General features: G+C 49.4%; 37 protein-coding genes, 1 long non-coding RNA gene, 8 other non-coding genes and 3 pseudogenes across 172 annotated transcripts; 25 read left to right on the top strand and 24 right to left on the bottom strand.

Moving 5' to 3' along the window:
• Positions 1-5,606: 5,606 nt before the first annotated feature.
• Positions 5,607-5,690, bottom strand: LOC129398140 (small nucleolar RNA ZL8). The gene has a single exon (XR_008625856.1). It is a non-coding gene; the product is annotated as a small nucleolar RNA ZL8 (small nucleolar RNA).
• Positions 5,691-5,777: 87 nt separating this feature from the next.
• On the bottom strand, positions 5,778-8,266 carry SNHG32 (small nucleolar RNA host gene 32). The gene is given in 5 exon segments (XM_055113442.1): positions 5,778-5,917; positions 7,749-7,789; positions 8,001-8,117; positions 8,119-8,164; positions 8,167-8,266. Coding segments are annotated over 5 exon segments (294 nt in total). The 5' UTR covers positions 8,252-8,266; the 3' UTR covers positions 5,778-5,912.
• Positions 6,011-6,077, bottom strand: LOC112440246 (small nucleolar RNA SNORD52). The gene has a single exon (XR_003028421.1). It is a non-coding gene; the product is annotated as a small nucleolar RNA SNORD52 (small nucleolar RNA).
• LOC112440251 (small nucleolar RNA SNORD48) lies at positions 7,876-7,938 on the bottom strand. Its single transcript, XR_003028426.1, has one exon. It is a non-coding gene; the product is annotated as a small nucleolar RNA SNORD48 (small nucleolar RNA).
• Positions 8,267-12,962: 4,696 nt separating the features above from the next.
• On the bottom strand, positions 12,963-21,108 carry HSPA1B (heat shock protein family A (Hsp70) member 1B). Its single transcript, XM_003831785.7, has 2 exons — positions 20,889-21,108; positions 12,963-16,039 (listed from the first exon to the last, which is right to left on the bottom strand). The coding sequence occupies exon 2, from the start codon at positions 15,272-15,274 to the stop codon at positions 13,349-13,351; it is 1,926 nt and encodes a 641-aa protein (XP_003831833.3). The 5' UTR covers positions 15,275-16,039; positions 20,889-21,108; the 3' UTR covers positions 12,963-13,348.
• On the top strand, positions 20,993-33,631 carry HSPA1L (heat shock protein family A (Hsp70) member 1 like). 5 transcript variants are annotated; one of them, XM_063604813.1, is made up of 4 exons: positions 21,009-21,061; positions 21,182-21,231; positions 22,143-22,175; positions 31,265-33,631. In XM_063604813.1, exon 4 carries the CDS (start codon positions 31,278-31,280, stop codon positions 33,201-33,203), a length of 1,926 nt encoding a protein of 641 aa, XP_063460883.1. In that variant the 5' UTR covers positions 21,009-21,061; positions 21,182-21,231; positions 22,143-22,175; positions 31,265-31,277; the 3' UTR covers positions 33,204-33,631. The 5 variants fall into 5 exon arrangements, with proteins under 5 accessions (XP_063460884.1, XP_063460883.1, XP_034817666.3 ...); XM_063604814.1 differs by lacking the exon at positions 22,143-22,175 and having other exon boundaries at positions 20,993-21,061; XM_034961775.3 differs by lacking the exons at positions 21,009-21,061; positions 22,143-22,175 and having other exon boundaries at positions 21,158-21,231.
• HSPA1A (heat shock protein family A (Hsp70) member 1A) lies at positions 25,244-27,457 on the bottom strand. Its single transcript, XM_034961779.3, has one exon. The coding sequence runs from the start codon at positions 27,453-27,455 to the stop codon at positions 25,530-25,532; it is 1,926 nt and encodes a 641-aa protein (XP_034817670.1). The 5' UTR covers positions 27,456-27,457; the 3' UTR covers positions 25,244-25,529.
• Positions 33,632-36,082: 2,451 nt separating the features above from the next.
• Positions 36,083-45,849, top strand: LSM2 (LSM2 homolog, U6 small nuclear RNA and mRNA degradation associated). Its single transcript, XM_003831550.6, has 5 exons — positions 36,083-36,486; positions 37,100-37,167; positions 44,725-44,755; positions 45,195-45,254; positions 45,362-45,849. Exons 1-5 carry the CDS (start codon positions 36,241-36,243, stop codon positions 45,485-45,487), a joined length of 531 nt encoding a protein of 176 aa, XP_003831598.2. The 5' UTR covers positions 36,083-36,240; the 3' UTR covers positions 45,488-45,849.
• A 1,431-nt stretch (positions 45,850-47,280) lies between these two features.
• On the top strand, positions 47,281-65,704 carry VARS1 (valyl-tRNA synthetase 1). 2 transcript variants are annotated; one of them, XM_003831551.4, is made up of 30 exons: positions 47,281-47,700; positions 47,996-48,415; positions 50,130-50,264; positions 50,355-50,493; positions 50,733-50,857; positions 50,948-51,032; positions 51,278-51,378; positions 51,512-51,639; positions 57,497-57,661; positions 57,907-57,988; positions 58,519-58,638; positions 58,719-58,827; positions 58,913-59,007; positions 60,035-60,125; positions 60,376-60,500; positions 60,588-60,691; positions 60,778-60,936; positions 61,044-61,134; positions 61,269-61,374; positions 61,460-61,530; positions 61,615-61,740; positions 62,098-62,202; positions 62,283-62,351; positions 62,438-62,516; positions 62,653-62,780; positions 63,068-63,223; positions 63,407-63,613; positions 63,685-63,796; positions 63,929-64,254; positions 65,560-65,704. In XM_003831551.4, the coding sequence occupies exons 2-30, from the start codon at positions 48,029-48,031 to the stop codon at positions 65,626-65,628; spliced, it is 3,795 nt and encodes a 1,264-aa protein (XP_003831599.1). In that variant the 5' UTR covers positions 47,281-47,700; positions 47,996-48,028; the 3' UTR covers positions 65,629-65,704. The 2 variants fall into 2 exon arrangements, with proteins under 2 accessions (XP_003831599.1, XP_008955135.1); XM_008956887.4 differs by having other exon boundaries at positions 47,416-47,700; positions 50,945-51,032.
• A 98-nt stretch (positions 65,705-65,802) lies between these two features.
• On the top strand, positions 65,803-78,367 carry VWA7 (von Willebrand factor A domain containing 7). The gene is made up of 17 exons (XM_003831552.6): positions 65,803-66,110; positions 66,425-66,673; positions 66,977-67,255; positions 67,790-67,886; positions 68,593-68,703; positions 69,783-69,978; positions 70,097-70,266; positions 73,092-73,204; positions 73,414-73,530; positions 74,002-74,187; positions 75,462-75,594; positions 75,702-75,854; positions 75,966-76,058; positions 76,454-76,755; positions 76,834-76,973; positions 77,161-77,335; positions 77,448-78,367. Exons 2-17 carry the CDS (start codon positions 66,440-66,442, stop codon positions 77,622-77,624), a joined length of 2,676 nt encoding a protein of 891 aa, XP_003831600.1. The 5' UTR covers positions 65,803-66,110; positions 66,425-66,439; the 3' UTR covers positions 77,625-78,367.
• Positions 78,368-78,650: 283 nt separating this feature from the next.
• Positions 78,651-80,809, bottom strand: SAPCD1 (suppressor APC domain containing 1). The gene is made up of 5 exons (XM_003831571.5): positions 80,060-80,809; positions 79,673-79,813; positions 79,069-79,164; positions 78,873-78,962; positions 78,651-78,787 (listed from the first exon to the last, which is right to left on the bottom strand). The coding sequence occupies exons 1-5, from the start codon at positions 80,171-80,173 to the stop codon at positions 78,692-78,694; spliced, it is 537 nt and encodes a 178-aa protein (XP_003831619.1). The 5' UTR covers positions 80,174-80,809; the 3' UTR covers positions 78,651-78,691.
• MSH5 (mutS homolog 5) lies at positions 80,674-103,029 on the bottom strand. Of its 8 annotated transcripts, none has more exons than XM_063604812.1 (25): positions 102,952-103,029; positions 102,401-102,560; positions 101,722-101,845; positions 100,079-100,159; positions 99,865-99,927; positions 99,015-99,136; positions 98,741-98,901; positions 98,459-98,494; positions 97,716-97,798; positions 95,615-95,660; positions 89,373-89,511; positions 89,183-89,245; positions 84,941-85,069; positions 84,610-84,682; positions 84,355-84,464; positions 84,053-84,133; positions 83,718-83,805; positions 83,255-83,444; positions 83,014-83,140; positions 82,390-82,539; positions 81,967-82,044; positions 81,614-81,757; positions 81,364-81,411; positions 81,044-81,117; positions 80,674-80,809 (listed from the first exon to the last, which is right to left on the bottom strand). In XM_063604812.1, the coding sequence occupies exons 2-25, from the start codon at positions 102,545-102,547 to the stop codon at positions 80,698-80,700; spliced, it is 2,469 nt and encodes an 822-aa protein (XP_063460882.1). In that variant the 5' UTR covers positions 102,548-102,560; positions 102,952-103,029; the 3' UTR covers positions 80,674-80,697. The 8 variants fall into 8 exon arrangements, with proteins under 8 accessions (XP_063460882.1, XP_054969411.2, XP_054969413.2 ...); XM_055113436.2 differs by having other exon boundaries at positions 81,274-81,411; positions 81,967-82,041; XM_055113438.2 differs by having other exon boundaries at positions 81,967-82,041.
• On the top strand, positions 82,849-103,522 carry LOC117980565 (uncharacterized). Of its 3 annotated transcripts, none has more exons than XR_004671932.1 (2): positions 82,849-82,950; positions 102,914-103,522. It is a non-coding gene; the product is annotated as an uncharacterized LOC117980565 (long non-coding RNA). The 3 variants fall into 3 exon arrangements; XR_004671933.1 differs by lacking the exon at positions 82,849-82,950 and adding an exon at positions 102,447-102,575; XR_008625594.1 differs by lacking the exon at positions 82,849-82,950 and adding an exon at positions 102,490-102,617.
• Positions 86,177-86,281, top strand: LOC112440216 (U6 spliceosomal RNA). The gene has a single exon (XR_003028396.1). It is a non-coding gene; the product is annotated as a U6 spliceosomal RNA (small nuclear RNA).
• A 2,880-nt stretch (positions 103,523-106,402) lies between the features above and the next one.
• CLIC1 (chloride intracellular channel 1) lies at positions 106,403-112,420 on the top strand. Its single transcript, XM_008956897.5, has 6 exons — positions 106,403-106,737; positions 108,732-108,841; positions 109,038-109,163; positions 109,327-109,433; positions 110,604-110,785; positions 111,999-112,420. Exons 1-6 carry the CDS (start codon positions 106,699-106,701, stop codon positions 112,158-112,160), a joined length of 726 nt encoding a protein of 241 aa, XP_008955145.1. The 5' UTR covers positions 106,403-106,698; the 3' UTR covers positions 112,161-112,420.
• A 264-nt stretch (positions 112,421-112,684) lies between these two features.
• Positions 112,685-115,963, top strand: DDAH2 (DDAH family member 2, ADMA-independent). Of its 4 annotated transcripts, none has more exons than XM_003831570.6 (7): positions 112,685-112,950; positions 113,773-114,133; positions 114,253-114,352; positions 114,478-114,551; positions 114,711-114,830; positions 115,311-115,460; positions 115,650-115,963. In XM_003831570.6, exons 2-7 carry the CDS (start codon positions 113,837-113,839, stop codon positions 115,764-115,766), a joined length of 858 nt encoding a protein of 285 aa, XP_003831618.1. In that variant the 5' UTR covers positions 112,685-112,950; positions 113,773-113,836; the 3' UTR covers positions 115,767-115,963. The 4 variants fall into 4 exon arrangements, with proteins under 4 accessions (XP_003831618.1, XP_054969410.1, XP_008955146.1 ...); XM_055113435.2 differs by having other exon boundaries at positions 112,727-112,950; positions 113,777-114,133; XM_008956898.4 differs by lacking the exon at positions 112,685-112,950 and adding an exon at positions 113,028-113,318.
• Positions 115,964-116,074: 111 nt separating this feature from the next.
• Positions 116,075-120,929, bottom strand: MPIG6B (megakaryocyte and platelet inhibitory receptor G6b). Of its 2 annotated transcripts, none has more exons than XM_003831567.5 (6): positions 119,546-120,929; positions 119,004-119,351; positions 118,758-118,848; positions 118,363-118,403; positions 118,146-118,244; positions 116,075-118,008 (listed from the first exon to the last, which is right to left on the bottom strand). In XM_003831567.5, the coding sequence occupies exons 1-6, from the start codon at positions 119,604-119,606 to the stop codon at positions 117,935-117,937; spliced, it is 714 nt and encodes a 237-aa protein (XP_003831615.1). In that variant the 5' UTR covers positions 119,607-120,929; the 3' UTR covers positions 116,075-117,934. The 2 variants fall into 2 exon arrangements, with proteins under 2 accessions (XP_003831615.1, XP_003831614.1); XM_003831566.5 differs by having other exon boundaries at positions 118,146-118,225.
• Positions 120,930-121,193: 264 nt separating this feature from the next.
• LY6G6C (lymphocyte antigen 6 family member G6C) lies at positions 121,194-124,307 on the top strand. Its single transcript, XM_063604809.1, has 2 exons — positions 121,194-121,380; positions 122,775-124,307. The coding sequence occupies exon 2, from the start codon at positions 123,521-123,523 to the stop codon at positions 123,890-123,892; it is 372 nt and encodes a 123-aa protein (XP_063460879.1). The 5' UTR covers positions 121,194-121,380; positions 122,775-123,520; the 3' UTR covers positions 123,893-124,307.
• Positions 124,308-125,040: 733 nt separating this feature from the next.
• LOC100969283 (lymphocyte antigen 6 family member G6F) lies at positions 125,041-137,006 on the bottom strand. 2 transcript variants are annotated; one of them, XM_055113434.2, is made up of 6 exons: positions 135,988-137,006; positions 135,159-135,488; positions 134,812-135,075; positions 132,772-132,927; positions 127,350-127,472; positions 125,041-125,406 (listed from the first exon to the last, which is right to left on the bottom strand). In XM_055113434.2, the coding sequence occupies exons 1-6, from the start codon at positions 136,037-136,039 to the stop codon at positions 125,183-125,185; spliced, it is 1,149 nt and encodes a 382-aa protein (XP_054969409.1). In that variant the 5' UTR covers positions 136,040-137,006; the 3' UTR covers positions 125,041-125,182. The 2 variants fall into 2 exon arrangements, with proteins under 2 accessions (XP_054969409.1, XP_008955151.1); XM_008956903.5 differs by lacking the exons at positions 132,772-132,927; positions 134,812-135,075; positions 135,159-135,488; positions 135,988-137,006 and adding an exon at positions 127,564-127,733 and having other exon boundaries at positions 125,057-125,406.
• On the top strand, positions 128,898-131,107 carry LOC106634867 (lymphocyte antigen 6G6e-like). Of its 2 annotated transcripts, none has more exons than XM_024929304.5 (3): positions 128,898-129,210; positions 130,182-130,307; positions 130,856-131,107. In XM_024929304.5, exons 1-3 carry the CDS (start codon positions 129,084-129,086, stop codon positions 130,867-130,869), a joined length of 267 nt encoding a protein of 88 aa, XP_024785072.3. In that variant the 5' UTR covers positions 128,898-129,083; the 3' UTR covers positions 130,870-131,107. The 2 variants fall into 2 exon arrangements, with proteins under 2 accessions (XP_024785072.3, XP_057158459.2); XM_057302476.2 differs by lacking the exon at positions 130,856-131,107 and adding an exon at positions 130,410-130,630.
• A 2,500-nt stretch (positions 137,007-139,506) lies between the features above and the next one.
• On the top strand, positions 139,507-155,729 carry ABHD16A (abhydrolase domain containing 16A, phospholipase). 2 transcript variants are annotated; one of them, XM_003831556.5, is made up of 20 exons: positions 139,507-139,793; positions 140,813-140,869; positions 141,635-141,701; positions 141,947-142,033; positions 145,629-145,714; positions 149,240-149,313; positions 149,528-149,650; positions 150,759-150,873; positions 151,007-151,108; positions 152,085-152,148; positions 152,560-152,609; positions 152,983-153,106; positions 153,568-153,672; positions 153,901-153,964; positions 154,382-154,438; positions 154,584-154,646; positions 154,787-154,863; positions 154,947-155,045; positions 155,143-155,189; positions 155,392-155,729. In XM_003831556.5, exons 1-20 carry the CDS (start codon positions 139,662-139,664, stop codon positions 155,473-155,475), a joined length of 1,677 nt encoding a protein of 558 aa, XP_003831604.5. In that variant the 5' UTR covers positions 139,507-139,661; the 3' UTR covers positions 155,476-155,729. The 2 variants fall into 2 exon arrangements, with proteins under 2 accessions (XP_003831604.5, XP_003831605.1); XM_003831557.7 differs by lacking the exons at positions 139,507-139,793; positions 140,813-140,869; positions 141,635-141,701 and adding an exon at positions 140,124-140,331.
• Positions 155,730-155,876: 147 nt separating this feature from the next.
• LY6G5C (lymphocyte antigen 6 family member G5C) lies at positions 155,877-166,519 on the top strand. Of its 3 annotated transcripts, XM_003831574.7 has the most exons (4): positions 155,877-158,710; positions 159,357-162,926; positions 163,911-164,078; positions 166,085-166,519. In XM_003831574.7, the coding sequence occupies exons 2-4, from the start codon at positions 162,806-162,808 to the stop codon at positions 166,246-166,248; spliced, it is 453 nt and encodes a 150-aa protein (XP_003831622.1). In that variant the 5' UTR covers positions 155,877-158,710; positions 159,357-162,805; the 3' UTR covers positions 166,249-166,519. The 3 variants fall into 3 exon arrangements, 1 of the variants encoding a protein (XP_003831622.1); XR_010112267.1 differs by lacking the exon at positions 155,877-158,710 and having other exon boundaries at positions 158,739-162,425; XR_010112266.1 differs by lacking the exon at positions 155,877-158,710 and having other exon boundaries at positions 159,828-161,949.
• On the bottom strand, positions 165,360-172,974 carry LY6G5B (lymphocyte antigen 6 family member G5B). Its single transcript, XM_008956916.6, has 3 exons — positions 172,177-172,974; positions 171,901-172,029; positions 165,360-171,321 (listed from the first exon to the last, which is right to left on the bottom strand). The coding sequence occupies exons 1-3, from the start codon at positions 172,232-172,234 to the stop codon at positions 170,921-170,923; spliced, it is 588 nt and encodes a 195-aa protein (XP_008955164.1). The 5' UTR covers positions 172,235-172,974; the 3' UTR covers positions 165,360-170,920.
• A 143-nt stretch (positions 172,975-173,117) lies between these two features.
• On the bottom strand, positions 173,118-177,117 carry CSNK2B (casein kinase 2 beta). 2 transcript variants are annotated; one of them, XM_003831558.5, is made up of 7 exons: positions 176,977-177,117; positions 176,282-176,364; positions 175,215-175,317; positions 174,531-174,646; positions 174,013-174,088; positions 173,677-173,866; positions 173,118-173,349 (listed from the first exon to the last, which is right to left on the bottom strand). In XM_003831558.5, the coding sequence occupies exons 2-7, from the start codon at positions 176,351-176,353 to the stop codon at positions 173,259-173,261; spliced, it is 648 nt and encodes a 215-aa protein (XP_003831606.1). In that variant the 5' UTR covers positions 176,354-176,364; positions 176,977-177,117; the 3' UTR covers positions 173,118-173,258. The 2 variants fall into 2 exon arrangements, with proteins under 2 accessions (XP_003831606.1, XP_034817661.1); XM_034961770.3 differs by lacking the exon at positions 176,977-177,117 and adding an exon at positions 176,698-176,866.
• Positions 177,118-177,198: 81 nt separating this feature from the next.
• Positions 177,199-181,110, top strand: GPANK1 (G-patch domain and ankyrin repeats 1). 12 transcript variants are annotated; one of them, XM_003831573.4, is made up of 4 exons: positions 177,199-177,324; positions 178,202-178,364; positions 178,628-179,352; positions 180,485-181,110. In XM_003831573.4, exons 3-4 carry the CDS (start codon positions 178,727-178,729, stop codon positions 180,927-180,929), a joined length of 1,071 nt encoding a protein of 356 aa, XP_003831621.1. In that variant the 5' UTR covers positions 177,199-177,324; positions 178,202-178,364; positions 178,628-178,726; the 3' UTR covers positions 180,930-181,110. The 12 variants fall into 12 exon arrangements, with proteins under 12 accessions (XP_003831621.1, XP_034817658.1, XP_034817660.1 ...); XM_034961767.1 differs by having other exon boundaries at positions 178,625-179,352; XM_055113432.2 differs by having other exon boundaries at positions 177,323-178,110; positions 178,625-179,352.
• A 142-nt stretch (positions 181,111-181,252) lies between these two features.
• C5H6orf47 (chromosome 5 C6orf47 homolog) lies at positions 181,253-184,875 on the top strand. The gene has a single exon (XM_008956917.5). The coding sequence runs from the start codon at positions 183,255-183,257 to the stop codon at positions 184,137-184,139; it is 885 nt and encodes a 294-aa protein (XP_008955165.3). The 5' UTR covers positions 181,253-183,254; the 3' UTR covers positions 184,140-184,875.
• A 118-nt stretch (positions 184,876-184,993) lies between these two features.
• On the bottom strand, positions 184,994-190,832 carry APOM (apolipoprotein M). 2 transcript variants are annotated; one of them, XM_008956939.4, is made up of 6 exons: positions 190,684-190,832; positions 186,581-186,735; positions 185,908-185,981; positions 185,728-185,826; positions 185,483-185,581; positions 184,994-185,140 (listed from the first exon to the last, which is right to left on the bottom strand). In XM_008956939.4, exons 2-6 carry the CDS (start codon positions 186,631-186,633, stop codon positions 185,115-185,117), a joined length of 351 nt encoding a protein of 116 aa, XP_008955187.1. In that variant the 5' UTR covers positions 186,634-186,735; positions 190,684-190,832; the 3' UTR covers positions 184,994-185,114. The 2 variants fall into 2 exon arrangements, with proteins under 2 accessions (XP_008955187.1, XP_003831630.1); XM_003831582.5 differs by lacking the exon at positions 190,684-190,832 and adding an exon at positions 187,127-187,494.
• BAG6 (BAG cochaperone 6) lies at positions 188,946-204,256 on the top strand. 50 transcript variants are annotated; one of them, XM_055113390.2, is made up of 26 exons: positions 188,946-190,811; positions 191,479-191,599; positions 193,652-193,769; positions 193,884-194,080; positions 194,315-194,368; positions 194,528-194,602; positions 195,453-195,688; positions 196,744-196,873; positions 197,655-197,852; positions 198,097-198,349; positions 198,693-198,770; positions 198,881-198,988; positions 199,101-199,213; positions 199,321-199,405; positions 200,179-200,465; positions 200,890-201,181; positions 201,348-201,517; positions 201,701-201,754; positions 201,871-201,973; positions 202,065-202,189; positions 202,354-202,500; positions 202,588-202,647; positions 202,754-202,897; positions 202,979-203,086; positions 203,638-203,784; positions 204,058-204,256. In XM_055113390.2, the coding sequence occupies exons 2-26, from the start codon at positions 191,492-191,494 to the stop codon at positions 204,151-204,153; spliced, it is 3,486 nt and encodes a 1,161-aa protein (XP_054969365.1). In that variant the 5' UTR covers positions 188,946-190,811; positions 191,479-191,491; the 3' UTR covers positions 204,154-204,256. The 50 variants fall into 50 exon arrangements, with proteins under 50 accessions (XP_054969365.1, XP_054969360.1, XP_063460861.1 ...); XM_055113385.2 differs by having other exon boundaries at positions 199,318-199,405; XM_063604791.1 differs by having other exon boundaries at positions 199,068-199,213; positions 199,318-199,405.
• A 923-nt stretch (positions 204,257-205,179) lies between these two features.
• On the bottom strand, positions 205,180-222,727 carry PRRC2A (proline rich coiled-coil 2A). 4 transcript variants are annotated; one of them, XM_003831577.5, is made up of 31 exons: positions 222,495-222,727; positions 220,435-220,646; positions 219,432-219,609; positions 218,979-219,078; positions 218,817-218,889; positions 218,021-218,164; positions 217,724-217,875; positions 217,464-217,543; positions 217,173-217,315; positions 216,472-216,562; positions 216,136-216,352; positions 215,087-215,561; positions 213,992-214,182; positions 213,481-213,778; positions 212,525-212,735; positions 210,336-212,189; positions 209,681-209,949; positions 209,339-209,469; positions 208,963-209,092; positions 208,771-208,856; positions 208,350-208,574; positions 208,055-208,195; positions 207,862-207,933; positions 207,578-207,745; positions 207,278-207,360; positions 206,908-207,118; positions 206,718-206,816; positions 206,381-206,593; positions 206,190-206,284; positions 206,002-206,092; positions 205,180-205,880 (listed from the first exon to the last, which is right to left on the bottom strand). In XM_003831577.5, the coding sequence occupies exons 2-31, from the start codon at positions 220,544-220,546 to the stop codon at positions 205,740-205,742; spliced, it is 6,474 nt and encodes a 2,157-aa protein (XP_003831625.4). In that variant the 5' UTR covers positions 220,547-220,646; positions 222,495-222,727; the 3' UTR covers positions 205,180-205,739. The 4 variants fall into 4 exon arrangements, with proteins under 4 accessions (XP_003831625.4, XP_003831624.4, XP_063460859.1 ...); XM_003831576.6 differs by having other exon boundaries at positions 220,435-220,609; positions 222,495-222,634; XM_063604789.1 differs by lacking the exon at positions 206,381-206,593 and having other exon boundaries at positions 220,435-220,609; positions 222,495-222,634.
• LOC112440257 (small nucleolar RNA SNORA38) lies at positions 220,126-220,257 on the bottom strand. The gene has a single exon (XR_003028432.1). It is a non-coding gene; the product is annotated as a small nucleolar RNA SNORA38 (small nucleolar RNA).
• A 297-nt stretch (positions 222,728-223,024) lies between the features above and the next one.
• On the top strand, positions 223,025-232,459 carry LOC112440116 (cytochrome b-c1 complex subunit 6, mitochondrial-like; annotated as a pseudogene).
• On the top strand, positions 223,031-254,275 carry NCR3 (natural cytotoxicity triggering receptor 3). 4 transcript variants are annotated; one of them, XM_003831584.6, is made up of 5 exons: positions 223,031-223,163; positions 250,539-250,626; positions 253,189-253,533; positions 253,682-253,789; positions 254,137-254,275. In XM_003831584.6, exons 2-5 carry the CDS (start codon positions 250,584-250,586, stop codon positions 254,244-254,246), a joined length of 606 nt encoding a protein of 201 aa, XP_003831632.1. In that variant the 5' UTR covers positions 223,031-223,163; positions 250,539-250,583; the 3' UTR covers positions 254,247-254,275. The 4 variants fall into 4 exon arrangements, with proteins under 4 accessions (XP_003831632.1, XP_024785068.1, XP_024785067.1 ...); XM_024929300.4 differs by having other exon boundaries at positions 254,082-254,266; XM_024929299.4 differs by lacking the exon at positions 254,137-254,275 and adding an exon at positions 253,925-254,041.
• AIF1 (allograft inflammatory factor 1) lies at positions 226,319-228,153 on the bottom strand. Of its 7 annotated transcripts, none has more exons than XM_008956943.6 (6): positions 228,051-228,153; positions 227,762-227,823; positions 227,608-227,674; positions 227,199-227,240; positions 226,838-227,000; positions 226,319-226,528 (listed from the first exon to the last, which is right to left on the bottom strand). In XM_008956943.6, the coding sequence occupies exons 1-6, from the start codon at positions 228,136-228,138 to the stop codon at positions 226,444-226,446; spliced, it is 507 nt and encodes a 168-aa protein (XP_008955191.3). In that variant the 5' UTR covers positions 228,139-228,153; the 3' UTR covers positions 226,319-226,443. The 7 variants fall into 7 exon arrangements, with proteins under 7 accessions (XP_008955191.3, XP_003831631.1, XP_014200789.1 ...); XM_003831583.6 differs by having other exon boundaries at positions 227,990-228,145; XM_014345303.4 differs by lacking the exon at positions 227,608-227,674 and having other exon boundaries at positions 228,051-228,099.
• A 128-nt stretch (positions 254,276-254,403) lies between the features above and the next one.
• LST1 (leukocyte specific transcript 1) lies at positions 254,404-262,145 on the bottom strand. Of its 18 annotated transcripts, none has more exons than XM_034961747.3 (5): positions 261,739-262,145; positions 255,989-256,107; positions 255,574-255,666; positions 255,341-255,363; positions 254,404-254,815 (listed from the first exon to the last, which is right to left on the bottom strand). In XM_034961747.3, the coding sequence occupies exons 2-5, from the start codon at positions 256,005-256,007 to the stop codon at positions 254,636-254,638; spliced, it is 315 nt and encodes a 104-aa protein (XP_034817638.1). In that variant the 5' UTR covers positions 256,008-256,107; positions 261,739-262,145; the 3' UTR covers positions 254,404-254,635. The 18 variants fall into 18 exon arrangements, with proteins under 18 accessions (XP_034817638.1, XP_008955188.1, XP_003831635.1 ...); XM_008956940.4 differs by lacking the exon at positions 261,739-262,145 and adding an exon at positions 256,992-257,141; XM_003831587.4 differs by lacking the exon at positions 261,739-262,145 and adding an exon at positions 256,992-257,141 and having other exon boundaries at positions 254,404-254,794.
• Positions 260,159-262,732, top strand: LTB (lymphotoxin beta). 2 transcript variants are annotated; one of them, XM_003831586.6, is made up of 4 exons: positions 260,178-261,048; positions 261,445-261,490; positions 261,674-261,745; positions 262,141-262,732. In XM_003831586.6, the coding sequence occupies exons 1-4, from the start codon at positions 260,851-260,853 to the stop codon at positions 262,593-262,595; spliced, it is 771 nt and encodes a 256-aa protein (XP_003831634.2). In that variant the 5' UTR covers positions 260,178-260,850; the 3' UTR covers positions 262,596-262,732. The 2 variants fall into 2 exon arrangements, with proteins under 2 accessions (XP_063460872.1, XP_003831634.2); XM_063604802.1 differs by lacking the exon at positions 261,445-261,490 and having other exon boundaries at positions 260,159-261,048; positions 262,141-262,274.
• Positions 262,733-264,951: 2,219 nt separating this feature from the next.
• On the bottom strand, positions 264,952-267,725 carry TNF (tumor necrosis factor). The gene is made up of 4 exons (XM_003831589.4): positions 267,363-267,725; positions 266,709-266,754; positions 266,474-266,521; positions 264,952-266,172 (listed from the first exon to the last, which is right to left on the bottom strand). Exons 1-4 carry the CDS (start codon positions 267,546-267,548, stop codon positions 265,751-265,753), a joined length of 702 nt encoding a protein of 233 aa, XP_003831637.1. The 5' UTR covers positions 267,549-267,725; the 3' UTR covers positions 264,952-265,750.
• A 1,240-nt stretch (positions 267,726-268,965) lies between these two features.
• LTA (lymphotoxin alpha) lies at positions 268,966-270,999 on the bottom strand. Its single transcript, XM_003831597.6, has 4 exons — positions 270,842-270,999; positions 270,449-270,556; positions 270,257-270,362; positions 268,966-270,009 (listed from the first exon to the last, which is right to left on the bottom strand). Exons 2-4 carry the CDS (start codon positions 270,545-270,547, stop codon positions 269,597-269,599), a joined length of 618 nt encoding a protein of 205 aa, XP_003831645.1. The 5' UTR covers positions 270,548-270,556; positions 270,842-270,999; the 3' UTR covers positions 268,966-269,596.
• Positions 271,000-278,973: 7,974 nt separating this feature from the next.
• On the bottom strand, positions 278,974-296,442 carry NFKBIL1 (NFKB inhibitor like 1). 3 transcript variants are annotated; one of them, XM_003831594.4, is made up of 4 exons: positions 295,530-295,734; positions 294,839-295,115; positions 285,480-285,653; positions 278,974-285,262 (listed from the first exon to the last, which is right to left on the bottom strand). In XM_003831594.4, exons 1-4 carry the CDS (start codon positions 295,584-295,586, stop codon positions 284,673-284,675), a joined length of 1,098 nt encoding a protein of 365 aa, XP_003831642.1. In that variant the 5' UTR covers positions 295,587-295,734; the 3' UTR covers positions 278,974-284,672. The 3 variants fall into 3 exon arrangements, with proteins under 3 accessions (XP_003831642.1, XP_003831643.1, XP_003831641.1); XM_003831595.6 differs by lacking the exon at positions 295,530-295,734 and adding an exon at positions 296,305-296,442 and having other exon boundaries at positions 284,455-285,262; positions 285,435-285,653; XM_003831593.4 differs by having other exon boundaries at positions 284,455-285,262; positions 285,435-285,653; positions 295,530-295,720.
• Positions 295,785-298,828, top strand: ATP6V1G2 (ATPase H+ transporting V1 subunit G2). Of its 2 annotated transcripts, none has more exons than XM_003831599.5 (3): positions 295,785-296,800; positions 297,065-297,165; positions 297,691-298,828. In XM_003831599.5, the coding sequence occupies exons 1-3, from the start codon at positions 296,719-296,721 to the stop codon at positions 297,862-297,864; spliced, it is 357 nt and encodes a 118-aa protein (XP_003831647.1). In that variant the 5' UTR covers positions 295,785-296,718; the 3' UTR covers positions 297,865-298,828. The 2 variants fall into 2 exon arrangements, with proteins under 2 accessions (XP_003831647.1, XP_008955199.1); XM_008956951.4 differs by having other exon boundaries at positions 296,628-296,646.
• A 2,315-nt stretch (positions 298,829-301,143) lies between these two features.
• Positions 301,144-313,028, top strand: DDX39B (DExD-box helicase 39B). Of its 5 annotated transcripts, none has more exons than XM_003831591.7 (11): positions 301,144-301,323; positions 302,740-302,952; positions 304,001-304,128; positions 304,420-304,512; positions 306,593-306,776; positions 307,791-307,909; positions 310,362-310,493; positions 311,868-311,977; positions 312,076-312,220; positions 312,347-312,494; positions 312,821-313,028. In XM_003831591.7, the coding sequence occupies exons 2-11, from the start codon at positions 302,742-302,744 to the stop codon at positions 312,835-312,837; spliced, it is 1,287 nt and encodes a 428-aa protein (XP_003831639.1). In that variant the 5' UTR covers positions 301,144-301,323; positions 302,740-302,741; the 3' UTR covers positions 312,838-313,028. The 5 variants fall into 5 exon arrangements, with proteins under 5 accessions (XP_003831639.1, XP_003831638.1, XP_054969352.1 ...); XM_003831590.5 differs by having other exon boundaries at positions 301,145-301,323; positions 302,610-302,952; XM_055113377.2 differs by lacking the exon at positions 301,144-301,323 and adding an exon at positions 301,514-301,638.
• On the top strand, positions 302,094-302,171 carry LOC112440240 (small nucleolar RNA SNORD83). Its single transcript, XR_003028415.1, has one exon. It is a non-coding gene; the product is annotated as a small nucleolar RNA SNORD83 (small nucleolar RNA).
• LOC112440241 (small nucleolar RNA SNORD83) lies at positions 306,827-306,902 on the top strand. The gene has a single exon (XR_003028416.2). It is a non-coding gene; the product is annotated as a small nucleolar RNA SNORD83 (small nucleolar RNA).
• Positions 313,029-313,038: 10 nt separating the features above from the next.
• Positions 313,039-314,310, bottom strand: MCCD1 (mitochondrial coiled-coil domain 1). Its single transcript, XM_003831600.6, has 2 exons — positions 314,087-314,310; positions 313,039-313,524 (listed from the first exon to the last, which is right to left on the bottom strand). Exons 1-2 carry the CDS (start codon positions 314,255-314,257, stop codon positions 313,336-313,338), a joined length of 360 nt encoding a protein of 119 aa, XP_003831648.1. The 5' UTR covers positions 314,258-314,310; the 3' UTR covers positions 313,039-313,335.
• LOC134730550 (large ribosomal subunit protein eL15-like) lies at positions 314,286-315,719 on the bottom strand (annotated as a pseudogene).
• A 6,773-nt stretch (positions 315,720-322,492) lies between these two features.
• On the top strand, positions 322,493-323,801 carry LOC106634869 (peptidyl-prolyl cis-trans isomerase A-like). Its single transcript, XM_014345310.4, has 2 exons — positions 322,493-323,219; positions 323,642-323,801. The coding sequence occupies exons 1-2, from the start codon at positions 322,990-322,992 to the stop codon at positions 323,799-323,801; spliced, it is 390 nt and encodes a 129-aa protein (XP_014200796.1). The 5' UTR covers positions 322,493-322,989.
• Positions 323,802-336,817: 13,016 nt separating this feature from the next.
• Positions 336,818-354,046, bottom strand: MICB (MHC class I polypeptide-related sequence B). Of its 4 annotated transcripts, XM_055113376.2 has the most exons (7): positions 352,207-354,046; positions 344,134-344,246; positions 342,074-342,328; positions 341,512-341,799; positions 340,636-340,914; positions 340,402-340,533; positions 336,818-338,152 (listed from the first exon to the last, which is right to left on the bottom strand). In XM_055113376.2, exons 3-7 carry the CDS (start codon positions 342,105-342,107, stop codon positions 338,025-338,027), a joined length of 861 nt encoding a protein of 286 aa, XP_054969351.1. In that variant the 5' UTR covers positions 342,108-342,328; positions 344,134-344,246; positions 352,207-354,046; the 3' UTR covers positions 336,818-338,024. The 4 variants fall into 4 exon arrangements, with proteins under 4 accessions (XP_054969351.1, XP_024784860.1, XP_003831651.3 ...); XM_024929092.4 differs by lacking the exon at positions 344,134-344,246; XM_003831603.7 differs by lacking the exon at positions 344,134-344,246 and having other exon boundaries at positions 349,256-352,307.
• Positions 354,047-354,421: 375 nt separating this feature from the next.
• LOC106634870 (dihydrofolate reductase-like) lies at positions 354,422-388,030 on the top strand (annotated as a pseudogene).
• Positions 382,615-382,721, bottom strand: LOC112440165 (U6 spliceosomal RNA). Its single transcript, XR_003028353.1, has one exon. It is a non-coding gene; the product is annotated as a U6 spliceosomal RNA (small nuclear RNA).
• A 6,025-nt stretch (positions 388,031-394,055) lies between the features above and the next one.
• LOC100982859 (class I histocompatibility antigen, Gogo-B*0101 alpha chain) lies at positions 394,056-397,814 on the top strand. 2 transcript variants are annotated; one of them, XM_003831606.7, is made up of 9 exons: positions 394,056-394,080; positions 394,400-394,607; positions 394,736-395,005; positions 395,251-395,526; positions 396,101-396,376; positions 396,481-396,597; positions 397,039-397,071; positions 397,178-397,225; positions 397,399-397,814. In XM_003831606.7, exons 2-8 carry the CDS (start codon positions 394,535-394,537, stop codon positions 397,219-397,221), a joined length of 1,089 nt encoding a protein of 362 aa, XP_003831654.6. In that variant the 5' UTR covers positions 394,056-394,080; positions 394,400-394,534; the 3' UTR covers positions 397,222-397,225; positions 397,399-397,814. The 2 variants fall into 2 exon arrangements, with proteins under 2 accessions (XP_003831654.6, XP_024784859.4); XM_024929091.4 differs by lacking the exon at positions 394,056-394,080 and having other exon boundaries at positions 394,399-394,607; positions 397,039-397,225.
• The last annotated feature ends 27,971 nt before the right edge of the window (positions 397,815-425,785 follow it).

The following is a 425,785-nucleotide window of genomic DNA, read 5'->3' as shown; positions in this document are numbered from 1 at the left end:
GTGCCATCTTGGTTCACTGCAACCTCCACCTCTCAGGTTCAAGCGACTCTCATGCCTCAGCCTCCCAAGTAACTGGGCTTACAGGCGCATGCCACCATGCCCGGTTAACTGTATGTATGTATGTATTTTGAGATGTAGTTTCATTCTTGTTGCCCAGGCTAGAGCATAATGGCATGATCTCAGCTCACTGCAACCTCCGCCTGCCAGGTTCAAGTGATTCTCCTGCGTCAGCCTCCCGAGTAGCTGGGATTACAGGCGTGTGCCACCACACCCGGCTAATTTATTTTTGTATTTTTAGTAGAGACAGGGTTTTGCCATGTTGGCCAGGCTGGTCTCGAACTCCTGACCTTAGGTGATCCACCTGCCTCGGCCTCCCAAAGTGCTGGGATTACAGGCGTGAGCCACCATGCCTGGCCCTAATTGAGATGGAGTCTCACTCTGTCGCCCAGGCTGGAGTGCAGTGGTGGGATCTTGACTCACTGCAAGCTCCGCCTCCTGGGTTCACGCCATTCTCCTGCCTCAGCCTCCCGAGGAGCTGGGACTACAGGCGCCCGCCACCACGCCCGGCTGATTTTTTGTATTTTTAGTAGAGACGGGGTTTCACCGTGTTAGACAGGATGGTCTTGATCTCCTGACCTCGTGATCTGCCCGCCTCGGCCTCCCAAAGTGCTGGGATTACAGGCGTGAGCCTGGCCCTTTTTTATATTTTTTTTAAGTAGAGATGGGGTTTCACCATGTTGGCCAGGCTGGTCCCTAACCCCTGACCTCAGGTGATCTGTCCGCCTCAGCTGCGATTACAGGCGTGAGCCACCATGCCAGGCCCTGAAGTTTTTTATGTCCACAAATGTGTATGGAAGGGTGGACTCCAAATGAACTACAGGAAAATACATGAACAACATCAAAAGTTGCAGGCCAGGTGTGGTGGCTCTGGCCTAGAATCACAGCACTTTCACTTTCAGAGGCTGAGGCTGGCGGATCACCTGAGTTCGGGAGACCAGCCCAACCAACATGGAGAAACCCCATCTCTAATAAAAACACAAAATTAGCCAGGCGTGGTGGCATATAATCCCAGCTACTTGGCAGGCTAAGGCAGGAGAATCGCTTGAACCCAGGAGGCAGAGGTTGTGGTGAGCCAAGATAGTGCCACTGCACTCCAGCCTGGGGAACAAGAGCAAAACTACGTCTCAAAAAATAAAAAAGGCTGGGCGCGATGGCTCACGCCTGTAATCCCTGCACTTTGGGAGGCCAAGGCGGGCGGATCACGAGGTCAGGAGATCCAAGACCATCCTGGCTAACACAATGAAACCCCGTCTCTACTAAAAATACAAAAAAATTAGCAGGGCACCTGTAGTCCCAGCTACTCCGGAGGCTGAGGCAGGAGAATGGCTTGAACCTGGGAGGCAGAGCTTGCAGGGAGCCGAGATCGCGCCACTGCATGCTGCCTGGGCGACAGAGCGAGACTCCATCTCAAAGATAAATGAAATAAGTAAATGTCAGGCGTGGTGGCTCACGCCTGTAATCCCAGCATTTCAGGAGGCCGAGGCGGGCGGATGGTGAGGCTAGGAGTTGGAGACCATCCTGGCCAACGTGGTGAAACCCCGTCTCTAGTAAAAATACAAAAATTAGCTGGGCATAGTGGTGCGCGCCTGTGGTCCCAGCTACTCGGGAGGCTGAGGGAGGAGAAATCGCTTGAACCTGGGAGGTGGAGGTTGCAGTGAGCTATCGCGCCACTGCACTCCAGCCTGGCGACAGAGCAAGACTCTGTCCCCCCCGCCCCCCAGAAAAGCAAAAAGTTGCAGTAGAACACATGAAGATTTATTATTTTTGAAAAGTGAAAAATGGGCCAGCATGGTGGCTCATGTTTGTAATGCCAGCACTTTGGGAGTCCGAGGTGGGTGAATCACAAGGTCGGGAGTTCGAGACCAGCCTGGCCAACATGGTGAAACCCCCGTCTCTACTAGAAATACAAAAAATTAGCGGGGCATGGTGGCGGGCACCTGTAGTCCCAGTGATTCGGGAGGCCCAAGCAGAATAATGGGGTGAACCTGGGAGGCAGAGATTGCAGTATGAGTCAAGATCACGCCACTGCGCTCTAGCCTGGGCGACAGTGCAAGACTCCATCCCCCCAAAAAAGAAAAATGTTGTCTCCTGTGTCTGGTGAATCATTCCATTTTTACAAAGTTCAAAAGATACGCAAAATTAAAATGATATTGTTCAGCAATGCACTCAGTAAAACTATTAAGAAAAGCCAGAGGATGATATACCCAGTTAATTCTCCAAGTAGGAAGAAGAAAAAGAGAAATTGAATCAGGTTTGTTTCAAAGTTATTGGTAATGTTCTGGCTAGGCACATCATTTGAGGTCAGGAGTTCGAAACCACCCTGGCCAATATGGTGAAACCCCCATCTCTTCAAAAAATACAAAAATAAGGTGTGCAGCCGTAGCCCCAGCTACTGGGAACGCTGAGGCACAAAAATCACTTGAACCCAGGGAGAGGCTGCAGTGAACCCAAACTGCGCCACTATATTCCAGCCCAGGTGACAAGGTGTAACTGTCTCAAAAAAAAAAAAAAGATGGCTAATTGGGTAGCCATGGATACTTTACAATCATTAAAAAAAACTCAAATTCGGCCAGGCACAGTGGCTCACACCTGTAATCCCAACACTTTGGGAGGCTGAGGCAGGCGGATGGCTTGAGGTGGGTGGATCACCTGAGGTCAGGAGTTCGAGACCAGCCTGGCCAACATGGTGAAACCTTGTCTCTACTAAAAGTACAAAAAATAGCTAGGGGAGGTGCCAGGCGCCTGTAATCCCAGCTACTCAGGAGGCTGTGAGGCAGGAGAATCACTTGAACTCAAGATGCAGAGGTTGCAGTGAGGCGAGATTTTGCCATTGCACTCCAGCATGGGCAACAAGGGCGAAACTCCACCTCCTCCCCTGCCAGAAAAACCACCTCAAATGATTGTCAAAAGTCTAGTGTATTATACATAATACTATGTCACCCAACCAAGAATCTCTAATATTAGGCTTAAGAGTTAAGCCTAACTCAGCATTAACTAGCTCACGGGGCTTCATCTTTCTTTTTTTTTTTAAGACGGAGCCTCACTGTCGCCAGGCTGGAAGTGCAGTGGCACAATCTCGGCTCACTGCAACCTTGGACTCCCTGTTTCAAAGCCATTCTCCTGCCTCAGCCTCCCGAGTAGTTGGGATTACAGGTATGTATCACCACACCCAGCTAATTTTTGTCCTTTTTTTGTTTTAGTAGAGACAGGGTTTCACCATATTGGCCAGGATAATCTCAATCTCCTGACCTTGTGATCCACCCACCTCGGCCTCCCAAAGTGCTGGGATTATAGGCATGAGCAACTTGCGCCCAGCCCCCTTAATCTTTTTGTACCATTGCTCTGAGACCAAACCACGTCTTCTTTACTTTAAAATGCTTTATTGGAATTATTTTGATAAAAGCAAATACTTGTATATAAGACAAATATAGGAAATAGAAGCTATCTACTTGAAGTGCCCCCTAATTTTCAGGCATTTTTCCCCCAATAAGGCGACAGCTGCTCACACAGGATAATACAGGAAAGTTGTAAGTTCTTAGGATATGCCCAGCACCAGGCAGAAGATATTGTGTCAGCAAATTCCTGAAAAATAATAAAAAGAACATTAGAACCATATGAGATGCACCAATAAAAAAACGATTTCATATCCTTTGCAGCAACATGGATGCAACCACAGGCCATGATCCTCAGTGAATCAATACAGAACAGAAAACCAGATACCATATGTTCTCACTTGTAAGTGGGAGCTAAATGTTGAGTATACATGGACATAAAGATGGCAACAGACACTGGGGAGAGGAAATGGGGCAAAGGTTTAATAACTATTGGGTACTATGCCCACTACCTGGGTGATGGGGATAATCCTACCCCAAACCTCAGCATCATACAATGAACCCAAGTAACAAAACTGCACATATACCCCCTAAATCTACAATAAAAGCTGAGGCTGGGCATGGCAGCTCACGCCTGTCAATTCCAACACTTTGGGAGGCCAAGGCAAGACAATCACTTGAGCCCAGGAGTTTCAGACCAGCTTGAGCACCATAGTGGGACCCCACTATCTACAGCTTTTTTTTTTTTTGAGATGGAGTCTTGCTCTGTTGCCCAGGGTGAAGTGCAATGGCGCCATATCAGCTCACTGCAACCTCCACCTCCCAGGTTCAAGCGATTCTCCTGCCTCAGCCTCCCAAGTAGCTGGAATTACAGGCGCCCACCACCCATGCCCAGTTAATTTTTGTATTTTCAGTAGACAGGGTTTCACCGTGTTGGCCAGGCTGGTCTTCAACTCCTGACCTCAGGTGATCCACCCAACTTGGCCTCCCAAAGAGCTGAGATTACAGGCATGAGCCACCACACCCATCCTCAAATTAAAAAAAAAAAAAAATTAGCCGGGGATAGTGGTGCATGCCTGTAAGTCATTAGCTACTCCAAGGGTGAGGTGAGAGGTGAGCTTCCACCCAGGAGGTTGAGGCTGCAGTGAGCTGTGACTGCACCACTGCACTCCAGCCTGGGTGACAGAGCAAGACTGTCTCAAAAAATAGAATAAAATTGTCAGATGCTATGGCTCACACCTGGAATCCCAGCACTTTGGGAGGCCAGGGCGGGCAAATCACCTGAGATCAGGAGTTCAAGACCAACATGGTGAAAACTCCCATCTCTACTAAAAATACAAAATTAGCTGGGCATGGTGGCGCATGCCTGTAATCCCAAGTACTCGGGAGGCTGAGGTTACAATGAGCTGAGAATGTGCCACTGCACTCCAGCCTGGGCAACAAAGCGAAACTCCATCTCAAACAAAAAATAAATAAAAATACATGTTGCAGGCTGGGCTCGGTGGCTAATACCTGTAATCTGAGCACTTTGGGAGGTCAAGGTGGGCAGATCTCTTGGTCAGGAGTTCAAGACCAGCCCGGCCAACATGGTGAAACCCTCTACTAAAAATACAAAAATTAGCCGGGCCTGGTGGCGCATGCCTGTAATCCCAGCTACTTGGGAGGCTGAGGCAGAATTGCTTGAACCTGGGAGGCAGAGGCTGCAGTAAGCCAAGAGTGTACCACTGCACTCCAGCCTGGATGACAGAGCAAGACAGTCTCAAAAAACACACAAAACATGTTGGGGTGGGGCACAGTGGCTCACTGAGGCAGGAGTTGAAGACCAGCCTGTGCACAAAGTGAGACCCTGTAATACAGTTTAGATCTGTCTCCCCACCAAATCTCATATTGAATTGTAATGGATCACTGGGGTGGATTCCTCATGAATGGCTTAAGCACCATCCCCCTTGATGCTGTGCTCATGACAGTCAGTTCTCTAGAGATCAATTTATTAAAAATGTGTGGCACCTCCCCGCCTTTGCTGCTGCTCTGGCCATGCTACATCCCTGCTTCCCTCTGTACCTTATGCAATATAGTTTCCTGAGGCCCCCACCAGAGGCTGAGCAGATGCCAACACCATGCTTCCTGTATATCCTGCAGAACCATAGCCAATTAAACCTCATCATGTAAGTAACTGGCCATAAAAACATGAATTACAGGAGATTGCCAGCAGGATGAAGGTGGATCAGGTGGGTTCAAAGATCCTCAGAGAAAAGCTCAGAGACTCTTGTCCAACCAGATCATCATTTACCACTCCCACTTAGTGCCAAAACAAAAGATACTCACCATAGCAAGGAAGGAGAACAGGCATGGCTCTCCACCTCTCCCAGCCTGAAGGTCAAGTTGCAGGAATCACTGTCTAAGCATGACAGCCATACAAAGCTTCTCTCCATGAGGGGGAGGTTCCAAACCTTAGACCTTCACTCAGATTAGTGCAGAATCTCTGTGAAGGTGCATTGTCCCTGGCTGGGCTTCCAGAGCTCATTCTAACAAGGTGAAAACAAGACAATTTGAAAATAAACAGAATTATGGCCCTCCCATTGGCCCTTCTGGAGACCCAAGTATCCAGTTCCCTAAATGAGTCAGAACTTAGTTTTGACATCATGACCAGCATCGGAGACTCTAGTCTGTGAAATCATCATTCCCAATTAGGGAGATCTGGATCAAGGGAAGCTCTTCTGGAAAGAGATCTAGTACATTCAAAGAAAACACAACAGTCCCAGTATATATTGATCTAACAAATGAGTCCAGGAGTGGACGTTAGAAAGGGAGGAGTAGAAAGTAATTTAAAACTGCAGAGAACAGCTCCACTGGGAGGCCCCAGTGTACTCCTATTTTGCAGTAGAAATGAGGGGAGGAGTCAGGTTACCCAGCCTTTAACAAAAATACGGGGATTTATTAAAACGTAAAAATACAGGCCGGGCAAAGTGGCTCACGCCTGTAATCCCGGCACTTTGGGAGGCCGAAGGGCATGGATCACCTGAGGTCAGGAGTTTGAGACCAGCCTGACCAACATGAGTGAGACTCATGTTCCCCCGCCCCCCAAAAAAGTAAAAATAGAATAGTCACAAGGAAAATGATGTAAACTAAAAAGAGTGAGACTCTGTCCCCCCGCCCCCCAAAAAAGTAAAAATAGTCACAAGGAAAATGATGTAAACCAAAAAGTAGTCTCTAGAAAGTCACCAACACCAGGCGCAGCAACTCACCCCTGTACTTCCAGCACTTTGGGAGACTGAGGCAGGAGGACTGCTTGAGCCCAGGAGTCGAGGCCAGCCTGGACAACATGGCAAAAGCCCGCTTCTGTAAAAAAAACTAAAAATTAGCCAGGCGTGGTGGTAGCACGTGCCTGCAGTCCCAGGAGGCTGAGGTGGAAAGACCACTTGAGCCCTGACGGCGGATGTTGCAGGGAGATCCTGGCATTGCGCTCCAGCCTGGGCAAGGGAGCAGACTCTGTCTCAAAAACAAAATAGCAAAAACAAATGGAAGTGACCACCTGTGGTACATGGATTATAGCTCAAAAAAGAAAAAGTGGCCGGGCGCAGCGGCTCACGAGGTCAGGAGATGGAGACCATCCTGGCCAACATGGTGAAACGCCTTCTACTAAAAATAGAAAAATTAGCCGAGTGTGGTGGCGCGGGCCTGTAGTCCCAGCTAATCGGGAGGCTGAGGCAGGACAATCGATTGAACCCGGGAGGCAGAGGTTGCAGGGAGATCGTACCATTGCCAGCCAGGGCAACAAGATCAAGACTCCATCTCAAAAAAAAAAAAAAAAAAGGAAAAAATTGGCTAAGGTGGGAGAATCGGTTAAACCCGGGAGTTGAAGGCCGCACTGAATTGTGTTCTTGCCACTGCATTCCAGCCAGGGTGACAGGGAGACTATCTTAAATTAAAAAAAAAAAAAAAGGCCGGGCGCGGTGGCTCACGCCTGTAATCCCAGCACTTTGGGAGGCCGAGGGGGGCGGATCACGAGGTCGGCGGATCACGAGGTCAGCAGATCGAGACCATCCTGGCTAACACAGTGAAACCCTCTATTAAAAAATACAAAAAATTAGCCAGGCTTGGTGGCATGCGCCTGTAATCCCAGCTAATCGGGAGGCTGAGGCAGGAGAATCGCTTGATCCCAGAAGGCGCAGGTTGCAGTAAGTCGAGATCGTGCCACAGCACTTCAGCCTGGGTGACAGGGCGAGACTGTCTCAAAAAAAAAAAAAAAAAAAAAAAAAAAGGGCAGGGAGGCGCATAATGCCCATGAACGAAAGCTTGCTTGGGAACAAAGCTTTCCGAAGAGGCACTCAAAAGGCTCTCGCACCTAATACTCACCTTTACTCAAGGATAACACGGCGATGAACGTCTTACAACTCCTAACGGGGAAATGAAACACAGAACAAAAGATTAGGAGTCTTGGCCATGAACTCGTTGAGCCCGAGAAATGCTGGACCGAGGGGGCGGTCAGAGCGCTGCGGTGATGGCATCAGCGACACACTCAGAGTTACCTAGGGTCATCATCACTCCCTTCCTAACCCCGGGCGACCGCCACCCCCATTTTGCAACCACTCGCCCAACCCCACTCACAGTTGTGATGAGTCAGCAGGGGCTGTGGGGCCGCTAGCCGAGTTCCCCCTGCCACGAGCTAGGTCAGTTCCAAGCAGAGACACCAGAAATTCCAGTGTGCAACGGTAGTTCACCCAAGCACTGGGAACCGCCCTCTCCTACCCCAGCCAGGCCGCGACGTGGCCGCCCGCCGGCTGCTGCGCAAAGGCAGCGCAAGCCGTTGGGATCCCCTGCTCCCCCTCACTCAACAGTCGGGCCATTACAACTCTCATACTACCACCCCACAAGCCCACTTCGCAAAAAGAACTAAAATGGCGAGGCCGGAGCCATTTATGGAGGCGCCGGGTTGGGGGCCTGACGGGTATAGCTGTTTTCTTATCTGCCTGGCTAGACGCGCGGCATTTTCCGCATTGTTCGTCCACACAGAAATAAAACAAAGTGAAAGAAAGACCAGGAAAGTATGTTTCACACTCTTCTGGGCAAATATTCGGAGATGCTTTCTGAATTTTGAAAAACAAAAAACAGGGATCTGTCTGGCCAGGCGGAAGAAAGTCCCCGGCGCCGGCCGGCCAGCGCCAGCCGGATGCTGCTCCTAAGCCGTTTCCCAGCAGCCCATGGTCCGTTAATGACCCTGGGACTCTTCCCGCGCGCGCAGCTGCGCCCGTTTAGGGTCCAGCTACCCTGACACTTCGCACTCCGTTCCCCCAGCGAAATCTGAATTTGCCTCCCAGTTCGATCCCGCAGACTGTCAGGCACCCTAAGCTTCAATTAAACTAAACAAAACAAAACAAAAACCAAAAACCCAAAAGGCAGGTCGGGCGTAATAGGTCACGCCTGTAATCTCAACACTTTGGACAGGCCCAGGCAGAGGATCATTTGAGGCCCAGAGTTCGGGACCAACCTGGGCAAATAGTGACACCCAACCCCCGTCTCTATTTATTTAAAAATTAGGCCGGGCGCGGTGGCTCACGCCTGTAATCCCAGCACTTAGAGAGGCCGAGGCAGGTGGATCACGAGGTCAGGAGATCGAGACCATCCTGGCTAACACGGTGAAACCCCGTCTCTACTAAAAAAAAAATTAGCAGAGTGTGGTGGCGGCGCCTGTAGTCCCAACTCGGGAGGCTGAGGCAGGAAAATGGCGTGAACCCAGGACGCCGAGCTTGCAGTGAGCCGAGATTGCGCCACTGCACTCCAGCCTGGGCGACAGGGCGAGACTCTCTCAAAAAAAAAAAAAATTATTGAAACTCATAAGTCATTTCAAATCCTTTCTGGACCCTTTCCTATCGCCCCCATTTATAAACGCGTATGATGTTTGGTGATGTGTGTTGTGTGTGTTGGTATCTTTTTCATCTTTTTTTTTTTTTTTTTTTTTTTTTTTTTGAGACGGAGTCTGACTCTGTTGCCCAGGCTGGAGAGCAGTGGCGGGATCTCGGCTCACTGCAACCTCCGCTTTCTCGGTTCAAGCGATTTTCCTGCCTCAGCCTCCCAAGTAGCAAGGATTACAGGTGCACACAACCATGCCTGGCTAATTTTTATATTTTTAGTAGAGTCAGGGTTTCACCATGTAAGCCAGGCTGGTCTCGAACTCCTGACCTCAGGTGATTTGCCTGCCTAGGCCTCCACAAAGTGCCAGGATTATAGGTGTGAGCCACCGAGCCTGGCCTCTTCTTTTTTTTTTTTTTTTTTTTGAGATAGGGTCTTGCTCTGTTACCCAGATTGGAGTGCAGTGGCGTGATCTCGGCTTACTACAACCTCTGCCTCCCGGGTTCAAGTGATTCTCTTGCCTCAGCCTCCTGAGTAGCTGAGATTACAGGCATCTGCCACCACACCCAGTTAAGTTTATATATTTTTAGTAGAGACAGGGGTTTTCACCATGTTGGCCCAGGCTGGTTTTGAACTTGTGAACCTCAAGTGATCCTCCCACCTCGGCCTCCCAAAGTGCTGGGATTACAGGCGTGAGCCACTGTGGCCAGCCCAGTTCAGTGGTTTTCTCCACACTGGCTGCAAATTACAAACACCTGGGCAGCTTTAAATGTCTACACTGCCCTCTTTGAGATTCTGAATTGGCCTGAGAGAGGCCTGACATCTGTATTTTTTTAGCATCCCTTAATGGTTTTATTGTTCCATTAGGGTGGAGAGCCATGGCTCAAAGCTAAAGTATTTGTTCCCTCTACTGCCTGGCAAGTATATAAAAAAAAGATTAGCTATGGGTGGTGGCATACACGTGTAGTCCCAGCTACTCAGGAGGCTAAGGATCAATTGAGCCCAGGAGGTCGAGGCTGCCATGAACCGTGATCATACCACTGCACTCTAGCCTGGGCAACAGAGTGAGACTCTGCCTTAAAAAAAAAAAAAAAATACAGAAAGCCCTAATTCCTGCTGTTTTGGCAGTTAAGCTGCCTTTACTAAGTGCTATGGTCAGAGGCTTTAGTTCCTCTTTTTTTTTTTTTTTTTTTTTTTTTTTTTTTTGAGACAGAGTTTCGCTCTTGTTGCCCAGGCTGGAGTGCAATGGCGCGATCTCGGCTCACAGCAACCTCCGCCTCCCAGGTTCAAGCCATTCTCCTGCCTCAGCCTCCAGAGTAGCTGGGATTACAGGCATGCGCCACCACACCCGGCTAATTTTGTATTTTTAGTAGAGACGGGGTTTCTCCACGTTGGTCAGGCTGGTCTCGAACTCCAGACCTCAGGTGATCCGCCCGCCTAGGCCTCCCAAAGTGCTGGGATTATAGGTGTGAGCCACCGCACCTGGCCTAGTTCATCTCTTTCATTAATAAAACAGGCCTTTAAGAATTGGCCCAAGGGCCGGGCATAGTGGCTCACGCCTATAATCCCAGCACTTTGGGAGGCCAAGGCAGGCAGATCACCTGAGGTCAGGAGTTTGAGACCAGCCTGCCCAACATGGCGGAAACCTCGTCTGTACTAAAAATACAAAAAATTAGCTGAGCATAGTGGCCGGTGTCTGTAATCCCAGCTACTTGGGAGGCTGAGGCAGGAGAATCGTTTGAACCTGGGAGGTAGAGGTTGCAGTGAGCCGAGATTGCTCCACTGTACTCCAGCCTGGGCAACAAAAGTGAAACTCTGTCTCAAAAAAAAAAAAAAAAAAAAAAAAAACTTGGCCCCAAAACCAAAGAAACTTACTATATTCCTTTTCTTTTATACACTTTCAAGGAGGATTTCCAGTATTATGTAATCCTTAAAACGTTTTAAGGATTTAAAACATTTTAAAACCCTAGAGGGTAAGGATTTACACAAAGGTGCAACACAGGACTTTAACCGTTTTATTTTATTTATGTTTTTTTGAGATGAAGTATTGCTCTGTCACCCAGGGTGGAGTACAGTGGCGCAATCTCAACTCACTGCAACCTCCGCCTCCAGGGTTCAAGTGATTCTCCTTCCTCAGCCTTCCATGTAGCTGGGATTATAGGCATGCCCCACCGTGCCCACCTAGTAGAGACAGGGTTTCACCATGTTGACCAGGCTGGTCTGGAACTCCTGACCTTAGGTGATCCAACTGTCCCACCTCGGTCTCCCAAAGTGCTGGGATTACAGGCGTGAGCCACCACGCCTGGCCAGCTAATTCTATTGTTTTTTGTAAAGATGGGTTTTCGCTATGTTGGCCAGGCTGGTTTTGAACTCCGGACCTCAAGTGATCCGCCCGCCTCACCCTCCCTAAATTCTGGGATTATAGGCATGAGCCATCGCACCTGGCCCATTTTATTTGATTTTTAAATTCTTTTTGTAAATTGACAAACTTTAGTTGCATATATTGGTACAAAGTAGTTATTAACACAATATGGAGTAATTAAATCAAGCTAATTAACATATCACCTCAAATATTTTTGTGATAAGAACATTTGAAATTTTGAAATATACAATACACTATTAACTATTTTCACCATGCCATGCAATATATACCCTCCACCCACCGCCCCCCCCAAAAAAAACACAAAAACTGGCAGGGCACAGTGGCTCACGCCTATAATCCCAGCACTTTGGGAGGACTAGACAAGGGGATCGCTTGAGCTGAAGAGTTCGAGACCAACCTGGGCAACACAGCAAGACTTCGTCTCTACAAAATACAAAAAATTAGCTGAGCATGATGGCACATACCTGTAGACCCAGTACTCAGGAGGCTAAGGTGGGAGGATTGCTTGAACCCAGGAGTTTGAGACTAGTGAGCTCTACTGTGCTCCAGCCTGGGTGACAGAGCAATATCCCGTTTAAAAAAAAAAAGAAAAATACAATTTATTTCTCCTGACTAAGGCTTTGTTTCCCTTGCACGTCTCCCCATTCCCCCATCCCACAGCCCTTGGTGACCACCACTTCTCTGCTTCTGAGTTCTACTGTTTAGATTCCACATATAAATGAATATGAGCCGAGGTCAGGAGATTGAGACCATCCTGGCTAACACGGTAAAACCCTATCTCTACCAAAAATACAAAAAATTAGCCAGGCGTGGTGGCAAGCGCCTGTAGTCCCAGTTACTCAGGAGGCTGAGGCAGGAGAATCGCTTGAACCCGGGAGGCGGAAGTTACCGTGAGCTGAGATTGCGCCACTGCACTCCAGCCTGGGCGACAAGAGTGAGAGTGAGACTCCGTCTCAAAAAAAAAAAAAAAAAAAAAAGTGAGCATTTTTTTGTGGAGTCCGCTCACTAAGTGGAAGAGGGAGAGAAAACCACCATAATCCCATCTCAGCACCACCCCTCCCCTCCCCGCCCCAGTGAACCCACCTCAGCCACCCCTCCAATACCGTTTTGCAGCTGCCATCCGACTTTTCCCTGAAACAAGCCCCACTCTAATCAAGACGGGCACCTGCAATTTCTCTTAAGGCCCACAATTAAGCCCAAACAAAAATATGTGTAGCCCTAACTCCTACACGTATAACTCTTCAGCAGTACTGTTCTTTTCAGGCTATAAAAATAGATGGTATTCAGACACTATCCCTCCCCAAATATCCATTATCTTCACATATTAACAGACAAGAAAAAGTTTAACGTTTTATTTTTCATACTTAAGTAAACAAATTATAAAAACATACATTCCCAGCCTTTGTAGTGTTTTCGCCAAGCAAAAAACAAACAAACAAACAAACAAACAAACAAACTCGTACAGAAGGTGGCAGTGTCGATTCATTTAAAGGGAACGAAACACCCTTACAGTATCAACATTAAATGCAAAGAACTCTAATGAACATATCGGTTGTACTACAAAAATAATGAAGCCAGCTAATTACCATCAGGTTACAACTTAACTTTACAAAGAAGTGAAGCAGCAAAGAGCTGAAGCAGAAATGACATAGGAAAACAGCAGCAAAGTCCTTGAGTCCAAACAGTCCACCTCAAAGACAAACATACTAAGGAACGAAGGCCCCTAATCCACCTCCTCAATGGTAGGGCCTGACCCAGACCCTCCCTTGGGACCCTGAGCCCCGAAGCCGCCAGGCCCGGGACCACCGGCACCCTGGTACAGTCCGCTGATGATGGGGTTACACACCTGCTCCAGCTCCTTCCTCTTGTGCTCAAACTCGTCCTTCTCGGCCAGGGTGTTGGCGTCCAGCCACGAGATGACCTCTTGACACTTGTCCAGCACCTTCTTCTTGTCGGCCTCGCTGATCTTGCCCTTGAGCCCCTCATCCTCCACGGCGCTCTTCATGTTGAAGGCGTAGGACTCCAGGGCGTTCTTGGCTGACACCCTCTCGCGCTGCACCTCGTCCTCCGCTTTGTACTTCTCCGCCTCCTGCACCATGCGCTCGATCTCCTCCTTGCTCAGGCGGCCCTTGTCGTTGGTGATGGTGATCTTGTTGGCCTTGCCGGTGCTCTTGTCCGTGGCCGTGACGTTCAGGATGCCGTTGGCATCGATGTCGAAGGTCACCTCGATCTGGGGCACGCCCCTGGGGGCCGGAGGGATGCCGCTCAGCTCGAAGCGCCCCAACAGATTGTTGTCCTTCGTCATGGCCCTCTCGCCCTCGTACACCTGGATCAGCACCCCGGGTTGGTTGTCGGAGTAGGTGGTGAAGATCTGCGTCTGCTTGGTGGGGATGGTGGAGTTGCGCTTGATCAGGGCAGTCATCACGCCTCCGGCCGTCTCCAGCCCCAGCGACAGAGGAGCCACGTCCAGCAGCAGCAGGTCCTGCACGTTCTCGGACTTGTCCCCCATCAGGATGGCCGCCTGCACCGCCGCCCCGTAGGCCACAGCCTCGTCGGGGTTGATGCTCTTGTTCAGGTCGCGCCCGTTGAAGAAGTCCTGCAGCAGCTTCTGCACCTTGGGGATGCGGGTGGAGCCCCCGACCAGGACCAGGTCGTGGATCTGGGCCTTGTCCAGCTTGGCGTCGCGCAGAGCCTTCTCCACGGGCTCCAGGGTGCTTCGGAACAGGTCGGAGCACAGCTCCTCGAACCTCGCCCTGGTGATGGACGTGTAGAAGTCGATGCCCTCAAACAGGGAGTCGATCTCCAGGCTGGCCTGGGTGCTGGACGACAGGGTCCTCTTGGCCCTCTCGCAGGCGGTGCGCAGCCGCCTCACGGCTCGCTTGTTCTGGCTGATGTCCTTCTTGTGTTTTCTCTTGAACTCCTCCACGAAGTGGTTCACCAGCCTGTTGTCAAAGTCCTCCCCACCCAGGTGGGTGTCCCCGGCCGTGGCCTTCACCTCGAAGATGCCGTCGTCGATCGTCAGGATGGACACGTCGAAGGTGCCCCCGCCCAGGTCAAAGATGAGCACGTTGCGCTCCCCCTTGCCCGTTCTGTCCAGGCCGTAGGCGATGGCGGCGGCCGTGGGCTCGTTGATGATCCGCAGCACGTTGAGCCCCGCGATCACACCCGCATCCTTGGTGGCCTGGCGCTGCGAGTCGTTGAAGTAGGCCGGCACGGTGATCACCGCGTTGGTCACCGGGTAGCCCAGGTACGCCTCGGCGATCTCCTTCATCTTGGTCAGCACCATGGACGAGATCTCCTCGGGGTAGAATGCCTTGGTCTCCCCCTTATAGCTCACCTGCACCTTGGGCTTGTCTCCGTCGTTGATCACCTGGAAAGGCCAGTGCTTCATGTCCGACTGCACCACCGGGTCGCCGAACTTGCGGCCGATCAGCCGCTTCGCGTCAAACACGGTGTTCTGCGGGTTCAGCGCCACCTGGTTCTTGGCCGCATCCCCGATGAGCCGCTCGGTGTCCGTGAAGGCCACGTAGCTGGGGGTGGTGCGGTTGCCCTGGTCGTTGGCGATGATCTCCACCTTGCCGTGTTGGAACACCCCCACGCAGGAGTAGGTGGTGCCCAGGTCGATGCCGATCGCCGCGGCTTTGGCCATGCCGGTGCCCTGCTCTGTCGGCTCCGCTCTGAGACTGGGGGCTGGAAACGGCGGACAGGATCCGCGACAAGAGCTCAGTCCTTCGGAACGCCGGAAACTCAACACGCCGGTGCCTGCAGCCGCACAGGTTCGCTCTGGAAAGCCTTGGGACCGCGGGAGTCACTCTCGAAAGAGGAAGCTGACTCTCGCAGCAGCTCCTCAGGCTGGCCGTTTTCCAGACCGCTCGCCCCTCAGCTTTTATAAGTCGTCGTGGAGACCCGCCTTTCCCCTTCTGAGCCAATCACCAAGCTCGATGAGGCTGCCAGGTCGGGAATATTCCAGGGGTTTCGCCTCCCGTCCTGCCCCCCCAGCCTTCCTTGGACCAATCAGAGGGCAGGGTGCCGCCCTCTGCTCAGAACTCTCCAGAGTCTTCTGGGATTCACTGGAGGGGACAGGGGCCCTGAGAGAAAGGGGGAGTGGTGGTGGGAAGGGTGTTTGGTCTCCATGGCGATGCTGGCCGCCTGCCCTTCAGTAGGTAATTGACAGGAAGGGCCCTCTCTGGGCTTGTAATTTTAGGGCGGTGCGAGATTGGTCGGATGACTTTGGAGACAACCAGAACCCGAAAGTTACCTTGTTTCTCGAAGGAGGCGGTGCATCGATGTGCCTGGGAAACTCTGATTGGACTGTGTCTGTGAAGGACGGAGCAGCCTTGGGTCCTTTCTCCGAGGCACTTAATGGCCTAGTCTGCCTGAAAAACGGACCGGCTCTCCCGGATGTTTTTTCCGTCTTAATGGGAAGGAGAAGGAAAGAGATAATGCAATATAGTTTTTGACATAATCTTTAACCTACAAGGATAGAACAACTGGGAATAGGAGCCTTTAAATTTTCACAAGGAAAGCAGTTGTGTAAACAGGCAGTTCTTAGCAAGACAGGGGCACCCATCCAAGGAGGAAAGGAGGCGCTGGTCGGGTAGTGGGAGCGGTGGGTCCGCCGCACCCCTGTCCCCGCCCTCAGCCGCTCCCCTCAGCTGCAACCAGGAGTTAGAAAAAAATTTTCCTTAGTATGTAGGCCGTCCTTCAGGCATTTTGGATTCCTCCATTTCCCTCCCCATTCCTAGCTTGGGGTCTGGGACACCTCCTTCCTACTTTCTCAATTCCTGGTTCACTCCTGGACAGTGTGTAGAACTAGGACCTCACAGTCCCGAGTAAGATTTTCTGTCTGTCCCTGAAACCCCTAAGCTGTTACCGTTTTTAGGTCAAATTTAACAAGATGGTGACCCTGGGAGGGAGGTGCGGGGGGTGTTTAGCTCTCTTTAACATCACATACTACAGCTGTTTGGCAGGTGGCCCTCTTTAAGCAAACTGTGTGGAGTGATGCTGGAAAGCAGGAGGGGTTGGGACCCAGGTTCTAGTTACTAGCTCCTCTTAACACCTCAGGTTATGTGTCTTAAGTTTGTTGTTTTCGTTTTGAGACAGTCTCGCTCTGTCGCCCAAGCTGGAGTGCAGTGGCATGATCTCGGCTCACTGCAACCTCCGCCTCCCGGGTTTAAGCAATTCTCCTACCTCAGCCTCCTGAGTAGCTAGGATTACAGGCGTGCGCCAGCACGCCTGGCTAATTTTTGTATTTTTAGTAGAGACAGGGTTTCCCCATGTTGGTCAGGCTGGTCTCGAACTCCTGACCTCGTGATCCGCCCACCTCGGGCTCCCAAAGTGCTGGGATTACAGGCGTGAGCCACCATTCCCGGCCTGTTGTTTTTGTTTGTTTGTTTTGAGACTGAGTCTCACTCTGTCGCCCAGGCTGGAGTGCAGTGGCGAGATCTCTGCTCATTGCAACCTCTGCCCCTGGGGTTCAAACAATTCTGCTGCCTCAGCCTCCCCAATAGCTGGAATTACAGGATGTGCCACCATGCCGGGCTAATTTTTGTATTTTTAATAGAGACAGGGTTTCGCCATGTTGGCCAGGCTGAATGTGTCTAAGTTTTTATCCTAGATTCCAACTTCCTGCGGATTCTCCTTCCTCCTGTTTTAAATACGGTTGCATTTAGTAATTTACTTTCCCTTTGTTTTTTTCCTTCATTCTTAGTGTGAATGCAAGACCCTTTGTTAGGCGTCTGAAAGGAAAATGTGAGGGGGTTGAAGCAATAGTACTGTGTTTACAACCTACCACAAAAAAAAAAAAAAAAGAAAAAAAAAATAGCCTCATTGCCATGGCGATATTCCTTGAGCACAAATGAAAGGAAGAAGTTACTGATGAAGGAATAATGCTGTTTTTAAACACTTTGCTCAATTGGCACTTTTCATATGCACACCTGCACACACACACCTGTCCACTATCAAAACACCTCTTCCTGGAATTTAAGGGTATTCATTTGTTTATAATTCACTGATCTAAACTCATGTTGCAAATAAATTGCTTTAACAATATGTGTGTGTCTGTATGTGCAGGTAGGTGATAACTTTCACATTCAGCTTTAGCTCCCTAATGAATCACCTCTCTAAACTAGTCAAACCGGTCAAACTTCAGGAATTTTCCCAAACATTTCTCTATGAAATGTCTGGCTGGAGATTCTCCCAAACTATGTTCATCTTAGCTGCACAGTGTATCAACACTTCCAGAGACCCTTAACCTCACCCCTCCCTCTGGAAACTTCCTCACCATCAACTGCTACTACTGGCAGGTCTGGATTCATTCCTTCCCTCCTTCCAAATCTACAATTTAAAAGGCCAGCACAGTGGCTCACACCTGTAATCCCAGCACTTTGGGAGGCCGAAGCAGCAGATCACCTGAGGTCAGAAATTCGAGACCAGCCTGACCAACATGGAGAAAGCCCGTCTCTACTAAAAATACCAAAAAAAAAAAAAAAAAAAATTACCTGGGCATGGTGGCGCATGCCTGTAATCCCAGCTACTTGGGAGTCTGAGGCAGGAGAATCATTTGAACCCAGGAGGCGGAGGCTGCGGTGAGCCGAGATCGCGCCACTGCACTCCAGCCTGGGCAACAAGAGCGAAACTCCTTCTCAAAAATAAAATACTTCTCTGATTCTGCTGAGAAACATAAAAAGTGGGGGGCGGGGGGTGGGAGAGGGGGAGAAAAAAACCTCTCTATTGGCATGAAGCAAAGGGCATCACTGTCTCAACTGCCTAGCAAGTAGATGTGGTGTTGGGACCCCAAATCTTGGGTGCTCTCCGGATAGCAGAAAAATCCAATATAAATGCTGTTTTTCTTGAATCAGTCACACTAGTCAGAGTCTACAGTGCTATAGTTGACCTAGCTTTTAAGTGAAGCCTCTGTGGACTAGACTGGAAACCCACACATACATATTCCTTGTCCATTTCCTGACAAGGAGAGGGTCACCTGAATTTTCTTTTTTTTTTCTTTTTTTTTTTTTGAGACAGAGTCTTGCTCTGTCGCCCAGGCTGGAGTGCAATGGCACAATCTCAGCTCACTGCAACCTCCACCTCCCAGGTTCAAGCGATTCTCCTGCCTCAGCCTCCTGAGTGGCTGGGATTACAGGTGCACACCACCACGCCTGGCTAATTTTTGTATTTTAAGTAGAGAGGGGGTTTCGTCATGTTGGCCAGGCTGGTCTCGAACTCCTGACCTCAAGTGATCCGCCCGTCTGGGCCGCCCAAAGTGCTGGGATTACAGGCATGAAGCACCACGCCGGCCTTTTCTTTCCTTTCAGACTGGATGCTTCCCAAGGCAGAAATCCAGTCACAAGTTTAATTGCTGTCTAAGGTGAATATATAAGAACCCCAGGATATTTTTCAGAACTTTAATGTGATTAATTTCAGAATTAGGTTTTTATTGGATTCTGTGTTTGGAAGGATCAGAGCTCAGAGTCCCCAAAGTGAAAGCCAGGTCAGATGCTTTCAAAGAGACAAGAGAACTGAAGAGGGAGTGCCAAGAACATAATTGCTACAGCAGTGTGGGGTAAGAGAGCCTTCTTCAGGCTGACACTGCAGGGTCTTTTCCTTCCTTCTCCCTCTCCTTTTTATAGTTCCTCAAACAGTAGTTTTCTTAATTTTGTTCATTTTAAAAGATGGTATAGGCCGGGCGCGATGGCTCATGCATGTAATCCCAGCACTTTGGGAGGCCGAGGTGGGTGGCTCACCTGAGGTCAGGAGTTCAAGACCAGCCTGGCAAACATAGCAAAACCCCTTCTCTCCTAAAAACACAAAAATTAGCCGGACGTGGTGGTGCACACCTGTAATCCCAGCTACTCAGGAGCTGAGGCAGGAGAATCACTTGAACCTGGGAGGTGGAGGTTGCAGTGAGCTGAGATCGCACCACTACACTCCAGTCTGGGTGACAGAGCAAGACTCTGTCTCAAAAAAATAATAAATTTTTTTAAAAAGCTGGTATAATTTTAAGTTCATCCAAATGAACTTAAATGAAAGCAAAAGAGTTAATTGATATGAAATCTAGAGGCAGGCATTCTTAACTGAATGAATGACAAATGCTTCAATGACAAAGAGAACCCTGGCCATTTCTAGCAGCATGGAAAGAAAAAATCTGGGAAGGGAAAATCCTGGATTTGCATCTGCGCTCTACTTCTTTGGTGAGGCTGTTTTTCTTTTCAACAAGGAAGTACTTGTACATTGACTAAACACAAGTTTCGACGTGTTCATCTCTAAAACATAATTAACAATAACTGGACTGCGTGTGGTGACTCAGGTCGGTAATCCCAGTGCTTTAGGAAGCCAAGGCAGGCACTTGAACTCAGAAGTCCAAGATCAGCCTAGGCAACATAGTGGGACACCATCTCTACTAAAAACTTTACAAGTTAGCTGGGCGTGGTGGCAGGTGCCTGTAGTCCCAGCTACTTGGGAGGCTGAGGCAGGAGGATCGCTTGAGCACAAGAGGTCAAGGCTGCAGTGAGCTATGATCACGCCACTGCATTTCAGCCTGGGAGACAGAGATCCTGTCTCAAATAAAAAATTTTTTTTTCCCTACATGATCAAAGAGAATATGATCTTCTCCCTCCTTTTATTGGGGATCCCACACTCTCGGATATGACTCGTAGTCATTCTTATTTAGGTGTTTAAAAGTTGGGGACCATTATTAGGACTACAGCTGCTTTCAGCTTAATGTAAAAACTGTCCTAAGATCTGCGGGCACAGGCCATTCAGTCAAACCTTTTCATTTTCAAAGACAGCACCAAGGATCAAAGAAGTTCAGTGGCTTGATCTGGTTACCCAGATGACAGGTTACAGAACCGGTGATTGGACCCACGGGTTCTGACACTCATTTTGTACTCCTTCCCACATTGGCTCATCAACCTAACTGGGTTTTGTTTGCTTTTAATTTTGTGGTTAGACCTAATTGTTTTATTCTCTAAAGAGGAAAACGAATACAGTGTTGGCCTCTGCGCGCATTAAGGGCACCACGGGTTATGTGATCAGCCAGGGACTCCCGTCCTGGTTGCTGCTCTGCTCTTCGGACTCAAGACCATGGCCCCTACAAGCTCTTGCCTTCCCCACCTTCCAGCTCTCCCAGCCCTGCCTCTCCTTTCCGATAGAACAGATTGCTCCAGCAGAAAGAGGGGAAAGGAGGGGGGAGCCCCGTTACTAGGGCAAGGTTGGCATATAGTTCACAGAATCTTCCGGACGTTAAATATAGAGTCCTGACTAACCTTGATGTTTTAGGGCCGGCTGGCGAGAGGAGGGAGAGACTCGGGTGGCGCAGTTTGTTGGGGAGTGTCCCTAAGAATGACACAGCATTTCTCGCCTTGAAGGTCAGAAAACTCTAGAAACTTCGGGCAGAGCCAGCGACGGGGGAAAAAGCCTCAGCCAAAGGGGAGGAAAGGTGGGGAGTGCGGGGGGGAGGGGGGAAAGGCGGGGCCGCTGGGGCCTGAGGGCGGGGCTGGCTTCGGGGCTGCCTATCCGACTCCTGCGTTTTCTGATGTTTTTTTTTTTTTCCAAAAAGGGATTAAAGGAGGAAAGAAAGAAGGACCTTTCGAGTTTCTCTCATACTAGGTAATTTACAAGACGAAAATATTGGAGAGTTTTGTAACTTTCATACAACTAAATCAGATGCATTGGGTGGCCAGAGGCGAGAAGAGAAGGTCCCCACCGCCCGCGGCCAGCGCGCACCCGTCTGCGCGGGGACGCGCGACTGTTGGGAGTGTAGGGGATGGAGTCGGTTGGCTTTTGTCTACAGCCAGCTCAGCGCCCCGTTCTAGTCCCTCGCCCCGTGAGGCATCAGGAGAGTAAGAAAATTAGACCCTCAGGAGTGATTCTCGGTTGCTGGGCTCCTCCGTAGTCCCAACCTGTGAACCTGCTCCAGCCCTCCTCTGGTGCCCTCCCTTCTAATTTTTTTTTTTTTCACTTTTTTTTGAGACAGGGTCTCGCTTTGTCGCCCAGACTGGAGTGCAGTGGCGCAATCACGGCTCACTGCAGCCTCAAGCGATCCTCCCGCCCCAGCCTCCCGGGTAGCTGGGACTCCAGGCCCGCGCCACCACGCCCTGCTCCTCTCTCCTCCAATTCTTGATCGGGCTGGACGTGGGCCAGCGGGGTGGGGCGGGTTTAACTCCGTGTCTGGAATGCTCCGCTGCCCTACCCCTCAAACATCCCTTTAAATGGTGGTGCTAGGAAAGGACGAGGGCCCGGTGGGTTTACTCCCTCTGGCTGAACTACACCTGATAGATACCTCAGGGGCGTTTCCCAAGGGGATGGATTAGATCAGTTAGCAGGAGGAATGGTGGCTGTCACAATTTTTTATATTCACGTAAGGATCGCTCCCTCAGAAATCGCCAATATTGGCTCCCCCAAGAAATAACCTCATTTCCTTTTTTAGCCTAAAGCTGTATTATTTCTGCCCACTTCTCTCACATCTATAAAATACTGTAGTTAATTTTTTGTTTTGGTACCTTTTTTGTCTTTTTGAGGATGACAAGAACTCTTGAAGACCAGGAATAACAGTAAGTGTATATGTTATAAAATAAAATCCTGGGTTCAAAGCCATATAAAATCAAATTTATTATCATAGCCTGCTGCCTTCTGAGGCCTGGTATAGGAAGGTAGGAGATGACTGGAATTGAGAAGATATTTATATTTGTTTTTCCACACCTGCAGTTATTTTTCCTATTGCACTTTCCTCCCTCAAAGTTCCTCTGCTGCTCAAAACATCACTCTGTTTACGGGTGGCACTGCATTCTCTTTGCTAATTCCACAGCTCCCTCAACGTCTTTTCTTGAGGTTACAAAGTGAATATTTCAAGGTACAGTACTCTGTGCTAGGGTATGCAGGCAAACAATTTTTTTTTTTTTTTTTTTTTTGGAGACGGAGTCTCGCTCTGTCGCCCAGGCTGGAGTGCAGTGGTGCGATCTCGGCTCACTGCAACCTCCACCTCCCGGGTTCAAGTGAGTCTCCTGCCTCAGCCTCCTGAGTAGCTGGGATTACAGGCGCCCGCCACCACGCCTGGCTAATTTTTGTATTTTTAGTAGAGGTGGGGTTTCACCATCTTGGCCAGGCTTCTCTTGAACTCCTGACCTAGTGAGCCACCCGCCTCGGCCTCCCAGAGTGCTGGGATTACAGGCATGAGCCACCACGCCCGGCCGACAAGTAATAATTTTTACATATTTCTTGTTAAAACACCTATTAATAAGCTTGATAGGGCCATAGGAACTCTCTTATTGCCTCCATTCAATGTTATGTCTGATGACTTCTCTACTGTGTCAACAAAGGCGTTTGGTAGGTCCTTCCCCATCTCCACCCTTTTCCAATTACCTTTTTCCCCACTCCATGCCACAGTAGTGGTAGCTGCTCCTGGTTTAGAGTCACTACAGGGTCTGCAGATCAGAGTCACAAATGCTACTGCAGCTCTGAAGGGGAGAGGAGGTCCTATAGCAAAGGCATATTCCCATGAAGATTGATTTACATTGTGGCCAGAGTCCACAGTACTACAGTTTAACTACCATAAGAGATAAATGTTCCTCTGTAGACTGGCCTGGAAACCTAAGCATTTCATATTTATTTTCTATTTTCAAACTTCCAAAGCAAGGTCTACTTGTATGTATCATTTCCCATAACACTGGATTTTCTTCATAACAAGTATTTAGTGAATGGTTTGATGGGCTTTGAGGTACACATAAGCTCATAAAGTGCTTTAATGTAATATTGATACAATTGATTTTTTTTCTTTTTTTTTTTTAGAGACAGGGTCTCACTCTGTTGCTCAGGCTGGAGTGCAGTGGTACAGTCATGGCTCACTGCAGCCTTGACCTTTACAATGTTATGCAACCGTCAACTCTGGTTCCAAAACATTTTCATCGCCCTTAGATACTATTTATTTATTTATTCACTGAGACAGAGTTTCACTCATTGTTCAGGCTGGAGTGCAATGGCACGATCTTGGCTCACTGCAACATCCACCTCCTGGGTTCAACCGATTCTTCTGCCTCAGCCTCCCAAGTTGCTGGGATTATAGGTGCCCGCCACCACGCCCAGCTAATTTTTTGTATTTTTAGTAGAGATGGGGTTTCACCCTGTTGGCCAGGCTGGTCTTGAACTCCTGACCTCAGGTGATCCACCCACCTCGGGCTCCCAAAGTGCTGGGATTACAGGCATGAGCCACTGCGCCTGGCCGACACAATTTTTATTTTTTGAGATGGAGTCTCGCTCTGTCACCTAGGCTGGAGTGCAGTGGCGCAATCTCGGCTCACTGAAACCTCTGCCTTTGAGTTCAAGCGATTCACCTGCCTCAGCCTCCCGAATAGCTGGGATTACAGGCGCACACCATCGCGCCTGGCTAATTTTTGTACTTTTAGTGCAGGAGGTGGGTGGGGGGGGGTGTCTCACCATGTTGGCCAGGCTGGTCTCGAACTCCTGACCTCAGGTGATCCGCCTGCCTCAGCCTCCCAAAGTGCTGGGATTACAGGCATGAGCCAGCACGCCCGGCCAGATACAATTTATTTTTAAAAGGGCTCACTCCGGGAGCTTTAAGGATTGTAGTGGGCGTTTTCCAAGGAGGAGGGAATTACTTCTAGGATGCTAGCGGCTGGGGCATGAAGCATCTCCAAGGGAAAGTGCATGGGAGTGAAGTCTGTATGTAGGTCTTCCTGGCTCGGGTGCTCACTGGCGTACTTAAATTGTAAGTGATAACTGCTAAGAATGTGGCATTTCTATTTCAGTATGCTTTCAGTCATAAGAGAGGCATCGAGCCAAACCCTTCCATTTTAAAAGATGACAACTAAAGCACATGTGCATAACTCAGCAAGCCAGTGAGTGTACCCGTTTTTTCACTTTGAAATTTAGGACACTCCTTCCATTCCATGTTGAATCTAGATTAAATATCAAGTCCATGAGCATATCAGGTGTATCTACAGGAGGTAGGAGCACTGGCCTCCCATCTAACTGCATTCTTTTTGACCACTTTTGCAGAAACATCCCCGCCCCCCTCCCACCTCTTTTGAGACCAATCTTACACAAACATCACTTTAAGGCTACCCTCCCAGGTGTTAAACTTTTTCTGTACCCTCAGGCTAAACCCAGTCAGCATCAACAAACTTTACTTTTTTTTTTTTTTTGTGAGACGGAGTCTTGCTGTGATGCCCAGGCTAGAGTGCAATGGCGTGATCTCGGCTCACTGCTACCACTGCTTCCTGGGTTCACACGATTCTCCTGCCTCAGCCTCCCTGGGACTACAGGCACGCACCACCACGCCCAGCTAATTTTTGTGTTTTTAGTAGAGACAGGGTTTCACCACATTGGCCAGGTTGGTCTGGAACTCCTGACCTCAAGTGATCTGCCCACCTCAGCCTCCCAAAGTGCTGGGATTACAGGCTTGAGCCACCACTCCTGGCCAGAATCAAGAGGCTTTACTGGAGGATACCATTTGTCTAACACAAATGGATCACATTACAATAGCCACACCTCTGCAAAATCTGCCCTTGCTGGAAGCAAAAATGCCATTCCATTTTAGACGCTATGGGAAAAACAACCTATGCAGACCCTACTGACCCCCAAATAAAGGAATAAAAGGCATCACTTGAATTTTAAAGTTTATTTATTTTGAAGTAACCAACTTAAAAAATGGCCTGAGTTCAGTGTATTAAAAAGAAGAAATAGTCGTAAGATGGCAGTATAAATTCATCTCTGCATGTAGAGACCGGAAAAAAAGCAAGTTCAGTACTTCACCAAAAACGTTACATTCAGTACTTCACCAAAAAATTTCAACATTGCAAACACAGGAAATTGAGAACTGACAAACAGAAATACTAGGAAATGCAAAGTCTTGAAGCTCCAAAACAAAAACAGCAATCTTGGAAAGGCCCCTAATCTACCTCCTCAATGGTGGGGCCTGACCCAGACCCTCCCTTGGGACCCTGAGCCCCGAAGCCGCCAGGCCCGGGACCACCGGCACCCTGGTACAGTCCGCTGATGATGGGGTTACACACCTGCTCCAGCTCCTTCCTCTTGTGCTCAAACTCGTCCTTCTCGGCCAGGGTGTTGGCGTCCAGCCACGAGATGACCTCTTGACACTTGTCCAGCACCTTCTTCTTGTCGGCCTCGCTGATCTTGCCCTTGAGCCCCTCATCCTCCACGGCGCTCTTCATGTTGAAGGCGTAGGACTCCAGGGCGTTCTTGGCTGACACCCTCTCGCGCTGCACCTCGTCCTCCGCTTTGTACTTCTCCGCCTCCTGCACCATGCGCTCGATCTCCTCCTTGCTCAGGCGGCCCTTGTCGTTGGTGATGGTGATCTTGTTGGCCTTGCCGGTGCTCTTGTCCGTGGCCGTGACGTTCAGGATGCCGTTGGCATCGATGTCGAAGGTCACCTCGATCTGGGGCACGCCCCTGGGGGCCGGAGGGATGCCGCTCAGCTCGAAGCGCCCCAACAGATTGTTGTCCTTCGTCATGGCCCTCTCGCCCTCGTACACCTGGATCAGCACCCCGGGTTGGTTGTCGGAGTAGGTGGTGAAGATCTGCGTCTGCTTGGTGGGGATGGTGGAGTTGCGCTTGATCAGGGCAGTCATCACGCCTCCGGCCGTCTCCAGCCCCAGCGACAGAGGAGCCACGTCCAGCAGCAGCAGGTCCTGCACGTTCTCGGACTTGTCCCCCATCAGGATGGCCGCCTGCACCGCCGCCCCGTAGGCCACAGCCTCGTCGGGGTTGATGCTCTTGTTCAGGTCGCGCCCGTTGAAGAAGTCCTGCAGCAGCTTCTGCACCTTGGGGATGCGGGTGGAGCCCCCGACCAGGACCAGGTCGTGGATCTGGGCCTTGTCCAGCTTGGCGTCGCGCAGAGCCTTCTCCACGGGCTCCAGGGTGCTTCGGAACAGGTCGGAGCACAGCTCCTCGAACCTCGCCCTGGTGATGGACGTGTAGAAGTCGATGCCCTCAAACAGGGAGTCGATCTCCAGGCTGGCCTGGGTGCTGGACGACAGGGTCCTCTTGGCCCTCTCGCAGGCGGTGCGCAGCCGCCTCACGGCTCGCTTGTTCTGGCTGATGTCCTTCTTGTGTTTTCTCTTGAACTCCTCCACGAAGTGGTTCACCAGCCTGTTGTCAAAGTCCTCCCCACCCAGGTGGGTGTCCCCGGCCGTGGCCTTCACCTCGAAGATGCCGTCGTCGATCGTCAGGATGGACACGTCGAAGGTGCCCCCGCCCAGGTCAAAGATGAGCACGTTGCGCTCCCCCTTGCCCGTTCTGTCCAGGCCGTAGGCGATGGCGGCGGCCGTGGGCTCGTTGATGATCCGCAGCACGTTGAGCCCCGCGATCACACCCGCATCCTTGGTGGCCTGGCGCTGCGAGTCGTTGAAGTAGGCCGGCACGGTGATCACCGCGTTGGTCACCGGGTAGCCCAGGTACGCCTCGGCGATCTCCTTCATCTTGGTCAGCACCATGGACGAGATCTCCTCGGGGTAGAATGCCTTGGTCTCCCCCTTATAGCTCACCTGCACCTTGGGCTTGTCTCCGTCGTTGATCACCTGGAAAGGCCAGTGCTTCATGTCCGACTGCACCACCGGGTCGCCGAACTTGCGGCCGATCAGCCGCTTCGCGTCAAACACGGTGTTCTGCGGGTTCAGCGCCACCTGGTTCTTGGCCGCATCCCCGATGAGCCGCTCGGTGTCCGTGAAGGCCACGTAGCTGGGGGTGGTGCGGTTGCCCTGGTCGTTGGCGATGATCTCCACCTTGCCGTGCTGGAACACCCCCACGCAGGAGTAGGTGGTGCCCAGGTCGATGCCGATCGCCGCGGCTTTGGCCATGCCGGTTCCCTGCTCTCTGTCGGCTCGGCTCTGAGATTAGGGGCTGGAAACGGAACACTGGATCCGCGAGAAGAGCTCGGTCCTTCCGGACGCCGGAAACTCGACGCGCCGGTGCCTGCAGCCGCACAGGTTCGCTCTGGGAAGCCTTGGGACAACGGGAGTCACTCTCGAAAAAGGTAGGGGACTGTCGCAGCAGCTCCTCAGGCTACCCGTTATCCGGACCGCTTGCCCCTCGGCTTTTATAAGTCGTCACGGAGACCCGCCTTTTCCCTTCTGAGCCAATCACCGAGCTCGATGAGGCTGCCAGGTCGGGAATATTCCAGGGGTTTCGCCTCCCGTCCTGCCCCCCAGCCTTCCTTGGACCAATCAGAGGCCAGAGTGCCGCCCCCTGCTCAGAACTCTCCAGAGTCTTCTGGGATTCACTGGAGGGGACAGAGGCCCTGAGAGGAAGGGGGAGTGGCGGTGGGAAGGGTGTTGGTCTCCATGGCGATGCTGACCGCCTGGGCTTCAGCGCCTAATTGACAGGAAGGGTCGGCGCTGGGCTTTTAATTGTGGGGGCTTGCTGGGCCTGCGCAGTTGTGGGCAGGGGGGCTGGTGCGGGGAGCGGGTTACGCGCGTCCAGGGGAGGGTGGGGGCGTTTGTGTTGACACCACCCGGCCACGTTACAATGGAGATACTGTCTCTGACCTCATGGGCCAGTTTGAGTTGGAGCCGGCTCAAATTTGCAGGGAGGGACGGGGTGGGGGGTGGGGGGACCCCGGTTGTGCAGTTTGATATTGAGGGAGCCCCCACCTACTCGCTGGGGCTCCGTAATCTGGACGTTTCCAAACTGAAGCGAAGGCGTCGGGAGACTAGGTGAGCCAGTAGGGATCTGATTGATTGTGAACCTGAAAGGCTCAGTAGGTCCTTGTTTGGGAAAGTACTGGAAAGTTCCCTAGTTGGTTTAAGCCTGAGGTATGTGGGCGTTGGCTGATCCGGGTAGGAGGAGCACTTGGGGAAAGCTAAGATGGCTTCGGATTGATTGGTCGGAGCAGCCAGAATGGGGGAGGCGGGAGAAGGGAGTGCGGCCTGTCGGGGAAATGGGGAGGCGGGGAAGGCGGGGTGAGGGGGAGGCGGGGTAACTGGGAAGCGGGGGAAAGGGAGTGCGGCCTAGGAATCTGCGGTGTGGAGAGGGATAGACACTAAACCCTTTATTTTATTTTTATTTATTTATTTTTTAATTTTTTTTTTTTTTTGAGACGGAGTCTCGCTCTGTCGCCCAGGCTGGAGTGCAGTGGCACGATCTTGGCTCACTGCAAGCTCTGCCTCCCGAGTTCAGGCCATTCTCCTGCCTCAGCCTTCAGAGTAGCTGGGACTGCAGGCGCCCGCCACCGCGCCCGGCTAATTGCTCCACCTCCCGGGTTCAAGCTATTCTCCTGCCTCAGCCATCCGAGTAGCTGGAACTACTGGCGCCCGCCACCACGCCCAGCTAATTTTTTCTATTTTTTAGTAGAGACGAGGTTTCACCGTGTTAGCCAGGATGGTAGCCAGGATGGTAGCCAGGATGGTAGCCAGGATGGTAGCCAGGATGGTAGCCAGGATGGTCTCGTTCTCCTGACCTCGTGATCCGCCCGCCTCGGCCTCTCAAAGTGCTGGGATTACAGGCGTGAGCCACCGCGCCCCGCCCTTAAACCCTTTGTTGATCAGTTATTGGCTCCAGAAAACAGGAGTTTTATTTAGGAGAAGGATACAGATACTGTCTGGAGTGCCATGTCTTTTGAGAAAACTGAAGGGCTTGTGGTTTTCTAGCAGTCATCTTCAGCCTGACTGGAATTTACTGCCGGTGAACCCCTAATAGAGAATATTATCCCAGGAAGGCAGCAGAACTCAAGTGTGGAGGCTGATGTCTCTTGAAGAGACCAGAATGTACACTACTCTTGGGTCATGAAGAGACAGAATCCCACAGTAAAATATATAGGAACAGGACAGTAGAATTAGGTCACTTGGGAAATTGAAAACAATATACAGCTACTTGCTTCCCAACTTCTTTGAGTAGCTGAGAATACTTTTGTCTACCCTGTCCAAAAAGCACTCTGCCATGACAGTAGCGTCTCCATGTATTTGTATAGGCTTGCTCATAGCAACATTATTCTGTAAATTCTGTAACCTGTATCCATCGAGAGATGGATAAGCAAAATGTATATAGGCCGGGTGCGGTGGTGGCTCACGCCTGCCATCCCAGAACTTAGGGAGACCGAGGCGGGCGGATCACTTAAGGTTAGGAGTTTGAGACCATCCTGGTCAACATGGTGAAACTCTGTTTGTACTAAAAATACAAAAATTATCTGGGCGTGGCAGTGCACGCCTGTAGTCCCAGCTCCTCGGGAGGCTGAGGCTGGAGAATTAGCTTGAACCCAGGAGGTGGAGGTTGCAGTGAGCCAAGATCATGCCACTGCACTCCAGCCTGGGTAACAGAGTGAGACTCTGTCTCAAAACAAAAACAAAAACAAAGTGGTATATAAATATGAATATTACTCTGCCTTAGGAAGGAAATTGTGACATGTTACAACATGGATGAAACCTGTGCACATAAGCTAAGTGACATAAGCAAAGTCACAAAAGGATAAATACTGTATAATTCCACTTATATGAAGTTACAAGAGTAGTCAAATTCATAGAGATAGAAAAAAGAGGTCGGGCGCCTTGGCTCAAGCCTATAATCCTAACACTTGGTGACTTGGAGGTGGGAGGAGGTTTCCTTGAGCCCAGGAGTGAGAAACTAGCTTGGGCAACAGGGAGACGTTGTCTCTACAAAAAAATAAAAAATTAGCTGGGTGTGGTGGCCTTCACCTGTGGTCCCAGCTACTTGGGAGGCTGAGACAAAAGGAGCCTATGAGCCTGGGAGGTCAAGACTGCAGTGAGCCATGATTACACCACTGCAGTGCAGCCTGCGTGACAAAATGGGACCCTGTCTCTAAAAAATGAGAAAAAAAAAATGGTTGTTACCAGGCGATAAAGGGAGGGGAAAACGGGAGTTACTTAATGAGTATACAGTTTCAGTTTTGCGAGATGAACAGAATTCTGGAAATTGGTTGAACACCGCTGTGATTGAACTCACTACCAAACTCTACACTTAAAAATGGTTAAGATGGTACAATTTGTGTGTATTTTACCACAATAAAAAATAAAAAATAGGCTGGGCGAGATGTTCACTCCTGTAATCCCAGTACTTGGGGAGGCTGGGGCTGAAGGATCGTTTGAGCCCTGAAGGTGTTTGAGACCAGCCTGAGCAACATAAGGAGACCCCATCTGTACACAAAATTAAAACATTAGCCAAGCAGAGAGCTGGTCACGGTGGCTCACGTATGTAATCCCAGCACTTTGGGAGGCCGAGGCGGGCGGATCACCTGAGGTCAGGAGTTTGAGACCAGCCTGGCCAACATAGTGAAACCGTGAAACCCCATCTCTACTAAAAATACAAAAATTAGCTGGGCGTGGTGGTGCCCTCATAATCCCAGCCACTCGGGAGGCTGAGACAGGAGAATCGCTTGAACTCAGGAGGTGGAGGTTGCAGTGAGCCTAGATCACACCACTGCAGTCCAAAGCAAGACTCGTCTCAAAAAAAAAAAAAAATTAGGCGGGCATGATGTCTCCAGTTATTCTGGAGGCTGAGGCAGGAAGATTGCTGGAGCCTAGGAGATCAAAGCTGCAGTGAGCTATGACTGCGCCTCTGTACTCCAACCTGGGTGACAGAGGAAGACCCTGTCTCAAAAAAATAAATAACATTGAAAAGCACTCTGCCAAAACAGTATCTTATTCTTTCTCCATAGGCCTCAGAGAACCATGGCTACTGCCAAGGGAATCGCCATAGGCATCGACCTGGGCACCACCTACTCCTGTGTGGGGGTGTTCCAGCACGGCAAGGTGGAGATCATCGCCAACGACCAGGGCAACCGCACCACCCCCAGCTACGTGGCCTTCACAGACACCGAGCGGCTCATTGGGGATGCGGCCAAGAACCAGGTAGCCATGAATCCCCAGAACACTGTTTTTGATGCTAAACGTCTGATCGGCAGGAAATTTAATGATCCTGTTGTACAATCAGATATGAAACTTTGGCCTTTTCAAGTGATTAATGAAGGAGGCAAGCCCAAAGTCCTTGTGTCCTACAAAGGGGAGAATAAAGCTTTCTACCCTGAGGAAATCTCTTCGATGGTATTGACTAAGATGAAGGAGACTGCTGAGGCTTTTTTGGGCCACCCTGTCACCAATGCAGTGATTACCGTGCCAGCCTATTTCAATGACTCTCAACGTCAGGCTACTAAGGATGCAGGTGTGATTGCTGGACTTAATGTGCTAAGAATCATCAATGAGCCCACAGCTGCTGCCATTGCCTATGGTTTAGATAAAGGAGGTCAAGGAGAACGACATGTCCTGATTTTTGATCTGGGTGGAGGCACATTTGATGTGTCAATTCTGACCATAGATGATGGGATTTTTGAGGTAAAGGCCACTGCTGGGGACACTCACCTGGGTGGGGAGGACTTTGACAACAGGCTTGTGAGCCACTTCGTGGAGGAGTTCAAGAGGAAACACAAAAAGGACATCAGCCAGAACAAGCGAGCCGTGAGGCGGCTGCGCACCGCCTGCGAGAGGGCCAAGAGGACCCTGTCGTCCAGCACCCAGGCCAACCTAGAAATTGATTCACTTTATGAAGGCATTGACTTCTATACATCCATCACCAGAGCTCGATTTGAAGAGTTGTGTGCAGACCTGTTTAGGGGTACCCTGGAGCCTGTAGAAAAAGCGCTTCGGGATGCCAAGATGGATAAGGCTAAAATCCATGACATTGTTTTAGTAGGGGGCTCCACCCGCATCCCCAAGGTGCAGCGGCTGCTTCAGGACTACTTCAATGGACGTGATCTCAACAAGAGCATCAACCCTGATGAGGCCGTAGCATATGGGGCTGCGGTACAAGCAGCCATCCTGATGGGGGACAAGTCTGAGAAGGTACAGGACCTGCTGCTGCTGGACGTGGCTCCCCTGTCCCTGGGGCTGGAGACGGCTGGGGGCGTGATGACTGCCCTGATAAAGCGCAACTCCACCATCCCCACCAAGCAGACACAGATATTCACCACCTACTCTGACAACCAACCCGGGGTGCTGATCCAGGTGTATGAGGGCGAGAGGGCCATGACAAAGGACAACAACCTGCTGGGGCGGTTTGACCTGACTGGAATCCCTCCAGCACCCAGGGGAGTTCCTCAGATCGAGGTGACGTTTGACATTGATGCCAATGGTATTCTCAATGTCACAGCCATGGACAAGAGCACCGGCAAGGTGAACAAGATCACCATCACCAATGACAAGGGCCGCCTGAGCAAGGAGGAGATTGAGCGCATGGTTCTGGATGCTGAGAAATATAAAGCTGAAGATGAGGTCCAGAGGGAGAAAATTGCTGCAAAGAATGCCTTAGAATCCTATGCTTTTAACATGAAGAGTGTTGTGAGTGATGAAGGTTTGAAGGGCAAGATTAGTGAGTCTGATAAAAATAAAATATTGGATAAATGCAACGAGCTCCTTTCGTGGCTGGAGGTCAATCAACTGGCAGAGAAAGATGAGTTTGATCATAAGAGAAAGGAATTGGAGCAGATGTGTAACCCCATCATCACAAAACTCTACCAAGGAGGATGCACTGGGCCTGCCTGTGGAACAGGGTATGTGCCTGGAAGGCCTGCCACAGGCCCCACAATTGAAGAAGTAGATTAATTCTTTTTAGAACTGAAGCATCCTAGGATGCCTCTACATGTATTTCATTCCCCTTATCTTCAAACATCATTATTATTCTTGACCAGACCTGAATCTAAGTTACCATCCCTTGGAAATTCTGGAGGAGGAGTCTCATGCACCACCTATCACACTCCCTCACATCCTGTTTCTGACTTTGGAATGGACTCAGGAAAACTAGGCCCCTCTTTAAACCGTGTGATGTATTTGAATGTCTGTTATTTCCAGCCACCCTAACATTCTTCTTCCTGTGTGGATGCTTATTTGTCAATCAGTAAATTTGTTCGTAAAGAAAATTACTTCTGGTATTTAGGCTGTGAATGTACCTTGAAGGGGAGAGTTCATGGAGAGAGCATGTGTTCTCTGATTGTGAGGTCACTGTGAATGATTAAATTGGTAAGGGTAAAGTATTTGAATTTTCATGAATTCATTTTGTGTATGTGTGTGTGTGTGTGTGTTTTGAGAGACAGTCTCGCCCTGTCGCCCAGGCTGGAGTGCAGTGGCACAATCTCAGCTTACTGCAAGCTCTGCCTCCTGGGTTCACGCCATTCTCCTGCCTTAGCCTCCCGAGTAGCTGGGACTGCAGGTGCCCCCCACCATGCCCGGCTAATTTTTTGTATTGTTTTAGTAGAGACGGGGTTTCACTGTGTTAGCCAGGATGGTCTCGATCTCCTGACCTCGTGATCCGCCCGCCTCGGCCTCCCAAAGTGCTGGGATTACAGGCGTGAGCCACCGTGCCCGGCCCATGAACTCATTGTTTCAATCAGCCACATAATTTTTGATCCTCAGACACCTTTAGCACAGATGGAACAGTTGCAAACTATAACTGCTTTTAATCAGTTACAAGCTGGTTTTGGAGTTTAGGACTCAACTAGGGGTGGAGGGACAAATCCTGCTTGATGTCCTGATGTCACTTATAGGTAAGGTCCAGGAGATTCAGCATCTATGCACTCACAGAGTTCATTGTTTACATCCATTACATGGAGAAAATATTTCTTTTCTTTTTTTTTTTTTTTGGAAACAGTTTCGCTCTTGTCGCCCAAGCTGGAGTGCAATGGCACAATCTCGGCTCACTGCAAACTTCGCCTCCCGGATTCAAGCGATTCTCCTGCCTCAGCCTCCTGAGTAGCTGGGATTACAGGCGCTCACCACCATGCCCGGCTAATGTTTGTGTTTTTAGTAGAGACGGGATTTCACCATGTTGACCAGGCTGTTCTGAACTCCTGACCTCAGGTGATCCACCCACCTCAGCCTTCCAAAGTGCTGGAATTATAGGCGTGAGCCACCGTGCCCAGCCCCAGAAAATATTTCTATAACAAATTCTTGACAAATAAGTATGTCTATGCAAGATGACAAATAGAAGTTTTATGAAGTCTCAGTCCATGAAAAAATATTTTTACCAGCTGGGCGCAGTGGCTCACGCCTGTAATCCCAGCACTTTGGGAGGCCGAGGCGGGCGGATCATGAGGTCAAGAGATTGAGACCATCCTGCCCAACATGGTGAAACACCGTCTCTACTAAAAATACAAAAATTAGCTGAGGACGGTGATGCGTGCCTGTAGTCCCAGCTACTCAGGAGGGTGAGGCAGAGGAATCGCTTGAACCCGGGACGTGGAGGTTGCAGTGAGCTGAGATCGTGGCACCACACTCCAGCCTGGTGATAGAGCGAGACTCCATCTCAAAAACATTTTTTTCTTTTACCTGTGTCCTAATACATATTTATAAAAACCTGGGGGATATGAGTTAGAATAATATGTAACTGCATTTCTGTCTGTTTGTATTTGAAACATTTAACAGTGAAATGTTAGACTGGGTTATTTGTATCTGTGAGCCACAGTCTCTTTAGTTTTACACAGTCCTTTACAGGACAGTCTTGGCAAAAGTGTGTAAGAAATGCGGAGATTGAGGTTGGCTCCTTTGGAGAAATGTATTTATTGGTAACCTTTGATAAAATCAAAATTTGTGCTCCAGCTCCTCCTTATCTCTGGGACTGCTCAACGTTGTTTGTTTGTTTATAATTTTCTTTTTTCTAGAGAGAGTCCCGCTCTGTCACCCAGGCTGGAATGCAGTGGGGAGATTGTAGCTCACTGTAACTCTTGGGTTCAAATGATCCTCCTGCCTCAGCCTCCCCAAATGCTGGGATTTACAGGCCTCAACATTTTTTGTTTTTTGGGATGGAGTTTTGCTCTTGTTGCCCAGGCTGGAGTGCAATGGCAAGATCTCCACTCACTGCAACCTATGCCTCCTGGATTTACAGGCGCGTGCCACCACACCCGGCTAATTTTTGGGTTTTTAGTAGAGACAGAATTTCGCCATGTTGACCAGGCTGGTCTCGAACTCCTGACCTCAGGCGATCCACTTGCCTTGGCCGCCCAAAGTGCTGGGATTACAGGCGTGAGCCACTGCTCCCGGTCATTTTTTTTTTTTTTTTTTTTTTTGAGACGGAGTCTTGCTCTGTTGCCCAGGCTGCAGTGCAGTGGCGCGATCTCGGTTCACTGCAACCTCCGCCTCCCAGGTTCAAGCGATTCTCTTCCCTCAGCCTCCCGAGTAGCTGGTATTACAGGAGCCTGCGACCACGCCTAATTTTTTTGTATTTTTAGTGAAGATGGGGTTTCACCATGTTGGCTAGACTGGTCTCGAACTCCTGACCTCACACAATCCACCCACCTAGGCCTCCCAGAGTGCTGGGATTAAAGGCTTGAGCCACGGCCCTCGGCCTTTTTTTCTTTTTATCAGCTGAATTTAAGATTCAAAACATTTTTTAATTTTATTTTTAAAATTTTCTGTTTTTACTTTAACAAATATAGAAAAGTGCACACTTCATAATCTTAACAAACTCCCCACAATTCTCGATAGGAAGTTTGTGTAGGGCACAAACACATCACGCTGTAGATGGCAGGATTCTGGAAAAGAACAAAATCCTCTGAGCTCAGGCGCTGAGTCCCGCCACCCGTCTGGCAGCCCAGGCTAGGGTCCGCGCCTGCGCAATGGGAGCCGGCCGGCCAGGGAGGAAGTCGGAATGAAGGAAACCCCGCCCCTTTCCCGGCTTCCTCCTCCCCTCGACTCTACCCAGCTTGAGCTCCCCAGCCGCAAGTCGGCCGCGCTTTGCCCGTCAGCGCTTGGAGCTTTCTGCGTCCCTTCCCGCTGCGCCTGCGCGGTCCCGCCTCGCCCCACTCGCGGGCTCGCGCTTCGGTTTCCCCGGACCTGCTCGCAGCACCCTGCTGTCTTCCCGGTCCGGCCCGCTGCCCGCGGCGCCAGCACCATGGTGGGTACCGTGACGTCAAAAGGGGGCGCCCTCGGGGACCTCGCATGTTTGGGGCAGGGGGATCTGGCCTTTGTACCCCTAGGCTGGAGTTTGGTCCGGAGTTTTTATCTTCATCTTTAGTACTGTACTGTTCCTCAGGTTCATTGAGGAGGCACTGAGAACAAATGGGATATTTTTTCCATGATGAGGGAAAAAACCCCAACCCTGAGAGAGATTCAGTGAGGATAGCGGGAGACGGAAAAGTTAGACCTCAGAGCACTTCTCTGCCAGGCAAGCTTCGGCAGGGTGCGGGTGGGATATTTTCTACAATTCATTGAAAGGAGTGGGCAGGTACCCGAGAAAGGTGGTCGATTGAGAGAGCACAGTGGGGAGGCCGACGTATGCAGGGCAGAGTCTCTCTGGGACTTTAAGTGATGGGCTCAGTGCAGTGTGCAGAATAATTTGGGCTCCAGCCTTTCAGCTCTGTCAACCAATTATTCTTTCCTGTGAAATGTTGAGAACTGTCAGGGATGCAGTGGGGTTCACAATACCAGTATTTGGTAATACTGGCAAAGGACACTCCTCCCTACCATGCTCCTTCCCACATGATGGTTTTCCCCCTCTCTCCCAATAGCTCTTCTATTCTTTTTTCAAGTCCCTTGTGGGCAAGGATGTGGTCGTGGAACTAAAGAATGACCTGAGGTAGGTACCTGTTCCAACAAGTCTGTTGGGGGTGGGTGTGCCCAGGGCCCTGGAACCTCTTTAATTTGAGAAATATTTCAGGGCTAGGCGAGGTGGAAGATGTACAGAAGAAATAAATGGATAGGGTGCAGTGGCTCAAGCCTGTAATCCCAGCACTTTGGGAGGCTGAGGAAGGAGGAAAGCTTGAGCCCAGGAGTTTGAGGCTGCAGTGAGCAGTGATTACTCCATTGCACTCTAGCCCAGGCAATAGAGCAAGACCCCATCTCTAAGAAAAATTTTAAAATTTAGCAATAAATAAATGCCTTGTGCCTTAAATTTACAGATAAGCTTAGAGATTGTATCGTGTATTGGAAAACAATACAAAGCAATATATAGTTTAAAGAGTAAATACAGGTCAGGCGCAGTGGCTCACGGGCTGGACATGTGGCTCATGCCTGTAATCCCAGCACTTTGGGAGGCCAAGGTGGGCGAATCACGAGGTCAGGAGTTCAAGACCAGCCCGGTCAAGATGGTGAAACCCCGTCTCTACTAAAAATACAAAAATTAGCTGGGCACGGTGGCTGGTGCCTGTAATCCCAGCTACGCGGGAGGGTGAGGCAGGAGAATCGCTTGAACCTGGGCGGCAGAGGTTGCAGTGAGCTGAGATCACACTGCTGCACTCCAGCTGGGTGACAGAGTGAGACTCTGTCTCAAAAAAAAAAAAAGTAAGTACTAGGCTGGCCATGGTGGCTCACACCTGTAATCTCAGCACTTTGGGAGGCTGAGGCAGGAGGATCACTTGAGTCCAGGATGTCGAGACTAGTCTGGGCAACATAGTGATGAGACCTCTATTTCTATAAAAAATTAGCCAGGTGTAGTGTACATGCCTGTAGTCTCAGCTATTCGGGAGGCTGAGGTGGGAGGATCACTTGAACCCAGGAGGTCGAGGCTGCAGTGAGCCATGATTGTATCACTTTACTCCAGCCTGGGTGACAGAGGAAGACTCTGTCTCAAAAAAAGAACAGGCCAGGCCGGGCGCGGTGGCTCACGCCTGTAATCCCAGCACTTTGGGAGGCCGAGGCAGGCGGATCACGAGGTCAGGAGATTGAGATCATCCTGTTTAACATGGTGAAACCCCGTCTCTGCTAAAAATACAAAAAATTAGCCAGGTGTGGTGGCAGGCTCCTGTAGTTCCAGCTACTTGGGAGTCTGAGGCAGGAGAATGGCGTGAACCCGGGAGGCGGAACGTGCAGTGAGCCAAGATGGTGCCACCGCACTCCAGCCTGGGTGACAGAGCGAGACTCCGTCTCAAAAAAAAGAAAAAAGAAAAAAAAGAACAGGCCATAGGCCGGGCACGATGGCTCATGCCTGTAATCCCAGCACTTTGGGAGGCTGAGGCGGGTGGATCACGAGGTCAAGAGAGCGAGAACAGCCTGGCCAACATGGTGAAACCATGTAGTGTATCTAATACCTAGCATAGGCCAGTTATATGATAGGTGCTTAAAGAAAGAAAAATAATATCCGAAGACGTATTGACTAAGCACTATTCTGAATACATTTATTGATTGATTTCTCAAACACTGCTAAGTAATATATACTATTGCTGTTTTACATGAGGAAACTGAGGCTTAGATCAGCTATACCACTTGTTCAAGTCTACAAAACTAGTAAGTGACACAACTGAAATATGATTCTGTCCAGCTTTTTTTCTTTCTTTTTTTTTTTTTTGAGATGGAGTTTCAGTCTGTCACCTAGGCTGGACTGCAATGGCGTAATCTCGGCTCACTGCAGCCTCTGCCTCCTGGGTTCAAGCAATTCTCTGCCTCAGCCTCCCTAGTAGCTGTGATTACAGGTGCCCACCACCATGCCCGGCTAAATTTTGTATTTTTAGTAGAGATGGGGTTTCACCATCTAGGCCAGGCTGGTCTTGAACTCTCGACCTTGTGATCCACCTGCCTCAGCCTCCCAAAGTGTTGGGATTACAGGCGTGAGCCACTGCGCCTAGTCCTACTTTCTTTCTTAAAATAATATTTATTTATTTAAAAATTAGAGACAGTGCCTCACTTTGTTGCTCAGGCTGGTTTCAAACTCTTTGAGTTCAAGCAATCCTCTTGCTTCAGCTTCCCAAAGTGCTGGGGTTACGCGCATGAGCCAGCACACCTGGCCCTGTACTTATCTGTACAGTCCTTTAAATAATATGTACATTTAGGCCAGATGCGGTGGCTCACACCTGTAATCCCAGCACTTTGGGAAGTCGAGGCGGGTGGATGCCTGAGGTCACGAGTTTGAGACCAACTTGGCCAACATGGTGAAACTCCATCTCTACTAAAAATACAAAAATTAGCCAGATGTTGTGTTATGCGCCTGTAATCCTAGCTGCTCGGGAGCCTGAGGCTGGAGAATCACATGAACCCGGGAGGTGGACGTTGTAGTGAGCTGAGATCAGGCCACTGCACTCCAGCCTGGGCAACAGACTGAGACTCCATCTCAAAAAAAAAAAAAAAAGTACATTTAAAATATTGATACCTGTTACCTCATTATCCTTTAGAAAGATGGGATCAATTGTATTCTCTTCCCAAAAGCGTCTTCCACATTTATTTTTTTGAGATGGGGGTCTCACTCCGTTGTCCAGGCTGTAGTGCAGTGGCACCACCATAGCTCACTCAGCCTCCTGAATAGCTGGGGCTATATGCCACCATGCCCAGCTAATTTTTTAATTATTTGGAGAGGCAGAGTCTCACTGTGTTGCCGAGGCTAGTCTGAAACTCTTGGGCTCAAGCAGTCCTGCCACCTTGGCCTCCCAAAGTGCTGGAATTACAGGCGTGTGCCACTGTGTCTGGCTGTCTTCCACATTTCTATGTGAGATAATTTCTTCATGGGTTACACGTTGACAGGGCAGGGAATGGTGAGGAGAGGGACTTAAGGGCCTTTTTGTTTTAGAACACAGGTTTCCGTTTGTAGCACTGGCAATGCAAGTGATATTGATGTGTATAGATTGGGGCCACAGAGCAAGACAAGTACGGTAATCACTATCAGTCTTAGGCAATTTGGTGTGATGACTTGTTTTTGATTCTCCTCTTTTCTCCTTCCTGGGCCTTTTACATGGGAAGCCTAACTGTTGTGTTATAACCCTAGGCCCTAAAGTACCTTTATTTTTTTAATTTTATTTTGTTTTTGAGACAGAGTCTTGCCCTGTCGCCCAGGCTGGAGTGCAATGGCGTGATCTCAGCTCACTGCAACCTCTGCCTCCCGGGTTCAAGTGATTCTCCTGCCTCAGCCTCCCTGGTAGCTGGGATTACAGGCATGCGCCACAACGCCTGGCTCATTTTTTGTATCTTCAGTAGAGACAGGGTTTCACCATGTTAGCCAGGCTGGTCTCCAACTCCTGACCTCGTGATCTGCCCACCCCAGCCTCCCAAAGTACTGGGATTACAAGTGTAAGCCACTGCACCCGGCCGTAGTAACATTTCTTTTCTTTTTCTTTTTTCTTTTTTTTTTTGAGACGAGTCTTGCTCTGGTCGAGTCTACGCCAGGCTGGAGTGCAGTGGTGCTGTAACCTCCGACTCCCTGGTTCAAGTGATTATCCTGCCTCAGCCTCCCGAGTAGCTGGGATTATATGCATGCACCACCACGCCCAGCTAATTTTTGTATTTTTAGTAGAGAAGGGGTTTCACCACGTTGGCCAGGATGGTCTCAATCTCCTGACCTTGTGATCTGCCCACCTCGGCCTCCCAAAGTACTGTGATTACAGGTGTGAGCCACTGCGCCCAGCCTTCTTTTTTTTCTATTTATTTATTTATTTTTGTTTGAGATGGGGTCTCACTCTGTCACCCAGGTTGGAGTGCAGTGGCATGATCTTGGGTCACTGCAACCTCTGCTGCCTGGGTTCAAGTGATTCTCCTGCCTCAGTCTCCCAAGTAGCTGGGATTACAGGTGCCTGCCACCATACCTGGCTAATTTTTGTATTTTTAGTAGACATCGGGTTTCACCATCTTCGTCAGGCTGGTCTTGAATTCCTGACCTCGTGATCCACCTGCCTCGGCCTCCCAAAGTGCTGGGATTACAGACGTGAGCCACTGCACCCGGCCTTTTTATATTATTTTTAAAATTTTTCATAGAGACAGAGTCTCGGCCGTGTTGCCCAGGCTGGTCTTGAACTCCTGGACTCAAGTGATCCTCCCACCTCAGCCTCCCAAAGTGCAGTGACTACAGGTGTGAGCCAACATGTGTGTGGCTTTAAAGTGACTTTTCTGTTGGGATGAGAAAGAAGATCTTTCTCCTTTTTTTTCCTTGAGACAGGGTCTCACTCTGTTGCCCTGGCTGGAGTGCGGTGGCGCGATCTTGGCTCACTGCAACCTCTGCCTCCTGGGTTCAAGTGATTCTTCCACCTCAGCCTCCGGAATAGCTGGGATTACCGGTGCATGCCACCACTCCCAGCTAATTTTTTGTATTTTTAGTAGGGATGGGGTTTCACCATGTTGGCCAGGCTGGCCTCAAACTCCTGACCTCAAGTGATCCTCCTGCCTCAGCCTCCCAAAGTGCTGGGATCACAGGTGTGAGCCACCACGCCTGGCCAAAAGTTCTTTCTCTTATGTTTGTTGTCAGACCACTTTTGTGCTATGTATCTCCCCCTCCTTAAGGGAGTTAATAAAATGACACCACTTTGTACAATTCCCAAATGTTATTTCACTGCTGGAGATGGTTGGGTGCTGTCAAATGTTTTTCAGCAGCTAGCAATATGGTGAGAACATTACTGAGGCAGTGGGTTTCAGATACTGGGTGTTTGTTTTTGTTTTTGTTATTAGGCAGAGACTCACCCTCTGTCTCAAAAATAATAATAATTGCCTAGTACTAGTTCATTTAAATTAATTTCCTAGAGCATATTTAAGTGGGTCTTTTTTTTTTTTTTTTTTTTTTTTTTGAGACAGATCCTTACTCTGTCACCCAGGCTGGAATGCAGTGGCATGATCTTGGCTCACTGCAACCTCTACCTCCTGTGTTCAAATGATTCTCGTGCCTCAGCCTCCTGTATACCTGGGACTACAGGCATGCACCACACACAGCTAATTTTTGTATTTTTATATTTTATTTTTAAATTTTTTTTTTTCCTCCTGGGTTCAAGTGATTCTCGTGCCTCACCTCCTGAGTAGCTGGGATTACAGGTGCACACCACAATGCCCAGCTAATTTTTGTATTTTTTTTTTTTTTGAGACGGAGTCTTGCTTTGTCACCCAGGCTGGAGTGTAGTGGTGTGATCTCCGCTCACTGCAAGCTCTGCCTCCCAGTTCACGCCATTTTTCTACCTCAGCCTCCCAAGTAGCTGGGACTACAGGTGCCCGCCACCATGCCCGGCTAATTTTTTGTATTTTTAGTAGAGACGGGGTTTCACCGTGTTAGCCAGGATGGTCTCGATCTCCTGACCTCGTGATCCACCCGCCTTGGCCTCCCAAAGTGCTGAGATTATAGGCGTGAGCCACCACGCCCGGCCAATTTTTGTATTTTTAGTAGAGATGGGGATTCGCCGTGTTGGCCAGGCTGGTCTTGAAGTCCTGGCCTCAAGTGATCCGCCCACCTTGGCCTCCTAAAGTGCTGGGATTATAGGCATGAGCCACCGCACATGGCCCAGACGCTGGGTTTTAAAGACTTTCAGAATTTTACAAAAATTGGGGCAGAGAACTGCCAACTTTATTTTTGGCAAGATAAGGACGTTTTTAAAACTGCTATTTATTACGATTATTTTTATTTATTTATTTTTCTTGAGATGGAGTCTCACTCTGTCACCCAGGCTGGAGTGCAGTGGCTCAATCTCGCCTCACTACAACCTCCACCTCCCGGGTTCAAGTGATTCTCCTGCTTCAGCCTCCCGAGTAGCTGGGATTACAGGCGTCTGCCACTATGCCCAGCTAATTTTTTGTATTTTTAGTAGAGATGGGGTTTCACGATGTTGGCCAGGCTGGTGTCGAACTCCTGACCTCGTGATTCGCCCGCCTCGTCCTCCCTAAGTGCTGGAATTATAGGCGTGAGCCACCGTGCCTGGCCACAGTTATTTTATTTTATAACTTTAAAATAGAGATGAGGTCTTGCTATGTTGTCTGGGCTGTTCTCCAGCTGGCTTCAGGCGATCCTCCTGCCTCAGCCTCCCAGAATGCTTGGATTATAGGCGTGAACAACCATTCCCAGCCAAAGGCTTTTTTTTTAAATTTTTGCACCATTCTCTCAAAGAGCACTGGTGTTTTGATAGCATTCCTCAAATAGCATTTCAAGGGGCTCGAGGATTGGGGAATGGAGAGGACATCACTCATGCCTGCATCATCAAGAGTAATGCTACCTACCTTTATCCACATATGGGCTCTGGTTCCAAAGCAATAAATGTTTGAAAATAGCTAGCCTGGGTGACATTCACAGTGAGACCCTTTCTCTACAAAAAAAAAAAAAAAAAAAAAGTCGGGAATGGTGGCTCATGCCTGTAATCCCAGCACTTTGGGAGGCTGAGGCGGGCAGATCATGAGGTCAGGAGATCGAGACCATCCTGGCTAACACGGTGAAACCCCGTCTCTACTAAAAATACAAAAAATTAGCCAGGAGTGGTGGCCGGCATCTGTAGTCCCAGCTACTCGGGAGGCTGAGGCAGGAGAATGGCGTGAACCTGGGAGATGGAGCTTTCAGTGAGCCGAGATTGTGCCACTGCACTCCAGCCTGGCCGACAGAGCGAGACTCCATCTCAAAAAAAAATCAGCTGGGCATGGTGGCTCAAGCCTGTAATCACAGCTACTCAAGTGGCCGCAGTGAGCCATGATCACGCCATTTCACTCCAGCCTGGGCCATAGAGTGAGACCCTGTCGCAAAAAAAAAAAAAAATAGCTGATGGTTTTGGGAGTCACACAGACTTGGACTGAAGTTCCCGTTTGTTCTAAACTCATAAAGTTTAAAACAACCTCTCTGAGCCCCTGGAAGGTAATAACTACTTTGAAAGATGGCTGTAAAGATTACAAATACTATATAGAATACAGGTCTAGCCTTTACCAGTTGTTTAATGGTAGCTGTTAAGAATAGGTTGGTTTGGCCGGGGACAGTGGTTCACACCTGTAATCCCAGCACTTTGGGGAGCTGAAGTGGGCAGATCGCCTGAGATCAGGAGTTAAGGAACAGCCTGGCCAACATGGTGAAACCCCATCTCTACTAAAAATAAAAAATTAGCCGGGCATGATGGCATGCGCCTGAAGTCCTAGCTACTCAGGAGACTGAGGCAGGAGAATCGCTTGAACCTGGGAGGCAGAGGTTGCAGTGAGCCAAGATCACACCACTGCACTTCAGCCTGGCTGACAGTGAGACTCCATCTCAAAAAAAAAAAAGAATGGATTGGTTTAGGGAGAGGAGATGTGGGGTTGAAAATAAACTACTCTGTTAGTTGTCTTTCCTACTCCAGGGCTTAGGAATGCCCCCTTTTGGTTCTACCTTTTCTGACATCCTCAAGTCCTTGACTTCTCCCAGTCATGTTCTCATCCCAGCTCTGAAGTCACCTCTATGTTGACTTTGTTATAAACTAATTTGATTCTTCTCTCCCTCTGCCCTTGACAGCATCTGTGGAACCCTCCATTCTGTGGATCAGGTGAGATATAGCACGGGCCCCAGAATTGGTTCCTGGAGAAGGAGAGGGGAGAGCTTAAGGGTTGGGTTCATGTCTCTAGGGTTAATAATGGTGTTCGTCGGCCAGGCACGGTGGCTCACGCCTGTAATCCCAGCACTTTGAGAGGCCGAGGCCTGAGGTCAGGAGTTCAAGGGAAGCCTGACAAACATGGTGAAACCCCGTCTCTACTAAAAATACAAGAAATTAGCTGGGCGTGGTGGTGGGCACCTGTAATCCCAGCTAGTCGAGAGGCTGAGGCAGGAAAATCATTTGAACCCAGGAGGCGGAGATTGCAGTGAGCCGAGATGGCACCATTGCACTCCAGCCTGGGCAACAAGAGCAAAACTCTGTCTCAAAAATAATAATAATAATAATAATAATAATAATAATAATAATAATGGTGTTCATCTTCCTTTCCTAGTATCTCAACATCAAACTAACTGACATCAGTGTCACAGACCCTGAGAAATACCCTCACATGGTGAGTTGGGGTCTGTGGAGAAGAGGAAACACCTCTAAAGCAGGAGGCCCCTGGGTGGTTAGAGGACATTTTTAAGGGTGTTTTCATATTTGTCCATCTTTGTCTAGTTATCAGTGAAGAACTGCTTCATTCGGGGCTCAGTGGTCCGATACGTGCAGCTGCCAGCAGATGAGGTCGACACACAGTTGCTACAGGATGCGGCAAGGAAGGAAGCCCTGCAGCAGAAACAGTGATGGCTCCTCCTCCTCTTCCCCTCCCTCTTTCATTGGTGACCCATAACCCCAAGTCCCAGCCCAGAACCCCTAACCCCCAATACTTGAAGGGGTTTTGTTTTTTTACTAATGATGGTTTTGTGGGGTTTTTTTTAAGGGATGAGTGGATGAGAGGAGTAATAGGGAACAGCTATCCTCTCTTGAGAAGGGGAGGATAAGTAGGCTGGGAAACTTCAAAGCCTTCCCAGTCCCCAGCACATGCCTTTCTCACTACTTCTCTGGAGATGGTAGGAGAGTTTCCTAGGTCTTTCCAGGGCAGCATGTGATTCATTTGGGGATGGAAGGAATGTGTCCCGCATCGGGAATAAAATTTATGATGCAAATTTGTGTTTTGGTTCTGTTACTATGTGTTGGGCAGGGGGTTGGGACATGGAAAAGGATGTCGAATTCATCCAAGCCCCTGTTACTCTGCATTAACCCAGCCAAGAATCCAACTCAGCTTCCCACTACTCTCCTTGGTATAAAGCATATAATACAGTTGCTCTACACCACGTTTCCCCAACATGTCCCTACCTGTATGTTCTCCCTCTGGCCTTTTGCTTATACCATACCTGCAACTGAAGTGCTTGCTGTCCTTCCATTAATGTGATAGTGTCATAAGATACATTTCATGCTACCAGACTTCACCAATCCAACCAAATCAGTACATGTTTTCTGAATATGTATAGAAGATAAATACAAGTGATGTAATTTATATTTTAGAGAAAAGTTGTGACTGGGAATTACTAAACTTCATTCACTCATTCAGCAAATATGAGTTCATGATACAGATGAGACTTCTCAGCCTTAAGGGACCCTTAGAGACCGTCTAGTGTGACCCTCCTTTTTGTTTTTGAGATGGGAGTCTCACTCTCTTGCCCAGGGTGGAGTGCACTGGCTTGGTCTGGCTCACTGCAACCTCCACCTCCCGGTTCAAGCGATTCTCCTGCCACAGCTCCTGAGTAGCTGGGATTACAGACGCCCACCACCATGCCCGGCTAATTTTTTTTTTTTTTTTTTTTTTTTTGAGATGGAGTCTCACTTTGTCACTCAGGCTGGACTGCAGTGGTGTGATCTTAGCTCTGCAATCTCCGCCTCCCAGGTTCAAGTGATCTTCTTGCCTCAGCTTCCCAAGTAGCTGGGCTTACAGGTGTGTGCCACCACGCCTGGCTAATTTTTGTATTTTTACAAATACTGCAGCTCTGTCGCCAGGCTGGAGTGCAGTGGCACGATCTCGGTTCACTGCAACCTCAACCTCCAGGATTCAAGCAATTCCCTGCCTCAGGCTCCGGGGTAGCTGGGATTACAGGCGCCTGCCACCACACCTGGCTAATTTTTGTATTTTTAGTAGAGACGGGGTTTCACCATCTTGGCCTGGCTGGTCTTGAACTCCTGACCTGGTGATCCACCCGCCTCGGCCTCCCAGAGTGCTGGGATTACAGGCGTGAGACGGGCTTTCACCACCTTGGCCAGGCTAGTCTTGAATTTCTGACCTCAGGTGATCCGCCCACCTCGGCCTCCCAAAGTGCTGGGATTATAGGCGTGAGCCACTGCGCCCGGCCGTCACCCTTTTTTCATACATGAGGAGATGAGGCTCAAAGAGGAAGCTGGACGCCAGGGCCTCGGCAAATGGACCTCCCCTTCGGTCCTCATCAGGCGGCTCCCTGCTGGGCACCTCCCCGCTACCGGGTGGGGAACGCCCTCCACCGGCAGGGCCGGCCGACCCTCTTGGGCCAGTTCCCTAGCTGCCCGCTGGGCGCCGCCCTCGCCACCCGGCCGAGGACCCGCACAAGGTGCCCGTGGCGGCGCCTGACGGGAGCGTCGTGCTCAGGGGTGTCCTCTCGTCCTGCGTCCGCGCCCAGCGCCCCGCGCCCCGCGCTGTTCCTCGTGAGACCGGCGGGCGGCGAGCCGCGCGGCCCCCGGGGCAGTGTCGGACACGGCGGGCGCGCACTCGCAGGCGGGGCACGGCCGCCCCCGCCAGGACCCGCAGGCCCGGAAACGCTCCCTGTCACAAAGGGGGGAACACGTGGGCGCCGGCTGCCGGGGCGGCGATCTTAGGGAACTAGGGTCACCTGGAGAGCCGCCCACCGTCTCTGCCCGCTCGACTCCTCCGCCCGGGCCGCTCGGCCGGTCCAGCCGCGGCCGGCGCCTGGCTGTGAGGTGGATTCCCGGCCCAGTCTGACCATCTCCCTCCAGTACGTACACGCGGCTCGAACCCGCATCCAACCAGACGCCGACCCGCTCCTGATAGCCTTCCACACTCCCCGAAGCCCCGCGATCGTGGATAGTTCCTCTTCCCCAGGAACTCCCCACTGACACTGCCCCTCTGAGAGCCAGGTCCTCGGCTCCTGACAGCCTGCCTGGTCAGACCTTCAGTCCTATGGGACTCGGGTGTCTGCGGCGAAGGAGCTCCCATGAGGGTCCCCTCTCTACTCAAACATAGGACCCACCTCGATCCCGCAGTCTTCCCCTGTCTCTCTTTCTCCTTAGGTTTTTCCACTTCGTTCGGACCTTCTCATAACTATGTCCATCCTCTACGTCTCCCCTCACCCAGATGCCTTCCCCAGCCTCCGAGCCCTCATAGCCGCTCGCTATGGGGAGGCTGGGGAGGGTCCCGGATGGGGAGGAGCCCACCCCCGCATCTGCCTCCAGCCACCCCCGACTAGCAGGACTCCCTTTCCCCCACCCCGCCTGCCGGCCCTGGAGCAGGGGCCCGGTGGGCTCTGGGTGTGGGGGGCCACGGCTGTGGCCCAGCTGCTGTGGCCAGCAGGCCTGGGGGGCCCAGGGGGCAGCCGGGCGGCTGTCCTTGTCCAACAGTGGGTCAGTTACGCCGACACGGAGTTAATACCAGCTGCCTGTGGAGCAACGCTGCCGGCCCTGGGACTCCGAAGCTCGGCCCAGGACCCCCAGGTGAGGGGGTTGTACAGAAGAGGGGGAGGGGAGAAATTCAGAGGAGGGAAGCGAGGACCGGAATGGACAATGAGACAAGAAGGTAGTACATCAGATGTGGGAAAAGAGTGATCAAATCCCAGATTGCCAACTGGTATGGTAACCCTGGGCACGTTTCATAAACCCGCTGTGTCTTGGTCTTCCTATGTCTATGAACACGCAGGCAAGTTGATGTAATGCTTGCCTCACTGAGTTAATAGGATTAAAAGATGTGCGCAGAGCACATAGTTTAGTGCCAGGCACTTTTAAAGTCTCTTAGTAAAAGTTTGATGAGTCTGAAATTGATGAGGATAGAAGTTATTTGAATTGTAGGAAAAGACTGGGTGAGGGAGAGATGACAATTGCTGGGAGGAGATAAAAGAGAAATGAAATGAGGAAGGTAAGTGAGAGGAGAGATAACCCTGCCAGATTGTAACTATCAGTCCTTCCAAAGGAGACCTGTGCCTTGGTGTACTTTCAACTCTGCCTCCTTGCATGGTGTTGAGCACATGATGGAAAATTAGTATTTCTTGAATGGATGAATGAATGTGGCAGACCCTGACTTGCTCCCTCATATTGTGATCACCCTATCCACAATAGAGTCCTTGCATTCAGAATGTCTGTCCAAACAAACAAATAAAATAGAGTCCCTCTCTTCTGGAATTCCCTGTTTGTTCCCCTCTTTTATTTCTTTTCTTTTCTTTTCTTTTTTTTTTTTTTTTGAGACGGAATCTCCTTCTGTTGCCCAGGCTGGAGTGCCACGGTGCGATGGTGCGATCTCAGCTCACTGCTCAAGCGATTCTCCTGCCTCAGCCTTCTGAGTAGCTGGGATTACAGGCGCCCGCCACCTTGTCCGGCTAATTTTTTGTATTTTTAGTAGAGATGGGGTTTTGTCATGTTGACCAGGCTGGTCTTGAACTCCTAACCTCAGATGGTCTGCTCGCCTCGGCCTCCCAAAGTGCTGAGATTATAGGTGTGAGCCACCACGCCTGGCCCCTGTTCCCCTCATTCTGCTTTATTTTTCTTCATAGGAGTTAAGAAAAATAGGGCACTTCATTTTATATTTGCTCATTTGTTGTTCCCCTACAAGAATGTTAACTCTACCAGGTCAGGGCTCTGTCCATCTGTTCGTGTTTTCCTCTCATTCCCTGGAGAAGTACTTAATACATATTTATTGATGTTCTGAACCTGGGAGTTATTGAGATGCCTCATATAATCTTTACTTCTATGCTTAACATATTGCATCTAACACATAAATATTGAGTAGGGATTTGTTGGATGAGTCAGAAGTTGTTTTTGTTTTTTTTTTGAGACGGAGTCTCGCTGTGTTGCCCAGGCTGGAGTGCAGTGGCGTGATCTCAGCTCACTGCAAGCTCCACCTCCTGGGTTCATGCCATTCTCCTGCCTCAGCCTCCCGAGTAGCTGGGACTACAGGCGCCCGCCACCACGCCCGGCTATTTTTTTTTTTTGTATTTTTAGTAGAGATGAGGTTTCACCATGTTAGCCAGGATGGTCTCGATCTCCTGACCTTGTGATCCACCCAGAAGTATTTTTATTGTGACTATTTGAGTGAAGAAATGGGACTCAGAGGTGGTGATTTGTGAGAGTGGGGTGGAGGGAGGCCACATGGATTGGGTTGTGGTGGGAGATGGAGGTGGGCCAAACCTTGTCTCACACTTCTTCCCCTTCCTGCCAGGCTGTGCTGGGGGCCCTGGGCAGGGCCCTGAGCCCCTTGGAGGAGTGGCTTCGGCTGCACACCTACTTGGCCGGGGAGGCCCCCACTCTGGCTGACCTGGCGGCTGTCACAGCCTTGCTGCTGCCTTTCCGATACGTGAGTCACCAGGCGTGGGGAAGAACAAGACTGCTCTCCTCAGACCTCACTGTAGGGTGACTGAGAATAGTCATTTATTTCCTGTTCCAGGTCCTAGACCCACCTGCCCGCCGGATCTGGAATAATGTGACTCGCTGGTTTGTCACGTGTGTCCGGCAGCCAGAATTCCGAGCCGTGCTAGGAGAAGTGGTTCTATACTCAGGAGCCAGGCCTCTCTCTCATCAGCCAGGTGAGGAAGGGCGAGGAGTTGGAGGATAGGGGCTTCCCTGGGGCCTTCCATGCAACTCACTTTCTTTTTTTCCTAGAAATGGCAGAATCACTGGGGCAGGGTCCTGCGGGAGAGGAGGGAGTGGGGGAGGTCAGCATGGGCGAGACCTCGGGCATCTAAAATACCCCATCTGAAACCTAGTATGGCCGTCCAAGAGGGTCCCCAGCTGGCTGAGTCTGAATTTCTGCACCTCTCTCTAGGCCCCGAGGCTCCTGCCCTCCCAAAGACAGCTGCTCAGCTCAAGAAAGAGGCAAAGAAACGGGAGAAGCTAGAGAAATTCCAACAGAAGCAGAAGATCCAACAGCAGCAGCCACCTCCAGGGGAGGTGAGGCGAGGGTGGAGCTGGAAGGAAAGTTGATGTGTGCGGTGATGGGTTGGCTGATGCCTGGGCCTGTGTCTTCTCCCTCCCAAGCAGAAGAAACCAAAACCAGAGAAGAGGGAGAAACGGGATCCTGGGGTCATTACCTATGACCTCCCAACCCCACCCGGGGAAAAGAAAGGTACTAGGAGTGGGAAGGGGCTCACCCCTCAGCAGCCCCTTCTAAGTTTTCACCCTATCTTGCTCTATTCTTGCTCTCACCACTTTGTTTGGTGAGGAATTGCAGACCCCCTGCCCTGCCTCTAGGCCCCTCAAATGCCTGTCCTATGATTTGAGTGACGGAGATCCTGATCCCTCTCTGCCAGCACGTCTCCTTCAGAGAGTGCTCCCAGCCATGGCACTGAGCCCTCCCTTCCTCTCCCCCAGATGTCAGTGGCCCCATGCCCGACTCCTACAGCCCTCGGTATGTGGAGGCTGCCTGGTACCCTTGGTGGGAGCAGCAGGGCTTCTTCAAGCCAGAGTATGGGGTGAGTAGGCACTGCTGCTCAGGCCCAGAGTGGGTGGGGTGGGGAAGGGCAGGACTGAAGGATGTGTTTCCTGGGAGGGGCTGGGAGAGGTGACCTGAGGCCTTAAACATGTGCCATCCTTCTCCACCATCAGCGTCCTAATGTGTCAGCAGCAAATCCCCGAGGTGTCTTCATGATGTGCATCCCACCCCCCAATGTGACAGGCTCCCTGCACCTGGGCCATGCACTCACCAACGCCATCCAGGACTCCCTGACTCGATGGTGAGCTTCTATCTGCACCTTCCTCTGGTTCCCTCTGCCTAGTCTGGCTCTCTCCTTTTCCCTGACAGCCCCCCGAGCCTCTCTCCTTCTGGGTTGGTGCTCACTTCTGCCCCCAGTGGTGCTACACTTCTCTCTGTCATTCCTATCTGATCATTTAGCTTCCTCTCCTAGTCCAGTACTCCCATGCAACACCGCCACTTGCAGACTCTCTTCTATCCCTTCTTTCTTTATTTAATTTTAATTTAATTTAATTTAATTTTTTGTAAAGATGAGTTTTCACTTTGTTGCTCAGTCTGGTCTCCAACTCCTGGCTCAAGTGATTCTCCTGCCTCAGACTCCCAGAGTGCTGGGATTATAGGTGTGAGGCACCACACCCAGTCTCTCCCTTCTTTTTCTAGTAACAATAACATTATTTTGAATTTAATTAGGAACATATGAATATATATATATTTTTTTGGGGGGACAGAGTCTTGTTCTGTTGCCCAGGCCGGAGTGCAGTGACGCCATCTTGGCTCATGGCAACCGCTGCCTCCTAGGTTCAAGTGATTCTCCTGCCTCAGCCTCCCAAGTAGCTGGGATTACAGGAATGCGCCACCACAACTGACCAAAATATATGAATATATTCTTATAAGAAATTTAAAATTTCAAATCTCCTTGACCATCCCCCTCCACACCTACTTCCTCCTAAGGTTTAGCCATTGTTATCACTTTGATGTGTATCTTTCCAGATCTTTCCTATTTACTTACATATACACGTACCCATAGAAATTTATAGTTCTCCTTTTGGGTGAGTCTTTTCTATTTTTTAACATAAAGGGTTCATATTACACATGTTATGCTCTAGCTTTCTTCTTACACTTAATACTTTCTCTTGGAGATCTTTCCTTGTCCTTACACACATACCACACATACTGACTTCCTTCTTTTTAATTGTTCCATAATATCTCATAGTGTGGCTATACCATAGTGAAGTCATTCTTTTTTTTTTTTTGAGACAGAGTTTCGCTCTTTTTGCTCAGGCTGGAGTGCAGTGGCATGATCTCGGCTCACCGCAACCTCCACCTCCTAGGTTCAAGCGATTCTCTTGCCTCAGCCTCCCAAGTAGCTGGCATTACAGGCACCTGCCACTGCGCCTGGCTAATTTTTGTATTTTTAGTAGAGATGGGGTTTCACCATGTTGGCCAGGCTGGTCTCAAACTCCTGACCTCAGGTGATCTGCCTGCCTCGGCCTCCCAAAGTGCTGGGATTACAGGCGTGAGCCACTGCTCCCGGCCTGGAGTCACTTTTTAATTAATGATTCATTTTGTTTTTTGTTTTTTGTTTTTTTTCTGTTGAAAACCTTACTCTAATGCACATCCCTGTATATCAAGTTTGTCCAACCTGCAGCCTGTGGGCCACATGCGGCCCAGGATGGCTTTGAAAGCAGCCTAACACAAATTTGTAAACTTTGTTTAAACATTTAAGAATTTTTTTGCGATTTTTTTTTTTAGCTCATCAGCTATCGTTAGTGTTAGTGTATTTTTTTAAATTTATTTTTATTATTTATTTATTTATTTATTTTTTGAGACGAGTCTTGCACTGTCACCCAGGCTGGAGTGCAGTGGCACAATCTTGGCTCACTGCAAGCTCCAAACTCCACCTCCCACGTTAACGCCATTCTCCTGCCTCAGCCTCCCAAGTAGCTAGGACTACAGGTGCCCGCCACCACGCCCGGCTAATTTTTTTTTGTATTTTAGTAGAGACGGGGTTTCACCGTGTTAGCCAGGATGGTCTCGATCTCCTGACCTTGTGATCCACCCGCCTCGGACTCCCAAAGTGCTGGGATTACAGGCGTGAGCCACTGCTCCCAGCCAGTGTTAGTGTATTTTATCTGTGGCCCAAGACAATTCTTCCATGTGGCCCAGGGAAGCCAAAAGATTGGATACCCCTGCTCTGTATGCTTGCTCAAGCATGTGTGGAAGGGTTTCGCTGGTGTAGCTATCAAGAAGTGAAACTGCTAGGTCGGCAGGGGCACACCTATATTAAGTACAAACGGAAGCTGCCAACTTGCCCTGCAGAATGGCTTTGCTGATTGATACCTCCAGGAATTGCGGTGAGAGTGTTCATTTCCCCACCCTTGCCAAGCCTGAGCATTAGGGTTGCCTAATTAGTTTTGCCAATCTGATGGGCAAAAAAATACCTCTGTTGTTTTACTTTGTACCTTTCTGATTGCTATTGAAGTTGTGCCTATTTTCATGTTTTTTGGCCAGTCAGGTTTACCCATATGTGAATTGTCTGTATCTATCTTTTGCCCGTTTTTCTATTGATTCTTCGTTGTTTTTCTTTTTAATGTTTTTTTTTTGAGAATTCTTTACCTGTTCTGGGTATCGATTTTTTGGTTAAATATTGTAAATGTTTTTGTTGTATTATTGTGTGGTAGTTTTCCTGTTAATTGTAAATGTTTCTCCTGTTTTCTGTTACTATTTGTTTTCACTGTTAATATTTTAATTAGTGATAAATACAAAGTAATATTCTAGGTGACAAATCTTTTTAAAAAGTATTTTTAAATAACTTTACCATTTTTGGAAACCAGGGTTTATTATATTTAAATTTTGAGAATTTTTTCTGGTGTCTTATGTACTAAATTAATGTGGTCAAAAAATATTTACTGGGCCCAACTATGTGCCACCTCTGCTCTGAGCACTGGGAATATAATGTTTGATTGTGCATTTTGCAAGTAACTGAGAGCTGGGAAAACAGTTATATGTTTTATTTTTTTATTTTTATTATTATTATTATTATTTTGAGACAGAGTCTCTCTCTGTCGCCCAGGCTGGAGTGCGGTGGCGCAATCTTGGCTCACTGCAAGCTCCGCCTCCCAGGTTCACAGCATGCTCCTGCCTCAACCTCCTGAGTAGCTGGGACTACAGGCGCCTGCCACCACGCCTGGCTAATTTTTTGTATTTTTTTTAGTAGAGACGGGGTTTCACCCTGTCGGCCAGGATGGTCTCGATCTCTTGACCTCATGATCTGCTCACCTCGGCCTCCCAAAGTGCTGGGATTGCAGGCGTGAGCCACCGCGCCTGGCCTGTTTTTTTTGTTTTTTTTTTTGTTTTTTTGAGACAGAGTCTCTCTCAGTTTCCCAGGCTGGAGTGCAGTGGTGCGCGCTTACTGCAACCTCTGCCTCCTGAGCTCAAGCGATTCTCCTGCCTCAGCCTTCTGAGTAGCTGGGATTACAGGCGCGCGCCACCACACCTGGCTAATTTTTGTATTTTTAGTAGAGACGGGGTTTCACCATGTTGGTCAGGCTGGTTTCGAACTCCTGACCTTGTGATCCTCCCGCTTCGGTCTCCCAAAGTGCTAGGATGACAGGCATGAGCCACTTTGTCCAGCCAACAGTTCTGTTAAATACACATAACATACAATGGCCAAGTTGTTTGCGTTTGTGTTTTTGTTTTTTCAATTTTTCAATTTTTTTTTTTCTTTGGAAATGGGGTCTTGCTCTGTCACCCAGGCTGGAGTGCAGTGGCGCAGTCTCTGCTCACTGCAAGCTCCTCCTCCCAGGTTCACACCATTCTCCTGCCTCAGCCTCCTGAGTAGCTGGGACTATAGGAGCCCACCACCACGCCTGACTAATTTTTTTTGTATTTTTAGTAGAGACGGGGTTTCACCGTGTTAGCCAAGATGGTCTCGATCTCCTGACCTCGTGATTCGCGTACCTCGGCATCCCAAAGTGCTGGGATTATAGGCATGAGCCACCACGCCCAGCCCTGTTTTTCAATTTTTTAATAAAATCAAGAGAGGGTCTCGCTATGTTGCCCAGGCTGGTCTTGAACTTCTGGGCTCAAGCAATCCTCCTGCCTCAGTCTCCCAAAGTGCTGGGACTACAGGCATGAACCACCATACCTGGCCTCCAAGTTTGTTTACATGAGAACAGAATGACTACTTTTTTTTTTTTAATTGAGACAGAGTCTCGCTCTGTCACCCAGGCTGGAGTGCAGTGACGCGATCTCGTCTCACTGCAACCTCAACCACTTGGGTTCAAGCGATTCTTGTGTCTCAGTCTCCTGAGTAGCTGGGACTACAGGCACGCACCACCACGCCCAGCTAATTCTTTTGCATTTTTAGTAGACAGAGTTTTGCCATGTTGGCCAAGCTGGTCTCGAACTCCTAACCTGAAGTAAGCCGCCTGCCTCGGCCTCCCAAAGTGCTGGGATTACAGGTGTGAGCCACTGTGCCTGGCCACATACTTCTTATAAAACTCTTAAGGTAGCCACATTTTTTCCCAGTGAACGTGGTTTAAATAAAATGTGAGACACTCCCATTACTTTAATGGAATAGAGTTATATCAACTTTTTATTTTTATTTATTTGTTTATTTATTTATTTTTGAGACAGAGTCTCTCTCACTGTGTTGGCCAGATTGGAGTGCATCGGCATGATCACAGCACAATCAAAGCTTGGTGCAGCCTCAACCTCAGCCACCCAAGTAGCTGGGAACAAAGGTGCACGCCACCATGCCTGGCTTTTTTTTTTTTTTTTTTTTTTGCAGAGACTAGGTCTCACTATGTTGCCCAGGCTAGTCTGCAACTCCTGGGCTCAAGCAGTCCTCTCACCTTGGCCTCCCAAAGTGTTGGGGTTATAGGCTTGAGCCACTGTGCCTGGCTTGAATTCTTTAATCTATCTAAAGTTTCTTTTTGTGACTATTGGTAAGGGGGAGATTTTTTCCAAATAATTAGCTAGTTGTTCCAAACATTTTGAATAGTTTATCCTTATTTTACTGATAGGAAGTGCCACCTTTCACAAACACTAAATTTGCTTGTATCTGTTTCCAGGTACTATTTTGTTCCTGTTTAGTAACTTATTTTAACAATTAGAACTTTTGCTATCCTGTTTGGCAGGAGCCTCCTCTTTGTTCTTTTTTTTTTTTTTTTTTTTTTTGAGACAGAGTCTCACTCTATCATCCAGGCTGGAGTGCAGTGGCACAATCTCAACTCACTGCAACCTCCCCCTCCCAGCTTCAAGCGATTCTCGTGCTTCAGCCTCCCAAGTAGCTGGGATTACAGGTATGCACCACCATCCTGGCTAATTTTTGTATTTTTGGTAGAGACAGGGTCTTGCCATGTTGGTCAGGCTGGTCTCGAACTCCTGTCCTCAAGTGATCTACTCGCCTTGGCCTCCCAAAGTCCTGGGGTTACAGGTGTGAGCCACCACGCATGCCTGTCTTTGTTCTTTTTCCATATTGCCTTGGCTCTTCCTTCAAATCTTTTCTCCTTGACTAGCTTTAGAATCACAAGGGTTCCAGCTCCACCCCTGCTTCTTTCTTTTTTTTTTTTTGTTTGTTTGTTTTTTGGAGACGGAGTCTCACTCTGTCACCCAGGCTGGAGTGCAATGGCATGATCCCAGCTTGCTGCAACCTCTGCTTCCCGGGTTCAAGCAGTTCTCCTGCCTCAGCCTTCCAAGTAGCTGGGATTACAGGCACATGCCACCACGCCCAGCTAATTTTGTATTTTTAATACAGACAGGGTTTTACCATGTTGGCCAGGCTTATCTTGAACTCCCCACCTCAGGTGATCCACCCACCTCGGCTTCCCAAAGTGCTGGGATTACAGGTGCATGCCACCATGCCCAGCTAATTTTGTATTTTTAGTAGAGACGGGGTTTTACCATGTTGGCCAGGCTCATCTCGAACTCCCCCACCTCAGGTGATCCACCCACCTCAGCCTCCCAAAGTTCTGGGATTACAGGCGTGAGCCACCACGTCCGGCCTCCCTGCTTATTTATTTAGTCCACTGACTCCTTGCCTGAAGCCTCTGCTTTCTTTGGTGCCAGGCCCCACTGGCCTGGCTCACCCTCTGGTCCTCCATGCCCCCCAACAGGCACCGCATGCGTGGGGAGACCACCCTGTGGAACCCTGGCTGTGACCATGCAGGTATTGCCACCCAGGTGGTGGTGGAGAAGAAGCTATGGCGTGAGCAGGGACTGAGCCGGCACCAGCTGGGCCGCGAGGCCTTTCTACAGGAAGTCTGGAAGTGGAAGGAGGAGTGAGTATGCAGCATCCCTGTGGGCATCGCAGCCCTGCCTCCCTGTCCCCTATCCAGAAGACCTCTGTCACCTGTAACCCCTTGGCCACAGGGTCAGACCCTCCCACAGAGGCACAGTCAGTTGACTCTAGGGCCCAGGTAAATTTCAGGGGGATGGGTGATCTCCACACTGCCCAATCAGCCACCTGATGTCTCCCTCTAGCCCAGGCACGAGTGCTGACCTCAGCTGGTCTGTCTGCTTCCAGGAAAGGTGACCGGATTTACCACCAGTTGAAGAAGCTCGGCAGCTCCTTGGACTGGGATCGAGCCTGTTTCACCATGGACCCTGTGCGTGGGAGGAGTGTCAAAGCTGGGGCAGGAGTAGGAGTCTCCCCAGGGTGGGACTCCCACAGGAGAAAGCAGAGGTGCTGTGGCCCTCTCTCAGGAGCTGGCCCATGTAAAACACCATGGAGGGCTCAGCTGCAAACGCCACTTCCCACCCCTCGCCATGGCCCTTTCCATATCATGGCCCTTCATGTTCCCTGTCTTGGCTCTGGGAGCTCCAGATTCCTCCAGATGGCACATGATCAGGACCCCGTCTCCCACGGAGCCTGAACTCCCAGTGTCCTCTGCACCAGTACTTGTCCCAGCTGAGTGTCTTCCTCGCCATCTGCAGCATCACAAGGCTTGTTGCCTGCTCTTGTGTTCCCTTAGTCCTCTCTCCCCCTCAAGGAAAGAAGGAAAGTACTCCCCTCAGAGGGGTCTTTGTGCTGGCCAGTGGGACTCTGTATGGGCAAGGCCTCACTGGAGCCCTGGGTGTCTGCCTGGGCCTCCAGGCACAAGGCCCGTCTCTCTGACTTCTCCCTGCTCCACCCCAGAAACTCTCAGCAGCTGTGACAGAGGCCTTTGTCCGGCTTCACGAGGAAGGCGTCATCTATCGCAGTACCCGCCTTGTTAACTGGTCCTGCACCCTCAACTCCGCCATCTCTGACATTGAGGTGCGCCCCCCAACCTGGCCTGTCTCCATCTCCAATCTACCCTGGCCCCTGGGCCACGCCTCTAAATACCCATTTTACAGGTGGATAAGAAGGAGCTGACAGGTCGCACCCTGCTCTCCGTGCCTGGCTACAAGGAGAAGGTGGAGTTCGGGGTCCTCGTGTCCTTTGCCTATAAGGTCCAAGGCTCAGGTAGGAGCCAGGGGCACCAGGATCCTGGGCTGGGAGTGGCAGGAAGGGGCCAGGGCCAAGACCACAAGGCCTTCTGTCACCCCAGATAGCGACGAGGAGGTGGTGGTGGCAACAACTCGGATCGAGACAATGCTGGGAGATGTGGCTGTAGCTGTGCACCCCAAAGATACCAGATACCAGGTGGGGGACTGTCCACAGTTAGGGAAGGAGTCCTGGCCAAAAAGGGCTCCCATCCTTATGGGGTGGAGGGGTTGGACTTAGGCCCCTGGCTGAGGAGAGGAAACTGGGTTAGAAACTGGTCTTTAGCTTCTTTCCCAGCTCTGAGGGTAGAGCTATTGGGGACTGTTTGGGGGAGTTCAAGTGTTGGGATAGTCAGGGCCCTGGAAAGGAAGGACTTGGGCCCAGCCCTTCGTGCATTTTTAAAAAGTTAAATAGCCAGGCACGGTGGCTCATGCCTGTAATCCCAGCGCTTTGGGAGGCTGAGGCAGGTGAATCATAAGGTCACGAGTTCGAGACCAGCCTGGCCAACATAGTGAAACCCCATCTCTACTAAAAATACAAAAAATTAGCCAGTTGTAGTGGCGGGTGCCTGTAATCTCAGCTACTCAGGAGGCTGAGGCAGGAGAATCGCTTGAACCTGGGATGCGGAGGTTGCAGTGAGCCGAGATCACTCTGCTGCACTCCAGCCTTGGTGACAGAGCGAGACTCCGTCTCAAAAAAAAAAAAAAGTTAAATAGAGACAAGGTCTCGCTCTGTTAACCACGCTGATCTTGAACTCCTGGCCTCAAGGAAGCCTCCTGCCCCAGCCTCCCAAAATGTGGGGATTAGAGATGTGAGCCATGGCACCAGGCCCCTTCATGCTTTTATTTATTTATTTATTTTTGAGAGAGGGTCTCACTCTATCGCCCAGGCTAGAGTGCAGTGGCGCCATCTTGGCTCACTGCAACCTCCACCTCCCGGGTTCAAGCAGTACTTGTGCCTCAGCCTCTTGAGTAGCTGAGATTACAGGCACGCGTCACCACACCTGGCTAATTTTTTTTTTTGTATTTTTAGTAGAGACTAGGTTTCCCCATGTTGGCCAGGCTGGTCTCCAACTCCCGGCCTCAAGTGATCTGCCCACCTCAGCCTCCCAAAGTTCTGGGATTACAGGTGGGAATCACGGCGTCTGGCCCTGCTTCATGCGTTTTTGGTATCTTTCCGCCCCCAGCACCTGAAGGGGAAGAACGTGATCCATCCATTCCTGTCTCGGAGCCTTCCCATTGTCTTCGATGAATTTGTGGACATGGACTTTGGCACAGGTGGGCAAGGGGCTGGTCCTGTGGGGAGAGGAAAAGACTGGAGCTGCACCCTAGCTGTCCATCTTCTCTCAGAGAAAAAGAAAATAAGCTTCAGCCAAATAGACAGAGCTTGGGGTGGTTCTCAAGGGACTGTATTAGACAAGTGGGGGCCAGGAGTGGTCTCGGAGCTACATCCTTCAGCAAAAGAGGTGAGTGTAGGAAGGAACTCCGTGGGGTCCCTCATGACCTGGGCATCCTGATGTACACCCAGGTGCTGTGAAGATCACCCCCGCACATGACCAAAATGACTATGAAGTTGGGCAGCGGCACGGGCTGGAGGCCGTCAGCATCATGGACTCCCGGGGGGCCCTCATCAATGTGCCTCCGCCTTTCCTGGTGAGGCTGCCTGAGGCAAGAGTGCCCGGGTCAGGGAGATGGAGGGATGGCTGGGCATCGCCATGATGAGGCCTCATTCCTACCCAGGGCCTGCCCAGGTTTGAGGCCAGGAAAGCGGTGCTGGTGGCGCTGAAGGAGCGGGGACTGTTCCGTGGCATTGAGGACAACCCCATGGTGGTGCCACTTTGCAAGTGAGGGTGGGGGCCTGGGACGGGAGGAAGATGGAGGGCTCCTCAGGGTTTTACCGCCTGGCCTTCTCACCTACGTGTACCCCCAGCCGGTCAAAGGACGTGGTAGAGCCTCTGCTGCGGCCGCAGTGGTACGTTCGCTGCGGGGAGATGGCCCAGGCTGCCAGCGCCGCTGTGACTCGGGGTGACCTCCGCATCCTGCCTGAGGCCCATCAGCGCACATGGCATGCCTGGATGGACAACATCCGGTGTGTAGGGCCCTCAGTGTGGGAGGGGCTTGCCGAGGGCTGAGCAGGGCTCACTCGGGCCAGGCTCCATCAGGCCCTCCCTGATTTCTCCTCCCCGACATTTGCAGGGAGTGGTGCATTTCCAGGCAGCTGTGGTGGGGCCATCGCATCCCAGCCTACTTTGTCACTGTTAGTGACCCAGCGGTGCCCCCTGGGGAGGTGAGCAGAGGGCCAGAGCTAGCTGCTGGGACACCCTGCGGGAGTGGTGGGTTTACTGGGTCCTTGGTGGGGGGAGGGGCAGGGTGAGCCAGAAGCAGACACACCCCCTTGGGTAATCACTGCACCTGTGGCAGGACCCTGATGGGCGGTACTGGGTGAGTGGACGCAATGAGGCGGAGGCCCGGGAGAAGGCAGCCAAGGAGTTCGGAGTGTCCCCTGACAAGATCAGTCTCCAGCAAGGCAAGGCGGGGCTTTGAGGGTCTGGAGGGAGTTGTGGGGGGCAGAGCTCCACTCCCTCTGACCTCTGACCTTTGGCCTCTCTCAGATGAGGATGTATTGGATACCTGGTTCTCCTCCGGCCTCTTCCCCTTATCCATTTTGGGCTGGCCCAACCAGGTGTGTTCCTGGGGCCGGGGCTTGGCGGGACAGGGGACTGGAGGGTGGGTGTTGGCTCCCCTTCACACCCTGGTCTGCCCTCAGTCAGAAGACCTGAGTGTGTTCTACCCTGGGACACTGCTGGAGACCGGTCACGACATCCTCTTCTTCTGGGTGGCCCGGATGGTCATGCTGGGCCTGAAGCTCACGGGCAGGCTGCCCTTTAGAGAGGTGCGGAGACAGCCGAGACCCTCCCATCGCCCCCAGCCTCCTCTCCTACCGTCCTGTGCTGCAGCGCAGACCCCGCCTGGCTGGGGCATGGGGTTAGCTGTGGGCAGGCCTGACCCGGGGGCTGGTGTGGGGTTGAAATCCAGCCTGGGCCCTGCTCAGTGATTCCTGTGCCCAGGGCTTCATCTTCCCAGAGGAAGGAGTGCTTCTGATTCACATAAAGGCAGTCAACGAGCTCTTGGGGACACTTAGTGGGACCTGAGGTTCACAGTGGGGTAGACCAGACACAGTCCTGGTCGGGGCACTGAGGCCGGGGAAGGAGAGGACTGAGTCTCATGGGCCTCCCCACCTGCTCTGCAGGTCTACCTCCATGCCATCGTGCGAGATGCTCACGGCCGGAAGATGAGCAAGTCTCTAGGCAATGTCATCGATCCCCTGGACGTCATCTATGGAATCTCCCTGCAGGTGGGCTGGGTGCTGGGCCAGCCAGGAAGGGCCGTGGGGCTGTGGTCACAGCCACCTGACTGCTCCCACTCCACCCTCAGGGCCTCCACGACCAGCTGCTGAACAGCAACCTGGATCCCAGCGAGGTGGAGAAGGCCAAAGAAGGGCAGGTATGGAGGGTTGGGCTGGGCTGAGCAGAAGCACAGCGTGGATGGGGCTGGCTGAGGACGCTCCTCCCCCTGCCTCTTCCCTGTAGAAAGCTGACTTCCCAGCGGGGATTCCCGAATGTGGCACCGATGCTCTCCGGTTTGGATTATGTGCCTACACGTCTCAGGGTATGGCCCCCAAAGCGTCCCTCCCAGCCACTCCTTCCTCCTTCTGTGAGGCCCATCCCTCTTCTCCACCCTGAGCCTCTGGTGGGCATGGGCTGGGAAGAGGGTGATGAGGACTCACATCTCACCCCTGACCCAGGTCGTGACATCAACCTGGATGTGAACCGGATACTGGGTTACCGCCACTTCTGCAACAAGCTCTGGAATGCCACCAAGTTTGCCCTTCGTGGCCTTGGGAAGGGTTTTGTGCCCTCACCCACCTCCCAGGTAAGGGCCTGGTGGGCAGCAAAGCTGGCAGCACTCACACAGGCTGTACCCCTGTCCGGAGCAGCCTCCATGTAGCTGGGGGGACAGATAGACACAGAGACAGACAGTTAAAGGGAAAGCCCAGCGCATTGGGGGCTGGGGCCTGTCACTTCTTCCCAGATCCTGGCACATAGGTGGTTGCTTTGGACTCATCAGACTCTGGATGAAGATTTGCCCATGACTCCTGCCCCCATGGGGTTCTGGCACCCTCCCCTGGCCCGCCGGCTGATACACCCTCTCTCCCCAAGCCCGGAGGCCATGAGAGCCTGGTGGACCGCTGGATCCGCAGCCGCCTGACAGAGGCTGTGAGGCTCAGCAATCAAGGCTTCCAGGCCTACGACTTCCCGGCCGTCACCACTGCCCAGTACAGCTTCTGGCTCTATGAGCTCTGTGATGTCTACTTGGTGAGAAGGAGCACAGCGGGGCAGGGGATGGTGGGGGCAGGTGGGCAGCAGAGCCCTGGGCTCAGTTTTGCCAGAGTTGGCCTTGAGACCTAAGCCAACCCATCCCCTTCCCAGTCCTCACAGGCACAGCGAGGGCTCAAGGCTAGACCTCCAGCCGTGAGCCCTGTACCTCTCGTCCCCTAGGAGTGCCTGAAACCTGTACTGAATGGGGTGGACCAGGTGGCAGCTGAGTGTGCCCGCCAGACCCTGTACACTTGCCTGGACGTTGGCCTGCGGCTGCTCTCACCCTTCATGCCCTTTGTGACGGAGGAGCTGTTCCAGAGGCTGCCCCGGAGGATGCCGCAAGCTCCCCCTAGCCTCTGTGTTACCCCCTACCCGGAGCCCTCAGAGGTATGGCATGGCCTGGAGAGGGGAGTCTGACCTGCCTTCCAGGCCCCCTCACCCCCTCCTCCACCCCACAGTGCTCCTGGAAGGACCCCGAGGCAGAAGCCGCCCTTGAGCTGGCGCTAAGCATCACGCGAGCCGTGCGCTCCCTGCGGGCCGACTACAACCTCACCCGGATCCGGCCTGACTGTGAGCCTCAGGCCCCCATGTCCGCCCCATCCCACTGTCCCCTCAGCCTACTCTGGGACCCAGTGTCCGGCAGTGACTGCTTGGTTTCCTGTCTCCATGGAGCTAGGCCTCATCTTTCTCCCTCCCTGGCAGGTTTCCTGGAAGTGGCGGATGAGGCCACGGGCGCCCTGGCATCGGCGGTGTCGGGCTACGTGCAGGCCCTGGCCAGCGCAGGTGTGGTGGCTGTTCTGGCCCTGGGGGCTCCCGCCCCCCAGGGTTGCGCTGTGGCTCTGGCTTCTGATCGCTGCTCCATCCACCTGCAGCTTCAGGGGCTGGTGGACCCTGCACGGGAGCTGGGCAAGCTTCAAGCCAAGCGAGTTGAGGCCCAGCGGCAGGCCCAGCGTCTGCGGGAACGCCGTGCTGCCTCGGGCTATCCTGTCAAGGTGCCGCTCGAAGTCCAGGAGGCAGATGAAGCCAAGGTGTGTGGCCTGGGTGGGCATTTCCCACACCATCCCCTTCCTCCATCAAAACCCTGGTCTGGGCTGGTCCGAGTGCAGTGGTGTTGACAACTAATTGATCGTAACCAGTTACAGATTTCTTTGTTCCTTCTCCACTCCCACTAGCCTTAAAAAACAAAACAGCCTGGCTCAGTGGCTCACACCTGTAATCCCAGAACTTTGGGAGGCCAAGGTGGGGGGATCACTTGAGCCCAGGGGTTTGAGACCAGCCAACATGGTGAAATCCCATCTCTACAACAAAAATACAAAAATTAGCTGGCCATAGTGGCACACACCTGGGGTCCCAGCTACTCGGGGGGCTGAGGTGGGCGGATTGCTTGAGCCTGGGAGGTCAAGACTGCAGTGAGCCGAGATCATGCCACTGCACTTGAGCCTGGGCAACAGAGAGAAGACCCTGTCTGGAAAAAAAAACAGAACAAAACAAAAACCAATCCTGGTCTGGAAGCTGGACTCTGTACCCAACCCTGGGGAATCCACTGGGGAGCATGGAGCCCAGGCGCTTTGAGCAGGGACCATAGAAGGCCCTCCCCTTACACATGGGGAGCAGCTGGGGGCTGGGCACAACCCAGGGTCACACAACAGGTGGGAGACGGAGGCTGACCTAGAACCAGGCATCCTATCTCCCAGCCAGACCCTTCGTACCCCACCCCGCTGCCCAAAATGTGGAAACCTGCATGCTTGGGGCTGGGCTTGGGGTCCACATGTAGTCGGGGAGCCCTGGGCCTCCCACCACTTACTTTCAAGCCTACTGGGCTGACCCTGGAAGGCCAGTCTTGTTTGTCCCCTGCCTCCTGGGTTCCGCCAGAGAGGAGCAGTGGAGTAAACTGCACAGACACAGAGAAAACCAGTCATGGAGGCCAAGAGCTAGAGAGCCTTGAGTGGACGTGGTTAATCTCACTTGGTTCTCCCAAGAGCCCTGGGAGGGGGGCAATATCATCATCATCATCTGACAAATGAAGTGACCGGCCTGGGAGCCTGTGCTCTCCTGCTTAGGTGGGGACACTGAATGGGGAACACGTAGGCTCTGAGGTTCCTTTGTTCTTGGGGACTCACCACTCGGTGGAAAAAGGCAAGACCCAAGAGATGGTGGTGGAAGTGGGGGTGCTGGTGGGAATGGGTGGGGAGCCAGGCCAGCCAGGTTCACGCCTCCTCTGAGCTACTGACCTCCCATGGTCCTCGCTCATCTTTCCAACTTTGTTGTCCTGGGTGTTTGGGGGTCTCTTCGCTTGAACCTGGGTCCTCACCCACCCCCTGGTTCCACTCCAGCTCCAACAGACAGAAGCAGAGCTCAGGAAGGTGGATGAGGCCATCGCCCTATTCCAGAAGATGCTGTGATCCACCACCCAGCTTCACCCCTCACCCCCAGCGGCTCACCATGGGGATGGCAGCAATAAAATATTTTCCCACAAAATCCTCTTGTCATCTGTGGTGGGGGCAGAGAGGGGAGCAGAGGGGCTGGGTGCCTGAATCCTTGGGGGCTGCAGGGTAGGAGTGAGGCCCTGGTTCTGGAGGGCAGAGGGGTGCGTCTTTCTGGGTCTGTCCCTGGCACTGTGCCAGGCCTGAGTCACGCTGCTTACTCCCTTCCTCCTCCCCAGCTCTCACTCACCTCCGCACTGCAGCCAAGGGAGGCCCGCCCTGGCGTGGGCTGCTGCCTGTGGCCTTGGGCAGGCAGGAGCGAAAGGGCCGGGGGTTGCCTGTCCTCCCCCACCCTGTTGAGGCCCTCCCCCTCTGCTGAGCCTCGGTTAATTATAACTCTGACCTAAGTGCCCTGTGACGTCAAGCCCGGGCCAGCCCTGCCCAGGAGACCCAGCAACCAGGTAGGGGAGGGCCTGAGAGGACTCAGGCTTCCTGAGCATGGGGAGTGTTTCTGCGGCAGGGCTGGGGACTCAGCCAGGGACTGGGGAGGGGGGCGTGGGGGAGGAACCTTGGACCCCTCTCCTGGCAGGTGTGTATGTCCCTAATGGTCCGATGAGGCCCTCAGGTTGTCTGGGTGACAGGGAGAGGGTGGGGAAGCCAGGCTGGAGCAGACACGACTTTTGAGGTAAAGCAGGTGCCCATGGAGACCCGCAGAGCCGGCCTGCCCTGGAATCGCGGCTGCTTCCTCCTCCCTTGAGAGCCTTCTGTCTCCCAGGTCCATGTCTCAGCCATGCTCCCCACGGAGGTCCCCCAATCCCACCCGGGCCCCTCAGCGTTGCTTCTGCTGCAGCTGTTGCTGCCCCCCACATCTGCCTTCTTCCCCAACATCTGGAGCCTGCTGGCTGCCCCTGGCTCCATCACCCACCAAGACCTAACTGAGGAGGCAGCGCTCAACGTCACCCTGCAGCTCTTCCTGGAGCAGCCACCCCCAGGCCGCCCCCCTCTTCGTCTTGAGGACTTCCTGGTGAGCATCCCAGGGTCCTGTCACACCCCTGCCAGAGTCCCCAATTCCATGGGGCCTCTACTCCTTGAGGGCTCTGGTTGCCAAGAGAAGAGATACCCATGGCCCCACCCCTGCAGCAGTAATACCCAGTAGTCTTGGTCCTGAAATTAGGAGTCCCCCTCCTTAGAAAGGTCCGGGACTGTCCCTCCTTTGTGGGGCTCACGACCCTCATACCCAGCCTTGAGTGTCAGTTGTTGAGATAAGGTGGGCAACAGTCAATCCAAAGGGCCTCCCTGGAGCCCCGTCGCCCGCTATTCTCCCCAGGGTCGAACACTCCTTGCTGATGACCTCTTTGCCGCCTACTTTGGACCTGGTTCTTCTCGGCGGTTCCGAGCAGCCTTAGGTGAGGTGTCTCGTGCCAATGCAGCCCAGGACTTCCTGCCAACTTCCAGGAATGACCCCGACCTGCACTTTGATGCTGAGCGACTGGGTCAGGGACGCGCGCGCCTGGTAGGGGCTCTGCGGGAGACCGTGGTGGCAGCCAGAGCCCTTGACCACACCCTGGCTCGCCAGCGCCTCGGGGCTGCACTTCATGCCCTGCAGGTGAGAACAGGGTTGGGTTGATGGTCAGAGGGGTCTTCACTTCCATGCCTGTCCGGGATGGAGCGCGTCCTATGGTGCCTTCTTGATCATGCCTCCTCCACTTTGGAAGGGGTGGGCACTGGCACGCGGTGCCCCGAGGCTGTGTCCCAGTTCCCCACCTCCAAGCTGGCAGTGCTTCCTGTAGGAACAGCAAGGAGGGCGCTGTGGCTGGAGAGAAGTGAGGGTGAGAGAGGAAGTCTGCGAGGTCAGAGAGCTGAGGGAGCAGCACACGCAGCAGGACTCTGCAGGCCGAGAGAGGCCTTGGGTTAGACTCTGAGCTGGGAAGAGATGCTGGAACAGTTTCCACCTGGGCAAAGCTCTGCTCTGAGCAATGGAGAGAGGGCAGTGGAGGGGACTTGGGGTGTCTGGTGGGAGCAGTAGGGGTGGGAGGGGACTTTCGGGGTGGGGAACTCAAAGGAGTGGCATATTAGTGCTGGAGATGGTGAGAAAGGCCAGACTAGTGCCTCACTCCCCTTCTCCTGTCCTCCGGACCAGGATTTCTACAGTCATAGCAACTGGGTGGAGCTGGGCGAGCAGCAGCCACACCCTCACCTCCTCTGGCCAAGGCAGGAGCTCCAGAACCTGGCACAAGGTATGGCTGTGACCCTGGTGGTGAGGCAGGAGTCCACAGGGCCACCTCAGTCCACCCAGCCACTGTGTCACATTCTGAAGTCCCAGAGGGTATGATGTTACTTAATCTCCACAAGGACTGAGGTCCCCCAGTCCAAGCAACGCCTGGCTCAGTTAAGCAGCTTCCCCAAGGTCACACAGGGAAAAGTAGCTAGGACCAGGTCTCCAGACCTCAGTCCCGTCTTAAGTGTGGCTTCCTCCCCGCACTGACTCCCATGGGGCCTTCTCTCACAGCCCCCTCACCCTCTCACCTGGAAGCTGCCTCCTGTCCACAACTCACAGAGGGCATAATCCCCATAGGATTGGTCCCTACACGTACTGTGTTTGTATTTTTCTTATTATTTATTTATGTATTTATTTTTTAGAGATGAGGTCTCACTGTGTGGCGCAGGCTGCTCTGCCCGCCTTAGCCTCCTAAAGTGCTGGGATTACAGTCGTGAGCCACCGCACCCAGCCTGTGCTGTGTTTTCCAGCACAGCCCCAGTTTCAAACATTCAGGCTCACTGCGGGCCCATGATCCTAGGTTTTAGTTCAGAAAGCTTTGCTAGGGAACTTCTGGGTGTTCGCCTCATCCCAGCTGGGAGGAGAAGCTGAAAAGGTTTGGGTGGGTGGGGATAAAGGCTGGGGGTGGCAGAATCTTGGGTTCTAGCCCTGCCCTCTCTTCCCAGTGGCCGATCCTACCTGCTCCGATTGCGAGGAGTTGAGCTGCCCCAGGAATTGGCTGGGCTTCACACTCCTCACCTCTGGCTACTTTGGAACTCATCCCCCGAAACCTCCAGGTACCAGACAAGAAAGTTCCCCAGAAGTAAGGGGAGAAAGTCATTCCCTTATAGGATCTCTGTCCTGTAGGCCCGTATGCCTTTGCTATGGCATCTCCTCCTAGGAGGAGAGGATGCTGGGAACAGGGTGGGTGGAGGAAAGTCCCCTGAGGAGGCTATGGTGGGGTTGAGGTAGGGGAGCAACTTCTTCCTCTGCTGATAGGATTTCTCCCTTGTCATAGGCAGCTTTGGGGGACTGGCTGGAGGGATCAGGGGATCCACCATATGCTGTGGTGACTGACCACCATGCCCTAAGATTTACTCCAGAATTCCCCTCCACAAAGCACCATCCTTTTTATCCTTTTTTTTTTTTTTTTTTTTTGAGATGGAGTTTTGTTCTTTTTGCCCAGGCTGGAGTGCAGTGGCACGATCTCGGCTCACTGCAACCTCCGCCTCCCAGGTTCAAGCGATTCTCCTGCCTCAGCCTCCCGAGTAGCTGGGATTATGGGCATGTGCCACCACGCCCGGCTAATTTTGTATTTTTAGTAGAGACAGGGTTTCATCATGTTGGCCAGGCTTGTCTCAAACTCCTGACTTCAGGTGATTCACCCACCTCAGCCTCCCAAAATGCTGGGATTACTGGTGTGAGCCACCGTGCCCAGCCATCATTTATTTATTTATTTATTTTTTGAGACTGAGTCTTGCTCTGCTGCCCAGGCTGGAGTGCAGTGGCGTGATCTTGGTTCACTGCAACCTCCGCCTCTTGGGATCAAGCTATTTTCCTTCCTCAGCCTCCTAAGTAGCTGGGATTACAAGCATGCGCCACCACACCTGGCTAATTTTTATAGTTTTAGTAGAGACAGAGCTTCACCATGTTGGCCAGGCTGGTCTCGAGCTCCTGATCTCAGATGATCTGCCGGCCTCGGCCTCCCAAAGCGCTGGGATTCCAGGCGTGAGCCACCGCACCCACCCCCATCATCATTTCTTGCTGAACCCTTGCTGAGGGGTGAGAGGGTCAGGCCAGGCCTGAAAGGGCCTCATTTTCTTAGGAGGCAGTGGGTTTTTGACCTCCACTCTCCAGATCCCTTTCCCCAACCCAGGGAAATGTAGCCACGGGGGCCATTTTGACCGGAGCAGCTCCCAGCCACCGAGGGGAGGCATCAACAAGGACAGCACATCCCCAGGCTTCTCCCCTCACCACATGCTGCACCTCCAGGCTGCAAAACTGGCCCTTCTAGCCTCCATCCAGGCCTTCGGCCTTCTGCGAAGCCGCCTGGGAGACAGGGATTTCTCCAGGTGAGCGGCCTCCTGGGGATGGACCCCTTCATGGGGAGGCGCTCCTGCGGGAAGGGAGAAACCAGGCGCTGGGGACAAACGTGCAGGCCCTTCACTGTGTCTCTGGCTTGCTCCCCAGGCTGCTGGACATCACCCCAGCCTCCAGCCTGAGCTTTGTCCTGGACACCACGGGCAGCATGGGTGAGGAGATCAACGCTGCCAAAATCCAGGCTCGCCACATTGCGGAGCAGCGGAGAGGCAGCCCCATGGAGCCTGTCCACTATGTCCTGGTGCCTTTTCATGACCCAGGTAAGTGTGGTCTGGCTAGGACAGTAGAGGGGAGGAAAATTCAAGGTAAGGGATAGACTGGGTGTGGTGGCTCACGCCTGTAATCCCAGCACTTTGGGAGGCTGAGGCAGGTGGATCACCTGAGGTCGGGAGTTTGAGACCAGCCTGACTAACATGGAGAAACCCCGTCTCTACTAAAAATACAAAATTAGCCGGGCGTGGTGGTGGGCACCTATAATCCCAGCTACTCGGGAGGCTGAGGCAGGAGAATCACTTGAACCCAGGAGGCAGAGGTTGCGGTGAGCCGAGATCGTGCCTTTGCACTCCAGCCTGGGCAACAAGAGCAAAAAACTCTGTCACAAAAAAAAAAAAGAAAAAAAAAAAAGAAAAGAAAAGAAAGAAAAAAAGAAAAGAAAAAAAGGTAAGGGATAAAGGCCTGTGGTGAGGAAGTGGGCTCGTGGTGGCACTTCCTGTAGTCCCGAGTGAGCCTCTACTGTGTGCATACAGAAAATTAGCAGCAACCTGGGTGGGGTGGCTCACGCCTGCAATCCCAGCACTTTGGGAGGCAGAGGTGGGAGGATCGTTTGAGCCCAGGATTTCAAGACCAACCTGGACAACACAGAGAAACTCAGGTCTCTACAAAAAAATTAATAAAAATTATGTGTGGGTGTGGTGGCACATGCCTATAGTCCCAGCTACTTGGGAAGCTGAGGCAGGAGGATCACTTGAGCCCAGGAGACTGAGGTTGCAGTGAGCCGTGATGGCACTACTCCACTCCAGAGCGGCCTGGGTGACGCAGTGAGACCCTGTCTCTAAAAAAAAAAAAAAGATAACTAGCAGACTTGCCTCCCACTCTTTCTAAAATGGCAGCACTTTCCATGAGTTTAATGCATGATTCATGCTTTGGCACGTGGCCTCTGCTTTCTTAGGCTTTCATGCTAATAAACCATTTTCTTTTTTTCTTTTTTTTGAGACGGAGTCTCGCTCTGTTGCCCAGGCTGGAGTGCAGTGGCGCGATCTCGGCTCACTACAAGCTCCGTCTCCCGGGTTCACGCCATTCTCTTGTCTCAGCCTCCTGAGTAGCTGGGACTACAGGCGCCCGCCACCACGCCCGGCTAATTTTTGTATTTTTAGTAGAGACGGAGTTTCACCGTGTTAACCAGGATGGTCTCCATCTCCTGACCTCGTGATCCGCCCGCCTTGGCCTCCCAAAGTGCTGGGATTACAGGCGTGAGCCACCGTGCCCGGCCGCCATTTTCAATTCTCTCCATTTCTTATAGACAGAGATTGGTATCAAGATGGGGTTGTTGGGGCCAGGCTTCTGGGAAGCATCTGAGATAACTAGCTACATTGTATTCCTTTTCCATTGATTAGAAGTTAGATTCTCTGGCTTGAGTCTGACTGTGTGTCTTTAGGCTGGTCATGTAAACTTTCTTTGCCTCGATTTCATCATCTGTAAAATGGGTATCAGTTATCATATCAGGGTGGGGCAGGAACAAATCACAATGTTGGAATGTCATCAGTTAAGGCTATTTTCACTTCTTTTGTGGATCTTCAGTTGCTTCAGGCCATCTGGATGTATAAGTGCCAGTCACAGGGGATATGATTGGTTAGCTTGGGCTCAGAGGCCTGACACCTCCCTCATCCTGCCTAACTCCCAGAGTTGAAATGATGATCAAATAAAATGCCTACTGGACTGAGAGTTGCCTAAATTTGAGTCTTATTTGTCTGCATACATCCTACAGTGGCTGGCATTTAATAGACTTATTATGTTTGATGAAGATATAAATAAAGGTATAACTAAGAACTTAGCACTTATGTGTCAAAGCACTATCTTAAGATTTGCAAAATCAACTCATTTAGTCCTCCCAATAAGGCTCTGAGGTAAGTGCAATTCGGTCTCTTTTCTTATGAGGAAACCCAGTATTTTTTTTTTTTTTTTTTTTGAGAGAGAGAGAGGGAGAGTCTCACTCTGTCACCCAGGTTGGAGTGCAATGGTACAATCATGCCTCACTGCAGCCTCGATTCAAGCAATCCTCCTGCCACAGCCTCCTGAGTAGCTGGGACTACAGACGAGCACCACCATATCTGGCTAATTTTTGTATTTTTTTGTAGAGATGGGGTCTCACTATGTTACCCAGGCTGATCTCGCGCTCCTGGGCTCAAGTGATCCTCCCACTTCAGCCTCTCAAAGTGCTGGGATTATAGGCGTGACCATTTTTTTTTTATATATACGCACATGTAGCCAATAAAGGCCTACAGGAAATGCCACCATTTTCTTCAGGGAGTGGAGGCCACCTTCCCACCAGGGACACCTAGGTCTGCCCTGCCCTGCCCTGCCCCGCCCTGCACTGACAAGTATGACTTTTTTTTTTTTTTTTTTTTCTTGAGATGGAGTCTGTCGCCAGACTGGAGTGCAGCGGCACGATCTTGGCTCACTGCAACCTCCGCCTCCCGGGTTCAAGTGATTCTCCTGCCTCAGCCTCCCCAGTAGCTGGGGAGGCTAGTGGGGAGCCTCTGGGGAGGCTACTGGGGAGGCTACAGGCATGCATCACCATGCCCAGCTAATTTTTATATTTTTTAGTAGAGACGAGGTTTCACCATGTTGGCCAGGATGGTTTTGATCTCTTGACCTCATGATCCACCCGTCTTGGCCTCCCAAAATGCTGGGATTACAGGTGTGAGCCACCACACCCGGCCAAGTATGAGTCTTATAATGGAGTATTGTTATTTCAATACCTGTCCGCTCCAGAAGCACACCAGGCCCCTCAACTGGGGAGGTGGCTCTGGGTAAGAATGAGGGGAGCTCTTTCCTCACTTATCTTAACCTCCTTTCCCCTTCCCAGGGTTCGGCCCTGTCTTTACAACCAGTGACCCTGACAGCTTCTGGCAACAGCTTAATGAGATCCATGCCTTAGGGGGTGGAGACGAGCCTGAGATGTGCCTGTCAGCCCTGCAGGTCTGGCCCCTCCCTTCTTCCCCATTTCCTGGCCCCACCACCAGGGGGAGCTAGATCCCTCCTGGGGCTCCCCGCCACCTTCAGCACCTAGATCCACTAGCTTCACTGTAGGGTTCCCAGGCCATATTCCCTTCTGCTTCATCCTCCTTGGCTCTACCCATTCCCCTCCTGCTGCCATTGTTAACACTGGTCGTTGCCTTCCCTGCCAGCTGGCCCTGCTGCACACACCTCCACTCTCAGATATCTTTGTCTTCACGGATGCCTCCCCCAAGGATGCCTTTCTCACCAACCAGGTGGAATCCCTGACTCAGGAGCGGCGCTGCCGGGTGAGCAGAGCTAGTGGGAGACCCAGTGTTAGCCTCCCAGGGATGTGAGAGACCCTGTGATGACAATCTCATAACGAGGGTTGCACCACACTATGGTGGCCCAACAAGCCTTGGTATATGGTGGGAGAAGCAGACAATGAGCGGAACATTTCCTGGTACCTTTAATGATACACGTAAGAGGCCCTACCCTTAATAACGCTGAATTTTTATTTGACCCTGCCTAATAAACAATGTGAAGAACTGGGGCTCTAGTCACCAAAAATCCACTGTGACAGTTACAAGGAGGTGGCCAACTACTAACTGAAGGCAGGGGGTTCTGTCATTGGGATTCCCCACCCCAGCAGCCAGAAGGCAGGCAGAGACCTTATCACAAACCATCAGCTCTGGAGAAAGCTTGAGCACAGGGATTCTTATTCATAATAGTGGATGGCACTTGGACACCCCAATCACTGAGCTCTCTTCTGGGCACAGGTAACATTCCTGGTGACTGAAGATACATCAAGGGTTCAGGGTCGAGCTCGGCGTGAGATCTTGTCCCCTCTGCGTTTTGAGCCATACAAAGCAGTGGCCCTGGCCTCAGGAGGAGAGGTGATCTTCACCAAAGACCAGCACATTCGAGACGTGGCAGCCATTGTTGGGGAGAGCATGGCTGCCCTGGTGAGTAAGTGGGGGCCAGGGCCCTCACTTAGGAACTGAAGGGTGGTCAGGCTGCACCTCTCTTCTGATAGGAGAAAGGGGAATCACTCTCACTGCTGTGTTGTTCTTCCAGTCACGGGGCAGGAAAGGAAGTTTCTCTTCCTCTGAGATCCATGACTAGCCACGCCACCTTTTTTTCTTTTTTTTTTTTGAGATGGAGTCTTATGGTCACCCAGGTTGGAGTGCAGTGGCACAATCTCGGCTCACTGCAACCTCCACCTCCCGGGTTCAAGTGATTCTCCTGCCTCAGCCTCCCAAGTCGCTGGAGTTACCAGTGCCCACCACCAGGCCCGGCTAATTTTTGTATTTTTTTAGTAGAGCCGGGGTTTCACCGTTTTTTTGGCCAGGCTGGTTTCGTACTCCTGACCGCAAGTGATCCGCCTACCTTGGCCTCCCACAGTGCTGGGATTACAGGCGCGAGCCACCACGCCTGGCCCGCATTGTCCTTTTATATCAGTAAACCCCTCCCCACTTGGCTTCCAGTATTCTGCCTCCAGGGTTACCACAGGAAGTCCTACCATCTTTTTGGGGAGGTGGCTTGTATTTTGCAGAGACAGAGTCTTGCTATATTGACTAGGCTGTTCTTGAACCCCTGGCCTCAAGTGATCCTCCTGCCTTGGTCTCCCAGGTGCTGGGATTACAGACATGAGCCACCACGCGTGGCCTATCATCTTTTAATGGGGCACAAGATGTGATTGTCTCATCCTGAATCCCTTGCCTCCAACTTTGTCTCTGACCATAATAACTTCATCCCTGGCCCCGTGCCCCTCTCTCACTGGTATCCCTTTCTGCCTGTTTGACGTGGTTTCTTTCTTTTTTCCTTTTCTTTCTTTTTTTTTTTTTTTTTTTTTTGAGACAGAGTCTTGCACTGTCGCCCAGGCTGGAGTGCAATGGTACAATCTTGGCTCACTGCAACCTCTGCCTGTTGGGTTCAAGCAATTCTCCTGCTCCAGCCTCCCAGGTAGCTGGGATTACAGGAGCCCACCACCACACCTGGCTAATTTTTTGTATTTTTTTTTTTAGTAGAGATGTAGTTTCACTGTGTTGGCCAGGCTGGTCTCGAACTCTTGACCTTGTGATCCACCCGCCTCAGCCTCCCAAAGTGCTGGGATTACAGGCGTGACCAACCGCGCCCGGCCCAATGACATGGTTTCTTTCTATCTCCCCTTTCTTCTTTGTTCCTCATCCCATACCTCATCTTCTCCCCCATTTTCTGGTCCTGCCAATCCCTCAAGGTGACTCTTCCCCTGGACCCTCCTGTTGTGGTGCCTGGGCAGCCACTTGTGTTCAGTGTGGATGGGCTGCTCCAGAAGATCACAATCCGGATCCATGGAGACATCAGCAGCTTCTGGATCAAGAACCCTGCAGGTACCTCTGAAGGTAGAGGGAAGAGTGGGGACCGGGGAATAGACAATCGAGGGGATGTACTCAAGGAGAGCAAATGCTTCATGTGACAATCTCTTCCCTGACCCCAGGGGTCTCCCAGGGCCAGGAGGAAGGCGTGGGTCCTCTAGGTCACACTCGCCGCTTTGGGCAGTTCTGGATGGTGACCATGGATGACCCTCCACAGACAGGAACCTGGGAGATCCAGGTCACAGCTGAGGACACCCCTGGGGTGAGAGTGCAAGGTAAGGAGGGAGGTGTTCCTGGGAAGGGGAAGCAGAGACTGCAGGCCTCAGAGAACACGATCAGTCACATTCCTTTCAGGAAGGGCTCTGACTGCCTTTGCCCTTTCCCAGCCCAGACCTCCCTGGACTTCCTCTTCCACTTTGGGATCCCCATGGAGGATGGACCCCACCCTGGCCTCTACCCCCTGACTCAGCCAGTTGCAGGTACATTTATTCCCTGAGCCCCCACCCACCTAACCCCCAGTTTTATATATATATATATAATATATATAATATATAATATATATATTATATATATAATGTATATATGTATACATACATCTGTGCATATGCATAACTTTTATATTGAGTTATAATTTACATAATGTGCACTAAAGTGTACAGTTTGATGGATTTCATATAATACACCCAGTTCAGGATATAGAACATTTCCAGCACCCCAGAACTCCCTCCTGATGCTCCCCATCAATACCCCTCGAAGGTAACCTATTTTCCCATCCATACTCCCCAGAGGGAACCCCTATTTTGAAGGCCATTAATTCTTTTCTCCCTGTGTCTCCGAATCTCACAATGTTCTCCCCTCCTCGCCCCTGTCCCAGGTCTTCAGACCCAGCTGCTGGTAGAAGTGACAGGGTTGGGTTCCAGAGCCAATCCTGGGGATCCTCAGCCGCATTTCTCCCACGTCATCCTTCGAGGGGTCCCAGAGGGTGCCGAACTAGGCCAGGTGCCCTTGGAGCCCGTGGGACCTCCGGAGCGAGGTCTCCTCACAGCCTCGCTGTTGCCCACGCTGCTGTCCACCCCTAGACCCTTCTCCCTGGAGCTGATTGGCCAGGACACAGCGGGGCGGCGCCTGCACAGGGCTGCCCCTCAGCCTAGCACTGTAGTCCCTGTCCTTCTGGAGGTGAGACGCTAGGGGCAAGTGCGGCTGGGGCTGGAGAGAGTTAGAGCGGCCCCTTCCCTGACGAACCCTTCTCTGCAGCTTAGTGGCCCCTCGGGTTTCTTGGCCCCGGGCAGCAAAGTCCCACTCAGTCTCCGCATCGCCAGCTTCTCGGGCCCTCAGGATCTTAACCTTAGGACTTTCGTCAACCCCAGCTTCTCCCTCACCTCCAACCTCTCCAGGTGAGGCCCATGAACCCTCCAGCTCCCTCTGGCATCTTGCCCGGCCAATGCTTATCCCAAGCCCTGCCCCTGTCCCCCTCCGACTGGCCCTCAGAATCCTCCTCTCCGCTCCCGTGCCCCTGCAGGCGTCCCGACTCTAGGCTCTGGGCAGCCTGGGGCTTTAGCGACGCCTATATCCTCTCTCCAGGGCTCACCTGGAACTGAATGAGTCGGCCTGGGGCCGCCTGTGGCTGGAGGTCCCAGATTCAGCGGCCCCGGATTCCGTGGTGATGGTGACTGTGACTGCAGCGGGACGAGAAGCCAACCCAGTACCCCCGACTCATGCTTTCCTCCGGCTCCTGGTATCGGCCCCAGCCCCGCAGGTGAGGTACCGCTACTTTCCATCACAGGGTGGGCAAGGCGGGGGAGGGTGGTGTAGGTTTAATTTGAGTACAGCTCTAGCACACCCTGTCATTCTCTTCCTTTTCCCCACAGGACCAGCACACCACCCCTACCGGCTCATCTGACACGATCCTCACCACGGCCACCCCTGCCTTTTCCCCCTTCACATTGGTGACTCAAGGCAGGGCTGGGGCAGGGCTGGCTACGGGCAGCCCCTGGTGGGGCACAGTTGGAGGGGTGCTACTTCTGCTAGGCCTGGCCTCCTGGTGACACAACGGGCTCTAAAGGGATGGGTCTCCAGCACTATTTTCAACCTGCCCCATTGGTAAGACGATCTGGGACACATTTGTCACATAGGTCTTAGGACCTTACCTCTCCTAGCTGGGATGAAGGTTTTCTCTTTTTTGTTGTTGTTGTTTTTTTTTGAGATGTAGTTTTGCTCATTGCCCAGGCTGGAGTGCAGTGGCGCAATCTCGGCTCGCTGCAACCTCTGCCTCCCAGGTTCAAGCGATTCTCCTGCCTCAGCCTCCCAAGTAGCTGGGATCACAGGTGCCCGCCACCACGCCCGGCTAATTTTTTGTATTTTTAGTAGAGACAGGGTTTCACTATGTTGGCCAGGCTGGTCTCAAACTCCTGACCTCAGGTGATCCACCTGCCTCTGCCTCCCTAAGTGCTGGGATTACAGGCGTGAGCCACCGTGCCCGGCCAATGAAGGTTTTCTTTCTCCATCACATCCCTTTCCTTTCTTAGAAACTTCGAGACTGGGGCTGGGTGCAGTGGCTCACGCCTGTAATCCCAGCACTCTGGGAGGCTGAGGCAGGAGGATCACTTGAGCCCAGGAGGTTGAGGCTGCAGTGAGTTGTGGTCGAACCACTGCACTACAGCCTGAGCGACAGTGAGACCCTATCTCAGAAACAAAACAAAACAAAACAAAACACCCTGCAAGACTGGGATAGAGGGCAATGGATATTCCCACAATGCACTTTTCCTAACCCTGTGAGAAACAAACCAAAGACATTTTTGGAGAAAGCTGCTTTCTGGAGCAGCTTCGGTTTTATTTTTGTATTTAAGGCTGAAGGACAGTTTCAATAAACATGTCTTCTTCCCAGAGGGATTTCAAAGAAAGATCGTTTTTGCATGTCATATAGGGGAGAATGAGGACATGAGACACCAAGAAGATGAAGTTTTCAGGAGCAGAGGAGAAACTTTACACCAACATGTCTGAACTTCATTGACTCACTACCTGGAGCCATTTTTTAGCTGTTGAGTTAAGAAACAGAAAAAGGAGCCTGGGGCTTCTGACTCTTTCACCAGGCTTAGGGGAGTGAGAGGAGGGTTTAGACACGGGTAGGGCCTCTTGGCCCCTTGGTGCAGCCCCGCTGAGCCATCTCCTCCTTTGGCTGGGTGACTCCTTTCTGCTGCCTTGACAACTCCTGGAGGAGAGGAGAAACAGATGGGGCCTCTGGGCTCCTCCCAGCCCTGTAGGGTGGGGCTCCTGCCCTCCTTCTTGAAGTTTACCTGTTGCTGCCACAAGTTCTGCTCCCTTCGTCTTTCCTTTGAATCCTGGGTGGTGCAGGAACTAGCCTTGTTCAGTGGACTTGGGGAGAACTGGAGGGGAAATTCACTGTGTTTTCTGTTAAGCCAGCACTGACCCCAACAACTCCCCTCTCTAGTCCAACTTCCCAAAAGTCTAAACTGAAAACAATAAACTCACCTTCTCATGAATCAGATTCTGCAAACAGATGTTCACCTTTTGAATCTGGGCTAACGGGGGGCGACCAGGCTCTGAGTGTAAATCTGTTAGAAAATTCTAGAGGAGGAGTTGGAGGCTGACAACATGGTGAAAACCTGAGGTCGTCTGCCACTCTATTCCTGTCACCACAGACCATCCCTCTCATCTGGATCCCCTCGTCCCAGTACCCTCCCAGGCAGGTGGGAAAATCCAGTACTCTCCACCTCCATCTCTTTAGCACATCAGTTCCTCCATCTCCCTCAAATAGCACAATACCCCCTTTCACTACTCTTCATGGAGCCTCCCTGTCCATCCCTGCCCCATTGGAATAATCCAGGCCACACCCTCATCTCCATGGAGTGATCCAAATCCCTCTGAATGGAATGCAGACCAGCTTCCTCCAGCCCCAACAATGAACACCAACTTAACACTTGGTGGCATCCTGTCATTACGATGCTGCCTCCAACTCATGATCCCTGACCATTAACTCTCCCCTCTCCAGAGTGGTCTCAGGCTGTGTCTACACATTCCCTGTTCCTCCCTCCCTGGTCCTCCCCCCATTCACACAGAGGGGCAGCCCCCATACCTCACCAAGGGCCCCTAGATGCAGCTGCTGTCGCTGTGCCTCCCTCAGATGGTCTTCAAACCAGGCCTGGCCATGCTGTAGCAGCTCCAGACCCTGCCACAGGGCATCCTGTTCTCTCTCCAGAGCCTGCATCCTCCGTAGCTGGGAAAGGCAATCACAGAGGCTGACTCTCACGCCACAGTAGGGCTCTGGGTTATGGCCCTTTCTCTCCACCCCTAGTTGGGTTCACTGTGTGGTCACTGAGTGTGAACCCAGACTGGCCACTGAGGACCTGGAGGGCAAGGGGAGGCAGGCAGGAACACTGTGGGCCCTCAAGTTGAATGGAAATATAAAGGGCAGATCTATGGAGAGAGTTCCCCTGGGACCTCTTGTTGGGCTGATACTCACCCAAAGGAAGAAGCTCTGGGCCCCTGGGTCTTGGCGGCTTGTCCCCAGCGGCAGCAGCAGGACTGTGTAGGGAGCCTGCACCAAGGGCACCCCGCCAGAGCCCTGGCTCCCCATGGCTCTGAGGTGGGAAGGGTGGAGCCACTCCCACTGGTGCAGCCCGGGCTGGTCCCTCCCCTCCACCCCTGCCTTGCACCCATCCTGCCTCTGTCAGCCTCTCAGGCCCCTTCCTGCTGTGTCTGTCTGAGGCTGGGGTGTTCCTACTTGAGAAGAGAGACCATCTCCCTTGGACCCCTCTGTCTTCCCTCTAATCTGTTTTGTAGGGCCTCTCTGAAGGGGGTTCGTTCTCATGAAGTATCCTGGGGTAGAATCCGAGAGTCTTCCTACAGCAACAACACTGTATTTTTACTGAGGCAGGGCAGGTTCCCCTGTGGACTCCTGCTCTGTGTTTTGGATCTTTCCTAGTCTCTTGTTTTGAGACTAAAGAAACAATATCTTTCTTCAAAATAAACTTTATTCCTAATATGAAACAAAATTTCTAGAGAAACTAAAAACTCTGGGTCTGAGGGAGATAAGGAAACAAAGAGGGCATGGCAGCCCACCGGAGTCTCAGGAGGCTGGGGAGGACACTGGAAGTACTCTCAGAGGATGCTGGTGGCAGCAGGCAGCACTTCCTGGCTCATGAAAACGTTCAAGTCCAGGTTAGGATCTTCCAAATCCAGTTTCATAAACTTATCCACTAATGTCTGGCAACTGAAGAAGAGGGAAAATCGCAAGATTTATGGCAGAATGGACAACCAAATCCCTGGGCAGAGGGGAGAGGCTGTGGCACAGAAAACCTGGGATCTTGAAGATTTAGGGATTTCAGAAAGAAATGGTGGGTTTCTGAAGGGCAAAGTGCTGGAGGAAGGCTGAGTCCCTGAAAAGGGGAGAAGAGTTGCAGGAGAAGATGCAGAGAGGGTAAAGACACTGGGGCCACATACTCACTTTTCCATTTGGTTCTTCTTTAGCAAATCCTTGACAGGCTTGATGGGTTTTCCACTGCGGATCAAGTCTGAGACCTAGGAACAAGCAAGAAGGTGGGAGGAGTAAGGGGAGTGGGGAAGAGAAGGGGAAATAAAGGTCAGAAATCCTGTGGACCTAGACCCAGGCCCAGTAGGACTAGGAATGGAAGGGAGCTCTGATGTGGAGGTGGTTGCACATTTGGATCTCATCACCTCCTTGCCACGAGCCACAAGCTTGTCAGGAAGCCCAGCCTGGGCAGCTGTGTGGGAGGCATGGCTGGCCTTCGCAACACCTTCGCAAACCTGATAGAAGAAGACAAGATCGTTGCCATCCTCACAGGTCTCCATGGTCTTAAAAGAGAATAAAAGACAGTATATCATCAATCACCTCCTTCCTGTCCTGAAACCCTTGGCCAATCCTGTGGGGAGGGAGAAAAGGGAAGGGATGTGGTCTCTGTGCTGAGGGAGCCCTTGTTCTGATAGAGGAGCCAATCCCCACCTCTGGGAAATGCCCAGCCTGGGGGTCCCCGAGGAGCTAGATTGGTCTCCTCACCAAATACTGCACCAGGGGCCCTTGTGGCAGCAGCTGTAGCTGAACAAGGCTCAGAAAGTTGGTGGCCACAAAGATGTGGGGGCATGTGGGTCCACGTGCCAGCCAGTGTCGGAGCACAGCGGCCAGAAGCGCGAGCCCATCCACCTGCAAAGAGGGCAGAGGTTAGCATTCGGAGCCATGGGGACCCCATATGCCCCTCTGCACTTGCACTGCCTTTCCCTGTCTCGTGTTCTATTTCTTTTCTGCCCACACAGCCCTATTCCATTCCAGAGGCCCAGCCTCACTGTCATGCTCCTTCATCCTCCTCCATTTTCCCCTCCTTAGTTTCTCCCCTCATCAGTTTCTCCCCTCACCGTGTTGGTTCCCTTTCCAAATTCATCAATGAGGACCAGCGACTGTGCAGTGGCATTGTTCACTGCTTTCGCCACCTGCTGGGTGTAAGGTGGACAAGGGAAAGTTAGTATTGGAAGCCCGTAACGCACTGACCACAGTTGGCCTGTGAATAAAGCTGTATACATGCCCTCCCTACTGCACTGCAAGTTCTTGAATGGTGAGGTGCACGCTTTGTTCATCCTCTTTGCCAACAGTGACTCACATGAAACAAGGGTTCAAGGAAAGTTTGTGGTATTGATTCTTCCTATCTCTGACCTTAGTGCTCCCCACTTTTAGTATAAAGGGCATGCAGCAGAGGGCATGCTTTCCTGTTATGAGCATTTTCAGGGGTTCCTTTCCCATTATCCCCTTCCTCAATCCCACCTCCCTTTGTTCCCTTTGACCTGGTTGAGGTCGATCATGAAGGTGGAGAGGCCAAGGGAGATGGATTCGCAGCTATGAATTCGTGTGAAGATGGCGTCTACTGCCCCAATTTCGGCCTCCTCTGCTGGCACAAAGCTGCCTACCAGGGCCATGAATGTGATCAAGCCTACCTGAATAGGGAAGGAGACAGGGCCTGGGGCCTGGTGCTGTGGGCTGAGGTGAAAGTGAGGATCAAGGCATGAATGGCAGATCAAAGAGAAATGGACAGGGTAAAACAGGAGAAACAGGCAACAGACACACTGACTCTTGTCTCTCCTCCCCCAATCCTAATCATAGCCCTGTGGGCTAATTTAGAATCAGTAAAGAGGCACGGGACGTGGGCAGAGACATACTTGGGAGTGGTGTGTACTTACTCAGAGGCAGGTGAAGGAATTTGGGCCACGGAAAGTTCCATTAGAGCATGGCTCTCCAGTGGAGAATAAGAACATGTGAGGTGGAAGCACAGGGATGTGGGTGACGGTCCTTTCATGAAGAGCGGGGTCAGAAAATGGGAGAAGAGCTGCAGGAGCCTGAGTTGGCTGGTAAGTAGGGGTGGAGTAGATGCAGGAGACGCCAGAGGCCCAGGCTGCAGGGCTTCTCCTCACCTGTTTGAGGTATATGCTCTTCCCTGATGAGTTGGGTCCAGTGATGACTTTGACCCTCCCTTTGTCCCCACCACATTCTGTGGAGTTGGGCACAAAGGTTCGGGCACAGAGTTCCATCAGAGGATGTCTGCAGTGGGTGGAGAGGCACCTCGCATGGCTTGTGGATCAAGATAGATGAACCCCCAGAAGATGTAGCCTTTGGGCCCCTCATGTCTATTCCTCCACCTGCCTCTATTCTTACCTGCCATTCTGGATTCGTACCCCAAGGACTTGTGGGGAGTAACGCGGCCTTGAGTAGCCATAGTCCCGGGCAGCACTGGCAAGAGCCAGCAGGACGTCCAGGCGGGAGGCAAGGTCCAATACTCGGGTTAAGACAGCTGCTCGTGCCAGCACCTGGCACTGTAGCTGGTACATCAGCAGCGTCTCCTGGTCTGGGAGTGGGTGAGGAAGGGAGCTGGAGGTCAGTTCCAGGGGAAAGTGAAGGAGAGGCAGAGGCCCCTAGGGGGATCTGGAAACAGGTTGCAGATACAATCTGAGACCTCAAGACATTCAGAGGAAAAGATAGAGTCAGAGTGAGCGAGACAGAGAGCAGGAAGAGGAGGGGCCTGTTGGAAGCATCCCCAAGTTGCCCACTCCCCTCCTTCCCCTGGCTGCTGCTTTTTTTAAACATCTTACAATGCATATAACCTCTGGCTTTTCCTCACCCCGGATCTCGCAGTGCAGGTCCCCCAGCAATGCATCCAGCTCCTTGGTTCGGGCACTACGATAGTGCAGCTTCTCCTCTGAGAGAAACTGGGTACAGGGGTTCAAAGCTGTGGACTTTGCATCTCTTGGTCCTCCTCTCCTTCGCCATCTTTCTAACCCCACCTCCAGCCCCTAACTCTGACTTCTCTTTCCTTTGTCTCAGTGCTGGTAAAGCTCAGAGTAAAACTACAGAGGAGAAATCCCATATTGGGCAGTGCTGCTGTAGAGTAACGCTCTTCCTCAGCTGCTGACTCATTTTCCTCATCACTCACCTTACAGAGGTTGAGGGTCTTACCATGAAGTCCAGTCCATTAATCTCAAAGTCACTGGCCTCTACCATGGAAGGCAGGCGGGGAATAGAAAGAAGGAAGCCGATCTGGGGAGAGTAAAGAGGAGATATTCTACTCTCCTGCTTGGAGATTTACTGGACACCTCCCCACCCTAGACGGAGCTTAAAAGATCCCTGTATCCCCACAAAAAAGTGTTCATGTTCTTCAGGCTGCCCCACAAGTTTTCTTATCTACCAGTATGTCTTTCATAAGCCTAATATCTCCCCCAAAAGGCATCTGAAGGCTACGCCCACTCTCCTGCCCTCACCAGAGGGATGTAGATGACACTGCATGAAGGAATACGGGAGTCCAGATTCTCCAGCTCCTTGCGGGCAACCTCAGTAAGGAAATTAGGAAGTCCCATCAGTCTTCGCTTTTCTACGAGGGTGGAAGACACGTGGTTATCAAAAGTGAGGCTCCTGCCCTGGTTGCTATGAAGATCCCCAGCTGTGGTGACCACCTGCCAAGGATGGTACTCCATCACTGCGCAGGGCTCACAGGCCCATCCACACCCAACACTCACTCTCATCAATTTCAGGATCTATGTTGGGGAGGACTGTGAAGCGATTTTCAGCAAGGCTGCCCTCAAAGTCCACCTGAGGAGATAAGCACTGTTTCTTAGGACCTGGCACCCTCTCTCTGTCCTGTTCCTCAGCTCTCCTTGGGACCCAATTCTCCCTGCAGTCCTCCTTTAACTCTCACCCTCCAGATACTTCCCTGAAGTTCTGCCGCCTCCTCCCACCATCCCATTCTTTATCCAATTGACCTCAATATCTTCCATGTTTCCCCATCTTGCACACTGCATTCTCTCTCCCTGACCTCCCTGGGTGCACTCCCTTTTTCCTTCCACTCACTACTTTCCCAATGAGGCTGGCGATATGGTGCAGGTCATCAGAGAACTCTTGGGCAATGTCCCGAAAGAGCTGGATGGACTGCGGCAGGGAGCGGCAGGCATCCCTCAGGCCCAGGGCACTGTACACAGTCTGTGAGAGAAACACAAAAAGGAGGACAGGCCACATCCAGCTCGGGTTGAGGTGGTGATAGGGACAGACTCAGAAGAACAAAGACCAGTAGGGAAGATCACAGTAACAAAGAGGGAAGATCTCAAAGGCAAAAAGAAACAGTGAGAGGCACTGTACCAAACACCGAAGCTACAAAGACAATTAAGATATGGTCCCGGCCAGGCACAGTGGCTCATGCCTGTAATCCCAGCACTTTGGGAGGCTGAGGTGGGTAGATCACCTGAGGTCAGGAGTTCGAGATCAGCCTCACCAACATGGTGAAACCCTGTCTCTACTCAAAATACAAAAATTAACTGGGCATGGTGGCATGCACATGTAATTCCAGCTACTTGGGAGGCTGAGGCAGGAGAATTTCTTGAACCCGGGAGGTGGAGGTTATAGCCAGATCACGCCATTGCACTCCAGCCTGGCCGACAGAGTGAGACTCTGTCTCAAAACAAAACAAACAAACAAAAAAAGATATGGTCCCTGTCCCAGATGTGCTCACAGTCTAGGAAGGAAGACAGAAATACATGCAGAAGATTTAAAAGTGAGGTGGTAGGTGCTTTGATAGAGGGTTGTGCAAACTCTAAAACAAAGGAGTTTGTACAGAGTCGGGAGAAAGAGAAATATAGCTATAAAAGGCCATGAGTCTGTAATGATACAAGAAGAACAATGACAAAAAAACCTCATTAGCTATCAGGGCCGGGCGCGGTGGCTCACACCTGTAATCCCAGCACTTTGGGAGGCTGAGGCGGGTGGATCACGAGGTCAGGAGATTGAGACCATCCTGGTTAAGACGGTGAAACCCTGTCTCTACTAAAAGTACAAAAAATTAGCCAGGCGTGGTGGCGGGCGCCTGTAGTCCCAGGCACTCAGGAGGCTGAGGTAGGAGAATGGCGCGAACCCGGGAGGCAGAGCTTGCAGTGAGCCGAAATCGCGCCACTGCACTCCTGCCTGGGCAACAGTGCAAGACTCCGTCTCAAACAAACAAACAAACAAACAAAAAACAAAAAAATCTCATGGCTATCTTGGAGAATGTTAGGGAACTAATTTACCATATTGATAGCTAGTAAATAAAGGTGGGGGGTGCTCATTTCTGCAGCACATATACTGAAATTTCGAAGGTTACAGGGATTAGCATGGCCACTGGGCAAGGATGACACACAAATTCAAGAAGCGTTCCATATTGGGGAAAAAAAAAAGGGCTGGGCATGGTGGCTCACACCTGTAATCCCAGCACTTTGGGAGGCCGAGGCAGGTGGATCACGAGGTCAAGAGATCAAGACCATCCTGGCCATCATGGTGAAACCCCGTCTCTACTAAAAATACAAAAATTAGCCAGGCATGGTGGCACACGCCTATAGTCCCAGCTACTCGGGAGGCTGAGGCAGGAGAATCACTTGAAACCCAACCCAGGAGGCGGAGGTTGCAGTGAGCCGAGATTGTGCCACTGCACTCCAGCCTGGTGACAGAGCAAGACTCTGTCTCAAAAAAAAAAAAAAAAAAAAAAAAAAGAGTGGGGGAAAAATCAAGCAATTTTCTGTATTTCTATATGATTTCTATCACTTGGCAACCAAATAGTACATAAAAGGAAGTTTCTCTTTACAGAAATTTCTGGCTAATAAATGAAGAAAGAATGAGAGATTTAAATACTACTACTTTGTAATTGCTAAAGAATTAATAGATGGCTGGGTGTAGTGGTTCACGCCTGTAATCCCAGCACTTTGGGAGGCTGAGGCGGGTGGATCACCTGAGGTCAAGAGATCAAGACCACCCTGGCCAACATGGTGAAATCCCATCTCTACTAAAAATACAAAAATTAGCTGGGCATGGTGGTGTGCGCCTGTAAGTCCCAGCTACTCAGGAGGCTGAGGCAGGAGAATCACTTGAACTCAGGAGGCGGAGGTTGCAGTGAGCCAAGATCGTGCCACTGCACTTCAGCCTGGCGACAGAGGGAGACTCACCTCAAACTAAATAAATAAATAAATAAATAATAGATTTAGGTATTAAACATCAGAACATTTGCTAACATCAGAAAAAGAGAGACAATCGGACATATCAGACATTATGTTCCTCTACTTCTAAAACAGTATTGAAAAAAAAAAAACTCTGAACCTCATCATGCTTCTAGAACTAAATATTAATTTACAGAAACTATAGAAGAGAGAGAAATGAGCCAAAAACATCTAGGAAATGCAAACAGCAAAATCCAGGCTAACGGAAAACACTATAAGACAAATAATAATCTAGTTTCTTCAACAAATTGCCAGGAGAAGAAAAAGAGAAAAAGAAAGAAAGAACAAGAGAGAAAAGATAGAGAAGGCACCGGTAGATTAAAAAGGACTAGGGCCATCATCTGACTGGGCATCGTGGCTCACACCAATAGTCTCAGCACTTTGGGAGGCCCAAGCAGGAGGATCACTTGAGCTCAGGAGTTTGAGACCACCTTGAGCAACATAGTGAGATCCTGTCTCTACAAAAAATAAAAAATTGGTCAGGTGCAATGGCTCACGCCTGTAATCCCAGCACTTTGGGAGGCCGAGGCAGGCAGATCATCTGAGGTCGGGAGTTCGAGACCAGCCCGACCAACAGGGAGAAACCCTGTCTCTACTAAAAATACAAAATTAGCTGGGCGTGGTGGCACGCACCTGTAATCCCAGCTACTTGGGAGGCTGAGGCAAGAGAATCACTTGAACCCAGGAGGCGGAGGTTGCAGTGAGCCAAGATCACACCATTGCACTCCAGCCTGGGCGACGAGCAAAATCCCGTCTCAAAAATAAATAAATAAATAAATAAATAAATGCAAGCAAAAAATAAAAACTTAGTTCGGTGTGATGGCCATCACCTGTGGTCCCTGCTACTCAGGAGGCTGACGGGGGAGGATTGCTTGAGCCCAACAGTTTGAGGCTGCAGTGAGCTACAATTGTGCCATTGCACTCAAGCCTGGGTGACAGAGTGAGACCCTGTCTCAAAAAAGAAAAATTTCAGATATTTGATGATATCAAATAATACAATTTTTAAAGTAAGATAACAATACTGTTATTCTTTTTAAAAAATAATTTTCTTTTAGAAATTACCCTGAAATATTGGCCGGGTGAGGTGGCTCACATCTGTAATCCCAGTACTCTGGGAGGCCGAGGCAGGTGGATCATGAGGTCAGGAGATCGAGACCATCCTGGCCAACATGGTGAAACCTGTCTCTACTAAAAATACAAAAAAAAAAAACAACTTGGGCATGGTGGCATGTGCCTGTTATCCCAGCTACATGGGAGGCTGAGGCAGGAGAATCGCTTGAACCTGGGAGGCGGAGGTTGCAGTGAGCCGAGATCATGCCACTGCACTCCAGCCTGGTGACAGAGTGAGACTCCATCTCAAAAAAAAAAAAAGAAAAAAGAAATTACACTGAAATATTTATGGATGAAATGATATAATGGCTGGGACTTGCTTCAAAATAATCCAAGAAAGCCAGGTGCAGCATCTCAGGCTTATAGTCCCAGTTACTCTGGAGGCTAAGGTGGGAGGATTGCTTGAGCCCAGAAGTTAGAGGCTGCAATGAAATATGACTGCACCACTCCGCTCTAGTATGGGTGACAAAGCAGGACCTTATTTAAAAAAACAAACAAACAACAACAACAAAACCCACAAAATAATCCAAGAGGGGAAAGTGGGAGAAGATATAGATGACACATACTAGGCTGGGCACGGTGGCTCCCACCTATAATCCTAGCATTTTGGGAGGCCGAGATGGGCAGATCACTTGAGGCCAGGAATTTGAGACCAGCCTGGCCAACATGGTGAAATCCCATCTCTACTAAAAATACAAAAATCACTCCAGTGTGGTGGTGGGCACCTGTAATCCCAGCTACTTGGGAGGCTGAGGTAGGAGAATCACTTGAACTTGGGAGGCAGAGGTTGCAGTGAGCCGAGATCGCACCACTGCACTCCAGCCTGGGTGACAGAGCGAGACTGTCTCCAAAAAAAAAAAAAAGAGGGTAGAATAAAATTGGACAGCGTGTCTAGGGTACAGACAGTCTGGAATACAGGCTGAGGGCCTTTACCTGGACTTCTGGGATTCAAGAAGGAAGGCCTTACCTTGTAGAGAACCTGCCAGTCGCTGACCTTGGTGTGGGACAACTTCATGCGTTTCAGAATCAGCTACAGTCAGACAAGGTTACAGCCACTGTTTTCTCTTCCCTCACTCTAATGCCCCTCAAGAAGCCCACTGCCCAGTATCAGCCCTCAACCTCCTTCCCCACCTCCCTGCCCTCCACCCTGGGCTCACAGGCACGTTCTTGATGTGACCCAGGAGCCGATGCAGCATCTGAGCCATGTCCAGATTCTGGGGCAGCAGAAAAAACTGAATGACGTCCAGACGAGAACTGAGTTCCCCCAGGTCATGAGTCGGACGTGTGAACCATAGCCTGGAAGTGAGGGTTTGGGTGGGGGTACTACAAGTTACATCTATCATCTTGATCTCAGTTTGCCAAAAAGTGTGTTTGCAGTCCCTGGGGATTGTGGCAATATGTATCCACGATGTGCTATGGGAATGTAGTGGCAAGTGCAGTGTCCTACCCATTCAGGTGTGTTTACATGTATCTACTGAAAATTGCTAGATGTGAGCATAATTGTGTCTACATATCACAGTTTCAAGGGATAAGACCATGTGTCATTCCATGTATATAAGTAACGGCGCTTGTCAATATTTTAGAAGGAGAGCAGTGTGTTGAGGTATTTGTGTGCCAACACTGCAGCTCACTCTGAGGCTAAGAGACGGTGAGTCAGTATGAGTTTGTATGTCTGTTTAGCTGTGAAAGTGTCTCTGGGTAACAGCAACAGACATTCGTCTTTTCATATTCTTCCTGTGAAAACATAACTGTCCCATTAGGGATGATAAGCTTTAATTCATAATAATGGTCAACACTGCAGAGAAAAAAGGATTGGGGAGGGACATTTAAGGGGCTTCAACAACAATGTCTTATTCTTTGGTGTTTTTTTTTTTTTTTTTGAGACAGAGTCTCGCTCTGTCGCCAGGCTGGAATGCAGTGATGCGATCTCGGCTCACTGCAACCTCCACCTCCCGGGTTCAAGTGATTCTCCTGCCTCAGCCTCCCGAGTAGCTGGGACTGCAGGTATGCGCCACCATGCCCAGCTAATTTTTGTATTTTTAGTAGAGTCAGGGTTTCACTATGTTGGCCAGAATGATCTCGATCTCTTGACCTCGTGATCTGCCCGCCTTGGCTCCCAAAGTACTGGGATTACAGGCGTGAGTCACCATACCCGGCCAATAGTGTCTTATTCTTTTTATTTTATTTTATTTTTTATATAGAGTCTTGATCTGTCGCCCAGGCTAGAGTGCAGTAGCACAATCTTGGCTTACTGCAACCTCTGCCTCCCAGGTTCTGGAATTACAGGTACCCGCCACTGTGCCCAGCTAATTTTTGTATTTTTAGTAGAGACGGGGTTTCACCATCTTGGCCAGGCTGGTCTTGAACTCCTGACCTTGTGATCCACCCGCCTCGACCTCCCAAAGTGCTGGGATTACAGGCGTAAGCCACCATGCCCGGCATGTCTTATTCTTAAATTGGCTGATGGATATATAGATATTTGTATTATTATTATTTTTTTTGAGATGGAGTCTTGCTCTGTCGCCCAGGCTAGGGTACAGTGACGGGATCTCGGGTCACTGCAACCTCTGCCTCACAGGCTTAAGTGATTCTCCTGCCTCAGCCTCCCCAGCAGCTGGAACTACAGGTGTGTGCCACCATGCCCAGCTAAATTTTGTATTTTTAGTAGAGATAGGGTTTCGCTGTGTTGGCCAGGCTGGTCTCAAAATCGTGACCTCAGGTGATCTGCCTGCCTCAGCCTCCTAAAGTGCTGGAATTACAGGCATGAGCCACTGCGCCTGGCCATTTGTATTACTATTAATAGTTTTTATAGAGACGAGGTCTTGCTATGTTGCCCAGGCTGTTCTCAAGCTCCTGGCCTCAAGCAGTCCTCCTGCCATGGCCTCCCAAAGTGCTGGGATTACGAGCATAAGCCACTGCACCTGGCCTGATAGTATTATTATTTACATCTTTTTTTTTTTGAGACAGAGTCTTGCTCTGCTGTCCAGGCTGGAGTGCAGTGGTGCGATCTCAGCTCACTGCAACCTCCGCCTCCCAGGTTCAAGCGATTCTCGTGTCTCAGCCTCTGGAGTAGCTGGGATTACAGGAGTGTGCCACCACTCCCGGCTAATTTTTGTATTTTTAGTAGAGATGAGGTTTCACCATGTTGGCCAGCCTGGTCTCAAACTCCGGACCTCTGGTGTTCCACCTGCCTCGGCCTCCCAAAGTGCTGGGATTACAGTCATGAGCCACCACACCCGGCTAATTATTTACATCTTTTTGTGTGTTGGAGGTATTTCCTAATAAATGAAAATAAATTCAGGCCAGGTGCGGTGGCTCACGCCTGTAATCCCAGCACTTTGGCAGGCCAAGGAGGGCAGATCACGAGGTCAGGAGATCAAGACCATCCTGGCTAACGCGGTGAAACCCCGTCTCTACTAAAAACACAAAAAAATTAGCCGGGCGTGTTGGCGGGCACCTATAGTCCCAGTTACTCGGGAGGCTGAGGCAGGAGAATGGTGTGAACCCGGGAGGTGGAGCTTGCAGTGAGCCAGGCCACTGCACTCCAGGATGGGCGACAGAGTGAGACTCTGTCTCAAAAAATAAATAAATAAATAAAATAAATTCATATACAGAAATAAATGTCTCATCTGTGTTTGTCTAATTCTGGGTATCCCTGTATCCTTATTGGCCATGAAAGTGTGAGACTCTGTAGGGACTTGTGAGCCCGCAAATTCTTTTCTACATAGAACAAGTACTAAGGATGCCATCTTATATAAGAGCCAACATGTGCACACACTAGGTCCTGAAGATTTGTATCTTACATTGCAGTCTGTGGCCAGTTACTTTGGGTTAGAACACCCCAGATTTGAATGAAGCGGAGCATCCAGATGGCTTCAAGGGTGGGTTTCAGGTACCTCTGCTCCTTGGTCACTGAGGGCTCCCACCAGAACAGTGTAGGCCAGTCTGTAAATAGCCATCCCCACTTTAGAAAGCACATGCGCTGCACTAAACACTTAGGTATCTCTGACTCACGCCCTGCTCGTACTGGGGAGACTTTAGTTAAACCAAACTCTGTAAATTTAACAACTGAGAAAATGAAACCATTAAAAGATAAGCAACTTGTCCAAAGTCATACCGCCAATGAGAACAGCTAAGTCTCAAAATCATGTCTCCAGACTCCTAGGACAGTGCCCTTTAGAGCATACTGTGACATTCAGTCATATTCTTGGTGCCTGTACAGCTTTTAGTTCTTGAACTCCTGGCCTCAAGCAATCCTCCTGCCTCAGCCTCCCAAATGCTGGGATTACAGGCGTGAGCCACCACATCTGGCCCTATATTATTATTTACATCTTTTTGTACGTTAGAGGTATTTCCTAATAAATTAAAATAAATTCGTATACAGAAATATTAATAAATATGTCACCTGTCCTTAGTTCATTAGATTATATGATGATTCTTCAAGTTATATGATCTCATGCCCTGTCTGATTCCATTTGGGGAATACGCATTCTTCCCCGACCTTAAATCCAGCTCTCCACTAAGAATTCTCTCCCTCCCATCTGTGGCTGAGATTAAAGATCTGCACCTGAAGCACTGAAGAATGTGTGGGTAATTAAATTACCCTGCCGATTCCTGGAGATGCTGATTACCTGGAGATGACCTCAGAGATTATCCTAAATTATCCCCTACAAGATACACATTGCAGCGGGAGGTGAGGTAGGGGAAGGATTGTGCCCCTGAGGCTAGCAAAGGTTTCCACTCTGTTTAGAGATGATGTCACCAGTGTGTTTACATTTGCATTGTGTTCACACATTGAGTGCTACTATGTACAAGACCATGTGTCAGACACTGAGGTAACAGGTATGGCCACTAGATAGAGTTCATAGCTATGGAGGCAAGCAGATTCACTGACTGCTAATTCTAACCTGATGTGACAGTGCAACTAGAAAAACATAAACAAGCACTATGTGAGCACAAAGAAGGTGCACATCAACTCCTTACAGATACCTGTAAAAGCCAAAGGGTAACAGTTGGATTGCACCTTGAAGAGGATGCACTTTTTTTTTTTTTTAAGACAGAATCTCACTCTGTTGCCCAGGCTGGAGTGCAGTGGGGCAATTTGGGCTCACTTCAACCTCTACCTCCCGAGTTCAAGCAATTCTCCTGCCTCAGCCTCCTGAGTAGCTGGTACTAGAGGCAAGCGCCATGATGCTGGGCTAATTTTTGTATTTTCGGTAGAGGTGAAGTTTCACCAAGTTGGCCAGGCTGGTCTTGAACTCCTGACCTCAAATCATCCACCCACCTCAGCCTCCCAAAATGCTGAGACTACAGGCGTGAGCCACCGCGCCTGACCTGGATGTAAGATTTTGATAGGTACAGAACAAGGAAAAGACTTTCCAGGCCGGGCACAGTGGCTTATGCCTGTAATCCCAGCACTTTGGGAGGCCGAGGTGGGCAGATCACGAGGTCAGCAGTTCAAGACCAGCGTGGTCAACATGGTGAAATCCCATCTCTACTAAAAATACAAAAATTAGCCAGGCATGGTGGTGGGTCCCTGTAATCCCAGCTACTCCGGAGGCTGAGGCAGGAGAATCGCTTGAACCCGGGAGGTGGAGGTTGCAGTGAGCAAAGACCGCGCCACTGCACTCCAGCCTGGGTGACAGAGGGAGACTCCGTCTCAAAAAAAAAAAGACTTTCCAGAAGGAGCAGCATAAACACAGGCATGACATGTTTCCATAATGGCAAGTGGCCCTAAATGACTAGAATATAAGGTAGATCCAGTAGGAAAGGACTTAGAAGGGGCTTGGGAAGGTGAGTCTGGAAATTAAAACTGGGGTAAACGTGATGGACCCTGAACATCATTATACTGCTTAAGATGTTAATCTTAATCCTGAAGGTAATGGGAAAACCTCCTGAGGTTTATGTTATTTTCTTTCTACTTAGGCTATTTAAAAAGTGGAGTGACGGCCAGGCGCAGTGACTCATGCCTGTAATCCCAGCACTTTGGGAGGCCGAGGTGGGTGGATCACCAGGAGTTCGAGACCAGCCTGACCAACATGGTGAAACCTCGCCTCTACTGAAAATACAAAAATTAGCCAGGCGTGGTGGTGGGCGCCTGTAATCCCAGCTACTTGGGAGGCTGAGGCAGAAGAATTGCTTGAACGCGGGAAGTGGAGGTTGCAGTGAGCAGAGATCATGCCATTGTACTCCAGCCTGGGCAACAAGAGCGAAACTGAGTCACAAAAAAAAAAAAAAAAAAAAAAAAGGAGTGACATGCTTAGATCTCTGTTTTGGAATGACAGGTTTTTTGTTTCTAGCTCACTTGAACTGGCAGAATGATAGGTATTTTAGAATGAAGGGTGGCTTAGAAAAAGAAGAGATCAGAGGCAGACAGACCAATCTGAAGGCAAAGGCAATGCTCCAGGTTAGAAATGATGACCATGATGATGACCAGAATTAGGGCAGCGGAAAGAGACAGGGATAGCTGGGGGAGACATTACAGGATAGAATCGATAGGACTTAGTGAATAATTAAATATGGGAGATGAGGGAGAAGCATCAATCCAAGGTTCATGGCTTGAGAAGGTGTACTGCCAGCAATGCCATTAACCAGCAAAGGGAATGCAGGAAGAGGAACAGATCTGGTGGGCATCAGTTTGGATGCTCTGAGTTTGAGCTGCCTGTGAAAACTGCAGGTGGTGATATGCAATTAACATTCACATACGGAGTTCAAAACTAGAGACACAAATTTGAGAGTCATCACAGAAATGTGAAGTGTGTTTTCTATAACTAAAGATAACCATGCTAACATAGCCATGTGTTACATTAGCATTTTTTTTTTTTTTTTTGAGACGGAGTGTCACTCTGTTGCCCAGGCTGAAGTGCAGTGCACAATCTTGGCTCACTGCAACCTCCACCTCCTGGGTTCAAGCGATTCTCCTGCCTTAGTCTCCCGAGTAGCTGGAATTACAGGCACCTACCAACATGCTTGGCTAATTTTTACATTTTAGTAGAGATGGGGCTTTACCATGTTGGCCAGCTGGTCTCAAACTCCTGACCTCAAGTGGTTCACCCACCTTGGCCCCCCAAAGTGCTGGGATTACAGGCGTGAGCCACTGTGCCCGGCCTTACATTTTGTGTTTTTTCCTGCTGCTTGTATGTGTGCAAGTCTGTGTATCATCAATGGGTATATGTGTACCTGTGCTGACAACAAAAAATGAGATGAATATCAGCTACTACACAAAGCTGTTATAAGGATGAAATGCATTTAGCCAGTGCTCAGTAAAGGGCAGTTGCTTTACTACTACTAGGTGGGGTGGTGTATGTGAGAATCTGTATACTGCCATTAGTAGGCTTTAGTATGTAGTGTGCATATGGAATTCATGCATTGGTGTGTAGTATGTGTGGGACCCACTCACCTGAGCAGCTTCTCTCCCCACTTACAGCGGCATCTGTTGAGGATTCCTGTGAGGGATAAGGCAGGGAGTGAACTTGTTACAAGGCAGGGACAGGGAATGGAATGTATTTATGTGTCTAAGCTGAGGCATCCAGGTCAGAGGTGCTTGTTGTTGAGGAAGCTGGCCTGGGAGGGCACAAAGGCAGCCAAAGCTGGTGCCTGGCCGCAGATATGAGCTGGGATTACCGTACATGGAGATGGGGGAAGGGATGGACACTCACAGGGACACTTAGCCAGAAAAATACACAAAGCAGACCTAGTTAAAACTCAAGAACCGGCCAGGCACGGTGGCTCACGCCTGTAATCCCAGCACTCTGGGAGGCCGAGGCAGACGGATCACGTGGTCAGGAGATCGAGACCATCCTGGCTAACATGGTGAAACCCTGTCTCTACTAAAAATACAAAAAATTAGCCGGGCACGGTGGCAGGCACCTGTAGTCCCAGCTACTCGGGAGGCTGAAGCAGAATGGCATGAACCCGGGAGGCAGAGCTTGCAGTGAGCGGAGATCGCGCCACTGCACTCCAGCCTGGGTGACAGAGCGAGACTCCGTCTCAAAACAAAACGAAACAAATAAACAAACAAACAAAACATAAAAAACTCAAGAGCCCTCCTGCCCCTCCAAAAATACAAAAACTCAATAGCTGGCCGGGCAGGGTGGCTCATGCCTATAATCCCAGCACTTTGGGAGGCCAAGGCAGGAGGATCACTTGAGCTCAGGAGTTTGAGACCAGCCTGGGCAACATGGCGAAACACCATCTCTACTAAAAATACAAAAAAATTAGCTAGGCATGGTGGTGCAGGCCTGTAGTTCCAGCTATTCAGGAGGCTGAGGTAGGATGAGGCAGGAGAATCACCTGAACCCAAGAGGCGGAGGTTGCAGTGAGCCTAAATTGTACCACTGCACTCCAGCCTGGGTGACACAGCAAGATTCCATCTAAAAAACAAACAAACAAACAAAAAACTCAAGAGCCCAACACACATATGTAAAAAACTGGACGGCCGGGCGCGGTCGCTCATGCCTGTAATCCCAGCACCTTGGGAGGCTGAGGTGAGTGGATCCCCTGAGGTCAGGAGTTCAAGACCAGCCTGGGCAACATGGTGAAACCCTGTCTCTACTAAAAATACAAAAATTAGCTGGGCGTGGTGGCAGGTGCCTGTAATCCCAGCTACTCAGGAGGCTGAGGCAGGAGAATCGCTTGAACCCGGGAGGCAGAGGTTGCATTGAGCCGAGATCGCACCATTGCACTCCAGCCTGGGGGACAACAGCGAGACTTCGTCACACACACACACACAAAACTGGACACAACTGGCCAGGCGCGGTGGCTCACGCCTGTAATCCCAGCACTTTGGGAGGCCGAGGTGGACGGATCACGAGGTCAGGAGATGGAGATCATCCTGGCTAACATAGTGAAACCCGTTCTCTACTAAAAATACAAAAATTAGCCAGGCATCGTGGTGGGCACCTGTAGTCCCAGCTACTCAGGAGGCTGAGGCAGCAGAATGGTGTGAACCCAGGAGGCAGAGCTTGCAGTGAGCTGATATCGCGCCACTGCACTCCAGCCTGGGCGACAGAGCGAGACTCTGTCTCAAAAAAAAGAAAAAAAAAAAAAAAAAAAACTGGACACAACTTACTGAGATATGAAACTATATGGATATTTGCAGAGATGTCCCTAATATACCCTAAAGCCAGAGACAACTGATAAAGACTCTATACAAATCAAATAGGCAGTTATGCAGTTACAAAACTCTTCTCTATATACAAGGCCTCCCGAAGTCCCTAACAGGTACCCGACTAGTAGAAACATTCACACAAACCCAGGGAAGGAACACAGAATTGGTAAAGTAATGGCTGATATGCAACAACACTGTACAGCCACAAAGTATGGGAAGATGCTCAAGCTTGGGGGGCAGGGGGTACAAAGAGGTAAGAAATTTGGATTGGCATGAAAGAGATATCTGACAATGGGAGTGAAGTGGGAAGGGAGGCTGGGATACATCTTTGGAGCCAATTGCTTTTCTGGTAGGTCTTTGTAATGTGAGATGAGGGATGGGGCACACCTACCAAAGAGGCTGAGCCCCTCCTTCAGTCCACTGGCCACTTTGTACACTGAGGGGTGAGACTCACTCTTAAAAATCTGTAGAACACTGTCAAGGAGAAATGGAGGAGTTTGGGGTAACTTGGACTTTTGAAGGGAATAAGAATTGAGGACTGATAAATGGAATGGGGACAGGGGATATCCTCCTGAGATGACGTCTTTTTTTTTTTTTTTTTTTTTTTTTTGAGATGGAGTCTCGCTCTGTCGCCCAGGCTGGAGTGCAGTGGTGCAATTTCAGCTCACTGCAACCTCTGCCTCCTGGGTTCAAGCAATCCTCCTGCCTCAGCCTCCTGAGTGGCTGGGATTACAGGCGCACAACACACCCAGCTAATTTTTATATTTTTAGTAGAGACGGGGTTTTACCATATTGGTCAGGTCTCAAACTCCTGACCTCAGGCGATCCACCCGCCTTGGCCTCCCAAAGCGCAGGGATTACAGGCATGAGCCACCGCGCCCAGCCGAGATCATATCTTGATGTAAGGTTTGTCCCTTACTTTTCTTTGCCTCAGTTTCTCCCTATAGAAAAGAAAGCTAGTATCTTTATGCTTTTCTCCTCTCTTTCCCTCAAAGCCCCCCTTCCCTTTCCTTCAAGGAGAGAGATCTTAATAGCCCCAGGATTAGGGAAACTAGAGCCTCATTAGGATTATTGGGGCATTAAACTTAATCCTTCTCCCTCCCCAGAGACAGCAGCATGCCTCCACCTCTTTACCTGTAAGTGTCTTGATCTATGTTCACCAGATGAGTCCTGAGGACAGAAAACAAAAAAGCAGGAAGGGGTCTGAGTTCATTCCATAACTCCACTTCCTTTGTCCCCCTCTCTGAATATTGCCCCAGTCTTCTTCCCAAAGTCTCATTAGCCCTTAGATTCTCCCGGGTGTCCTAGAGCACTTGACCCACTGGGTCACAGCCACATCCACACCCCACCCCCACTTTACTTTTCAGGCCTCCCAATCCCACATTACTTTGGTTGGGGTTGGGGTGAATCACCTACAACATAAATTTCTTAAAGCCCAGGATGGGGACGCTGACATTATAGTCTTCCAGTTCAACCCCGATTCTTCTTCGACCCAGGAACTTCAGCAGCCCTCCAAGTGCTCGAACCTGGGAGGGGATCAGCAGTGGAATCGGGGTAAATCTTAAATCTCCTGGGGGCTGCAGAGCACCAGGGAAAGTTATTATTTTCCAGGGCTAGGCCAGTACCTCCCAGAATTCAGCCCTAGCACTTGTGCCGCCTCCCAGCCCTTATCCCCCAGGACCAATCTCACTGTGAGGAGGCAGTCAAAGGGAATAATGGAAGAGAGGAAGAGGATTTTCTCAGTGGCAGTCATGGCGTCTGGGATGAAGGAGTAGTTTCCAGAAAGGAGGCGTTGTTTGCTTATCTCCAGACCTATTTGAGGGAGGCAAGCAAAGGGAAAGGTCTTGTAGCTCAATTTTTTCACCCCATTTTAAGAATGAGACAATAGAAGCAAGAGAGATTATTTGACTTGCCCAAGCTCACACAGGCAGTTAATGGAAAGCTAGAGCAAGAACCAAAATTTCAGACTCTTAGTCTAATTCTCTTTTTATTCTACATATAATATAAAGATACTTGTCTGAAAGCACAGCTTGAGAAAGATAAATGGCTGAGGAAAGTAGACATCTGCCTGGAATTGAGGATTTTGGTCAAAATAATGGTATTAATAGAACTAGTAACACTAATGCCTTAATATCTAATTAGTATAGTACACTCCTTATTGTAAACCTAGGAAAGTTATAGAAGTGCCTTATGGATCATAATAAGGGTCACTGAGGCAGTGCCTTTTGGTTTGGTGATAAAAGGCTTTAACTTAATGGGGAGAATTCCAACAATAAAACCCTGTCCAAAAAGTGTCACCACTCCTCAGGGGAGGCCCTCATCCCTAGACATGACTTAAGCAGAGGCTTCCCAATAAGCTGCAGGTTATTAAAGGGTAGGGAGCAGGAGAGATCTTGGGGGGACAGGTCATAGGGCATGAAGAGCACAAAGGTTTAGGATGACATAAGGCAGAGGGGAGATCTGTGATGATGAAGGTAGAGTTGGGGGAAAGAATGGGACACCGGAACAGGGAGTTACGCAAAGCAAAAGGAAGGAGATACCAAAATCCACACTTGGCAAAAATATGATTTCAGGTCTTTTAGGCTCTCTGTGCTCCTGGGAGGCTGTGGGAGAGGCAAAGAAAAGGCTATCATTCTGTACATCTCAGTCCTTCTACCTCTGTCTGACACTCCCTCTCACCCAATTCTAGCCCCCTGGAATATTCCATATATTAGTCCTTCCCCATTTTCCCTCTATCCTTTACCAAGTCCTTACCAAGCTTTCCCAGAAATCGAGTCATATTCTCATCCTGTTTGGCACTCGTAACAACAGACTGGGGATTGATCTCATCCAGAACTTGGAAGGAGAACAGAGATCAAATGAGTTAAAGGATCTTTGTCTTTGACTAAGAGAAAACCCATAGCCCTCCTCTTCCTACCCCTCTCCTTCTCAAAAACATTTCCTCCCTAGGAGTAGGGAGTGCTCTGCACATTGGGAACACAGGTAGAAGTTGAGATTTAGAAAAGTGGTAAGAGTGGTGGGATGGTGAGAGGGAAGTGGGATGTTCTGGATATTGTCACTAGGCTGTAAACCCCTGGAGAACAGACATGACTGATTTGCCCAGGGCTGAATCTGAAGCACCTGAAACATTGTAAATACATCATATACATTTGTGGCCAGGCACAGTGGCTCATGCCTATAATCCCTGCCCTTTGTGAGGCCAAGGCAGGCAGATCACTGGAGGCCAGGAGCTCAAGACAAGCCTGGCCAACGTGGTGAAACCCTGCCTCTACTAAAAATATAAAAATTAGCCAGGCGTGATGGCAGATTCTTGTAATCCCAGCTACTCGGGAGACTGAGGCAGGAGAATTGCTTGAATCCGGGAGACGGAGGTTGCAGTGAGCCAAGATGGCACCACTACACTTCCAGCCTGAGTGACGGAGCAAGACACTGTCTCAAAAAAGAACAACCAAACAAACCAAAAAACAACCTCACAAATATTTGTTAAATAATGAAATGAATTCATAAAAACAAAAGAGGGAGCCTCTGTGAAGCAACTGTAAAATATATTCAGTCAGTGCTATAGTTTGGATGTGATTTGTCCCTGCCAAATCTCGTGTTGAAATTTAATCCCCAGTGTGATAGTGTTGTGAGGTAGGGCCTAGCAGGAGGTGTGTGGGTGATGGGAGTGGATCGCTCATGAACAGATTAATGCCCTTCCTGGAGTGTGTTGGTGGGTATGTGTGAGTGGTTCTCACTCTATTAGTTCCTGAGAGAGCTGGTTGTCAAAAAGAGCCTGGCATCTCCCTCCCCCTTGCTTCTTCTCTGCCATGTGACCTCTACACACCCTGCCTTCCCTTCTTCCATGAGTTGAAGCAGTCTGAGGCCCTCACCAGTGAAGATGCCCAATTTTGAGCTTTCCAACCATCCAGAACCATAAGCCAAATAAAACTTTTTTTTTTTTTTTTAACAAATTACTCAGAGTCAGGTATTTCCTTACAGCAACACAAAATATGCTAGACAGTGAGGTGAGTTAATGTAAGTAAAACATGGCTGGGCGTGGTGGCTCACACCTGTAGTTCCAGCACTTTAGGAGGCCAAGGTGGGCGGATCACAAGGTCAGGAGTTTGAGACCACCCTGGCCAACATGGTGAAACCCCGTCTGTGCTAAAAACACACACAAAAAACTAGCTGGGTGTGGTGGCACACGCCTGTAGTCCCAGCTACTCGGGAGGTTGAGTCAGGAGAATTGCTTGAACCCAGGAGGTGGAGGCTGCAGTGAGCCAAGACTGCGCCACTGCACTTCAGCCTGGGTAAGAGCAAGACTCTGTCTAGAAAAAAAAAATATATGTGTGTGTGTGTGTGTGTAACACATCTGCAATCCCAGAGAGCAGAGGAATTCATGGTTCCATCCCCACCTCTCTGGAGAAGCTTGAGGCTCTCGTGGTCTGGGGCATCTGGCATGAAGTGGATAGTGGAGTCACTAGTATCATAGTAGGCAATGCCCAAGTATCCTGAATTCCACAGCACACACAGGTGGATCTGTCCAGCAAGGAAGAAAGGAAATCACTATTGGAATCGCTCATAAGTGTAGGGTTTACCATGCCTTATATAATTTAATCATTTTATCAAATCTCTGATAGGCATCATCACCCCCATTTAGTGAATGTGAAACAGCCACTCAGGAGGTAAGAGACTTGCCCAGCTCTTCCCAACCCTGTTTTTTCTTTCTTTCTTTCTTTCTTTCTTTGAGACGGAGTCTTGCTCTGTCGCCCAGGCTGAAGTGCAGTGGAGCAATTTCAGCTCATTGCAACCTCCGCCTCCCGAGTTACAGTGATTCTCCTGCCTCAGCCTTCCCAGTAGCTGGGATAACAGGCACGTGCCACGACGCTCGGCTAATTTTTATATTTTTAGTAGAGACGGGGTTTCGTCATGTTGTCCAGGCTGGTCTCCAACTCCTGAGCTCAGGTGATCCGCCCGCCTCAGTCTCCCAAAGTGCTAAGATTACAGGTGTGAGCCACCGCGCCCGGCTCCCAACCCTCTTTTATTCTAACTTCCCATCAACTCTCCATTCAAGTTTCTACTCCCCTCAGAGACCTCGGCCAGCTCCTCCTCCTCCTCGACTTCCTCCTCCTCGGCCTCCCTGGGGCCCGGCACTGGGGCCGGGCTGGGGAAGCCGGAGGAGGCCGCCCCAGGTCCCGGTCCCTGCGGTGTCCTCCTTGGGTTCGCTCCTAAGGAGGCCATGAGCTTGGAGGCTCTGCGGATGCAAAAAGTGAGGGCGGTTCGGAAGGAACGATTCACAGAGGAGGCCGGGGTAGGGTGGCGCGCAGAATGCAAAGCACTAAGTACTTCTGCTACAGGGCTGCGGGGCAGGGCTGAGGGGCGTGGAGAGCTGTGAACATAGGAGGTGAATTCTCGGGTATTTAACTAAAGTACAGATTGTGGGAAACTCCACGCGCCCCACCCTCATTCCTGTCACGCGGAGGTTGCCCTTTGGAAGGAAGAGGTCTGAGGGCCCTGTGGGGCGAGTCGTGCACGTCTTATGTCTCTGCCTCTGCCAACCACGCGCCAGGACCCCAGCCTCACGCGCTTATCTTCCTCCTCCCCCAGCTGCCGCCATCACAGCGTTTTCCCGCCTCTTCAGTAACCTCAGTCGCTACACGTGGGAGAACGCCCCGCTGACCGACCGCCACGAGCCTGCAGGAGGAGCGCGCCGGCGCGTGAGCGAGGTGCGCGCGCACGCGCCCCGCCCTCCTAGCCGCTGTTGATTGGAGAGGCCCGGATCCAGCCTAGAGATCCGACAGGGCGAGGAGGAGAAGCGGACTGCCGTAGCTGAAGAGTCTGGACGCTGATTGGCCTATTCGCCTTCGGGGCGGGTCCAGAACGTTCAAACTTCCCGCCCTCTGCCGTTGCTTAGCAGCCGGGCCTCTAGCACTCACTGTTTCTGGGATTTGATTGGCGCAGTGGGAAGCCCGCGAGAAGGTCGGACCAGGGGCCGTAGTCCCAGTCCCTGGAAGGGGTTTGGGACCGTTGCAGGGGTTTTGAGGGGGAGGCCAAACTTAAAGAGCCAGAGGCGCTTTTTTTTTTCCTGCAACAACTCTTAAGTTAATATTTGTACCCTCTGAGTTAATATTTATACAGAGCTTAGAACAGTGCCTGGCAAACAAAGTAAGACCTAAATGAGCGGTGTTTCAAATAAATAAGCGGAAACAAGCAGGACTTCTGTCTCAGCCCTACCGTGCCTGTTTCCTGGGTACAGGGTATGACCACCCCCATAATGGCACGACAGGGCCTAATTTATTATTTAACCCCCTCAAGCAGAGGTGGAAGGATTCGAATTACATCAAATTCTGGCAGAGAGAAGTAGATCTGATCAGAACACTCACACCCCTACTAGGACATGCCCATACCCCTTCGCACTTCTACACACCCCTGAAGACAGAGAGGTATCTATCATTCATGCATTCGGCAACTATTTAGTGCCTATTTTGGGCCAGGGGTTGGACTCAAAGCGGTGAACATAATGAAGTCACTGCTCCATAAAGCTTATTTGTGCGTGCGTGCGTGCGTGTGTGTGTGTGTGTGTTGCGGGGGTGGGGTTATGAGGGAGAAAGTAAAAAATATATATATATATATATATATATAGTCCCTTTAAATGCACCATCCTCCCCAGCTTTGTTCCTAGTACCCTGAGATGGGGAGATTCCTCCCCAGCCCCCCAACCCAAGAAGTTAGGAAAGATGGTGGGGGTGAGATGACCTAGCTGTGCTAACCAGTAATTGGAAAATCCCCTCCAGCAAGAAAGGTGGGGGAACAGAGTTAAGGGCTGGGTTAATGGTTACCCCTGGCAAATGTGTTGAGCAATGGAGCTATAGAAACTTGGAGGAGGTTGGTGACAGCTCTGGGGAGTGTCAGGGAGGGACCCACCTTCCAATCTGGGGTGTGAAGAGATTAGGGACTAGTTTACCAAGCCCAGGAAGGGGAGGGAGTGGAAAGAGAAGCCCAGAGAGGGAAAGAGGAGCTACTGAGATAGGAGAAATGCAGGGACAGGGAGGTGAGATGGAGGGAAACCTCTGTTGCAGGATTTGGGGGTACAGCCCTGGCTCTGCTGGATGGTTCCAGGAGAGGGCAGCGTTGCCTGTCACCTGGTAAATTAAGGCACGATACCCTGTGGGTAGTCATGCCAGCCAGCCAAAGTCAATATTGATATCAAGGCAGCTGTAGCTATAAAGCTGTAGGAGAGAAAAGAGAGGCCGGGAGAGGCTGCCAAACCTGTTTGATCTTCAAGCTGGCCCCATTTACCTAAGGCTTCTTTTGGACACAGACCAGTTGGAACAGGAGAGGACCCTGAGAAGTAGAGTTGTTTTGATCCCCTCCCCTCAATGGGAAGGGGTCCTGTGTGCAGATTTTGAGGGTCACCATGAGGGAATTCACACCCACACAGAGGCATGGAATCATACCCTTACAGGATGTTACAGTTCAAGGGAACGAACACGAAAGATAGCCTTTCTGTCGGGAGGAGAGAAAAAGGCCCTCCCACAGGCAGGAGAAAACCCACAGAAGAGGAAGCACAAGAGGAAACCACCAACTGCTGGTTTCCAGCAGCACATCACGTCACTCCACCCCACTCCTCCCCCAAGTCTCTCCCTTTCTTTAAGTTTCAAGCTCTGTTTTAGTTCTGTGTTCTTGCACTGCACCATGGTTTTCTGGAACTGTAGGTCTTTTGTTGGACAGAGGGTGATGAGGAGGATAGAGAAGGGATGGTTGGACAGGAGAGAAATTCAGGATATGGAGGCTGGAATTCTGGGTTTATTTTTTCAGCAGGTCATAAAGGTTTAATAGAAATCAAGGTTACTGGAGAGAGAGCTGCTCCTCCTATGTCCTCCCTGCTTATTTATTTAGGTGTCCCCAAGGACTCTACTCCCACTATTCTGTCTGATCTTTCTTTATCCCCATGACAGGACCAGCTAACAACACCCCTACCCCACCCCCTATACACATACTTCAGGATCGGGCCATGATAATCCCACCCCTCTGCCCCATCTCCAAGGCAACCTGTCAGTGAGACGAGGACAAAGGGCACAGGAAGGGGCCCCAATAGGAAACATAAGTGGAAGCACAAAGCTGACCAAGCTACAGGAACAGACCCCTCCCTGCAACAAAGCCCCTTGCCTCGGCTTTATGTTTCCTTCGCAAAAGACTTCGTCATCTCCCTTCCCATCCCTAACTCTACTTTCTTTTTCTTTTCTTCTTCTTCTTTTTTTTTTTTTGAGATGGAGTTTCGCTCTTATTGCCCAGGCTGGAGTGCAACGGCACCATCTCAGCTCACTGCAACCTTCACCTCCCGGGTTCAAGCGATTCTCCTGCCTCAGCCTCCCAAGTAGCTGGGATTACAGGTGCCCACCACCATGCCTGGCAAATTTTTGTATTTTTAGTAGAGACGGGGTTTCACCATGTTGGCCAGTCTGGTCTTGAACTCCCTGACCTCAGGTGATCCACCCCGCTTGGCCTCCTAAAGTGTTGGGATTACAGGCGTGAGCCACCTCACCCGGCCCCTAACTCTATTTTCTATGCCCAATCCCAAGTCTAGGCCACAAGGACTGCAAGTCCTAGTGCTGAGCTGGGCCTGGAGACAGTAGACTGTGGGGGGCACAGGACCTACTGAGACACCAGTCTGGGCAGCTCAGGGAGTGCTGGCGTCACCCCTTCCCTAATCCCAGGCTGCATGGCTAACGGTTCCTATCTGCAGTCCCAGCCTTCCACTTCCGAGTTCTTCTCTCAGACCACAGTCCCAGCAACCCAGAATTTGGATTGAAGTCTGGAAGAAATGCAGAAGGATTAAACGACCACCTTTCCATTTGAAGTCCCCATCCCTGAATCTTCACGGGTGTGCCCAAGCTGTTAGTGTCAAGTTTTTTATATGAGGGTCAGTCGGGTTGTACTCAGATTAATGAAGCAGGGAAACTGAGGCAGAAAAGAGTCCTGTGTTCAGGAGAGGTCAGAGAAACAAGGAGGTTTTCAGGACTCCTCCTTAACACCCCCATCCCCATCCTGTGGGAGATCCGAGGATTCCCCTTCCGGACTCACTCCCTACATCGTCGAGTCCCGCCCCCCTCCAGTCCCCTCCCCAGGTTCAGGGCGGGGCCGGTCGGTGAGTCAGCGGCTCTCTGATCCAGCCCGGGAGAGGACCGAGCTGGAGGAGCTGGGTGTGGGGTGCGTTGGGCTGGTGGGGAGGCCTAGTTTGGGTGCAAGTAGGTCTGATTGAGCTTGTGTTGTGCTGAAGGGACAGCCCTGGGTCTAGGGGAGAGAGTCCCTGAGTGTGAGACCCGCCTTCCCCGGTCCCAGCCCCTCCCAGTTCCCCCAGGGACGGCCACTTCCTGGTCCCCGACGCAACCATGGCTGAAGAACAACCCCAGGTCGAATTGTTCGTGAAGGTAAGAACACTTCTCTCCTCAGCCACCCAAATTCCTGGAAGCCAACTCTCACCTTTCCCCCGGTCCAGCCTTAACTCCCCAATCCCTTCCCTCGACTCCCACCCCCAATCCCACGTGCACTCTTTGGTTGAGGGGTGGTTTTGAGAGGGGAAGACATTAACTTGTTAGCAAGTAATGAGAATTCTAGGATCAACCCTGAAAAGTTTGTAAAAGTGCAAGTTTCTAGCAGCCTAAAGGAAGGGAAGTGGAGAAAAAGGAGAATTCCCAAAAGTGAGACTGGGGTGGGGTTAGGGGGTGAGCTGGTGAAGGGACAGTGGGGGCCCAGCAGGGTTTAGAAGGGACAGAGGGGAACCTCAGTTAGGACATGTGTCCCTACAAGATCTGAGGGTGAGTAGTGCAGTAGGGGAGGGGTGTGTGTGTGTGTGTGTGTGTGTGTGTGTGTGTGTGTGGCTGGAGACGCTTCAGGGAAGAGGGTGTGTTGAGGGAGGCCTGAGAGTGAGAGCAAGTAAATTGGGAAGCTTTGGAGGGGCGGAACAAAACAGGAGACTGGGATGGGAGTTTGAAAAGCAGAGCTGGAGAGGTGATCGGGTGGCATTGAATATCCCCAGGACTGGGGAAAGGGACAGAAGGGGAGGTGGCAAGAAGACGTGAGTTTAACATAGCTACCACAAGGATGGGTGGGAGAGAGATCAGACGGAGGAGAAGAGCTCGGTTAGGGCATTTTGGGATTTGGGGGTTGGAGAAGTAGAAGACTTGCCCCAACTCTCTCCTCTCTCTGCGGGTGTGGGTAAGGAGAGATGGTCCTATGGCATTTGGGTAGCAAAACTGCAGGCAGCAGGCTTCTCGGTGTCACCCAGCCCCCCTCTGATTGCAGCGGCCGCTCCCCTCCCTACCGCTGCTGCATTCATTTCCCAGTCTTGGGACCTCCTGTCTGTGCCCCTCCCTCCCTTCCTTAACAGCGTCCTCTTCTCCCCGCTCCGTTTGTGTCTCTCCGTTGGCACGCACGTCTCCCCACTCTCCACTTTCCTGCCGCCTTTCTTTCCCCTTCCCCCCTTTTGTTTCTCTCATCTTTGTGTGTCTCTGCCTGTGTCTCCCTCTCCCTTCTCCTTGGGTTTCTCGGGCAGCCATTCCCTCTCCCTGGGCCCAGGGAAGTCGGAGCCTGCTTGGGTCCGCCCCCTTAGGTGTGGTCCCCACCTCACTCTCACATTCGCCTCCGGGGCTATTTTTACTTGTGGGTGAGGCTGTGCCGCAGAGATTCCGGCCCTGTGTCCTGTGAGAGGATGGTTATTGCAGTCAGAGGACTTGTGCTGGGAGACCCTGGCAGCAGGTTAGGGGTAGCCTTAGCTGCCCAGGCCTCATCCTCACTGTCCCTTCCCCCACATCCTTGACAGGAAGGAAGCCGGAGACAGAGAGATGAATCACCCTCAGCTTAGGGGGAGGTGTCCCTTGGGCCAATGAGGTCACCACTTGCTAATTAGAGGGCAGCCCCTCTCTGTAGGGCCCTCCACATCTCTAGCGCGAGGCCCAGGGCCCCTTGACTAGACTCCCCACCCAAAGACACCTTGGATTGGAGGTGTAGAGAACCAAAACTCTGGCTCCCAAACCCCACCCCACCTCTCCTGTCTTCAGACTCTACTCCCTTCAGGAACCCAGAAATCCAGGCTTCTAGCCTACAACTCTGGCCTCACTGAAGTTCCACACCCTTCCCTCTCTAGGATTCAGATCCTCCCAAGTTCTCCAGGACCTCCTCCCTCTACCTACCTCCCACCTGTCCTCAGTGTCTGGGGAACCAGAAGCCTGCCTTTGCAAAACAATTTCCCATTGATCTGCCTTAGGTTTGACCCAGGCCCAAGGGCAAAGAGCCCATAGTGAGGGGACAGTGTATGTGTCATGACTAGGCAGAAAACAGCTGGTCTGGGAGTGGGAATGCAGGGACTGGCCTAGGGATGGGTGGGGTGCATCAGGCATAACCTTGGGTTGGGGTTACTTTTCAGGCTGGCAGTGATGGGGCCAAGATTGGGAACTGCCCGTTCTCCCAGAGACTGTTCATGGTACTGTGGCTCAAGGGAGTCACCTTCAATGTTACCACCGTTGACACCAAAAGGTAGGCCTGCTTCTGTTCCTTGAAACACCCCTGGTGTACACATGTGTGCAAACACACACGCACCCACCCGAGTCCTTCTGTCATGAACATTTTTGCCCTCCCCCTGGAGTCCCTTTCTTATCCCACGTCCTCCATTCCCCCTTTCTGGTTCTTCCTGACCGCCATTTCCAGTCCTGATTCCTGATCCTTTCTCCAGGCGGACCGAGACAGTGCAGAAGCTGTGCCCAGGGGGGCAGCTCCCATTCCTGCTGTATGGCACTGAAGTGCACACAGACACCAACAAGATTGAGGAATTTCTGGAGGCAGTGCTGTGCCCTCCCAGGTATAGGGGCACTCAGAAAGTGGAGAGGTGGAGCAGGGAGATTCTGGGAAACAGACAGTTTGCAGAAATGGAAAACAGAGATGGTGGTGGGGCTGGGGCAGGAGAGCTAGCTGAGGTTCCTCCCAGGAAGACATCTTACCTCATTTTTCCCATTGGCTTTCAGGTACCCCAAGCTGGCAGCTCTGAACCCTGAGTCCAACACAGCTGGGCTGGACATATTTGCCAAATTTTCTGCCTACATCAAGAATTCAAACCCAGCACTCAATGATAGTGAGTCTTGTGGGTCAGAGGCCTGGGTCCTGGGAGGAATAGAGAGGACCCAGCGGGTAGGAGACATTAGGGGCACCTGGATGTTCAGATATCAGGGAGATGAAGCAGATGTTCGTAAATTTCCCCCAGCTTCCCATTTTTGCTTTACCTCTATATTTCCCTGCATTTTCATTGGCCAAGACTTTTAAGCTTTTCTCATTTGTTCCCTAGCCTCTTCTGCCCCACTGAGGACGTTAGTTGGCTGCTGGCCTGTTTTCTGGCAGAATAGGGTCATGCTTAAGAACAGTCATCACTCTAGATCCAGACTACCTGAGTACAAATCCAACTAGCCGTATAATTTTGAGCAATCATTTCACCTCTCTGTAAGTCCATTTCCAGATCCACAAAATTAGGATGACAATACTTATTTCATGGGTTGATATAAATTTTTTTTTCTTTTTTTTTGAGATGGAGTCTCGTTCTGTCTCCCAGGCTGGAGTGCAGTGGTGCAGTCAGCTCACTGCAACCTCTGCCTGCCGGGTTCAAGCAATTCTCCTGCCTCAGCCTCCTGAGTAGCTGGGATTACAGACGTGCATCACCACACCCAGCTAATTTTTGTATTTTTAGTAGAGACAGGGTTTCACCATGTTGGCCAGGCTGGTCTTGAACTCCCGACCTCAGGTGATCCACCTGCCTCGGCCTCCCAAAGTGCTGGGATTACAGGAGTGAGCCACTGCACCCGGCGATATAAATGAGTTTGTAAAATGTAAAGTGTTCACTTTGGGAGGCCGAGGCTAGCGCACCACCTGAGGTTAGGAGTTGGAGACCAGCCTGGCCAACATGACTGGTCTCTACTAAAAAAAATACAAAAATTAGCCAGGTGTGGTGGCAGGCACCTGTAATCCCAGCTACTCAGGAGGCTGAGGCAGGAGAATCATTTGAATCTAGGAGGCAGAGGTTGCAGTGAGCCGGGATCATGCCACTGCACTCCAGCCTGGGCAACAGAGCAAGACTCCGTCTAACATAAAATAAAATAAAAGGTAAAGTGCTTAGAATAACACATAGAAAAGTAACTACATGAGTGTTAGCTATTACTATTTTGGACTCACCATTAGTATCCACCCCCAACGGGCCTTTTCGGACTATGTCAATCTTTTCCTGAAGTTCTAATCAATTCCCTCTCTTGCACAGATCTGGAGAAGGGACTCCTGAAAGCCCTGAAGGTTTTAGACAATTACTTAACATCCCCCCTCCCAGAAGAAGTGGATGAAACCAGTGCTGAAGATGAAGGTGTCTCTCAGAGGAAGTTTCTGGATGGCAACGAGCTCACCCTGGCTGACTGCAACCTGTTGCCAAAGTTACACATAGTACAGGTGTGTGGTTATTGCGGGAGGAGAGGATGACCACTGGAGTGGCCCTTTAAGGAGCTCCCACATGGGCTTCCCCTGACAACCACTCTAAAGATGATTTCTTTCTTAGGGTGGTTTTCATAAATTGCTACCAATGGCAGACCCCACCCCAGTCCTTTGCAGCAGTCATTGCTAACAAGACCACTGCTTGAGATAATTATATTCCATGATGTAAGTCATGGGTGCAAACAGACTAGCAAAGAGGAATACATCCCAGTATTACTTTTGAAGAATGCTCTTCCTGTCTCGGTATCACTGCCAAATTCCCAGATTAGACAGAGCAGGCTTTTCCTAAAGTCAAAGTTTTAACTTTCTTTATAGCTTCAGTCTTCACTTCCTCTTGTGGAAGATCAAAACTGCTGGTTCCCATGTTTTTGTCATAGTCTCAAAGCTATGGTTTAGTTTGTGCAACATGGGCCTGACATCAGTCTGCCACACAACTATGTAGTGAACATCTGTGTACTAAGCATTGAAAGATACACAAGTGTATGGTGACTGGGCCTTGCTCTCAAAGGGTTGAAATCTGAGACAATAAAATATTCACATGAAAGTTAAGAATATATGATGAAAAGTCAGATGGGCCGGGCGCGGTGGCTCAGGCCTATAATCCCAACACTTTGGGCCGCCAAGGCTGGTGGACCACCTGAGGTTAGGAGTTCGAGATCAGCCTGGCCAACATGGTGAAACCCCATCTCTACTAAAATTACAAAAATTAGCCACACATGGTGGTGGGCACCTGTAATCACAGCTATTTGGGAGGCTGAGGCAGGAGAATCACTTGAACCCGGGAGGCGGAGGTTGCAGGGAGCCAAGATCGCGCCATTGCACTCCAGCCTGGGTGACAGCAAGACTCCATCTCAAAAAAAAAAAAGTCTGATGAAAAATATAGAGACAAAAGTCACCTGTGTCAGTGCCTGAAGTGGTATAGGGGGAAAAAGTCACTGTGGAAATTCAAGAGGAGAATTTTATAAGTAAATTATATCTCAAGTTTTAAAAACTCAGGAAAAATGGCTGGTTATTAAAAGCCAGGATTTCAGTAAGTGAAAAGGAAGGCTAACGACAGTACAAGACAGTGAGGAGTTGAGCTGGTTTTATCATGTAGGCCTGGGGAGAAGGGAAAGCCAAGGTGGCTTCCCTGGGGCTAACATGTTGGTCCCTCTCCTCTCCCCATCCTCAGGTGGTGTGTAAGAAGTACCGGGGATTCACCATCCCCGAGGCCTTCCGGGGAGTGCATCGGTACTTGAGCAATGCCTACGCCCGGGAAGAATTCGCTTCCACCTGTCCAGATGATGAGGAGATCGAGCTCGCCTATGAGCAAGTGGCAAAGGCCCTCAAATAAGCCCCTCCTGGGACTCCCTCAACCTCCTCCATTTTCTCCACAAAGGCCCTGGTGGTTTCCACATTGCTACCCAATGGACACACTCCAAAATGGCCAGTGGGCAGGGAATCCTGGAGCACTTGTTCCGGGATGGTGTGGTGGAAGAGGGGATGAGGGAAAGAAATGGGGGGCCTGGTCAGATTTTTATTGTGGGGTGGGATGGGTAGGACAACATATTTCAGTAATAAAATACAGAATAAAAATCAAGTGTTTTTACGCAATGGGGGTTTGAAGTGTGGGCGACATGGAATGAGGGGTGGGTCAGTGATCTTAAGCTCAGGGCAGAAGCCAGGAATTAAGAAGGGAAATGTTTGTGGTGGGGCTGCTATGTTTCGTGCCGGTCCGCCGGTCCGCCGTTGCGCTGTTCTGAGGTCTACGAAGCGTTTGCAGCCCCGTCGCCAGGGCCGGCCAGATCTGGGTGGGGCTGGGCAGCGCTCGCTGGGCGGTGCCGATTTCTGGCAAGGGGGGCGCAGTCTGGATGTAATGGGCGCGGCTTAGCAGGGCGTGATGGGCGTGGCCCGAAGAAGCCCCGCCCCGTCCCGCTTAGACAATGCCCCGGAGCCGCCAGACCGTCGCGCCCCTGCCCCATGGTAGTATATGAGCTCGCCTACCCAAGGACCCCCGCTAAAAGCCAGAGCTCCCAGTCCCCGAGGCTTGAAGACGGGGACTCCCTTCTCCACCAACTCAGTCCTCTGGGGGTGGGGCCCCAGCCGAGATCACAGCGCGACAGGAGTGGGGGTGGCCGCTGGAAGTGAGTCTTGCGTGGGGGGCCCTGAACCGTATGGGGGCCGGAGTTTGGGGGTGCCGGGCCCATGCCTGCACCAGACAGAGAGTATGGGGAGCCGGTATTTGGGCGCGGAGCTAGGCGGGGTGGACTTTGGGACATAGACGGGGAACCGGGTCCTGGAGCCGGGAGTAGCGCCAGCGCCCCGGAACCACGCCCCCTGTTTCCCCGCCCATCGCATTTCGTTTTAGACCTCTCCCAGTCCTTCGGGACTCGGTCTGGTTTATACTAGGTCGTGCTAGGGGCAGCGTGACCAGCCAGCGCGGAGAGAGGATGCTTAACTCCTTAGGCTCGAACTCCTCCCTTCCTACCCACCTCTCTCCCTTCTCGTTCGGGTATTCAGGACTTCCATTCCCCAGCCCCTGCCTCTCCAGCTTTCTCCTTCTGTCCCATAACCCCTGCGGGTCCCGGGCCGGACTTCAAGTCCCTGCAGTAGCGAGCAGCTGAGGGTTAAGGGGGCGAGGCTGCTGCATTTTTGGGGAGTGAGCGCATCCTAGTGGCTGCCAAGAGGGGCGCCCGACAGGGACCTCACAAGCCCCCAAGCAGGGGCAACAGGTGTTTTGGAGATTAGAGACCCTAGCCTTGTTCCTCAGGCTCCTCTTAAAGAATCTGACCCCTGAGGGTGCTGGGTAGAGTGAGGTCGACAGGAGCGGAAGGTCTGGAGGGGGTGGGGCGAAGTGGGAGGGACGCCTAGAGATGGCAGGAGGAAGACCTGGGCGCTCTTCACCCCCAACGCCCTTGTCTGCATGTCTTTTTCTCTGTCTCCTCCTTTTCTGTTTCTTCTCCCAGACAGGTGAAGAAACAAGAAAACTAAGAAATCCGAGCGGTTGGAGGGGGAGTCTGTGTGGATGGGATGGGGACGCCGGGGGAGGGGCTGGGCCGCTGCTCCCATGCCCTGATCCGGGGAGTCCCAGAGAGCCTGGCGTCGGGGGAAGGTGCCGGGGCTGGCCTTCCGGCTCTGGATCTGGCCAAAGCTCAAAGGGAGCACGGGGTGCTGGGAGGTAAACTGAGGCAACGACTGGGGCTACAGCTGCTAGAACTGCCACCTGAGGAGTCATTGCCGCTGGGACCGCTGCTTGGCGACACGGCCGTGATCCAAGGGGACACGGCCCTAATCACGCGGCCCTGGAGCCCCGCTCGTAGGCCAGAGGTGAGCGCTGTGGCGCGGGTGTGGTATGGGGAAAGGCAGAAGGAGCTGGATGTCGGGGCTTTGGGGAATAATTGAGGATGGGGGTGTCACAGCTCCGTGCCCTCTTCTCCTATCCTAAGGTCGATGGAGTCCGCAAAGCCCTGCAAGACCTGGGGCTCCGAATTGTGGAAATAGGAGACCAGAACGCGACGCTGGATGGCACTGACGTTCTCTTCACCGGTGAGGCTGGGGGGAGGCACCCGTAGGTCTTGGCACAGGGAAGTAGAGTTTGGGAGACTCGGCCGTCTGGAGCCTTGTTTCTCACTCACTCCTGCCCTCAAACCTCCGCGGCCTGCCGGACTCAGGCCGGGAGTTTTTCGTAGGCCTCTCCAAATGGACCAATCACCGAGGAGCTGAGATCGTGGCGGACACGTTCCGGGTGCGGAGCGGGACCAGCCTAGGGAGGGAGCGGGGTGCAGGTGGGGGTCGGAAGGGCCTGGGCGCCCGCTGAGGAAATGAGAGGCAGAGAGCAGCCTATGTTTGAAGATACCCCATCACCCCTCCCGCGCCCCTGAATACCTCCCTTCGCTCTCCCTAGGACTTCGCCGTCTCCACTGTGCCAGTCTCGGGTCCCTCCCACCTGCGCGGTCTCTGCGGCATGGGGGGACCTCGCACTGTTGTGGCAGGCAGCAGCGACGCTGCCCAAAAGGCTGTCCGGGTGAGGAGGGGGCGGGGCCAACGAAAGTGGGCGCAGTTCTGGGCCCGGGAGGCCGGGAGCTGGGAGGCTTAGGAAATTAGCCCTAACCCCTGCCCTCAATGGGCTGTCCATCTTATGTGAAAGAACACAGGAGAAAATAAGAAGTTACAACAGCAGGACTGGGAACAGGGGTGATTAATTTGCTCTTCCGGAGTTTCAGGAAACCCCAAAGGTGGCACCTAAACTGTGACTCTAAGGATGGGTAGGACAGATAGGAGGGGCTGGGGAAGGTAGGGGGTTGAAAATAACCGCATGTGATTCCAAGGTGGAAATTAGCAAAGGTAACTAAAGTACTTAGTGTCTGACATACCGTAAGCTCTATGTGCTTGCTGTCATTATTTTCCACAAATGTCAGTCCGTCCCCAGCCCTTAGTGGTGGTTGAGCAGGCAGACTCAGCTGTGGAGAGGTTCTGAGACTCGAACACTTCCTCTTTCCTCTAGGCAATGGCAGTGCTGACAGATCACCCATATGCCTCCCTGACCCTCCCAGATGACGCAGCTGCTGACTGTCTCTTTCTTCGTCCTGGGTTGCCTGGTGTGCCCCCTTTCCTCCTGCACCGTGGAGGTGGGGATCTGCCCAACAGCCAGGAGGTGAGAGAGGGCAGGAACTCCAACACCAAGCACCATCAGAGAAAAGAGTTTCAGGCTTTCCTAGTGGGAGGAAGGAAGGGTACCTTCTCTAGAAGCCTGGGTGGGGCCACTCTGAGCTGGCTGGAAGAGTGGCCTGGCTCAGTCTGAGGTCTCACTCCCCTCTCCCCACTCCATGTCTTCCCTGTGCAGGCACTGCAGAAGCTCTCTGATGTCACCCTGGTACCTGTGTCCTGCTCAGAACTGGAGAAGGCTGGCGCCGGGCTCAGCTCCCTCTGCTTGGTGCTCAGCACACGCCCCCACAGCTGAGGGCCTGGCCTTGGGGTACTGCTGGCCAGGGGTAGGATAGTATAGGAAGTAGAAGGGGAAGGAGGGTTAGATAGAGAATGCTGAATAGGCAGTAGTTGGGAGAGCGCCTCAATATTGGGGGAGGGGAGAGTGTAGGGAAAAGGATCCACTGGGTGAGTCCTCCCTCTCAGAACCAATAAAATAGAATTGACCTTTTAGACTGGGCTGTGACTGGTGTCTTACTGGGGCAAAGGGATAGGGCAGGGCTGAAACCTGAGTTTGGGGTCAGTGCAGGGAAGAAGGCCTCTTATTCAAAAATCTTGTTAGGTACTTACCAACTCATTGCCCAACCATGTCATAGGTACTTGAGCACAAGATGAACAAGACAGAATTTCTATCATGGGAAGTGTGTCCAGGGCAGAGAAAAGAGTGTATGGGTGGATTGCTCACTGAATTTATCTAAATGTTAGATGATTCAGAGACTGGTAGATTACCAGTCCACCCCTATTTGATAAAGAAAAAGAAATGACACTTCCAGGGACATTCATTTTCATTCATTCATTTAATGAGGCTTAGCAATGATATCAAAAGGGTCAGTCTCCTGACGTTGGGGAGCTCACAGTACATGCAAATTTCTTACAAATTGAAATACAGGTTGTCATGGAACAATTTACAGAAGGCTGTTTCTATGAGGGAAATAAAGGGGGTGTGCCCTAGGGCATCAAAGTATATGCAAGGGGTGGCCAAGGAGGGTCACCTTCCCAGAAAAGGCCATACTTGAACTAAGGATAAATAAGAATTAGCCAGGCAGATAGTGTGAAGGAGGGAAAGGGGTAATACAGGAAGAAGGAATTGCACTGGGCAAAGATATTTTGGGGCTAGGGAGAATTCTCTAAGGCTGGCATTTTCTAAGATGTGCACATGGAATGACACAGGTAAGCCTGGAGAGTGGACAAAGTGCTGTAGTACCTTGTATCCAAAGCCAAGGCATGTGGGCACAGAGCTGAAGCTAAGGAGAGTACTTCAGTTCTGTAATAAGGGCTGTCAGGAGCAGTTATCTCTTGAGTAGGATCTCTCTGACTTCAGGGAGGAAAGCAAGGGTAGGAGGATGAGGTGGGGCTATGGGTAATCCAGGAAGGAAGTGAGCAGAGTACATTCACGTGGCAGCGCTGGGCATGGAATACAGTGTGGGTTTGACAGTGATGTTAAGATAGAAAGACTGGACTTCATGGCTCATTGTGTGGGAGTAAGAGAGAAAGGAGGTCTGCGTGACTCCCAGTTTCTGGGTTGGGCAACTGGGTTGTTAAAGAGAATACAGAGGAGAATTAAGTGAGCAGCTTCAGAGATGACAATGAGTTGGGTTTGACATTCGGACTGCGAAATGCCTGAGGTCAGTCAGGCAGAATGTCTAAGTGGAAGTTTGTTAATCCCAAATCTGAGATCTGAGCCAGAGAGAGTTCTGAGTGTCATTTGCAGAGGAGGGGGCTGAGGACTGACTGTAGATGAGAGTGTCCCAGAAGAAGAGAAAGGGACAACCCTAGAATGGTGGGAAATACTGTAGGGATATGGAGCAAGGAAGAGGAGTCCAAAAAGAAAACACCAGCAACAAAGAAAAACAGCTTAAAGAATCAGGCCGGGCGCGGTGGCTCACGCCTGTAATCCTAGCACTTTGGGAGGCCGAGGCGGGTGGATCACAAGGTTAGCAGATCAAGACCATCCTGGCTAACACAGTGAAACCCCGTCTCTACTAAAAATACAAAAAATTAGCTGGGCGTGGTGGCGGGCGCCTGTAGTCCCAGCTACTCAGGAGCCTGAGGCAGGAGAATGGTGTGAACCCGGCAGGCGGAGCTTGCAGTGAGGGAGATGGTGCCACTGCACTCCAGCCTGGGCAACAGAGCGAGACTCCGTCTCAAAAAAAAAAAAAGGAGCTAGGGCTTGATTGGGTATAGAGAGGACACTGGTGGTGAGGGAGACATGGAGGTTATAGGAGAGACGGGAGTAAGTTTAGAAGTAAGATCAGTGGCAGACAGCCTGGAACCCAGATCTCCCAACTCCCAGTCTAGCACTTATTTCTATACCATGGTGCCTTCTTCTTCCAGGTGAGGGACCAAGGAGGGGAGAGGGATTATGGGGAGCTGGGACCCCTAAGGGCTTCCCTTCAAACTACAACTGCATAGATGGTGGAGGCATCAGCAGGGTCCGCTGTGGACAGCCGGCGGGGCCTGCTGAGGGCTAGATGGTCCAGATCCGCATAGAGCAGGCTCTGGAGGAGGAAGGGGAGGAAGACAAGATGGTCTCCACAGTCTTCCTTGGGGTTCAGGCCTTTTTTTTTTTTTTTTTTTTTTTGGTCCATTTTCCTCAGAGATTCTGGCTATCCCCTTCCCATCCCCATGCCCTTACCGGTTCCTGGTCCAGGTCCCCTGGAATCTTGGGCTCTTCCTCCTTTACTGGCCTCTGGGGCTCGGTTTTCACAAGTGGAGCTATGTGGGGGGGACAGAGCTGAAGGATGGAGAGAAGGTGACCAACGTGTCTGCTCCCAGCAAGGGCTCAGACTCAGGAATTGAGGGGTGGGGAGTGGGCATGTAGGAGAAAGAAAATGGGGTGGAATTAGTCTCACCAAATCTAGGGAGTGGTCGAATCGGTTGCGGGGGCAGGCGCCTGTAAGGGACATATGAGTCTTTGAGAACCACCAGTCTTGTCTCGCTGGTTCTCCTGGGACTCGCCACGCCAAGGACAGCCCAGCAACTTGAAGGCTCAGACCGGAAACAACTTAGACTCTACCCCACCGACAGTCCAGCCCAGGCTCTAACTCTGCTGCACTTCCAGCTCATCTCCTCTGGTGGGGCTCTACTCACCAGCCAGCGGCCTCGCTCCCACCTTTGACCTCTCCCATTCTTCGCCAAGCCAGGACCAGAGCTCTAGGTCTAGCTCTTTCTTTTGCGAAGGTTCTGGTCCTGCCCCTTCCACCTCTGGTCACTCCCCATTTAACGAGGCCGGGTCCCTCCTGCTCACCTGTGCAGCCACCAGACCAGGCCCAAAGCTCCCAGTCCGAGCACCAACCCAGCGCCCAGCAGCGGGATCAGGAGCTGGGGATACACGGACCCTGGGGGAAAGGCGTGGCGGGGAGGGATGCTGAGGTCAGGGGTTTGACGAGGGACAGCCAGCAGTCCCGCTCAAGAACCCCCAGCCAAGGCCCTCTTCCCTCCTCCGGGTATGTGTCGGAGTTAAGTACCCTTGTGCGCACAGGCCTGGACCTACCATGGGTAGGCCCGGGGGCCTTGCAATAGGTCCTGTCCCCCAGCACGTGAAGCACTGTACGGCTCTCGTCCTCGTGGCGGCCCTTGCAGAAAAAAGTGCCCGAGTCCCCCGCGCTCAAGAGGAGCTCCAGCCGCCGGATACCAGAGTCCAGGGAGCGTAGGCGGCCGAAGAAAGGCTGGAGGGGAGGCACGGTGGGGGTCCCGCTCGAAGAGGCCCACAGGATCGGTCGGCGTCCTTTGGACAGGCCCTTGCAGGCCGGGAAGCTGGGCGCCCAGACCCAGCGGATGGGATGAGAGACTCCTACGCAGGAGAGATTCACCCGGTCCCCAGGGCGGCCGTCCAGAGAAGCTAGGAGAGGCCGGAGGCTGTGGTTAGGGCACGTCCACAGGGCAAGACGACCCTCCATCCCGTCTCCTCTTTCTCTTCTCTGTTCTGCACTCCAGCCATCCTGGATCTTCCCACACACAACCCACCCTACTAGGCGGCACCTTTCTTGCTTCAGCCCCTCTGCGTCTATCACAACTCTCCCAGGGATCGCTTACCCCCAGGGTTCCCTTGGGCCCTCGAGAGCAGCAGCGGTAGCAGCTGCAGAAACACAGCCATGGTTAGGATGTGGTGAGGAGAAGCTGCGAGCGAATCAGCGGCGTGGGGCGGGTTGGGGGGGGACCGGAGGGAAGTTAGGGGTGGGGAGAACGGAGGGGCTGGGGGGCTCCGATAAGAGAGGGGGCGGGACCACCAGCTGCCCAGATCCCTTTGGGAATCCTCGCAGGCAAACTCGGAGTCTTCAAATGGTTCTCACTTAAAATGTGTGCTCGGGCCATTTACACAAATGCTTTGGCCTGCTTAACTTTTCAGGTGCGCCTGTAATCTCAGCTACTTAGGAGGCTGAGGAGGGAGGATCGCTTGAGCTCAGGAGGTCGAGGTTGCAGTGAACTGTGATCAGGCCATTGCGCTCTAGCCTGGGCGACAGAGCCAGCCAGACCCTGTCTCAAAAACAACAACAACAAAAACTGCTATTTTGTAGGGGATTGTGATAACGAAATAAAGTAATACATGTAAACTGCTTAGAATACATAGGATCACTATGTAAGTGCTTGCCATTATTATTACTATTTCTATTCTTTTTTTTTTTTTTTTTTTTTTTTTTTTTTTTTTTTTGAGTCAGAGTCTTGCTCTGTGGCCAGGCTGGAGTGCAATCTCGACTCACTGCAACCTCCAGCTCCTGGATTCAAGTGAGTCTCCTGTCTCAGCCTCCTGAGTAGCTGGAACTACAGGTGCACGCCACCACACCTGACTAATTTTTGTATTTTCAGTAGAGATGGGGTTTCACCATGTTGGCCAGGATGGTCTCGATCTCTTGACCTTGTGATCCACCCACCTCGGCCTCCCAAAGTGCTGAGATTACAGGCGTGAGCCACCACACCCGGCCTACTATTTCTATTCTTATTTTAGCTTCTACCTCACCTCTCTGTGCCCATGCTGTTCCTCCTGCCTTGGTACCCTGCCCAAGTTGGCAGGTTTTGACTGGGGAGGTGCTTTGGAGCAGGTGCACACAGCCACACCTAGGACAATTGCTGCTGCTGGACTGGAGCAACAAGGCCACACCAAGCGCAAGTGGAGCACGGGTGACGTCCTGAGAACCTTCATGGGAGCCTGAGGCAGCCCCTACTTAGCAGACCTGTGGTGGCTCTCCTGGATGAGTAGCCCCAGCCCCTGCCTCTGCTGCTGTGGCATCACAGAAGCCATCAGTGAGTCACTTATTGCTGAGCAGGCATTGGAAAGACTGAGTGGGGGCTGAATGGAGATTAATTTGACCCATTCCTCCCCCAATTTCCACCAGCATGCCCCTATCAATGCCCAGCAGGGACCCAGGGACCCAAATTCAGCAATTAATTTGGGCCACATCCTTTTGTCCATTTTCCAGGAACCAGCAGAAGCTGCCACCATGGACACTGTAAATCACAGAGGCCTTTGATGATGCTCATTCAGAGGACTGAGCGGCAGGACTCTTAGCTGGGGACCAGGAAGGGCATCTTGGCCTGAAACCAAGAACCACAATGGCATTGGCCACTAGTGGCACCTGCCCTCCCCCATCCCTCTCTCCCATCCCTACTCCCCACTCAGTCCTGCTCAGTGCCTTCCCACCCCTTGTCTTTTCTCTGGTCAGCTGCGTAGTAAGTGAGAAGGGAGGGGCTACCAGAGGCAGGGAAGGGAGGAGCCTTTGGGTTTATAAATTCCAAAAAGGCCACTCAACTCCTAGAGCTGGATCCTTGAAAATCTACTCTATCAGCTGCTGTGGTTGCCACCATTCTCAGGACCCTCGCCATGAAAGCCCTTATGCTGCTCAACCTGTCTGCTCTGCTCTGCTGGGTCTCAGGTGAGCACCTGGGGGCCCCAAAGACCTGGTTTGCCTGGTCAGGACCTTTACACCCTGCTCTACCCACTTCCCGGCCCTACCCACCACTCGGGATCCCAACACCCCCAGTCCCAACTGGCTCAGCTCTCCTGTGCCACCAAGACCAGGCTTCCCTATGACAGCCTCCTTGCTCTATATCTCAAAAAGCCAGGTCTCCATCCATCCTCCCCACCTCCAAGAAAGACCCATTTCTCTCACCTGCCAGGGCTCTGGGTCCCCTGTTCCCCACTCCAAGGTGTCTCCTCCTTGGAAACTCTGGTATCCAGTTCCCCAACCAGCCCCACTTCAATATGCAACTCTCCAGAATCTAGCTTACCTGCCTTCTCCTCTATCTGCTGTGCTCAGTAAGGTGTCCTCTCGAAGACCTAGGCATCCAGCCCCAGGCTCCTTTTGTAACCTACCCTCCCCATCTACTCCATCAGGGACTCACATGTTCAGTCTCTCAGCCATGGCCTTTCCTAGATACCCCCTACTCCCCTCCTGGGTTGCATACCCCCTCCCATACTGGGGATACAAACTTTCTAGATGGTTGCAGTGACATCTAAGAGCCTCCATGGGCCACTTACCTCCAGGGTGAAGTGGATTTCACTGAGGTACACTTACCAGGCTCCTCCACCCTTGGACCCTGCATCACCAAATCTTGCCTGCCCAAACCTTGAATTAACTGAAGCAGGAAACTTGGGGTGCCACCTTCTGTATCCACCCTCTGTATCCACCCTCTCCATTTTGATAAGGTGCTAAGATGGAATCTGGTGATCTGTCTCTCAGGTATCATTCCTTTCTGCTGAAGAGCTACTGGGGTGAGAGGATTCTATTCAGGTCTGGTTCCTCTTGCCACACTCTTGCCAGCTCCAGGAGGTGAAGAGTAAATTGTAAATTGCTAAAGCTGGCCACAGATGGCTTTCTCGCAAGCCTCAAGTTCCAAGGCATTTCTGACAGTGTTGTAACCCTCATGATTTTCATTTTTATTATTTCTCCTTCTTTCAAGTTTCCATCTCCTCCTTCACCACCCACATTCTTTCCCCATGGTATCTTCCTCACATTCCATCTATCTCCAGCCCCATGTTTTTCTTCATAGCTCTGTCCCTCTTGACTCACCTCCAAACGGGGTGGAGTGACGGAAGATATGTAGGGCGTGGGCCTTTCACAAAGCAACAGCTCTACCCTTACCTGCCGCCCACTTTCCATTTTCCCTGCATCACTCACCTGCTCTGTGCTTGCTAGACCAAACAGCCAAACAGGTTGGAGCACCTACGGGATGGGCTCTTCTCCACCCTCCACCCCCACCCCCAGCTCAGCTTATCCCCAGGTAAGTCAGAGACCCCATCACCTCAGCCTGACTTGTGTCTTCCCAGCTGACATTCGCTGTCACTCCTGCTACAAGGTCCCTGTGCTGGGCTGTGTGGACCGGCAGTCCTGCCGCCTGGAGCCAGGACAGCAATGCCTGACAACACATGCATACCTTGGTAACATCCCCTTCCTTAGTGGGGTGAGCAGGGAGGTGGGAGACTCTATGACCAGGACTGAGGTCCAAATGGGTCTAAGACTGAGATGGAGAAGCAGAGGATTATAGCAATGATAATATTTGGCCAAAGATGGTTGTGTGCCAGGCAACATCCTATGTCTTTGCATGCCTTTTTTTCAATTAATGTTCATGACAACCCCGTGATGTGGGTGCTATTATTATACTGAGAAAACGGCCTCAAAAAGAGACAGTAACACAGCCGGGCATGGTGGCTCATGCCTGTAATCCCAGCACTTTGGGAGGCCAAGGTGGTTGAATCACTTGAGGTCAGGAGTTCAAGACCAGCCTGGCCAACATGGTGAAACCTCATTTCTACTAAAAATACAAAAATTAGCCAGGCATGGTGGTGGGCGCCTGTAATCCCAGCTACTCGGGAGGCTGAGGCAGGAGAATCGCTTGAACCTGGGAGGCGGAGGTTGCAGTGAGCTGAGATGGCACCACTGCACTCCAGCCTGGGCGAGAGTGAGACTCTGTCTTGAAAAAAAAAAACAAAAACAAAAAACAGAGACAGTAACAGGTCCAAGGCCTCATGGCCAGCAAGTGATAGAACCAGGACTGGGGGAGTGGTGGGTAAGGATGTGCAGAAGGAAGATCAGACTGAGAAAAGAGAAGGGGAGGGCCAGGGACAGAGTTGGAAAGGAAGGAAGCCTAGGTGGGTGGATGGGGTGGGGAGGTGGACACAGGCATGCCAGGTGCCCATCCTGGCTGATTCCCTGCCCATTCCCACCCCTAGGTAAGATGTGGGTTTTCTCCAATCTGCGCTGTGGCACACCAGAAGAGCCCTGTCAGGAGGCCTTCAACCAAACCAACCGCAAGCTGGGTCTGACATATAACACCAGCTGCTGCAACAAGGACAACTGCAACAGCGCAGGCCCCCGGCCCACTCCAGCCCTGGGCCTTGTCTTCCTTACCTCCTTGGCTGGCCTTGGCCTCTGGCTGCTGCACTGAGACTCATTCCATTGGCTGCCCCTCCTCCCACCTGCCTTGGCCTGAGCCTCTCTCCCTGTGTCTCTGTATCCCCTGGCTTTACAGAATCGTCTCTCCCTAGCTCCCATTTCTTTAATTAAACACTGTTCCGAGTGGTCTCCTCATCCATCCTTCCCACCTCACACCCTTCACTCTCCTTTTTCTGGGTCCCTTCCCACTTCCTTCCAGGACCTCCATTGGCTCCTAGAAGGGCTCCCCACTTTGCTTCCTATACTCTGCTGTCCCCTACTTGAGGAGGGATTGGGATCTGGGCCTGAAATGGGGCTTCTGTCTTGTCCCCAGTGAAGGCTCCCACAAGGACCTGATGACCTCACTGTACAGAGCTGACTCCCCAAACCTAGGCTCCCATATGTACGCCATCCCCCATACTCATCTCTTTCCATTTTGAGTAATAAATGTCTGAGTCTGATAAAATGTACATTTATTATAAGAAGACCTAAGGGTCAGGTCACCTCCCAGGAAATAATACTCTCAATCTCCCTCCCTTACACAGGAATCCTTCAGGGAGGTTCCCTGGGAGGCTGGGCTGGGGAAAATGGAGAAACAGGTTTTTCAGGTCTTCATCCTCCCTTCCAGTGTCTCCAGGTGGCACACAACAACTCATACCCTAAATTTAGGCCACACCCCTGATGTATTGCCAAGAAGAAGGTGCGGCCTGGCTTGAGGGCTCTCCAGAAAGGATAGGAGAGGCACATGGAGATGGGGCCTGAGACCCTGTTTCTTCAGTTTCTCTCAGGTTAGAGTCAAAGGCCTCACCTAGCCTAGTTAGTAAGTAGGGCACCAAGCAGTTTTTACCTATCACAGTTTTTACATTTCTTTTCTCAATTCAAAATAGTCCTATTGGGAGCCAACTTGCAAATGGGAAATAGGGGAGCAAACCCAGACTCAGGCTCACAAAACCCTGGCAACCCCACTCAGTGAATCTCATTGCTAAGGAAGATTCAACCCAGCAACAGGATCCAGGAGCCACAGAAGGCAGATAAGCCATTGTCCTTTGGGGTTAGTTGGTTAAGGAGTGCACCACTGTAATTAAGCCCGCTGTTGCTTGGTAACCCCCAAACTAGAACCTGGATGCCCCATATTACCCTTTTAGTCCTCCCATCAACCAAAGATAGATGCAATTTTCCAGTCAGCTGTAGAGTGGTTCATAGATTTTAATGACTCACAGAAGGATGCTTGTCTTCTCACATTAGATGTTCAGATGTCCCTTGTTCCCTTGCTCCCTTGTTCCCTTCTCTACTCCTACTCCCCCTATCCGCTCCACAGTCCTGACAAGAGACAGGTCAGGGCGGTAGCTGCTGCAGCCAAAATGCCTGCAGGGGCCACATGGCTTGCCACGGCGCTGTTGCACAGGTCTCCCAGGTAGCAGTCCCTGTGGGCTGGATAAGTCACGTCTCCCACCGACTCTGTCTCCGCTTGATTGCAATGATGGGCTGCGACGCAGGCTGGATGTTGGTGAATCAAGGTCACTGGGGCTGAGAGAGAGAATGAAACTGGGGTGTTGGACTCCTGGCTTCAGGACTTGCCTTCTGGGGCAGAGCAGATGTGATTTCAAGGAGCCCAAAGGGATTTTCAGCCCCCTCAAAAAACACCTCCCTGAAACCAAGTGATCAAAGTTAATGCATTGACCTTGTAAACTCCTGATGTGATGCAGCAAGAAGGATGCAACATCACTTCTGCAGTATTCTTGCTTAAAATGCATGACCTCAATCTCATCATGGCAAATATCAGATAAATATAAATCGAGGGACATTCTATAAAATAATTTTTAGTATTTCAAGTATCTGTAATTTTTTTTTTTTTGAGACGGAGTTTCACTCTTATTGCCCAGCTGGAGTGCAATGGTGTGATCTCGGCTCACCGCGACCTCCACCTCTTGGGTTCAAGCAATTCTCCTGCCTCAGGTTCCCGAGTAGCTGGTATTACAGGCTTGCACCACCACACCCAGCTAATTTTGTATTTTTAGTAGAGACGAGATTTCTCCATGTTGATCAGGCTGGTCTTGAACTCCCGACCTCAGGTTATCCACCCGCCTTGGCCTCCCAAAGTGCTGGGATTACAGGCGTGAGCCACTGCATCCGGCACGTAATTTTTGTTTAACCTAAAAATGATTTTATTTAATTTTAGAGAAAAGATCTTGCTCTCTCACTCAGGCTGGAGTGTGGTGGTGCAATCATACCTCCCTATAGCCTCAAACTCCTGGGCTCAAGTAATCCTCCTGCCTCAGCCTCTCAGGAAGCTGAGATTACAGGTGTGTGCCACTATGCCTGGCTAATTTTTTAAAAACATTTTTTGTAGAGATGGGGGTCTCACTTTGCTGCCCAGGCTGGTGTCAAACTCCTGACCTCAGGTGACTCTTCAGCCTTGGCCTCCCAAAGTGCTGGGATTACAAGTGTGTGCCACCAAGCCTAGCCTAAAAATTATTATTATTATTATTTTTGAGACAGGGTCTCATTTTGTTCCCCAGGCTGGAGTGTAGTGGCGTGATCATGGCTCATTGTAGCTTCAATCTCCCAGGCTCAAGCGATCCTCCCTCTTCAGCCCCTGAGTAGCTAGGACTACAAGCATGTGCCACCACACCCAACTAATTTTTTAATCTGTTTGGTTTTTTTTTGTTTTTTGTTTTTGTAGAGACAGGGTCTCCCTATGTTGCCCAGGCTGGTCTCAACTCTTGGGCTCAAGTGGTCCTCCCACCTTGGCCTCCTAAAGCACTGGGATTACAGGTGCGAGTGACTGCACTGGCCCTAAAAGTAATTTTTTAAACTCCAGGTATAAAATAATTTATCAGGGCTCTTCAAATGTGTCAGGGTCATGAAAGACAAAGAAAAACAGAACTGGCACAGATCAGAGGAGACTAAGAAGACATGAGAGCTAAATGCAATGTAGGATCTTGCTAAATCAAATAAAGTCTGTAGATTAGTTAGTAGTATTGTATCAGTTATTTTGTGATTTTGATAATTGTGCTATGGTTATGTAAGATGTTAGCATTAGGAGAAGTTGAGTATTTCTGCAACTTTTCTGTCAATCCAAAATTATGTTAAAATAAAATATTAAAAACATGTACACACACACACACACACACACACACACACCCCTCCCTGGTCCTTAACTAATGCCGAAAATTTGAAGTTTGGTTTTAACTTTGGCCTTTCAGGGCCAGAGCTCTTCATTTGTGAGCTAATGGGCCTATGAGATTCTTTTAGGAGAATAAGGAGGTGGGGAAGTGGGGGCACAAGGACTGTGGGCCTCTCAGGGGCTCCGTGCCAGGAGCCAGAAGGGGTACAGACTGCTCTCCTCTAACAGCTGCACCATCTGCCCAGAGCCAGACTGAGCCTGGAGGGTTCTGGAAGCCAGAAGGATTGACATGGGGCTGGAGGCAGGGAAAGGCTGCTGGAAGAGGGAGAAACTGAGGACTCACGGTTTCCAGGTAGCTTGATCTGTTCCAGGCCTGGCTGGGGTCTGCCCTCGCCACAGGTGGTCACGGCCTCTTTGCAAGAACTGCTGGGGCTTCCACCACAGTTGTAGCACCGCATTCGGTTTCCTGGCAGGAGAAAAGAGGCGCTGGACCTGGGCCCTCGGTGGAGCCGGCTGGCAGAAGGCCTGTGTGAGAAGCTAGCTGGCCGCCTCCTTACCCAAGGCAGCCCCTAGCAGGGAGCTGAGCAAGATCCCAACAAACTGGGGTTTCATCGCAGTCTGCCCGTGTCAGGACCGCCTCTACCTCCTGCCCACCCCCCTCCCCAGCCCGGCTCTGCCTGCCTTATATCCCCCGTGCCTTGAGCTTTATAGGGCTATAAAAAAGGAGGAAAGAGTCTCCCCAGCAGGCACCAAGGGCCCCAGTGGGGACAGGGAGGGGCCCCACAGCATGCTCTCAGCATCCTCTGGAGTCCTCAAACTCCTTTATCCTCAGCAGCAGTCTGTGGACCAAGAAGAACCCCTGAGGATCCCTGATACCCTTTCACAGGGTCCTTGAGGGTCCTCCTTTTGCAACTATCTGTGTAAGGTCAGATTTTCTTCATATACTGGACTTCAACGAAAACAACATATCCCAACAGACTGAATGCAGAAGCAGATAGGAAAACCCAGGCATCTCCCACGAAGCCTGACACTAGACTCACAAAAATGTAAAGCAATGCTCAGCTTCTCACTGTGCTGTGGAGAAATAAGTTATTTTTCACAAAACTGTATTTTGTTAGCATGTAATACTTTATTATTTTTATTGTTTAAATAAATCAATAAATACCTACTTTAAATTTTCTGTTTTAATTTTTAATGTAGTAAATATTGATATAACCTCATAAAGAAAAGCTCTTCAGAGTCTTAAGTAACTTTGAAAAGTGTAAAGAGGTCCTGAGATCAATATTTTTGAAAAGAGCTGCTCTCCTGGGCACCTGTGTCTCCCCTATCTTCACTCCCTGTTCCTAGTCTTACTCCTCCTGGTACATGCTGGCTCTGATTCCCCAGATGAGCCTTCCTCCTTCCCAGTCTCTTCAACCCCAGCCTTCCAGGCTGTATCACCACCCCCCTACCCCAAATCCCATCCATGCCTTCCTTTCTAGTGATTTCTCCCCAGTGCAAGCACATCTGCAGGCCCTCCAGCCCCACCTGTGGTTATTTCTTTCCTCCAAGGTAGTAAAGCTGGCAGGGATAATTACAGGGTAGGAATGTTGAAGCTTGGGGGGATCAAAGGGATCTGAAGCTGGGTGGGGTCCGCCCTTACACAGCTGGGCTTTGTGTGTGCGTGTGGGTGTGTGGGTGGGGGTATTGTTGATTCTACACTCAAACAGATCCACGCCGGGGCTGTTTAGGAGGGTGACTTTGAGAGACATGAAAGCACTGAGGGGGAAAGACAGAGAAAACAAAGACAGAGAGAAGCTGAGAGAGCCAGGGAGCAGCTTGAGACATGGGGAGGGAGGGGGAGGAGTAGGAGGGAAGGCGACAGACACAACTCAGGAGCAGGAGAGGAAGCTAAGTTACAGAGACAACATGCTGAGAGAGCAGAGGAGACCCTCCAGGCAAGGGCAGACCCCTTGCAGGGGCAGGCTGGGGACCCCCGCTGCCTGCTGGGTCAGGCTGGTGAATCTGGTCATGGTTCCGCCCCCCAGATTCACTCCCTAGGTGTGTTTGTTTACTGGTTCCTCCCTGTCTTGCTCAAATGCTCCAACTCTACAAATCCCGGGATCTCGGGGTGCAGATCACCTCTCCCAGATTCCTGAGCCTGTGTCTGGCCATGGGCACCTCCAGCATCTTCCTCTGCGTGCTGTTCCTCTGTGGGGCACTGGGTAAGGGTGGGCTGGGGAACCTTCAGTGGTCAGGGGGCTGGGGGTGGGGACAAGGGCATGTGGAGGAACCTGAGGGCTGGGGAGGAGAGGGGTGTGGGTGCTGGAAGAGGCCAAGAAGAGAGCTGGGGGAGTGGGGGACTTCAGGGAGACCAGCCACTGGGAAGGCCAGCCTGATGAGGTGGGAAAGGAAGAGTTTCCTTTCAAGGCATTTGAGAATAACTGTCTCCCCCTTGCTGCATCTTTGATCCGCCCCTGTCTCCCCTATCCCTTATTTCACGTGTTGCTTCTGTGCTGGGCCCTTTGGTCAATGTCAATTTCTATTTTCCTATCTGTCTCTGGTGCCATTTACTTAACTTTTTCACTGACCCCCTCAACTTCCCTGCTGCTGGGTCTGGCTTTTTGTCTCACTCTTTTTATGTTGGTCTCTGATTCTTGTGGCTTCTGTTCATGTCTGCGCATCTCTCAATCCCTGTACCCCTCTTGCCTCCATCTCTGTTTCTTTTCCTGCATCGTCTCCCTCTTTTTTTTTGAGACAGAGTCTCGTTCTGTCACCCAGGCTGGAGTGCAGTGGCATGATCTCGGCTCACTGCAACCTCAGCCACCCAGATTCAAGAGATTCTCCTGCCTCAGCCTCCCAAGTAGCTGGGACTAGAGGCATGTGCCACCATGCCCGGCTAATTTTTTGTATTTTTAGTAGAGACGGGGTTTCACCGTGTTAGCCAGGATGGTCTCAATCTTCTGACCTCATGATCAGCCCGCCTCGGCCTCCCAAAGTGCTGGGATTACAGGCGTGAGCCACTGCGCCCAGCTATTTTTTCTACTTCTGTCGGCTTTCCTCCCTTATTCCACAGCTTTCCTCTCTCCTCTTCATGTGTCACCTCTCTCTGTGATCCCTCTCCGGATCTGGCCTCTGCCTGCCCCACAGGGAGGGTTTGCCTCTCCTGCTCTCCTAATCTCTGCTGCCTCAACAGGTCTCACCATGTCCTCTGCCCGGGGAAGGCTCCGCTGCTACATCTGTGGCTTCACCAAACCCTGCCACCCTGTTCCCACCGAGTGTCGGGACGATGAAGCTTGCGGCATCAGTATTGGCACTTCAGGTAGGACTCTGGTCCAATGGCCCTTCTCCAGGAGGCTCCCTACCTCCATCCATCCGGCCTTTCCTGTGGCCCCCGCCTCAGCATGCCTCTTTCATCCCACAGACCAGAGTGAGATCACTGAGTGAAAAAGCTGCCTCTCAAGGGCCCAGTGCCCTCTGCCAGGCTATGCCACCTACTGGCTGCACTCCTACACTCTGTGGCACCACTGCTGCGAGCAGGACCTGTGCAACATAGCCGCTTCCCCACAGCAGCTCACCAGCCTCCTCGCCTCCCTGCCCCTCTCTGTGGCCAGCTTCGCTGGGAGAGGACACCTCCTCCACTAGCTTCCGTGGATCTGCAGCCCCCAACCCAGGATACCCCCCGCCATCACCGCGGCCCTGGAAACACCTGCACAGACACTTTGAGACATGCCCGAGAACCTAATTTTGTACAGAGACCCCAGATCTCTCAGCAGACCCCTCACAGACCCCTCACAAGGCCTGGGGAGGCACCTGCCCAGAGTCCAACCTCATAAAGAACACCTATTCTGTGTCTTTTGTCTTTTCTAGATGCCCATTGCTGATGCCCCGTGTCAGCCCAGGTCACTGGCAAGGCAGGCATTTTGATGACACTGTGGATCTCAGGTAAGGGGATCAAAGGAGCATCAGGTATGGTAAGGAGGAGAGTCTTGCTAGGAAAGACTAATGTGGTAGGTGGGGAACTCAGGATGGAGGGCTTGGGGGACTATGAAGAGTACCTTTAATAAAAGGTCTATCTAGGAGTCCAGTAATACTGCAGATACTGCAGTGTGTGTGTGTGTGTGTGTCTGTGTGTGTGTGCTCTAAGAGCAAACTGTAGCTGCTTGGTGGGTTGGGCTGGAGCTGGAACCTGGACCACGGCACTCCCCTCATTCTCCATCTGTGTCATTTTCGTCCTTTTTCTTGCCAATGGCTTAGTTTAAGCCCCTGCAGCCTGAAGGCTTTAGGTGAGACTTCTGAGAAAGCTTTTCTCCAGTAAGGCCCAAGCTTGAGCAGAGACACAAAAGGGCACCCAGTGGAGCTGCTTGTGAGGGTGTGGCTGGAGCTCAGCTCATTTCTGCCTGAGACTAGGGAATGGCCAAGTTGGGAGCATCAATACCCTCCCTCACTTCACCAGCCCAGACTCGTCCATGGTTCACAGACATCCCAGCATGGCCCCGGCCCAATAAATAACACACCCCCACTGGGCCTGCCAGCCTGAGTAGACACTCCCTCTGCCCCCGGGAAATAGGGTGTGACCTCAGGGCAGCAGGAAGGAAGTGCCAGAGTGGCGATAGCTGCTCACATGCTCTGAATGCCCCGGTAAAGCGCCACAGGGAAGAGTGTGTGCCTAGGATAAGGAAGGATAAGGAGGGGGCCCCGGGTGGGAGCCGAGCACAGGCATCTCTATCCTGACTCAGTTCCCTCCCCTTGCATTTGAGGAAGTCTGGGGTTGATTAAATATGCCTGTTCCCTCTCTTCTTTGTGAGGATGAGACATGGGGTAGTGGGGGTCTGGCTTAATTTAGAGATGGGTTGAGGCTTTCCATTTTCTCTGTCCCTCCATCCTCCCACTTTGTGCTTCTATTTTTCTCTCTCTGTCCATCTCTTTCCACTTTCTCTGACTTGAGTCTCTTCCCTTCTCTCTCTTCCCCCGTTTTCCCCATTTGTCCTTCAGCTCCACTGCAATGGATTCCCCACCATTGCTCAAGTCTCCAGATTCCTGTCTCCTCCCTGTGCACACCCATCCTCCTTGCCCCCACCAGCAACCTCAGGCTCCCCTCAACCCCACAGTACTATGGGCTCAGGGCCATCCCTCCACTGCTGCTACAAGACAGGAGACCAAACCTTTTTGTAGGTTACATCACAGAATAATGCTCCTCCTTTCCTTCAGTCCCCCACCCCTCCCCATACACAGCTTGGTGGCTGCTGGAGGCCAGCTGGATGGTGAAGTCGAACTCTCAGTCCCGCCCCCCTTGCTAAGGTTGTTGAGGAATCTTCCAGGTGCCAGATGGCCAGCGAGACAGCAGGTCACACTTCCCAGCAGATGTCACCAAAATCACCTGGGCTTGTGGGCAGGTGGGCTGTGGGGTTTTCCAGAGAGACAGATTAAGGATACCTCTACTTTTCATGTCCTCAGGAACGAGGGCCCATCCCCAACCCAACCCGTGTTTCTTCTCCATCCCCAGTCCCCTCCAGGATTTAAGCCTCTGTTCCCTAGCTGTTCCTCACCCAAGACGGGCCAAATGGATGTTCTCATAGACCTGGATTTCGGGTTTGAACTGAGGAATCGAGGCATCTGGGGAGAAGGAGCCATCAGGGATACAGAAGAGAAGTCAGCAGACAACTTAGAGCCGTGTTCCTCGCCCCCTCCCCTAGAGGAGGTGGGGTACAGAGGCAGGGTGTGAGCCTAGCCCTTTGCCTCCCACCCACGTGCCCTCTTCTTCCCCTGGGGAGGGAGGGACTCACCTCTGCCTGGAGCCCCACGGACCTTCTGCCTCCAGAGCACGATGCTGAGGGCCAGGATGACAACTCCCTGGCCCATTGTGAGCAGCAGCATCAGAATCCAAGGCATGTCCCAGCCCGTGGAAGGGGCACAGAGGGCAGGAGAAGCATCGATGGAGGCTGTAGTAAGGGCCAGACCAGAGGGATGGGAGGGAGGCAGTGAGGGGCCCTGTCCCTGTGCCCCAAAGAGAGGCTTCCCCTCCACAGTCTGGTGGGCTCTTCCAACAGAAGACTTTGTAAGCTTCCCTGCCCACAATATCCTCCACCCTACTCTGCCCCTTTCCAGGCCTCTCACCCCGACCCATAGAGAATGGCGGCCAGGCACAGTGGCTCATGCCTATAATCCCAGCACATTAGGAGGCCAAGGCGAGCAGACCACTTGAGGTCAGGAGTTCAAGACCAGCCTGGTCAACATGATGAAACCTCATCTCTACTGAAAGTATAAAAATTGAGGCCAGGCGCAGTGGTTCACACCTGTAATCCCAGCACTTTGGGAGGCCGAGGTGGGTGGATCACCTGAGGTCAGGAGGTCGAGACCAGCCTGACCAACATGGTGAAACCCCATCTCTACTAAAAACACAAAAAAGAGGCCGGGCGCTGTGGCTCACACCTGTAATCCCAGCACTTTGGGAGACCAAGGCGGGCGGATCACGAGGTCAGGAGATTGAGACTATTCTGGCCAACATGGTGAAACCCCGGCTCTACTAAAAATACAAAAATTAGCTGGACGTGGTGGCATATGCCTGTAATCCTAGCTACTCGAGAGGCTGAGGCAGGAGAATCACTTGAACCAGGGAGTCAGAGGTTGCAGTGAGCCGGGATCGCGCCACTGCACTCCAGCCTGGGGACAGAGAGAGACTCTGTCTCAAAAAAAAAACAAAACAAAAAACACACACACACACACAAAAGTTAGCCAGGCGTGGTGGTAGGCACCTGTAGTCCAGCTACTCAGGAGGCTGAGATGGGAGAATAGCTTGAACCCAAGAGGCAGAGGTTGCAGTGAGCCAAGATCGTGCCACTGCATTCCAGCCTGGCCAACAGAACAAGTCTCCATCCCCAAAAAAAAAAAAAAAAAAAAAGGCCAGGCGTGGTGGCTCACACCTATAATCCTAACACTTTGGGAGACTGAGGCAGGCAGATCATGAGGTCAAGAGATCAAGGCCATCCTGGCCAACATGGTGAAACCCCGTCTCTACTAAAAACACAATTTTTTTTTTTGAGATAGAGTTTCGCTCTTGTTGCCCAGGCTGGAGTGCAATGGCGTGATCTTGGCTCACTGCGCCCTCCACCTCCCAGGTTCAAGTGATTCTCCTGCCTCAGCCTCCAGAGTAGCTGGGGTTAGAGGCATGTGCCACCATACCCGGCTAATTTTGTATTTTTAGTAGAGACGGAATTTCTCCATGTTAGTCAGGCTGGTCTTGAACTCCCAACCTCAAGTGATCCGCCTGCTTCGGCCTCCCAAAGTGCTGGGATTACAGGATTGAGCTACCATGCCTGGCCTAATAATAATAAAATAAAATAAAATAAAAAGTAGAGAATGGCAATGCCCCCTGCTCACACATGGGCAACCAACTACAGAGCAGACCACCAGCCATAACCACACTTTCCCCTCACACCCTTTATAGTAATTCACCCTTTCTTTCAAGAAAAAATAGCCAGATGTGATGGCTCATGCCTGTAACCCCAGCACTTTGGGAGACCAAGATAGGAGGATCATTTGAGGCCAGTAGTTTGAGACCAGACTGGGCAACATAGCAAGATCCTGTCTCTACAAAAAATTTAAAGGTGCGGTGGCTCATGCCTATAATCCCAGCACTTTGGGAGACTGAGGCGGGCAGATCACTAGAAGTCAGGAGGTTGATACCAGCCTGGCCAAAATGGTGAAATCTCGTCTCTACTAAAAGTACAAAAAATTATCCAGGCATGGTGGCGGGCGCCTGTAATTCCAGCTACTTGGGAGGCTGAAGTGAAAGAACATCCTTTCCGTCTCCTTCCTCAGTTTACCTGCCAGGCTAAAGCTGACCCCTTTGTTGTGAGTCATGAGGCAGCGGATGATTCTTGGTCTTCGGCTCCTGGGCTCAGAAAGCCCCTCCCCAGGACACACCAAGAGCAGGGCAGCCTCACTGCCCCAGAAGGACTGAACACGGCCCCTCACGGGACCCTTCCCTTCCTGCCAGGTCACAGAGTCCATGCGTCTGCTGGGGACCACAGAGCACAGGAGGACATTGCAGGGGGATCCATCTGCAGCCCTTGCAGATAACTGGGATCCTGTGGGGGAGAGAGGGATTCCTCAGTTCTTCACCTGGACTTCCTGGGCCACAGTAGCCCCTGGTCTGCATGCCCCCACTCACCTTTGAGCACCAAGACGTCGTACACCCTCCAGTTCTGGTAGTTGTGGTGCTGACCTAGCACAGCGCACCAGTACCGCCCGGCATCTTCCTCCTTGGATCCCTCCAACCACAAAGAATAGTTCCCCAGCAGTCTGAGCCTGGATTCCCTTCCTGGTTTTCCAGGGTCTGGGGCTGGCCTGCCCACTTGGACTTGGGCTACCAGGGTGGTGAAGGAGCCTGCTGCAGGGCTGCGGAACCATGACAGGTGTTCGTCCCCATGTAGAGTAGGTGGTGAGGGACATGGCAGCTCTACTGCCTCCCCCAAGGCCACATAGATGGCCTGCATGTTGTCTGTGGGAAGAGGGTTGTATGAGGCCAGAGACCTCCATCAGATCAATAACCCCCCATTTGATCTTCAACCCTGGCTTCCTTCCCTTCTGGGGTCCCCCAGTACAGGCCTGGCTGGTGACCACATTTCTCAAGTGACAGCTACAAAAATAAGACAGGTGGAGAGAAGAGGGTAAGGGCTTTCCTCCTCTCTCCCCCAGCCAGTGAGGGGGTCTGAGGGCAAGAGGGAAAAGGCTGAAAGTTGGCAAATGCCCACATCTCTTCTACTCATTTCTACTTTTCTGGAAGCATTTACTCATTCTTCTTATTTTATAAAGGAAACTGCATAACCTGGACCCTCGTTGCCTCTGGGTCTTCCCTAGTGTCAGAGGCAGGAGGAGGTCGGTTGGGGTAATTCTATCTTCTTGAGTCAGATGCCTTCGCCAGGCTCCTAGGAGAAAGAGCAGTAGTCCCTCCCCAACCTTGCAAATAGCTAAGGAATCCCTTACCTCTTGCCCCTTACCTGCAGTCTGGGGAGTTCCACATAGGAACAGGAGGAGGAATAAGACTGCCATGGGGAGAGCCTGCCAAGTTCTCTTGCTCCAAGACCTGGTGTCCCCAGGGAGGAAGCAGAGTCCAGATAAAGGCCCACACTCGCTGGTCTGGAGTGACAAGGGGCTCTGGAGGGGATGGGAATGCTGGGGCGATAAAGCCCAGCAGCATGTCTACTAGGGATAAAGTGACCACCACTTTTCTATCCTGGAGAGAAAAGGACCCAGCCCAGGCCACTCTAAAGATGACCTTTTTGCTCTTCTGATTCCACATCAGCTAAGGGGCTCAAATAAAGACTTTCCATGCAAAAAACCATGCAGAGAAGTGGTCCTGCCTGTCTAGCTCTTGTCAGTCTGGAAGTACATTCTGAGGTCTCTTTCACTCCTAAGAAAGGTCAAGCCATGAGTTGGGTGGATCACTTGAGGTCAGGAGTTCAAGACCAGCGTGGCCAACATGGCGAAACCCTGTCTCTAGAAAAAATACAAAAATTAGCCAGGCGTGGTGACATGTGCCTGTAATCCCAGCTACTTAGGAAGCTGAGAGGCACCAGAATCGCTTGAACCCGGGAGGCGGAGGTTGCAGTGAGCCGAGATCGTGCTACTGCACTCCAGCCTGGGAGACAGAGCAAGACTTCATCTCAAAAAAAAAAAAAAAAAAAAAAAAAGAAAAAGAAAAGAAAAGAAAAGAAATGTCAGCTATGAGTGAAGAAATTGAGTTTGAGTTTTTATGTTGGTCCTCCACAGAACCCAGCACAAGACTGTGTATCCAGTCAGTGTCCCGTAAATGATTTGGAATGACTTTCCCTGTGGTTGTCTGGCATACCCCGGACCTCTCCTGAAACCCTAATAAGTGTATTAAATTATTACTCAGGGACAAGGCTAACGGGCTGATTCATCCTTCTGAACGGCAAAAACTCCTAAGGCAGATCTTCATGCAGTTATTACAGTTTTAATGTGTAATTTATTTATTTTTAAAATTATTTTGATGAAATATTCCATACATACCAAAAACTTTATGAAGTACAACTATATAATGGATAAATGCTGGTATATTAACACAGTAGAAGACTGGACAGCAATGAGAATGAACAAACCTAGTGATTTGCAACAAGGTTGAATCTCACAACATAATGAGAGTAAAAGAAGCCTGGCCAGACATGGTGGCTCATGTCTACAATCCTAACACTTTTGGAGGCCAAGGTGGGAGGGTTGATTGAAGCCAGAAGTTTGAGGTTGGGCAACAGAGCAAGACCCCAACTCTGAAAATAAAGGCCAGACGCCGTGGCTCACGCCTGTAATCCCAGCACTTTGGGAGGCTGAGGCAGGCGGATCACGAGGTCAAGAGATCGAGACTATCCTGGCCAACATGGTGAAACCCTGTCTCTACTAAAAATACAAAAATTAGCTGAGTGTGGTGGTGGATACCTGTAGTCCCAGCTACTCAGGAGGCTGAGGCAGGAGAATCGCTTGAACTCAGGAGGCAGAGGCTGCGGTGAGCAGAGATCGTGCCACTATACTCCAGCCTGGTGACAGAGCGAGACTCCGTCTCAAAAAAATAAATAAATAATAAATAAATAAATAAATAGAATATTCCAGGCCGGACTCGGTGGTTCATCCTGTAATCCCACCACTTTGGGAGGATGAGACAGGCGGATCACCTGAGGTCAGGAGTTCAAGACCAGCCTGACCAACATGGAGAAACCCCATCTCTACTAAAAATAAAAAAATTAGCAGGGCATGGTGGTACATGCCTGTAATCTCAGCTACTTGGGAGGCTGAGGCAGCAGAATCGCTTGAACCCCAGAGGCAGAGGTTGTGGTGAGCCGAGATCGGGCCATTGCACTCCAGCCTGGGCAATAAGAGCGAAACTCGGTCTCAAAAAAAAAAAAAGAAAAAGAAATAGAATATTCCAGGCCAGGCACAGTGGCTCATGCCTGTAATCCCAGCACTCTGTGAGGCCAAAGCAGGAGGTTCACTTGAGCCCAGGAGTTTGAGACCAGCCTGGGCAACATGGTGAGACCTTGTAAAATTAGCCGAGTATGGTGGTGTGGGCCTATAGTCCCAGCTACTCAGGAGGTTGAGGCAGAAGGATGATTGAGCCCAGCAGGTGGAGGATCAGGGCAGTGAGCCGTGATTGTGCCACTGTGCTCCAGCCTGGGTGAAAGAGCTAGACCCTGTCTCAAAAAAAAAAAAAAAAAAACCAGAAAAAAAGAATATTCCATTTCAGTCAGAGATCCTCTATGCTGTGTAACCACAATTCTGAATTTTCTCTTTCTTCTCCACTTGCTTTATCATTAAATTTTATGTGTTTTTGAATCTAATATACTAGTATCACGTATACATTCTTCTGTGGCTTCCTATTTTCACTCAGCATCATGGTTTTAAGATCCAGTTCATGCATAAGAGTAATGATTCATTTATTTTCTTTTTACAAATATTCCGCATATCTTACTGTGCTGAATTTTCGTATCCAGGACCATGGTGTAGCTTTCCATTTATTGAAAAGCTTTTCGTTTACCTCTTTCTTTTTTTATTTTTTCAATTATTATTGTTATTATTTTGAGGCAGGGTCTGGCTCTGTCACCCAGGCTGGAGTGCATGGAGCGATCTCAAACTCCCGGGCTCAAGCGACCCTCCCACCTTGGCCTCCCAAGTAGCTGGGACTACAGGTGGGCACCACCACACCCTGCTAGGTCTTTCCCCCCCCCCCCTTGGTATTTTGTGTAGAGATGGGGTCTCACTATGTTGCCTGGGCTGGCTTGGAACTCCTGGGCGCAAGCAATCCTCTCTCAGCCACCCCAAGTGTTGGAATTACAGGCATGAGCCATGGCCTGGAACTCCTGGACGCAAGCAATCATCCCTCGGCCACCCAAAGTGTTGGAATTACAGGCGTGAGCCACCGCGCTGGGCCAGTTTACCTTTATTTATTTATTTAGAGACAGAGTCTTGCTCTGTCGCCAAGGCTGAAGTGCAGTGGGAAGATCTCGGCTCACTGCAACCTCTGCCTCCCGCGTTCAAGCGATTCTCGCGTCTCGGCCTCCCGAGTAGCTGGGATTACAGGCGCGCGCCACCCATGCCAGGCTAATTTTTGTATTTTCAGTAGAGATGGGGTTTCACCATGTTGGCCAGGCTGGTCTCGAACTCCTGGCCTCAAGTGATCCCCCCGCCTCGGCCTCCCAAAGTGCTAGGACTACAGGCGTGAGCTACTGCGCCGGGCCGGGCCAGTTTGCCTTTTCAATAACTTTTTATAGTTTTCTTCATAAAATCTTGCATTTCTTGTACTAGATACATTCCTAGACACCTTATGTTTTCGGTTACTCTTATCAAGTACTCCTAATCTCACCCCTCGTTTCCGCTGTCGCTCTAGAGTCTGCCAATAATGAGACAGAAAAAAATTATTGAAACATGCCCGGTAATTTTCTGATTCTCCGCGTTCTAGTGGTCTTCCACTAGTTTCGGACCACTGCTGTACCCGTAGCTCCAACTGCGCGAAACTCTTCTCAGGAAGCACTGAAAATGTCGCAACACGCCCGGAGGCGGAGCCGGCACGGGCTGACGTCAAGGGCACACAACACCTCAGAGGCGGGGAGGGCGGGGCCGGTGGGGGGGACCTGCTGCTGGAAGAGCAGCGGCCCGAGCCGGGGCCATGGCGAAGCTGCTGAGCTGCGTCCTAGGCCCCCGGCTCTACAAAATCTACCGGGAGAGGGACTCTGAAAGGGCCCCGGCCACCGTCCCTGAGACGCCAACGGCAGTCACTGCCCCCCATTCCAGCTCCTGGGTGAGTCGAGTTCCTCCCCACCGAAGAACGTGGTACAGTCCAAACCCTTTACGGCCTTTTGCTCCCCAGAAGTGCCCATAATGGGAAATAAGGGGAGCCTGCTTGTCAAGCCAGTTATCCGCAAAATCTGCGCTCTGTGTGCTTCCTGAGTTAAAGTCACGCCTACGGACTGGCCGCCTCCTTTCTTTTTCGCTCTTTACCGCTTTCTCATTCCGACTGCCACTCCTTGTTCTTTCCTCTCCGCGTCCCCCCGACCCTGTGTGTCGTGGTTCGTGCCGGTCCTAGTTGAGTCTTGAGTCCCGGGAAGAGACCCTGCGCGGACTGGGGAGCCGTTGAATTTTGCTGTCAGACTCCGAATTTCCTCTTCTTCAGTGCCTCTTCATGCCTCCCCCGGCTCTGTTTTTATCTTCCCTTTACCCTCGCCTTGAATTTCAGAATGACTTTTACAGATCCTGTATCCGTCGGTCCTCCCCTCAACCCCCGCCCAACCTAGCCTGGAGACCCGAGTCATTGTATTCTGGAGAGCTGGCGGGTGGTGGTAGGCTGTTCTAAATATTCTCTTCCTTTTTATCAGTTGTCTCATTGTGTTACTGTCTCCTACAAACTGCCCGCTCCTACCCACATTCTCTTCTTAGTCAACTACTCTTATTTCTGATGCTTTTCTTTCCTTCTTAGATTGTCTAGGTGTCTTTTCTTTCTTCTCAAACTAACCCTTCTCCCCACATGCACGCGCCTGCAATCCATTTGAAACTAGGCTGTGGAAAAGGAGCAAAAATCGTCCAATGCTGCTTTCACTTTTGCTTCCAAATCCAGCTCCCTGTGTTTGTTCCCATGGTCAGGGGTGGGAAATTAGGTTCAGGGTGAGGGTGAGGAAGAGGAGTTTCTGTGGGGGCCAGGGATGTTTCAAGAGAGATAGTCAACGAGACTAGAACCAGAGGACACACAGCAGGGCTTCTGAAAGGGAAGGGAAAGGACCTGCCAGTGGGCAGGGTCCTTAAGGAGGCCATCTGTTTTGGCAGGATACGTACTATCAGCCCCGTGCCCTGGAGAAACATGCTGACAGCATCCTGGCACTGGTATGTCTACCCTGGCATCTGGGACTCTGCATCTTTCAGACCCACCTGTCCTCTTGAACTTAGCCCTCCCTAACTTGGGAGCAACAGTGCCCTGGGGTTGGGGGATGCCCTGGGCTCTGCAGCAGACCTCTCCAACACAGACACACAGGCACACTCTAAATGTGCATACTTGGCACTCCCCTTTGGTATGTAGCACTCCTTTCTCTGGGGGCAGCCTGAGCCGTAAGGAAAACATGTTTACTCTTGGGACCATCTGCAGGTGCTAAGTCCTGCAGTTCCCCAGTGACCTGTCCTCCCTGGCAACTAACCTCTTTGGCTGCAGGGACAGCTGTTCTTTCTGGCACAGTTCCTGTGGTGACGTTTGCGCATCTCTTGGGGACCAGGCCAGGGGCTGTCCTGAGCAGGGCCAATTGAAAAGGCTTGATTAACTTGAGTAGACAGAGAGACTGCCTTTAAATGTGATGGAATTATGTCTGGAGATGGAAGACATAATTCTTCCATAATTCCAGAGGAAGAAAATAGAGCCTGTACCAAATTTTCCCAGCCTCCATTACATTGACACACTACTTTTCAACAAATACTGAGCACCTACTGTATTCATGGTGTCATACACCAAATATGATATGATATCCCTCAGGTTGTCCATCTTGCTCAGAGTGTATAGTGTATGCCTGGAATGGCAGGGGTGTGTGTGTGTGTGTGTGTGTGTGTGTGTGTGTGTGTGTATGTGTGTATTGATTGCCTGTCCCTGTCTCTCTGCTGCAGGCTTCAGTATTCTGGTCCATCTCTTATTACTCCTCTCCCTTCGCCTTCTTCTACTTGTACAGGAAAGGTCAGTGTGGTTTCAAAGGTGGTGGGGTAGCAAATGGGCAGGTTGTTGGCAGATGAGCCAGCTCCCTAAAGAGGAGAGGGGACCTGTGAAGATGGCTTGGCTTCCCTCTTCCATCAGGCATCTTCTTCCTCTTAGGGTATGGCTGTTCCAAACAGGGAGTGTGGGGTGGAGGTTGGGGCTGAACTGGGAAGAGGAGCTGAGGGACATTGCGGAGAGGGTCTCACATTGTACCTCTCCCTTCCCAGGTTACTTGAGTTTGTCCAAAGTGGTGCCGTTTTCTCACTATGCTGGGACATTGCTGCTACTTCTGGCAGGTGTGGCCTGCCTCCGAGGTAGGTGGAGAGGAAACCTGGTTTGAATCTTATCTGTCACTGTCACTGGTTAAATATTAAGTACCTTGTGCAAATGCATTTTAGTGATGGGCCTCCGAGAGGGAATCATTGAGAATGGTTTAAGGCATGATCTTTTCCTTAAAAGACTTGGGTTATAAATATGAAAAAATAACTGAAAAGTAACAAAAAGGTTTGCTTTTTTTTTTTTTTAAGAGATAGGGTCTCACCATGTTGTCCAGGCTGGTCTCAAACTCCTGAACTCAAAGTGATCCTCCCACCTCAGCCTCCCGAAGTACTGGGATTATAGATGTGAGCCACTATGCCTGGCTGCTTTTATCTAGAAAAGATGCATATACCCTACAACAATTCTATATATGTATACATACTAGGAAAATTCCTGCACATGTATAAACAATATAGATGTACAAGAATACAGCATACAACATTGTTTGTAATAATCCTAAGCTGGAAACAACTCCAGTGGCTACAAATAGTAGGATGGATAAAATATGTTCTGTGTGGCCGGGCGTGGTGGCTCATGCCTGTAATCCCAGCACTTTGGGAGGCAGAGGCCAGTGGATCACGAGGTCAGGAATTTGAGACCAGCCTGACCAACATGGTAAAACCCCGTCTCTACCAAAAATACAAAAATTAGCTGGGCATGGTGGCATGTGCCTGTAATCCCAGCTACTTAGGAGGCTGAGGCAGGAGAATAGCTTGAACCTGGGAGGCAAAGGTTGCAGTGAGACGAGATTGCACTACTGCACTCCATCCTGGGCAACAGAGCAAGACTCCGTCTCAAAAAAAAAAAAAAAGTTCCGTGCAATAGCCATGCAAGAGAACACTATATAGCAATGCAAATGAACAAACCGTAGCTACGCTCAACAACGCAGATGAAGCCAGGTGCAGTGGCTCATGCCTGTAATCCTAGCAGTTTGGTAGGCTGAAGCAGGCAGATCACCAGAGGTCAGGAGTTCAAGACCAGCCTGTCCAACATGGTGAAACCCCGTCTCTACTAAACATACAAAAAAAAATTAGCCAGGTATGGTGGTGAACACCTGTAATCCCAGCTATTCGGGAGGCTGAGGCAGTAGAATTGCTTGAATCCAAGAGGCAGAGGTTGCAGTGAGCCAAGATTGCGCTACTGTACTGCATCCTGGGCAACAGAGCAAGGCTCCATCTCAGAAAAAATAAAATACAAAAAATTAACTGGGCATGGTGGCACATGCCTATAGTCTTAACTGCTTGGGAGGCTAAGGCATGAGAACTGCTTGAACCTGGGAGGCAGAGGTTGCAGTGAGCCAAGATAGCACCACTGCACTCCAGCCTGGGTGACAGAGCGAGACTCTGTCTCCAGATAAACAAAAGCAATGCAGATGAATTTCTCAAATGTTGTGTTAAATAGAAGAAGCTAACCACAAAATAATGTATGCAGTATGTTTTCATTTATATAAAATTCAAAAGGGATGCGCATGTTTGAGGTAGAACACCGAAGACAACAAGGGCATGGTTTTCTTAAAAGTTAGGAGAGTGATTACCTGGGGTGGGGGAGAACAGAATGGGGGAGAGCCCTGCTGAGAGGTGGCTGTGTTCTCTTTGTTGACGTAGGTGATAGTCACATGAATGTTTGCTTTGTATTTTTTAAACTGAATATATGTTTTATGTACATATGTTATATCTCGCAATTTAAAAAAATAAAGAGGACAGATCACCTACCCCTAGTGGGTACATAAGATGACAACCAGCTGATGGGCAATACTTCAACATGGGGGTGGTGGGGTCAGGGCTGGATGGTCGCAGTTGGGTCCAGGACCTTCTGCCTGAGGTGTTCTGCCCCCTGATCTCTGCAGGGCTGGGTTCTCTCCTCGGAGAGGACTTCCCTGACCACCCTGTCTAAAAGTAGCTCCCACTGCTCAGTTTTGTCTTAGTTTTTTATTTTATCTATTTTTAATTTAGAAAAAATACAGAAAAAATTAGCTGTGCATGGTGGCGGGCGCTTGTAATCCCAGCTATTTGGGAGGCTGTGGCAGGAGAATCACTTGAACCCGGGAGGCGGAGGTTGCAGTGAGCCGAGAGCACATCATTGCACTCCCGCCTGGGCAACAAGAGCGAAACTCTGTCTCAAAAAAAAGAAAAAAGAAAAAATACAGAAAAGTCCAGAGAACAAAATATAAAAGCCTTTTTAAATTTTTTGATGTATAGTTTTGTGATTTTTTTTTTATATATAGTTTTGTGATATTTGCTTTAAATGCTTTCTGTCAACAAAATACTAAAGCACCACAGTTAGGGTTGGAGTTCCCATTGGAATCCTTTCAGTCCCATCTTCCTCTTTCCTCAGAAGTAATAATTGTCATTTGGTGTGGGTTTTTTTTTTTTTTCTGGCACATACTTTTATGAAACATATACCTCAGTTCCTCAAGTCTAAGCTGCCATCAATTGTAAAATGAATTCTAATTTCAGAGTTTTCAAGGGTTAAAAAATATACATTTTAGAATCTATGAAATATGGTATCTATAAGCAGTATGTATTATTTTGCACATTTTACATTTTTGGCATAAATGTTGTACAAATCATTCTGCAGCACACATCATTCTCTCATCATATCGTTTTGGGGGCTACCATTGATGACACATAAAGTTCTGGTTCATTCTTGTTGTATTTTCTCTGTAGCACTTATCCCTCTCTGAAATGTTGTTTATTGTCTTCTCCTGGCTGTACCTAACCCCAACCAGAATGCCAGCTCTCTGAGAGCCAGGAGCTGTGTATCTCATTTCCTGCTGAGTCTCCTGTGTGTAGTACGGTGCCTGTCTGACACACGACACCTGCCAAGTCAGTGAGGAGAGAAGTTAGGGTTTGAGGTGGCTCAGCAGTGAAAGGAGAGTGGATGCAATCACTGACTGTGTAAGTGAAAAGAGAGAGGAGAGAGAGTCAGCACTGAGAGTTGCTTCTGCTTCAGAAAGGAAAGCAGAAAGGAGGCAGGAGAGGAACTGTTCAGGAATTGGAAGGAGTCAAGGATGGGCCCAGGAAGCAGAGGCAGGAAGAATCTTGAGGGACAGGGAGAATGCTGAGTAGTACAGTTGAAGAGAATGAGGATAGAAGAGTCAGGAATTCAGTGAGGAAGTAATTATGGGCAGGAGTCAGAGACTCTGAAGCCAGATGGCAAGGGGCTAGAATATACAGAAAAGAGGCAGAAAGCAAACATTGGAGAAGAGTGGCAGTGAAAAATAGAGAAATTTGATATTCGCAAGGGAGAATAGTATTATATGATAGTGTTTAATAGTGTCATATAATAGGTTATATGACAGTGTTTAAAGACTGAGGAAGAGGAACATTCTGGAAGATGGTAGGTTAAGGATTGTCTATAAAGACACAAACTGCAGAAGCTAGGGAGAAGAAGCATCCTGTAGCCAGTTGCTGGATTTGGAGGAAGGGGGTTGGCTCACATCTATTTCTCCGCATCCTATTCCCTCAGTTCCTTTTTCTTTCACTTTTTCTTACAGGGCCTTCTTCTAGCCCATCTCCAATTCTTTTCCTAAAACCTAGGCTTTCTGCTTCCCAGTTTTCCTAGCACTGTTTCCTGTCCTTTTTCTACCAGGCATTGGCCGCTGGACCAACCCCCAGTACCGGCAGTTCATCACCATCTTGGAAGCAACACATCGGAACCAGTCTTCAGAAAACAAGGTGAGAGGCCCTAGGAAAAGTGCCACACAGGCACCCAATAGCAGCTTTCTCAGTTGTCCCTCAGAGCACCAGACACTGACTTCTGCAGGAAGAGGAGGTGTGTTTTACCACCCACCACACTGGGTGTTTGCTTGCACATTGCTGTATCCCTTCTCACCTCCATTAGTGAACTGTCCACCTGAGGAATTTTTCCTCCCTACCTCTTCTAATGGAATATTCTGCTAGAACAATCTTCCCCCTCCCTCACCTGTAAGAACTGGCTAAACTAGAAACATTCCACAATGTTTCTTTTTTCTTTTTCTTTTTCTTTTTTTTTTTGAGATGGAGTTTCGCTCTTGTTGCCCAGGCTGGAGTGCAATGGCACGATCTCGGCTCACTGCACTCTCCGCCTCCCAGGTTCAAGTGATTCTCCTGTCTTAGCTTCCTGAGTAGCTAGGATTACAGGCACGCACCACCCACACCCGCTAATTTTTGTATTTTTTGTAGAGACGGGGTTTCACCATGTTGGCCAGGCTGGTCTCCAACTCATGACCTCAGGCGATCTGCCTGCCCCGGCCTCCCAAAGTGCTGGGATTACAGGCGTGAGCCACCACTCCTGGCCTCTTTTTTTTTTTTTTTTTCTTTGAGACAGAGTCTCACTCTTACTCAGGCTGGAGTATAGTGGTACAATCTCAGTTTACTACAACCTCCAACTCCCGGGTTCAAACAATGCTCATGCCTCAGCCTCCTGAGTAGCTGGAATTACAGGTGCACACCACCACGCCCAGTTAATTTTTTGAGACGGAGTCTCGCTCTGTCGCCCAGGCTGGAGTGCAGTGGCGCCATCTCAGCTTACTGCAAGCTCTGCCTCCCAGGTTCATGCCATTGTCCTGCCTCAGCCTCCCGAGTAGCTGGGACTACAGGCGCCTGCCACCACGCCCGGCTAATTTTTTGCATTTTTAGTAGAGACGGGGTTTCACCATGTTAGCCAGGATGGCCTTGATCTCCTGACCTTGTGATCCGCCTGCCTCGGCCTCCCAAAGTGCTGGGATTACAGGCGTGAGCCACCGTGCCTGGCCAATTTTTGTATTTTTAGCAGAGACAGGGTTTCATCATGTTGGCCAGGCTAGTCTTGAACTCCTGACTGCAGACGATCTGCCTGCCTTGGCCTTCCAAAGTGCTGGGATTATAGGTGTGAGCCACTGTGCCTGGCCCACAGTGTTTCTTTTTTTTTCTTTTGAGATGGAGTTTCGCTCTTGTTGCCCAGGCTGGCATGCAATGGCATGATTCCAGCTCACTGCAACCTCCGCCTCCTGGGTTCAAGCGATTCTCCTGCCTCAGCCTCCCAAGTAGCTGGGATTACAGGCATGCGCCACCACGCCCAGCTAATATTGTATTTTTAGTAGAGATGGGGTTTCGCTGTGTTGGTCAGGCTGGTCTCAAACTCCTGACCTCAGGTGATCCACCTGCCTTGGCCTCCCAAAGTGCTGGGATTACAGGTGTGAGCCACTGCACCCAGCCCACAATGTTTCTTAGAAGGTAGTTTTCTCTGTATCACAGCAGCTCAGTTCTATAAATGTTTAATTTTGTTGTATGCATTGAATACCATGCTATCCTTGTTTGTGGATGGGACAAGGTGGACAGGTATGTCCACTCCTATGCCTGGGAGTACAGCATGGTGCCAGGAGGGAGAAAAGCTAGGGCTCAGTGTCTTGGGAATTATGCCAAGCCGGCTGGTGCTGGACTGTGATTATCTTTGAGGATGGGCTTTGGGGCCCCATAAAGCTCTTTTCTGTTATGGGAGGTTTCTAGGATCAAACAGCTATGACCACCATCATCACATTCCTGGCTACTCCACACTATGGAGCTGCGTAATGATGCCCTGTACTATGCTACTGGCTGAAGCATTTGGCACACACCCTTTCTGATCCTCACAACAGCTGAGTGAGGTGGCATTATTACCTTTATTTGTAAATGTGAGAAAACAGAGGCAAAAAGAGGTTAAGTGACCCATTCGGAGTCATAGAGCAAGAAAGTGGCTAAGTCCAGATTTGAGAGCAGGTCTGAGCAAAGCCTGCCTGAAATTTGCTTTTATTCATCTTGTTTTGTTTTGCCATTTACCTTTTTGTATAATTTTTCTATTGCTCTCTGTTAGTCAAATTATTTTTGAAATGTCAAAAAATTTCTGTGCAGAAAATAAAAACCCTCAAAATAGAGTGCTAGGAGCTCAGGGGGTGGGGGACAAATACAGTCAAGTATTAAGACACAGCTAGGCCGGGCGCGGTGGCTCACACCTGTAATCCCAGCACTTTGGAAGGCCGAGGCGGGTGGATCACGAGGTCAGGAGATCAAGACCATCCTGGCTAACATGGTGAAACCCCGTCTCTGCTAAAGGTACAAAAATTAGCTGGGCATGGTGGTGGCAGGCACCTGTAGTCCCAGCTACTTGGAGGCTGAGGCGGGAGAATGGCGTGAAGCCGGGAGGCAGAGCTTGCAGTGATCCGAGATCGCGCCACTGCACTCCAGCCTGGGCGACAGAGTGAGACTCCATCTCAAAAAAAAAAAAAAAAAAAAAAAAAAAAGACACAGCTCCCACTGCCGTCAAAAAACGTTGGAGCTGGTGAGGTGGTTCATGCCTATAATCCCAGCACTTTCGGAAGCCAAGGCAGGAGGATCGCTTCAGCCCAGGAGTTGGAGACCAGCCTGGGCAACATAGTAAGACCTTGTCTCTAAAGAAAATTTTAAAAATTAGCTGGGCATGGTAGCACATGTCTGTAGTCCCAGCTACTCCAGAGGCTAAGGTAGGAGGATCACTTGGGCCTGGGAGTTTGAGGCTGCAGTGAGCTATGATTGTACCAACTGCATTCCAGCCTGGGCAACAGCACGAGACCCTGCCTCAAAAAAAAAATAAAAGAAAAAAAGGCATGTGGACTGGCTCAGTGGGGTGGCCCGAGGCTCGGATGGGCTGTAGGACAACACTGATCCATGGCTGCAGGAGTTGAGGAAGGGATGTAGTTGTGAGGATGGAAGTCAGAGCTTCCTTCAAGGGGTGGCCCCACATGGCAGAGGAGCCCACTGTGGGCGTGACTTCCCTCCTCTCTGTCTCACTCAACCTTGGGTCTGTCAGTGTGATCTGCTGGGAGATTTCTAAGCTTCTAAGACAGCACCCTATAAGGGACCCAGGTGGGGAATAGACCGTGACTAGCCAGCGGCCCCTACTACCCGTCACTCAAAAGCACTAGCACCTTCAGCCACTCCTCCTGAGGGTGGGTCAGGCTTAGTTTTTTAGAAAAGCAGAGTGTTAGGTTCTTAGCTTGGAAGAGGGCAGACAGGCCAGTCCTGATACCTGATGGGGCATACCATCTCCCCTGATTTTCTGGTTCTGTTAGAATTTTCCATCTGAGAATTGGGAGGGTATTGACCTCTGCTTGGTTTCCCCATGATGTGTGGAGATCAGACCCCTGGATAACGAAGGTGTTGTTGAGGGTGGGTAGGAGAGCCTCCCCTGAGTTCTCAGTACCCCTTTGCCTCTCGTGCCCACTGCAGAGGCAGCTTGCCAACTACAACTTTGACTTCCGGAGCTGGCCAGTCGACTTCCACTGGGAAGAACCCAGCAGCCGGTGAGGCCCCAGTTCTTTTGCTGTATCTCTCCCCTTAGAACCATTCCAGAAAATCTCTGCTCTGCCCTGTCCCCCCACCTCCATGCCCTCTCAGGTCACAGTGCCTGCCTTCCAATGCCATTATGTCGTTCCTAGACCCCACTGTTCTCCAGACCTCAGACATCCAGCTTGCTGCTCCTGACCCTATCCTTCCCTGCATCTTTCCCTTCCTCAGGAAGGAGTCTCGAGGGGGCCCTTCCCGCCGGGGTGTGGCCCTGCTTCGCCCAGAGCCCCTGCACCGGGGGACAGCAGACACCCTCCTCAACCGGGTTAAGAAGCTGCCTTGTCAGATCACCAGGTGGGAAACAGCAGCGAGGAGAGGCCCACTGGGGTGGAGGGGCCATTTCAGGAGTGCTCTGGGAGTGGGCGCTCCATTGTAAAATAGCTGTCTCTCATTGGGCCTAGTGCTGTATGGTTTGTGTAGATCATTTATGGCAAAGTCATTTTTATCCATATTTATGTTTGAAGAAAAGAGGCTCAGAGAGGTCTGGAGTCTCAAATGTAGTAAGTGAAGAACTGGGATATGAACAAAAGCTCCTTCAGTGAGGCTGAGAAGGAGCAGTGGGGGTGGGGTGGGGGTGGGGAGGACACACACTTGTAGCTAGGGCAGGCTCTGGTAGCATCTGTGTACCCATCGTGGCCCCTCTGCCCTGTTGTTATTCCACCTTGGCTCCGGGCCCCTGTGCGCCTCAGTGTCTGCACCTGTGATGAACCTGCCCTGCAAGGTTGCTGAGGAGATTAAGTAAGGTAACATGTTCTGAAGGGCTCCTGCCTTGCCTGGGTGCTTGAGAGCACATGGTAAATCCCAAATAAAGCTCAGTCGTGGGTACTGATGATGTCAGAAGGAACGGAAATAACCACCTATATCTTACAGTGGAACAGACACTGGGAATTTTCTTTTGCTGGGAGTTAGGAGGCAGCTTCTAGAATACCAAGGAACAGGGTGGACTTAGTGGTTGGTTGTTGACAGTGTGCTAATTAGTCAGGGAGGCAAGCCATATTTGAGGTTTTGAATTATAACCATCATTTTTTAAAGTATTATTTATTTGGGGACCTTTAATATGTTGTACTTATATTTTAACAGAATCATAATCTGATGATAACTTTGCATTTACTTATTACGTATAGACAGTTACATCATAAAACTCTGAGAATTCTGTACATACAGGATATGTGTGCACTGAGCCACAATATAAAATGTTTATCTTACAAAGGTTGCAGTAAGAAAAGTTTGAAAAACACTAGCCTGGTACATATTTCATTAAGGCTTGAAAGAGGAAAGTAAAGCTGTGAAGGTCAGGGGTAAAGCAGGCCTTACAGTCTGTGAGTGCTAGGGCTAGGATGGTCCCCAGCACAGTCCCCAGGCCTCACCAGGGTTGGGGTTTGTTAACCTGTGTTCCCCACAGCTACCTGGTGGCACACACCCTAGGGCGCCGGATGCTGTATCCAGGCTCTGTGTACCTGCTGCAGAAGGCCCTCATGCCTGTGCTGCTGCAGGGCCAGGCCCGACTGGTGGAAGAGGTGAGGCTTCCCTGCCCGCACATCCCCTAAAGCCCTCCCCTCTCACCCCCACCCACCCCGCCCCACCCCGCCCCACCCCTGTGATGTGGCCTCCTGACCCTTGCATCTTGGCCATTGCGTCTTCCGTACTCAGTGTAATGGGCGCCGGGCAAAGCTGCTGGCCTGTGATGGCAATGAGATTGACACCATGTTTGTGGACCGGCGGGGGACAGCTGAGCCCCAGGGACAGAAGCTGGTAAGAGGGAGCAGAGAGCCCAGAGGTGGGGTGAGTGTGAGGAAGGCAGTAGAGGTCTGGGGACCCCAATGCTATAGCACCTCCCTGAAGGAACCACTACTGGGGTTAATCTCATGTCCTAGCTCCACGCTAAAGACCTTGTGATGTAGTGAAACCCTGTGATAGAGAAACAGATGAAGTAGGAGAGACGTTCAAGGACGAGAAACTAATATTAATAGTTACCACTTTGACAGCACTTCACACTTATATATATTTAATTCTCATATATATATGAAGCATATATATTTAATTCTCAAAACAATCCCGTGAGATAGATACTGCTTATATTAGCCCGTTTTACAGGAGATGAAACTGGGGCACAGAAAACCTTTCCTGGACCTCACAGTAAGTGGTAGAGCTGGTATTTGGACCCAGGCAGCCTGGCCTCAAAGTCTCCTACCTCCATGAAGCAGCCGTGGAAAGAGCGCTAAGCCAGGAGTCTAGGGAGCTGGGTTCTAGTCCTGGCTCTGCCCATCTGTTATGAGAGTTCATGCAAATCCCACCATTCGTGGGTTTCAGCTTGGGGCGCCATGGCATTACAGTTTATCTGACCATAAGACTGGAGCTCAGAGAGGGATAGGGAGAGCAATCAGCATACCACACAATAGCAATGGTCACAGAAGATAACAGACCCGAAAACGAGAAAGGAAAAACATCTCCATAGTCCCCTTCCTGAGAGAGATCCAGCTGGTAATCTTCCAAGGAAAAGACATGGCTGGGTGGTCGAGCAGGTCAGCCTCTGAGGAGTATTTGTAATCCCTTTGCTTCTCCTCTTATGGACCCTGTGGAATGAGAAGCTTCCATTCCCCTTGGAGAAAACAGAAACCTGCCCTTTCCTCTTCCCTGCAAAGCTCTTCATGGGCTGCCCTCACTGCCCAAAGGGAGTTTTTCAGTCCCAACTTGGCCCCCTAGCCCTTCCTTCCTGCCTCCTTCCTAGGTGATCTGCTGTGAGGGGAATGCTGGGTTTTATGAGGTGGGCTGCGTCTCCACGCCCCTGGAAGGTAGGACGGTGACTCAGCCTCCTTATCTCTGCCCTTTGAAAGGGAATGTCCCTACCTCCCACACTGACCTGACCTCCCCTGGCCTCTGCTTTCTCTGGGTGAGGTTTTGAGTCTCTCAGCTTTAGGGAAAAGTCCACTTGCCATTTGCTTTGATAACCTTACATCCCTCCCCTGGCCTGTGTCCCTAGCTATTATGCTTTTCATTCTGTTCCATTCCCCCACCACACACCCCACACAATCACATGCTGCTCCCTGTGCTGCCTCAGAACCTCTGGTGTCATCTCCTATTTCTGGGAAGGCTTGGAGTTATTTGCATCTAAGCTGGGGGGTACTTCTGCTCTTCCTTCCCCCAGGGATGGAGAAAGGGGTGTGGGCCACAAGGTCTCAGTCCCTCCTCCCCCTGTGTTACAGCTGGATATTCAGTCCTGGGCTGGAATCATCCAGGCTTTGCTGGAAGCACGGTGAGACCATCTCAGGAATCCCTTCCTTTTCCTGAATTATGTCTGTTTCCCTCTGGTCAGCCATTGGAGGGAGGAGAGGGGCTGTGGATTTCTTGAAGGCCTCCCACTCACCTGAGGGCTGGGGTCTAGGAGGTTGTGAAGGCAGCATTGGGAGCCATGCCCCCATCCCTACAGTGCGGGGCTAGCAGGAGAGGAGGAGGTAGATCTCATTGTACACATCCGTCTTCTGGAGAGAACAACCTCTCCTACCATCCCTTCCTTCTACACCTTCTCTGCCTGTCATAGGTGGCTGCAGGAGGGGTCCACGTTGGGAGGGACAGGTGAGCTGGCCTTTGGTGCTGACACACTCCTGACTTTGCCCTTCCTCCTGCAGGGGGTGCCATTCCCGCAGAATGAGGCTAATGCCATGGATGTGGTGGTCCAGTTTGCCATCCGCCGCCTGGGCTTCCAGCCCCAGGACATCATCATCTACGCCTGGTCCATCGGCGGCTTCACTGGTACCAGCCTCCCTCCCATCCCCCACTGTAGACACATTCATGACCACCCAGCCCCACCCGGGAGAGGTGGGGAAATGGGGTGGGGTGGAGGCTTAAGGAAGAAGAGAGAGGAAGTAGAATCTCTGAGTGGGCCTGGAAGAAGCTATCCTATTTGCATACACTTCACCTTTCCTTCCCCTCTTGTGCCCAGTCATTAAAAGGAAAAGCAGACCCAGGTCCTGGGTGGGGAGATCAGGGAAAGTGAATGTTTCCTGCCCATTATCTTCAGTGCACTATCTCCAGTGTTCTATCCCCATCCTCTCCAGATAGTTCCCTAACCAAGTGAAGTAGGTTAAGAAAAAAACAAGGGATAACATAGGGGGAATGGGGTTGGCCTATAGGGTCAGTGGGATGAGAGCATGGGTGGTGGGGAGAAAGGAGCCTTTCTCAGTTCTTACTCTTCTTCCCTGCCCTGGTACCAGCCACGTGGGCAGCCATGTCCTACCCGGATGTTAGTGCCATGATCCTGGATGCCTCCTTTGATGACCTGGTGCCCTTGGCCTTGAAGGTCATGCCAGACAGCTGGAGTGAGTGCAGCTCCCAGGCCTGCCCTTCCTGGGAAGGGGTGGGCTGGAACTGGGAACTGTTCTGAGATGGCTCCCTTTTCTTGGGTGGGGAGTAAGTCACCCCATTGTTGGAAGCAGGAGGACTCCTTTGTCTGGGGGCCTCAGTTTTCTTTCTCCGTGAATAGTGAGGACCTTTATGTTGGGCAAGGGCTTTGTCTCTGCCATCCCTTCACCTTTATCCCACTCTAGGGGGCCTGGTGACCAGGACCGTGAGGCAGCATCTCAATCTAAACAACGCGGAGCAGCTGTGCAGGTGAGGGCCGGCCAGTGTCCGGCATTGAACACCTGCCCCCCATACAGCTCTGCTGGGCGCTCAAACCCTGAAACTAGTACTAAAGTGCAAGTTGGTAAAAGGCCACTGGCTCACATCCTGAGTGACCCTGCCACCACCTCAACTGGCCTAACCCCTCCCAGGTCCCCTGGGACTCTGGACCACCTCAGGATCTGGCAACCAAAGGGTTAAGGCCTGGCACAGCAGGGGTCTCCCAGCAGGGCCAGACTGAACCATGCCCCTTAAATAATCCCCTCTCACCCCTGAGTGAAGGGCTAGGTCAAGGGCTGTGCTGTAGCAAGGGGAGGGTAAGAATGCTACCAGTGCAGGGATAGGGGTGGGCCAGTTGTCACCCGTCTCCCTCTGAGCTCTCCCTTCCCACTGCTCTGTTCTCTGAAGATACCAGGGTCCTGTACTGCTGATCCGGAGAACCAAGGATGAGATCATCACCACCACGTGAGTGCGTGGGAATCTCGGCCCTCAGGAACCCCAGAGATGGCCAGGAACTTGTCCCTTCTACCTCTGCCCACCAGAAACCTGGGTATCTAGACCCTTCCTCCTAACCTCCAGCCCCTCCAGGGTACATTCTTCTTACCCCCAGGGTTCCTGAGGACATCATGTCCAACCGAGGCAATGACCTCCTGCTGAAGCTCCTGCAGCATCGGTGAGAGCCAGGGTGTGTGCGCGCTGGGGGCAGTGTACACACACAGATACTGATACCAGCACAGGGAAGGAGGGAGGAAGGTTCAGGGATGGTGAATGAAAAAAAATCAGCCCTGACCTGTCCTGGCACTTCCTCCGTAGGTATCCCCGGGTGATGGCAGAGGAGGGTCTTCGAGTGGTGAGGCAGTGGTTGGAGGCCTCCTCACAGCTGGAGGAAGGTGAGAAGGGATCCAGTGAGGCTTGGGGCGGGGGCCCAGCAAGGTCAGGTTGCTGACTGGCTGTCATCTCTCTCCCTGACCAGCCTCAATTTATAGCCGATGGGAGGTGGAAGAGGACTGGTGTCTGTCTGTCCTCCGCTCCTACCAGGCAGAACACGGGCCCGACTTCCCCTGGAGCGTGGGTAAGGAGCTCCTGGGGCAGGAGAGAGGGTGGGAAGGGCCTAGGAAGGGGATGAATACCCAGATGTGTGGCCTATTTTGAGCACCTCCTCTCTGCAGGGGAGGACATGAGTGCAGATGGACGGCGGCAGCTGGCTTTGTTTCTGGTGAGCTAAGGAGTGGGAAGTGGGAAGGGTTCTTGAATGGCCAGGGCTCACACAGGGGGACTGGGGATACCCTATAAGCATTGGAAGTGGCAGCTTTTGTAGAGTGGGTGGTGGATGCGGAAGTGGAGGGTGGGGAGGGAGTCCAGTGGCTGCCCCTCCCAACAGTGCTCTGTACCCTACCTGTCCCACCTCCTTTCCTCAGGCTCGGAAGCATCTGCACAACTTTGAGGCCACTCACTGCACCCCACTCCCAGCCCAGAACTTCCAGATGCCCTGGCACCTCTAGGGACCAACTGGGACTCATTATGGAAGAATGGGGTGAGAGGAGACATGAGGAAAGACCCTCTTATTTGTGATTCTCTGTGTTCATGTTGCTGTTTATAGTTTGTGGAAAGTGGGGGACCATCCCCCTTCTCACCACTGTTCCTCTTGCACGTTTCCCCTCATTCATGTGGCTGTACTTAACCTTCTCCAACATACATCCTGCATTACATGAATGGATTATTCCTAATAATTAATAAAAAGGTATTTTTTCTACTATCTGGCTAATTGTATAACTTCTCAAGTGTCCAGGGAGCCAGGGGCAGGTAGTGGGGAGAGCAGAGGCCCCAAAGAGCTGGGCTTTGGGAAACCCTAACTCTAGACAATCTAGACAATCTAGCTAATCTAACCCTTCCCATCTCTGTGTCCCCCTAGGCCTTCAGCCCCTAACCTGAGCTTTCCTCAGGCAGCAGGTCCCCAAACCTCCCCGGTCCCTGATGTACCTACTGTTATCACAACTGTGCAGCCTCCCTGGCCCCTCCCGCCTCCTTCTTCAGTTCCTCCTGCATACAACCACCCCAGGAGCCCATGGTTGCCCCCTCCTGCTTACGGCTCATGAGCTTTCTAGGATCTGATTTCACTTACCCAGTGCTTCTGCTGGTTTCCAGGTTCAACCTGCATGGTGTTACTAGCAGTACCCCCAATTTTCATTGCTCACCTCTTGTTATCTTGGTGAAGAGTGAGGAAGGGCCTGCTCCCCACGTCTTATGCAGCAAACCCTGCATACCCACCTTGCCATGTCATCAAGTCTCTGTCCTCACAGCCTTTTTGCAGTTCAACAAACACAGGCCCTGCCAGGGACGGAGGGCCAGGTGCCAAGGACTCATGTCTTCTCAGAGCCATACTTTGCCTTTTGGACGGCTCTGTTAGAAGATGCTTAGGTTGTACCTGAGGAAATTGGTTCCCTATAACTTCCATCTATCTCTAATCTTTGGACCTTGTGGAACACAGTGAATAAATCCCTCTTCCACCCATTGGTTTGTTGCCTGGCAGTTTTTTTTTTTTTTTTGGAGATGGAGTCTTACTATGTTGCCCAGGCTGGAGTGCAGTGGCACAATCTGAGCTTGCTGCAACCTCCACCTCCCAGGTTCAAGTGATCCTCCTGCCTCAGCCCCTCTAGTAGCTGGGATTACAGGTATGCGCCACCATACCCAGTTGATTTTTGTATTTTTAGTGAAGATGAGGTTTCGCCATGTTGGCCAAGTTGGTCTCAAACTCCTGACCTCAGGTGATCCAACCGCCTTGGCTTCCCAAAGTGTTGGGGATTAAAGGTGTGAGCCACTGCGCCTGGCCGCTGGCCACTTTCTTCATTTGGAAACTTCTCTTTTCCAGATGAAAGACCCCAAAGTTTATCGCCCTGAGTCCATTTTTGTTTTGTTTTGTTTTATTTTGTTGGGGATGGTTTTTTGTTTGTTTTTTGAGATGGATTCTCACTCTGTCGCCTAGGCTGGAGTGCAGTGGCAGGATCTCAGCTCATTGCAACCTCTGCCTCCCAAGTTCAAGCGATTCTCCTGTCTCAGCCTCCCAAGTAGCTGGGATTACAGGCATGTGCCACTACACACAGCTAATTTTTCGTATTTTAGTAGAGACAGGTTTCACCGTGTTGCCCAGGCTGGTCTCAAACTCCTGAGCTCAGGCAATCCACCCACCTCAGCCGACTCCATTCTTTTTTTTTTTTTTTTTTTTTTTTGAGACGGAGTCTCACTCTGTCACCCAGGCTGGAGTGCAGTGGCACAATCTCGGCTCACTGCAAGCTCCGCCTCCTGGGTTCACGCCATTCTCCTGCCTCAGCCTCCCTAGTACCTGGGACTACAGGCGCCCGCCACCACGCCTGGCTAATTTTTTGTATTTTTAGTAGAGACGGGGTTTCCCTGTGTTAGCCAGGATGGTCTCGATCTCCTGACCTCGTGATCCACCCGCCTCTGCCTCCCAAAGTGCTGGGATTACAGGCGTGAGCCACCACGCCCGGCCAACTCCATTCTTTTGAGCAAGATACTTAACGTGGGCGACAATGTTCTAATGTCCTAGATACAGTCTCTGGCTAAATTTCTGTGTCTTCTCCAAACCCAGTGCATGAAGCTCTTCTTGAAACCCCAGGGCAGAGGCTGTGTGTGCCCCCATTAACGCTGCAACTCCTTAAGGGAAGGTATACTGAGTCTCCACTGGAAGTGGAGATCTGAGACTTAATCAGGTGATGTGATGCCTGAAATTTGGAGTTAGAAGAGGCAGGTGACCACAGCTCCATAATGCTCCACCATTAGCAAACAGGTGGATAGCTGATACTGGTGCCCTCTCCTCTATCCCATTCCAGGGGGCAAACGATGGGAAGTGTGGAACATGAAGCTCTGGAGCCAGCTGCACAGTTCTGAATCCCGTCCTCCCAGATCCAACAGAAGAGTTAATCCCCTGAAAACCAAATTTTTGTTCAGCTAAGGGAAGCTCCTTAAATGCAAAGAGGAGCTGGGCATGGTGGCTCACATCTGTAATCCCAGCACTTTGGGAGGCTGGGGCAGGAGGATCACTTGAGCCTAGAAGTTCAAGACTGGACAAGGCAACATAGGGAGACTCCATCACTACAAAAAATTTAAAAATTACCCAGGCATGGTGGCATGCACCCGTGTTCCAAGCTACTCTGGAGGCTGAGGTAAGAGGATCGCTTGGCTGAGGATCACGGTAGGTTGAGGCTGCAGTGAGCTGTGATCGTGCCACCGGACTCCAGCTTGGGTGACAGAGTGAGACTCTGTCTCAAAAAAAAAAAAGCAAATAGGGGTGCCCAGTCTCACCTCCCATACCCTGGGGACAAAGGACACCCCTCCCTGGACATGGCCATTAGGGACTCTGCTGAACTGCCCCTACTGCCACTTTCCCCCATCTTACTGCATGTAATTGTAGACAACAGTGGATGACCTGAGGGGCCCTTAGATACCTGAAATTGGGTAGGGAAAGAAAGGTAGGCTCAACATGTGAATTCTGAACCCCCCCATCCAGGGGCCTCAGCCTACTTCAGATTACTCCCTATGCAATAAGATTCAGAGCAGCTGTGTTTGTTTTCAGACCTAATCCCCACCCAGGGGTGGAAGCAGGCCCCTGTCCACTCTTCACCCTATATAGCAAAGTTCCAGCAGTTCCAGGGGATGATCAGCAGAGATGCAGACCTTCCCAGTTGCTGGGGCGCTGGACCCTGCTATACTGGACACAAGGTGAGGCCTGAAAGTCCAGGCACCCTGAGGAGCTGGGCAAACTAGCAGAAAAGATGGCGCTGGGAGAAAGGAAAGTTAGACTCTGGACGGGAAATCTGGGAAGAAGTGGTTCCCAGCTGGGCCAAAAAGCCTCATCCTACGCCCTCTCATCGACCTAGGCTCCACCCTGAGTGCCTCCAGTGTGAGGTGCTGGACTGGCTCTGTGCTGCCTGTTTGGGTTGAGGGTTTGCTCCTAGGAGAGGCATGTATTTCTCGTACAGCTGTCACAAGCGAGTGAGGGCTCCGGAGGTGGAGGGCCCAAGAGGGTGGGGAGCTCAGGCGTCAGTGATAGCCAGATTTCCATCCATCGGTCCGTCCGTCCGTCCATCCATCCATCCATCTATCCAATCAACAAGCCATTCCGGATTCTTCAGGAATCCAGTCATTCATTTATATTTAGGTTAAAGACCCTCTCTCTGGTTCCTCTCTAGAACGCAGTCTCGAGCCGCTCCCCCAACAAACCGTGGCCCTCTTCCGGCCGGGTCATCTACAGCCCCGCCCCTCGTTTGCCTGGCTCCATGCCCCTAACCTTGGCGTTCTGTCCTCAGGCCCCGCCTTCTTTGTTTCGTCACTCGGTTGCTTACCCTCAGGTATCCCTTAACTCTAGGTAGGAGCACTCAGAAGGGACACCGTCATCTGCTGCTGTCGCCATGGCGATTATTTCAACGCCCTGCCTCTTCACCCCAGGAAAACGTTCGCGGAACCCGTCACCATGGAAACGAACTCTCTGGACTCTTAGCGCGCCCTGGGCTGGCCCTGCTGCGTGGACAGGAGAGGAGCAAAACGCAACAAAGACGGGATTAATTACTCAGAGGCCGCGCCCCCTCCGAAGAAGGCCCCACCCTGCCCCGGCCTCACCCCTCCCCGAAATAATTCGAGGAAATATTCCGCGAATGCTGGGGGAGTGTCTTGCCCCCCGGTTCCCTCAAGGCCCACGGTCGCTTGAATTCCACAGCAAGTCCTCCCGGACCTCTCAGGGCAATCCCCTCCCGAAGCCCAGCCTCAGCCTCGCAAAGCCTGTAGTCGTTGGCCTTTTCGTTGCGATTATATTCGAGAGGGAGCTTCAGAGGGCGCCGTGAAGTTCCCCTGTGCTTCCCCTTTGCCCTTTGCCCTCTTCGCTTCAAGAGGGGCCCTGGCTCTCTTATTTTTTTTATTTTATTTTTTATTTTTATTTTTTGAGACGGAGTCTTGCTCTGTCGCCAAGCTGGAGTGCAGTGGCGCGATCTCGGCTCACTGCAACCTCCGTCTCCCGGGTTCAAGCGATTCTCCTGCCTCAGCCTCCTGAGTAGCTGGGACTACAGGCAGGCGCCACCACTCCTGGCTAATTTTTGTATGTTTAGTAGAGACGGGGTTTCACCATATTGTCCAGGATGGTCTCGATCTCTTAACCTTGTGATCCGCCCAGCTCGGCCTCCCAAAGTGCTGGGATTACAGGCGTGAGCCACGGAGCCCGGCCTTTTGTCTATCACTCTGTGCACTCATTCATTCAAGACATTTATGTAGGTGCCCCGCGTTCCTCTGCAGTTCTCCACTACTCTGGCTTTTCTCTAATACAATTTATTTTGTGTTATTATTTCTTTAAGACAGAGTCTCACTCTGTCGCCCAGGCTGGAGTGCAGTGGTGCGATCTCGGCTCACTGCAACCTCTGCCTTCCAGGTTCAAGAGATTCTCCTGCCTCAGCCTCCCGAGTAGCCAGGACTACAGGCGTGCGCCACCACACCTGGCTAATGTTTTTGTATTTTTTGATAGAGACGGGGTTTCACCATGTTGCTCAGGCTGGTTGCGAACTCCTGACCACGAATGATACCTCCACCTTGGCCTCCCAAAGTGCTGGGATTACAGGCGTGAGCCACCAGGCCCGGCCAATTTATTTTATTTTTAAAGTATTATCATTTTTGTTATTTGAGACAGCAGTGGCGCGATCACTGCAGCCTCGACCTCCTGGGTTCAAGTGATCCTCCCACCTCAGCCTCCCGAGTAGCTGGGACTACAGGCGCATGCCACCACACCCCGCTAATTTTTTTCAACTTTTTTTTGTAGGGATGGGGTCTCGCTATATTGCCCAGGCTGGTCTCGAACTCTTGGGCTCAACAGATCCTCCCTCCTTGGCCTCCCAAAGTAATGAGGTTTCAGTCGTGAGCCACTGCACCTGGCCTAACACAGTTTTTTGTTTTTGTTTCTGTTTTTGGTTTTTTTGAGACGGAGTCTCGCTCTTGTTGCCCAAGCTGGAGTGCAATGGCACGATCTCGGCTCACTGCAACCTCCGCCTCCCGTGTTCAAGCGATTCTCCTGCCTCAGCCTCCCAAGTGGCTGGGATTACAGGCGCACGCCGCCACGCCCGGCTAATTTTTGGTATTTGTAGTAGAAACGGGGTTTCACCATGTTAGCCAGGCTGGGCGCGAACTCCTGACCTCAGGTAGTCCACCCGCCTTGGCCTCCCAAAGTGCTGGGATTACAGGCGTGAGCCACCGCAGTCCGGCCCTAATATAGTTTTTAAATTCATTCATTCCAAGGCTTTTGGGAGGCGCTCAGTGGCGTGCAGTTTCCTCTCGAATTTCTTTCTTCCCGCAGTCTTTCTGGGCGGGCGTCTCCCGTCTGTTTCTTCCCATCTTCCCCCTTATCATCCTGGGACTGGATAATTCTTGAATAGTCTGGGAGGTAGCAGGGAACCCGAGTTCGGAGCCTCGACCAGAACCTCCAGACGGGAAATTGGAGCAGGTGGTGTCGTTCCTGGACGCTGAGGACCCCCTCCTCCCCTAACGCACAGCCCAACGATCCTAAAAGTAAAAACCCTGAGTTTCTGAGTCAAGACTGAGCTGGTGGGGTGGGGACCGAGTAGGCGAGGATGGGGAGCCCAGCGGGTCCCCAGCGGAGAAAATGGGTGAGACGCCTGGGGCCGCGGTCTCCAGAATTCGCCTGGGAGGGAGAATGGCGCTACGGCGCCGCCTTCCTGGGGAGCCGCTTCGGGCTCCGGATATCCGCTGGGGCCCGACGCTTGGGTCCCGACGCGCGGTTCGCACTTTCCAGGTTTCTTCCCCAGGGAACAGAGCTTGAGCGGGGGGCCACCCCCCCGTCCTACCGGAGTTCTGAGGTGCGGTCAGGCGCGGAGAGCGGACGCCCAGCGCCAGATTCTGTGGGCTCCGGAGTTCAGGCCCACTGAGCCGCAGCTGAGCACAGGCGGGGCAGGAAAAAGGATGAGGTGAGGGAAGGCGCTGGGTTCCTGGAACCCCAAGGGGGCACTGAGCTGAGTACGTATCGCTTGGGATCCAGGTGTCCTTGTTTTAGGATGTCTGACAGGTGTCCCCAGGGTATGAGAAGTGGGACTGGGCACCCCCTATTTGCTTTTTTTTTTTTTTTTTTTTGAGACAGACCACATGTTTCCTATCTTGGAAAATGGTACCACTTCCTTGTGCAAGCCTACCCCTGTTCCCTCACCCCTCGTTCAGTCCAACAGCAAATCTGTCCAGTCTTCTAACTGTATCTCAGGTTCATTAGCCCCGCTTCTTCGTCCCTGCTCGTCTTCTGCCGGACCAGTCCGCCATCTTGTGACCGGACTCGGGAATAGCGTCCTACTTCCCGGCGGCCTCCACTCTTGACCCAAATGCAATGTGCAGCCATGGCAATCTTTTATAAACAGAAATCCGATCAAGTTACTCCTCTGCCGAAATCCCTCTGGTCAGTGGTTTAACTGTCGAGGTGCTCCTGGCAGCACTCTGCCCTCCCCACATCATTGCTGGTGGACTTGTCTCCCCTACTAGACTGTGCCCTGTGAGGGTGGAGACTGTGCAGGGTTGTATCCCCAACACCTGATGCAGTGATTCAATAAACATCTGTCCAATTAATAGGAAAGACAGTTCCTTTTCTCATTCCCCTATTGCTGGCCCCCTGCCCTCAAGCAGGATGTTATGCCCCAGAGTGGCTGTGGGTGCGAACATTCTGCCCCTCTGGCTGGTCTGGCACGGATTTCCACCCTGAGCTGGTGTTGCCTCTCTCCTTCCTCTTGGCCAACCTCTCTTCCACCAATATAAGCCCAAACTGGAGGCCAGCAGGCAGTCATGCGTTTTATGGCAGGCCCTGCAGGGAGCCAGAGTCTGGGTCCCCTGTGCTTCCACAGCAGCCCCCAAGCCCTCTACACGGTCCTCTTAATAGTGCTGGTCATGATGAGCTTGGTGTTTGGTAAGTGGCTCCAAGGGTTCAGAAGGGTCTCCTGGCCTGGATGGAGAAACCCACAGACACCAAGTGTCTGGGTACACCTGTCCAGGATGCTCAGGTAAACCCATGCAGGAGGAGAGATGGGACAGATGGGTTTGGTAGGGAATGCCTGCTCATGGACTGATGTGCAATCTGAAGATTTTTTAAAATTTATTATTATTATTATTTTTGAGATGGAGTCTCGCTCTGTATCCCAGGCCGGAGTGCAGTGGCAAGATCTCGGCTCACTGCAACCTCCACCTCCCGGGTTCAAGCGATTCTCATGCCTCAGCCTCCCGAATAACTGGGATTACAGGCATGAGCCACCAAGCCCAGCTAATTTTTGTATATTTAGTAGAGACGGGGTTTCACCATGTTGGCCAGGCTGGTCTCGAACTCCTGACCTCAGGTACCTGCTCGCCTTGGCCTCCCAAAGTGCTGGGATTACAGGCGTGAGCCACCGCACCCAGCCTCTGAAGGAGATTTCTAGTGACCACCCCAGGGCTGTCTCACTTCACAGCAGTGACCTGAATAGAGATACTGAAGGAATCCTCTCCGGATCTGAGGGCAACATAGAATAGGGAGGGTTAGGGAGTGTGCTGGATGAGAAAACCAGAATCCACAGGATAGAACAAGACTGAGTCCAGCCTGCTGGGCTCCCCACTTGGCTGCAAAGCACCAGCCACAGAGACATAGGATTCAAAGTGTTGGTTTAGCACTTTCCTCTGCCTAACACCAAGTGCTCTGCTGGGTCTGGGGATTTGTTAACATGTGGTCTGGCCTTAGGACCAGAGGAAAAGGGGGATGTATGTGTATGCAGTTGGGGAAGGAAGCAGAGAATTGGGGCTTTGATGGTTTTCTGAGACAGGAAGGGAGGGAGGAGTGGGGTTGAGTGGCCTAGAATCAGGCAGTGGTAGGGTGTGAGGTAGAATGGGGTGTGAGTGGGGTCAGCACTTCTCTGTGTTCTAGGTAAGTTTGTTCCTGTCAATTGGGAACCCCCTCAACCACTTCCATTCCCCAAATACCTGCACTGCTACCGATGCCTCTTGGAGACCGAGGAGTTAGGGTACCTTCTGGGATCTGACATCTGCCTCACCCCGGCTGGCAGCAGCTGCATCACTCTCCACATAAAGAACAGTAAGTGGCCTTCTCCTGTCATGGGCCCAGCACTCTCCCAAACGGAAACTCTCTCAGCCTCCTAAGCTGCACCCCAAGTCTTGTTCCCATAATCCCATAAGACATTGCTCCAATCCTGTCTTTTTTTTTTTTTTTTTTTTTTTTTGCTGCTCTGTCACCCAGGCTGGAGTGCAGTGGCGCAATCTTGGCTCACTGCAACCTCCACCTCCCCAGTTCAAGCAATTCTTGTGCCTCAGTCTCCCAAGCAGCTGGGATTAAAGGTGCACGCCACCACGCCCAGCTAATTTTTTGTATTTTTAGTAGAGATGGGGATTCACCATGTTGGCCAGGCTGGTCTCGAACTCCTGACCTCAGGTGATCCACCCACCTTAGCTTCCCAGAGTGCTGGGATTACAGGCGTGAGCCACCGTGCCCAGCCTCTCTTCCCTTTTCTTCAGAGCCACACTCTGTCTCCACTTCCACTAACCTTCTCTCCTCAATCTGTAGCTGAATAGCTTCTACCCTATCAAGGTGCGCAGCTTTGACGGGGACCCTCCAGATCTCCAGGTGCCCTTGCCTGTCCTCAAGCTGTCTGCTTCCGCATCTGTCTGCAGTTACTGCTGGTGTTGCTCTTCTCCTGCATCCTCCACGGCTTCTTCAGTCTCCTTCATGGAGCGTTTTCTCTCTGACCCTTAGTGGTTCATGTTCACCAAGGTTTGGTCCTTAGCTGTCTTCCCACTTCATATACTCAAAAGCAGAGGATTTTATCTGCTTTGCTGGCTTCAACCAGCAGCCACATACCACTTCCTTCTGAATCTGAATGTTATGTCAAACCGCTCTCCTCATATCCCGTTGACCACTGGACATCTCCCTCGCTGAAAATTGACTCCTTCCCGATGCCTGCTCTTCCACCGACCCCCCACCTTTCTTAAGTTAGCAAAAATGTAACACATAATATGTGCTAGGCACTGTTCTAAACACTTGCAATCCGCTGAGGCAGGTATTATTACTATCTGCATTTTACAGATGAGGGAACAGGTGCAGAAAGGTCATAACCTTGCCTGAGTCTCACAGATGCTGAGCCAGAATTTGTGATGGCTCCAGAGATGGTGCTCTCAACAACCACTGCATGCAGCTGCCTGTGTTCAAATCCTCTTACTACCCTTTTAACATAGCCGATGCACAGATGTGGGTCAAATATCAGAGTATACAATACCATCAAACCAAAGTCTCCCGCTACTACCCTAACCCACCTGGCTCCCCTGCACATGTGACCACTTTTTTTACTTTCTGGATGATCCCTCCTGCAATCTTTTATGCACATTCCACCCTGCACAAATATGCTGTTTACTATTTTTTCACCTCTTCCCCCGCCCCAACCCAAGATAGTAGCATCCCACTGTAAACATTATTCCACATTTAACAGTTAGGGGAACTGAATGTTCCGATATCAGTTTGTAAACAGCTTCCTTGTTTTATTGACCTGCTGTATACTACTCCATAGCATGCGCATATCACAGCTGATTTCCCCATCCCACTATTGATGGGCATTTTGGTCATTTCTCTCAAGCAGGGCAGCAGCAAACATCCCTGAACATGACTTCTTGGGATGCAGGCACAAAGATTTTTCTCTATTATGTATAACAGCAGCAGACATCATCTTATTCTCTTACTTTTGGTCTGAAAAATAAATAACAATACACCTCCTTCCTGCCACCCAATCTCCAAAACATTTCCCAGCTTTTTCTCACATGGTCCTATGGTGCTAGTTCTCCTCACTTGGCTCAGTAACTCCCAACTCCCCCTCCAATCATTACATTTCATATGGCTCTTTTCCTCCAGCCTTGCATGGGAACTTCAGTGGAGTTCCATGGCTGGTGAACACTGGGCATGTCCACCCATGCCTAACTACAGGAATCTTTTCTTTTTCTTTTTTTTTTTTTTTTGACTTATGAGTGTGGGGATGAGAGGATTTGGGGCTCTTCCTGGGGACTTCCGTATCACTGGTGCCCACTGTCCCTCCCCAGGCAGCGGTTCTGACGTCATGGTGAGTGACTGCCGAAGTAAGGAGCAGATGAGTGATTGTTCAAATACCCGAACTTCTCCGGTGTCTGGCTTCTGGATATTCTCTCAATGCTGCTTCCTGGATTTCTGCAATGACCCTCAAAACAGAGGGCTCTATACTCCTTAGTGTGACTGCAGCAAACTTTGGTGTAAAATTCCACCAGTTTCCAGCCACCTTCCTGACTTCTATCTGGGCTTGGCCAGGACTTCTAGTCCCTCATACCAGCCCTCCTTGCCTCCCTCCAGCCACTGGACCCCAGCCTTGGCTCTTCCTCTTGGTTGATGCCCTTTAGCACACTTACTCCTACTCTGCACCCCCAGCCCTACTGCCCACCAGGTTTCCTCTCTTGTCCCCTAGTCCCTGGATGTTTCTCCCAAATAAATTTGTGTGCAAACTGTTTGGTATGTCTTTCTTCTGGTGGAGGTGAAGGCTGAGGGAGGTGCACCTGCCTAACTGCCCTACCATGGGTCAGGTAAGGGACCCCCAGCTCTGCTGAGCTGTGCTCTTGTCCTGCCTTGGTATGTGATTTGCTCTAGACACAAAAAGAGAAAGAGGAAATGAAAGCCCTCCTATGGTGAACGCCAGAAAGTTAGTGGGCATCCTCGGCAGTGCTGTCAGACCAGAGCTGTGTGGGGGCTGGGGGCGTTTAGAGGGCTATGTTGGTGGGAAGGGGGCTGCGAAAGGACCAGGCCCAGGTAGAAGGAGGTGGGTGAGAAGGCCACTCCTTTTTTGAGACAGTCTCACTGTCACCTAGGCTGGAGTGCAGTGGTGTGATCTTGGCTCATTGCAACTTCTGCCTCCCAGGTTCAAGTGATTCTTCTGCCTCAGCCTCCCGAGTAGCTGGGATTACAAGCACATGCCACCACGCCTGGCTAATTTTTATATTTTATTAGTAGAGACGGGGTTTCACCAGTTGGCCAGGCTGGTCTCGAACTCCTGACTTCAAGTGATCTGCCTGCGTTGGCCTCCCAAAGGGCTGGGATTACAGGCATGAGTCACCCCGAGCCGAGAAGGCCACTCTCAAAGAGACGTTAGACCTATTGGAGTCCTGGTCTCTTCAATTCTGGGCCAAGTTCTTCAGCCTCTGAGGGTGTCTTCCAGGTTGACCTGCTATAAACCTGGGCCTTTCTCTGTCTTATACTGACGTCAGAGGTCATGGAGAAGGGTGGACTTAGCAAGGTGGGGGTTGGGGGGCACATTAAGGGTTTGTACCTCTCTTTGTACGCCAACTGCCTCATGACTTAATTATCATTGGTTTGGTATTTTCCGTCAGAGTACAGGCCACACAGATTTGTTAACACGTGTGCAAAACACTGTATAGGTAAAAGTAGATGCGTACGATGCCATTTCCATCAAGCACAGACAGAACTCATCTAAGCTACTACCAGTCAGGACAGCGGCTACCCCAGAGCTGGGAAGAGCACCTGGGAGAGGGGAACAGAGGCAGGCTTGGCTGCGGGTAAAGGTCTTCACGCTGATTTGGTGGCTGGTTACACAGATGTGTGGTTTACAAAAATCCATCTTGTGATATGTGCAAGCTTCTGAATGTTTTGCCAAAAAGGTTTGAAAATAAGTAAATCAGCCAGGTGAGCATGGTGGTGTGCATCTGTAGTCCCAGCTACTTGGAGGCTGAGGCAGAAGAATCTCTTGAGCCCAGGAGTTCAAGGCCAGCTTGGGCAACATAGCAAGAACCTTAGAAAAAAAAGCTGAACATTGTGTATGCATTTGACTCTAGGGCAAATATATTTTTTTGAGGGGGAAAAGGCCTTAACTTCTACTTGTGTATGCACATTTACATGTGTTTTCTCAATCATCTGAGGCACTATCCCTACTTGACAGGTGACCAAGGTAGGGCTGAAGAGACTGACATATCCAAGTGGTAGAGGGGCTGGGATTGGACCTCCCAGCCACAAAGCTGCACTGCTTTTCAGAAAAAGGTTTCATAACCCAAGCACTGGGCTGCAAGACTTGGAAGGGCAGACACCTGACTATACTCATCTGGGAGTCCTGCTGCTCAATACCAAGCCTGACTCAGAGCAGCATTATGTCCAGCATGTTTATCCAGTGTATGGAAAAGGCTGTTGTATCCATCCTTGCTTTCTATACGTTTGCACTATTTCAAAATTAAAATATTAGCATGAAGATCCAACCACTGCAGCCCAACATCAGTGCTCTCAGCACTTTGCCCCTCAAATTGGGCCCCTCGAGAGGGCATCCTGGATGCCAGAATCCTTGAAAAGAACTAAGGAATGGCAGGAGTCCAGGGCCCCAGCAGCAGGTAACTCTGGCATGTGGCTCTGAGTTCCTGAGTCTTTCTGGTTTAAAGAGAAAGTTTTTTTTTTTTTTGGAGACAGTCTCGGTCTGTCACCCAGGCTGGAGTACAGTGGCACGATCTCGGCTCACTGCAAACTCTGCCTCCCAGGTTCAAGCGATTCTCCTGCCTCAGCCTCCTGAGTAGCTGGGATTACAGACACGTGCCACCATGCCCAACTAATTTTTTTTTTTTTTTTTTAGTAGAGATGGGCTTTCACCATGTTGGTCAGGCTGGTGTTGAACTCCTGACCTCATGATCTGCCTGCTTCGGCCTCCCAAAGTGCTGGGATTACAGGCAAGCCACCGCGCCCAGCCTTTTTTTTTTTTTAAGACAGAGTTTCGCTCTTGTTGCCCTGTCTGGAGTGCAATGGCGCGATCTCAGCTCACTGCAACCTACATCTCCCCGGTTCAAGCAATTCTCCTGCCTCAGCCTCCCAAGTAGCTGGGATTACAAGCATGCGCCACCATGCCCAGCTAATTTTTCATATTTAGTAGAGACAAGATTTCACCATGTTGGTCAGGCTGGTCTCAAACCCGACCTCAGGTGATCCACCCACCTCGGCCTCCCAAAGTTCAGGGATTACAAGCATGAGCCACCGCACCTGGCTGGAAGTTTCTTTTCTTAGGTGAAAAGACCTGGCATCATCAGGGTCTAACTTTCTAGGTTTTGTAGGGTATGTTTAAGGCTGGGAAGAATCACAGTCCCCATGCTTTGATCTCCAGCTAATCAGAGGGTGGGGAGGGATGTGTGCCCTTTACAGGAGGCCGAGAGGAAGCGACAAACGCCAAGTGCAATGGAGAGGGCTCTGCAATCCTATTTGGATCCCAAACCTCACTAACCCTTTTTTTTTTTTGAGACACAGTTTCACTCTTGTTGACCAGGCTGGAGTGCAATGGTGCGATCTCAGCTCATCGCCACCTCCATCTTCCAGGTTCAAGTGATTCTCCGGCCTCAGCCTCCTGAGTAGCTGTAATTACAGGTATGCGCTACCAAGCCCGGCTAATTTTGTATTTTTAGTAGCGATGGGGTTTCTCCATATTGGTCAGGCTGGTCTCAAACTCCCAATCTCAGGTGATCCGCCTGCCTCAGCCTCCCAAAGTGCTGGGATTACAGGCGTGAGCCACTGCGCCAGGCATTAACCCTCTTTAATCTGTGTTTACCTGCCCACACCTGAGCCTGACCCCACAAACAATGTGACACAGTTTTAGCCCAGTCCCAGTTTATTGTGGAGGAAAATGGGGGACATGGAGCTGAGCAGAACAGACCCTTCCCTCTCCTCTCACAGGCCCCTAGGGAGATGGGTGTCAGGACTCAGTGAAGTGAAATGGGGCCAAGGAAGCCAGAGACTGACAAGAGAGCAAGAGAGAACAGGAGGCAGAACAACACCAGGACAGGCGGGGGTTGGTGGTGACAGTGAGGCAGGGACACAAGATTGCCAAGTCAGGACATCTGCACAGAATTCTATTCCTCATCCTTTTTTTTGGAGACGGAGTCTCACTGTGTCGCCCAGGCTGGAGTGCAGTGGCGCGATCTCGGCTCACTGCAACCTCTGCCTCCCGGGTTCAAGTGATTCTCCTGTCTCAGCCTCCTGAGTAGCTGGGATTACAGAGGTGTGCCACCACACCCAGCTGATTTTTCTATTTTTAATAGAGAGCGGGTTTTACCATGTTGGCCAGGCTGGTCTCAAACTCCCAATCTCAAGTGATCCGCCCACCTCGGCCTCCCAAAGTGCTGGGATTACCGGCGTGAGCCACCATGCCCGGCCTCCTCGTCCTTCTTGCTGCTAGTTCAGTCTGGTACTGGGTCTTAGAGACACGGACAAGACAGGGGAAACAGAGCTAGATGTCAATAGGCAGGTGACTGGATTGAGAGGGATAGGGGATACTGGAACACTCAGATGATGGGGAAGGAATGGAGGAACCACTGTGCCTTTCTCAGGTCAGCCTGTCTGGGCAGAATCCACACTAGAGATTCTTTTCTAGGGGGAAGAACAGCACCAGAGCTCAGCCAGGCACAGTGGCTCACACCTGTAATCCCGGCACTTTGGGAGGCCGAGGAGGGCAGATTACGAGGTCAGGAGTTCGAGACCAGCCTGACCAACATGGTGAAACCCCGTCTCTACTAAAAATACAAAAAATTAGCCAGGCGTGGTGGTGCACGCCTGTAGTCCCAGCTACTCGGGAGGCTGAGGCAGGAGAATCGCTGGAACCTGGGAGGTGGAGGTTGTAGTGAGCAGAGATCATGCCACTGCACTCCACCCTGGGTGACAGAGCGAGACTTTGTCTCAAACAAACAAAAAAAACAGCACCAGAGTTCAAGAGAGAAAATTACACAAAAGTCATATAGATGCTAGTGGTACAACAGATGGAGGCCTAAGAAATCACAGTGACCAAAGAATGTGGGTGTTTTCAGAGAGGGCAGTGCAGGATGCTGAGGGTGTTATAGAAAGATATTTGCACTGTGGAATTCAGGAAGGGTGAGGTGTCAGAGTCCAGCCTGGGGAAGAACCAAAAGTCCTGAACTATTGAGGAACAAGTACATGCGGCGCAGCTCAGCAAAAGACAAGCCCAGGTTCAGGGACAGTGTGACCATGGGGTCCAGGCCATCAGGCTCCGTCCCAGCATGGAAATTGGGGAGGGGCAGGGAGAGGTTCAGGGCCTGGTAGAACCACTGAATCTGGGAGTCAGACAGAGGCAGGGCCAGGGGCCTGTCATGGGGCTCCGGCAGAGAGCTCTGGAGTTGGGGGCTTGACCAGGAGTTGCAATAATCGTACTGGCAGCACTGGGCCTGATACCAGTACTCTGCAAAGTAGGTGTTGCGTTTTTCTTGGCAGCGGTAGGAAATGTACTGTCCACAGCCTCGAACGATGAAGCGAACCTTGACATCTGAGGGAGAGGGGAAAGCTGATAACCCCTTCCATTAGCTTCTCATAGTCCAAGAACCCCTGCTACTGACTTTTCCCATCCTTCACCCAGACCTAATTTACTTCTAACCCAGACTCCTTCAAGAGGCTAGAAAAGTGAGCTCTGCTGGCCCCCTAGAACCTTAGACCCCTCCTTCCAAGATTCTTCTGGTTTTTTTTGAGACAGGGTCTAGCTCTGTTACCCAGGCTGGAGCATGGTGGCGCAATCTTGGCTCACTGCAACCTATGCCTCCTGAGTTTAAGAGATCTCCCACCTCAGCCTCCCGAGTAGCTGGGACTACAGGTGCATACCACCATGCCTGGCTATTTTTTTGTAGAGACAGGGTCTCACTATGTTGCCTAGGCTGGTCTTGAACTCTAGAGCTTAAGTGATCCACCTGCCTCAGCCTCCCAAAGTGCTAGGGTTACAGTCATGAGCCATTGCACTCAGCCCCTCCTCTCTTCTTGTACCCCATGCCCCGAGCAGCCCTGATCTGTGAGAGGAGAGAAGACCAAGCCATTGGCTGCCCCACCAGAAGCCCCTTCCTGGGACCTTATTTACCATAATAGATGGTGATCACCATGCACAGGGATGAGCTGCTGATGGTACACTTCTCTGAGACTGAAATGCATCCTACAGAAGGGTCTTCTACGAGCCCGAAGTGGCACGTCCGGATGTCGGGAACAGGAACTGGGGAGGCAGAAGGAGGGATGGAGGCACTGGGTCACTCTCAAATACCCTGGGCCAGTAGGAAGCCCGATTATCCATGGCCACGCTCCACCCCCTTCCTGGACTCAGTTACCCCTTCCTCCCTCCCTGCCCCTGGGCCCCACTTACCCTTTCCTACTGTGAAGCCCACCATGACCAGCACACCTACAAGCATATGGACCTTCATTTTGGAATTCTGGGGAGATGGGCAGTTCCTGAGGGGATGCCCTGAAACCCCACCTTCCTGTGACCATGCTCCTTAATCCTAAGCTGCAGGGTGGTTTTGACAAGGTCTGAGCAGGAGCTGCTGTAAATGCAGAGCTATATTCCTACTTGGGGCAGGATCCTGGCTGGGAAGGAAGTTATTACTTGGCAGGAGGGACAGCATGTCCTCACCCACAACGTCTGGTTCCTGAGTGTGGGAGCAATGGCCCAGATGGGGTAATACCTGGGCACTACCGGGTTCTTTATCCAGTGTCTACCTTTGTCTTGCATACCCTCCAAAGACCTATTCCCTCCCTTGGAAAGTCCATGGGTTAGTATCTATCTCTGCCACCATGTGCTGTCTTCGTCATACAACAGAGCCAATCCCCACTGTGCTGGGACAACCTGGCCAGGAAATCAAGCATCCCCATCCTTCTGAGATGAGCAGTCTCAGCTCCACCAGCAGCAGGCACACACACATCACTGAGCAGCAATTCCGGACCTTGTCCCACCTCGTTCCACCCTTTAGATATACTGACTTTAGGCTACTTTTCCTTTAGAACTAAAATTAAAAGATGGAGCTGCTGATTAAGCCCCTTACAGTATAAACAGACAGTCATAGACATCCAAACAAATATTTCTCATCTTTGAAACATGCTTTGTCTTTTCCTTTTGACCTTGCACTTCATCACACGCAGTCCTAGGAATTCTGTTCTGCTCCATACTAAAAACATCACCCAATCCACTGAGCACAAATCTGTCCTGATTTTCAATCTGGGGAGGGTGGGCTGGGCCATGAGGGCCCCTGGAGTCCAACACACCATCACCTTCCCTTCCCCAACAGCAAGCACCAGCAGACTAGCTCATGGCCTTTTCTTCTACTTTATTTCATATTCCCACCACAATAACGACTCCTTTAATTTAAACTAAAAACCACACAGGGTTCCTGAAAGGGTGGCAAAAAAGAAAGGAAGAGTCAAAGACTGCAGGACAGGTGGGGGAGGGAATCAGCGAATCGTCTTGACTGGGCTCTTGAAGTTGCTGGCGGCTTGGAGCTGCAGCTGGTAGGCCATCGGATGGATCTTGAAACCGTAGAGCCTAGGCCAGGGCAGAGGTCAAAGAGGCAGCAGCATGAGCCCCATCCAGGCCCTGCCAGTCACCTGCATTCCCACCTCCCCACCTGAGCTCCTCTATGGACCTGCTCAGAGCTAAAGCCTAGTGGTTCCCAACTTCTCAGCTCAAGAACATTCTACAATAAGGTAACTCAAGCACAGATAATCAAATAACTTTCCCACAGTCACTCAGCAGGGAGATGCCCTGATTCTGGGAGAAGCAGGCCTCAAGAAAGGGCCATGCCCTGTCCTCTCCTCTCTGGGGGATCTTGGGCCTTTCCTTTGACCCTTAATGACTCTCCCTGCTCCCTACCTGGGCACAAACTGGTTGGCAGGTCTCTTGGGCCGGTACTCGGGATGCACCATGAAGAGCATGTGAGGGAAACCAGTGCCGAAGTAGGCGCCATCCGTGTGATGGTGTCTTGATGACTTGGGTGTGTACACATCCATGCACTTGGGGCAGTAGAGCTTCACCATGGCTTCACCTGGGATGTCTGAAAGGCCTGGGAGACAGCCAGACTCAGCAGGCCAGGTATCCCCCTATTCCTACCTAACCTCCCCTCAGGACTCAGGCTCCAATGTGTTGAGCCCCAACTCCTTCCCGTAAGACTGCCACACGGTGCTTTCCTTTCCCTTCTTCAACACTCACCAATGGGAAGCATTGGCTGGTTCTCACAGTACACACGAGGACAGTAACCAAAGTCTCCTTGCTGGTACTTCTCCAACTGAGGTGAATACAATGGAAGGGGTTGGCAGGTAGATGTAAAGAAGAGGCAACTCCCTTCGCAGCCCAACCCATACCACTCTGTCCCCCACTCCTCCCACCTCTGTCCAGAGGCCCCTTCTCTGGACTAGATGGGCTCTCAAACTTCTGTGTTGCCTTTCTTCCAATTAGGCAGGCTACAAACCATCAGAGCCATTTGTTGTTTGTTCCTTGAGGAAGAGGCAGTCTATCACAACTCTCTGATTCAAGGTCTGTCTCCCTCCCTGAAAACAATCCCTTCAGGATGACCCCCAATCAGAATTCAATTCCCAGGTCCAAGTTCTGGGGTTCTTCCCCTCTTCTCAGCTAGCTTCCTTAAACAGGGCTTAAACATGACTTCTTGCTGCAGGAACCTGTGTCTCTTACTGCTCAGAAGGAGGCAGGTAGGAGCAGAGAGGCCTCACCATCTGGGCGATGCCACGGTTGGTAAGGATGTAGCGGGCGTGGATCAATCCATAAAGCATCTCGGCTGCCTGCTCAATCAGGTCACTCTGGTTGGGGTTGTCTTCCAGTTCTTCATCTGAAACACAGCCCGACCAAATGCAACTACTTGTTTTTCAGCTTTCCTAGGTGCCCTGCCCATATCCAGGGGCTGTGGGCTATTCAGTTTGCCTAGCACCTACTTTTGGGCCTTACCCCATCCAACATCTGGGCATGGGACCCAGAAACCTGGGCTTCTGACCCTTGCATCAAACGAAGACAGCTCTGCCTTCCCTTCACACCTTTTCAGCCTCTGCTCCTTGCTCTCCCTCCCAACTCCCTCCTCAATACATAACTGCAACAATGTCAATGCAGAAGATGAAACTCTAGACTGGAAGGTGCAAAGCAGGAGAAACAGACAACAAACCAGACCCATGAGGAAACGCATTTTGGAATAGGTCTGAATTGCGGATTTAGAAAACATGAGAACAAGTGATATACGTCATAAAACTAGACAAGAGTCGGGTGGAGGATCAAAATAAAGCATGAATTTGGGGTTAAAGAAATCAGAGAACCAAAGGAAATTTCAAAATTCAGGCAAGTGAATAGAGATTTGAAGAGAAAAATAGTGCACGCACACACACAAAACAACCCTGAGGGTGCCTCACCAGGCTCCAGGTCCAAGATCATGTCTAGAGCTTGTCGATAGTGAGGGACCTGCTCATTGAGTCCAGTAAGATTAAATTTGTCCTGGATGTAGTCTTCATCCACCTGTCAGGACATGGAAGCCAAGAGGGAACCCATATCAAAATCCTCATCTTTGACCTGGGCAAAATGCTCTAAGTGATGCCTTATCATCAACACAACTGCATCTGTTGTGCTTGTTTCTCACTCCCAACTCAGCAGAAGTACTTGTGTCTCTCCCTAGTTCACCTACACTCTCTCCCATAAAAGCTTTGGCTTTTCTTTTCTAAGGATAAGCAGGTACAGCAATCTTTTTCTTAGACATTCTTTTCAAGATCTTTGTCCCTACTCCACTCCTGTATCCCGTCTCTAGGAACCAGTTTTGTCCTCTCAGCTGGCTAAGGAAGGTGGAAGCTGAACAGCATGGTTTCTGAACAAAACATTTCAACGTGTAGCATTTCAATTTTCCTAAAGGCCACCTGAGACAAGTACTAGCAGTGCCACTTTAGTAACAAAAGATACAGGCCGGGCGCAATGGCTCACGCCTGTAATCCCAGCACTTCGGGAGGCCGAGGCAGGCAGATCACCTGAGGTCTGGAGTTCGAGACCAGCCTGGCCAACATAGTGAAACCCTGTCTCTACTAAAAATACAAAAATTAGCCAGGCATGGTGGCAGGCACTTGTAATCCCAGCTACTTGGGAGGCTGGAGCAGGAGAATCGCTTGAACCTGGGAGGCAGAGGTGGCAGTAAGCCGAGATCGCACCACTACACTCCAGCCTCGGTGACAGAGTGAGACCCAGTCTCAAAAAAAAGAAAAAGACACAAATTGACTAGCCCAACGTTATATTGCTCGACGGTGGCAGACTCAGGACTTGGGCCCCAGTTTTGCCACTTTAGCACAGGTTCGTCGGGGTTTATAGAGGGGACTCTTTGCTGATAGGAAGTTTTCAAATAGCATGTAAGAGAACAGTGTAGAAGTGGAATATGTGAAGGAACGTCTGGTGGGAAGATATGCGAAGCTGGCAAGTAGGGAGGTTGAAGAGAACTCACTTCACAGAAGAATTCATTGCCACGGAGCCCACAGAACCAGGAAATCCAGGACACCTCCTCTGAGCTGCTCATCTTCACGTCAGCTAGAAAAAGAACAGTGTCAGTAAAGCTCAAGTTCTCCTTCCCTGCCTCTGGTATCCTCCCTCCTCCCACATTCGGCCCTCCAACCACGGGAGAATTCGGAACCACCCTTTCTTAAAGCAACCCAAACTCTGAAGCACTCCTCTCCAGCTCCTCTAATTTACATCTCAGCCCCTTTTCTTTGAAGTTAAACATTCTTTGGGGTCCCATCACTTGAAAGAAGCCAACAGATACTTTGACCCACCAGCCCGACCCACATCCCTGGAGCTCCCGAAGGCCAGGGCCCTCTCTCCTCTGTGTCAACTCCGGCAGGGACCTCGACTCAGGCTCCCTACCAATGCAAGTCTCTGCATGACCCCGACGCCTTTCCCAAGGGTTTCCAAGTTTATCATTCTCAAGCAAGAACCGGGCTCCTCCTTTTCTCACGGGTTGGGGGCGATTGTCAGGTCCCTTTCACCGGAATCCACGCATCCCCCCTCCGCTCCTCAGGCCACCTCTCCCTCCTTCGTGCCGGACCTGGTCGCTTCCTCCCCCGCCCCCACATCAAAGTCCGGAGACCCCATGTGCCGCTCCCAGCGACAAGGGACTCGGAGCAGCGACGACTTCAGACTCACCGGCTGGACGGGGACCAGGACTGGGGTGGGGTAGGGAAGTTGCTACTTCCAGGGAACGGCGGCGACCGCTACAGCGCAGGCCGCGGACCCGACCGCGGCAGGCGAAGTGGGGTGGGGGGAGTGGAAATTAGGGAGGGTGGGGAAGAGGGCAACACGCAAGCGCCAAGGGTCAGGTGCCGCGGTGGATGCCGGGACACGGAGTCCCCGGTAGAGAAAGAAACTGGCTAAATGAGAGAAAGCGAACTACCAATCCCAGGATGACCCGCGCACGACCTGGCTGTCACGAAGCCCCAGAGGAGGGCGCTTGCGGGCGGGGCACAACGAGAAGCCACCGGAAGCGGAAGCCAGGTATGGCGTTCGGGGCCCGGGAGTCTGGGCAATACAGTTTTGTGCTCTCTGGGTGAAGAGGCTGACTTAGGGCGGGGAAAGGAGGGAGCGAGGCTGGATCCCTTTCCGCAGCTCTCCTCACGTTCCCCTCTAGTCCCGGCGCGGCGCTGCTGCCCAGGGGACTGGCCTATCCTTGGCCAATCCGCTGGGTCCTTATTGCCTGTTGGGCCCCTAGTGCGAATCAGTCCCGCCAGAGACCCTTGACGGGTATACTGTTTCCTCCGGGCTCCTGCCTCATGAGGGGAGAGGTGCGGCTTGGCTCTGTGCGTAGGGACTTGGGTGGGCTGGGCTGGGCTGGGCTGGGCTGGGCTGGGCGGTGTGAGAACTGGAACGTCCCAGTGCGCTAACCTGAGGTGGTGCCAGCCATTCTGCTCGTCCCTTTGCACTTCTCCATTTCCCCTTAGGCTCTAAGTGTGACCTTCGAACCCTGGTCAGAGTAATGGTGAGGGGCAGGCGTGACGTTATTTCATTACACGGCTTCTCGGCATTCCACAGGTTTCCCTCCGCCTCCTGAGGGCCTTTCCTAACCCACAGAGTGGATTCCTGGCTCCAGAAAATGGGCTTGGAGCGGGGGCCACGTTGAGGAAGGCGAAGGGCATTGTGGGGGCGTTATGTAAAAGTAGGACCCCAACCGACAGATCCTAGTGCTCGCGCCACCTGGGCGCGCGGAGCTTTGCTCGTTTACTATTGGAAAAGTTCCAACGCGGGAAACTGAACCCGGAGCTTTGCGCACGCCTGAGCCCTCAAGTAATGTGGGTTGTGGTTTTTGTTGTTGTTGTCGCCACGCATGCGTCTTCGTGCCGTGTGGCTATTTGATTGTGTCAACTCTTCTGATTAGAATGGCGCCATTTTGCGGTACGGAAGCTACACAGCAACACGTATAGGAGACTCTCCCCGAGATCTTCTAGGGAGTGACCCATCTATTTTTGTTTGGGAAGAGGAAACTCCGAAATGGGATCGCGGAAGACTTAAAGGGCCAGGCTGATTTTTTTTTCCTACTGGTATGTCTTACGGGGTGGGAAAGTGGTTTCAGAAAGAGGCTGGTATTTATTGTTGGTGAGGATGGGGGTGGGGGCCGGACGCAGGACCTCTGGACAACAGTCTCATGGAGTTTTATTAATCTTTACTAAGGAGCAAAGTCGGTATTGTAGGGTTCCATGTTTTTACGCAAAGTCTCTCTCCCTTAGGCCCTGCAGAGTCCTAAGTTGTGGGGTTACTTTAGCGGCAGGAAAGTGTTTTTGACTACTTTTTCTCATCCCAGCAGGTCTCTGAGGCTGTGGTTGCTACAGGGTCACCACGAGCTTGGCTTACTTGTCTCATCCTTCCCTTGCCTGGTATCATTTTCTCAGTTCTCCCAAAAGCCATGTCCCGGCCCTTGCTCATCACCTTCACCCCAGCCACTGACCCCAGCGACCTCTGGAAGGATGGGCAGCAGCAGCCACAGCCCGAGAAGCCAGAGTCCACCCTGGATGGGGCTGCAGCCCGAGCTTTCTATGAGGCCCTGATTGGGGATGAGAGCAGCGCTCCTGACTCCCAGAAATCTCAGACTGAACCTGCCAGAGAAAGAAAGAGAAAGAAAAGAAGAATAATGAAGGCACCAGCAGCAGAAGCAGTGGCAGAAGGAGCATCAGGAAGACATGGACAAGGGAGATCCCTTGAGGCTGAGGATAAGATGACTCACCGGATACTGAGGGCAGCCCAGGAGGGGGACCTGGCAGAACTTAGGAGACTGCTGGAACCGCATGAGGCAGGAGGAGCTGGGGGGAATATCAACGCCCGGGATGCCTTCTGGTGGACCCCACTGATGTGTGCTGCTCGAGCGGGCCAGGGGGCAGCTGTGAGCTATCTCCTGGGCCGTGGGGCTGCCTGGGTGGGGGTCTGTGAGCTGAGTGGCAGGGATGCGGCTCAGCTCGCTGAAGAAGCTGGCTTCCCTGAGGTAGCCCGCATGGTCAGGGAGAGCCATGGAGAGACAAGGAGCCCGGAAAACCGGTGAGGGGAAACTTTAGCTCAGACCCATGTCTCATTGTGTTCTGCCTCTCCCAGCCACACCACACCAGACGCCCCAGCACAGTGCTGAAGAGTTCTTTCCTTATCCTCATGTGTAGGTTGACAGGGTAGTATAGTCAAGTGGTTATGAACATGAGCTCCCTGGATTTAAAGCCTGATTCCACTTACTTGGGCAAACAACCTAATGTCTACATGTTCCAGTTTTCTCATCTTAGAAATGGGGGTAGTAAGAATTGTTGTTAGGATTCAATGGGTTAATATATGTAAAATGCTAGAATAGTGCATGCCGCATAGTATGCAATACATGAATGTTAGCTATAGTCATTATGACTAATGTCCCTCCCCTTGCCGAAGAGTTTGCTAGGTCTGGTAACCATTTTTTTCTTTCAACTATTCTGCTCTGGATCCCACAATGGTTTAAAGAAATTTGTTTTTAAGACAAGTCAAGTGCAGTAGTGAGAAGGAGGGGAAAAGTGGAGTAAGGAGTTTGATCTGTAACTGAGTGAACAATTAATTCAGATAACTCACCACCACCTTTGGACCAGCCTGGATCCCTCACTGTTAAGTAGGAAGGAAGGCAATTTGTCCCTTTTTTTTTTTTTTGAGACAAAGTCTCACTCATCTCACTCTGTCGCCCAGGCTGGTGTGCAGTGGTGTGATTTCAGCTCACTGCAACCTCCGCTTCCTGGGCTCAAGCATATTTTTTGTAGAAAGCAGGCTTTGCCGGGACATGGTGGCATGTGCCTGTAATCCCGGCTACTTGGGAGGCTGAGGCAGGAGAATCGCTAAGGTGGAAGTTGCGGTGAGCCAAGATCATGCCACTGCACTCCAGCCTGGGCAGCAGAGCAAGACTCCATCTCAAAAAAAAAAAAAAAAAGCAGGTGTTGCCATTTTGCCCAGGCTGGTCTCAAACTCCTGAGCTCAAAGCCATCTGCCCGCCTCTGCCTCCCAAAGTGTTGGGATTACAGGCGTGAGCCACTATGCCTAGCTGGCAATTTGTTCCTTAGCAGAAAAGCTGAAAAGATCCTATCCTACCCTGCCAGCCCCCTCTGAGGCCTCAACTCTTCCGCTTTTCCTTCCCCTGCCCTTAATGCTTTTTCTTCTTTCTCTGCAGGTCTCCTACTCCCTCCCTCCAGTACTGCGAGAACTGTGACACCCACTTCCAAGATTCCAACCACCGCACATCCACTGCTCACCTGCTGTCACTGTCGCAGGGTCCTCAGCCTCCCAACCTTCCACTTGGGGTGCCCATCTCCAGCCCGGGCTTCAAACTGCTGCTGAGGGGGGGCTGGGAGCCAGGAATGGGGCTGGGACCCCGGGGTGAGGGCCGTGCCAATCCCATCCCCACTGTCCTCAAGAGGGACCAGGAAGGACTAGGCTACAGATCAGCCCCCCAGCCCCGAGTGACACATTTCCCAGCTTGGGATACCCGAGCTGTGGCTGGGAGGGAGAGACCCCCTCGGGTGGCCACACTGAGCTGGAGGGAGGAGAGAAGGAGGGAGGAGAAAGACAGGGCTTGGGAGCGGGATCTAAGGACTTACATGAACCTCGAGTTCTGACTTTGGTAAAGTCTGACCCTAGTCTGCTGCTGAAGTCTGAACTTGGGCCTCTGACCTGGGCCCTTTGACTTCCCCTTCCTGGGATCTGCCCAGATGCAGATCCTCAAGTTTTTGGTCAATAGGCTCTGTCTTCGTGAGAGACAGGCTGAGAGTGAGAAATAAATCAACCATTTGTGGTTTATTCACTTTTCTGGAAGCTATTTTGAGGAAGCCAAACAGAAGCCTGGGAGCCACATGCAAGTCCCACCTGAGTCAGAAGGGGCAGCCTCTCCAGGTGGCATGATAAGGTCACCTCCCTGCCAATCTGGGTTCACTTTCAGGTCCCAGCCCCTCTTGGGAGTCCCCCACCTATTCTTTCAACCCCCCTGGACCAAGAATTGCCCAGCTTCGTGCAAGTCTCACTTCCCCCAGGAGGAGTTCCCTGACTACAGCCAATTCACTGATTTCACAAACATAAGTCCATATACTATGTGCCAAGAATACAGGTAAAGACATTCCCAACCCTCAAAAGAGTTCACAGCTGGAGAGGGAAAGTGCCATGTTATCAATTTTTTTCTTTTTTTTTGAGATGCAGTTTCGCTCTCATTGCCCAGGCTGGAGTGCAATGGCATGATCTCGGCTCACCACAACCTCTGCCCCCCGAGTTCAAGGGATTCTCCTGCCTCAGCCTCCCCAGTAGCTGGGATTACAGGCATGCCCCACCACGCCCAGCTAATTTTGTATTTTTATTAGAGACGGGGTTTCTCCATGTTGGCCAAGCTGGTCTTGAACTCCCGACCTCAGGTGATCCGCCGGCTTCGGCTTCCCAAAGTGCTGGGGTTGCAGGCATGAGCCACCACTCCCGGCCCATGTTATCAAATATTATAATGCAGGGTGATAAGGGAAGTCAAGGCCTCTAGAGATGAGAATGGGTAGGGTTTTGCTGGAAGAGGCCAGTGTGATAGGAAGGCCCACGATTATCAAGCTTGTACACTTAGTTGAACTGGGACCAGAACTCTAGCCTCCAAATCTAAACTTTAAGTCAAACTTCTTTGTTCCACCCATTTGTCTACACTTTTGTTTGCCACACTTCCCCACTCTCCCACCACCCACCCCCTTGTCTTGCTCATGCCGGGTGGTAGGCACAAGAAGAGCTCACTGTTGTGAAATCCAGGAATTCAAATTTGCAGAGAGGGGCAGCGGAGGGCTGTTCAAGTCGCAAGACTCCTCATTTTTTCTTTTCTGGGAAAGCCTTTCATGAAGTCTTGGATGCGAAATGGAGGAGTGGTGGGGGATATGGAGAAGAACCCAGGGGCAGGGGGCTGTAGGGAGCGACCGAGTTTAGGGAAGCATGAGAAACCCGGGAAAATGGGGAGCTGGGTTTATATTAAGGTCCTGGTCCTTGCTAATCTCGGTTTGGCGGTCCGGCGCGCACAGACAGCGCGGGGTATACGGGGGCGGTCTATTCGCAGGGTCCGCCCCATGAGCTGCGGCACCGCCCCCGCGGGTCCTTCCAGTCCTGGTGCAGCTGCTTCCGGGCTTCGCGGCTCCCGGCGGCTCCCCGAGGCCGCGGCCCCGACGCTGGGCCCGGGAGCGGTCCCCGCGCACAGCGCCCGGACGCGTGGGTCCCGAAGTAGGCCCGCGCTTTGCTTCGTAACTGGGGATCTCTGAGGACATCTTAGTTCTGACCTTGTGGAGGCCGCGTCTCTGCTGCGTGTTCGCGGGCCAGTCGGGCCACTTTGTAGAAATCATAGCCCTCTAAATCAAGGGACGAACGCTGCTGGCTGGAGTTTGCTGGACACTTTCATTCCACCTCCTAACAAAGAGAATTCCTATTCCTTGAGGTCCCTTAGGGCAGCAGTTAAAGACTACACGATCCAGGAGCACCTAGGACCTGGGGCCACCTTCCTGCCCGCTTTATTGGATGGAGCACTGCCTCCCCAGTTTCTGGGACACCTTGGGGTGTGGCCTTGGTGAGTGAAACTTGGGGTGCTGCCTGCTGGGAAGGAAATCCGGAAACGCAGAGAGGACTCTCTGGTGGTGACCCAGGCCTTGTCAGATCTGAGATTCTTGGAATCTCAGATTGTGGGGGTGTGGATGGTGAATGAATTTGGGTATGCCCCCCTTTACCCCAGAACTGAAGAGGAAGCAAACTACTTGCCACACTTGAGGCTGCGTGACTATTCAGAGAAGGGAGGAGCCACTTCTGAATTCAGAGTAGGACTGCATCACCAGGCAAATACCTGTTCTGAGCCAGAAAGACTCTGGCTTCTGAGGAGATCCTGAGAGTCTGAGTAGTGCCAGGAAGCAGCCTCAGAATTTGGGGGCCCATTACACACCCCAGCCATGTTCCTGCGACGGCTTGGTGGCTGGCTACCTCGCCCTTGGGGCCGCCGGAAACCAATGAGGCCTGACCCGCCTTACCCAGAACCCAGACGGGTGGACAGCTCCTCGGAGAATTCAGGAAGTGACTGGGATAGTGCCCCAGAAACCATGGAAGATGTGGGGCATCCCAAGACTAAGGACTTGGGGGCATTGAGGGTTTCTAGGGCTGCTTCTGAACCAAGCAAGGAGGAGCCCCAAGTTGAGCAGCTAGGGAGCAAAAGAATGGATTCCCTCAAGTGGGACCAGCCTATCTCTAGCACTCAAGAGTCTGGGAGACTGGAGGCTGGAGGGGCCAGTCCCAAACTCGGATGGGATCATGTGGATTCAGGTGGCACCAGGAGACCAGGGGTGTCCCCTGAAGGGGGACTGAGCGTCCCTGGGCCAGAAGCCCCATTGGAGAAACCTGGTAGGCGTGAGAAGCTGTTGGGCTGGCTGCGGGGGGAACCAGGAGCTCCCTCCCGGTACTTGGGGGGCCCAGAAGAGTGTCTGCAGATCTCCACCAACCTGACCCTGCATCTTCTGGAGCTGCTGGCCTCTGCCCTGCTGGCCCTGTGCTCACGACCACTGCAGGCAGCGTTGGACACACTGGGCCTGCGTGGACCGCTGGGCCTCTGGCTACATGGCCTACTGTCCTTCCTGGCTGCCCTGCATGGGCTCCATGCTGTTCTGAGCCTACTTACTGCCCACCCTTTGCACTTCGCCTGCCTCTTTGGTCTCCTGCAGGCCTTGGTGCTGGCTGTCAGCCTCCGGGAGCCCAATGGGGATGAGGTGGCCACTGACTGGGAGAGTGAGGGGTTGGAGAGGGAAGGTGAGGAGCAGAGGGGAGACCCGGGAAAGGGGCTGTGACCGTGGGGTGGGGGCAAAGGGTGAAGAGAGTGTGGGCTTTAGGAGAAAAGTGTGAGGCATGACCCAAATTGTAAGCATAGGGACCTCAGGGATGGGGAAGAAACCCCAGAGTACGAGGGTGCAGGGCCCCCCTTCATACACAGGAGAGAACAGAACTATTTAGGGTGTTTGTGTTTATGGACAGTGAGGGCACTGCCCTTGGATTCACCAGCTGTTATTTTTGCTTTTACTTTTCTCCCACCTTCATTTTTTTTTTTTTTCCACCTCCACTTTTTAAAAGCAAAAAAAAAAAAAAAGTGTGGGGGTGGAGAATAAAGACCAAAGGGTCCTCTCTACCTTTCAAAACTCTCCTGGGGTGGAGGAGACCAGGGCAGGATAGACAGACCTCTGCAGTAAGAGAGTGGTTGGGAAACCCAGGGTGTTCCTTGGATCTCAGGATCTGAGCCATCGAGGGAAGAGTGGGGCTGCTAGGCAAGTGGATTAGGGGGTCTGGATAGGGCCCCACAGGTGACAGGGAGCCTGCAGGGCGGATCTGGTGATCATGGGAGCCAGAGGGAATGGGGACAGTGCAGGCAGTATTGGCAGGAGGGCCAGTGCAGAAGGGCTGGTAGCTCAGGCAGTGTGGGGGAAGCACTGAAGCCTGTAGTCCCCACTTGGGGGCTAGGGGTTTGCTCACTCAGCAATAAATAACTGTGTCACATCAAATCCTAAATATACCACTACAAAGTGACAGTTACTGCCACTCTGTTCTTACTGACACCGTCCAGCTGGGGGTTTAGGTGGTAGAGGATCCAGGGGGAATGTTGAAATGGGAGGAGTGGGAATGACGTCTGGAGACAAACCCCAGAATGAGATGAGGATTGAAAAATTATCTTTATTATCTTGAGTGGGAGCTGGAGCTGGAAGTCTCCAGCTTCTCCCTCCAACAACTCAGCTCCCATTGTACCCATCTGGGGACTTAGATGAAGTTACAGGTCAGTTATTGGACAGCTCACAGGCCTCTGTGATGGGAGGAGGGAAAAAGAAGAGGACAGAAGGGAAGTCCAGGGAGAAAAGCAAAGTTGATAGTAATGGGGTGGGGGAGAACGTGTTCTTTCATTCCCTGTGTCAAAGGGGAGTCTCTAAGGCTCTTTTCCCTCCACATATGACCCTCTGCCCCCTTTATCCAGTGCAAACTCAGAAACCTCTCTTTTGAGTAGCCCAGAACCCATCCTGCCTCCCTCAGGTGACATCACAGCTCTTAGCCACATCCCTCTGGTGACATCACACGAGCCTCTTTCACCCTGTAACACCAGAAGACTTGGTGAGTCCTAATCCTGTTTTATGAGATTTTAACCCCTTACCTTGATTCCTAGGAGTCAGTAAGAAGGCTTTGGAGTCCAGGCAGGAAGTCAGGGACTTGAATTCCTCCACACACTTTTCGGGAGGATGTGGTGAGCGATCTGGAAGGGTAAGGCGGGGTCAGGCCAGTCAAAACCCCTGGAAGCACCTAGCTCTTCCTGGGAGGGTGTCATAGGACCCAGAGTGAGGAGTTCTCCTGCCCTCCCTTGTTTCCCTCCAACCCTTCCTGCCTTGTATCCCTACTCACTGTAGAGGAGAAAGCGCTGGTAACCCTGGCCTGTCTCATTCAGCATGATTCCACCTGGGCATGAGCTGGAAAAGAGCTCAGTCTTCATGTCAGGGCGGCCTGTCAAGGCAGGTGGGAGAAGTATGAGAACAGAGATGCAGAACCAAACTCAAGGGAGGGTGAGGGCTGGGAAGAACCAACCTTCAGTTCTGAGATCTGTGCTCCCTTCACTCAGGTGGTAGATCCATTTCCGGGGCACACAGAGCCCATCTTTCCTGCAGAGGTGGTGGTGGCAAGGAGGAAAGAATGAGCATCACCCCAACCATAGTGTCCCAGCTTTTTTTTTTTTTTTTTTGAGACAGAGTCTCACTCTGTCGCCCAGGCTGGAGTGCAGTGGCGCCATCTCGGCTCACTGCAAGCTCCGCCTCCCGGGTTCACGCCATTCTCCTGCCTCAGCCTCCTGAGTAGCTGGGACTACAGGCGCCCACCACCATGCCCAGCTAATTTTTTATATTTTTAGTAGAGACGGGGTTTCACTGTGTTAGCCAGGATGGTCTCGATCTCCTGACCTCGTGATCTGTCCGCCTCAGCCTCCCAAAGTGCTGGGATTACAGGCATGAGCCACCACGTCTGGCCTGTCCCGGCTTCTATTTACTCCATTGTATTCGTTATTGAAGCCCAGCTCTCCTTGGGTTTCAAGCTACCAAGCATTGGTTAGGCACATCTTTCTCCAGAGGGCAATTAATACAGCCATTGAATTCCGTGGGCCAAGCATAGTAGATATACCAGCTAAGAGGCCAGCTCTTGGTGGGTGGATTCTCACACTTTGGGCAGAGACTGAACCCAGTGATGCTTCTGCCTCCTTACCACTCACATGCGGATGGTAGCACGAAGGTGGAGCTGCATCGGGGCAGAGCCAGCAGCCATATTGAAGACAATGTTGTCCACAGGGTCAAAAGTTGCCAACTCCTCCTTGGTGGGAGCTGCCCCTGCGATAAAGTACCACCGGCCCAAGTGGACCTCTGGGAACTGGAGAGACAATGAAGGGAGCAAAAGAGGGTGGGTTCCAGCACAGGATGGGTTCAACCTCTTCATCAGTCAAAACAGCAAGATTTAGGGGTAGAGGTGTTGGCTGCCTTCCTCTTTCCAACTGGGGATTGGATCCATGACAAAGAGTCATTAAATGACTTTTCCTCTTTGCCCCTCCCCAGTCAACCTGGGTAACCACCCCACCCCCCAGTTCTGCCATGCCTCTGCATTGATGGCCACAGTACTGATATTTTTCTTCTTGCTTTCATTATCACAACACTCACACCCCCTTCCTCTCTTCCTTTCCCAAGATGGTCTCCAGTCATCCTAGGCCATCCACCCAAGTCCCTCAGAGCCTCCACCATAGGCTTCCCCCAATCTCAGTCCATACCTCCTTCCCATCCACGCCCAGAGTTGTCAGTTGACTGTGCTCAGGGCACTGGTAGATGGAGTTAAGGATAATACCATAGAAGTAGAGCAGAGCTGCCCAAATTTGATGGAACATCTTCAGGCAGGAGGGAGCTGGTGCTCTGTGTGCCTTAACTGCTCTCTCCCCTACTGGCTGCTCAGTCCACTCTGCTTTCAGCTCCCTTGCATTCGACCCTTGACCCTTTCACCTGCTAATGAGTAACTTCAACCTTGTTTTCCAACCCAAACCTGGATTACTTAGTGTTTGGGACTTCCTCCCCCTCTTCCGGATGCAACCACTCCATAGTACACCCTGGCATGTCCAGGGTTTCTCAGGAGTTATGAGGAGAGCTGAGCTGTCCAGGGAGAAGCCTGTGGTCTTTGAACCTGTATCTGAGCTGGTTATTTGTTGCACTGTGCAGCACTGAAGGGAAGTAGCTTGACTGGGCCTCTCATTCATTCACTTAGCAAACTGTTTTGAGTCCCAAGTCCCAGTTGTTTCCCAAGAACTAGCTAATCCCCGGGGACATAAAAAAACGAATAAGACATAGCCCCTGATCTTGAAGAAGTCGTTAGAGGGAAAACTAGCTGTGTAGACAAACCATTGCAATACAACTTGGTAAATGCTTTAGAACAGGTATGATGCAGGTGCTGGGGCACGGTGGATTGCTCTCTTTAGTTTACAATTAGAAAAATATGTATACCCTGGCAGTGTTCACTGACACATTCACTAAACATTTATTACTACAAAGAGGCTATGTAACTGGCTGTTAGAGAGGATAGATGTTGGTGTCAGGCAGAATGTGTCCAAACCCTAACTACAGGCAGGGCAGGTAGCTCATGCCTGTAATCTCAGCACTTTGAGAGGCCAAGGTGGGCGGATGGCTTGAGCCCAGGAGTTCAAAACCAGCCTGGGCTACATGGCAAAACTCTGTCTCTACAAAAAATACAAAAATTAGCCGATGTGGTGGCACACGCCTGTAGTCCCAGCTACTAGGGAGGCTGAGGAGGGAGGATTGCTTGAGCCTGGGATGTCGAGGCTGCAATGAGCCCTGATTGTGCCACTGCACTCCAGCTTGGGCGACAGAGACTCTGTCTCCAAACAAACAAAACACCACCAACCCCTAACTGCTATGTCTGTTTTTTCATCTGTAAAATTGGCAAATCATCAATCTTATAGGATTAAATGAAATAATGCACATAAAGCCCTTAGCAAAGACTTGCACATGGTAAGTCCAAAGTATATATTTGCTATAATTAATAGTAATGTTTGCAAAGCACTTAGTTTCTGGTGGGTAATAAGTTCTCAAATAATAGGCAGTAAGAATTGCCAAATGGGTTGTCCTTGGATAGCACCAAGTGACTGGAGCAGTTAATGCTGTGAGAGATGGATCTTCCTCGATAGATTATTTATTTACTTATTTATTTTTAAGACAGGGTCTCACTCTGTCGCCCAGGCATGACTTTGACTTCCCCGGCTCAGATGATTCCCGAGTAGGAGGTATAGGTGCACGCCATCACGCCTAGCTAATTTTTTGTAGACACAGAGTTTCACCATATTGCCCCAGGCTGGTATTAAACTCCTGAGCTCAAGCAGTCGGCCCACCTTGGCCTCCTAAAGTGTTGGGATTACAGGCATGAGCCACCACACCTAGCTTGATAAATTTATATCCCATGGACTGCCACAAAAAATTTGCCGAGGGCTGAGGCTTGCGATTTAGTTAAAAAACAAACAAAATTTGGGTGACCAGTATATTAGAGTTTATTATACTGTTCTATTTTGGTGTAATGTTTGAATTTTTTTTTTTTTTTTTTTTTTTGAGATGGGAGTCTCGTTCTGTTGCCCAAGCTGGAGTGCAGTGGTGCGATCTTGGCTCACTGCAATATCTCCACCTCCCGGGTTCAAAGCAATTCTCTGCCTCAGCCTCCCAAGTAGCTGGGATTACAGGCGTCCGTCACCACGCCAGGCTAATTTTTGTATTTTTAGTAGAGACGGGGTTTCATCATTTTGGCCAGGCTGGTCTTGAACTCCTGACCTCGTGATCCACCCGCCTCATCCTCCCAAGTGTGAGTCACTGCGCCCGGCCGAAAATTTTTGTAATAAAAAGCTAAAATGTGGTTAGGCACAGTAGCTCACACCTATAATCCCAGCACTTTGGGAGGCCAAGGTGGCAGACTTGCTTGAGGCCAAGTCTGCAAGACCAGGCTGGGCAACATAGCAAGACCCCATCTCTATAAAAATAAAATTAGCCAGGTGTGGTGGTGCGCATCTGTGGTCCCTACTAGGGAGGCTGAGGTGGGAAGATCGGTTGGGCTCGGGAGGCAGAGGCTACAGTGAGTTGTGATTGCGCCACTGCACTCCAGCCTGGGCGACAAAGCGAGACCCTCTCTCAAAAAAATAAGCTAAAATGTTAACAGCTTTTTATTGGGGCAGTAAAGTACAAGTGCTCGATCTGGAGTCCTGTAGGCCTGGATTTGTCAGTTCTGACACTTATGTTCGTCTAAGTGTACTCACTTAAAAAATGTTAAAGGCTTGTTAAAAGGCTTTTTAAAATAATACACAAAACCCGTAGTATATGGGCTGGCACAAGTGCTCATTAAACAGCTGCTTATTAGAACTCTTAACTAAAATATAACCAGGACCTGGGTATAAACTACAAATCCCAGAAAGGTTGGACACCCCAACAGCGATGTGTCTTTCTGGAGGACTCGCAGTTTCGCGGGGCCGAGGCCCTTGGCCCAGGGCTGGTTAAGAGAAGAGGGCACGGAGAGGCGGTAATGCCTCCACCCCCGGCCTTCGGAAGCACGCTGGCCGGCCTTTAAATTCCCCACGGTCAGGGTCTTGTCTTTCTGTCCACTCGGACTCCATTTGCTCCCAATTCTCAAACTCGGAGGCGCCTCTTTTCTTGACAAGTCGTGCAACTTAGTAGCACGTTTACTTTTCCTAAAACGTGTCATGTCCCCTTGGCCACACACCGACGAATGTGACGCCCACAGCCCTTAAAACGCCCACCCGGCAGAACCGAAATCTAGCCCAACCAAGCAACCGAGAACAAAATTGACCAGTGCCGCCCCCAAACGCCTACTGAAAGAGTAACTTCCGGAGGCACAGAGGAAAGGGCGCAGCGAGGGCAATAGGGTGGAGAAGAGTTTTAGCTGGCTAGGACAGTGCCGCCTGAAATTATCAGCCTGCCAAGATTTAAACATAGATTAATGTGGCATAATCCCCCATCTCCAAAGTCCAAGGTCCATACGACCGTGCATAGCCCCTTTTGAGGCAGTGGTAGAGTCCCAGCTGGTGATTGTTTTTCAGGCATTTACGGTAGCCACCTCAATCTTCTAGCGCTCAAGCGCGCGCACAGACGTGAACGCCGCCAGAGGGGGGAGGGGGTGGGGCGATGCTTAAGTGTCCACGCATCCGTAGTGCGACGCACGCAGGCGTAGTACGGTCCCCCGGGCGACAGCGGTGGCGGCTCCTCGGGGTGCTCGGCTCCCTCCCACCTAGGCCGGCCCCGGCCCGACTCGCCCTCAGAAACTCACTGTTTGGGGCTGCGGACTTTCTCGTCGTGCCCCACAAAAGTAAAGCTTGGGGACCTGGGGGGAGCCGGAAGTATCGCTTCGAGATCCCCAAATACTATCGGGGAAACGGAAGTGGCCGTCGGTGGCAGGTTTGGGGGAGACCGGAAGTGACGGTCCGTGGGGAAGTCGGGGGCGGAGCCGCGGGTTGGTGGGTGGGTGTGTGTGTGTGTGTGTGTGTGTGTGTGTGTGTGTGTGTGTGTGTGTGTTTGGCTGTGGGTTAGTTGTGCCGTTCTGCTGGAACACCGTGGGAAGGCAGTAGACGCGGGCAGTCAGCTAGCAGGTCCGTCGCCCCGTGAGTGCCGTTTCGGGTCTATAGTGAGTTAGGAGGGTTCGATGGGCGTGGCGCGCGTGCGCGAAACCACTTTCTCCGCAGAGTGTGGGGCGACCACCGCTTTCGCGTTGTCCCAGGATTTTCCGACCTCTGGGGCGCTTGTCCTGCCGTGACCGGTGATGACACTAGTCTCTGGTCTCGTGCTTCCTTCCTAATCTGACTGGCTCCCTGCTTATTGTGATTGGCGTCGTGGAGCCCCTCCCACCTCTCGTCCTCCAGCTCCCTAAGCCGTCGATCTCCTGCTCTTTGTGTTTCTCTCCCTGTGCCCCGGAATCAGAAGGGGGATGGGGACAGGTGTGAATGTGTGTGTGTGTGTGTGCAGGAGAAACTTTTTAGGTATTGGGGCAGGGATTAATGCTAGGGAGTCTTCCGGGTACACTCTGGTCTGGGCAACAGCGGGCCTTCCTTCCTTCGTTCTTCTTTAGAGACCTGTCGGCCATGGAGCCTAATGATAGTACCAGTACCGCTGTGGAGGAGCCTGACAGCTTGGAGGTGTTGGTGAAGACCTTGGACTCTCAAACTCGTACCTTTATTGTGGGGGCCCAGGTGAGACACCTCACTAGTTCTGGAAGACACCTTTAGCTTTTCCTCGTTTAGGCCCCTTAGCCTGAGAGATGAGCTTGATTTTCTGGTCACCAGATTTTCTTTTCTTTTTTTTTCTTTTTTTTTGAGGTGGAGTCACGCCCTGTCTTCCAGGCTGGAGTGCAGTGGCGTGATCTCGACTCACTGAAACTTCCACCTCTTGGGTTCAAGCGATTCTCCTATCTCAGCCTCCTGAGTAGCTGGGATTATAGGCGTGTGCCACTATACCCAGCTGATTTTTGTATTTTTAGTAGAGACGGGGTTTCACCATGTTGGTCAGGCTGGTCTCGAACTCCTTACCTCAGGTGATGTGCCCTCCTCGGCCTCCCAAAGTGCTGGTATTACAGGCATGAGCCACCGCACCTGGCCTCAGATTTTCTTTTTATTGATCCCTTTGTTCGTATTCCAGTAGAACGTTTTCTGGTGTTTTGTGAGTGAGGCTGATTTTGTTCTGTCCTCCACATGGATAGAACTTAATGCAGAGGGAAATACAGAGGAAGGAAGAATCTGTGTGTCATCATCATGGGTGGACCCCAACCCAAAGGGACAGGCATGGCTCTGGCCTTTGGGAAGGGAAACAGCACAGGGACCCTAAGCAAGTGTGTCTTACCGATAGACATTGGTCAGGTCTATGCTGTGTTTTTAAAGGGTAGAAATCAGAACCCATAATGGAGATAGGTCCTTGATAGACTGTTGAGTGAAATTACTAATTTTTGTGGCATAGCTTGAGTCTCTTGAGCTTAAAGCCTTGGAGATAGCTATCTGTGTCTTTACTCCTGTAATACTTGGAGACAAATTGCATGTGGGGTGGTCCATGGTTTTCTAAAATGTGATATTACCTGGATATAAGAAAGCCATATATAGACTTGTGATTAGATGTATATAAATACTCTGGTACTTCCCAAGAGTCAGTTTGTAGTTAGGAAAAATATTTCTCTTTTTGCTTTTTTTTTTTTTTTTTTTTGAGATGGAGTTTTGCTCTTGTTGCCCAGGATGGAGGGCTGGGGCGCAATCTCAGCTCACTGCAACCTCTGCCTCCTGGGTTCAAGCAATTTTCCTGCCTCAGCCTCCTGAGTATCTGGGATTACAGACGACGCCTACTACCACGCCCGGCTAATTTTTGTATTTTTAGTAGAGACAGGGTTTTACCGTGTTGGCCAGGCTGGTCTTGAACTCCTGACCTCAGGTGATCCACCTGCCTCGGCCTCCCAAAGTGCTGGGATTACAGGTGTGAGCCACTGTGCTGGGACCTTTTTTGCTACTTTCTTATTTTCTTAGTCTTTCTTTATTAACCTGATACCAGACCCCATCTTCTTTGCCATTTTTTAATCTTGGAAATCACAGGAGAGTCTGGTAAATAAACTGGTATCATCTTGTGTTTGGAAAGGGGTCACTGATGTCTCTAGACACATACTCCCTTGGATGCCAGACAGATAATATAATATCCATGTGGGTTTTTTTTGTTTTTCATCCGTGTTATTTTTCCTGGATCTATAACCTGAGCTTCATTAAGTTTATTTATTTAATTTTTTGAGATGGAGTCCCTCTCTGTCACCCAGGCTAGAGTGTAGTGATGCGATCTCGGCTCACTGCAACCTCCGCCTCCCGAATTCAAGTTATTCTCTTGCCTCAGCCTCCCTAGTAGCTGGGATTACAGGCGACCACCATGCCTGGCTTATTTTTTTGTATTTTTGGTAAAAAAAAAAAAAAAAAGGGGTTTTACCATGTTGGCCAGGCTGGTCTCGAACTCCTGACCTAATGTGATCTGCCTGCCTTGGCCTCCCAAAGTGCTGGGATTACAGGTGTGAGCCACCGTGCCAAGCCAAGTTTATTGTCTGTATTTTGACAGCTGTTACTTTAGTTTAAGGGTTTGCACAGTAATGATCTCACAGTCAAGACAAACGGGTAGTGATTTTGTGGTGGTTTTTACCCCTCACCTCCACAACTCGGTTGTCTGTCTTTGTTCTTCCTCTTTCCTCCATTCTTTCCATTCCTGTGCATGCCTCTTCTTTTCAGATGAATGTAAAAGAGTTTAAGGAGCACATTGCTGCCTCTGTCAGCATCCCATCTGAAAAACAACGGCTCATTTACCAGGGACGAGTTCTGCAAGATGATAAGAAGCTTCAGGAATACAGTAAGGGGGCTGGGGAGGCAGTTCAGAGGTTGGGGCTACTGTCTGGAGGGATGAACTGAGGCCATGGGTTTACCTGTTCATACTATGTTTTGGTGTGTGTCTATTTTTCTGCAGATGTTGGGGGAAAGGTTATCCACCTGGTGGAACGGGCTCCTCCTCAGACTCACCTCCCTTCTGGGGCATCTTCTGGGACGGGGTCTGCCTCAGCCACTCATGGTGGGGGACCCCCCCCTGGTACTCGGGGGCCTGGGGCCTCTGTTCATGACCGGAATGCCAACAGCTATGTCATGGTTGGAACCTTCAATCTTCCTGTAAGCTTATGTTCCACAGGGGAGGGCTTTTGCGGGTAGCTTTGGTTGTGGTAGCACCAGGGAATTAATAAGATAGATGCTTCCATCTTTAGATTGGGTTCAGGGGGCCCTGTGGTGTGCTATTGGTCTCAGTCTTTAAGGAGAAAAGGAGGTAGGGCTCCAGGGAATGAATTGGAGGTGTGGAGGCCTTAGTGTTGGCTTCTCCCAGAACAACTTCCCTTACCCTTTCCCCAGAGTGACGGCTCTGCTGTGGATGTTCACATCAACATGGAACAGGCCCCGATTCAGGTATTGAGGGGCCTCCGAGGGTCAGGGAAGGGGATCTGGGAGAAGGAGGCTGGGAGGTGGGGTGGACCTGGCTGAGAGATGGCTGGGACCTGATTTAGTAGGTGGTGGAACTCATGGCTTCATCTGTAACCTACCCTGATAAACCTTCTCTCATTGTAGAGTGAGCCCCGGGTACGGCTGGTGATGGCTCAGCACATGATCAGGGATATACAGACCTTACTATCCCGGATGGAGGTGAGTGGGCAAGGCTGGCTAGGGTCTCTCTCCACCCTCCCTCTCCCTTTTCTCTCAGCCTGGGAGTTAGGGCTTCACTGGCCACATCCACAGGGTTTGGCCTTCATAATCTAGTCTTCTTTGCAGTATTCATTCTTTTGGGCAGAAAAAGTATCTTTGTGAGGCTCTCTCATTTCTGCCAATCCTCTTGGTGCCTGGTATCTGGGGAGTTTGTTTCAGACTTAGTCTCATGGCATCTCTTTTCAATTAAAGGATTCTACACTCTTAACTTGTGGAGGCTGGGAGACCAATTTGTGGAGGAAAGGAAACCACAATCTCTACTCTTTGTTAGAAATTTATTTACAAATATTACAGATGCTGTGGCCGGGCGTGGTGGCTCCCGCCTGTAATCCCAGCACTTTTGGGTCGCCATGGCAGGGGGATAACGTGTGGTCAGGAGTTCCAATCCAGCCTGGCCAACATGGTGAAACCCTGTCTCTACTACAAGTACAAAAATTAGTTGGGTGTGGTGGCACGCGCCTGTAGTCCTGGCTACTTAGAAGGCTGAGGCAAGAGAATTTCTTGAACCTGGGAGGCGGAGGTTACAGTGAGCTGAGATCATGCCACTGCACTCCAGCCTGGGCAACAGAGCGAGACTCTGTCTCAAAAAAAAAAAAAAAATTACAGATGCTTATTATGCATCTAATTTGTGTCAGTCTTATGCTAGTTGCTAGCGAGTCGGAGATAAAATTGCAGAGCCATGCCTTCAGGGAGTCTAGTTAGGATACTTTCTCTGTTCAGTCTCCTGTAGAGTAATCCTCTGCAGCAGTCTTATCCTGCCTTTGGTATCCTGACTCTCCCCTACCTTCAGTGTCGAGGAGGGCCCCAACCGCAGCACAGTCAGCCGCCCCCGCAGCCACCGGCTGTGACCCCGGAGCCAGTAGCCTTGAGCTCTCAAACATCAGAACCAGTTGAAAGTGAAGCACCTCCCCGGGAGCCCATGGAGGCAGAAGAAGTGGAGGAGCGTGCCCCAGCCCAGAACCCGGAGCTCACTCCTGGCCCAGCCCCAGCAGGCCCAACACCTGCCCCGGAAACAAATGCACCCAAGTGAGAGATGGAGGGAATCTTTAGTGGGTGGGGAATCCTAAGTGAAGTATGGGGAGAAGGAAATGAACCATGGCAAGGGAGGGAAAGGATTACTTGGAGGTCTTAGTTGAAGGGTTAGCATTGAGGGGCGAGGAGGGGCTCTCTCGGTATGGGTAAATGACGCTAGGACAGGCAGCTGAGAAGAACTGCTGCTCTCCCTACGGCAAGGAAATCCAAATGGTATTTCCTGAGCCTGATCGGAATTCTCCTCTGAGTTCACGAAGGCCTGCTCTCTTTCTTAGAATTAGTCTCTCACCATTGTAGGTGCAGGATTGTGGTGGGTAGGGTGGGAGCAGTTCATTTTCTTCTCCCTATCCTCTCATGGGTGGGAGTAAAGAATAGAAGCTTTGGCTGGGTGCAGTGGCTCATGCCTGTAATCTCAGCACTTTGGGAGGCAGAGGCGGGCAGATCACCTGAGGTCAGGAGTTCGAGACCAGCCTGGCCAACATGGTGAAACCCCGTCTCTACTAAAAAATACAGGCCGGGCACGGTGGCTCACGCCTGTAATCCCAGCACTTTGGGAGGCCGAGGCGGGTGGATCATGAGGTCAAGAGATCGAGACCATCCTGGCTAACATGATGAAACCCCGTCTCTACTAAAAATACAAAAAATTAGCTGGGCATGGTGGCGGGCACCTGTAGTCCCAGCTACTCGGGAGGCTGAGGCAGGAGAATGGTGTGAACCCGGGAGACGGAGCTTGCAGTGAGCCGAGGTCGCACCACTGCACTCCAGCCTGGGTGATAGAGCGAGACTCTGTCTCAAAAACAAAAAAACAAAAATTAGCCGGGTGTGGTGGCAGGCAACTTAATCCCAGCTACTTGGGAGGCAGAGGCAGGAGAATCGTTTGAACCTGGGAGGCGGAGGTTGAAGAGAATAGAAGCTCTGCTGGTCCAGAGAAGGATTGGGCCAGGGCTCTGGGAGACCAGGGAGAAAGAGGGCACATGTGGTCCCTGTTGACTGTGAGGGTGGGAATCTGAGGAAAGCTTTGGCTCATTGCCGCTTGGGTTTGTCCACAGCCATCCTTCCCCTGCGGAGTATGTCGAGGTGCTCCAGGAGCTACAGCGGCTGGAGAGTCGCCTCCAGCCCTTCTTGCAGCGCTACTACGAGGTTCTGGGTGCTGCTGCCACCACGGACTACAATAACAATGTGAGCCCTTTGATGGCCCTGCCCTTTCTCCTCAGCCCCAGTACTCCCAAAACAGAACAGGCTGAAATACAGATAACTCTTTCCCTCCCTGGAAAAACATTGCAACAGGGCCAGGTGCAGTGGCTCACGCCTGTAATCCCAGCACTTTGGGAGGCCAAGGTGGGCGGATCATCTGAGATCGGGAGTTTGAGACCAGCCTGGCCAACATGGTGCAACCCCATCTCTACTGAAAATATAAACATTAGCTGGACTTAGTGGTGCACACCTGTAATCCCAGCTACTCAGGAGGCTGAGGCAGGAGAATCGCTAGAACTCGGGAGGAGGAGGTTGCAGTGAGCCGAGATTGCACTACTGCACTCTAGCCTGGGTGACAGAGCGAGACTGTCTCAAAAACAAAACAAAACAAAAAAACACACATTGCAACAAAACAATTTCCCTCTATACTGTAAGTGATTTTGTCCTCCCTTACAGAGAAGGTGGTAATCTTTGCTGTAAGCACTGTCCTCGTACCCCTTGTGCCCCTGAATGAATTTAGAAAATGTAAAGTACAGGAGATCAGTATATGATGACTTACTGATTCATTGTAGTGTTTTAATAGGATGTTCCTTATGTGAATAAGATATAATTTATTTGCAAAGATTTGGTCTACATATAAACTTCCAAGGATATAACTGAAAGTTTTGGAGGACATGGTATTCTCAGTAGGCATTATTGCTTTTATTAGTGAGATGGACTCCAGCTTGATATTTTCTGCCTTTTTGTGTTTGGCTGGCGTGCGCAGCACGAGGGCCGGGAGGAGGATCAGCGGTTGATCAACTTGGTAGGGGAGAGCCTGCGACTGCTGGGCAACACCTTTGTTGCACTGTCTGACCTGCGCTGCAATCTGGCCTGCACGCCCCCACGACACCTGCATGTGGTCCGGCCTATGTCTCACTACACCACCCCCATGGTGCTCCAGCAGGCAGCCATTCCCATACAGGTGGGTTAGGTCCAGCAGGCAGCCATTCCCATACAGGTGGGTTAGGGGGAGTCTGGCCTGAGGGAGAGTGAGGGGTGTTGATAGAGTGACCCAGGGTAGCTACTGGGCCTGAAGGAGGTTAGGAAAGGAGGAGACTGGAAACATGGTGATGAAGGCTGGAGATACTTTAGAGGTTTATCATGAGGTTTTCTTGGTTAGGCTCTTGTACTTTTCTCACGTCTGCCTGTCCATCTGTCTTTTTCAGATCAATGTGGGAACCACTGTGACCATGACAGGAAATGGGACTCGGCCCCCCCCGACTCCCAATGCAGAGGCACCTCCCCCTGGTCCTGGGCAGGCCTCATCCGTGGCTCCGTCTTCTACCAATGTCGAGTCCTCAGCTGAGGGGGCTCCCCCGCCAGGTCCAGCTCCCCCGCCAGCCACCAGCCACCCGAGGGTCATCCGGATTTCCCACCAGAGTGTGGAACCCGTGGTCATGATGCACATGAACATTCAAGGTGAGAATAGTTGCTGGCGAGAAGAGCAGGATCAGCATGATGAGGGAGGTTCATGCTGAGGTGTGAGGGAACAGGGTGGGGAAGGGAGAGGCACATGCTGGTGGTGGTAGCCTGGGGACCAGAGCAGAAGCTTAAGTAGACAGATGTGGGGGGTGTGGGGGTTGGTTTGTCTTTGGAGGTGTGTTTGTGTGGTGAAGGGAGCACCTCTCCCTGTTTAGATGGAGGGAAAGGCAGGCTTTCTGATTGGGGGATTATGGGCCTGAAGTATGCCTGATCTCAGAAGGATATAGTTAGGCCTTGGCCCTACCTACCTCAGGGCCACTGTCTCTGTCTCCCTGCCCAGATTCTGGCACACAGCCTGGTGGTGTTCCGAGTGCTCCCACTGGCCCCCTGGGACCCCCTGGTCATGGCCAAACCCTGGGTAAGAGTGAGGGCATCAGGGCAGGCTGAGCTCTGGGTAGAGAAAGGGAAGGGCTGAATGGGTGGGTTGAAGGGGTCCAGGTTCAAGGTTACATCAGACCCGCCCCCCAGGCTCCACCCTCATCCAGCTGCCCTCCCTGCCCCCTGAGTTCATGCACGCCGTCGCCCACCAGATCACTCATCAGGCCATGGTGGCAGCTGTTGCCTCCGCGGCCGCAGGTAATGACCTGGAAGGGGAGGCTTGGGAGGTAGGGCACAGTCCATGGTGGCAGCTGGCTGGCAAGGGCCTGGCCCTCAGCCCTCTTCGGTCTGTCTCTTCTGCCACCCACAGGACAGCAGGTGCCAGGCTTCCCAACAGCTCCAACCCGGGTGGTGATTGCCCGGCCCACTCCTCCACAGGCTCGGCCTTCCCATCCTGGAGGGCCCCCAGTCTCTGGGACACTGGTGAGCAAGGGTCGGGGAGTTCTAGTGCGTAACAGTCTAGGGAGAGACTCCTGTGGTGGTGCATGGAAAGGCAGGTCTGAAGTTCTCCCTTGCTTTCTATCCAGCAGGGCGCCGGTCTGGGTACCAATGCCTCGTTGGCCCAGATGGTGAGCGGCCTTGTGGGGCAGCTTCTTATGCAGCCAGTCCTTGTGGGTGAGTTTTCATTCTTCCCCACTCAGAGTTTAAACTCCTTTCCTAGTCTGCTCACTGGCACTTTCCAGTTCTTTCCATATTTTCTTGGTTCCTGCTTTCCTGGAATGGGGCTGCTGTAGTATCTTGTGTCTTCAGGTTTCAGCTTTTTTTTTTTTTTTTTTTTTTTTGAGATGGAGTCTCACTCTGTTGCTAGGCTGGAGTGCAGTGTACAATCTTGGCTCACTGCAACCTCTGCCTCCCGGGTTCAAGTGATTCTCCTGCCTCAGCCTCCTGAGTAGCTGGGACTACAGGTGCACGCCACCACGCCCAGCTAATTTTTTATGTTTTTAGTAGAGAAGGGGGTTTCACCATGTTGGCCAGGATGGTCTCGAACTCTTGACCTTGTGATCCACCCACCTTGGCCTCCCAAAGTGCTGGGATTACAGGCTTGAGCCATCGTGCCCGGCCAGCTTTTTTCTTTTTTTTTTAAGTTACAGAGTCTTGCTCTGTCACCCAGACTGGAGTGCAGTGGTGCAGTCCAGTGAGTTAAAGCTCACTGTAACCTTGAACTCCTGGGCTCAAACAGTTCTCCCACCTCAGCCTCCTGAGTAGCTAGCAGTACTAGCTCCTGGCTAGTAATTGTCTTTTTTTTTTTCTGGTAGAGATGGGGTCTTGCTATGTGGCCTAGACTCCTGGGCTCAAGCAGTTCTCATGCCTTGGTCTCCCAAAGTTGCTAGGATTACAGCCGAGAGCCACCATGCTCAGCCCAGCTTTCTTTTTTTGGTTTCTTACAGCTCAGGGGACCCCAGGTATGGCTCCACCGGCAGCCCCTGCCACTGCTTCTGCCAGTGCTGGCACCACCAACACAGCTACCACAGCTGGCCCCGCTCCTGGGGGGCCTGCCCAGCCTCCACCCGCCCCTCAACCCTCCACGGCTGATCTTCAGTTCTCTCAGCTTCTGGGGAACCTGCTAGGGCCTGCAGGGCCAGGGGCTGGAGGGCCTGGTGTGGCTTCTCCCACCATCACTGTGGCGATGCCTGGTGTCCCTGCCTTTCTCCAGGGCATGACTGACTTCTTGCAGGTGAGTGGCTGGCTTGCCATTCACCTCATCTTCCTGTCCCCCGGCCCAGCCAGGCAGTGGTACCTTCTTGCCATTATATAACCACTGGGTAAGAGCCCCTAGTGACATGTTAGGGGAAGGGGCCCTGGGAATTCATTGACTCTGAACCTTTCATTTTAAAGATGAAGAAAATGAGGTTTAGAAAAAGAAAGTATAGTAATTAGTGTCACTGCTTTCTGACAACCTGTTCAGAGGAAGAGGTAGGTAGTTGTGCTGCCTGACTCTGTTAAATACCTACCATACTTTTGCTTTAAGCAGTGAAGATCAGAATGTAACTCCCCATCTTCCCAGACCCGTTGGTTTGTGCCCTCTTGATGCCGTATTATTTCCGTGTGTCTTCATTCTCACCTCACTTTCTGTTCTTTGTTCTTTCTTTATTTGCCAGGCAACACAGACAGCCCCTCCACCACCCCCACCTCCTCCACCCCCACCACCTGCCCCAGAGCAGCAGACCATGCCCCCACCAGGCTCCCCTTCTGGTGGCGCAGGGAGTCCTGGAGGCCTGGGTCTTGAGAGCCTGTCACCGGAGTTTTTTACCTCAGTGGTGCAGGGTGTGCTCAGCTCCCTGCTGGGCTCCCTGGGGGCTCGGGCTGGCAGCAGTGAAAGTATTGCTGCCTTCATACAACGCCTCAGTGGATCCAGCAACATCTTTGAGCCTGGAACTGATGGGGCCCTTGGTGAGCAAAAGGGATGCTTTGGCTTGCTCCAGGAAGGGGCAGCCAGAGGAATGTAGATGGCCTTGGTTTAGGGGTGTTGCCAAGGTGGGATGAGGTTGATGATCTGGTTGTGGGTGGGCAGGCCAGGTGGTAAAGGCCATTGCTAACATCTGCCCTTGTCCCCCAGGATTCTTTGGGGCCTTGCTTTCTCTTCTGTGCCAGAACTTCTCTATGGTGGACGTAGTGATGCTTCTCCATGGGCATTTCCAGCCACTACAACGGCTCCAGCCCCAGCTGCGATCCTTCTTCCACCAGCACTACCTGGGTGGTCAGGAGCCCACACCCAGTAACATCCGGGTAAATGAAGGCCAGGGGCCCCAGAACTCTCCTCCTTTGCACATTTTATTCCTTATTTCTGACTGCTTCTCTGCCAGGTAAAGCTCCAATTGCCCCCACACAAGCCCTGGACTTGTTGGGGTCGAGGTGGAAGTCTTGGGAGGACTGAGGCTTTGAACTAAACCTGTTCTGTTTCCTCCACAGATGGCAACCCACACATTGATCACGGGGCTAGAAGAGTATGTGCGGGAGAGTTTTGTGAGTAACCCTTCTCTATTCCTTTCCTCTCCTGGGTCTGGTCAAGGCAGCTGCCTCCTCCACTCCCAGTCTTATGATTCTTGATTTTGGGATCTTTGTGTTATCTTGTCTCTCAGTCCTTGGTGCAGGTTCAGCCAGGTGTGGACATCATCCGGACAAACCTGGAATTTCTCCAAGAGCAGTTTAATAGCATTGCTGCGCATGTGCTGCATTGCACAGGTCAGGGGCTGGCCAGGCGGGGGCAAGTGGGGCCTGTTGCATGTGCAGGGCTGCCACGTGCCAGCATTCCCTCCTTGTATTTTGCCCACAGATAGTGGATTTGGGGCCCGGTTGCTGGAGTTGTGTAACCAAGGCCTGTTTGAATGCCTGGCCCTAAACCTGCACTGCTTGGGGGGACAGCAGATGGAGCTTGCTGCTGTTATCAATGGCCGAATTGTAAGCACCACCTAGCCCCAGATCCTTAGCCTTTTGTTTCCTGAGGTTTCCATTCTCTGCAGTTTTCATTTTTCTTTTCTAAACTGACATTCTGTAACCTGGATCTAATCTATTTCTAAAGGTGGTTGAGGGTTTTTGTTCTAAATCTGCTTTCTGTCCCTCAGCGTCGTATGTCTCGTGGGGTGAATCCCTCCTTGGTGAGCTGGCTGACCACTATGATGGGACTGAGGCTTCAGGTGGTACTGGAGCACATGCCTGTAGGCCCTGATGCCATTCTCAGATACGTTCGCAGGGTTGGTGATCCCCCCCAGGTAAGGGACCTGTTGGGCGATGGGGTCAGGGTACTTGAGAGAACTGGAGAGATCTGAGAGGAAGTATGGTGTTCTTGAATTTCACAGCCACTTCCTGAGGAGCCAATGGAAGTTCAGGGAGCAGAAAGAGCTTCCCCTGAGCCTCAGGTACTCTGGAGAGGGGGAGGTTGAGGGGCCAGATGGAGGGCTGGGGGAGAAAGGTTTGGAGGCTAAAAATTCTGAAGCCTGGCTCTTCCCGCCATCTGACACCCAGCGGGAGAATGCTTCCCCAGCCCCTGGAACAACAGCAGAAGAGGCCATGTCCCGAGGTCCACCTCCTGCTCCTGAGGGGGGCTCCCGGGATGAACAGGATGGAGCTTCAGCTGAGACAGAACCTTGGGCAGCTGCAGTCCCCCCAGTAAGTGTCAGGAAGTAATCCAGTGGGTCATGGCAGCTGAAAGTCAAGGACATTACTATTTTCTCATCTTTTCCTCCCCAGGAATGGGTCCCTATTATCCAGCAGGACATTCAGAGCCAGCGGAAGGTGAAACCGCAGCCCCCTCTGAGTGATGCCTACCTCAGTGGTATGCCTGCCAAGAGACGCAAGGTTGGTTTTCCTCTTCCCTAAGCCTCTCTCTCTATCCAGGTTTCCCTGTCATGCCTGGAATCAAACTATGTAGAGATGGTGGGAGCTCTTGTTATTCAGTCTCCCCTCCCCTCGTTTAATGAGGAAACTTTTCTGGGATTCAGACTTGCTCTTGTTTGTTGCATAACCATACAGGACTTGACCTTAGTCTGTTTGCTAGCAGTCCTGTATTAGTTGCTCAGCTGCCTAATCCCCATGTGCTTAGATCCCATTTTCCTTTAAGGTGGGTTTCCTCTTGTGGATTACCTAGCTCTGAATCCCGGATGGCTTGACCCCTTCTGCCTTTCGTTTTGAAGAGCACGTTCAAGCACATTCACTTTAGTTTTGGCTAGTGCCAAAGAGAATTAGGAAGGCATTTCTGCTGTAAAAACCACATCCTGGACTCTTAATTTCCCCTCTCTCCACTAGCATGGAGACCCAGTGGAGTGGTTGACTCATGGAAAGGGTGAGCCGGATGGTGGCACTGGATCTGACGTTGATCCTCTTTTCCCTCCCAACCCCCTGTCCCCCAGACGATGCAGGGTGAGGGCCCCCAGCTGCTTCTCTCAGAGGCTGTGAGCCGGGCAGCTAAGGCAGCCGGAGCTCGGCCCCTGACGAGCCCCGAGAGCCTGAGCCGGGACCTGGAGGCACCAGAGGTTCAGGAGAGCTACAGGCAGCAGGTGCCACCTTGAAGCAGAATAGGGATGGTCTAGTGGGAGGGGTTGGGCTAGGGTCCCTCTTCCCTGGATCCCTTCAGCAATGAATTGGTCAGCCTGGTGCTACCATTTGTTTTCCCCTTTGGCATCTGGGAAGGCTTGACAGTGCCACCCCGGGCTATTTGACAGTGTGCTTGGTGGGGGAAATGTTAGCTTCTGAGGGATGGCCTTGTGTGCTTGCTGGGATCATAGGGACTTGGCCAGCGTTTCTCCAACCTGCTTACTTTTTCTCTTTAGCTCCGGTCTGATATACAAAAACGACTGCAGGAAGACCCCAACTACAGTCCCCAGCGCTTCCCCAATGCCCAGCGGGCCTTTGCTGATGATCCTTAGCTCTTTGCTCTATGGCCCTTCCTCATCAGGGGACCGTTTCCCCCCTCTTCCTTCACAGTATTTAAGAAATAAAAGTCGGATTTTTCTGGCTGCTTTCTCTCTACATTGTCTCATTAAGTAGTGTGTCCCTTAATCTTGTGTGAACTTGTTTTTTAAATTAATACTTCCTTGGAGTACCAGAAAGCTTGTAGTATCTCCCCGTGAGCATATGGACACTGTTGTGTTCTACTCAGCACGCTAAATTGTACAAGCCAGTTTTGATGTTTTTTTTTTTTTTTTTTTTTTGAGACAGTATTGCTCTGTCTCCCAGGCTGGAGTGCAGTGGCCGGATCTCGAGCTCGGCTCACTACAACCTCCGCCTCCCGGGTTCAAGCGATTCTCACTCATGCCTCAGCCTCCTGAGTAGCTGGGACTACAGGCGTCCGCCACCACGCCCGGCTAATTTTTGTATTTTTAGTAGAGATAGGGTTTCACCACATTGGCCAGGCTGGTCTCGAACTCCTGACCTTGTGATCCACCCACCTTGGCCTCCCAAAGTGCTGGAATTACAGGCGTGGGCCACCGCGGCCAGCCTGATGTTTGTATTTTTTGTGCGAAAGCACTTTATATATAAATAAAAAACCTGTATTTTGAGTTGGGAGCATATTCCAGGTGCACACTAGGATAGAGCTCTCAAATTACCCATCAAAAAAAGTTTCTGAGCAGCTGCAAACCTAAGTATAGTCTTTAGCATAACTAGCATGCAGTGTTACCATGTGAAATCCCACTTAGTTTGACAATGCTGGAATTGGGTCTATCCAATTCAAAGAGCCCCTTAAGTGTGCTCCAACATTGAGGCCTTAACAGAGATTTCCCCTTAGTTCATCATAAAGGACTGAAGTCCCATGGCTGCAAATTCTTTGCTAGTCCCTTTGAGATGCAGTTGAAGTCCCTTCTAAACCCCCCCATCGCCTACCTTGGCTAGTTTAGTGCTCTATCAACTAAGCATGGCATAAGCTTAGAAAATTCCAGCTAGACCTCTTGGAACATGAGCTCACGGACATTTAACAGGCCTGCTGAAGAGTCCATGTGAAGACACTGGTTGATAATCCAGTAATGTTACAGATGTCCCACCAAGGCCCCAGATATGCAAAGGAAGCCATATTGGGACCAGCCCAGGTGTCAGCTGCAGACTGATAACCAGTTGACCTCGCTCACTGGCACAAAAAAGCAGATTTATCCAGCTGAGCTCAGCCCAAATTCCCGACTCACAAAAATTTAAAGATCCAATACGATGGTCATGTTTTTAGTTTCAACAGCTCACTGGAATAAGTAATGAATATTTCCCTGACTGAAACTACAGATCACTCAGCACCATGCTTTAAGACAATGCAAACAACCCATCCCCCAAATCATTGTAGAAGTTTTTTTTTAAATCCTTTTATTACTCTTTTTTAACAAACAGCCCCAGGGACAGGGGACCAGGGGAAGGGGGAGGAGGGGAAGTGAGGCCCCAGCCCCACAACCCCTCCCCGCCCACCCCTTTCCCCCTTATATATTTATAATCTATATACAAGCCCCGGGGGTAGGGGGCAAGAGGAACTCCCTCAGCGGGGTGGGGGCAACCCAGGCTCCTTGTCCCCTCGGGACCCAGGCTCCTCTGCCCGTCGGGAGGGCCCTTCTCGAGGTGGCGGCCCTGTCCGCTCCCAAGGCTTAGGTATCCAGCGCAGGGCATCTGGTGGGGAGGCCTAGGGGACAGGCATGTGTTAAAGAGTGAGTCACAGTGAGAGGTCAGCGATGAGACGGAAGGACAGGAAATCAGGTGGCAACTCGAATTTAGAGTTGGGGCCACAAGGGTTTCTCCTTCACCTGCTGGTAAAGGTCGACGCGCTGGGTGCGGAAGACTCCACTGTAGGTGGAAGGCGTGGCCTTGAGACGCGAATTGAGGCCAGAGAAGGACCTAAGGGAAGAAGGGCGTCTAAGGCAAGCCTAGGATCCAGACCCTGGTTCCAAAGTAAGGAAGCACTTGGAAAGTCCACATCCCTATTCCGTTTCACCTTCCAGTTGGGGGAGTCCGTGATGATCCAGGTCCCCCAAGGTTGCTGCTCAGTTTTTGATAATCCTGGAACGGCTTTAGTTCCACTGGATGCAGCTGAGGGAAAAAAAATCATGAGCTGCCTACCTTGAAATACAGAATCCCTACTCCTAAGTCTTGGCGCTCCCTAGTCCCTCAGTTCCTGTACCTTACCTCTGCTCGCCCCAAGCTAGCGGGGAAGGGCCTGGCAGGTGAAGGCAGCACCCGAGTAGCAGGAGCAGGTGGGGGCCGCACAGCCAGGCTGGGGGGCTGCAGAGCAGGGCCCACAGGTAACAGAGAAAGGGGAGGTGGGGCAGGAGGTGGTGCTGGCGGCAGGGAGCCAAAGTTCACCACAGGCAGCTGTGAGTCTACCATGGGTAGAAGCATCTGTAACAAGAAATTTGGGTGTGCATGTTGGGGGCAGGGAGGAATGTCAGAAAACCAGGGAAAATCAAAGCCAGCAACTGGACAGAGAAATCAAATGAAGGGGAAGTGTGAAGATACAATATACCTGCTGGGCAGGAGCCCCTGAAGGGAGAAAGCCACTTTGGCCACCAGGCTGCAGAGGAGTAGAATAAAAATCCGAAGGGGATGGCAGATCCTGGCGTACCTGTAGGGAAACAGGGAGAAATATATCAACCCCCACAAAATCATTCTCCCCACCCTATCCCCCAATATCTAATACCTGCCCCCCCTCTTACCTGAAGCAACGATGTGTCAGGCAAAGGACTGGGGCAGAAAGCCGGAGAGTAGAGGAAGGAAGGTGGAGGGTAGAGAACTCCTCCAGCCGGCAACTTCCCCAGCTCTGTAGCTTGCAGTGTGGAGAAATCCAGAAACTGGCCCTTGAGAGCTACCCCAGAGAGCAGTGCTGAGGGAGGGGCTGGGCCGGGGGGTAGGTATAGGGGCTGTGATCTGAAAATAAATTGTGGGGAGAAAAGCTGTTAGGAAGCCAGAGTCCTAGCAATGCCTTAAGTCCACTAGCTTCTAGTACCCTAGAACTGTGTCTTCCCCTTCCCTCTCCCCGAAACACATCTCCAAGTACTTCTGTGATCCACAGGCATCGAGTCTTACCTGTAAGGGTGCAGTGAGGGTGTCCCAGGGCGGAAGCCTCCACTGTTTGGATGTAATTGAGAGTCCATGGCTCCCCCAGAGATCTGCAGGAGAGGAGCACAGTTGAAACAGCTTTAGTATCTGTGGTCAAGAAAAAAGATCACCATCCCACCCATAGAAGCAAAAAGTAGGGAGAAAAATGATGTGACAAAGTGGTATCTCACAACTCTGCAACGTAGAAAGGCTTGATTATAAATACATACCAGGCAGAAAAAAATTATTATTCACTGAAGGGGTCATGCAATGGGAAGCAGGGCCTACCTGAGAACTGGAAGGCCCAGCACTGCCATAGAAAACCTCAGGATACAGGCGCTGGCCTGAGGAGCTGGGCTCTGGGCCACAGTGCCCAGAACCCAGGTTCTTGGATTGTGGCTCAGCAGAGGCAGCAGCACTGGGAAGCAGCTCCCAGTCTCGTGATACAGGAATGGCCTGGGAAGGAGAGGCCTCGTGGAGAGGGATGTCTGGCATCCTGGACGCCCTGGTCACTCCCAGCAATCTTCCCCGGAAATCTTGGGCCTTTCCACCAAACTCTTACTCCCACTTACCTCAGTGACTGATGCTGTTAGCTCCTTCTCTGCTTTCAAGCTGTCTCCTACCACTAGGCGTAAGTCTGAGTCCTGTGATCACAAGAAAGCAGGAGACATTGTCCCGTGACAGACATGTGTCCTCTATGTCCCACCTTTAGTCCTTCCCTTCTCTCCACCCAACTCAGGATACCCAGATCCAGCCCACACAGACCTTGTCACTAGTGCCAAACTGGACTGGGGGACCAGGTCGATGGGATGGCCGAATGGGGCCAGGCTCTGTGCCTCGGTCTGTACGCTGTGATCGTTCTGTGCCAATGGGGCCAGGGGGCAGAGGCTGCTCCTGGGGCAGCTCCTGGATTGGGCACACAGTAAAGTGCATTGGGGGAGGGAAAGGGAAATCCAAATTGGAATGCCCAGAACACACACACACAGAGAAAAAGCAGAAAAAGGTAGGGCCAAAGTCAGATTCCTGGAAACATTCCCCTTATCCTTTTTTGGTCTTTTACCTTTCTGTCCCCATCGTTGGGGGCAGGTGGTGGTCTCCTAGGAGGTTCAGAGCCAGGTGGACCCTCACAAGGAACAGCATTCAGGGGTGAGGAGCCTCCAGGCCTCTTGGGGGGTCCCTCTGCTGCCCCCTTGAGTCCTCCATCAGGGGAACTTCGCTGGCTGCAGGGACCTGATGACACCTGAGAATCCCCACTCAGGTCCACCCCACTGTCAGACTGACTCATCTGAGAGGAGTGGAGAAGGAGCTAGTTAAGTCAGGGTAGAAAGCACCCCAATACCTGACTGATGCACACATACAAACTGCAGAAAAGGGACAGCCAAGTGAGAGAACAGCTCCAGACTCAACCCAGAGCAGGTGGGGGAGTATGACCAGTGCTCAAAAAAGTCCCAGCTCAGACACACCCTCCCACCCTCACTCACTTCTGTGCCAGCCACATCCTCAAAAGGACTCAGGGGCTCCATCCAAGGCTCCATGGAGCTGGGCCGGTAACTCTTTCGGCTAGTGGCTGGAGAAAGGAGCACCAACCAGAAGAGAAGTGAGGAGATGACAGTTCAGAAGCCCCTCTCATTCTTAACCCTTCTACCATAGTCCTTTCACTCAGCTTTACTCACCAGTATGTAAACGGTTCCAGATGTGAGGGGTCAGGGCCTCTGTGCCTGTATCTCTGGACTCTGCCTGAGGGCCTGGGCCCTCAGGCTTAGAGCCCAAGAATCCAGAGCTATGAGGAGGTGGCAAAGATTCCTACAGATGAGAAGGGCCAGAAGCAAAACATGAATTGGGTGGGAATTGGGAATTATAGGAAGCCAGGACAGAGTGGGGTGACACAGGGTGTGGGGACAACAAGGGAGACACATGGGAGACTAATACTGAGAATTCTGGAGTAAAAACACAGTGAAAGAAACAGGAAAGAGAACAGAGAAAACATAACCCAGAAGAATTTTCACGAGTAAGAGTGCAGTGAAGCACAATCTCAAACCCATCCCTTACCTCCTGTAGCAGCTCTGGTTTTCTGGGAGGCCGCTCCCGACGTTTAGGGGGAAAGGGACTAACCCCGGCAGAGTCCCGAGGAGTCCCACCCACCCCTCTCACCATTGGCCCCGGCTCCTCAAAGTGGGGGTCTGGGAAAGAGAAAGAGGGTCAGCATCTGCCTGGCTCTGCCACTGACCCTAACTTTTCCTCTCTACTCCACCTCCCAATTCTTCTGCCCTTGCTCCCTGCAGAAACGCACCCAGCAGCAGGGCCCCTAGGCCAGGTTCTCCACCCGCTCCCTCCAGCACTTGACCTTCTCTGGGGATGGAGATATTCCCACCCATAACCCCTCCAGCTTACCAGAACTGAGGCCGCTGTTGACCCTCTGGGGCTCATATCGGGTTGGGGGCCTAGGAGAGGGGCCCTGAGGGGCTTGGGGAAGCCCAGGCTTGTGCCTTGGGTGACCCCCTGGTGCAGTTACACTCCCTTGACGGCTACTAAGCTGGGCCAGAGCCTGTTGGATGCCAGCAGGGTTGCTGTGGATAACTTGGTCCAGGCGGAAGACAGCAGAACTGCTGGGAGGTGGGGGAGGCAGGGGAAGCCCCGGGGGACGCTCCTCTGGAGGACGACTGGAGAAAACAGAGCATTAGCTCCAGTATCCACTAAATCGTTACTTTTTCCCACAAGTTATGTTTCCCAACTTCTGCTTACAACCTATTCTCTTCCCTATTAAAGTCCAGGTGTTTTTGAGTCCTTCTAAGGGTTCCTATGTGTACAGACGCACAGACTGGAAAGCAAAGAACCAGCAATAAATACATAGGTGGGTCTTCTTGACTGTAACACCCTACCAACCGCTTTCCAGTTGCCTTAGCCAGATATGGAAATCCTACTGACATTCTAGAGCTCATGGCCCCTCAGGCCACAATCTCCACTCCACCCAAACTTATCTTTCCCTCAGGCTTTTTCCCCCTCCTCCAATTTTTAAACCACAATAAATTTGTTTGTTCCTACCCACCTTCGGTTCTTGGGAGAGGGCCAGCTCCTCTTGTCACCTCGTCCTGGCCCGGTCCTTCCTCCAGGACCCCCACTGCCTCCTCCACTGCTGCTGCCACTGCTGCCAGCCTTGCCCCCTGGGCCAGGGCGCCGATTCTGCCGTTCCATGCCTGGCCGCTGACTTGAGAAGCTCCGTTTACTCAAATCCTTGGCTCTCTGGCTCAGATCTCCACGGGACGTGGCTGAAATACCTGGTACGGCTCCACCTCCACCTCCCCCAGGAGTTCCCACAGCCTTGGGTGTCAGCAGTACTGGTGGGGGTGCCTCTTTGTCCCCTCGGCGCTCACTGGCGAAGTCACTGCTCTCTGATGCAGTCTCCCATTCCTCATTGGCTTGGTCCGAGTTCTGGTTTGACAGATCAGGAGACTTGGCAGCTGCCCGGCGAGGTGCTGGGGCCACTGTGACTGTTGTGAGGGCCTCCTCAGGTCCAGGAGCGGAGGCTGGAAGGGTTAGGGATGGCTTGCCCTCAGACCCCCTTGAGGCATTCTCCCGTTCCTGCTTCAGCCTCCGGAAACGAGGCGGTTTATCCTGCTGCTGAGCCCTCCCATGTCGCCTCCTTCGGGGTCGCTCCCCATCTTCCATGCCCACATTGCTACCTCCGCTGCTGCCTCCGCGCGCCACGGGGGACAGAGGCCCTGGGATCAACTTCTCTTTCAAAGGCTCCTTACTTGGTGGCAAAGGGCCTGTGGGAGGTTTCTTGGGAGCCAGAGACTTGGCTGGAGGGCTCCAGCCTGGGCAAACTTGAGGAGGGGGCCTCCCTCCTCCTCGGCCCCGGCGAGATGGCACCCCTCTGGGAGTGAAGACTCGCCCACCCCGGGCAGTGAAGCGGGCTGGGGCTGGTGAAGGTGGGGCTCCTGGTGGTGGGGGAGCGAGAGGGACCTGGGTGAGTGTTCCCTCCTTGGGTGTGGGAGCCTCCTTGTCTGAAGGAGCCAGATCACTCTCATGGGTCTCGCTGCCTGTTTCTGAGCCCCGCTGCCGGCGCCGCTTGGGGATTTCATCGTACTCTGAACCCTCGCTCCGTGTCTCGCTGGCAGTGCGGCCTCGGGGAGCAGGAGGGTGGTTTGGTCCCCCTGTCCCACCTCCACGCCCATCATCTCCTCGAAACTCTCGATAACTGCGGAATTCCCGGCTTCGGGCTCCCCGCCCTCGTCCCCCATAGGTCCCCCGAAAACCCCTCCCTCTGGCAAAATACTCGCCTCGGCCCCGACCCCGGCAAGAGGTAGGACCCACTCTTTCATACGAATAGTCCCTCCGAAGCCTTGGGGCAGGGGAAAGATTCCCATTGGGTGGGGTCTCCTTGGGGCCCCCTAGCTTCCCCTTGGTTATCTTGAGTGGGTCTGGCTTTGGGGCTTTGGGGGTTTCATCCCCCTGTTCGAGGGGCTTGGGAGGCAGCTCTTCGACTTTTGTAGGTGGTGGAGGTTTCTTTATAGGCCCAGCCCGGCGGGGTGGGGCCCCTGGCTCCTCTGGAGGGATTCCACGACGACTGCTGCCTGGACGAGGGCCCCAGCGGGTCTCTGTGCGACTCTCTCTGCGTGGTGGTGGGGGGCCCTGGCCTCCACTCCCGACTCCGCGGGCAGGCTTTCGGCCTGCTTCTGGCCCCGTCAGCTGTGCAGTCTCCTCCTTAGGGGGCTCCTTCTTGGGTGGTGGAGTTTGTATCTTGGCCACTTCATCACTGCCTGGGGGCCAGGGGAGTGGACGGGGCCCTGGTTCCTCCAGAGGAAAGCGAGAGATTGGGGGCCCAGGGGCTCCATTCTCAGGAAAGCCTGGATAACTGGCCAGATAGGGTGGTGGGGGAGGTACTGGAGGAGTCTCGCTCCTGAAGAGACAGACAGAAAGAATGGAAATAAGTATCTCAGGAAAACCAGAACTAGGTGGAAAAAGAACACTTTATTATGATGTAGACTCTCTTTTACTATTTTTGTTTGTTTTGGCAGAGATGGTATCCAGTTGCCCAGGCTAGTCTCGAACTGCTGGGCTCAAGCAATCTTCTTGCCTCAGCCTCCCAAAATGCTGGGATTACAGGCATGAGCCACTGCATCCAGCCTCTCCTTTCCCGTTCATCCCTATCCCTACCACTAACCCAAAGTACCTTTCTCCCAGGCCTAGATCCTTTCACTGTGAACTCACCCATTTCTCATGACCAAGACTCACCTCATCCCCTTGTCATCCTCATCCGCAGCCTGGCGCAGAGGTGAGGTAAGTGGGCGGGGGTCAGCGGGTGTGGCGGTGAAGACATCTCCTACCCAGGCCAACTTTGGATCCACCGGTGGAGTGCCCCGTTCCCGTAACATAGCAGGTGCATGACGGTCAAATGGCTCTGAGCTTGAGCCCCCACTGTCTGAACGCTCTCGGGGAACTAGGCCTGAAGAAACCAAAGAAAAAGAAAAATAATCCTATTCATGTCACAAGCCCTCCAGCCCAAAAAGCATCTCCCCTCCCTGTCAAGTCAGCTCTTCCATCTCTTGTTCCCAGTAGGTCCGGGCCTTGCCTGCTCTTATATGACAAGGTTATCCACTCAGATTCCCTACAAGAGAATCAACCCACCCCAAATAAATCCTGGCAAATGAAGGACCACTGCTTCTTTCATTCATTCATTCATTTTTGAGATGGAGTTCTGCTATTCATTCATGCATTTTTGAGACGGAGTTTCGCTCGTTGCCTAAGCTGGAGTGCAATGGCACAATCTCGGCTCACTACAACCTCCACCTCCTGGGTTCAAGCGTTTCTCCTGCCTCAGTCTCCCGAGTAGCTGGGACTACAGGCGAGCGCCACCACGCCCGCTGATTTTTTGTATTTTTAGTAGAAATGGGGTTTCACCACGTTAGCCATGGTGGTCTCGAACTCCTGAACTCAGTTGATCTGCCCACCTCGGCCTCCCTAAGTGCTGGGATTACAGGCGTGAGCCACAAAGCCTGGCCAACCACTGCTTATTTCTTAACTAAGCCCATTTTTGCAACAGAGCTATCTCAGCAGTGCTAAGCATATGCCCTTCCCTCATCACTATGATGGGCAAAACCTATCGTACCAGAGTCACAGTAAGACCCTGATATCCAATTCCTAAGACTGAGGGGACTTTCCTGTTTCTCACTCCTCCCATGCCCCCTTACCAGAGGGATGCACACCAGGAGGGTAGAAGTCTAGAGGGGGACGACCCTGGAGGAGCCGGGGGTCCACATAAGGAGGAATCATCATCCATCGGGGATCAAAGTTCATTGGGGGCATGGGTGGGGGCCGGCCCAGAGCACCTGGGTACAGGGCCTTGGGGGGCGGGGGTGGAGCCTGTGGAGCTGGCACAGCCCCCAGGGTCACAGGCTGTGGTGGTGATGGGGGCACTGGGGTAGGAGGGGCAGAGCCCTGTTGATGCTGCTGCCACTGGTGCTGCTGCTGCTGCTTCAGGAGCTGCTCCTAGGAAAGGAGGAAAGACAAGATGAGAGAGGCTCAAAGCACACATGGACAAAGGAATCAGCAAAGAAAAAACTTGGACTAGGGGAAATTGGGGTGACAATGGAGACAACTGGACAAAGAAGCAAAGGGACCCAGAAGGTAACTTATGAAGAGAATTAGGGACCGAAGCCAGGAAGAAAAGCAGCCCTTAGAGAGTAAACAACTTGATTTCACCTGCTGCTGCCGCTGGAAACGAGGAGGCAACGACTTCTGATATTTGGGGTAGCCCAAGCCCAGACTAGGGGGCTGGCGGGTGGGACCAATCCCATCACCCTTGGGTTCCACCTTTGGAACTGGGGGTGTGGTAGGAGGAGGAACCTCTTCTGGTGGTTCAGGACCCTCTTTTGAGGGCAGTTGTGGTTCCACTGCATCGAAAAAAACACAACAGAGTGATCTAGTCCAACAATAGACACTCCATGAACACCCCAGGAATATCACGTCTCATCTCTAGCTCCCTTAAGACTAAAATATTCTATTCAACATCTATTCTATTGAAGCCCCTCCCATTTAAGACCCATTAAAGCACTTCATGGCCTCTCATGAGCCTATGGTGGTGGCATTAACTTTCTATGAAACCATTAGAATAACAGTACTTTCCTCAGTCTTGGCCTACAGGAAATAGTTTTCATTTTTATTTATGTATTTCTTGTGAGACAGGATTTTTTTTTGAGACAGAGTCTTGCTCTGTCACCCAGGCTGGAGTGCAATGGCATGGTCTTGGCTCACAGAAATCTCTGCCTCCCGGGTTAAAGCGATTCTACTACCTCAGCCTCCCAAGCAGCTGGGACTACAAGCACATGCCACCAAACTTGGCTAATTTTTGTATTTTTAGTAGAGACGGGTTTCACTATGTTGGCCAGGCTGATCTTGAACTCCTGACCTCATGTTCTGCCCGCCTCGGCCTCCCAGAGTGCTGGGATTACAAGTGTGAGCCACCATGCCTGGCTGACAGGGTCTTGCTTTGTTGCCCAGGCTGGTCTCAAACTCCCTAGGCTCAAGCGATCCTCCACCCCAAGCCTCCCTAAGTGTTGGGATTACAGGCGTGAGCTACAGTACTCTGCCAAGAAATGGTATTAGACTACAACCTAAGATTCCAGACAAAACCTTCCCTTCTTCAGATATACAAATGACAGAACACTATCACTGATAGTCCAATAAACCAAAACAACTGCCTTCTACTTCATTTATCCCCAGCCTTACCACCCTGCACCTTTAAGCACCTTGAAGCAGTGATCTGACATCTGGTAGTACCTATCCCCATCTCCATACCTGGGCTGGCTTCGAAGCTGCCACTGCTGGTGCTACTGGTACTGCCACCACCACTCACCAGAGTGGGAGCCGCAGCCACACCTGGAGTGGGAGTAGATTGGGCAGGAGGGGCCTGTGCTGGCTCTTCAGGTTCTTTCTCTGGTGTTGGGGCTGATGCTGGAGGTGGAGCTGGAGGTGCAGGGAGTTCTTTAGGGACTGCAGGTGGTGGAGCTGGGGTAGAAGGGGCAGCAGGTGGGGCAGCAGGCTCTGCTTTGAGCCGCTTGTCAGGTGCCCCAAACTTTTCATCGAGTCGCTTGAGCTTCTCAGCACAGGCTGCCCGGCGCTCTTCTTGCATGCGCCGCTCCTCTTCTTCTCGCCGTCGCCGGGCCCGCTCCACTGCCAGGGAAATCTCAGATGACGACTGCTTTCGTCGCTGCCGCCATGCCTCATCCTCATCTTCAGGTGCTGGGGGCTTGCAGGGAGGACCCCCACGATCCTGTCAATTGGCAAGACCCAGCAGGGCCAGGGTAATCAGTTACTATGCTTTCTACCATCTCTTTTACAGACAAATCAACTGTCGCTACTTGCAGGATGCAACGACCCAGGCTTTGGGGTTGATCTCTCTGGGTGGTGACAAACTCATTATCCTGGTCTTCTTTGAGACCACGTCTTGCTATGTTGTATGTTGCCCAGGCTGGTCTTGAACTTGGGCTCAAGTGATCCTTCTGCTTCAGCCTGCTGAGTAGCTTGGACTACAGATGCATACTAGCAGATCCAGCTGTCTAGCCACCCTAGTCTTTTTATTTTTCTGTTCCCTCTCTCCTTCAGAAACCCAAACACCCAGGGCTCCTTTTTCTTCTTTCCTCATTAGCATCCCAGTTTCTCACTTCTTACCCAGACTCCCCTATTACCAAAGATATTTAAAAGCTTCCCAGGATGTTCTGCAGCCTGGCACTTCACACAGCCCATTTTTAGCACCCCCCTTCCTCTGTATCACAACCGCTTCAATTACTCAGCTGACACCAATTTCCCACAGCTGACCCTCTCAATCCCTTATTGGAGACACTCACTGGGTAGTCCCCAGGGGGGCCCCAGTTCCCGGCGGGGCCCCGGTGAGGTGGGGGTAGGGGAGGCTTTGGGGCAGGAGGTCCCGGCTCTGTCTCTGGAGGCCGAGAGGTTTCTGCCCAGGCCGTCTTAGGAGTTGGCGGTTCGCTGTTGGGGGAGTTGTTCTTTTTGCCATCTGCTTCAGGGGGCCGTTCCTCACCAGAAGCTGATTGGGAATCCTTGCTGTGAGCAGATCAACAGTGAAATTAAAATCAGCTGCAACTAATATACTCCTCTAAGAGTATATTACCAAAATACAAACCAAGACCCCCTCCTCTTCTCCCCTGATGGCCCTAACTCACTGGCCCTCAGCTCCCTCCTCATCAGAGTCTCGCCCATCTTCCTCATCGCTGAACTTGAGCTTTTCAGTGTAGTCAACCTCTTCATGGGCCCCTGAGGGGAAATATGAGTATTAGTAACCCAAGCATTCTGCCCTCCAATCTTGGGAGGTAGTCTGGAACTATGTAACAAGATGGACTACCAATGCCAACATCCTTCCCTCCGAAGTCTAGATCCACCAATGAAGTCTTGTCATTCTTACTCCTCTCACCACTTTGCAAGGACTTGGTATTCCTCATCCATCCTCCCCTACTTTTTTTTTTTTCCTTTTAAAAGTCTCGCTCTGTTGCCCAGGATGGAGTTCAGTGGCACGATCATAGCTCACTGTGACCTCCAACTCCTGGACTCAACTGATCCTCCCACCACAACCTCCAGAGTAGCTGGGACCACAGATGCACAGTCCACACCCAACTAAACATTTTTTTTTTTTGTAGAGGTGGAGGGGTCTTGCTGTGTTGCCCAGGCTGGTCTTGAACTTCTGGCTTCAAGCGATCCTCTCACCTAACACTCCCAAAGCACTGGGATTACAGATGTGAGCCATTCGGCCTGGTCTTCCTACACTTCAATGTCTGCCTTTCACCCACATAACCCTGTATTTTTTTTTTTTTCCTCATTAGGTTTTGCCTTTCAAGATCCAAATTCTTGACCCTTAATATCCACTTACCTGCCCAACCATCATCATTCTCCTGATCCAACTGATCAAACTCTTTGAGATTATCCTCTTTGAGAATAGAGGGACGACCCACAGGCTCTACTAAGCGCATTGGTGGCCCTGAGCCTCGGGGGCCCGCCACACGGGGAAAACGGCTGTACACACACAAAAAAATGAAATATGGCATGTTGTATAACCACATGCGAGACTGATCCTAGACTGAGCCTCCTGGCTAGAAAACCATCTCCTCCCCCAATAAGCTTCCCCTGCCCCCAGCCACAAACCCAGACCTGGATTGCTCACCTGGGCCCATCAGGAGTGGGGTATCGGTAAGGCCCCTGGGGTCCATAGGGCGGAGGGAACGGGAGATATGGGGGATACATCTGTAAAAGGGTCCAACAGTAGCTGCTCAGAGGGACAGTCATATACCCTTCTAGCTCCTTAAGCCTGCTATCAATCATCCTCCCACCCTCCCTTCTATCTCATAGGTCAAAGACTAAGTCCTGATTCCTAGCTCTCCAGCTTCCAGTGTAATCGTTCCAAGACAAGACACCAAGACTCACGAAAGGCGGCATCATTCCGCGGTAGGGAGGGAACTGGGGTGGGCCTGAAGGCTGTAGCCCACCCCGGGGATCATGACCATGATGAAGTTTGGAGTCCGGGCCCTCCAGCTCATCAGGGCCACGCCCACCTCCGTCCCTCCAAGTTGCAGAATCTGTATTTTGGAAAAGGTAGAGAGAGGTATCAATGATTGGAGGGCAAGTGAACACAGCTGAAAGTGATGGGGAGGAAGGTGAATAAGCCAGCACCTAGCTCTGAGATGCAATAGGTAATGTCTTGGCCAAAAGGCAGCCACTCACTTTGGGGGCGGAGGCTTGGTCCGGGCCCAGACGACTGTTCGGCAGACTCCCTTTCCTTGGCAGCCTTGTCCTGGTCGCCAGCCGCCTGCAGGGTCGGAAATTCCTCTCGAGAGAATCGCGACAGTAGGCTTGATGCCCTTCCACCTATTAGGATGGGGATGCAGAACAGGAGACAGAAGTACATTTCCTGAGGACATGCTATAAAAGTGGAAGACTCTGGCTGGGCGCGGTGGCTCACGCCTGTAATCCCAGCACTCTGGGAGGCTGAGGCGGGCGGATCACAAGGTCAAGAGATCGAGACCATCCTGGCCAACATGTGAAACCCCATCTCTACTAAAAACACAAAAAAAATTAGCTGGGTGTGTTGGCGTGTGCCTGTAGTCCCACCAGCTACTCTGGAGGCTGAGGCAGGAAAATCGCTTGAACCCAGGAGGCAGAGGTTGCAGTGAGCCGAGATTGCGCCACTGCACTCCAGCCTGGGTGACAGAATGAGACTCCGTCTCAAAAAAAAAAAAGTGGAAGGCTCTGACAGGTACCAGACCATCAGGTTTCCCGCCTTCAAACTCACCCCCCTACAGAACAACTGCTTATTCCCCAAGGAGGTCAGTTCTGGCACCACTACACTCCATCATATAAGACTGAGACTTAAACTTGCTCATGTGCCTCCATGAAACTGAATATGGGTGGTCCTTGATTTAGCCAAAGAGGACCAAGGTCACTTGGCTGAAAATACAGTGCAGGGTTCATGCATCCCATGGTGCCCAGACACAGCTCCCCAATTAAGTGCTGCACTCACCATCTCCATGTGCTCCATGGGTGACGCTGGCTTGTGCCCAGGACTTTACCCCGCTTGGAACCAAAGGAGTGTTCTGGGGAAGTGTTCAGAAAGATGATAAATGATGTGGGTGGGGCAGCTATGAACCATTCTTCCTCCCCACCCCTCCAGTTCTCCAGGTACCTCGGGGGCTGCTGGGGGTCGTTTCAGCTGGTTGGAGGCAGGCGTCTGTGAAGCCGGCAGTGGCTGCGATTCCGGCGGCTGAGCGGTTGAGGCATCGGAACTGAGGGGACAGAATGGGAAGGTTATTCACACCTGAGATGCCTCCCTGACTTCTCCAACTGGTGGAGACTCAGGACTGAAATCATGCCCATTGCTACCATTTACAAATATAAGGACAAAATAATTTTGTCATCCTTTGTAGGCTGTTGTCTATTTTTTCATGCTCTCTCTCCAAGACAAAAAGCTAAAGTTTAGTACCATTCCTTAGTCATTTAACAAGGAACCTGCAATAGGTAAGAAAGGGACCTCTCTTCGTCTCTGGCTCAGACGTGGCTGGACTAAACCAAGCCCCAATGCTCCCTGAAGTTCAAGTTAAAATACCCATCACTCTAGGTCCCCCAAGCCTCTGTCTACCTCTTGGGGTCGGACTGCTCCTGTTTGCTTGCCCATCCTGTTCCGTCTTTTGGCACTAGTGAGACATTGGGGTCATTGCCTTTGTTCTCGGCTTTCAGGCTTGGAAGGTTGGCTGGAGGTGGCATACGCCGGGCAATGGCAACTTTCCCGAGACTCTGCAGGCCATGGCGAGGGGCAACTGGAGAAAAAGACGGAGAGAGGGTCGAAAATGCCTCATATGGGAGATCTGATGGCCTCCTATCCTGGGACACATTTATACGTGTTGAATATTTTATTACCTACTTCCTCCAAACTTCTCTTAGAAGGGATTCCCTCCCCTGCCCTTAATAATCTCTGAAATCGCACTGATTGTGGTGGCTCACACTTTGTAATCCCAGCACTTTGGCAGGCCAAGGCAGGCGGATCACCTGAGGTCAGGAGTTCAAGACCAGCTTGACCAAAATGGAGAAACCCTGTCTCTACTAAAAATACAAAATTAGCCGGGTGTGGTGGCGCATGCCTGTAATCCCAGCTACTCAGGAGGCTGAGGCAGGATAATCGCTTAAACCCAGGAGGTGGAGGTTGTGGTAAGTCAAGATCACACCATTGCACTCCAGCCTGGGCAACAGGAGCTAAAGTTGGTCTCAAAAAAAAAAAAAAAAAAAATCTATGAAATCCCTATCAAGAAGGCTGAGATATGTAACATTCAATACTTTTATGTGAGATTGGTTGATCATGAGCCTGCAAGAAGCAAGCTGGCCTCAAAGTTTCCCAAATCCACATTTATTTTCCTCCAATTCTTACGTGTCCAAAGACAGGGAACCACAGACACGCCTTTGTAGGAGGATAACTGGTGTTCACCCAGAGCCCACACCCCCTTTAAAGGACCCAGTGTAAAGTTGGGAAATCTCCTCTAGTCTTTTGGTATTTCTACTACAGCCACTTCCCTTTAAAGAGCTCTAAAACATATGCCCCATGCACGCCTAGCTTTCAACCATCAGAAGCATCTTTGCAGGACTCTCACCAGCGGGTTTCTGGATCTCTAAGGACTTGCCCTTATACGTATCAAACAGGTTGAGCGAGGAATACTTCTTTCCATCCTTTCCCTTGGCAGTCGGCCCCGAGCGATCGGACATTGCGCTGGAAGCTCATTGAGTATGTTGGGTCCCGCAGGCACCTCCCCCAAAACGTGCCGGAGCCTGTGGGCCAGACAGCAAGTGTCTCAGTCTCTGTCCCCTGTACAGACCATAACAGAAACTTAAAAACTCCATTGCATTATCATTAGGGACTCAGATATGAGGCCCTCTGGTGTCTTTTCCTCCAGTCTATGTAAACTGCCCACTCTTCTTAAGCAACCATGATCTACTTAGCTCCCTCATAGCTCAAATGCCATGTTCCCTCCTTTCCCCCAGACACCTTTGTCAAGGAAATCTAAGTAAAAATCCAGCATCCTCCTAGTATAAACACTCTGCCCTTTGTGCCTGTCTACAAAGAGTAATTCCCTACAAGTAATAATCTCTTCTCTCTCCACCAAAATCGTTTCAGAGACTTACAACAGGACAAATTCAAGCAAGAGAAAACTAAAAAAGAAGCATACAATTCCATCAGAGAAGAAGAAACAACACTTTAGATTCCCTATTTATTGGACACAAGCTCCCTAATCATGCCCCCAGGGCCCTGTACCCCAGGCTCCCAGCCCAGCAGCCTCGTGTCCATCTGGGAAGGTTTGCAGGAAGGTATGCTGGGAGTTTAAGGATTTTATGAGCTTGCTCAGCCGGAATGGGGGTTGGTACCAGAGAAATCCTCATAGAACAACTGGGGCTGTACATACTCCCAGGCTATAGGAACCCCAAGTATTTGAAATATCCCATCTTTTCCTAAACTTGCTCCTGTATTGGCTCCTGGAAAAAATCGCCTCCAGATGAAATACTGTTTTACCATATGAAGAACTGAGAAAAAGCATTATGGAGCCACCTTAGCACCCTGTAACCATGGGCCAGAAAACAGAGGGCCAAGGCCACAGCCATCTTCGTTTTCCTATCCTCATTAAAAATGTCCATCACCAGTGTTTCTTTACTCGATACCTCCAGCTCCCTAAGCAAGCCGGACGACAGGTCTCTCAGTCCATTCCAGAGTGACCAGGCATTCGTTTATGGACGGGAACAGTGTAAAGAGATGAGAAATAGTGGGGAAGAAAGCAGGGAAATCCAGACAGGCCCAGAATGAAAGCTAAAATTGGGGAGAAAGAACTTTATGACAAGCTAGAGATGAGATGGATGTTGCTTCGTAGGTGTTTGAGGAGGCCAATCTGTGAAGATAAATATATGAAGGGAAAACGAATACAAGAGTCATGTAGCGAATAGACGAAAACTAACAGAAAATAATGAATACGAAAGCAGGTGGAAAATATATGGAAACAGGAATGGCAAAAAAAAAAAAAGGATGTAGACAACGAAGTAAGGGGGCAGAGGCCCAAGAAGAAAAACGGGGTTGGGGGAGAAAGGAGACGAGGAACAGGAAAAATGAAAAAGCAGACATAGGGCGACTGAGCAACATAGAAAGCAAAGATGCTGGGATAAAAGCAGGGTTCTAGAGTGGGAGTGGCTCGACACGAAGAGGGGCGTCCAGAGGGGGGAACACAGCGCTGGATGATAGGAGGGGGTCCAATATGGAGGAAAAGCGCCCTTCCGAGAGAACCGTCGGGCGCGGCCCACCACGGGGCGGCAGCCGAGGAGGGGGCCCACAAATGGGGGTGAAAAGCCAGGAGCGCAGCAGAGGGTAGGGAGTTACGGACCCAGGCGCAGGGGTCACCCCCTGAAGCCAAGACGGTGGGTGGTTAGGGGCAGACTACGGATCCTGAATGAACTGCCGGAGGTGCGGGTCCCGGAGTAGAGGTACCGGAGGGGGAGGGGCAAGCAGGCCCGGCAGCAGGAGGACAAAATGGCGGCGGCTAATGGCAGCTTCTCCTCCCCCCGGCCCACCACAGCCGCCGCCGCCGCCGCCGCCGCCACCGCCACCACCACCACCACCACCACCTCTCCCGCGCCGGAAAAGGGCGTCAGCGCACGGTTCACCTAGACTCACCTGGCCGGGTGCGCGGGGATCCGGGACCCGGGCCTAGGGGCTCCCCGGGACGGGATGGCGGTGGGGCGGTGGGGCGGGGGAGGATGGCGGCGGATGGCGCCGGGTTCGGCTCCTTCCGTCTCCCTCGCTCACTCCGCGGCTGAGCTCCGACTAACGGCCCATCCGGGCAACCGCCGCCCCCGGGAGCACCCCCTCCCACCTCCCACCTCCCTCCGCGCCTAGACACGCCCCTTGATTTGCATAAAGGGCGGGGTACTTTCTACCCTAACCCTCTACTTCCAGGGCTTTTAGTTTAAAAAAAAAAAAAAGGGCCGAGCGCGCGGAGCATGCGGAGGTTATTTACATAAAGAGGAGGGACTTAAGGGCACTAGGACCCCGATTGGCTAAGGAGGCGGGCCCCCAGCGTCGGCCGTTGAGACGTGTTGAGGGGGCGGGAATGCGGTGCAGGTCGGCTGGGCGGTTGGGACGCAGAATTTACACGACGAATGTGGGAGAAAGAGGCGGAGCGTGCGTCGGACGTTGGTAGAAAGATGGGAGCGGAGAGACGTAGGGACGCCAAAAGTGGAAGGCAACGACACACGGCCCGTGGCGCCTTCAGCTAGGGAGAAAGAGAGGACGGGGGCTGGCGGGCAGGATTAGCTGCCGGAGGGCTGAGTTTCCGCAGGCCTGGTAAGAGTTCCAGCTCTCGCGTCCCTTTGCCGTGAGTTTGAGGAGGTGGTTGGAGCGGGGAAATGCACCGGAGGGGCGGGGCCTTCCAGTTATTAAATTACGTTATGCAAATGAGGTGGCTAGACAGACCAATCCAAAGGCCCCGGGAAGCGTTTCGTCCGCACCACGCAGCGTAAGCATTCTTCGGGTAGTTCTACCTATTTGCATAATATATGCAAATCATTTGAACAAAGATAGGCTAGGAATGACTCGTTCATCAAAATATGGGCAACCATCGACTAAGACGGACATTTAATTTTATAACCTATAATTTTCGTGAATAAATTTTTATATTTGAAATTATTGGGAATTTGTAATTTCTTAACAATGGGTTTCATTTTGTGAAATGCAGTACTGTTACCCTTCTTTGTCTCTTACTACCCGATTCTAGAACTCTCTGCTCCCATCAGAGTTATACCCATTCAACAGATCATTCAGTGACTATGATTTGAAGGCGCTGGAGATAATGCACAGGATATTATAGAAGTAGAGAAATAAGGCCTGGCGCGGTGGCTCACGCCTGTAATCCCAGCACTTTGGGAGGCCGAGGCAGGTGGATCACGAGATCAGGAGTTCAAGACCAGCCTGGCCAACATGATGAAACCCCATTTCTACTAAAAATACAAAAATTTGCCCTACGTGGTGGCGGGCGCCTGTAATCCCAACTACTCGGGAAGCTGAGGCAGAGAATTGCTTGAACCAGGGAGGCGGAGGTTGCACTCCAGCCTGGGTGACAGAGCAAGACTCCGTCTCAAAAAAAAAAAAAAAAAAGAAGGATGGGCGCGGTGGCTCACGCCTGTAATCCCAGCACTTTGGGAGGCTCAGGCGGGCGGAACACCTGAGGTCGCGAGTTCGAGACCAGCCTGACCAACATGGAGAAACCCCGTCTCTACTAAAAATACAATTACCCAGGCGTGGTGGCGCATGCCTATAATCCCAGCTACTCGGGAGGCTGAGTCGGGAGAATCGCTTGAACCTGGGAGGCAGAGGTTGTGGTGAGCCAAGATCGTGCCATTGCACTCCAGCCTGGGCAACAAGAGCGAAACTCTATCTCAAAAAAAAAAGAAAGAAAGAAGTAGAGAAATAAAATATGATTATGCCTGGGGTGATTGAGAAATGTTTCTAGAAAAACTCTTATTAAGAGATATGAGGCCGGGCGTGGTGGCTTATGCCTGTAGTCCCGGCACTTTGGGAGGCTGAGGCGGGCAGATCACAAGGTCAAGAAATGGAGACCATCCTGGCCAACATGGCAAAACCCCGTCTCTACTAAAAATACAAAAATTAGCGGGACTGGTGGCGGCGCGTGCCTGTAGTCTCAGCTACTTGGGAGGCTGAGGCAGGAGAATCGCTTGAACCTGGGAGACGGAGGTTGCAGTGAGCTGAGATCACGCCACTGCACTCCAGCCTAGCGACAGAGTGAGACTACGTCTCAAAAAAAGAAAAGAAAAAGGAAAAAAAAAAAAAAGGGCCGGGAGCGGGAACAGTGGCTCACGCCTGTAATCCCAGCACTTTGAGAGGCCAAGGTGGGTGAGTCACCTGAGGTCAGGAGTTGGAGACCAGCCTGGCCAACATGAGACTCCATCTCAGGAAAAAAAAAAAAAATGATATGAAGAATGATCGGAGTAGATATCTGTCAAAAATATATAAATAAATAGATATGAAGAACGAGTTAGAACTTACCCAAGTTTCAGAAGAAGGTGTACATCTCAGGTGCAGAGAACAGATTAGTGGAGGCATGAGTTTGGGGGCCTGTGCCTAGGCTGATATGGCTAAATAAAGGAGACGGCTTGTTCATTATGAAAAGTGAAGGCAGAAAAGTTTGCAGAAATCAGATGAGAATTTTAGTCAGAGGCTCAGTAAGATTTAAGATGACTTCTGTTTTCAAACTTCCAAAATGATTCTCTTCTCCCTTCTCCCCGGCCGGCTACCACACATACCGTTTTGTTACCCTTTGCAGCAAAATTCTTAAAAGGGATGTCCATAGTCATTGTCTCCAATGAGTTTCTCCTTCCAGTCTTTTTTTTTTTTTTTTTTTTTGAGACAGAGTCTCACTCTTGTCACCCAGGCTGGAGTGCCATGGCGTGATCTCGGCTCACTGCAACCTCCACCTCCCGGGTTCAAGCGATTCTCCTGCCTCAGTCTCCCAAGTAGCTGGGATTACAGGCACCCGCCACCATGCCCAGCTAATTTTTTGTATTTTGGTAGAGATGGGGTTTCACCATGTTGGCCAGGCTGGTCTCCAACTCCTGACTTCAGGTAATCTGCCCGCTTCGGCCTCCTGAAGTGCTGGGATTACAGGCGTGAGCCACCACGCCCAGCTGTAAATTCTTTGCTTTATTTAATAGCACCAGTTCTTTCATTCAGCTACCCATTCAAGTGTTTTTTGTTTGTTTGTATGTTTGGTTTTTTTTTTTTTTTTGAGACGGAGTTTCGCTTTTTAGTTGCCCAGGCTGGAGTGCAATGATGCGATCTCGGATCACCACAACCTCCACCTCCTGGGTTCAAGAGATTCTCCTGCCTCAGCTTCCCAAGTAGCTGGAATTACAGGCATGCGCCACCACACCAGGCTAATTTTGTATTTTTAGTAGAGACGGGGTTTCTTCATGTTCGTCAGGCTGGTCTCGAACTCCTGACCTCAGGTGATCTGCCCACCCCATCCTCCCAAAGTGCTGGGATTACAGGCATAAGCCATCGGCCCCGGCTCATTCAAGTTTTAAACATTATTGAGGGCTTATGATATGTCAGGCACAATAGCATAGGTCACTTTATCCTCATTTTTAGAAAAAAGCCTCACAGAGGCTGAGTGATTTGTCAAAGTGACAAAGCTTATAGTGGTGGAGAATGTTGGTTCATGGTATTCCTTGCTCTTCATGAAATCTGTCATGGGCCTGGGTACCTTGTTTGGACATGTGTTTTTGTCCTGCCTGCATTCTTTGAGGTTAAGGCTGTCTTACACAGCTGGAATCCCCCTTGGTGCGTGAAACCATCTGCTGTAGTGGACACACTATAGCGTTGTTGATGGATTGTTCATATGGCCAAATCCTTGCCACCTTTCCCTCAAGACCTGTCTCTCCTTCCCAAACCCAGGAAAAAAATCACCCAAATAAAAACTAAGCTGACTTGATCTGGAGGAGGGGGTAATTTATTTAATTTGTTGACTCTGGCTTACAATTTTGTCTTCTGTTTCCATATCTGGGTCATTAGAAGCCCCTTCAATCCCATCATCCCTTTTCCCTTCAAATCAGGGCAACTCAGAGATAGCTTTCTTGGCTGGGGGGCCTGTTGGCTTTTCCTTTTCTCTCGCTTTTTCCTCATACATCAGGATCCTGGTTGAGATGGGAAGAGGCACAGGGATCAGGGAACACTCCTCTCAAGGGAATAAATCATAGGGTGCTAGGAAAGGCTAGAAGGGGATGGGGATGTGAGGGTGGAAGGGGGAAGAGGAAGGGCAGGGGTTGGAGTTTCTGGGGACCAGGACTATGGATAGGGATGGGGTCGGGACCTTGGAAGGGTCCCTCTAAGGATGGAAGAAGGGATGATGGGCAACGTGTAGAAAAGTTGAGCCTGGGGACAAGGGTAGGGATGGGGGAGGAGAAAACAGGTAAGTACAGGGGAGGTTGGAAATTGACACTCACATTTTTAGGATGGCAGATCTCTTGCCCAGCATCATCCTGAGAAAGTCAGGGTAGCTGAACGTCTCCCCGGAGCCACTGGACACCTCTCCAATTAATTTCTTTAGCTCTAGGTGAGTCTTGGGGACCCCAAGTTTCTCCAGCATTCGTTTCAGGGACATGATATCTGGGGGCAGAGGATGGGGATGGGGAGAAGGTGGGGAGACCCTCTCTCTCCTCTCCCACTTCCACATCCCCATTCTCCTTCCTCCCACTGTGGTAGGTGGGCCCCCTCCCAAATCATGAGGAATGGAGCATGTAGGAGAGACCTCTGTCTTCTTAGGCCTGCACACCACCCTGCCCCCGCAAATCACCCGTTTCTCACCAATATCGCCATTTCCATTAAGGTCAAACTCCATGTATTTCTCTGGGTGAGGGGAGAGAGCAGAAGGGATAAGCGCTGACTGGAGGGTTTTCAGCAGGGGACTGAGGAAGGGGTTGCCAACCAACTGCTAGGTGGAGGAGACAACGTGGAAGGAGGAGGAGGGGCAGGCAGAGGAAGTGGGGTTGGGGAGTTGAGGGGCCCCGCTAGGGTGTAAGGAGCTAGAGGGGATGCTGAGAGAGGCAGGCCCGGGAAAGGGACCGCAGTGTGGCAGGAGGGCAATAAAGGCAGGTTCCCCTTTTGCTACCACAAAAGTAAACTTTGTATCTCTGCTGTTCCTGCCTTGTTCTTGTGGAAATCCTAACCCTCCTACCCCCAGCCCTGTCTCCACCGCCTACAGTTTCCCCCTCACCTTTGAAGCCCTCCAGTTTGGAGGGCAGATCCTCATCACTGCTATATTTGGGATCGTCTAGGAATTGCTATGGAGGGGAAAATAAGAGCCAGGGTAGGCCCTCCCCGTCCACGCCCCATCCCCCTGGCTCTGCCCCCTTAGTTCTTCCTTCTACCTTGTTGATCTCATCCAGCCTCTCTTCCTGCTGGGCCTTCAGCAGTCCGAAAGCTTTTCCTCCTGTGGGGTGAAAAAAATTAATCAGCCCTCATCCCTCCCTTCCTCTCCTTACCCTGACACCAGCCCGGGCTGCCCTAGGCCAGCTGACTGCCCTCCTAGCCCACAGCCCAGGTCTGTCCATCTCATTCCTCCGATCTAATGCTGCTGCCTATCCCACCCTCCCTACCCTGTAAATCCCTGGTTTGGCTCATAGCTCAGCAGATGCTGGTAGAGGTGGGGAGACAGACCAAGCTGGAGGCCTCTGTCTGCAGGCTCTCCTTCTCTCCCACCAGTCTTCTCAGAAGCCTTCCTCCCAAACTTCCCCTTTCCCCTCATTCCTTCCTCCTCGACCTCACTTCCCCATCAGGTTCTGCTGACACTAGCACCCCAGGAAGGAGGGGGAGCCTAGTGTGAAATGCAGATTAGAAAATAACATTCTCCCAAATACCTCTTAAATGAGAGCCCAGTGTGCACATGAAACAAATATTTTGATAAGCCACTGGAGGTGTGCAGGAAGGGCAGGAAGACACCAGGGATATTTATTCTCAGGAACTAGTATTTTTGAACAGGTCCAAGGTTCAGGTAATGATAAGACCTTGCATTTTGTCAGGTTTCATGAGTCTGGGCAGGCAGCTGTGGATAGGAAGACAAGGAAGGGCTGGCTGAATTTTTCTGCTCTGTAGATCGGAGAAGAATCTGAAGTCTGCTGGCAGCTCCAGGAGGGTGACAAGATGGGCACAGGGTTTAGAAAGGGAGAGAAACCTCACTCCCAGCCTGGCAGCTCCAAGGAGGCCCTTAAAAATATGGAAATGTCTAACAAAACATTTTAATTTGTTTGCTTTAGAATGTGCAACGTAACCCTCTCATCTTATCTCCTTTGAAATCTTTAGTAAAATCTATAGAGATCAGGAATTTAAGAGTTTAAGTAGATTCTTTGGAGGAACTGAAAGTGGTACTTAAAGAAACAGCGTTTGTGGACAGAAGAGCCAGGGAGTGAGGCTGACATCAGGTTTGCACACTGCGCGTGCGTGCACACATGCAGGCATGTTTGTGTGATGGTGGTGCTGGTCACTGTGGGTTCAACAGAGTGGATGATAGCCTCTGACACATGCCTCCCTAGGCATAACCTTTATCCCCTCTGTCACTCTGTTTGGCCAGTTGCTTCTTGGAGAGGTGAGGACAGCACATTTCCCTCATTGAGATTTCCTGGTCCAAACTCCCTGCCCAGGGCTCCATCTACCCTGCCCCGGCATTGATGAAGACACCTTTCCTTCTCCCTTCCCCGCAACATATTTCCTTTTCTGTAGCTGGGAGTTTTCACTTCTCACTGCCCTCTCCCTGACCCAAGCCAGGTAGGGGAGATGCTGGAGTGGCCTCTGGCTGCTGCTGCTGCTTTTTTTTTTTTTTGAGTCGGAGTCTTGCTCTGTCGCCCAGGCGGGAGTGCAATGGTGCAATCTCGGCTCACTGCAACCTCTGCCTCCTGGGTTCAAGCAATTCTCCTGCCTCAGCCTCCTGAGTAGCTGGGACTACAGGCGCCCACCACCACGCCCAGCTAATTTTTGTATTTTTAGTACAGATGGGGTTTCGCCATGTTGGCCAGGATGGTCTCTATCTCTTGACCTTGTGATCCACCCACCTCAGCCTCCCAAAGTGCTGGGATTACAGGCATGAGCCACTGCACCCGGCCGGACTCTGGCTTCTTGACTTCCCTTTATTGCAGCTGCATTCTCCTGCTGCAGAGAGAGCTGCAACCCTGTACTCCCAATGTTCTCAGTGCCTGCTGGGAGGAACTCACTTCTTTATTCATACATTCACTCAACAGATATTTACTGAATGCTTACTATATGCCAGACATGCCTCTAGGCCCAGAGAACCCAACAAACGAAAACTCTTGTCTTCATGGTTGATCTAATTGGGGAAAGCAGACAATACAAATAAATAAGTATATTAAAGGTGCTAGGTGGCCAGGCGCAGTGGCTCACGCCTGTAATCACAGCACTTTGGGAGGCTGGGGCAGGCGGATCACAAGGTCAGGAGTTGGAGACCAGCCTGACCAACATGGTGAAACCCCATCTCTACTAAAAATACAAAAATTAGCAGGGCCTGGTGGTGCGTGCCTGTAATCCCAGCTGCTCAGGAGGCTGACGCAGGCGAATCGCTTAAACCCGGGAGGCAGAAGTTGCAGTGAGCTGAGATCGCGCCATTGCACTCCAGCCTGGGCAACAGAGTGAGACTCCGTCTCAAAAAAAAAAAAAAAAAAAAAAGGCGCCAGGTGCCTATGGAGGAAAACAAAGTAGGGAAGAGGGGACATAGGAGTATTATTGCCAGTGGTCCCCAGTTTTTTGTTTTTTGTTTTTTTTTTAAACGGAGTCTCACTCTGTTGCCCAGGCTAGAGTGCAATGGCTTGATCTCAGCTCACTGTAACCTCCGCCTCCTGGGTTCAAGCGATTCTCCTGCCTCAGCCTTCCGAGTAGCTGGGATTACAGCCACCTGCCATCATACCTAGCTAATTTTTGTATTTTTGTAGAGGCGGGGTTTCACCATGTTGACCAGGCTGGTCTTGAACTCCTGACCTCAGGTGATCTACCCACCTCGGACTCCCAAAGTGCTAGGATTACAGGCGTGAGCCACTGCACCCAGCTTTTTTTGTTGAGACGGAATCTCGCTCTGTTGCCCAGGCTGGAGTGCAGTGGCACAATCTCAGCTCACTGCAACCTCTGCCTCCCGGGTTCAAGCGATTCTCCTGCCTCAGCCTACCGAATAGCTGGGATTACAGGCGATCACCACTACACCCGGCTAATTTTTGTATTTTTAGTAGAGATGGGGTTTCACCAAGTTGGCCAGGCTGGTCTTGAACTCCTAACCTTGTGATCCTCCCACCTTGGCCTCCCAAAGTGCTGGGATTACAGGTGTGAGCCTGACTTGTCCCCAGTTTTAAATATGGTGGTCTGGCCAGACACGGTGGCTTACGCCTGTGGTCCTAGCCACTTGGGAGGCTGAAGTGAGAGGATCGCTTGAGCCCAGGAGATCAAGGCTGCAGTGAGCCATGACTGTGCCATTACACTCCAGTCTGGGCAACAGAGTGAGACCCTGTCTCAAAAAATACAATAAAATAATAAAATAAATAGAGTGGTTAGAGAAGCGTTCTTTGAAACAGTGATATTTGAGCAAAGATTTCTTTTCTTTTTTTTGAGATGGAGTCTCACTCTGTCGCTCAGGCTAGAGTGCAGTGGTGCAATCTCCACTCACTGCAACCTCCACCTCCCGGGTTCAAGTGATTCTCCTGCCTCAGCCTCCAGAGTAGCTGGGATTACAGGCACCTGCCACCACGCCCAGCTGGCTAATTTTTTGTATTTTTAGTGAGACGGGGTTTTACTATGTTGGCCAGGCTGGTCTTGAACTCCTGATCTCATGATTCGCCCACCTCACCCTCCCAAAGTGCTGGGATTACAGGTGTGAGCCACCATGCCTGGCCGTTTGATCAAAGATTTTAAGCAAGCAAAGGAACAAGCCTCTGTCTTCCTAGGCCTGCACACTTCTCCAAATCACCTTTTTTCACTGATATCTCTGTTTCCATTCTGGTCAAACTTTATGTATTTCTTTGGGTAAAGAGAGAACAGACAGGGTAAGCACTGGCTAGAGGGTCTTCGGCAGAGGATCGAGGAAGGCATTGCCAACCAAGTGCTAGGTTGAGGAGAGGATGTGGAAGGAGGAGATGGGGCAGGCAGAGTGGGCTTGGGGAGTTGAGGGACCATGTAAGGTGGATATACGGCTAGAAAGAAAAATACTTTTTTTTTTTTTTTTTGAGACAGAGTCTCCATCTGTTGCTAGACTGGAGTGCAGTGGCGCGATCTTGGCTCACTTCAACCTCCACATCCTGGGTTCAAGCGACTCTCCTGCCTCAGCCTCCCAAGTAGCTGGGACTACAGGTGCGCACCACCATGTTCAACTAATTTTTGTAATTTTAGTGGAGACGAGGTTTCACCATGTTGGCCAAGATGGTCTCGATCTCTTGACCTTGTGATCCACCCACCTTGGCCTCCCAAAGTACTGAGATTATAGATGTGAGCCACTGCGCCTAGCCAGAAAAATATTTCTTGATCCTAAAGTGGAGTCAGCGCCACTGTTGCTGCTAGTGTTGAATCCAGAACCATAGCTGGACATGGGATCAGAGGATGAACAAGAGATGCTGACTGGGCCTAGAGATGGCAAGGAGGAGGAGGAAGAGGAAGAGGAGGAATTAGTCAATTCCTAACAAAAGCGAGAGAGCAATGCGTGCAGCTGAAGAAAGGAGTAAAGTCTCGGAGCAGCTGGAGCTCTGTGATGAGCACGTGTCTTCCAGATCACAGACAGGAGAGGATTGCACAAAGCTCTTTGACTTCTCTAATGCAAGGGACCATTGCATGGCCCACAAATCCTTTAACAGTTTGAAATGAATGTGCAGACTCCTTCACCCCAGCTTTCATCACCTGGGCATTTCTCTATGGTTTTAAATATAACATTTGTTTCTAATTTGTGTAACTATAAGTCCATGTGAACCTCATGGATTTTTGGCTTAGGCAAATAGCTTCTCTGTAATTGGCAGCAATTCCATCTTAATAAGGGAACTGTGATTTGCAAAACGAAAAAATATACTGTTTTTTTCTTTTTCCTTTAATTTTTATTCAAGGGCTGGTGAATCCTGGGATCTCAGGGTTACATCGAGGTATATTTATCATCATCATTATAGTCCAGGACTAAAAGGAAGTTATTCCAGGCTCTTTGCAAAGAATCTCAGTTTTTTTTGTTTGTTTGTTTTATTTTGTTTTGAGATGGAGTCTTGCTCTGTTGGCCAGGCTGGAGTGCAGTGGTGCAGTCTCTGCTCACTGCAACCTCCACCTCCCAGGTTCAAGCGATTCTCCTGCCTCAGCCTCCCGAGTAGCTGGGACTACAGGCACCCGCCACCATGCCCGGCTAATTTTTTGTATTTTTAGTAGAGACAAGGTTTCACCATGTTAGCCAGGATGGTCTCAATCTCCTGACCTCATGATCGGCCCGCCTCGGCCTCCCAAAGTGCTGGGATTACAGGCGTGAGCCACTGCGCCTGGCCAAGAACACCACTTCTTACACCAATCATGTGGAGACTTCTCCCACACCAATCAATTCTTCAGTTCTTGGTAGATATTAACTGGGAGTCCTGCAGTTTAATTCAGTTCTGACACTCTACCCATAATTACCAGTTATCTAATCCCCAAGTTGAAGGGCTCAGTTCTACAAGGCTGCCCCCACTCCAGATACCAATCACAAACAAGTCCAGGCCTCCTAACTGTTTTTATGACTCCCTCCTCTGGCTCAGTAATTCGCTGGAATAGCACACAGAACTCAGGTAAACACTTTACTTATGTTAGCTAGTTTATTATGAAGGATAAAACTTAGGAACAGTCAGATGGAAGAGTTGCTCCGGACAAAGTATCGGGGAAGGGGGATTTGGAGCTTTCTTGTCCTCTCTGGGCACCTCCCTGCACCTCCATGTGTTCATCAATCTGGCAGCTCTCCAACCCTCATCTTTTTTGTTTTTTTTTTATGGAGGCTTCATTATGCAGGCATACTTGATTCAATAGCCATTAGTTGGAGGTCAGGGGGTTGGAGCTAAAAGTTCTTAACTCTCTAATCACACAGTTGCCTACCTTGGCAACAAACCCCAACCTTAGGGGCTTTCTAAAAGTCAACTTACTAACATAAACTCAGTTGTGGTTGAAAAGAGCTTGTTATGAATAACAAAAGCTCCCTTCACTTTATCATTTAGGAAATTACAAGGGCTTTAGGAGGTCTGGCCAGGAGCCAGGATGGAGACCAAAACACACACACACACGCACGCACACACACATTAATATTTTGAGACAGGGAGACAGGGTCTCGTTCTGTTATCCAGGCTGGAGTGCAGTGGCACAAACATGGCTACTGCAGCTTTGACCTCCCAGGCTCAAGCGATCCTCCCTTGTCAGCCTCCTGAGTAACTGGGACTACAGGCATGTGCCACCACACGTGGCTAATTTTTAAAATTTTTTTTAGAGACAGGGTCTCCTTGTGTTGCCCAGGCTGGTCTTGACTGCCTGGGCTCAAGTAATTCTCCCACCTTGGCCTCCCAAAGTGCTGGGATTACAGGCCTGAGCCACCGTGCCTGACCTTTTTTTTTTTTTTTTGAGACAGTTTCTTATTCTGTCATCCAGGTTGGAGTGCAGTGGCACCATCATAGCTCACTGCAGCCTCAACTTCTTGGGCTCAAGCAATCCTTCCATCTCAGCCTCCCAAGCAGCTGGGACCCGCACCACCATGCCTGGCTCATTTTAAAATTTTTTGTAGAGATGAAGTCTCGCCAGGTTGCCCAGGCTGGTCTTGAACTCCTGGGCTCAAGTGATCCTCTGGTCTCAGCCTTCTAGAGTGCTGGGATTACATGTGTTAACCACCACACCCAACCCATATATATACATATTTATTTATTTTTTCCCCGAGATGGAATCTTGCTCTGTTGCCCAGGTTAGAGTGCAGTGGCGCGATCTCCACTCACTGCAAGCTCCACCTCCCAGGTTCACGCCATTCTCCTGCCTCAGCCTCCTGAGTAGCTGGGACTACAGGCGCCTGCCACCACGCCCGGCTAATTTTTTGTGTTTTTAGTAGAGACGGGGTTTCACCATGTTAGCCAGGATGGTCTCGATCTCCTGACCTTGTGATCTGACCGCCTTGGCCTCCCAGTGTTGGGATTACAGGTGTGAGCCACCGCGCCTGGCCTTTTTTTTTGTGGGGGGATGGAGTCTCGCTCTGTCGCCCAGGCTGGAGTGCAGTGGCGATCTCGGCTCACTGCAAGCTCCGCCTCCTGGTTTCACGCCATTCTCCTGCCTCAGCCTCCCGAGTAGCTGGGACTACAGGTGCCTGCCCCCACACCCGGCTAATTTTTTTTTTGTATTTTTAGTAGAGACGAGGTTTCACCATGTTAGCCAGGATGGTCTTGATCTCCTGACCTCGTGATCTGCCCCCCTCGGCCTCCCAAAGTGCTGGGATTACAGGTGTGAGCCACCACACCCGGGCCCAAAAATATATATTTTTATTATAACAATATCACAATGGGAGAAGAGCATTTCAGGTGGAGGGAACAACAAGTTCAAAGGCCCTGATGTGAGAGCAGTGTGGATATCTGGAGTGTTCATGGAGTAGCAGGGAGGCCTGTGCTGCCGAAGCCAGGTGAGGAGGTCAGCTTGGGTAGGGCCTTGTAAAGACTCTGGCTTTTATTCTGAGTGAGACTGCCTCCCAGACTGGTCTTTCCATTGAGAATGGCTTGACAGACTACTAGGGTGAGACAGTGCTTAGATGCTCAGAAAAACTGCCTGGGATAGAGAGAGTGACAGCTGCTCTGACTGTGGGACAAAAATGAAGACTAGGCCTGGCGTGGTGGCTCACGCCTGTAATCCCAGCACTTTGGGAGGCCGAGGCAGGCAGATCACCTGAGGTCAGGAGTTTGAGATCAGCCCGACAAACATGGAGAAACCCCGTTTCTACTAAATGTACAAAATTAGCCAGGCATGGTGGCGCATGCCTGTAATCCCAGCTACTTGGGTGGCTGAGGCAGGAGAATCGCTTGAACCTGGGAGGTGGAGATTGCAGTGAGCCGAGATCACACATTTCACTCCAGCCTGGGCAATAAGTGAAACTCCATCCCAAAAAAAAAAAAAAAAAAAGTGAATACTGAAGGGTATATAGGAAGACAAGCGGGTGGAGAAGGAAACTCAGGGCCTTCTGAGAAGGAAACAGAGATGAGGGGAAAAGAATAGACATGCAAGAAGATGCTGGAACTCAGAAAGTGATACCCCAAAGACTGGTGCTTTGAAATGCTGAGAGGCCTTAGAAGCTGCCTTAGAATCGTCCTACCACATTTTCTGGAATTTCCTTATCTGACTGAAAAAACTTCTTTGCAAAAGAAATGCAATTGTTTTAAGACCTCCTGCCTAGAGATCTTATCAAATAAGCAGATCAACCACTAGAGAGAAGATATTAGGAGTCATCATCATACCCAGATAGACTTTTCTTCCCTCTCTTTTCTTCCTTTTGAGTCAGCGTCTTGTTCTGTTGCCCAGCCTGGAGTGCAGTGGCATGGTCATGGCTCACTGCAGCCTCAACCTCCAGGCTCAAGTGATCCTCCCACCCTAGCCTCCTGAGTAGCTGGGACGACAGGCATGTGCCACCACGTCTTAGGTTTTTTTTTTTTTTTTGAGATGGAATCTCTCTCTGTCACCCAGGCTGGAGTACAGTGACATGATCTCAGCTCACTGCAACCTCCTCCTCCTGGGTTCAAGCAATTCTCCTGCCTCAGCCTCCGGAGTAGCTGGGGTTACGGGCGCCCGCCACCACACCCAGCTAAGTTTTGTATTTTTTAGGAGAGACGGAGTTTCATCATGTTGGCTCTGGCTGATCTCGAACTCCTGACCTCAGGTGATCCACCTGCCTTGCCCTCCTAAAGTGCTGGGATTACAGACATGAGCCACTGCACCCAGCCATGGTGACTAATTATCTTTTTTTTTTTTTTTTTTTGAGACAGAGTTCACACTGTCACCCGGGCTGGTGTGCAGTAGCGCGATCTCGGCTCACTGCAACCTCCACCTTCCGGATTCAAGTGATACCCCTGCCTCAGCCTCCCAAGTAGCTAGGATTGCAGGCACCCGCCACCACGTCCAGCAATTTTTTTTTTTTTTGAGACGGAGTCTCGCTCTGTCGCCCAGGCTGGTGTGCAGTGGCAGGATCTCAGCTTACTGCAAGCTCCACTTCCTGGGTTCATGCCATTATTTTTTTGTATTTTTAGTAGAGATGGGGTTTCACTATGTTGCCCAGGCTGGTCTCAAACTCTTGACCTCGTGATCTGCCCACCTCGGCCCCCCAAAGTGCTGGGATTACAGGCGTGAGCCACAGTGCTGGTCTTTTTTTTTTTTAGATAGAGTCTTGCTTTGTCACCCAGGCTGGAGTGCAGTGGCATGATCTTGGCTCACTGCAACCTCTGCCTCATGGGTTCAAGAGATTCTCCCGCCTCAGCCTCCTGAGTAGCTGGGACTACAGATGCGCGCCACCAAGCCCAGCTAATTTTTTTGTATGTTTAGTAGAGACAGGGTTTTGCCATGTTGGCCAGGATGGTCTGGATTTCTTGACCTCGTGATCCGCCCTCCTCAGCCTCCCAAAGTGTCAGGATTACAGGCGTAAGTCACCGTGCCTGGCTTTTTTTTTTTTTTTTTTTAAATATAGAGACAATGGATCATAATATAGAGACATTCTCACCCTAATGTTAGCACAACGGGGATGCAGATGGTCAGGATCTGGAGACTTGCAGGAATACAGCAGTGAGCCAAAGTGCAGCCTGGTTTATGCTTAATTATAACTATATTTCTGCCCAGATCCCAGCATGCAATTCTTGTCAATCTTGGGACAGTTTCAATTTACTCTATTGAAAGTTTTTATTAATATTTTGATAACTGGAATTTGATTTCGATGCAATTTTTTTTTTTTTTTGAGACGGAGTCTTGCTCTGTCACTCAGACTGGAGTGCAATGGCGTGATCTCGGCTCACTGCAACCTCCGCCTCCTGGTTCCAGCAATTCTCCTGCCTCAGCCTCCCAAGTAGTTAAGATTACAGGCGCCGACCACCGTGCCTAGCTAATTTTTTGTTTTTAGTAGAGACAGGGTTTTGCCATGTTGGCCAGGCTGCTCTCGAACTCCTGACCTTGGGTGATCCACCTGCCTCGGCCTCCCAAAGTGTTGGGATTACAGGCGTGAGCCACTGCGCCTGGCCGATTTGTTTTTATATGTATATTTTTTTAATTTTATGCTTTACTAGAATGCCAAAGGAATCTGTGGCACAAAATAACTAAGAACCACTGCTGTAACCTCTCTCTCCCCTCACCCCTTTGAGCCTGGGAGTGGAAATATCCCCTGCAGTTCTCTTACATAACACTCCCACCTTTGTGTGTGCGTGTGTTTTGTTTGTTTTGTTTTGTTTTTGGGATGGAGTCTCGCTCTGTCACCCAGGCTGGAGTGCAGTGAAGTGATGTCAGCTCAGTGCAACCTCCACCTTCCAGGTTCAAGCGATTCTCCTGCCTCAGCCTCCCTAGTAGCTGGGACTACAGATGCATGCCACCACGCCTGGCTAATTTTTTGTATTTTCAGTAGAGATGGGGCTTCACCGTGTTAGCCAGGATAGCCTTGACCTCCTGACCTCGTGATCCACCTGCCTCAGCCTCCCAAAGTGCTGCGATTACAGGCATGAGCCACCGCACCCGTTGTCTTTAATAATTTTTTTGCCTGCTTAATATATAGTTTCTGAGAGATGTGAGTCTTCCTCTAATATTGTAGGTTACTTTTCTGTCGCTGCTGCACAAACTTTTTTTTTTTTTTTTTTTTGAGATGGAGTCTCACTCTGTCGCCCAGACTGGAGTGCAGTGGCGTGATTTCGGCCCACTGCAACCTCTGCCTCCTGGGTTCAAGCGATTCTTCTCTTGAGTAGCTGGGATTACAGGTGCACGCTACCACGCCTGGCTAATTTTTGTATTTTTAGTAGAGACGGAGTTTCACCATGTTGGTCAGGCTGGTCTCGAACTCCTGACCTCGTGATCCGCCCTCCTCGGCCTCCCAAAGTGTTGGGATTACAAGCGGTAGCCACTGTGCCTGGCCTAAACTTTTTTTTTTAAGCATCCTTGTGCAGAGACTCCAAGGGCAAACAAGAGTAGTGCCAACCAGCCTGGCAGAGCTGAGGCAGGCCTGAACTCTGGCCCCTAGAGGGAAGAGGTGACTAGTCACTAGCCTTCCTTCATTCTCTCACCCAGAGAGAAATGGGGAAGGAAGAGAAATGGAGTAAAAGAATAAGGTATGTAGATGGGGAGGGATGGGAAGGGAAAACATGGAGAATGTTGGGGAGGCAGAAAGCGATGCGAAGAGAGGTGGAGGAAGACAGAGAGAGAGAAAGACGGAGAGGCAGACCAGACACGGCAGCTCACACCTGTAATCCCAGCACTTTGGGAGGCTGAGGCAGGTGGATCACTTGAGGCCAGGAGTTCAAGACCAGCCTGGCCAACATGGCAAAACCCCATCTCTACTGAAAATACAAAAATTAGCCAGGGGTGGTGGCATGTGCCTGTAATCCCAGCTACTCTGGAGGCTGGGGCAGGAGAATCACTTGAACCTGGGAGGTGGAGGTTACAGTGAGCTGAGAGCGCAAAAAAAAAAAAAGAAAAAAAATAGAATGTCTCACGTGGAAGGTGCTCACTGAATATTTGTTGAATGAGTGAATAAGCAGAAGTGTGTATGCATGTGACAGAGAGAGAGGCAGAGGGGTAGGGGTGTGTAGAGATGTGGCGTTTGAGTGGACATGGGGGAAGAAACAAGTAATATGAATAACATGGTGAGACAGAAAGAGTTGTGGACAGAGCTGTGGGAAATATGAGAGATAAGGAGAGAGATACTGAAAAGAGCGATTAAGAGATGAAGATAGGGTGTCTGGCCCATGGAAGGCCCTCGTGAAGAGCAATGCTGAATAGATGAATGAACCTCAATGCCCAGCAGTGGTGGGATGAAGGGGATGCTGTGCAGAAACCACACTACCCATCAGAGAAGCAACTCTGCTCGTTTCCCCTTGAGTTGATGAGGGATTTAGCAACCAGCGGAATGAAGAGCAAGGGAAAGACACCTGCGATCTTTCAGAAGCAAAATGGATAGGGCCTGGAGATCTTTTGGATGGGGGAACTGAGGGAGAAGCCAGAGTAGGATGAATCCCAGGTGTTTGCCTTAAGTGACTGGGGCTTTGTGTTTCCATTCACTGGGACAGGGATGACAGGAGGCTGACCTGGTCTAAGTGGACACTGATGACTTTGAAATGCCTGTGGAGTATTCAGGGTAAGCCGCCTAGAGAGCAGTTAGATAGTGTGGACTTAGGTCTCAAGAAAGAGGCCTGAGGGGGAGATGTAGATTGGGGACTTGACAGAGAATAAGCAGTAGTGACAACTGTGGCTATGACAGGATTGCCTAGGAAAGCCATGGTAGATGCGCAAAATTTATTGAATGAAAGTGGGAAGCCAGGTGCATGCCTATAATCCCAGCTACGTGAAAGGCTGAGGTCGGAGGAACACCTAAAGCCCGGAGTCAGGACTTTGAGACTAGCCTGGGCAACATAGTGAGATCTCATCTCAAAAATATATATAATAAAAAATATATAATAACACTTTTTAAAAAGAAAGTGGGGCCAGGGGTGCTAGCTCATGCCTATAATCCCAGCACTTTGGGAGGCTGAGGCAGGCGGATCACTTGAGGTCAGGAGTTCGAGACCAGCCTGACCGACATGGTGAAACCCCATCTCTACCAAAAATACAAAATTAGCTGGGTGTGGTGGCACATGCCTGTAATCCCAGCTACTTGGGAGGCTAAGGCAGAAGAATCGCTTGAATGCAGGAGGCGGAGGTTGCAGTGAGCCGAGATCGCACCATTGCACTCCAGCCTGGGCAACAAGAGCAAAATTCTGTCTCAAAAAAAAAAAAAGTGGGAGAAACAACCCAAAAATTTTCCAACAGGACAGTGGTATAAAAGCACACGTTTAGGGTACAGGAGTCTGGGGGACTCAGGTTGGATGGCTTTTATGTCCTTGGGAAAGAGGAGGTGAGATTTCAAAGTGAAACAACTTCCATGGTGACAGGATCTGAGATGTAGGTCATGGAGAGTCAAGGTGATGATTGGAGTGGACAAGGTGAAATAACTGTGAAGTTGCACACTTAGGGTATTGGAAAGGCATTTGCGAGATGGGTACAAGAAGTTTCATAGCAGATTGAGCCATAATAAGAAAACCAAAAAATAGAAACAACCCAATTGTACTTCATCAGGTGAATAGATCAACAAGCTGTGCTACATCATATAAAGGATTACCACTCAGCAAAAAAAAGGAATGAAACACTGATACATACAACAGCGTGGGCGAATCTCACAGACATTAAGCAGAATGAAAGGAGCCAGATACAAGAGTATGTACTATATGACTCCATTAATACGATGTTCAAGAACAGACTAATCTATAAAGGCCGAGCGCAGTGGCTCAGGCCTGTAATCCCAACACTTAGAGAGGCCAAGGCAGGAGGATCACTTGAGCCCAGGAGTTAGAATCCAGTCTGGGCAACATAGAAGGACCTCGTCTCTACAAAAAAAATTTTTTTTTTTTTTTTGAGACAGAGTCTTGCTCTGTCACCCAGGCTGGAGTGCAATGACGCGATCTCGGCTCACTGCAACCTCTGCCTCCCAGGTTCAAGCAATTCTCCTGCCTCAGCCTCCCGAGTAGCTGGGACTATAGGCACGTGCCACCACGCCTGGCTAATTTTTTTTTTTTTTTTTTTTTTTGTATTTTTAGTAGAGACGGGGTTTCACTGTGTTAGCCAGCATGGTCTTGAGCTCCTGACCTTGTGATCCCCCTGCCTCGGCCTCCCAAAGTGCTAGGATTATAGGCCTAAACCACTGCACCCAGCCTACAAAAAAACTGTTAAAAAATTAGCTGGGTGCGGTGGCATATGCCTGTAGTCGTAGCTACTCAGGAGACTGAGGTGGGAGGATGGCTTGAGCCCAGGAGGTCAAGGCAGCAGTGAACTATAATTGCACTACTGCATTCCAACCTGGGTAACAGAGCAAGACTCTGTCCCAAGAAAAAAGTCTACAGAGGTTAAAAATGGTAAAATGGTTGCATCTAGGAGGGGAAAGGGATTTACCAAAAAGGGGCATGGAGGAATTTTCCAGGATGAGAATTATCTATATCTCTATTACAGTGTGGTTGCATGGGTGTACATATTGGCCAAAGGTCATCAAACTGTACATTAAGATCTGTGCATTTTACTGTACGAAGTTATATATCAATGTTTAAAAATGTCATTTATGGCTGGGCACGGTGGCTCACGCCTGTAATCCCAGCACTTTGGGAGGCCAAGGCAGGTGGATCACGAGGTCAGGAGATTGAGACCATCCTGGCTAACATGGTGAAACCCTGTCTCTACTAAAAAATACAAAAAAATTAGCCAGGTATGGTGGCTGGTGCCTGTAGTCCCAGCTACTAGGGAGGCTGAGGCAGGAGAATGGCGTGAACCCAGGAGGTGGAGCTTGCAGGGAGCCGAGATCACGCCACTGCACTCCAGCCTGGGTGACAGAGCAAGACTCTCTCTCAAAAAAAAAAAAAAAAAAGTCATTCATATGGACATTAAGTCCATTAAGGAGTTGGCAGAGGTTGAAATAGAGAGGAAGTGGGCTGGGCATGGTGGCTCACGCCTGTAATCCCAGCACTTTGGGAGGCCAAGGTGGGCGGATCACAAGGTCTGGAGTTCGAGACCAGCCTGGCTAACATGGTGAAACCTTTTCTCTACTAAAAATACAAAAATTAGCCTGGCATGGTGGCAGGTGCCTGTAATCCCAGCTACTCTGGAGGCTGGGGCAGGAGAATCGCTTGAACCTGGGAGGCAGAGGTTGCGGTGAACCAAGATCACGCCATTGCACTCCAGCAACAACAGCAAAACTCTGTCTCAAAAAAAAAATAAAAATAAAAAAGAAAGAAAAATAGAGAAGAGGCTGCAGAGTCAGGGATGGGCTCTTGATGAATATGAGGGCGAGTGGACGACACCAAGGAGAGATTGACGGTCATGAGGTCAGATGCTATGAGCCTCAGAGGAGAAGCTGTTCTCAGAAGCTGAAAGTATCATCACCTGGGAGCCATTCATTAGTTGAAAAATATTGATAAGACTTGGCCAGAGAAGTCACCCAATCTCACCCCTGCCAGCACGTAGAGGAACCCTGGTGGGGGTGGGGGTGGGGGAAGGATGAGATCACCTGTGCTGGATTATGGACTTTTGTGTTTTCACCTGTTTTCATGGTCTGAGTTGGGAGTTTATTGGCCTCAACTACATCCAGCCAGCCCACAGCTTGTTGTTAAAGAAGTCAGACCAGAGACTGGGTGCGGCGGCTCACGCCTGTAATCCTAGCACTTTGGGAGGCTGAAGCAGGCAGATCACTTGAGGTCAGGAGTTCAAAACCAGCCTGGCCAACATGGTGAAACCCTGTCTCTAGTAAAAATACAAAAAAGTTAGCCAGGCATGGTGACAGGCGCTGTAGTCCCAGCTACTTGGGAGGCTGAGGCAGGAGAATCGCTTGAACCCGGGAGGCAGAGGTTGCAGTGAGCGGAAATCACACCACTGCACTCCAGCCTGGGCGACAGAGCGAGACTCTCTCTCAAAAAAAAAAAAAAAACAAAAAAAAAACCACACACACAAAAACAGAGACCAGTGCACATCCACTTCAACACTGTTTTATTTGTTGCCTTTCCTCTTGAGTGCCTGGGAATAATTTCTTTAGAAAAGTTCCATCCTTGGCCAGGATGGATGCAGTGGCTCACACCTGTAATCCCAGCACTTTGGGAGGCCGACATGGGTGGATCACGAGGTCAGGAGTTCAAGACCAGCCTGGCCAAGATAGTGAAACCCCGTCTCTACTAAAAATATGAAAATTAGCTTGGCATGGTAGTGGGTGCCTGTAATCCTGGCTACTCAGGAGGCTGAGGCAGGAGAATCTCTTGAACCCGGGAGGCGGAGGTTGCAGTGAGCCGAGATCGCACCACTGCACTCTAGCCTGGGTAACAGAACAAGACTCTGTTTCAAGAAAAAAAAAAGAAAAAAAAAGTTCCATTCTTGTGCCCACTGTGCTGATTAGCACAGTAGTTCCTGTCTTGCAGGTTAGCCTTCCCTAGAGGTTCTCAGAGTTATTAAAAGGGGTCCCTTGAATGTACACACATATCAGGATTTATTCTAGATGGACTGAAAAAAAAAACCCCGCATACTGTCTTTGGAATCCGGAACATTTTTAGCTATGACAAATGTTTAGAAGTCTTAGATATAGAAAAGAGCTGGGAGAGCAGGATGCCCTTGAGTCCAGGTGTAGCAATGGCACTGCAACCCTTGCACAGGACGGGGGAAGCACTGGAGAAGAACCACACATTGAACACCTAGGGCAATGGGGTCTGGAAGTTTACAGGTGGTACCCCCAGTTTACAGTAGTGGCACCAGGACTCCAACCTAGGCTGATTTGTCTTCTAAGCCACATTGCCCTGGGACGTGAAGTAGAACCATGTGATTGAGTGTACACTGTGGAAGAGTGGAGTTTGTTTTTTTTTTTTTTTTGAGACGGAGTTTTGCTCGTTGCCCAGGCTGGAGTGCAGTGGCACAGTGTTGGCTCACTGCAACCTCCGCCTCTTGGATTCCAGTGATTCTCGTGCCTCAGCCACCCAAGTAGCTGGGATTACAGGCACGCACCACCACGTCTGTCTAAGTTTTGTATTTTTAGTAGAGATGGGGATTCACCATGTTGGCCAGACTGGTCTTGAACTCCCGACCTCAGGTGATCTGCCCACCTCGGCCACCCAAAGTGCTGGGATTACAGGCGTGGGCCACTGCTCCCGGCCGGAAGAGTGGAGTTTTATCCCCAGCCAGTTACTTATTCCACGTCCCCACTGGTGGTGACCTCTTCTCCCTCCCCAAACCGTGGGCTTCTTACAGCTGAGATAGTAGAGACAATTTTTTCTATATTGATCCTTTGGGGTGTGAATGGGGTGTTGATAGAAGGAGGCAAGCAAGGTAGGGGATCCGGCAGAAGCTGGAATCAAGGCCCAGTTGAGAAAAGCCACCATTGGTAGCTCGGGCCTCCCATGCTCTCTGACCACCAGGGGGCAGGCCTTGCCTTGCCATGACGCCTCCATCCCACATCCTCTAGTTAGATATCCCTGGGGTGGCAGCCACTTCGCTGCTGGAGAATGGCTGAGTTGGTCCTTCCCAGGTTGTGTGGCATGTGTGGTTGTTCCGGTAGCTTAGGGAGGTAAAATAATTTGTTCAAGATTAGACTGGGCACAGTGGCTCACACCTGTAATCCCAGCACTTTGGGAGGCCGAAGTGGGAGGATTGCTTTAGGCCAGGAGTTTTAGATCAGCCTGGGCAACACGGTGAGACTCTGTCTGTATAAAAAATAAAAATAAGTGAGCCAAACGTGATGATGTGTGTCTGTAGTCCCAAATACTCTGGAGGCTGACGTGGGAGGGTCACTTGAGCTCAGGAGTTCAAAGTTCAAGGCTACGGGGAGCTATGATCATATGATTACACCGCTGCACTCCAGAGTGGTTGACAGAGTGAGACCCTGTCTCAAAAAAAAAAAAAGGTTGTATAACATAATTGTGGGGATTGCGGGGGAGCTGACATTTGAACCTAGACTCATTCCAAACCAGCATTCTTAACCATGAGATGACTGCTTCTCCAAAAGAAAGCTCTGAATTACTTCAGTGATGGGTGGGAACTGGACAGTCTACAAAAGTACTGTGACACAGAGCTAGAAACACAGACACAAAGGAAAAAACATATATTAGGTCAGGTGTGGTGGCTCACACCTGTAATCCCAGCACTTTGGGAGGCCAAGGCGGGTGGATCACTTAAGGCCAGGTGTTTAAGACCAGCCTGGCCAACATGGCAAAACTCCGTCAGTACTAAAAACACAAAAATTAGCCGAGTGTGGTGGCACACGCCTGTGAACCCAGATACTCAGGAGGCTGAGGCACGTGAATCGCTTGAGCCTGGGAAGCAGAGGTTGCAATGAGCCAAGATTGTGCCACTGCACTCCAGCCTGGGCGACTGAACGAGACTGTCTCACAACAACAACAGCAACAACAACAACATGTATTCATATAAAATGAGCCAGGCTGGGCGCGGTGGCTCACGCCTGTAATCCCAGCACTTTGGGAGGCCAAGGCGGGCGGATCACAAGGTCAGGAGTTTGAGACCAGCCTGGCCAACATGGTGAAACTCAGTCTCTACTAAAAATACAAAAATTAGCTGGGTGTGGTGGCGCATGTCTGTACTCCCAGCTACTCGGGAGGCGGAGGCAGGAGAATCGCTTGAACCCGGGAGGCAGAGGTTGCAGTGAGCTGAGATTGCGCCATTGCACTCCAGCCTGGGCGACTAGAACAACACTCCATCTCAAAATAAATAAATAAATAAAATAAATAAAAGGAGCCAGACCAGGAGTTTGAGACCTGGACAACATAGCAAGATGCTGTCTTTCAAAAATAAATAAAAGTAAAAAGTCAGGTGTGATGGCACATACCAGTATTCCAAGCTACTTGGGAGGCTGAGGCAGGAGGATTGCTTGAGTCCAGGAGATCGAGGCTGCAGTGAGCAATGATCACACCACTGTATTCCTGCTTGAGTGATAGAGTGAGACCCTTGTCTCTAAAAAATGTAATAGTAAAAGGAGCCAGAAGGGGGCATGCGGTAAGGGGTGGACACATGGCATATCACATGTCATCCTTCACTTCTATGTGCTGTATTATCTCCTGTAGCTGTGTGATACACATACAAGAGTGTCTGGCATACTCTTGTACCAGTCCCTGTAGAGGTATTACCTTGTTTTATTGTGTTCCACAGATGTGCATTTTTTTATATATTGAAGTTTGTGGCAACCCTGTGTTGAGCAAGTCTGTAGGTGCCACTTTTCCAATAGCCTGTGCTCACTTTGTGTCTCAGTGGCACATTTTGGTAATTCTTGCAATATTTCAAACTTTTTCTTGATTATTTTATCTGTTATGATCTGTCAGTAGTGATTTTTTTTTTTTGAGACAGGGTCTCACCCTGTCATTCAGGCTAGAGTGCAGTGGCAAGATCATAGCTCACTGCAGCCTCGAAATCCTGGGCTCAAGTGATTCTCCTGCTTCAGCCTCCCAAGTAGCTAAGACTACTGGAACACACCAGCACACCTGGCTAATTTTATCTATTTATTTATTTAGGCAGAGTTTTGTTCTTGTTGCCCAAGCTGGAGTACAATGGCACGATCCCAGTTCACCACTACCTCCATCTCCCAGTGATTCTCCTGCCTCAGCCTCCCGAGTAGCTGGGATTACCGGCATGCGCCACCACGCCCGACTAATTTTGTATTTTTAGTAGAAACGGGGTTTCTCCATGTTGGTCAGGTTGGTCTTGAACTAACGACCTCAAGTGATCTGCCCTCCTTGGCCTCCCAAAGTGCTGGGATGACAGGAGTCAGCCACTGCGCCTGGACTTTTTTTTTCTTTTTTGTAGAGCTGAGGTTGGCCAAGCGCAGTGGCTCATGCTTGTAATCCCAGTACTTTGAGAGGTCGAGTGGGCAAATCACTTGAGGCCAGGAGTTTGAGACCAGCCTGGACAACATGGTGAGACCCTGTCTCTACAAAAAATACAAAAATTATCTAGGCATGGTGGTGTGTGGCAGCTACTCAGGAGGCTGAGGTGGGAAGATGGTGTGAGCCCATGAGGTTGAAGCTGCAGTGAGCCGTGATTGTGCCACTGCACTCTAGCCTAGGCAACAGAGTGAGACCTTGTCTCAAAAAGAGAGAGAGAGAGAGGGTCTTGCTCTGTTGCCCAGGCTGGAGTGCCATGGAGCCATGGCTTTCACAAGCAAAATCGTAGCATACTGCAGTCTTGAACTTCTGTCCTCAAGTGATCCTTCCACCTCAGCCTTCTGAGTAGCAGAGACATAGGCACATACCACTGCACTCGGCAAGAATTAGCTAAATTTACTCTGCTACGCTGTGTAAATGGAACAATAAAGCCTAGATGGCTGGACGTGGTGGCTCATGCTTATAATCCCAGCACTTTGGGAAGCTGAGGTGGGCGGATCACCTGAGGTCAGGAGTTCAAGACCAGCCTGGCCAAGATGGTCAAACCCTGTCTCTACTAAAAATACAAAAATTAGCCGGGTGTGGTGGCAGTCACCTATAATCCCAGATACTAGGGAGGCTGAGGCAGGAGAATCACTTGAACCCAGAGGGCGGAGGTTGCAGTGAGCTAAAATTGCACCACTGCACTCCAGCCTGGGTGACAGAGCAAGACTCCATCTCAAAAAAAAATAAAAATAAATAAATAAATAAATAAAAGCCTAGATGATAGTACATCTGTTTACAACGTGGTTTACTGATTTTAAAATTTTTCTTTTTTCTTTTTTTTTGTTTGTTTTTGAGACACGGTCTCAATATGTTGCCCAGGCTGTAGTACAGCAGCATGATCTCAACTCATTGCAACCTCTGCCTTCCAGAGTCAAATGATCCTCCTACCTCAGCCTCCTGAGTAGTTGGGACCACAGACATGAGCCACTATGCTCAGCTAATTTTTGTATTTTTTGTAGAGATAGGATTTTGTCAGGTTGTCCAGGCTGATCTCCAACTCTTTTTTTTTTTTTTTTTTTTTTTTTTTGAGACAAAGTCTTGCTCTGTCACCCAGGCTGGAGTGCAGTGGCACAATCTCGGCTAACTGCAACCTCTGCCTCCAAGGTTCAAGTGATTCTCCTGCCTCAGCCTCCTGAGTAGCTGGGACTACAGGCAGGTGCCACCACACCCAGCTAATTTTTTGTATTTTTAGTAGAGATGGGGTTTCAATGTGTTAGCCAGGATGGTCTCGATCTCCTGAACTCGTAATCTGCCCGCCTCAGCCTCCCAAAGTGCTGGGATTACAGGCATGAGCCACCATGCCTGGCCTGGCCTCCAACTCTTTAACTCAAGTGATCTGCCTTCCTGGGCTTCCCAAAGTACTGGGATTACAGGTGTGACCCACCATACCTTGCCAAAATTATTTTTTTTTAAAACTCCATTTACTACTATTCCCAATTTAAATTGTATTTTATTTAGAGACAAGGTCTCACTCCATTGCTCAGGCTGAAATGCAGTGGCAAAATCATAGCTCACTGCATCCTTGAAACTCCTGGGCTCAAGGAATCCTCCTTCCTCAACTTCCTGAGTGGCTGGTACTATAGGTGTGTGCCACTATGTCCAGCTAAGTTTAAATTTTTTTGTAGAGACAGGGTCTTGCCATGTTGCCCAGGCTGGTCTCAAACCCCTGGCCTCAAGCCATCCTCTCACCTTGGCCTCCCAAAGTGCTGGGATTACAAGTGTAAGCCACTATGCCCCGCTGGTTTACTGAATATTTTAAGCCTACTGTTGAGGTCTACTGCTCCTAAAAACAAGATTTCTTTAAAATGATTACTGCTCATTGACAATGTACATAGTTATCCAAGAGCTCTGATGGAGATGTCCAAAGAGACGAATGTTGTTTTCTTTTTCTTTTTTTTTTTTTTTGAGACGGAGTTTCGCTCTTGTTGCCCAGGCTGGAGTGCAATGGTGCGATATCAGCTCACTGCAACTTCCGCCTCCTGGGTTCAAGTGATTCTCCTGCCTCAGCCTCCCGAGTAGCTGGGATTACAGGTGCGCCCCACCACACCCGGCTAATTTTGTATTTTTAGTAGAGACGGGGTTTCTCTATGTTGATCAGACTGGTCTCGGACTCCTGACCTCAGGTGATCCTCCCGCCTCAGCCTCCCAAAGTGCTGGGATTACAGGCATGAGCCACCATGCCCAGCTGAATGTTGTTTTCCTGCCTGCTAACATAGCATCCATCCTGTAGTCCATGGTTTAAGGAGTAATTTAGACTTTCAAGTCTCATTATTTAAGAAATACATTTCGCCAGGCATGGTGGCTCATGCACTTTGGGAGGCCTAAGTGGATGGATTGTTTGAGGCCAGGAGTTGGATACCGGCCTGGGCAACACAGGGAGACCCCATCTCTACAAAAAATACAAAAATTAGCCTGGTGTGGTGGTGTGCGCCTGCAGTCCCAGCTACTCAGGAGACTGAAGTGGGAGGATCAACTGAGCCCTGGAGGTTGAGGCTGCAGTGAGCCGTGATGGCGCCACTGAACTCCAGCCTGGGTGAGACAGAGCCAGACCCTGTCTCAAAAAACCAAAACAGGAATCCCAGCACTTTGGGAGGGCGAGGCTGGTGGATCACTTGAGATCAGGAGTTGGAGACCAGCCTGGCCAACATGATAAAACCCTGTCTCTACAAAAAATACAAAATTTAGCTGGGCATGGTGTTGTGCGCCTGTAATCCCAGCTACTTGGGAGGCTGAGGCAAGAGAATTGCTTGAACCCAGGAGGCAGAGGTTGCAGTGAGCCGAGATTGTGCCACTGCATTCCAGCCTGGGTGACAGAGTGAGACTCCAGCTCAAAAAAAAACAAAAAACAAAAAAACCCAACCAAACACACACACACACACACACACACACACACACACACACACACACACACACACACAAGGTGATTGCTATGCAAATTAAATATAGCTTCACCAATCAGCTTGCTTCTCCTAATCCCTCATAGAAATCTTGGAGTAGCCCTGGGGTGCAGTGAGGCCAGATTCCAGGAAGGGAATGGGTGGGATGGGTCTGGGTACTGGTGAGCAGCAGGGAGGGTAAGTAGGTTAGCTTCTGGGCCAAGGAGGGCTCCTGGAGGCTTGTTCTGGGTAAAAGCTGGTCTCCTTGAACCTCGGAAGGTGGGGGAACCCACATCCTGGTCTCACCCGCCCAACCGCCCACTCACCCTTGGGTTAGCAGCCATCTAAGCCCCACCCTCCCCCTCACACGCTTAGCTAGCCTGCCACAAGCTGGCCCCTTGGCCTCCTAGAGACCCTGACATCTCCACCAGCAGCATCTGTCCTCTCTCCTCAGGGAGGCAAGCATTTGATGCTCGAGGTCCCTGGCAGTTGTGGTCCTTGGCAAGTGATGTGTGAGTCCCATGTGTCATAGGAAGCTCCCCATCCCCATCTGGTGACCAAAGGCCTGGCTACAAGTAGTGAGTCCTTCCTCCTCCACCCAGACCTCACTGCTCAGATCCCCTTCGCCAACTGGGACATCTTCCGACATGGCCTGGATGCTGTTGCTCATCTTGATCATGGTCCATCCAGGTGACAGGGCGTGCGCTCAGGACCCCAAGGAGTGTGGGTGGGAGGAGGGAGATCCAGGAGGCTGGACTAGATGCTATAGGGAACGGGCTTGGTGGGGGCTGAAACACACGGCTCTGAGGGAGGAGTGGGACTGCTCCAAAGGTGACACTCAGTGGACTCCCCCAATTCACAGTCTCTCTGTGTCACCCACTGTGAGGCTTTTTAGTTTGAGAGATCCAAGTAAATCTATGATAAATTTCTTGGTGAAACTGTCTTTTTTTTTTTTTTGAGACTGAGTCTCGCTCTGTCGCCTGGCTGGAGTGCAGTGGTGCGATTTTGGCTCACTGCAACCTCTGCCTCCCATTTTCAGGCGATTCTCCTGCCTCAGCCTCCTGAGTAGCTGGGACTACACGCACGCACGACCACACCTGGCTAATTTTTTTTTTTTTTTTTTTTTTTGAGACGGAGTCTTGCTCTGTCACCTAGGCTGGAGTGCAGTGGCATGATCTTGGCTCACTGCAACCTCTGCCTCCTAGATTCAAGCAATTCTCCTGCCTCAGCCTCCTGGGTAGCTGGGATTACAAGCGCGCACCACCACACCCAACTAATTTTTGTATTTTTAGTAGAGACAGGGTTTTACCATGTTGGCCGGGCTGGTCTCGAACTCCTGACCTCAGGTGATCTGCCTGCCTCGGCCTCCTAAAGTGCGAGGATTACAGGCCTGAGCCACTGCGCCCAGCCATTTTTGTATTTTTAGTAGAGATGGGGTTTTGCTATGTTGGCCAGGTTGGTCTCAAACTCCTGATCTCAAGTGATCTGCCTGCCTCGGTCTCCCAAATTACTGGAATTATAGGCATGAGCCACTGTGACCGCCTGGTGGTGAAACTTTTTTTTTGAGACAGTTTCATTCTGTTGTCCAGTCTAGAGTACAGTGGCAGTATCTCAGCTCACTGCAGCCTCCACCTCCTGGGTACAAATGATTCTCCTGTCTCAGCCTCCCAAGTAGCTAGGATTACAGGTGCGTGCCATTACTGCTGGCTAACTTCTGTATTTTTAGTAGAGACGAGGTTTCACCATGTTGGCCAGGCTGGTCTCAAACTCCTGACCTCAGGTGATCCACTCGCCTTGGCCTCCCAAAGTGTTGGGATTATAGGCGTGAGCCACTGCGCCCGGCCGAAACTGTTTTTAATGAACTGAGAGACCTTAACTATCAGGCATATTATTAACTAAATGCAGGAGTTCTCAAAATGTGGATTTCTGGGAACCTAGAACAAATGCTTAGGCCCCACTCCAGACCTACTGAGTCAAAAACTCGGGGGGTAGGCCCAGGAATCTGTTCTAGCAGATGCTCCAGGTAATTTCCATACACACTCAAGTTTGAGAACCACTGAAATAGAATGACTTGTAAATTTCCCTAAGTAGATAATTTAATCAGGGATTTTAATATTTGGTTTAATTCATCAACATGGACGGGTTAAATAGGAATCTCAACCAATTAAGGCCACGTCTTCACCTGGAGATTTAATTAGTTACTTTCTTTAACGAAAAACCAAGAGTGGCTGGGTGCACTTTGGGAGGCCGAGGCAGGTGGATCACTTGAGATCAGGAGTTTGAGACCAGCCTGGTCCGAGGTGGGTGGATCACTTGAGGTCAGGAGTTTGAGACCAGATGGTGAAACCCTGTCTCGACTGAAAATACAAAAATTAGTCAGTCATGGTGGTGGGTGCCTGTAGTCCCAGCTACTTGGGAGGCTGAGGCACCAGGATTGCTTGAACCCAGGGGATGGAGTTTGCAGTGAGCCAAGATTGCACCACTGCATTCCAGCCTGGGCAACAGAGCAAGACCCCATCTCAAAAAAGGAAAAAAGAAAAAGAGGAAGGATGGCTTACTGTACAATGCCATTTGTACTAAAATAATACCTGGATAATATAATGAGTGATATTAGTTAACTAGGCAGCTGCATTCATTAATGAGCTTAATTTCACCATGATGGTTTACATTTCAGCTAGACAAGTTACTACTGAACTGGCTGGAGAATGATGGCAGAGGGTGAGAGTGAGAGTTGGTATAGGAAGAATTTGAAAAATGATTTTTATTTTTTATTTTTTGAGATGGAGTCTTGCTTTGTCGCCCAGGCTGGAGTGCAATGGCGCAATCTCGGCTCACTGCAACCTCTGCCTCCCGGGTTCAAGCGATTCTCTTGCCTCAGCCTCCCGAATAGCTGGGATTACAGGTGCACACCACCATGCCCGGCTAATTTTTGTATTTTTTTAGTAGAGACGGGGTTTCACCATGTTGGCCAGGATGGTCTCGATCTCCTGACCTGGTGATCCGCCCACCTCGGCCTCCCAAAGTGCTGGGATTACAGGTGTGAGCCACTGCACCCAGCCGAAAAATGATTTAATAAGCAATGTTAAGAAATCAGATTGGTTAAGAGGGAAGGGTTTAATGAGGCACCCAAAGTATCTATTCCCATGCACCCTATGCCTGGAGAAAGCTGGGATGTTCTACTCCAAGCTCTGTTGTCTTTTCTCTTTGGAATAACTGGGGAGGTGTTTCTCTGGGTCTTCCTTCTGCCCCCAGGATCCTGTGCTCTCTGGGTGTCCCAGCCCCCTGAGATTCGTACCCTGGAAGGATCCTCTGCCTTCCTGCCCTGCTCCTTCAATGCCAGCCAAGGGAGACTGGCCATTGGCTCCGTCACGTGGTTCCGAGATGAGGTGGTTCCAGGGAAGGAGGTGAGGAATGAAACCCCGGAGTTCAGGGGCCGCCTGGCCCCACTTGCTTCTTCCCGTTTCCTCCATGACCACCAGGCTGAGCTGCACATCCGGGACGTGCGAGGCCATGACGCCAGCATCTACGTGTGCAGAGTGGAGGTGCTGGGCCTTGGTGTCGGGACAGGGAATGGGACTCGGCTGGTGGTGGAGAAAGGTGAGATGCTGGGAGGTGGTGTCTCCTCCTGGCTGGAGGCCCCAAGAGGCAATGTCCTTGGGAGGCAGGGATGCTCCTCTGAGGCCCCTTCCCTCCCTGAGCCTGTGTGCACTTCTTCCCCAACCCCCGTCTCCATTGCCCCATGCAGAACATCCTCAGCTAGGGGCTGGTACAGTCCTCCTCCTTCGGGCTGGATTCTATGCTGTCAGCTTTCTCTCTGTGGCCGTGGGCAGCACCGTCTATTACCAGGGCAAATGTGAGTAATGGAGCCAGGGGCAATAGTGGACGGGATGGGAGGGGCAGTAAGAGTGGGAGGAGGGAGGACAGAGACCAGGAAGAGGAGAGCCTCGGGACTGCAACACTGAGCAGCTCCTGTCCTCTCTCTGACCAGGCCACTGTCACATGGGAACACACTGCCACTCCTCAGATGGGCCCCGAGGAGTGATTCCAGAGCCCAGAGGTCCCTAGTCCTCTTCAAAAGACCCCAATAAATCTGCCCCACCACTAACTCCTCATGAGTCTCAAGTGTTTTCTTCTCCATTCTCCAGATGCCAAATCTACTCTCTCCGGATTCCCCCAACTCTGAACTTTCCCTTCCACCAGGTCTGACCTGGAAAGGTCCAAGAAGGCAGCTGCCGGCTGTGGTCCCAGCGCCCCTCCCACCACCATGTGGGAGCTCAGCACACCTGCTTCCCCCAGTCCCAGGAGGCTGAGCCTGATTGTCCTGAGAAATGGGAAGGATCAGATATGACTCCTCCTTGGCAACTGCCCTTTCCTGCCAGGCCCACACATACCCTCTTCTGGCTGTTAGGGGAGCTTGGGTCCCTGAACACTGTCATTCACCCAATAAATTACTATTTGACCCCAGAGTGGGTGGAAGGGTGAGCCACGTGTTTTTTTATTTTAATTTTTAAAAAATTAAAAAAATTCCCTATTCAAAGGTCAAAAAGCCACATAAGTTTTGATGATGATCATTTTGAACGGAGGCTCGAGATGGACTGAGAGGACTGAGACACAGAAGTGGGGGGACCATGGTTTTTACTGGCTGAACCACAGGGGGACCCTGTCCACCCGCCTGGGTTGAGGAAGGTGTCTGGCGTGCTCAGGTGGGTTTGTTCTCAGCAATGCAGGCATAGTCAGCTCTTGGATCCTCCTTGGTGCCTCTCTTGTCTCTGCCCCTGAGGTCAGGTCCCTCACTGCTGGGCACTGGCAGCCTCTGCAGAGATGCATAGTGGAGTTCCTGCTCTGAGGAGCCCTGGGCCTGGGACCAGGACAGAAGGTGCTGATGGGAGGCAATGCCGTCAGATCCTTCCCTGTGAGTTCTGCTCCCACCTCCAGCCTTTCTTACTTCTCTCCCTCTCTCTCTCTCTCTCTCCCTCTCTCTCTCTCTCTCTCTTTTTCTTTGGAGACAGAGTCCCACTATGTTGTCCAGGATTGTCTTCAACCCCTGAGCTCAAGCTATCTTCCTGCCTCAGCCTTGCAATAGCTGGAATGACAGACGTGAGCCACTGTGCCTGGTTCTGGAGCCTCTCTCTCTCTCTCTCTCTCTTTCATTGCTCTTCTCTTTGTGTCTCACTCACTCTCATTTTCTCCCTGTCTCTCCTATCCTCTGTCTCACTTTTTCTCTTGGTTTCTGTCTCATTTTCTCTTTCTCTTTTGCCTTGATTTTCTCTGCCTCTCTCATGCTCCTACTTTCTCTCTCCTTGTCTCCCGTCCCCAACCCTCCTCTCAGCGCTCAGCCATGCTTCTCCCCACTCACCCACTCAGGATCTCTCTTGCCCTCCCCCTTCCCTGTCCCCAGACTCACCCAGCTCCTCTCCAGCCTCTTTACTGGAAGAAAAGAAGAAGCTCAGCACAGCCCACCCTTTGTGCTTCTCCCGGGCCCTCCCGGGCTCCCCCCACCAGCAGGCGTGGACTCCCCTGTTGGCTTCCCAGTGGCTCCAGGGCCAGGCAGTGTTCTGGGAAAGCAGTGGGAAAGCGTGTGGGGGTGGGGGCACAGGGGGCACTGCTGCAGGGGGAGGGAGGGAGTGCAGCGCTCACCTCTTCGATGCAGCCAACACAGGCAGGCGGACAGAAGGACCACTGCCAGAAGCAGGAGCCCGCCCAGCCCCAGGCCCCCGTAGATGCGTATATCTTCAGGGAAGAGGGCTCAAGGTTAGAAAGCCCATTCCTTCTCCAGCGTACCCCAGCCTCCTGGTTGGTTGCAGCTTTCTCAGATTCCCTCTCCAACAGTTTTAGAGGCAGAAAAATATACCCTCAGAACTTCTCCATCCCAGACCTTAATACCTCACCTCTTACCAGGTTTCTGGGCCTCTTGTGAGGTCCCTTTCCCTCCTGTACCAGCTGTCCCCAGAGGCCTGTCCACCTAGTCATGAGCTGCATACATCACTGTTCCCCATCACTTCCTAAGCTCCCAGGACCCTCTCTATGCAGATGCAAGAGACACTTTACTTACCATCATTCCGCGATAACATTAGGTCAGGGATCAGGGACTGGCCTGGAGGTCAGGAACTCTAGTCCTTGCTCTTTTAGGCGAAATGATCAGGGGCTGGTGACTTGCCTCAAGTTCCTCATCTGTGAAGTGAGGGGCCCTCTGTTATAATCGTTCCCAGGCTGGGGAGCCTCCCTTATGTGCCAACCCTGAGCTGGGCACTTTCCATTCCTCACTGCTAATCCCCAGAACATAGGGTATCATGGTGCCCGTTGCCCAAGTAAAGACCCGAGATTCAAGCCTGGACTTTACTAGGTCACCCATCCCAGAAAGGTGGAGCTGGGGTTTAAGGCCAGCTCTGCCCAACTCCAGAGCCCAGCCCTTTCCTCTGCCCTGGGCTGACCAGGTGGTTTGGAGGGGACTTTCCAGCCCTGGATGGTTCTAGGTGCTGGTAAGGGGATGATGGAGGGGAAGGAGCCTGGGCCTGGGTGGGTGTGGGCACTGGGGGGAAGTAGGGAGGGTGATATCAGCACACCCAGCAGGTGGGCTGCTCCCTGAGCTGCAGAGCAGCGCGGGAGTGTGGGGGCCCCCTTGGCTGGTGTGGAGAGCTGCTTCCCACAGGCAGATGCTGCTAGGGCTGAAGTGGGGCATGGAGGAGTATCTGGGGCCCCATAACTTCCCCTCAGGCACTTCCTCCCCTCCAACCACTGGTTCCTGTTTGAGGGTGAAGAGGGGGCCGTTCTCTTCACCCCAGAGCCAGATATACTGACTAGGGTCTGGAAACTGGGACCCTTCTGGGTTTAAGAGGAATTCTGGGGGGTGGGGAGCAGAAGTGCAGGTGGAGGCCATAAGGGCCGTGGGCACAGAAATGAATTGTCTTTAATTTCTTTGGGGAGCAGAGACTCAGAGGATTCCTCGACGGCCCAGGGAAACTCAAACCCATACTCTCCCTCCCCTCATCTTAGCTTCACCCCACTCTGGGGTGTGACCATCCTTCCACCAAGGTCCCTGCCCATTCCCAGCTTACCCAGAGCTTGTGGCCTGCAGGATGGACAGACTCCAAACTGGCCAGTGCTGTCTGGCTGAAGAGAAGTGTTGCCACCTCAGACATTCCTGCCCCTCCTCTGGCTTTAACTTCTCCCCCAGCCTGGGTTCCTCCCCAGCATTGTTAGGAGAGGAAGTTCGGCTCCAGGGTTAGGGTTACAACATCTTTCTTTTCAAACTTCTGGGCCTGTAGCTAGGGCCATAATCTGCCTCAGCTCCAGTCATTTCACTGATCCTGCCACTAGTCAGCAAACACCCACCACCTTCAGGTGTCTTCCTTGATTAACTCTTCTCTATTACCTCTTACACTGCATCTGTTGAGACCTCTTGATCTTGGCATATGTCTGTGGACACATGTACCCTGCTCCAGTTCAGACTGGGAGCTCTGGCATATTTGGTGTTCTGGTGACCCACTTGGTGTTCTGCAGCTCTATGCAGCAGGCTGCTTGGCTGTCTGATTAACAAACATGAGAGTTAAAGGCAGCCATACTAGATCTACATGAGCCCTGTGGATAGATCAAGGACAGAAAGTTGGTGACAAGTTGGTGACAGGAAAGGAGGTGTGGGCAATACAGGTGGACTTCCTGTAGGAGGCAGCATTCTGGCATTGAACACAGAACTAAGTAAAGGCAGCGGCCTGAGGCTCTCTGGAGAGACCTGGGTGAAGGCTTCTTAGTGGCACTGTGATGGAGAAGGAGATGGGTGCTGGAGGATTGCACACCCACTCCTTGAGGAGGGTGAAGACTGGGGAGCGCCTGTAAGGCAAGGGGTGAGGAGGAGATGTGGTGCCTGGGTGGGTCCATATTAATTTGCGTTTCCCCTTCCAAATTCAAGAACCTTCTACTTCCTCCCCCACCCTTCTCCCCATCCTCCATGTTCCCTATGCTGAATAATATTCAGGGTTTTTTGTTTGTTTGTTTGTTTTTTTACATTTTATTATTAAAAAGTGCAAACATAGGGTGAAATGAGAATAATTGTACAGTGAACATATTCTTACCACCTAGATGCTACTATTGACATTTTTTGTTTTGTTTTGTTTTTGAGATGGGGTCTCACTCTGTCACTCAGCCTGAAGTGCAGTGGTGAAATCATAGCTCACTGCAGCCTTGAATTCCTGGGCTCAGAGGTCCTCCCACCTTAGCCTTCTGAGTAGCTAGGACTACAGACACCAGCTACCACATGAGGCTTTGTAGAAATGGGGTCTTACTATGTTGCCCAGGCTGGTCTTGAACTCCTGGTCTCAAGCAATCTTTCCACCTTAGCCTTCCAAAGTGCTGGAATTACAGGAGTGGGCCACTGCACCTGGCTCTATTAACATTTTTTATTTGCTTTATCACATATTTATCAATCCATCTCACTTTTAAATATCTTTTAAAATTACAAATATCAGTACATTTTACATCTAAACCCTTCAGAAGCTTAACATTGACTGAAGTTCAGTATTTATTTCCCCATTTCTTTTCTGGCCTGAGGAAGGCAAATTTTACATACAAATCTCAAGTCAGTACTCTTTTTTTTTTTGAGACGGAGTCTTGCTCTGTTGCCCAGGCTGGAGTCCAGTGGTGTGATCTTGGCTCACTGCAACCTCTGCCTTCTGGGTACAAGCGATTCTCCTGTCTCAGCCTCCCAAGTAGCTGGGACTACAGGTTTGTGCCACCATATCCAGCTAATTTTTGTATTTTTAATGGAGAAGGGGTTTCACCATGTTGGCCAGGCTGGTCTCAAACTCTTGACCTCAAGTGATCCACCTGCCTTGGTCTCCTAAAGTGCTGGGATTATAGGTGTGAGCCACCTCGCCTGGCCTAATACTGTTTTGTTTGTTCGTTTTTGTTTTAAGACAGAGTCTTGTTCTTGTCACCCAGGCTGGAGTGCAATGGCATGATTTCGGCTCACTGCAACTTCCGCCTCCTGGGTTCAAGTGATTCTCCTGCCTCAGCCTCCCAAGTAGCTGGAATTAAAGGTGCCTGCCACCACGCCCCGCTAATTTTTATATTTTTAGTAGAGACGGGGTTTCACCATGTTGACCAGGCTGCTCTCGAGCTCCTTACCTCAGGTGATCCACCTTCCTTGGCCTCCCAAAGTGCTGGGATTATAGGCAAGAGCCACTGCGCCCGGCCCCGGTATTCAGTTTTTAAACTGTCTTGTCATCAAGGCTCTGGAGCCAGATGCCTGGGTTCAAATTCTGGTTCTGCCACTGACTCTGTGAGCTCCATAAGTTTCTTAACCTCTCTGTACCTCAGTTTCCTCTTAGGGTTTTTGTCAGGATTATAATTATTGGCTGGGCATGATGGCTCATGCTTGTAATCCCAGCACTTTAGGAGGCCAACACGGGCAGATCACGTGAGTCCAGGAGTTTGAGCCCAGCCTGGGCAATGTGGCAAAAATCCATCTCTACAAAAAATGCAAAAATTAGCTGGGCATGGTGGCATGTGCCTATAGTCCCAGCTATTCAGGAGGCTGAGGTAGGTGAATCCATAGATCCTGGGAGGTCAAGGCTGCAGTGAGCCATGATCCTGCCATTGCATTCCAGTCTGGGTGACATAGCGAGACCCTGTCTCAAAAAAAAAAATTATTAAAGTGTGTAAATCAGTGGCATAAACATGTTAAGTGCATTTTGTGGGTCAGCTATATTATTATTAGTATTACGGAAACACATAGAGATGTTACCAAGAAGGGGAGATGATTGGAGCCACTTCCAGCTTCCTTGGACCTGGTCTTTCTTCCCTTGACTCTTTTTTTTTTTTTTTTTTTTTTTTTTTTTGAGAGAGAGTCTCAGCCTGTCACCCAGGCTGGAGTGCAATGGTGCAATCTTGGCTCACTGCAACCTCTGCCTCCCAGGTTTAAGTGATTCTCCTGCCTCAGCCTCCTGTGTAGCTGGAATTACAGGCGCGTGCCACCACGCCCGGCTAACTTTTTGTATCTTTAGTAGAGACAGGGTTTCACCATGTTGGCCAGGCTGGTCTCGAACTCCTGACCTCAAGTGATCCACCTGCCTCAGCTTCCCAAAGTGCTGGGATTACAGGTGTAAGCCACTACCCCGGCTACTCCCTTGACTCTTAACCACTCATGCTGCCTACATCTACCATTCATGTGGTCCTTGCTGCTTTGTTTTGGTTATTCCTGCATTTATTTGTCCTTTTATTCATTTATGTATAAACATTTAGTAAGCACCTACTAATGGATAGGGCTCATTGTAGACTTCGAAGCTCTCTGAGGGTGGGAGTATGCCTCGTCCATCTGTCTTTACTTTTTGTAGCAAGGGAGGTAAAGCTCCATTTCCATCCCTCCTTAGTGAGTCAGTAGTCAGTGGTGAGGCTAAGGCTTACCTCTCCCTTTCTCACTCAGCACAGGGGGCTGGAGATGAGCAAGGGAATGGGAGGAGGTCAGCCCAGTATGGGAATCAGTTCTTCTCAGGGAACCCAGACATCCATCCCTCAAGATTCCAGTCCTTGTCCTAGTGTGGCCCTTGACCTCAGAGACGGGATCAGCTCTTCCTCCAGCACCTACCTTGAGGGTATAGAAGAATGCAAACCACATTGGAAACCTGGAGATCTGTGTTCTCATTTCAGCTCTGCTGACTGGCTTCCTGCAAGCTACCTTCCCTCCCTGGGCCTCAGTTTCCCTCTCTGCTGAGCCAGAAGATGTCTAAAGACCCCTTTGGTTCCACCCTGAGAGCCTGTCTCCCTACCTCAACTTCTTCCCCAGTTCAGAGAACCCAGGCATCCAGCTGCCCCACCCCAGCTCCGGGTAAACAGGAAGCTGGGTGAGGGGAGCAGGGGTGTGCGGAAAGTCCCAGCCAGGTGTGCAGGTCTACAGGGAGGGGGTGGGCCCGTCCCTGAGGTATGAAAGCCCCCTGCTCTGGCTCTGGTTCAGTCTCAATGGGGGCACTGGGGCTGGAGGGCAGGGGTGGGAGGCTCCAGGGGAGGGGTTCCCTCCTGCTAGCTGTGGCAGGAGCCACTTCTCTGGTGACCTTGTTGCTGGCGGTGCCTATCACTGTCCTGGCTGTGCTGGCCTTAGTGCCCCAGGATCAGGGAGGACTGGTGAGTGGCTGCAACAGGCCCTGGTGGAGAGCTGTATCTTGCGGATGCTTGGCTTCCTCTGGTTGTGCCTGTGGTCTTTTGCCCCCTCTGGCTCAGCTGGCTCGGCTGTCCCTGGTGGGGATGTCTTGTCTCTTTGCTGACTCTCTTTCCATGTTCCTGTGATGTTGTGCTTGTGTCCCGACATAAGCCTCTTGTGTCTCCTCTCCTCTTCCCGAGGTACATCTGTTTCTCCGCCCAAGTACCTATGCCTTGCTTGTTCTCCCTTCTAGGGAGGTGTGTGTTGGGGATGGTGCTGGTAGGAGAAACCCCAGGCCTGCAGCTTGGGTCCACTTTCAGAGGGGTAGGGGTGACATGAGCTGAATCTGAACTCTGGGCACTGTGACCCCACCCAACCAGGTAACGGAGACGGCTGACCCCGGGGCACAGGCCCAGCAAGGACTGGGTAAGAGCAGACTGTCTCTCCTTCCCCGCTTCAGCCCCTCAGGGGCTCCCAGCTCCCTGCTGCGTCCCCAGATACCTCTTCCTCTAGGAATCCAGGCTCCCCATCCCTGCGCCCTGTTCTCTCAAGGGTAGCCTGCATGGGTGGCTGCCCTGGCCCCAATCGTGGACTCTTTGCCCCTTCCAGGGTTTCAGAAGCTGCCAGAGGAGGAGCCAGAAACAGATCTCAGCCCCGGGCTCCCAGCTGCCCACCTCATAGGTAAGGACCTCCAAGACCTGAATAAGAGTGTAAATAATCCGAAGGTTCCAGTTCTGCTCGCCCAGAGTCCTTCGGCTCCATGATTCCAGTGCTCGGTTTCCCACCCGCTTCACGACCTTTTGTCGCTCGTGCCCACTCTTACGCTCGTCCCCGCAGTGTAGTTTCTTCTTCCCTTCGGTGCAAGCAAAAGCCGGCCTGGAGGTCCCCACTACAGCGTTCTGCACCCCACATCCGTGTTCCCTCGGCCCCCAACTCGCACTCATCCCAGAAACAGCACCATCCCTCCTCCCCCGGCCCGGCTCGGCTCCCGCAGGGGCTAAAAGCCGCCACTTCCCCAGAAGTCCCAGGCCTTTAGGATCGCATTCCCAAGAGCGCGTCGGCCCGTGTCTCCGCAGGCGCTCCGCTGAAGGGGCAGGGGCTAGGCTGGGAGACGACGAAGGAACAGGCGTTTCTGACGAGCGGGACGCAGTTCTCGGACGCCGAGGGGCTGGCGCTCCCGCAGGACGGCCTCTATTACCTCTACTGTCTCGTCGGCTACCGGGGCCGGGCGCCCCCTGGCGGCGGGGACCCCCAGGGCCGCTCGGTCACGCTGCGAAGCTCTCTGTACCGGGCGGGGGGCGCCTACGGGCCGGGCACTCCCGAGCTGCTGCTCGAGGGCGCCGAGACGGTGACTCCAGTGCTGGACCCGGCCAGGAGACAAGGGTACGGGCCTCTCTGGTACACGAGCGTGGGGTTCGGCGGCCTGGTGCAGCTCCGGAGGGGCGAGAGGGTGTACGTCAACATCAGTCACCCCGATATGGTGGACTTCGCGAGAGGGAAGACCTTCTTTGGGGCCGTGATGGTGGGGTGAGGGAATATGAGTGCGTGGTGCGAGTGCGTGAATATTGGGGGCCCGGACGCCCAGGACCCCATGGCAGTGGGAAAAATGTAGGAGACTGTTTGGAAATTGATTTTGAGCCTGATGAAAATAAAGAATGGAAAGCTTCAGTGCTGCCGATAAAGATGCTGAGTTGCGACACACGTCTTAATTCAGGGTGGGTGCACGGGTGTGGGTTAAATATTCTCAGTACTCTTCTGGTTGCTTGAAACAATTCATCACAACACAGTGTATGGCCTTTGCTCCTAGGGATGATGGTCTGCCTGTCCCACCCCCTCCCTGCCTCTGAATGGCCAGGCCCCACCATTAGTCCAGTTGGGGGACTTCTCAAACTCCGAAGCTTCTCTAGGCATCCTGATTTTCAGGGCCACATGGTCCCAACCAGACTCTGCACCACACTCTTTTCTCTTGGGTACCCCCCAACAGTGAGAGGGGTCATTACAGAGCCCAGCAAGCACCACTCAGAAAGGCCCAGCAGCAGAGTTAGCCCCTATCATGACAGAGGAATGAAGCCTGGAGGGGCCCCGCACTTCTCCCCCTAGAGCTGCCTGAAGGCCTCTCTGTCTCCTACCCGACAGTCAACTCTTCTCCTTCAAGGAGCTTAATTCAAGGCTCATGGGGTCTGAAGGGAGGAGGCTGAAGGAGAAAGAAGGGGAGAATATTAGAGAGAGATGGGGATGGCAGGAAGGAGCCCGTGGTGCCTGAAAACACCAGGAAGTTCTGGGGAGGAGGAAAAACCGATGCCCCACTTAGGGTGTCCCATTTAGGGTGAGACGGAAAATCCTCACCTTTTTTTAACACTTTAGGTCCCCCTTCCCAAAAGTGAGTAAGTGTGGGTGCTTCTGGGATGAGTAACAGTGTCCCCCATTACTTCATGACTGACTTTCAGCCACAGGCTGGAGGAGGCAGAGGGTGACCCAAGGCCCTATCTAGGTCACCCCAATGGGTCACCCTACCCCCTCAGCCTACCACACGGTTTTCTCCTGCCTGGCACCCCAGGGCTGGAGGTAAAGCCTAATTTCCGAGCTCAGTGGGGGCTCCCAGTCTTGGGGGGCTCAATTTCCGTCTCCATATTTGTTTTTGGAATTATTATTTTTTGAGACAGGGTCTCGTTCTGTCACCCAGACGGGGGTACAGTGGCATGATCATAGCTTACTGTAACCTCAAACTCCTGGGCTTGAGTGATCCTCCTGCCTCAGCCTCCTGAGGAGCTAGGATTACAGGCATGCACCACTACACCTGACTAATCTTTAATTTTTTTTTGTAGAAACAAGGTCTTGCTATGTTGCACAGGCTGGTCTTGAACTAGTGGGCTCAAGTGGTCCTCCCACCTCAGCCTCCCAAAGTGTTGGGATAACAGGCATGAGCCACTGCGCCCCACCCTTATTTGTCTTTGACTCTCTCCAGAAGAGCCTTCATCCAGGGAGGGGGTGCTTTTCTCTTTCCAGATTACCCACCTCTCACCTCTCCCCTCCTTCACACAAAGACCAGTGGGACCAAGCCGGCATGTGAGTCCTTCACCCACATCTTATTCCTATGTTTCATTCTTTTTTAAAAAATAGAGACAGGATCTCACTATGTTGCCCAGGTTGCTCTGGAACTCCTGGGTTCAAGCGATCCTCTCACCTTGGCCTTGCAAAGTGGTAGGATTACAGGTGCATGCCACCACGTCCGGCAGTTCGGTTCCTTGTTCTTTATGGTCCTCAGTCTCTTCGATTTCACCCACTGAGAGAATGGAAGGGGATAGAACAGGTGGAAACTGGTTGAAGGAAGCCAGAATTCACTAAGTGCCCACTGTGCCAAGGGCTGAGTGAGGTCCTCTGATGGAGGTCAGGCCTTCTCTCACATGCCCTATGTGTGGTGGACATTCCTATCCCCATTGGATAGATAGGTTAAGTGGCTGGTTCAGGTTGCAGAGTTAGGACAGGGTGATTTGAAGCCTAGACACCCGAATCTCTGGAAGTCCCTTGGCTGTGTGATTCAGGTACCTGAGAATGCGGCTCCTCTCCAGCTCTCTCCGGACTGCTGGCCAGCTGCAACAGCCGGAAATCTCACCTGAGCTGCAGGATTTTCCCAGCAAGGATTGGAATTCCCAGAGTTGGAAATTCCCATGCCCTGAGGGAGAGGTAATTAGGTTCAGGCTCTTGTTTCCTGGGGGATGGGGAATATTCTGTTGGGCTTTGTTTATGTAGGGTCTCCAGGGCCCTAGGAGTCTAAGGATGGGACTGGGTCCGAGGGATCTTAAAGCCTGTGGAGAGAGGACTTAGGGAGCTTCTTCCCACCCACAAGAAGAAGCAGATGCAGAATTAATTCCAAGAAGGAGACCATGTTTCTTTTCTAAGCAAACTTTATTTCTCGCCACTGAATAGTAGGGCGATTACAGACACAACTCCCCTGGGGAGCAGAGGCTCAGCAATGAGTGACAGTTGGTCACCAAATCAGCATTGTTTAGACAACTTAATCAGATAAATATTTTAAAAAACATAATCAAAAGAAGGCACAGAGGCCAGGGGGCTACATGGGAACAGCCTATTGTTCAGCTCCGTTTTCACAGAAAACATGTCTGAGCCAAGGCAGCTCCTACATTGGGTCCCCCAGGATACCCCGACCTCCCAAATAAATACATTCATCTGTAAATAAATAAATAATAAATAAATAATAAATAATCACAAGTGCAAACATAAATAGAGGGAGCTGGCTCCATGGGGAGGGCTGGGCTCCGTGTCTCAAGGAAGTCTGGAAACATCTGGAGAGAGGAAGGCCTAAGGTCCACTTGTGTCAATTTCTAGGTGAGGTCTTCTCAAGTCCTGCAGCATTCTGGCCAGAATCAAAGGCTCCCTGGTCTCCAGATTCCAGATGTCAGGGATCAAAGCTGTAGGCCCCAGTGAGTTCTGGAGGCCCCAGTTTGAATTCTTAGTGGTTGCCAGCACTTCACTGTGCAGGCCACACATTCCTGAATCCCAGGTTTCGAAGTGGTGGTGTTGTTGCTTAAAGTTCTAAGCTTGGGTTCCGACCCTAAGCCCCCAATTCTCTTTTTGAGCCAGAAGAGGTTGAGGGTGTCTGAAGGAGGGGGTAATAAAGGGATTGGGGCAGGGGAGGCGTTTGGGAAGGTTGGATGTTCGTCCTCCTCACAGGGCAATGATCCCAAAGTAGACCTGCCCAGACTCGGCAAAGTCGAGATAGTCGGGCCGATTGATCTCAGCGCTGAGTCGGTCACCCTTCTCCAGCTGGAAGACCCCTCCCAGATAGATGGGCTCATACCAGGGCTTGGCCTCAGCCCCCTCTGGGGTCTCCCTCTGGCAGGGGCTCTTGATGGCAGAGAGGAGGTTGACCTTGGTCTGGTAGGAGACGGCGATGCGGCTGATGGTGTGGGTGAGGAGCACATGGGTGGAGGGGCAGCCTTGGCCCTTGAAGAGGACCTGGGAGTAGATGAGGTACAGGCCCTCTGATGGCACCACCAGCTGGTTATCTCTCAGCTCCACGCCATTGGCCAGGAGGGCATTGGCCCGGCGGTTCAGCCACTGGAGCTGCCCCTCAGCTTGAGGGTTTGCTGGAGGGAGGGAGAGAGGGAGAGGAGAGTCAGTGTGGCCATGTCGGTTCACTCTCCACATCCTGGCCCTCGAGCTCTGCCCACCCCACATCCGGTTCCTGTCCTCTCTGTCTGTCATCCCACATCCCACCTGGCCATGACGTTCTGAGTATCCCCCTAAGGCCTGTGCTGTTCCTCCACCCTTCCCTTGAGCTCAGCGAGTCCTTCTCACATTGTCTCCAAGTTCTGCCTACCATCAGCCGGGCTTCAACCCCCAAATCCTAGCCCTCCAAGTTCCAAGACACATCCTCAGAGCTCTTACCTACAACATGGGCTACAGGCTTGTCACTCGGGGTTCGAGAAGATGATCCTGAAGAGGAGAGAGAAAAGAAAAAGCTGAGACCCTTAAATTTCCTAGAAAATACCCCCCTACTTTCACCTCCATCCATCCTCCCCCAAGACCAAAACTTTAAATTTCCCCCACTGCTTCCATACCGGTACTAACCCTACCCCCAAACCCAAACCCAGAATTAGGAAAGAGGTTTGGAGACACTTACTGACTGCCTGGGCCAGAGGGCTGATTAGAGAGAGGTCCCTGGGGAACTGTTGGGGAGAAGGAGAATGGTTAACATCGAGGGAGTCACCCTTAAAGGAGGAACAGCTGGCTGCCTGTCTGGCCTGCGCTCTTAGCCCTGAGGTGTCTGGTTTTCTCTCTCCATTCATCTGTGTATTCACCTTCCAGGCATTCAACGACTCTTTCCCTGAGTGTCTTCTGTGTGGCAGACACCGTATCTTCTTCTCTCCTTATCTCCCCCATCTCTCTCCTTAGCTGTCATATTTCCCGCTCTCTTTCTGTCTCACCATCTTTATTCATATCACTTGTTTCTTCCCCCATCTCTCTTCTCACACCCCACATCTGTCTCCATATCTTATTTATATATCTGCTTGTTCATTCATTCATTCATTCGTTCACTCCATACACACTTAGTGAGCACCTTCCATGTGCCAGACATCCTGTCTCTCCATCTTTCTCTCTCTCTCTTCCCCATCTCTTGCCACATCTCTTTCTGCATCCCCATCTTTCTCCACGTTTTTTTCTCTCCATCCCTCCCTATCAGCGCACATCTTTCACCCATCCCATCTCTCTCCCTCTCTTGCGTCTCCATTTCCCCTTGGGTGGGAGAGTGGATGAAGGCTGGCCAGGCACTCACCTCTTCCCTCTGGGGGCCGATCACTCCAAAGTGCAGCAGGCAGAAGAGCGTGGTGGCGCCTGCCACGATCAGGAAGGAGAAGAGGCTGAGGAACAAGCACCGCCTGGAGCCCTGGGGCCCCCCTGTCTTCTTGGGGAGCGCCTCCTCGGCCAGCTCCACGTCCCGGATCATGCTTTCAGTGCTCATGGTGTCCTTTCCAGGGGAGAGAGGGTGGAGCCGTGGGTCAGTATGTGAGAGGAAGAGAACCTGCCTGGCAGCTTGTCAGGGGATGTGGCGTCTGAGGGTTGTTTTCAGGGGGGGTCTGTAGTTGCTTCTCTCCCTCTTAGCTGGTCCTCTGCTGTCCTTGCTGAGGGAGCGTCTGCTGGCTGGGTGTGCAAACAACTGCCTTTATATGTCCCTGGGGCGAGAGGAGGGCGGGGAAAGAATCATTCAACCAGCGGAAAACTTCCTTGGTGGAGAAACCCATGAGCTCATCTGGAGGAAGCGGTAGTGGGCCCTGCACCTTCTGTCTCGGTTTCTTCTCCATCGCGGGGGCGGGGATTTGGAAAGTTGGGGACACACAAGCATCAAGGATACCCCTCACACTCCCCATCCTCCCTGCTCCGATTCCGAGGGGGGTCTTCTGGGCCACTGACTGATTTGTGTGTAGGACCCTGGAGGCTGAACCCCGTCCCCATGCCCCTCAAAACCTATTGCCTCCATTTCTTTTGGGGACCAGGTCTGTGGTCTGTTTCCTTCTAACTTCCAGACAGGATGCAGGAAAAAGATAGAACTAGAACTGGGAGGGGCTTCAGAAAGCTGAGTCCTTGAGGGAGAGAAAACGGGGTTGGAGGGAAAAGCTGTGTTGAGTCCTGAGGCCTGTGTTTGGGTCCCTGCGGGGAGAAGGAGCTGGGGGCTTGGTGGCAGGCTTGAGGCCTCAGGAAAGGCTGGGTGGGGGTAGCAGGGACAAGCCTGGGACAGCCCCGGGGAGTGAAATCACCCCCGGGAATTCACAGACCCCACTGGGGCAGGCCTTCTTCTTTCATTCTGACCCGGAGACTCATAATGCTGGTTTCAGTCTTGGCTTCCAAGGAACTCTGGGGTCCCTGATTTTTTTCATGAAGCTCTCACTTCTCAGGGCCCCAGTGTGTGGCCATATCTTCTTAAACGTCCCCTGTATTCCATACCTGGAGGTCCTGGAGGCTCTTTCACTCCCTGGGGCCCTCTACATGGCCCTGTCTTCGTTAAGGGGGGGTCCCCATACTCGACTTCCATAGCCCTGGACATTCTCCTACCCATTGCTGTGGTCACATCTCCCCAGAGGTCTCCTGTAACCCATTCCTCAGAGCCGCTACATGTGGCCATATCTCCCAGGAGCTCCCTGACCCCCGCCCCTCCAGACCCTGACTTTTCCTTCTTCTTCTCAGCTTCTCCTTTGCTTCCCCTGCAGCAGTCTGGCGGCCTCACCTGGTGAGTCCATCACATATCCCTGAAGCTCTCTGAGCCCTTATCCTTTTGTTCTCCCCACAGCTCTTGCTCCCTTTGAGCCCTCTGTCCCTCCCTCCATTCCTTAGATAGACTGGGAAGTTCTCACTCCCAGACACACACACACAAGCAGACAGCATTTCAGAGAAAAGAGGTTTATTGGGCTTCATCGAGGGTGCAGATGCCTCCGTGTGGGGCTCTGGTCGGCAGCTGGCTTTCAGAGCCTTTCCCTGCCTTCTGGGGCCCTGTGATCCCTCATGCCTACTTCTTTCTCTCTTGGTCAGCCTTGTGCGCATGCCCTCTCACTCTTCATCTCTTGGGCCTGTCTCTGTTTCTCCTTGGATGTTCTTCTATTATTCCCCTCTCTCCATCCTCCATAAATAAATAATTTAATTTTTTTGCCTTCATAAATAGTCCCCTCCCTGCCTCTAGTCATCCCCCAAGCTCCTCCATGTGCCTGCTCTTCCTCTGTGTGTGGATCTAGGCCCCACCTAGCTGGTGGGACAGACCAACAGCTTTGGGCTGGGAATTCCTAGGCAGGCTTGAAATCCTCAGCCAGACAGACATCAGGGATGGTTCAGGGAGGTGTGGTCCCCTGGGATGCCTAGAATTCCTTCTTTGAAAGCTCCGGTGACTTGATCAGGGAAGACTTGAGCTGTTGGAATGGCCAAAGGAGAGGTGGTGACGACCCCTGAAATGGTCAGAATGGAGGCAGAATGGGGAGAAGGTCTTGAAATCAATTATTTTTTCTTTCTGGATTTTTCCAAGTTCTACAGAGCGAAGGCTCCAAAGAAGACAGTACTAGGGCTGAGGACTAGGTGGGGGATGCCATCTGTGTGGGTGGATAGCTGGTCTCCCTGGGTGAGCTGGAACGCAGCCCCATGGTACATCGAGTGCAGCCAGGGTTCCTGCAGCCCTGGATACACCATCTTCTGGGAGCTGAGGAGAGGCACGTGGAAGGGGTACTGGGAGGAGAAGAGCTGGACCTCATGGGCCAGGTAGAGTGGGGAGGAGGTGGCCTTGGGAGAGTAGGCTTTCCCAGAGAAGACCACCTGGGAGTAGACGAAGTAGATGCCACTGGTGGGGACCAGGAGAGAATTGTTGCTCAAGGAGAAACCATCCTGGAGGAAGGCACGGTCCGTGTTTGCTCTCCAGAGCAGTGAGTTCTGCTTGCTGGGGTCTCCTAGGAAGAGCCATAGGGGATGGGGGTGGGAGATCAGGGCTCTGGATCAGAGGTCTCAATCCCTGAGGAAGTGGGCACTGAACAATTGAGTTCCTGGGGGATGGCAGGGGGAGGCATAGGAGTGGGCTCCCTCTGTTTTTTTTAGCGTGGGGGAAGTTGGGGGAGAGGGGTGGATGCTTGGGTTCCTGAGGCAGGGGTAGGAGGAGAGCTGGTGGGGACATGTCTGGGAGGTCAGGTGGATGTTTACCAATGAGGTGAGCAGCAGGTTTGAGGGTGCTGTGGGCAAGATGCATCTTGGGGTGCTGACGGGCAGTCTGGGCAGCTGAAGGTGTGAGGCCAACACCAGGGAGCCCCTAGGGGAGAACAGAGTTGAGGGGGGCTCTAGGGCTCAAGGTTTGGCTGAGCCACCCCAGCAGCCCCCATTCTCCTGCTGCCTCACCTGGGCCCCAGGCAGCAGAACCAGCAGCAGCCCCAGAAGGAGGAGGTGTAGGGTGGTGCCACGCACCCTTGGGAGGAAGAGACGTTCAGGTGGTGTCATGGGGAGAACCTGCAGGGAGAGAGAGAGAGAGAGAGACAGTGAGCGGGGCGGGGCACGCGGCGGAAGACAGACCTCCCGCCCTGGGAGACAGCACCCCCCGACCCCCGAGAGAGAGATCGACAGAGAAGGGGACAAGATGCAGTCAGAGAAACCCCAAGGTGAGCAGAGGGAGACAGAGAGAGACAGGAAGGGAACAGAGAGGAATCATGGCAGAAACAGAGAATGTGTGACAGAGACAATGAGACTGACAGATGGAGAGTCAGAGACAGAGAAGGAAACCAAAACCAAACCCACCAAGGCCCAGGCCCAGGCAGGCCGGGGATCCAGGCAGCAGGTGCAGGAGGGACCGAGGCCCAGGCAGAGGGCAGGACACTGCGGGGCGGTAGTCCAAAGCACGAAGCACGGGCAGCCCAAGGAGATGGGGCAGGAGAGCCTCACCTGCTGTGCAGAGCCCCTGGGCCCGGACGCTCAGGTCCCTTTATAGAGGAAGCGGCAGTGGCAGCGTGGCAGGCGGCGGGCGGGTTCTAGGTCGGGGCTGGGGCCCGGGGAAGCCCCCAGGGCTTAGAAGATACTGCTGTTTCAGTCAAAGGCAGGAAAGGCTGAGGCCTAGGAGAGAACCACAGGCTGGGGGTTCAGGCGACTGAGTTCTGGGAAAGGGAGTCGGGTCAGGGGAATCGTGGGCTGGGAGGGCCAGGGAGTGGGGTCAGGCCTAGAGTTCCAAAGAAGGGACAGTCAATTCAGAGAGGAGGCGGTTGAGCAGCTGGGGTGTGAGCTGGAGGCCCGGTTCCCTGAAGAGCAATCATATATAACATCTCTGCACCCTTGGCTGAGTACAGGCTTCTCTCTTTGCCCATTTTCTTCTCTTGTACCCCTGTCCTTGTCCCAAACAACTCAAATCATACTTGTCCCAGTATATGGACTTTCCAGCCCATCTGGCAGGTTTCACATCAAGAAGGTCCATTATATATCCCCTTCATCGGGGACATTCTGGTGTTTGCCTCTTGTCCAGGTGAAAATATTAATGGATACCCCTTCCACTCTTGAAAGTGTCCTAGTTTGGAAGATAAATTTTTTGGTCCCCTTACTCAGAGATGATGCTGGACAGTCAAGTATGATGAGGTCTCATCTCATCTCACTCCTGAAGGATGCCCTCCATCTCTTCCTGACTTCAGGTGGCTTCCACAGAACAGATTTATATAACCCCAAATAAACACACATTCCAGGATCAATGTGGCAGACACCTTCCAAAGTTTTCTACAAAGGAAGTTTCAGAATTCCACATGGGTGAGGCTTAAGGGTGGTGACTTAGGGTGGGGTGGGGACAGCTAAGGGACTTGTTCTGAAGCTGCATTTGCAGAGCCAATACATTATTTTAAAATTGTCCCAGGCCCGGTGCAGTGGCTCACACCTGTAATCCTGGCACTTTGGGAGTCTGAGGAGGGCGGATTACTTGAGGTCAGGCGTTTGAGACCAGCTGGCCAACATGGTGAAACCCCATCTCTATAATAAATACAAAAATTAGCCAGGCGTGCTGGTGCGCATCTGCAGTCCCAGCTACTCGGGAGGCTGAGGCTGGAGAATTATTTGAACCTGGGAGGCGGAGGCTGCAGTGAGTCAAGATCGCACTACTGTATTCCAGCCTGGGGGACAGAGCAAGACTCTGTCTCAAAAAAAAAAAAAAAAAAAGTTTCCAAAATTTTTTCCTTTTTATTGATATGTAACTTAGGTATGAGGTGGACACCTCTTAAGTGTACAGCTGATGAATTTTTCCATCTGTATGTAGCCACCACCCAGCTCCACGTATTTTCAGGTCCCCAGCAGGTTCCCTCATGCCCCCTCCCTGCTGATACCCTCCAAAGATAACCAACCACTCTCTCACTTTTATCACCATAGATTATTTCCTCCTGGTTTGGGGCATCATATAAATGAAATCACACAGAATGTACTCATTTCTGTTTGACTTCTTTCAGTCAGCATTATGTTTGTGAGATTCATACACGTGGTTGTATGTATCAGTAATGTTTTTTAAAAAAATTATGATGTAATATTCTATTGTATCAATATATTCTAATATATTCTGTTGATGGGGATTTGGTTTCTAGTTTTTGTCTAACACAAAAAATGTCTAACACGAACATTCTCATACATGAGCCCATTTTCACTTAGCTTGCAAGTTACAAGGTTTAAAAAAAGCAGTTTCTAAAGATGACTTTATTCACTTTTCCTAAGTTTGAGATAATACCAACTTGTCACCTCAAATATTATTACTGCTACTGATGTGATTTTACTTGGAGAGTGTTAGAGGGGTTGGAGCTGGGGCTGGTGGTGACCCGGGGTAAAGCCCACTGTTGCATGGGGCAGACCACTTCTCTCCCCAGGCACAAGGTCCCTGAGGGGTCTTGGTGTAACATGGAGGGACATGTAAGTAACATTCTGGGTGTGTATGAGCTATTTCTCCTGTTCTCCTTCTCTACTTGAGGACCTGCCCCTTTGCCTTTTATGCTTTACTAGTCTTAGCTATTATTTCTGTAGGGGCAGAAAGAGGTGATCCCTTCCTGACCCATCATAAGGGTTATGGCCAATACTCCTATAATAAAAGACAGATTAACAAGAGAAAAGCATAATACATTTATTTAATCAAAGTTTTAGGTGACATGGGAGCCTTCAGACATGAAGACCCAAGGACCCAGGGGAAAACTATTTTTATGCTTAGATTTGATGAAGAATGAACAGCTGTGCAGAAATGTAATTGAACAAAAGGAGTATCATCTAATGGTCATAGACTGGGACTGGGGGGATCCCAGCAAGGCCTGGCCATATTCTTCTTGGTCTCTCTGTACAGCATTCCTTCCTCCCAGGTATAGGGCAGAATCTCTTCTGGAATGAGGGTCTTATAACCTACTATCAGATGAGGTAGGTCAGAAAATTTCTTTTCCTTTTCCTTTTTTTTTTTTTGAGACAGTTTTTCACTGTCGCACAGGCTGGAGTGCAGTGGCACGATCTTGGCTCACTGCAACCTCTGCCTCCCAGGTTCAAGCTATTCTCCTGCCTCAGCCTCCCGAGTAGCTGGGATTACAGGCACACGCCATCAAGCCCGCCAAATTTTTTTTTGTATTTTTAGTAGAGATGGGGTCTCACCATGTTGGCCAGGTTGGTCTTGAATTCCTGACCACAGGTGATCCACCAGCCTTGGCCTCCCAAAGTGCTGGGATTATGGGCGTGAGCCACTGCGCCCAACCTTCTTCTCATTCTTTTAACCTTATTATCTCTTGTGTCAGTGTGGGTTTCCCTTTTAGCCCCTGCTCCTTTCTTTTTCTCTGTGTTGCCCTTTCTCTCAGGGTCCTTTTTGCTTCCTGTTGTCTCTTTCTGCTTCTCTAATGGTATGAGCTGATGGACTGGGACCCCAGCTGAGCTATATTAAAATATAAAATGTTATTACAAGGCCAGGAGCAGTGGCACATGCCTGTCATCCCAGCACTTTGGGAGGCTGAGGCGAGCAGATCACAAGGTCAGGAGATAGAGACAATCCTGGCTAATACGGTGAAACTCCATCACTGCTAAAAATACAAAAAATTAGCCGAGCATGGTGGCACGCGCCTGTAATCCTAGCTACTAGGGAAGCTGAGGCAGGAGAACTGCTTGAACCCAGGAGGCGGAGGTTGCAGTGAGCCGAGATCGTGCCACTGCCCTCCAGCCTGGGCAACAAAGTGAGACTCCATTTCAAACAAACAAACAAACCAAAAAACAAAACAAAACAAAACAAGCAAACAAAAAAAGGTATTGCAATTAACAGTGAGACACAGAGAGAAATTTAAATTAAAGAGGAAGAATGGGACATTGAAAGACAAAAAAGGGAAGGCAAGAAGGGTGATGGGGAGACATGAGAGACACAGAGGAAGGAAGGGTAAGACTGGGCTGAGGCTCAGTGTCACGTGCATGTGAGATATGCGAAGGATGCTCCTTGAGATGGGCCAATCTTGGTTTCAATCTCAGTTTCGGAGGTTATATGAATTTGGTTTCTTTCTTGGGCAGGCCAGCAGTTGGTTTGGGACTTTCCCTGGGTGGGAGAGCTGATGACTGGAGTCTTGTGCCCCAGACTCAGGGAAATACAGTCTTTATAGTGGTCTTTGTGGAGAAACTAGTGAAATCTCTGAAGCCTCCAAATGAGACTGAAATGACATTAGCTTCAAACTTGAACTTAGCCTCAAAACCTGAATTGGGATTTAATACCAACATCAATCCTAACCCAAATTTAACCTCAACCCAAATCACAACTCAAACTCAACCCCCAACTGTAACCCTAACCTCAAATCTAAACACATCCCAATTAATAACCCCCTAAATAAAACTTCTCCTCTACCCCAACCCAACCCTGTTTCTAGGGCTAATCTTGAAACCAGTTTACCACCACTCCTAACACTAAACTTAAATGTGACTCTAAATGTAAGTCCAATCTGAGCCACAAGCCTGAAGTTGAACTTTATCCTGCTTTATGAATTATTCATCCATTCCTCCATTTAGTGAGTATCTGCGTGCCTAACACATGCTGGGCATTGTCCTAAGGCAGGAGGGACATGGAGGCAAAGGGATCAGAGAAGGTACCAGCACCTGTGGAGCTTGTATTCCAGTGAGGCCAGACGGAAAAGAAAGAAACTGAAGAAGAAATTGGTACTATGAGAAAATAAGACAGGCTGATGTTGTAAGAGTGGCAGGGAGCTACTTTTAAATACAGTAGTCAGCAAAATCCTCTTTGAGTGTTTGGGTGGCACTGGAGCTGAGACCCAAATGACAAAAAATAGTGACCAGGTAAAAGTTTGGGAGCAAAGCATTTCAGGTAAAGGGAGCAGCTACTGCAAAGGCTGGAAGGCGGAACCAAGCTGGGGGTGTTGACGACAAACAGAAGGCCAGTGTGGCTGGAGCAGAGAGAGAGGCTGGGAGGGGGGTGGGAGATGAGGTCAGAGAGGAGGGCAGGGGCCAGGTCATGCAGGGCCATGCAAGAAGGGTAAAGCCTCTAGATTTCATCCAGCCACAGGAAGCCTTTAAAGGTCGTCAGAGTGTGTGTGGTGTGTGTGTGTGTGTGTGTGTGTGTGTGTGTGTGTGTGTTGCAGGGGAGAGAGGGGGAGGGAGAGAGAGAGAGAAGAGGGAGGTGAGCAGAGGTGATTGGATTTTTTTTTTCTTTTGACATGGTGTCTTGCTCTGTGGCCTAGGCTGGAGTGCAGTGGCACCATCATAGCCCACTGCAACCTCAAAACCATGGGCTCAAGTCATCCTTCCACCTCAGCTTCCCAAGTATCTAGGACTACAGGTGTGTGCCACTGTGCCTGGCTAATTTTAAAAAATATTTTAAAATTTTTGTTGAGACAGGGTCTATGCTGCTCAGGCTGGTCTCGAACTCCTGGTTTCAAGTGATCTGCCCATCTTGGCCTCCCAAAGTTTTTTTTTGTTTGTTTGAGAGGCGGGTTCGCTCTTGTTGCCCAGGCTGGAGTGCAATGACTGATCTCAGCTCACTGCAACCTCTGCCTCCTGGGTTCATGCGATTCTCCTGCTTCAGCCTCCCAAGTAGCTGGGATTACAGGTGCATGCCACCATTCCCGGCTAATTTTTTGTATTTAGTAGAGATGGGGTTTCACCATGTTAGTCAGGCTGATCTCAAACTCCTGACCTCAGGTGATCTGCCTGCCTCAGCCTCCCAAAGTTTTAAGATTACAGGTGTGAGCCACCATGCTGGGCCAGCCTCCCAAAGTTTTGGGATTACAGGCACGAGTCACCACACTGGCCCCGGATTTTTTTTCTTTTTTTTGGAGACGGAGTCTCACTCTGTTGCCCAGGCTGGAGTGCAATGGCGTAATCTCAGCTCACTGCAACCTCTGCTGCCCGGGTTCAAACGATTCTCCTGTCTTAGCCTCCTGAGTAGCTGGGATTATAGGTGCATGCCACCATGCCTGGCTAATTTTTGTACTTTTAGTAGAGAAAGTACACCATCTTGGCCAGGCTGGTCTCGAACTCCTGACCTCAGGTGATCCACTTGCGTCGGCCTCCCAAAGTGCTGGGATTACAGGTGTGAGACACCGCACCCAGCCTTTTTTTTTTTTTTTTCTTTTAAGACAGAATCGCTCTGTCACCCAGGCTGGAGTGCAGTGGCACAATCTCGGCTCACTGCAACCTCTGCCTCCCAGGTTTAAGCGATCCACCTATGTCAGTCTCCCAAGTAGCTGGGATTATAGGTGGATGTCACCATGCCTGGCTAATTTTTGTACTTTTAGTATAGAAAGTACACCATGTTGGCCAGGCTGGTCTTGAACCCCTGACCTCAAGTGATCCGCCTGCCTCAGCCTCCCGAAGTGCTGGAATTACAGACATGTGCCACTGCACCCGGCCTGGTTTTTTTTTTTCTAAGAGATGGAGTCTCACTTTTTTGCCCAGGTTGGAGTGCAATGGCACCATCATAGCTCACTGCAGCCTTCAACTCTTGGCCTCAGGCAATCCTTGCACCTTAGCCTCGCAAAGTGTTGGGATTACAGGCATGAGCCACTGAGCCTCGCCTGGACTTTTTTTTTTTTTGAGATGGCGTCTCGCTCTGTTGCCCAGGTTGGAGTGCTACAGCATGATCTTGGCTCACTGCAACTTCCACCTCCCAGGTTCAAGTGATTCTCTTGCCTTGGCCCCCCGAGTAGCTGGGATTACAGGCGTGCGCCACCGTGCCTGGCTAATTTTGGTATTTTTAGTAGAGATAGGGTTTCATCATGTTGGGCAGGCTGGTCTTGAGCTCCTGACCTCGTGATCCACCCACCTCGGCCTCCCAAAGTGCTGGGATTATAGGCATAGCCAAAGCGCCTGGCCTGGACTTGTTTTTAAAAGATCACTGTGGCTCCTGTGTTTAGGCTGGCTGGTAGGAGACAGGTGGCAATGGCATTGATGGTAAAGAGAAAATAGTGGCAGCCATAGAGATGGAGAGAAGTAGACAAGTTTGGGATATATTATACATTCCAGGGGTAGAAACAACAGGACTAGATGATGGATTGATGGGTGGGAGATGTAGATACTGGGAGAGAAGCAGGATTCTGATGGATGGAAAAACTAAAAAATTCTATTTTGGGTGTGGTAAGTCTAAGTCTATTAGACATGCAAGTAGAGATGTCACTGGGCAGATACACATCTGGATTTCAGGGGCAAGGTCCAAGCTAGAGAAAGAAACCTGGGCATGGTCAGCATGAGGATGGTGTTTAAAGCCATGGAACTTATCTTGTGCATCCCTATAAGACCCCTTTGAGGCACTTGTTTCCCCTCACAATGGATGCAGTGCATCTTCCATTCTGAATTCCAGAGGCAACAACCTCCTGCTCCTAGAAGCTAAACTCTCCAGACTTAGTCTTCTGAATTCCCACTGGGATTTAACCTCCCTGGATTCAATTCCCTACCCCACAAGGACCCTTCTACCAATCCATTTCACAATATTTGGTGGAACTCTTCACATTTTCAAATCCTGTCTTCTATGTTTGAAAGCATTTTCCTCTGGGCATTTTGAAACCTGGCTTTCCCCTAATGATGCTACTCCTCTCTGTGGTGAAGGTTGCTCTTTCTTCGACCTCCATCACTAGGGGAATGAAGGCAGAAGAGAGGGGTCATTATTTTCTCTCCCCCAGACCACTGATAAACTCCTCCTCATCTCCCAAAGCACGTGCCTTCTGCATTTGCCATGCTCTTCCTGTCTTCACAGCACAATCTTATCCATCAAAATCTTTATTATGCTCTTAACAACTTGTATAACTAGCTCAGTCTTTCTCCACATCTTATCCCTACCATCATCCTTGTTTGTTTGTTTTTTGAGACAAGGTATTGCTCTGTCACCCAGGCTGGAGTGCAGTGGCGTGATCTTGGCTCAGTGCAGCCTCGACCTCCTGGGCTCAAGTGATCCTCCCACGTCAGCCTCCTGAGTAGCTAGGACTACAGGCGCATACCACCATGCCCGGCTAATTTTTGTATTTTTTTTTTTTCCAGAGATAGGGTTTTGCTATGTTGCCTAGGCTGGTCTTGAACTCCTGAGCTCGAGCAATCCACCCGCCTCAGCCTCCCAAAGTGCTGGGATTACAGGCATGACCCACCGCACCCGGCCTCCTACCACCATCTTTAGTGACTTTAAAAGCCACAAAGATCGGCTGGGCGCAGTGGCTCACACTTGTAATCCCAGCACTTTGGGAGGCTGAGGCGGGTGGATCACGAGGTCAGGAGATCGAGACCATCCTGGCTAACAAGGTGAAACCCCGTCTCTACTAAAAATACAAAAACAAAATTAGCTGGGCGTGGTGGTGGGTGCCTGTAGTCCCAGCTACTCGGGAGGCTGAGGCGAGAGAATGGCATTAACCCGGGAGGCGGATCTTGCAGTGAGCCCAGATCACACCACTGCACTCCAGCCTGGGTGACAGAGCGAGACTCCGTCTCAGAGGAAAAAAATAAAAATCAAAAAAGAAGCCACACAGATCAGATGAGTCTTACAGTCTGGCCTTTCAATTCTCCAAGTTTCTCAAGTCTACTGGTTTTACAGCCTCTTCTTCCCTCCTCCATTTTAGCCACCCAGGAGTAAGGTTGTACCTCAAACCCCAGCATCACTTGGAAGAATTATGCCTTCAAGATCTTGATCTCTGAATTACCCTTCTCATCACAACCACTCACTTTTCACATCTCCCACTCTCTGCCTCCCCTTGAATCAGTTCTTTATTCTTACCAAGACTTCCGGCTGCTTCTGCTTTCCTGGTTTTGCTTGTTGATTTAACATGTACTGCATGGTCAACAATTTCAACTCCACTTTGTCTGCATTTTAGAATCTCTTACTGCCAGGCACCGTAGCTCACACCTGTAATCCCAGCACTTTGGGAGGCCAAGGTGGGCAGATTACCTGAGGTCAGGAGTTCGAGACCAGCCCGGCCAATGTGGTGAAGCCCCATCTCTACTAAAAATACAAAAATTAGCTGGGCGTGATGGTGGGCAACTGTAATCCCAGCTACTCTGGAGGCTGAGGGAGGAGAATCGCTTGAACCCGGGAGGCAGAGGTTGCAGGGAACCAAGATTGAGCCATTGCACTCCAGCCTGGGCAACAAGAGTGAAACTCTGTCTCAAAAATTGACTTGGGTAAACTAAGTGGTCTCATTCTTGGGGCTTTGTCTTAGGCTGCCAAGCACTGCAGTAGACAGCTGAGTCACCATAAGAGGCCTATAACTAATCCTGGCCAGCTAATCTCAGAGAGTCATCAGTGTTCTTGGACACAACTTTTACTCATTCTTTGTTGACTCCCCATTATACTCCTGTGCGTGATGTTCTAAATCTCCGTGCCTCTGATGTTCTTCACTCTCATCTATTAATATTTCATTGAGCTTAAGGCCATCAAGTGTGGATCTCACTTCCCTCTTTTTCCTTAATTTTGTTATATTTAATCTTTCCTTACATACTGACTCACAGTACTTTTTCTTGTTTCCAAGCCTGATCCTTTTATCTGTACTCTATCCCACTTCCTCTATCTTTACTATATTCTCTCCCCACTTCTTGCTTATGTTTTCACTATCTCTCCCTTTCTTGTTTGTTTTTGGGATAGGCTTGCTCTGTTGCCCAGGCTGGAGTGCAGTGGCGCGATCTCGGCTCACTGCAACCTCTACCTCTCGGGTTCAAGTGATTCTCCTGCCTCAGCCTCCTGAGTAGCTGGGGTTACAGGCGTGTGCCACCACGCCCAGCTAATTTTTGTATTTTTAGTAGAGACAGCATTTCACCATGTTGGCTAGGTTGGTTTTGAACTCCTGATATCTATAGTCTGCCCACCTCAGCCTCCCAAAGCGCTGGGATTACAAGGATGAGCCACCGCACCTGGGCTTTTTTTTTTTTTTTTTGAGACTGAGTCTCGCTCTGTCACCCAGGCTGGAGTGCAGTGGTGTGATCTCGGCTCACTGCAACCTCTGCCTCCTGAGTTCAGGCGATTCTCCCACCTCAGTGAATAGCTGGGACCACAGGCATGTGCCACCACGCCTGGCTAATTTTTGTATCTTTCGTAGAGATGCGGTTTTGCCATGTTGGCCATACTAGTCTTGAACCCCTGGCCTCAAGTGATCTGCCCACCTTGGCCTCCCACAGTGCTGGGATTACAGGTGTGAGCCACTGCGCCTGGTCTATCTTTGTCTCTTTAAGCATCTTCATTTTACCTTCAATTTTATTTCTTGAAAATAAACAACAAAAAAGATCCTTCCTTGAAATATTTCTCCCTCAAATGTCCAGTCTATCTCACCTTCCCTTTTCGTGTGGTGTCTCAAAAGACTAGCCCCCTTAACGAACCACTTTTTCAGGAACTGGTAAAATTTCCCTCAACTGTAAAATCTGTGGGTAGAACTAAGAGATGATTCTCAGTTATTCTGTGTTCACCATTCTGACCTCATGCCCACCACCTCCTTTTCCTCACCTCCCACTCATTCCTCAACCTATGTAAAGTGATTTCTGCCCCTCTATTAAATGGAAACGGTTTTCTCAAAATTTGTAATCGTCTAGTTCCTGAACCCAACAATCTTTTCAACCCTCATTTACTAGACCTCTTTGAAGCCTCAAACATGGTTGCCCTGTCTCTGCTTGGCATCCCCCGCCCCCCGCGCCCTACTTCTCTGACTGCTCCCCAACCTCTCCTTTATTGGTTCTCTTCCTTTGATCATGCTCAGGGCTCTTCTAGTCACTCCGCCCCCTCCCTTGAAGATCCTGTCCACTCAAAGGCTCAACCTCTACTGGGAAGGGAATGATGCCCAAATCTGTTCCTCCAGACCCAACTTCTCTTGAGCTCCAGACCTGCTTTCTGGAAATCTCCACCTGAGAGTCATGCTGGTACCTCAAACCTTCATTGAGCACTTTATTACCCTAAGCAGGCATACCTATACATTATAACTATAATGTATAGTTATTATTTGTATATTGTCTCATTAGACTGCAAGTTCTATGAAGGCAGTGACTTTATTATTTATACCTATTGTCAAGCAGTGCCCTGCTCCTAATAGGTGCTTAATAATTTTTTTTTTTTTTTGGATACAGAGTCTTGCTCTGTCACCCAGACTGGAGAGCAGAGGCATGATCTCAGCTCACTGCAACCTCTGCCTCCCGGGTTCAAGTGATTCTTGTGCCTCAGACACCTGAGTAGCTGGGATTACAGGTGCCCACCACCACACCCAGCTAGTTTTTATATTTTTAGTAGAGACGGGGTTTCACCATGTTGGCCAGGCTGGTCTCGAACTCCTGGCCTCAAGTGATCCTCCCAAAGTGCTCCCACCTTGGCCTCCCAAAGTGCTGTGATTACAGGAGTGAGGTGCCTGGCCACCACCACCCACCTTTTGGACAGACGTTGAGAGGATTTGTGGTGTTAGGAAAAGGGCTGGTTAACACACAGTAGGTATTAATTCACAAGATGATGGCCGTTTTCTTACTCCTTGTCTGTACTCCTGCAGCACTCACCTGTTCTCCCTCTTTTTCATCGTCACCTGGACCACTGCCCACAGGATGCAGTCCAATCTCTGACCTTGACTTTCTGTGGTCCTTTCTTCATCACGTTCCCTCACACCTGTGCTTCTTCTACCTCAGGACGCTCCTTTCCCAGAACATACTGCATTTTCTGACTTGTCAGGCTCGCTCAAGACGTGTTATTCGCCTATGGAACCTTTCCATCCACCTCCACCTAGTGAACCCATTCATTAGAGCAAGTTCAAATGCTGTCTCCTCAGAGGCTCCCTGGATGCTTTCAAATGGACTTAATCTCCCCTCTTTCTGTAAACATCTTAAAGTTTACTCATCATGCCTTGAATCAGTTAATTAGGTATGGGTCTGCCTCCCCACTAGATTGTAAGCTTGAAGCAGGGTTTAAATTTATCTTTGGGCTACATAATGCTCAGTTGACCTACACTGAACAGAGTCCCTCCCAGATCCTTTTCCTAACTTAATCCAAACCTGCCCCAACCTGAGTCCTCAAACTGACCCTCTTCAATCTCATTATTCTTTTCCAGGCCTGTTCCTCCAATTGAATCCCAATGCATCCTCCACTGAGACTCAACTCCTGGTGCTAGCTCTAGAGAGCAGAGATATACTTCCACCTACCCACTGTTTCATGGCAGGCACTGAGTCACCCCTTGGGAATCCCTGGCCCCTGTCCCTGCCCCCACCATGCTGGACAGGATGCCTGCTGCCTGCCCCAAGGGGTCAGAGGAAGCCAGGGCCTCTAGGGCTCAGTATTTTTATCAGCCTAGGAAACAAGAGACACAGAAGCGGAAACCATGTGGTCAGAGAAAGTGAACAGCCCTTATCTCAGGGGAACCCCCACCAGGGCTGGGGGCCAGACACCAGGAAGGGACGTTGAAAAGACTGTGGTCCGGTGGGCCCAGGTTTCAGGGCTTATTTTGCTTTGGTTTTATGTAACTCTTGCAGAAGGGGAAATGATGTGCTTAAAAACCAGTGAGAAATCTCCTGGGTGGAGGAGCAAATTTGGTCACCAGAGTTTTCTGTAATTTACTTCTCAACCTCCAGCTTAGGGATCCTAACCCCAACTCCCCCCAAGGCCAAACCTGGACTCTTTGCATGCCACTTCCGAAAAGCTCCAGCCTGTGAGAGGAACCGGACGCCAGGGTCACACACAGCTTGAAGTCTCTTCTCTGAATCACAGCAGCTTCCTCTCACAGGATCTTTCTCACCAGCCCTTCCCCCTCCTGCACCCTGAACATCTGCCTGGTCCCTCAGAGGCCTTGGTCTCTTCCGAACTTCAGGCTGTCTTATTCAAGGATCTCATGCCCACCCATGTTCCCGTGTTCCCAGAGGCGTGCCCTCCCTGTCTTCTACTGCCTTCCACTTCCACTCCTGGGATTCTCCTGTAGAGAACTGGGCTCAAAACCTGAAAGATAAGTTTCTGATTGATAAGATGCTCTGGTGTAACTATGCAGACAGTGCACTCACCAGCACATGTCTGTACTCTCCTTGCAGCCCTGTCCTTTCTTTTTGCCAAGTTCCCAGTTGTGTCCTGGGCGATGGTAGTGGGGTCTACCTATCTTAGTTTCCAGGGAGCCCCCCTCTCTCCTCTGTGGGAATCCCAGACTCTCCCTCCACCTCTCAGGACTTCAACTACTGGTTCTTGGAAAAGGAAATGTTTATAGGGAAGGCCATGCCTGGGCTGCCCAGAGATGAACTCAGGTTTAGGATGGAGCAGCAGCTGAATGGCGGAGATGAGGATTGGGGCCCTGGAGGAAGAGAGATACAACTGACAAGCTAGAGGGCAGAGACGGATGGAGCCAGCAGCCTGGCTGGCTTTGGGTGTGGAGCTCCAGTTGCCCAAGAACAGACAACCCATGTTACATAATTTTGCTCTTTCCACCTCCTTCCCCTGCTCCTAATTTTAGCAACTGAAATTCCACTCCCCCACAGGGCTCTTCCTCCAGCCATTCTGCTTGTATTCCCCATCCTCCCCCAGCCTCCTCATGGCCCCCCAGCGCCGGCTACCCCCAACTCGCTCATTCAGTGACTCAGCAAAGGGAAAGCCCTGTGTTGGGGGAAGGGGGTGTTAAGTGGGGAGGAGGATGTGGTTCAGCTTGGGGAGCCAGGGAGGGGAGGGAAACTGGTTTTGTTCCCCTTTTTGCCTCTGTTCGCATCTATTTCTCCAGCCGCAGATTGCAGGGTGGACAAGACCCCAGTGTAGGGAGTGGAGTGAGACTGGATGGCAAACTGGGCCTTCTTAGGGCTGAACCGAGGGGGCATGCAGAGGCTTCTTGCCTCCAGCTCAGAGCCCGTGTTAGCGTGTGCGTGTGTGTTGCAGGTGTGTGGGAGCTGTGGGTTTCAGCAGGCGGGGCGGGAAAGGAGATGTCATGGGTGATGAAAACCACAGCAATGGAAAAAGACAGAGGAGACACTGGGAGTGAGATGTGGAACCAGGTCTTATTAGGAAACGGCAGAGTCAAGGAGCAGTGGTGGCGGCCCGCACCCCCCACCCCCACTTGTTACAACTTTCGCTCCCACCCATATCCTCTGCTGAGCAGCACCTGGCTCTTCCTTGTGGTCCCCATCCTTTCCCTTACCCTTCCTTCTGCCTCATCCTGAGGCTGCAGCCCCGAAGTTTCTTGCTTCTTCCCTAGGGTCACTTGAGGGCCTCTGCATGGCGATTCAGGGCCTGAGAAAGGGCTGTCACTGCTCCCATCACACGGCCCAGCTCCCAGGTCTCAATCTGGCTTCGGAATCGCTGCAGGAAGCGGTCAGGGTGCCAGCGGACCTGCTGGACCCTCAAGTACCTCCTTAGAGCCCCCTGTTCCTCCAAAGGGGGACCCCTGGCCACCAGAGCTGCAGCCATGGCCTCTGGGTCCCCTCCCCCAGGGCAGGGCCAGGGCACATCACCAAATCGCCAGAGGCTGCCCCTCCCCGCTCCTCTGGGGTGCTCTTCCCTGGGCCCGGCCCTGGTTGGCTTGGGTTCTCGGTCCCCTAGAGCCTCCTGCGCCCTCCTGGCTCGGCTCTCACGCAGCTCTTCCTCCTTGGCCCGGGCTCGCTCCCTGAAGAGCCGCTGCTCCTCCTCCTGCTGTCGCCAGCTCTGGCTGGAGCCCTCAGCCCGTGGGGGTCGACAGGATCCCTCTGCTTCTCGCTGCTGCTGCTGGTACTTCTGGGCATGTTCCCGGGCCAGGCGATCTGACCAGGCTGAGAAGGACTCAGGTTCCTGGGTTTCATGGGAGGCATCACCTGTTTGGGAGGGTGGGATGGGGGTAGTTGGAGAGAGGCTGTGAGAAGGTGATGGGCCCCAAGAAGCAGGGAAGCACAGAGGAGGGGGCAGAGAAGCCTAGTGTGACGCATTCATGCAGATGGAAAGCAGCCAGTGGGGAAGGGCAGCTGTGGATAGCAGTGGACTTCTCACCTTCAAACCTCCCCATGACTTCCTGCCACTCGTCCTCCAGCTCACCCTGGAGCTTCTGTCTCCATTCCCGCTCCTTGGAGGCATCATCTTCCTCCTCTTCAGCAGAATCCCAGGGGGGTCCCCAGCCCAAAATTTGGCCAGGGGTCTCCCCATCCTTATTCTTTATTCCCATGGCGGAGGGACAGCGGCTTAGCAGCGGGAGGAAGAAATCGGTGTAGGCTGTTGGTGGGAGAGCAGGGAGCAGAAGTTAGCTGGGACTCCCACTCCTCGGCAGAGCTGCCATCTTGAATCCTGCTGGTCACTCACTCCCTTGGTCTTAAAGCAATGGAAGGGTGGCTCACATGGATGCCTCCTGGGTATTAGGAAATAACCATCACTGATAAACACAGACTGATAGTTTACCACATGCATGGTAAGTGTGGTAGTTTAAAATATTCTCGGCCAGGCGCGGTGGCTCACGCCTGTAATCCCAGCACTTTGGGAGTCCGAGGCGGGCCACGAGGTCAGGAGATCAAGACCATCCTGGCTAACACGGTGAAATCCCATCTCTACTAAAAAATACAAAAAATTAGCCAGGCCTGGTGGCGGGCGCCTGCAGTCCCAGCTACTCGGCAGGCTGAGGCAGGAGAATGATGTGAACCCGGGAGGTGGAGCTTGTAGTAAGCCAAGATCGCGCCACTGCACTCCAGCCTAGGCGACAGAGCAAGACTCCGTCTCAAAAAAAAAAAAAATTCTTACTTGTGTCTCCACAAACTATTTCAGCGTCCTAGAAGTTCTACCATGCCAACTGACATTTTCTGACCTGCCTCCAGCCACCAAGGCAGTGCCCAAATTCTTTGACTATGTATTCCACTTTTCACTTAAAAATACTGTCACTATTTAAATCCCTTATTTTCTCACCTGAAACCATATATCAGACTGGGAAAATATCTGAACGCTCTACTCTGGGCCATTAATAAATACACAAATATGTAATACTTATCTTTTATTATCACTTATCAATAAACTGAGTAAAATAAATGTTTTCAGGGGAATTTCTCTCAGCCAGCCTTACCAGGGGATGATGGGAGAGGGGTGGGGAGGTGAACTGGCAACAACTATGGCCGGCGGCAGAGCAAGCTCTTTCCAAATGACTGCTGACCTAGGGCAGGGGAAAGGGAGTGGAGTGTGACAGAGGGTCTCACCCATGGGCTGAGAGAAAACAGGAGAGGAACCGACGTTCCTGAACTCCCCTTTTCTTCAGTCCCAACCTTGCTGCATCTGGCCCAAGGTTAGCTGAGTGCCATGCTACTTCCTTCACTGCCAACCCAGGCACCCTGGCCAGGCCCACCTGCTGTGGCCGCCAACCACCTCTTTCACTTGGGGGATAGAAGAAGGGGAGGGAGGCAGCCTTCCTTCCTGTGGACCTACTTTCTTTCCCCGGGGTAAGAGGAAATGGGCTAGCAGTCCTTAAATCTTTATTTGGTAGTGCTGGAAAGTACTGTTTACCTGGCAGAAAGCTGGAATAGGGGAAGGCAAGGCCAGGAAGGCAAGAAGACAGAATGGCCCAGGTGTGGCTGGCGAAGGTCCACCATCCCTACCCAAATCACATCAGGGTTGGTGGGGGGGGGGGGCACTTCTCCCTAGTGCTGCTGTGACCTGTCACAGACCCTCTCAACTTGTCCCACCCCGAAAGTACCTGGTCCTGTCTCTCATTCGCATGTTCCCCACCTGAGCTCACTGCAGGGGTGAGCATGGTGAGCGCTCAGGCTTGCATGGGAGGTTCACATTCATAGGTTTTAAGGAGTAGGGCCTCCAACTATAAAAACGTAATATTAAACAGCCACTACAACTGAGGCATGTGTTTGAAAAAAGCTGGCTACAAAACTGTAGAGAGGATCAGATGTGGCCAGGCACGGTGGCTCACGCCTGTAATCCCAGCACTTTGGGAGGTGGGGGGGTGGGGGGGTGGTGGATCACAAGGTCAGGAGTTCAATACCAGCCTGGCCAAGATGGTGAAAACCCGTCTTTACTAAAACAAACAAACAAACAAAATATATATATAATTATATTTTATATTATATATAAAATTAGCCAGGCGTGGTGGCTGGCGCCTGTAATCCCAGCTACTTGGGAGGTTGAGGCAGATAACTGCTTGAACCTGGGAGGCGGAGGTTGCAGTGAGCCGAGATCGCGCCTCTGCATTCCAGCCTGGGTGACAGGGCAAGACTCTGTCTCAAAAAAAAAAAAAAAAAAAAAAAAAAGAGAGAGAGAGAGGATCAGATAATAACTGTCTAAAACAAGAGACCAAATCCTACGGTTGGGAAAAAAAGAGGCCGGGCGTGGTGGCTCATGGCCTGTAATCCCAGCACTTTGGGAGGCTGAGGCAGGTGGATCACCTGAGGTCAGGAGTTCGAGACCAGCCTGGCCAACATGGTGAAACCCTGTCTCTACTAAAAATACAAAAATTAGCCAGGCGTGGTAGCATGTGCCTGTAATCCCAGCTACTTGGGAGGCTGAGTCAGGAGAATCACTTGAACCTGGAAGGCGGAGGTTGCAGTGAGCTGAGATCATGCCACTGCACTCTAGCCTGGGCAACAGAGGGGAGACTCCATCTCAAAAAAAAAAAAAAAAGAAAAAAAATAGACTGGCAAAAAATATGTAAAAATTCTAGCCTATGGGTGGTGGGGCTGTAGGTGGCTTTTCCCCCAATTTTATTTGACATTTTAATGTGAAAGGGATATAATTAAGTTGAAATTTTCTTTTTAAAGAAGGACGAACAAATTTGATAACTATTAACAGTGTACTGTGATCCCTTCCAGTCCCACCTTGGTGTACCTAAAAGCATACATATGACACATTTATTTGGAGATATGTAACCGTACTACAAATATTGCTTGGCAACTTGCTTCTTTCATTTAACATCTCATTTATATTTTTCCACAGGAATATATACAGTCTACCTCATACTTTTTGACGACTTTATAATTAGTGTTCCACTGTGTGTACAAAACAAATCTCCTTACCCCAATATCGATAGACTTTGTTTCAAAAAATGTTCAGCCTCATGAGTATCTTACAGTCTTTCTGTGGGGGTAGATTTTCATAAGTGGAATTTCTGAGTCAAAGGACATGCGCAATTTGGCCAAACTTCTCTCAATAAGTTTGTGCCAATATACAAGTGTGCCTATGTCTTCCTTTACCAAAATTGAATATCATCAACCCTTTTAATTTTGCCAGTTGGATAGATTAAAAAATTATTTTATTAACAATGTTTTTTTCTTTTTCATGTCTTTTGGCTATTTGTATTTTTTGTGAATGAATTGCTCATATTCTTTATCCACTTTTTCTTTGGAAATTATATATATTGATATGAGGGTTCTATATACTGTATGTGTTATACATATTGCAAACATTTTCTTCTATCTATCTTTAAAAAAACTTTTTTTTTCTTTTTGAGACAAGGTCTCGCCCTGTTGCCCAGGCTGCAGTGCGGTGGCATGATCTTGCTCACTGCAAACTCTGCCCCACCTGGGCTCAAGCGATCCTCCCACCTCAGCCTCCTGAGTAACTGGGACTACAGGACTACAGCCACATACCACCACGCCTGGCTAATTTTGTATTTTTTGTACAGACCAGGTCTCACTGTGTTGTTCAGGCTGGTCTTGAACTCCTGGCTCAAGTGATCTGCCTACCTTGGCATCCCAAAGTGTGGGATTACAGGTGTGAGCTACCGCACCTGGCCTAAAATTTTCATGTAGTTAAATCTATATCAATATATTATTTTCTGACTTTTTATTTCATTTCACTCTTAGGAAGGCTCTATTTTAAGATTATAAAACATTCTCTGCATTTTCTTCTACTACTTTAGACGTATACTCATTTTTATTTTTAGAAATTAAAAAACTCGGCCAGGCGCGGTGGCTCATGCCTGTAATCCCAGCACTCTGGGAGCCCAAGGTGGGTGGATCATGAGGTCAGAAGTTCAAGACCAGTCTGGCCAAGATGGTGAAACCCCGTCTCCACTAAAAATACAAAAATTAGCCTGACGTGGTGGCGGATGCCTGTAATCCCAGCTACTTGGGAGGCTAAGGCAGAGAACTGCTTGAACCCGGGAGGCAGAGGTTGCAGTGAGCCAAGATTGCGCGACTGGACTCCAGCCTGGGTGACAGAGTGAGACTCTGTCTCAACAACAACAAAAAAGAAATTAAAAAACTCTCAAAAATACAAAGTATAATACAATACACAACCCCATTCCTACCACAGGGTTTGTTAATGTACTGTCATGTTTATAGTATAATTTATTTTAAGGAAATAAAATCATCACAGATAAAGGTAGTTTACCGTGATACTGCCTTCCAAGTTTCATTCTTCCCCAGGCCATCTGTCCCATGAATTTGGTGTGTACCTTCCTGTCATATTCAGGTATTTAATCTGCTGGAATTTACTTTTTGATTAGGTGTGAGGTGGGACTCTTGTTTTTCCCTAGATGAGCCAAATGTTCCAATATTATTTATAAAATAGTTCACCTGGTCAGGCACAGTGGCTCATGCCTGTAATCCCAGCACTTTGGGAAGCTGAGGTGGGTGGATCACCTCAGGTCAGGACAGGAGTTTAAGACCAGCCTGGCCAAGACGGTGAAACCCCCATCTCTACAAAAATACAAAAATTAGCTGGGCATGATGGCAGGTGCCCAGCTACTCAGGAGGCTGAGGCAGGAGAATTGCTTGAACCCGGGAGGTGGAGGTTGTAGCAAGCTGAGATTGCGCCATTGCACTCCAGCCTGGGTGACACAGCGAGACTCTGTCTCGGGAAAAAAAAAAAAAAAGTTCACCTTTCTCCAGTATTAGAAATGCCCCCTTTAGGCCTGGCGCGGTGGCTCACGCCTCTAATCCCAGCATTTTGGGAGGCCGAGGCGGGCGGATCACGAGGTCAGGAGTTCGAGACCAGCCTGGCCAACACAGTGAAACCCTGTCTCTACTAAAAATACAAAAAATTAGCCGGGCGTGGTGGCGGGCGCCTGTAATCCCAGCTACTTGGGAGGCTGAGGCAGGAGAATGGCTTGAACCTGGGAAGCGGAGCTTGCAGTGAGCCGAGATCACACTACTGCACTCCAGCTTGGGCGACAGAATGAGACTCCATCCCCCACTTCGCCAAAAAAAAAAAAAAAAAAAAAAAGAAATGCCGCCTTTATAGCGATTTACCAGATCAACCGTTCTCAATGCTCTTTAATATGCTGGAGTTTCATACTAAGAAAAATAAACATAAAAACATTTTGGCCAGGCGCTGTGGCTCACGCCTGTAATCCCAACACTTTGGGAGGCTGAGGTGAGCAGATCACAAGGTCAAGAGATCGAGACCATCCTGGCTAACATGGTGAAACCCCGTGTCTACTAAAAATACAAAAAATTAGCCAGGCGTGGTGGCATACGCCTACAGTCCCTACGCCTATAGTCCCAGCTACTTGGGAGGCTGAGGCAGGAGAATCTCTTGAACCTGGGAGGTGGAGGTTGCAGTGAGCCGAGATTGTGCCACTGCACTCCAGCCTGGGCGACAGAATGAGACTCCTTTTCAAACAAAACAAAACAAAACAGAAAACAAAAACAAAACCAAAAGACATTCTGTGGGATGGGCACGGTGGCTCATGCCTATAATCCCAACATTTTGGGAGGCTGAGGTGGGCGGATCACTTGAGGTCAGGAGTTTGAGACCAGCCTGGCCAACATGTTGAAACCCCATCTCTACTAAAAACACAAAAATCAGGTCGGGCATGGTGGCTCATGCCTGTAATCCCAGCACTTTGGGAGGCCGAGGCAGGTGGATCATCTAAGGTCAGGAGTTCGAGACCGGCCTGGCCAACATGGTGAAACCCCATCTCTATTAAAAATACAAAAGTTAGCCGGGCATGGTGGCAGGCTCCTGTAGTCCCGGTTACTCAGGAGGCTGAGGAAGGAGAATAACTTGAACCCAGGAGGCGGAGGTTGCAGTGAGTCAAGATACTGCCACTGCACTCCAGCCTGGGGAACAGAGGGAGACTCCGTCTCAAAAATAAATAAACAAATAAAAATTTAAAAATTAATAAATAAAAATAAAAAAATTAGCTGGGCATGGTGGTGTGTGCCTGTAATCTCAGCTACTTGGGAGGCTGAAGCAGGAGAATCGCTTGAACCCAGGAAGCAGAGGTTATAGTGAGCCGAGATCATGCCACTGCACTCCAGCCTGGGCGACAAAGCAAGACTCCGTCTCAAAAGGAAAAGAAAAAGGAAGCTGGAAGCTGAATGAGATGGGCCTTTCAACCAAGGAGTTAGAAGGCCATCTGGTGGCAGGGCTGGCAGAGGACCAGGAGTAAATAAGGCCAGAGAGGACACCAGGGTCTGGGAGTGAAGGCACTGAGCTTGGGTCCCCCTTTGGAAGACAATGACCTGAGAGCTGTGAGATTTCAGACAAGTTCCCGAACCTTTTGGGCCCTGCTTTCCTCATCTGTAAATGGGATAATATCAGTCTCACCAGCTTCTTAAAATTCAATACAATGGAGTTGGGTGTGGTGGCTCACGCCTCTAGTCCCGGCACTTTGGGAAGCCGAGGTGGGCAGACTGTTTGAACTCAGGAGATGGAGAACAGCCTGGATAACATAGCAAAACAGTCTCTACCAAAAATACAAACAATTAGCTGGGCATGGTGGTGTGTGCTTGTAGTCCCAGCTACTAGGGAGGCTGAGGTGGGAGGACTGCTTGAGCCCACGAGGTAGAGGCTGCAGTGAGCCATGATTGCACCACTGCACTCCAGGCTGGGAGACAGAATGAGACCCTGTCTCAAAACAAACAAGCAAACAAACAATAAAGGAAATCCCTACCACACTATCAGGGGCATTTTGGCTGAGCGCGGTGGCTCACGCCTGTAATCCCAGCACTTTGGGAGGCTAGGCTGGCAGGTCACCTGAGGTCGGGAGTTTGAGACCAGCCTGACCAACATGGAGAAACCGTCTCTACCAAAAATACAAAATTAGCCGGGCGTGATGGTGCATGCCTGTAATCCCAGCTACTTGGGAGGCTGAGGCAGGAGAATCTCTTGAACCCAGGAGGCAGAGGTTGAGGTGGGCTGAAATCGTGCCATTGCACTCTAGCCTGGGCAACAACAGGGAAACTCCATCTCAAAAAAACAAAACAAAACAAAAAACAAAACTCCCATTTTTGCGAGGCAAATTGGGCTCACAGAGGTAAGCTGCATGTCCCTGTTGATGGCAGAGCTGGGGTCTGGATGCAGGTCTGCTTCGGGGTAATCTGCTCTTTTGCCTTCCAGGGTCCTGCCTCTTACAATATGAGCTGTCAAGTTAGATGCCTGCACTCAGTAAACCTACTCTGTTTTAAGTAAAAACAACAAGAAACAAATCTGAATATGCTAGCCTATCTCAGGTACGTTAAAGGAAATTTTTAAATAGGGGTTTTTTTGACCATTTGGGGGAGGTTTTGGGGGAGGCGCCTTCTGTCTATACTTGAGCTGGGGGATGTTAGGGTTGTTCATCTGGATCTAGAGGTTTTCCTGTAATGTTCTTACTCCAGAAGGAAATCTCTAGATGGGGAAAGAAGGTTTCAGCTTTTATTCTAGTAAGCAGGGCTCTACCTATAAAGAGCTGCTTCCACCACTCTTTTTTTTTTTTTGAGACGGAGTCTTGCTGTGTTGCCCAGGTTGGAATGCAGTAGTGCAATCTCGGCTCACCACAACCTCTGTCTTCCGGGTTCAAGTGATTCTCCTGCCTCAGCCTCCCAAGTAGCTGAGACTACAGGTGTGTGCCACCATGCCTGGCTAATTTTTGTATTTTTAGTACAGATGGGGTTTCACTATGTTGGTCAGGCTGGTCTCGAACTCCTGACCTCGTGATCTGACTGCCTCGGCCTCCCAAAGTGCTGGGATTACAGGCATGACCCACGGCACCTGGCCTCCACCACTATTATAATATCACCAGGTTCCCCATTTGAATCCTTCAGTGCCAAAGGTTTTGCAGAATTCAAATGTTTTTGGGACTTGATAGGGCTGACCTAAAAGTACACTCACTCTATATTAGGTAGCCCAGGAGGGCCTAGGCAGCCCCAAGAACCAAACACATGAGTGTTTCTGCAGGGAAATGTATGAATATTGACATCAGTAGGATAAAAATAAATAATAGTCTTACTTTAGTTCAGATTAGGTTTCTGTCACCAAATGAATTTTGGTGGCAGCCTGATGAAAAATGTTGGTTCTCAGAGTGTTTTTGAGTTTAGAATTGTGGTTAAGGGAGTATGGACCTGTTGATAACAAAAACAGGAACAAGGCCAGGTGTGGTGGCTCACACCTGTAATCCCAGCACTTTGAGAGGCTGAGGTTGGTGGATCACCTGAGGTCAGGCATTCGAGATCAGCTTGTCCAACATGGCGAAAACCCATCTCTTCTAAAAATATAAAAATTAGCTGGGCGTGGTGGCATGCGCCTGTAATCCTAGCTACTTGGGAGGCTGAGGCATGAGAATCACTTGAACCTGGGAGGTGGAGGTTGCAGTGAGCCAGGATCGCACCATTGCATTCCAGCCTGGGCAAGAAGAGTGAAACTTCATAAAAAACAAAAACAAAAACAAAAACAAAAAACAGAGAAACAGGAACAACAATCGCCAGCATATACCAAGTGCTTATCGTGTGTGCCAGGTACTCTAATTATGTACTATGTCAGTTGATTCTCAAAACATATATGGCACAACATGGGTACTCTGAACATGGGCACAATCAATGTACAATGCTATAATGTATAACACAGGACAATGTAGCTGTTAAAAGCATGGACACTCTATCTAGTCCATCTGGGTTATAATCTCTGCTCTACCAGTGAATAACTGTAACTCTGGCAAATGACTTCTCTATGCCCTGTTTCCTCAGCTGGGAAATGGGGGATAATATCAGTACTCACCTCCTAAGATTGTTGTGAGGATTAAATGTGTTACTTTATGAGAAATGTCTGGCACATAGCAAAGGTTGTTATTATTTTAATTTTTACACATGGGCAAACTAAGCCTCAAGTAACCTGTCCAAGAATACGTAGCTATGAAGTGTGGAGCTGAGATTTGGAGCTGGGGTTTGAATCCAGGCAATCTAACTCCAGAGCCTACCTTCTATGCTACTTTTTGGCTACGAGCAAACAATCTGTCAAGAAACAAAGTAGCTACTAATCTAAACAGACGTGAAGTTTGAAGACCAGTTGCTCTTTGGGGAATGTTGGGTTCTTCAGACAATGGTAGCTCAGTAATGTAAAGGCACAAATGACAGCCACATGCCAACTTGGTTAACTCCTTCCCTAGGTCCTGATGACCAAATAACTAGCTTATTTCTCAACTATTGGTTGGCTTTCATTTCAGGTCTGGTCAGCTGCTTATGACCTTGTTCCCCACTGAGCAGACTCACCATCTGGGCCCTGGCGGGCAGCAGCATGCAGTGCCGTGTCCCCATGGCGGTCCTGGTGGGCAGGGTCAGCCCCGAGCCGAAGCAGCAGGCACAGGGCAGGGGCATCGTGGCGGGCACAGGCCCGGTGCAGTGGTGGGGGCTGCCCAGCATCTACATCGAGGCCTGGGTGTCGCTGGAGGAGGGCCTGGGCCCGGACCAGCCGTCCTGCAGACAAGTAACGACGAAAGCGACGTTCTCGGCGTTGGCGACGGGAAGTGGAGGCCATGGAACTCTTGGGCTGGGGAAGGAAAAAAGGCAGCAGTCAGGACTTCAGCCTTGGCTGGTCCTTCTCCCTCCATCTCTGACATCCCCTGTTGTTTCTCCCTTTGGTTCCGTTTTTTTTTTTTTTAATATCTTCAGCAAGAGATGAGGCCTAACCTAACCCTGATCCTTTATCAGATGATAGATTTGAAAAAAAAAATTTTTGAGGGGGGTGATAGGATCAGAGGTTTAATTTTTTTAATGTAAAATTCGAGAAAAGGGTAAATAATTGGTTTAAGGCTGAGGAGCCCAGGTAAATTTTTAATTTTTAACAAAGAACTTTAAAAAGCCCTACAGGGCCGGATGGGGAAAATTTTTATCAGCAGAAATCTGAGTTTTAAAAAGTCACAGATAATCTCCAATAATGATCTAGAAATTGAATATCATGTACCCGGCAGACAGATGTGGAGGCTTCTTCCTCTGGAACCTGGGGGGAGGGGTTACTCATCAGACCTGCCCCCGCCCCCCCAAGTACCCCCAGAGCCGTAGGCCCAAGGCCTGTGTTTAAGAAGCTCGGAGACGGGAGGCGGGAAGGGCGGAGACACTCCAGGCTGGAGGAAATGGCGCAAGCAGAGACGCAGGTGGAGGGCGGAAGTGAACTGTGAGGGGCGTTACCGGATGTCGTTCCGCCCCGACCGGGTAGTTCTTGGCCAGATCTCCCGGGGGAAACTAGGGAACTTAAGTTAAAGGGGCCGTCTGAAACCAGAAGACTGGACTGGAGGCGAGGAAAAGGAGGCGAGGGGAGGGGAGGGAGAAAAGAGAGTTATTTGGAGGTTTTTTCCCGCCGCCTCTAACTTGGCAGAGAGAGATGGTTCAGTGATGGACGAAAAGATGAGAAGACAGAGAAAATAGGGGAGATAAAGACAGGATAAAAATCACATTAAACATGGAAAACAAAAACAAAACCCACAGTGGGCCAACAACAGGGACAGATCAAAAAAAAAGAAAAAATACGGACAAAAGACGGAAGAAGACTATCGTAGGATGGGGCAAGTGAGATGCAAAAATTTGGACTTGAGAAATATGTGGAAAAAGATGGAGATGTTAACAACGGGAGGCAGGGGAGGGGGCGGGATGGTGGAGAGAGAGAGAAAGGTAGAGAGTTAGTTTAGAATTAAGCCCAGAATGCTCTTTTCCCAACACAGGTTGCATGATGACATCCTTACCTTTTCACCGCATTCACAACCCTTTATGCTTCCTCTGTTACCACCAATCAAGTTCTCCTTCTCTCACCTCAGTACTCCCCTGTCTCCGCCCCTGCCTCATCCCTAGACCTTTCCGACTGGGATGGCTAACCTGTTGTAAGCCCGCAGCTTTGGGCCTAGTCTCTGCTGCTCCCAGGCGGCCCCTTTGGGTACTGCCTGAGCAAGAAGTGCTGGAGAGGAGGACCAGTCATCAATAGGAGGATGAGATTGGGAGAGACACTCGGTGCAGGAGGCTGAGTGAGAAGGGGAGCACTAAGACCCAGGGGTAGTGGAGGACTGCAGCAACGAGCTGGAGGAGGAGAAGTAAGCGGTGGGGGGTGGGAGCCATCTGGTACTTTGACAGCATTCAAAACAGCATCGGCCATAACAACAGAAATGGCTAGTCAGTCCCAGGGTATCCAGCAGCTTCTGCAAGCTGAGAAGCGGGCAGCTGAGAAGGTGGCAGATGCCAGAAAGAGTGAGTCTCCTCTTTCCTCCCTTAGGAGTTTGGAAAGAAAATTGGGGGTGGGGGACAGCAAACATTTTGGGAAAACCCAAGCCTGGCGGGAAGACAGCTAGGGTCTGGAGGCTGGTTAGAAGGGAAGAAATGGATGGATATTAGAATCTGGCACCTGGTTGGCTGAGAGAAGGCTGTATAACTTTCTGGAAGGGACTGACTCCTGCTATTACATTGTGTGTGTGTGGGTCCATCCCCACCCACTGTCCTTTCTTCTGCCTCCAGGGAAGGCCCGGCGACTGAAGCAGGCAAAGGAGGAGGCACAGATGGAGGTGGAGCAATACCGCAGAGAGCGAGAGCACGAATTCCAGAGCAAGCAGCAGGCGGTGAGTTGAGGCAGAGTCGGGATGAGACCCCACTGCAAGTTGGTGGGTGCATCTAGTGAGGTGTGTAAGGGTGACTCAACAAGAAAATATGGTGGCAGAGGGCTGAGGCTGAGGGGACCCTGGCAGGGACCACAACATTGGTGAAACTTTGTGATGATGTAGGAGAGTCTGGGAGTTTTGAAGGCCACATAGAGCTTGTGGGCGGAATGCCACAGTCTGTGTAAAGTATAACATCTATGTGGAGTATGACTAACATTTGTGGTGGAGGGTAGAGTTTTATGGTCATGGATGGTGAGGTGGTGGGGATATTACGGTCTGTTTTAGGATGAAGTTGCATGTTAGGTCTAAGGGGAAAGGGGACTGTGTTGATCTCTTTGGTGTTGGGATATTTCTGTGGGATGGGGGTGGTTTCTGAGAGGGCCTTTCTTCTAGGCTTTGTTTCAGGATCTTTCCCCTCATATGCCTGGACCCTTGTCTGTTTCTGCTTTTCCCTTTCTCTCTTCCACCCCTCTCCCTACCCCCCAGGCCATGGGCTCCCAGGGGAACCTGTCTGCTGAGGTGGAGCAGGCTACAAGGCGCCAGGTGCAGGGCATGCAGAGCTCCCAGCAAAGAAACCGAGAGCGTGTCCTGGCCCAGCTTCTTGGCATGGTCTGCGACGTCAGGCCCCAGGTCCACCCCAACTACCGGATTTCTGCCTAGGGCCACCGTAGGGCCTGACTCCTTCTGCCAGTTCCCTCCCTCAAAGAAATCCTCCAATTAAAATCACCTCCCACCATAATCCCTGTCTTCTTTCCATCCCCTAGAAATCCTGGGAGGCAGGATCCAATAATTTTCCTGTGACACTTATAAATATCCTGCTCACATCTGAATCTCCTTGTTGTTCTTTAACCCTCACTGGGACTTTGTAAACTTCCAAGTCATTCTCACCTAAACCCTCTGTGAAATTTGTAATATGGGGAAGTAGGAATGTGGAAAACATCCTGACTTCAGTGTCTGGCAGATGTGGGTCCCTCTCTTGACCCTGTCACTTGCTGGCTGTGAAACCAGGACAAGCTACTTAACTTGGTAGCCTCGATGTCCTCCTCTGTGAAACTGGGATGATAATAATGCCTACCTTGTGAGGGTTGCTTCAATGATTAGGAATCATTCTGTAAAGTCTAGCACAGTTCCTTGCATGTTGTAGCAGTGATTCAGTAAGTAGCAACCCTGTGATACTATTACCACCACCTGCTCACTGGTCAAAACCTACACAGCTGTTTCCTCACGTCCATCACTGGCTCTCTAATTCCACTTGTTCATTCTGTGACCCTAGTTATTTTCTGAATAATTGGTTCTTCTCTTTTCCCAGAGACCTTCTGATCTCCAAAAAGAGGAGATGACTACATTTAGCCCCTCTCTTATAATTCCAGGTAGATAACTGCGTTTTGTAGCCTCTCTTTGTTTTTCTTTTGCTGATCTTTGTCTTTATTAGATTTTCCTCCTTTCCTATTTCCCCAAAGACTTATCAGATGCTCATTGCTTTCTAAGATCTAAAATGATACTGTGTTCCCTCATATGCATGCCCTTCCTTTCTATATCCTTGACACCTTACTTTCCCATTGTAACAATAAAAAAAGTATCAATAAAATAATTATCGGCAAATAAATTGGTGAGTTGAAGCAGCCTCCTTTTGCCTCATCATTTCTCATTTTCAGTCACTTTGTTTTTTTTTTTTTTTGAGATGGAGTTTTGCTCTTGTTGCCCAGGCTGGAATACAATGGCGTGATCTCAGCTCATTGCAACCTCTGCCTCCTGGGTTCAAGCGATTCTCCTGCCTCAGCCTCCCAAGTTGCTGGAATTATGGGTGTGTGCCACCACGCCTGGCTATTTTTTGTATTTTTAGTAGAGATGGGGTTTCGCCATGTTGGTCAGGCTGGTCTCAAACTCCTGACCTCAAGTGATCCACCTGCCTTGGCCTCCCAAAGTGCTGAGATTAGAGGTGTGAGCCACTGTGCCTGGCCTTCAGTCACTTTCTTGTTTTTTGTTTACATATTCCCTAAACAGCCCAAATGGCTATCCTTTGAAACTTCTTGGAGAAACAAGAACAAGTAGTACTTTATTATTTCTCTAAAGTGAGAAACATGGTTCCTCATTTGGGAATCTGAGGACTATAGATCGCAACTGTAGAGAAAAGCTGGAGTGTAGGAGCAAGTGCTCTTTGCCCCTTTACCTTGCATTTTCTTCATAGCACTTACTGCTACTGGTTTTTTGAGACAAGGTCCTGCTGTGTTGCCCAGGCTGGAGTTCCAGCTCACCGCAGCCTTGACCCCCTGGACTCAAATGATCCTCCCACTTCAGCCTCCTGAGTAGCTGGGATTACGGGCGAGTGCCACTATGCCTTGCTAATTTTAAAATTTTTTGTAGAGATGGGGTCTCACTTGCCCAGGCTGGTCTGAAACTCCTGGGCTCAAGCAATCCTTCGGGCTCGGCTTCCTCAAGGGTTGGGTTACAGGCCTGAGCCACTGCATCCTGACCACTTATCGATACTTGACATTATATTTGTGTTTATGTGTTTTCTTCCCTGTAATGTAAACACTGTGAGAACAGGGCTGTTCACCGTTGTGTCCCCAGATCCTAGGACAACATGTGGCACAAGGGAGGCAGTTGATAAATACTTTTGAATAAATTAAATGATACTTGGGAAAATACCTTCTATGACACCATTCTTGAATTAGTTACTTCATTTGTCACTGAAGACAAGCTTACTTCACCAAGAATTTGAACCAATAAGGTAACCTGCAGTGTATTTACTAACCAGATTCTTTGAGCAGGGAGGCAGAATACAGTAGAGAATGAGAGATGTTTGCATCCTGGCTGTAACCTCACCAGCCGTACTGCTTGAGATATGTTGCTTTGCTTCGCTTCTGTCAATAAGATGAGAATAACGGTACCTACTCCTTAGTATTAAATGATTAAGTATGTTAACAGGGAGAGGGCCAAACGTTTGTTGTTTTATTACACAGCAGGACATCAGGTCTTACTTTTGTAGCTCCCCATCTCAAAGACGGGGATAGCAAATGTTTCATTCAGGAAAAAAATCCAGGTTGAACAATGGGGCTGTTGGGGCGGGGCCAAGAATATTCTGCTCGAATTAACAGTATTAATGGGCCGGGCGCGGTGGCTCACGCCTGTAATCCCAGCACTCTGGGAGGCCGAAGTGGGTGGATCACCTGAGGTCATACATGGGTGAAGCCCCGTCTCTACTAAAAAAACAAAAATTTGCTGGGCGTGGTGGCGGGCGCCTGTAATCCTAGCTACTTGGGAGGCTGAGGCAGGAGAATCGCTTGAACCCGGGAAGCAGCGGTTGCAGTGAGCCGAGATCAGGACATTGCACTCCCGCCTGGGCGACAGGGCGAGACTCTGTCTCAAAACAAAAACAAAAACAGTATTAATGGAATGTAGTATAACCCTCAAGCCCTACTATTAACACGTGGGGCCGAATCCAGACCCCGTCTTCCCGTTCGGATTCAGAACACCTTCCTGACTCACTGGCCCTAGGGCATCAGCTACCTCGGACAGCATCCTTTTGGGAAAATACCGCCCACCAGCCCCACGACTGGGAAAGAGTCGGGAAACACCCCCGAGCAATCCAGTTCCCTGAGACTTCCCTCCTCCCTCCCCTCAGCTAGGGCCCGCCGGTTCCTAGTGCGTGCCCAGCAGTCCTCAGGTCACCTTCACTACCGGGCCAAGGACCCCGTGGGAACTCGCAGCCTTCGCCACACTCGTTCCTCGCGCACCCATGGAGGGGTGCCTACAGAGAAGACCTGCGTGGCAAAAACCTAAACGAAGAGATGAGGGGCATGGAGAGGAGTAGGATAAGAGAATAAAGATAACAGTGGGGGGGAGACGTTAGTTTCCTTTATATCTTTTGTTACTGGCGGTAGCAGTGAAGTTAGAAACGGTTTTAAAACAAATTTCAGACAGGCATTTTCCAAAGGCAAGCCTGGAGCGCACGGATCTGTATAACCGCGGAAGGCCCTGTTTCCGGTCCCTTGCGCCTGCGCTCTTGCAGCCAAGAAGGCGGGAGGCTGGAGTAGAGGGAAGCCTGCAACCGGAAGTGAAGGCAGATTTCCCTCCTTCGTCGCTGTTGCTGCCGCCATACGCGCTCTCCCTGTTTAGGTAAGCTTTGGCCTTCGCTACAATCCGTTTCCATCTGCGCTTCTCCGCACCCATCCCGTCACATGGGTTCCTGATACCCTTTTCACAGGCGATGGTCTGGTCGCTGGGGCCTAGTTAGTCGCTATTTCCGTAGCTTGCATCCCTTTCGAGAGCAAAGAGCTCCTGGGGGAAGGAAGGGAAGCTAAGGGGGGACCCAATCCAAGATGGTGTCCTCGGCGCCATTGTGTTCGTTTTGCTCTCTTCTTCCAATGGGTTCTTCTCATATTGGAGGCCTCAGCATCAATGAGAGGCGGCGCTCGGCGTCCCTTGGTCTTGGTATTTGCGGAGGGCGGGGCTCTTCTCACCTTCCTTGTCCTTTCTTGAGCTCTTTCTCGGCCCTCGGTGGGACTGGGAGGAGGAGCTGGTTTCTGGGCCCAGTTGGATTTTTCTCACCTTGACTTGCCCAACTTAATTTGGAGTGCCTTCCAAGTGTTTACGATACGATTGGTGTCATTGTATGTTTCTCCGAAAGGAGTCTCACCTTCGTAGCGTAACAGTGATGTGAGACCACTTGGTAAAGATCCTGTTAAAGCCTGGGCGGGGATTGCCTTTCTCTGTCAACTATTAGCTTTCTTATTGTAGGGTGGAGACATGAATTTTGTTTTTTTGTGGCCGAGCCATTTGTCTTGCACCGCCCCTCCCCCCCATGCTAATTACACAAGGCTTTCTTAAACAGCGGAAGGGAGGATACTGAGAAGTGGGAGGCTGAGAGCTATGGGAGGTGGACGGCGGCCATATGATGTTTTCTTTTCGAAAGGTGAGCGCTTTGCGCAGTGATGACCCTCATCTATCACCCTTGACTGATGGCTGCTGAGTTAGGCATCCATAACGGTGGGATTATAATAGGGAAAGCGGAGTCTTCCTTTGAGGACTTTTCAGGACTCTACTTGTCATCTCCATTTTCCACTTTACTAAGTTATTAGTCATATTTTACCTTTTATTATCTATTCTATTTCCTCACTGTTACTTTCAGATCAAGAATTTATAAGTTGGTCTTCCCCTTCCAACTTTTCTGGTTTCCGCTACTGTGATTGCTAATCTTGTTGGGAACCTCTGTCCTAACCACTTTCCCTGGTACTGCTTTTTCTGTTCTGTTATATTTGCTTTTCGTTTTTATGTTTTGTATCTGTTTTTCTTTCCAGGCAAAAGTTTCCTGGTTTAGGGAAAGTGGGAACTGGGGATGGAAAAGAGGTGGTGAAGGCTGTGCTCGTGATTAAGTCTTGCTTTTTTTTTTTTCCCCCCTCCAGCTCTTCTGTTAGAAATAGTATCTTTGTTTTCCTTTGCTGTTCCTCAATCCCCTACTCTTCACCCCTTGTTTTCACCTATTTTGCGAGAACCCATCCAGATCCCCCTTCCCTTCTTCCCCTGCCGGCCCAGTTATGGCAGAGAACGATGTGGACAATGAGCTCTTGGACTATGAAGATGATGAGGTGGAGACAGCAGCTGGGGGAGATGGGGCTGAGGCCCCTGCCAAGAAGGATGTCAAGGGCTCCTATGTCTCCATCCACAGCTCTGGCTTTCGTGACTTCCTGCTCAAGCCAGAGTTGCTCCGGGCCATTGTCGACTGTGGCTTTGAGCATCCGTCAGAAGGTAAATTTTCTCTTGGGCATGTAGTGCTCACTGGGCTCTTTAAGGGTACAATACAAAGATGTGTTTGTCGTTGCTCAGGTGGTGGTAAGGGTTTATACTTAAGGCTAGATCAGGGCCAGGTGCAGTGGCTCACGCCTGTAATCCCAGCACTTTGGGAGGCCAAGGCAGGAGGGTGGTCACTTGAGCTCAAAAGTGCAAGAGAAGCCTGGGCAACATAGGGAGACTCCTGTCTCTACAAAACGTTCAGAAATTAAGCAGGTGAAGGTTGAGGCTTCAGTGAGCCGTGATTGCACCACTGTACACCAGCCGGGGCGACAGTGAGGAAGAAAAAATCAGGGGATAAGTATCAAAAACAATTTTGGATAGAGGAGGCTTATACAGGCTTATTCTTTCTTTCGTGATAGCACCAAAGTGCTAATGATCCAAAAGTGACTTCCAGGTCTGCCATTCATTCTTGTGACTGGCTTTTCTTGTCTGCTTATTTTTAATTTTGTCACTTGACTTCTAATTTTAAATTTCCAGAAAGGTCCTGCTTGGACCTGTAGTCTCCCTCTGTTGGGCCAGGCCAACTGTGGCCTCTGGAAACCTCTATGACTGGTTTAGAGATGACTGGCTTCTGGGTCAGGTACCAAGTCCTTCATTTTGTCCAGGGTTGTAGTTATGTGACCCGAAGTATGGCAACCTAAGCAGGAGAAGTGGTCTGTGGCAGGTATTCAAATGTCATGAATTGTTACAGATTAAGAAAAATAAGGACAGAGCCAGGATCATTGAAGGTGAGCGGTTGGTAGATGCAAGGGGTTTGTTACTAGGACTGGGAAGGCCTACATCTGGAGGAGGCTAAAGCTAGGAGGAATTAGGAGAGTCTGATTTTGAGGTGAATGTAATTGAGCAGAGAGAGGTAAAATGGGTCTGGAAGTTGGCAAGAACCAGGTAAATACTAGACTTTGAGAATTGAGTGGTAAGAAATGGGCGTGGCATGGTGAAAAAGGTAGAGTTATCTGGAGACTGAAGTCTAATTTATCTTCCTCCCCCCCCCCCCCACTTTTAGTCCAGCATGAGTGCATCCCTCAGGCCATTCTGGGAATGGATGTCCTGTGCCAGGCCAAGTCGGGCATGGGAAAGACAGCAGTGTTTGTCTTGGCCACACTGCAACAGCTGGAGCCAGTTACTGGGCAGGTATATTTGGGGAGAGTGCTGGGGAGGGGATTTTGGTTAGGACTATAAGGGAAGGGTGTTTTTGTCCTAGCTACATGATGCTTGCAGAGCCATGAGCACATGACCTCTGTTACCCTTGACAACCTGACAGCTGTGGGGGATGTTCTGTCGCAAGCGTGGGGTTCGTGATTTAGATCACAGAATTGAAGTCATTTATTATCGGCCCAGGTGTGTTTTTGTGACAGTCACTTCCCTAGAGGGGATAATGAAGGGCTACATTTACCATATGTCTCCGTCTACTTCCTGCCTAAGGTGTCTGTGCTGGTGATGTGTCACACTCGGGAGTTGGCTTTTCAGATCAGCAAGGAATATGAGCGCTTCTCTAAATACATGCCCAATGTCAAGGTAAGCCAAGGTAAAGAGACCTGAGAGTGAGGGTGTGGCAAGTTGGAGGGATAAGAAACTTGTAGGCCAATAGTCTCTTTAATTTTGGAGAAGCTTTAGTTTGCTGTGGTGTAACAGAGTGTTGAGTTCCTGTGTAACAGGAGGATTCGTAATTGGGCTATGGATGATGCTTAACACAAGACCACCCTTTTCTTACTACTTTATACTGACTTTGAATCATATCAGTTTAATAATTTTGGGGTATGTGGCAGAGAAAGCCGGAAACTTTAAAACAGCTCCAGTGGTGTATGAATATTGAGGATTCCGGCCAAGTGCACAATGGCTTACACCTGTAATCTCAGCAGTTTGGGAGGCCACGGCGTGTGGATCATTTGAGGTCAGGAGTTTAAGACCAATGTGGCCAACAGGTTGAAACCCTCTCTCTACTAAAAATGCAAAAATTAGCCGTGCATGGTGGCACACACCTATAGTCCCACCTGCTTGGGAGGCTGAGGCAGGAGAATCACTTGAACCCAGGAAGCAGAGGTTGTAGTGAGCTGAGATTGTGCCATTACACTCCAGCCTGGGTGGCAGAGTGAGACTCCCATCTCAAAAAAAAAGAAAAAACCTGATTGAAGTTAGGCATTTTCGGCAAGAATCCTTCATAGGTGATGCTGTATCTCCTGTTATGCCACAAATCTGGTCGACTTATGTTAGTTATTTTATTTTATTTTTATTTATTTGTTTTGAGATGGAGTCTCGCTGTGTCCCTCAGGCTGTGAGTGTAGTGGCGCGATCTCAGCTCACTGCAACCTGCGCCTCCCACATTCAAGCGATTCTCCCGCCTCAACCCCCCGAGTAGCTGGGACTACAGTGTGCCATCATGCCTGGCTAATTTTTGTTTTTTTTAGTAGTGACAGGGTTTCGCCATGTTGGCCAGGCTGGTCTCGAACTCCTGACCTCAAGTGATCCACCCACCTCGGCCTCCCAAAGTGCTGGGATTACAGGTGTGAGCCACTGCACCTGGCCTCATTAATGATTTTAGATTTACCATAGGATTAGCGTCGTGACAGTCTGATTCCACAGTCGTTCTTTTCCCCCTTGAAACCAGAAAGTAGTTTCTGGTGTTATTTGCTACTGTACCAAGGCCCAGATCCCCAAACAACTATTCACCTAATGGTTTTAACATGAAATGATAATATTTAGCCCGAAGCAGTAATTTCATGGGGTTTGTGTGAAAGAGTTTGAGATTCTGGGTTTATTTAGGAAAACTTAATGTTCCATGTGTTTTTTTGTGGTACTTTACACTAATCTGGTGATTTCTTGCTGTCCTTTATTTATTTATTTTTTATTTTTTGAGATGGAGTCTCGCTCTGTCATCCAGGCTGGAGTACAGTGGCTCAATCTCGCCTCACTGCAATCTCCACCTCCCGGGTTCAAGCGATTCTCCTGCCTCAGCCTCCCGGCTAATTTTTGTATTTTTTGTATTTTAGTAGTAAATTTGTAAATTTTGTATTTTAGTAGAGATGGGGTTTCACCATGTTGGCCAGGCTGGTCTTGAACTCCTGGCTTCAAGTGATCCACTTTTCTTGACCTCCCAAACTGCTGGGATTACAGGCGTGAGCCACTGGGCCTGGCTTTATTTTATTTTTATTCATTTTATTTTTTTTTGAGATGGAGTATCACTCTTGTTGCCCAGGCTGGAGTACAACGGTGGGATCTTGGCTCAACACAACCTCTGCCTCCCAGGTTCTCGTGCCTCAGCCTCCCGAGTAGCTGGAATTATAGGCGTGTGCCACCACACCTGGCTCCTTTATTTTTTAAATGAAGCCTGGCCTCATAAATGAAGGAAGTTGGTTAGATTAAGTCAGTAGAACTGAATTATTGTCCTGACTGCTCCGACTAGCCATGTAACTTTAGGCAGTCACCCTCAGTGTTTGGTGGGGGGGGGACATAAAATTTTTAAATCAGGTGACCTCTAAAGTTAGTTTTAGTTTGGAAACATGCTAAAAATTGGTTTAGCTCAAACAGAGTGGGAACCCTGGGGGGATTGGACTCTTTCCTTCCTCTGTTTTGAGACTCTTTGCTTCTGGCTCGGCAGGTTGCTGTTTTTTTTGGTGGTCTGTCTATCAAGAAGGATGAAGAGGTGCTGAAGAAGAACTGCCCGCATATCGTCGTGGGGACTCCAGGCCGTATCCTAGCCCTGGCTCGAAATAAGAGCCTCAACCTCAAACACATTAAACACTTTATTTTGGATGAATGTGATAAGATGCTTGAACAGCTCGGTGAGTGGCAGTGCTGGGGCTTGGCTAATGCTGGGGAGTTGTTCTTTGGAGCCAAATGATGTTTATTTGAAACAGGAGCACCTCAGTGCAAGGACGACTCTTATCTATCACCCATGACTGATGGCTCTGGGTTCCCTGGTTGGTCTTTATTATGCTTTTAAGCACAGTAAAGGGTGTCATCTATCATCTTTCTATGATTTTTGTTTTTAACCTTTGAGAATAGGGGACTTTGATTATTTTAGGCATAAGTCATCACCACCACCACCGTTTTCATTATAGATTCATATACTGGGAGTCATAGGGGAGATTCTAAACTGAAAGAGAAGACAGTACCCTTCTGGCATCTCCAGCACAGCATTTACAGTCAGAATTTATAGCTGAATAAGTGTCTAGACTCAGGTCTGGGATTAATGTAGAGAGTGTTTGTAGCAGTTTGTGTGATGTGGTATTCTAGTGTGCCAGGTGGGGTTAATGGAAGATTTTTCTGTAAGAATTGAATCTTGGTGAATGAGAGTGGGGTTGGACATAGGCCCCATAAGTCATTACAAATGATCTTTGGCAATTCTATATGGTGAGCTATAAAGGTGGGCTCCAGGTAGGGATGTCATATTTGCCTGACTTGATAGAAAAGTAATCCAGAGAGTCATAGATGGACTCTGATATCTGGAATATAATATGTGCTTGATATTTGTAGTCTGCTGAAGGCTGACTGGGGCTTGGGCAGGAAAGGGTTGGGAGAAGGTCCCATAAAGCATGTTTTGAAGGCCTTGAGAGCCTCTGCACTGGGCTTTATCCCCATTTCATAGTTGGGAACTTTGGGGTTTTACCTTATTTCTTGCTTGGTTAAAACAAACAGCTGGAATCTGATCCCACTTCTTGATTCCAAGTCCATTGCTCTTTCCATTGTGTTGTTACTATTTCCAGCAATCTTCACCTCACTGGGAAGTCTACCTCTAATCTTTGTTTATCATACCTGCTTATTTTCTCCTACAATTTTTTTCCTTGTTCTTGTAGACATGCGTCGGGATGTCCAGGAAATTTTTCGCATGACCCCCCACGAGAAGCAGGTCATGATGTTCAGTGCTACCTTGAGCAAAGAGATCCGTCCAGTCTGCCGCAAGTTCATGCAAGATGTAAATACCCTTCTACCTTCTCTCCCTCCACTCCCCGCCCGCTGCCTCCTCCCCTTCCTCGCCCTCTTCCTCAGACTCCCTTGTCATTCAAGTGCCAAGAAGGCGGCTTGTGCCCAACTGGGAGTAATGACTCCTTGAAGAGACATACAGAAGCAGAGACAGCTAGTGTTAGGGCCTGCGCGGGTGCCAGGGAAACTCCGGAAGACTTGGTCGGGTTAATGTGAGAGCGGGTAGTGTTCGACTTTTTCATAAATCACAACATTTTTGAACCTCTTCTCCCTTCGGGGGAGGGCAGGATTTTTCTGCCCTACCACCCACCCATCCATCGTCTCTTACATGCCCCCTACAGCCACGCACCCTCAAGGTGGCATCGAGCATACAGCTGGAGCCTTCTGCTCACCAAAACTCCTACTTCCCGGTGGCAGGAGAGCAAGAGAGGGACAGACAGATGGCAGGGCATGTCCAAAAGAAGAGCATCAGCACAAATGAATCCTCCCCTTCCCCACCTCCAGGGGTGGGGGCCTTTGGCACCTCAATCCCCGATACCCTACTCCTTCCCACCCACATCTCCTTGCACCCATCTGGAACCTCGGTTGATGTGAGCCGGCAACAGAGAAGCACCGTGGCGCGGCGAGGGAATGCAGACGGCACCCAGCGGTGGATGGCGGCAGCGGAGGCCGCGGGGAAACCTGACCAGGAAGCTGAGGACCAAACCAGCCTCTTTTTCCGTTCCCGGTTTTTTTCCTGAACCCAACGCGTGCCGTGCCCCGTTTCCCCCAATATGTGTTGGGGAGGGGTGTCCTGAATGGGGTGGTAGATTTTTTTTCTTAAAAAAATTTTTTTGTTTTTTTTAATACTCAGAGGAGAGGGACATAGGAAAGGTAAAGTGGATGTAATCGGGTGGTTGTTAGGGTTTGGGGCTAGGTGGGGCCAATTGCATAAGCAGTGGAGTGTGTTCTTCCCCTCCCTGCAGTGTTCCTTCCCGTGGGATGATCACTCTTTAGCTGTATTTGGGGCTAGAATGAGATTTGAAGGAGGCCATGGAACTTCTCTTTAGAAAGCCTGCCTTGGCTGGGCCTGGTGGCTCACCTCTAATCCCAGCACTTTGGGAGGCCAAGGTGGGAGGATTGCTTGAGCCCAGGAATTTGAGACTAGCTGGGGCAGTGTAGTGAGACTTTGTCTCTACCAGAAAAACCGGGCGTGGTGGCGCATGCCTGTAGTCCCAGCTACTTGGGAGGCTGAGGCAGGAGGGTTTGCTTGAGCCCGGGACGTGGAGGCGGCAGTAAGCTGTAATTGTGCCACTGTACTCCAGCCTGGGTGATAGAGTGAGACCCTGTATCAAAACAAAAAAAACAAAACCTGCCTTCTGGGATTGGGCTTCTGGTTTTTTTCCCATGACACACGCATCCTTTCCTATTTTGTCCTCTGGGTCTTCATATTAACTATCTTCCCCCAGGATAGTATAAAAAGTGTTAGGAAAGTTGGGCTTTGGAGTTGTGGTAATTTCTGTCTTTGTTACTTTCCTCCCCTTCAGGGGGTTTTTTAATTTTAAAGATGAATGCAGTGAGGTATAATGGTGTGTGCCTGTAGTCCCAGCTATTCAGGAGACTGAAGCAGGAGGATCACTTGAGCCCAGGAATTTGAGGCTATAGTGTGCTATGATTGTGCCAGTGAATAGCCACTGCACTCCAGCCTGGGCAACATGGTGAGATCCTGTCCCTTAAAAGCGTATCTGCTGCTCTGAATTTGGTATTTTAACACCACTTACTGATACCTTCCCTGTAAACCTGTAGATGGTTTAATTCTTAGTCAAGAGACCAGTCTCATCTAAAACTATCCTGTTGTGGTCTGACGGCAAGTAACTCATCTTGAGTAATTTTTGTTTCTCCTTAAGTGGCATTTTGACTGTCCATTGCAGCATTCTGATCTTAAAAGACATCCACTTTGCTAATGCACTCGAGATTCTCTTAGTTGAAGTAGGAGAATCAAATGGAGCAGTTGTCCTCCCCCCACCCCATGTTCTTAGAAGCAACTCTGATGGAGTTATTCTGACCTTGAGTCACTGCCTCCCATCATTTCCCAGATGTTTGGTCCTTGCTCTCCCTTTGAGAATCATCTCCCATTTTCTTTCCTCTCCCACCTCTATTTGAGGTAATGGCATCTGTGCCATTGGGTGGTTTCACTGCTCCTTGACTTCATTTGCAGTTTCTTTCCCATGATAGTTTTTAGTTGGGCAGTCTTAAAACTCATCTGATAGGAAGGAAATTAGATGTAATGTGAGAGAGACCACAGTAAAATGTGGGTATTTTTGGGAGTGGGGTGGGGTTTTCAATCTTCTCTTTCCTCCCCATCCCCCCATGGGGTGTATTGGAGATCAACTTCCTCCACCCCCCCAGGTTTAACCCCCCCACTCTGCCCTCCTCCCGTTCCCCACCCCCTTCCTCCCCCCCAGCCAATGGAGATCTTCGTGGATGATGAGACGAAGTTGACGCTGCATGGGTTGCAGCAGTACTACGTGAAACTGAAGGACAACGAGAAGAACCGGAAGCTCTTTGACCTTCTGGATGTCCTTGAGTTCAACCAGGTCAGTTAGACGTCCAGTAGGGGGATGAGCATTGGAGCACTCCAGCTGTAGCAAAAACCTGGATATTAAGTACACTTTTATTGAGGAAATCACATGGGTGATGTGGGAGAGAATAATGAGGGTATAAATATCTTAGGGGCTGAGCATGAGTAAGGTGGGAGCTGCTTTTCTATTCTATGGCTGGCACGGGTATGTCCTCAATAACCTCAAGGAAAATAAACTTCAAAAATTAAGATCCTTGGCCAGGCACAGTGGCTTATGTGTGTAATCCCAGCACTTGGGGAGGCTGAGGGAGGTGGATCACTTGAGTCCAGGAGTTTGAGACCAGTCTGGGCAACATGGCGAAACTTCATCACTACCAAAGAAGAAAAAAATTAGCCAGGTGTGGTGGTGTATGCCTGTAGTCCCAGATACTCTGGTGGCTGAGGTGAGAGGATAGCTTGAGCCCAGGAGATTGAGGCTGCAGTGAACTATGATTGCACTACTGTGCTCCAGCTTGGGCAACAGAGTGAGATCTTGTTTCCAAAAGTCCTTGAAGGAATTTAGGAAGTTGTTAAAAGTCTTGAAACGATTTTTGGGGGCATGTTAGGGTTCTTGAATGTTTAATTCCTCTAATAACTGCTTATTCAAGAGAAGCATTTCTGACTGGGTGCAGGGCAGTGGCTCATGCCCATAATCCCAGTACTTTGGGAGGCTGAGGCAGGAGCATCGCTTGAGCCCAGGACTTCAAGACCAGCCTGGGTAACATAGGGAGACGCCCGTCTCTACAAATAGTAAAAATAAAAAATAAAAATAAAGTAGCTGGACGTGGTGGTGTGCACCTGTGGTCCCAGCTGCTTGGGATGCTGAGGTGGAAGGATCTCTTGAGCCCAGGAGGGTGGAGGCTGCAGTGACTTGTGATTGTACCACTGCACTCCAGTCTGGGGGACAGAGTGAGACCCCATCTCAAAAAAGTGTTTAATTAATATACTTGTGAGTGGTCTATTTGCATTTAAAACTACTTTCTAGAATTAGGATAGCTCCCTTAGGTTTAATATTTTGGTGAGCAGGAATATCAGTTACCCCTCCAGATCTTAATTCTAGTTTTTTATCACTTTTTCATGAGGTGATCTCATCCTCATCTCCTAGCATGTCTGGCAATTTTGATTTCTGAACTCTGTGCTACCTCAGAGGCCAGCTTCCTTAGGGAAAAATCAGTGCTGAAATAGTTATATTTCCTTTTCTGCTCTAAATATATAGTGGGGGAATAAGAGAAATGAAGAGGAATTCCTGAGAACGTAATCACTAGAAACTCCCCTCTCCCACGTAATGCCTCTCACACACCATGGACACCTATTCCCCCAATTTGCGACCCCCCACCCCACCCCACAACAGGTGGTGATCTTTGTGAAGTCTGTGCAGCGGTGCATTGCCTTGGCCCAGCTACTAGTGGAGCAGAACTTCCCAGCCATTGCCATCCACCGTGGGATGCCGCAGGAGGAGAGGTGAGCTGAAGATGGGAAAGATATTTTGTGTCCTTGGGAGAAAAAGACAGTTGAGAGAAGGGAATCTCAACATGTTTTAAATTTCCTTTCTCACAAAGGCTTTCTCGGTATCAGCAGTTTAAAGATTTTCAACGACGAATTCTTGTGGCTACCAACCTATTTGGCCGAGGCATGGACATCGAGCGGGTGAACATTGCTTTTAATTATGACATGCCTGAGGATTCTGACACCTACCTGCATCGGGTAAACCTCACAGGCTGAAAAAATCCCACTCTCCCATTCCCTTGTTTTATGTTTGTACATCTTCATTCCTGCCTCTGGGTCTCTTTCCTCTTCGGTCTTCCAGTGCTACCCTCTGTCTCCCTCCAGGTGGCCAGAGCAGGCCGGTTTGGCACCAAGGGCTTGGCTATCACATTTGTGTCCGATGAGAATGATGCCAAGATCCTCAATGATGTGCAGGATCGCTTTGAGGTCAATATTAGTGAGCTGCCTGATGAGATAGACATCTCCTCCTACAGTGAGTACTGATCTCATGAAACCCTTTAGGTCCTCCCTGTTCCTTAGTGTGTTTGTCCTAAATCCCATCACATAGGTCATGGGCATCTGATGCATAATGGACACTTGACTGGTTCATGCCTCCTGGTCTTTGATGCTGTGTTGGGATGTTTTTCTGACCTTTATGTGGGGTTTCTGTCTTCTCTCATCATATTACATCCCTTCCCTCACCCCCACGTCCGTCCTCTGAACCCAGGCAGTACACCAGTGTCTGCACGTGTGCCGTGTGTTCCTGCCTCACTTTCCCCTTTTCATGCCTTATTCTGACATGCTACGTTTTCTTCTCAGTTGAACAGACACGGTAGAAGACTCGCCCATTTTGGAATGTGACCGTCTGTCCTTCAGGAGAGGACACCAGGGTGGGGGTGAAGGAGACACTACTGCCCCCACCCCTGACAGCCCCCACCCCATGGCTTCCATCTTTTGCATCACCACCACTCCTGAACCCCCATTTCTGATTTGTCAGAATTTTTTTTTAACAAAACTAAAAATGAAACACATGTGTCTGTGGTGTCTATAAGTGCTTCGTCCCTTTATTGTATTTGGGGTGAGGTTATTTTAGGGCATGGTCCAGGGTGAATTCCTATAAGGCCTGGGTGCCCTGCCTGCTGTGAGATCAAAGGGGAATGGGACTAAGACTGCAGAGCCCTGGCTCCCCCACTGCCTGCCAATTGCCTGCGCTTTGTGGTCTCTTCCACTTTCTCTGGCCTGGGAAGACGCTGGGGTGTTTATGATCCCAAGGCTCCTGGTGGGTGGTGCATGTATTTTCAGTGCCGGAGGGTGCTGTGGGCACTGGGGGAAACTTAGGCGCCTCCTCCAAGGCTCTCTCGGTGCCTCCTCATCTGTTCCTTCAGCTTCTGGATCTTGAGCACCAGGGCTTGGGCCTCCCAGGCTCCCTCCTGCCCTTCAAGGAGGGCCTGGTACAGCTCCAGCTGCTGCTCCAACAACTCTTCAGCTCGGGCCAGCTCAGCTGTGCGGTGGGTCCCAGGGCCCTGGTCAGGGAATTAGGGGAGGGAGCATCAGCCAGGGCAGGGGGCCGAGGCCCTGGGAAGCTTTGTCGCAGGCTGTGGCTGGAAGTGAGAAATTCCACCTTCCCTATTCGTTTTTGAACCGGTCGTTTAAGGACACCTGTACTGAGAAGGCCAGGTAGCTTCCTGTCTTGGGCATAGGCCTCTGGGTGGTAATAGGGGGAGCAAATAGAGTTCCCTGGCCCAGGGGCTGTAACTGGCTTCCTTGAACAAGGATATGGGGTCACTGGAAAGAGGATCAGCCGCTCCTCCCCGCTAAGAAATAATTAACTGTTAGGTGAGGGGGAATAGATCCTGTTCAAGGACTTTGTGGACTGTGCTGTTGTGGGTGGGGGTGGGGTGAGGGAAGGGAACCCTGAGGTCTGGGCTGGGGGAGGTGGGGAGAGGAGTTGGTAGCTGAACTAAGATAAGAGCTGCAGGGGTAGGCATGGTGTGGGGTGGTGCAGGGTGGGATTGAGGGTTTTTTTTTCCCCACACCCCAGTGTAAATTCTCACACCCTCTGTTCCTACCTTTGGTGCCACTTACCCTGGGAGGGGACGTCATCTTCCCATTTCCTCTGGAGCTGGTCTGCTCTTCCATGCTTGCCTTGGGGTTTTGGGAGCAGCACCCATGGGAGCCCTGGGGTGCCAAGGACCAGGAGGGCAGAAGGAGGCGAAGGAAATGGTACCGAGAAAGCCAGGGCAGAGGGAGGACCATGGCGGGTGACCTGGCAGGGAGCTGTGTGAGCTGTCCAACGGCCACCAGGAACTGGTTCCCTCCAGGACTTGGCCTCACTTGAGTGCCTGGCCCTGCCCAGGCCCCAGCCCCCAGCCCTGCCCCTGCCCCTGCCCCACTCTGCCCCACGTCTCTCCCAGCCTGGCCCCAGACAGAGTCCAGGAACAACTCCTGTTCCTGATGTGAAAAATGTCCCTGCCAGTTTAGGCAGAACTTGCTTTAGAGCACTGGTGCCCAGCCTACCACAGGTCTGTGATTTTTTTTTTTTTTGATCTAGTGTTTATTAGGTATGAATTTTACAAACATTAGCGGTAGCTGTGGAGCTGGAGAGTATTGCACCTTCTCCAAGCTGCATGGCGAGAACCACCAATAGTGTGGTAGAACTTACAGCCCTTTCCAAGGCCGTGGCTCTCTTGGCCTGCAGATAGCCTACGCATCTCCCTATGCTTGTTGTGGACCACTGGGTGTCAGGTTTCCTTCTGATAGTGTTATGGAATGGATCAACTAGGATAGCCTCAAAAACTTTGTATGTGGAATCTTTAACCAGCCCAGTGAGAATTCAGGACTCAGAGCCCCACAGTGGCATCCAGCTTGCTCTTCTGTAACAGACTGAAGGCTTTAAGCAAACTAGCTGGTTAACACCATGATAGACAGGCTTGCTGTTAAGTTGCCTTCTTAGGAACTAGATTTTCAGCCACCACGGCGCTTATATATAACATAACCTTGCTTGGCTGTAGCCCAGTAGCGTGCTTTATTGGGCTGGGTGGGGCGGGGATCCCTGTGGAGAGCAGAGAGCTGGTGGTACTGCCAGCAGCGGACCCTCAGAAGAAAGCTCATGACATCAGACTGCTTCTTCCATAGCTTCTGGATGTACTTGTATGCACCATCTTGGTTTACCCAGTGGCTGCTGCCAGACAGAAAGGAAAGGCTACCACAGGTCTTGTGTCTTTTTTTTTTTTTTTTTTTTTTTGAGACGGAGTCTTGCTCTGTCGCCCAGGCTGGAGTGCAGTGGCGCAATCTGGGCTCACTGCAAGCTCTGCCTCCCGGGTTCACGCCATTCTCCTGCCTCACCCTCCCGAGTAGCTGGGACTACAGGTGCCCGCCACCACGCCTGGCCAATTTTTTGTATTTTTAGCGGAGACGGGGTTTCACCGTGTTAGCCAGGGTGGTCTCGATCTCCTGACCTCGTGATCCGCCCGTCTTGGCCTCCCAAAGTGCTGGGATTACAGGCGTGAGCCACCGCACCCGGCATGCCTTTTTCTTAACACTGTCTTTTCTCACTTCACTCTGCAAGGTAGGAATTACCTCACTGGTTTGTACCTGAGGAAACTGGCTCAGATGGTTTCATTCAGCATTCACTGGGGAAGTGTCTGTTGGGGGCAGCTCTAGGCTGGATGTGCTCGAAGGTCCACAGCTGGTTGTTGGTAGGGCCTGGAGGGTTCATGTCTAGGTCCACCTGACTTGAAAGCTCATCCTGACCTTGCTTAAGTGCTGATTCCCCTTTGCAGATGTACCTTTTATTGTGCTTCCCTTTATTGCTCTTTGCAGATGCTGTTTTTTATTTAGAGATTGGAGGCTTGTGGCAACCCTGTGTCAAGCACATCAAACAGGTCTATTGGTGCTATTTTTCCAACAGCAGGCAGACATCATGTCTCCATGTCACGCTGCGGAATTCTCAAAATGTTTCAAGCGTTTTCATTATTATACTTGTTACAGTGACCTGTAATCAGTTACTGAAGTTAACTATTGTGATTGTTTTGGGACACCATGAGCGATGCTCATATAAGACAGCAAACTTAATGGAAAAATGTGTGTGTTGTGACTGCTTCACCAACTGGCCATTCTCCCGACTCTGCTTTCCAGGCCTCCCTATTCCCTGAGGCACAACAATATTGAAAGGAATAATCCATGCGGCAAATGGCAAACATCATTGTCTTATTTTAAGAAGTTGTCAAAGCAGCCTTCAGCAGCCATGCCCCTGATCCATGGAGGCAAGACCCTCCCCCAGCAAAAAGATCAGGATTAGCTGAAGCCTCATATGATTGTTAGCATTTGTTTAGCAATTAAGTATTTTAAAATTAAAGTATATGGCCAGATACAGTGGCTCACGCCTGTAATCCCAGCACTTTGGGAGGCCGAGGTGGGTGGATCACTTGAGGTCAGGAGGAGTTCAAGATTAGCCTGGCCAACATGGTGAAACCTCATCTCTACTAAAAATACAAAAATTAGCTGGGCATGGTGATGGGCACCTGTAGTCCCAGCTACTTGGGAGGCTGAGCAGGAGAATGGCTTGAACTCAGGAGGCGGAGGTTGCAGTGAGCCAAAATCGTGGCACTGCACTCCAGCCTGGGTGACAGAGCGAGACTCCATTAAGTATATACACAGTTTTTTGTACACAATGCTACTGTACACTTAACAGACTACAATATAGTACAGACATAACTTTTATGCACAATAGGAAACTAAAAAGTTTGTGTGACTCACTTTGTTGCTATGGTCTGGAAACAAATCTTCAGTATCTCCGAGGTATGCTGGTCATTTCCCTTTCCCTCTTCTTGCTGGCCCAGAATGACCTTGTTTCTTGCCCCTGTCTAACCCTGCATGCTGTAGGGGTTTGCCTTCTCTGGTAGGTCTGGGCACTTTGTATCCCTTGTAACCTTGGCTCCTGGGATATGACACTGGTACAACTGGCCTCAAGTTCTGTTGGACTAGTGAGCCTCCCCCAACACCTCCTGAACTAGAACCAAAGGCCTGTGCACACACCGTGCATGTGTGAGTCTGCATAGAGATGTCAGCTTCCTGCAGGGTGTTCTGAAGGGATGTGCTGTTGTGACTGGACTGTGACATAGCCACAGGCCCAGAGGCAGGAGTGGCTCAGAAGGGAGTGGCTGGTCCCAATTTTGATCATCTAGGAACAGGAAGGTCCTTAGAAAACCATGCCCCAGAAGGCAGGATTGCTGGAGAGTGGACAGCTGCTAGCCAGCTCGCTATCTGGATATCACTCTGCATTGGGAGGGAAGATGGCCTCTGCCATGGTGTAAGAGTCCAGGAACCAGGCAGTGAGGCCTTCCCAGCGGTCAGTGCTTCTCACACTTGCGGGCCAAAGCACCTTTAGATGAGGCCAAAGACTTTACGTTCCTCATTAGCTGACTTTTTCCCACTTAAGTGGAAAAAGAACCCAGAACCTTTGTAAAAGTTTTAGGGGAGAAGGGCTTTCCCTCTTGTATCTTGGTGATAAGGTTATGCATGACTCGTACTTTAATTGCAATGTGTACACAGCTAAAGCCTTAATTATTAGAATATAAGAGCCCCAAACTACTGTTATTACAGATAAGTGAAACTATGCAGTATATGGTTAAACAATCCACAACTAATTAACATTGAAAGTTGGCCGGGCGCAGTGGCTCAGGCTTGTAATCCCGGCACTTTGGGAGGCCGAGGCAGGGGGATCACTTAAGGTCAGGAGTTCAAGACTAGCCTGGCGAACATGATGAAACCCCATCTCTACTAAAAATACAAAAAATTAGCTAAGCGTGGTGGTAGCCACCTGTAATCCCAGCTACTTGCGAGGCTGAGGCAGGAGAATTGCTTGAACCTGGGAGGCGGAGGTTGCAGTGAGCTGAGATTGTGCCACTGCACTCCAGCCTGGGCGACAGAGCAAGACTCCGTCTCTCAAAAAAAAAAAAAAAAAAAAAAGAAAAGAAAGAAAAGAAAAGAAAAAAAAATTAACTACATTTTTGGGAGGTGGACAGAGCAATGCTCTGTCACCCAGGCTGGAGTGCAATGGCACAATCTCTGCTTGCTGGAACCTCCGCTTGCCGGGTTCAAGCAATTCTTATGCCTCAGCCTCCCAAGAAGCTGGGATTACAGACGTGCGCCACTATGCCGAGCTAATTTTTGTATTTTTAGTACAGACAGGGTTTCACCATGTTGGCCAGGCTTGTCTTGAACACCTGGCCTCAAGTGATCCGACTGCCTCAGCCTCCCAGAGTGCTGGGATTACAGGTGTGAACCACCGTGCCTGGCCCTCTATCTGTTAATTTAAAAGATTAGCAGCCATTTAGAAAAAACAACAAATGAGACTTTTGCAAGACAATCTAAATGATACACTAATAACAATCCTTTGGGAAAGTGACATTTCAACCATGTGAGTTTCTGCTTTAGGTTATGAACTCCAAAATGGACTAAATGGACTAACCCCCAATAATTTATAGTAGCTAGTTTTTTTTTTTTTTCACAGTAGGTAATTCTAAACCATAAATAAAATAGAATCTGAATTTTGGCTTTGTTCACCTGTGGGAACTTAATTAAGAAAGCACTGGCCTTTGGGTCGGTTCAAATATAGTGGATGAGGCCAGGCGCAGTAGCTCACACCTGTAATCCCAGCACTTTGGGAGGCCGAGGCGGGCGGATCACGAGGTCAAGAGATCGAGACCATCCTGGCCAACATGGTGAAACCCCATCTCTACTAAAAATACAAAAATTAGCCGGGCATGGTGGTGCATGCCTGTAGTCCCAGCCACTCGGGAGGCTGAGGCAGGAGAATCACTTGAACCCAGGAGCCAGAGGTTGCAGTGAGCTGAGATCATGCCACTGCACTCCAGCCTGGTGACAGAGCGAGACTCTGTCTCAAAAAACAAAAAACAAAAAACCAAAAAGAAAGAAAACCAAATATAGTGGATAATCGTGGATCTCATAATTGTAGAAATGAAGGAATTAAGCTAAAAAAATACATAAACCAAAATACCTAGTGCTAAGGTTGAATGTCCCCACCAAAACTCATGTTGACATTTAATTGCTATCCTAATGGTATTAAGATGCAAGACTTTTTTTTTTTCTTTTTTTGAGATGGAGTTTCGCTCTTGTTGCCCAGGCTGGAGTGCAATGGCACAATCTCAGCTCACTGCAACCTCCGCCTCCCATGTTCAAGTGATTCTCCTGTCTCAGCCTCCTGAGTAGCTGGAATTACAGGCACATGCCAACACGCCCAGCTAATTTTTGTATTTTTAGTAGAGACGGGGTTCCATCATATTGGTCAGGCTGGTCTCGAACTCCTGACCTCAGGTGATCCACCTGCCTTGGCCTCCCAAAGTGCTGGGATTACAGGCATGAGCCACTGTGCCCAGCCGATGTGGGACCTTTCAGGGTTGATTAGATTGAATAGATTAATGCCATTATATGGCATGATAGAAATCAGTTCAGCCTCTTTGCCCTTCCACCTCTCACCATGGGATGATACTGCAGCCAGGTCCTCATAAGATGCCAGTGTCATGCTCTTGGACTTCTCAGCCTCCAGCTCTGTGGGAAATACATTTATTTTCTTTATAAATTATCCAGTCTGTGCTTGGTGTGGTGGCTCAAGCCTGTAATCCCAGCACTTTGGGAGGCCAAGGTGGGTGGAAGGCTTGAGCCCAGGAGTTTGAGACCAGCCTGGGCAACATGGCAAAACCCATCTCTACAAAAAACCACAAAAATTAGCTGGTGTGGTCGTGCGGGCCTGTGGTCCCAGTTATTTAGGAGGCTGAGGTGGGAGGATCACTTGAGTCTGGGAGGTGGAGGTTGCAGTGAGTCGAGATCGTGCCACTGCACTCCAGTCTGAGCGACAGAGAGAGACCCTGTCTGAAAAAAGAACAAAATAAATTACCCAGTCTGTAGTATTCTGTTATAGCAGCAGGAAACGGACTAAGACACATAGATTACGTTACTGTGTTTATTTATTTATTGTTGTTTTTGTTATTCCTGACTCTTAATATAGAGTCTTAATCAGATGAGCATTCTGGCCTGGCCTCCGCAGAAGGGGCCTGTCTTTAGCCACGACAAGAGGAGATTAAGGCCAGCATCATCCACAAGGTCAAGGGGCTGCAGAGCCCCCTAAGGCCAGTGTGCTGATGGGCCCTTCAATATTGTATCCTACCCAGTGGATTGGCAGGACTGGGTGACTGACAGGGATCATTGTTGCCTCTATGGGAAAGTCTTATGGAGATGGGGGCTGAGGGATGTTGAAGTTTAGCCATTACATTACAGTGAGAGAGATTACATTACTAAGTGTCAGAGACCCTGCTGGGCACTTTCTGTTACTGTCACAGGTGGCTTTCACAGTAACCTTTTAAGAGAGCTCTTTTCATTTTTCTTGTACATGGCTGTCCGGTTGTTCCAGCATCATTTGCTGAAAAGACTATCTTTATTGTATTGTCTTTGCTCCTTGTATTTATGTGGGACTATTTCTTGGCTCTCTGTTCTGCTCAAGTGGATCAATTTGTCTATTCTTTGCCAATGCCACTCTGTCTTTCTAAAATTAATTTTTCGATTGACTAATTTTATGCATTTATGGTGTACATCATGTTTATATATATATGCACATACATACACACACATTGTGGAATGGATAAACCAAACAATTAATAATATGTACATTACCTCACATGCATATTTTGTGTGTATGTGATGAGAATGCTTAAAGCTATTCTCATACTATTTTCAAATACGCAATATGTTGTTATTAAGTTTAGTCACCATAAGGTACAATAGATCTCTTGAACTTATTCTTCCTAACTGAAATCTTGTGTTCTTTGACTAACATCTCCCCAATTCCCCCACCTCCCACCCTCTGATAACCACCAGTTTACTCTCTATTTATGAGTCTGACTTTTTCTATACTCCACATATAAGTGAGATTGTATTTGTCTTTCTGTGCCTGGCTTATTTCACTTAACATAATGTCTTCCAGGTTCATCCATGTTGTCACAAATGACAGGATTTTGTTTTTTAAGGCTGAATAGTATTCCATTTTTTATATATACCACATTTTCTTTATCCATTCATCCATTGATGGACACTTAGGTGGATTCTATATCTTGGCTATTGAGAATAATGCTGCAGCCAGGTGCAGTGTCTCGTGCTTATAATCCCAGCTAATTGGGAAGCTGAGACAGCAGGATCGCTTGAGGCCAGGAGTTGCCCTGGGCAACATAGACTCTATCTCTAAAGGAAAAAAAAAAAAAAGAATAATGATGCAATGAATATGGGAGTGCAAATATCTCAACATACTGATTTCATATCCTTTGGATATATACCCATTAGTGGGATTGCTAGATCATGTGGTATTTCTATTTTTAAAATTTTTGCAGAACCTCCATACTGTTTCCCACAATGGCTATGCTAATCACCACTCTGTCTTGATTACTATGGCTTTATAGAAAGTCTAAGTCAGGTAGTGGTGGTCTTTGACTTTATTTTTCTCCTATATTGCGCTGGCTAGGTCTTTTGCCTCACCATATAAAGTTTGAATCAGTTTGTTAATATCCACAAAATAACTTACTGAGGTTTTTTATTGAGATTGCATTCATTCCACAGATCAAGTTGGAAAGAACAGATATATTAACAGTATAGAGCCTTCCTGACTATGAACATGGAATATCTCTCCATTTGTTTAGTTCTTTGATTTCTTTTGTCAGTTTTGTAGTTTTGTTCATATAGATCTTGTACATATTTTCTTAGATTTGTACCTAAGTGTTTCATTTTTGGGGGTGCTAATGTAAGTGGTATTGTGTTTTAAATGGCAAATTCTGGACCAGGCACGGTGGCTTACGCCTGTAATCCCAGCACTTTGGGAGGCTGAGGCAGGCAGAACATGAGGTCAGAAGTTCGACATCAGCCTGGCCAACATGGTAAAACCCCGTCTCTACTAAAAATACAAAAATTAGCTGGGCATGGTGGGGCACGCCTGTAATCCCAGCTGCTCAGGAGGCTGAGGCAGGAGAATTGCTTGAACCCGGGAGAGGGAGGTTGCAGTGAGTTGAGATCGCGCCACTGCACTCTAGCCTGGGCGACAGAACAAGACTCCGTCTTGAAAAAAAAAAAATTAAATGGCGAATTCTACATGCTGATTGCTGATACATAGAAAAGTGATTGGCTTTTACATATTAACTTTATATCCTGCAACCTTGCTATAATTGCTTGTTAGTTCCAGGAATTTTTTATGTGTGGATTCTTTTTGATTTTCTACATAGACAATCATATCATCTGTAAACAAAGACAGTTTTATTTCTTGTTCCAAATTTGTATACCTTTTAGTTCCTTTTCTTGTCTTACTACTTTAGCTAGGACTTCCAGTACAATGTTGAAAAGCTGTGTTGAGAGGGTCACTCCTGCCTTATTGTGATCTTAGCAGGCAAGCTTTTAGTTTCTCACCATTAAGTGTGATGTTAGCTGTGGATGTTTTGTGGATGTTGTTTATCAAGTTGAGTAAGATCTTCTCTATTCCTAGCTTGCTAAGAGATTTTTTTTTTAATCATCATGAATGGGTGTTGGATGTTGTCAATTGCTTTTTCTGCCTCTATTGATATGATCATGTGATTTTCTTCTTTAGCCAGTTGATTTAATGGATCACATTAACTGATTTTCAAATGTTGAAGTAACTTTGCATACCTGGGATAAATCTCACTTAGGCATGGTGTATTGTTCTTCTCATACATTGTGGATTTGATTTGCTAGCATTTTGCTGAGGATTTTTGCATCTATGTTCATGAGAGATATTGGTCTGTGGTTTTCTTTTTTTGTGAAGTCTTCATCTGATTTTGGTATTTGGCTAATGCTGGCCTCATGGAATTAGTTAGAAAGTATTCCCTCATGGAATCCCGGCCTCATGAAATGAGATAGAAAGTGTCTGTCTTGGCTTTGCAGACACCACCATCAGGAGCCCCGTACTATCAGCCATGGTCAACCCCACCGTGTCCTTCAACATCGCTGTCAATGGCGAGCCCTTGGGTTGTGTCTCCTTCAAGCTGTTTGCAGACAAGTTTCCAAAGACAGCAGAAAACTTTCATGCTCTGAGCACTGGAGAGAAAGGATTTGATTATAAATGTTCCTCTTTTCACAGAATTATTCCAGGGTTTATGTGTCAGGGTGGTGACTTCACACGCCATAATGGCACTGGTGGCAAGTCCATCTACGGGGAGAAATTTGATGACGAGAACTTCATCCTAAAGCATACAGGTCCCGGCATCTTGTCCATGGCAAATGCTGGACCCAACACAAATGATTCCCAGTTTTTCTTTTTTCTCTTTTTTTTGAGATGGAGTCTTAACTCTGTCGCCCAGGCTGGAGTGCAGTGGCGCGATCTTGGCTCACTGCAACTTCCGCCTCCCAGGTTCAAGCAATTCTCCTGCCTCAGCCTCCTGAGTAGCTGGGATTACAGGCATGCACCACCATGCCTGGCTAATATTTGTATTTTTAGTAGAGACGGGGTTTCATCATGTTGGTCAGGCTGGTCTCGAACTCCTGACCTCAGGTGATCTGCCCATCTCGGCCTCCCAAAGTGCTGGGATTACGGCATGAGCCACCAAGCCCGGGCAATTCCCAGTTTTTCATCTGCACTGCCAAGACTGAGTGGTTGGATGGCAAGCACATGGTCTTTGGCAAGGTGAAAGATGGCATGAATATTGTGGAGGCCATGGAGCACTTTGGGTCTGGGAATGGCAAGACCATCAAGAAGATCACCATCGCTGACTGTACACAACTCGACTAAGTTTGACTTGTGTTTTTTTTTGAGACTGAGTTTCGCTCTTGTTGCCAGGCTGGAGTGCAATGGCGCCATCTCGGCTCACTGCAACCTCTGCTTCCTGAGTTCAGGCGATTCTCCTGCCTCAGCCTCCCGAGTAGCTGGGATTACAGGCATGCGCCACCACACCTGGCTAATTCTGTATTTTTAGTAGAGACGGGGTTTCTCCGTGTTGGTCAGGCTGGTCTTGAACTCCTGACCTCAGGTGATCCCACCTGCGTCAGCCTCCCAAAGTGCTGGAATTACAGGTGTGAGCCACCGCGCCCGGCCTGACTTGTGTTTTATCTTAACCACTAGACCATTGCTTCTGTAGCTCAGGAGAGCACCCTCCATCCATCTGCTCGCAGTATCCTAGAATCTTTGTGCTCTCACTGCAGTTCCCTTTGGGTTTCATGTTTTCCTTGTTCCCTTCCATGCCTAGCTGGATTGCAGCATTAAGTTTATGATTATGAAATTAAAACTGAATAACAACAACAACAAAAGAAAGTATGTCTTCTGGAAGAGATTATAGAAAATTGGTATAATTTTTTCCTTAAATGTTTGGTAGAATTTATCAGTAAACCCATTTGGGGCTGATGTTTTCTGTTTCTGAATGTTATTAATTATCAATTTAATTTATTTAATATATGTCTATTCATTTCATTTTTTAAATTAAATTTTTTTATAAGACAAGGTCTCACTGTGTTGCCCAGGCTTCTCTCAAACTCCTGGGCTTAAATTGGCCTCCCAAAGGGCTGGGATTACAGGCATGAGCTACTGTACCTAGCTTCATTTCACTTTTAATTAAATTTGTTTTGAATAATAATAGATTTAACTTTGGGAGGCTGAGGCGGACAGATCACCTGAGGTCGGGAGTTCGAGACCACCCTGGCCAACATGGCGAAACCCCATCTCTACTAAAAATACAAAAACTAGCCGAGTGTGGTGACGGGTGCCTGGAATCCCAGCTACTGGGGAGGCTGAGGCAGGGCAATTGCTTGAACCCAGGAGGTGGAGGTTGCAGTGAGCTGAGATCGCGCCATTGCACTCCAGCCTGGGCGACAGAGCGAGACTCCATCTCAAAAAAAAACAAAAACAAAACAAACAAAAAAACCCAATAACAATAACAATAATAGATTTAAAGAGTTGCAAAGCTAGAACACAGAGTTTCCATAAACCCCAGCTTTCCTTAATGTTAACATCTAACAAAATTCTGTCAAGACTAAGAAACTAAGAAATTAACATTGCTATAATACTATTCGCTAAACTGTAGACTTTATTTGGACTTCACCAGTTTTTCCAGGGCCCATTAATGCATTTAGCTTTTGGGTCTCCCTAGTCTTTCTGATCATGAGTTTCTCAGTCTTTACCTGTTTTCATGACCTTGAAAGTTTTGAAGAATACTGGACAGATAATTTGTAGGATGTCCCTCACTTTGGGTTTGCCTGATGCTTCCTTATGATTAGATTGGGGTTATGGGTTTAAGGGAAGAATACCATAGAGGGGAGTGTCCTCATCACATCATTTCTGGGGGGCAAGATGTTAACATGACTCTGATTGCTTGGTAGTGTCTGCTACATTTCTCCACTGTAAAGTTATTATTTTTCCTTTTTCATACTCTAGTCTTTGGAAGCAAGTCAGCAAGTCCAGCCCATATTCAAGGTGAGAGAAATAAAATTCCAATCTCCTGGAAAAGAGATTCTTGTAATATATGTTTTGAAATTCTTCTGTAAGGAAGATTTGCCCCTTCTTCCCTATTTATTTATTTAATTATTTTTGATTAAATAAATCAGTGTGGAATGAATATTTATTTATATTTTGGGTCATAATCCAATACTATTGTAACTTTGTTGCTCAGATTATTCCGGCTTTGTCCATAGGGAGCTCTTTCAGGTTGACTCCTGTGTCCCTCTGACATGCCCTTATTTTTTGGTGGTGAGGGTTGGGAGATGGGTGGCGGTTACTTTCTGGCATTACAAGATGTTCCAGGCTCACCTTATATTTTTCCTATGCCAGCCCTAGAATCAGCTGTTTTTCTATGGAGCCCTGAATCCTTTTATCAGAGAATGACTTATCACAACCAAGGTCTAGGCACTGGGTGCGCACTTCACTCTTCTAAGGAGGACACAGAGGTCTCAAGACCTGTGTGAACTCACACAGGCACATAAATGGCTCTCACTTCAGCACCACTTTAGAGCTGATTCAGCTGGGCATGGTGGCTCATGCCTGTAATCCCAGAACTTTGGCAGGCTGAGGCAGGCGGATCACCTGAGGTCAGGAGTTTGAGACCAGCCTGGCCAACATGGCGAAACCTCGTCTCTGCTGAAAAATACAAAAATTAGCTGGGCGTGGTAGCGCATGCCTGTAATCCCAGCTACTTGGGAGCCTGAGACAGGAGAATTGCTTGAGTTGGGGAGGCAGAGGTTGCAGTGAGCTGAGATCAGGCCACTGCACTCCAGCCTGGGCGACAGAGCAAGACTCTGTCTCAAAAAAAAAAAAAAAAGAGAAAGAAAAAAAGAGCTGATTCACCTCAGACTTTGACTTCCCCGACTTGATGAGCAATTTTCCATGCAGGTCTTTATTTCTTAAAGCTTCTGTTTTTCAGTATGCAGGGCTTAGGCACTAGTAATTTTATTCCCTAATATTTGGAGACTTTCCTAAAATAAACATTTCACATTTTGGTAACATGATTCACTTAGAGAATTGACCAGAATAGGCAAGAGGAAGAAGCCGGTGGAGGGAGGAGGCACACTGTTCTTTCCTGTGGAGTATTTCCCAATTCCTGCTGCTCTTTCCACATTCCTGGGCCTGGGAGAAGGATGGCACCCTTGGACCATGACAGAAAAATGGTGATTTGGAAATACCTGCCTCTTCTGTCTCCCTACCCTTCCATTTCAGTGCCCATTCTCCCTCCCAACCCATGGCCCATGAGCTTTTCCTTCTCCTAGCCTCTCACCTAGTGCTGGCTCCTCAGAGGGAAGTGAACCATCACCCCCTGGAGGGTGGAACTGGGGAGAGAGAGGCCAGAGCCTGGGGCTGGGGCAGAAGCTGCAGCAGGAAGGAAGGAGGTTAGAGAGACAGATGAGGGGTGAGATGTGAGTGCTCAGAGGGAGAATGAGGACATCCCCAGCATCTCCATAGAGGAGGGAGGAAGGGGCCTTGGGTGCTGGGGCAGAGAGGGGGGCAGGATCTGGATGGGACGCCCCACCCTCAGCCTCTGGTCCTCTGACAACACCTCACCTAGTCACACTGAGGGGCTTCTCCAGGCCCAGGAGCACCTGCAGGCAGGTGTATCTCAGGCCTTCTCTGGGAGGGCCCCCCACAGCTGCCCAGCCCTGATATGTCTCATCTTCCTGGGTCTGGTCCCCTTGAGTCTTGAGTCCAGAGTTGGCTCCTCCCCTTCCTGCAGCCAGGTCAGAGTGATGTTGGCAAGTGAGAAGCCAGGTGCTCTACATGGCAAGGTGTGGTTGCCCTCAGGGTCCTCCTTGTCAGGGACCACAACTTTGGGGAAGTCGGGGAGGCACCGGATGCAGGAGATAGAGAACAGAGAGGTGGAGTGAGAGTGGGACACACTTCAGCCTCCTCTCCTCTCCTAGTCTTCCTCCACATGCCAGTGCCTTTCCCTCCCCAACTCCAGCACTTCTAACAGCCACAGCAGGAAGGGGAGACCCAAATCCCCATCACTCTCTGCCACAGTCTCTGTGAGCATGGCCACCTCCATTTCCACTGCAGCTTTAGGGTCTGCCCCAGAGCAGAGTCCTGGGTATGCTTAGAGCGGGATACTGGAAGGTTCTTCCTTCAAATATCTGCATGGCTGTTTCTCTCCTTCTCAAGTCTGCTCACATGGCTCCTCCAAGAGGCCTACCCTGACCATCCTATTTATATTTATTTATTTATTTGTTTATTGAGACAGGGTCTCACTCTGTCACCCAGGCTGGGGTGCAGTGGTGCAATCTCGGCTCACTGCAACTTCTGCCTCCCAGGCTCAAGCGATTCTCCTGCCTCAGCCTCCTGAGTAGCTGGGATTACAGGTGCACACCACCACTCCTGGCTAATTTTTGTATTTTTAGAAGAGATGGGGTTTCACCATGTTGATCAGGCTGGTCTCCAACTCCTGACCTCGTGATCCACCAGCCTTGGCCTCCCAAAGTGCTAGGATTACAGGTATGTGCCACCGCGACCAGCCCAATTTTTGTATTTTTAGTAGAGATGGGGTTTTGCCATCTTGGCCAGGCTGGTCTTGAACTCCTGACCTCAGGGGATCTGCCCGCCTCGGCCTCCCAAAGTGCTGGGATTACAGGCGTGAGCCACCGCGCCCGGCCCTGACCATCCTATTTAAAAATGTCACCTGTATGACTTTGCATTGATTCTCTACTTTGTATTATTATTTTTCTTATCTCCTATCTAAGTATGAAAATGTCTTTTTCCAAAGATGGCTTCACCAATATCTTCGATCCCACATGCTCTTTAGCAATGTGACCTTGCCATCCTCTATCAAGATCTGAGCCTAATCCCCCTACTCCCTGACTTTTGGATCTGAGACTGGTTTTGGTGACTAGAACATGGGGATCATGACACTGCCTGACTTCTGAGGTTCTTACATAAGATCCCTTGTGGTTCTGACTTGGCGTCTTGAAACACCCTCTCTGAAGCCCAGGTATGGAGCCCGGAGCAGCCTAGCCATGTGAAGCAGCAGGTGGAGGAGAACCTAGACCACCGAGTTAATAGCCCCAGTAAGCCCCTTGAATGTTCTGGGCCCCTTGGGCTCCAGATGATGGCGGCTTATGCCCATGTCACATGGAGCAGAAGAGCTGCCTGGCTGAGCCCAGTCAACCCAGGGAAAGAGAGAACATATAAAGTCTGTTGTTTTATTTTAGGATGTTTTTGTTACTGGAACACATCCATGTAACCCACTACTGCTATTATGTTTTTCTTTATCGTCTGTCTTTCAGATTGTAAGCATCAGGGAGCAGGTGTTTGTCTTTTATTGATTAAATGATCACCAGGCCTAGAACAATGCCTGGCACAGAGGCACTCATTAAATATATGTTAAATGGATGAATAAATGCTGTGATCTTAAAGCTGGGTCTGAGACTGGAGAGGGGGAGTTACTATTTGGTTTTGGGGATTGCCTTAGTCATCTTGCACTGTAACTGAACTCAGGTCTGGCTGCTTGCTGCTTGCAGATTCAGATAACAAGCATGAGGTCTGGTAGTAAGAAAGTAACTTTATTAACCAAAACTAGTAGTGGGGAAGTGGCCAAATTCCCAAAGTGACCACTTCAAATTTCTAGGGAGAAGGCCAGGATTTATAAAGGGAGACTTGGTGTGACTGGCTTGCAGGGAAAGGGGTAAGGAGGTGTGAGGTCTACATGACTCGTTTGATGGCTTATCTATTTGGTGGTCTGATTGGCACTATTGTGGGCAGAACTGGGTTGTAAATTGACCATTGTCTCAAGGCAATCTCCTGGTCGGGGAGAGTTCTGGAGGTGCTTGGTTTGTTTTAAGATTTGGTCCCTAGAACTTCTTTTCTTTTTTTTTTTTTTCTGAGATGGAGTTTCACTCCTGTTGCCCAGGCTGGAGTGCAATGGTGTGATCTCACCTCACTACAATCTTCGCCTCCCAGGTTCAAGCAATTCTCTTGCCTCAGCCTCCCGAGTAGCTGGGATTATAGGCACCCGCCACCACGCCCGGCTAATTTTTGTATTTTTAGTAGAGATGGGGTTTCACCATGTTGGCCAGGCTTTTCTTGAACGCCTGACCTCAGGTAATCCACCTGCCTTGGCCTCCCAAAGTGATGGGATTGCAGGCGTGAGCCACCCTGCCTGGCCGGTCCCTGGAACTTCTAAGCCCACACATAGGTAAGCTTGCAGTGTAGGGAGTGTCTGGGAGAGAGAAGGTAAAGGCTATAATTGTATTCCTAAAGAGCTAAGTAAGAGGCGAACATACAGGGAAAAAGAAAAAAAATAAAGACAATTTTAAGGAAAATGGGGTACTCAGTTACAGGGCTGCCATAACAAAACACCACAGATGCGTGGCTTAAACAACAGAAATTCGTTTCTCACAAATCTTGTGGCTGGAAGTCCGAGATCAGGGTGCCAGCAGATTCAGTTCAGGGTGAGGTCCCTCTTCCTGCCTGGCAGACAGCTGCCTTCTTGCCATATCCTCATGTGGTGAAGAGAATGAGAGCTCCAGTCTCTTCCTCTTCTTATAAGGACACTAATCCCATCATGGGGTCAATCTCTTGACCTCATCTGAATCTAATAACCTCCCAAAGGTCCACCTCTTAATACCATCACGCTGGGAATTAAAGCTTTGACATATGAATTTGACACACAAACAGTCATTCAATAACAAAATCTTAAAATCAAAGTACTGGAAAATTGGTTTCTGGTTAGTGAGGGCTCTTTTCCTGGCTTGTAGATGGCCACCTTCTCACTGTGTCCTCCTATGGCCTTTCCTCTGTGTGCTTGCAGAAAGAGACATCTCTGTGTTTTCCTCTTAGAAACACCAGTCCCATCAGATTAGGGCCCCACCCTGTGACCTTATTTAACTTTCTTTCTTATTTATTTGTTTATTGAGACAGGGTCTCACTCTGTCACCCAGGCTGGAGTGCAGTGGCGCGATCTCAGCTCACAGCAACCTCGGCCTCCCGGTTTCAAGCGATTCCCCTGCCACAGCCTCCCAAGGAGCTGGGACTACAGGCGCGCGCCACCATGACCAGCTATTTTTTTAATTTTTAGTAAAGATGGGGTTTCACCATGCTGGCCAGGGTGATCTCGAACTCCTGACCTCATGATCTGCCTGCCTCGAAAGGTGGGTTTGCCAGCCACAATTCCTAATTTGATGTTGATTTTTCCCTCAGCTCATGAATGCCGATGTCTCTTCTGGCTACTGGGGCTGACAGGGAGAGACATCAGCTACATTCCAATCCAGTTGCCTTTAAATGATCTGTTGGCTGGGCATGGTGACTCACGCCTATAATCCCAGCACTATGGGAGGCCGAGGCAGGTGGATCATCTGAGGTCAGGAGTTCGAGACCAGCCTGACCAACAAGGTGAAACCCTGTCTCTACTAAAAATACAAAAATTAGCCAGGCATGGTGGTGTGCACCTGTAATCCTGGCTACTTGGGAGGCTGAGGCCAGAGAATTGCTTGAACCCGGGAGGCAGAGGTTGCAGTGAGCCAAGATGGCACCATTGCACTCCAGCCTGGGAGTGAGACTCCATCTCAAATAAAATAAAATAAATAAAATAAAATAAAATAAAATAAAATAAAATAAAATAAAATCTTAAATGATCTGTGTTTCCTTTTATTTTATTTTATTTTTATTTTTTTTTTTTTGAGATGGAGTCTTGCTCTGTTGCCCAGGCTGGAGTGCAGTGGCGTGATCTCGGCTCACTGCAAGCTCTGCCTCCCGGGTTCAAGCGATTCTCCCGCCTGGGACTACAGGTGCGCACCACCACGCCCAGCTGATTTTTTTGTATTTTTAGTAGAGACAGTGTTTCATCATGTTGGCCAGGATGTTCTCAATCTCTTGATCTTGTGATCCATCCACCTTGGCCTCCCAAAGTGCTGGGATTACAGGTGTGAGCCACCACACCCAGCCAGATCTGTTTCTTCTATGGCTACTTTTTTTTTTTTTTGGTGACGGAGTCTCGCTCTGTCTCCCAGGCTGGAGTGCAGTGGCATGATCTCAGCTCACTGCAACCTCTGCCTCCTGGGTTCAAGCGAGTCTCCTGCCTCAGCCTCCTGAGTAGCTGGGATTGCAGGCACGCACCACCAAGCCCAGCTAATTTTTGTATTTTTAGCAGAGGTGGAGTTTCACCATGATGTTGGGTCAGGCTGGTCTTGAACTCCTGACCTCATGATCCGCCCCCCTCGGCCTCCCAAAGTGCTGGGATTACAGGCGTGAGCCACCGCACCCAGCTTCTATGGCTACTTTTAAGATCACTGTTTGTCTTCACCATCTGAAGTTCCAGTGCGGTCTGAGTCGATGTGGATCTCCTTTCATTCACGGGGCTGTGTATATCTTTACTTAATTGTTTGCCATATCTTCTTATGGAATGCCTCCTTTTAATTACTCACCTTTCATCTTCTAGGAGTATAATTACACTAATGTTAAACCTCATTCAGCCACCACATAATTGTAATAGGCAGAATAATGGCCCCACAAATATATTCAAACCCTAAGCTCCAGAATCTTTGGATGTGTGATCTTACACAACAAAAGGAACTGCAGATACGGTTAAGGGTATGGGCATTGAGAGGGAAGATTGCCCTGGATTATTATTATTATTATTTTGAGATGGAGTCTCGCTCTGTCGCCCAGGCTGGAGTGCAGTGGCGTGATCTCGGCTCACTTCAAGCTCTGTCTCCCGGGTTCACACCATTCTCCTGCCTCAGCCTCCTGAGTAGCTGGGACTACAGGCGCCCGCCACCCACCCTGCTAATTTTTTTTGTATTTTTAGTAGAGACGGGGTTTCACCATGTTAGCCAGGATGGTCTCGATCTCCTGACCTCGTGATCCACCTGCCTCGGCCTCCCAAAGTGCTGGGATTACAGGCGTGAGCCACCACGCCCGGCCATTGTCCTGGATTATTTAGGTGGGCTCAATATGATCAGGAATTCTTTTTTACTTTTTTCTTTTTGATTTTTTAGGTTCAAGGGATACATATTCAGGTTTGTTACATGGGTAAATTGTGTATCATGGGTGTTTGGTGTGCAGATAATTTTGTTACTCAGGTAATCAGCACAATACCCAATAGGTAGTTTTTTAATCCTCGCCCTCCTCCCACCCTCCACCCTCAAGGAGGCCCCAGTGTCTATTGTTCCCTTCTTTGTGTCCATGTGTACTCAATATTTAGCTGCCACTTATAGGTGAGAATATGTGGTATTTGGCTTTCTGTTCCTACATTAATTTGCTTAGAATAATGGTCTCCACCTCCATCCATGTTGCTGTGAAGGACATGATTTCGTTCTTGTTTTTTTGGCTGGGTAGCGTACCATGGTGTATATGTGCTGCAGTTTTCTTTTCTTTTCTTTTTTTTTTTGAGACGGAGTCTCATTCTGTCACCCAGGCTGGAGTGCAGTGGCGTGATCTCGGCTCACTGCAAACTCCACCTCCTGGGTTCATGCCATTCTCCTGCCTCAGCCTCCCGAGTAGCTGGGACTACAGGTGCCCGCCACCACACCCGGCTAATTTTTTGTATTTTTAGTAGAGATGGGGTTTCACTGTGTTAGCCAGGATGGTCTCGAACTCCTGACTTCCTGATCCGCCCGCCTCACCCTCCCAAAGTGCTGGGATTACAGGCGTGAGCCACCGTGCCCGGCCCTGTGCCACAGTTTTCTTTATCCATTCCACTGTTGATGGGCATCTGGGTTGATTCCTTGCCTTTGCTATTGTGAATAGTGCTGCATTGATCACAAATTCTTAAAAGTGGAGATAACTGAAGAAATGTAGGTCAGGTGTAGTGTTAGATTTCATCTACAGTGATTTCTACATCTAGTGAAATATGATTGTCTCTTTTTAAATTATTGAATTAAGTGTTAAAATGCATTAAAAGATTTAAAGTTTAAATATTCTTTTATTCTTGGGATTCATAACTTGGTCAAGATATTTAATTTGTTTATAGCACACTGATGGACACAGTCTACTATTTTTGTCATCTATTTTACATCTAATTACTAATAGTGATTTTCCTATCTTGTTTCTTTATTATTTGTTCCCTAACTGGCTTTAGAATTAACACTATTCATAGCTGATAAAGTGAGTTGTCTAACTTTCTGTATTTTGCTCCATTCTCTTGAATATTTTAAATAAGTCCAATAACCTTCTTTGAAGGTTTAGTAGGACTTCCCTGTGAAACAATCTGTATATACTTGGGCAGAGATAGAATTTTTACAACTGTTTTAACTTCTTACTTGCAGTAAGTCTTTTCCATCGACATTTTTTTTTTTTATAATTTCAAGATTGTTTACATCTCTACTATAGCTGCAGTGGCATATTTATCTGTCATAACACTGTCTTGCTCTTAATTAACATTGTCTGTTTTTTTTCTCTGTTCAAAGAAACAGCTGCTTTTGGCAGGCTGGGTCCTCAGCAGTGGCAGCTGCCAGGTCAGCCTTGGTGAGTGGTGACTCAATTGCTCTGTCCATGCAGTGTCCATCCCAGCCACCACGGCCATTTTGTGCAGGGACTCATGAGCAAGCCTTGTGCGACTGAGTGGCATCATCCATCAAGCCATCTCGCCCACCTGGTTACAGGGAGCCCCAGCCCCTTGGAGACCCTCTGGCGGGCATCCACATGCAACCTCTATCTTCACATGCTCTTCCCATGGAAAGTGGTCAATGCACACTTCTCTCTTCCATCCCCCAATTTTCCAACTTTATTTTCCCCAAGTTCCAGACTGGCCAGGCAACCCATGAGTCACTGCCCTTGATTCATTCATTCATGCACTACTGGGGCATAATTTCTACCCTCTACCTCCTGTGGTCTTGTTTGGGTTTTGATTCCTAGTTCCTGGCTCGACAGCCCTTTCCAAAGCTGTTCTGGTGTCAGCTCCCAAGCCTACTGCTCTTGTAGATTCTCCTTTTTTATCTGAGTCACGGGCATTTATTTCCTGGAATTAAAAAAAATTCACTGGTATTTTCAATGCAGCATTTCTAAGGACTTGGAGTAGGAGAAATTCTATATTAGCTTAGAGAGAATTGTTTCAAAACACCAGAAATGTAAACTTGAATGAAGGACAACATGCATGGAGAAAGGTGGACAAATCACAGGTGGGCAGTGGGTTTTGCCCAAGTAAAAACTCAGATAAACAACACCTTCATCAAGCAACATCATTTTCACCCTCCAAGAAACACCGTTGAGTCCTATTCACTCATAAACCAGCCTCCCCCACCCTAGAGTAGCCACTGTCTTGATTTTTAACACTGTAGATGAGTTCTGTTGGTTCTGATTGAATGAAATTAGAAGTTGTTTTCATGTAGTCGGGCTCATCATCTTTGTTGGGCTCATCATCTTGCTGTGTGTGGTCATAGCCGATTCTCTCCCATGGCCGTCAAGTGCTCCACTTTATTTATTTATTTATTTTGAGACGGAGTTTCACTCTTGATGCCCAGGCTGGAGTGCAATGGCGCCATCTCGGCTCACTGCAACCTCCGCCTCCTGGGTTCAAGCAATTCTCCTACTTCCGCCTCCCGAGTAGCTGGGATTACAGGCATGCGCCACCACTCCTGGCTAATTTTGTGTTTTTAATAGAGACACAGTTTCTTCATGTTGGTCAGGATGGTCTTGAACTCCCGACCTCAGGTGATCCACCAGCCTTGGCCTCCCAAAGTGCTGGGATTACAGGCGTAAGTCACCGCATCCAGCCAAGGGTAAATCTCTTATTTTAGAAATTATTCAGCTAGTGAATGGGGAAGGAATGAGAGACTGAGACTATAATTCTTTTGCAACCCATAACGAATTAACAGATTTAGCCATTGAAAAGCAATGGCAATTAAAAGTAGAGTAAAAGTAAATAACCAGTACTAAGTTCTTCCTCCTGATGGAAGAATACAATGGAGTGCCATAAATGAAGTATTCAAGAAGAAAATCAAGTCAGTCTATAAGCAAATCTCTGTAGCCAACTACCAATTTATAGAAAGTACAGATAAAACAGGTCCATATTAAACTATGCCTTGGGGTGGAGCCAGCAAAATGCAAACTATGGAAAACTCAGCCAGACAATAAAATTTCAAGGAGGAGCATAGAGAAAAAAAGAGAACAGGCCAGGTGCGGTGGCTCACGCCTGTAATCCCAGCACTTTGGGAGGCCGCGGCAGGCAGATCATGAGGTCAGGAGATTGAGACCGTCCTGGCTAACACGGTGAAACCCTGTCTCTACTAAAAATACAAAAAAATTAGCTGGGCGTGGTGGCAGGCGCCTGTAGTCCCAGCTACTCGGGAGGCTGAGGCAGGAGAATCGCATGAACCCGTGAGGCGGAGCTTGCAGTGAGCCGAGATGGCGCTACTGCACTCCAGCCTGGGTGACAGAGTGAGACTCCGTCTTAAAAAAAAAAAAGAAAAAAGAGAACAAAAATTATATATCCCAAGGTAAAACGAAACTGCAATTTCAGAGGATGAAAATATAAAATAGAACAAAGAAGTGATGATCATAAAGGTCAGGCTGTGATTTTATGTGGGGAAGGGAAGCCTTTATCACTGAGCTGGGGCAAATGATGGGGTTTCTGGGCTGGCTGACAAACTTCTATATCTCTGGTGGTTAAAGGGTGTTTATCTTTTATTATTATTATTAAAGGGCAACATTTTCAGACAGTTTTTCTTTTTGGGTACCTGTTTTATTTTATGGCAAAAAGCTAATGAAGAATAAAATAATTTCTAGGTCATGATTACTGTTTTGCAGAAAGCCTACTCTCCACACCCCTCTCCAGACACTGAGCTCCCAAAACAAGTGGCAGCACCAGGATCCCCTGGCAGGGCCACCTCACTTCTGGGTGTGTTCATGTCACTGGAGGCAATGTCCCAGGTCTATTCCTTGATGCCTGGAAGAACCTGATAGGAGACAGTTGAGGGGAAGCCTTCTCTGTCACCTGCAGGTTCTTGGCTGTCACTGTAGAGGGAGCAGGTCCTCACCTCTCCCACAGGCTGGATCACAGCCAGAACCTCCTCCCTGCATGGGGAGTGAGGCTTGATCCTTTCCCTGAATACAGTGACAGAGATCTCTGTGTCATCACATGAAGGCTCCAACTCTTCAGGGCAGATGTTCCCCCACAGGGTCAGCCCCTGAATGTTGGCGCCAGATGTCCCACCTCCATCCCTTCCCAGTCCTTTCTGTTCTGCTGTGAATCTGTCAGTCATTGGGAACTAGCAGGGAAAGGGAACAAGGAGGGGAGATTGCTTTGATGCTGGGTCAAGACATTGAGACAGACCTCTCCTTCTCCCTGAACCTCACACTTTATCCGCTCCCAGACGCATGAAATAAAACACAGACCAGAAATGTCTATTTAAACAGTAAACATTTACGGTATAAATTATGCACACATAATAGTAGACACAGAGTAATGCATAACGGTGTGATGGGGTGAGGGGACCTCAAGGTGACAAGAAAGCTGGTCCTGGGCTGGTCAGGAGGAGTCATCACCAAGATACTCACTCATAAAGTTCACCTATGATAATCTAATTACTGCACATGTAATATATTAAAATATATTAAAACATAAGAAAATAGGACAGGAATGGTGGCTAATATAATAAAATATATTACAATATAATAAAATAGGCCAGGCACGGTGGCTCATTCTTGTAATCCCAGCACTTTGGGATGCCAAGGCAGGCAGATCCCCTGAGGTCAGGAGTTTGAGACTGGGCTGGCCAACTTGGCAAAACCCCATCTCTACAAAAAATACAAAAATTAGCTTGGTGTGGTGGTGTCTGTCTGTAATCCCAGCTATTCGGGAGTCTGAGGTACGAGACATACTTGAACCTGGGAGGCAGAGGTTGCAGTGAGCTGAGATCACGCCAGTGAACTGCAGCCTGGGTGACAGAGTGAGACTCTGTCTCAAAAAAAAAAAAATACAAAAACAACAGAAATAATGATACCAATTAATATGGCACTGTTAAGGGCCCCACAACCCTGTATTGGACTGAACAAAGGACGAACGTGGGAATAAAGACAAAGACAAAAGAGTATATTTGGAATAAGGGGTCAGGGGGCTTCTTGCTTCTCATGAACAAGGGCTCTGATCTTCCACAGCCCTTCGTATTTATTGGTATAGGAGATAGCAAGAAGAGGGGTGGAAGAAGGAGTCAGCTGCTGGGTCCAGAGTAGGCTTGTAAGACTGCATTCCTCAAACAATAGGCTCTAGATGACCCAGTAGATAACTTCAATGAGCACCATGGAGTGAATGCCCTCAGCAAACCTTCTGTTGGCAGGAGCAGTTGTGAGTTTGCCCACATCCTGCATTCATGATAAACAATTTGCTGTTTGATCATATAGCCTCCAGTGGAATGTTGAGTTGGTCATGATCCCTTTGCTGGCTCTCTACGTGGCAGAGCAGCAAACACCTCATACCTACTAACACTTTGCAGCATCCAACAACAATAAATAAGTGATGTTATTTTCTCTGTTTCATAGGTCAGGAAACAGAGGGAAAGTGCTGGTGATATCCAGGCAGGCAGTTGAATCCCAGCCGCCTGGCTGTAGAGTCTAGGCGCCCTCAGTGGAACCAGTGGACCCAGGAGCTGACATCAGAGGCTGAAATCCCAGCTGTGCGGCATCCCTGTGGTCTCCTGTCCCAACCGGGTGTTGATCCAGGACCTGCAGGCTCACAAGCTCTGGAGAAGAGGGAAACGGGTAAATGCTCCACTGGGTGCAGTGTTGTGTTTATTCCCTAAGGACTTTTCTCTCTTCAGTTGCTCCAAAATCAGATTCACCCTTTCTCTGAGGGAAGATGAGGCCCCCACTTTTTTCTTCCTCCCTCCTTGCTTTTCCCAGCCCCTGTCAGTTCTCTCCCATCATTCCATCAACATCAGCCCCTGTACTGTGCCCACCACTCATCGTGCAGGGAGTGAAAGGGCCCCAAGACAAAAGGACAAGACCCAAGAGGGAACCCAGTGCCCTCCTCTCAGGCCTGACCAGTCCTGTTACAGTGAGAGGCCTCCCAAAAGAGAGGCCCTGACCCTTGCTCTCAGTCCCCAGGCCCTCCTCTCCTGCAGAGGCACCTGCACACCAGGGCAGGCCCTGTCCACTGTGGGCTCTGCCCTCTATCTGCAGCTCAGTGCTCCTCCCCTCCCAGCCCTGAGCAGGCAGCTCCTAACTGGGGACCCCATCAGGAAGCCTGGGGGGCCCAGCAGGCCCAGCATGGAAAGACATGGCTGCCACAGGATCTGCACCTGACATGACCCTGGGACCCCCACCTTGCTCGAGGAGGCCTGGCCTCCCATGACCTTCAGCACCCACCCAGGCCTGTGACCTGCTGTTGAGTCACTACTGCCCCTGCCTGGTCCACTTACTCCTGGTCCACTTACTTCACCCCAGGGTTGCTGCTCGGTGAGGCTGTGAGGCCTTCCTGCTCTGTGCCTAGCTGGGATTCCACACGGGCCACTGCCCTTGCAACCTACAAGGACTTTTCTCCATGTGGAGTAGGGGAGACCCCTTAGCCTGAGGCTGCCTCTGCCCACCCTCTGCACCTGGGAACTGCCACTGCCACAGCCACCATCTCCACACAGACCCTTCTGGAGAGGGGGCTCCAAATTTGAGTTCCTGTTTTATTTAATGTGCTTTACAACAGTAGTATTAGAGGAAATCCTATTAAGATTATAGAGCTGAAATTATGAACACCTTTATTGGACATCAACATTGAAAGCAGGAATTTTGATAAATTGGCACATGAATTTCATACCCTTTTCCTGGCCAAAACCCCAGTGACCTACGAGGAAACCATTCCTGCCCACAAGGAACCAGAAGTGACAATCCCTCTACGGGAGACGCCGCAGGTGAGAGCAGGAGCGACCACAGACCTGCACTGCCCCTGCTGTGGGTGCCTCCTGGACAGGGCCCTCTTGCTGCAGGGCAGGGGACGAACCTTCCCATCTGCTCAGGCATGAGGGGCCGACTGACAATGCAATTAGGTTCAAGGATGAGAAACCAGCGCCCCTACCGCCAGACTCAGGTCTCCTGGACACCCCAGCCTCTCACTGTCCCCTGCACTGCCTCTGTTTTTGCAGAAACACAAAACTTCTGCTGTCTCTTTTCATCTCCCATCAAACAACCTGACTGTGGGGGAAATGATTCTGACCATCCCTTACTCCAAACTTACCAGGCAGTGACCACCTTGAGAAAGGGAAATTGGCTCAGGGAGGGCAAGGTGAGGCCACAGAGCACAGAACAAAGCCCCAAAAAGATGGTACCTGGGGACTGTGTCCCTCAGGGACTGCAGAAGAAAACACGCTGGAGGTAGGATGAAAACAGGGACCACAGCTGCCCTGATGAGGGGCTGGGCCCCGCTCCTCAAATGGCCCAGGGACATCTGCTTATCTACTCATCTGTGTCATCTGCAAGGAAACTCAGGGAGGCCAGGTGGTGGGAACCTGGAAAATGCCTCCTGGAGGAGGCACATGTGTGGGCACCGCCTCTCCTCGGATTCCTCTCCAGTTTCTGGCCCTCCCCAGATCACAGCCACCTTTACTATTTCCTACCTCTGACGCCATGATCATCCAGGCCCTCAGCAATCAGCACGTGATTCCCAACTCACCCCACCTGGATGCACCCTAGTGAGCCCGAGAGACAGAGAGGCCAGGATGGGGACAGAGCAGGTGCCACAGCCCTCCCTGCTGCCCACTCCTCACTTGCAGCAGGAGGAGGCCAGAGCTGGATATTGGAAGGCCTTGCCCCAGCCCTGGCTTGGGAAGCACTTATGGGTATAGATGGAGATGCAGCTCCCATTCCCCTCCCAAATACCCCAGCTTCCATCCCCTGTTCCAGAAGCCTTGTCACCTACATCTTATCTGGGCAGGAGCAATGAGGAGACCCTACTGCCCAGACAGGAGCTTTCCCATCTCCAGAAACTGCCCCCTTTTCTCACCTGGACCCTCTGCCGCTGATGTTTTCTTCTTGCAACAAGGGACACAGAGAATAATAATAATAACAAAACATGTCATAACAACAGGAACATATGGAAACTCTGTCCGTTGACTCTGAAGCACCAGTGCCTTCCCTGAAAAAAAAAAGAGACTTGTTATACACTGGGCAGAGAGCCACGGCCATCCCTGCTGTCCCTACCCTGGCCTGACACTCTCCAGGGTCACCCCAGGCTCACCAGAGGGCACAGGGTGAGTGCCGTGATTCCCGCTGTGTTCCACGTAGCAGGTGAACCTCTGCTCCTCTCCTTGGCAAATCCTGGTGGCCACCCAGGTCTGGTAGGTTCCATTCCCATCAGGCAGGACATCCCCCCACTGTTGGGCGTTGTGGCTCAAAGATATCCCATCCTGACGCCAGGTCAGTGTGATATTCCGGGGATAGAAGCTGGAAGCCCAGCACGTCACGGTGATGTTGCCCTCTGAGGCTTCGCTGCGGGTGACATTCACCATGGGGGGCACTGGAGAAGAAAGGGCAGAACCAGTGAAGCCCTGCTCCCCTCTAAGGGAGATGCAGGGAACAGGGCTGCTCCTCTCCACTGTTCTCACTCTGGCTGAATCCCTCACAGATCCTGGACCTTCACCTTCAGTAAGTCTGTCCTCACCCTGGGGCCTAATTCCTCCAGGCTGGCAGGAGGATGGGCCTTGGGACTGTGGCCTCAGGCTCTGGGATTCCCACATTGATGCTGAGGAGGGGGATGTCAGGGGTGGACTCCTGGGTCGTGGGGCCAGGAGGGAACTCTCCAGGATGGGCAGGCTGGGAGGCAGATGGGGCAGCCCTGGCCCTGAGGGCTTCCTCTCCTACCTAACTCCCACCCCAGGCTCAGGCTTCTGTCGGAGGGCCCACTGCTTTCCCAGATTACAACACTGGACGGTTCAGCCCCAGACCCACTGTCTTTATCCAGTGGCTCTAACAATAGAGGAAAATCAGGACACAATATGCCAACAGGAAATGCCTTCCTCCATAGCACAGGGAGAGTTTCCCTGGACACAGTTGGGAGGTGAGGCAACTATAGCAGAATTGGAGGGAGAGGAGAGCCCCTGGCCAGCATCGGTACCTGTTCTCCTCAGGACTACGCCGGATTCTAGATATCGCTTTAGTTTCTGCCGGCAGTCTGCCTGCATAGCGCGATAGTGTGTCTTGGTCTTCATGGCTTCTTTCTTCCAGAAATTCGTGACGTTCATAGCCAAGGTCTGAGCTCTGGAGGACTGGGGCGCTGTCCATTTCTGAGTCTCTAGGTTTTGGGAGAGGAAGAGCTCCCCATCGTAGTAGAAATGCCAGGAGCTCCTGGTGCTGCTGTCTTCATGGATCTCACAGACCCTAATCTCCTGGAGGGAATGCAAGCCTGCCCCCACCCAGCAGTGACTTCTCCATTCCTGAACCCATCACCTTTCCACCCAAGTGAGGAACTCAGCCCAGGGGGTACGCCTCCCTGGCCCTCCTCCATGCCTCCCTGTGTGGGCTGAGTGCCGGCTCACCTCCCTGCTGAGTTCCACTGACCCCCATTCCTCACCCCCAGCCTGAGCCAGATCCAGTGGGAAGAGACAGGTCCCTGCTCTCTGCCCCTAACTTTTCTGGAAAAGGCCTCTCCAGTCACTCTTGCCCCTGCCGATTCTCACCTCCTTTCTGGTCCTTGATATGAGCCAGGGTCATCCTGAGGTCCTTTCCGTTCTCTGTCAAGTCCCCTGTCTCTCTGTCCCAGGTCTTATTTCCCAGGACATCTTCTGCCCACTGTCCCTGGGGCTTTGCCCTGCATTTCTGCCTGTCACAGCGCAGGAAGGGCTGACCATCCAGATGTACCTCAGCGAGAAATCCTGACTGCACAGATCCATCCCGGGACAGCACCGTGAGGTTATAATGAAGACTGTGGGGCTCTGGGGAAGAGGAAATCACAGGTGAAACTTCTTCCTGGAAGTAACTTCACATTGATGTTTAACACACAGGTCTGCTGTCCCGACCTTCCTGAGGAGGCAGGAAATGCACACGGGCAAAGGGACAAGAACGAGGATTTCATATACAAGGAAAACTGTGAGGGTGGGAGGATAGAGGAGGGGGCTGATGAACAGAACAGGGGGGAATGAAGATGGCAAACTTGTAGGCCAGGTGCCAGGACTGAGTGGCCACAAGCCCCCTAAGGGAATAGGGGCCAAGGAGAGAGGCTGCCCTGCAAGGGCAAGGGAGGAGCATGAAGGCAGTGGTGGAAGGAAGGTCTTGCCAGAAGGGACAGTGGGAATGGGAAGGGACTCAGGCTCAGAGGGACCCATGTCCAGTGTGGCTGTGGTGCACAGGTAAGGGTGAGATGGAGGCAAGGGGAGCTGCCTCAAGAAGAGACTCATCATGGGCATGGCGGAGGCAAGGGAGGGGGTGGTCATGAGGCACAAGGGATAGGAAGGTTGTAGCCCCAGTTAAGTTTATAGTGGGGCCAGTATCCCAGAGGGGAGCAATGGTGTGGGCTTGGGTTCAAAGTGGAAGAGTGGCATGACAAGGCCCCAGGACAGCAAGTGGTTGGAACAGCTAGTGTCCACTGGGGTGAGCAGGTGACAAACAGTCAGTTGATCTTTTCAGTAAATAGTTCTGGGGGCAGGGGGTGTTCAAATAAAATAAAATTGGACCCTTAATTTGCACTATATACAAAAATTAACTCAAAATGAATCAAAGACCTAAACTCTACACTCAAGAACTAAAACCTAAAAATTTCTTAGAAGCAAACATTGGGGATAATGTTCATGACATAGGATTTGACAGTGCTTTCATGGATATGACACCAAAGCACAGATAGAATAGAAAGAACTGACAAAGTGGACTGATGAAAATTCAAAACATCTGTGCACCAAAGGGCACAATCAGAGTGAAAAAGCAATCAACCCCGAAATGAAATGAATATTGCAAGTCATATATCTGATAAGAGATTAGTTTCCAGAATATATAAAAAAGTCTGACAAAAACAACAAAACAGTCAACCCACTAAAAAATGGGCAAAGTAGCCATGAGAAGCTATGTGGGGGAAAAATGGGCGAAAGACTTAAATGGCCAATTCTTCAAAGAAAATTACAAATGATCAACAAACACATGAAAAGATGCTCAATATCAGCACTCATTAGGAAAATGCAAATCCAAACCACAATGAGATGCCACCTGAAACCAATCAGGATGGCTGTTATCACACACCTACACACATACACACACACACACGCACACACACACACACACACAGAGCAAGGTTGGCAAAGAGGCAGAGAAAATGAAGCCCCTGTGTACTGCTTCTATTTCTGGATATATACCCAAAAGAAATACCCAAAGGAAATGAAATATTTGCCAATATCCAAAAGGTAGAAGTAACCCAAGTGTCCGTTGTCTGAGGGATGGATAATCAAGATGTGGTACATACATATAATGAGTATTATCCATCCTTAAAAGGAATGAAATTCTGATCCATACTACAACTTGGATGAACCTCGAAAATATTATTATTATTGTTTTATTTTTTATTTTTTTGGAGATGGAATTTCACTCTTGTTGCCCAGGCTGGAGTGCAGTGGCCTGATCTCAGCTCACTGCAACCTCCACTTCCCGGATTCAAGCGATTCTCCTGCCTCAGCCTCCCCAGTAGCTGGGATTACAGGCACCCGCCATCACGCCCGGCTAACTTTTAGTATTTTTAGTAGAGATGGGGTTTTACCATGTTGGCCAGGCTGGCCAGGCTGGTTTCGAACTCCGAAACTGAGGTGATCCACCTGCTTCAGCCTCCCAAAATGCTGGAAATTCAGGCGTGAGCCACTGTGCCCAATGAACCTCAAAAATATTATAAGTGAAATAAGCCAGAAACAAAAAGACAAACATTACATGATTCTACTTAAATGAGGTACCTAGAGTGGTCAAATTCATAGAAACAAAAAGTAGAATGGTGGTTACCAGGGGCCAGAGGTAGGGAGGAATGGGGAGTTACCGATTAATGGGTACAGAGTTTTGGGTTGCACAAAAATGTGAATGTATCTAATGCCACCGAGTATACACTTAAAAGCGGTTAAAACAGTAAAATTTATGTAATGTATACTTTACCACAATTAAACATTTAAAGAACAAGATATATCAGTCCTATTCAAACTGTTCTGAGAAACAGAGGAGGAGGGAATACTTCCAAACTCATTTTACAAAGCCAGGAATATCCTGATACCAAAACCAGGCAAAGACACATCAAAAAAAGAAAACTACAGGCCTATATCCCTGATGAACACCGATGCAAAAATCATCAAGGAAATACTAGCAAACCAAATTCAACAATACATTAAAAAGATCATTCTTTATGACCAAGTGGAATGTATTCCAGGTATGCAAGGATGATTTAACATACACAAATCAATCAATGTAATACGTCATATCAACAGAATAAAGGACAAAAGCCAGTATCATTCAATTGATACTGAAAAAGCATTTGATAAATTCAACATCCCTTCATGATAAAAACTCTCAAAAAACTAAGTATACAAGGAACAGACCTCAATATAATAAAAGCCATATATGACAAACTCACAGCTAGTAACATACTGAATGGGGGAAAACTGAAAGCCTTTTCTCTAAGATCTGGAATAAGACGAGGATGACTAATTTTACCACAGTTATGCAACACAGTACTGCAGATCCTAACTAGAGCAATCAGACAGGAGAAAGAAAGAAAGGGCATTAAAACTGGAAAAGAAGAAGTCAAATTATCCTTGTTTGCAGATCATGTGGTCTGATATTTGGAAAAACCTAAAGACTCCACTAAAAAACCATTAGAACTGAAGAACAAATTCAGTAAAGTTGCAGGATACAAAATCAACATGCAAAAATCAGTGCTAACAGCAAATAATCTGAAAAAGAAATCAAGAAATGAATCCCATTTACAATAGCTACAAATAAAATAAAATACTGAGGAATAAACTTAACTGAAGAAGTGAAAGATCTCTCCAATAAAAACTATAAAACAGTGATGTGGCTGGGCATGGTGGCTCATGCCTGTAATCCCAGCACTTTGGGAGGCCGAGGCAGGTGGATCACCTGAGGTCGGGAGTTCAAGACCAGCCTGGCCAACATAGAGAAACCCCGTCTCTACTAAAAATACAAAATTAGCCAGGCACAGTGGCACATGCCTGTAATCCCAGCTACTTGGGAGGCTGAGGCAGAAGAATCGCTTGAACCTGGGAGGCAGAGGTTGCGGTGAGCCAAGATCACACCATTGCATTCTAGCCTGGGCAACAAGAGTGAAACTCCATCTCAAAAACCAAAAACAAAAAACACTGATGCAAAAAATTGAAGGACACAAAAAATGGAAAAGATAGTCCACGTTCACGGATTGGAAGAATCAATTTTGTTGAAATATCCATACTACCCAAAGCAATCTACAGATTCAATGCAATCCCTATCAAAACACTAATGACATTCTTCACAGAAATAATAAAAATAATCCTAAAATGCATATGGAACCACAAAAAAACCAGAATAGATAAAGCTATCCTGAGCAAAATGAACAAAACTAGAGGAATCACATTATCTGACTTCAAATTATACTACAGAGCTACAGTAACCAAAACAGCATGATACTGGCATAAAAACAGACACACAGACCAATGAAACAGAATAGAGAACCCAGAAACAAATCCATACATCTACAGTAAACTCATTTCCAACAAAGGTACCAAGAACACACATTGGCAAAGGAGAGTCTCTTCAATAAATGATGCTGGGGAAACTAGATATCCTTATGCAGAAGAATGAAACTAGACCCTATCTTTCACCATATACAAAAATCAAATCAAAATGGATTAAAGATGTAAATCTATGACCTCAAACTATGAAACTATACAAGAAAACATTGGGGAAACTCTCTAGGATATTGGACTGGGCAAAGATTTTTAAAGTAATACCCCACAAGCACAGGTAACCAAAGTGAAATTGCATAAATTGGATCATATCAAGTAAAAAAGCTTCTGCACAGCAAAGGAAACAATAAACAAAATGAAGAGACCATCCAAGAATGGGAGAAAATATTTTCAAACTATTCATCTGACAAAGGATCGGTAACTGAAACATATAAGAAGCTCAAACAACTCTATAGGAAAAAAAATCTAATAATCCAATTTAAAAATGAGAAAAGATCTGAATAGTCATTTCTCAAAAGAAGACATATAAATGGCAAACAGGTATATGAAAAGGTGCTCAACATCATTTGTCAACAGATGAAGGCAAATCAAAACTCCTACGAGATAACATCCCACCCCAGATAAACTGGCTTTTATCCAGAAGACAGGCAATAAGGAATCTGGCGAGGATGTAGAAAAAGGGAACCCTTGTACACTGTTGGTGGGAATGTAAACTAGTACAACCGCTATGGGAAACAATGTGGAGGTTCTTCCAAAAACTAAAAATATAATAGAGCTCTCATATGCTCCAGCACTCCCACTGTTAGGCATATACCCAAAAGAAAGGAAATCGGTATATTAAAGAGCTATCTACTTTTCCATGTTTATTGCAGCACTATTCAAAATAGCCAAGATCTGCAAGCAACCTAAGTGTCCATCAACAGACGCATGGATAAAGAAAATGTGGTGCACACGTGTGTGTGGAGTACTATTCAGCCATCGTGTCATTTGCAAAGAACTGGAGGTCATCATGTGAAGTGAAATAAGCCCCAGGCCCAGACAGACAAACTTTGCGTGTTCTCACTTATTTGTGGCAGCCAAAAATTAAAACAATTGACCTCATGGGGAGAGACAATAGAATGATGATTACCAGAGGCTGAGAAGGGTAGTGGGGAGTGGGGGAGCAGGGATGGTTAATAATGGGTACAAAAATATAATTAGAATGAATAAGATCTAGTAGATAGCATAGCAGGGTGAGTACAGTCAACAATAATTTATTGTACATTTAAAAATAACTGAAAGAGCATAATGGGATTGTTTGTAGCATAAAGAAAGGATAAATGCTTGTTGTGATATAACCCATTTACCCTGATGTGATTATTACATATTGTAGGCCTGTGTGAAAATATCCCATGTACCCCATAAATATATACATATATATCTACTACGTACCCAAACAAAAGTTAAAAATTAAAAACAAAGCAAGGGGTGGGGGTGCTGGCCAGAGAGAGAAAACCAAGGTAGAGGGGGAGATTCTCAGCCTGAGGAAGGACCTGCCAAAAGGAGTAGTGCTGGAGGGGGAGCAGTGGCACCCCAAGAGCAGGCAAAACAGATTTTAGATATGCGGTGTGGGGAGTGAGAGCCCACTGGGGTCAACGAACCAAAAGAAAAGAAGGAAGGTCAAGGAACAGTTGGCCCAACAGCCTGTTTTAGGTCTGGGTTGGGGAGGGGAGATGGGCAGAGCAAGAACTGGAGGGCGGCATGAGCATGGGGCAGGAGTGACTGTGGGAGAACCTGGGGTAGGGTGAGGACAGGAGGGGAGGGTGCTCTGGGGGAGGGTGGGGCTTGGGAAAGCTGCTCAGCACTGTCATATGCTCCAGCACTCCCACTTTCCCACTGAAAGATGAGAACTTGCTGAGGGCCCCAGGCAGCTGGGCAAGAGATAGGAGCAGCACAAGGTCCCAAGGTGGAGAGGGGCGGAGGGACCAGGGAGGGATGGTCCAGCACCTGTGGGCTGGAGGGTGGGGTCCTCAAGAGGGTGAGGCTGAGGATGAAGGAGTGGGGAAGCGGCCACAATGAGGCAGGGCCCAGAGCAGGCACCTGCACTGGAGGGGAGAGGGCATCTGCACTGCCCTGCGCCCTGCCTAAGGCCCAACTACCATTAGCATCAGGGCTCCCCTTGGGGGTCTGGAGGGGAGTGGGATGGAGGGAAGACCCCCCCCACCGGACAAAAGGCAGCACCAGAAAGTTAGAGTCAGGGACATTTGGGAAGGGGGAGGCATAGGGGCAGCACTGGGTGAAGGCTGCTTGCAGGAAAGGCCGATAAGGGGTGCAGGAGGGACCTTCGGTGGTGGGGGCAGGGGATGAGGGCAGAGGACACTCTAGAAATGGATCAGAGAACAGCACACAGGAAGGGGTAGCAGGGAGCTGGGAGGGCAAAAGGACTCAGCGGGCCTTGAGATGGGCAGGGAGGAGGTGAGAGGGAATCTGGTGTCCTTAGATCACTGGTCATTAGGCGTGGGATGCGAGAGAGGAGAGGACCCCCGGAGCCGGAGGCGAGGGGAGAATGAGCTGGGGATGAGAGAAGTCGCAGGAAGAATCCTCTGCCCGGAGCCTGCAGACTCCAACCCCTCAGCTTGAGAGTCAGGAACCCCCACAGTCCCCACAGCAGCAGGAAGCACCAGCTCCGGGTCCCAAGAAAGGAGGGCCCCTTACTCCAGGAGCTGCGGCCCAGGAGCTGAGAACACGTCGGCTCCGGGAGAGGACAGGACTTCAGGGACCTGAGAGCCGCCCCGAGCACCGGGGGTTGTGGCTGCTTCAGTGGCCGCGCTGGAAGGGCATTCGAATGCCATTCACAGGAGCAGCCCCGGAGGCAGCCCGGGAACCCATGGGCCTCAGACGGATGGTTTGTCCGAAAAGTGAGAGGAAGCGGAGGAGAGGCGAGGAGAGCAAGTGCAGGAGGAGACCAGAAAATGCAGGTGATGCGCGATCCCGAGGAGGACTGAAAAGTGACGGGGAAGCAGGGCTGAAGTGTGGCGGTAACGGGCCGCGTCCAGCTCCCTGCGCCACCGACAGGGCACAGGAGCCCCGCCCTGACCGCACAGCGCTCGCCGCTACCCACCCGACCCCCGGAAACGTCCCGCTGCTCCCGCTCCGCAGAGGACCGCCAGGAACGCCACTCACCAGCGGCGGCTCCCGGAGGTGCAAAATGGAAGATGCCAGCCAGAAACAGCAAGACCGGGCCCAGCCCCATGGCCCCGACGTCGCCACCCTCTCAGCGGCTCAAGCAGTGGCTAAATGAGCGAAGCCGGGGAGAAGGTGCAGCGAAAATTAGTCACCTGGCCCGGTCCCCCGACAGCTCATCCAATGAAACTGGGGCCCGGAACTTAGGGCCAATCACGAGCGGAGAGGGCGGGACCACGCTTGGAAGAGAAAATTCCAGTGGACTGGAGACCTGGGGAGATTTAGAAGGCGGGACCTGGCGCCCAGAAAATGGGGAGCACGCGGGAGCGCAGCCTAAAGCAGGGACCAGCTTCGAGTAGCTGAGAGTACAGCTCCAATTTCATGAGCACGGCCAGGGCCCTGCCAGCCCTCCCGGCATCGCGACCACCCATCCGCGCACCCCCACCCCGAGGAGCGCGGGCCTCACTAAGCCCCTTTCGCCGGCCGCCCAATCAGGCCGGCTCTCACTGGCTTGTTCCTTCCAGGACAGACAACGCGTGGCTATTCTCCCAACACACTCCCTCAACCGCGCACAGCGTTACTGGCAATGAGACAAGTGACCAGATCTGCAGACCTGTTTCCAGATCTCAGCCACCTCTGCCTCTCAGAAGCACCTGCCGCAGTAGAACCGCTCAGACCACAAACTCTCTTAGACGTTTCAGCTTTATAATCTCCTTCTCCTCCCTTTGACTCAAAGCCAGGCCCCCCTTTCACCCCCTTATATCCTCTAAGTGTCTGAGGTCTCCCAGGGCCGCCTCTCTATTCAGTCCCTGGGTGATCACAGGGCCAAGGAGGCGGCTCCCTATGGTTCACTACAACACCAAGCTCTCTCCAGACTCCCTTTTCCAGCCTGCCTTAGGACATCTGTACCTCAGACCATAGTCCCCTCCAATGTGACAGATCTACAAAGACTCTCTACACGTCTCTCACCACATCATCCTGTCTTCCTCCTCAGTTTCTCTTAAGAACATCACCATGCTTGGTCCCTTCTGATTTCCTCTTTCCCCTTCATCTCCGGGAGTCAAAGTCAGCTCCTCCAACCCTATTTCAATCCCACAGCCACAATCTTAGTCTAGGCTTTCCCCTCCCTTCAGCCTAGATTACTGCACAGGCTTCCTAAGCACTGTGCCTGCCTCAGTTACAACCAGAGTGCTCCAAGCCACCCACAGCGCCCCATCTGCTGAATGTCACACATGATGGATGCTTCTACTCTACCATGGAAAACCTCAGCTGCCACAGTCTGCTGTCTGGCACCACCCCCATTTCTCTGGTGACATCTCCCCAGGGTTGCAGTAAACGTGGGCTCTGGGATCTCCTCACCCTATCCCACAAGGATGCCACTGCCTAAGCAGTCTCCCTCTTCCAGGTTACTGTCACCTCTGCCTTGGAACCCATCAGACCACAGCATATCCTTAAAATCTTCCCAATTAGGCTGGTCTGAGTGCAGTGTTTACAGCTAATTGATCACAACCAGTTATAGATGTCTTTGTTTCTTCTTCACTCCCACTGTTTCACTTGACTAGCCTTTAAAATAAAAAGAAAAGAAAAAAGAAAAAAAGGAAAAAAAATCTTCCAGGGTAGACAGTGGTGACGGTGGCACAACCTTGTGATTATGCTAGAAGCCACGGAGCTGCACACTTTAAAAGGATAAATTGTGTGGCATATGAATTCTCAATTCTCAGTAAGAATGCTGTCCCGAAAGCCTCTTTCTACTAAGAGAATTGCCTTGTCCCCAACGCACATCTCTTAGTCGTTGGGACATCTAGGCAGAGGTCATCAAACCTAGCCACTGCGTAGAACCACCTGGAGAGTTTTTAATATCCATGTTCCCAGGCCACAGCCACAACCTAGGTTGTTAAATCAGTAAACCCAGGTTGGACCTAAATCTTAGTATCTTTTAAAGTTCCCTAGGTGATTCCGATGTGTAGTCAAGTTTTAGAACTACTGATTTAGCCCGTGGTTTGAACCTTCCTGATAGTACTCACTGTGCCCTGCCATGAATTTTTTTTTTTTTTAAGAGAGGAGTCTTGCTGTGTCACTCAGTTGGAATGCAGTGGCATGATTATAGCTCACTGCAGCCTTGAATGCCTGGGCTCAAGCAATCCTCCCACCACAGCCTCTTGAGTAGCTGGGACTACAGGCGAGTGCCACCACACCCAGCTGTCATCTACCATCTTCTACCCTATGAACACTCCAAGATCAGGAAATGTGTCCATTTCTTCTTTGTCAGCCTCACAAACTTTTTTTTTAAGTTAAACTATACCTGTCATTACTAACTATTCCCCCATGATCCCTAGCCTACACTTTTCTGTGGACGAAAATGTAACGTATTCGAGAATTTTAACAATTTCTTAGTTTTCCCATTCACATTCACTGATAATTTATTTTGATCCTCATAATTTATTGAGCACAGCAGGGACCGGGGTCCTTTCCCCACCTTAGAGAGATTATTTTCACTGCTAAAGATCATAAGCCTAGTGAGAGACTGAGAGGGAGATGGACCCAGCTCTCCTGACACAGGTCCCAAGCCCTTCCCTCCACGGTGTCTACCCTCCCTCCAGGACTTCCTCCGTGTGCCAGCTCCAGCAAAGGATCTGATTCAGCTCGCCCCCAAAAAAGACTTTTAATAGTTCAATAATAATAATGAATATGCAAGGTTTGTTCTAAGGCATTTAGAAATGGTTTCAGGGAGTCATGAAGCCAGTCCTCTCTTGGGCTAGGGGAGGCCGAGATGGTCTTGAGCTTCAGGGGAGTTGTTTCTTAGTGCCCAGGCCTGGGCGCCCCTCCCCCACAAAGCCTCCCAGGTCTTCTGTCCAAAGCCCTCCCCCTCCACCCCACCTCCAACCCCGTCTGCTCTACCCCATCAACTACGTTTTCTCCCTCAGCACTTGCCTTATACCCCATGCACTCACGGGCACAGAGGCGACTTCCTTCTCTCAGACTTTAGGCGCCACTGCAGGGTCCGGAAAAGAAAGAGAAACGGCCCAGCGCGGTCGCTTACATAACCCAGGGCGGGGCTCCGCTCCACCCCCGAAAGTTTTTGCGACGGAGTTTTCCCTCTTGTTGCCCAAGCTGAAGTGCAATGGCGCGATCTCGGCTCACCGCAACCTCCGCCTCCAAGGTATAAGCGATTCTCCTGCCTCAGCCTCCCGACTAGCTGGGATTACAGGCATTCACCACCAAGCCCGTCCAATTTTGTATTTTTAGTAGAGACGGGATGTCCCCATGTTGGTCAGGTTGGTCTCGAGCTCCCGACCTCAGGTGATCGCCCGCCTCGACCTCCCAAAGTGCTGGGATTACAGGCGTGAACCACCGTGCCCGGCCTTGCCCGCATGTGTTTTGAATTTTGCTGCCCGGAATTCACTGCGAGGACTGGGATCACCCGTCACCCCGCCCTGGTCTACGGAAAATGAAATGTGTTTACTGATACAGAAACGGAATAACGGCGCTGTGGGCTGGGGAGGGCCGAGCTGCCTTCAGGCTTCTGGTCTCCAGCTGCAGGGCACTCACACCTGCCCGCTATGAAAATGCAGACCCGCGGGGCAGGAATTCCGAGTCCGGGCTGGAGCGCGATCTGGAATCCGGCTCTCTTGAAACAGCACCGCGGAGGATTCGGATCCGGGTGAGTAGGGAACTGCGCCTCAGCCCCTCCCACGGGCCGCCCACGTATTCCAGGATCCGAAAACGCTTCCTGCTGCTCAGTCACCCCAGGAAGGCAGCGTCCGCCTCTGGGCGGTTCTGATGGAAACCGGCTGCGCCGCCCGCAGGAAAACCCACAACTAAGGGGCCAGGAAAAAGCCTCTTAGGGTCCCGCCACTTCAGTGAGGATCCTAATTTACACCCTTAGTTTGGCCTCCATCAAAGACTGGAGTGACCTTCACTGAAATGATACAAGGGGCCCAGGGAGCTGCGGCGCTCAGAATGCGGTGACAGCGCCGCCTCGCGTCCCTTCCCTGACCTGATCCCGGCGGACGCGGACAAGTTTGTTGGCCTTGATGCTGGAATATACCGGGGATCAAATGCAGAGAATGGAGAAAAGAGGGAAGGATGGGGGGACGTGTTGAAGAAATGAGGGAAGAGATAGGAAGAAAAGGGGAGAGAAAAAGTAAAGGAGAGTTTTTTTTTTTTTTTTTTTTTTTGAGACGGAGTCTTGCTCTGTCGCCCAGGCTGGAGTGCAGTGGCGCGATCTTGGCTCACTGCAAGCTCCGCCTCCCGGGTTCAGGGCATTCTGCTGCCTCAGCCTCTGGAGTAGCTGGGACTACAGGCTCCCGCCACCACGCCCGACTAATTTTTTGTATTTTTAGTAGAGACGGGGTTTCACTGTGTTAGCCAGGATGGTCTCGATCTCCTGACCTCGTGATCTGCCTGCCTCGGCCTCTCAAAGTGCTGGGATTACAGGCGTGAGCCACCGCACCCGGCCGGAGAGATAAAATTTAAAAGACGTAGTTTCATTATTTCTTTTATTTTTGCCCTTTATCTAGTTTTACTAATGAACATTTTTACCACAGCTTTCTCTCTCTGAATCTGTAAATATGCTGCTATTATTGTTATTTCAGAGCCTGTGAGGGTAAGTTGCAGACAGCATGACCCTCTACCTCCAGATGAGTCAGGGTGTGTCTCCTGGGCACAAGAACAGGGTTTTTGTTTTGTTTTGTTTCACATAAGCAAAGTACAAATCTCAAAGAGGATAATATTTTTAAATCATCTTATTGGGACATACTTTGCATGCAATAAACTGCATCTATTTAAAATGTTCAACTTGTTGAATTTTAGCTGTTGTACACACCCACATCTCCACTACCACAGTGAAGATAAAGAAGATTTCAATCGTCTCCCAAAGAACAGCTACATGATAAAATTCTATGCTGTCATTAAAAAGAGTAAGAGCAATTTTAAGTATTGCTATGAAAAGATGTGCCCAGCATACTTTTAACCTTTTTTAAAAGGTTAAGGAGGCTGGGCACAGTGGCTCATGCCTGTAATCCCAGAACTTTGGGAGGCAATGGCAGGCAGATAACCTGAGGTCAGAAGTTCAAGATCAGCCTGGCCAACATGGTGAAACCCTGTCTCTACTGAAAATGCAAAAATTAGCCGGGCGTGGTGGTGGGTGCCTGTAGTTCCAGCTGCTCGGGAGGCTGAGGCAGAAGAATCGCTTGAATCTGGGAGGTAGAGGTTAGAGTGAGCCGAGATCATGCCACTGCATTCCAGCCTGGGCGAAAATGCCACTAATATTACTTATATAATATTAATATATATTTTAAGTAGGGGAAAACCTGGAAGATTCCTCACCAAAGTTTTGACAGTGACTCCAGAGACTGGGATAACTTTGTGACTTTCATTTCCTCTTAAATGTTGTGCCAGGCTCTGACCGGCAGACCCAGGCTGCACGATGGATGAATAACGTACTCAGACACCGATATTCAGTGAAAGAGTGCACCAGAGGGCCAGGCCACTCACAGAAAGGGTTGTGGCAGCTGCGTGCCCTGACTATCTGGCCCTGTGGGCCTTTATTCAGCACAGATTTAATGACAAAGGCTTTGAGTCAACACACCTGTGGATAATTAATCTGGTCGCAGTCCCCCGGAGAGAGCAGTCCTACAAATGATCAAAGGTAAACATGCTCTTTAGATAAACTCTCTTACATGTCTTTGTACCTACTCGAAGCTATTAACTCAAGGTAAGGGGATTAGGCTGCTTTCAGCCATAACCCTATCCTGAGGCTTTTGCAAAACTTTCCACCTTCCAAGAAGGTTTGTGTCTATTTCCTATAACTTTATAATTATTCCCACCACCTGAATAATCCCCTACAATGTTGGAATTTTATCTTTTAGTGTAAACTTGGATTTGGGTGGATTGCAGTGGTTCATGACTATAATCCCAGCTCTTTGGGAATCGAAGGCAGGATTGCTTAAGCCCAGGAGTTCCAGGCTGCAGTGAGCTATGATTGTGCCATTGCACTCCAGCCTGAGTGACAGGAGGAGACCCTGTCCCCAAAACAGAAAAATAAATAAAATTTTTAAATAATAAAAATTATAAACTTGGATTTATGTGGAGGTTAAGGAAGAGAATATTTCAGTTTGAAAATATGAAGCTAAGCCCCACAACGAAATAGTTACAGAGTTTTAAAAACCAAAATGTTCATTAAAACCCACCACCAGAAACTCTCTTTCAAGAGGATCCTTCATATTTTCATGGCATTGAATCTTTCTTAAAGTGCCTTTGAAAGAGATGTTTTCAGTGGAATAGAGAGATGTGTAACAATATTTACAAAAGGGGTTGGTTGTAATAAAAAGGAAAACGCAAATGAGTGGGGACACAGGGGACCCTGTTCCATTTACTCTCAAAGCACGTTTGAAAACTGCGTTGCCATAGCGTCCTTGGGTAGAGGCAAAGTCGAGGCAGATCTTGTTCCTGGAGTATTGATTTGATTTTGGAAACGGTCCAAGGCTTTCAGAAATCAGGCTGACTTTCAGATCTAAAGTCTCAAGAATACTCGTTCTAGCAGTGAGCCTGTGAGAATCTAGCCCATCTGGGCGATGCACGCTCTGCTTCCACCTAGTGGCAGTGATTGGAAGGACAGGGCACAGTGATACTGCATGGGTGGGTCTGAAGCCAAGGTGAAACCGCCTTTGCAAAATTATAACTTAAGGAAATGATGACAGCGAAAGATATCAAACCTAACTGACCCCATCTTGCTTCCAACCGCTAAACTGCCCTTCTTCATTTCTAGGCGTAGGCTGAACTAGCCTTGGGAAGGAATTTAGTTTATAGTTTAAAGGGAAACTGTTCTTGTAAAACGAAGAAAGACCACCGGCCATTAAGTTAGGATGAGAGGGGCTGGAATTCTGAATATTACCAGCCATTATTCCAGAGGTCATAAGATTTGCAACTTCCCCAGTTACTCTTGAAGGTAACATCACTATTGTGAACCTCAGAGTGGCCTTTTGAGATGTCTTTTCAGGTTTTTGTATTTTTAACAACTGGAGGGCCCCATCTGGACCTGCCAACCAGTCCTGTGGCCCCCACTCAGGAACTGACTCAGCCTAAGAGAACAGCCTCCACTCACTATGATTTCATACCGGAGTCAACCAGTCAGCACTCCTGATTCACTGGCCCCCCATCCACCAAATTATCCTTAAAAACTGATCAGAGTTTTTGGGGAGACTGATTTGAGTAATAAAACTCTGGTCTCCTGCACAACTGGCTCTGCATGAATTACTCTTTCTCTATTGCAACTCTCCTGTCTTGATAAATCGGCTTCGTCTAGGTAGCCGGCAAGATGAGCCCACTTGGTGGTTACAAAGGGAGTCCAGGCCAGTGTGCATTACTGTAGTGGGATCCAGGTAGCGGAGGAAAGGCAAGGACACTCAGGGAATAAATGGCAGAGGAAGAAGGAGCACAAGGGAGGACCCAAACCCTCCAGACCTCTCCTTCCTTCTCTCCCTGTTAGGGTTGGAGGGAACCAGCGTGGTCCCAGGAGGGGTGGCCGGTGGGGTGCAGAAAACGCCCTGGTTGCAAAGGGGCGTCACGCGCCCCACACAAGGGTCCTGGCTGTTAGCTGCTACTCATGAGTTCAAACTAGGAGGAGACTCACACGTGTCCTTTGCAAAGTAGACTCCTTATCTCCCACGCCGGCTCGGTCCCCATATCCATCCTGATAAAGCACAAAAACCAAGAGCCAAATTCTGCGTGTGACCTTTCTGACAGCTGGAAGGTCCTCCCCGTCCCCATTCCTTGCGTGCTCTCCCCTTGTCCCGCCCCCTCTGCTTTGTCTCCACTTCCTCATCCTTTTCCCTCTCTGGACCCTGCTCCTAAGTATCTCCCGCCTTCTTCAGACAACTTCTCCTCATGGAGTACAGACTCCTCCACCTCCAGGAAAAAGAGACAAAGACCACTGAGAAGGACCTGAGAAACACCTGTGACCCCGCCCCTGAGGCCAGCCTCTCCCTCAGCGCTGGCTCTGGCTGTGTGCGTGTGTATGTATTTTTGTTTTGTTTGTTAGTTTTTGAGACAGGGTCTCACTCTGACAGTCTGCAGTGTCCTGATCACAGCTTACTGCAGACTCAAACTCCTGGATTCAGGCAATCCTCCCACCTCAGCTTCTCGAGTAGCTGGGACTACAGACTGGAGCCACCACACCCAGTATATGTGTGTGTGTGTGTGTGTGTGTGTTTGTGTATATATATACATATATATATATATTTTTGTAGAGACTGGGTCTTGCTTTGTTACCCATGCTGGTCTTGAACTTCTGGCTTCAAGCAATTCTCATGCCTCAGCCTCCCAAAGTGCTGAGATTACGGGCATAAACCACCACACCTGGCTCCTGTGTGTGTACATAGAAAGTCAAAGCGCTAAACCTGGCACCTAGGAAACGTCCCCACCTGGGCATTGCTTGCAACAGTCAGTATTTTGTGCACCTGTGCTTTTATTTCGGGAGCTGGGACAGTTATATTCATCAGAACAGCACGGTGTCAAGGCCCTCACCCCCAGAAAGCTTAAGAGACACTGTTTTATGGAGGAGAGTGAGATTGGAGGAGCCCCTGACTCCAAGTCTCCTGATCCTTCCTACACAAAGCGATGCTGAAAAAAAGTGCAGGACACTCCATTTCCTCCTGGGACCAGACAGGGAAGCCAGAGCCACCATGGATGTCAAATTCCAGCAAGGAAATACCAGTATAGCAAAATCTCCACATCACATTTTAAAGCTCACACAATGGCTCAAAAAGAACCAACATCAAAAAACCGAATTCCTAGCTCAGGTGAGATCACCAAAGTTGCCTGTGAGGCTTTGTGGAACCTGCAGGTAGAAAGGACATCTTTATTTCGAGCTGCAGCCCAGTTGCTCCTGCATCTTGGAGCCCCTTGAAAGGACCCTCTCCCTTGAACAGTACATAGGGAGGCCATTTCTGGGGAGAAATGTAGACTGTCCTTGGACTCCTGAGGTTTTTACACTTACTTGCTGACTCTGTGGACTTTGACTTCATCATTAAACATCTTATAATGATGTAATTTGCTTTGGCTGTAAGTGTAGAACAGGACACTTTTCCTGAAGCAGGAAACAAGGGACTGGTGACCTGCACTGCCACCCCCTCTGTGGTGCTCAGATGCAATGAAATCGTGAGGCAACAAATCTATGGCTAGGTAAAGGGTCAACTCCATTTCAGCAAATGTTTCAGATGTTCCTTCCAGCCTAGTAATGTTCCAGCTTTACCCCAGCCTTAATCTTTTAAAATGTATATTTTCCTTGGTGTTGATTTTAAAATAATTCATATGTATTTATTACACTGGGTTTGTTGCAGTAAGCCACCTCGAATGTTGCTGTAGAATTAAAGTAAGCAAATAAATGTGTGGTTCTCCATGGAGTTATTGCTAACACCATCTTAAAAATGTATTAACCCCAAATCCAATCACTTCTCACTCCTCTACTGCCTCCTCCCCAGGGCCATCCTCTCCAAGATAGTAAACCAGAAGGCCTTCCAGCTGGGCTGCCTGCTGACTCTCACACTCGCGGTCCATCACCCACACAATAGGCAGAGTGAGCATTTCAAATGGGAATTAGAGCTCATCCTCGCCACCGCGCCCCACAGACACGCCAGCCTCTTCCCTTCTTAGCCCAGTGAAACCCCAGTTTCTCACTATGTTTTACAGCCCCTCATCCCTCATCACAGGATCCTTCTGGCCACTCTGGCCTCATCCCACCCCTCTCGGCCCAGCTCACTCATCTCCACTAACACTGCTCAATCCTGTCTCAGGCACCTCCCACTGGAACTCCCCAAGTGCACCTGCTCCCCAGGGATCCAAAGGGATCCAAAGGCCCCTCACACCATTCAGGTCTCTGCTCAGACGTCCAGTGTTCAAATTCCCAGGAACATCTTGATCAACAGACTATATCTCCTACCATCCTCACCACCATCAACCTTCTAGCTCAAGCATATTTTCTCCATAACAATTATCACCCGTATTAGAATTGTTTTCATTTGTTTCATTGGTTGTCATGTTCTTTGAGGCAGGGACCTTGTCTAGTCACCACTTGGATTTCCAGCATCTAGAAATCCAAGGACAGAGAAGGGGCTCAATAAATATGGGTTGAGTAAATGGGTGAATATAATTGGTACACTGCTTTTTTTTTTTTTTTTTTTTTTGAGACAGAGTCTTGCTCTGTCACCCAGGCTGGAGTGCAGTGGCACAATCTTGGTTCACTGCAAGCTCCGCCTCCTGGGTTCACGCCATTCTCCTGCCTCAGCCTCCCGAGTAGCTGGGATTACAGGTGCCCGCCACCACGCTTGGCTAATTTTTAGTAGAGATGGGGTTTCATTGTGTTAGCCAGAATGGTCTGGATCTCCTGACCTCGTGATCCGCCCGCCTGGGCCTCCCAAAGTGCTGGGATTATAGGCATGAGCCTCTGCGCCCGGCCGGTGCACTGCTTTTGAGAAGTAATTTGATAATATGTATGAGAAGGCTTAAAAATGTTCATGCGGCCGGGCATGATGGCTCACGCCTGTAATCCCAGCACTTTGGGAGGCCGAGGTGGGTGGATCATGAGGTCAGGAGTTCGAGACCAGCCTGGCCAATATGGTGAAACTCTGTCTCTACTAAAAATACAAAAAGTAGCCAGGTGTGGTGACGTGTGCCTGTAATCCCAGCTACTTAGGAGGTTGAGGCAGGAGAATCTCTTGAACCCAGGAGGTGGAGGTTGCAGTGAGCTGAGATCTTGCCACTGCACTCCATCCTGTGTGACAAAGCGAGATTCCGTCTCAAAAAAAAAAAAAAGTTCATGCCTTTTGACCCAGTAACTTTTATTGAGAAATCTGTGATTTTAAAACAAAATCCAATATATAGAAAGATCTTTAGGTATAAGGATATTAATTACAACAATGAAAAAAACATACAAAAGAAGAGTGGCTAGGTCCTCTGTTTGGAAACAGCCTACAGCTGGTGAAAGCTGTGTGTAAGAAGATTTTGTAATATGATAGAAAGTTGCGTATTGATAATAAAGTTTTGAAAAGCAAGATTCAAAATAACTCATAAGCATGACGACACTAAGTCATCCTGCACAGTCACCCGCATGCACAGAAACCAGGAGTGGAAACTCAGGGGCAGCTGCAAAGCACAGCTCCAAGCCCCTTCCCTCCGAAGTCTGAGGCTCTGCCAGGCAAAGGTTCATCCCGATCCTCCCAGTGGAGACACTGGCAGTTTCCATCCTTCTGCTTCTTTATACCTTTTTATATTTTCTGTACTTGAGATTTTACTTCCTAAGAAGATAAAATACCTATTAGAAAGTTTTAAAAATTTGAAATAAAATTTTAAAGAAGTCCAAATGTCTGGCCAGGCGCATTGGCTCATGCCTGTAATCCCTGCACTTTGGGAGGCCGAGGCGGGCAGATCACGAGGTCAAGAGTTCGAGACCAGCCTGGCCAACATAGCGAAACCCTGTCTCCACTAAAAATACAAAAAATTAGCTGGGTGTGGTGGTGGGTGCTTGTAATTCCAGCTACTCAGGAGACTGAGGCAGGAGAATCGCTGGAACTCGAGACGCACAGCTTGCAGTGAGCCAAAATCGTGCCATTACATTCCAGCCTGGGTGATAAGAGCAAAACTCTGTCTCAAAAAAAAAAAAAAAAAAAAAAAGTCCAAATGTCCATTCCCAACTCAGCTTCAAGGAAAGTCTCCTCTAGACTCCACAGGGTAGAAATTCCTGTTGATGGCACCTTCAGAAGGTAAGAAAGGAACTCGTCCTCCACAATGCCTGACCCATCTTTGGGTTTTAGGCGTTGGCCGACTGATAAAGGCAATACTGAGAGTGTGGTCAATGTGTAGACGACCTATTGTCATATAATATGAATCTCACCACACCTGAGAGAGTGGGATAGATTCTCTCATTTTCATAGTTTGGGCATCTGAGTCCCTGAGAGCCTGAATGCCTGACATGGATTCTCCAAGAATGTTGGCCTTGAGACTCTAAAGGGCCCCGGGTCTCCTGTGAAGCCCCCCTGTGCACGCACCACACCCGCAGAGGCTCCACAACGGCGGGAAGAGCACCCAGGGTCAGAGCCCAGGCGAGTTCACACTCGGGGACCATCCACATCCAGGGCGTGCAGAGGAGGGGCCGAGGTGAGAGCCCAACCCCTGCCTAGGCTGTGGTGACTGGTGGCTGCACGGGGGTCCCAGTGCTTCTGGAGCTATCATTCTTTATCTCCTGAAGACCCCGGACCCGCACATACAAAAACTCTGCATTTCTGGTGGAGCGGTCTTCTCTTTTGAGATGTAAACACTACTTCTCGAATCTTAAAGCCAGCCATTGCCACTCCTAAGGGATAAGCCTCTAACTCCACTGAAATTAGCCTCAGAATTTCAGCTGAGCATTTGGAGCCACAGGCAGGAAGTCTGTGGGATTTGCACCTGGCTGATCTGGAAGGTGGTCCTGAAAGGTAGTGTGTGACTAGGTGGGCTTTGAGGGGCATGGATGTCCCTGATGAGAGGAGAACAAGACAGATGGGAAGCCTCCAAAAGTGAATTTCAGTGGGCCCTGTGCCCAGCACTAGGATTTGGAAAATCTTTTCCCAGCCACTTTTGGCCTGTGGGTTTTCATTCTGCTTTCCTGTCTGCCAAGCCACTGCAGGCAATCCCTTCGTTTGGTAAACATTTATCAAATACCTACTGTGTGCGGGGCGTTGTTTTAAGAGGAGCTGGGACTGAGGTAAGAGGAAATAAACCCTCCTTGCCCTCAAGGCGTGCCCAGTCTTGCTCAGGCAGAGATCAGTAAGGAAATCATAACACAAATTGAGAGAGAAAAAAGGAAGAAACTGGTCAGGCGGGCAGTTATGGTGGGTCCTCAGGTGAATTATTTCAAACAAAAGAACAGCCTGCAGGCACAGAGAAGGGAACTTGCACAGGGGGGCTTGCCTAAGACATGCCCACAGCTGCACAAATAAGAAAGGCTGCACAGGAGACTTGTCCAGACATGCCCACAATGGAAAATTCTGTCCCCCGATACGTAGGCAGTCAGGGAAACAAAGCAATATGGAGTAACTCAAGCTAAGGGCCTGCATGGGCACTAGGAGGATGGGGTGGAGCTACCGGAAATTCGTGCCTTATGCAAATGAGACACCCAGCCCTCGTCAGTTTCTTATAAAAGCCTTTGCATTCAGCTGTAAAAATGGCAACCATCTTCCAAGCCCCCTCTCCGTGGGGGAGAGCTTTCTTCTTTTGCTTATTAAACTTTTGCTCCAACCTCACCCTTTGTATCCATGCTCCTTAATTCTCTTGGTGGTGAGACAAAGAACTCCAGGTAACACCTCACAAGGAGAGACTGAGAGGCTGCTACGTTGTGGTGCATTGGCAAGACTAACAAACTGGCTAGTGGGACATGCACACTTACTTGGTAGACATATATGTAGATCTTCAGCTCTGACTAATGAAGGAATACCAAAAATCTCATAAAAGAAAAAAATATTATTTGAGCTTTGTTTTGTGGTGTAAGTGGGAGCCCCACAGGCACCCAGGATAGGAGAGCTTTGCTCAGAATCCAGGAAGTGAACATCTTTCCCTGGGCCAGGCCAAGAATGAGACTAAGCTGATTGAGGAGCCTGGTGCTTCCTGGCAAGAAAGGGTGTCTGACACCTGACTATCCAGAAGTCACAGCTACTCAATATTGAGACTTGAAACAGAGAGAGAGACAGAGAGAGAGAGAGAGAGATCTGATTTGAAAAGCAGAATTCTGCTGAGGGCTTGTTAAATGCAGAGTTTCTGATACAGTAGGTCCAGGCCAGGCCCTGAAGATTGAATATCTAAGTTCCCAGGTGATGCCAATGCTGCTTCCCCCAGGACCACACTTTGAGAACCACCACCCTAAGGCAATCTGTGTTGATTTCTAATATCAGAAGAGGGCTGGGAGGCAGAGGTGTAGGATCAACGAGACCACACCTGACCCATCCTGGACAGCTCCCCACCCCAATCTTGCAGCATTTTATTTCCTGGGAGTCCTGGGAATGGAAGACACCCAGGAAGAGACCAAATGTGGGGTCACAGGGTGATCCAGAGGCTCGGCTTCATACAGCACCTGGGGCTCCCGCCACTCCACAACTGGCCCCCACACCCTCAGTCTTCCCACCCCTCACGACACTGACCTCCAGACCTTCCTCGACTGCTCTCAGCAGGTTGGGCCTGGGATGTGACACTAGGAGCTCTGAGTGTACCTTCTGATCCAAAGATAGGGTGACCGCATATGACAAGTACTCAGATGGGCCATTAATAGGACCTTGAACATTTGGCAAATGGCTTCAGTCACGTGTGCTTGAGAATTCCAGTGTTTTCTAGATATGGCAGCCATGAGCCCACACAAACACTAGAGGGCGTCGTGAGCATACTGAAACCCATAACTGCTGCGCTGGATCCCCTAGAATCCCTTTCCCACTTAGACCAAGATTTGAACAAAATTTCCTTCACCAAACAAACTGCATTTAATTAATCATGCTGTTATTTTACCTTGTAATGGAAAAAAGACAGATGTAAAGAAAGATCATGCAATTAAAAAGAAAACAACGTACTGAATTAAAATGGCAGTAAACCTCCTCGTTAAAGGAATAACATAATATTTAGAAAAATTTTAAATTTTATTTCGATAAAGGTTAAAAAATTCCATTAGTTTTTAAAAAGTTTTTCATTTTGAATTTTTTTGGGGTTTGTTTGGTCTCCCTAGGACTTATCTTTAATTTCTTGATATAGTTCAAAATTCAAAATTCAAAATGTTCAAAAGGTAAAATGTCTCTCTCTTACCCTGTCTCATCCCCAAGAGGCAACCAAGGATATCAACTTTTTGCTTATTCTTCCAAATATATTTTATGCATATGCAAGCAGATATAAATGTGTACATATATATCCTTTGTCCCTTTTCACACAAATTTTAGCAGACTCTATATGTTATTCTACACCTTGCTTTATTTCTTCTTAACAATGTATCATGGAGACCATCCCATGAGGGAATATCAAGAGTTTCCTATGTCTTTCTTCTTTTGTGTTAAATGTTTGTAGACTCCGCCGTGTAGATATGCAGTGCTTGTTTGGGTTTTCTTAGGAAGGTAGGGAGGCCTCCTCATGTTACCCAGAGTGGAGTAGAGTGTATTCACAGGTGAATGCTACTGTGCCCAGCTTGCAATGCTTTTTTAACTAGTCTACTAGTGACAGACATTTGGATTATTTTTTCTTTTATCTGTCATTTTCTTTCTTTCTTCTTTTCTTTTTGCTTTTACAAACAGGGTTGCAACATATAATTCTGAATACAGTCATTTTTCAGGAATGCAGGTGTGTTTTGGACACATTGTTAGAAGTGGGACTGCTGGGTGTATGCATTTTTAATTTGGACGGAAATAGCCATACTGCCTTTCCTGAAAACATTTCCAGTTTGCAGGCCCATCTGCAGTATACCAGAGTACCTGTTTTGGTACCATTATTTTTTTGATTATAGAAATATGTAGAGATATATATTTGGGAGCCATCTGTGTCTAGATGATATTTAAAATCCTGAGAGTGGAGGACACCGGAGTGATTAGGAAGGTAGTAACACCCCAGAGTGCTCCAGCATCTACAGCAAAAGGAGCCAATGAAGGGGAGCTGAGGAGGAGCAGCCAGTTGGGGAGGAAGAGAACTTGACCTGTAAAATGTCGAAGAAGATTTTAAAGGGGGGAGCTGATACAACCTCTTCAGAGAACAATTTGACATCCTGTAACATCACATGGTAAAAGCACAGTAATCCCATTCCTACATCCATATCTTGGGGAACTCACACAGGGGACCAGAGAGAGATGACCCAGGATGTTCATTGTGGCAGTGTCTGTAACAGAAACAAGCTAAAGGTCACGGACAGAAGAGATAAACTGTGGGATATTCCTCCCATGAATACTATCCAGCACTGAAAACAAAGTAACTGTTTCTATGGGTGTGGGTTCACCTCATAAACCATATTAAATGATAAAGCAAGCCACAGAATGATACATTCAACAAAAAACAATTTATACAAAGTCTAAAATCATGTAAAACAAAGGGATTTAAAAAACTTTGTAACAATATAAAGGCATTCACCAAATTCAAGACATCCGCCACTCCCCACTGGCAGTCCTTGCTTTACTCAGTATAGTATCGACTGAAACACATACGTAACAGAACTGTGGAAAATCAGGGCTATCTGCATATATTTCTATTGTTTTCTATGTATACTACATATAGCCAATAATATTAAAATGTTACAAATTGACAAACCTGAGTAGTGGCTTCACAAAGATTTCTTTTAATTCTCTATTCTTCCAGCTAGAACTACTTCAGCTAGATCAAGTGGTGGCAGTGATCTGCAAAAGTCAGAGGTCACAGTTACCATGACAACCCCAACAGAGCAGGCAAGGTTGTGCTTGACCTGCAGGGAGTGTGGGGAAGGTTAACAGAGGGCAGTGTCCTAGGTTCAGAACAGAAGGACAGCCAGCAAGGGCGCTGCTTGATATCTATGAAAAGAAAGCAAGAATTGAGGAGTAGGAGGCTGAGGGTGTTTGATCCAAGACAAAGTCATAATCCATTCTCAATGCCTAGACCTCACCTAACTTTCAGATTCAGATCCCAATGACAGAGGAGGGGAGTCCATATCCCTAGGAGGAAGAACCCTGGAACACCCTGGGAGTATATGCTGGGTCAATTCCCTGAACTCTTCTGCAAAGGAACCTACGCCATTTACACAGGAGACTGTACACCGGGGAAGGGAAATAGGCAGAATTTGGGTGAGTATTGACTTTGTGTGTGAGCTAACATTGATGCCCAGATTCCTACAGCACCATCATGTCCCATCACAGAGGGGCTTCCAGAGGCCAGGACACATTATAGCTCACAATCCCATAGTCCCAGCCCTGTTTAGTTCCCTATTCCTTGAGTGCATAGTGGCATTGATGCACTGGCAGCTGGAGTGACCCCCACACCGCGTCTCTAGCCTGTGGATTAATGGCTCTTATTGCGCTGAAGGCTAAAGGGAAACCTCTGAAACTGCCCCTATCCCAACCGAAGCGATATTACGTCCCAGGGCAGGTCTTGGAGGTTATTGCAGGTATCGTGGGGGGTAGCACCACCATTAGAGAGCTGTAGGAGGTGGGATAGTGCTGGAGTTGCCTATTATCGCCGTGTATTCTGTCCTTGCAGAAGCCCAATAGGACCTAAAGAATGAACAGGATTACTTCAGACTTGACCAAGTAGTGGTCTTGATTGCAGCTGCCATGCTGGCTGGATATCACTGCTAGCAGAGGTTAATGAGGCTGCAGGCCAATGGTGTGCAGCCGAGGATTTGCTGAGTGCATTCCTTTCCAGCTAGAAAGTGGATATGGAGTTATTCACATTCATACCACATTTATTTACAGTTTCCCTGAGAGCTATTATAACTCTTCTGTCATCTGTAACATAGTCTTAAGAGATGCCGGACATTCTACAGAATATTAAATCTGTTCATTTCATTGGCAGCATCATAGATTGGGATGGATGAGAAAGAAGGTGGAAAGTATGCTGGAGGTCTTGGTAAAACACATGCACCCCAGAAAGAGGAGGATAAATCTTACAGAACTTTATGAGTGGCAACTGCAGTGAAATTTTATGGGTCCAGTGGCTAGGTGCATGCAGAGATATTTCTTCCAAGTAAAAACAAAAGAAAACAGAAAAAAAAAAACCCATTGCATCTTTCATCTTCAGTGAAAAAAAAAAAAAAAAGAGAGAGAAGCAGACTGCCTGGTGAATCTCTTTGGGTTCTGACACACCACATTCCATATCTAGGTATATCATTTTGGCCACATTTTGGGTGACATAGGAGGATGCCAGCTTCAAGTGGAGCCTACACAGGAAAGGACTCTGCAGCAGATCCAGGCTGTGGTGCAGGCAGCCACCATCCCTCAGACCCCCTGGTGCTGGAGGTGGCAGGGCTGGGGAAAGATGCAGGATGGAGTGAACCGAGCATCAGTGGGGAAAGTCACAATGGAGGGCCTGGGATTCTGGAGTAAGTTCATGTCATCCACAGCAGAAATATATGCCCCCTTCTCAAAGCAACTTTTAGTGTTGCTGGCCCTGATCAGATAGAATTCTTGACCACAGGACACTGAGAACCACGTAATTCCAAGTGGTTGTATGAATTGGCTTCTGTGTGACCTACAGAGTTATAGATTGGACAGGCCCAACAGTGTCCATCATGAGATGGAAATGGTCCATGTGGAATGAGCCCAAACCCCAAGTTAACACCCCATCTGCCCAGAAAATACCTGCCCCTGAGGTGGCACTGAACAACCAAGCAGACAAATGGAAGTTAGCCAGCCTTCACTGGGGGCCATCTCAGGCCTTGCAGGGTGGGAACATGCATGCAGGAATCACAATAGCTCCCTTCATGTGCCCATCCTGCCAGGTCACTCAATGGCCTTGGTCGGTGGGAGTCAGTGCTGCTGGACCCATAGGTAGCCTCCAAAAGGTGAGACTCCCACCTACCAAGGCCGAACTAGCTGCTGCCACCTCTGAATATCCAACTTGTCAGGATTAGACACCCGTGATAGGCCCTGATGTGCCCTGCTTAGGCACTATTTCTTTAGGTGATCAAAGTGCCACTAAATGACACATTGACCACATTAAGCCTCATCATGGAAGGGCCAGAGATTCATCCTCACTGGGATAGAAACTTCCTCCGTGGGTAGGCTTTTCCCCCCACTATTCTCAGACTCTCAGCCAGCACCACTGACATTCCTGATCCACAGGTTTGGAATTACTCTCAGCACAGCCTCTTCCTGGGGGACCCACCTCAAAGGGAAATGGAAGTGGGTGCAGCATGGGCCATGACCAGGGGATCCACTGATCCTATCACCATCTGCACCCTGCGGGGGCTGCCGGCCACACAGAACACTGGACAGGCCTTCAACAGGCACAACTCAGAACCAGCTTGGAGGAAACACTGAGGAATGGGTGCCATCTTTCAGGGCACGGTGCATTTATTGAATCAGAGACATCACTACGGTGCTGTATTCTCAGTAGGAAGAAACTTGGGTCCAGAAACCAAGGGATGCAAGAGAGTGTGGCTGCATGTCCCATCCCTTATATTCACCCACTGTGGAACTTGCACTTCTCATCTCCCAAATCTGGGCTTTGTAGTATAGGAGGTCCTGGTTTTCCACAGGGAGGCACTCAGGCAAGGGGACAAACAAGAGCCCATTGAGCTACACATTACAGTTGCCCCCAGGACAGTATGGGCCTAGAGACAAGCAGGGAAGAAGAGCACTCCTCTCCTCTCCAGGCAGGGGTGATGGATCCTGATCCCCAGGACGAGGCAGGGCTGCTGATACACAGTAAGGGCAGGAGGAGTTTGTGTGGAACCCAGAGATTCACTTGGGGGCCTCCTTGTTTCCCTTGTCCCATTGTAAATGTGAACAGAATCGTCCAGCAACCCAGTCTGACAGCGTTTGATTTCCAAAGGCCCAGACCCCTCAGGAGGAAGATTTGAACCGCATTTCCAGGAAATTTCCCAAGGCCTCACTCCCGTGCTCTGTCATTCTCAGCAGCATTGGTGCAGAGGCCCTGCTTCCCATGGGCTGTTCCCAGCCACTGACACGTAACAGCAGGGACACTAAGACAGACCATTCCTGGGCAACAGGAGACTCCTCTGTTGGCCATCTGTGGCTGGAGGACTCCTCCATGGCCTTGCTCAACTCTCCTTAGATTGCTTGTGGTCTAGGATGCGTCCAACAACCCTTCTTTCCTTTTGTCCAGGACTGGAGTCAGCCTTGCCTCTGGATGTGCCACTTTTCCCAGGGTTCTCTGGCTCCCTCCCCATATTCTTTGACAGGTGTGTCCCCCAATAAACCTTGTGAGAGGCCCTGAGCCAGAAGCACTCAAGGAAATCTCTCCCAGATTCCTGACCACTGGAAACTGTGGGAGATGATAAGTATTTGTTGTTTTGGGTTGTCAAACTTTATGTTATTTATTATACAACAGTAGACAATAGGGCTTCAGAAGAGAGAATGAATTACTACACTTTAATTTTTATTTACTCTAAATTAACTAAAAGATATTCAATGTTATTTGGTTTTAAGATTTCAGTATTTCCATGTATCAATAGGATGTATTTTATTAACATTCACAACAATCTATTTATTTGAACTTCAGTTTCCTACTACGACCCAATTAAACACAAAAGGAAGATCCTGGCTATGCGAGGATGATTCAGTGATGGCCTTCAAATAACCACCCCTGGTTATTCACCTTCCCCAGTTACTCAATCAACATTACTGTAGGTGCCGCTGTGAAGGGATTCTGCAGATATAAGGAAGGTCCCAAATCAGTTGACTTTAAGGCCATGATTATCCTGCCTTGGACTGTCCTAATCAGGTGAGCTCTTAAAACAACTTATTTCTTCTTCAGCAAAGAGATTCACAGTGTGAGCGAGATTCAACGTGAGGGGCTTCCTCCACTGTGAGCTTTGAAAATGGAGGGGCCATGTGGCAAAGGATATGGCGGGCTCCAGGAATTGAGAACAGCTCCACCCCACCTCCACCTGACAGCTGCCCAGGAACAAGGACTACAATCCCACAACTGCCTGAAACTGAATTCTGCCACCAAGCTCTGTATAAGCTTGAAGGAGGACCCCAGCCTCAAGATGAGGACACAGCTTCGTGAAATCCTGAACTGAGAATCATTCACACCAGGCCTGGATTTCTCATTAAGGAAATGTAGAGAAATAAATGGGTGCTGTGTAGAGCCAGTGAGTTAGTGGTAATACGTTATGCAGTAACAGAAAATTCATACATAGACCAACAGATAAGCATATAACATTTTCTCTATTGGAATAAATTAGTGAATTGAAATGCACACTCCTTGTATAAGATAAAATCTTTCCTAATTTTTTGGTATTCTTCATTTTATAATTTTTATGCAATGCAATTACATTTTAATACAATCATATTCATGAATTCACCAAAGACCAAAGCTAACTTTGTATCTACTATGTACCAAGCATGTCTTTACATACTGTGCAGTTGGTTCAGTCCTCACACATGCTTTCCTCATGTTTCCTGCCTTGGGTCTGCAGTCACAGTTTTGGAAACTTCTCTGGGGTCCAAGACTAGGGGGTTCCTCTAGGACCTCATGGCCCTGTCTCCTCCCTAGCCCCTCACAGGATGATTTCTTCCCAGAGGCAGAGAAGGAGGTGCTCAGGCTGTGTGTAACTATGGGAGACAGATGTGGAGGAGCTCACCTATGCCATAATTCCTCCTCTCCCACATCTCCTGCAGGCTCTGACCAGGTCCTGTTTTTGTTCTACCCCAGGCAGTGACAGTGACCAGGGCTGTGATGTGTCTCTCACAGCTTGTAAAGGTGGCGTCCTGGAGGGCCTTATGTGGAAGGGCGATGGGGTACAGGGGACAAGACTGGATTACAGTGATTCTTTGGGACACTTTGAGTGTGTAGTGGGGAGTTCAGAGTGTTACGCTTTATGGCCACTGACCTGAATTTGTTCATGACTATTGTTTTCTGTAGCCTGAGGCAGCTGTCTTGTGAGGGACTGAGATGCAGGATTTCTTCATGCCTCCCCTTTGTGACTTCAAGAGCCTCTGGTGTCTCTTTCTGCAAAGGCATCTGAATGTGTCTGCGTCCCTGTTAGCCTAATGTGAGGAGGTGGAGAGACCAGCCCTCCCCCATGTCTACCATGATCCCCTTCCCCATGCTGAATTAGCTGACTTTACAAAAAGAAAATTACCATCAATAATGTGGATGGGCCTCATCTGATCAGTAGAAGACTCTGAGAGCAGAAACTGAGGTTTCCCAGAGAAGAAGAAATCCTGCCTCAGAATTAGAACATCTTCTTTCTGCGTTTTCAGCCTGCTAGCTTATCCTGCAGATTTTCATACTTACCACCCTAATAATCACATGAATAAATATCATAATATGAATACAAATACACACACACACACACACACACCCTATTGGTTCTGCTTCTCTGAAGAATCTAGACTGATAGAGACTGTGGTACAAAGAGTGGTTCTAGAGGAACAGAATCTTTTTAAAAATTTTATAGCTAACCATAAAAAATACTTTATTAAAATGTTGAAATGTATATAAGCATAATTATAAATTAGCAATTAAGAATTAAATTGGCAAATAAGAAAAGAATTGTTTTCTTTTCCTAATACAGTACAAGCAACAGTAATTTGGATCTTCCTCACTTTCAGCCACCATTTGCCCTAGGTGTCCTTCACTTAAGCTTCTGGCTTGTGTTTTGGAGTGAAAATTCACATGGATACTAAGCAGCAACTCTAATAATGTGAATCGGTATCAAAAACTCCTTACGGCATGTTAGCATGTAATGATGGTTCATATATATTCCAACATCTCACAACAGGCAAGCATTATTTCCAGAAGAAAATTAAGTCACCTTTGTAGCTGCGAGTGAATGTTCTACAAATGAACACTGAAGATTTAAGGCATTGCTCTGCTCTGGAGCAGTGCCTCTGTGGCTCCAGCAAACTGTACAAAGGCTTTCTTTAATAATATATATATATTATTTTATATACACAAATATTATATATATACACACCCCCTGAAACTAAAAGTCGAAAAAAGAAAAAATACAAATGTATCTTCTGTGATAGTTCAATTACTTCACTCCATCGATGATTTTCTTGGGCATAGAACTGAAACTATCAGTCAATGATGTGTGTTTATACACCTTGCTGTGATTCAGTGGTTATGAGCAAATGGTCTTCCATTTCCTATTGCCACTATAACATGGTTATTTGTCCCCGATCTAACAACTCCTTCTCCAGCTCCATTCTCTGGCCCCTGAGATTAATAGTTCAAGTGGTATTTTGGGTCACTAAGTGGTTAGACAGGACAAGGTTGATTTGAGCTAATTTCTGGCATGTCCATTTTGATTTGTAACAGAAGCTTTTTCTGGATTCTTCCCCTACAAGGTGAGCTGGAAAACTGCAACCATCACCCACGCTTGAAAATACGGGAGGTAGCCAGTGTTTCTCTTTATGGCCAAACACTTGTCTCCAATTTTTACTATTGTCCTGTTTTTTTAAACCAACACAGCAGTAGTAGCTGAAAAGAGAGAGACACTGAAGAAGAACTTTGCAGGCACAAAGAAAAGGAAAAGTATGTGGAGCTTTGCTGTGTATCTGTCAGTTCATCCTACTCCACTAGAACCTGGCGTTCTCAGGACTTGATGTCCTGCAGGCACCCAGCTGAGGGCAGCGAGCACCCTGAGAGCCAGCTGGACTCCCCTCTTGGAGTGTAATCGCACAGCAACAGCATCTGCATATAGAGTTGCCCTGCACTTCTGGAACCGTCTCTGTTGGACATGGGGGCTACTGTGACATTGTCCTTCCTTCCGTTTTCCTTCCTTCCTCTGTCTTGTTGCTAGGGATAACTTTGCCCCTGCTGGCCTCATGTCCTGAAGAGCTGACGATGACACGTCCTGGCTGGCGTCCTCCCTGGTTGGCCTTGGGTCACTGTCTAAGTGTTAAGTGTTGCCCGTGGCAGGAGGTTGTGGGAATGAGTGGCACCGCCTCACGGAGCTGTCCCTGTGGGAGTGACCCGCCGGTGTTTGTACCTGTGGCATTTTCACAACTCTTTCCAAGACTCAAGAATGTGCTGTGGGAGGAGAGCAGGTCTGGGTCCTCCCCTGTGTCCCCCATCTACTCATCTGGGTGGCTGTGGGACTGACGTTGTCGGAAATGAGAAACGCTGCCCCTTCACAAGGCACTACCTAGTTTTTCTCTTCTGGAAGGTGGCAACACAATGCCCAAGTTGAGATGGACACAGGAGTCAGCATCCTAAAGTAAAACATGTGATTCTAATAGAAATACCTGAGCTTTTCAATGTGAATGAACAGGACCTTCCACCCTCTGGCAACTATGTATTTCTCCTTGAGATTTGACCAAAAAAAAAAAAAAAAAAGAAAAAGAAAGAAAGAAACAATGGAAAAAAAAAGCAGAAGAAGGTGTGGTGGCTGGGGTGTGGGGAGCTGGGACCCTGGCCCTGTGCAGGTGAGTTGCCTGGTGCTTCTGGGGAGGCCACCACCATCCTGGGCTCTGGCAGGTTGAGGCACCACAGAGCCAGCCTTCCTGACGATGCCGTCTGTCCCAGTGGCTCACCGGAAGCCACAGCGCCCAGATTAGTTTTGTGTTGATGAAATTTTTAAAGTATTATGTTACATAATTTTACGCTTTTTGAGGAGGCAAATAAGTCTTTCTGGCTAAGTTGCTCCTCATGGCAATCTCTCTGATGTGCTTGAAGACGGCCAGGTCTGTAGGGTTCCCACCCTCAGTGAATACTTGTGCTTCCCTGCGGGGTCTATTTTCAGGGGTCTTTGCCTGTTGGTTGCCCCTAAGACTGCTGACCTCACGCCCTTTGGTGGAAGCCATGCTCTTCCTTGCTCACTGAGGGTTGGAAAACTGGAAAATTACGGTCGATGAGGATAGACAGTAACATTTGTTCTGTGTGGCACTGTCATCACCCGCACTTGAAGGTGAAGCCATGTTTCAGAAAGTACAAAACGTGGCCCCATCCCTTGGCTGCCAAGTGGCCTAGTGGCAATGTGAGCCCGAGTGGACGACACTGTGACACAGGACAGGGTGGATTCAAGGGCTCCTTCCCAGCTCAGGGATTAACTGCAGGGCTGGGGGTAACCACGGCTGAGAGGAACCTGGAGACATGCTGGTGTGTGGCCGGGTGAGAGCCTGGAGAGAGCCTCCACCTGTCCTCACAGCACCTGGGGGAGACATACTGAGGAGGGGGCACCTGCCCCTCCACTCTGCCTCACCGTTGTCCCCCATCTCACTGGTATCCCTGGTGTCCACCAGGCACTTTTCACGTGTCTCCTCCTTAACCTTCAGAACTTCTCCGTGAGGTCAGTGTTGGGTTTGCATTTCTGGAGTTGAGGGAAGACTTTGAGCCTGGGAGACTCCCTAGGGAGGGGTCCACATTCCATAACTGATGCCACAGTTGAGCCCCAGCAGTTCGGACTTTGGACCCCAGAGTGTTCTGAGCTCTGAGTTGCTCTGGGCTGGCAGTGCCCTGTGCCAGCTGCACTGAGGCAGCCGTGTTCCTGCTGGTCCTACAGGTTTCCCCACCTGAAACCAGAAGCAGATCAGGATTTCCCAAATTCTCTCTAGCCCTGCTGGGTGACATCTCCACTGTTTTAATGAGGCAATAATTGCAGCTACTACTTCTGTGGTGGGTGTTGCCATGTTCCAGGCATCTTTCTGGGTACTTGACATATGTAAACACATGCATTTATAATGGAAGCTCGTGAAGCACAGAGAGGTTAAGTGACTTGTTCAAGGTCACACAGCAGTAAGTAATGGAGCTGGAATTTGAGCTGAGACAATCTGCTGGCATCATGTCAGATACAGTGAGATGACTGGAGGTGGGAAGAAGCTGGGGTGTGTTGATTACACAGAGTACACATGGCCTCTGTAGTAAGCTGGAGCCTGTGGCCACCCAAAGGTGGATTTGTGCATGAGCCGAGGACAGGTTTCTAATGTGCCAGATGAGGTGAGTAGGAGATTATGCACTTGTGTCTTCAGCCTTGTCCTCCCCGTCTTTGTCATCTCCTGAGGATGGAGCATCTGTCATGTGCACACTGAGTGGCACCGCTCATGCTGGGTGAGTCGCTGCAGCTGCAGGCCCCCAGGGTCCTCGTGAGAGGCAGTCAGCACCTGCAGCTGCTGGGGCTCCACCAGGATGCATTTTGAGGACACCAGCTCTGCACCATCCTTGACCCAGACAGTGGGCCCCATGGGACCACCTCCAGGCAGGGAGCAACTCAGCCCTGCGGTGTCCCTGAGGCCAAAGAACAACTGCTCCTGATGGTTTCAAGACCTCAGCGGGAGGCTGCAGCAGGCCTTGAGTGAGGGAGGATCAGCTCCCAGAGCCTGGGTCCTGCCAGACAACACTCAAACCAGGGGCTGGTAAATAATCCCCAAAAGGACCTGGGGCAACATTTTCAACTTTGCCAACCAGTCTCTATACCAAAGACTTAACTTTGCCCTTGTAGCATGAAGCAGCCTTCCATAGACATCCTGATGGTCTCCCCCAGGCGGGCTGCTCCCAGTCCTAGGGGATCAGAAGTAGCGGCTGAACAGCCACAGCCATACAAAGCACTAGGGTGCAGGCCAGGGTGTCTGTGGCAGGGGCTGGGGCTGCAGTTTGTCAGGCAGCATGCAGAGGCATGCTGCTCCCCACAGCTTAGCTTGGCACTAGCAGGAGGAGAGTGCCCCTTAGAAGCCTAGGGGCCACTGGAGCCCGACTCAGTGTGTGCAACTCACGAATAGGCTTGGTGCCCATAAATCCAGCACCATTCTGGGCTGCTGACCCACCAGTGCATAGTGCACCCCAGCTGAGCCAGCTGTCCTTGGCCCACCAAGCCTCAGACCATGCCCAGCCTAGCTTACTGGGGCATAGGGACACTGGAACAGAATTTTAAGAATGAATGTACTGAATTTGGTGGGGTGGGGGGTTTCTTGAATTGTTTCTCTAATCTATTTGGATTTAAAGGCACAAATGACTCTATTTCCATTAGTACAGAGAGTGTGAATACTCAGAATATCACCATTGGATAGACCTAATCAAATACTTATAAGATCTGGGTGACTATGTATTTGAGACCTTAGAAGACTTTGTTAAACTAGCTATTATAAGGTGATTAGCTAATTTTTGCCAATTGTGCTGAACAAAATTGGGAAAGAAAAAGATGAACTCAGGGCTGCAAACTTCCAGCTCATGAGTCACATAAATCACCTAAAAGTTTCTATGTTTCCTTTGAATGAAATCCTAATCTCCTGTAGCTGCAGGGCTGAAATTTCTGAAAAATAAATGCAGCGTCTCATTCTGTGGGTAGCTAAATTACAACACAAAACAAATCCCAAACTTAAAGAATATCTGTTATTTAAGTGAAGGCATTGATTGGGAATAAATGGGATCCTGAAAATCAGAATGGGGACATCTGGGCAGATCCTAATGAAGCTAAAGACACTGAACTCCTAAATTCCTCTGAGAATTATTTGCCAGTTACATTCAACCACATTTGGCGAAGTTAATCCAGCTTTCCCTAACGAAAAGGTAATGGTCTTCTCTGAGGGAGTTGCCCTCAAGACCCTGTGATTCCACTCAACATTCACCCCCAATACCCCTCTGTGATTCCAGATACGTAAATAGCCTTGAGTCCTAGCATGTCCTGAAAGGTGAGGTGGAATATGTCAGTATGACGATTTAGAGAACCAATGTGACAATGTGATGAAAATAATTAAAAATGTTTAAAAGTCTGTGTCCTAATGTTTATCACTTGAGTATTCTATGAATTTTCTAAAATTCCAAACATAGAAGAATCTTTCTATATAAAGATGCTTGTCAAAACATTATTTACAACAAGAAGGTTACATCTTCTTATCTGAAATGGGATATGGCTTGTAAAAGTGTATAAACTTTATGCAGAGCTTATAACATGGAAAACTACTTGTATAATAATACATTCCAAAAGCAATATCCAAGATAACCCTTAACATATGAATGCAACTTTGTAAAATGACAGCATATATAAAAATACATATATAGAAAATAACAAAATGAAAATCAGCACCACTGCACAAGACAGCTCCAGGGACCACCATTTGCACTGCAGTCTACAAAGGTTCAACAATATAATAGCAGTGATTTTTTAAAGAAAGGTCTAGGTGATGTTTCTAACTGTCTGTGCATCTTAAAGTCTTCTGTGATCAAATAGGGTTTCACTTTTGAATATAAAAACATATATTTTAACATTTAAAATAAAGCATTTGAAGTAAAATAACAATGAAATGAGGCCAGACATGGTGGCATGCACCTGTAGTCCCAGCTACTCAGGAGGCTGAGGCTGGAACATTGCTGGAGCCCAGAAGTTCAAGGACGTAGTCCACTATGATCACAGCTGTGAATAGTCACTACACTCCAGCCTGGGCAACATAGCAAGACCTTATCTCTATTATAATAATAATAATAGTCATAATCTTCTTTCTCCCTCAGGCTAAAGCTACTTTCTCATTTGAACCCAAAGCGCAGAAATGCCTACCGAGTGCTCCACCAGAGAAAAGAAATGAGTTCTTCCTTCACAATCCATGATCCAATTTTTGGTTATAGAGTTCAGCTGAGCAATAAAGGCAACACTAAGAACACCATCAATATATAGATTACTGATTGTCATGTATGTGTTCGTGTATAAATGTGTGTGTCTATATATATGTATATATATAATTACCACTACACCTGAAAGAGGGAGATGGATTCTTCCATTTCATAGATGAAAATCTGAGCCCCTGTGTACTTTGAGGCTTGGTCTGGGTTCACTGAATATTAGCCTTGAGAACTGGGAGACACTAAGCCTCCTGCAGAGCCCATCTAGGCATGAGCCACACCAGTGGAGACTCCTCAACATCAGGAAGAGCAACTGAGATCCAGGAATGTCCAAACTTGTAGAGGGTCCACGTCCAGTGGAATAAAACTGAAGGATGGGCGAAGGGTACAGTCTAGCTGCTTCCTTCAGCTGGGGGTGGCAGATGGGTGGGTCAGTCAGCTACCCATGAGGTGTATCATGTTCCTAGGGCTGTCTTTCATTCCTCTGCTGAGAACTCCATCCTGCACAGACAAAGACCATATATTCACTGGTGAGCAGGATCCTTTTTAGAAATGCAAACATAACTTCCCTAACATTAAAGCCAAACATTCTTTCTCCCAGTGAACCATCTTATTTGGATAATCTCCTAACTTCCCCTGAAATTAGCCCCAGAGTTGCATCTGAGCATTTGGAAGCAAGACAGAAAGTCATTTTGGGGTTTGGACCTGGCTGATCTTGGACCGTGTTCTGAAAGTGTGGGCGGCAAGCCACCCAGGTGCCGAGGCAAGAGACCGAGGACACGAGCTGTTCTAGTATAATAAAATATAAAACAAGAATAGTTGTACCAGATATAGATCTTAGATATGATTATATATGAATATCATTAATCATTAGTTGGTAGCAATTACTCTTTATTCCAATATTATAATAATCCTCACTCTATAATCATAACCTAAGAAAAACCAGGCCATACAGAGATAGGAGATGAGGGGACATAGTGAGGTGTGACCAGAAGACAAGAGTGTGAGCCTTCTGTTATGCCCGGACAGGGCCACCAGAGGGCTCCTTGGTCTAGCGGTGACGCCAGCGTCTGGGAAGACGCCCGTTGCCAGGCGGACCGTGGTCTAGCGGTAGCGAAAAGTGTCAAGGAACAACACCCACTACTTAGCAGACTTAGAGTTTAGAGAAGACTCTGCTCCTCCACCTCGTGTGGAGGGCCTGACATCAGTCAGGCTTGCCCCCAGCTATCCGGAGGCCTAACTGTCTCCCTGTGATGCTGTGCTTCAGTGGTCACACTCCTAGTCCGCCTTCATGTTCCATCCTGTACACCTGGCTCTGCCTTCTAGATAGCAGTAGAAAATTAGTGAAAGTACTAAAAGTCTCTGATATGCAGAAATAATGGCGTAAGCCATCTTTCTCTTTGTCTCCTCTCTCTCTCTGCCTTGGCTGCCAGGAAGGGAAGGGCCCCCTGTCCAGTGGACACATGATCCATGTGACCTTACCTATCATTGGAGATGACTCACACCCTTTACCCTGCCCCTTTTGCTTTGTATCCAATAAATAACAGAGCAGCCAGACATTCGGGGCCACTACTGGTCTCCGTGCATTTGTGGTAGTGGTCCCCCGGGCCCAGCTGTCTTTTCTTTTATCTCTTTGTCTTGTGTCTTTATTTCTACACTCTCTCATCGCCACACACAGGGAGAGACCCACTGACCCTGTGGGGCTGGTCCCTGCATGAAAGGAGGCTTTCTACTTGCAGAAGAGCAAGGGTGAGCTCTGAATAAGAGATGAAATCCTGAGGGGAAAAGACAGATGGGCAGATTCCCAAACAAACTTGGAATATATTTGCCAGCCTCTTTTTAGTTGTGATAAAATGCACGTAAACACAAAATTTGCCATTGTGACCATTTAAGTATACAAAGCAGTAACATTTAGTAGGTGCACAACGTTATGCAGCCATCATCACTATCAAGTTCCAGAGCATTTTCACCACCCTAGAAGGAAACTCTGTACCCGTTAAGCAGTCACCTTCCACTCTCCCCTGCCACCAGCCCCTGGCACCATTAACCCAGTTTCTGTCTCTCTAGATTTTCTTCTTCTGAATATTTTATTAAAATGGAGTCATACAATATATGGCCTTTTGTGACTGGCTTCTTTCATTTGACATGTTTTCAAGGTTCATCCAAGTTGTAGCATGTATCAGTACATTATTCTTTTTGTGGTCAAATAATATTCCATTGCAGAATAGATTACATGTTGTTTATCCATTCATCGGTTGATGGGCATTTTCTTTTAAATTAAATAGAGAAAACAAAAGAGGAGTTACAAATTACCACCCCCCAAAAAATACTTGCTTTTCTATTTACCTATGAAGTTACTTTTAGCTGTGTACTTCTTTGCTTCATATGACTTCAAGTTGCCATCTAATGTCCTTTTATTTCAGTGTGAAGCACTCCTTTTAGCATTAATTGTAGAATAGGTTTACCAGAGACGAATGCCATCAGCTTTTATTTACCTGTGCATGTCTGAATTTCTCCATTATTTCTCATGGAGAGTTTTGCCAAATATGCAACTGTCAGTTGAGACAGGTTTTTTTTTTTTCTTTCTGAACTTTAAGTTTGTCATGCCAATGTCTTCTGAACTCCATGGTTTCTGAAGAACACTTGGCAGTTAATCTCATGGAGGATCCTTGTACTCAATGAGTCCCTTCTCTTGTTGTTTTCAAGATGCTCTGTTTGTCTTTGACTTTCGACAGTTTCAATATAATGTCTGTCAGTGTGGACATCTTTGAATTACTGCTACTTTAAATGTTTGAGTGTTTTGGATACCCAGATTCATGTTTTCAAAAAAATTTCGGAAGTTTGGGGTCATTATTTCTTCAAATACTCTTTCTCCCCCCTTCTTCCTTCTCTCTTTTGGGAACTCCCAAAATGCATATACTTGATGTTGTCTCTTATATCTCTTCTGTTCATTTTTCTTCATACTTTTTCCCTTCTGCTCCTCAAATGGGCAATTTCAATTGGCCTATGTTTGCGTTTACTGATTCTTCATTCTGCAAACTAAAATCTGCTCTTGAAGCCCTCCAGTCAATTTTCCATTTTGCTTCCCGTACATTTCAGCTCCAGATTTCCATTTGCTTCCTTTTCACAATTATTTATTGATTTCTGCTATCTAGTGAAACATAGTCCTCCTGATTTTCTTTAGTTATTTGTCCATGGTTTCCTTTAGCTCTTTGACTATGTTTAAGACAGTTGATTCAAAGTCTTTGTCTAGTAAGTCAGTCCATTGTTCTTCAGGAACAGTTTCTTTCTATTGCTTTTCCTGTGAATGAGTCATACTTTCATACATGCATAACTCATGTTTTTTGAAGTTGAAAACTAGACATTTTCAATATTATAATGTGGTAACTGTGAAAATTACATTTTCTAAACTATTTTTGTATAGACTGTATTCTTTATTGTATGTGGTCACTGAAGTCTCATAGTTGTAGATGTGTGGTCTTATTTCTGAGTTCTCTATTCTATTCCATTGGTCTATGTGTCTGTTTTTGTACCAGTACCATGCTGTTTTGGTTACTGTAGCCTTGCAATATAGTTTGAAGTCAAGTAGCATGATGCCTCCAGCTTTGTTCTTTTTGCTTAGGATTGTCTTGGCTATACAAGTTCTTTTTGGTTCTATATGAATTTTATTTTTATTTTAATTTTTTTCAATTTAAATAATCAGTAATGTATAACTTTATTCATTAAATATAAAATAATTTGAAAACAATCTTTCTTTTGAAAATTTAAGATTGACAAAAAAATCAACTAAAAAGAATAGTGGCTGAAATTGAATAAAATAGCAAGAACTTCAATGATATATTTGTTAAAACATTTTGAAACAATGCTCTCCATAGACACATTCATCCACTGTTTGCTGGAACATAAATTCCTCATTTAATATTACTGAGCCAATTTAGAATGACATCATTAAATGTAGTTTTTTAAATGTTTTAGTTAGTACTAAAAAAAGACAATTCTCTGAATCTGAAATATTTCTTTTTTCAACCCCTACCTTATTATGTAGTAGCTTTTTAAAATTTTAGGCTGACTTGAATAGCATGGTAAATTATCTTAAAACTGGGGAAAACTTTTTCATGTTCAGATTTGAAAAAAAAAACCTATAATCACTGACATGTCCGATTTCTGATTTTTCAAATAAGATAGATTTCTTGTCTGCAACAATAAACATTTTAAGTAAAGCTATCTTTAGGATTAAATACATTTATTTTTAAATGAAGCATGATTAATTTTCTATAATCCATATTAATGATTCTCAAACTCTTTCTATAGAAGCACCCTTAAAAACAGCAGAGTAAAACATTTTTCTTGAGGACATGAGCTTAATCTCATTAGCTCAAGACAAGCTCCAAATGGCTTGAAAATTTTGAGTTTTATTTTATATATTAATTTTAATTTTACCTTTAATGTCAATCATCTATATGAATTTTAAAATAGTTTCTTCTAATTCTGTGAGAAATGTCAATGGTAGTTCAATGAGAATAGCATTGAATCTATAAATTACTTCGGGCAGTATGACCATTTTCACAATATTGATTCTTTCTATCCCTGAGCATGGAGTGTTTTTCCATTTGTCTGTGTCCTCTCTGAGTTACTTAAGAAGCGGTTTGTAGTTCTCCTTGAAGAGATCCTTCAATTCCCTTGTGAGCTGTATTCCTAGGCATCTTATTCTGTTTGTAGCAATTGTGAATAGAAGTTTATTCACGATTTGACTCTCTGCTTGTCTATTGTTGGTGTATAGGAATGCTTATGGCTTCTGCACACTGATTTTGTATCCTGAGACTTAACTGAAGTTGCTTTTCAGCTTAAGAAGCTTTTCAGCCGAAACAATGGGGTTTTCTAGATATAGGATCATGTCACTTGCAAACAAAGACAATTTGACTTCCTCTCTTCCTATTTGAATATCCTTTCTCTCTCTTACCTGATTGTCCTGGCCAGAACTTCCAATACTATGTTGAACAGGAATGGTGAGAGAAGGCATCCTTGCCTTGTGCTGGTGTTAAAGGGGGATGCTTCCAGCTTTTGCCCATTCAGTATGATATTGGTTGTGGGTTTGTCATAGATGACTTTTATTATTTTGAGGTATGTTCCTTCAATACCTAGTTTATTGAGAGTTTTAAAATATGGAATGCTTCATGAATTTGCATGTCACCCTTGTGAAGGGGCCGTGCTGATCTTCTCTGTATCATTCCTATTTTAATATATGTGCTGCCAAAGCGAGTACTGATCACAAGTTCTTAGAAGTGGAGATAACTGAAGAAATGTGGGTGAGATGGGGTGTTGAATTTCATCTGCAGTAATTTCTGCATCTAATAAAACATCATTATCTCTGTCTTTTATTCTTTAATTAAGTGGTAAAATGCATTACAGATTTAAAGTTTAAATATTCTTGTATTCTGGGGATGAATAACCTGGGCAGGATATTTAATTTATTTATAGCTCATTGGTGGACACAATCTAGTATTATTTTTCTCAGTATTTTTACCTCTAATTGCTTAGAAGTGATTATCTTATCATGCTTTTCTCTTATGTATTCCCTAGCTGGCTTTAGAATCAATGTTATTTATACATAAACAATAATGAGTTTACTGGCTTTCTCTATGTTTCCTCATTCTCTTGAATATTACCTATAAGTTCAGTAACCTGCTTCAAAGTTTTGGTAGAACTTATGTGTAAAACAGTCTGGATATGCCTGAACGGAAATAAAGTTTTACAACTGTTTTAACTTCTTTACTTGTAGTAAGTTCTCCCCATTGCCATAATCTTGTTCATAGTCTCAAAATTATTTAAACCTCTACTATATCTTTAGTGGCATATTTATCTATCATAATGTTATTTTATTCTTAATTACCATTGCCTGTTTTATTTCTCCGTCAAAAAAACAGCTGCTTTTGGTGGGCTAGGCCCTCAGCAGTGGCAGCTGCCAGGTCAGCCTTGGTGAGTGGCGACGCAATTGCTGTGCCCATGCAGTGTCCATCCCAGCCACCATGGCCACTTTGTGCAGGGACTCCATGAGCAAGGCCTGTGTGGCTGAGTGGCATCGTCCATCAAGCCATCTCACCCACCTGGTTACAGGGAGCCCCATCCCCTTAAAGACCCTCTGGTAGGCATCCACACACAACCACTATCGTCACATACTCGGCCTATAGCAAGAGGTCTATGCGTACCTCTCTCCTCTACCTCCCAGTTTTCCAACTCTATTTTCCTCAAGTTTGTGACTGGCCAGCCAAGCCATGAGCCACTGCCCATGACTCGTTCATTCATGCACTATTGGACATCATTTCACACCCCCCACCTCCCATGGGTTTGTTTGGGTTTGATCCCTAGTTCCTGGCTCGAGAGCCATTTCCAAAGCTGTTCTGGTGTCAGCTCCCAAACCTACTGCTCTTGTAGATTTTCCTCTTTATATGTATTTGTTTCCTGGAATTAAAAACAATTGCACTAATTTTTTCAATCCAGCATTTCCAAGGATGTGCAGTAGGAGCGATTCTTCTTAGCGTAGATAGAATTGCTTCAAAACATCAGCAAAGTATATTTGAGCGAAGGACAGCATGCGTGGAGAAAAGAGGACAATCCACAAGTGGGCAGTGGAGTTTCACAAAGTGAATACCCGGGTAAACAACACCCACATCAAAGTATACCAATCACAGCCTCCCGGAAATACCTCTGGATCCTACTCAGTCATAAACCACCCTCCCCAACCCTAGAGTAGCCACTCTTGATTTCTAACACAGATGAGTTCTGCCAGTTCCAGTTGAATGCCATTATACAGTCACCATCATGTCCCTGGGTGTCATCATCTCGCTGTGTGTGGTCATAGCCTATTCACTCCCATGGCTGTCCAATGCTCCACTTTATAAATAGCTCACATTTCTTGTCCCTTCACTGTTGATAGACAATTGTGTTATATCCAGATTTTACAAATCGTGATGCTATGAATAATATTTTCATATATTTTGGCACACACATACATGCATTTCTATTGGTTGATAACTAAGACTGCTATTGCTGGGTCATAGGTGAGTAGATGCTTGGCTTAGTCTCTCAAAAAGCAAGTTTCTAGTAGTAAACAAACAGTACAGGAGGGTGAATCTCTTACTTAGAAATTATTCAGATAATAAATGAGGAAGGAATGAGAGACAGACTATAATAACTCTTTTGCAACGCATCATGAATTAACAGATTTAACCATTGAACAGCAATGGCAATTAACAACACAATTAAAAAAACTAATGTGAGGTTCTTCCTCTTGATGGAAGAACACAATACAGCACCATCAAACAAGTACAAGTGAGAAAGAAATCAAGCCTGAATAGAAGCTAACCTCCATAGCCAATTACCAATTTAGAGGCAATACAGATAATAAAAACACATGTTAAACAATGGCTTGGGGAGCAATCAGCAAAATGCACACTATGGGAAGCTGTACCACACAATATAAATTTCAAGAAAGAATCTATAGAATAAAAGAGAACAAAAGCATATTTCTAAAGGTAAAACTAAATCATAGTTTTGGATGATAAAAATATAAAATAGAACAAAGAAGTTATGATCGTAAAAGTCAGGATGTATTTTTATTTGGGGGAGGATGTATTTTATTTTATTTGCTGAGCTGGGGCAAATGATGGGGCTTCTGGTTTGCTCCGCAAACGTCTATCCTTGGTGGTTTAATGGGTGTTTACTTTTTATTAAAGGACACAAATTTTAGACCTTCTTTTTTTCCTTTTGGAGTCCTAGATTTTATTTTATGACACAAAGGCTAATGAAAAAATAATTTATAGAGTATGGTTACTGTTTTGCACGAAGCCCCCTCCCCATCTTCCCTCTGAGCACCCAGGACAACCAGCAGCCCCAGGACCCCCAGAAGGGGTGACCTCACTTCCAGGTGTGCATGCAGCTCACATCACCAGAGGCAATATGCAGGTCTACTCCTGGACTCCTGGAAGAACCTGACAGGACACAGCTGAGGGGAAGCCTTCCCCGCCATCTGCAGGCTCTTGGCCATCAGTGTAGAGGGAGCGGGTCCTCACCTCTCCACAGGCGCCTTCACGGCCAGAGCCTCCTCTCTGCATGGGGAGTAAGGCCTGGCCCTTCCCCTGAACACGGTGACATGGATCTCGCCAAAGGTGGAGATAACACCATTCCTCCCCCACCAACCTCACGCTTCTTTTGCTTTACAGGAAGATTGGCGCAGGCTGGTGTCCAGTGAAGAAATCCGTGGTGCGTAGGAAGGAGAGGTGGATCTCAGGGCTGTGCGTGATCTGCAAAGGAAGCGCATCGACCACCAGGTGGCGCTGCTGCGCTGCTTCTGCTCCCAGGAGGTGGATGCCCAGGACGAGCTTTGAGGTGGAGAGAGGGATGTCATGGCTCATCCTCCAGTTTCCAAGTAAAAACCTTCCGGCCAATCTTGGCCGCGCGTCCTGGTGTAGCGAGCGGGCTTGGAGGAGCTCACCGCTGCTGTCATGGTTCGTTTGCTAAACTGCATCGTCGCTGTGTCTCAGAACATGGGCATCGGCAAGAACGGCGACCTGCCCTGGCCGCCGCTCAGGAATGAATTTAGGTATTTCCAGAGAATGACACAATCTCTTCAGTAGAAGGTAAACAGAATCTGGTGATTTTGTGTAGGAAGACCTGGTTCTCCATTCCTGGGAAGAATCGACCTTTAAAGGATAGAATTAATTTAGTTCTCAGCAAAGAACTCAAGGAACCTCCACAACGAGCTCATTTTCTTGCCAGAAGTCTGGATGAGATCTTAAAACTTACTTAACAACCAGAATTAGCAAATAGAGTAGACATGATTTGGATAGTTGGTGGCAGTTCTGTTTATAAGGAAGCCATGAGTAGCCCAAGTAGCTGGGACTACAGGTGGGCGCCACGACGCCCGGCTAATTTTGTGTTTTTGGTGAAGACGGGGTTTCACCATGTTGGTCAGGCTGGTCTCGAACTCCTGACCTAAAGTGATCCGCCCGCCTTGGCCTCCCAAAGTGCTGGGATTACAGGCTTGAGCCACCCCAGATCTTTATTCTTTTTATGTAGTAAAAAGTATAAAGCCACGCATGGTTTATTTGAAATATTTTATGTTTTAAAAAAATACAGAAGCAGGAAAACCAATTCTAAGTTCAAGTGAGGAATGATGGTAGTTTGAACCAAAGGGTTGCATGTAGTAAGAAACTGTGATTTAAGATATATTTTAAAGTCAAAAGTAGCAGGATATTCTGATGGAGTTTGCCCTGGGTTTGGGCCCACTGAGTTTGAGATGCCTTTGAGAAATGAAGAAAGTAGAGAGAATAAAAGAAAAACTGGCCAGGCACAGTGGCTCATGCCTGTGACACAGTGGCTCAGCATTTTGGGAGGCAGAGACAGGCAGATACCTTAAGATCAGCTTGGGCAACATGGTGAATCCCCATCTCTACAAAAAATACAAAAGTTAGCTGGGCATTTTGGTGCATACCTGTAGTCCCATCTACTCAGGGAGCTGAGATGGAAGGATCCATTGAGCCTGCGAGTTCGAGGCTGCAGTGAGTTGTGATTGTGCCACTGCACTCCAGCCTGGGTGACAGAAGAGACCTTGTCTCGAAAAAGAAGCTGAAAACAATGGAACCATGCCTTCAGAATTCCAGAAAGGAAGTTATTTTCAACGAATAAATCTATATTCAGTCAAATAATCAAGGGTGAAGGTAAAATAATACATTTTTAGGCAAGCAAAGACTCAGGGGTTACCTCCATGTATCCTTTGTTGGGAAGCTATTGGAGAAATACTCCAGCAAAATGAAGGAGTAGACAAACCAGAGAATGACATGGATCCAGCAAATAGGATCCAACACAGGAAATATTCCAGCTATGGAGCTGGCTTTAAAAAGAAACAGTAAAAATATTAATAGTTTAGCTGGGTGGAATGGCCCATGCCTGTAGTTCCAGCTACTCAGGAGGTTCTAAGCAAGAGGTTGTCTTGAGCCCAAGATTTCCAGACCAGCCTGGCCACCATAGTGAGATTCCCTTCTCTTAAAAATAATAATAGGTTATTGCCAGATTTGGGGCATTTGGAAAAAAGTTCATTGAAGATAAAGCAAAAGTTAAAAAAAAAAAAACAAGGGGGAAGGGTGGTTAGGCAGTCATTAATTCTAGGGTGGAAGGAAGTACAGGACAGGAAGTAAGAGCATAATACTCTGTTTTTCTCAACAATGAGCAATAAGTACATACTCATAATGATGTGGTGACTACTTAGCCTCTAACTCTGGTAACTACTTTGGGACAATATGGGAGGAAAAGTGAAGGTAGTGATGGTGTAAGAGCTAAATCTTCATCTGTCATATCAAGAAATCACTATAGAATGTATAAAATAATCAAGAAATGACTAAGTAGTTATGTGAGGAAAAAAATAGAAGACATTGCTAAAAGAGTTAAAAGTCATTGCTCTGGAGAATTAGGAGGGATGGGGCAGGGGACTGTTAGGATGCATTATAAACTGAAGAGCCTTTTTAAAATTACATGTATTAATATATGCACCCACTTGAAAAACTAAAAAAATAATAATTTGGAAAAACCCATGAAGGTAACTACCAGGAGGAAAAACTAAGAGAATGAAGAGTGCTTGCCTCTCAAGAGAACAACTGGCAGGACTGTTGTTTTCATTGTAAGACTTTTGGAGCCATTTGATTTTACTTAACCATTTTCATGTATTCCTTTAATAAAAACAACTCTATCATAATAAAAAGTTACACTTGTTCATAGAAAACAAACAAACAAACAAACAAAAAAACCTTCCTGCCCAGCCCATCTCATTCTCCCTGAATCCTCAGCGCTAATGAGGACTGTCTCCTTCTCACCTGCCTGGACTGGGCTTTTTAACACTGGAAAGTGGATGTGATTTCTAGTTTCAGCATGTGCTGGTTTATTGTGCTGCCAGTAAAATAAAATCAAAATACACATTGAATAAATAATAAATAAAATAACCCATGGTGAGCAAAGGTTTACAATGTTTGTTGTTGTTGTTGTTTTTTGAGTCAAGATCCCCCTCTGTGGTCTGGGCTGGAGTCCAGTGATGCGATCACAGCTCACTACAGATTTGAATCCATGAGCCCAAGGGATCTTCCCATCTCAGCCTCCCCAATACCTGGGAATACAAGTGCCCTCCACCATGCCCAGCTAAGTTTACTTATTTTTATATCTTTTAGAGACGATGTTCTCACAATGTTGTTCAAGCTGGCCTCCAACTCCTGATCTCAAGCAATCCTCTTGCCTTAGCGTCCTGAATTGCTGGGATTACGGGCGTGAGCTGTCATGCCCAGCTTGTAATGTACTGACACCTTCAAGATTTCCTTCTCCAAGTGTGGACACAGCAGCAGACACCCTTTGTCTCTTGGGTCAGGACACTGGGTAGAGTGGAATAGCAAGGCAACAAAGTCACTGCAGAAAGCATCCATGTGGAAGAGGTCCAGCAGGGAGGGCCAGCTGTCCCAGGGACACCATATTTAGGGATAACTCCTCTTTCTGGGCAGGACTGTTCTTTGATTACTTTTATATTCACGATAGTTCTGAAATCGTAGGATGATGAGACTCAAGACTGGCTAGGATTTGTTTTTAAAAAACCATCTCCGAGACTTGTTGATCTTTTGAATGGTTTTTAGTGTCTCAATTTCCTTCAGAACTTAACTCATTCTTAACATTTCACAGACTACTTTCAGTTAATAATGTACTAGTACCCATAAATATAGAAATATTGCAACCATTTATCCTCTATAAAATGTCCATCTTTTATGGTATAGATATTATATGTAATATATCTATATAGGTTGTAAGTCCCACGATAAAAAACTTTTTCTTATCTTTAAACAGTTCTATGTATACAAAGTAAGAATAAATGAGGGGAGCAAGATAGCCTTTTGCACTTAGCTCAATATTTACCATTTTTGATCATCTTCATCTTTTTTGATAATCTCATTTTCCACCTGGTATCATTTGCCTCTAGTCTGAAGAATTTTCTTTACCAATTGTAATTGTACAGATCTGCTGGTGACAAATTCTTTTAATTTTCTTTTACCTGACATATCTCATTTGCCTATCCTTGAAGGACATCTATGCTGGATATAGAATTCTTAGTTGATCTTTTTTGTCTTCCAGCACTTTAAAGATGTTATTCTACTTTCTTTTGTTTCTATGGTTTCTGATAAAAAGTCATTGATCAGGACAAGAGGAACAGAGAAACAAAAACCGGGAAAATAACATGGTAGATGTAAAACTTATCATATCAATAATGACAAAAACCTATATGAATCAACACTCCAATGAAGGGCAGAGATTGTGTGACTTGGTTTAAAAAAACACGGAACCCAACCATACGCTCTTTCCAGACATGCACTTTCTTTGTTTTTTTTTTTTTAATTTAACTTTTATTTTTAGTTAAGGGGTACATGTGCAGGTTTGTTATATAGGTAAACTTGTGTCATGGGGTTTTGTTTCACAAATTATTTCTATACCCATTAGTACCCACCCAAGTATTAAGTCTTAGTTCCCATTAGCTATTTTTCCTGATCCTTTCCCTCCTCCCACCCTCCACTCTCAAGTGGACCCCAGTGTGTGTTGTTCCCCTCTGCATGCCCATGTATTCTCATCATTTAGCTCCCACTTATAAGTGAGAACATGTGGTATATAGTTTTCTGTTCCTGCATTAGTTTTCTAAGAATAATGGCCTCCAGCTCCATCCATGTTCCTGCAAAGGATGTAATCTCATTCTTTTTTATGGCTGTATAGTATTCTATGGTGTATATGTGCCACATTTTCTTTATCCAGTCTACCACTGATGGGCATTTAGGTTGATTCCAAGTCTTTGCTATTGTGAATAGTGCTTCAATGAACATATGTGTACATGTAAGTCATGCACTTTCTTTTTTTATTTAATTTATTTTATTTTGCTTTAAGTTCCAGATACATGTGCAGAACGTGCAGGTTTGTTACATACGTATAGTCTGCCATAGTGGTTTGCTGCACCTATTCACCCATCCTCTAAGTTCCCTCCTCTCACCCCCAACTCCCCAAAAGGCCCTGGTGTGTGTTGTTCCCCTCCCTGTGTCCATGTGTTCTCATTGTTCACCTTCCACTTAAGAGTGAGAACACGTGGTGCTAGGTTTTCTGTTCCCATGTTAGTTTGCTGACGATGACTTCCAGCTTCATCCATGTCCCTGCAAAGGACATGAACTCATTCCTTTTTATGGCTGTGTAGTATTCCATGGTGTATATCTACCACATTTTCTTTACCCAGACTATCATTGATGGGCATGTGGGTTGGTTCCATATATTTGCTATTGAAAACAGTACTGCAATAAACATACCTGTGCATGTGTCTTTATAGTAGAATGATTGATATTCCTTTGGGTATATACCAAGTAATGGGATTGCTGGGTCAAAGAGTATTTCTGGTTCTAGATCTTTGAGGAATGGTCACACCATCCTCCATAATGGTTGAACTATTTTACATTCCCACCAACAGTGAAAAAGCATTCCTATTTCTCCACAGCCTCACCAGCATCTATTGTTTCCTCACTTTTTAATAGTTGCCATTCTGGCTTGCAGGAGATAGTACATCATTGTGGTTTTGATTTGCTTTTCTCTAATGATCATTGATATTGAGCTTTTTTTTCATATGTTTTTTCTTCTGAGAAGTGTCTGTTCATACCCTTTGCCAATTTTTGATAGGGCTGTTTTTTTTCTTGTAAATTTGTTTAAGTTCCTTGTAAACATACATGTGAGCTGTCATCATTCTTGTTTAAACACCTAAGAGGCATCCTAACCAGTGCAACATGGCAAGAAAATGAAATAAGAAACCAATAGAAGGACCAGGCGTGGCGGCTCATGCCTGTAATCCCTGCATTTTGGGAGGCTGAGGTGGGAGGATCACTTGAGTTCAGGAGTTTGAGACCAGCCTGATAGTGAGACCTCATCTCTACCAAATAAAAATAATTTTAAAAGAAAAAAGATCAATAGATAGGAAAGGAAGAAACAAAAGTCTTTGTCACCAACTTCATTGCGTATGTAGAAAACACTAGGGAATTCTGAAAAAGCCTCTGGAATTAATCATTGAATTTGCAAAATAGTTAATAAAATATATATAATAAGTCACTTAGATGAACATGAAAAGATGGCAAACAATACTAGTCATCAAAGAAGTGCAAGTTAAAACCACAATGAGAAACCATCACACATCACCTACAATAGGTAAAGTTAAAAAGACATTTGATAAGTCTAAATACTGTCAAGAATATGGAAAAAATAGGAATGTCTGATATTGCTGGTAGAAATGCAAAAAATGTGGCAGCCAATTTGTAAAGTGGTATGGCAATTTCTTATACAGTTACCCATCTATTACCACATGGCCCAGCAATTCCACAAATATGTATTTATCCAAAAGAAACAAAAATGTAAGGCCACACTTGTAAGCAGTTATTTATAGTGGCTTCATTAATAACAAGCCCTAACTGGAGGAATCCACATATCTATCAACTGGAGGCAGAGAAACCAATGAATAAGCTGGGATTCCAGCAATACTCAGCAGCTGCTCAGCAACAAAAATGAGTGAATGGCATCATCTCAAACATCATTATGCTAAAGGAGAGACCAAACGAAGGACTACATAACATACGACTGCACGTCCATTACATTCTAGAAATTTCAGTATTGCAGTGACAGAAAACAGAGTGGTGGTTGAGTGAAGGGAAGGGGTGAGGGTGGGAGGCAAGGATTAAATAGAAGGGGGCATAAAGAAAGTTTTTAGGGAAAAGAAACGGTTCTCTACAGCGCCACAACTCAGAAGTAACTGGGTGGTGGGAACTAAGGGGAGAGGAGGGTGTGAGGGAAGAGGACAGAGAGAAGGGCTGGGGAAGCAGGAGGTGAGGACAAGGAGCAGGAGGAAGGACTCTAAAGCAGTGGAGGAGCCTAGCAGGGGATTCTTTGCATTCTGGGTTTCTCTACTGGGCAGTGTGGTAGTTACATGACTATAAATAATTACCAATATTCACCAAAAAGCGCAGCTAAAACTGGTGAATTTTATTACACATAAATGCCGTAATAAGCCAAAAAATAAAAATAAAAATAAAAAGGGGGGGAGGGGAGGCAAAAATAAAGACATTTTTAGATAATCAAAGCCATACAATTAATTTCCTAGGGGTCCTGTACTACACTTAATTTTAAAGGAAGTGCTTCAGGGTGAAGGAAAATGATACTAGATGGTGACCCAGATATACAGAAAGGAACAGTTAACAACAGAAATGATGCACATACACATGTCACATTCACACTCATTTTCTTAATTTCCTGAAGACATATGGCTACTTGTTTAAAACAAAAAGTATTACACTGTATCAATTGAGTTTATAATATAGATTGATGTAATATATAAAACAATAATAGCATAATGGTAGGTTACAAGAAACTACACTCTTACAAGTGTCCTTTATTTTCTGGATGCAGCTTAATATTACCTGAACTTCACTGTGAAAAGTCAAGGAATCGGGTTTCCATTCTTTGCTATTGTGTAAAGAAATATAGCCAAAAGCCACTAGGAGAATTAAAACCATAAACTAAAAAATGTTTATTTGACACATAAGAAAGTAGTAAAGGAGGAACAGAAACAAAAAGATATGAGACAAATTGAAAATGTATAGCAAAATGGTAGACCAAAATCCAACCATTGTAAGTGAAGAAATTACACGACCTGAGTCACATTAGCAGGACTGCTGAGCACTGTGGGGAGAACAGACATGGGCAGGAAGTGAGGGACAGTGTTAGTGCCACAATTCAGGAGTGAAAGGGTGGCAGGGACTAAGGGGAGCGGGGGTGTGAGGGATGAGGGGGCAGACAGAAGGGCTGGAGAAGCAAGGAGGTGAGGAAAAGGAGCAGGAGAAAGAATTCTAAAGCAGTGGAAGAGCCTGGCAGAGGATTCTTTGCATTCGGTATTTAATACATTTTGTTGGACTTCCTAAAAACTAATTGGCTCCTTATGATTAAAAAAAAAAGAGTCACAAAAATACCAAGTGTCCATATAAAATATGCACACTGCTTAGATGTGCGGAGTTCAGGAAAACAGGCAGTGCTTGAGCGTCGGTGAAGAGCATTGGGACTGCATGGAGCACTCGCAACTTTGAGATGATGACTACAGGCTCCCGGTTGCAATAGACAGTAATAAACCCCGCTTCTTTATATTCAGGAGATGTTCTGGACTCATATAGGGATTACTCGGGGTGGGGAATGAAGATAATTTTAAATGCAACAACCCAGAGTCACAGATCCATAGTCTGGGAAAGTAAAACTTAGGAGCTTTGAGAGTTTAATTGTAATGCAGTTTTGACACAGGTTTTTTGCAGATTGGAATTCTAATCATTCAGGGATTACCAATATTGTGCTACCTACTGTATTAATAAACAAAAAGGAAACTGGTCTCTATGAGAATCTCTGTGTGGTGGCTTCAGACAAAACTTCGCCAGGTTTAGAGAGAAACCCCCTGTCTCTACACCTCCATTCCCAGGGCGAGCTCACTCTCTGGCGTCAAGTTCCCCGTGATCAGTTTCCCTACACAAGATCCAAGAGGAGAGGTAAGGAGTGAGAGGCAGGGAGTCCAGTTCAGGGACAGGGATTCCAGGAGGAGAAGTGAAGGGGAAGCGGGTGGGCGCAGCCTGGGGGTCTCTCCCTGGTTTCCACAGACAGATCCTTGTCCAGGACTCAGGCAGACAGTGTGACAAAGAGGCTGGTGTAGGAGAAGAGGGATCAGGACGAAGTCCCAGGTCCCGGGCGGGGCTCTCAGGGTCTCAGGCTCCGAGGGCCGTGTCTGCATTGGGGAGGCGCAGCGTTGGGGATTCCCCACTCCCACGAGTTTCACTTCTTCTCCCAACCTGCGTCGGGTCCTTCTTCCAGGATACTCGTGACGCGTCCCCATTTCCCACTCCCATTGGGTGTCGGGTGTCTAGAGAAGCCAATCAGTGTCGCCGGGGTCCCAGTTCTAAAGTCCCCACGCACCCACCCGGACTCAGAATCTCCTCAGACGCCGAGATGCAGGTCACGGCGCCCCGAACCGTCCTCCTGCTGCTCTCGGCGGCCCTGGCCCTGACCGAGACCTGGGCCGGTGAGTGCGGGTCGGGAGGGAAATGGCCTCTGCCGGGAGGAGCGAGGGAACCGCAGGCGGGGGCGCAGGACCTGAGGAGCCGCGCCGGGAGGAGGGTCGGGCGGGTCTCAGCCCCTCCTCGCCCCCAGGCTCCCACTCCATGAGGTATTTCGACACCGCCGTGTCCCGGCCCGGCCGCGGGGAGCCCCGCTTCATCACCGTGGGCTACGTGGACGACACGCAGTTCGTGAGGTTCGACAGCGACGCCGCGAGTCCGAGAGAGGAGCCGCGGGCGCCGTGGATGGAGCAGGAGGGGCCTGAGTATTGGGACCGGAACACACAGATCTGCAAGGCCCAGGCACAGACTGACCGAGAGAACCTGCGGATCGCGCTCCGCTACTACAACCAGAGCGAGGCCGGTGAGTGACCCCGGCCCGGGGCGCAGGTCACGACTCCCCATCCCCCACGTACGGCCCGGGTCTCCCCGAGTCTCCGGGTCCGAGATCCGCCCCCCTGAGGCCGCGGGACCCGCCCAGACCCTCGACCGGCGAGAGCCCCAGGCGCGTTTACCCGGTTTCATTTTCAGTTGAGGCCAAAATCCCCGCGGGTTGGTCGGGGCGGGGCGGGGCTCGGGGGAGTGGGCTGACCGCGGGGGCGGGGCCAGGGTCTCACACCCTCCAGAGGATGTATGGCTGCGACGTGGGGCCGGACGGGCGCCTCCTCCGCGGGTATAGCCAGTCCGCCTACGACGGCAAGGATTACATCGCCCTGAACGAGGACCTGAGCTCCTGGACCGCGGCGGACACGGCGGCTCAGATCACCCAGCGCAAGTGGGAGGCGGCCCGTGTGGCGGAGCAGCTGAGAGCCTACCTGGAGGGCCTGTGCGTGGAGTGGCTCCGCAGATACCTGGAGAACGGGAAGGAGACGCTGCAGCGCGCGGGTACCAGGGGCAGTGGGGAGCCTTCCCCATCTCCTATAGGTTGCCGGGGATGGCCTCCCACGAGAAGAGGAGGAAAATGGGATCAGCGCCAGAATGTCGCCCTCCCTTGAATGGAGAATGGCATGAGTTTTCCTGAGTTTCCTCTGAGGGCCCCCTCTTCTCTCTAGGACAATTAAGGGATGACGTCTCTGAGGAAATGGAGGGGAAGACAGTCCCTAGAATACTGATCAGGGGTCCCCTTTGACCCCTGCAGCAGCCTTGGGCACCGTGACTTTTCCTCTCAGGCCTTGTTCTCTGCCTCACACTCTGTGTTTGGGGCTCTGATTCCAGCACTTCTGAGTCACTTTACCTCCACTCAGATCAGGAGCAGAAGTCCCTGTTCCCTGCTCAGAGACTCGAACTTCCCAATGAATAGGAGATTATCCCAGATGCCTGTGTCCAGGCTGGTGTCTGGGTTCTGTGCCCCCTTCCCCACCCCAGGTGTCCTGTCCATTCTCAGGTTGGTCACATGGGTGGTCCTAGGGTGTCCCATGAGAGATGCAAAGCGCCTGAATTTTCTGACTCTTCCCATCAGACCCCCCAAAGACACACGTGACCCACCACCCCATCTCTGACCATGAGGCCACCCTGAGGTGCTGGGCCCTGGGCTTCTACCCTGCGGAGATCACACTGACCTGGCAGCGGGATGGGGAGGACCAAACTCAGGACACTGAGCTTGTGGAGACCAGGCCAGCAGGAGATAGAACCTTCCAGAAGTGGGCAGCTGTGGTGGTGCCTTCTGGACAAGAGCAGAGATACACATGCCATGTGCAGCATGAGGGGCTGCCGGAGCCCCTCACCCTGAGATGGGGTAAGGAGGGGGATGAGGGGTCATGTCTCTTCTCAGGGAAAGCAGGAGCCCTTCTGGAGCCCTTCAGCAGGGTCGGGGCCCCTCATCTTCCCCTCCTTTCCCAGAGCCATCTTCCCAGTCCACCATCCCCATCGTGGGCATTGTTGCTGGCCTGGCTGTCCTAGCAGTTGTGGTCACCGGAGCTGTGGTCGCTGCTGTGATGTGTAGGAGGAAGAGCTCAGGTAGGGAAGGGGTGAGGGGTGGGGTCTGGGTTTTCTTGTCCCACTGGGGGTTTCAAGCCCCAGGTAGAAGTGTTCCCTGCCTCATTACTGGGAAGCAGCATTCACACAGGGGCTAATGCAGCCTGGGGCCCTGTGTGCCAGCACTTACTCTTTTGTGCAGCACATGTGACAATGAAGGACGGATGTATCACCTTGATGGTTGTGGTGTTGGGGTCCTGATTCCAGCATTCATGAGTCAGGGGAAGGTCCCTGCTAAGGACAGACCTTAGGAGGGCAGTTGGTCCAGGACCCACACCTGCTTTCCTCGTGTTTCCTGATCCTGCCCTGGGTCTGTAGTCATACTTCTGGAAATTCCTTTTGGGTCCAAGACTAGGAGGTTCCTCTAAGATCTCATGGCCCTGCTTCCTCCCAGTCCCCTCACAGGACATTTTCTTCCCACAGGTGGAAAAGGAGGGAGCTACTCCCAGGCTGCGTGTAAGTGGTGGGGGTGGGAGTGTGGAGGAGCTCACCCACCCCATAATTCCTCCTGTCCCACGTCTCCTGCGGGCTCTGACCAGGTCCTGTTTTTGTTCTACTCCAGCCAGCGACAGTGCCCAGGGCTCTGATGTGTCTCTCACAGCTTGAAAAGGTGAGATTCTTGGGGTCTAGAGTGGGCGGGGCGGGGGGAGGTTGGGCAGAGGGGAAAGGCCTGGGTAATGGAGATTCTTTGATTGGGATGTTTCGCGTGTGTGGTGGGCTGTTCAGAGTGTCATCACTTACCATGACTAACCAGAATTTGTTCATGATTGTTGTTTTCTGTAGCCTGAGACAGCTGTCTTGTGAGGGACTGAGATGCAGGATTTCTTCACGCCTCCCCTTTGTGACTTCAAGAGCCTCTGGCATCTCTTTCTGCAAAGGCACCTGAATGTGTCTGCGTCCCTGTTAGCATAATGTGAGGAGGTGGAGAGACAGCCCACCCTTGTGACCCCTGTTCCCATGCTGACCTGTGTTTCCTCCCCAGTCATCTTTCTTGTTCCAGAGAGATGGGGCTGGATGTCTCCATCTCTGTCTCAACTTTATGTGCACTGAGCTGCAACTTCTTACTTCCCTACTGAAAATATGAATCTGAATATAAATTTGTTTTCTCAAATATTTGCTATGAGAGGTTGATGGATTAATTAAATAAGTAAATTCTTGGAATTTGAGAGAGCAAATAAAGACCTGAGAACCTTCCAGAATCTGCATGTTCGCTGTGCTTGCTCAGTCTTTGCAGGTGGGGTGTGGAGAAGGCTGTGGGGGGCCGAGTGTGGACGGGGCCTGTGCCCAGTTGGTGTTGAGTCCATCATGGGCTTTATGTGGTTAGTCCTCAGCTGGGTCACCTTCACTGCTCCATTGTCCTTGTCCCTTCAGTGGAAACTTGTCCAGCGGGAGCTGTGACCACAGAGGCTCACACATCACCCAGGGCGGCCCCTGTACACGGGGGTCTCTGTGCATTCTGAGACAAATTTTCAGAGCCATTCACCTCCTGCCCTGCTTCTAGAGCTCCTTTTCTGCTCTGCTCTCCTGCCCTCTCTCCCTGCCCTGGTTCTAGAGATCTTGGTGCTGAATCCAATCCCAACTCCTGAATCTGTAAAGCAGAGTCTAATTTAGACTTACATTTGTCTGTGAAATTGGACCCATCATCAAGGACTGTTCTTTCCTGAAGAGAGAACCTGATTGTGTGCTGCAGTGTGCTGGGGCAGGGGGTGCGGGGAGGGGGTTGCTGTAGAAAGAGGGATGGGGAGGGAGGGCACACAAGCAGCACTGCTGAGAAAAACATAGGCGGCCTCTATCTCAGTGTGAGGGGTCCTTGTGCTGTAGCTGCCACAAAACAGCACTTGGCCTGAGGCTATGTTAATAAAGATACTGCCTTCAAAACAGGGAGCTGCTCTACAGTGATCATTCATTCAACTGACCTTTGTCATTGGCCAGACATAGGACAGAATGGTTCTGCATCTGGGGAACACCACTGAAGTAAAATCAGAAAAATCTCTGGCCTTTTGTAGCATATGTTCCAGTGGGAAGAGGCAGACGATAGATACACTATAACCAGAGTAAGGAAGGAAAGTGCTAGAAGGTGGTAAGTGCTGTGAGGCAGGTGATCCAGGACGTGGGCAGTGGGGACAGGGAAGGTGGCTGTTGTGCTGGGTAGTCAGTGTGTGCCTTGTTGCAAAGGTGACTTTTGAGGAAAGATTTGAGGGACATGAGGATGTCTGGGGAAATTCTTTCCAGGCAGAGGAAGCTCCAGTCCAAATGCACTATGGCAGGAAGGTGTTTGTGTTCCCAGAAGAGCAAGGAGGCCAGGAGGGCTGGACAGAGAGAAACTGAGGTGAGGTCAGAGGTGCGGCCAGAACAGGTGGGCTTGAGGGGAGGGGGTTGGATCTGGCCTTTGCCCTGAGTGGGATGGGGAGTTAGAGGACAGTTTTGAGCAGAAAAGGGCCATGATATAACTTCTGTTTTAAAAGGATCTCTCTGACTGCTGTGCTGAAAACAGAATTGAGAGGTGAGGGACGAGGGAGGCAGAAGGGAAAACAGTAGGAATCGAGTGCAGTATTCCAGGCTGCAGATGTCGGTTACCTTGACTGGGGCGTGAGCAGGGGAAATAGTGGGACGTGAGGGGATTCTGGGTGCATTTGAAGATGGACTCACAGCATTTGCCAATGGATTGTATCTGTGGTGTGAGAAAGACGAATCAAGGACACCCATAGTTGTAAGATGAGTGAGTAGAAGGGTGGAGCTGCTGTCAGTGGAGATGGGGAGACTCTGGCAGGAGCGTCCTGAGGAGGGGGCATCACAGGCACTCAGTGGAGGAGATGTCTACCAGGAAGGCAGGAGGGGGAGCTGGGGTGGAATTTGGACAGACAACTCCAGAGTTTAGGGGAAAGGACTGGGCTGGAGAAATAGATTTAGTAGGTCACACCATATATATGAGACTTAAAACCTCAAGCATGGATGAGGCACAAAGGGAGTGACTGACTATGGAAAAGAATGAGCACAAGGACTGAACCCTGGACCTCCAGTTCTAAGGGGTGTGATCAGACCACACCCAGAGCAGACTGCACAGTTCTGGCCCCATGTCTAGAGGACACTCAGACAAGGAACCCCCATGTGCACCAGGATCACCTGGATGTGGTGCTGAGATCCTGGAAGTCTGGAGTTGAGCAAGAGATTCTGGATTTATGACAAGGCTGGAGCTCATGTTGCTGGTCTCCAGATCACACTTGGAGTAGCAAGAACACCAGGATCCCACACGTCTGAGCATCAGCCTCACCTCTAAGGCTTGTCATATAAATGATTCCTTGGTCTTGTGCATAATACTCTGAGACAAGGGTTCTGGGGTGTGGCCTGTGTATTTTCTAAGTCCCTGCCAACAATCCTATTGCTCAGACAGATTGGGAACCACTGAGATCAGTGATCAGAGAGTGCCCAGGGTGGGTGGGTGAGATGGGTTTTCAAACCCTGTTTAAAAGAGGATTTTTCTCACAGAAAGAAAAGGGAGGATGTATATCATCAGTTATGAGAGGTGATATTCTCTGTTGTTCTCTACACCATGGGGTAGAGGCCAGGTAGACAATTCAGGATGTGGTTCTCGCACAAAGAACACCTCTGAATGCCGCTCTCTGACACTCGCCCAAAGACTCATTTCTCACTCACTTCTTGGAGAAAACTATGGAAACCAAATTTCTGTAATGTACACATAAAGTTGTATATTGGTATTGGGGGCTAGTTTTATTATGGGGAAGGCCACAGAACCAGGCTGGAAACTACACATCCAAGAACAGAATTCACAGCCCACCCTGGATCAGGTCCCTCCTAGGAACAACTGCCTCTGCTGCTGAGCACAGATGCCACTGCTCACACCTCTGACACCCTGGTGCTGGACACTGGACCCTGAGGCTAGGGCAGATGTCACTGCTGCACCTGGAAATTGGACATCACTACTGTCACTCAGCCATCTTTACTAAAATGCTTTCTGCACAGTCCTAGCCTCTCTGTCACCTCATTCTGGCTGAGTCTGGCAGTGATATAGGAGTTAAGAAGAAATTATTTAGACAGGTAGTGAGGGTATGCAAGGCTTTTAATGGAAAGCAGGCTCCAAATTATTTTCTTTTCTAACAAGGAGCAGCCTGTAATATCAAGCTTCAGACATAGACAAGTAAGCTGGAAGTTTGCACAGGTGAATGCCAGCAGCTGTCCAATAGGACGCCTGGGACTGGGCATGTTCATAATGGCGGCTCCATCTTCCCTTCTCTTTGCCAGGCATGTTTACAGTAAGGAGCAGACAACATGTCACCGGCCAAGTGGAAAGCCCATTTGCATAATAGGATGAGGGTGGGGTGAACAGCCTTCCACACGCACTATGTAAATATCACACCTGGTCCAACCAACCTGTGGGCCCTACATAAATCAGACACCATCTCCTCAAGCCTGCCTGTAAAATCCGATGCACTCCCATTCCAGGCCGGAATTCCCTTTTGGGTGCCCCTCTCTCTCACAAGAGGGAGCTGTTTCCCTTTGTCTTTCTTTTGCCTATTAAACCTTTTGATCCTAACTCACTCCTCGTGTGTCAGTGTGCTTAATCTTCTTGGCGTGAGATGACGAACACTTAGTATTTACCTGAGACAATGACACCTCTTCAGCAGGTGGTCATCAGACTGGTGGAGCTTAAAACTCATGTCCATGATCAACTGCAGGGGTGACTGGAGTGTTGTTGTCCTCTTCCAGGGAGGGAGGTGGTGTCTGTCTCCTCTCAACATTTTACATGTTGTAAACCAAAAATAAACATCAAAGCCACCCCTTCCCAATCATTTTAATGGACACCCTCAGCCAGGGTGCTCAAAAGTTAACCTGAAAGACTGGCTCAGGCCACCATGGGAAGCAGGTATTGAACATGTCTTATTATGCCCTCTTCCCTCTTGGAATTCAGGAAAAGTTGACCAGCATTTACCATCAACACAGACCTTCAGTCTGATCAGAAACATTTACAATCTATTCTCTCTGAAGCCTGGCACCTGGAGGCGTCATCTGCATGAGAATTTTGGACTCCACAACCTTTTATCATAACCCAGACATTCCTTTCTATTGATAATAACTCAACCAATTGCCAATCAGAAAAATTAAAAATCTACTTATAACCCAGAAGCACTACCCCGCAACCCTTGCTTGCTTCAAATTGTTCCAACTTTCTGGACCGAACCAATGTATAGCTTAAATGTATTTGATTGATGTCTCATATATTCCTTAAATGTGTAAAACCAACCTGTGCCTCAACCACCTTGAGCACATGTTCTCGGTCTCCTGAGGGCTGTGTCATGGGCTGTGGTCACTCATTTTTGGCTCAGAATAAATCTCTTTAAATATGTTACTGAGTTTGACTCTTTTCATTGACAGTGTGGAATTCTGATGTAGTAAGAGGGTTCAAGTGCTGGAGTGTGAGGGGTGGGGAAAAGTGACAAATTTTAATTCTTGGAGCAGTGATCCAGGACGAGAACTTTATCTGGTACCCAGTAGGCACGAAGAGTGGCTGAATGAACCAGTGACTAATAAATAACATATTTCCACGCATTCCCTTAAGGATAGGTTTACATCAAGTTTTTGTCTATCCCAGTTTATACTCTAGATTATTGGAGTGGCATTCTGTAATGATGAAATGATTATTCAAACATCTTCCCTCAGCATGACTCTTACTAGGATTAAAACTCCCAGGTTTGTAAGATCTCAGAGGTTCTGGGTCCATACGATGTTTTATATTAATATTTATATTTTCTTGTGTGTGGAAATATTTCTGGGGAGAGAATCTCTAACATTTATTAGTTTTTATGTGACACCCTCAAAGGCCTAAAAAATCCTAACTTCTAGATTAAAGGTAGGACCACTCCACGTCTAGACAATGAACAGCTGGTAGCAACCTGTGTTTAGGGACATGAAACAAATGCTTACATTTGTTTATCTTTTCCTCTGGGACCGAAGAAGGTAGAGGTTTACTTGCTTACTCTTACTATAAGTTTCTCTCTGTGGGACGGTGATGGGGTTTTCTTCCACCCAAATAACTTTCTGATTCTCCAACAGCAGCTGGGAGTCCTAGAGTTTGACTCAATTCTGACACTAACTACCTGGAGTTCGCCTCAGACTCTACAGGTTTACCAGCTCAGTCCTACAAGTCTGTCCTCACTTCAGAAGCAAGTCACAAGTATCGGGTCCCAGGTTACCTGCACTTCTGTCTAACACGGCTGCAAAGTCAGGGGTTTCTCACCTCCCAAGGATTGAGAATTCTTAAACTAACTCAAAGAACTCAGGAAGTTGCTATAGCCATGTAAACCAAAAAACGTCTGAGACAGGTCTCAGTCAGTTTAGAAGTTTATTTTGCCAAGCTGAAGATGCACCTTGGAAACAGAGACACAAATCATTGTAGCATCTGTGGCCCATGCTTTTTCCTAACAGGCTTTTGAGGACTTCAGTATGTACAGGGGAAAGAGCAGCCAGGAGAGGAAAAAAATAGTCAACTATGCATTCATCTCATGCTCAGTAAATCTGCATTTTAAATAAGATAAAGTAAATGTTGGGTAGAAAAGTCAAATATGCGTTTGACTCTGGGTGGGTGGAGGGATGATTTCTAGTCTTGTCTTTGTCCTGTACCTGTGAAGATAAGCTGTTAATTTACATTGTCAGGGGGAAAATTCAACAAAACTGTTTTAGAGTAAACACGTTGGGGCCCACAAGGAATTATCTTGTGAACAGTTTGTGAGGGAGGCCACCTGGGGAGATACGTGGTCTTCTATCTTTGCAGTTATTTGTTTAGGAACGAAAGAAAGGCAGTTTTTCCATCAGTCTCCAAACTTAATTTTTCCCTTTGGTATAGTGAATTTGGAGTCCTGAAATTTTATTTTCCTTTCACACTCAGTATTGCAGTTTTTTATTGTTATAGCTTAAATCCCCACCTTTTTGGCACCTGGGACCGGTTTCATGGACGACAGTTTTTCCATGGACTAGTGGAGGTGGTGGAGGGCAGAGGGAAATGGTTTCGGATGAAACTGTTGTACCTGAGATGATCAGGCATTAGCGCTTCATAAGGAGCATGCAACCTAGATCTCTCGCATGCAGAGTTCACAATAGGGTTCATGCTTCTATGAGAATCTAATTCCGCCACTGATCTGACAGGAGGCGGAACTCTGGTGTCATGCTCATGCTCTCTCACCCAACGATCACCTCCTGCTGTGCGGTCTGGTTCCCACCAGGCCAGGAACCTGTACCAGTCCGCAGCCCGGGGGTTAAGGACCCCTGGTTTAAATTATGCCACTAGAGCAGAACTCCTGAGACTGGATAACTTATAACAAACAGAAATTTGTTTCGTTCATGGTGTCGAGGATGAGAATTCCCAGATCAAGGGACTCTATCTGGTAGAAAACAAAAGGACAAAAGAGGGTGAGAGGTGGGGGGAAAAGGAAGTCAAACTCACAGCCTCAGGTCCTTTTATGATGAGCCTTAGTCCATGAATGAAGGCAGAGCTCTGATGGTCCAATCACCTCTCAAAAGTCCCATTTCTTAAAAATGTTGCATTCGGGATGAAATATCCAACAGATGCTTTTTTGGGGAAACATTCAAACCATAGCAGTTATAAAGGATACAAATGAGCAGCCAGATGAAGAGGTGCACAGAGTGAGGCCTGGAAGGGCTCTGAGCACAGGAGCCTCTGTCCCCATGGAGATGGGGTTCACCATCCTCCCAGCATGTGGACACATGGATGTGCTCAGCAATTGGGAAGCTCTCCGAAACCCAATCTCCAGAGGTTTCTATGGAAATTTCATTCTGTAGGCATGATTAATTAAATCACCGGCCACTGTGTGACTGAACTCAATCTCGAGCCTCTCTTTCCTTCCCAGACTTTAGGGATGGGGCTAACAGTTCCAATCCTCTAATCACAGCTTCGTGTTTCTGGCAACCAGCCCCCATCCTGAAGCTATCTAGGAGCCCCTCACCCCATAGTCATCTCATTGCCATGTTGAAGTCATGTGTATCACTGAGGAGATTGCAAATGTTTTAGAACCTGGTTGCCAGGAAACAGGGAAAAGACCAAATATTTTTATTGGACCACAGATCACACCCTGGTTTTGACCACATTATCTCTTTTTATAATATTTATTATTTTATTTTAGAGATAATCTCTTGCTCTGTTGCCCAGGGTAGAATGCAGTGGCACAATCATAGCTCACTCTAACCTCGAATTCCTGGACTCAAGTGATCCTTCTGCCTCAGCCTCCTGAGTAGGTAGCATTACAGGTGCACACCAACATGCCCAACTAATTTTTAAATATTTTGTAGGAATGGGTCTCACTATTCTGCCCAGTCTGGTCTCAAACTCCTGGACTTAAACAATGTTCCTACCATTGCCTCCCAAACTGATGGAATTATAAGTGTGAGCCACTGTGCCTGGCCAATCACAGATCCCCTACACCAGAAGAATCGTAACAGTGAAAAGATCCTGGCACATTACCAGAATCCTCTTTGGTCATTAACAATGATCCCAGTGCAATCCATAAACAGGAATAGTTTCAGCAACATATGGCTGCACCCTTTCAGGCATCTGGTAAAATTGAGCAAAGAGACAATATCATCTCTTGCTTATACCTTTTTCAAGTAGTTCATGTAACATTGGATTTTCCTCATTACATAACCCATTTATTCATTCATTTACCCTCAGCTACTATTTCTCCTTCTCTTCATTTATACTAAACATTTATAATTTTGGAAGGAACACTAGGTTCTGCTGCTGTGCTGGCTTAGACTGCAGGGACGAATACTGTTCTAGCAAGTGTCTCCCGTCATCCATTCCAGTTCATAGAGGGTAGGGTTATACAGGTAGAGAACTGGTTGGCTATCTGATCCCAGGAAATATAGCTGCATTCAGTGTTAGCCCCAACTTTGCCAGATGCAGTGAAGGCACAACCTACCTCTACAGGCCCTTAGGAATTATTACATAATGGACATAAAATATATTTACAGTTTCTTGCTCAGGAATAATTCCTGTTTCTGAACTCTATTTGCATCCCTAGTCCTGGGACCACGGCATCAGGTATGAGAAAAGCAAGTTGAGGTGAATTACAGTCATCATTCCAGTGTCCTCCCACCTTGGGAAGGAATATATGTAGATCACACCAGCACCTTCCCCTGATCCACCAGGAAAAGAGAGGATACTCTCATGTCAAGTGTGAGCACACTCATGAAGGTGTATAAGCCCACCCTTTGTGCTTGTTTCCCCACTCTTGCCTTTACACACCCAATTGACTATTTTAATTCTCTATGGAACTCTTCCTCTGAGGAGGATATCTCTCTGACCATTGCTGGACATTTTGAGCAGGTGCATTTTCTGGTGTAAAGAAATATGACTCGGTGGTCCACGTGGTTGCAGTACCTCCCATTCAAGTTCTTTTGTAACACTCGAGCATTTGCACCTGAGATAAAGCAGAGACCTCTTTTAGAAGCCTGCCGCGGCCTCCCAATCTGGAAATAAAGAAAAACCTTCAGTCCCTTCAAGAGAAATTCCAGGCACCTAGCCAGCCCTAAAAAGTAAGTGAGTGACCTTATAAGCAAGAAGGAATGATAGCTTGAAACAATAGCCAAGGAAGTTAGAGTCACAAGATGTTTCATTCTCTATAGAAACTAAAAATAACATCTTAACATATGTCCCTGAGTTGTTTTTCAGAAACATGGATTCCCTCCTAATAGATCCACTGACAGGGAGACCTTATAAAGGGGAAACTGAGAACTGAACTCTGACCACCGTTCTTTGTTGTAAATTTCTTCCTGAGGGACCTGGAGAGAGTCAAGCCCATAGGCCAGGCCTGAACATTCCTCTCTACTGCCCCCAACTGTGTAAGGAAGCTGTATAAAGAAGCTTTGCTTCCTTATCTATCACAAATCAGAGAATCTTTAAATCTACCTAAGACCTGTAAGCTCCCTCATCAGGATATTCTACCTTTTAAGGCCAAAGCAGTGTAACTGCTATGCATTGATTTATGATGTTGCCTGTAACTCTGCTTTCCCGAAATTTGCCCCTGCCTTTAAAAATTCTTGCTTGTGAGCCATCAAAAAGGTTGGGTCTTAAGCGTGAGCTGCCTGATTCTCCTTGTTTGGCGCCCTACACATAAATGCCCTCCTTTGTCCCACTACAATCTCAGTGTGGATGTTTGCTTTTACTGCCCCAGGTGAGTGGACCCCAGTTCAGTTTGGTAACACACCTACCACCAGCTGAACAAAGCCCACTCCAGGGTGAGGATCTATTCCTGCCAAGACCCATTTGCTGCTTCCTGGGGCTACTGGTATCAGTCTAACTCACCAGCTATGTATTTTCAAGGCCCTCCCATAAAAGAATCTGCCACATAGCCATATGCTATCTCTCTTTTTTTTTGTTAAAGAAAGGACTTCTTATATGTATTTTGTGCCTGTGATGTGTGGAATGCAAGAGGACTATGTCTTGATTCCACCTATCACTGCATTGCTACAGTCCCAATGTCTACTTATTTCATGGACTCAGGTGATCACCACAAGCAAACGTGGATTTTTTGTTGTTGTTGTTTTTGAGATGTGGTCTTGATATGTTTCCCTGGCTGGCCTCAAATGTTGCTCAGGCTAAACTCTAACTCCTGGACTCAAGATATCCTTCTGCCTCAGCCACTCTCATAGCTAGAATTACAAGTGCACCTGGCAAACACTCGGAGATAAATTCTTGTTATTTCAATCACCTTCCAAACCTGGAAGGGAGTTATTCTGAGGGACACTGAACAGCACTGAGGGGACGGTGCTAAACGATTCATGAGAAACTGACCTCATGATCCAACCACCTCCCTCCCTCCAGGCCCCACCTATAATGCTGGGGATCACATCTCGACATGAGATCTGCACAAGAACAACATCCAATCTATATCAGGCACCAACAGATCTTACATTAATGAACCCCTCAAATTACCATAGTGATTTCCATGGGACTTGGCTCACATGGGCATTCTTTTCATAGGCAAGTTTTTCATTGCTCTCCTGATTAATTATACGGCCAGGGCATTAGTCACTCCCTGTAAGTCAGTAAAAACTAAAACGTAGGAGCTTTATCATTGTTCAATTCTTCCACCACTGCTAAGAAAACACCATGCAATTAAGTCCACAACAGCTTTTCTGTTTTTACCTTCTTTGATCAAAGAGGTGGACTTCCAAACAGTATGTTGTCCATTCATCTTGCAAATGCTGTACACAAACCAACCAGCTGTTAGTGGGTCAGTTGACTGATACTGCAGTTCAAATCCCAGCGCTGTCTGCTACAGAGTTCCATCTTGCTCAAGGGAGGTCAGCGTTTTGTTTAATTTACACCTTCAGTGAATTGAATGAAGCCCACCCACATTATAGACATTAATCTACTTTATTCAAAGTCTGGCTATTTATGTGTTAATCTCATCCAACAAACATCCTCACAAATCATCCAGAATAATGCTTGACCACCTATCCAGGCACGATACTTTAGCCAAGATGACCAATAAATTTTTTTTTATTATTATACTTTAAGTTCTAGGGTACATGTGTACAACGTGCAGGTTTGTTACATATGTATACATGTGCCATGTTTGTGTGCTGCACCTGTTAACTCATTATTTACATTAGGTATATCTCCTAGTGCTATCCCTCCCCACTGCCCCCACCCCACGACAGGCCCCGGTGTGTGATGTTCCCCTCTGTGTCCAGGTGTTCTCATTGTTCAATTCCCACCTATGAGTGAGAACATGCGGTGTTTGGTTTTCTGTCCTTGTGATAGTTTGCTCAGAATGATGGTTTCCAGCTTCATCCATGTCCCTACAAAGGACATGAACTCATCCTTCTTTATGGCTGCATAGTATTCCATGATGTATATGTGCCACATTTTCTCAATCCTATCTATCATTGATGGACATTTGGGTTGGTTCCAAGTCTTTGCTATTGTGAATACTGCCACAATAAACATACATGTGCATGTGTCTTTATAGCAGCATGATTTATAATCCTTTGGGTATATACCAAGTAATGGGACCACTGGGTCAAATGGTATTTCTAGTTCACGGTCCTTGAGGAATTGCCACACTGTCTTCCACAATGGTTGAACTAGTTTACAGTCCCACCAACAGTGTAAAAGTGTTCCTATTTCTCCACATCCTCTCCAGCACCTGTCGTTTCCTGACTTTTTAATGATTGCCATTCTTACTGGTGTGAGATGGGATCTCATTGTGGTTTTGATTTGCATTTCTCTGATGGCCAGTGATGATGAGCATTTTTTCATGTGTCTGTTGGCTGCATAAATGTCTTCTTTGGAGAAGTGTCTGTTCATATCCTTTGCCCACTTTTTGATGGGGTTGTTTGATTTTTTCTTGTAAATTTGTTTGAGTTCCTTGTAGATTCTGGATATTAGCCCTTTGTTAGATGGGTAGATTGTAAATATTTTCTCCCATTTTGTAGGTTGCCTGTTCACTCTGATGGTAGTTTCTTTTGCAGTGCAGAAGCTCTTTAGTTTAATTAGATCCCATTTGTCAATTTTGGTTTTTGATGCCATTGCTTTTGGTGTTTTAGTCATGAAGTCCTTGCCCATGCCTATGGCCTGAAAGGTATTGCCTAGGTTTTCCTCTAGGGTTTTTATGGTTTTAGGGATGATCAGTAAAATTAATTATGACATTCTTCAATATAAGAATACTCTGAGGAAATTAGCCTGTGATCTAATAAAACAAGGAGCAAACAACTGTTTCTAAAAATTTACAACTAATAGTCAAAAAGCCCTCCCTAGAGATTGTTTCTCACGTTCACTCTATAATTCTGGGTAAAAAAAAAAGCACGTATTTGTTGAAAACCACAGAAGAAGAGAAAATTGAAAAAGCAGAAAGTGAAAAAAATAAGAATAATAATAAAGATGACAGCAGTTATTTCATTGGAAACAATGCAAATGAGGAGACAGATGAGCAACATCTTTAGAGTCCTAAAAGGAAAATGCTGTGAAACTAGATTCTATTCCCAGAAAATAATACCTTTTTCAAATATATAGGTATAGTTTTAATTGACAAAGTATAATACATTCGTGAGATATTGTTTGATGTATTGATATATGTGTACCCTATGTAATGATTAAATTAAGCTAACACACCTTGAATATATCTATCAAAAAATAAAGGGATTTTAGGCCAGGCATGGTGGCTCATGCCTGTCATCCCAACACTTTGGGAGGCTGAGGTAGGTAGATCACGAAGTCAGGAGTCAAGACCAGCCTGACCAACATGGTGAAACCTTGTCTCTACTAAAAATACAAAAATTAGCTAGGCATGATGGCATGCTCCTGTAATTCCCAGCTACTCAGGAGGCTGAGGCAGGAGAATCACTTGAATATGGGAGGCGGAGGTTGCAGTAGGCCAATATCACACCATTGCACTCCAGCCTGGGCAATAGAGTGAGACTCTGTCTCAAAAATAAACAAACAAACAAACAAACAAACAAATGGATTTTAGACATACAGGGAGTGAAAAAATAACCAGCAGACCTAAACTATAATAAATGTTTCAGTCCGCTAGGCAAAAAGAAAATTAAGGGACTAGTTGGCACAGCATTTAATGATGAAGAGACAGCTTCATCGCCCCCTCCCACTGAGACAGAGAACACAGCCCCAGGGCCTGGGAATTCCTCAACCCAATCCACCACCTTGGACACCTGTGCACTCCTCCTGGGTACCTGAGGTTGGATGCAATCATCTTAGCTGTCACCTACCTGCAAACACCACCTATGGGCATCCCACCCAGCCTATTGCATCTGCCGCTAACAATGCATACTGCTTGGGACCCAGAGAAGCAGCCCACGACTGCCACTGCCAAGCTGGTTGCCCAGGAGCCGAAGTCCCCAGCACCTACCCAGTCAACCATTGCCACTACTGCCATCCAAGCAAGCCACCTGGAGGCCCAGGAATCAGCCCACCAGTAACCACCAACACAAATGCCAGTATATACCACCTTGGGGCACAAAGATAGGAACTCTCAGCACACCACTGCCACCACTGGAGCCTGAAGACTGTCTCATGTGGCATCCCAGTCCCCAGCACATTTTCACCACAGCCTCACTAATAACCACACCCTAATGCACAGAAGAAATCAGATACCATTAACACTGTCTACAGCCAAAGAAATTATACAGAGACCATAGTACTCTACTATGTACTACACCCAGAATCAAATCCAAAGTACCCCACACAACCAACACCATAGACTCATCTTCAGGAAAATGCTCTCCACTATGAAACAAAATTCAAAAATAGGAAGAACTGACTGTTATATCAGATGCAAAAATATTAATGTTAGGACACAGAAACATGAAAAAGCAAAAAAGAAAATAAAAGCCGCAAAGGAAGACAATAGATCTTAATCAAAAAGAAATTTTCAAGATTCTAGATAAAGGACTCAAAACATTTATTTTACAGAAGTTCAGTGAGATACAAAAGAATTCTGAAAAAAATACAAAGAAAACATAAAAATAATTCAGGATACAAATAAGAAGTTTACAAAAGATATAGATTAAAAAAAAACAACAGAAATTCTGGAATTAAAGAATTCATGACATGAAATTCCAAATACATTTGAAAGCTTCAACAATATACTAGGTCAGGCAGAAGGAAGAATTCCAAAACTTGAAGATATACATTGTGAAATAATTCAATAAGACAAAAACACACACAAAAAAAGAATGAGCAAAGCCTTTGTGACATTTGGTACAATATAAACAACCAAATATTCAAATTATTGGTATCCTCAAGAGCAAAGAGACAAAGAACAGATTAGAAAACCTATTTAATGAAAGAATAGATGAATAATTCCCAACTCTAGCAAGTGATTTAGACATTCAGATACAAAATGTTCAACAATTCTGAGAAAAATGTAATGCAAAAAGTTCCTCTCCATGGCATATAATCAGACTTTCTATAGTATAAGGTAAAATGCAAATCCTAAAAATAGCAAGAGGAAAGTGTTTAGTCACCTATAAAGGAAACCCCATCAGACTAACAGCAGATTTCTTTTTCTTTTTTCTTCCTTTTTTTTTGAGACGGAGTCTCACTGTGCTGCCAGGGTGGAGTGCAGTGGTGTGATCTCGGTTCACTGCAACCTCTGCCTCCTGGGTTCAGGTGATTCTCCTCCCTCAGCCTCCCAAGTAGCTGGGATGACAGGCACACGCCACCATACACAGCTAATTTTTTTTTATTTGTATTTTTAGTAGAGACGGGATTTCACCAAGTTGGCCAGGATGGTCTCAATGTCTTGACATCATGATCGGCCCACCTCGGCCTCCCAAAGTGCTGGGATTACAGGTGTGAGCCACTGTGCCCAGCTCTAACAGCAGATTTCTTAGCAGAAATCTTACAGGCCAGAAGAGAATAGGATAGTATAATCAAAGTCCTGAAGGAAAAGAACTGCCAAGCCAAGAGTAATAAACAAAACATAAGTATTCTTCATAATTGAAAAAAGAAATTGTCTTTCCAAGACAAGCAAATGCTGAAAGGCTTCATTACCACTAGACCGGGCCTACAGGAAATGCTCAAGAAAGTCCTAAACCTGGAATTGAAACAACATTTTCAACATTTCCACATTATCACCATGAAAACATACACAAGTATAAAACTCACTGGTAAAGCAATCACACAAAAGAGGGAGAGAACGGTCTCAAATGGTCCTACTACAGAAATCCACCAAACCATAATGACAAGCAGTAAGAGAAAAAGACAGTAATAAAGGACATATAAAACAACCCGAAAACAACAATGTGATAGGAACAAAGCTGTTGGGAACAGGCCTCCAAAAATCTGGCCATAAACTGGCCCCAAAACTGGCCATAAACAAAATCTCTGCATCACTGTGACATGCTCATGATGGCCATGACACCCACGCTGGAAGGTTGTGGGTTTACCGGAATGAGGGCAAGGAACAGCTGGCCCACCCAGGGCGGAAAACTGCTTAAAGTTGTTCTTAAACCACAAACAATAGCATGAGTGATCTGTGCCTTAAGGACATGCTCCTACTGCAGATAACTAGCCAAATCCATCCCTTTATTTTGGCCCATCCCTTTGTTTCCCATAAGGAATACTTTTAGTTACTCTATAGAAACAATGCTTATCACTGGCTTGAGTTAATAAATATGGGGGTAAATCTCTGTTCGAGGCTGTCAGCTCTGAAGGCTGTGAGACCCCTGATTTCCCACTTCACACCTCTATATTTCTGTGTGTGTGTCTTTAATTCCTCTAGTGCCACTGGGTTAGGGTCTTCCCGACTGAGCTGGTCTCGGCACAAAGCCTCACATATTATAAAAATCTGGAATGTAAACAGATTAAATTCTCCACTTATAAGATTTAGAATGGCTGAATGGGTAGAAAACATGATCTAACTACATTCTGCTTACAGAAAAACTCACCGGTAATACCACCTCACCACAATCCATAGAGACAGAAGGTAAAAGAATGGCAAGAGGTTATCTATGGAAACCAAAAGTGAGCAGGAGTAGCTATACCTATAGCAGACAAAATAAACTGTAATTCAAGAACAACTTTTTTAAAAGATAAGGAAGGCCATCATGTAATCATAAAGAGATCCTTCCAAGAAGAGAATAGAACAATTCTAAATATATATGGACTAAACAATGGAGAACCTAGACTCATAAAACAAATATTACTACATCTAACAAGAGAGATAGACTCCAATACAATAATAGTGGGGGACTTCAACATCCCAACCTCAGCATGAGACAGATCATCTACACAGAAAATCAAGAAAGAAACATTGGATTTAAACTGAATTTTACACCAAATAAAGCTAACAGATATTTACAGAGCATTCTATCTAACACTACAGAATATACACTCCTTTCATGAACACATGGAACATTTTCGGGGAGAGAGCCTATGTTAAGCCACAAAACAAGTCTCAACAAATTTTCAAAAATTGAAATCATTAAATATCTTCTCTGGCCACAATGGAATAAAACTAGAAATATACACCAAGAGAAATGTTGGCAACAAGACCAATACATGGAAATTAAACAACATGCTCCTGAATAACCATTGAGTCAACAGAGAAATTAAGATGTAAATTAAAAAGTTTCTTGAAACAAGTGAAAATGGAAACACAACATACCAAAACCTGTGGGATACAGCTAAACAGGGCTAAAAGGGAGGTTTATAGGAATAAATACCTACCTAAGAAAAGTAAAAACATTACAAATTAACAATATAACAATGAACCTCAAGGAACTGGAAAAGCAAGAAAAAAACACATCGAAAATTAGCAGAAAAGAAATAAAGATCATAGTAGAACTAAATAAAGACTTTTAAAAACCATGTAAATGATCAACAAAGTGAAAAGTTTGTTCTTCAAAAACATAAACAAAATTGATAAACCACTAGCTAAACAAACCTAGAAAAAAAGAGAGAAAATTTGTTAAGAATAAAAGTTCCTCTTCAAAGTTTTCCTTTTTGGTTTAGAATGATAAGCGTTAAGAAGATAGTTCCTCTTAAAAGCTTCCTTTAAGTTTCCCTTGCTCTTCATACTAACAAATCTTCTATTTTACTAATGATTCTTTATTGTGCCCCCAAGGAGTTGTTACATACAGGAAAGAAATAAACACATTCTATGTTCTTGTACTTGAACCAAGGCCTAACTCCTTTGTCCCCTAGTCTGCCTGGATCTGCCTGGACATGCCCAGACATGTCCCAGCTCGCAGATTATGCTCTTTCCTTATTTGGAAATATTATTGTCTTCCTGGTTTTCCATAAGTGACCCCCTCCTTTCCTTTGTTCCCCATTGCACCTTTACCTTATTTGGGAAAGTTTAAGTTTTTAGCCAACTGGGATCAGTTTAGATTGTGTGGTCCAGTTCCAGCCAATGGAGACAGGACACAATAGTAGAAACAACTTGCGTTAGGAATAAAAACCCCTGTTTTCCTTTGTTCTGGGTGCTCTCATGGCAATCAGGCTTATGGGTAGCACCCTTCTGCAGAAGTAAAAATTGCCTTGCTGAGAAATCCTTTGTTCAAGTGTTCGTTTTCTTTGTGACTCCGAGCTTTATTTCTAACAATTTTCTGGGGGCTTGTCCACTATTCCCATTCTTCTTTGGGAAGGGGTCTTTGGTCACCCCATCTAGGGGAGGTGCACCCCACTGCCCCACTGCAGTGGCCCCAGGGACGGGAGACTGAGACTACCCATTGTGACGAATAAATCCAGGCTCTCAGCAATGTGGAAGGAGAAGGCCTGCAAGTACCACAATGACCAGGTAACTGTGCACAGACCAAGGTAAAAAAAGTCACAAGGGCAACAGTATTTCCTTGGTGGTCAGGATATTCTGGAGGTTAAAGGGTGTGAAAGGTAACAAGCACTACTGCTGTGCAGAGTGAGTGAGTCCAATCTGTGGTTCTGTGGTCACCTCATATGGCTTATGGTGGCCCTCTTGTAGGGATCCTGACATTGGGGTTTATACAGTCCCACTGATGCTAAGGGGAGCCTAATTTCCTCTGGGAAAGCAGCCAGAGTGGATGAAGCAGAAGGAGAATATTGCAAGGAACCTCCAGGATAGGGGTTAAACCTCCAGGGAAGGATAGGTGAGAAATCTCTAGTTCAAGGGACTGAGCCTAACCAGTATTCAACATGGGAAATACCCTGAGTAAGACAGAAGGTAAAAAGGAAAAGGCAGACAGTGAAATCACCTCTGATAGTCCTTTAGGACTCATGTTAAAATATTGGAAGGATACAAGAGGACTAAACATAAGAAAAAGCAACAGATGATAAAGTATTATTGTTTCATTTGGACCAAGGAACCTATTCTAAAGCCTTCAGTTTTCTGGCCAAAATTCGGGTCAAATGAGGATTGGACTGCCAGCTTTTAATAGAATATGTAAATGATAAAAGTCCTGTTTCCCAGGAGGAAATACATTATGCTCTGTGTTGGTGGCAAAGGCCCGTCCTCCTTTGTCATCTAAAAACTAAAGGAGAGAAGCCAGAAACTACTTCTCATGAAATTAATACCCCTTACTCCAAGAACCCCACCAACACATGGGACCCCTTAGACCATCTTCCCCCACCAAACCTTCTTCCCCCCAACCAGTAGACCAACATCCCCCACCTCCCACTCCAGTAGATATAACAGTCCCAGACCTTTCCCCTACTCAGATTTTCTTTCCCTCCTTATAACCCTGATTCTTGGGGTCATCCCCAGCTTGAATGCCTTCCCTCAGGAAGACTTCAACGTGAGTTAGAACAATGTAAAAATGATATCCAAAACTTCCATTTTCTCCCTTCTTCTAGGGGTTCAGCTACAAACCACTTCCCATTGAGGGAAGTGTCTCTAGGAGGAGGGGGCATTGCCTTTGTAAATGCTTCCCTGACCAGTTCAGAAGTCCGGAGCTTGAAGAGGGAACTCAAGCCACTCTTAGACGATCTCTATGTAGTGACAGATCAAATTCATCAATTTTTAGGACTCCAGTTGTATACTGGGCTGAGTTAATGTCCATCATAGGCATCCTTTTTTCAGGGGAAGAAAGGAACATGACACATAGGGCTGCTATGACCTTTTGGGAGTGTGAGCATCCTCCTGGTCAAAACGTCCCTGTAGCCAAACAGAAATTTCCTACTCAAGATTCCCAGTGGAATAATAACAACATAGCTCATAGGAGGAATATGAGAGACCTGCAAGAAATGATAATAAAAGGAATTAGAGAATTGTTACCCTGCACCCAGAATATGACCAAAGCTTTTAATATACAGCAAGGAAAAGATGAGGGACTTATGGAATTTTTTAACAGGCTTAAGGAACAAATGAGGAAATATGCTGGTTTAGATGGAGGAGACCCACTTGGACAAGGAATGTTAAAGCTTCACTTCGTCACAAATAGCTGGCCAGACATTACCAAGAAATTACAAAAGATAGAAAATTGGAAGGACTGTCCCATAGAGGAACTCTTAAGGGAGGCCCAAAAGGTGTATGTACGAAGAGATGAAGAAAAGTAAAAGGACAAGGCAAAGATTATGCTGTTCTTACAGCAGGGAACTCCCCAGTAGACAGCTCAAAGAAATGTCACTGGTAAATCTTTTAGGTACCTGACTGCCAGACCCTATAATGGAGGTAAAGGAATCAAACCAGGGAACAAGGGAATAAAAAGAGGAATAGGGCAAAATAAATGCTTCAAATGTGGGAAGGAAGGTCAGTTTAAAGAGAAAGCCCTGAATGGAAAAAAGAAAAAGAAATCCCCCACTTATGATCTTTGAGGAGGAATCGGGGGCCAGGGGCTCTACTCTTTTTACCTCGAGTCCCACCAAGAGCCCTTGATAAATTTAGAGGTAGGACCCAAACCTTTTTAACTGACTGAGGAGCTGCTGATTCCTCAGTTTGTTATCTTCCCCTGGTGTAACTTGGTCACAAGAAGAACTTTTTATTTTGGGAGCAAAAGGGTAGGGGTTTAAAGCAAAAGTCTTCGAAGAAACAAAAATTAAATATCAGAATCACTCAGTAACTATTAAACTTCTGTTAATCCTGGAGGCAGGAACAAACGTATTAGGAAGAGATTTAATGCTAAAATTAAACCTAGGCCTTTATGTTAATCAAGGAAATCTCCTCCTCTCCTCAAATTTGCTTGCTACTCTAAATGAGGGATACATCCATCCAGATGTATGGTCAAAGGAAGGAAACCGAGGAAAATTACGAATTTCCCCAATCCAAGTTAAATTGAAAAACCTGGGGGAAGTGGTAAAAAGAAAACAATATCCAATTCCCTTAGAAGCTGAGATCAATTTAAAGCCCATAATAGAAAGCCTTCTCCATCGTGGACTCATTGAACCCTGTATGTCTCCTTATAACACTCCCACACTACCTGTGAAAAAGCCAGATGGGTCATATCGGCTAGTGCAAGATCTTCGATCTATTAACCAAATAGTTCGAACAACTCACCCTGTTGTTCCTAATCCTTATACTATTATTAGTAACATTCCATACAACCATGAGTGGTTCACAGTAATAGATCCAAAGGATGCCTTCTGGGCTTGCCCACTAGCAAAGATAGTCTTTGAATGGGAGGACCCTCACTCTGGTTGAAAATAACAGTATCGATGGACAGTTTTGCCCCAGGGATTTACAGAATCTCCAAATTTGTTTGGTCAAATACTAGAACAGATCATAGAAAAGTTTTACAAACCACCATATATATGCCTGCTCCAATGCATGGATAATATCCTTATTTCAGGGGAGGATAGACAAAAAGTAGAAGGATTTTCAATAGCTTTTTAAAAAATAATTTACAACTGGAGGGGTTACAAGTGTCAAAAAAGCAAACTTCAGTTTGTAGAACCTGAAGTCAAGTATTTAGGGCACTTAATCAGTAAGGGCAAATAGAGAATTGGATTTGAATAGATTGAAGGCATCATATCCTTACCTCTGCCTGAGGCAAAGAAGGAACTTAGAAAGTTTTTAGGGTTAGTAGGGTATTGTCGCTTATGGATAGACTCTTATGTTTTAGTAACCAAACCTCTATATAAAAAAAACTTACACAGGATGAATTGGACCCCCTTATATGGTTTTTACCAGAAATACAGCAGATAAAAAAATTAAGAGTTACTAGTGACAGCCCATGTTCTAGCCTTACCCTCTTTAGAATTGCCCTTTCATCTTTTTGTTAATGTAGATAATGAGTAGCCTCAGGGGTACTTACTCAAACACATGGAGGCCATTGGCAACCCACAGCCTTCTTGTCAAAAATTCTTGACCCAGTAGCCCATGGATGGCCTGAGTGTGTCCAATCAGTGGCAGCAACAGCCTTGCTCACAGAGGACAGCACAAAATTAACCTTTGGGGAAATCTTATCATTAGTGCTCCTCACCAAGTGAGAACAATTCTCAATCAGAAGACGGGAAGGTGGCTTACTGATTCAAGAATTTTAAAGTATGAAGCCATCTTCTTAGAAAGAGATGATCTAACCTTAACCACTGATGACTCAATTAATCCAGCTGCTTTCTTAACAGGAAACCCCAACCCACAGACCCCTGATCTTTGCCCAGAGCACAGATGTTTAGATTTAATTAGTTATCAAACAGAAGTTAGACCTGATTTAAATGAAACACCCTTTCAGACTGGGAAACACCTGTTTATAGATGGTTCCTCCTGAGTAATCAAAGGAAAAATGCATAACGGGTATTCAATGATAGATGGAGATACCCTCACAGAACTAGAGTCTGAAAGGTTACCAAATGAGTGGTCTGCACAAACATATGAGTTGTTCACGTTAAATCAGGCCTTAAAATTTCTGCAAATCAAGAAGGAACAATCTATACAGACTCCAGGTATGCCTTTGGAGTAGTCCATACTTTTGGAAAAATTTGGACTGAGCGGGGCCTCATTAACAGCAAAGGTCAAATTTTAGACCATGGGGACCTAATAATACAAGTACTAGAAAATTTACAATTGCCAAAAGAAATAGCTGTTGTACATGTCCCACGACATCAAACGAATCCTTCATTTGAAGGCCAGGGAAATAATCCCACTGACCAAATAGCTAAGCAAGCTGCCTCTTCTCCAGCAGAACCCATTTTTTGACTAACCCCTTGTCTTCCATCTTCAGCTGCACTCCCTATCTTCTCTCAAGCAGATCAGGAAAAACTAAAAAAAATAGGAGCTGAGGAAAACTCAGAAGGAAAGTGGGTATTACCAGATGGAAGGGAAATGTTATCCAAACCTCTTATGAGGGAAATATTGTCACAGCTTCATCAAGGATCTCACTGGGGTCCTCAAACCATGTGTGATGCAGTCCTTAGGGTTTATGGGTGCATAGGAATATACACCCTCGCCAAGCAAATGGTGGAAAGTTGTATAGTGTGCAGAAAATCTAATAAGCAGACCCTAAAAAAACAACCTCCTGGAGGAAGAAATCCTAGGTTAAGGCTATTTCAAAGTGTCCAAGTTGACTATACTGAAATGCCCCCAATAGGCCGCCTTAAGTATTTACCAGTAATAGTAGATCATCTTACCCACTGGGTAGAAGCCATCCCTTTTCCAAGTGCAACAGCCAGTAACGTGGTCAAAGCTCTGTTAGAACATATCATACCCAGGTTTGGAATAATAGAGAACATTGATTCAGATAATGGGACCTAATTTACCATGCACATTATTAAAGGACTAATCCAAGTATTAGAGATAAAATGGGAATATCATACTTCCTGGCCTCCACCTTCATCAGGGAGAGTAGAAAGAATGAATCAAACTTTAAAGAGTCATCTAACCAAATTAATCTTAGAAACTTGGCTACCATGGACAAAATCTCTTCCCATTGCTTTACTAAGAATCCAAACTTTCCCTTGGAGGGATCTTGGCCTGTCTCCTTATGAAATGCTTTGTGGGTTACCTTATCTAAACACTACTACTGACCTTCCTATGATCGAAACAAAAGATCAGTTCCTTAGAAATTATGTATTTGGTCTGTCTTCCACTCTTTCTTCCCTCAGGACTCAAGGTCTCCTAGCACAGACTCCACTCCTTGAATTCCTGGCCCACCAACATCAACCCGGAGATCACGTCCTTATCAAAGGCTGAAAAGAGGGAAAGCTTGAGCCTACCTGGGAAGGACCCTATCTGGTGCTCACAACAACTGAAACAGCAGTTCAGACCACTGAAAAAGGGTGGACTCATTATACTCGAGTCAAGAAGGCATCACCTTCTCCGGAGACATGGACCGTTATTCTGTCAACTCCCACCAGAGTAACGATAAAAAGAAAAACTTAATCTATCTATCTCTTTTTCTTCTTTTCTTTCCCTTAACTGCCCCCATCTCATCATTAATGTAACTAGATCAAGTTTGCCCAAAATTATTACCTTTGATGCTTGTCTAGTCATGCCTTGTGGAAATTTACAGGACCAAAGACAGCTTACTGCCTCATTTAAATATCTTCGTCCCTCTTGGACTTCCTCAGATTTGAAAGATATAGCAAATACTTGTAAAGATCATGATAACTCCAAAAAGTAGTTGTATTAACTGGTGGGAATGGGACTCTTGTCCCCTTAAAAGAGAGTCCATATGCTATACTTGGTCTAATGTCCTATGGAACACCAAAGGTCCAGGCTGGACTGCTCCCACCAGTCTTTGCCAGTCCTTAAAGCCATATATCCATTTTACAAAAGGGATTGCCTCTTCTAATTGTCCATATAACCAATGTAATCCTATTCAGCTTACTATTACTATTGCAACATCCCAAAACTCTTCCCCTTCATTAAGTCATATTTATGGCATAGGGGCCAACAACTCAGGAAAGTTGCCCCTTCCACCTCTCTATCACATCTTCCTCAAACCATCACCCCACCTATACTTAGTGACAAAACCAAAGTAGCTATAGTAGAAGTAAAAGACCTGAGGCAAACTCTATCCATTGAAACAGGGTCTCAGGATGCAAATGCCTGGGTGGAATGGATTAAGTATTCCATCCACAGTCAAAATAAGAGAGATTGTTATGCTTGGGCACACAGCAGATCAGAGGCCCAAATTATCCCCTTTCCACTGAGATGGTCTTGTAATAGACCAGATACGGACTGCATGGTAGCTCTGCTCCAAGACCCCACAGCCTGGGGTAATAAATCATCTCAAACACTTTCTCTGCTATTCCCTGTGGTCCAGCACCCTGTAGGTCAGCCCCTGAAGGCCATTCAGCCTCCATCTTCTGGGACCAAATTTGCTTCGTGTCTCTCACAACAGGGAGAAAATTTGGCTTTCCTTGGAAACCTCATGGGATGCAGGGAGGTCAAGCACTTCCAAGAGCTAACCGATCAGTCTGCCCTTATCCATCCCTAAGCAAATGTATGGTGGTATTGTGGTGGACCTTTGTGGGACACTCTGCCAAATAACTGGAGTGGTACTTGTGCTCTAATTCAATTGGCTATCTCTTTCACCCTGGCATTTCATTCACCAAAAGAATTAACAACCAGGCATCGTAGTACAAGAAGTGTTCTTGTGAGTCTTTTGATCCCAACGTTCATATAGATGCTATTGGAGTACCAGATGAATTTAAAGCTTGAAACTAAATAGCTGCAGGATTTAAGTCATTATTCCGGTGGGTGACTATCAATAAAAATGTAGATTGGATAGCCATGTGCAGTGGCTCACGTCTGTAATCCCAGCACTTTGGGAGGCCAAGGCGGGTGGATCACGAGGTCAGGAGTTTGAGACCAGCCTGACCAACATAGTGAAACCCTTTCTCTACTAAAAATACAAAAATTAGCCGGGCATGGTGGCATGCACCTGTAATCCCAGCTACTCAGGAGAGTCGCTTGAACCTGGGAGGCAGAGGTTGCAGTGAGCTGAGATCGCACCACTGCACTCCAGCCTGGGCGACAGACTGAGACTCCATCTCAAAAAAAAAATGTGATTGGATAAATTATATTTACTACAATCAGCAATGATTCATTAATTGCACAAGGAATGCTATGAGGGAATAGCTGAGCAACTAGGACCCACCAGACAGATGACTTGGGAAAATAGAATAGCACTAGACATGATACTAGCAGAAAAAGGCAGGGTTTGTGTTATGATTGGAACTCAGTGTTGTACTTTTATCCCTAATAATACTGCCCCTGATTGAACTATAACAAAAGCACGACAAGGTCTTACTGCTTTATCAAATGAACTAGCTAAAAACTCTGGAATAAATGTTCCTTTCACTAGCTTAATGGAAAGGTGGTTTGGTAAGTGGAAAGGACTCATGTCCTCAGTTCTCACCTCACTGGCTGTCATAATCAGTGTACTTATCCTTGTAGAATGTTGTATTATACCTTGCATTCGTGGATTAGTGCAAAGGCTTATAGAAAAGGCTCTTACCAAAACCCCTTTCAATTCTCCTCCCCTTACTCGGATAAGTTGTTCCTTCTAACTGATTAAGAAGAGCAACAAACTAAAGATATGTTAAGGAGATTTGAAGAGGAAGAACTGTAAAATCAAGAGGGGGAAGCTGTAAAGAATAAAAGTTCCTCTCCAAAGTTTTCCTTTTTGGTTTAACATAAGTGTTAAGAAGACAGTTCCTCTTAAAAGCTTTCTTTAAGTTTCCCTCACTCTTCATACTAACAAATCTTCTAATTTACTAATGACTCTTTATTGTGCTCCAAGTAGTTGTTACATACAGTAAAGAAATAAACACATTCTATGTTCTTGTACTTGAACCAAGGCCTAACTCATAGTCTGCCTGGATCTGACCAGACATGCCCAAACATGTCCCAGCTTGCAGCCTATGCTCTTTCCTTATTTAGAAATATTATTGTCTTCCTGGTTTCCCGTAAGCGACCCCCCTCCTTTCCTTTGTTCTCCATTGCACCTTTACCTTTTTTAGGAAAGTTAAAGTTTTTAGTCAACCGGGATCAGTTTAGACTGCGCAGTCCAGCTCCAGCCAATGCAGACAGGACACAATAGTAGAAACAACTTGCGTTAGGAATAAAAACCCCTGCTTTCCCTTGTTCTGGGTGCTCTCATGGCAATCAGGCTTACAGGTAGCACCCTTCCACAGAAGTAAAAACTGCCTTGCTGAGAAATCCTTTGTTCAAGTGTTCGTTTTCTTTGCGACTTCGAGCTTAATTTCTAACAGACTCAAAATCAGAAACAAGAGAAACATTACAACTGATATTGCAAAAATACAAAAGACTGTCAGAGACTATTATGAACAATTCTGTACTGACAAACTGGAAAACCTGGAGGAAATGGATAAATTCCTGGAAACAAACAACCTACCAAGATTAAACTAGGAAGAATAGAAAACCTGAAGCCCTAACATCCATGAACCATTCTCACAGTGGTTCCAGTGGGCCCCTGACCACTCTGTGATTATTTCCACAGTGCTGGTTTGCATAATTGAAACAGACCTACTCAGCAACAGGCAAAATCCACAGATCAGTTCCTTTTTTTAACTTTTATTTTCAGTTCAGGGGTACAAGTGCAGGCTGTTTTACAGGTAAACTTGTGTTGTGGGTGTTTGGTACACAGATTATTTAATCACCCAGGTTTTAAGCCTAGTACCCGTTAGTTATTTTTCCTGATCCTCTTCTTTCTCCCACCCTCCACCTTCTGAAAGGCCCCAGTGTGTGCTATTCCCCTCTATGTCTCTATGCATTCTCATCATTTAGCTCCCACTTATAAGTGAGAACATGCAGTATTTGGTTTTCTGTTTCTGCATTAGTTTGCTAAGGATAACGGCTTCCAGCTCCATCCATGTCCCTACAAAGGACATGATCACATTCCTTTTTCTGGCTGCATAGTATTCCATGGTATACATGTATCACATTTTCTTTATCCAGTCTGTAATTGATGAGCATTTAAGTTGATTCCATGTCTTTGCTATTGTGAATAGTGCTGCAATGAACATATGTGTGCCTATGTTTTTATAATAGAATGATTTATATTCCTTTGGGTATAAAGGTATTTCTGTCTTTAGGTCTTCGAGAAATCACCACACTGTCTTCCACAATGGCTGACCTAATTTGCACTCCCACCAACAGTGTATAAGTATTCCTTTTTCTCCACAACTTTGCCAGCATCTGTTATTTTTTGACTTTTTAATAATAGTCATTCTGACTGGTGTGAAATGGCATCTCACTGTGGTTTTGATTTGCATTTCTCTAATTATCAGTGATGTTGAGCATTTTTTCATGTTTGTTGGCTGCATGTATGTCTTCTTTTGAGAAGTGTCTGTTCTTATGCTTTGCCCACTTTTTAATGGGGTTGTTTTGTTTTTTCTTGTAAATTTGTTTAAGTTCCTTATAGATATTAGACTTTTGTTGGATGCATAGTTTGCAAAAAGTTTTCTCCCACTCTGTAGGTTGTTTACTCTGTTGATAGTTTCTTTTGCTGTTCAGAGCTCTTTAGTTGAATTAGATCCCATTTGACAATTTTTGCTTTCGTTGCACTTGCTTTTGGCGTCTTTGCCATGAAATCGTTGCCCATGCCTATGTCCTGAATGGTATTGCCTAGGTTGTGTTAGGGTTTTTACAGTTTTGGATCTTACATTTAAGTCTTTAATCCATTTTGAGGTGATTTTGGTATATGGTGTAAGAAAGGGGTTCAGTTTTAATCTTCTGCATATGGCTAGCCAGTTATCCCAGCACTATTTATGAATAGGGAACCCTTTCCCCATTGCTTGTTTTTGTCAGGTTTGTCAAAGATCATAGTTGTAGGTGTGTGGTCTTATTTTTGGGTTCTCTATTCTGTTCCATTGCTCCATATGTCTGTTTTTGTACCAGTACCATGCTGTTTTGGTTACTGTAGCCTTGAAGTATAGTTGAAATCAGGTAGCATAGGCTGGACATGGTGGCTCACACCTGTAATCCCAGCACTTTGGGAGGTAGAGGCAGGTGGATCATGAGGTCAGGAGTTTGAGACCAGTCTGGTCAACAAGGTGAAACCCATCTCTACTAAAGATACAAAAAATTAGCTGGGCGTGGTGGCACGTGCCTGTAATCCCAGCTACTCAGGAGTCTGAGAAAAGGAGAATCACTTGAACCCAGGAGGCGGAGGTTGCAGTGAGCTGAGATCACACCATTGCATCCCAGCCTGGACAACAGGGTAGAGACTTCTTCTCAAAAAAAAAAATCAGGTAGTGTAATACCTCCAGCTTTGTTCCTTTTGTTTAGGATTGCCTTGGCTATTCAGGCTCTTTTTTGGCTTCAGGTGAATTTTAAAATAGTTTTTTCTAGTTCTGTGAAGAATGTCAGTGGTAGTGGCCGGGCGCGGTGGCTCACACCTGTAATCCCAGCGCTTTGGGAGGCCGAGGCAGGCAGATCACGAGGTCAGGAGATCGAGACCATCCTGGCTAACAGGATGAAACCCTGTCTCTACTAAAAGTACAAAAAATTAGCTGGGCGTGGTGGCGGGCACCTGTAGTCCCAGCTACTTGGGAGGCTGAAGCAGGAGAATGCCGTGAACCCAGGAGGCAGAGCTTGCAGTGAGCCGAGATCGCGCCACTGCCCTCCAGCCTGGGCGACAGAGCAAGACTCCATCTCAAAAAAAAAAAAAAAAAGAATGTCAGTGGCAGTTTGACAGGAATAGCATTGAATCTATACATTGCTTTGGGCAGTATGGCCTTTTTCACAATATAGATTCTTCCTATCCATGGGCATAGGAAGTTTTTCCATTTGTTTGC

Source organism: Pan paniscus, chromosome 5 (genome assembly GCF_029289425.2).
Source record: "Pan paniscus chromosome 5, NHGRI_mPanPan1-v2.0_pri, whole genome shotgun sequence".
NCBI classification, from domain to species: Eukaryota; Metazoa; Chordata; class Mammalia; order Primates; family Hominidae; genus Pan; species Pan paniscus.
This window is presented reverse-complemented; position numbering and strand designations above follow the sequence as displayed.

Coding starts and splice junctions, on each gene's coding strand:
- HSPA1B (XM_003831785.7), bottom strand. CDS start 15,274: ATGGCCAAAGCCGCGGCGATCGGCATCGACCTGGGCACCACCTACTCC.
- HSPA1A (XM_034961779.3), bottom strand. CDS start 27,455: ATGGCCAAAGCCGCGGCGATCGGCATCGACCTGGGCACCACCTACTCC.
- HSPA1L (XM_003831548.6), top strand. CDS start 28,123: ATGGAGATACTGTCTCTGACCTCATGGGCCAGTTTGAGTTGGAGCCGG. Junction 28,311..31,264: donor CGAAGGCGTCGGGAGACTAG/GTGAGCCAGTAG, acceptor CTTTCTCCATAG/GCCTCAGAGAACCATGGCTA.
- LSM2 (XM_003831550.6), top strand. CDS start 36,241: ATGAAGGAAACCCCGCCCCTTTCCCGGCTTCCTCCTCCCCTCGACTCT. Junction 36,487..37,099: donor CCCGCGGCGCCAGCACCATG/GTGGGTACCGTG, acceptor CTCTCCCAATAG/CTCTTCTATTCTTTTTTCAA. Junction 37,168..44,724: donor GAACTAAAGAATGACCTGAG/GTAGGTACCTGT, acceptor TGCCCTTGACAG/CATCTGTGGAACCCTCCATT.
- VARS1 (XM_008956887.4), top strand. CDS start 48,029: ATGTCCATCCTCTACGTCTCCCCTCACCCAGATGCCTTCCCCAGCCTC. Junction 51,033..51,277: donor CCCACCCGGGGAAAAGAAAG/GTACTAGGAGTG, acceptor CCTCTCCCCCAG/ATGTCAGTGGCCCCATGCCC. Junction 61,531..61,614: donor TTTTGGGCTGGCCCAACCAG/GTGTGTTCCTGG, acceptor GTCTGCCCTCAG/TCAGAAGACCTGAGTGTGTT.
- VWA7 (XM_003831552.6), top strand. CDS start 66,440: ATGCTCCCCACGGAGGTCCCCCAATCCCACCCGGGCCCCTCAGCGTTG. Junction 68,704..69,782: donor TCATCCCCCGAAACCTCCAG/GTACCAGACAAG, acceptor TCCCCAACCCAG/GGAAATGTAGCCACGGGGGC. Junction 73,205..73,413: donor TGTGCCTGTCAGCCCTGCAG/GTCTGGCCCCTC, acceptor CTTCCCTGCCAG/CTGGCCCTGCTGCACACACC.
- SAPCD1 (XM_003831571.5), bottom strand. CDS start 80,173: ATGGGGAGCCAGGGCTCTGGCGGGGTGCCCTTGGTGCAGGCTCCCTAC. Junction 79,814..80,059: donor CCCAGAGCTTCTTCCTTTGG/GTGAGTATCAGC, acceptor TGCCTTTCCCAG/CTACGGAGGATGCAGGCTCT. Junction 78,788..78,872: donor AGAACTTGTGGCAGCAACAG/GTAAACTTCAAG, acceptor CCTCTCCTCCAG/GAGTTGTCAAGGCAGCAGAA.
- MSH5 (XM_055113436.2), bottom strand. CDS start 102,547: ATGGCCTCCTTAGGAGCGAACCCAAGGAGGACACCGCAGGGACCGGGA. Junction 99,928..100,078: donor TCGATTTCTGGGAAAGCTTG/GTAAGGACTTGG, acceptor CCTCTCCCACAG/CCTCCCAGGAGCACAGAGAG. Junction 95,661..97,715: donor GGAGGGGCTCAGCCTCTTTG/GTAGGTGTGCCC, acceptor TATCCCTCACAG/GAATCCTCAACAGATGCCGC.
- CLIC1 (XM_008956897.5), top strand. CDS start 106,699: ATGGCTGAAGAACAACCCCAGGTCGAATTGTTCGTGAAG. Junction 106,738..108,731: donor AGGTCGAATTGTTCGTGAAG/GTAAGAACACTT, acceptor GTTACTTTTCAG/GCTGGCAGTGATGGGGCCAA. Junction 110,786..111,998: donor CAAAGTTACACATAGTACAG/GTGTGTGGTTAT, acceptor CCCCATCCTCAG/GTGGTGTGTAAGAAGTACCG.
- DDAH2 (XM_003831570.6), top strand. CDS start 113,837: ATGGGGACGCCGGGGGAGGGGCTGGGCCGCTGCTCCCATGCCCTGATC. Junction 114,353..114,477: donor CACTGACGTTCTCTTCACCG/GTGAGGCTGGGG, acceptor TGCCGGACTCAG/GCCGGGAGTTTTTCGTAGGC. Junction 114,831..115,310: donor CTGCCCAAAAGGCTGTCCGG/GTGAGGAGGGGG, acceptor TCTTTCCTCTAG/GCAATGGCAGTGCTGACAGA.
- MPIG6B (XM_003831566.5), bottom strand. CDS start 119,606: ATGGCTGTGTTTCTGCAGCTGCTACCGCTGCTGCTCTCGAGGGCCCAA. Junction 118,849..119,003: donor GGCCCCCGGGCCTACCCATG/GTAGGTCCAGGC, acceptor CCTTTCCCCCAG/GGTCCGTGTATCCCCAGCTC. Junction 118,226..118,362: donor TCGACCACTCCCTAGATTTG/GTGAGACTAATT, acceptor CCCCCCACATAG/CTCCACTTGTGAAAACCGAG.
- LY6G6C (XM_063604809.1), top strand. CDS start 123,521: ATGTGCAGAAGGAAGATCAGACTGAGAAAAGAGAAGGGGAGGGCCAGG.
- LOC106634867 (XM_057302476.2), top strand. CDS start 129,084: ATGCTCCAACTCTACAAATCCCGGGATCTCGGGGTGCAGATCACCTCT. Junction 129,211..130,181: donor GTTCCTCTGTGGGGCACTGG/GTAAGGGTGGGC, acceptor CTGCCTCAACAG/GTCTCACCATGTCCTCTGCC. Junction 130,308..130,409: donor CATCAGTATTGGCACTTCAG/GTAGGACTCTGG, acceptor TTCATCCCACAG/ACCAGAGTGAGATCACTGAG.
- LOC100969283 (XM_055113434.2), bottom strand. CDS start 136,039: ATGGCAGTCTTATTCCTCCTCCTGTTCCTATGTGGAACTCCCCAGACT. Junction 127,473..132,771: donor CCGTGGGGCTCCAGGCAGAG/GTGAGTCCCTCC, acceptor TTCTCCTGCCAG/GAAACCGAATGCGGTGCTAC. Junction 125,407..127,349: donor GATCAAGCTACCTGGAAACC/GTGAGTCCTCAG, acceptor TCTCTCTCTCAG/CCCCAGTGACCTTGATTCAC.
- ABHD16A (XM_003831556.5), top strand. CDS start 139,662: ATGGCGAAGCTGCTGAGCTGCGTCCTAGGCCCCCGGCTCTACAAAATC. Junction 145,715..149,239: donor ACCAGTCTTCAGAAAACAAG/GTGAGAGGCCCT, acceptor TGCCCACTGCAG/AGGCAGCTTGCCAACTACAA. Junction 153,965..154,381: donor AACGCGGAGCAGCTGTGCAG/GTGAGGGCCGGC, acceptor TGTTCTCTGAAG/ATACCAGGGTCCTGTACTGC.
- LY6G5C (XM_003831574.7), top strand. CDS start 162,806: ATGCGTTTTATGGCAGGCCCTGCAGGGAGCCAGAGTCTGGGTCCCCTG. Junction 162,927..163,910: donor CATGATGAGCTTGGTGTTTG/GTAAGTGGCTCC, acceptor TCTGTGTTCTAG/GTAAGTTTGTTCCTGTCAAT. Junction 164,079..166,084: donor CACTCTCCACATAAAGAACA/GTAAGTGGCCTT, acceptor GTCCCTCCCCAG/GCAGCGGTTCTGACGTCATG.
- LY6G5B (XM_008956916.6), bottom strand. CDS start 172,234: ATGAAGGTCCATATGCTTGTAGGTGTGCTGGTCATGGTGGGCTTCACA. Junction 172,030..172,176: donor GGGCTTCACAGTAGGAAAGG/GTAAGTGGGGCC, acceptor CTGCCTCCCCAG/TTCCTGTTCCCGACATCCGG. Junction 171,322..171,900: donor GGTGATCACCATCTATTATG/GTAAATAAGGTC, acceptor CCTCTCCCTCAG/ATGTCAAGGTTCGCTTCATC.
- CSNK2B (XM_003831558.5), bottom strand. CDS start 176,353: ATGAGCAGCTCAGAGGAGGTGTCCTGGATTTCCTGGTTCTGTGGGCTC. Junction 174,089..174,530: donor ACCGTGGCATCGCCCAGATG/GTGAGGCCTCTC, acceptor TATTCACCTCAG/TTGGAGAAGTACCAGCAAGG. Junction 173,867..174,012: donor CCAGCCAATGCTTCCCATTG/GTGAGTGTTGAA, acceptor GCTGTCTCCCAG/GCCTTTCAGACATCCCAGGT.
- GPANK1 (XM_008956904.4), top strand. Junction 179,353..180,484: donor ACAAGGAGCCCGGAAAACCG/GTGAGGGGAAAC, acceptor CTTTCTCTGCAG/GTCTCCTACTCCCTCCCTCC.
- C5H6orf47 (XM_008956917.5), top strand. CDS start 183,255: ATGTTCCTGCGACGGCTTGGTGGCTGGCTACCTCGCCCTTGGGGCCGC.
- APOM (XM_003831582.5), bottom strand. CDS start 187,240: ATGTTCCATCAAATTTGGGCAGCTCTGCTCTACTTCTATGGTATTATC. Junction 185,982..186,580: donor CTTCGTGCTACCATCCGCAT/GTGAGTGGTAAG, acceptor CCACCTCTGCAG/GAAAGATGGGCTCTGTGTGC. Junction 185,827..185,907: donor CACAGATCTCAGAACTGAAG/GTTGGTTCTTCC, acceptor CTGCCTTGACAG/GCCGCCCTGACATGAAGACT.
- BAG6 (XM_063604791.1), top strand. CDS start 191,492: ATGGAGCCTAATGATAGTACCAGTACCGCTGTGGAGGAGCCTGACAGC. Junction 196,874..197,654: donor CCACGGACTACAATAACAAT/GTGAGCCCTTTG, acceptor TGGCGTGCGCAG/CACGAGGGCCGGGAGGAGGA. Junction 197,853..198,096: donor AGGCAGCCATTCCCATACAG/GTGGGTTAGGTC, acceptor TGTCTTTTTCAG/ATCAATGTGGGAACCACTGT.
- PRRC2A (XM_003831577.5), bottom strand. CDS start 220,546: ATGTCCGATCGCTCGGGGCCGACTGCCAAGGGAAAGGATGGAAAGAAG. Junction 212,736..213,480: donor TCCTGGTGTGCATCCCTCTG/GTAAGGGGGCAT, acceptor TGGTTTCTTCAG/GCCTAGTTCCCCGAGAGCGT. Junction 209,093..209,338: donor AACCAGAGCTGCTACAGGAG/GTAAGGGATGGG, acceptor TCTCATCTGTAG/GAATCTTTGCCACCTCCTCA.
- AIF1 (XM_063604803.1), bottom strand. CDS start 228,138: ATGAGGGGAAAGGGGAAGTTTGGGAGGAAGGCTTCTGAGAAGACTGGT. Junction 227,824..228,050: donor AGACAGAGGCCTCCAGCTTG/GTCTGTCTCCCC, acceptor TTCACCCCACAG/GAGGAAAAGCTTTCGGACTG. Junction 227,326..227,761: donor GGCTGGATGAGATCAACAAG/GTAGAAGGAAGA, acceptor TCCTCCACCTAG/CAGTTGGTTGGCAACCCCTT.
- NCR3 (XM_003831584.6), top strand. CDS start 250,584: ATGGCCTGGATGCTGTTGCTCATCTTGATCATGGTCCATCCAG. Junction 250,627..253,188: donor CTTGATCATGGTCCATCCAG/GTGACAGGGCGT, acceptor TTCTGCCCCCAG/GATCCTGTGCTCTCTGGGTG. Junction 253,534..253,681: donor TCGGCTGGTGGTGGAGAAAG/GTGAGATGCTGG, acceptor TGCCCCATGCAG/AACATCCTCAGCTAGGGGCT.
- LTB (XM_003831586.6), top strand. CDS start 260,851: ATGAAAGCCCCCTGCTCTGGCTCTGGTTCAGTCTCAATGGGGGCACTG. Junction 261,491..261,673: donor ACAGGCCCAGCAAGGACTGG/GTAAGAGCAGAC, acceptor TGCCCCTTCCAG/GGTTTCAGAAGCTGCCAGAG. Junction 261,746..262,140: donor CCCAGCTGCCCACCTCATAG/GTAAGGACCTCC, acceptor GTGTCTCCGCAG/GCGCTCCGCTGAAGGGGCAG.
- TNF (XM_003831589.4), bottom strand. CDS start 267,548: ATGAGCACTGAAAGCATGATCCGGGACGTGGAGCTGGCCGAGGAGGCG. Junction 266,755..267,362: donor TCGGCCCCCAGAGGGAAGAG/GTGAGTGCCTGG, acceptor TCTCCCCAACAG/TTCCCCAGGGACCTCTCTCT. Junction 266,522..266,708: donor CCCTCTGGCCCAGGCAGTCA/GTAAGTGTCTCC, acceptor TCTCCTCTTCAG/GATCATCTTCTCGAACCCCG.
- LTA (XM_003831597.6), bottom strand. CDS start 270,547: ATGACACCACCTGAACGTCTCTTCCTCCCAAGGGTGCGTGGCACCACC. Junction 270,363..270,448: donor TTCTGCTGCCTGGGGCCCAG/GTGAGGCAGCAG, acceptor GTTCTCCCCTAG/GGGCTCCCTGGTGTTGGCCT. Junction 270,010..270,256: donor ACCTGCTGCTCACCTCATTG/GTAAACATCCAC, acceptor GGCTCTTCCTAG/GAGACCCCAGCAAGCAGAAC.
- NFKBIL1 (XM_003831593.4), bottom strand. CDS start 295,586: ATGAGTAACCCCTCCCCCCAGGTTCCAGAGGAAGAAGCCTCCACATCT. Junction 285,654..294,838: donor TGCCCGCCAGGGCCCAGATG/GTGAGTCTGCTC, acceptor TCCCACCAACAG/CCTACACCGATTTCTTCCTC. Junction 285,263..285,434: donor AGTCATGGGGAGGTTTGAAG/GTGAGAAGTCCA, acceptor CCTCCCAAACAG/GTGATGCCTCCCATGAAACC.
- ATP6V1G2 (XM_003831599.5), top strand. CDS start 296,719: ATGGCTAGTCAGTCCCAGGGTATCCAGCAGCTTCTGCAAGCTGAGAAG. Junction 296,801..297,064: donor GGTGGCAGATGCCAGAAAGA/GTGAGTCTCCTC, acceptor TTCTGCCTCCAG/GGAAGGCCCGGCGACTGAAG. Junction 297,166..297,690: donor TCCAGAGCAAGCAGCAGGCG/GTGAGTTGAGGC, acceptor CCTACCCCCCAG/GCCATGGGCTCCCAGGGGAA.
- DDX39B (XM_055113377.2), top strand. CDS start 301,527: ATGGTGTCCTCGGCGCCATTGTGTTCGTTTTGCTCTCTTCTTCCAATG. Junction 304,129..304,419: donor TGGAGCCAGTTACTGGGCAG/GTATATTTGGGG, acceptor TTCCTGCCTAAG/GTGTCTGTGCTGGTGATGTG. Junction 312,221..312,346: donor CTGACACCTACCTGCATCGG/GTAAACCTCACA, acceptor GTCTCCCTCCAG/GTGGCCAGAGCAGGCCGGTT.
- MCCD1 (XM_003831600.6), bottom strand. CDS start 314,257: ATGGTCCTCCCTCTGCCCTGGCTTTCTCGGTACCATTTCCTTCGCCTC. Junction 313,525..314,086: donor AGATGACGTCCCCTCCCAGG/GTAAGTGGCACC, acceptor TTCCCTGACCAG/GGCCCTGGGACCCACCGCAC.
- LOC106634869 (XM_014345310.4), top strand. CDS start 322,990: ATGGTCAACCCCACCGTGTCCTTCAACATCGCTGTCAATGGCGAGCCC. Junction 323,220..323,641: donor AATGGCACTGGTGGCAAGTC/CATCTACGGGGA, acceptor TTCCCAGTTTTT/CATCTGCACTGCCAAGACTG.
- MICB (XM_003831603.7), bottom strand. CDS start 349,325: ATGGGGCTGGGCCCGGTCTTGCTGTTTCTGGCTGGCATCTTCCATTTT. Junction 342,329..349,255: donor ACCTCCGGGAGCCGCCGCTG/GTGAGTGGCGTT, acceptor CCTCTTCCCCAG/AGCCCCACAGTCTTCATTAT. Junction 341,800..342,073: donor TATCAAGGACCAGAAAGGAG/GTGAGAATCGGC, acceptor GGGTGGGGGCAG/GCTTGCATTCCCTCCAGGAG.
- LOC100982859 (XM_024929091.4), top strand. CDS start 394,535: ATGCAGGTCACGGCGCCCCGAACCGTCCTCCTGCTGCTCTCGGCGGCC. Junction 395,006..395,250: donor CTACAACCAGAGCGAGGCCG/GTGAGTGACCCC, acceptor GGGCGGGGCCAG/GGTCTCACACCCTCCAGAGG. Junction 396,377..396,480: donor GCCCCTCACCCTGAGATGGG/GTAAGGAGGGGG, acceptor CTCCTTTCCCAG/AGCCATCTTCCCAGTCCACC.